At 43.7% G+C, this 576,716-nt stretch overlaps 6 protein-coding genes, 5 long non-coding RNA genes and 1 pseudogene across 44 annotated transcripts; 6 read left to right on the top strand and 6 right to left on the bottom strand.

Annotated features, from left to right (window-relative positions):
* Positions 1-3,051: 3,051 nt before the first annotated feature.
* Positions 3,052-53,443, bottom strand: LOC140604915 (uncharacterized). Of its 5 annotated transcripts, XR_012007735.1 has the most exons (7): positions 53,197-53,443; positions 31,037-31,156; positions 27,784-27,944; positions 21,970-22,098; positions 14,494-14,719; positions 7,272-7,511; positions 3,052-3,790 (listed from the first exon to the last, which is right to left on the bottom strand). It is a non-coding gene; the product is annotated as an uncharacterized lncRNA (long non-coding RNA). The 5 variants fall into 5 exon arrangements; XR_012007732.1 differs by lacking the exon at positions 14,494-14,719 and having other exon boundaries at positions 3,057-3,793; positions 53,197-53,442; XR_012007731.1 differs by lacking the exon at positions 14,494-14,719 and having other exon boundaries at positions 3,060-3,790; positions 53,197-53,440.
* LOC140605365 (small ribosomal subunit protein uS8-like) lies at positions 41,348-45,829 on the top strand (annotated as a pseudogene).
* Positions 53,006-167,013, top strand: KAT6A (lysine acetyltransferase 6A). 8 transcript variants are annotated; one of them, XM_072776628.1, is made up of 19 exons: positions 54,025-54,055; positions 55,627-55,714; positions 55,979-56,894; positions 109,562-109,627; positions 112,572-112,680; positions 116,364-116,479; positions 117,269-117,350; positions 119,791-119,926; positions 121,273-121,589; positions 127,465-127,583; positions 143,195-143,310; positions 149,024-149,165; positions 150,207-150,368; positions 151,444-151,537; positions 153,292-153,523; positions 154,259-154,466; positions 155,660-156,262; positions 159,087-159,399; positions 161,546-167,013. In XM_072776628.1, exons 3-19 carry the CDS (start codon positions 56,295-56,297, stop codon positions 164,278-164,280), a joined length of 6,150 nt encoding a protein of 2,049 aa, XP_072632729.1. In that variant the 5' UTR covers positions 54,025-54,055; positions 55,627-55,714; positions 55,979-56,294; the 3' UTR covers positions 164,281-167,013. The 8 variants fall into 8 exon arrangements, with proteins under 8 accessions (XP_072632732.1, XP_072632731.1, XP_072632728.1 ...); XM_072776629.1 differs by lacking the exon at positions 54,025-54,055 and adding an exon at positions 54,948-54,962; XM_072776630.1 differs by lacking the exons at positions 54,025-54,055; positions 55,627-55,714 and adding an exon at positions 53,153-53,281 and having other exon boundaries at positions 119,791-119,905.
* Positions 167,014-199,285: 32,272 nt separating this feature from the next.
* On the top strand, positions 199,286-414,831 carry ANK1 (ankyrin 1). Of its 17 annotated transcripts, XM_072776611.1 has the most exons (45): positions 199,445-199,582; positions 216,018-216,242; positions 316,138-316,239; positions 339,777-339,875; positions 344,415-344,513; positions 345,078-345,176; positions 346,068-346,253; positions 347,275-347,373; positions 347,850-347,948; positions 348,228-348,326; positions 351,274-351,471; positions 352,879-352,977; positions 353,398-353,496; positions 353,901-353,999; positions 355,100-355,297; positions 355,826-355,924; positions 356,396-356,494; positions 359,267-359,464; positions 361,752-361,850; positions 363,623-363,721; positions 363,963-364,061; positions 365,403-365,495; positions 365,922-365,994; positions 366,769-366,792; positions 367,676-367,769; positions 368,933-369,011; positions 370,985-371,082; positions 371,185-371,409; positions 372,633-372,787; positions 373,373-373,584; positions 374,308-374,512; positions 374,866-374,962; positions 375,241-375,469; positions 376,444-376,569; positions 376,683-376,802; positions 378,067-378,145; positions 378,448-378,522; positions 380,246-380,377; positions 381,213-381,359; positions 398,119-398,677; positions 401,902-402,199; positions 406,449-406,532; positions 407,504-407,644; positions 407,881-408,013; positions 413,750-414,831. In XM_072776611.1, the coding sequence occupies exons 2-44, from the start codon at positions 216,159-216,161 to the stop codon at positions 407,977-407,979; spliced, it is 5,796 nt and encodes a 1,931-aa protein (XP_072632712.1). In that variant the 5' UTR covers positions 199,445-199,582; positions 216,018-216,158; the 3' UTR covers positions 407,980-408,013; positions 413,750-414,831. The 17 variants fall into 17 exon arrangements, with proteins under 17 accessions (XP_072632719.1, XP_072632723.1, XP_072632720.1 ...); XM_072776620.1 differs by lacking the exon at positions 216,018-216,242 and having other exon boundaries at positions 199,287-199,582; positions 398,605-398,677; XM_072776613.1 differs by lacking the exon at positions 216,018-216,242 and having other exon boundaries at positions 199,288-199,582; positions 407,504-407,569.
* Positions 199,912-204,823, top strand: LOC140604913 (uncharacterized). The gene is made up of 3 exons (XR_012007730.1): positions 199,912-200,249; positions 204,084-204,158; positions 204,371-204,823. It is a non-coding gene; the product is annotated as an uncharacterized lncRNA (long non-coding RNA).
* Positions 304,354-307,978, bottom strand: LOC140604912 (uncharacterized). Of its 2 annotated transcripts, XR_012007729.1 has the most exons (5): positions 307,817-307,978; positions 307,597-307,719; positions 306,155-306,263; positions 304,763-304,864; positions 304,354-304,618 (listed from the first exon to the last, which is right to left on the bottom strand). It is a non-coding gene; the product is annotated as an uncharacterized lncRNA (long non-coding RNA). The 2 variants fall into 2 exon arrangements; XR_012007728.1 differs by having other exon boundaries at positions 307,597-307,978.
* A 1,719-nt stretch (positions 414,832-416,550) lies between the features above and the next one.
* Positions 416,551-419,030, bottom strand: LOC140604909 (uncharacterized). Its single transcript, XR_012007727.1, has 2 exons — positions 417,828-419,030; positions 416,551-417,134 (listed from the first exon to the last, which is right to left on the bottom strand). It is a non-coding gene; the product is annotated as an uncharacterized lncRNA (long non-coding RNA).
* NKX6-3 (NK6 homeobox 3) lies at positions 418,130-422,546 on the top strand. The gene is made up of 3 exons (XM_072776607.1): positions 418,130-418,983; positions 420,816-420,984; positions 422,310-422,546. Exons 1-3 carry the CDS (start codon positions 418,598-418,600, stop codon positions 422,544-422,546), a joined length of 792 nt encoding a protein of 263 aa, XP_072632708.1. The 5' UTR covers positions 418,130-418,597.
* A 17,424-nt stretch (positions 422,547-439,970) lies between these two features.
* Positions 439,971-472,901, bottom strand: GPAT4 (glycerol-3-phosphate acyltransferase 4). 2 transcript variants are annotated; one of them, XM_072776605.1, is made up of 13 exons: positions 472,766-472,901; positions 459,466-460,468; positions 451,400-451,469; positions 450,930-451,230; positions 450,080-450,154; positions 449,212-449,301; positions 448,983-449,076; positions 448,275-448,390; positions 447,189-447,244; positions 446,592-446,677; positions 443,237-443,365; positions 443,070-443,149; positions 439,971-441,000 (listed from the first exon to the last, which is right to left on the bottom strand). In XM_072776605.1, the coding sequence occupies exons 2-13, from the start codon at positions 459,628-459,630 to the stop codon at positions 440,892-440,894; spliced, it is 1,371 nt and encodes a 456-aa protein (XP_072632706.1). In that variant the 5' UTR covers positions 459,631-460,468; positions 472,766-472,901; the 3' UTR covers positions 439,971-440,891. The 2 variants fall into 2 exon arrangements, with proteins under 2 accessions (XP_072632706.1, XP_072632707.1); XM_072776606.1 differs by lacking the exon at positions 472,766-472,901 and adding an exon at positions 457,005-457,082 and having other exon boundaries at positions 459,466-459,605.
* A 32,718-nt stretch (positions 472,902-505,619) lies between these two features.
* On the bottom strand, positions 505,620-518,369 carry GINS4 (GINS complex subunit 4). Of its 3 annotated transcripts, none has more exons than XM_072776601.1 (8): positions 518,178-518,368; positions 517,433-517,547; positions 513,509-513,595; positions 512,629-512,742; positions 510,240-510,337; positions 509,985-510,073; positions 507,049-507,142; positions 505,620-506,959 (listed from the first exon to the last, which is right to left on the bottom strand). In XM_072776601.1, exons 1-8 carry the CDS (start codon positions 518,360-518,362, stop codon positions 506,863-506,865), a joined length of 879 nt encoding a protein of 292 aa, XP_072632702.1. In that variant the 5' UTR covers positions 518,363-518,368; the 3' UTR covers positions 505,620-506,862. The 3 variants fall into 3 exon arrangements, with proteins under 3 accessions (XP_072632702.1, XP_072632704.1, XP_072632705.1); XM_072776603.1 differs by having other exon boundaries at positions 507,049-507,139; XM_072776604.1 differs by lacking the exon at positions 513,509-513,595 and having other exon boundaries at positions 518,178-518,369.
* A 63-nt stretch (positions 518,370-518,432) lies between these two features.
* Positions 518,433-520,490, top strand: LOC140604906 (uncharacterized). The gene is made up of 2 exons (XR_012007726.1): positions 518,433-519,054; positions 520,214-520,490. It is a non-coding gene; the product is annotated as an uncharacterized lncRNA (long non-coding RNA).
* A 12,917-nt stretch (positions 520,491-533,407) lies between these two features.
* GOLGA7 (golgin A7) lies at positions 533,408-551,933 on the bottom strand. 3 transcript variants are annotated; one of them, XM_072776600.1, is made up of 6 exons: positions 551,816-551,933; positions 551,415-551,546; positions 545,675-545,827; positions 538,374-538,475; positions 537,307-537,369; positions 533,408-534,816 (listed from the first exon to the last, which is right to left on the bottom strand). In XM_072776600.1, the coding sequence occupies exons 2-5, from the start codon at positions 551,523-551,525 to the stop codon at positions 537,322-537,324; spliced, it is 414 nt and encodes a 137-aa protein (XP_072632701.1). In that variant the 5' UTR covers positions 551,526-551,546; positions 551,816-551,933; the 3' UTR covers positions 533,408-534,816; positions 537,307-537,321. The 3 variants fall into 3 exon arrangements, with proteins under 3 accessions (XP_072632701.1, XP_072632699.1, XP_072632700.1); XM_072776598.1 differs by having other exon boundaries at positions 551,765-551,831; XM_072776599.1 differs by lacking the exon at positions 551,816-551,933 and adding an exon at positions 551,679-551,786.
* Positions 551,934-576,716: the final 24,783 nt, after the last annotated feature.

Raw genomic sequence — 576,716 nt, 5'->3', positions numbered from 1 at the left:
AGTACAAGATTCTATGCTATACCATAATGACCAACGTTCTTTGGCTTGGTTTAGCTTTGTATTGAAACTACTTTACACAACCTGGAATAAATCATCTTGACATCCCCCCCACACACCCCCTTATCGCATCTTTGCTTCAGCTAGGCCCATGTGGGATGTTGCCTATACATCTGCTGTCACCCGTCCTGGGGCTCTGCTCCCATCCTCCCTGCTCTCTGGAATGTTGTTCTCCCCTGGGCATCCAGTTCCTACTTAAAAGTCATTGTCTGAATTAATTGATATTTTATGCTCTTACATCTTTGCCACCCTTATCTTTCCCTGTTAAACCAAACCAGTAAAAATCTGCCCACTTTTAACCACACACAGCTGTGCTAAGGGCTACCATTTGCTAGTGTTTGCTTTATGCCACACACGGTGGGAATATACACAATCTAATTAATGATACAAAACCCCCAAAAGTAAGCATATTTGTTTTATATCTGAGAAAACTGAGGTTCAGAAAAATCAAATGATTTTTCAGAGTCACAAAATGAGTAAATGTTAGAGATAAAACTGAATCCCAGGACTAACCCAGAGCCCACACTGAATTTTTCTATCATTTTAATGTGTTACTACATAAGTGTTATGTGTTAACACATAAGTTAATATCTGTAAAATAAATTTTTGAATGTGGAATATAGTGTTTGATTTGTCTTTATGACTTGTAAAGATTAAAGACATTCTTTGAAGAAAAGTTGCTCAACTCTGACCACCTGTAACTGGATCTGAGGTTTCTCTTCTATGGACGTATGTCTTCTTTGACTTCTGGTTAGAAGCATATCCATTATATTGGGGTGAGGCTGGTCCCAGAGTCTCTGGGTGGACAGGGCTAGGGAATGTATATGTGTATGCATGTGTGCACATGTGCACATATATTCCATATCCACATTCATTTCATTTTCCATCTCTTTCTATATTGAGTTCTCATCATTACCTCTAGTTTATCTGATTTTTCCCCTTCCCATTTTGTAATCCCTTTTTCTGATCATGAGAAAGCTGATTCCCATTTTCCTCAATCTATTTACTTTCAGAATCACCCCCTCTGTGTTCATCTGTCTACTGTGACTAATGCCCCACCACGCACATGTGTTTCTGGCACCATGCATGCCTCAGCCACAGCCCCAGCTACAGCTGCTATACAGGTACCTACTTTGTGTGGTCCCACTAATTGTTTGGACTGAATTATTCAGAAGGGAAAGAGGAAAAGAAAGCCAGTAAGTGTTTCTGTTTAATTTTTTGAACATCTGGAATAGAGTCGCATGCCCATTTTCGTGTCCTCATCTGCTGATTCTACCATCTGTGTCAATTCTGCATCGGTTTTGATTGATTTATCTCCTTATTATGGGTTATATTTTCCTTCTTCTTTGCATGATTGGTAATTTTTTTCATTGAATATCAGACATCATAAATTTCACCTTATTAGGTGCCAGAAAATTTTGTATTCTTGACTTTGTTCTGGAGTGTAGTTAGGTTTTTGGACACAGTTCGATCCTTTTGGGTCTTTTTTTTTTTCTTTTTTTTTTTTTTTTTTTTTTTGAGAAGCAGACTTCTCTCTGAGCAGGTTGCCCAATGCGGGGCTCTATTCCAGGACCCTGAGATCATGATGTGAGCCAAATGCAGACGCTTAACTAACTGAGCCACCCAGGTGTCCTCAGGTCTTGCTTTTTTATGATTCATTAGGAGGGTCTGGAGCACTCAGTCTAGAGCTAATTGTTCCCTACAACTGAGGCCAAGCCCTTCTGATGACCCCAGGCCTGTGACTCAGCAGGGTTCTGCTCTGGCTGGTGGAAGCAGAGTCCTGCTCTGGTGTGAGCACAGGGCACTGTTACCATCCATCCCCATGGATGGTTCTTTCCCTGACCTCAGGTAGTTTCCTTGTACATACGTGCTGCTCAGCAGTAGTCAGCTGACTCGGGGGGACCCTCTGCACATCCCTGGCCATCTCTCTGTGTAGCCATCTCCTCTTTGCTATCTCTCAGCACCTCAACCTGACCCTGGGAATCTCCTGGGTTCTTGAAGTTCCTCCTTCCTGTGCCTGGGAACTTTGACAAAGCAGTGACCTAAGGCAAATGCAGTGCTCACCTTGCTTGCTTTGGCTCTCACAGGGATCACTGTCTATTGTCTAATATCCAGGGTCCTGAAAACCACTGTTTCATCTATTTTGTCTGTTTCTGTTGCTGCTCTTGTTTCAGACAGAAAGGTAAATCTGGTCCCTGTTATCCCATGGTGGGTGGAAATGGTAACAGCAGTGAATATTTCAGTTGAGAAACATGGTTTTAATTCTTAAACTCTCAGCCTTCTATATATTTCTCAATTCAGATTCAGTGCCAACAACTGGTAGGTGAAAGTTCCCCTAATGTTTCAGTCATGAGATTAAGAAATGATCCTAAGAGATAAGAAAATAATCTAGGGTCTTGGCTAAAAAGTAGTGGTTAGAAATACCCCTGACTCGAGATGCCTGGGTGGCTCAGTGGTTGAGCGTCTGCCTTTGGCTCAGGACGTGATCCTGGGGTCCTGGAATCAAGTCCCATGCTGGGCTCCTTGTGGGGATCCTGCTTCTCCCTCTGCCTGTGTCTCTGCCTTTCTGGTGTCTCTCATGAATAAATAAATAGAATCCTTTAAAAAACTACTCCTGACTCTGTTTCTGAAAATGAGTTAAGCTGACTTTTAAAAAAATGCTTAGTGATTCTTACTGAATGTCCACAATATACCTATGATTATGTTCAAGCATTTGGGGGAGTACATAGTCCCAACCTTGAAGAACTTGCAGCTTCTCAGGGTGAAAAAACATACACATGTAAAATGAAATCACAGGGCAGTATTGTTCATGTTGGGATGAGTAAGACAATGAGAGATAAGATACTGTGTGCCAGAATTTATCTTCTTCCTAATAATGGACAATTTTAGAGTGTTCTCATACCTTTTTTAAAAAAATCCAGAACAACCATAAAACACTTCCACTCAAATAGATTAACATCTCATTTTATCTGGTTCCTTTGCCAAGAACAAAAAATTTACATGCTGTGGCACATACAGTAGACTGAATCTCTCACTACTTATTTCAGCTTCCTTCCAGGGAGCCTCCTGTTTGCAAAAGAGAAAGGCTCACATGGCATTCCCCAGACTCCCTTGCAACGCGGGGTCCAGTGCGACTTGGGTTCCATCAATCAGACACTTTTGTGCAAGAACTGAATCTGAAACTGAAGTCTTTTAAAAAGCCTTAAGTTCAGTGTTACTGTCTGCATTTTTAAGTATGTGCAACAAAAATTTAGCATTCTTTTTTTTAAAATTTTTATTTATTTATGATAGTCACACAAAGAGAGAGAGAAAGAGAGGCAGAGGCATAGGCAGAGGGAGAAGCAGGCTCCATGCACCAGGAGCCCGACGTGGGACTCGATCCCGGGTCTCCAGGATTGCGCCCTGGGCCAAAGGCAGGCGCCAAACCGCTGCGCCACCCAGGGATCCCCTCACATTCTTTTTGAGCCACCTACCCTGTGTCCAGCCCCACTGTTTGGCCTGGGCACACCTACCAGCCCCATCATCATAACCATGCAATGGCTTACATGTCTTCTGTACAATGATGTTTTTCAGATTTGGGGACTTTGTAGATATGCATATCCCTGATGGCCTGGGCAATTTCCCATGTATTCTTGAAGTGAACATGAAGATTTGAACCTCTTGACTTGCACAATTTTGGGGGCTGGTTTCCGGGTTAAGTGAGCAGTGAAGCATTTTCAGACATCATCTCAGGCTGCTTTCAAGGAAAACCAGAGGGTCACTTCAGCAGAGTCATTCTGAGAATTATCCCCAAAGGTCCAACCTAAAGCCTGCTTTTCTAGCCTCTTGAACAATCTTGCAAGCACCTAATTCCTTGAATTAAATTCCTTTCTTGCTTAATATACCCAGAGCAGTTTCTAATGTGTTATATTGAACTATGGTACACATGCTAGTGCATGAACTAATCCCCATATGATACCGCCATTGAAAAAATGCATAAAATGAAATATTGTGCTAACAAACTATGAGAAGCATTAAGCTCCTGTATATTTGTCTCTCTCCTTTTCTTTTACCAGAGACGTCTGATGACATGTCTATAGAATCATGTGTAATATGCTTGCTTGCAGGATTTTAAGATACAGCAGAGTGAAGATATGCCAAAAGTAAGAAGAGAATAAAAGGGCCTGTCATGATGTATCAGGATGTAAATACCAGAAAGTTATTTTATTTTATTTTATTTTATTTTATTTATTTTATTTTATTTTATTTTTAAGATTTATTTTTATTTGAGAGAGAGAGAGAGAGAGAGAGAGAGAATGAGTGTGTGTGTGTGAGCAGAGGGTAGGGCAGAGGGAGACAGGGGGAGAGTAATCTCAAGCAGACTCCCTGCTGAGGACAGAGCTCTACTTGGGGGCTCATCTCAGGATCCTGAGATATGACCAGAGCCAAAATCAAGAGTCAGATGAGCAACTGACTGAACCACCCAAGCCCCCAGAAGCAAGTCATTTTAAAATATAAGCAAACAAACAAGAATTCACTCTGCGCTGGACGGGGCATGGAAGGCTTAATAAGGGCAGCATGGTGTGGGGTTGAGAGTATGGACTCTGGTTTAGAGCAGATAGAGCAGGTATTTGGGCTCAAATGCTGGCTCTGTGCCTTTGCAAAAGTTGGTTAACTTCATCCATAAGTTGTCAATGGGTAATAGTCCTTCTGTTACAGGGATACTGTGCAGATTGAAGTAGTAAATACATAAATAGTAGTAAATAATGCTTATGCATAGTAATGTGTGTTTTTTTTTTAATGTATTTATTCATGAGAGACACAGGCAGAGGGAGAAGTAGGTTCCCTGCAGGGAGCCCGACATGGGACTCGATCCTGGGACTCCAGGATCATGCCCTGAGCCAAAGGCAGTTGCTCGACCGCTAAGCCACGCAGGTGCCCTATGCATAGTAATGTTATTTAAGTGTTTGTTAAATAAAATACAAGCGAAGGCAGAACGTCAGTTGGATGGGATGAGTACAGAGAAATGACTGAGACAATCGTGAAGTAGGTGCAGGAATGGCAATGCTGGGGGTGCCAGGGTAGCTCTGTTGGTTAAGCATCTGCTTTTGGCTCAGGTCATGATCCCCGGGTCCTGGGATTGAGCCTATAGGGGGCTCCCTGTTCAGTGAGGAGTCTGCTTCTTCTTCTCCCTCTGCTGCTCCCCCTGCTTGTGCTCTCTTGCTCTCTGTCAAATAAATACATAAAATCTTAAAAAAAAAAAAAAAAAAGGAATGGTAATGCTAAAGGACAGGAAAGAAATTGGCTCAACTGCTGTGCCAGCTGAGGACCAGGGGCATGAAATGTAGGAAGTAAGGTAAGATCATGGGTGGAGTTTTGAAGCTCTTCCTAAACAGGCTAGGCTTTCACCTGTAAAACTTCAGAACCCTACTGAAAGATGTTTGACAGACAGGTGATGTGGAGAAAGCGATATTTTAAAGAGCATTCTGAGGATGATTTTCTCTGTTGCCATTCTACAGCTTTATGCCAACTTGACACACCCATGAATCACTTGCCAACTGGCCCATAAAAGGACGCTTTAAACACCTACAAGTATTCATGGCAATCATCTTGCCTTTCTCTAAAATTTCTGCCCTGTCCTAGATGGCTTCAGGGGTCCCTACAGTTGGGAAAGGAAGTTTGGAAAGTGATTAATGTTGGTCTTAAAAAATCATAGCTATTCTATAAAGCTCTATTTTAGTTTAAACAGCATTGGTGTCCCTTGACTGAGTTCTTTTCTTTTTTAAATGTCTCATCTATATCCTTATAGATCCTAGATGCTCTCTGGTCACTGTATGCCTTTTAAACATTCATTAGTGTCCTTAGACAATATCTTCCACAGTCACCCCTCTGTGTCACGTCCGTAACAGTAGGCACCCCAAATGATGAACTAACCATGAACTTGTTTCTTTCTTATTGATGGGAAAAATAGTATCTTAGGCTTAATTAAAAATAGGATCATTTTAAATTTCTTTTACTTATCTGAACTAGTCCGTGGCATTTGAAAATGAGGATGCTAGAAATATCTAGAAAATAAACAACAGGGGATAGGAGGGAAAGAAAAGTCAAGGACAATTCTGGGATTTCTGGCTGGGGCGGCCAGATTGACGGCCTCCTCTGAAACAAGGAAAGACGAGAAGCTACATAATTCACAGGGCTCACGGCAAAGTGAAATTGCAAGGCCCCTAAATGTCGAAATGTCAAAATTTTAATTTATATTTGAAAACCCAGTGAATGAAAGTATGGGCTTAAAGTATGAGCTTATAATACTCTGTATAAAAATTGAACAGTGTAAAAAAATTGAACAGTGTGTGGTGTGTGTGTGTGTGTGTGTGTGTGTGTAAACTTGAATACTGGGAACCAATAAAGCCATCAGCAGGTCTGAGACTCAAGGTCATGGTTAACTTCTGAACCAACTACTAGGCTACCCTGTCCTGTGTGGAACCAGATAGACTCCATAAGGGTAACGCTAATAGTGACATTCAGTGTGTTCTTTTCTTTCTTCTTTTTGTGTAATAATTTTAAGGACTTTGCTTCTTGAGTATGTGATTGTCATTATCGTGACAAACAGGAGGTGGGGGATATTGACCCAATACCCTAACCCAAATGTTCCCCATTTCAAGAATGTAAATAGACCTAACTCTCAACTTAGTGTCGAAGTTCAGGGAAACTCTTTTTCCTTTCTTTCACTATCTCATCTTGTCACGGTGAGCTTTATCTCCCCTACACAGGGTGGGTGGCCCTCACAGACTCCTGGGGCCCACCCTTTAGACTGAGCACTGAGCTGCCAGGTGAGGCCTACTGCCAACCACGGACAAACACTGCTGCAACTCGAGCCAGGCATCTTCCTTCTCCATGAGGCCACAGTCCCAACCCACAGCAGATGGGTGACCCCCACCCCCACCCCCAAGAATATTGTTATTCCCGTGCCAGAGCACACTAGGGGCCTGGATAGGGATGGGCAAGCAACTTGCCTGCCCTGAATGTGCCACAGCACAGCAGCTGACCTGGGGCTGGAACAGCCATACAGCCATTGCTATGCCCTGTCCCGAAATGCCACAGTGAGAATATGCCTGATGCTCTCTGCATCCAGGCCATGGACCCCACTGGTGGGGACAGAAGGTGGCAGCAGTCACAGGAAATGGGGAAGAGAAGCCCTGGGTGCTAAGGGCAAGAGCAGGAGTCTGAGAACCTACCCCAGGATCTCAGGGAGGTAGTGTGAAGAGGATGGAATGTGAGCCAACCCACATGCTCTGCAGTCTCATAGGTCAGAGGCACCTGGGGGGTGCAGTCGGTTAATTATCGGACTCTTGGTTTCGGCTCAGCTTGTGATCTCAGGGTGGTGAGATCGAGTCCAATGTCTGGCTTGTGCTCAATGTGGAGTCTGCTTCAGATTTTCTCTTTCTTTTTCTGATCCTCCTGCTTGTGCTCTCTCTCTAAAATAAATAAATAAATAAATAAATCTTCGAAAAAACCCATACTTTCAAGGATAAAGTTATTAAAAATTTCAGAACAAGTACTGCAGAGCATTAAACTCCAAGCACAGGGCCCTTCTGAGTTTGAGGCCCTGGACTAGTTGTGGGTATGTTGTTATGGACAGAATGTTTTTATCCCTCCCCCCTCAGTCATACACTGAACCTCTAACCCCCAATGTGACCATATTTGGAGATAGGGCATTTAGGAGATCATTAAGGTTAAGTGAAGTCATAAGGGTGGGGCCCGAATCCAGGCCTTATAAGAGGAAAATACTCCCAAGCTGAGGAAAGGTCATGTGAAGACACAGTGAGAAGGCAGCTATCTCCATCTGCCAGCCAGGTAGAGAGCTCACTGGAACCCAACCCTTGGCACCCTGATCTCAGACTTTCAGCCTCCAGAGCTGTGAGAAAATAAATTTCTGTTGTTTAAGCCACCCAGTCTGTGGCATTTGTTATGGCAGTCTGGGCTGACTAATAATATACCTGTGAAGCCAGACCCAGGAGCAGGTTGTTTGAGAAAGAGCATGAATTCCGTTATGGATCTGTTGAGTTCTAAGGGACCAAAGTGATATTTGACTGGCAGTCTCTCATTTATGGACTTACAGATCCGGCAGCCAAGAGCAAGGCTAGAAATACCAGTTTGGGAGTCATTAATACATAAACAGCAATCAGATCCATGGGAGTGGATGAGATCACCCAAACACAGTGTTTAGGGTGAAAAGAGGGTGAGGTTAAAACCAAGGTGGTTGTGCCAACATTTAAAAGGTGGCCAGAGGTGGGCAGATCACAGAGAAGACAGTGACAGAGAAAGAAAGATGAGAAAGAAGGAAGGAAATCCAAGAGTAGTGTATGGTATTTTGGAAGTGAGTGAAAGAAAGGTTAGAAATTTGTCAGCTTGTCACATTCTATTAAGAATTCAATTAAGAAGAACATTCGAGAGTGTCTAGTGGATCTAGCCACAAGGAGGTCTCTGGGAGCAATTGGATTTTAAATTGACAAGCCACCCAGGTGCCCCAAGAACTTATATTTTTTAAGTCTCTAGATGAGATGACTCTGATGCCCTGACAGGTTTAGAAGCTACCGATGGGAAGCAAAGAGCATGACTTGCATTCACATAGACCTGGGTTCCAATCCCGATTATGTCACATTTTAGTTGTTTGAGCCAGAAAAGATACTTAAATCTCTTTAGGTCTCAGGTATCTCATTCATAAAAAATGGGAGTGGTAGTCCTACTTTGTGGCAGCAAGTGCTATTTAGCAGTAAGTATAATAAATGTAAACTATTCTCTTAGGGTATTTCTTGGTTCTGAGGGGCTGGAGGAAGGGTCCATTGCTACAGGTGTACTAAGTAAGGGTCAAAGAGGAATAGCGTTTTGTTTTGTCTTGACTTTTTGTAAGATGTCTGAGTTTGAGCATTTCTGTAAGCTGAGAGGCAAGAGAGCGAGGTGGGGGATGCGATGAACCCAGATCTCTGAACTGATGATATCCTCTCCAAATCACAGGTGAAAGGATCAGTTTCTGGAGGGAGAATAAACTCCATGGAAAGAAGTCTGGCATGGGGGTAGGAAATTCAGGGGTTTCACTCTTAATAATCCCAATTTTCTCTATAGAGTAGGAGGCGATACCGTATGCTGAGAGGGGTAGGGTTCTTGAGAAGAGGCACAGGTTTGGAAAGGATATATTGGAAGTTTGAGGAATGGGAGAGCTACATGAAAGATAAATAGGTTTCCAAAATATATAAAGAACTTTTACAGCTCAACACCAAAAAACCACAAATAATCCTATTAAAAATGGGTAGAGGACCAGAATAGACATTTCTCCAAAGAAGACATACAGATAACCAACACATTCTAAAATGATGTTCAACATCGGTCCGCTTGGGTGGCTCAGTCAGTTAAGCATCTGCCTTCAGCTCAGGTCATGATCCCAGGGTCCCGAGATTAAGTTCCATAGCAGGCTCCCCATATGGGACTCCACACTCAGCGGGGAGCCTGCTTCTCCCTCTGCCTCTTGCCCTGCTCATGCTTTCTCTCTCTCACTCTCTCTCAATAAATAAAATCTTAAAAAAAAAAAAGGTGCTCAACATCGCTAATCACCAGGGAAATGCAAATTTCCACAATGAGAACCACAATGAGATATCACTTTATACCTGTCAGAGTGGCTGAAATAAAAAAGACGAGAAATGATAACTGCTGGCAAAGATGTGGAGAGAAAGGAGCCCTTGTGGAGTGTTGGTAGGAATGCAAATTGGTGCAGCCACTGGGGAAAACAGTATGGAGGTTCCCAAAAAAATTAAAAAAAGAATTACCATAGAATCCAGTAATTATATTACTGAGTATTTACCCAAAGAAAATAAAAACATGAATTCAAAAACATGTACACCCTATGTTTATTGCAGCATTATTTGCAACAGCTAAATAAGGAAACAACCCAGGTATCCATTGATTGATGAATGAATTAAGAAGATGCAGCATACACATTCAATGGAATATTGCTCAGCCATAAAAAAGAATGAAATCTTGCCATTTGCAATAAGATGGATGGACCTATAGAGTATAATGCTAAGTGAAATAAGTCAGAGAAAGACAAATACCATATAGTTTCACTCATATGTGAAATTTAAAAACAAATGAAAGAATTAAGAAAAAAAAGAAATTAAAAATCCACTTAAAAAAAGATTTTATTTATTTATTTGAGAGAGAGAGTGCAAGAGAGAGAGCACAAGTGGAGGGGAGGGCGATAGGGAGAAACAGGCCCCCCCCATTCATTGGTGGGCGAATGGATGAAATGGGTGAAGGAGATTAAGAATGCATTTATCTTAATGAGCACTGAGAAATGTACAGAACTGTTGAATCATTATATTACACACCTCGAATGAATATAACACTGTACGTTAATTATACTGCATTAATAAAAACAGTTTTTTTAAAGACACATAGAAGGATCAACAAGTGCCAGCCTTAGCTTAGGTTGAAGACCACTGACTTTTTTTAAAAAAGATTTTATTTATTTATTAGAAACAGAGACAGACAGACAGACAGACAGACAGAAGGAGAAGCAGGGTCCATGCAGGGAATCTGACGTGGGACTTGATCTCGGGTCTCCAGGATCACACCCTGGGCTGGTGGCAGCACTAAACTGCTGAGCCACCTGGGCTTCCCGAAACCACTGATTTCTTCTTCACTTTCTCTCTGTCCTACACGTGGCTTGTTTTAATTGGCCTCTGTAATTGTTTAGAAATAATAGATTATACTAGTGGCATTTGCAGAATAGTTCATGTGTGACAGCAGTGTACTCAGAATTTTGCACTATTATCTCATTTAATCTTCACAAAGACTCTGATGTGGGTACATCTCATCCATGACCCCCCACGTTGTAGATGATGAACGGGATTTAAAGAGGTTTAAGTGCCAGCATACTCAGCTAATTAATTGCAGAGTGGGGTTCTCAACTTCAGGTTGGGCAGATTCTAGAGCTTCTATTCTTAACGGTGGCACACCATGCTTTAATTAGAATTAGGTTCCGGTAGCATATGCAATGGAATGGTGAGGTAGGGGAAGGAACTGGGCAGATCTATCCAGTCTGGAAATCTGTCATTATTAACTGTATTATGCCATCTACCTAAGTTTATTATTACTGATATCTTCAGATTTCTTTGTCTGTAAAAAAACAATCAGTTAAAAATCTATCTTTTGCTCTCTACTGGCTTTAAAGATATAAATTAAAATTCATTTCTTACAGTAGTTACCCTTGTAATATTAGCTTGCCTATCTACTTTTTAAAATCTAATGAAAGGGGCACCTAGATGGCTCAGTCAGTGGAGTGTGTGACTCTTAATCTCAGGGTTGTAAGGTTGAGCCCCAAATTAGGAGTAGAGATTTCTTAAATATAAAATCTTAAAAAATAGGTAAATAAAAAATTTAAAAATCTAAAGACAATTAATATCTTTAAACTTCAAATAATATTTTAACTCCAGGGACACTTAGGTGGCTCCTGGTACCCAGGGTTAAGTGTCTGCCTTTCGCTCAGGCCATGATCTCAGGGTCCTGGGATTGAGCCCCATGTCAGGCTCCCTGCACAGTGGGGAGTCTGCTTCTCCCTCTCTCTCTGCACCTCTTCCCACTCATGCTCTCTCTCTATTTCAAATAAATAAATAAATAAATAAATAAATAAATAAATAAATAAATAAATAAAAAAAATATTAAAAAATATTTTAGGGGCACCTGGGTGGCTCAGCAGCTGAGCATCTGCCTTTGGCTCAAGGCATGATCCTGGGGTCCTGGGATAGTCCCGCATGGGGCTCCCAGCAGGGAGCCTGCTTCTCCCTCTGCCTCTGTCTCTGCCCCTCTCTGTGTGTCTCTTATAAATAAATAAATAAAATCTTAAAAAAATGTTTTAATTCCAATAACCCAGGCTTACATTGTTGTCGTGGGCCAACCACTTTGTTCTATCTTGCTGGCTTTTTTTTAAAATCCCACACATTAAACATCATTATCATTGTTTTCTAGCCAACCAGTGTTTATTTATTCATGAGACACACACACACACACACACACACACACACACAGAAGCTGAGACACAGGCAGAGGGAGAAGCAGACTGATCCCGGGACCCCAGGATCATACCCTGGGCTGAAGGCAGCCGCTCAACCGCTGAGCCACCCAGGTGCCCCAACACTGGTTATTTGTTTAGAATTTATCCACGTCTTATATATTCTTTCTAGGATTGTTTTTTGTTTTTTTGTGAGAAATAGTTTTTGGAAATTCCTTTAGTGCAAAATAAATTTTTTACTTATTCTTCTTGGAATTTACTGGAATTCCTGAATTCCAGTATATGACTGGATATGCGGATCACAGTCTTTCATCAGTTTTGAAAAATTCTCAGCCACTATTACTTTCAAATGTTGTCTCTTCCCCTTTATCTCCTTGTAGAACTCTGTTCGGACATGTGGCAATTTCTCATTTTACCAACATGTGCCTTAAGTAGCCTTTCATATCACTTTTGTTCCTAGGCTGCATTCTTTGAAATTCCTCCAGATTTATTCTCCAGGTCAGTCTTTAAATTTTGCCCACATTCTGCTTAACTTTTCAGATTTTTCTCCAATATTTTATTGTGATAATTTTCAAAATACAGGTAAGCTGAATTTTACACTAAACTCCCATATACTCACCACCCATATTCAACAATTAACATTTTACTATACTTGCTTTATCATGTATTTATCCCATCTACCCTGTTTGCATCCATCAATTCAAGTTTTTGTGTGTATCACAGTAAGTTGCAGCATCAGTAAATTTAATCCAAACTCTTAGGTGTTTTTTTTTTTCATTCTTTTATTTTCCATTTCTTAAAGATCCATTTGTTCCTTTTTTATATCTATGTGGTCACTTCTGATGTTCCCTTGTTTATCATTCACCTTTCCAGGTCCTTCTTTTACTTCTCAGACATATTAGACATATTTACTTTATAGGCAGTAAGGCTGTATTTTAACAATTAAAAATACAGAATGCTTAGTTAAGTTTGAATTTCAGGTAAACAACACATTTTTAGTGTAAGTATATCCCAAATATTTCATGAGATATATTTACACTTAAAATTTACTTATTATTTACCTGAAGTTCAAATTTAATTGGGTGCCCCTATGTTTTATCTGGCTATCACCTGATAATTCCCATATCTGATGTCTTTATAGGACTTGCTCATTTGTTTTGCTGAATCTTACCCATGATGGCTTATTTCCTTGTGTGTTTTGTGATTTGGGGTTGTTTTCTCATCTTCAAATTTCCATGTCAGATTTCCTCTAGGCTTCAACTTAGAGTACATTCCTCCCTGCTTCTGCCAGGTGTCTGGGACACTATAGATCTGGTCTACTTTAAGCTAAAATTTTCAGCTGATGGCTTTCTGAACCATGCAAAGAGTGAAAATTTGGGCCAGGAACTCTCAAAAGAAGCTAGTAGCCACAAAATGTCATTGGAGCCTTTTTCTTTCTTTTAAAAAAAACTTCTGTATCAAGAAAATGTGGAAACCATTTTTGCTGTCCTCTGCCTTTTCTAAGTGTATTCTCGTAGCTCAAAGTCTTACTGTTGCTGAGTTATGGCTTTTTCAGGTATGAGGGACTTACCATCCTGCATAGATCCAATGCTTCATTCCAGGTGCCCCCGAGCAGAGGTTTTGAATTATTATCCAGCATCTTCAGTGTTTATTTTTTATTTTATTTTTTTATCTTCAGTGTTTAGTTCCTTCCTCCCATGGACTTCTTGTGCTGGTTTGTTACTGGCATCAAAGGATTCCACCTAAATTCTTCATCCATTTATTTAAATGAGTGATATGAATAGTTTGGTTGGCTTTTTTTTTTTTTTAAGATTTTATTTATTTATTCATGAAAGGCACAGGAAGAGAGAGAGAGAGGCAGAGACACAGGCAGAGGGAAAAGCAGGCTCCCTGCAGGGAGCCTGACATGAGACTAGATCCGAGGTCTCCAGGATCACGCCCTGGGCTGAAGGTGGCTCTAAACCGCTGAGCCACCCGGGCTGCCCTGGATGGCTTTTTTTTTTTTTTTTTTTTTTTTTAATTTTTATTTATTTATGATAGTCACAGAGGGAGAGAGAGAGAGAGAGGCAGAGACATAGGCAGAGGGAGAAGCAGGCTCCATGCACCGGGAGCCCGACGTGGGATTCGATCCTATGTCTCCAGGATCGCGCCCTGGGCCAAAGGCAGGCGCTAAACCACTGAGCCACCCAGGGCTCCCCTGGATGGCTTTTAAGACGTTTTGTAGACTCTCGGGTAAGCCTTATTGCTGGAAACCTGTGTTCTTTAGTCAGCAATTTTTGGATTTTATGACAGTAAAGAGTTGTTTCTCGTGTTAATATGGAGATCTAAGCCAGGCAGACCCTATCTGATTATATAAATGTGTGTAAAACAAAATAAGCAGAATTCCATCTTACTTTAAGAAGGTAGGGCAGCCCCAGTGGCTCAGCGGTTTAGCGCCGCCTTCAGCCCAAGGTGTGATCCTGGAGATCCGAGATCGAGTCGCACTTCAGGCTCCCTGCTCGGAGCTTGCTTCTCCCTCTGCCGGTGTCTCTGTCTCTGTCTCTGTCTCTCTCTCTCTCTCGGCGTCTCTGCCTCTCTTTCTCTGTGTGTGTGTATCTCTCATGAATAAATAAATAAAAGCTTTAAAAAAAATAAGAAGGTAATCTTTTTCTAGGTATGCCACATGATATAAAAGTAAATCAACTAAAGTAGCCACATTAAAACAAAACAAACAATGCAACTGGAATGACCAACTTCACCAGTTCAGTGCACAAATCACATCACTTTCCTTTAATATTCAAAGTAATCCATCTTATTGGAAGGAGAGCTACAGCCCCTGATTGTGATCAGTGATCATTATAGCCAGTATTGTGAACCCACGCTCCATGTTTGGGGTTCCCTAGGTACAGACTCTTTATTTCATATTCACATACTCTGCTTTCATTTCTCAAACTCCTCCACAGGGCCTGGATGGCTGGGTCAGAAGGAGAGTCCAGCCTCCCACCCTGTGACAGTGTTCCTGGTTACCCTGCCACCCTTATAATCTAGCCTGGGTTTTAGTTCAGATTTCCCTTCCCTCATAATAAGTGACTGTCTGGGGATACTTGGTATATTTTCCTGATGGAGGACGTCAGACAGACGTGACTCAATATTCTGACATTGTAGCTTGGGAGAGGAGGAATGAAGGTGTCAATTCTATAATACTCTGGAGGAATCTTGGCCTTTTTGCAAAATTTCTTTTCCCCTTGGCATCATAGCAAGGAATATTGAGATGGTAGCCTTTGTCAATTTATTAATGAATGCCCATGCTGCATACTTATCCTGGGGCAGTAAGTGCTTAATCAACAAAGCGCACACAGGGGTGTTTGGATGGCTCAGTCAGTTAGGAAACCCATTTTTGGTTTCCGCTCAGGTCATGGTCTCAGGGTTGTGAGATCCAGCCCGGTGTAGGGCTCTGCACTTAGGGTGGAGTCGGCTTGGCATTTTTTCCCTCTTCCTCTCCCTCCCACCTTACCTCTCCAAAGCACATGTGCTCTCTCTTCCTCTAAAATAAATTAATAAATTAAATCTTAATAATAAAAGATGCATGCAGATGATTTGTTTTAGAAAAAAAATTACTCCCAAAATGAGGTGCCTTATGATCTCCAATACTAGACATCGAAGCAGATTGAACCTTTTTTTTTTTTTAAAGATTTATTTATTTATGATAGAGAGAGAGAGAGGCAGAGACACAGGAGGAGGGAGAAGCAGGCTCCATGCCGGGAGCCCGACATGGGACTCGATCCCGGGACTCCAGGATCGCGGCTTGGGCCAAAGGCAGGCGCCAAACCGCCGAGCCACCCAGGGATCCCCCTAGATTGAACCTTTTAATTGCTAGCTATGCCTTAAAAGAATGTACAACTAGGGGCACCTGCCTGGCTCAGTTGGCAGAGCATGTGACTCTTGATCTCAAGGTCATGAGTTTGAGCCCTGCTTAGGGTGTACAGATTAATAAATGAAATAGAGAAAAGAAAACAATAGAGGAAATCAGACCAAAGTTTGGGTTTTTGTTTGTTTGCTTTTTTTTTTTTTTTTTTTTAGATTTTACTTATTTGACAGAGAGAGAGAGAGCACAAGCAGAGAGAATGACAGGTAGAGGAAGAGAGAGAAGCAGGCTCCCCGCTGAGCAAGGAGTCCGATGCAGGGTTCAATTCCAGGACCCTGTATTGTGACCTGAGACAGCACTTAACCAACTGAGCCACCCAGATGCTCCCCAAAGTTTGGTTCTTAAAACAGATCAACAAAAGTGATTATCTTCTAGCTAGAACAAAGTATAAAAGAGAGAAAACTCAATTTCCTAAAATCAGAAATGATAAAGGGGGCATCACTCCAACTGCACAGTGGAAAAAAAAATTAAAAGGGAATACTGGGATCCCTGGGTGGCGCAGCGGTTTGGCGCCTGCCTTTGGCCCAGGGCGCGATCCTGGAGATCCGGGATCGAATCCCACGTCGGGCTCCCGGTGCATGGAGCCTGCTTCTCCCTCTGCCTGTGTCTCTGCCTCTCTCTCTCACTGTGTGCCTATCATGAATAAATAAAAATTAAAAAAAAAATAAATAAAAGGGAATACTATGAGCAACCGTGTGTATCTAAATTAGATAACTACATGAAATGAACAAACTCCTAGAAAGACAAAACCACCAAAAATGGCTCAAGAAAAAAATAGAAAAATCTGAAGAGATCTATAAGTGGTTAAAGGATTAAATTAGTAATTTAAAAACTTCACACAATGAAAAACCCAGGCCCAGATGACTGCATTGGTGAATTTTACCAAACATGTAAAGAATTATATCAATCCTTTACAAACTCATGCCTTTCCCTTTCTGAGACCAGAAATAAGACAAGGATGTCTGCTCTCACCACATTTATTTAACATTGTACTGGAGGTTCTCATCAGGGCAATCAGACAAGAAAGAAATGAAAGGCACCCAGAGTAGAGAAGAGGTAAAAAAAAAAAAAAAGACATGATCTTGCATGTAGAAAATCCTAAGGAATTAGAAACTATTAGAACTAATAAGTGAGTTCAACAAGTTTGCAGGATACAAGATCAAAATACAAAGATCAATTGTATTTTTCTACAATAGCAATGAACATGGCAAGCATGAAATTAAGAAAACAATTACATTTTACAATAACATCAAAAGAATAAAATATTAGGTATAAATTTAACAAGAGAGGTGTAAGATATATGCTACAAACCACAAAATACTGTTAAAAGAAATTTTTTTCAAGATTTTATTTCTTTATTTGAGAGAGAGAGAGAGAGATCCTATTTTAGTTAGAACATGCAAACCAAGGGAAGAACAGAGGGAGAGGGCAGGCAAGCAGCTCCCCCCTTCCATCCCCAGCAGGGGCTCCATCCCAGGACTCAGATCATGACCTGGGCCGGAACCAAGAGTTGGACACTTAACCAACTGGGCCACCCAGGTGCCCCAAAATATTATTGAAAGAAATTTAGTAAAATCTCAGTAAATGAAAAGATGTCGACAGATGGAAAGACTTAATACTGTTAAGGTGGCAATACTTCCCAAATTGCTCTACAGGTCCAACTCAATCCCTATCAAAATTCCAGCTGGCTTCTTTGCAGAAATGGGCAAACTGATACTAAAATTCAGTGGAAATCAAGAACCCCAGGAGGGCCAAAATCATCTTCAAAAAGAAGAACAAAGTTGGAGGACTCATAATTTCCAACATCAAACTTTATTATGAATAAAGTTTATTAATAATCAAGATGTTATAGTACTGGCATGCAGGCAGACATATAGAGCTATTGAATAGAACTGAGAATCCAGAAATAAACCCTTATATTTATGGCCAATTGAGGCTGGATGGAGATGGCAAAATAGTTTAATGGACAAAGAATAGGTTTTTCGACAAATGTTGTTGGGAAAACTGCATATCCACATGCAAAACAATGAAGCTGGACTGCTGTTTCACACTACACACTCAATAACTCAAATAACTCAAAATGATTGAAGACATAAATGTAAAAACTAAAACTATAAAACTCTTAGGATGAAACGTAGGAATAAATCTTCATAACCTTGGGTTCAGCAGTGGTTTCTTTATTTTATTTTTTTATTTTTTTTAGCAGTGGTTTATTTAAAGACAATATCAAAGGTATCAGCAATAACAGGAAAAAAATGAAAATTTGGATTACATGAGAATAAAGACTTTCATGCTACAAACAATACCACAAGGAAAGTGAAAAGACTACTTGAAAGTTGCTAAAAGAGATCTTAAATGTTCTCACCACACACACACACACACACACACACACACACACACACACACACAGGATAACCAAATGAGGTAATAGATAACTAAATGGGTTAACTAATCTTAATGTGGTAACTATTCCACAATACAGACAAGTATCACCTACTTGTATACACCTTACATTTACACAGTGTTATATGTGACTTATATCTCAGTAAAGCTGGGGGTGGGAGGAAGAATGTAAAAAGACAACTCACAGAATGGGAGAAAATATTTGCAAATCGTATTATCTGATAATGGACTTGTATCTAGAATACATAAAAAACTCTTATAACTCAATAATGGAAAGACAACCCAATCTTAAAATGGACAAAGGATTCAAATAAACATTTCTCCAAGGAAGATACACAAATGGCCCTTAAGTACATACAGCTAAAGATGCTCAACATCATTACTTACCAGGGAAATCAAAACCACAATAAGATTCTGCTTTACACCCAGTAGGATAGATATAATTTTAAAAATGGAAATAACAAGTTTTGGTAGGGAGATGGAGAAATTACAAGCTTCATAGGTGACTGGTGAGAATGGAAATGGTGTAACCACTTTGAAAAACAGTTTTGCAGTTCCTAAAAAATTTAAACATAGGGTTACTACACAACCTAGGAGTTTCACTCTTGGGTATATATATGCAAGAAAATGAAGCCATGTCCACATAAAAACTTGTAAACACATGTTTTTTTTTTTTTAAGATTTTATTTATTTGACAGAGAGCAAGCATATGTGGGCAGAGGGGCAGAGGAGCGGAGGGAGAAGCAGGCCCCCCGCTGAGCAGGGAGCCCCGCTGCCTAGCTAGATCCCAGGACCTCGGGATCATGACCCGAGCCAAAGGCAGACGCTTCACTGACTGAGCCACTCAGGCGCCCCTACACATGTGTTCTTAAGAGCATTATTCATGATAGTCAAAAAGTGGAAACAATCCAAATGCCCGTCAACTTATGAATGGGTAAATAAAATGTGATATATCTATACAGTGGCATATTATTCAGCCATAAAAAGAAATCCAGTGCTGATACATGCTATAACATGAATGAACCATGAACTTTGAAAATATGATGCTAAGTGAAAGAAGCCAGTCACAAAAGATCACATATTGTATCATTCTCTTCATATGAAATGTCAAGATTAAGCAAAGTATAGAGATATTAAGCAGATTAGTAGCTATTTAGGGCTGATGGTAAAATGGAGGCAGGTAGTAGGGGTGGAAGGGAGATGGGGGATCACAAATAATGGGTAGGAGTTTTTAAAGAGGGAATGAAAATGTTCTAAAATTAGATTGTGGGTAATCGCACAACCCTGTAGATAAAGTAAAACCACTGAATTATACACTTTACTTTAAAAAAAAAATTCTTTATTTATTCGTTCATGAGAGAGAGAGAGAGAGTCAGAGACACAGGCAGAGGGAGAAGCAGGCTCCATGCAGGGAGCCCTTCGTGGGACTCGATCCTGGGTCTCCAGGATCACGCCCTGGGCCGAAGGCAGGTGCTAAACCTCTGAGCCACCCAGGGATCCCTGAATTGTACACTTTAAATGGGTGAATTTCATAGTATGTGAATTATATCTCAACAGTTGTTTTTTAAAAAAATTAACTTCATCACTGAGAGGCAAATAGAAGCCACGTAGCTCCAGAGATGATCTCCTGAGTAGGATCCATCACTTTCATAGTATTCTGGCTAAGGATGAGTAACTGAAATCTAATCCCAAGAAAACAGAATAGAAAGTGTGGACTGTTGCATACAATAATTCATCTGTATTCTTAAAAGTTGTTAGTGCCAGGGCACTTGGGTGGCTCAGTCAGTTAAGCATCTATCTGCCTTCGGCTCAGGTCATGATCCCAGGGTCCTGGGATGGAGCCCCACATTGGGCTCCCTGCAGTGGGGAAGCTGCTTCTCCCTCTCCCTCTGCCTGCTGCTCCACCTGCTTGTGCTCTCTCTCTCTTTCTTTGTCAAATAAATAAATAAAATCTTTAAAAAAATTGTCAGTGTCATGAAGGACAAATGAAGGCTGAGGCATTTATTTGATCAGAAACTCACAAGACCTACACTAAATGATCCTGAACTGGATCCTGGCCTAGAGGAAAAAATGCCCTAAAGAGCATATTCAGGAAAATTAACAAAATTGGAACTAGACTGCAGATTGAAACATTGTATCAAGGTTAAATTTCCTGAACTCCATAAATGAATGATGGTTAGGGAGAAGGACAAAAACCTACAAGTAAGAAGCATGGTACATGCAATCTACTCTCTCACGAAGAGATTAGAAATCAACATAAAAGAATACATAAGAAGAAAAGCAAAAGAGTGATGATCACAAAAATCATGAGATTAGTGGGGAAGGAAGGAATATGGCTAGGGAAGGACATGAGGGTGGCCTTGCAGGGAGAGGTCAGGGGAATACTGTTCTATGTTTTAGCCACAGTGACAGAACACATGTATTTATATTATTATAATTTTCCTTGAAAGTAAGCTCTTCTGTGTATTTGTTACATTTTACAGTTAAAAAATAATTTAAGAGGAATAAATCTAAATTCCTATACCAACAGTTTAAAAGAAATCCAATACCAGAATAGTCTAATCACCCTGATGTTTTCTAGGACTTGCTTCTGTCACTCAGTGTTACGATTTTGATAAATTTTCCCCACTAAATACATCTTATTAAGGTCTGCCTATTAAATTTAAAAAATAAGTATTAATTCTGGATAGTGGGTAATAGACTAATAGTTAAGTTTTCTACATTTCTGAGGTTTTTTTCTTACAAATTAAAATAAATTAAAAAACTAATGCCCTGGGCATCTAGATGGCTCAGTTGGTTAAACATCTGACTCTTGTTTTTGGCTCAGGTAATCTCAGGGTCATGAGATTGAGCCCTGCATCCAGCTCTTCATCCAGCTCCACACTCAGTGGGCAGTCTGCTTGCTTGAGATGCTCTCTCTCCCTCTGTCCGCCCCCCGCCCCCCGACTCACCTCCTTCTCTAAAATAATAAATATATAAATCTTAAAAAAAATAAAAATGCATGCCTGATTCTGCCTAAGAAAACATTTCCTAGGTTCATGGGTAATGGTGATTTGTCAGAGAGTGCCAGGCTGACAATTATGATTTTCTGGAGTTTTATACTTTTATGATCTGGAGCTACATCATGCATTCAGTTACCAGCTTTGTGATCCTGGGCCATCTACTTAAACATTTAAAAAAAAAATTTCCCTCTTTAATGTAGGAAATGGAATTTACCCAGTCATTCTGTTCAGATATAATGTTCTTTCAGGGAAGTTACTAATATTGGAAATCACTATGAAAAGAATGCCATATGTCCTAGGTTTAAAGAGCCTTCCAACTTAAAGATGTACCATTTATTTAAAGCTATAAGTTTTTTGAGGAAAAAGGAAAGAAAAGAATGAGGGGATGAAGAAAAAGAAAAGGAAAGAAGGAAAGAAAGAAAAGAAGGAAGGAAGGAAGGAAGCAAGGAACCAAGGAAGCAAGAAAGACAACCATGCTGAATTAACAAATCTTCCCAAAAGGTACATTATAGCATCAAGAAAATACAGAAATTAACCTCTTTTTGCCAGTATCATTTTACCTTTGTCTGACTGCCTTCCAACATGACAAAGGATTGATGAAACCCTCTTCCTGAGCAGGACTGTTTCCCCGCAGAGATCCTCAGTCTTGGTCCTATGTGACTCTCAAGAGTTGGCAGTTGCTAGTAACTCTATAAAGTGGCAGATACACAGTTATGCAAAGACATAGGAGTAATACAGCAGATTAAACACATGCATCCAATTTTGTTCCCTCCTAAAATTTGACTAGAACTAGAGTAGAAGGATGCTTTTTGAAAAGATGTAACAATGATCAGTGGAAAGGATAGAAAACTGTGGCACCTAGAATGCAGGTAGACTTGATACTGAAGGCCTCAGGAAACTGGATTGCCAAGCCTACAGTGGGGGCCATCAGAAGGAGTTCAAATTACATCTAAGAATCCTGAAAAATTGGCTGCACCAGATACCTCTGGAATTTGGGGGTAAGGGCATGGCTGAAATAAGAAAAACTGGTAACAAGTGTTTGTGAAGCAGTGAAATACCTAGATCCTCCTCCCCAACTCTATACCACTGGGCAACTACTGACAAGAGTAATTCAGGTTTATCCTCTAGAGAGAATAAAACAGAAACTCTAGACTGGGAGGTCAGGTACATTTGAGGGTGTAGGAAACATTAAAAAACAGGAGGATTCAAAGATACTATGAGAGAATATCTTTGTTCTCAAGAAATACACACTTAAGTATTAGATCTCTATTCTCAGTTCAGAAAAATAATAATATGTGTGTATGCGGGGAGGGGGGTGGGTACCAAAATGTTAAATGTGGCAAAATACTAATAATTGCAACAATGTATAAAATGTATGTGGAAATTTTTAGTAGTATTTTTGCAACTTTTAGGTAAGTTTGAAATCAAAATAAAAAGTTTTAAATTTTGTTTTTGTTTTTTAAAGAGAGAGAACACAAGGAACATCCAGACCTTTCTGCCTCCACTCACTGGCTATTAAAATGCTGGTAGCCAGAATTTTACCCTACAGAGAGGGGGTTTCAATATCCTACTCCAGGGAGTTTGAGCAGCTCAAGAGGAAAGATAAATGAAGCTCCATAAAGATATACAGAGCCTTCTCTCCCCAACAGTCTACTGGCAATGACTCTATGAAGCTAAAGGTCAATGAGCCCCAACCACATGGTCAGCCTTTCCAATCACCTTCTAGTACTCCACACTTCTGTATGAACAGACAGCTAAAGAAGCAAGACAGATAGATACAAAAGCAAACAGGAAAAACAAAGCCCAACTTAGAGAATCAGAGAGCAGGCAAGGAGAAAAAAACCTGGGTGGAGGGTGGGGAGGTAGGGTAGGGAGGACTAACATTAACATCCTCAGAGAGGTAAGACAATGTTCAAAAAACAAGAAGGGTATGCTTTTAAAAGAAACAGTAGGAGAATAAAAAACAGCCCTTAGTGGGGCACCTGGGTAGTCGGTTAAGTGTCTGCCTTTCACTTGGGTCATGTTCTCAGGGTCATGGGATCAAGTCCCACACTGGGATCCCTGCTCAGTGGGGAGTCTGCTTCTCCTTCAGCATCTCCCTCTCCCTCTGTGTGCTCTCTTTCAGATAGATAGATAGATAGATAGATAGATAGATAGATAGATAGATAATATATCTTTTTTAAAAAACAGCCCTTCGAAATTATTTTTTTTATTTTTAAAGATTTTATTTATTTATTCATGAGAGACACACACACACACAGGCAGAGACATAGGCAGAGAGAGAAGCAGGCTCCATGCAGGGAGCCTGATGTGGGACTCCATCCCAGGTCTCCAGGATCATGCCCTGGGCCAAAGACAGGTGCTCAACTGCTAAGCCACCCAGGCGTCCCAGCCCTTAGAAATTAAAATCATGTTAGTGGAAATGAAAAACTCAATGAAATATTAGAAAAGTAAGTTTTCAAAATTTCCCAAAATGTAGAGAAAAAAGGCAAAATGAGAGAGAAAAAGTGAGAAAATAAGATCTGTCCAGTGGGTCTCAAAACTAAATAATAGAAAATCTAGAAAAAGAGAAAATGTAGAGGCAGAAATCAGAAATTAAAATAATTTGAGATATACTCAGAACTGAAGAACAAATTGTTCAGTTGAAAGCCCCACTGAGTGAATTTCAGAAATTTGGAAACCTGAAAATTTCAGTCATCACTAGTAGGTGGGAACAGTTGTCAATGGTGCAGAGTGGGGAGGGGTACAGAGTCTGGCAAAATTGATTAATAAGATTCATACTAAGATATATCACTGTGAAATTTCAGAACAATGGGAACAAAGAATTCTACAAGCTTCTAGAGTAGAAAACTAAGACTCTTTTGTTTTAAAAAGAAAAAGGGTAGAATTTTTAATATGATGTTTTGGTTTGTTTTCTAAAGTTACTTATGTTAGTTCTTTTCTACTCCACTCCCTTCAGTGTGCTTATGTTATTTATTCATAATACGTTTAGATTCTTTTTTTTTATCATTTATATTCCATTTTGGGTTTCCTTTGCAGTCTGGTTGAATTTTTAAAATTTACATTAAGGTGTGTTTTTATTTATTTATTTCACCATGACAAGTGTACTCTTTAATCCCACCCCCTATTTCCCAGATGCTCCCAACCACCTTCCCTCTGATAACCATCAGTCTGTTCTCTAGAGTTAAGAGTGTTTCTTGGTTTGTCTCTCTTTTTTCTTCCATGTATTTGGTTTTTTTCTTAAATTCCACATATGAGTGTAATCACATGGTATTTATCTTTCTCTGATTGACTTATTTTGCTTAGCATAATACTCTCTACTCCATCCATGTTGTTGCAAATGGCAAATTTCATTTTTTATGCCTGAATAATATTCCATTTTACACACACACACACACACACACATATCATATCACATCACATCACATCTTCTTTATCCATTAATCAGTCGATGGACACTGGGCTGCTTCCATAGTTTGGCCAATGTAAATAATGCTGCTATATACCTAGAGGTGCATGTATCCCTTTGAATTAGTGTTTCTGTATTTATTATTATTTTTTTTTTTTTGGTAAATACCCAGTACTATGATTCCTGAGTCATAGGGTAGTTCTATTTTAAATTTTTTGAGGAACCTCCATACTGTTTTCCACAGTAGCTGTACCAATTTGCATTCTCACCAACAGTTCAAGTGTTTCCCTTTCTCCACATCCTCACCAACACTTGTTGCTTCTTGTGTTTTTGATTTTAGCCATTCTGACAGATATATCTCATTGTAGTCTGATTTGCATTTTCCTGATGATGAGTGATGCTGAGCATCTTTTTATGTGTCTGTTGGCCATCTGGATGTCTTCTTTGGAGATATGCCTGTTTGTGTTTTCTGCCCATTTTTAAATTGGATTATTTGTTTTTTGGGTATTGAGTTATATAAGTTCTTTGTAGATTTTGGATACTAACTCTTTATCAGATATGTCATTTGCAATTATCTTTTCCCATTCCCAAGGTTGCCTTTTAGCTTTGTTGACTGTTTCCTTCTCTCTGCAGAAGCTTTTTATTTTGATGTATCCCAATAGTTCTTTTTGATTTTATTTCCTTTGCCTCAGGAGACATATTTAGAAAAATGTTGTTACAGCCAATGTCAGAGGGATTACTATCTGTGCTCTCTTCAAGGATTTTTATCCTTTCCAGTCCCACATTTAGGTCTTTAATCCATTTTGAGTTTATTTTTGTGTATGGTGAAAGAGGTCCCATTTCATTTTTTACATTGGCTGTTCAGTTTTCCTAACACCATTTGTTGAAGAATGTCTTTTTTTTTTTTAAGATTTTATTTATTTATTCATGAGAGACAGAGAAAGAGACAGAGACAGAAACACAGGCAGAGGGAGAAGCAGGCTCCATGTAGGGAGCCTGACATGAGACTCAATCTTGGGTCTCCAGGATCAGGCCCTGGGGCGAAGGCAGCGCTAAACTGCTGAGCCACACAGGTTGCCTTGAAGAATGTCTTTTTCTCTTTGTATATTCATTTCTTCTTTGTTGAGGAGTAATTGGCCATATAATTGTGGGTTTATTTCTGGGTTTTCTGTCCTAGTCTATTGATCTACATCTCTATTATTATGCTGGTATCATACTATTTTAATTGCTGCCACTTTGACATATAACTTGAAATTTGGAACAAATCTGATACCTCCAGTTTTGTTTTCCTTTTCCAAGATTGCTTTGGCTATTCAAGGTCTTTTGTGGTTTCATATATGTTTTAGGATCGTGTGTTCTAGTTCTGTGAAAAATGCTGTTGATATTTTGATAGGGATTGCATTAAATGTGTACATTGCTTTGAGTGACATTGACATTTTAACAATATTTATTCTTCCAACCCATGAGCATGGAACATCTTTCCATTTCTTTGCATTATCTTGAATTTCTTTCATCAGTGTTTTATAGTTTTCAGAGTACAGGTCTTTCACCTCTTTAGTTAAGTTTATTCCTAGATATTTCATTGGTTTTGGTGCAACTGGGATTCTTTTCTTATTTTCTCTTTCTGCTGCTCCATTATTAGCGTATAGGAGTGCAACAGATTTCTGCAGGTTGATTTTGTATCCTGAGACTTTACTGAATTATTTATCAGTTCATTTATTCATTTATCAATTCATCTATCATTTATCAGTTCTACTATATGTATTTTATATATAGTATCATGCCATCTGCATGTAGTGAGTTATATGTTTTTCTTACCAATTTGGATGCCTCATATTTCTTTATGTTGTCTAATTGTTTTGGCTAGGATTTCCAGGACTATGTTGAATAAAAGTGGATATCCTTTGTTCCTGGAAGGGTCTCCTCATGATCTTGGTTTCTCTGGACCCTGCTCTGAAATGAGAAAATTATTCTCCCTTCCATCTACCTCCAGCATTTTTTCAAACTGCTGGTTCTATGCTGTATCTACATGGGCTGTTTGCCATGCTGTCTCTTTAAATGGCAGGGCTCTGTTTCCTAATATCATCCAGGCTCTCCCAGAGCTGAGCTCTCTGACTTTTAAAGTTCCAGGCTTGGGTCACCTGCATTGCTCAGTCTGTTAAGTGTCTGCCTTGGCTCAGGTCATGATCCCAGGGTCCTGGGATCAAGCCCTGCATTGGGCTCCCTGCTCAGAGGGGAGCCTGCTTCTTAGTCTCCCTCTGCCTGCTGCTCCTCCTGCTTGCGCTCTCTCTCAATCTGTGTCGAATAAATAAATAAATAAAATCTTAAAAAAATAATAAAGTTCTAGGCTTTAAGTACCCCTGGTTTTCAGAACTCATGAAATCCAGCCCTTCTCATTTTCAAAGGCAAATATTATGGAGATTTGTCCTTCTGGTTCATGGACTCGCTGGTGTGAAAAAGTCTGTTTTCTACCCCTTCTCCACGCCTCTCCTTCTCTTCTGTTGAGAGTGTCTGTTTAGCTCCTAAACCATGTCTTCACCCTTCCTACCTTCTTTGATGCAGCCTCTTCCCTGAATTTAGTTGTGGAGTCTGTTCTGCCAGTCTTTGGGTCATTTTCTGGGTTATGTAAGATGCTGTGGATGCTATCTAGTTGTATTCATGGGATGAGGCGAGTTTAGAGTCCTCCTCTACCATCTTCCAGCCAACCGCCTGGATTCGGATGGTTTTGATTTCTTCCTAGAAACTGCGAGTGAAAAGACTACAGAGCATCGCCTTCAAGATTCTGAGAGAAAATTACTTTCTTATATTTTATTTTATACCCAGTTCATTTATCAATTATGTATGAAGATAGATTAAAATTATTTTCAGGCTTACAAAATCCCCCCAGATTTGCTTCCTATGCACTCTCTCCTTAAGAAGCTCTCAAGGAAAAAAAAAAAAAAGAAGCTCTCAAGGAAAGGGGCACCTGGGTGGCTCAGTGGTTGAGCGGCTGCCTTCAGCTCAGGATGTGATCCTGGGGTCCTGGGATTGAGTTCCGTGTTGGGCTCCCTGCGTGGAGCCTGCTTCTCCTCTGCCTATGTCTCTGCTTCTCTCTCTCTCTGTCTCTCATGAATAAATACATAAAATCTTAAAAAAAAGAAAAAAAAAGATAAAGAAGAAGCTCTCCAGGAAAAAAGAGGATTTAGCTAAGAACCAGGAAAGATAAGAGAAAAAAGAAGATTCCATACAAGAGACATAAATGGAATCCAGAGAGGTACCATGAAAAGAGGTTCTAGGATAACAGCTACACACTAGATGTGAGGGCAAGCTATCCAGTGTATTCAAAAGAAACATATTGAAAGTTATAATTTCCAATATCCCTGTTGCCATTGTTCCATGTCTTTAACCTGAGGACAGAATAAGTCTGATACCGATTCCTACCCAACCTTGACTTAATGTAACCCTCTGCTAATGAATTGCTGCTGTTGTCTCTGTCCAGCTGCCTGAGTCTGATGAAGACACTTACTTCATTCCACATAAGTGGTCTGCTTTGATCTATTGATGAGCACTAGAGGTGGTTCATAAGCATAGAATCTGAAAATACATAGCAACATATTCTCTCTGACATATTTCTGCCATGCATCCTAACACTGACCCTTTCTTTACACTACTCAGTTTCTACCTGTTACTCCATTTTCCAAAACACTGTGTTGTTTAGTTTAGAAATAGATGGAATATTGTAAAGTAAGGAAATTATAAACACAGAAGAGCAGTTACTTGGAAGTTGGGGAGGAAGACACACAAAAAAAGTTAAAAGTGCCAGTAATATTCTATTTATTAACCTGAACATGTTTAGGGGTGTGCATGTGTGAGAGAGAGAGAGAGAGAGAGAGAGATGTAGATGTTCATTGTAATATTTTTCTGCAAGTTATACACATATTATATTATTTATATATATTTTATATCTGGGTGTTTGCTATATTCACAACAAAAATTTCTTTTAAAAGAGAGCAAAATTACTGGCACTTTGCTCAAAAGTTCTTTTTACTTAATCAAGAATTTATAGAAACTGGCAGATAATTTAAAGCAATTTTTTTTCCACAAGGAATTTTAATGGTCCTTCTAAAATCCATTTTTAAATGCTCAACTAGTTCCATATGGCTGGAGGAAGGATGAATGTAATAGAGTACAGGAGATGAATTTCTAGAGGCAGACAATGCCAAATCATGAAGTGCTGTGTATGCTAAAACAATCCTGGCCTGCAGGGAGGTCTCTAACTAAACTTAGATAAGACTCACATATGTGACTTCTCCATCCCCCCAGCCTTTCTTCATCAGTGTGTCTGGAATAGATCAGGAGGTACTATGGAGCCCCAGTAACACGAAATGAGCACAGGGAAAATGTGCCAGGTTCTTAGAGCAGGTAAGTACTTTTTTTGAAAAAGAGCTCTTGGCTTGCCACTGGGCTTGGGTAGAGTTTGAACACCTGGTCATTAAACACCAAGATACCATGTAACCTAAGCTGCCTTACATGGACCAGGTGTTAGCTGGTCCAATTAGCTATTATACTGCGCCTGCCCAGAGGTACTACATCAAAAAAGGGAATTTGACCAGGTAGGGCAAACCCACATGATTCCAAACCCACTCTTATATCCCAATAAAAACAAATTCACAGGAAAAAAAAGGGGGGGGGATTTGTATGTATAATAAGGACCATGTCTGAACAGGTCCTGAAAGACAATTGTTTCAAGAGCAGATGGGTCATATTTGCTGTATGTGTACTTATGCTATATTCTGGCTCCTTGACTGTGGACACTACTGTGTCATCATGGGGAATTCCCTAAATCCAGCTGACTGAGGATGAACTATTTTGAGCCTTGTTTATTGATGGTGCTTGTGGTGTAGCCTCTCTCTCTCTCTCAGTTGTCCTAAAGCACAGCAAAGTAGAAAACTCTTCCCAGTGTGTAGAACATTAAGTAATATATGTCCTTGTCCACACCATCTAGAAGGAGAGATTACCCTGAATTAATAACCTATATCAAAGACTTGTGTCTTAAATGGATGATCAGTGACTTGGGATGACCATGATGCAGAGATTGGTAACTGTTGACAAAGAGCTTTGGGGAAGAGGTTCAAGGATAGACCTCTCAGAATGAGCCAAGAGTATGCAAGCATTTGGGTCTGGGGAAACTTTCAGAAAAACCCTCTACTATGGAGAAGGTTCATAATAATTAGTTTGGTAAGGTGACTCACTTTGTGGATGCCAGGCAACCTCCAATCATCCAGTGCTTGCTCATGAATAAAGTGGTAGTTGTGTCAAGACAGAAGCTATCAAAGCCTAATCAACATGGACTTCTTCTCACCAAAGCCAGACTTGTATAACATGGGCTAATTGCTATTGCTGAGTGGCCAACCTACCAGCAGCAACAGTCCTCAGCTCCCAGTGTGGGGGCTTCCCAGGGGAATCAGTTGTCACAGGGCAGTAGGTTAATTGCATACCATTGGACCTCTTTAGTTATGAAAGTGGCAGGAATACACCCTTGCAAGAATACTTATTCTAAATTTGGATTCATTTTCTCTGTTTGCTATCCTTCTAGCACCCCGTCAATGGACTTATGGAACACTACACTGTCATGGTACTCCCAAATATTACTTCTAAAAGAAAATCAATCTTCACCAAAAGAAGGAAAACAATGGGTTTATTTTCTCAGGATCCATTGATCTCACTATGTATGCTGTCACATAACAGTGGCTGTCTAGCTGCCCCCTAGAATGGTAGAATGGCCTATTGATGACAGGTGGGAACAAAATTGTAATTGCCTATGTGGGACAAAGTAAGAAAACAGCTTTGTAGTCAGAATGGAACTGCATATGCAAATGCATGTAGATATCAGAAAATGCAGCATTTCTAAAGTATTGCAGGTAGTTCAGGAAAGTGGAGAACAGGGAGGGCAAGACAATGGGTTCAGGAGGTAAACTTTATAGGTCTTCTGAGAAGTATGGGCTCTCTTCCATGGGTGATAAGGAGCCAAGGAAGGTTGCCATATGAGAGTGATAAGGACCAGCTCAATTTCCAGTACAATTTACAGTTTGCAGGGAAACTCTCATAATCTCTTCCCCTCCACAAGCCTTACCACCATCCCCTCATCCTCTGGAGGATAATTCATTGCACAAGAGCTGGTGGTTTCAGCATGTTTGTAAATTCTTTAATACTCCTCCCTCTGGGATGTAGAGATTCACCTTCCCCTTGAGCACAGGTTGGAGTGAGTGACTGGCTTCTAACAGTACACCATAGAATGGAACAATAATAACTTTATGGTAGAGAAGTCCTCTTAACTAAGTCATTGAGTTTAACATCACCTGAAATACATCACATTAATATCACGTAGCCCCTTATATGATGCAATGAGAAGAGCACATAATCTCTAGGTTTTTCCCAAGAGCTGGATGAAGGGCATGTAGGAGCTTTCTGTAGTATCTTTGCAATTCTTACATAAATAAAAAATTACTTCAAAATAAAACATTTTTAAAAGTTATTGGGAAGTAAGAAGTAAAAAATAAAAAAGGGATAATGCCTTTGCTTCCAAAAGATTCTCACTAAGGAAAACTTTATTTTTTATTTTTTTATTTTTTTTAAACTTTAAAGGATATATTTCAAGCAGGGTGAAATGATCATACATGGAAGGTCTGAGATTCAAGGAGGAATGAATGGTAAGCAAAGAAATTTTAAGTATTTGGGTAATTCCAAACAAATAGGGACACCTGGGTGGCTCAGTGGTTAAGCGTCTGCCTTTGGCTCAGGGCATGATCCCGATGTCCACGGACCAGGATGGAGACCCGCATACGGCTCCCCAGAGGGAGCCTGTTTCTCCCTCTGCCTATGCCTCTGCCTCTCTCTGTGTATCTCTCATGAATAAATAAAATCTTAAAAAGAAACCCGCACAAATAGCTGCTATATAAACAATTAATAATGTTTGGAGGGCTTAAAAAATAGACACAATATATCTGAAAACAATATCAAATATATCAAAAGGGGGTATCACAGTATAAATGTTCTAGGATTCTTGTCCATTCAAGAAGATGATAAGGATATTAACTTAGACATTGACAAGTATAGATATTAAAATTTTTGGCATTACCACTAAAAGAAGGATATTTAGCATTCAAATCAGTAAAGTTTTATAAAAATCTAAAAAAAATCCAAAATAAGGCAAGAAGGTTACTACAAATATAGAAAATATAGAATACATAGAAAGCACTAAATAAAATAGTAAAAGTAAACACAAACACAAATAAACAGACTAAATGCTCTAGTTAAAGACAAAATATTTTAAAATATTTTTTAAAGTTAAGATATATGGTGGCTTACAAGAGACATTTATGACATCAGGATACAGAAAGTTGAAGGAAAAGAGTAGGTAAAGATATAGCAGGCAAATAGTAACCAAAAGAAAGCCAGTATCAGACCCAATTAAGCTTTAAGGCGAAAAGTGCTGCCGGCCCTTACATTATCACAGTATGTATCAGGTTTAATTCCCTAGAATGATGTCACAATCTAAATGTGTATGCACCTAATATCATAGGCTCAAAATAACATAGCCTCAAAATACATTTGTATTTTTAAACTTGAGGGAGAATTTTAAGGGAAAATAGACAAACCATCATCATAGATTTTACAACATTATTTTCAATAAATCAAGCAAGAGAAAACACCATAAAGAAACAGATTTAAACAACAAAATTAAGAAGCCTGATCCAATAGTCCTATCCATATTATTGGTTTCCAAAATCACCTTTATCAAGCACAGTGAAATATTTATGAAAGTGATTCACATGTATGAGGTGATAAAAACAATCCTCAAATTTTAAGAGGATTAATAGCATGGGGCACTCAGCTAGCTCAATTGGAAGAGCATGCAACTCTTTTTTTTTCTTTTAAGATTGTATTTATTTGAGAGAGAGGGCATGCATGCAGGAGTGGGGAGAGGGGCAGAAGAAGGAGAAACAGATGCCCTGCTGAGCAGGGAGCCTAATAGGCACCTGGATCCCAGAACCCTGAGACCATGACCTGAGCCAAAGGTAGACACTCAATTTTCAACCAACTGAGCCACCCAGGTGCCCTGAGCATGGAACCCTTGAGCTCAGGGTTGTGGGTTTGAGCCCCATGTTGGGTGTGGAAATTATTTAAAAATAAAATCTTTATAAAGATTAATATAATTGCGAGTTATGTTCTGTAATTACAGCTTAATTAAGTTAAGAATGGCTAATAAAAGGATAACCAGAAAAATTCCCTGTATTTGAAAAATAACAAACAGGATTTTAAGTAACTCAGAAAAACATTTGGAATTTAAATGATGAAAATACCACGTATCAAAACTTAGAGAAATGTTAAATTTTCTTTTTTTAAGAAGATTCATCCATTTATTTGAGAGAGAGAAAGAGAGTGTGTGTATGCACACACATGCAGAGGGGAGCGACAGGAGAGGGCAAGAGAGAATCTCAAGCAGACTCCCTGATGAGTGAGGGGCCCTATGTAGGACTTTATCCCACAACCCCAAGATCACGACCTGAACTGAAATCACAAGTCAGCTGCTTTGCTGACTGAGCCCCTAGAAGTGTTAAATTTTTATATTAGAAAAGAAGAAAAGGTGAAAGTAAATGTGCCAAGTATCCACTCAGAGTTAAAAAACAAAAGAATAACTTTAAAGAAAATAGAAAATATTTGTGATAAGGATGAAAATCAAGGAAATCAAAAATAAACAAGAAAAATAGAAAAGATCAACAATCTAGAAGTTGTTTCTTTGAAAAGGTTTATAGTATTAATATACTTCTGCCAATACGATTCAAAGAAACAAAAATGAGAAGGCGAACATAAGTAATATTAAGAATAGTAAAGAAAACAGTTACAGATTCTATACAAATTACATGGATTATAAAAGGATATTATAAACAACACCTTGAAAATGAAAATGAAATGGACAAACTCTTAGAAAAATATATCAAAACTGGTTAAAGATTGGGACTCCTGGGTGGCTCAGCAGTTGAATATCTGCCTTTGGCTCAGGGTGTGATCCAGAATCCCGGGAATGAGTCCTGTATCAGCCTCCCTGAATGGAGCCTGCTTCTTCCTCTGCCTGTGTCTCTGCCTCTCTCTGTCTCTCATGAATAAATAAATAAAATCTTAAAAAAAAAAACTAGTTAGGGATCCCTGGGTGGCGCAGCGGTTTAGCGCCTGCCTTTGGCCCAGGGCGCGATCCTGGAGACCCGGGATCGAATCCCACGTCAGGCTCCCGGTGCATGGAGCCTGCTTCTCCCTCTGCCTGTGTCTCTGCCTCTCTCTCTCTCTCTCTGTGACTGTCATAAATAATAAAAAAAATATATTAAAAAAAACTAGTTAAAGATAGAAAACCATAACAATTTTACAATCATTAAGAAACTGAATCAGTTTCAGAAGGTCTTCTGAAGGTCTTCAGAAACATTTTCCCACAAAGGAAATAATAGATCTGAATGGTTTTATAGGTGAATTTTCCCAAATGTTTAAAAAAAATAATTCTATTTTAGGAAACTATCTAGAGAATAGAAAAATGGCCTCATTTTATGAGGCCAGCATAACTCTGATGCCAAAACAAGCAAAAATAATCAAGACAGAAAAATTATAGATCAGATTCACTCATGGACATAATCACACAAATCCTAAACGAATTATCAATGCACATATCCTGCTATTTATAAAATAATATGATATATTATGATCAAGTTGGGTTTTTCCCAGGAATGCCAAATTGATTTACCATTAGAAAAACAATATTTGCTACTCACTACCTTCAGAGATTAAGGGAGAAAATCGACAATCATGTTATTAGTTGCAGGGAAAGAATTTGACAAAATCCAACATTTGGTAATATTAAAAACTCTTAGCAATGTGGAAATAGAAGTTTTTCATACTCATAAAGAACATTCTCAAAAACTACAGTAAATATCATCCTTAATTTGAAAGCATTCCTTTTGTAAGATCAGAAACAACACAAGGGTACCAACTCTCATCCCATAAGTGATTAAAGGTTTGATACATTTCTGTAAATTAATAATAGGAGCTTTTGTTCACTCATATGTATAAAGAACAAAGAAAAACACAAGCTATGCAATAGAGAAATAGGCAAAAGACTACAACAAGAACCTCACAGAAAAGAAAATTCAAGTGGGCCAATAACCATATTAAAAAAAAAAGGTCTGTCTTATTAGTGATCAGGAAAATGCAAATAAGAATGCTATATAATAATACTAATAAGGGTTAATATCACAGACTATTTTAGTGTAATAATTATAAATGTTTAAATTCTCTCAACAATCCTATGTGATAGTATTTTAGTCATTAGTTGATATGCCCTGCACAAGAAAACTCAGGAAGTCAGACAATATAACTCCTACAACTTTGTTCTTTTCCAAAGCTGTATGACAATTCTACCTCTCTTATTTTGATAAGAATTTTAGAATCTGGGGACACTTGGGTGGTGCAGTTGGTTGAGTGACTCTTCGTTTGGGGTCATGATCTCAGGGTGGTGAGATCCAGCCCCACTCTGTGCCAAGTCTGTTTGAGTTTCTCTCTGCCCCTCCCCCTCATTCTCTCTCTCTCTCCCTGTCTCTCATAACTAAATATTTTTAATTTATTTTTTTTTAAGATTTATTTATTGATTCATTCAGAGAGAGCGAGAGAGAGGCAGAGACACAGGCAGAGGGAGAAGCAAGCTCCATGCAGGAAGCCCGATGTGGGACTCGATCCCGGGTCTCCAGGATCCCTCCCCCAGCTGCAGGCGGGGCTAAACCGCTGTGCCACCGGAGCTGCCCAACTAAATATTAAAAAAAAAAAAAAAAAAAGAATTTTAGAATCTGCTTTTAAGTCTCTACAAATGAATCCTGCTGGGATTATGATTGTGACTGCACTGAATCTATAAATTAATTTGGGAATAATTGACATCCTAATAATACTGAGTTTTCCAACCCAAGAACAAGGTATATCTTTCCATTTTCTTAGGTCTTTTAAAATTTCTCTATTGGGGTACCTGGGTGGCACAATAGGTTAAGCATCCAACTTTTGGCTTCCATTCAGGTCATGATTTCAGGATCATGAGATGAGCCTTTTGTTGGGCTCCAACTCAACTGGGTCTGCTTGAGATTCTCTCCCCCTCCCTCAGCCCCTCCTGCTCATGCTCTCTCTGAAATAAATAAATAAATCTTTAAAAATATTATCTCAGTAATATTTTTTAGTATCTAGTGAACATATCCTGCACATCTTTTGTTAGATTTACCACTGAATATTTCATATTTTTTTTGTAGAGTTTAAATTTAAGTGATTTCAGGGCACCTGGGTGGCTCGGTGGTTGAGTGTCTGCCTTTGGCTCAGGTCATGATCCCAGGGTCCTGGGATCCCACATCAGGCTCCCCGCCTGGAGCCTGCTTCTCACTCTGCCTGTGTCTATGACTCTCTGTGTCTTTCATGAAGGAAGGAAAGAAGGAAAGAAGGAAAGAAGGAAAGGAAGGACGGAAGGAAGGAAGGAAGGAAGGAAGGAAGGAAGGAAGGAAGGGAGGGAGGGAGGAAGGAATAAATTTAAGTAATCTCTACACCCAATGTAGGACTCAAACTCACAACTCCAAGATCAAAAGTCACAAACTCTTCTGACTGAGCCAGCCAGGCACCACTAAATATTTCATATTTTTGATGCTCTTGTAAAATATATTGTTCTTTAGATTTTCATCTCCAATTGTTTGTGCTGGTATATAGAAATACAGTTTATTTTTTAAAATTGTGGTAAACACACATAAAATTTATCATCTAAGCCATTTTTAAATGTCTAAGTTCTGTGCTGTTAAGTACATTCACAGTGTTGTGCAACTATAATCAGCATTTATCCACACACTCTTCATCTTGCAAGATTGGAACTCTGTACTCATTAAACAGCAGCTCCCATTTCTTCTCCCCCCTTACCCTTGGCACCCACCATTCTTTCTAAGTCTGACTACTCTTGGTTCCTCATCTAAGTGGTATCATACAGTTTTTGTCTTGGTGGCTGGCTTATTTCACTTAGCATAATTTTTCAAGTTTCATCCATGTTGTAGCATGTGTCAGAATTTCCTCCCCTTTTTAAGGGTAAATAATATTTCATTATATGTATACACTACATTTGGTTTATTCATTCATCCATCAGTGAACATTTAGGTTGCTTCTACCTCTTGGCTATTGTAAATATCACTGCTATGAATATAGACATGCAACTATCTCTTCAAGACTCTGTTTTCCATTATTTTGGCTATATCCCCAGAAGTAGGATTGCTAGCTCATGTGGTATTTTTATTTCTAATTTTTTGAGGAACCACCATACTACTTTTTACAGTGATGGCAACATTTTACCTTCCCACCAACAATGCACAAGGATTCCAATTTCTTCACACCCTGATCAACATGTGTTAGAGACATCCTAAGGGGTGTGAAGTTGTTCCTCATGGTTTTGATTTTGCATTTCTCTAATGATTGGTGATGTTGAACACCCTTTTTATATGCTTATTGGTCATTTGTATGTCTTCTTGGGAGAAATGTCAGTTAAAATCCTTTGTCCATTTTTTAACCAGACTGCTCTTGCACTTGATTTTTATATATTGATCTTATAATCTGCAAACTGGACAAACATTAATTATAGTAATTCTGGAAACTACTAGTAATTCTAGTAAATCTGTAGAATTTTCTAGATGGATAACTTGTTATTTACGTATAAAGACAGTTTTATTTCTTTCCTATCTGGATGTCTTTCTATTTCCTAGCCTTATTGACCTAACTAGAATCTAGAGCACAATGTTGAATAGAAGTAATGACAATGGATGACTTTGCTTTGACAATGTCTCAAAGAAAAAGCATTGGTCTTTATTCATTATCATGTTAATTGTAGATTTTTCATAAGTACCCTTTATTGGTGTGAGAAAGTTCCCTCCTATTCTAAATCTGCTGAGCGATTTTTACCAGGAATAGATGTGGGATTTTATCAAATGCTTTTTCTGTATCTATTGAGGTAACCATATGATTTTTCTTATTTAGTCTGCTAATGAGGTGAATTACATTGATTGAATTTCAAATGTTAAACTGGCTTGCACTCTGGGATAAATCCCAATATATTATCTGTTTTATGTACAGTCATCAAATTCAATTCACCAAAAATTTTAAGAGATTTTTAAAATCTATGCACCTGTGTTCGAGAAGGGAATTCCTTTTGTGGTCTTTGGCATTGGAATTAGAGTAATTGTATCTCAGAAAACAAATTTGAAAATATTCTGTTCCCTTCAATTTTCTGGAAGAATTTATGTGGAATTGATTTTATTTTTTAAATGTTTGGTAGAATTTACCAGTGAGACCAGATATGCCTGATTTGTAGAAGGTTTATTTATTTATTTATTTATTTATTTATTATTTATTTATTTGAGAGACCACACAAGTTGAGGGGGAGGGGCAGTGGGAGAGAGAGAGAGAGAGAGAGAAGCAGGCTTCCCATTGAGCAGGGAGCCTGACTTGGGGCCCGATCTCAAGACTCCTGGGTCATGACCCAAGCTGAAGGCAGATGCTTAACTGACTGAGCAACCCAGACACCCCGTGTGGAAAGTTTTTAAACTATAAATTACATCCCTTAAATAGAGGTAGGGTTATTCAAATGGTCTCTTTCTTCTTGTGTGACCTTTAGTAGATCATGTCTTTCAATCCAAGCTATCAAATGTATTGGCAGTTATTTATAATATTCCTTATTGTTCTTTTAATGTGTGGAGGATGTGTGGTTGTGTCTCCCCTTTCATTTTTTTATGTTGTTAATTCAAGTCTTCTTTCTTTGTCTGGCTAATTAGTTTTCTTAGAATTTAATGGTTTTTAAAATCTTTTGAACAAGCTTTTAGTTTTATTTTTTTCTATTGTTTGTCTGCTTTCCATTTCATCAATTGCAGTTCTTTATTATTTCCTTCCTTCTGCTTACAATGGAGGTTATTTGCTCTTTTTCTAATTTCTTAATGTAGATAGCTTGTTAATTGATTTGAGACATTTCTTCTCTTCTAATAGAACCATTTAATGTTCTAAATTACCTTCTTAGCTGGACTCTACATGTGTTATGTTTCTTTTCATTTTCATTCAACAAAACATTTTCTAATTTCTCTTGTAATTTCTCGTTGGATCCATATGTTCGTTAATTGGCAAATGTTTGCTGATTTTCAAAATACATTTCTGTATTAATATCTAGTTTAATTTTATTTTTATCAAAAATTATACTTTGTAAAAAAAATTATACTTTGTATATTTTTAATCCTCGTTGACTTACTGAAACGTATTTTATGACTCAGAATATAATCAATTATGGGAATACTTTGCACCAGCAGAGAATGTGGATTCTTCTGTTGTTGGGTATGATATTCTATAAATTTCAATTAGTTAACAATGCTTTCTGAGAATTATATATCATTACTCATTTTCTTTTTACGGATTTTTATCAATTACAGATATAGGAATGTTGAAATTTTTAACTATAACTATAGATTTGTCTATTTGTCTTTTCATCTATCAGGTTTTACTTCAGTATTTTGAAGGTCTACTTGTGGTTTCATATACTGTTGACCCTCAACACAGTTTGAATTGCATGAGGTTTTTTTCTTTTAATTTTTTAATTCTTTTAAAAAGAGTTTTAAAATTTATTTATGTGAGACAGAGAGAGAGAGAGAGAGAGAGGCAAACACAGACAGAGGGAAAAGCAGGCTCCCCCACAGGGAGCCCGATGTGGAACTCGATCCTGGGACTTTGGGATCATGCCCTGAGTGAAAAGCAGACACTCAACCACTGAGCCACCCAGTTTTTGTTTTTTTTTTAAAGATTGTATTTATTTATTCATGAGGGGCAGAGACACAGGCAGAGGGGGAGCAGACAGAGGGAGAAGTAAGCTTCATGCAGGGAGCCCGATGTGGGACTTGATCCCTGGTCTCCAGGATCAGGCCCACGGCTAAAGGTGGCTCTAAATCGCTGAGCCACCCGGGCTGCCCTCTTAGATAAATGTTGGACAATTTTTTGGAGATTTGAGTTTTATGTAACTTAGAAATATAAAAAAAAAATAAGAAAAAGATATGTCATAAGTACATAAAATATATATTGATCTAGTCTATTTTATGATTTACTATCATAAAATATATATAAATTATAATAAGTTAGAATTCATCAAAACTTATGCATACCAAGATTTACAGACCAAACATGGTGCCATTCAGTTGAGAGAAATGTAAACAAACATGAAGATGCCTATTAAATCATAACTGTATAAAATTAGCTGTAGTACATACTGTACTATTGTAGTAATTTTATAGTCACCTCCTGTTGCTATTGTGAGCTCAAGTGTTGCAAGTATCTGCTTAAAAACACCATGTGATGCTAATCATCTCCGTGTGAACAGTTTGTCTTTCTAGTAAATTTTGTATAACAGTAAAAAAGTGATTTCTCATGGTTCTCGCGTATTTTTCAATGTGTTTAGTGCAATATGGTAAACTTTGAATAACACCATGGGACCTATACAAACTGCCACTTAGTAATGCTAGAAGTGCTCCCAAGAAGCAGAGATAAGTCATGACATTACAAGAAAAGGTTGAATTGCTTGATATGTATGGTAGATTGAGGTCTGCAGCTTCAATTGCTCACTATTTCAAGATAAATGAATCCAATGTAAGGACCATTGTACAAAATGAAAAGGGAATTTATGAAGCCATTGCTGCAGCTACTCCAGGAGGCATGAAATGCCTTTTCCTCTTATACTGAAAATGCAGCTTTTATGTGGGTGCAAAATTGCTGTCAGAAAGACAAACATACCAACTCTAATATGATTTGGGAAACAGTGAAGTTATTATATGACAACTCAAAGCAAAAGGAAGGTGAAGAATCTAAAGCTGGAGAATTTAATGCCAGCAAAGGATGGTTTGATATTTCAGAAAGAGGGCTGGCTAAAAACGCTAAACCTCTAAGCCTTGAAGGGCAAAGATAAATACCAGCTGCCAGTTTTCTGGTTGTACAAGAAGGGCTGGACAATGAGGACTTTTTTTCTTGATTGGTTCTATTAATTCTTTGTCCCTAAAGTTAGAAAGTACCCTGCTAGTAGGGGACTGCCTTTAAGGTTCTTTTGCTATTGGACAATGCCTGTGCCTACTAGAACCTCAAAGAATTCAACACCAAAGGCATAGTAGTGGTCTAGTTGCTCCAAAACACAACGTCTCCAATTTGGTCTGTAGATTAGGGAGCATAAAGACCAGTAAGGCTTATTATGCACAGAACTCTATGAAAAGGGTTGTCAATTCTGTGGAAGAGAATCTTGATGGACAGAATATCATGAAAGTCTGGAAGGATTACACCACTGAAGATGCCACTGTTGTAGAAAAAGCCGTGAAAGCCATAACCCTGAAACAAGAAGTTCCTGCTGGAGAAAACAGAGTCCAGATGTTGTGCATGACTTCACAGGATTTACAACAGAACCAATCAAGGAAATCATGAAAGAGATTATGGATATGACCAAAAATGTGGGAGTGCAAGGTGGGGATGGTGAAGTGTTTCAAGATATGGATCTTGGAGAAATCAAAGAGCTAATAGACACCAAACCAGAAGAATTAACAGAAGATGACTTGATAGAGATAAGTGCTTCCAGACCAGTGCCAGACGATAAGGAAGGAGATGTAGGAGAAGCCGGGCCAGAAAATAAATTGACATTAGACAATTTGGCAGAAGTGTTCTGATTATTCAAGACTGCTTTTAACTTCTTTATTTTTATTTTTTTTAAAGATTTTATTTATTCATGAGAGAGAGAGAGAGAGAGGCAGAGACACAGGCAGAGGGGGAAACAGGCTCCATGCAGGTAGCCTGATGTGGGATTCAATCCTAGGACTCCAAGATCACGCCCTGGGCTGAAGGCAGGCGCTAAACCGCTGCGCCACCCAGGGATCCCTGGTTTTAACTTCTTTTATGGCATGGACCCTGCTATGATACAGACACTGAAACTAAAGCAGACAGTGGAAGAAAGGTTGGTATTTTATAGAAACTTTTTATAGATGTAAAGAACAAAATACATCAGAAATTATGATGTATTTCTGGAAGTTACAATAAGCATGCCTTTCTCTCCTGCTTCCTTCCACGCCCTCCATGTCTTCCACCTCTGCAACCCTGAGACAGCAAAACCAAACCCTCCTCCTCTTCCTCAGCGTATTCAACAAAAGATGATGAAGATGAAGGTCTTATGATGATCTGATTTCACTTAATAGTAAATAAATAAATAGTAAATAACCACCATGCCATACAGTTAATAAACTTATCTGTTGTGTATCTTTGTGTAAAAATCTAGTAACTGAACAGCAAGAACTGTATGACACCTTTCTGTGTCATCATCACTTAAGTACTCATTTTGTAAAACATCAGGTGTAGGAGGCCTGGCTGGTTCAGTCAGCAGAGCATGTGACTCTTAATCTCAAGGTCATGAGTTCAATCGGCCATAGTAACTTCTTGCAAGATACATCCACGAAGGCAAAAGAAACAAAAGCAAAAATGAACTATTGGGACTTCATCAAGATAAGAAGCTTTTGCACAGCAAAGGATACAGTCAACAAAACTCAAAGACAACCTACAGAATGGGAGAAGATATTTGCAAATGACATATCAGATAAAGGGCTAGTTTCCAAGATCTATAAAGAACTTATCAAACTCAACACCAAAGAAACAAACAATCCAATCATGAAATGGGCAAAAGACATGAACAGAAATCTCACAGAGGAAGACATAGACATGGCCAACATGCACATGAGAAAATGCTCTGCATCACTTGCCATCAGGGAAATACAAATCAAAACCACAATGAGATACCACCTCACACCAGTGAGAATGGGGAAAATTAACAAGGCAGGAAACAACAAATGTTGGAGAGGATGCGGAGAAAAGGGAACCCTCATACACTGTTGGTGGGAATGTGAACTGGTGCAGCCACTCTGGAAAACTGTGTGGAGGTTCCTCAAACAGTTAAAAATAGACCTGCCCTACGACCCAGCAATTGCACTGTTGGGGATTTACCCCAAAGATACAAATGCAATGAAACGCTGGGACACCTGCACCCCAATGTTTATAGCAGCAATGGCCACGATAGCCAAACTGTGGAAGGAGCCTCGGTGTCCAACGAAAGATGAATGGATAAAGAAGATGTGGTTTATGTATACAATGGAATATTACTCAGCTATTAGAAATGACAAATACCCACCATTTTCTTCAACGTGGATGGAACTGGAGGGTATCATGCTGAGTGAAGTAAGCCAGTCGGAGAAGGACAAACATTATATGTTCTCATTCATTTGGGGAATATAAATAATAGTGAAAGGGAATATAAGGGAAGGGGGAAGAAATGTGTGGGAAATATCAGAAAGGGAGACAGAACGTAAAGACTGCTAACTCTGGGAAACGAACTAGGGGTGGTGGAAGGGGAGGAGGGCGGGGGGTGGGAGTGAATGGGTGACGGGCACTGGGGGTTATTCTGTATGTTAGTAAATTGAACACCAATAAAAAATAAATTAAAAAAAAAATAAAAAAAAAAGGTCATGAGTTCAAGCCCCAAGGTGGGTGTGGAGTCTACTTAAATAAAAAAACAAAACAATACATCATGTGCAATGCTCATGGAAGTGGATAGCCTATCCCTATGTGGGCATAAAGTGAGTGATATTTAGTATAAAATTAACAATGTGGTGGTTTTCTGTTTTATAACTTTACATCAGTATTCAGTATACCTCTCTTCAGTAATTGAAGAAACTATTAGCCTATCATCACAGATAAGTGGTTTTTAAAAAACTGTTGTAACAATGTTCCCAATAGTGTATTATAAATATGATGGTAATACGATATGCCATAAAAATTGTATAATAATTCATTCATTAATGTATAGTCTAGGGTACTGTGAACCAATTGTATTGATTATAGTAGGCTACCATAAAGCAATCATGTTGTTGCTTCTTTATTATCAATGCATGAATCATTACCCCCTGTAAATAAATATGAATTTGTTTTTACATTATATTTTTATTATTGATGTCTAGTGTTAGTAATATTTATAACATCTACAGTGTTTTGTATAAGACAGTATTGATGTAGGTACTGATAGATATAATCAGATGATGTAAAATTATCACGCCAATAAATATAGTACAGTATTATAAATGTATTTTATCTTTGTGAATTTCTAGTTTTCTTTATTGTAAGAATGCAGTATAAGACACATATACAAAATATGTGTAGTTAAGTATCTGGAGAGTCAAAAGTTATACATGGATTTTTGACTGTGTAGGGGTTGGCACACCTAGCCCTAGTTTACTCAGGAGTCAACTGTACATTTATGATTGTTATATCCTCTTGATGAGCCAACTCTTATCATTCTAAAATATCCTTTTTTATTCCTAAGAATATTCTGTTCTAAAATATACCTTTTTAAATATTAATATAGCAATTCCAGCATTCTTTCTATTAGTGTTTGCATTGTTTTAATTCTAACCTACTTGTGTCTTTTTATTTAAAATTTATTTTTTATTATTTTTTTATTTTTTTAAAATTTATTTCTTATAGATATTATATATTTGTGTTTTTTTTTAAAGGTTTTATTTATTCATTCATGAGAAACAGAGAGAGAGGCAGAGAGACATAGGCAGAGGGAGAAGCAGGCTTCCCATAAGGAGCCAAATGTCGGACTTGATCCCAGGACTCCAGGATCACACCCTGAGCCCAAGGCAGACACTTAACCGCTGAGCCACCAGGCATCCCTAGACATACATTTGGTTCATGCTTTTATCCAATCTAATAATCTGTATTTAAAAAATTTTTTAAAAGTAATCTCTGTACCCAACATGGGGCTCAAACTTGTGACTGTGAGATCAAGAGTTGGCTACTTTACTGACTGAGACATCCAGGCCCCAATAATCTGTATCTTTTAATTGGATATTTATACCATTTATATCTAATATAACTAATGTGGTTGAACTTAACACCTATCATTTATATACCGTTCTATTTGTCTCATCTGTTCTTTCCTCCTTTTTTCTTATTTTTCTATCTTCTAGATTGCATAATGTTATGACTTTATTTCCAGTATTGGCCTAGTAGGTATGTCTTAGTTTTATTATTCTTATTATTACTTTTAGAGGTTGCTCTACAGTTTGCAATATGCATCTTTAGCTTACCCCAGTCTACCTTCAAATAGTATGCCACTGCATGTACATTGTAAAACCTTACAACAGTTCCTCCTATTTCCCCAGACAACTGTATCATCCATTTTACTTCTACATAAGTTTTAAACTTTACATACATTGTTATTAATTTGCCTTGAAAATCAGGTGGCTCAGTCAGTTAAGTATCTGCCTTTGGCTCAGGTCCTGATCCCAGCATACTGGGATTGAGCCTTGCATCAGACTCCCTGCTCAGCGGGGAGCCTGCTTCTCCCTCTCCTGCTCCCCCTGCTTGTCCTGTCAAATAAATAAATCTTTAAAAACAAAATCAATCCTCTTTCTGCCATCTCTCTGAGCTGCCGCAATGGTGCGCATGAAGTCCTGGCAGATGTTCTCAAGAGCATCAACAACGCTGAAAAGAGAGGCAAGTGCCAGGTTCTTATCAGGCCATCCATGCTCCAAAGTCATTGTCCGATTTCTCACTGTGATGATGAAGCATGGTTACATTGGTGAATTTGAAATCATTGATGATCACAGAGCTGGGAAAATTGTTGTGGACCTCACAGGCAGGTTAAACAGGTGTGGAGTGATCAGCCCCAGATTTGATGTACAACTGAAAGATCTAGAAAAATGGCAGAATAACCTGCTCCCATCCTGCCAGTTTGGTTTCATTGTACTGACAACCTCAGCTGGCATCATGGACCATGAAGAAGCAAGACGAAAACACACAGGAGGGAAAATCCTGGGATTCTTTTTCTAGGGATGTAATTCATACGTGCAAATAAAATGCCTCAATGGAAAAAAAAATCAATCAAGGCAGCCCGGGTGGCTCAGCAGTTTAGTGCCGCCTTCAGCCCAGGGCGTGATCCTGGAGACCCGGGATCGAGTCCCATGTCAGGCTTCCTGTGTGGAGCCTGCTTCTCCCTCTGCCTGTGTTCTGCCTCTCTCTGTCTCTGTGTCTCTTATAAATAAATAAATAAAATCTTAAAAAAATAAAAAAATAAAAAAATCAAGCACATAAAGAGATTTAAATTAATATACATACCTATCCACACATTTCTCATTGCCAGTACATTTAAACTTTTCCATAAATCTAAATTTCCATCTAATAAAGGATATATCTTTTCTTCTTCTCTCTGAAGAAAATTTCAACATTTCTGGTAGTTTAGGTCAGCTAGTGATAAATTAGTCTTAGCTTTTTTTTGGGGGGGAGGTATGAAAAAGGTCTCTATTTTTCCTCCATTTCTTTTTTTTTTTTTTTTAAGATTTATTTATTTATTCATTCAGAGAGAGTGAAGAGAGAGGCAGAGACACAGGCAGAGGGAGAAGCAGGCTCCATGCAGGAAGCCCAATGTGGGACTCGATCCTGGGTCTCCAGGATCACACCCCGGGCTGCAGGCGGCGCTAAACCGCTGCACCACCGGGGCTGCCCTTTTCCTCCATTCCTGAAAGATATTTTTTGCTGAATAAAGAATTATAGGTTGATCTTTTTATCTTTCAGAGATCTGAAGGTTTTTTTTTCATTTTCTTTTTGGTTGTATAGTTTTTTTTTTTTTTAAGATTTAATTTATTTATTCATGAGAGACACAGGGAGAGAGAGAGGCAGAGACACAGGCAGAGGGAGAAGCAGACTCCTTGCAGGGAGACTCCATCCTGGGTCTCCAGGATCACACCCTGGGCTGAAGGCAGTGCTACACCGCTGAGCCACCTGGGCTGCCCAAGTTGTATAGTTTCTGATGAGAAATCTGGTATAATTCTTTGTTGCTTTATATGTCATGTGTCTTTTTTTTCTTGGCAACTGTTGATTTTTCTCTTTATCATTGGTTTTCAGCAATTTTACTAAAATATGCGTTGGTGTGGCTATGATTTTGTTTATTCTGCTTGGTGGTCATTGAACTCCTTGAACTTGTGGGTTTATAGTTTTTATTCCACTTGGAAATATTGCAGCTATTATTTCTTCAAATCTCTCCCCTAGTCCCTAATATAAGAAAAATTCATTCTGAAGAATAATATTAAGTCCTCCTGAGGACTCTATCTAAGGCCTTAAGTGTTTAAAACTTTTTCTAGGGGTGCCGAGGTGGCTCAGTCAGTTGAGCATCTATCTGACTCTTGGTTTTGTCTGGGGTCGTGGTTTTAGAGTCATGAAATCAACCACAGCATTGAGATCTGCTTAGGATTCTTTCCTTCTCCCTCTGCCCCTCTCCTAAGTACTCTCTCTCTCGAGTAAAGTAAGTAAAATCTTTAAAAAAAAAATAAATGTTCTTCTAACTTGGCTTTTGGAAACAGGCACTATTTCCATCCATAGGATTACCCTGGGAATTGTTTTACCTACCCTTTTTGGATGATTCTTTTCTCTGTTAGTTTCTTCTCAAAAATATACAAATCAATATTCATTCACAGAGGGGCATGGGTGGCTCAGTTGGTCAAGCATCTGCCTTTGGCTCAGTTCATGATCCCAGAGTCCTATGATCCAGTCTCACGTTGGGCTCCCTGCTCAGTGGGGAGTCTGCTTCTCCCTCTGCCCCTCCCCCTCCCTGTGCTCATGCTCTCTCTCAAATAAATAAAATCTTTAAAAAAATATTCATTCACAGAATCAAAAAGACCCCTCTGTAGATATTGAGTCCTTGTACAAATGCATCTTCATCTTTTCTGGTTCTCTTCTTGCAAATGTTAGCTGTTTTGATTTCCCTTAGTTCTGATATCAGCCTCCTCAACTCAGCAATATTGCTGAGCTCTGAGGTCCCCACTCTCTGTCCTATGTCCTAGAAATCTTCTCAAAGCAGTAGGCTGGAACAATTACATGGTTCAACTTGTTCAATTCTCTTGTTTCAGTGATCACTTTTTAGAAAAGATTTTATTTATTTGAAAGAGAGAGAGAGCATGAGTGGAGTGGGAGAGATGTAGAGGGAGAGGGAGAAACAGACTCCCTGCCGACTGCAGAGCCAAAGCAGGGTTTGATCCCAGGATCCTGAGATCATGACCTGAGCCAAAGTCAGATACTTAACTTACTGAGCCACCCAGGCACTCCAGTGTTCACTATTTTATACTGTCTATTGTCCAATGTCTGTAAACCATAGTTTCAGACATTTTGGCCAGGTTTTCTAGTTTATGAGAAGACAAACCCAGTCCCCATTATTCAATCATAGTTAGAACCGACATTTTACCTGGAGAGTTTTTTTAAAATACAGGGCCAAATTCATTTCTCTCTCAGAAACTCAGATTTAGTAGGTTTCGTGTGGAATCCTGGAATCTTTACTTATTAAAAAGTACTCAAGTGATTCTGATATTCACACAGTGTTGGAAACTATCTTGATATTTTCATAGATAGGTAGCCAAAGGCTTGTTCAGACATTCTTCTAACTGAAAGGAAGGCCAGACCTTTTCATTTTTAAGACTTTTCTTGGTTCTGAGTATGATGGGGTAGTTACAGCCAACCAATGATCTAATTTAAAACAATTATGTAAGCAGATACAACATAAAACATTAATTTGGAAGGATCAGTGAACAACTGAGGCAACCAGTACTTAAGAGGGCACAATATTAAAAAGAATGAGAAACTACACCCAGACGTGGCATGGTATTCTCCAGCACCTTTGTCTCTTTGGAAAATTCTGGGCATAAGACCAGTCTGAGTTTTGGAACAGAGCCAAAAAAAAGTGGCCCTAAGAGGCAAAGACACCAGAAGGGATTTTGGCAGTTAACCAAGGCTGGAGAGACAAAACATAAAGACCAGAGAGGCCAGATTCTCAGTGAGCGGGGAGAGGTGAATGAGCCCAATACTTTGCTAGTTTCCCACAGGTCACTTGCCAAATTCTGAAGATGAATAGGAAAGAAGGGTAAGCTACCAGGCAAAAAAACTGAAAAGTGGAGGGGAGTTTTTTTGCAGTCTCACAATTCTGAGGAAACAAGGATTAGATTTCAGTATCCATGGGAGTCAAGGGCTCCAGGGAACACACAAGATCCTTAGTTGGAACACCTGGAGGGCTGTGCTGTAGGAACAGCAGCAAAAAAAGGGGTAGATTAAGCCTTGCCAAAACCCAATCCCAAGTTAATTCAGTTTCTGATTGATTAAGGTGTTCAGCTCTCATTCTAACTACTTTGTAAAAGACAGAGTGAACCCTCGTTAAATGAAGATAATTTTATCCAGAGCCTCTGTAATTTTTCATACTTAATGTGTGCCATTCTATTAGAAATTGCGAGGCAGGCCAAGAGCCAGTAAAAACCAAACGACCAAAAACAATGGAAAGAATATACAATAGAAATAGACCCACAGAACATCCAGCCATTATAATGATCAGAAAGAGATTTAAAATTGCTAGGATTGATATATCAGGAAAGTATAGGTAAAGGTGAAGAAAATAAATAATAAAATGAATTTCTCCAAATGCATTGGATTTTTTTAATATTATTTATTTATTTATTCATGAGATACACAGAGAGAGGGAGAGGGAGGCAGAGATATAGGCAGAGGGAGAAGCAGGCTCCACACAGGGAGTCCAACATGGGGCTCGATCCTGGGATTCCATGATCATACCCTGTGCTAAAGGCAGGTGCTAAACCTCTGAGCAACCCAGGGATCCCCTGGATTTTATTTTTTAAAAAAACCACATGAGGCAATCCTTGTGGATCCCCTCCCTCTTTGGGAGCTTTGTGCTATCACTTTACTATTGCTTAATAAACTTGGCTGCCCACCACAAAAGAATTAAATAAAAATAAATTTAAAAAGATATGAAAATTCTAGAACTTAAAAATAAATGACCAAAATTAAGAACTCAAAAAACAGATGGAAGAGAAAGTTTAGATAGATTGGTACAAAATATATAGACTCATGCACAAAGAGGCAAAAAAGATGACAGGAAATAGAGGTGGTAATGAGTGAAAAATTCTGACATATGTATAGCTGAAGTCCTCAAAGGAAAAGAGAGATAAGAAGAGATAGTGACCAAGGATTTTCTAAAAGATAAAAGATACCATGCTCCAGGCTGAAGAAACTCCATGAGAGGCACTAATCCCACTCAAGAACCCAAGGGGGATCAGTACAAAGAAAAAGCATAGCTAGACACATCACAGGGAAACTGTTGAAAACTAAAGAAAAAAATACTAAGAGGAGCTAGGGCAAAAATACATGATTTTTCAAGGGTGACAAAGGAATGATGGAAACTAGGAGATATCTTTAAAATGCTGGAGGGAATAAGTTACTAAACTAGAATGCTAAACTAGAATTCCTATACCTTGCAAAAATATTAAGGATAAAATGAAGTTTTTAGGCAAACAAATGGAGAGAACTTGTCACCAGCAGACCTCCTCTTACCAGAGGAACTATATAAATGGAAGGACAAAATTCAAGTTAGAAACACATAATTGCATATTGAAACAAAGTGTAACATAAGGGTAAATATAATGAGTAATGGCTGTACAGAACAATGATTATAAAATCTTGTATGGCTTAAAATATATGCACAATCCAAACCCATGACAAAAATAAACATAAAAGTGGAAAGGGTAAGTGGGAGCAAAGTATTTTAAGGTTTTGGCACTCTTGGTGAAGTGGCAAAAGTAATCATTAATATTAGAGTGAAAAAGAGTCATGTTGTAATTTTTAAGGCTTCTAAAAGAATGTGTAATTGATAAGCTAATAGAAGAGGTTAATGGCATATGAAAATATTTTAGTTCAAAAGAAGGCAACAAAGAACAGAATGAGGGATGTGAATAAGTGGGCAAAAAGAAATAATAAGAAGGCATATATAAATCCAAATATAGCAGTAGTTATATTAAATATAAACGGACTAAAACTTTTCCTGTTGAAACAAGGATACAACAACCTTCCTATGTTAGGCTTAGCTGAACTCTGCATAAAATGTAATTAACAGATACAACTGAAAAGGCAGGGTTTTCTAAACCAAAATGTGGAAGGGATAAGTAACTTTCAGCTTCCAGCCCTCCAGGGCTGCATTCTGACTAAAATCTGAACAAAGAAAAGCTGTCCTTTTCAGTGCTAGGGATTGTTTTTTTTTTTTTTTTTAACATGCAAAGGATGAGGGCTTTAATCTTTGTTGCAAACTTTTTATTTTGAGAAGACCTCTTGAATGTGCCATTAAATTATGCAAATATAAAGCAAAGACTCTCCATGGAAGTTATTTGAAAAGGTAAACTGTGCTTTGTTGTTGCAAATTGTTTTAAATTTTCTCTATTGCGTGCTTAAACTCCAGCTTCTTTTCACAGAAATGGCTATGGTTAGTTTTCTTCCAAATTTTCAAAAAGCAAACACAACTCATCTGTGTATTATTTTTCTTTTGAAGATCACATACTAGTCACACATGAAGAACTCATTTTCTATTAATACAGCTTCATCTGTCCTCTTTGGGAAATAAAAACCTTATTTTATTCTTCTAAGAGAATCCCCCCCCCCCCCCAGATGTATTCCCATTACAAATAGCTCCCATTTTACCAAGGAATGCAACTGTCGATTCATCTAGGATGGAAAATATCCTTTCTAACAGATTATTTTATTTCCCCAAATTTCTCACATTTGAGGATGTGGTTTGGAAGTGATGAAGGGTGATTCAGTAAATCTCACCACAGCACATTTATGCTATCAGTGTCAGTATTAGGATGTAGCGTTGGCTGGACCATCATCTAAAGATATAAATTTTTATTTTATTACTGAATGATGTAGACAGGCTAAAGAGTAGAATGGAGAAGAGCTATAGATAAACAAGGCGGGGCTAGTGTAGGGGGTAAAAATCCTATCTTTTTCTTAGCGGCTGAGAAAGTGTTCATTCTTGAGGACCTTTTTTTTTTTTTTTGAGTCTATACTGCTTGTACAAGACTATGCTACTGGAGATGCAGAGGCATCCCCAAACAGCATATATTCATAAAATGTATACAAAAGCAACATACCAAGTGCCAAAGGAATAGGGCAAATGGTCAATACTACAAAAGTTCAGAAAGTAAATACCTAACAAAGTTAAGGCAGTGAGTGAAGGGGTGGTCTTTAAAAGGTAAAGCCGGCGTAAAATGAGGAGGCGCTGGGGAGGACAGTCTACCTGGGGGAAGGGCACCAGGGAGTTACAGGTCCAGCAATAGAAAAACAGTTCCACTAAAAATTATTTGGTATTTAATGTCTTTTCGTTTGTCACTTACTGCAGGAAAAAAAGAAAAGTATGACTCAACGTCTGCCTCAAGGAGTTTAAACTAGATGAGAGACGAGACAAAGAACCAAGTCGCCAGTAGAAGACAAGCCATGGGAATTGCCAGTTCCGTGGCTGGGCTACCAATTCGGAAAACAAGCCATTCTGCGTAGGGCACGGGCAGAAGGCCGGCGGTGGGACGAGAGCCGAAGGCTGCAGACTCGGGACGGGCGCCACCCGAGCGGTGTGACCTTGTGCGAGTCACGGGGCCTGGGCCGTGCCGCGGCTCTCGGCGGCCGTCGGCGGGGGCAGGATGCAGTCTCCGCGGAGGGCTCGCCGCCGCCAAGTTTCCGCCCCTTCCCTCCTCACCGCACCTCCTCTTTCCTACCGTAGGGCGAGGTGGGTGGGGGGCTGGTGCGAGCAGAAAGGGGACGACGACCGCAGGCAAGCGCCTGCCGCCCCGGCGTCCCCCTCCCCAGCTGCCGGCATCGGGTTCTGGAGTCACCGTGTTAGTGGGGTGAGGGCGCGGGGAGGGGAGGGAGGACCTGCTAACTGTAAACACCCTCAGGAGCGCAGCTCGCCGGGCCGCCGGATTTCCGTACCACAATGACGCCACCCCGCCCAGGCGCCTGCCCTCAGTTTCCCCAGCTGTGTAATGGGGATACGCCGTCCCCTTTTCCCGCTATCCGCCTGACCTAACCGCGTGAGAAAGGCGAGGAGGAACCCCCAGTTGTCGGCCTCCAGGCCCACCAGGTCCTCCTCCCACTTTGGCTTTGGCCTTTTGTACCGGCCCCACGTGACCCGCCCGGCCGGCTCTTCCCTCCTGTCCCGCCCCGCCCTCCGGCCTTTCCCGGCTCTCGGCGCCGCTCTTCCCGCTCCTCGCCCGCCCCCCCTTCGTGCCAGCCCGTCGCCCTCCCCCTCGCCTCCCTCCCAGGCTGTTCCCGCTCCCTCCCCCAGGCAGCCGTTCCCTCGCGACGCTTCCCCTCCCCCCGCGGCTGTTCCGCCGCCTCGCCTCCCCTCCCCCCGGCCGGAGCTCACTGTCTCCAAGATGGCGGCCGTGTCAGTTTGGGGCATCTCCGCGGTCCGGCCCGGGGCCCAGGGATCCCGGCTCTCTTCCCCCCCGGTAAGTAGCCGAGGACCCGCCGGCGGCCGTCCCCGGCCGTCGAGCCCGAGGCTGAGCCGCTCCGGGGCCCGCTCCGCCGCTTCGCGGGGCCGGCGGGCCGCTGCAGGCCCCGCCGCGGCCTGCGCCGCCTCCCGCTGCTCTGCGCCAGGCCTCGGGCTGGGGCGCCGAGGCCGCCCCCTCGCGCCCGGCCGGCGCCCGGCTCCCCCCGCCCGGGGCCCGCGCGCCGCCCTCCGGCCCGGCGCTCTCGGGCCCAACGCCCCCACCGCTCGCCCGCCCGCCCGCCGCCCGCCGCCCGCCGCTCGCGCGGCTGGCCCAGCCCCAGGGAGCCGGCGGTGGGCGGGCGGCGAGCGGCCCAGGCCGCGGAGCCTCGGGCTGGGCAGTGCCGGCGAGCCCGGTCTCCCTCGGGGGCGCGCCCACCGCCCCGGCCCCACCTGCGCCTGGCGGCTCGCCGCCTCAGGCCGGGCGCGGCCCCTTCTGCCCGCGCTCCCGGGCGCTCGCTCTCTGGCGCCGGCCGGGTGCGCGGAGATCCGAGCGGGGCTGAGGCGGCCCGCGGGGGTGACAGGCTGGAGGTGTTGTGGTGCGGAGGAGGCAGCACGTGTGGTGTTGTGTCTGTCGGGCTGTCAGCCCCTGCGCCGGGAGGGGAGGCGGCGGGCTGCCTGTCAGCCTCGGCCGGCGTGGACGCGGGCAGCCGGACCTGTCAGGCTCCCCGCGCGCTCCTCCTCTGGACCGGCCTCTGTGGACCCGAGGATCTTGGAGGAGCCGGCGATGGGAGATGTATTGCTCTTAACTCTTCCACGTGATTTCATTGTTAACTTAGTCCTGGGGTTCTGCTTCAGTCTAATGGGAGCAGTGAAGCTACCCACTGGCAAGCTAAGCTGCAGGCTTGTGCAGTTTCAAGTTTTTAAAGTTTCTCGCTCTTTAAAAAGAGAGCGCGAAGATGCGTCTGGGGGTGGGGAGTGGAGACCGGGGAAGGACTGTCGGAAGCAAGTTGTACTTTCTCTCCAGCCGCTGGTGCGCTCTGAGAGCTAAAGTTCAGGTCTGCAGGCGCTTTACTTTCGAAAGACTTGGAGACCGGCGAAAACCCCGGCCGGAGAGACAATGAAGAGCTGTCATCCATTCTTTCACCTGCGAGCCAATCAATTAGGACGTGCCCAGCTTCTTAAACTCAGATCGTAGCCTCTTCTGTAGTTTAGCGTTAATGTCTGTATAATGAACGTTCTTGGAGTAATAATCCTATGATTCCTGTCCTCTCGAGGCTCTCACCAAAATGAAGCATAGCTCTCTCAGGGGGGCTTCTTTTTAGTCAGCTAATTTAAAAATAAGTCTTGGCTCAGGTTTGAGTGTTTACTTCAGTCTTTTCTTTCCTATTAAAGTTGATCGGACTGTAGCTTTCCTAATATCTGTTACTTTTCCTTTTAGTGTCAAACTTAAGAATATTTGCTGCGGGAGCCATTTTTCTATCATTGTTTATGTTGTAAATGCTGAGAATAAGAGCAGAAGTTCTAAAAACCAGTTACATTTTTTGGAAGCAAAGGAGTTAATTTGATTCAGAATTAATTCTGGTGATTTTCAAAAAAGATCTGTATCTGCCAGATTTTTTTGTTTGACAGAAGAATATGGACTTTGATCCTGGAGAGGCAATGTAATATGCCTGTGTTTTACTCATTAGTGTTCATTTCAGGTCAGCAATCTTGAACCTATGAGATTTCTTTTTAGACTTGCCAGCAGGCAGTAACGTACATTTGATATATAGTGTATGCATTTGAACCCTGTGATTCTGGGTAGCTTGGCTATCAACATTTTGACAGTTGTTACTCCCTCCAGTCTATTGAATATTAGTATTTTAGTTTGTATTAATTGTTAGCATTTAGGAGAAGCTATCAGCGTGTAATTCTTAAAATTTGAATGAATTTAGATAATTTTAAAATTCTTTAAGCACTTTTCTCACTTGATGATTTTTTTTTTAAGATTTTATTTATTTATTCATGAGAGGCAGAGACATAGGCAGAGAGAGAAGCAGGCTCCATGCAGGGAGCCTGATGTGGGACTCCATCCAGGGTCTTCAGGATCATGCCGTGGGCCAAAGGCAGGCACTACACCACTGAGCCATCCAGGGATCCCCTCACTTGATGATTTTCAGTGTTGTTTTTGTTTCCGTTTAGAATGATTACAGTAATGTACTTAAAATACGAACTTCATTGTAAATTGTGTTTTTGTTTCTTTTAATATGTGAAATAGTTAAAATTTTCTCCCCCCCCCCTTTTTTTTTTTGTTGCATTATTGACTATTTTTATGCAGTCCGAATGTCTGGAATTTTGAAAGGTTCACTCTTACTTTCATTGCAGGATTCTTTCTACTAATCCAGATACTTGTTGAAGTGCTGAATAGGTTCTTGGGGAACGATGTCAAGGAAGACTTTCAGTTCATAGACTGGTGAGCAGAGATTGTGGAGTACAGAATAGTCAGCACCCCTCTGCGTAGTTGTAGCATAAGGTCCTTCATAGTATATCTCATCTTGTATCCTAATTATTTTTTTTTCTTTTTTGCCCCAATGGTTTACATACATAACTGTTTTTGGAATATTGATGAAAACTTGTTAAAACTCTACAGGTTCTCAGTAACACTTGATTTGGTTACTTTTAAAGACTAGGATGTGGGATTTGATAGAAAATTGACCTTGTTTTAATTGTTTTTCAGGCATAAGATGCACGTTTTCCTGCTGGGAATGAGATGTTCGTGAGTTCTTACAACTAGATGAAGAGACCCATGTGTGGTGCTATTGAGAAGTTTATTGGGAAGTTCAAAGACATTTCAAATAACAGGTTGTTTTGGTTTCTAAAGTAAAAGTGAGGAGGCACTCTGTTTTGTGAAGGAGAAAAGACTCAGGCCAGAAAACTTGTATGCTATGGTTAACTGGTTCCCAGCCTCCGAGAATGTTGTTTTCCATGGTGTAAAACTTACTCAGCATCAGGATAAGGGATAACGACTCTATGGATATACAGAATCCTTCACCATGGTAAAACTCGCTAACCCGCTATATACTGAGTGGATTTTGGAGGCCATCAAAAAAGTGAAGAAGCAAAAACAGCGTCCTTCAGAAGAAAGGATATGCAATGCAGTGTCTTCATCCCATGGCTTGGATCGTAAAACTGTTTTAGAACAATTGGAGTTGAGTGTTAAAGACGGAACAATTTTAAAAGTCTCCAATAAAGGACTCAATTCCTATAAAGATCCTGATAATCCTGGGCGAATAGCACTTCCTAAACCCCGAAACCATGGAAAATTGGATAATAAACAAAATGTAGATTGGAATAAACTGATCAAGCGGGCGGTTGAGGGCTTGGCGGAGTCCAGTGGCTCAACTTTGAAAAGCATTGAACGTTTTTTGAAAGGTCAGAAGGATGTGTCTGCATTATTTGGAGGCAGTGCTGCCTCTGGCTTTCACCAGCAGTTACGATTGGCTATTAAACGAGCCGTTGGCCATGGCAGACTCCTTAAAGATGGACCTCTTTATCGGCTCAACACTAAAGCAACCAGTGTGGATGGGAAAGAGAGTTGTGAGTCTCTTTCCTCTTTACCTCCAGTGTCACTCCTTCCACATGAAAAGGATAAGGTAAGAGTGACATACCCATCAGTGTTCATAGAACTGATGATATAGTATGCTTCAAAGTCACATTTCTAGGAGATTATTTAGAACTTATATTCAGGTTTTGTGTTTGGGGACTTTTGGAATGATCACCTCTGTTTTTTTATTGTTGAGTTGTTAGAATTCGGTAGCTACCAGTTGTCCTTATATTTTGGAATATTTGATGCCTGAGTTTCTTTCTTTCTTTTCTTTCTTTTTTCTTTCTTTCTTTTTTTTTTTATGCCTGAGTTTCAAAGTGTATTGAAATAGGTATTGATATACCTAAAAGAACCTATTCAGAATTTAAAAGTAGCATTCTACTTTAAGGCTGTTGTAAGTTCTTATAATATTTTACTGCTGGAAGTTGATGAACACTGCTAAAAATTGGAAGCTTGGATTTGAAATTAGCAAGTGACTCTAAGAACCTCTGTTTTTAAACCCCTTTTTCTTTTGTTGCACATCATCATTAGGTAGGAGTGAGACTGGTTCTCTTGACCCATAGTAGTAGCTAAGCAAATTTATCAGTACTTATTTCTGTTGTATTCTAACATTCATGTGTTCTTTGCATAGGATGAAGTCCTAAGTGTTATTGTTTATGACAGGTGTAACTACATAGGAATAAAGTATCCTATATTCCTAAAGTTCTGTGCAGTTTGGAGTTTTGATACACAGTGGTGTATCTTACTGTGCTGTTTTATGCCATTATTTTGTGCAGTTGAAAATACACTAAGAAACAGCTAATTTTGGCCCTTGACTAGATATTGGAGGATGGGGAGAATTTTGTTTGTAGTTTTTTACATTGACCTACTGTCTTGAGCTGTAAAATTATTTCGGGTGTTCTGAATTGTAGTTCTGGGGAGAGTTGTAGTACTGATGCACACTTTAGTATACAGTAGTAAAACAATCTTTATTTTGCCTAAGATATAGGTAGAAGCTACTCCCAGGATGAGAAGATTGTGAAGTTAATATTGAATGTATTTAAAAATGTTTGAGAGTCAAGTCTAAATTTATTGCAGTTAATAACCCACCTATAGATTTTTGTCTAAAGAGCAGTTGAAAATTAACAGTATTTTTCTTTGAGGAGGTTTTTAGAGATCTGTTTTAGGGTTCAGTTTTCCCAGTGAGCTTTGAAATAGAAACATCATCTTACTGTTACTACCTTTGAAAGGATTCTGATAGAATGATTATCATTTGAGTATTTATTAAAAAGTGTGGTATTAAAAATTCAAGGTAGACAAGTAACTAAAATGCTTTATTCTGTAGTTCAGTGCTGTAGAACTTACTGTAATAACTGTTTCTTGATCCCATATAGCTGAAGTTAAAAGAAGTATAATGATTGATTCCTGAAATTGTTACAAAATGATCCACAGGTTAACTACATGGAAACAGGAAATAATTTATAGTTTACAATGAATTCAGTGTTATATCTGTGAATTGAGTATTATAAATTCTTGTTAGAACACCAGAGTGCAAAAAAACAAACAAAAACCAGAGTGCTTGCTTTTATTATAGTTTCCCTTGCTTGAATTAGATATTTCAATTTTTAAAAATATTAGCCATACATAAAATGTCAATTGTCCATATTTTTTCCTTTCTTTTTAAAATTTTTATCTAAATTCAGTTGATTAATATATTATCGATTTCAGAGGTAGAGGTCAGTGATTCATTTAAGATTTTATTTATTTATTTCATGAGACACACAGAGAGAAAGAGAGGCAGAGACACAGGCAGAGGGAGAAGCAGGCTCCATGCAGAGGGAGCCTGATGTTGGGACTCCAGGATCCCGGGTCTTCAGGATCAGGCGCTGGGCTGAAGGTGGCACTAAATTGCTGAGCCACCTGGGCTGCCCCATCCGTGTTGTATAATACCCAGTGCTCATTACACCACATGCCCTCCCTAATGTCCATCACCTAGTTAACCTCATCCTCTCCGGTCCCCTCCAGTGACCCTCAGTTTATTTCCTATGATTAAGAGTCTCTTATCTCCCTCTCTGATTTTCATCTTGTTTTATTTTTTCCTCTCTTCCCCTGTGATTTTCTTAAATTCCACATATGAGTGAGATCATATGATAATTGTCTTTCTCTGATTGACTTACTTTATTTCACTTAGCATAATATCCTCTAGTTCCATCCATGTCGTTGCAAATGGCAAGATTTCATTTTTTGATGGGTGAGTAGTATATACACATATATATATACACACACACGTATATATACACATACCACATCTTTATCCATTCATCTGTCGATGGATATTTGGGCTCTTTTCATAGTTTGGCTATTGTGGAATTTGTGCATATTTCTGAAAGGTAGCTGATATAGTACACTATGGGACAAATCTGAGTCCTATCTCCTTAGGACTTTACTTTTGAAAGGGATGTTAAGAACCATCTAATTTAACAATTCTTACTTTGCAGCTGAGCTGAGACCTCGACATTAAAAAAGAAGCTTAATCCAGTAGAGATTTGCTGATTTACTTTGGTTAGAAATATCTTTTTGGCTACATAATTGTAATAAATAGTGTTGTTAACCAAAGTAATAAAATTTGGAGTATACATTTAGGAGAATTGAGTTTCATTGAATAGACTTGTATGTATATATACTGGTCTGAATTGAATTGAAAACTAATTTTATGATATCTATGATATTAGAGTTGATGAAATCTGTTATATATTTTTAAAGTCTTATTTTCAGTAGTGAATTTCCTGGGTGACTTCTCCCAAAGATAGGAAGAGCTCACACTCAAGATCATAATACAGTGAGAAATTAATTATTCCTTCTCTGAACAGATTATATGTTTGCTCTTTATATTGCATTTTATCTTTCTTTCCTCTTTTTAAAATTGGTTTGTTGTAATGAACCTAGATATTCTCATCTAGAGTGTATTTGAGAGTGATGGAGAAAGGAAAAGTGCAGGCCAGAAGTAGTTTCACTTTTACGCCTTGATTAATTCAGCAAATGGTTATTGAGCATCTACTGTAGGCCAGGCACTCTGCTTAGAACTGAAATGGCTTGGAACTGAAATGGCATTATTTCAAGTTCCTCTTTATTTTTTTCTAGATCAACTTTAGCTTTTATTTCTTTGGGATAGCAATCTTTGGAAGGAACTGTAGAACTAAGATTTTCAGCATCTTATGATGCTGAATGGTTTTTGCTACTTTTGTTGGGATCAGCTGCATAGAAATACTGTATTTTTAAGAGTTTTTGTGAATATGTTTGAACTTAAGTGTTTTTACATTGATAAATAGCGAGGAAAATCCATGGGATACTATGATTTAAAAGTTTTATCCAGGGGGTATCCCTGGTGGCTCAGCGGTTTGACACCTGCCTTTGGCCCAGGGCGCAGTCCTGGAGTCCCGAGATCGAGTTCCGCGTCGGGCTTCTGGCATGGAGCCTGCTTCTCCCTCTGCCTGTGCCTCTGCCTCTCTCTCTTTCACTCTCTGTGTCTATCATGAATAAATAAAATCTTTTAAAAAAAAATAAAAGTTTTATCCATGTTGTAAGGGAAATTTCTGAGTAGCTTTAGGGTTGTGGTAGTTTATGGCGAATTTGTTTAACTTCTGTTTACTGTGGGCCAGGCATTACTTTAAAGCTAATCATATTAATTTATTTAATTCTCAAACATCTCAGTGAAGTAGGTACTGTTATCATACAGGTGAAGAAACTGAGGCATAAAAGAGATTTAGTAATTTCTCCAAGTCACAGAGATATTTAGTGGCAAAGCTAGGATTTGAACTTGGGCACTCTGGCTCTGGTCTTTGTAACAGCTATACCTATTGCCTCTTGGGAGTTGTTACATAAAATGTCACTGCAGTCAAGTACCCAATTGTTAATGTTCTTGGTGTCAACTTCATAGTACATTGTCTAATTATGAAAGGACACATTTCCCCCTACCTCCACCCCTTCACATTTTGTATCCCTTTTTTTCTCTATCATTAGACTGGATTTTAAAACTGGCTTTGAACCAGTGATAAGAATGTATCAGAAACCAGAGATTATGAAGAATCTAGTTTTGTATCCCTGAGGTCCATAAAAAAAGTTTTTTGTCTGCATGATATTTTTTTCTTGATAATTTCTGTGCTTATTAATTTTCATTTTATCTTACTGAAGTTTTCTGATTTGCAGTCTGGGACTTGTTACCTGGCTGTTGATAGAGTGCCTTCATATGGGAATTCAAAATGTTGCTTTCCCATGCATGATGGCATATAAAGGAGGGTGATAGTGTGAAACTGGCTTAAGTAACAACTTATCCCTTTGCAAATTTCTTTGCTTTTGAAATACAGATTTTACTTACTGTAAGATAATTTGTTCATTTGCTTCATTTATTCATATTCAGCAAACATTTAGATGCCTATCATAACAATAAATTTAGGATTTAGATCTTGTTGAGGATTAAGGTAGAGAGATGTGAAATAAATATTTTCGGAATTCCTTTTTAGTTTATGAAATATAACTTTTCGTTTTTTATAGTCATTGCTGTTCATAACAATTAAGTGTTGTGAATCCCTGATAAATAATGTTTCTCGGGTGAGGCTGTATTATTTGAGATTGTGATGGTTTCTATCTTTCGACACTGAATCTTGGAAAGAACCTTTCTAGGAATAATTTTCACCTTGATTTCAAATTTCTGGGTTCATTTTTAACACAGAAAAATGTACTCGAAAAAATATATAGCTTATGTTCCATATTACTATACTAGTCCAGAAAACTACTCTTTTGTGACAATCAGCCACATCATTAAAGTTTTATTCTGTTGACTAGTATTGTGGAACAGAATTATAATTTGCTGAAGCATTACAGCTGGAAACGGAAAAGAAAGTACTGTCAACTAATTGTTCAAGTTATCACCCATCTAGATAGCTTGGGGGAGAAAAATCAAGAGATAAATTTATAACCTTCTAAACAAGTTCTACCTCTATACAGTAAACTCTTAATAGAATCCAAATTATCTTTGTTACTGGAATTTGACATTTTAAATTCACAGAATAAGTGGGGCTGTGATAGGAACTTAGATTTTGTTGTAGAGATGTGAATTTGAATGGAAACATGTTTTCAAGTTACTGAGTTAAGAATAATAAAGCTTTGATTAAGCTATTTGAAAACGGCCTTTATAGTAAAATCGATGCTACATCATTTTCTGGTGATTCTAAATGTTATGCACCTGGAGGAGAAGCTGGCTAGAAATAAAAATTTGTTACTAACAAGTCATTGAGGTAGATTAAATATAAATGTGTTTAGGAATTGACTTGTCTCAGCAGACTTGTTCTTATTTAAAAAAACCCAGAAATTTAAAAATAAGTCAGGCAGAGATATATTTGTAATGCACTATTTATTTAAACACAATAAACTGTACAGACAGTTTTTGGTCTTCTGGTTAGCATATGAGCTGTGTGTGTTTTGGTTAATTTTCAGCCTATGACATAACCTGAAAGAAAATTTGAGCTACTAAAGCAACCTTTGGTTTAGCCATTGCTAATCAGACTTCTTCTTCCTTTTTTTTTTTTTTTTTTTTTGCTAATCAAACTTCTATATCCAGGCAGTGCACACCACCTAGACATTTTTCTTGTATTTAACTTTTCCTTGGACCAACTTCTAATAAATTGATGGAATAAAAGGAAGAAACTAATGAAGATGTCAGATACTATAAATTACTTAGGGAATAGGGATCTAGAGGATCTCACCATCTTGACCTTTCTTTGCCTTGTATCAGTAGGCCAAGGGAATGTAAGCAGTTGCTTATAGAAACCTATTAATAGCTAACATTTGTTGAGGGCTAACAGTGCGTCAAGTACTGTTCTGAGTGCTTTAACATGTTTTCTTACTGAAGTCTTAGAGAATTTTACATGGTTAAATTTTATAGGTGTAGTATTTTTATATAATAGCTATTTGATAACACTTAATACAGGCTTTCGTTATGGCTTCTCATAAAACACCAAATAGAAAATGTATGCAAAATGCATTATCTTCTTATCCATGCTCCCTGTTTTTTATTTAGTCCATCCTGAGTCATGGGCCAGTACTTTCTTACATTACGCTTAACCTTTAATACTATGAAAACAGATACTAGGAGTTTTTCTTCTATTTAGAATATTGGAGAAAGTATACTTTCTATATTGATTTGGATCTTAGCTATCTATATAAGAGGACTGAATCTGGTTGCCAGGTTCACTGGTTAAAGTAGAATTAAGTTTTTTCTTTTTAGTGAACTGGGAAGTGTTAAAATTACAATAATGAATACTTTACATGTTCTGATTTAAACATTTTTAAAGAAACAAATGAATGTTACATATAGGAATTATTAGGAGCCTCCTCTGGTAAAGTTGTTTACCAATTGGCTACTCATGGGTGGAGTCCGCTCACAAAGGATCTGCAGCAGATGAATTAGACCTGTAGTGACTTCACCCTTCTGCTTTTCCCAGCTGGAGCAGGATTAGGACTCATTCAGCTGCAGCTGGTTCCCAGGAAAATCTAGGCTGTTTCTTCTGGTGTTTTCCTTTGACGGGAAAGTCATAGTTTGCAACAGATGGCTTTCATCAGCACTGTACATAACTGTAAATTCAAGTCCAAAGAATTACTTTCAACTTCATTAGGGAACAGGTGAAGAAACAGTTGTAGTAGGGCACTATTTGGTTAAGGGTTGAAATTAAGCATGGGGGATTATAGTAGTGTAGCATTTAGATTTGCAGAATGCCATTCTGGGTCAAGAGAGTTTTTAACTGCCAGCAATTAAACAAACAAACAAAAAACCCAAAAAGACCTAAGGAAAAATAAGTTTGGCTGTGGTGTTAAGGTATATTTTATAGTTGGAATATATTATGCTTACAAAGTACAGATAGATTCTTTGAAGAAAAGAATTGACTCTTCTGCATTTCATAGAATATTGAGCAAGTAGTAATCTTGGATAACAAAGTTTCTAATCTTATTTCACAAATAGAGAAATTGAAATTGAGGGCCCAAGAGATTTAAGTGTCTTGTTCCGCAAGTGCCACATAGCAAGTTAATCTGGGAGAAAGTGGTCTGGTCCTTCTCAGCTCTTTGCTTTTTTTCATTAGGCTGGAGTATTGCTTTAAAGTACTAGAGAGCAATGAATATAAAACAATGTATTGCTTAATGGAAACCATAGAATAAACCTTGGTCTAGAGAATTTTGGTGGTTTTTGTAAGCCACAAATATGTAAATAAGCTTATTTCAGTGTTTGAAGATAACTATACATTCTTGAAAGTTGAAACATTTTTTAATTTTTTGGAAGACTGCTTTCTTATGGCCCAAATTAGAATACTTAGAAATTTGTCTTATTTTTTAAGCTAAATATTAGAAGAACATCTTGAGCTACCTTAATGCTAAAAGAGAAAGTACTCCTTGAATTTTGAAGGAAAAAAAAAAGGTCTGCTTATAGTTAGGTCTGATTTTTGTGAAGTCTATAACATATACTTCTGAGGGACTTGGGTAATTGGTTAAAACTTTAAAAATTTAGGACTGAGAAAGGTACAAGCCTTTCTATTAAATAATTAAGTAATTCTTATCAAAGGCATTAGGTATGGGGTTATTAGGATATTAGATTATTAGGATATAATATATATATTAGGTTCTGGGTAATTTGTGATAGTAAGAGAAGGCAGCAGACAACAGATTATGTTGGTCTTTTTTGGCCCTTGTGACAGTTCATCTCTGCATTACTTTTTCTTGCGGTAGAATTTAGCAAATACTACCATTAGTATTTGGTACCATTAGTACCAAATAATTCCATGCTAATGGAATAATGGCAAATAAAGGTTAAGATTGGGGACAGTTATTTATAAAATAATTGGGTAGTTTTAAGATTATTGGTAGACGATATAGAAAAAATCTGGCAGCCAAAAAACTTAAAATCTTTGTGTGAAAGAAGACAGCTGATTCCTTTGCCATTTACCTTTTGTGCAGAAGAGTTAGATTCCTTGTGTGTTGGGGGAGTGGGGGTGGGAAGAGGGGTTATCATGCTTATATTATAGGCTGCTTATCCCTCCAGGGAATTGTGAACTGTAGTTGACCTGGAGAGCTGCTGTTAAGTGTTGGTTTTCAATTCTTTCTGCTTAGTAGAGTGCAGGTTTTTCTTTTTTCTTCATTGGCTACAGTGAAGCATTTAACTCCTGAGTTTTCTGGAACCTGTAACAGAACTCTTAGAAACATTATTACATTTTTTAGTGTGTGTTCAAGTGTGATACTATGCTTTAAGATGGTTTTCCAACTTTTCTATTGAAGACATTTTAAAATATCTGACTTAGGATTTAGATCCTCTTTTACCATTTTCCTGCTTTAGTTACTTCATTTCTTTGCCAATTTTTCTTTAAATTCATAACATAAATCTAAAGCCCTGTTCTTTCTAAAGCAGTGTTTCTTGACACTATATCCACTTTAGAACAACCCAAGGAGCCTCAAAAAGTAAATGCCAAACCAGCTAAATTAGACTCTAGAAGTGGGGCCCAGATTTTAAGTTTTTGTTTTGTTTTGAAGTCTCCATGTGCATCTAATGTATAGCCAGGCTTGAGAACTACTGTTCTAACGGAAGTGGCTCAGGGAGTCAGGGGACAGAAGCAGCTGCTTTTTTATGTGATCATTGCAGTTCAGACAAATACATGAAATAACATACTTCATTCACATCCACTCCCATGAATATACTTTGCACACAGGACAGTGTGCTTACAGAAACCTAAATTTTGTTTCATCCTGCTTCCTGATCATCACTGCCCTAATCTTCCACCTTTCTCTCCTGATGCACCTGCTCTTTTATCTCATCAGGGTCTCATATGGAATATATTTTGGAGAAGGTTCCATGTGTGAGTTTGATGGGTGCCTCCCTCTCACCACTCTAATGCTTTTCTTCTAATTGCTTGGCCTTATGGCTTATCACCTCAGTTACTTGCTTTGCTTCTCTAATTGGCAAACCCAACCTTGATGTTAAGCCAACCATTTTTCTTTCCCTGCCCCTTTATACGATTGTTTATCATTTTGAAGAAAATTGCACAAACCATGTGGTGGGATGCCACTAACAAATTTGTGGCCTTTAAATCAGTTCTGCTTTGGCATGTTTGTGTCTATAGTCTGTTCATTCTGCAGCAGTTCAGTATTCCTTCAGCCCCTTTGCTTTTCTCATTGCCAGCAGATACTCCCATATTCTACTTCACAGAATAGAATCTCTGGCCATATGAGCTCATTCAGTTTATACCCCTTCTACGCTAACCTAAATACGTCTGTACTTATTTTTACCCCCTTTGCCACCTTTTCAGAGGATATGAAAGAAGTGTCTTGTCTCAAGCTCATATCTCCATGTTCTCTCCTGTCTCAGGGGTCTTGCTCTATCAGTAATATTCCCAGTCTTTCCACTCTTTGCCCCTTAACATAGGAAGTCTCTCCCATCAAATTAGAAGAAAAACAAAAAAACTGCTCGAATTCCTTACGTACATCTCTACCCTATATCCTTTCCTTCATTTTGAAACTTCCTGGAAGAAAAAGTCTGTATTCATTCCATATCTATTCCAATATGCCCTTTGGCCCTTAGAGCACCATTTGAAACAGTTCTCCTGTACAGTTTTCAGTCTTCATGTTAATCTGACTTTTCAGCAGCACTTAGACTTGTTGACCATTCTCTCCCCCCTTGACCTTTGGGATAATTCTTTGCTAGGTGTCTTCCCTGTTCTCCGGTCTTTCTGGTAATTCATTTTAAGTTTACTGGCTTTTTATCTTTTGCCTGAATCTTGTATGCTGGATTTCCTAAGGTCCTGTTTTTTTTTTTTGTTTGTTTTTTGTTTTTTGTTTTTTGTTTTTTGTTTTTTGAAAGAGAGGGGGAGAGGGAGAGGGGAGGGGCAGAGGGATAATCTATTTTTTTTTTTTTTTAAAGATTATTTGAGAGAGCAAGAGAGCACACTCAGGGGGAAGGGCAGAGGAAGAGGAAGAGGGAGAGGAAGAAAGAGAATCTCAAGTAGACTGCAAGCCGAGCTTGGAGTGTAATGTGGGCCTTGATCCCACCATCCTGAGTTTATAACCTGAGCTGAAACCAAGAGTTGGATGTTCAGCTGACTGAGCCACCCAGGCATCTTGTATGCTGGATTCCCTAAGGTCTTGTTCTTTGCCTACTTTTTGTTTCAACTTTGAGTTATCTCAATACTTAATCTCCGCTATACTAATGACTAAATTCATGATCCAGATTTTTTTTTTTTTTTTTTTTTTTTTTTTTTAATTCATGATAGGCACACAGTGAGAGAGAGAGAGGCAGAGACACAGGCAGAGGGAGAAGCAGGCTCCATGCACCGGGAGCCCGATGTGGGACTCGATCCCGGATCTCCAGGATCGCGCCCTGGGCCAAAGGCAGGCGCCAAACCGCTGCGCCACCCAGGGATCCCCAGATCTTTATTTTGAACTCTGATCTTGTATATCCAACAGTATAGTGTCTTCTCAGTCTCTTCAAATTCATGATGACCCAGATGGAATTCACCACCCTCCAACTTGCTCTTTTGATTTCTTACTGTGGTATGTGATGTTGCCATTGACTGATTCCTGAAAGAAACTTTGGTATCCTCTACACTTCACTTGCACTTCTTTTTGGATTCAGTTCTAGTTCATCCCCAATCTTTTCTACTTCTTCAACATCTCTTTTAATAAACTTCTCCATTCCCGCTGCTGCTCTTACTGCATGCAGATCCTCATCATTTCTCTTCTGATTTACCTTGGCAGTTTCCTTGCTGGTGTTCCTCCAATATCATCTCCTTGCAGTCCATATTATCTCCAAGAATGATTTTATTAAGAAGTGATTAAGAACACAGACTCAAGAACCAGACCATCTGGGTTTGCATCCCATATATGCACCACTTGGGTAATTTGCTTAATCTTTCTTAGCCACATTTCTTTCTGTAAAATGGAGATAATACAGTGTCCATCTCAAAATGAAGTTTCGAAGATTCAGTGAGTTGAGTTGATATTCTATTACTGTTGTCTAACAGTGCTTTGTGTGATGATGGATTGAATGTTCTGTATCTGTGCTCAGTATAGTAGCCACCAGCCATATGTGGCTGTTGAGCTGTTGAAATGTGGCTAGTTGACTGAAGAACTTAATTTAATTGTAATTTAATTGAAATAGTTATAGTGGCTAATGATTACTGGATAGTAGAGAATACATAAAATCCAGTGCTCTATAAATGTTAGCAATTATTACTGTCTTTCTAAAATTAAACTTACCCTTCTGCTTAAAATCCTTCAGGGCCAAATTCTTGACATAGTACATGTAACTCTTAACTCCCTTTGTCCCATCATGTTTCTTCACACTTGTCTGCTGCTACTTTTTCATATGCCCTCTGCGTTCCACTATACTAGTGGTTTTCAGTGTTGCCCTGAGGACCAGAAATAGCAGTAGTGTCACCTGAAAAAATGTTTGAAATGCATATTCTTGGGCCATATTCCAGGTCTACTGAACCACAAACTGGGAGTGGGGGCCAGCAACTTGTATGTTTAATAAGCCTACCAGGTGAGTCTGATGCATGCTAAGCTTTGAGAACCATTGCACATTCCAAACTACTTGTAGCTCCTCAGATCCATCTTTCTCTTGCTTATGTTTTTCTCCTGTCTGGAATGATTATCCTTTCTCTTTTTTTTTCACCAATTCGTTCTTATTTAACCTTGCAGGCTTAGTTTAGGCATATTCTCTTTGCTTTCTTCATTATTACTCACTCTGCTTCCAGGCTAACTTAGCTTTCTTCATGCCCCTGGTATCTTGTACGTGCCTTCTTCACAGCCCATTTTATTTATTTATTTTTTTTTAGAGATTTTATTTATTTATTCATGAGAGACAGACACACACACAGGTGGAGACATAGGCAGAGGGAGAAGCAGACTCCATGCAAGGAGCCCGATGCAGGACTCCATCCCGGGACTCCTGAGCCGAAGGCAGACGTCCAACTGCTGAGCGTCCCTCACAGCCCATTTTACATTGTGTTGTTGCTTTAGCCTCTTACTAGACAGTGAATTTAGGATTTTTGATTTTCATTTTTGAATCTCTGTTTATCTGGCACAATGTGGTATGCTTTGCAAGTATTTCTGGAACATTTTCAGGTGCCAGCACAGTGATTAAATCCTGAGTAAAGGAGGGAGATACAGTCTCTGCATTAACACAGTGATAATGGGGGTAAAACCTAGTGCTGTGGAAATGCAGAGAAGGGGGTGGGGAAAGTTAGGGAAGTCTTCTCAGAGGAAGTCACATGTGAAAGTTTAGTGGAAAGGTGGGGAAGCAAATGGGTGAGGTGGGAAAGAGTGGTTCCTGCAGAGGGAACAGCATGTACAAAGACCTAGTAGTAGCAAAACATTGTAGGCCCATAATAAATGTTTAATTGAATATGAATAAAGAACCAAATCATGTCTAACTTTTATTTTATTGCATATTTTTAAAATATTTATTTATTTACTCATGAGAGACAGAAAGAGATACAGGCAGAGGGGAAGCAGGCTCCCTGCAGGGAACCTGACAAGGGACTCCATCCAGGATCCTGGGATCATGCCCTCAGCTGAAGGCACATGCTCAACCTCTGAGCCACCCAGGTGTTCCCATGTCTAACTTTTAGATCCTGCTTTTGGAGTCACTACCCTCCCCAGCAAACATTAATTAGGATTTTATAGGTTTCTGCATTTTGTTAGCAGCTTTTAAAAAAACATTTATTTATTTATTTATTTATTTATTTATTTATTCATTCATTCATTCATTCATTCATTCATTCACTTGAGGGAGAGAAAGCACGAGTTGAGAAGTGGAAGGAGAAGCAGACTCTGCTGGGCAGGGAGCCCAGTGCAGGTCTCGGTCCTGGGACTCTGGGATCATGACCTGAGCCGAAGGCGGCTGCTTATAACTGAGCCACCCAGGCACCCCAGCAGCTTTTATTCTTGATATCATGCTTTCTTTGAACTGATGGTAAGGTGTGATAGGGTAAATTCCAAGCCAGCAGGATACATTTGTGTGTGTGTGTGTGTGTGTGTGTGTGTGTGTGTGTGTGTTCATTTGCTTGCCTTTTAATGGTAGAAGATAGGATTGGTTTTATCTGAATTATTTTGCAGGGCGAGTATACATCGGTGGTAGCAGAGGTAAACACATTCCACTGCGTAAGAATAGGCCGAGATTTTTTTAAAAAGTAACTTCAAACTTAGAGTATTGACAAAGCACATCATTAAGAAGGCTGACAGTTGGCCAGCATGACAACCACAGTTGTTGTACAGAGGTACTTTAGTAATCTCACTCTGTATTGGCCCCTTTTTGCCTGTACTGCTGTCCTCCTAAAAGCTTCTTTTGCTATCATTCACCCTCCCTTTTAAGAGGAGGCCTTGGTTAATGTGCTATGTAAGTTCTAGTTTTGAGTTGCACTTGAATACCTACCTGCTTTTGTCCTTTTGCATTTTACGTATATAACTTCCAATAAAAACTTATCTTTATGTTCTTTGAATACTTTACAAGTGGGTTGGCTTTGTCATCTATTAAGTTTGAAAAAATAAAAACATACAGTTTTGTTTCTGATAACTTTAAACAGAACTCTTAAGCAAAGAAAACTAGATAAAGCAGAAGGGAAATAAAATATTTTTCTCTAAAAATTCATATGAGTGGTAATAAGTAGTTTCTGAAGTGTTTAACAGATTATAAAGAGTTTTGCCTTCGCATATAACACTTTTGTTATCGGCAGTAAGGTAGGCAGTCCAGGTGTTACGATTGTTAGATTTTATGTATGCAGAATTAGATGGTTGGTTAAGGGAATAAATGGAATTATAGTCCTGGTCTCTTTGAAGCCCAATACGTCTCCCACGTCAGGCTGCCTCTTGTTCATGAAAATGACAGGCATTGGGACGCCTGGGTGGCTCAGTGGTTGAGCGTCTGCCTTTGGCTCAGGGCATGATCCTGCAGTCCTGGGATCGAGTCCCACATTGGGCTCCCTGCATGGAGCCTGCTTCTCCTCTCTCTGCCTGTGTCTCTGCCTTTCTCTCTGTGTCCCTCATGAATAAATAAATAAAATCTTAAAAAAAAATGACAGGCATTAAAAAAAAGTGTCCTTTACCATTTATTACATACATCTGTTAAACCATTTGTCAGGTCATACATGTTATTAATCTTTGTATCTAGGTCCTGGCACTCTGTAAGATGCTTTAGAGAGTGTTTGCTGACTTGAAACTGTCAGGTTTAAACTGGAAGGGGAAACAATAGAAATCAGGTTGATTTAAAAAAAACAAAAAACTAAAAACACAAACTCTCTAAGTAAACTTAGGGGCTAAGCCATTTATCCTCTCACAATTTATAACCTCTGTAGATTAAAAGGAGAGATAGAGTTTCAGGTGTTTTCAGCAGATGTTTGATACCTCAGCTGAAAAGTACCATTTGCTACTTCCTTCAAGGTAATATTTGTTCTGTTACCCATAAGATATTTTTAAAAGTTTCAGAAATTGTGTTTGCCCTCCTCTTCCTAGGCGGCAGCCAGTGAGTTTAGTTAACACGCTCCAGAGAGATTCTCTGTGTATATAAAGTAATCACTTTTATGTATGCATTTTTCCCACAGTTGATAACATGCCTTCACATACTGTTGTGCACCTTGCCTTGTTTTTTCTCCCCACCTAACAGTATATCTTAAAGTGTGTTCCATGTCATTATTTAAGACTTGATGGTATTCTGTTTTATGGGTATACTATAATTTATATAACCTGTCCCTTGCCAATGGACATTTCTTTTCAGTTTGTTTTGTGATTACAAACAGTATTTAGTAATCTCCTTTGTGCATTATTTTGGACTTCTCAGTTCCTAGAAGTAGAATAATTGAGTCAAAGAATGTATATGCCTTTGTAATTTTGCTATTTCTAAATTTCTCTTCATAGAGATTTACCAGCAGCTTTTTTTTTTTTTTTTTTGCCTACACCCTTTGCAACACAGTGTTATCAAACTTTTTGGTATCTGGCAGTCTGATAAATGAAAAATCATTATCCAATTTTGACTCTATTCTTTGACTCTCATTAGAGTTTCTTCTTCTATCCTAGTGCCCAGTGACAATCTCTGATCTGTATTTCTACTACTAGTCTCTCTTAAGTCTGATTACTTAAAAGCATACAATTCTTAGAGGTAATCAGAAATTTGTTGAGTTTTTTTTTTTTTTTTTTAACTGTTCCATCACTTGAGAAATATATTTTTGCTGGGTCTCCCTTGTAAGCCTATAATGATTTCTTTCTTGTAGTGACCTATACTGTTAGATTTCTGTCTTGTAGAATGACCCTCCACCCACGTCCCTAAATATTAGCTTGTTGCTTTTGTACGGATAGTGGGGACACCCTATGTTAATAGATGATTTAATATGTTCTTGCTTGTCTTTTTAAATGCATGTTATGTAGTATTTGTATTTGAAAACTTACATAATTTAAAAAATATGTGCTAGATATCTATTACCCCTTTAAGGAAGGTTGTCTATTTTATAGATGAACTAAAGGTTCCTAGAGGTTAAGTGATTTGGTTAGAGAGCTAAAATATACATGCTAGGATGTAGAGGCTAGAGGAATAATCAAAAGGAACAAAACCACCATGAATTCAGACTTGGGATAAACTGAAATTCTGGTAAATTGGTACAGTAGTTTAAAGTTCTTGGCGAATTATTACAAAACGAATTCTGATTAGTTTGGGGTTTATATAAGAATATTTAAGAGCCACAGATCTCAGCCTCATCACTTACTTGTTTGATCTTTAAGTTACTTGATCTTCCATGAGTGTCAGTTTCCTTTTTTGTAAGAGGGGTAATAATAGTATCTAAATTACCAAATTCATCAAGTATCAGCCTTTTTGAAGATTATTTCTATCCTGAGCTGGTCATAGCTGCAATGGTTTTTTGGCCTTTGCTTTTAGAAATAAACAGTAGGAAGATTCCTGCTGATTCCTTCTCCTTCCTCCAATGAAGCAACAGGTCAGTTTATTAACCCACAAAATACTGCCATCATATTTTGAAAAGTATTTGAAGTTTTCATGAACACATAACAATTTTAATAAGATCTAAAAACAGACATCGAGATAGTTTAAAAAGTGTTTTTCATATACTTTATAATCCACTTAAATTAGGATGGACATCCTCTGGTCTTATTCCTCTGGAATAGGCAAAATATTTGAACAGTCCCTGCATTTGGTATTTTTAGTAATGATGTTTCTCCCCCCGCCCTCCATAAAAGAAGAAGAAGAAGAACAACAACAACAACACAAAGTATGCCCTTTGTTGAAGTTGTCAAATAGGCCTCCATTTTGTATATTGAAGGTCAGGATTAAGGTAAGGATGAAGTTTTAGGGCTGTTGTTTTTCCCATGCAAAATGTCCTAGCGCATACTGGGAATCAAACTAATGACTTTAATATATATACATACCTCGTTGTATAGTAGTTTCTCAAGTTTTCATCTGGGGATCTTGTTAGAATACAATGTTAGGTGTTTGGTGAGGCCTGAGATTTTGCATTTTGAACAGGCTCCTGAGTATTCCACTGCTGAACATTAAACACTTTGAGTAACATGTTACTGTAGGATTGAATCTTTCTTTTACTCTTGACTGATTGTCTTACATCATACGTTTATTTTCAGACATGCATTGAGCAGATTTCTACAGAATACCTATTCCCAGGTGCTACACCAAGCACTGGGATTATATAAAACAGGGACACTAGATAGATAACTCTGTTCTCAGTCAGGTGAGGGGGCCGAGGAAATAACAAGAAATTAGATGAAGTGGTGGTGCCTAAGCCCAGGGAGCTTTGGGAATCTAAGTACAAAAACTGTTTTTTTAAAACAGGAAAATGATGAAACTGATTTGTCTGATGTATTGACATGTAAGTTCCCAGTATAGTGGAGCTTTGATTGAATTGATTGTCAGACTAAGATAAATGTTGGCAAACATTTTCTGTAAAGTGCCAGAGGGTGAATATATTAGGTTCTACGGGCCATATAGTTTCTGATCTCACTTCTGAACTCTGTGAGGAGCAACTTTAGGCAATATGTAAACGAGTGTGTGTTCCAGTAGAGTTTACTACCTAACAGGTCTGTAGGTCACGTTTTTGCCCACCCCTGCTCTTAGAATGGCAGTGTTTTATATTCGGTTTTGAGACATGTTGAAAATAAAGTAAGAAATTATTTAATTAAAAAATTAAAGTGGTTACCTTTAAAATAACACAACTGATTTATTTGCATTCAAATATGCTATCTGGGAACATGAGTTATTTATACAGGCATATCTTGGAGATATTGTGCATTCAGTTGCAGACCATTGCCATAAACCAAATATCGGAATAAAAGGGTCAAATGAGTTTTTTTGTTTCCCAGTATATATTAAAGTTATATTTACAGTATACTGTAGGCTGTAAGTGTACGATTATATTCTGTCTAAAAAAAAATACCTATCTTAATTAAAAGTTTATCAGTAAAAAATGCTGTCATCTGAGCTTGAGTTGTAATCACTGATCACAGGTCATCAAAAATAAATATATGATAATAAAGAAAAAGTTTGAGATAGTGTGAGAATTGCCTAAATGTGACACACAGAAATGAAGTGAGCAGATACTGCTGGAAAAATGGCAGCAGTAGACTTACTTAATGTATTGTTGCCACAGATTTTCAATTTGTAAGAAACAGGATCTGTAAAGCACACAAAGCAAAAGCCCGGTAAAACAAAGTATGCCTGTGTACTGGGGGTGTGTGGGGGGGTGGGGGTGGGTTGTATTATACATGTGATTCTCGTCATTTGTCATGTAAATCACTGGGAAAAGAAGGGTAAAGAGCTATTGCTTGAGAATTTTAGTTTATTCTCCTAAAGAGCAACACAAATGCCTATTTTTTTTTCCTTTTACTGTATGAGGAAAGGAGCCATGACAGGTAGAGGGGGTTAGGGGATCTCCACATAGCTATGCAGTTAAGCATTTCTGTAAGTTGCTTTTTCTGGTCAGATTGAAAAATATATAATACAGGACCAAAAGAAGACAGACATCCTTGGACACTCAAATCAGTTATCATCATTTAGGGTAGTAAGTAGAATTTGGGATCTGGAGTTTGCTATCTGGTTTTACTACTTAATTAATTGTGTGGTCCTAGGCAAAGTATTTAATTCTTTGCCCCTCCATGTCTTCATGGAATCATGATACTGCACACATTTTATTTTTTTAAAAAAGATTTTATTTATTAGAAAGAGAGCATGAGCACAGAGGAGAGGGAGAAGCAGACTCCCTGCTGAGCAGAGAACACTGATGGGGGCTCCATCCCAGGACTCTGAGATCATGACCTGAGCTGAAGGCAGACGTTTAAGGACTGAGACTGAACCACCAAGGCACCCCACTGCACACACTGTAGGACATGATAAGAAACACTCTATTTGATAGCACCTAGTACAGCACTGATACGTTGTAAATCCTTGGTAAATGTAGACTCAATTAATTTTCTGACCTTAACAGAGATGGGGAGTAAATATAGTCCTGACGTAAAGTAAGTAATTTTGACTTTAAGATTGCTACTAGGAACAATTTTCTATGACATTATTGTAGCTCTTCAGTAAACTAACTTGGATTTTTTTTGGAACTTGGAATTTAAAAAATTGTTAGTGTCTTTGAGCTGCATTAATAGAAGGGAGAAGTGACATTCACTACTGACAAGCTATATGTATATGGGTGTGTGTATGTACATGTGTATGTGTATATATATATATGTGTGTGTGTGTGTGTGTAAAGTAAGGGTGCCTGGCTGGCTCAGTTGGTAGAGCATGCAGCTCTTGATCTCAGGGTTGTGGGCATGAGCACCATGTTGTATAGCAATTACTTAAAAAATAAAATCTTCATAAAATAATTGCTGATTAGCAGCTTTAGTCATGCACCTATGTCTGTTTCCCATTGCCTTACTTCAGTTCTTCTTTTGGCTACTGCAGTTGTCTTTAGGCTGGTTTCCCTACATTCATCCAGTTTAATGCTACCTGACTTGTGGTAGATACATTTGAACCAAATGGAGAAAAATTGGCTATTCTTATGGAGCTTAGATTATCTAGCAGACTCCAGTCTTGACTTCTGGAGCTCACTTCTATACTTTTGTCTGATTACGCTCTCTAAAATATCATGTCCTCCCTTTGTTTTTTTTTTTTTAATTTTTATTTATTTATGATAGTCACAGAGAGAGAGAGAGGGAGAGGCAGAGACACAGGCAGAGGGAGAAGCAGGCTCCATGCACCGGGAGCCTGATGGGGGATTCGATCCCGGGTCTCCAGGATCGCGCCCTGGGCCAAAGGCAGGTGCTAACCCGCTGCGCCACCCAGGGATCCCAAGTGGTTGAGGATCCCAGAATCCTCAAGTGGTTGGATTTCTGTTGTCTCCTGATGACATTCTGGCTCCTTAGCCATTATGCATTGTCATCTGTTGCCACACTTTTTAACCCTCTGCCTTCCAACATACTGCGGTTCTTTGCAGGCACCACACACACTCTTGCCTTTCAGATTTTAAATGTATGTATCTCTGCTTGGAATGTTATTTCTTTAGACATTCCTCCAAACAAAAAAATAGCTGATGGTCATCTTTTAAATCTCTACTACCATTACTGGCTTGGTGAGATGACTTTCTTTATAAATAGGACAAACATATTCTCATGGCAATTAGGCATGCTGATGCTATGACATTTTCCCCTCTGTACTATGATAGTCTATTTATCTGTTCTCGTACTGGCATTAAAGGCAAGGGCTGCTCTTTCTTTCTTTCTTTTCTTTCTTTTCTTTCTCAGTGTCTGTCAAGGGGCCTGGCTCTTAGTTTGAAATATTCAGTGAACAAATGAATGAAATGCCTGAACTTCTGCTATTGCAGCACCATCAAGCTGACTGAAGAATGTTGGGGGTTCATTCAATAAACTTTTGAATTTATAGAGTGTATACTTTGTGCCAGATAATGGAGATAAATAGATAACCTGTTCTTAGATGAGTCAACAGTAAGGCTCACAACTTTCTTATTTTCAGAACAGACCCTCCTTTTTATTACACATATTACTAATAAGTAGTCTCCAATAAGTGTCCAAACAGTGCTGATGTTATTTTTTTAACAAAGCAGTTGAAGAGAGGCATAAAAACGTGGCACTCTGTACACCATTCTCCTTGCTCATCATATGAGCAAGGAATATGAATCTTGGTTTGTCAGAAAACCTTATGTGGTCACCTTCTGGTAGTCAAAAAGGTGTCAGCATCCAGAATTGCAGAGTAGTAGGGCCAGTAGCTTGGAAGAAAATTCTGGAGACTACAGGGAAATAGTCTTTAAGAATTACTGCATCACTGATACTCTAGGTGGTTCAAAGATTGACACTCTAAAAACAAGTGAAAAAATGTCAACAAGAAATGAGTACTGATAGCATTTTTTTAATATTTATTTTTAAGATTTTATTTATTAGAGAGAGAGTAAGCACGAGTAGAGGGGAGCAGATGGAGAAGGAGAAGCAGACCTCCCTACTGAGCACAGAGGCCAATGTGGGGCTGATGTGGGGCTTGATCCCAGGGCCCTGAGATCATGACCCAAACCGCAAGGCAGATGCCCAACACCTGAGCCACCCAGGTGCCCTGAGCACTGACAACTTTGAATAGAAAGTGATTTAGAAAACAAAAAACAGAAAAAAAAAAAAAAAAAAAAAAAAGAAAGTGATTTAGAAGAGGTGAACTCTGAATTTAAAAAAGATTTGAGGGATCCCTGGGTGGCGCAGTGGTTTAGCTCCTGCCTTTCGCCCAGGGCGTGATCCTGGAGACCTGGGATCGAATCCCACATTGGGCTCCCGGTGTATGGAGCCTGCTTCTCCCTCTGCCTATGTCTCTGTGTGTGTGACTATCATAAATAAATAAAAATTAAAAAAAAAGATTAAAAAAGATTTGAGAATACTGAATTAATTTTGCTTATATTTTTCTTTTTTGTATGTACAGATTGATATATGATAAAAATATATCTATAAATAAGAACACTTTCAACAAGTTTATTTTAAAAATTTAATAAAAGAGTTTGGGTAAAAAACTGGGAGAAAATGAAAGTATAGAGGTGGCTGGGTGGCTCAGTCCAGTAAGCAGTTTGTCTTCAGCTCAAGTCATGATCAAGTCTTGGGATCAAGGCCCTGGTCAGGTTCCCTGCTCAGCAGGGAGTCTGCTTCTCCCTCTCCCTTTGTTCCTCTGCCCCTGCTCACATGGTGTCTCTCCTTTGCACTCTCTTTTATAAATAAATGAAATTTTTTAAAAAAGGAAAGAAAAAGTATAAGCAATGCTAATATTTTTTTGCACCTCCCAGAGATCCAGAGTCATTTGGATTGTTTAGTTACATACAAAATATATATATATATATATTTTTTAAATTTTTTATTTATTTATGATAGTCACAGAGAGAGAGAGAGAGAGAGAGAGAGAGAGAGAGAGGCAGAGACACAGGCAGAGGGAGAAGCAGGCTCCATGCACTGGGAGCCCGACGGGGGATTCGATCCCGGGTCTCCAGGATCGCGCCCTGGGCCAAAGGCAGGCGCCAAACCGCTGCGCCACCCAGGGATCCCCCAAAATATATTTTAAACAGCTGTATTTGTTCATTAAGTCATTGTATTTACTGTCTGTACAAATGTGAAGGCTTGTGTATGGAAGTGTTGAATCCCTATATTGTATACCCGAAACTAATGTTACACTGTATGTTAATTAACTGGAGTTTAAATAAAAACTTAAAAAAAAGAAATGTTCACACTAACAAAAAAAATTGTGAAGGCTTGTAAATGTTTTCTTTTCCCCTCCAAAGAGTAAAGCTTTGACTTTTTAATGCTACTCTTGGAGAAATTTTGTCTCCCTACCCCCACCTTTTTAGTAGACCGATTTACTTGTATATCTCCTGTTTCACCAACACTACTCTTTTTTAAAAATAGTATAGTATCATATTGCGGTTCTCTTTGACTCTTATTTTATGGATGTTATACTTTAAAATTGTATTTGTAACCATTAATCTGTTGTGTTATGTTTATAGAAATGTTAAAAGTGTTTTGTGTATTCATGCTGGTGTTTTCAATTCAGAGGTATGCGCATGTGAAAAGGAGTTAAAGTGTACCATGTGTGTATATTTGTTAAAAAGAAAAGGTTTAATTAATTTTTGACTAATGGTCCTTGATGTTAATTTAGTTTTTATTGCTCACTTTTATTTTTTAAATATTTTATTTATTTATTCATGAGAGACACACAGAAAGAGAGAGAGAGAGATTGAGAGGGAGAGAGAGATAGAGAGGCAGAGACATAGGTAGAGGGAGAAGCAGGCTCCATGCAGGGAGCCTGATGTGGGACTCGATCCCGGGACTCCAGGATCATGCCCTGGGTCAAAGGCAGGTGCTAAGCCGCTGAACCGCCCAGGGATCCCATATTGCTCACTTTTAAAGTATGTATGTATGTATGTATTTAGATTTTATTTATTTATTAATGAGAGACACACACACACAGAGGCAGAGACTTAGGCAGAGAGAGAAGCAGGCTCCACGCAGAGAGCCCGATGTGGGACTTTGTGGAACTCCAGGATCATGCCCTGAACCGAAGGAAGACGTTCAACCTCTGAGCCACTCAGGCATCCCTTAATACTAATTTTAAAAGAGTAAGTAGGAGAGAATTGTTTCCTAAATTGCTTCCTTGGTACACCAGTTCCTGAATATGTGTTCAGAGAACAGAGGAATCCCTGTCACAATAAATTAAGGAAACAGTGCATTTTTATAGTTCACATAAGTGTATTAAAAGAACTGTGGAATCCTAAGCTCTATACCTTTTAACTTTTTGCTAACTGAACTTAATTTGTATAAGAGAAGACCCTTAACCCCTTCCTCTACCTCTTACCACCTTAGGACTTGTTTTGGAAGCACTGCTATTATGTTTTTTTTGGGACTCTAATAGTCTTTCAGAACTTAGCCTTTTGGTTGTCAATGGCAGTTAAAGTCTTTGTGCTTTTCTGCATTTGCAGTGAAATATCTGTGGGAGTTAACTTCAAGAGGAAAAGAAAGAGCCTGTCTATTTCATTTGGAAAAGCTTATTTTTAGGGTCTGTGTATATCCATGAGCAAACTTCTTTGCTATTTTTTTTTATTAAAGATTTTATTTATTTTAGAGAGAGTGAGCGAGCAAGTGTGGGGAGGAGCAGAGGGAGAGGGATAAACAGACCCTGTACTGAGCATGGAGCCCCATGTGGGGCTTGATCTCAACCCTGAGATCATGACCAGAGCTGAAATCAGGAGTCCAGTGCTGAAACGACTGAGCCACTCAGGTGCCCCTTTGCTATTTTTTAATTACTGCTTGAACATCAGACTTGTTGGTTGTTTGGATTATTGAAGTAGGAACATATACATGATGTCCACGTCAGTTGCTCATGGCATTGGAAGGACAGGATGCTTAAAACAAGTATGATTAAATTAAAATGCCATTTGTTTTTTTAAAAGAAAAACTTACAAAACGAAGCAAGATGCCCTTGAGCATTGTTATGCTTACCCTGTTTATTATTTCTCTGTTGAGAAGATGGGATAATATATATTCTAGAAATTACAGTGTGTCTATAAAACTATAGGAAGTTGTGAATTGGCATTGAAAGCTTTCTAGGGACGCCTGGGTGGCTCAGCGGTTGAGCGTCTGCCTTTGGCTCAGGGCGTCATTATGGAGTCCTGGGATTGAGTCCCACACCAGGCTCCCTGCATGGAATCTGCTTCTCCCTCTGCCTATGTCTCTGCCTCTCTCTCTGTGTTTCTCATGAATAAATAAATAAAATATATTTTTTCTTTTTTAAAAAAGAAAGCTTTCTAGATCTACTAATTTGTAAGCACCTCGAAGATAAAATATTTGTCTTTATATTGGTCACAGGCAAATATTGTTTTATGAGTGACAGTAATCTGTGAATTTAAGGGAAGAAGGGCTTTATATTCACTTACAAAGTGCCTACTGTATGTCTGACATTGTTAATCACTTGTAATTGGCCATTAAATGCTACTGTGGTGTCTGGAAAGTTGTGTAGTTGTCTCCTGAATCATCTGTCCTTGTTTTCCAACTCTGCTTTTCCCCAGTACACAGAGGCTGTGGATTATAGTCCTGCTTACGGAGTACACAGGCTGCCAGCTTGAGAGGATTCTCATTTGCACAGCAAAAATTTATCTGACCTCATTGGACAGATTATTTGTGGGTTTTGATATGCAAGTGATACATCAGTAGGTTTTTATATGTCTTTGTGATGACATTGGTGGAGAACCTCTAACTTTGACTTGGCATTTTCTAGCCTACTGTGTTATATTATATTATGTATCTACATTAATGTCTTCGCTCCTGTAGTGGTTAAACCATTTGAAATAGATTCTGGAGGCATACAGTTGAGGAGTAGTGGAAGAATTATGAACAGTGATTCATCAGCTAATTAAAGAGACCTGAACCTGTAGTCTAACCTAATCCTGAACCAGTAACTAAAAGTGAATTGCTGCACAGACCAAAGTATGTTATTGGATCACACTCCGTTCCAGCTTCTGCTTCAGTTTCTATCTCCCTTTTGTGTGAGGATGCTTATCTTCATGAGAACATCTCTGGATTTCTGTTTTTTTTTTTTTTTTTTTAATGTATTGATAGATTGTTTTGCTAATCTGTTCTCTCTGTCCCACTTTATCCTTTTCTTCTTTCTTCCTTTCTTTGCTTCTCTTGTCCTCCCTCCCATCTGTCCTTGTATTATTGCTGTGATTTCTGCCCCACCCAAACAAAAACAAAAGCTGATTGTGCTTTGGATTTGAGGTATATTTGTTATTTACCTTTGTATTTCTTAAAAAGCTGGTATCTTGAGACTTTTCTCTGTGTATGTTTTAAGAAAGAGCATAGCCCCTAAATCTCAAGCCAAAAATCTGATTCTTTTTACTGGTATATTGCCTGGAATTGATTTTTCTATGGGATTTGGCCCTGGATACCTATAGCCTGGGTATAGGTAATTGTGAATAGTTTGTATTAACTGATTACCCAGTAATGGTATATGGGACAGTTTGGTAGGAAAACTAACTATAGCGAAGAGACTGTATTAGCATGTTTGACATCTCTTTTTTCCTGCGCGTTACATGCAGTCCAGTAGCAAATCCTTATGGCTCTTCCCTTGGTAATTTACAGCTCCCAGCCACATCTGGCCCCCATCTTTTTGTGAGCTAAGTATGTTTTTTACATTTTTGAATGATTGAAAAAAAAAGAATATTTCATATATGTGAAAATTGAAATTTCAGTGCTCATGTAAAGTTTTATGGGAGCACAGCCACACTATTTATAGCTTCTTTAATGCTTTTAGCAAAGTTGAGTAGTTGCAACAGAGACCTGTGAAGCAAATATTTACTGTGGGACCCTTTGGAGAAAAAGTTGGCCAAACTCTGCTGTAGAGGAAATGCAGAATCCATCCACTACTCATTTCCTTTACTGCTGCTCCCTGGTTCAAACTTCTTGACCAAACTCTTGCTATTGCTTTCTAATTATCTTCTTCCTGTTTGTGTCCCCTACATCTGTACAGCTGGAGGAGTGGTCTTTGTAACAGATAAGCCAGCACTTGTCACTGCTTTGCTCAAAATCATTTAATGGTTTGCTGTCTTGTTCAGAGTAAGTGTGGAAGGTAAAAGATTATTTATAATGGCCTACAAAGCTCTAGATGAAGGATTGGAAAACTTTTTCTGTTGCAACAATGGAACTCTGCTGTTGTGTGAAAGCAGATATAGCAATATGGAAACAAATTGACATGATTGTGTTCCAGTAAAACCTTATTTACAAAAACAGATGGTAGATTAGATTTATCCTATAGGTTGTAGTTCTCTGACTTCTGCTCTAGATAGTATGAAATACTCCCCAAACCCTTTCCTTCCTATGTATATATATTTCCTCGTTTTATTTCCTACTATTCTGTCCCTCCTCTACTATCCATCAGCTACATTGATTTGTAAGAACATCCCTGCCTTAGTGCATTTTGCATTTGCTGTTCCTTCTACTTGGAACACCTTTCTCCCAAACAGTATCTATTGAGTACCTCTTATGTAGCAGGTGCTGTCCTCAACTTTTGGAATATATCTGTGAACAAAATATAAAATCCCACATGATACATAGTTTACATTCCTTTGTGTGTGTATGTAGACAGTAAAAAAAAAAAAGGTAAACATACAAAATAGAAGATACAGTATTTTATGAGATAAGTGCAATGGAAAAAAATAGAATGTGCTGAGTGAGGTCTAGATAAAATGCTATGTATGCAAAGAGCTGGGTGGGGGTGGGGTGGGTGGGTGTCTCCAAAGGAAGTATTTGCAGGGCGGGTTTAAGCTAGCACATTGTGAGTGTTCAATAAGTATGAAATGAATGAATCTAGGTGAACTGATAATCCATTGACTTATTCTTTACCAGTGTATTTATAGCATGCTTATCACCATATTTATTTATTGTTTCTTAATAAGAAATAGGTTATTGGGCAATAAATTGCGAAGCAAAGGAAGAAGTTCATCATCACTAAGTACTCTTCAAGATGATTTTGTTTCTACTCAGACCAAAAGGATGGTTAAACTGTATTTAGGAAGATAGCCTGGAAGAAAAGTGATGTTGTGAAATGATTGAACAGGAGAGAAGAAAAATAGGCTGTACTTAAATATGCATCTAGTCAGTGACATGGATGTACAGTTTCTGTTGCCAGTAAGGGAGGCTACTCAAATGTTCCTCCCCTCATCTGTCACTCTTCTCTGTTTCCCAATTCAAAATATTCTCAAAACAATTGATTTAGAGCAGGAGTCAGCAAACCTGACCCTGTTTGGGCGCCAAATCCTGCCTGAGACCTATTTTTTATATGGACCTTCAGCCAGTTTTATATTTTTAAGGAATTACTAAAAAAATAGTAATATGCTCTAACTGATACAGACCTGATGTGATTTGCAAAACTTAAAACATTTCCTTTTGAACTTCTACAAAAACAGTTTGCCATCCTCTGACTTACAGGAACCTTCTTGATTGTTTCCAGGGTAGAAAGATACTTCTCTATGGTGGTCTTCAGAAATAATAGAACTTTACAATTGGAACATGTGATCCATCTCACTTATTTTATAGGTTTCATTGAGACAAAGCTACATCAACTTTTTGGTGTCATACAGCTTTCTAGGTATAGAGCCTTAGTCTCCAGCTAAGTATTTTTTTATGTAACTTTTTTCACATCAGTGATGAGTGGTATTCCCTCTTCTGTGAGATCTTGGCTAGGCAAACTATCTTCTTTAAGCCTTAATTTTTTTAATCTGTAGGACAGAAATTGATAGTATAGGGTTTTTGTCGTGATTAAATGAACTAACACATATAAGGTACTAGCATACAGTTAAAAATACTTCACAAAAAAAATGCTTCACAGATCAGAGTTCTGTTTTGTCGTGGTGTAGTGAATAGATTTCTGATGCTTAGGAGTCACTGGTCATTCCCATACACATAATATATTTTAAGGGATAGGACCAGGAAAGAAACATGTTTCTGTCATCTAGAATTATTATTTTATTTTTTATTTATTATTATTTTTAAAGATTTCATTTATTCATTCATGAGAGACACAGCGACATAGGCAGAGAGAGAAGCAGTCCCCTTTCAGGGAGCCCATTGCAGGGCTCGATTCCTGGACTGGAATCACACCCTGAGCTGAAGGCAGACTCTCAACTGCCGAGCCACCCAGGTGTCCCTTATTTTATTTTTTAAGGTTTTATTTATTTGATGGAGAGAGAGAACAAGCAGGGGGAGTGGCAGAGGGTGAGGGAGAAGCAGGCTCCCCACTGAGCAGGACCCTAAGATCATGACCTGAGCTGAAAGGCAGACGCTTAACCCTGCCGAACCACCCAGGAACCCTTGTCACCTAGAATTTTAACTCAGACCTCTTTTGTATCTTGAAAAGTAGTTAAGAGATCTAACTATTACGGTAACGTTGCACCTCATTGATTTTTGGGGGGCTTAAACAGTTTTTAGAACATCATTAAAATGGGACATTTTGTTCCAAGTTGTAAACAATTGATTTACAAACAGACTTTTGAACAAAATTGGATTTCAGATTGAAGATTACTTCCCTAAAGAGGTTAGGCAGGAGAGATTTTTGGTCATTTTTGTTCTGTGCATTTTTAGTGATAAAATTGTGGGGAAGCAGAAAGGGAAAGACCGAGGGAAGAAAATGGAGCCCCTCTGGGAATTCAATCTAGTGTTCCAAGGCAGTCTTATTTCTACGGCATGTTGATAGAAATGCTGGGCAGTTATTGAATGTTCAGAATGTTAGTTATGAATGGATTAGTGCTGTTTCAAAGTTTAGGTCTGTGAGGGTAAGTATGTTAGGAGATTGGGATGACCATCATAATGTCCACCTGTCTCCCCTTCCACCTGTCTAGATGAAATAGGGTTCGTAAATTAATATCAAGGACAATTTTGAAAGAAAGTCACAAAAGGACTAGCTAGCACCCTTGGTTAAGATAGGAGCAATGGATCATATACCTGTTGCTGTTTAAACGTTTATTGAATAAAAGAGTTATTGTGCATGTGTATATGAGCATTAAAAAAACAGTAAATGACAGTTTACTTCCCTTTATAATGCTACATTTATTTATTTATAAACTTATACACAGTGTGACGCCTTTTTTTTTTTTTTAGTTTGTTTATTTGTGCAATCTCTATACTGGGGCTCAAACTCTCGAGCTTGAGATCAAGAGCTGCATGCTCTACTTGACTGAGCCAGCAAGATGCCCCAGTGATGTATTCTTTTTGATGTATAGTATAATGAATTTTGACAAGTTGCATAGGGTTATATAACCACCACAGTTAAGATTATCTCTTCCCACCACTTTGCTTCTTGCTACCCTTTTGCAGTCATATCCAACTTCCCTCTTCCCCTCAAGCTGGCAAACTATTTAGCCGCTGTAGCCCTTATAGTTTTGCATTTTCCAGACTATCCTGTAAATGAAATAACATCTATAGCCTTTGGAGTCTGGTTTCTCTCATTTAGCATAATGCATCTGAGATTCATTTTTGCTGTGCAAATCAGTATTTTGTTCCTTTCTATGACTGAGTAGTATTCCATTGTATAAACAACCAGATTTTGTTTATCTGTTCCTCTGTTGAGGGATATTTGGGTTGATTTCAGTTTTTGGCAATTAGGAATAAGGCTGTAATATGTTAGTTTCTTGTGGTTGCTGTAATAAATTGCCAACCCAGGTGCCTTAAAGTGACAGACATTTATCCTCTCACATTGCTGGAGGCCAGAAGTCTGATTATCAGTATTCCTGGGCTGGAATCAAGAACCCCTCCAGGGGCTCTTCCAGCTTCTGATGGCTCCTGGCATTTCTTGACTTGTACTTCAGTCTTTGCCTTGGTCTTCATATCATGACTTCTCAATCTCCCTTTGTCTCTTTCTTATGAGGATACTGTGATGGGGTTTAGGACTCACCTGGTAATACAGGATAATCTCTAATCTTAAAATCCTTCATTCAGTCACATCTTCGGAGGCTCTTTTCCAAATAAACATTTACATTTCGAAGGCTTAGGAGCTGATATCTTTGAGGGCTGTTATTCAGCCTACTACAGTAGGTTTTCATCTCACTTGGGTAAACACCCAGGAGGGGGATTGCTGGGTTATATACGGTAAGGATATATTTAATTTTATAAGAAGTTCCAGACTGTTTCCATACTGGTTATACTGTTTTGCATTCTTATCAGCAATGTGTGAGAGTTTCATTTGCTCTGCATCCTTACTAACACCTGGTGTTATTTATTTGAGAGAAAGAGCAGGAGTGGAGGGGAGAGGCAAAGGGAGAAGCACACCCCCTACTGAGCAGGGAGGTTGACTCAGGGGCTTAATCCCAGGACCCTGAGAGCATGACCTGAGCTGAAGGCAGATGCTTAACCATCTGAGCCTCCCAGGCGCCCCCTCCAATTTGATGTGAACAAAACAAATTCTTGATTCCTCTTCATTCTCCCCGCCCCCCATACCAGTAAATCCATCCCTTATCAAAGCCAGAAAACAAGGTGTCCTTTTTGATTCTTCCTTGATAATCCTTAAAGGAATTGCCAGCCGTTTTCCATATCTAGACCATCACCCCTGCTTACTGTATTGTAATCACACTGCTCTTCTCTTAATTTCTTAATATACTGAGCTCTTTCTCTTCTTGAGACCTTCACACATGCTGTTCCTTCTGCAAGAGGAGCAAAGTTTCTCTTGTATTAGGGCTTGGTTTCAGGGTTGCTTTACAAAGGTTCTTTTTCTAAAACAGGTGGCTCCTTGTTCATTTCCATCTCTTTACAAGCTTCTTATTGTTTCAGAGTACCACTTAAAACAACCAAGAGTCATTTTATCCTCCTTCTTACTTGGATTTTGTCTTTTGAACCACTAGACTATATAAAGTGCATTAAACATTAGCTTATTTACCTTTGTATCTATAGTTCTGGTACAGTATGGGGCAAGTGGTAGGCCTGTGAAGATTTTTGAATGAAGGAATCAAGAATGCATTTCTCCAGTTGGTCCAGTTTGGGTTTAGTGGCCTTGTGGGGGTGGGGGTTGGTGGATGGACAAACACAGTAGCCACTGTTAATAGGCTCCAACTGAACCTACATTAAGATGCCACACCTAATGTTTTTTGGAAATAATAATTCTGTTATTAATCATTATACTTGTTAATATTTTTATTTGAATAGAAATAATATAACTCTCTTGTTAAGAGTTATCTGTAAGCATAGGTCTAAACTCAGTTTAAGATTTTTATTGAAAACAATAGCACTCTTTTTTTCTAGCTATGTAATGCAGTGGATTGAGTGACATGCTATGGGCCAACCAGATGTTTTAAAGCATCAATAATGACATTTAATTTTCATGTTGCTCTCTTATGCTTACCCATGGAGGCTTCTGCTACTCTCTTAACCAGTTATGGGAAATTCATGACAGAGGGGTCTGGAGTCAAGAATGTTTGGAGACATAGTAGAGAACAAAAAGCTTATAAACTTGGGTGGAAATGACTGGTTAAGTAGTGAAGGTTAGGATGATTATATAATTTGTCATCTAAACCAGGTTGTTTTTGAAAGGGTGTGTCAGGAACAGGTATAAACCTGGTCTGGTTCCACAAATCTCATTGAGGGGGAGGTGATAATCAATTGTTGCAGGATAGGGCGGTCTGAGTCTGAGGGCTTTTGTATTGGAAGGAGACTTCTCTAAAAGTGTATAGGAGAAAGGCAAGTACACTCTAGGCTTTCATAAATCCTTTTGGGAACTAAATGTAAACAGAGCCAAGAGTAATATAGATCAGTCCTAATTAATAAATATAATTGCCTTATGGATAAGGTTAAAATCCTAGAATCAGAACCTAATTATCTTTTACTTTCCCATTGGAAACTAGTATTGTGTTTAGCTGTCATGTTCACTGAAAGAATATATGAGTTGTCTGATACACAAGCTTCTGGCCTACTGTCAATAAAATGTTATTGAGTGTGTTTTTGCACTAGTGTGGAAAGATTTTCCCAGGTAAATTCATACTCTCTTGCCATTTTGTCCCATAGGTAGTTGTAGTATATACATTTGAGAATAGGTTGGAAAGATGGGCTTTAAGATTAGTTTCAAACACATTTGAACTCTTACATTAGGGAGATAGAGTTTTATGGTCAAGAACACACCACAGAATTTTGTCCTCCTTTTTTAAATTCCAGTCTTGGATTGTTAATGGGAGCATTGTGATTGAGATTAATAGCTGTGACAGGATGTAACAAGATTGACTCAATAAAGATAAACTTAACACTGCAGAATTGGGTTTATTATTTTTTTGTTAGGTAAATGTGTGCTTTTTAAAAATGAGACTGCTTTTGACAAGGATGCTAATTTCAGATGTTTTGAGAAAACCAGAAAAAAAAAACTTTAAAGATTTTACAAAGAAGGGAAAACACATATGTACACGTTAGTCATCTTAGGGCCACCTCATGTTACCTTTTCTATGAACACACTTGTTATACCTTTCCTGTATTTTTTTTTTTTTTTAACTCTCTTGCTAGGTTATATACACATAGAATAGTGCTATGTATATGGTTGTTTGGAAAGAATCAGTTACTGTGAAGTTTCCTGAGATAATGGCATTATAAATAATATTTCAAAATTTTAGTCTTATGTAAACTAATAATGCTTTTTTATGTTTTAATTTAGAGTCCTTTATAGTCTCCATTTTATTTCATTTAATCAAGTCAGACAGATTTAGTTATTGTTATCTCCACTTTATGGAGGAGGAAAGAGAACCAGTATGGGTACCTGGTATATATGTTCAACAACCAATTAAACTAAACTCTGAGAGCATTATGTTAAAGGTGAGGGGTGATATGTGATTTGAGGCACTTGGTATAAAAAGCAGTCTTGCATGGGATAGTATGCATGCAGAGTCATACACTGTAGAGTTTATATTAAAAGTTATTTTTCAAGGTAAATTATTGTGTAGGTATTGCTTTATTCACTTTTCGTATTGCTTTATTCATAATTTTAAAACCTTAAGACCTTATTAATCAAATTTAAAATGCCTTCCCTTTGTATAGATTTTCTGGAATTGTACCAGTACAGTTGCCATTAGCCACATGTAGCTATTTCAATTAATTATAGTTTAAGAAAAATTAATGGTAGCTGCATTTCAAGTATCTGGTAACTCACGTGTGGCTAGTGGTTACCATATTGGACAGCACGTATGTAGAACTTTTTTTTTTTTAGAACCTTTTTATCACCACAGTAAGTTCTCTTAAAATATCACTCTTCTTCTTCTTTTTTTCTTTTTTTAAAAGATTTTATTTATTTATTCGTGGGAGACAGAGAGGCAGAGACACAGGCAGAGGGAGAAGCAGGCTCCATGCAGGAAGCCTGATGTGGGACTCTATCCTGGGACTCATGGGATCACGCCCTGAGCCAAAGGCTGACTGACGATCAGCCGCTTAGCCACCCAGGCGTCCCAAATAGTGTTCTTAAGGACAGTATTAAAGAAAATACCACTTGAAGACAGGTTTTATTTTTATTTATTAGGCTTTAGAATTCTTGTAGTTAAAGATGTTAGCTTTAGATTATATATCCTAATGAGAAGAGCTTTGTGATTTACTCTCTGTGGAGTAAGCTTGTGTTCAAATTCAGCCTAATCTTTTATTAGTCTTTTTGGCTCTATTTAAATCAGTCATACTGGGTTGAGGAGTAATTTGGACCTAAGTAACACAAAATTTGCAAATACATATTTTAGATCGTTAATGCTTAATATCTTTTAACCTTAATGTTTAATATCATTTTCCTTATCAATGGAATGAAGATAATGAGATAATGACTACATGAAATTTCGATTAATTGACTGAGGTTTATGAAGTTAAAAAGTTGAATCCTGATGAACCTCCTAGTCCCAGCAGAACTCTTTGCTCTGTTTTGAAGTTATCTCAACTTTGGCTCTCCTTCTTTAGACTTAGCCCTTAAAGTCAGGACTCTTGAGTTTAGTGCCTCATGGAACAAGTGTGTACTTGTTAGGTAGTTGCTTTGGACCAATCACTGTGTTAACATTGTTTGCTAATTCTTTTATGACTATCCTTAAACTAGATTATGAGCTCCTTGAAAGTAGGAAATCCTGTTTTGTATGTAAAATACTTGTAGTTGTAGAAATTAAGAACAAAAGAGACTTTAGAGGTAAACATGTCATATTTTTAATTTACCAATGAAGAACCATGACAGGTTAAAGTTATTTTCCCATCATTGGATGCCCATCTAGTCCATCTAGGACTAGAAAACCTGGATAACCTTCTATCAAGCCATCTCAATTACTTGATTGTTAAATTTAATTTTAAGGAAGTCCTAAGCAATACTGTTGGTTGAAGACTGTATTTTGTGTTATAAACTATGTCAATGTAGAACAAAGTTATTTATAACTCCTGATTTCAACACATGATATTTCCTGTTTGTTTCTTATGACACATTCTTAGGGGCAGATTGTATGCTATTTTTGGAGATGGAGCATTTTGATATTGAAAAAGCATTTTTCGTTTTTAGACTAGAATAGATTGAGTGGTTTCTCAGGTTAAATAAATGCTCAGGGTCTGTATTTTCATGTATTGGACTTGGTAATAGTAACTTATATAATATGTCATGGGGTTGGAGTGTCCATTTATAGAAACAACTGTTTCTATGAGCTATGAATTTTAATCTCTATTTTTATATTCCATTTACAGTTTCAGTTTCAGTATTACTATTGTGTACATACACACTCACAGAGTACTAAGAATAGCAAACTATCCTGCTACAGACAAGATGTAATATTCTGAGGTACCTGAACTATTTCTTAAAATTCATTTTCGTTCCTTATAGTCATTGGCAAAGTGTCATCGGATATTCATAAGGTAGTTGTTATTCAACAGGATACTTTTGCTTCTCAGGAATATTATTGGTTTGCTTCTGTGGTAGCATATGCTTGTAGTTGGGATGGGCCAGACCAACTCAGGCTTTTTTGCAGAATACTGGTTGTTTCCCCATGGGGTTAGAATACTTTCCTGCCTCCTTCCTTCCCCTAAGAACTGAAATCAATTTCAGAAGGGAGTCTTTGCTTGTGAATCAAGACTTTAATTATAGGCTTTCTTCTTTTGAAAGGCAGTTTCCTTTTTCTGCAGTTCTTCTTTGGGTGGAGTGCTGTGTGTGTGTGTGTGCGCGCGCGCGCGTGCGCGCGTGTGTTTGTGTGTGTGTGTGTGTGTGGGGGGGTGTATGCGCACGCGCACGACCCTGCTTTTAGCATTTGGATCTGTGCAGCACGTTGGCTTTCTAGACATCCTTTGTATAGTAACAGCATGTGCGGAGGGGCTGGCAGCCTGTAAAACAGTATTTTCTCCTCTTCCCCCTCCTCTCAACCTCCTTCCCTCCCTAGATTTGGTGACATTACATAGATAAATGTGCTGGCTAGGAAAACAGCAGAAGGAATTGAGTGTCTGCCAAAAATTTGCAGCATGAAACCAAACTGGCTGCTTCAGCCTCGCTTTCCTGATCTCTTATTGTGTGTGTGCAGTCTACACTTGTCAGGGCTTTCCTTGTTGAGTGTTACGTCACGATGTTCTCCACCCTCATTATACTGTCTTTTCTTTTGAAAAGCTACTGTCCTCAGGCTTCAAACTTCAGGCTTTATTTATAATACTGTTATGGTGGTAATATTGAAGATGAAATATATTTAAGTCTGAAAGAGAAATTTTAATTTGATGTAATATTGACATAGGATATGTGTATATACATGTGTGCACATGTGTTTCTTGGCAGTTATTAGGCTAGTGTAGAAAAGGTACTGGTAACAACCTGAAATTATTACATTGCTTTTAAAAAAATCTTTCTGTTCTTCAGGAAGAGAGACGTTTTTCTCAAAGGACTTTGAAGACAGCTTAGAGAAGTACTGATTTTTAACTGTTGATCAGGATTGCAAATAGACATTTCTAGAACAGAAGTGATTTTGTTTATTTACTGTATGTTGAGTTAAAGAGGATAATATGCGATCTTTAAATTTGGGATTCTTATTTTCAAGACTGCTGATAAAGTTGAGTATCTAGACTATTAATTATTTAAGAGGAAAAACTTACTTTTTATTCTGTTCTATGATTTGGTGAGACTGCTTAAATCCATGTCTAAAGAAAAAGTTTTAGTTATTAATTAAAGCTTTATATAGCCCTTAAAAAAATAAGATAAGGTCCTACTTCTTTTTTTCTGAATCCTTTAGATGCCTTGTAGTTTAGTGAAGCATAAATCTGAATAGGTTCATTTGGGTGCCTTTAACTACACTATTCTTATTGCATTTGTTCCTTATGTGCTACTCTGTATTGTAATGTATTTTACTTTTTTTTTTTTAAAGATCTTATTTATTCATTAGAGACAGAGACAGAGAGACAGAGAGAGACAGGCAAAGACACAGGCAGAGGGAGAAGCAGGCTTCCCACAGAGAGCCTGATGTGGGACTCCAGGATCACGCCCTGTGCCAAAGGCAGATGCTTAACCATTGAGCCACCCAGGCGTCCCTGTAATGTATTTTTAATGCATATATTTTATTTTTACAATTAGGCTATAAGACCCAACAGCAGGAAACCAGTCTTGTTACATCTTGTTTCTCTAGCATCTAACTCATGTCCTTATATCTGAGATAGTATGGGTAATAGTACATGGAAATAATATTAAAAATGAGACTAGAGTGAGGTGATTTCATTAGGTGACTTAGTCATCTAGGGCTTCCAAAACAGAATACCATAGACTAGATGGCTTAAAAAACAAGAATTTTTTTTCTCATAGTTCTGGAGGCTAGAAGTCCAAGATCAGAGTGCTAGCATCCTTGTCTTGCAGATGGCCACCTTCTTGCTGTGTTTCATATGACCTTTTCTCTGGGCATGCAGTCCCTCCCCCCCCCCCCCAATGTCTCTTCTTCCTCTTGTAATATATCAGGCCTGTAGGATTAGGCCCCCCACTCTTGTGACCTCACTTAACTCATTTATTCCTTAACAGCATTATCTCTGGGGTGCCTGGGTGGCTCAGTCAGTGAAAGCGTATTGCTTTCAGCTCGGTTCATGATCTCAGGGTCCTGGGATTGAGCTCCACATCAGGCTCTCTGCTCAGTGGGGAGTCTGCTTCTCTCTCTCCCTCTCTCCCTGCTTATATGTGAGTGCTCTTTCTCTGTCTCTCTCTGTCAAATAAATAAAATCTAAAAAGAAAAAACAAAAAAAACCCCCTATCTTTGAATATAGGATTAGAATTAAAGATTAGGGCTTCAACATATGAATTTGGGGGCAGGGGAGGATACAGTTCAGTTCATAACACTGAAGATAGAATGCCAAGTTACTGAGCTATCAGATACCATATCAGTCATGTTACAGTAAGGTAAACAGAAACTGAGAGAGTGTAGCCCAATGAATTGATAAAGCAGATGTTGGGAGAAGTGATAAGCTAAATGGGAGCATTGAAGTGACAGAGGTAATAACTTCCTTAAGCAGCTACTACCTCTAGAGCTGGAGGAAAAAAGAAAGAGATTGGGGTTATTAGAATCTAGAGGCTTTGTGCATGGTGTAAGAGGATGGTCTAGTTTCATTCTTCTGCACGTAGCTGTCCAGTTTTCCCAACACCATTTATTGAAGAGACTGTCCTTTTTCCAGTGGATAGTCTTTCCTGCTTTGTAGAATATTAGTTGACCATAGAGTTGAGGGCCCATTTCTGGGTTCTCTATTCTGTTCCATTGATCTGTGTGTCTGTTTTTGTGCCAGTACCACACTGTCTTGATGATCACAGCTTTTTAGTACAACTTGAAACCCGGCATTGTGATGCCCCCAGCTCCGGTTTTCTTTTTTCAGTATTCTCCTGGCTATTTGGGGTCTTTTCTGATTCCACACAAATCTTAAGATGATTTGTTCCAGCTCTCTGAAGAAAGTCCATGATATTTTGATAGGGATTGCACTGAACGTGTAAATTGCCCCAGGTAGCGTAGACATTTTCACAATATTAATTCTTCCAATCCATGAACACGGAATATTTTTCCATCTCTTTGTGTCTTCCTCAAACTCAAAATGGATAAAATGTGAGACAAGAATTCATCAAAATCCTAGAGGAGAACACAGGCAACACCCTTTTTGAATTTGGCCACAGCAACTTCTTGCAAGATACATCCATGAAGGCAAGGGAAACAAGGGCAAAAATGAACTTGGGACTTAATCAGGATAAGAAGCTTCTGCACAAAAAAAAAAAAAAAAAAAAAAAAAAGAAGCTTCTGCACAGCAAAATAAACTGTCAACAAAACTAAAAGACAACCTACAGAATGGGAGAAGATATTTGCAAATGACCTATCAGATAAAGGGCTAGTATCCAAGATCTATAAACAGCTTATTAAACTCAACACCCAAGAAAGAAACAGCCTAGTCATGAAATGAGCAAAAGGCATGAACAGAAATTTCACCAAAGAAGACATACACATGGCCAACAAGTGCATGAGAAAATGCTCTGCATCACTTGCCATCAGGGAAATACAAATCCAAACCACAATGAGATACCACCTCACACCAGTGAGAATGGAGAAAATTAACAAGACAGGAAACAACAAATGTTGGAGAGGATGTGGAGAAAGGGGAACCTTCCTCTTGCATTGTTGGTGGGAATGTGAACTGGTACAGCCACTCTGGAAAACTGTGTGGAGGTTCCTCAAAAGAATTAGAAATAGAGCTACCCTACGACCCAGCAATTGCACTGCTGGGGATTTACCCCAGAGATACAGATGTAGTGAAAAGCTGGACACCTGCACCCCAGTGTTTCTACCAGCAATGTCCACAATAGCCAAACTGTGGAAAGAGCCTCGGTGTCCATGGAAAGATGAATGGATAAAGAAGATGTGGTCTATATATGCGATGGAATATTACTTAGCCATTAGAAACGATGAATGCCCACCATTTACTTTGATGTGGTTGGATCTGGAGTATATTATGCTGAGTGAAGTAAGTCAATCGGAGAAGGACAATCATTATATGGTTTCACTAATACGGGGAATATAAAAAATAGTGAAAGGGATTATAGGGGAAAGGAGAGAAAATGAGTGGGAATAATCAGAGAGAGTGACAAAACGTGAGAGACTCCTAACTCTGGGAAGTGAACAAAGGGGTAGTGGAAGGGGAGGTGGGCAGGGGGATGGGGTGACTGGGTGACAGGACCGAGGGGGGGGTATTGATGGGATGAGTACTGGGTGTTATACTATATGTTGGCAAATTGAATTCCAATAAAAAATATACACTAAATAAAAGAACCTAGAGGCTTAGAGGAGGGGCCCCATGGAACTTGGATTCACACCTTTGAGGGGGTATCACTGCTTGGCTGCTTTTAAACCTTGTAGAGGGGCCCCACAAAGTTTGAGATGCAGGCCTCCAAAAGGATATGTTGCTCTGCTGCTGCTGCTGGTACTCCTGAGGGAGCATGTTGAGGCTGGTTCTGAGAGAAATCAGTTTTCTGTAGGAAGCTGAAGACTGTCAACAATCGCTTTTGCTGGGAGAAAGGACCCTTACTAGGTGACTCTGGCAAGAAGAGCAAAAGGGTCTGGAGGGAGCAATTCCATTCTTTTGTCATTTTTACCTTCTTGTTTCCTCCTAGTGTTCCCTATTGGTGGAGCCTAATGGAAAGGTGGCTGACAGAAGAAATGACATATGCATTCTGAGCCTAGAAACACAAAGCAGAGTAAGGGCGAGCTTGAAATTGAGAGACAGCAGCTTCATAGCTGGCACAGATACTATTGGGAGTACAGACTCTCTGAAATCAAATTTGGCAATATGTATTAAACATCTTTGAGATGTGCGAATCTTTTAACCCAGCAATTCCAGTTCAAGAAATATATCCTAGGGAAATAATCCAAAAAGTGAGGAAAGATGTATGTTCAGGATGTATGATAAAAAAATTAGAAGTATTAAATGCTTATCAATATGGGATTGGTTAAGTTATCTTACAACATATAGTGAAATGTTATATAGCCATTAGAAAGATGATGCTGATTTGAATTTATTGATGTGGAAATAAATTTAACAAAAAACCAGATTATACAGTAACTTAATGTGGACCTATTTATGTGTTTTGTTTTTTTGAAAAAAAATGTATATAAGAAAAGCTGAGAACAACCTATATAAAAAGAGAGCACAGTGCCAGGTTGAAGAATACAGGGTCTGGAGTCAGACAGCCTAGGGTTGGTATGTGGGGTCTGCCACTTTTTGGGTAAATTAGTCTTTCTGGGGATCTGTTTTCTCATCTGGAAAATGGTGATAATAGTACATACCCCATAGGGCAGTTGTTAGGTCTAAAAGTGTTAATATTTGTAAAGCATGTATAACTGCTTCAAAAGCTCACTAATGTTAGGAGTATTATAGGGGAGGAAGAGAAAGCTTAGGAGATAAGTTTACTGTCTTTTTTCCCTTTATTTTTTTTAAGTGGCCTCCACACCCAGCATAGACCCCAATGTATGGCTTAAACTCATGATCCTGAAATCTGGATCTGAGCTGAGAACAAGAGTCAGAACTCAACCTGCTGAGCCACCCAGACATCCTTAGTTACCTAATTTTTAAAGTGAGAATATCATGATTTTATAATTAGGATAAACAGTAAAGCTTTTCTTTCTTTTCTTTTCTTTTCTTTTCTTTTCTTTTCTTTTCTTTTCTTTTCTTTTCTTTTCTTTCTTTTCTTTTCTTTTCTTTTCTTTTCTTTTCTTTTCTTTTCTTTTCTTTTCTTTTCTTTTCTTCTTTCTTTTCTTTCTTTCTTTCTTTCTTTCTTTCTTTCATGAGAGACACAGAGAGAGGCAGAGACACAGGCAGAGGGAAAAGCAGGCTCCATGCAGGGAGCCCGACGTGGGACTTGATCCCGAGTCTCCAGGATCATGCCCTGGGCTGAAGCCGGTGCTAAACTGCTCAGCCACCCGGGCTGCCCAGCAGTAAAGCTTTTCTGTTGCAGCTGAAAATGACAAAAAGCTGGCAAAGATTCTTCACTTCTGGAAATTCTAGAACTAACTCCAGGATGCTTTATTAGGTAGATTGGCATTTCCCACTGCAGCCTAGATGAAGATGACAACTGAGGCTTGTCTTTTGACAAGCTCCTATTCCTTGTGGGAAAACTTCATTCTTTCTCAGGTCCCTACAAATGCCCAGGGACATGCATTTTTATGGTGCTTCTGACTAGGTTCCTGATGCCGCCATCTTTTGCCTTGGTTCCTTGGGTAGGTTCCTTCTGTTATGCTTAGAACCAAACTTACTGCTGTGAATAATGCTGCTCTTTGAAGAAGGCAGGAGAACATCTGGTCAATTATATAGATAGAAGTTTAAATCTTGCCACACCATATTGTTAATAAATAGTACCACTATTTACCAGTAATGGAAACTCAGCATTTTCCATCTGTAAAGTCAGTCAGTCTGTTCCTTCTGGTCTCTCCTCTCCTCTCCTCTCCTCTCCCCTCCCCTCCCCTCCCCTCCCCTCCCCTCCCCTCCCCTCCCCTCCCCTCCAAAAAATGAATTGACCTGTAGGTTATTTACTTGAGTGACTAAGTTGAAACTATTTAGTACATTAGGCTTAGAATACCTGACCTGGAATAATTTCAATCACTTTTACTAGTCATTACAGCTTTTTTTTTTTTTTTAAGATTATTTATTTATTTATTTATTCATGAGAGAATGAGAGAGAGAGAGAGAGGGAGGCAGAGACACAGGCAGAGGGAGAAGCAGGCTCCATGCCGGGAGCCTGACGTGGGACTTGATTCTGGGACTCCAGGATCACGCCCTGGGCTGAAGGCAGGTGCTAAACCGCTGAGCCACCCAGGGATCCCTCATTACAGCTTTTGATAATGATTTTTATCTTTGGTAGAATGAGTATACAGTTGACCCTTGAACAACACAGGTTTTGAACTGTGCAGGTCCACTTATATGTGAATTTTCTTTTTGTTTATTTCAGTATGGTGGTATAAGCATATTTCCTCTTCTGATTTTCTTTTTCTTTTTAAGATTTTATTTTTAGGTAATACCTATATCCAACATGGGGCTCAAACTTATACCCTGAGATCAAGAGTCACATGCTCTACTGACTGAGTCAGCCAGGTGTCCCCCCTTACCATTTTCTTAATAAGATTTTCTTTTCTTTAGCTTATTTTATTGGAAGAAGTATAAATATACAAAGTATGTGTTAATTGTTCATGTTATTGGTGAGGAGTCCAGTCAACAGTAAGCTCTTAGTAATTAAGGTTTTGGGGAATCAAAAGTTACACACAAATTTTTGACTGTGGCAAGAGGTGGGGTTGGAGGGCCAGAGCCCCTAATCCCTGCATTCAAGGGTCAAATGTATAATCTTTTTTGAAGATCTCTTCTAATTCCAAACACCATGATTCTGATAGTAGCAAAACACTGCACATACTATCAGATATGTATCAGTTACTGTTTTTGGTAGGTCTTGAAAAGAATAATGCTATTTGCCAATTTGTTCAAGCAGTTACTTGTTTTAGACCTTAGTTTGGCCAAAATAAATGCCTGCAGTTGCGGTTTCTTAAAAATGCAGTGAACAAGAAGGTCTTGTTGAACATCTTGCTTCTTCTAAACCATCACTTTTATACATTTTTAGCATAAAAAAATATTCCTGTGCTAATACTCCTGAACTCAAGTAGTACTAAAGACTTTTTTATAAGTAGGTAATGTACAGTGTGATTAATATGTCTTAATGCAGTCATGTAGACAACTACCATGTATAGAAAATAAATTAGTCCACACAAAATTTTCATCACCTTGCCTTTTTTGAGATGTTAAAATAAAACAAAATCTTGTCCTGACTTAAAAGGTGGCAGTGATTCCTTAACAAAGATAAGCTTTGAAGGATAGATACACTTTTGAAAGGGGATGTAAGAAATCAGTATTTATCAGATGCCTCTTATGTTTGAGTTACACTCCCATAACTTTATCCTGTTTAATCTTTATGATAACTTGAAAGGTAGATATGTAAATGGTACCATTTTACAGGAAGAGGCTAACTTGGGCAAAGTGATGCCATAAATAGCAGAACTCGGTCTGTCTCTCTGAGCTCTGCTGAGCTGATTCCTAGTGGCAGGGATACAGTGGACTTTGAAGGACCAGGTAAAATAATCTGGAGAAAAAGCATAAAGTGAGATCTCTGGACACAAGTGAATGGATTGGGAGTAGAGAAAGGGGAGAAAAGTAGTTTGGTATATATGATGGAAGGAATTGAATACCAGGCTGTAGGAGTTGGCATTTAGGGTATGTTGTTTAAGTTTTGAGCCAGGATACTAGCTCAATTTTAAAAATAGTGTTTTTTGGAGATTATTTCTGGATGCAATGTGCAGAAAAAAAAAATTAAAGACTACAGGGAGTCCATGTAGAAGATTGCATATGGTGATATGACTCCGAATTAGGGAAAAGCCATAGGTACATAAAACAAGCTAAAATAGAAAGTAAAGGACTGCAAAGGAAATGAGAAGCAGTAATAACTTAGCAGTATCTTATTTGGGTGAATGAAGAGAATGTTATATCACTGACAAAGAGAAAAGTGGTTTCGAAGAACCGATTAATATGGGAAAGAAAGATAACTCTCTACTGTTTCTTAGCATGGAATTTAAGCTCAGCAAACATGCACATTGTAATTTTTGAAGTCACCTCTGATTAGGAAAGAGAAAATTGTCATAGTATCTTGACAAATGGTTGCTTTCTCATTTAAATTTACATTAGTCTATACACATGGTAAAAGTGTAAGCTGAAATTGATCATTACTGATCTAATTATATCATTAACTTATTTCCCCAGTAATCTTCTTGTGTCTAATTGTACAAGTCATTGAATGAACTCATCAAAATCAAAATTCAATTTAGTACCTCTATTAAAATTTTGTAATGGCTACCGGGTTATGTTGGAACTGATTAAAATTATATAAGGTTAAAAAAATTATATAAGGTTACCTTACTGTAGACTATTAATAACAGAAAATAGACTTTTTTCCAGTCCATTCATATTGCTTTATTATTATATGTATTTTGCAAGTGTTTACTTTTGAGGAAAGGATGATCTAAAAAATGTTTAATAAGCCACCATGGAGTGCTTGATAGTATATGGGGTGCTGACAGATTTAAAGAGATTAAATCCTACCCAGGGACAGTGCCTATGAAGATATTGAATCTTGAAGAAGCTTTGAGTAAACCTTTTTTGGAGCTAAGCATGATTTTGCTGTATTTTAATTTCAATAAATGCTTATTTAGTACATACTGCATGCAAGGCGCACTGAAGAGGTGAATTAAGAGATCCAGGGTGATTGCTTACCTAGCGCTGTCTTTTGGAAAAGATCAAGAAAAACTAAATTCTAAACTGTCAGAAAGGATTTGGGAGAAGCAGGAGTTCATCTCAGGCCATTAATAGTGAAAGCATGAAGAACTGGGTAAAACTGAGCCAGAAGGCTTGCCTGACAAGAAGAGATCACTGTATTAGAATGTTCAGCTTTCTCAACAAAGTACAAGCACTTTCTAACAAAGTATTAGTTTCCTAAAGTGAGTTCTCCATGCCTGTTTCCCTTATAATACCAGAAATAACTAATTGTGCAGATAATCCTCTCAAAAGACTTACTTTTGAATTTTTTGGTGTGTAAGTGGACAATGTGAATAGTATTTAATTGTTTTTAAATTATTGTATGTGGGTTTTGTTTTGTATTTACAGACATTTATAAGTGCTTTGAAAATATCAGTACTGCTGCTTTTTTATTGTATCACATTTTTATGTTCTATTACAGTTCTTATCAAACTAGTTAATATCTACCGGGCTTCTTATGCTTTGAATGGTATTTTGAAAACCTGGTAGCATTTGTTTTCCTTGTGCTTAACCATTGAGCATTATTTTGATTTCTTTCACTATACCATGCCTAAGAATTTTCTCCTTTCTAAGCTGAGACTTACCTCCTCTTTATCCTTTGGGTATTTGTTATGTACAACAGAGCCATTATTTTTGCTTTATTATGCGTAATCTCAGCTGAAAATTATTTGTTACAAGTTCTATGAAATAAATAGCCATTGAAGAAAATGAACTTGTAGTTAAATGTACTACACTTGATTGTAACAGTGTGAGAAGAAAAGGGAAGGATAAACAAAGACCTTGGAACCATTAGAAGAATTCACAGGTAGGCAAAGCTGTAGCTTGAAGGAAAGTAAGGAAATAAGTTAGGTAGATAGATATGAGAGGAGCTTATGGTATTTCATTCAGAGTATGCTGGCTGGATCAGATACATAGCAGTCAGAAAGAGATTTTAGTTTGTAACTGAGCAGTACTTGACAGATTTTAATTCTTAGACTTGTCATACTAGAAAAACACTAATGTATAAGGGTAAACTATTTTTATGTACTTAGATTAAAAGGTGAAACCAACTTTGATGTGGGTACAGTGAGAATAAAATGATTAACATTTTTAATTCAGTAGCCAGAATTTGTGATTAGTAATTAAAACTTTTTTCATTTGAGAGGGGTTGAAACTGTATTTCTAAATCTAATTACTGCAGTCAAGATTAACATAATAAGGGATTCCACAGGAACAGTTAAAAGATACAGGCTTTTAAGATGAAGACAGATTAGAAATAGTTGCTTCTCACTGTGAGTTTTGACTTACTACTTAAATCATGCGATGTGAGACTAAAACATACCACTTAATTTTTTATATCATTTAATTTTTTAGTCCCAATTTTTATTACAATAACAATTTACCATTTAAAACATTTTTTTTAGTGTATAATTCAGTGGCATTGAGTATATTCACAGAACTTTGAAACTATCACCACTATCCATTTATAGAACTTTTTCATCATCTCAGAGTCTACTCATTAAGCAGTAACTTCCCCATTCCCTTTCTTCCAGCTTCTGGTAACCTCTATCCTACATTCAGCCTTATGCGTTTAACTAGCTTCTTCATATAAGTGGAATTATATAGCATTTTTGTCTTTTGTGTTATGCTAGATTTTTTAAAAAATGAGTTGCAGTAATTATAGATGAACATAAGTTTTTAACAATGTTTTTATAATTCTTTATTGATATTTTGTATTTAAGGAAGAATGATGTGACCATTATTGCTTAGTTAAGCATCTTTAGGTATTATAGGGAATCTTATATGAATTACGTACTTTCATACTCTTAATATTAACTATGTTAATTTATCTCAATAATTGCCAGTGGCTATTAAACTTGAGAAAATTTGTAGCTTTTAAGAACTCATGTATCTTTATTGCCTGGTAGCTTATGAAATGATCTTTTAGAGGTTCCTGAAGTCATAAGTGTAAGTTTACATGTGCAGTTTTTTCCCTTGAAAATTCTGGTGGTCATAAATTCTAGAACTGATTATTCATTTAGTCTTGAGAGAACTAGAAATAATTACATAGAACAAAATAGATTCTTGACTATTCTTTATGTCAGTGTTTAAGAACAGAGACCAGAAGATAGATTTGAGTTCCTCAGAAAATATTAGAAAATGGAGACAGTGACAAGTGCATAATGGTTTCAAAAAAATTAAAGACAAGTCTTTGGGGAAAAATGAAAATTGGATTTTCAGATTGGAATGTCTCAGGTGGGGCAGCTCCGGTGGCTTAGCTGTTTAGTGCCACCTTCAGCCCTGGGTGTGATCCTGGAGACCCAGGATCGAGTCCCATGTCGGGCTCCCTGCATGGAGCCTGCTTCTCTCTCTGTCTGTGGCTCTGCCTCTCTCTCTCTCTCTCTCTGTGTCTCTCATGAATAAATAAATAAAACCTTAAAAAAGATTTTGGAATGTCTCAGATGATGTAGAAATATTTAAGATATTCTAAATGATTGTGTCTAAAAATTCATTTCTTTCATCGTATAAATTTCATGTAGCAGAGATCATTGGGCAAAATTTTTGCTATTTTTGTTAAGAGCTATTTCCTTTTTTTTTTTTTTTTTAAGAGCTATTTCCAAAAGCAAAAGTCAAAGTCAAATGCTACTCAGCTTGCCTATTTACTTATCAGAGCATCTACTTTGTATTTGCCTCAATGCTGCCATCTGGTGCTCCTTATGGAGATCTCCGCATGATGCTTAAGGCATCCTAAGGCAACAGATGACACAAGGTGCAGTTTAAGTGACTGCTGCCACAAATCTCCTCCTACTTTGGGAAAATTGAAGTGGGTTGCTGTGGCAAAAATCTTAATTTAGTTATTGAGCCCATGAAATTACTTTGTGAGATTACTTTGTAAACATTAGGGCATTTATATATTATTAAGATGTACATATCTTTCTCAGGCTCCTGCGAACTCATTTTTCTAAGATAGTATTTTTATTATATTTTATAGTTCTACAAGGTAATTTAATTAAGGTATTGAACACTTACTGGGTACATGCTATATATTAGACACTATTCTTACTAGGTCCTAGTCCTGTTCACAGTACCAGGAATACAGTCCTGAACAAACAGATAGAAATCAGAATCTTCTTAGAGTTTATATTTAATGAGGAATAAATAATAAGATACACACACACAATATGTATATTAGTGAAAAGAGTTAAGGGAAAGAAATAAATCAAGGAGGGATATAAATTATTATCGTTGATGAATTGTTTGATGCATGGTCAAGGAAAGCCTTACTGAGAAGGATTAAAGATTGAAAGGATCTAGGGAAGAACATTGCAGGTAAAGAGAAAGTAATTGCAAAGGCCCTGTGATTGGAGCATCTGACTGACTTGTAAAGAAAAAGCAAGCAAGGAAGCTGGAATAGAACGTAAGGGGGAGAAAGCAATAGAAGATGGGTCTGAGAGGTAATTTGTATTTATATCTGGGGGTGCAGATCACATTGGGCCTTGTAGTTCATTTGGCATTTAATCGAGAGTGAAAGCCACTGGATTGGATGGAGGGTTTGGCAGCCGAGTGATGTGCTCTGATTTACGTTTTAACAGATTCACTCTGGCTGCTGTGTTTAATGAAATGTAAAGTTATTTGCTACAAACTTTTTTCTTGTTTTATTAGCTGTAGGAAAAGATTTATTTATATAGATAGGAAAACAGCAAACTATAAGACTACGCTTGGACAGGTCCAAGAACAGTGACTGTATGTTACGTTGCATATCTCTCCGTAGATCTTTAAAATTGTATTCATAGATTATCAGTTGTTAATTATATCTTTGTGATACAGTAAAATTGAAACCAGAGTTTCACTTGGAAAATGTTATAAATGTCTCTTCACTGTCCTAAAATCACCCCAGTACATTTCAGGTTCAAATCTTACAATAAGCCCAATGTAGTTTTAGCCCTTTCTCACTTATTTTCATGCTCATTAATATTTTGGGAATGAGAATGATCTGGAGCATGACTTTTTATGCTCTTAACAGTATTTAGGCATATTTTTAAATCACACAGTCACTAGTAAGTAGTGCTGTTTGATCAAAGAAAAACTCAGTTTTATATTGTAACCTAGATGATTTATTTAGCCACTTTTGGGGGCTTGTATTCTTAACAGCTAAAGTGACTAATGTTATTTTGTTCTGTTATTATTAGTTTTTGTTCATTTTGTTTGATAGCTGAAAAATTTATCATTTTTGTACTTGGTTATATGATGCCGAAGAGTAAACATCTTCAATGTGAAATGTTTAGATTAAGGAAATTATAGCTGCACTGCCCTGTGTTACTGAAAGCTTTCTATGTAATTTGAGTCTGTTTGGACCAAAGTCTGTATTTGACTTAGCCAATATCTTTTCAGCCTGTCTGGATTTTCATGCTGTAAGTATCAATACTGCATGACGAAGTTATGTACCTGAAACTAATATTACACTGTATGTTAACTAACTGAAATTTCAATAAAACATTAAAAAATATCAATATTGTTTGAACTTAGGTAAGGTTGTCATTACTGAGAACAGTCAGCAAATTGTTTTATATAGTGAGTAGGCAAGGTCTAACACTGTGGTCATTTGATAAGTATCAGAATAATTGAGTTAGACTATCTACACAGCTCTAAGTAACCAAGCAGCCAGTTTATCTAAATTGCTACCCTCCTCCCCTCACCAAAATCAATGGGCAGATTTAAATGACCTTAGTTATTTTGTTTTGGGAGAGGAAAAAATCTAGTAATGTGAAGCATTGATTTTATATATATATGTGTGTGTGTGTGTGTGTGTGTGTGTGTGTATAAAACAGCAGTAATGTTACAGGGAATATATAGTAAACTATAGGGACAGTTTTGCTAAGAATTTCTTAGGTAAGATTTTAAATAACACTTTCTGCCACTGGGAACTTTATTTTAGTTCTAGATGGTAAAGACATATTTGAAGGCAGATTGTTAAATAGTTTTAATTTTTGAAGACTGCATTTCCTATGCTGAAGAATAACTATTTTTCAGACTTTGTTTTTTCTTCATCCTGTATGTTTGTTTCCTTAAATGTGATGTAATCTAACTCTGAAAGTAGCAGCAGATTAAACTAGTATTTTGCTATTACTAATGTACATTATTTTTTTTCTTTTTACTAATGTACATTATTTGTAGTAACTGAGTTTAAATTATAATCTGTTCCTGCTCTGCCCGTTAGCTTATTATAATGTAGGCTTCTCTATCTCAGCCACGAATGCAGGTTACATAGGATTCTTTATCTGAACACAACTTGTTCCTTTTTTTTTTTTAAATTTATTTATTTAAGAGAGAGTGTGCACAGGTGGGGGAGGGGCAGAGGAGGAGAGGGAGAGAGAACCTTTTTAAAAAGATTTATTTATTTATTTGTTTGTTTATTTATGATAGACATAGAGAGAGAGACAGAGACACAGGAGGAGAGAGAAGCAGGCTCCATGCCCCGGGAGCCTGATATGGGATCCTGGGACTCCAGGACCACACCCAGGCCAAAGGCAGGTGCTAAACCCCTGAGCCACCCAGGGATCCCCCCCCCCCCCCCGAGAGAGAGAATCTTAAGCAGACTCCCCGCTGAGTACAGAGCCCAGGAACCCAGCGTGGGGCTTTATCTCATGACTCTGAGATCATGACCTGAGCTGAAATTAAGAGTCAGATGCTTAACTGGCTGAGCCATCCAGGTGTTCCTCAACTTACACCTTTTTAAACCAGACTACTGAGGTAATATAATGTACTTTATGTGTGAAAATGGTATCACTAGTTTAGCACTAGTAGGTCATTACATTGATTTATGTCCATATCCTACTAGTAGACCTACTTTTCCATTTTCTTACCTTATTTTAAAAAGAGGATAGGGTGAGGAGAGACCCAAGAAGAGTTAACACATTCTTTGATCTTCACTGTCTCTAAGATGATTTTTGTTGCTTTATTGAACAAATTCTTCTGACCTGAAGTTCTTCCTATCTACTAATACCATATTTTTGCTTTTTTTTTTTTTTAAGTGTTTTACTTTTTTTCTGTAGTCAGCTAGAGTGTAAACTCTATGAAAGTTGGGGCTTTGGCTGCATTCTTCACCACTGTTCCCTCAAATGTCTCTGATAGTGCTTACTGAATATTAGAATTGAAGCACATTTGTGATTTGAGGTTTCCTTTATTAGCTAGGACTTTATACATAGGGAAATAAAAAATTCCACCCTGTGGACCCTGGTGTTCAATCCTTTTACTTCCTACTGGACCTTTATTTTCAGTTCATCAGGATTCCCTTGGTACCTTAACTTCAAACACTTTTTGTCAGCCTCCTTCTGCTTATGCTGCTCAGCCTTAACTTTGTGGCCCATCATTTTAGTTGACCCTTCTTGAACAGCTCAGCACTCTGACCACTGTGTAGTCGAAATTCCATATATAACTTTAGGCTCTACAGAACTTAACCTAAATTGCCTATTGTTGGCCTGAAGCTCTACCAAGAACATAACAATCAATCAGTATATGTTTTGTATGTTATATGTATTATATACTATATTTTTTAAAGGATTTTATTTATTTATTAATGAGACACACACACACACACACACACACACACAGAGGCAGAAACACAGGCAGAGAAAGAAGAAGCAGGCTTCTCATAGGGAGCCCGATGTGGAACTCGATCCCCGGACCCAGGATCACACCCTGAGCTGAAGGCAGGGCAACTGCTCAACCACTGAGCTACCCAGGCATCCCTATACTGTATTCTTATAATAATAAAGTAAGCTAGAGAAAGAAAAATCTTAAGAAAATCATAAGGAAGATAAAATACACTTGTAGTAGTATACTGTAAAAAATCTGCTTATTATAAGTGGACCTGGGTAGTTCAAGCCTGTGTTGTTCAAAGGTCAAATCTATTTCTATTTGCATTCTAGTGGACTTCACCCTTTGGCTTATCTCCTCAATCTACAGCTCTCTGATTTTGTCAGTCCAAGGCTTCAGAAGTGTTAAGAAAAGTTGTATAAGCATTTTGATTGGAAATACTACAGATTGAACTTTCTGATCTTAGCTATGTGGTTAGGGCTGATTGACAGTTTTATTTTTCATCCCGAATTGATCCTCTTTCATCTTCCACATAGAGATTTCAAGACTTTTTTTGTAAATGCCCAAACCCATACCCATCTACTTCTGTTTAAGCAGGTAATATTGTCTTCTATTTTAGTGAAGAGATTGAGCCATTCTGTAGGGGCTCCATCAACTTTTCTCCCTTCTATTTTGAGTTTATTCTCTATGTTAATACATATTTTTCTGATTCTTTCTTGTCTGAAAAATATGTGTCCACTTTTCATTTTGATAATAGGGTGTTTTCGTTATCTTTGTTCTTGGACCCAGCTAATCTTACCTGTCAGTTTTCTCAGTCAGCTTTCACTTTCTCATGCTGTATCTAGCCAATTCCTGCTCCACTTCTGACAGGCGATTTTTATTTCCTATTTTCCAGAAATAATGAGGCTGTCAGAAATGAGCACCCTCAACATCTCCCTTTTCCCACCATCTCACCTACAAACAATACGTCTACACCATCTTATCTTATAAAGTCCCTTTATCCTTGCTTTAAAATTCTTCCTTTTTTTTCTTTCCAAAACCAGTGTTATCCAGTAGAGCTTTCTGTAATGATGGAATTGTTTTATATTTATATTTGTGCTAATACCATAATCACTAGCCACGTGTGAAGGTTAAGTACTTGAAATGTAGCTAGTGTGATTGAGGAATAACATTTATTTTATTTCAAATTTCAAATAGCCATGTTTTAGTTTCACTGTATTGAACAGTGCAGCTTTAAACCTTACTATATAATATATTCCTATTATTTCTTGTTTCTTGAATGTCTTTGATCATGTGTGTCTTCCACATTGAAATAGATTTAACCTTTCTCATCTTAAATACCTAGAGCACATCAAAACCCTTTAACATTTTTTAAAGCTATCTCCTGTCTGCTCTCTGCCCTTCATAGCAGTTTGTTGGTTTCCAGGAGTTTAGTTCTTATCCTATCACTGGAAAAGGTTCACTATTAGTGAGATCTCCAACCATTTATTAGTTTTATAATCCAGTAGATATTTTATTTTCCCAACATTGATTGTTGATTGCTCTCTGCTTCTTGTAATTCTTTTGTCATCACTTCCTGTCGGTTCTGTTTTACCTCAGACTGATGCTTTTTTGTCTCTCTCTCTTTTTTCCCCCTAGGATGCTTCTAAATGTTGATATTCTTCTGTCTGAGATTTTCTTTTTTTTTTTTTTTTAATATTTTATTCCTTCTGTCTTAGATTTTATCTCACTTCTCCAGTGTCTTCCCTTTGTTCTCTCTCCTTTACTACAACTTCACTCCTCTTTCTCACTGGGTACTGTCAGTTATCACCTGCATGTTGCTGTCTTTTATTTTTTATTTTTTAATTTTTTTTTAAAGATTTTATTTATTTATTCATGAGAGAGAGAGGTAGAGACACAGGCAGTGGGAGAAGCAGGCTCCGTGCAAGGAGCCTGATGTGGGACTTGATCCCGGAACTCCAGGATCACGCCCTGGGCCAAAGGCAGGTGCTCAACCGCTGAGCCACCCAGGGATCCCATGTTGCTGTCTTTTAAATCTTTCTACCTTATTCTTCTAAGTTTCAAACTCCAGTGTCCAAATCACTGATGGTATTTCTTTCTGAATATTTCAAAGGTAACACTATCCTACTCTATAGATGTTCATTAGTTTAAGTTTAATAATTCTAATAAAACATATAGAAAAGTGCACAGCTTGTAAGAATATGCCTTAAATATTATTAACTTCATGACACCACCATCCAGGTCAAGAAAAAGAACATTACCAGTACCTCAGAAGCCAATTTACTACCTCTTCTTTCCTCTCTAAAGGTAACTGGTGTCTTGACTTACAACAATATAGAACTGTTTTTGAACTTTATATAAATAAAATAATACAGTATGTATTCTTCCATGTCTATTCTCTCATTCAGTATTGTTTGCGATAGTAATCCATGTTGTTGATTGTAATTTGTTTATTTTCATTACTGTTTATTACTCTACTGTATGGATATAGCACAGTTTATTTGTGCACCCATTACTGGTTATTTGGGAATTTTTGTTTGAGTAAATTTTGTTATGAATAATGCTGTTCTGATCATTTTTGTTTATGTTTAATTGTGTGTGTGTGTACTTCATTTAGTGGATATATAGTGAGGAGTGGAAATGCTGGGTCATATAATATGCTTGTGTTTAATTTTAGTAGATACTGCCAAATAGTTTTCAGAGTAGTTTTGTCAGTTTATATTCTTGCCAGCAGTGTAAGGGTTCTGTTGTACTTTCTTTTTTTTTTTTAATTTTTATTTATTTATGATAGTCACACACAGAGAGAGAGAGAGAGAGAGAGAGAGAGAGAGGCAGAGACACAGGCAGAGGGAGAAGCAGGCTCCATGCACTGGGAGCCCGACGTGGGATTCGATCCCAGGTCTCCAGGATCGCGCCCTGGGCCAAAGGCAAGCGCCAAACTGCTGTGCCACCCAGGGATCCCTCTGTTGTACTTTCTTATCAACACTTAACTATTGCTGGTCTTTAGAATTCTAGCCATTCTTTGATATCTGCTTCCTTGATGGCTAATGAGGTTGAGCATCTTTTCTTATGTTCTTTGGCCATTTATATATTATTCATATGTTTGCTGTTTTGAAGTGCCTGTTGAAGTTTTTTGCCTACTTTCTATTGAATTGTCTGTCTTCTCCATACTGACATGTACGAATTCTGTATGTATTCTGGATAGAAGCCATTTGTTAGTTAAATATGCTGTTAGTAGCTTCCATTCTGTGACTGGCCTGGTAACTGAGAGCTTACTTCCAGTTTCTACTCCTCAGGGAAGTCTTTCCTGACTTTACTCTCTCTTCTTTATCATACTCCTTTTTTTCCTCCAAATATTTATTTAAGTTTTAATTGGGAAAGGATGTGGCAATCTTTACCACAGCCACAATTATTAAGACAACTTCTAGCTGTTCATCTCTCATTTTATCTCTTGGATGAGCAATACTGTTAACTTGCTTGTGTTGAACATTATTGACGTACCATCCAACTCTCTCAGTACTCCATTTCCTTTCCAGGTTGTTTCCTCTAACAGCCACTTTAATATTGGTGTTCTGACCTTAGGTCTCTTCTTTCTGACTGTTCTCCATGGGAGAACTCATCAACTTTGAGAATCCTAATGCCATTTTGAAGGTATTTGATTTCTAGATTTTAATTTCCAGGCCAACCTTTCTCTTGAACTCCAGATCCCTGTTTCGTAAAGTCCATGGGCATTGCTATATAGATGCTCCATAGGCATTTTAAGCTCAGTAAGTCCCAAGCTAAGCTCATCCCCCTCCTCCCAAGCCTGATTCTTTATTTTCTTTGAATACCCCTTTAAGGGGGCTTCGCTGTCAAATATCTCCAGAAGAACTAGAGTCTGGGAAGCCTTCCTTCCCCTGACGTTCCTTTCTCCTACTTGATTCCCTTCCTCTAGTACTGACAGACACTTTCTCTGTTGTCTCCAGTAGACTAAAAGAATCTTGAGGGCTTTATATCTCTGTCCCGTATAAATGGTTAAGATATGACAGGGAGTGCCTCCAACTAACTACATCTAACATCAAACTCAGCACCTGTTTTTCTCCTGATCTTCTTCTTTTAAAATGACTTAATGTTTCACACCATCTTTTCATTAGGTCAGTCATATTTAACTCATTTCTTTCTATCAACTTCCATAACTAGTTGATTTCCTAATCCCATAGCTTTTTTTTCTGTTCCCTTTTCTAAAAAAAAAATTTCTTTTCGGGTTCATCTTGTCTTCAACAGACTATTGTGGTCATTGTTTAAATGTTCTACCTATCTTTGGGTTTTCCCCCATTTGTCTTTGATATTGCTACTGGATTTTTTCCCCCTCAAATACAGGTTGGTTCAATAGCCTTCTGTTACTCTTCTCTTCTTGCAGAATAAAGTCCAACGTCTTTATAAAACATTCAGTGGCAATCTTCACAAACTGTTGTACCCAGGCCCCTACACTTATCACAGAAACCATATTCTTTAAGCACTGGCTTTAGCAGACTGCACACCTAAGTTCATCTTGTTTATACTACTTATACTGTCTTTCTCTGCATCCTGTGGGCTGGAGGGCAGGGGCAGTGCTGTATAGGAACATAGAAACCTAGTTTTAAACTCGGTTTTAACAATTATTATCAATTGTCCTTGGACAAACTTCTTAGGATCTCATAGCACATGGTACTAATACTTACTACATGTTATCTTCCTCTTTCAACCTTTTTTCTCCAAACCACAACTGAAATTTATCTTTCTCATTTGTACAGAGCACTTACTGTTTGTCTCTTCTAGCACTTAATGTCTGCTGTCTTAATGTGGTGCTTACTTCTGCACATTTTATCACTTCTCCTACATGACATACCTTTTAAGGGTTGATACTGTGATTTCTTATTCAGTTGAAATTTCTTTCAACTTTTTTTTTTTTATTTCTTATTCAGTTGAAATTTTAAAAATCTTAGGTGAAGGATTTGCTTTGTTTAATCCATACTGTGTCATTTAGTTTCAAGTGACCAGTGTGGTTGTGATCTTTTTTGGACCAAAGCTGTCACTCTAAGGACTAGTTATAACGGTCCAGCCAGAGCAGGTTTTGTAAAAACTCCCTTACTTAGTTGGGGATTTAGGAGAGTGATACAGTTGTCTTAAAGTTACATAGAACTCTCATAGGAATTTAAGACTGTAATTTTAATGTCTTTGTATTCATACTAAAAAAAGTACTTGTACCTGAGTGAATTTTTTTTCTTTATAGCCCGTTGCTGAACCAATCCCCATCTGTAGTTTCTGTCTTGGTACAAAGGAACAAAATCGAGAAAAGAAGCCAGAGGAACTCATCTCCTGTGCTGACTGTGGCAACAGTGGTATGTAATCCCTTGGATTCCTTCTGACGTGTGCTGTCAGGCAAGAGGGAGGTGTATTTAACTGAGGTGGTATTCTTGATCCTTATAAAACTAAGACTTTAATTTGATTCTGGTTTAAGGTAATTGAGATGAACTTCTAGATTAGGGAGGGATTTATTTAAATGTATAGTTGAAATGTTTTATTTAGTTCATTTAAACCAGGTCTTAGTTTTGTTTTTTATAAAAATCTTTTCATAGACTTATTTTTTCCTGTTGGTCTTTATACTTGACTATCAAACATCTGTTCAAATCACAGCAATCAGTTTGAAATTATTGCTAGTTTCTTTAATAATCACTACTTATCTTTCTTAATTTATGCATCAGGCTTTATGAATAGAACCAGGATGATAACAGATTTGTTTTTCTTGATAGAAACTTACACATGTCACATTGGGAAATGGAATGTTGACACTGCAATTTAGTGAGCTGTATGAAATCGTGGGCTCTAAAAATGATTTTGCAAAGACTCTCCTAGTTTGTCAATTCCAGAGATATTCTTGGTTTACATTTTCAGAACTTACAAGTTTTTGTAGGATAGCCTTAGTAAATCAACATTATACATTATCTTTGATCATTGGCTTAATTTTCAGTATTTTATATTTGTAGCAATCATGATTTAGTCGAGAAACCAGAAACCACTCTAGATACTTCAAGAGGAAAGAAATTTAATACCAGGACCAGATGTTTGTGAAATTATTAGAAGGGCTGAAGAGGAAAGCTCTACGCTGGGCTTTAAGGACCGATTCTGGAATACTACAGAACTGATTCAACAAGGGAGTCACTTATATCTGCCTCCATTTGGAAGAAGTGGAAGCAGGAGGCTGCTGCAGGATTGTAGCTGGATATTGAAAGGCTGAATTTGGCCATCACCATAATTACCTCTGGATAGCCATTAAGGTGAAGAGTGGATGGGTACTGGCATTCCTATGACGTTATCATTATAAAACAGTCAGTACCAGGAGAAGAGTGGTCTTTGTTTCATTTTTCTCTTTCAAAAAATCACTCAAACACATCCAGTTAGTAGAACTTAATTCATACCTAGACCCTAGCTGCAAAGGAGTCTAAGAAGTACAGTTTTTAGCTTTTTGTTTTTTATTTAATGTAATTAAATAAAAGAGAAGGCTTCAGAAGAAGGCAGGAAGAGATCTTGAGTGGTAGGTGACCATATCCAGCGTAATATCACAAACCAAAATGAACTCTGGATGGATTTTTACAGTTAAATATAAACCATAAAATCACAAAATATTAGGTAAAAATATAGTGACATATCCCACAGTGCAGTGATTTCCAAACTATTTTTATAGTAGAATCCTTAAGAAATCATATGGGAATCTAAAATGGATCTGCTCAGGTGAGGTAGGAATAAAATGGGGGTGGGTGGGGGAGTTGTGTTATAGCCCTGCCTTCTAAGGCACATTATATTTGAGGTGGTCTCTGAGTTCTTTGCAATTTGAAAACAATAGAAGGAACTTATAAAGAACTATTAAAATAAACAACTATTGGTTATCTATTGCCTTAGATATAAACTGCTCCAAATGTAGCAACTAAAAGCAACAGCATTTTAAAATTCATGTTCCTGTTGGTCAGGAATTTGGGAATGGCTTGCCTGGGTGGTTTTGACTTGGGATCTTTCATGTGGATGCAATCAAGATTTTAACTGGTACTCAGTTATCTGTGGGCTCCCATTCCACGATGACTGACTTACTGGGCTGGCAAGTTAATGCTGCCTGTTCACAGAGAGCCTCAGTTCTTTGCCATTTGAACAACTTCTTCAGGCTGCATGTGTACCCACAATGGCTGCTGAATTCTCCTAAGCAGGTATTTGAGAGAGCAAGATGGAATCTGCAATATCTTTTATTACCTGGCCTAGCCTGTCGTTTCAGCACACAAATTGGCTGAATCCCCTATTCATTGTGGGAGGGAACTACACAGTGTGTCATTTGGTATTCTTGCCAAAAGGCAAGAATATTTGGAGGGCAGCTTGGAGCCTGGCTATTACAGTCGTCAAGGAAGAGAACTGTGGACATAGTCATATGTATGACAGCTGATAATTTCCAAACTAAGAACTAAAATACCCAAAATTTTAAAATAATTATTTGGGTAAAATAATTGCATTAAATATGGTAAAGGGCCAAAAGCTATAAAGTGTGAAGAGCATATTTACATTTTGAGCATAAACTCCAAAGGTCAGAGCCTATGAAGAGGTAGTTTATATGAGAGAAAGTTAATTGTTGAACATATTAGGAAAACATTTAACCTAAGTAATGATAAGCATGCACACCAGCATAGCAGTGAAGTGTCATTTTATAACTTTTATAATAATAAAATTTGAAAGATAAGAGCCCAAATGTAGAGCTGATGAAATAGTAAAATATTTGTACATGTCGTAGCACTAGATATTATATCAGAGGGTTCAGAAACATGTTTTTGCAGTGCATATCTACGTCTTAAGCTATAGAAATGTTTCTTTCACTTCACTTACCAATCCCACTTTCAGGAATTTATTTTAAGGAATTAATCTAGAAGAAGGAAAGAATCTGTAAACATAAAGTAATTCATTGTAGTGAATTACAGGTAATAGTTTAAATAGTTAACAATAGGGAAATGGCCAGGTAGGTTATAGGGTATTGAGTGGAATAATTCAGTTTAAAGAATATAAAATAACGTTTACTTGACTAAAAGAATGAAGAAAAGCAAAATAAAACTGTATATACCCTGTAATTAAAACTGTGCAAGGGCTTTTAGCAAGTCTAAAAAGGAAAAGTAGAAGAGGGAATGGCTAATCTAGGAAGATGAGATTATGAATGAGATTTTTACATTTTCTCTCCCATTTTCCTTTAATATTAGTGATGTTTTAATAATAAACTTCATACCATCTCATAAAAGAAGTTTATTTAGGAATAGAAAGGAGAGGAGAGAAAATAATTTAGTCAGCCTTTTCTCTCACCAAAGGAAAATAAACAACTTTTAGGGGAATGGGGCAAATCTTTCCAGAGTAAGGGCAGATTTGGTTTCCTAAAATTTTGAGACTCAAATGGATACTAACTCTTAGAAGAGGAAACTTTTTTTTTTTTCTGTTACTGTTCATTCTGATCACAATGGAGATATTGCTTGGGTTTTAGTTTTTAGCTAAAGTAACTTTAAATGATGGGTTTAATAAAAATATATTTTTAGTTATAAAAGTAACATGTTATTGTTTAAAAAATTGAGACCACAGAAGGGTGTTAAAGTAAAAGGTAAAATCCTTCTTCAAAATGTTTACAGCTTCATATCTTAGGATATTACATTTGGAAACAGTTTTTGTGTATCCTTCCAGAAATGGCCTAGGCATGTTATGTACATAACATGTACATAAAGCATGTATACATACATTATCTTTAATGCAGGCTTAATAAAGGTTAAGAGTTTGTCAGGTTTTTTTATAATCACATCGGGGGGTGCATGGTGTACTAAGTACTGTTTAGCATCAGTAAAACTGAATTGGAATTCCAAGTCCTGATGAGACACTTCTGGCAAGCTTCCAAGAGCATCTTTTCTTTGATATATTTTGATTTAAGGTAATTGCCTTTTTCTACATCATTCCTTCAATATAATTAAAAAATGATTCTTGATTGTTTCATTTGAGAATTTTCCCCTCTTACTAGGTCATCCATCCTGTTTAAAGTTTTCCCCTGAACTAACGGTTAGAGTGAAGGCCTTACGGTGGCAGTGCATTGAGTGTAAAACGTGCAGCTCTTGTCGAGATCAAGGCAAAAATGCAGTGAGTATCTCTGCCTTACAATGTTAATATTTGTTATAGATGTAGAATGTGCAATTGGTATTTTCCTTTCAGTTACTTCATCCAGCAGAATTGAAACAAGAGTCTCTTTAAATTACACATCCTGGGACGCCTGGGTGGCTCAGCAGTTGGGCGCCTGCCTTCAGCTCTCGTGATCCTGAGATTGAGTCCCACATCGGGCTCCTTGCAAGGAGTCTGCTTCTCCCTCTGCCTCCATCTCTACCTCTCTCTCTCAGTCTGTGTCTCTCATGAATAAATAAATAAATCTTAAAAAAAATTTATACATCCTTAGTTTAGAATTCTTACTCTTTGAGACTTAGATTTTCTAGGTAGTTTCTAAAGCACCTTAATTTTATGTTTGCAGAGAGACTAAGCCACTTTAAAGAAATACTCCTGAAATTTGAGTAGTGTGGAGGCATTCACTTAGGAATGGTCAGTTAGTATATTAACCACAAATCATCCTTTTCTCCTTTCCATTAGAAAAACTAAAGTTAGCTTATGTCTGGTTACTGGGTAAACTTGAAAGTTATGAAACTAGTTCTTTATTAAAGATTGGTTGAAGCAAAACTTTTTGCTAACTCAGACTGTCCATTTACTCAGTTAATACAAATTAAGGAAACTTTTTTTTTTCAATAAATTAAGGAAACTTTGACTATTATGGCAGCTCATTTCCTTTATGAGATCATTGAAACTTCTTAGGTTTTATGAAGTTGTGATCCTGACATGTTTTTGTTTCATAAGGTTAAGCAGAACTGTCCTTTCTTTTTTTAGGATAACATGCTCTTTTGTGATTCCTGTGACCGAGGTTTTCACATGGAGTGTTGTGACCCACCACTCACCCGGATGCCAAAAGGTGAAAAATACTTTCTGAAATCAGACTGGCAATATAAAGGGCATATTAGTGAAAGCACTTTTTATCTACTTTGTTAAAATGAAAGAATAATTTTCATCTTTCTGTGTAAGTAGGAAGAGAGCTGTCACTTTAAAGGTGGGGGTTAGGAAGCCTAATATTCTTATGTATATGGGCTTATTGTTTTCCTCTATTTTCAATTTAAGTATCCATGTACAGTGAAGTAGTTCCTTTATGAATGAATATTTGCCAGTTCTATAGCTAGAGGATAAAATACTCACCTTATGTAATATTTTAAAATATCTCTTTTCTGTAAAGGAAGAAATGCAATTGTATTAGGTCATGTTGATTATATCAGTATTAATTATTTCACTGTTCATCACTTTTGAAAGGCCTAGAGCTATTAGTTTATTCAAAACTAAAAAAAAATGTTTTAGTAAAGTAATTTCCAAACAAATTGTTTTTGTGCCCTAACTCATAAGACTCCAGCTTCATGGTATTCTATTCTTTTGATTCCTTTTCTTTGAAAGGTATTTGGTTGGAATATAACCACCGGTTGAACTTCCATCTTATATGCTTATAGTTTCTTTAAAAAAAAAAATTCAGTTAGCCTCTCCTGCTTTGTCTTATCACAAATTCCATTTTTAATTCTGATTTTGTGACTTAATAGATTTCCTAAGTAAAATGCGTAGAGGATATTTGGTAATTTCTTCTTGGAAAAACTTTTCCTATGGATGGAAAGGGACTCAGCCTTAGGTACAGTCAAAGTATTCCACTTAGAATCTTATTTGAGTCTGTCTTATGTCATTCTGTTGGTTGTTACCTTTTGAAAAGTCTTCGATTTGTATGTATTAGAAGAATAAATACCCCCTTTCCTACCTCTTCCATTTGAAGTCTCAGGAGTTACAAAAGGCTTTTTGAGAATCATTCAAGAGAAGAAAGATTTTCTTAGGACTACATTCCTGGGTATTTAGTGCCTACAAAAGAAGTTTTGTTGCAGCTTAAAACAGAAATAATTTTGAGTTAAATGTGGATTTACAGGAAAGTGGCAAAAATAGTATAGAGACTTCTTATTGCACCCATTACCTGTTTTCTTCTAATGTTAACATCTTATAAAATCATTGTACAGGGTGCCTGGGTGGCTCAGTTGGTTAAGTGTCCGCCTTCGGCTCAGGTCATGATCCCAAGGTCTTGGGATTGAGCCCTGTGTCAGGCTCCCTGCTCAGCAGGGAATCTGCTTCTCCCTCTCTCTCTACCTGCTGCTCCCCCTGCTTGTGCATGCTTTCTCTCAGTCAAATAAATAAAATCTTAAAAAAAGTAAAACCATTGTACAATTACTGAAATCAGGAAATTAACACTGATATGATACAGTTAACTAATCTGTAGATCTTATTTGAATTTGTGGTCCAGAATCCAGCGCTGGATTCACGTTGCATTTATCATATTTCCCTAGTCTCTTCCAGTCTGTGTTAATTCCTTAGACTGTCTTTCCTGACCTTGACAGTTTTGAAGAAACTGGTCAGCTATTTTGTAAAAAGTCCTTGGATTTGGTTTTGTCTTTTTCTTTATCATGATGAAATTAAGATTATAAAGTGGCAAGAATACCACAGAAGTGAAATTGTACCCTTCTTTAGTGCATTGTAAATGCAATTGTATAATGCTAATATGTCTTGTTACTGGTAATGTTAACTGTGATCACTTGATTACAGTAGAAACTTGACCTTAAAGTTACTTTTTCCTCTTTGTACTAACTTTAGTATCCATCAGTGATTCTTGCTTGCACCAATTTTACTTTGGTGTTTACATAGTGACGGTTTTTTTGCTTCCATCATCACTTCTACGTTTATTAATTGGAATTCTGTAAGGAAGAGCTATCCCTTTTCACATTTATTTGTTCAATTATTTATATTAGTAATGGACTCATGTATGTTTATTTTATTTAGTGAGTTGTAATCCACTGATGTGATTATTTTTTTGCTCAGAATGACCCTGATTTGGGGATTGGGAGCTCTTTCAAGTTAGCTTCTAGGTCCTTTTGACATGCCTTTCTCATCTTTTGAGCACTATAAGATGCTCCAGGTTATCAAGTATTTTCCTTGCTTCAGTCCTGGAATCAGTTATTATTCTATGGAAATCTGGCTTCTTTTCTTGTAGAATGGTAATTAGAAACCTCTATCTGGGTGCCAGGGGTAGAGCAGGGGTTTTTAACCAAGGATCAGAGGACTTCAACCATATGTGGGTTTCAGGATATTTGTGCGTCTTTTCCAGTTGTTTGTAGAATTTTGTGTGTATATGTTTTCATGTTTATTTTTCTAAGGGGCTTTCATCAGATTTTTAAATGGGAGACTTTGACCTACAAGAGGTTAAGAATTCCTAGAGTATCTGAACTTTTTCCATGTATCTGTGTCTGTTGTGCCTAATGTAGAATTTTGTCTTTTTATAGGCATGTGGATATGTCAAATATGTCGACCTAGGAAAAAAGGACGAAAACTTCTACAGAAGAAGGCAGCACAGATAAAACGGCGCTATGCTAACCCAATAGGACGTCCGAAAAACAGGTTAAAGAAACAAAACACGGTGTAAGTTGTACTTGTGGCAAGGTGAGGGGAGAAAAGGATAGGGTCTTCTCTCTAGTGTAGGATATACTTATTTGCTTTATGAAAAAAATTCCAGTTGTTAAAATTGGCACTTTTATGTAATAATAATGGCTATGTTTACTGAGCTCTTAATAAAGTGCCAAGTTAGAATAAAGTTCTAAGTGTTTTACAGTGTTTTAATCATTTAATTTTCCCAAAAACCAAATGAAGCAGTATTGTTGTTACTCTTATTTTTCAAAGGAGGAAACTACAACACAGAAAGATTAACTTGCACAGTTTATAGTAAGTGTTGAACTGGGATTAAAATCCACAAGTAGTTTGGCACCTGTTTTGGACTCTTAACCACTGCCTAATATTGTTCCTCTTATGTAAACAAGAAAGAAAAACGTTATTATAGTATTTCGCAGATTCCTCACCTGATGTGGTCTCAGTAGTTTATTTATATTAGATGTATAAACTACTGGAAAACTTTTGCTATTGATGTCATACCCAAGTCCCATTTTTGTATCCTGATACAAAATAATATAATGTATTTTTCATCTATTAGCAGAAATCAGGGATATAATAGTCTCTTGTGGACTAGGAAACTGGGCTATGTGTGGAGGATGTGGGGCAAGATTCAGTATCTAATTCTTTTTGTTTTTTAAGTGTCTATAGTAATTCCCTTTTGATTTTGATGATATGTAAGATATGTTTAAGCCAGTAAACCTCTATTCTTAAAAATTTACCCACCTTTTTTATACTTTAAGATTGTCTTGAAGACAATAACTGAAAGGAATGGGTATTAGCAGCTTGAAATACACAGCATCAGTATTGTAGTTCATATTTTAAATCTTAAGCTTTAATTTTCCTGTAAGATGATCTTTTAATTCTTGACTTTCAGAGTAACCCATCCTTGTGTTTAGAGGAAAAAGGGTAACTCTGTGTTGGTGCAGAGATCATAGGACTTTATACCTGGAAGAGTCTTAATTGTCCTCTGGTCCAACTCTCATTTTATAGATGAAGACACTGTTGTATAGACGGAATGTAATTTCTCTAAAATATATAGCTATAAAGTGGCAGAATTCTGAGTTAAAAATACCTTCTGATTCCCGACCTATGATTCTTTTTGCTATAAAATACGACTTTCCAGAAATATTATTTCTAATAACAATATTACTTCTCATTTCTATAATATTTATGGCTTATGGAATATTCTTAATATAGTTTTTAAATAAAACCATAGGTTATTTACTAATGACATGTTCTATATTAAATAGAAACCTTATAAAGATTTATTTTTTAATAGTTACCCTTTTCCCTGTTTGATTTTTTTTTTTTTTTTAAAGATCAAAAGGTCCCTTCAGCAAAGTTCGAACTGGTCCTGGACGGGGTCGGAAACGTAAAATCACTCTTTCCAGCCAATCAGCATCATCATCAGAAGAAGGATATTTAGAAAGAATAGATGGCTTGGACTTCTGCAGAGATAGCAGTGTCCCCTTGAAGTTTAACAAGAAAACCAAAGGGCTCATTGATGGCCTTACCAAATTCTTCACCCCTTCCCCCGATGGGCGGAAACCTCGAGGGGAAGTGGTAGACTATTCTGAGCAATATAGAATCAGGAAAAAGGGCAACAGAAAATCGAGCACTTCAGATTGGCCCACAGGTAAAAGTTCACTTAAGAAGCAAATGTATTCCCAAAGTGTATTATTTGGAATAACAGTAGTTATCTGGAATAGATTTACATTTGATTACTAAACATTGGTTATGGACAAAAGAACATATTAAAGATACATATTAGATGAAAGTAAGGTGGAAAAAAAAAGTAAGATGATAATTATAGCAGGAATTGAGACGCTGAACATGAAGTTATAAAAATGGGCAAATAGGAACTTGTAGGCAAAAGATGGTGCCTTTTTTTTGGTAGAACCACAAAGAATCTTCTATAGAAATTTAAGGTATGACTTTAAATCAAGGATATCTTTACATTTCATAAATTACAAAACAAATCATGTGATGAGCATCATGGTGCTTACTTTAGTTACAGAAGGAAATCGGAAGAGTATGGGTGGATAAAATGCTGTTGATCTAAGCATAGAGAAAAGACCAAAATATATGCAGGTGTAAGATCACTGATTTTTCTACTTCAAATCTTGGCAAATTTAGTTGTAATATTTCATGGATTATACTTTAAAAGAGACAAAGAACTACAGCTTCAGACCATTTACTTATGTATCAGGCTAAGCTTCCTAGTTTTCATTTATTTATTTAAAATGTGATTTATTGAAACATTTATTGAAATGTTTCTTTCATTTATTGAAAATAATTCACCCTTTTCTCTTACCCTCTATTTCTCCCCCTTCTGGCAAACCACTCTGTATCTATGAGTTTTCTTTTCTTTTCTTTTCTTTTTTTTCTTTTCTTTTCTTTTCTTTTCTTTTCTTTTCTTTTCTTTTCTTTTCTTTTCTTTCTTTCTTTTTTTTCTTTTCTTTCTTTTCTTTTCTTCTTTTCTTTCTTTTCTTCTTTTCTTTTATTTCTTTTTTCTCTTTTATCTTCTTTTCTTTTTTTTCTTTTTTTCTTTTCTTTTCTTTTCTTTTCTTTTCTTTTCTTTTCTTTTCTTTTCTTTCTTATCTATTTTTAGATTCCACATATAAAGAAGATATATATAGTATTTGTCTTTGACTTTATTTAGTATAAAAACTTTGAGGTCCATCCATATTGTCAGAAATGGCACAATTTCTTTTTAAATTTTTTTTTGGCTGAGGGATACCTGGGTGGCTCAGCGGTTGAGCATCTGGCTTCAGCTCAGGGCGTGATCCTGCGGTCCCGGGATCAAGTCCCACATTGGGTTCCCTGCATGGAGCCTGCTTCTCACTCTGTCTCTGTCTTTGTCTCTCTCTCTCTCTCTCATGAATAAATAAATAAAATCTTAAAAAAAATTTTTTTTTTTTGCTGAATAATATTATACACATACACCACAGTTTTTTTAGTCTATGGTTGCATTAGGTTGTTTACATATCTTGACTATTGTAGATAATGCTGCATTGAACATGGGGTGTATATTTTTTCGAGTGAATATTTTTGTTTTCTTTGGATTCATACACAGAAATGGAATTGAATTGCTGGATTGTGTAGCAGTTCTGTTTAATTTTTTGAGGAGCCTCCATACTGTTCTCCCTAGTGGCTGCATGAGTATACACTCCCACCAACAATGCACAGTGGTCCCCTTTTCTCCATATTCTTACCAACATTTGTAATTTCTAGTCTTTTTGACAATAGCCATTCTGACAGGTGTGAGGTAATATCTCCGTGTGTTTTTGATTCGCATATTTACTGTTAATTAATGATGTAGAGCATATTTTCATGTACTTGTTGCCCATCTTTGTGTCTTTATTGAGCAAATGTTCAGATCTTCCGCCCATCTTTAAGTGGATTGTTTTTGTGTTTTTTTGTTTGTTTGTTTTGGAGAGATGGAGAGAGAGTACAGTTGAGCAGGAAGGTGGGGTCAGAGGGGGAGAGAGAGAATCTTAAGCAGGCTCCATGCCCAGCACAGAGCCCAATGTAGGGTTCGATCTCATGACCCTGAAATCTTGACCTGAGCAGAAATCAAGAGTCAGACACAACTGACTGAGCCACCTAAGCGCCCCATGGATTGTTTGTTTTTTGCTATTGAGTTGAATGAGTTCTTTGTATATTTTGGATTGACCCCTTATTGGATGTATGACTTGTAAATATCTTCTTACATTCAGTAGGTTGTTGATGGTTTCCTTTGCTATGCAAAAGCTTTTGAGTTTGATGTAGTCCCACTTATTTGTTGTTGCTTTTATTTTTGGTATCGCGTTTTAAAATGATTGTTAAAAACTATGTTGAGATTACCATCTATGTTTTCTTCTAGGAGTCTTACAGTTTCAGGTCTGAAATTCAAATCTTTAACCCATTTTGAGTTACTTTTTGTGTGTGGTGTAAGAGAGTTATGTAGTTTCATTCTTTGACATTTGAGTTGTCCAGTTTTCCCAATACTTTTTATTGAAAACCCTCTCTTTTTCTCCATTGTATATTCTTAGCTCCTTTGTTGTAAATTAATTGACCTGAGTTTATCTATAGGTGCTCCATTCTGTTGCATTGAACTCTGTTTTCATGCCAATACCATACTGTTTTTATTACTGTAGCTTTGTAGTATAGTTTGGAATCAGCTTTAATGCTTTGTCCTTTTTGTCAAGATTGCTTTGGCTATTTGGGGTCTTTTGTGGTTGCATATAAATTTTTTAGGATTCTTTTTTCCGTTTTTATGAAAAACGTCATTAGAGTTTTAATGGGGATTGCATTGAAACTATAGATAGCTTTAGGAACTGTGGACATTTTGACAATATTCTTTCAATCCACAAGCATGGAGTATCTGTCCATTTATTTGTGTCTTTAATTTCTTTCATTAATGCCATATATGTATGTCTGGACACACACATACATATATTTATACATATACAGTGGTATGTCTTCAATGTACAGGTCTTTCACCTGCTTGGTTAAATTTATTCCCAGGTATTTTACTCTTTTTGGTACAATGGTAAATGGGATTGTTTTCTTAATTACGTTTTCTGGTACTTCATTATTAGTGTATAAAAACAATTCAGATTATTGTACTGATTTTGTATCCTTCAACTTTAATGAATTCATTTATTCTAACAGTTTTTTGATAGCATCTTTAGGGTTTTCTCTATATATTATATCATCTGCAAATAGTGACAGTTTTCCTTGTTCTTTTCCAACTTGGATACCTTTTATTTTTTCCTTGCCTAATTGCTCTAAGCTAGAACTTTCAATCCTATGTTGAATAAATGTAGTAAGGGTGGGTATCCTTGTCTTGTTCCTGATCTTAGAGGAAAAGCTCTCAGCTTTTCACTCTTGAGTATGATGTTAGCTGTAGACTTGTCATATATGACCTTTATGTTGAGGTATGTTCTCTCTATACCTGCTTTGTTGAGTGTTTTTATCCTAGATGTTGAATTTTGTCAAATTTTTGTCTGCATCTCCTGAAATGGTTATCTGATTTTTATCCTTTGTTTTGTTATTGTGGTATATTGACTGACTTTTTGGATATTGAACCATCCTTGAATCTCTGGAATAAATCCTACTTGATCAGGGTATATGACCCATTAATTGTATTGTTGAAATTGATTTGCTAATATTTTTTTGAGGATTTTTCATCTGTGTTCATTGGGGATATTGACCTGTAACTTTCTTTTCTTGTGGTATCTTTGGCTTAGGTAATGCTAGCCTCATAAAATGAGCTTGGAAGAGTTCCATCTTCTATTTTTGTAAGAGTTTGAGAAGGATTGGTATTAAGTGTTTTTGAATGTTCCATGGAATTCACCAGTGAAACTTTTTGTCAGGAAGTTTTTGATTATTGATTCAGTCTCCTTATAGAAATTGGTCTGTTCATATTTCCTATTTCATCATGATTCAATCTTGGTAGGTTGTATGTTTCTAGAAATTTATGCATTTCTTCTAGACCGCCCAGTTTTTTGGGGGTATAAATTGTTCATAGTAGTCTCCTGTGATTTTTGTATTTCTGTGGTATTAGTTGTAACATTCCTTCTTTAATTCATTTCATACTTGTATATCAGGCTAAGTTCCCTAACTTTCAAAGTAGAAAAATTCTGTAGAGAAAACTTAGTAGTGTACCAGGTAATTCAAGTCAGAGGAAGGAAATTTTGATTAGCTGTCTTGGTAATTAAAGTTTAAACTAGTCTCATTGCTATTTAGTGCCTTGAGTTTACAGACCTAACCCTGTGAAGGAAGTAGAAAAGTCCTGAGGAAAATAGGAGAATGAGAATGGACTCTTTTTGGATCACAAGGGCCAAAAATGTAGTGTCTCATAGACTGCAAAAGAATTTCTTAATTTTGATTTCCTTCCACTGAATGTCCCATTGGTGATTGTATTCACTATGTCTTCTTTCCTGCTTATATAAATGGTTGATGGGTCCAGCACAGGAGAGGAAATTTCATCATTGCCAGGTTCCCCTTTTTATGCTTTATTGGTTGGCTTTTCACCAGTGTGGCAATCAACTAATTACTCTTTAAGTGTTCAAGTACTTTTCGTGTCTTTATCAGCCATGTACACTCTAGCTCCAGTCTGAGTATATTTATCTGAGAAAATATGCAATCCATTTAGGTTGGACTTAGGAGGAAAGAATCTAAAGCAGATCCTAGTGAAAGGCTTTTCTGAATTAACTACTTCACTGGGGATGGATAATTATAAGAATCTACTGGAAAGTTTTAGAAACAAATTATTAGATGAAATATTGACTATTTTACATTGGTGTGAGTTTTTGCTGTAATTGACTTTTGTAAGTTTCTTTATGAATTGTTGAATTTAAGGAACAGTCTGCACCATCTGATAGAATGCTATTCAGTGCTTACTATAAATCTGTTCCTGCATCCATCTGTGTCATGCACTAGGGGGCATTAAAGTCACATAATATCTTCAGATACATGTTTTTCAGTTTGGGAATAGTTCACCAGTGAGTCCTTGTCCTTATTCTTCTTATACTAAGTGAATAGCAGCCTCTATGTCTATTTAATTTGAAAAGAACTGTCACAAATTGGTCTTATCAGTCATACTTACACAAATAGGAAATTAGTCACCAGCAGAGTCATCTTCAAGTGCAGAGGATAACCATCTACATAATCCCCCAGTAGTCCTTTCATGAATTTCCTTGCTCATGTGAGGAAGATGCATCATTTACTGAATGATTGTTATAATTTCTCATACTTACCCAGGGGATGATCATCTGTGATCCTCAGATTTGTGGAGTTTTGCTTTAAAAAGGTACCCAGAATGTGAGGGGAGTATGGTAGTTATTTTGGAGGTTATCTTAGTTATGCTGAGGTAGAATGTACTGGCCTTATGAAGATCACAGGATCATCAAAAGGAATAAATTTTCTGTGTTTTGGTCCCATGTGATGAAAATCCTGTCCTGATGTAACATAAACTTCATTCAAAGCACCAAAGAATTGAAAACAATATTTGAATGTTTATATATTAACTTCATACTAAAAATTTTATATTCATATCATTTCAAAGTTTCATATTCCTTAGATCTTTTTTCTGCTCTGCTTTTGTATGTAATTATTTTTTAAGTTTTTATTTAATTTCCAGTTATTTAACATACACAGTATAATATTGTATAATATTAGTTTTGGGTGTACAGTGTAGTGTTTCAACACTTCTGTATGTGACCTGGTGCTCATCAAACTTTTGTAATGTTATACTAAAATATAATGTCTTAATGAAGTTGAAATTTAGTTATGTAATAATTTTATGTTTTAGGACAGTTCAGGTTTTCATAATAAAGCGGATACAATATGTATATATTATTTACTCAGTCTTCTTTCTAGGTGTCAGTTTATTGCTATCCTCTTTTCTACTAAAAATAATATTAAGGTCTTCAAATTGAAATAAAAGCTTTTGAATTTTTTCGAGTTCATATATTAAACTAAGGATAATATTAATAACATCTGAGCCCTTTCTTTACGTGCAGACAATCAGGATGGCTGGGATGGCAAACAAGAAAGTGAGGAACGGCTTTTTGGGAGCCAGGAAATCATGACTGAGAAAGATATGGAATTATTTCGTGATATCCAAGAACAAGCACTGCAGGTAACGTTGAATATTCAGATTGGACAAATAATTTGTTCATGGATGAAAAACAAAGGATTAATTGTACTGGGGTAAAGCAGTAACAGCAATTCATTTATCTCTCTGATCTGCAAATAGGTATGGTTTGTGCATATACATAGTTCTGCTTGTTAAGGTATTCCTTTTAAACCCATTATGACTGCTTTGGTTTTACAGATAAACGGGTTTCTTTTGGCTACCAATCTTTCTTTTAAGATTTTATTTATTTATTTGGGAGAGGAGAGAGCATGTGAGCATGAGCAGGGACAGGGGCAGAGGGAAAGGGAGAAGCGGACTCCCTGCTGAGCAAGTAGCCCCAATGCTGGGATGTAGGACTCTGTCCCAGGACTCTGGATCATGACCTGAGCCAAAGGCTCAGACTCAACCAACTGAGCCACCCAGGTGCCCCTTGACTACCAGTATTCAGGGAGTTTGGTTTATTTATTTTCTATCTTACGTATGAAGAAGAGTTGGGATTTGACCAAACAAAAAACAAAAACCAAGCTTTTTTCAAGTGGTAAAACAGCCATATTCATTACTGCAAGAAATATTTATTAAATGCTTCTGCCTTAATCCTTTGGGACATGTAGCAAGATATAAATGTATAGACAAAGAACCTACTTATGCTTCAGATGCTAAAGATGCCAAAGTGAATGACAAAATTCCTTTTTTCATGTATAGTCTAGGAGAGACTTGTAAATAAATAATTTTTTTCATGTGAAAAGTTTAATTATAGTGTACATGGTATTTCAGGAGAATAGGGAGCAAGCATCTACCTATGCCTGGAGAAGTCAGAGGAGGATTCATTGAGGGAAAATACTATTTGAGCTGGTCTTAAAGAATATGTAGGAGTTTATCAGGATGACATGGAATGGGGTCCCGTGTAATCAGAAGGAACAGTAATGCAAAGACTTAAAAATGGAGGAAAACATGCTTAATTGTGGGAATAAATTTTCACATAGGATAGAGGACATTAGATATAGATAATGACAAGAGATGAGATTGGAAAAGTGCAAGGGCTAGATCAATAAAGACTCTTCTAGATTATGTTCATTTATCCTGTATTGTTTCTTTCTTGCTACCAACTCAGTGTGTTAGCCAAGTTGAGTTCTATCTCTTATCTTTAAAGGAAGAACTTATAAGGCTGGTGCTGGGGGTTTCCGTTGTATAGGTGAAACTCTTTAGTTTAAGAAACCTATTTGTGAATAGATTGTTTATGTATATAATTATGTGAATATTTTTGAAAAATAAACACAATATAAATAGCAAACATTTGCTGAGCATTCTACCATCTTATGATTTAACAAAGTACTGGCTTTTAGCAGCTAGATCTTGGTTCAGTTTGTGGTTTGTCATTACTGACTTCTACTTTGGGTAATGTTTACCTCTGAAGGCACATTTCTTTTCCTACCAATAAGAAAAACAAAGTATTATACATACCATAGTAGAAACTTAACATGGAGTTCATGGGAAATCAAAGGAGGAAGTAGTTGTTCCTTTTTTGAAGAATTTTTTTTTCTAAGTTGCAGGCATAATGTCCTTTTACTCCTACTTATTTGTGTGTTTATTTCCTAAAAACAAGGATGTTCTTACACATGATCATAGTATGATTACTTGATAAAAGTAATAATAAAGTGCTTGTTCACTTTATCACAATTTGATTGAGATGATTCACTTTCGGCAGAAATACTATCAGGAGGTATGTAGTATTTATGTGTCTGATCGCAAGTGATGTTAACTCTGATCACTTCATTAAGGTGGAATTTCTCTGTAAAATTATTTTTCTTCTGTAAGTATCTTATGGCAATACACTTTGAAACCACGTAAATACCAATTTCTCATCAGACTTTTACCCACTGGATTTAGCATCCAGTGGTGATTCTTGCCTGAAACTATTACTTTGTTGGTTGCTGAACAGGTGATTTTCTAATTCCATCATTTCTTTTATGAAGTTTATTAATTGGCATTCTACTGTAAGGAAGAGCCTTTATCTTCCATTTATTTATTCATTTAGACTTGAAGATTCTTATTTTATAAATTATAGTTTGTTGCTATTGATACTTATTTTGATACTTACCTTGTTCCAGATTTGGGCAGGGAAGCCTCTTCAAACCATCTGCTGTGTCCTTCTGACATGTCTCTGTCATTTTATTTTATTTATTTTATTTTATTTTATTTATTTTATTTTATTTTATTTTATTTTATTATTTTATTATTTTTTTAAAGATTTTATTTATTCATGAGAGACACACACACACAGAGAGAGAGCGAGAGAGGAACAGACACAGGCAGAGGGAGAAGCAGGCTCCATGCAGGGAGCCCGATGTGGGACTCGATCCCGGGACTCCAGGATCAGGCCCTGGGCTGAAGGCGGTGCTAAACGGCTGAGCCACCCGGGCTGCTCCGTCTCTGTCTTTTTTAAAACTTTGTACAATTTATTCAATTCTGGGATACCTGGTGGCTCAGTGGTTGAGCATCTGACTTTGGCTCAGGGCGTGATCCTAGAGTCCTGGGATCAAGTACCGCATCACGCTCCCTGCATGGAGCCTGCTCCTCCCTCTGCCTATGTCTCTGCCTCTCTCTCTCTGTGTCTTATGAATAAATCTTCAAAAAAAATTTATTCAATTCTTTCTTCATTTTCAGAATTGAGGTATAATTGACATATAACATTCTGTTATTCAAATATACAACATAATGATTTAGTATTTGTATATATCATCATCCTTACTTTTACCACAGTGATATGGTTCTAAGCTCTTACTGTCCTAGCTGTAAATTTAGCCATTTCTCTAAGAATCCTTGGTTTCTGTTAGTGGAGAGTGAGAATAAATGGTGGTTTTGTCCTTTTACTTGCTCAAATCCAAAGAGGTATTATTCTTGATTTTCTCTCTCTTTCATACTCCCTATTTATTTAATCCATCAACAAATCCCAGTGGTTCCACCTTCAAAGTATATCCAGAATATGACTACTTCTTACCACTTCCACCTTTGCTACCTTAGTCTAAGCCACCATTATCTCTTGATTAGTATCCCTAGACTAATCTCCTTGCTTCTACTTTTATCTCTCACCCCAAACTCTAGTCTGTATTCCTTATATAGAGACCAGCATAAATATGGTCAAACTTAAGTTGGATCCTACCACTCCTCTGCACAGAAAACCTTTAATGTTTTTCAGTCTTGTTTAGAATTTTTAGTATATGTGCTAATGAAGCAAGCACTTGTTTAGAATTTTTAACAACCAAAGTGTTTATTCTCTTTAAGACTCAGTAGCATCTCATGGCTGCCTTTTTCTTTGGCTACTCCCCTTGTTCTGGCCCTTGTTCACTTGACTCCAGCCACAGGCCTCTTCTTTCTCAGACACATCAAGTACCACCCCCCCCCCCCAAGTTGGAGCCTTTGTACTTACTGCTCCCTCTGTCTGGATTGCTTTTCCTCTAGTCTAGATGTCTAGTTGGCAGGAGTTGGAATAATAGCGGTGTGAAGAGAAAGATTGACTAGGAAGAGTTAAAAGGGATGCTGAGTCTTGCTGAAGTTTAGTGGAGACAATATAAATTTGTATCAACAGTAATCTACCTAACTGTGTGTTTCTTCCCGAATTTTATTAAACTCGTTATTGTCCATGGGTATACCTGGCACCAAGGAAATAAACAGCTAGATATTTGAATTCTGATTTGTGCTTATTTTCATTGGCAGTGAACTAAAATTCTTATGACGGTGGTATTTTTCCATGAGGTTCTTTCATTTAATATTCATGTGCCTGGCATGATATGAGAGCTATAGGGTGAACAGAGCACATAGACTCTACCTTTCACAAAGCTTTCAGTTTCATGAGCAAGACAGAGAATCAATTATAAAAATAAATCTTTAATTACAAACTGGTAGGTAATAGGAAAAAAAGAACGCAGCAAGAGATTACAGGGGCTTCCTGATCTAGGTTGCTGGAGGTTAGGATTCTTCTTTTAAGGAAGTAGTAATTTACACAGAGACTTAAAAGATGAGTAGAAGGTCAGCATGTCAAAGTGCTACAGAGAAGAATATTCCAGACATAAATACGGAGATTGCCTCTGTAAATATTTTGAGGCATATAAGAACTTCGTAAATTTGAGAAACTGTAAGAAGACCAGTATAACTTGAGTACAATGAATAAAAGTGTCACACAAGATGAAGCTGGAGAGAGAAGCTGAGGACATAAGTTAGGATTTGGGTTTTTATTGTAATTGTAGTAGGAAACCATTGAATGACTTTTAGCAAGGAGAATCGCAGGATCAGATTTTCATTAAATTTTTTTTTTCTGGTCACTGTATGAAGAATGGATTGAATTAGGCAAGAGTAGAAGCACAGAAACCCCAATTTAGAGGCTTTTTTAATGATCCAACTGGAAGAAGACCGTAACATAGACTTGGGATGTGGCAGTGGAAATAGAAGAGAAGTAGATGGGTTTAGAATATATTCTAGAGATGGAATCAGCAGATTTTGGTGGTAGATTTGATGTGTTGTTTGAAGGAGCAAGAGGACACCAGGGTTGACTCCCAGGTTCTCTGGCTTCATGGAATAGAGAAAGTGGGTTGAAGCCAATTAGAAAAGTTACCACTTTGGTTATATGACATTTTGTTTTGTTTTGGTTTTGGTTTTAAGATTTTATTTATTTGAGAGACAACGGGTGTGCATGCACAGAGGAGTTGGGGGCAGTGGGAGTGGGAAGAGCAGGTTCCCTGCTGAACAGAGAGCCCAGTGTGGGGCTCTATCCCAGGACCATGAGATCATGACCGGAACCAAAGGCAGATGCTTAACTAAGTGAGCCACTCAGGCACCCCACATTATATGAGGTTTTGAAAAATAAAAACATTTACAAAGATACTGCATGAAGCAATTTTTGAGAGACTAGGTATGGTTTAGTAGCTCATTCAATATTTGTTTCAAAAATGTTGCAGGAGAATTACAGGGTCTTAGGTGATCTTACAGCTGTACCAATAAAAGATAAATGATACAGGAATTAATTTTGGAATTCTTCCAACCAACAACCTTTCATTTATTACATGCCAACTTGATTCCAGGAACTGTGCTAGGTATTGAGGCTATGAAAAAGTTTTTATTCTCATTGGGCTTACCATCTAGTAGGAAATGTGCCCCAAAAAAGCAAATCCAGTATTTGCTCATAGTGATTTTATTGAGTAATTAAGTTTTGTATGGTGCATTATGGTGAAATATTAAAATGTTTATAAAAAAGGACTATTAATTGGTTTTGATTTTTTTTTTTAATTTCAGGAGAAGTAAGAATGTCATTTACCTAGTACTATATTTTTTCATTAGCTATACAATGAATACATGAAAAAAAAAGCCACTTCTGAAAGGAAAAATAGAAGTATAAGAAATTAGTAGTATAGGCTTTTGTTCTGGAATTTTTTTTCAATGGTAATCTTATGGGCCTGGAAGAAATGGTTTTTCTTAAAACTTCTATCACAAGAAAGAAGCATTTGTATTCAGCTCATCTCATTGGAACATAACAGCCTTTTTGAAAAATATACAATGATTTTTACATAAAATATCACCAAATAGCATGTTATATTTCCATACTAATTTTAATGCATTCTCATTTTGAAGAATTTGATTGTTTCTTTGTATGTTGTATAAAGTTAACAGCATTTTTGAAATCTGTGTGGGCTGTTAAAATAATCTTTTTCTTTGCATAAAGAATTGGAACAGTTTTTAGAAATGGAAATAATTAGGTTCAAAAACTCTCCTAATCCTGTGAGGTAAGGATTGTTATTGCCATTTTACGTATGAGGAAACCAATACTTTTAGTTGAGTGACTTTCGTGAAGTTACATAACTAATAATGGCAGAAGTGGAATTTGAACTCAGTCCTGTGTGGCTTCACATCTTGTGCCCTTAATCACAGTAACATCCTGCATTACACTTTAAAAAAAATGTTATTAAAGCATCAAAATCATAAAACATGTACTAAATACAAGTAGGGAAAGAGTACATAAAAGATAAACAGCAAACAGTGACATAAGAGTACTAATGAATGTAAGTCATTGCTGTATTAAATGATACAGATTGTTCCATATGGTCAGAGTATACTAAGATAATAAGAGTTGGTATGATTTGAGATAATGACAAAAGAAGCAGGCTTAAAGGATGATATGGATTTAGGTAAATGGAGAAAATGAGGGCTTACCAGGTAGGGTAAACAACATTAAGTAGAGCCTGGAGGAATAAATGACTACTATAAATGTAAGAGACATTGTGATTATTGGTCCATCAGATCAATAAATACTTAAGGGCCTAATATATATGCAAGTCACATTGTGGAGATGATATAGAAAACAATAGCTGCGCCTAAAGGTGTCATAGGGCAGATTGTCCTTGCTTTGCATAGCACTGTGTTATTGGAAACATGTGCCTATTAGAATCATGTCCATTCTTTATATGCTTCTCTGGTGACTAAGATTTAATCTCAGTTTAGGTTAGTTCATAAGTTTGAGTTAACATGGCACCATTTAAAGCAAGAACTGCTTGTATTTAGTCTGCTAGGTAAAACTGAATCTTTGTTGGACAGTGGTAAGAAATATATTGAATAACTTGTATAGGGCTGAATTTTAGAGAGCTTTAAAAGCTAGTAAGAGCGGAGGCACCTGGGTGTTGGTTGGTTAAGTGTCTGACTCTTGACTCAGGTTGATCTCAGGGTTGTGAGATTGAGCCTCACATTGGGCTCTGAGTGTGAAGCCTGTTTAAGATGCTCTCTCCCTTTCCCAACCACCCCCCTTCTCTCTCTCTGTCTCTCTCTCTCTTAAAAAACAAAACAAAACAAAACAAAAACAGCTGGTAACAGGACGTTAGTCTTGGCATGCCAGGATTTAAAGGTATCCTCGTGACTGCTTTGTTGTTGTTGGAATGATTTCTCTCTGGTACTGGTGAAATTAGAGATGGGGAGTGGGAGGTTGTTTTAGTATCTTACGGCATTTACCCATAATTATAAATCACATATTAAAGGCTAGTTAAATTTGAGTTCATTCATTTGGCAATTTAGCACAGTTTTATTGAGTATTTATTAAGATAGTGGTTAAGAGCATAAGTATTAGAAACAGCCTGCAAAGATCCAAATCCTCCCTCTGCTGAGTGACTTTGGTCAAACAAGTTACTTAATAGGTTTGTTGAAAGGATTGAATGAGTTGATATTTGCAAAGTGCTTAGCGTGTCATTTGTATAGTGAGCACTAGATAAATGTGAGTTTCTGCTAGTTATCTTAGTAATAGGTGCTAGAAATACTTAGGTAAATAGAAAATGTGTCCCTGTTCTGTAGTTGAAGAGACATTTGTAAACAAAGCCATGTGGTTAGTAATAGACACCTTTTATTGTGTGCCAGGTACTACACGCCGCATTATATATCAGTTTTTTTCATTTAGTACAACTTTGTTACTTGTTCCTGTTTTACAGGTGAAGAAGTTGAAGCCTTAGAAGGATTGTCTTACTTAGAGTCATATAGTTGTTAGTATCAGAATCTATAGTGAACCCATGCAGTCTGATTCCAGATCCTTAACTCTTAATTTCTAGTTCATGGTATCATGCTACCATAAAGATATACATAAGATGAAATGAGAATGAACAGGAAGGCATCTGTCTAGGGATGTTAGGGGAATCTTCACAGAAGAGATGTTGAGGGAATGAGTAAGAATTTACCATTGGGCAAGAGGCGGAAGGCATTTCAAAAAGAGGAGTTTGGGTATGAGAAAGCTTATTGAACCCTTGGAGCTATGTGCAACTTGTTTGGCTGGAGTTCAAGTAAGAGATGAGATTGAAATGGAAGTATGGACCAGATCACACAGGTCCCATGGTTCATGTTAAGAAGTTTGTACTTTATTTTTTAGTTATAGCAGTTCTTTCAAGTAGTAAAATAACTCTTGAGGAACTACTGAAGACTTTTAAAAAGAGTGATGTGGTTGTATTTGTGTTTAGAAACTCAACTTTGGTGATAGAGTGAACAGTAGATTGAAGAAAACCTGAACAGGGACATCAAGTCCAGTGATTAGAGTAGTCAGAATGAAATGTGACTAGGACCCAAATGAAAGAGGAGGAGATACAGTAGGTCAAGATTTTGAGGAAGATTTAGGATAGAATGAGAAAGATATGGTGTTGGGAGTTGAGATTGAAATAGAAGGCAGAACCAGATAAGTCTCCCAGTGTCCTTCTATTTTGAGTAGGTGATGATACTAAACGTGGCAAGAGGAGCTTTTTTGATAGAAGAGACCTTGCTTACATAAATTGGGAACTTGTGTGAAATCTAAAATGGAAAACTTCTGTAAACTATTGTATATACATGGATATGCAGGTCAGGAGGGTTTGGGGATAGGAGATATGCTGGGTTATCAGCACATAGGTGATAGATGAAACTACATATGTAGTAGCTGAAGTTGTTATCATAGATAACATATAACAATAAATATTACTGAGTACAGGTTACTGTCTGCTGAGTGTTAGAGATACAACAGTGAGCAAAAAAAAATTAGGAGCTTACAGTTGAGTTGAGGTGGGGCTATGTTAAAGTAAATGATACACCATGTGGCAGTGTTAGGGCGAAAAAGCAGGGGAGGGAGAGAGAATTTGGATGGATTTGTGCAGTTTTAAATTGTTGGGGTAGGGACTGTCTGACATTTAAGAGAAACCTGAAGGAGATAAGAGAATGAACCTTGTGAGTATCATCAGGGGGAACAATATTGCAGACAGGGGAGCAGAAATGTAAAGGTCCTGAATTGGGGTTTGTACTTGGCACACAGTCAAGGAAACACAAAGAAGGCCAGTGTGGTTAGAGCTGAGTAAGTGCAAGGTAGAAGAGAAATTAGGTGATGAGAGGACAGAAAGGTTCTGGGAGCTGGGAGATCAGATATGATAGGGTTTTCTAGGTCATCATAAGGCTTTTACTCTGATTGCGATAGCAACCTTGGAGGATTTTGAGTAGAAGGACTTAAGTTGGAACAGGATTACTCTGGCTTCTGTATAGGTTGAGGGGGAAATACAAAAACCAGGAGAACTTAGGAGGCTATTAGAATTATCCAAGTAAGAGATACAGTGGTTTAGGACATAGTGGTAGTGGTAGAATTGGAATTCTGATTATGTTTCGAAGGTGGTAGACCATTAGGATATGCTGGTGGATTGGCTGTGAAAACAAGGAATTAAGGATGATGCCAGAACACAGTTGGAGGAGGGAGTTGCTTTTTTCTCCAAGATATAGAAGAATATGGGAGGAGCAGGTTTGAGGAAAAATAAAGATCAGGAGTTTGATTTTGAATACATTAACCTTGAGATTCCTATAAAGCATTCAGGAAAGGAAATGTCAAGTAGATAGTGGGTTATATGTGTCTGGAGTTCAAAGCGTAGGTCTGGGTTGAAATTTTAGATCTGGAACTTGTCAGTAAGTTGGTGGTACTAAAAGGAAGGAGACTAGATGAGGTCACCAAAGGAAAGGACAGAACTCTGAGGAGTTCTGTGAAGTACTCCAAGTTTTAGAGATTAGAGAAATGAGGAAAAATGGCCGGTGAAGAGGAAAAAACTTGGAAATACTGGTTTCTTACAAGCTAAGTGAAAAAAAAAATACTTCAAGAAAGAAGGAATGGAAAAATTTGCAGATAGGTCAAGCAAATTGAGGACTGAAAATTGACCATCAGATTTAGTAACATGAAGGTGAACTTGAGAAGCAGTTTCCATAATGAGTGAAGGGGAAGATGAAAATATAATTGGAGCTGGTTCAAGAAGGAATAGAAGAAGAGAAATTGGTTATAGAAGTAATATGGGGCTATTCTTCTGAAGTAGTTTGCAATGAAGAGGAACAGAGTGAATAGTTGGGTGAAGATGTGAGGACAAAAGAAAATATCCTTTTTTTAAAATATGGGAGAAATAACAGTTGTTTATATGCTGATAGGAATGATCTAGTGGAGAGAAACCTGATGATGGAAAAGAGGGAAGGGAAATTGTCCAGTGTGCAAGTGGAGGCCCTGACTTTAGAGGAAGAGGGAGACAATGTAGCTATATATACTATACTATTAAGGAAGACAGGCTTTGGGCACAGAGGGTAGACATATAGATGTGGCTTTGGAAAGCGGTAGAAGTTCTCTTTTGATTGTTTCTTACTTTTCTAGTATAGTAGGAAGTAAAGGCATTGGTTGAAAATGAAGATGGGCTAAGAGGTGTTGGAGCCTTGAGGAGATAGGAGAAAGTATGAAATAATTTTTAAGGAGAGTGGGAGAGTGAATGGAGTTAGAGAAGCATCAAGGGTCCATTTGAAAGGTTAGTAGTTAAGAATTATAAATGGAGAATAGTCAGTGTGATTCTATGTTTTTCTTCTAACCGTATTCAGGTATTGGATTATGTGGAGACATGAGTTCAACCAGTTAGGATTTTGTTGTTGCATTGGGAGAAAAGTAGGGAAATTAAGGATATGTGCAAAGACGAGGTACAAAAAAGATCTTAGGATCTAAACTGAATGAGAAAGGAGGGCCATATGGAGAGTGAAAAACTGGTAGGATCACTGGATTATAGGTCTTATGGAAAGAAAGGATAATAGGGCTGAAGATAAAATCCTGAGCTTTATCAATATGTAGTGGGAAAGCAAAGAAGATATCTAAGTGTAGATGAACAAAAAAGACATAGGTGAAGAAAAAGACAGGAAGTAGTGTGTAATCACATCTATAATTCTTAGATCCAGAATCCTGAAAACTTAACAAAAAGTTACTGTTAAAGTATAAATAACATAAAATTTACCATCTTAACTATTTTTAAGAATACAGTTCAGTGACATGAAGGATGTGTATACATTGTTGTGCAACCATCACCACCATCCATCTCTAGAATTTTTTTTGTCTTTCCAAACTGAAACTCTGTACCCCTTATACCATAATTTCCCTTTTCTCCTTTCCCTAACCCTTGGCAATCACTAATCTAATTTTGTCTTTGAATTTAGCTGCTATAGGTAGGCCTCAGTGGAATAAAAAAATATTTGCCTTTTTGTGTCTGGCTTTTACTTTATTAGCATAACTTCTTTAAGGTTCATTCAGGTTCATTTAGAATTCCCTTACCAGAATTTTTATTTTTTAAAAATTGTATTTATTTATTCATGAGAGACACAAAGAGAGAGAGGCAGGGACATAGGCAGAGGGAGAAGCAGGCTCCATGCAGGGAGCCCGATGCAGGACTCAATCCCGGGACCCCAGGATCATGTCCTGGACTGAAGGCAGGCGCTAAACTGCTGAGCCACCCAGGCATCCACCCTTACCAGAATTTATATGTATATTTATCATTAGGTATATATGTCTTTACCATGAAAGTTTATCCATTCATCCAATGGACACTTGAGTTGCTTTTACCTTTTGGCTGTTGTGAATAATGCTGCTGTGAATGTGGGTGGACAAATACCTGTCTGAGTCTCTTTTTTCAGTTCTTTTATACATTGCTGGTTCATATGGAAATTGTTTAATTTTTTGAGGAACAGCCAAACTGATTTCCACAGTGCCTATGCACCATTTTATATTTTCACCAGCACTGTTCAAGAATTCCAATTTTTGCACATCCTCTCCAATGCTTGTTATTCTCTGTCCAGTATCCATCCTACTAGGTGTGAAGTGGTGTATCTCATTGTGATTTGCATTTGCATTTCCCTAATGATTAATGATTTCTTTTCATGTGCTTACCAGCCATCTGTTTATCTTCTTTGGAGATTGAAAAAAAAAATATAACTCGTTTTACAGTAAGATCTCACTTACCTAAACAGAATTGTTGGCAAAACATGGTTTGAACTGATATGAGACTATACATATTCGTTACTTATTCCATTTAATATGGATATTCATATGCTTTCCTAAAGAAATATTAGTGTGTCTGATTATGGAGTGTTGCCCAAAATCCTGTCAGGGTTGTTGATTTCAGATATGTAATACTTCACTAACATCAGAAAAATTCAAGATTCTGAAGCACATTCTATTTGAAGGGTTTTGGATAAGAGTCTGTGACTTTGTAGCTTCACTTCCTTGGAAAACTAAGTTCCAGTTCCAAAAAACATGCACACAAACTTTTGGAATTCAGAACATTAATTAATTGAGGACAGTGAGTACTTCATATCTCACCCCTCCCATTTTGTTCTTTTCTGTCTTTATTCTTCACTGTTGATTTTCCTTCCCTGAAGTATTTCCCCTCTTAACTTCTCTGAGCCTTCCCCCCCCCCCCCACCTATGAGGTGGGCATATTGTTTTCTACTTTGAGGAACCGACTGTGGCATTTAAATGAGATAACAATATAAGGCATAGAGTCTGCCACAGTATTGGCTTCATAAGTGCTGATTCTCTTTATTCTTTAAGTTCATGCTGCCTCTATTTTGGAGTGTATGAACTCATTCTTACATATCTCTTTCATCATGCAACTTCTAATCCCTAATGAACAGAATTATTTTTTATTACACTGTTTCTATAGGAAAATGTTCAAATACCAGAAAGACCTCTCCTTTCCCTACACTACACATTCTCATACTAATAATAAGGGTACATTCCTCCTCTCCACTCCCACTTCAAAATGCCAAATCCCCGTAGGGAATGGAAAGGGAAGATCAAGGTGGAGTTGTCCAGTGGAGGCATGAGGAAAGGAGCAGAACTGTATCCTTATCACTTCTAGATCAGTTGTAGTTTTCATGTTTGTACCAGATCTGGAATTGGAGAGTACTGTCAGAGTTGCTTCTGTATATTGGAAATTGGAATTAGGTGAGTCATTTGTGGATGTGGAGTTTTTGAAGAAGAGTAATAATCTTTTCTCATAAACTGCTAGTAATAACAGTTTTATTATCTAGAATAGGTTATTTAAAGTTATCTTTTGGGTTAGTCCAATTACTAGTGCATTTAGTTCCCCACCCCTTACTTAGATTGAAAGATCCATTCTGACCTGGAATATATGTCATCTTTTCAAGATGTTGGCATATTCAAATGAAAAGGTGGCACAAAGTGGCAGAATTCTAGTTAAAAGTTTAAAAAAATAATTTATTAAAAAATATTTTATGTGTTTATTTGAGAGAGCCTAAGCAAGAGAGAGAGAGCCACGAGCAAGGAGAGGGGCAAAGGGATAGGGAAAAACAGACTCCCTACTGAGCATGGAACCCCAGCGTTGGATTCTGGGCTGGATCTCAGAACTCTGGAATCATGACCTGAGCCAAAGGCAGACAGACACTCAACTGACTGAGCCACCCAGTCCCTGCTGTGTTCTTGATTCTATTAGAGAGCTGCTGCTTTAGAAAGCTGCATGTTTACTGAGAGTATTTTGGCTGAAATTTAAAAATAAAACCTAGCAGAATTGACCTTGTCATTCAGATTTGAGTTTGATTTTGGCAAGGACTGGGTTAATGAGTGGTTTGGATGCAGCTGTTGCTTCCTTACTGCAGTGAGTCTTTGTTAAGGTGTAAACCTTAGTAAACGGAAACACACAGGCTCTTGAGGCTTTCATAAGGGAGTTGGAGATGGTGGTGGAGGCCAGAAGTGGATGAGTGCATGTGCCAGCCATTTCACGGTGCAAACAGGTGAGGATAGGTAAAGGCAGTGGGGAAGTCTTCTGTGAGTCTAGTTTTAAACAGACCGTCTTAGTTGCGGTGATGTGTAAACAGTTATACTGGAACTGGATATCCACGTTTACATCGTGCATCCGCCTGGAGGAGCGCCGGGCAGCTGAGGGGAAGGCTCTCAAACAACAGGCAGTACCTCAGCAGGTGCATATTTTCAACTCCTCTGCTTTCTGTTTGATCGTTGGCTCAGGAAGTTGTTTTCTGATATTTGGTTATTCTGATACCTCCTATACTCGTGTTGTTTTGAGTTGTGAAGATAGGTTAAAAGATGCTACTTTATGAATTAGAATACTTGCTTCTGGAATGTAGTTTAAAGAACATTGTTTTTAAAACCTTTTTACAAATTTTTATTTTGGTTTTGAGACATGAAAAAATATTATTTTAACCCTGTCTTGCGTATGTTTGTTTTTAATGATTTTTGCACTTGGAAGAACCCCCAGTACTCCTTGGTGTCCTAACATAATTGATCCAACTAATAGATGTTTATATTTTGTTTTGAAATGTCTAAGGAAGAGGTTGAGGTTTCACCTAGCTGTATTCCAGCATGAAACCTGAGATAAGTCCCTTGGCCTTTTTATAAAAGATAATGGTTAGAAAGGCCAGAGAGAGTTCTCAAATTAGTTGTTGTGAAGAGGTTTCTTCCTTCCTTAAATGAATTTACTAAAACTGAATAAAAATATCTGATCTTTTTTGTTTTGTTAGAAAGTGTGTAGGGGTTTGTGGGGGTGTGTCTGTCTCTCTATGGGCTCCAACAAGAGACTTTTAATAAATCTGTCTGATTTTTAAAGCATAAAGTTGAAGAATAATGTTAGTTATCCTTTTGTTGAGGAGTTATTAATACTTTGATTAGACTAAATTCTAACTTAAGTCAATTTTAATGTTAAGCCTTCAAAAAAAGAAGAATTTATTTATTTTAGAATGAGCAGAGGAGGCAGAGGGGGGGAGGAAGAGGGACAAGCAGATTCTGAGCTAAGCATGGAGCCCTAGGTGAGGCTTAGTCCTACGACTGGAGATCATGACCTGAGCTGAAACCAAGAGTGGACACTTAACTGACTGAGCCACCCAGGCGCCCTAATGTTAAGTCTTAAATGAATATTTATAGAGTGTCCATGATAAATATTATGTACATAATATATATGTATGTATGTGTCTATGTATGAATCTCTTCCTGTATTGGTTGTAGAGCACATCAAATTGCTCTTGAACTTGAAGTTTTAAAACCTGATCTTTGTAGTCCTCAGCAGTGGCTTATATTTAAATTGCTGGTGTGGAAGTCATAAAGGCTTTACAAATTACTCTTTTTTTTAGATAATGTAGTTCAGGTTTTTGCAGAGATGGAGGCATAGAGATTGTTTTCATTATAAACAGAAGATAGGTAAAAGGGATAATGATATGTGTATAACAGTTTTTTTTTTTTTTTGGTTGGTTAAATCTATGAATAACTACTGATGAAGGGAATTTTAGGGGCAGTGTAAAATGAAGACTCTTTTGATACTTTTTTGTCATATTCTTTTAATATAATCTACTTTTCCAAACCAGAAAGTCACTCTATTCTCCCTGCTCACATGTTTAGTGGGTTGTTGCTGTAGTCAGGTGAGGCACTTGTGTAGTGACACTGGCAAGTATTCAGAGTTCCTTCTCCCTCCTTGTTAAAAGTTATTCTTTGTCTTATATCCCCAAATGTCAGCAGCTTCTCTTTAATAACTAAGTCATTAAGGGAGTGAATTTAATTGTGGAAAATATTCGCAGTCTTATTAAATGTGGAAAATACAATGACACCAATTGCATTTGGTTTTCAAAGATTAGCATTTTTGTTGTCCATTTGAATACCCTGTTTACAAAAAATAATACAGCTTATTTCAAAACTTGTTAGCTTATTCCTCGCTTTTTTTGTTCTTCTGTGGAACTCTGAGAAGACAACATCTAATTTCAGCTTTTTCATTATATCAATCTCAGTAGATTTAATTTAGCTAACTTTTGTGATGTATTTTTTGACTGCACAGAAAGTTGGAGTGACTGGTCCCCCTGATCCACAAGTCCGCTGTCCCTCTGTCATTGAGTTTGGGAAGTATGAAATTCACACCTGGTACTCCTCCCCATATCCTCAAGAATATTCAAGGTATGTTTTGAGAGACCCTTTACCTTTTGTTTGTAGTTTCTTAGAACTCCCAACACTAGATCTTGGGGACATTTTAGTCCGCTTATCTTTATACATTTGAGGAAACTGGTGGATTTTAAACATCCATAGTAGCAGCATATTCTGGTAGCCACTTAATCCCAGTTGGCTTTAGATTTTTCTTTTCTGTAACCTGTCCAAAAGCTATTATTTAAAATTGGGAACCTGACACATGGTCAGAACAAGAAGAGGAACATATTTCTTTAAGAGAAATTTGCCTTCATACTTCATGCTACTTAAGTACAAGTAAACTTTCATTGAGTAGACTTTTATCTAAAATTTTATAATTTAATGAACTTAGTGAATGTTTTTGCAGGAATAATTGGACAAATGGTATGTAGTAATACTACATGTAAATAGCTTGGATTTCCAGACATTAAAAGTAACCAGTCACCAGCTTTTTGGAATGAGGCAATATGTTTAGTGAAGCCAGATAGGTTTCATGACTCCGTTCTCCGTTCTGACATTTATAAGCTGTATAACCTTAGAAGTTGCCCAGCTAGCCTATACCTCAGTTTCTTCATCTGCAAAATGGGGTAAAACTAGTACTTACCTCATAGAGTTTGTTGTGATCATTAAAATGAGTTAAAACCTGTAAATCTCACCTTGACCCAAGGGTAGAGAGGAAATTGATGTAGAGATGGATTTAGAGAGCCAGCATCAGCACTTGCTTTTCAAGAGATTGATGAGAGTGGAACCACGAGGCTGTTGCTTATTAAGATATGAAAAGGCTTCTTTAGAAATGTGTTTTTTATTCTGGTAAGATTGTCAGTATCTGATCTCTTCGGTTTGATGGAATTGGTTTTCAATTTATTCTTAATAAACATTGCCTACAGAAAAATAAATAATAAATAGGAATCATAGTAGAAAGCAGCAATGGGATAGGAACTATAAAATTTACCAACTTTCTTAAGTAAAATTTTAGACATTTTTCTGGTACATTGCCTTATCTGTTGTGGAGTATTCCCTGAATTTTCCATCAAAAAATATTCTATAGGATAATAGATTCTTTAGTAATTGTGATTTTTTTCTCTATTTGTAATTCTTTTAGTTACATTTATATATATATATAATTTTAAGTGAGTTTAGGCTTGTTCTATTAAACTTGAGTTGGCTAAAATGTTTAGAGATCTTATGTTTTCCAAATAAAAATCCTGTGTCCTTACTTGGTTAATAACTACTTATTATTTTATGCTGAATTATTTCTAAGTTATTTCTTATTACTAAAGGTTTTGAACACTTTTTTAAAAATTCAAAATCCCAAAGCATGCAAGAACAGAACAATTGCAGCAAATAAGAAAGAAGAAAGATCCCAAAAGGAAAATCTTTGGGAAGTGGGATTATGCATTATTTCCCATAATACCCAGATATTTGTGTGCATTGTATATTAAGTAATCTTGCATCCCTGACTTAAGAAACAAATCAAAATGAAACAACAATGATGTCAGTAATGCTGCTTCATTTGGAGCAGTATGATTAAGTCTTAGACATTGAATTGTATAAACCAGAGTTTTAACCCTAAGTTTCTGTAATAGGCCATATGATGTTCATATCTGGCAGACAGTTTCATAGAGAACCCCCTAAAACATGGCATAGATGGGCTAAAGGCAAGAGTAACTGTGATGGTGGGAAATCCTTTACTCCTGAGCAGTTTAGCATTATTAACCTTTTTGCAAGGAAATCATACTGATATCCTAAAGAATGGGTTCTATGTAATTGAGTAGCTTGGGAAATTTCCTCTTCCTTTTGATCTTGTTCCTGACTTGATTTGATGCATAGATTATATACTACAGCCCCAGTTACAGAAGACCAGCATCCTTAAGGTCTTTGGGTGACCATTAAATGATGAAAAAAATGAATGAAAGGAGAATAAAACTATTAATCATAAATTAATAGTAGCTTTAGTTACCATCATTAAGCTGGTACTAGACTAAACATCTCTGGAATAATTTTGTGTGAGGTAGATAGTAATATCTTCATCTTCCAGACCAGAGCCCAGCAAACATATTCAAGACCACACAGTTTATAAGTTGCAGGACCGGATTTAATCTCACTTTTCTCTTAATCACATAGCCATAACTTTTAATCACTGAGCTTGCCCTACTCCATATAGCATCTGTATCTAGATTGATCTCACATGGCTTTTACCATAATCTTTAATTTAAGTAATATTTGATAGAATTTTTTGTTGTATTAAAATTTTACCAAAAATGGACTTATTATAATAAGGCTACACAAATTGCTGCTACCTGGGGCAATGTTTAGAAGCCAAAAGGATACTGTAAGAGTTCCTGGGAAGAATATTTGCATCATCCTTCAAGTAAGGGAAGCAATGTAGCTGCAGCCCAGTTAAGAGTGTCAGCATAGTGGCTGGCTCTAGAATAAACTTTAGGTATGGAAGCTACACCCCATGATGCAGCTAATCAAAGTGACCTTTCACCTATTGGATAGTCAAGGCCTAGATGCTATCAGGAAGACAATGACAAAAAGTAGTACCCAACAGTATCCTTTATGGCTAAGAGTATTCATACTCTTCTATAATCACATCATGTGATTTGATGTTCTTTCTGGTTGATACATTTTTTCAATGAAAGAACTTTAGCCATATATACTGTTACTAAAACATTTTGTTTTCCAGGAGTTTTATCAGATGATTCCCTTTACACTAACAGTGTTATCCCAGTGGGCTTGGTTATAATAAAGTAAGAGCCTTTATTTTAAAATGTTTTCAGCAAGAACTAAATTGGAATCAAGTAGATTATGATGCTTGCTTTTACTTTATTTTTCAGATACTAAAATTTGCTGAAGTTTTTTTTTTAATCAAGAAAATGTCATGCATCTTGCTATTTATTCCAAGGGAATAGCATGAATTTATGATTTACCAGATAAGACTTGGCAGTAATTTTTTTTATAGATTTCATTCCTCCTAGGTTTTCTTGAACAACTTGCTTACTGTGAGAGCTTTAAAAATTAGGCCTTCTTTCATAGACCTTAGAAAATAAGTTGTACTTTATTTTCATGTCTCTGTACCAAGACCTAAAAGTTGAATTGGATGCTTTTAAATTTGGCATTTATCTTTAGCATAATCTGGAAAGTGTAGTGTTCTGTCACTCTTCCCTCCCTTCCTTTTTCCCCAGAATTTTATGTTTCTCCAATTCACATTGTAGGGAATATTTAGTTGTAATATTTAGTTTTCAGAGTGAAACTGTATGCACAGATTCTTCTGTATCTTCATGTGGCAACAAGTTAAAATTGCTCATTGAGAATTTAGCACTGGTAAATAAAAGTAAGTGGTAGAGTAGTTGGAAGAAGGAGGATGCCATTAGTTACACAGGGAGAACCTCCTTCTGCCTTCCTTTTAAGAAGAAATTATTCAAAATCTACATATTGAGGAAAATAGTGTGGCAGTTGTGGGTCAGCTCTGAGACTCAGTTTGTATAGCTAGTGCCCATATTAGATGAAGTTTATAGTTGTGGCCATTTTGTTTTGAGACTTTTTTTAGTTCTGGTGGTAAAGAAGAAGAAAACTCTCTGTCTTATTGCCATTCCTTCTCTAAGTTGTGGGGTTTGAGGCAGCATGCAAAGGAAATAAGCATGGTCAGCCAGGAAACCTTTCTTTTCTATGCTCTTGGCTCCAGTTTTTTTACTTCAGTTTGTAATGTCAGTTATTATTTGTTATTCTCACTACTTTATTCTGGAATGACTTTTGTACTAATGATATAATATCAGGTTATATTGGTTTGTCTAATATGAGAGATTTTGGAAACTAGTATTAGGTATTGTAAATACTTAGAAATACTGTACCTCACCAGTTCCCTGGAAGCATTTAGTGTGCTGTGAACAACAGTTTTAGAAGTAAGCTGTGAGACTGTTTTGGAAGAGTAAATGCACATTGTAAATCTCCAAGGTAGAAGGAAAAAAATCACATACCTTTTCCCACCCTTGTTTGAGTGTGAAACACTAACTGCATACAGGGCTAGTGCTCCATAAGTCTACCTTGACAAAGGCCTTTGTTGAATGTTAGATGTTTTCAGATAAGGTATAATTATGTTTTAAAAGTGGCTTCCAAAGTAGTACTTGAAAAAATAGTGTGGTCTTCACACTTTAGGAAATTAGAGATTTTTCTGTGTTAATCTATTTTTTTCTTTAATTCTGATGTAATAGTTTTAAAGCATAGCTATCCAAACTGGTACAACTAAATTTAATGAGGTTTATTAAAATTTCCTTTAGCTTATTACTTATGTATTACTTATTTATTTGAGAAAAAATGCAGTTATTTGTTTAGATTATAGTTCTTGTCATCATATCTAGTATTTTTCTATATACAGTTTTTAGTGATGGTATCAGATCTCAGATTAGCAAGGCATGACCAGTTGTGGACACAGTTCAGGATACAGGGAAGTTTTTGTGCTGAGGATAAATGAGGTGTGTATTTTATATTAGAAGAGCCACGTGGTCTTCTGGATGAGACTGCAATAGGTGTAAAAGCCACTGGCTTTTAATTTAGACTCTTACTTCCATTACTTTATGAATTCATCCAGTAACTTTATTGCCTAGCTCCTCATAAAAGGGACATTGTAAAGATGTCATATTAAATTACTGCTAAAATACTACTATTGTATAAATATAAATTAATAACAACATCTGAAAGAATAATTTGAACTTTTATTTCACTTGTTGGCTTTTAAGCTTCAGGGTTTAATGTGATATTTAACCAGAGGGAAAGCCAGAATTTCAGGGGTAGAGGGAAGGAGGTAGTGTAGTATGTCCAAACCTGAAAAGACATATTATTACAGTTTTATACTTAAAAAGATATATAAAATCTGCTTTTATAATACCCATTTTATATCCATATTTCTCAGCACTCTATACCTAGTGCACCTAGCACAGGGCCTGACACACAGTAGTAGCACAGTTGACCCTTGAACAACACCATGGTGAGGGGCACCAACTCCACACAGTCAGAAATCCATGTATAACTTTTGACTTCCCAAAAACTTAACTAATAATCTGCTGTTGACCACAAGCCTTACCAATAGCATAAACAGTCAAGTGACACATGCTTTTTATTACATGTACTATATATTATATTCTTAGAATAAAGTAAGCTAGAGAGAAGAAAATATTATTAACAAAATCTTAAAGAAGAGAAAATATATTTACATTACTGTATTTACCAAGAAAAATCCACATATAAGCGGACCCATGCTGTCCAAAGCCATGTTGTTCCAAAAAAAATGGATGAATGATCAAATAAAGGAAGAAAGAATATATAGCTGAGAAAATCTTCTTCACTTATTGGTGTGTTCTGAAGGTAGGCTTTATTTTCTACTTTATTAGAGATTATCAAGGAGGGGAAAATATGCGATTTGCATTGTCTGCCAAGTGGGTAACTTTTTAAAAAGTCTGGGAAGCATTTAGTCTAATAGGAAGAGCACTGAATTGAGTATCTTTACTTTTCACTCTTGCCCTCCTTGTTAACTAGTTAGATGCCGCTAACCAAATTAGTTTTATCTTTAGTTTGTTTTCTCTTTCATTAATGGGGATAACAATACATTCTCTACCTTTTTATTCGAGTAGTAATGAGATTCAAAAAACGATAGTTGTGAAAGTTTGCAGTCTTATAAAAAGCCCTGTCTTTTTTTAATTATTTACAGGCTCCCTAAATTGTATCTTTGTGAATTCTGTCTAAAATATATGAAAAGTAGAACTATTCTCCAGCAGCACATGAAGAAATGTGGTTGGTTCCATCCTCCTGCCAATGAGATTTACAGAAAAAATAATATTTCTGTCTTTGAGGTAAAGTAGATGTTTTATAGTTATCTTCCTATCATTTCAAATGTAGTGCCATCTGAACTGCATCTAATTGTACTTGGAGTTTTTTTTGAAATGTTATTTTACTCACTATTGAGTCCCAGTAATTCAGCTGTATGAGAAGAAGAATTAGGCCAATCCAAATGGTACCAAGATCACACAAGCTTGATCTCAAAATAAATTATTCTGTTTCAGGATTCCATTTGATTATAAAAATGCCAACTGATTGGTTAATTGGTTATGTTTAGATGTGATAAAATTGTATGAAATGGTATTTAAATGAAAAAATTTCTCTTGCTTTACTTAAAGGAATATTTTGTAGAGGTATATTTAATAGCTGTAGTAAACCTTATTTTGTAAAGATATAAAAAAAATTTTTTTTCACTTTGTCATGATGATATGACTTTGTGTCTGGGAATATTGCATTTGCTGAGTTCCAACCTAGGAAACCTGCTTGGTGCCTCTGGCAATAGTTAATACTCCTGAAAATAGCTTTATTTGGGGGTAAATCTAATCGTGGCGGTCAGACTGTGTTGCTTCTAGCTGCTGGCAGAGATCAGACTATAGTTATATCTTGTTTTACTTAACATATGTATTTTAGAAGAGGTTGCTTTTAGATCTTTTGTTGGATTCCTTTTAAAAATGAATCACATCAGCTTGCCATCTAAGGGATTACTACAGCCAGTCTCGTTTATTTTATCTTTTTTTTTTTTTTTTGGTATTTTTTTTTATTTGAGTTCGATTTGCGCCAGTCCTGTTTAAAAGCAAAAAGTGCTGTTTTTAAAAGAGTCATCATTTCTTTGTCTAGCTATTCATACTTTGTCGAAGTACAGTATTTTATATGTTTAGTAGTCTTAAAACAGCAGGTGTTCTAATTCTACTGTTGAAAGGATAGCTTCCAGGTTCTGATTACTGACAGCTTCTCTGAGGCTGGACAATGTTACTCACAGGTATTTGTAAGTGATGTGTACTCTTGAACTAAAGAGCCACTTTTCCTGACCATTTTGTTCTATTATTTTCCTCTAGGTTGATGGGAATGTCAGTACCATTTATTGTCAGAACCTGTGTCTCTTGGCAAAGTTGTTTCTTGACCACAAAACGCTCTATTATGACGTGGAGCCATTTCTTTTTTATGTACTAACACAGAATGATGTCAAGGGCTGCCACCTTGTTGGCTACTTTTCTAAAGTAAGTATATTCAGTTTAAAATTTGTTTGAATTCACATGGAAATCTAAAACAATCTTTGTCACTTCCCCTGAGGAGAAACTACACTATCAGCACCTTCTAAGTACTATCTGGCTTTTTGGAAAGGAAAATAGAAGGAACATTCAGAATCATATCAAGTGCTAGAAGGTGCCTAATAACATTCAACAGACTCTACTCTCCTAGGAACATGAGCTGCCATTTATACTCTAGAGGAAAAGGTTTTAAATCACTTCTATTCCCAGGGTAATAATAGCCAGAACTTGTGAAATAAACAGTCATTACCTCTGTGAGCTGTTTCTCAGTTTAAATCTTCTCTTCCTAGTTTAAATTTGAAGAATTTAAATAAGAATAAGAAGCCATTTTAATTCAAGGATATTTTTCTCTCCTAATAATCTTCCATTCTCTTGGGGAGAACAAAAGGTGTTTTTTTGTAGTCAAACCACATAAAAGATGTACTTATACTTAAGTTAGCCTATGATAAAATCTAAGTGTATGAAACAGGTAAGTGGAAAGTACCAGCTTTCTGTTAGTTGGCTATTTCAGAAGTTAAATGTAATTTTATAGATACTGCCTGATTTTTAAAGGAACTGTACCCAACATTTTCAGATTATTTTTTGTGAAGTTAGGTACAACCAGTGGAGAGATGGGACTGCCCTGTGTATCACCAGAGCAGGAAATAAGAGAACCTTTGAAATGGTTGATGAATTTTCCCATTTCTGGAGTACCACACTGACTCATCATTTGTAGCTTTGCAGATTGATTGGGACTCAGATTCCTCTGTTCATCTTAGGCAATGACATACTGTTTTGGAGTTGCAGATGGTGTTAGATGGCATAATTTTATTTTATATTTTTATTCTCCTGGGATGGTTGCTTTGTGGGTAATGGCAATGACTTAACATTGTCCTAGCTCCTCCCAGTGGGGTATTTTTTTCTTGATGAGCTTGCTATTCTCAAAGGACCAGGGCTGTGGTTTTGACTGTTAGTCTTTGTTTCTTGATAATTAGCATTACTATTCAGTCTTATCCACATGTTGTTTTACAATTTTCTTTACCAGGAAAAGCACTGCCAACAGAAGTACAACGTTTCCTGTATAATGATTCTTCCCCAATACCAGCGTAAGGGCTATGGCAGGTTTCTCATCGATTTCAGTAAGGATTATATAATACAGTTTTTCATTATCTCTTCTTGTGGACCTTCTGTGATATCTGTATTTTTAGAGATTTACAGATGATTTATTGGTTGCTAGTATCTTTTGTCATACTGCAGTGTGGGACTTTAAAACCTAAAGTCATGAATTTTTTTTTTTCTTTTGATTGGACATGAAATATTTTAAAATAGCTTATACTGAATACTCACTTTTGTGTGACCTATTGCAAATACTTTTAATTATAAACTCTGAATTTACAGTGGAACTTAGTTTTATGATAATTCTGACAGTAATACTCAATACATTATATAACTACTTAAGTTAGTACAGTAGAGAAATACAGCGCTCGCCTTATTTTTTGTTACCCAATTACCTGAGAAAATGCGTACATCATTTTTTAGTTACGGGCTCTACCTAGTGGTTAAAATATGCAGTGCACCTTTAAAAAAACCCTAAAAGTAAATGGTGTAGGAAATAATTCAATCTGACTTAAAAATTAAAAGCTAACAGCTCTAAAAAAGTCAATGTAGATTTTGAATCTTGTTTTACATGTTGATAGTCTTGCTTAGAAAGTAAATATATGTTTACAATAAATTTTATATTGATTATAGAATAGCAAGTTTTGAGGAATATTTTTATATAGGCAGTCCTAAATATCAGATGATTATATCACCAGTGTTAAGGAGTTAATTCTCAGATGGACCAGTGCAGCTTATTCTAGTTGGCCTTAGACTGTACTCCTGAATATTTTATTGGAAATATGTGCCATTGATGATGATTTTGTACATTTTCTTGGCCTTTTTAGATTGGTAGTAGAGAGTGCAACTCAGATTGTTTCCTTTAATATCAATATATTGTTCTGAAATAGGACTCATGTTTGGATGTTATGCCATTAAATAGGAAAGTTAAGGGAAAATATTTTATTATACTAATTAGTTATACTTTTGAGATACACAAACAACAGTCTATGATTACAGTTTTTTTTTTCATTTGCTTTTCGTAACGTAATCTATTTTCCCATGTTACACTATTTACAGACTGCTTTTAGTAAAGCGTCCTTTGATAACAAAAAAACTGCATTTCTTCTGCCATCTCCATTGTCAGTGCTTTCTCTTAGTATTTATGCCTTTCTCTTCCTGTTCTTGAGAGTCCTGCTCTAAACAGGAGGACAAATCCCACCATACACTCACGGGGACATCCTCACGCTGACATCCTTGCTTACTAAGAATTAAGGTGAGGTAATTGTTAGGAGAGCTTTGGCTGAAGTGAGAAATGGTCATCTGATTCACTCGCAGAAGAACCACAATCTTAACAGATAGGATTACATAAAAATGAAGGCATTCTTTTGTATTGTTCAACAATTCAGGTGTAGCTGTTGCCATCTGGTGGTCCAAATAAAACATGCAAGGGAGGTTCCCCCCATAAAATAAAAAGGATTATTGCCTTAATCTTGTTAATGCAGCCTGTTAATATGAAGTCCTATGATTTTTTAACAATTTGAATGTTTTAACGTGATTTATAGTAAGTATAGATAGAGTAATAATAACCTAATGTTCAGTATGTACAAATTACGTCATCTTGTGGAAATATGTGTTGGAGTAATTTTTCAATTTTGTTCTTTTTCTTGAAGGAATATATCTTTGACATTATTATTGCCTATTTTGCTTAGATTGATTGTGAAGAGGGGATTGCTATTTTGGTGAATTAGCCTATTTTAGGCTCTCTGACATATTTGTGATTCGGGGGTTTCTTTAGGTTATTTGTTATCAAAGCGTGAAGGCCAAGCAGGGTCTCCAGAGAAACCATTATCCGATCTAGGTCGTCTTTCCTACATGGCTTATTGGAAAAGTGTAATATTGGAGTGCCTTTATCACCAAAATGACAAACAAATCAGCATTAAGAAGTTAAGCAAGTTGACTGGAATCTGCCCTCAAGACATTACTTCCACACTCCACCACCTAAGAATGCTGGACTTCCGTAGTGACCAGTGAGTATCATACCCCTTGGCACACTCTCAAAAGATAATTATGTGGAAGTGTTTGGATCAGGCAGCCATATTATCAATAAAAAGGCATAAACTAATATAAGTGGTACATTTAGTGATCCTGAGAGACCATTTTTATTTCTGTGATATTTGATACTATTGACCATATTTTCTTTTTAACTGTTTTTTTCTAGTCTTCCTTCTAACTTTTGGACCTATGCTATTGAATCTTTTATTTTCTAATGTTGGGAGCTCCTTCACAATACAGGAAGTAAATAAAAACTCTAGAAATAACGTCTAATAGAATATACCCATGATTTTTTTCCATGTAAGTGATACAAAATAAAATATAGGACAGGGGAAGTTTAATTCCCCCTTATCTAGAGAGTATGGGAAAAGATCACAGAGAAAGGAAGGAGGCATTGGACTAGAAAGCTGGACAATAGAGATAGAGTACGAGAGAGTAGCAGAAATTCCAGAGATTGGAAGTGTGAGACAGTGAATGGTTCAAATGACTTCATCCATTGCTCTTGTTGACTGTGAAGTATCTGTCCAATTCCGTATTTCTTAGCTATCTCGTATAGTGACATATTTCTATATTTTATCCTCCCAAGCAGGCCATTTTTGAAGCATTTGTCATCATCTCCAGGGTTCTGTGGGGGTTATAGCTCCATATTCATTGTCAGGCACTCCTTGTACACACACCATTGATTGCTGTAAACTTTGCTTTGGTTCCAGATTTGTGATAATCCGCCGGGAAAAACTTATCCAGGATCACATGGCAAAGCTTCAGCTGAATTTGCGACCTGTGGATGTAGATCCAGAATGCTTGCGCTGGACTCCTGTCATTGTCTCCAATTCTGTTGTCTCGGAGGAGGAAGAGGAGGAGGCTGAGGAAGGAGAAAACGAAGAGCCGCAGTGCCAGGAAAGAGAATTAGAGACAAGTGTAAGGGCATGAGTAGTCTCTATTTTTGATGACGGAAGGCTCTATTTTTGACTTGTTCATGAGTATTTGTGAAACATGTTACAATATCTTAAACCAATACAGTCAGTTCACATTAGAATTTCATAGTTGATTTCAGTGATGGAGATTTCAGAAAGACTGGGTTTTGTTTACTTATTTGTGTATTTTTAAGCCGTGGATCATTAGGAGACCTTCAAATTTGTTATAATGTGTTACTTAGAACTAAGAATTTCTTACCAGAGTGCTGATAAATGGCTAAATTTTAAGCCGTGTAGTAGTAATTGAGGAATCTGAGTTTAATTCTGACTATTGTTAAAAAATGAAACAACGATCCCTTTTCCTTAAAATAAATTTAAGGAAATAATGTGAACATGTGTATGTTTTCTAGTAGAGCATTAAATAATTCAGTGGTTACCCAAATGTCTTTAGCCATTAAAGGGTTAATGAGGGAATGTTAACATTGTATAGTTTTCAGTATTTTTCTTCACATGATGCATACCTTTCTCTGTTCTTTTTTTTAAGTTGTGCTTTCATCCTTTAAAAATCTATGTCCTCCTTTGAAAAACGTAAACAGTTTCACACCCCTGTTTAATGTAATTTAATTTTCAAAATGAAATTAAATATTTAGAATAAAAATAAATCAAAATAATTACATTTTCTTTCATTTTTTTCAAACACCCTCTTTCTCCTCATGCCCATGCCCCAGAGCCCATCTCCTCTCTGTTTATAAACTTTATTGCTGAGAAATTTGGTAAATTTTTATCATTTAATATTTATAAGAACAGTGCTATTCACTTTGTTTATTGAAGGTGGGATTGTATAGTGGCTAAGAGCACTAGCTCTTGGATCAGACTGCCTGGGTTTATATCCCAGCTTCCATATTTGCTGTTGCATACCGTAGGGCAAGTTACTTGTATTTTTTGTGCCTCAGGTACCTTGTTTGTAAAATGAGGGTATAATAATAATACTTCATACAGTGGTTGTAAGGATTGAATGAATCTTAAAAATTATTTAAAGCAGTGCCTAAACCTGAGAAATATTCATGATAGCTATTAAATAATACTTTTATTTTTTAAAGCTCCGTTTTCTTATCTCTGTTTTTAAGAGGTCAAGTAGGAGGTATAACCAAATAAGACTGAAAAATTAACCAGCATGGTTTTATTTTCTAAAATCAGGTGGGAAAGTCTGCATCTCGAGAAAACAAAGAGCAAGATTCTTATTCTTCAGTAGAAAGTGAAAAGAAACCAGAAGTTACAGCACCAGCCAGTTCGACCCGTCTGAACAAACAAGTCCTTCCCCGTGATAGTCTTCCTGCAAATAATCAGCCATCCCGGAGAGGCCGCTGGGGGAGGAAGAACAGAAAAACCCAGGAACGTTTTAGTGATAAAGAATCTAAACTGCTCTTGGAAGAGACATCAACTCCTCAGGAACAATATGGAGAATGTGAGGAAAAATCCGAAACCTCCCAAGAACAATATACTGAAAGTGAGGAGCAGTTGGCAGCCTCTCAGGAGCAGTCGAGCCAGGATGGGAAGCCAGACATTCCCAAAAGAAGATTGAGTGAGGGGGTTGAGCTCTGGCGAGGACAGCTCAAGAAGAGCCCCGAGGCACTGAAGTGTAGGTTACCTGAAGGCAACGATAGGTTGCCCCGCCGCTATAGTGATGGTGACAGGGCCCTCCTCAGAGGCTTCAGTGAGAGTAGTGAGGAGGAGGAGGAGCCGGAAAGCCCTCGGTCCAGCTCCCCACCCATTCTGACAAAGCCCACATTGAAGAGAAAAGTAAGGCAATTTTCTTTGTTTGTTTGTTTGTTTTTTACTTGTCTGTTCTTTCCCCAGTTGCAGTTTATTGTATACATCTGTCTATGCTTGGATTCCAAAAAAGTAAATATAGAAACTGTTAGTGTGTTTTTTTTTTTTTTTTAGACTTTATGCCTCAATATACTGTAGCTTATGATCTTCCCAGTGAACCTGTGAAATGTGGAGATGGCTTCTGTGGTTCACGAAAATGAACACAGACACCATAAGCTTATTGAAGAGCTGACAAACTTTTTCAACTTGGTGTCTTGATGTTATAATCATGAATTTCAGAGATTTAAAAAATATTTTAAAGTATGCAGAGATTAGAAATGTTTATGTTAGAAAAGGAGGAAAGTATTTGATAGCTAGACGAGCAGTGGTGCCCTACGTTGGGGTGCTCAGAATGATGCCATTCATCTTGGATGGGACTTTTCCCCCTGTGTTCTCATCTTCCGTCTCCATCTCTCCCTTTTTTCTTCCAGTGGTTTGACTTAACCTGGTTTTAAAAATATTTTCTCAACTTTATTTCATCATCTTGCAAAGTTGGAACAATAGCCAGTTTATAAATACGTTGTGATGATGATAATGAGTTTTGGTAAATTGTATACCAGAACCATTGCAGGCTGTGGAGTGAATTTAAAGCATTGCCACAAGCCAGCCAGACTGAGCTCAGCCCCCTGGGTGGAGCCACCCTATAGTAGTGGGGTACCAGCTTTCATCCAAAGCAGTGAAATTGTTCCTTTCCTTAGCAGAACCTTATGGAAAAAACAAGTAGGACTTTATATAAAAAAAATAAGTTTTTAATTTTAGAACACTTTTAGATGTATGCAATTATTGCAAAGGAAGTACAGAGAGTTCTAAATTCCTTACACCCGGTTTCCCCTATTCTTATGTTGGTACAGCACATTTGTCACAAATAGTGAACCAGTGTTTTATTAACTAAAGTCCATACTTTATTTGGATCTCCTCAGTTTTCCCTTATGTCCTTTTTCTGTTCCAGGACCGCATCCAGCACACCACACTACACTTAGTAGCCATGCCTCTTTGGTTCTTCTTGGTCAGGACATTTTTTCAGACTCCTTGTTTTTGACTACCTTGACAGTTTCACGAGTTCTGGCTAGGTTTTTTAGAATGCCCCTCATGATAGTAGAATGGGGTAATATGTTTTTGGGAAGAAGACCACAGAGGTAAAGTGTCATTTTGTCACATCATATAAAGGCTATCTTGTTATATATGTATGTATACACACACCTATACACCAAACACAGAGTATTACTGCCATTATGACTTTTCACTATTGATGTCAGCCTTGATCCCCAGGTTTGAGGTTGTGTTTATCAGGTTTCTCCACTCCATTTTTCCCCCTTTCCCATACTGTACTCTTTGGAAGGTAGTCACTGACAACAGTCCACACTTCAGATATGTGGAGAGTTACACTCTATTCCTTAGGAGCAGAATATCTGTGTTAAATTTTTGGAATTCTACTTCGTTATTTATTCATTCCCACCCATCTGTTTGTTTCTTCAAGCATTTATTTATACCAGCATGGACTCAGATATTACTTGATACATTGAGTTATAACCCAGCAGTACCAACTTGATTTAATGTGTTGCTCAAATTGTTCTAGCTTTGGCCATGAGGAGTCTTTAACTTTAGTTTTAAAACTAAAAGTATCCCTTTAACTTAATATATACCCTCATCATTGTGAGGTTTTTTTGCTTTGTTTTGAGCATTTCCTTACTTTCTAGTACTATAGAGTATTCTCGGTTCATCTTGTATATTTCATGTTCCAATCAGCAGTTTTCCAAAGAGCAGAAACAGATATGATTAACCTAATTTGAAAGCTGTATTGTCAAGTAAAAGGAGTAGTAAATTTAAATTTAGAGAAAAACTGAACACTGGCTAACTCTGCCATTCATTACGTGATCATGAAGACTATAGTTTTGCCATTCCAGGCTTATATTGCTTATTTATAAGATAAAGTTATGCTATTTCCCTATGTAACCAACAGAATATTATATAACACGCAGTGAGATCATGTACAAAATACTAGAAGTTCTTAAAGAAATTCTCTTGACTGGGAATCAGAGACTGTTTTCCAGCCATTTCTATACTGACTGGATATGTGACCTTTAACAAGCCCTGTAGCCTTTCTCGCCTATATAGAATGAGGAGATTAGCTTAGATCATCTCTGGTGCATCATCTTTATCATTTTGTTGTATCTATTGTAGGGTTTAAGGTATTCAATCAATCCTAGTACAAGATTGTGCCTAATGTGCCAAATTCCAATAACAGATTTATTACTTTTGAAATGCTTCACTAGCATCAAGAAATACGTATCGGCTCCATATTTTTACATTCTACTATGACTCCTTATGGGTGGTTCATAGCTCATGAAAGTATCATACAGCTTTGCTGATGGTTCTGTTTAGAGCTATGAAACAAACTTTTTTTTTCTCTCTTGAAGTAAAGAGAAGTTAAAGGATCAGCTTCTGTGTCATTTCAGGATTGAAATAGGCATTTTCCTAGGGTGTTAAGTTTAACTGAACTGTTAATGGAATTATAGTATCTGCTCTTTGGGCATGCCTTTTGCAAAGTTGTATTCAATTATCCAACATCTTTCTGTGATGACTTTATGTATAGTATCTTACCATAGTATTTTGAAATAAATAAACTTAAAATCTCTCTTGGCAAACCATTTTATATTGCTAATTCTGTTAGGTTCAAAAACTATAAATTATGTTATTAATAGAAATTATAGTATTCGTTACTGTAAATAAAATACTTTCTTCCTCTTTTAAATAGAAACCAATTCTTCACCGAAGAAGGAGGGTCCGAAAACGCAAACACCACAATAGCAGTGTGGTCACAGAAACTATTTCAGAGACTACAGAGGTGTTAGATGAGCCTTTTGAAGACTCTGACTCCGAGAGGCCGATGCCAAGATTAGAACCCACATTTGAGATTGATGAAGAAGAAGAGGAAGAGGATGAAAATGAACTCTTCTCCAGAGGGTACTTCCATCGTTTGTCCTCACAGGATGTGCTCAGGTGTCGATCCTCTACTAAGAGGAAATCTAAAGATGAAGATGATGATGAAGAGTCAGATGATGCCGATGGTATGTTTTACAAAACTGTTGCTTTATGGAAGTTTTATTGTTTTTGAAGAAACAGGCTGTAAGTGATAGCTCCAAACCCTTCCAGCAAAAGGCTGAAAAAACGACACATGTCCCAAATGAAGGGCGGTCGACTTGGTAACCTCTCAAAATTTGTGTGAAGTATACTCACCCCCTTTTTCTCATTGAGCCCTCTATCTTTTTTTTTTTTTAAGTTTTTTTTTTTTTCTAGTTTCCCCTTCCATATAGGACCTGTTTTTGCCTCTGTAGAGAATATCTTGCTGTTAGGAAGTTGTTCTTTTTTGTCTAATCCTTTCTTAGCCATTATGTGGATCTTTAGTTAATGGGTGGATTGAACTTTGCATCAGGAAGACATTGAAGTAATAACCCTTTATTAGAAAGTAAACTCTGTGGACTTACCTATTTTGCTAATTCTTGTATGCTGAGTGCTTAAAATAGGTACTTAGTAAATATTGCTATAAATGGATACATACTAAGATGATGGTTCTTAAGATCAGATTTGTGTAAATTGGACTTGCTTCACATCTGTTCAGGAATCCTTCTGAATCATATCTCTAATGTGCCTTTCTCTGCGAGTAGTAAGTTTCTAATAAAAATGCCTCAGGGTAGGTTAAATTTCATGGCATAGCAAAAAATCCAGTGATTTACTTTTAAAATAGTCTTGTCATTTAGCAATAAATTGGGGCTTGTATATGTGCGGGGTCACAGGCTAGTCATTTACATCCTACCCTAAGGTTTCTACCAGTGCATCATGCTGCCTGCATAAGCAGAGTTTGCCTTAATGGGTGGAGTGGGGCAGGGGCTGTCAAACTGAGCATTTTTACTTTGGCAGGTGAATTTGGAAGAATCTATTTGGCCATTTGTGATGGAGATACAGCTTTTATTTATTAACTAATTGAGCTTTTTATCCTTCTTTAAAAAAATAAATTTGCTCAATTTCATATCTAGTAGACACTTGTGTTTTCCCCACTCATATTTTTATATAAGAAGTACTTTTAATATAGTGGTAAGATGAGTGCTTTGCTTTATTGTAAATGATTTTCCACAGTTTTATTGTGTTACACTTTGAGTTTTATAACTAGGAAACTAAAGACTTAATTGTATAAATTTGGCTCTTCAGTAAAATTCTCTCTTGGATCATTGTAGACTAAAATAATATCCCCTATTTAAGTTCTTGTTGACTTGGACAAGTATTCTCTGATGCGGCCATTTCCTTTCTTAATTTTCAAGTTATTATTGCTAACTGTGCCTTTTTAGCTCCCTCTTAGAAATCCTATTCTTGCCTTGGGTTCTTTCCTTTAAAAATTAATGGGAAATGTGAATATACTTAATGCCGCATTGTATTGGACACCTAAATGTGGTTAGAAGGGTACATTTTCTGCTATGCACAATTTACTACAATCTTTAAAAATAGAAAAAGGTAATGGAGAGAAAATAATGCTAATATCAAATTTATTTCTAATAAATCATTGTCATTGGTGCTTTCACTTTTTCTTTAGGTCAGTATTTGTCTAGGACTAAATGCCTTGTGGCTATTCCTGTACAAACACAACATTGAGCAGTTTTTCATGTAGGATTGCTTAGTCATGGCCTGGGGTAATTAACTCATGATATTACCTGAAGTAATGATTGTATGGAAACCAAGAAAACCAGAGAGATGATATAAATTGTAAACAGGAGAGAGAAAAAAAAAAAAAAAGAGACGAGCTGATTTTTTACTTACACAGTAAATACCGCTTGTCTGAAGCAGTTGTAATAACTGCCGAGCATTTGCATCTTTACACCGCTTATCTCCATTTGCTAGAGGAGAAAACTGACATATAGACTAACTTCTTAAAGCCGTGCGATTGGTGATGATAAACCTGATTTTTAACTAGTGGGTGGCAGCAGAGCATTGACTGGGATTCTCATTGTTCAGCCAGGTCACTGTGTGACTTTAGAAGAGCTCATTGATTAGGTTTGTCCTTTCAATTCTTAACTTGAAAGTGAAGGTAATCAGGAGTTTGTGATGATTAGTAAAACCATTTCCGTTGCATGTATGATCTCAGAAAAAGGCACTAGTACAAACACAAAATCTTGTGATTTTTTTTTTTAATGTGATGTTTCTTTTTTTATCCCTCCTGTATAGACACTCCTATCCTAAAGCCAGTATCTCTCTTGAGAAAATGTGATGTGAAAGATTCTCAACTTGAGCCAGATACATCCACGCCTATGAAAAAGAAAAAGGGGTGGCCCAAAGGCAAAAGCCGCAAACCTATCCACTGGAAGAAAAGACCTGGTCGCAAACCAGGATTTAAGTTGAATCGGGAAATCATACCCATTTCTACTCAAGAATGCATTGTTGAGCCCATAGTCCCCATTCCCAAACAAGGACGTAAACCCAAACTTCAAGAGAATGAAGAAACTGTGGAACCAAAAGAAGACTTGCCTTTAACTGAAGAAGGAAAGGAAGAAGAGGAGATGCACGCGGAAGCAGAAGAGGTTGAAGAGGGAGAAGAAGAAGATACAACCAGCAGTGAAGTTAGAGCAGCTTCTCCAGTGGATAGCAACAGTCCTGAGACAGAAACAAAACAGCCTGAGATAGAAGAGGAAGAAGAGAAGCCCCGTGTCTCAGAGGAGCAGAGGCAATCAGAGGAGGAGCAACAAGAACTGGAAGAACAGGAGCAAGAGGAAGAGGATGAAGTGGCTATCGAGACAAACCAGAATGAGGACCATGATGCAGATGATGAAGATGATGGTCATCTGGAACCTACCAAGAAAAAAGAGCTAGAGGAACAACCCATTAGAGAAGACGTCAAGGAGGAGCCCGGTAGTCAGGAGTCTTTTTTAGATACTAATATTCAGAGCAGTAGGGAGAATATAAAGGATAAAGATGAAACAGAACCAGATTCTGAAGAGGAACAGACTTCCCATGAAACATCCATGGTATCAGAGCATATGCCAGGGTCTGAGGATGATCATGAAGAAGATTCAAACTCTAAGGAAGAATTAATTGAGCTGAAAGAGGAAGAAGAGATTCCTCACAGTGAACTGGATCTAGAAACTGTGCAAGCAGTGCAGTCTTTGACTCAAGAAGAAAGTAACGAGCACGAGGGAGCCTACCAGGACTGTGAAGAAACTCTGGCAGCATGTCAGACCCTGCAGAGTTATACCCAGGCTGATGAAGACCCTCAGATGTCAATGGTTGAAGACTGCCATGCTTCGGAACATAATAGTCCCATATCTTCCGTTCAGTCTCATCCCAGCCAGTCGGTCCGTTCAGTCAGTAGTCCCAACGTGCCTGCCCTCGAAAGTGGTTACACCCAGATCAGCCCGGAGCAAGGATCCCTGTCCGCACCCTCTATGCAGAACATGGAGACCAGCCCCATGATGGATGTGCCTTCCGTATCAGACCACTCTCAGCAGGTGGTGGACAGTGGCTTCAGTGACCTGGGCAGCATCGAGAGCACCACAGAAAACTACGAGAACCCCAGCAGTTACGATTCTACAATGGGTGGCAGCATCTGTGGGAATAACTCTTCGCAGAGCAGCTGCTCCTATGGTGGCTTGTCGTCCTCCAGCAGCCTCACCCAGAACAGTTGTGTCGTCACTCAGCAAATGGCAAACATGGGCAACAGCTGCAGCATGATGCAGCAGAACAGCGTCCAGCCTGCGGCAGCCAACTGCAACATCAAGTCACCTCAGAGCTGTGTGGTGGAGAGGCCCCCCAGTAACCAGCAGCAGCCGCCGCCCCCACCCCCACAGCAGCAGCAGCAGCAACAGCAGCAGCAGCAGCAGCAACAGCAACAGCAGCAGCAGCAGCAGCCGCCCCCACCGGCGCCACCGCCGCAACCAGCACCACAGCCTCCACCCCCCCAGCAGCCACAGCAGCCACCGCCGCCCGCCCCACCGCCACCACAGCCCCAGCCCCAGCAGCCACAGCCTCCGCCCCCACCGCAGCAGCAGCCCCCGCTGTCACAGTGCAGTATGAACAACAGTTTCACTCCAGCGCCCATGATCATGGAGATCCCTGAATCGGGAAGCACTGGGAACATAAGTATTTATGAGAGGATTCCAGGGGACTTTGGTGCTGGCAGCTACTCTCAACCATCAGCCACCTTCAGTTTAGCCAAGTTGCAGCAGCTGACAAACACCATTATGGACCCTCATGCCATGCCTTATAGCCATTCTCCTGCTGTGACTTCCTATGCAACCAGTGTTTCTTTGTCTAATACAGGACTGGCTCAGCTAGCTCCGTCTCATCCATTAGCTGGAACCCCTCAAGCACAAGCCACCATGACGCCGCCCCCAAACTTGGCATCTACCACCATGAACCTCACGTCACCTCTGCTACAGTGCAACATGTCTGCCACCAACATTGGCATTCCTCACACCCAGAGGTTGCAAGGGCAGATGCCAGTCAAAGGGCACATTTCCATCCGCTCCAAATCCGCGCCACTGCCCTCTGCAGCTGCTCATCAGCAGCAGCTGTATGGCCGCAGCCCACCAGCGGTTGCCATGCAGGCCGGCCCTCGTGCGTTGGCTGTTCAGCGTGGCATGAACATGGGGGTTAATTTGATGCCGACCCCCGCTTATAATGTCAATTCCATGAATATGAACACCTTGAATGCCATGAACAGCTATCGGATGACACAGCCCATGATGAACAGCAGTTACCATAGTAACCCTGCCTACATGAACCAGACAGCACAGTATCCTATGCAGATGCAGATGGGGATGATGGGGAGCCAGGCCTATACCCAGCAGCCTATGCAGCCAAACCCTCATGGAAACATGATGTACACTGGCCCCTCCCATCACAGCTACATGAATGCTGCTGGCGTGCCCAAGCAGTCACTCAATGGACCTTACATGAGAAGATGAGCAAGATGAACTTGCAACTAAAAACTTAAATATATATAAATAAAGGAACCTTTTATACTGACAAACCAGAGAAAAATGGACCTTTTTCCAGTTAAAATATTGCTGTAGATTTAGAGGAATTTTTCTTTGGTTTATTTTATTTTTTAGAAAACCTGGTCTTCTCTTTTTTTTGGGTTCATTTTGTTCTGGGTTTTGGTTTTCTTCGCAATCTTGAACATTTTACAATAGAACTCATCTAAAAATGGATTTGGGGATAGGGGAAACATGCACAAAAATCTTTTCATAATTAAAAAGAGCCTTACTTTCTTTACATACCACATGGACAGAATTTGTGTAAAAGCGAATTATCTTTATTTTATTTTAAAATGTGTGTTTCCCCTCACTGTTTGCAGCTCCCAATGTTGTCATTTTAAATGTTATATATACATCTCGGGGGTTAACCAGACCCTTTCCTCCAGACCCAACCTTTCATTTCCTACTTCATTCCAGCAGGAGGCACTTACGGGAGACTCGGATGGGGACATGGAGAACAACCCAAGCTCCTTAAACTTATTATTATTGTTAATATTATTATTATTATTATTATTATTAATAAAGCGAGGCAGGAAAATGCTTCTCCTTTTAAAATCCCCTCCACTCCCCCCACACACATACACACACACACGCACAAGCATACACACATACACACCACACACACACACCTCTTGAAACTTTTCCCCAAGAATGTTTCTTTATAGTTGGACTACATTGAAATGTTTGTTTTTCTTAAGTCAAGTGTAATATAATTTTTTTTCTGTTTTTATTTTGTTTTTGTTTTACTATTCCCACTCAGCACTCAGAGACACAAAAATACTGTAAGTCTCAGTTAACAGCAGAATCTCAGAGGAAAGCTGTTTGCAATCCTAATCCCGCCTTGGAGGAATAAAGATGGTCAATTAACAATCAAAAAGAGGAAATATACCTCTTGTTTTTTACCACCTGGTGAATCAGCCATAACACATATTCCATACAGCCTCTTGTTTTTAAGTATGTACTTTGAGATGCTAAGGGTCTTGATTCTTGAGCCTTCGACTCTGACTAAACCCAAACAGCAGTCCCCAGTGATTAGCCTCTTACTTAAAGTGTTGATGGATGACTGTACATTTCAGTGATTTGAAAAATACCTGACAAACATTTGACACTGTTTATGTCGGAAGAGATGACAGAAGGGAGATCATGGTGTGAGTTTTATAGCTACTTAAATGATACATACCTCTAGTTTTCATTTGTCTTGAGATCCTGAGTTCATTCCCTGTGAATCAGAGTGCACCAGCCCCTCTCCTGTGAGTGGTTAAAAGAGAAGAGGGATAAACCAACCACCAGCATAGTAGGGCAAATCTGGACAGCAGGGTTTTAGCAGGTTCCTATGTTGCTTCCAACTCCCATTATCTTTTCTCTCGTGCAGCCAGTTCGCCCATTCTCTTCCTATTACTTGCTCCAGGGATAGGTAAAAAATATATATATATATATATTATCTATATATATGTTCCATCATTAGAAGATGGAAACTATTATACCACTTGGTATGTGCAGTCAAATATCCAAAAGGGGGAAGTACTGCTTAAAGAAATACCTGTAAGCATTAAATTCTCTCCTTTATTTGTACATTTTATATAGATAAATTTTTGAAGTACTAATTAGGCATTAAATTTTTTCAGATGCACAGGTTTGTTGTTTTTTTTTATACACTTTAATTGACTTTCTCAATTATAAACGTGTTAGGTAGAAAAAGGCAGAATTCCACATCTTCCCACTATCGATTCTGAGCATGTGCAAGGCTGTGTAGGACCCAGTTTCTCTGTATATACTCTTCCAGTTCCCAGTCATCCTATGTAGAAAGTGCACTGTGCTGCCCTCTCCCTACATCTTCAGCTCTGTCATTGCTTCCTGGTTGGGGTGGGGACGGGGTGGGCCGGGAGGGAGGTATGTTGGGAGGAGGGTGGGTCAAGGCAGAAGGAGAAGCTGTTGAAAGGAGGGCCGTGAATTCAGTTTCAGTTGGTTTGCGGTTGTGTTTGGTTTCATTTGTTTCTTTAAAAAAAAAAAATTCAATCGGGCAGCTCCCTTTTCCACAAGCCTTTTTGTGACTGTAGAACTATTGTAGAGAAAATGTTCTTTTCTATATTATAAAAGAAATTATCCAACACAGTAATATTGGTACCTGTCATTTTTTCACTTCTGTTTAAAAAAAATGTATTTTTAGCAAGATAACTTGGGTAATCTTCTAAAAAAGAAATTTAAAAACTCACTGTTAGTGACTTTGATGCCTTTTAAAAATAAGAGCTTTTTCATTTCATTCCATCTTTAAAATTTTTTATCTTTGTTGTAGAATATTAAAAACTATTTTAAGAAAGATAAAAATTCTCTTTAAAGAGATCTCTAGAGTGTGTGAATAGAGCTCCAGATGCCTCTAAAAGCCGCATGTACAAATGAAGCTAAGTCTATTCCTGTCTGTTTATATTTGCTTTTCCTGTTTTGTAACCTCTTTGTACTTTGTTCATGGTGACTTGTAAGCTACGGGGAAGGGGTGCCTAGATGCCTTTGTATTTCTCCATGTCATGCGCTCCTGGGCCAGTCGGTCTCCCTTCCTCTCCTTGTATGTAATATCACTTTTTTTTCCCCTTTCTAGCAAGTACTTTCAAAAGAACTCTGTACATTTTAACATAAAAAAAATAAATTATGTTGAGCCATTTTGGATGTCTGTCTTGCATGTGCAGTTTTTCTCCCAAATATTTCAAACTCCAGTTCTTTTTCTACACAATAGAGACTTAAAAATATTAGCCTTTTTCACATTCCCCTTTATACACCAAGTATAAGTTCATGGTCTTTACTTTGAAATGCCAGTCTTTGCTCATATATATATTTAAATGCTGACAATATAGATCGTGTTTCCTTTTCCAGTGAAAATGGTACCATAACCACACTTTGGATTTTTGAGAGAAATCCATTTGAAAACTTAAAGGGACTGTAATTCAGTCAACCAAAGAGCAGAAATACAGTAATAAGTAGCTCCTAGAATTGGAACAAAGTTTTCTCATCTCAGCTTACCTGATCACATCACAGAGGAAGATTTGCCAGAAATCAAGGTCTTGAATATTAATGATCTTTTGATCTTTTCCGAGTTGTTGTACTTGCCTCTCTTCATTTAGAATTTTGGAATATGAGGCAGGCTCTAGAAAATTAGATTTAGCTTTGAGAGACTGACAGCTGGGAGTGGGGCAGTGAGCCAGGTACAAGTTTTAGCTGCCACTCTTCTGAGGAGTTCACGAAGTGTCCGCGAGGTACCCATAGCCAGGCATTTGTTCTCCGTCTCACACCATTCAAGGTTTAGGCCCTAGAGTCAGGTCCTCTCTGGGAAAGAGTTTACCTGTTTCCCTTGTGTTTGCTTGCTGAAGTAACCATGATTTGGACCCAAGACTTACTTGTACCATGCAATCATTGGTGGACTGTCTGCAAAACAAGCTTCCTGTCTTTGCTACTGTTAAGTGAATTCAACATAATGCAGTTCTGATTTTGCTACAAAGGGAATGTGACCCAAAGAATATATTCTAGACTTTTTAAAGTGTTAATACCCCCCACTTCATTCATTCATTCATCCATTCATTCATTCATTCATGAGAGACAGCGAGAGAGGCAGAGACATAGGCAGAGGGAGAAGCAGGCTCCATGCAGGGAGCCCGATGTGGGACTCGATCCTGGGACCCCAGGATTACGCCCTGGGCTGAAGGCAGACACTCAACTGCTGAGCCACCCAGGCATTCCCCCCACACTATATTTAAATTACATTTAAAATCTTCAAAATCGAAATTGAAAAAATCAAATTGGATAATTCCATGTATAGCCCAACCCATGAATAATCTCAGTTTCTTTACTTTCCGCCTTCTGGCCTTTTCACTCTATCAGAAGGTAGATGGTGGGAGGAAAATGATAATACACACACTGCATGTATGTTGCTGACAGCCTTGGCCTACCAGTGCTAGGATCTATTGCCCTGCACTCAGTAGCTAGGGTGCCAGGACATCTTACACCTCTTGAGCATCTTGCCTCTCTGAGCACCTCAGGTGGTGCCCCGTGTCCTCTGTAGCATGGTGACAACGGTGCGTGTTCCTTGAACGCTGGAGTCTGCCAGGTAGAGCACTCTGGGTCTTCAGGGTTCTCCATGTTTGGGCTGGGGCAGTGTATCGTGGCTTTAGTTCTTCCTCCTGGCTTTCCTTAATGTGCAAGATACAGCTCAACGGTGATGAAAATGGAAAGGCATAGTGGAAAAAAAACCTGGCAGAAGAGAGGAAGAAGTAAGATAATGACAGGTGGTGGGGACGCAAACTGCATTTTCTTGATGTGACTTTCAAGAAAACTAAAAATTGAAGTGACACATTTCTTTCAATTAACTCAGAAGACCACATACAGTAACATTTCTTATGTTGGCAAATGTATGGAATTCTTGAGCATGGTCATCCAACTAAAAGCTGACAAGCCCCACAACAAAACTTATTTGTTAATAAATTTCTGTTAAGGGGCAGGATGGATTTGTGACCTAATGCAGCACAAACCCATGGCTTTTCCAAAGTGACAGCAATAAATCAGGTTTAATGAAACTCCTTGCTATATTAATGAGGAGCCTAAATATTGCTATGCCTATTACATAAGGCCTATTACAAAAAGGCGGCAGGTGTAATTTCTGCCTAAAATAAGGAAAACCCTGGGGTATGATGGGCTTTGGTTTTTGAGATCTTTTAAAACACTGAGCAGAGAGAGCCTCCGTGAATTGTTTTCCAGCGATTTCTGTGAATAAACTTCAAGTGTGAGATAATATATTCTTGTCATCAAGAAAAAAATGTTCTAGCATTTAACTCTACTACACAGACATCTCTGAAAGCCACATTTAAGCAACATTCAAAAAAAAGTTAAACATTCTATGAGATGACATGTTTATTTTTAAACAACCATTTTTGGGTTTATACATGTACAAACATGAGCAAACAAAGACAAGTGGATGAACTGGCGTCAGCTGGTTGCCGGTACTTAATGCACAGAATTGCGCTCTGGGACAGCTCGCTGGTGTTTCTGTGAGTATGCATTGAAACACTGACATCTGGTTAATGTTGGGGGACACAAGCCATTCATATCACTTCTCAAGTTATTTAAGTTGGCCTTAGAGAACTTTTTGAGCCCCAGAATCTTCTATTTTTGGAAACTTCATATAAAACCTTTCTAATTGGATCCTAAGTTTAGAGAAAAATATACATAAAACTTCTTTGCTAGGTCTAGGGCTCTGCCCCATGTACAAGTTCTAATTTTTTTTTCTTTAAGATTTTATTTATTTATTCATGAGAGACACAGAGAGGCAGAGACACAAGCAGAGGGAGAAGCAGACTCCATGCAGAGAGCCTGATGCAGGACTCGATCCCAGGACCCTAGAACACAACCTGAGCCAAAGGCAGACGCTCAACCACTGAGCCACCTAGGCGTTTCTCTAATTGTTTAATTGATGTATTACTTTTTTTTAATGTATTACTTTTAATAAAGTTGATTGCCTTAATTTTTAAAAATAAAAGCAGCTGTAGTCAATTATGTCAAAATGATTGAATCTGATCATAGTTTAACAGAAAATGAAAACATTAAGTAGGAGGCAGATATGGAAGTTTTACTAAGCACAAGGACCACTTGTAAAATTGAATAATTACACCGTTTTTAAAAAGTTTGTCTAGCTCCTATTTACAGGAAGTAACTAAAATTGACTAGGACTCCTAACTTGACAGGCCCAAAGGACTCTTGATTGAAAGTTGTAAATGTGAAAACTGAATAACACGGAATATTGCAAGAACAACTTTACAGGGCTAAGGAAGTAATTCTACTAAAAATTACAAAGGAAAACAAAGCAAAACAGACCCAAACCAGCCACTGTATATAGCTTATCTTTGTTGAGTTGCTTAGTTAGGGCTCCCAGGCTATTGGATGGCCTTCATCAATCTGATCCATCCTCCTTGGTGCAGCAACTTGGTCTTCAGCGGGCTCCTCCCCAAGCTGCCTCCTCTGCCGTTCCAGACAGCCCCCCAAAATGTGAATATGCCCAGAGAAGAAGAGTGACTTGGTTCTCAGCATCTTTTTGTGTCTGTTATATTATGAAAATGGAATATATACATAAGAGTCCATAAGACATGTACAGCTTCATGAATCTGTTTAAAGTGAAGTGAATATCTCTGTACAACTACATCAGTTCAATAAATAGTACAGCAGCCCAGAAATCGTTGCAATCCTCTTTTCTGACCAAAGATAATCACCAGACTTACGTGATAGGTAAGTCTGATAGGTACTTCCTTAATTTAAAAAAATATTTTACTACTTAGGTATGCATTATTATTTTTTAAAGATTTTATTTACTTATTCATGAGACACAGAGAGAGGCAGAGATACAGGCAGAAGGAGAAGCAGGCTCCCTGCAGGGAGCCTGACATGGGACTCGATCCCAGGACCTTGGGATCACAACCTGAGCCAAAGGCAGATGCTGAACCACTGAGCCACCCAGGTGCCCCAGGTATGCATTCTTAAACACCATAGTTTCATTTTGCCTGGTTTTGAACTTTATAGAAATGGGATCATGACAACATAGGGAATATAGTCAATAATATTGTAATAATGTTCATATGGTGACATATGGTGACTACACTTACCATGGTAAGCACTGTGTAAGTTATAGAATTGTCCAATCACTATGTGGTATTCTTGAAACTAATATAACATTGTATATCAAACTATATTTCAATAATAAAATGTTTTAAAAGAATGCATTTTCACTCTTAAGTTTACAGTATCTAAAATTTTAATTCAGACCTCATAGCTATCTCCTGAAATTTAAAAATCTATTTTAGGAATAAAATCGGATCATGCATTTTAAAAATGCCTGTAACACAAATGGAATAATTTTCTAGAAGTTCAGTTGGTCTAAAAATATTTGACAATTTTACAAACCTAAAAAATACATGTACTAAATCTTTAAAAAAGTGTAATTCTGCATTTTGCATCTGGTTTGCCTCAACAAATTTGTTTCTGATGTTGCATGTCACTATGATTCCTTCCTCTTCGTGGCTGTGCAATATTCTATCATGGGGCTGTACAAAATGTATTAATACCTTCTAAAGTTGACATAGATTGAGGTATTTCTAGTTGGGATTATCGTGACCATATGGCCATATTTAATCCTGTGTCAGTCTCCTGTACACATTTGCAGACATTGTCTTAGTACTGTCCTCGGAGGGGACCTGCTAGATGATAGGATGTAACTTCAGTTGTACTAGATACTGCCCGAGAGTTCTCAAAATAACCACATAATTCTTTTCCTCCCATCAGCAGCTCTATGAGAGCTCCTGTTACACATTTTCTTCAGTATTTGATATTTTCAATTATTTTAGTCTTTGTCAATCCAGTGAATGTGTAGTGGAATCTCTTTGTGGTTATATTTTGCATTTTACTGAATTATTAATTATGTCTCTCATGAAACACCTTTTCATGTGTTTATTGGATCTTTGAAAGTCTGATTTTGTGAAATGTCTGTTCAAGCCATTTCCCTGTATTACTGCTGAGTTCTCTTTTTCTTGCTGACTTCGGGGTGTACGTTATGCATTTTGGATGTGACTTCTGTCCGTTACATGTAGTACACATACCTTCTCTCATTCTGTAACTTGCCCTTTCCCTTTCTTAATGGTGCCTTTTGATGAACAGAGTTCTTAATGTGATTTAGTTCAATAATATTTTTATTAATGGGTAGTGCTATTTCTGCCTGGATTAAGAAGTCTTTTCCTACCCTTAGATTATGATAGTATTCTCTGTAGAGTAATTTCTAACAGCTCCATTGTTTTTCTTACACGGTTAATTCTTTAATGTATCTGGAATGATGTTCATTTATAGCATGAGTTAGGGGAACAGTTTCATTTTCTTCCCACATAAATACACAATTTCAACACTATTTATCCCTCCACCACTTCTCTACATCATTTGTCTAGATGCATGGATGTATTTTTAGACTAGGTCTGTATATCTATCCTAGACTATTTATGCATCAGTCTGGATATCAACCCTGTATTAATTACTGTAGCTTTATGAGAAGTCTTGCTATTAAATGAAGCAAGTCCTCCTAAGTTACTTTTCTTCTTCAGGAATGGTTAACCCTCTATTTTTAGAATTAGCCTACTAGATTCCTAAAAAGATTCTATTGACATTTTATTGTGATTGCATTGATCCTCAAAATCAATTTGGCAAAAATCGATAACAGTATTGATAGTCCCATTCATTGAACTTGATTTTGTATAAGAGTACTTTAATTTCTATCAACATTTTTTTATTGATTTCTGCACAGAGGTACTATTCATTTTAGAGAGAGAGAGAGAGAGCAGGGGGAGAGGCAGAGGAAGAGGATCTTCAAGCAGATTCCCCATTGAGTGTGGAGTCCCACTCAGAGCTCAGTCCCACAACTCATGAGATCATGACTTGAGCTGAAACCAAGAGCTGGATGATCAATTGAGCCACCCTGGTGGACCTAAAAATATTAACTTTTAAAACATTTACTTTCTGTTTATTTTTGGTGTACAGGAATATCAGTGACTTTTGTATTTTGACCTTGTATCCTATAACCTTATTAACTCAATAATAATAATTTACCTACAGATTGTTTGTTTGTTTGTTCATTTATTTATTTTTCTGGGATCAAGCCCTGCATTGGGTTGTCTGTTCAGCGGGGAGTCTGTTTCTCCCTCTCTCTCTCCCTTTGTTTGTTTTACATTTTTAAATTTAAATTCAATTTGCCAAAATACAGTATATCACTCAGTGCTCATCCCATCAAGTACCCCCCTCAGTGCCCGTCACTCAGTTACCCCAATCCCTCGCCCACCTCCCCTTCTGCAAACCTTTGTGTCCCAGATTTAGGAGTCTCTCATGGTTTGTCTCCTTCTCTAATTTTTCCCACTCAGTTCCCCTCCTTTCCCTTATAATCGCTTTCTCTATTTCTTATATTCCCTGTATGAGTGAAACCATATGATGATTGTCCTTCTCCGATTGACTTACTTCACTCAGCATAATACTCTCCAGTCCCATCCATGTCGAAGCAAACGGTGGGTATTCGTCCTTTCTGATGGTTGAGTAATACTCCATTGTATACATAGACCACATCTTCTTTATCCACTCATCTTTCGATGGACACCGAAGCTCCTTCCACAGTGTGGCTATTGTGGACATTGCTGCTATAAACATTGGGGTGCAGATGTCCCAGCTTTTCACTGCATCTGTATCTTTGGAGTAAATACCCAGTAGTGCAATTAATGGCTCATAGGGTAGCTCTAGTTTTAACTCTTTGAGGAACCTCCACACAGTTTTCCAGAGTGGCTGCACCAGTTCACATTCCCACCAACAGTGCAAGAGGGTTCCCCCTTCTCCACATCCTCTCCAACATTTGTTGTTTCCTGTCTTGTTAATTTTCCCCATTCTCACTGGTGTGAGGTGGTATCTCATTGTGGTTTTCATTTGTATTTCCCTGATGGCAAGTGATGTGGAGCATTTTCTCATGTGCTTGTTGGCCATGTGTAGGTCTTCTTTGGAGAAATGTCTGTTCATGTCTTCTGCCCATTTCATGACTGGATTTTTTTTTTTTTAGGTGTTGAGTTTGATAAGTTCTCTATAGATCTTGGATACTAGCCCTTTATCTGATATGTCATTTGCAAATATCTTCTCCCATTCTGTAGGTTGTCTTTTAGTTTTGTTGACTGTTTCCTTTGCTCTGCAGAAGCTTTTTATCCTGATTGAGTCCCAGTAGTTCATTTTTGGTTGTTTCCCTTGCCTTCATAGATGTATCTTGCTAAGATACATTTTTAGCTTGTGGCCAAGTTCGAAAAAGGTGTTGCCAGTGTTCTCCTCTAGGATTTTGATGGATTCTTTGGTTTATTTATCTATACTGTCACATGATCTTTTAAAAAATGTGAGTTTTCTTTCCCAATTTTTATACTTTCCCCCCTTTTTCATCGCTAGGTTGAACCTTCAGCACAATGTTGAAGAGAAGTGGTAAAAGCGGGCATACTCTTAAAAGACAAAAGAAGATTCACTTAATCCCTAGTTTTAAAAATAGTTTTATCATGAGTGGGTGCTGAATTTTATCAAATGCTTTTTCTGCAACTATTGAGAATTCTTATGATTTTTTTCTCCTATAATCTGTCAATGTGGCCAAATGTTGATTGCTATTCTAGTGTTAAACCAATATTTGGGAAAATATATGGGTAAATCTAAACAATTATACACACATATATGTATATATTTAAAATATAAGATGACAATTTCATATGAGTTAAAAGAGGATAAAGTGAGTTAAAGTGTTTTAATGTCCTTACATTGTCCTAATATTAGCTATTGATAAATTTAGGATGCATATTTTAATTTCCAGGGGAATCACAAAAGGAATAGAAACAGAGTGTATAACTTCCAAAATAGTATGTGGGAAAATGAGATGATAAAATATTATAATAAATCCCCAAGAAGGGAACAAAGGGGAGAGGAAAATATGACAGGTAGATTAAGTAGAAAACTCACAATAAATAGGCTTAAAACCCAAATGTGTCCACAATTAAGTGATTTCTAAATGGACTAAACATTCCATTAGGAAGACGAAGATTGTTAGGAAAAAAGAATCTAAAAATTTCATCATATGCTGCTTGTAAGTGAAACAGAAAAAACTTAAGAATATCAAAAATTGTTAAATAATAAAAAAAAAAACAGAAAAAGGCATGTCAGGAAATTACAAACCGAAAGAAAGCTACTATAGCTATATTAATATGAGGCAAAATAGAACTTAAAGAAGAGGGATTAAGTAAGATAAAGAGGGCTACTTAATAGCAACGTTTTAACTGACCAGCAAGATATAAAATTTCTAAATTCATATACTTATTAACAATTCCAAAATATTTAAGCAAAAAGGGCAGAACTATAATAAGAAATTTTAAAAATCTATAGTCACACTGGCACATTTAAAAAAATTAATCAACTTTATTTATTAGAGCCATTTTAGGTTCACAGTAAAATTGAGCAAAACATACAGAAAGCTCCTATACAAGCCATCCCCATATGTGCACATCTTCTCCACAATGGACATCCTCTACCACAGTGGTAGTTTTTACAACTGATGCACCTACACTGACACATCAAAATCACCCACAGTTCCTAGTTCATGTTAGGGTTCACTCTTGGTGTTACACTTTCTATGGGTTTTGACATGTTCCACCTTTGTCATACTATACATAATAGTCTCACTATCCTAAAAATCCTGTGTTGTCCTGTTCATTTTCTCTCTTCTCTAACCTGTTTCAACCACTGATGTTTTTACTGTCTTCATAGTTTTGCCTTTTCCAGAATGTCATATAGTTAGGATCATACAATTTGCAGCCATTTCACAGGGGGTATTTTCACTTAGTAATAAAGATTTAAGTTTCCTCCATGTCTTTCCATGGCTTGAAAAAATTCATATGAACATTGAATAATATCCCATTGTCTGGATGTACCACAGTTTAACCATTCACCTACTGAAGGACATCTCTGTTCCTTTCAAGTTTGGCAACTATGAATAAAGCTATGTAAACATCCATGTATAGGTTTTTGTGTCAACATAAGTTGGGATGGTTTTTTTGAATTTTTATTTAAATTTCTGTTAGCTAACATATGGTGTAAAATTAGTATCTGGTGTACAGTACAGTGATTTGACAAGTTTTTAATTTGTTTGGGTAAATCTAGGCAGTGTGACTGCTGGCTCATATAAAAAGAGAATGTTTAATTTAATTTAGTTTAGTTTTTTTCCCCTGAATTTTTATTTAAATTCTAGTTAGTTAACATGTAGTGTAATACTGGTTTTAGGAGTAGAATTTAGTGATTCATCACTTACATATAACACCCAGTACTCATCACAAGTGCCCTCCTTAATCCCCATCATCCATCCAGCCCATCCTCCACTACTTTCTCCATCAGCCCTCAGTTTGTTTGCTATCATTAAGAGTCTCTTATGGTTTTTTTCCCTCTCTCTTCCCCCCACTTTTCCCCATATCATATGTTCATTTGTTTTGTTTCCTAAATTCCACATACGAGTGAGATCATATGGTATTTGTGTCTGACTGACTTATTTTGCTTAGGATCATACTCTCTAGCTCCATCTACATTACTGCAAATGTCAAGATTTCATTTTAGATGGCTGAGTAATATTCATTGTATATATACACCATATATACACCACCTCTTTATCCATTCATCTGTTGAAGGACATCTGGGCTCTTCCCACAGTTTGGCTATTGTAGACATTGGTGCTATGAACATTGGGGTTCAGGTGTCTCTACCAATCTATATTTTTATTTTTATATCCTTTGAGTAAATACCTAGTAGTGCAATTGCTGGGTTGAAAGGTAGTTCTATTTTTAACTTTTTGAGGAACGTCCACACTGTTTTCCAGAGTGGCTTCACCAGTTTGCCTTCCCACCAACAGTGTAAGAGGGTTCCCCTTTCTCCTTGCCAGCATCTGCTTCTTGTCTTGTTAATTTTGGTCTGTCAGGTCTGAGGTGGTATCTCATTGTAGTTTTGATTTGTATTGCCCTGAAGATGAGGGATGCTGAACACCTTTTCATGTGTCTGTTGGCCACCTGGATGTCTTCTTTGGGAAATGTCTGTTCATGTGTTCTGCCCATTTCTTAACTGGATTATTTGTTTTTTGGATGTTGAGTTTGAGAAGTTCTTTATAGATTTGGATACTAACCCTTAATATGATGTATCATTTGCAAATATTTTCCCCCATTCTGTTGGCTACCTTTTAGTTTTATTGTTTCCTTTGCGGTGCATAAGCTTTTAATCTTGATAAAGTCCCAATAGTCCATTTTCGCTTTTGTTTCCTTTGCCTTTGAAGACATGTCTAGCAAGAAGTTGCTGCAGCTGAGGTCAAAGAGGTTACTGCCTGTGTTCCCTTCTGGAATTTTGATGATTTCCTGTCTGACATTTAGCTCATTCATCCATTTTGAATTTTTTTTGTGTGTGGTGTAAGAAAGTGGTCCAGTTTCATTCTTCGGCATGTGGCTGTCCAGTTTTCCAAAAGCCAGTTGTTGACAAGACTGTCCTTTTTCCAGTGGATATTCTTTCCTGCTTTGTCAAAGATGAGTTGACCATAGAGTTGAAAGCCCATTTCTGGGTTTTCTCTTCTGTTCCATGGATCTATGTGCCGGTTTTTGTGCCAGTACCATACTGTCTTGATGATCACAGCTTTGTAATAAAGCTTGAAGTCTGAAATCGTGATGCCTCCAGGTTTGGTTTTCTTTTTTCAGGTTGCTTTGGATATTCAGGATCTTTTGTGGTTCCACACAAATTTTCCTGTATCTGTGAAAAACATGGGTGCTATTTTGATAGCAATTGCATTAAGAGAATGTTTAGTTTTGTAAGAAATTGCCTAACTGTAAGAATGTACCATTTTGCCTTCCCACCAGCAATGAATGAGAGTTCCTGTTGCTCCACATCCTCGCCAACATTTATTGTGATCAGTATTTTGAATTCTGGATATTCCAATAGTGTCTTGTATCAATTTGCAATTCCCTAATGACATGTTGAACATCTTTTCATATGCTTATTTGCCATCTATATGTTTCCTTTGGTGAGATGTCTGTTCAAGTCTTTTGCTTGTTTCTTAATTATTGTTCATTTTCTTATTGTTGAGTTTTAAGAGTTCCTTATATATTTTGGATAATAGTCCTTTCTCAGATACATCTTTTGTAAATATTATCTCCCAGTCTGGCTTGTTTTCTTATTCTTTTAATATTATCTTTCACAGAGCAGAATTTTTAATTTTTAACAAAGCCCAGCTTATCAATTATTTCTTTCACAGATTGTACCTTTTATTTTGTATCTAAAAACTCATAGCCATACCCAAGGTCATCTTGGCTTTCTTTTCTGTTATCTTCTGGGAGTCTTTAAGTTTTGCATCTTACATTTAGGTTTATGATCCATTTGGAGTTAATTTTTGGGAAAGGTATAAGATCTGTGCCCTGATTCATCTTTTTGGAATGTGAATCTCCAATTGTTCCAACATCATTTGTTGAAAAGATGATAATTTCTTTATTATATTGCCTTTGCTTCTTTGTCAAAGATCAGTTATTTATAGTTATGTGGTACTATTTCCATTCCATTAATCTATTTCTTTTGCTTATTTGTTTTGGGTTTTGTTTTTGCCAATAGCACACTGTGTTGATTACTTTGTAGTTTTATAGTAAGTTTTGAAACTAGGTAGTGTCGGTCCTCTGAGTTGTTCAATATTAAGTTGGTTTCTCTGGGTTTGTTTTGTTTTTGTTTTTTGCCTCTCCATATAAACTTTAGAATCATTTTGTGGATATTCACAAAATAGCTTGCTGAGATTTTGATTTTGATTGTACTGACTCTATAGATCAATTTGGGAAGAATAGACATGTTGAGTATACTGAGACTTCCTATCTATGAACATGGAATATCTCTTCATTTATTTAGTTCTTTCATATCTCTCCTCAGAGTTTTATAGTTTTCCTCATACAGATCTTGTACATATTTTGTTGGATTTATACCTAAGTATTTAATTTTGAGGGCTGCTAATGTAAATGGTAGTGTGTTTTTAATGTTAAATTCTACTTGTTCGGGGATCCCTGGGTGGCTCAGCGGTTTGGCGCCTGCCTTTGGCCCAGGGTGTGATCCTGGAATCCTGGGATTGAGTCCCGCATCGGGCATCTGGCATGGGGCCTGCTTCTCCCTCCTCCTGTGTCTCTGCTTCTCTATGTCTATCATAAATAAATAAATAAATAAATAAATAAATAAATAAATAAATAAATCTTTAAAAAAATTCTACTTGTTCATTGCTGGTGTATAGGAAAGCTCAGAGTGGGAGATTTTAAAAGATTCTTTTAAGCAAATGACAGAACTAGTAGGCAGTTCTATCAGTCATAGAATAAAGACAGATCTATCAGTCATGATATAAAATAATTGAACAAGATTAACAAAATTCTCATAATGAACACATATAAAATGTAGCATGCAAAAATAGAATATACATTATCTTTAAAAATGGCACATGCTTGGAAATAAAGCATACTTCAACAAATACCAATGGATTGAAATCACACCAAGTAAGCCTTCTGGCTACTATGTGATTATTCTAGAAATCTGTAAAACTAGAAAACCCCCAGATGTCTAGAAGTTAAGAAATATGCTTTTATATAATTCATGGGCCAGGGAAAAATAAAAATTGGAAAGTATTTTGAGCTGAACTATTTGCAATCCATATGAAATAGTGGATCTAAACAAAGATCAAGGCACATGGAAGGCTCAGTCAGTTGTGTCTGACTCTTGACTGAGACCCAGTTCATGATCTCAGAGTCATGGGATTGAGCCACATGTCAGGCTCTGAGCTCAGCAGGGAGTCTACTTTTCTTCCTTTGGCTCTCCTTCTACCCCTCCACCCATGTGTGTGTGCTTTCTCAAATAAATAAATTGATTAAAAGAAAAAGATCACCAAATGCTGCTAGCTTCACAAAAAAGAGAGACATCCAGGACATCATGTGTTATACTTTATGATACTTTATGATATAATATATAGTGCTTCCTTTAGAGTTCATTTTATTCTAGAGTTAAATGCTCAAATATGTATAGATGAAAGGATATGCTGTCTAGGATTTGTTTCAAAATAATCCAGCACCAGTGTAAATAAAATAATATTAGCAATGAGCTAACAATTGTTGAAACTGGCTAATGAGTACATGGGAGTTCAGAATACTATTCTCTACACATTTGAATACATTTAATTTTTTTCATGATAAAAGTATTTTTAAAAATCACTACATGTGAAGAAGTATTTTGCAAAAAATTTGTGGCCTTAATTAAAATACATATATTTTGGGGCACCTGAGTGGCTCAGTTGGTTGGGCATCTGACACTTGATTTTGGCTCAGGTCATGATCTCAGGGTTGTGGGACTGAGCTCTGCACTTGATAGGGAGTCCGCCTGAGAGTCTCTCTGTCACTCCCTCTCCACTGCCCCTCCTCCCTCTCAGGCTTTCTCTCTCTCTCTCAAATAAATAAGTCTTTTTAAAAAATTAAATAAAATACATATATTTGAAAAGAAGGACTGAGAAATGAATGACCACTATGCCACCACCAGATTAATAAACATGAAAAAGATTTTAAAAAGTTTGGTAAGAATGTGAAGTACCTGGGATTTATAAACTACTGATGAGAGTATAAATTAGTTCAACTACTTTGGAAACATCTCAGTATTTCCTAGTACAGTTGAATGAATATATATATATATATATATATATATATATATATATATATATGTATATCCTATCCTATATATATATAAGATATATGTATATCATATATATATATGATATATATATATATCTCCTATCACCCAGCAATTCCACTGAAATTGTAAACCTAGAGAAGTACATGCACATATGCCCTGGGATAATACATGTATCAGAATATTCACAGCTGTAAAATATGTAATAGCCAAAAACGGTCCACATTTCCTTAACAATAAAATGGACAAATAATTTGCTGTATATACATAGAAAGGAATTCTATATGCTAGTGAAAATTCATTACATGCAATGAATGAATTTTAGGATTAATGATGAGTGAAAGAAGGTAAACAAAAAAATACATAGGACACCAAAGATATGAACCATAAAATAAAATAATTGATAAATTGGATTTTATCAAAATAAAAATCTTTTCTTCACCATTAAAACATGAGGAGTTTGCCACAGGCCAGGAGGTAAAACTATTTGCAATACATAATCTGACAAAGGACTTGTACTCAGAATATATAAATAATGTCTACAACATAATAAGGTAAACAGCCCAACTTTTAAAAACTAGGCAAGAGCCTTGAGCAGATACCTCAACAAAGAAGATATACAAATGACCAATAATGTGCGAATAGACATTCAACATTATTAGTCACCGAGGAAGTGTAAACTGAAACCACACTGAGATACCACCTCACACAACTAAAATGGAAGAGACTGAGCTAGTACATGTTGCTCAGGGTGTGGAGCAATCTGAACTCTCCTACACTACTAGTGGGAATGGAAAATGATACAACCACTTTGGAAAACAGTTTGACAATTTCTTATAAAGTCAAACACAAGCTTACCATGTACTTCCCCACAAGCCCACTCGGAGGTATTTACCCAAGAGAAATGGAAGCATCTGTCCACCCAAAGATTTGTATACAACCATTCCTAGCAGCTTGAATCACAAATGCCCACACTGGAACCCAGTGTTCATCAACTGTTGAACGGAGGAACAAACGTCATATAGCCACACAATGGGATACGTGTTCTGCAATAAAGAGAAAATCTCAGACATGTTATTGACACCATAGATGAACCTCAAGAACATGATGCTGAGCAAAAGAAGCCAGATCCAAAAGAGTACTTTTTATATTATTCTATGTACACATAAAAGTAAAAAACTAATGGCACCTGGGTAGCTCAGTGGTTGAGTGTCAGCCTTTGGCTCAGGTCGTGATCCTGGGGTCCTCAGATTGAGTCCCACATTGGGCTCCTGCAGGGACCCTTCTTCTCCCTCTGCCTGTGTCTCTGCCTCTCTGTGTCTCTCATGAGTAAATAGATAAAAATCTTAAAAAAAAAAAAAAAGTAAAAATCTAAGCCCCAGTGAAAAGCAGATCAGTGATTACCTGGCACAGAGTGTGGGGAGGAATTGACTGTCCAGAGTCACAAGGGACTTCTTCCGGTGATGGTTTGTTTCATATCTATACAATACTGACCAAACTGCATATGTAAAATGGGTAAATTTTGTGGTATGCAGATTATATCTGATTAAACCTGATTTAAAAACAAAACAAGAGATATCTGTACAGCTATGTTTATAGCAGCATTGTTCACAATAGCCAAAAGGCGGAAGCAGCCCAAGTGTCCACGAATGGGTGAATGGATAAATAAGGTGTTATGTGCATACAACGTGATTTGTTCAGCCTTAAAAGGGAAGAAAATGGTACAATAAAGATAAAACTTGAGGACATTATGCAAGATGAAATCAGCCCGACACAAAAGGACAAATATGGTATGATTCCAGTCATAAGAGGAGCTTAGTAGTCAGATTCATAGAGACAGAGTAGATGGAGACTAGCAGGGGCTGGGAGGAGTGGGGAGTTAGTGCTTCACCGTAAGATGAAAACACTCTGCAGACTGCAGACGGGTGGTGGGGATGGCCTCACGACAGCGTGAGTGCACTGGATGCCACAGCACACTTAAAATGCTTAACATGTAAAGTTCTGTTATGTATGTTATTACAATCTTAAAAAGAGAGAGAGAAAGGAAGGACCCAACAAAGGAGAGCTGGGGACAAATCTGGGTCTTCTAAGGGAGTGTCCTCGTTGCCAGTTGGGGCTGTGGCAGGGCCCTGAAGGCTGCCACCTGGCAGAGCGGCGCTAAACGACTGTGGGAGAAGAGCTGGGGGGCTGCCGACAGGTTCTAGGGGAGGATAAATCTGGAACGAGAAAGAAACAGAGCCAGCCTAACCAGTTTACCCTGGCACAGACATGAGTCCTCCATCTCGGTTCTGTCAGGAGATGACTGAGACTCCAGGAGACAGACGCAGGGAAAACCCAGAGTGACCGAAGAAGAGCCTAAAAATGCTGGTCTTAGTAGCAATTAACTAGTAATTAATAGTGAAGTAAGACATCCACACATTAAAAGATTCAAACTTATAAAAGGACATGCATGCAATGAAAAGCTAAGCCCCTCCGCCTTGCTGTCTCCTTGCTTCCTTCCCCGAGGGCAGCCTCCTTAGGAATGCCCTTGTGTCTTTCCAGACGTTTCCTCTGGCGTATCCAGGCATAGTTATATTTGTCTGCAACTAAGTGTGTGGCTCTCTCGAATAGCTCCACTCTCTTGTTTGATTACCAGGTGAAAGCCTACTGCCTCTACGGTCCTTATCTTCCTGGAACTTCACTGTCGGGGACAGCTTTTGTGCAGGTTGCACCACCTGGAGAGGCCTCCTTTTTAAGGGCTGCATGGTTTCCCACCATGTGACACCGTTTTGTCACACCTCTGGGCTAAATCATACCGCTCTTCACTTTTTCCTGTGGCCTGGGATTTTCCTGCTCAGTGGGCTAGCTCAGAGCCACCGAGATGCCCTGCCTCTGGAGCCGAGCCAGAGATGGGCTTGGGGGACAGCTGAGCGATGGAAGTGACCTCGGCCGTGAAATCTCGCAAATTCTTGGGCCCTGGAAACCTCCCTGCCCTTCACGTTTGTTTTCGTTCTGCTCCTTCTCCACTTGTGTTTTTCCTCTTGTTCATTTTCTCTTTGTTCCACCCTCCTCTGCTGTCTGCTCCCTCTTCTCAGAAATGCCTTGGAGGAGATGGCTGGCTTCCCACACCCGTACTTTCACTGGCCTTGACTCCTGTCCTGGCTCCGGGCAGCCTGTTCACTCCCAGGGGTGGGGGTCCCACTCACCTTTTGCTGGATTCGAAACAAAATCAAACCTATGTTTAAAGGTTAAACAGAACGCTCCACAGCTCATGTTTAGACACATTTGAAACTCTTCATGCTGGTCTGTAGATCTCTCTGGATATCTGCATTTAAAGTATCGAGCAACTGCATTTGGTTTTAGTAGAAATTGATTTTTATTTTGCACAACTTCATGGAATCCAAGCTTATCTGAGGTGGAAGGGAGCTTGCAGAGCATCTTGTTTTAGAGATGAGGATGCTGAAGCCTAGAGAGGATGGGGGGGTGGGGAGCTCTCCTGTGTTCAAGTAACTTGATCATCATTTTGAGGCTGTAGAAATGTCTCATTCATTCGTTCACTCAACAAGCAAACTCTGGACTGAGTTCTATGCCAGATGCTGGATTAGGCTGAAGGCAGAGCCAAAGGGGACAGGAGAGACCCAAAGAGCTGCACTCCCTCCTGCTGAGGCTCAGTGAGTCATAGAGCAGACCCTCCTGGGCAGTGTGAGGAGAAAACAACTACTTGGTTGCTGCCTTGGCATCTGACAGTATGACAACCCTGTTAACATGCAGTCTGGACATTTTAAAAAAAGATTTTATTTATTTTGGAGAGGGGAAGAGAGCAGAGGAGCAGGGAAGAGCTGAGGGGGAGGGAGAAAGGGGCAAAGAATCCCAAACAGGGGACCACCCTGAGTGTGGAGCCCCATGCAATGCCTGGACTCGATCTCACGCCCCCGAGACCGTGACCTGAGCCGAAACCAAGAGTCCGGTGCTTAACCAACAGAGCCACCCAGGCGCCCTGAGAATCTGGACATTTAGATAGGAACCTGGGCTTAGATGTCTCACCCCAAAGTTCCCCCTTTGCTTTTCCGGGGGGACCTTTACAATAACCACTTCGAATCAAGTCCAAGAAAAGCTAGTGACTTGCACCCCAACCAGCTCATCAGGTAGTAGGTGTCCCTGGCTCGCTGGCGCCCTAGGATGGAGGACTGGCCTTCCTGCTGCTCGTTGCCCATGCACCTGTGTGTCATAAATCTGTGAATTGATTTCCTTTATGAGGGAATCAAAACCAAAAGACCCCAGGGTTCTCCCTTCCCTGAAGTGGTTGCTCAGACGCTGAGGAAGCTATCTCCGGACCCCATGGGGGTGGTTCGTGCCCCCTCAGTCAGTGGCGCATAATCTGCATGTTCCTAATTTAATTCACCAGCTCTGGGCTCCCTTGGCAGAAGTCACTGCCTCCCCCTGGGGCTCTGCCCTGAGGCTGGGCAGGATGCTCCTGTCTGCTCACTCATGGTGCAGGTGCTTTCCCTCCTCGTCCCTCCCCTGTGCCCGGGCCTCCCCGTTGTCCAGGCCCTCCCCAGTCTGTGGCTCTTTTTCAGGCAGGACCTTGCACTGAGATGTCTGGTGGGGGCACCTCAGCTGAGCCAGAAGTGCCTGCAGCCCTCAAACCGAGAAGCCCCCTCGGCTGCATCCAGAGCTCTGTGCCCTCCCTCGAGCACCACTGTCTCTGGAGCTGCCATCCCAGGATGTTTCCAGGAACCTGGCTCCTCTACGCACCCCCTGTGGCCTTGGACAAGTCACACTCCCTCCCCAAGCCTCGGTCTACTCCTTGGCAGGATGAGGGGGGAGGATCCTAGAGGTGACCTTCGGCTCTGACATCCTGTGATTCCATCAGGAGTCCTGGAGGCAGCCCTCCTTCACCACTTGGGAGTCCAGATGGATGAGGGGGACTATCTCTGAAATCTTTAAGTCCTATTCTGTGATTGCCTTTCCCCTGAGTCACAGGTGAAATCAGAGGATGCTGTGATGGACCACACCAGGCTGGGAGCAGAGGTGCGTGTGGCAGGCCTCCCTCCCTGGAATCCTCCAACGACACGCATCACTGCCCCACCACCCTGTTCTCACACAAGCCCTTGGTCCCAATGCTGGGGCTGGAGTAGCCATTTAGAAATTCCAGGGGCAAGAAATGAAAAAGTTAAGAGAAGGCCTTTACCCCAAAAATGCCGGGACACCTTATGCAAGTCGATACTCGAATCCAGTGCTCCAAGTAGTACTGTATACATGAAAGCATGTAAGTCTATTCACGTTTAGAAAGCACCAGAGGGAAGCCATTATTAAGGACATGCACACTAAATCCTTAAAAAGAAAAGGTTTTTAAAAAAGATTTTACTTATTTATTCATGAGAGACACACAGAGAGAGGCAGAGACACAGGCAGAGGGAGAAGCAGGCTCCATGCAGGGAGCCCAATGCAGGACTTGATCCCAGTCCTGGGATCACTTCTTGAGCTGAAGGCAGACACTCAACAACTGAGCCTCCCAGGTGCCCCCAAACAATTTCTTTTGGAAAAAGGATCTTTTAGCAAAGCACTCCTCCTTCCCTCTGTGCACTCCCCTTTTGCTTGGTGTCTTTGGCATCCTCAACTTTTTGTACATCGAGTGTTTGTAAGGCAGGCCCCACATGACAGAAAATTCACTGAAGGGAAAAAAGCTGCACTTATGCATCTCAGAGTGTGTTTTTAAATACCAAACAGAAGGGCAAGAGGGGAAAAATATTACATGCTTTCTGGTTCCAAATAAAGGTTAAGAAACGAAAAAGCTTCTCACAGTTGGAGGGAGGGAAAAGGTACCAGGGAGAAAACAGCTTCTAATAAATGAGCAAAAGCATGTCATGAGTGATGGTGGCAAATGTTTTAGATGACAAGTCCATTTTCTTTTTTTTTTTAAGATTTTATTTATTTATTAGAGACAGACAGAGAGAGAGAGAGAAGCAGAGACACAGGCAGAGGGAGAAGCAGGCTCCATGCAGGGAGCCTGACATGGGACTCGATCCCGGGTCTCCAGGATCACGCCCTGGGCTGAAGGTGGCACTAAACCGCTGAGCCACTGGGGCTGCCCAGACAAGTCCATTTTCAAAGCCCATTTAAAAATCTTTAATAGAAATGATCAAAGAAAGATATATGTGCACTAGGATGCTCTATGTTTGCTTTTGCAAACATAGTCATGGCTTTAATGAATTAAATATATATTAATGACATATGTTAATTGTATTAGCACACTGCCTGCTATATACCAGGCTCTGTGAGAGGCACGGCGGATAATGCAGTGAAGAAAACAGACAAAAACCCCTGTCCTCGTGGGGCTCACACTGTAGTGGGGGTGACATAGAAGAGTGCAGGATGTTGTGACAATACCTCATGTGACAGATAAGTGATACGTGCTGCTGAGAAAATATACAGAGGAAAAGGGAGAAACGAAGTGTGTGGGGCAGAGGGAGATGGAATTTTAGGTAAAATGGTTAGGGAAGACTGGTACAGGCTGAATTTTATGCCCCGTCCCCCCATTCATACACTCTCCGGAGTGTGACTATATGTGGAGATTGGGTCTTTAAAGAGGTAAGTTAAAATGAGATCATTAGGATAGGCCTGACCTCATAGGGCTGGTGGCCTTCAGGAAGCGCAGATTAGGGCACAGACAGAGGAAAGACTACAGGAAGACCTGGAGACAATACGGCCATCTGCAAGCCCAGGAGACAGTCCTCGGAGGAAGCCAGCCCTGCAGATACCTTATCCTTGGACTTCAGCCTCGAGGACTGTGAAAAAATCAGTTTGTGCTGTTGGAGCCACCCGATGTTGGTACTTTGATACAGCGGCCCGAGCAAGCTAACAGAGATCTCACTGAGTGGAGATCAGATGCAAGTGGGTGTTTGGGGGGGAGTGGGGGTGGATAGCAGGTGCAGAGGCCCTGAGGCAGCGAGGTGCCCTGTGTGTCTTAAACAGAGTCGTGGGAGGACAGAGAGGGGACAGTGCATGCAGGGAAGTAGGGGATAGCGTCAGATTTTACTCTGAGATGGGAAACCGTTGGAGGGTTTTGAGCAGAGAAGTGTGACACGGTCTGACCTATATTTTGACAGAAGCATCCTGGCTGCTGACTTGAGATGTCAGACAAGGGAGCAGGAAAACCAGTGGAGAGACCGTTGGGTGCCTCAGAGGAGCACTGGCAGGGACTTGAACAGGGGAGGCAGAGGGGCTGGTGAAAAGTGCTTGTATTCCGGTGTATGTCGCAGGCAGAGCTGGTAGGAATGGCTGCGAGTCACAGGGAATGTCATAGGAAGAGGAATCAAGAACACTGCAGTGTTTTTGTTCTGAGCATCTGGAGGAATTGAGTGGGATGTGCAGGCCTGTGGGAGGAGCAGGGAGTGGGGGAGTGTGGGGACTCAGCTCTGGGCTTGTTGGGCCCTCTGGGCTTAGGGCAGCTGGTAGAAATCCTAAAGGACATGATGCTGGACCTGCATTCAGGAGGCAGTGCAGCCTGAGGAAGCGTGTGGGGGAGCCATCGGCGCACACATGGACCCAGACCCACGAGACCACTGGACACAGAGTGTGGGCAGAGGGAGGAGAGTGCTCCGTGGAGGGAGCCCGGGGCAGCCAATAAGTAAAAGCGGGGGGTGAGACGGAGCAGCCAGAAAGGCCCGGGGACGCTAGCTGGCAGGTGCCCCGGGACCCAAGAGCACCCCGTGTGCTCTGCTGTGTGGGATGCGGCTGAAGGGCCATGTCTGAGACAGGAGTGTGGTGGGGTGGGACGAAGGTCAAGAGTGTAAAGTGGGCAGGAGCTGCGGATGGCAAAGGTTGGACATTAGTGCAAGGTTTGTGGAAGAGATTTGAAAACAGGGTGGGGCCCTATTTTGAATCAGGAGATTGGAGCAGGCCATAAAGGGCCTCTTTGCTCCCTCCCTCCTCTGTCCTCATTCAGCAGACCTTAACGGACACATATTCCTGGCCTAACACTGTGCAAGGTGCCCAGGACGCATTCATGAATAAGGCCTGCTGGGAGCCCTCCAGACTCCCAGCCCAAAGCCTGTCTGCTGCAGCGGAGCCACCGGATGGGGTTCTGGTAACCAGATCCACCCCCCATCCTCAGGGCCACTGGTTCTCAACTCTATGGCTGACTCACCTCCCTCAACCCAGTAGAACCTTCTCCCTTAGAATTCCCTGCCATTGTGTGTAATGACATGGACAAACCACCAAGGTGGTGTCTATCACTCAGGGTGAAGCTGGGACCAGTCCCTTACCTGCACTTGTGCACCACAATGCCCTAGAACCCTGGGGAGGGGAGAGGGTGTGAAGACCCAATGAGTGGTTAATCTTTGCTTGGTGGGTGAATAGGGTAGAGTGGAGGTGCATTGGAGCCGAACCCAGAGTGGCCAGGTAGATGAAGGGACGCAGATAGGCAGTGACTAAGCTTGTGATAGGTCTTAAGAGCAGTGCGCGTGGAACCTGATGGGTTCTGATGACTGGCACGTCTGGGAAGGTTCTTGCGTGCCTGCACCTGGATGGATGTTCGGAATTGCATGGATGGAGGGGGCTCCAGAAAGGAAGAGAAAGATAGGACCATCCAGACAGAGAGGACCAAGGTAGTGCCAACACCGTGCTGTGAGGGTGGGGGGATACGATCCTCTGCTGGGGCCAGAATGCAGGGATGTGGGAGAGAGGACTAGATGCCAGGGAGGGACCAAGCCAAGTGGAGCCCAGGAAGTCACCCTGAGGGAGCCTTTTCATCATTCAGCAGATGATAGAAGGAAGCTGTGGAAGATTTTTTTGTTTTTTTTTTTTAAGATTTATTTATTTATTTATTTATTTATTTATTTATTTACTTACTTACTTACTTACTTACTTACTTATGATAGACACAGAGAGAGAGGGAGAGAGAGGCAGAAACACAGGCAGAGGGAGAAGCAGGCTCCATGCTGGGAGCCCAACACGGGACTCGATCCTGGGACTCCAGGATTGTGCCATAGGCCAAAGGCAGGTGCCAAACCGCTGAGCCACCTAGGGATCCCCTAGGTTTTGTTTTTTTAAAGATCTTATTTATTTATTTGTTTGTTTGTTTGTTTGTTTATTGATTGATTGATTCATGAGAGACACAGAGAGAGGCAGAGACACAGGCAGAGGGAGAAGCAGGCTCCATGCAGGGAGCTTGATGTGGGACTCGATCCCAGGACTCCAGGATCACAACCTAAGCTAAAGGCAGACACTCAACCACCAAACCACCCAAGTGCCCCTGGAAGGTTTTTTAATAAAGGAGATATGGGTTGAATTGGGTTGAGTGGTGTCCCCTAAAGGATGTTGCTGAACTGAGCCTCAGTATTCATGAATGAATGTGACCTTGGGACTAGTCACCCAACTGTGCGGGTAATCTGTGACTATATTATTTGGAAAAACGGTCTTTGCCAATGGCCGAGTTCCTAAGTGCAGCACAGGAATTAGAGAGTCAATAATATTGTCATAGCATTGCATGGTGACAACTGGTGACGACACTTACCGTGATGAGCCTGTGTAGTGTATAGACTTGTCAATCAGTATGTCGTACACCTGATCTAATACTACATGTTAGGTCAACTGTATTTGAATTAAAAAAAAAAAGAAAAGCAAGCTTTACTGTCAAGAAATGACATTTGATCTAATATCTGAAAGAGAAGCATGGGTTGAATGGCTAAAAGGAGAAGAAGATGGCACGATCTTTGGCCTTCTAAACTGTTCTAAATAAATTTGTTCTCCGTTCTACATGAAAGCCCTTAAACAATATGCACATTTATAATCTAAAAAAAAAAAAATAGATGAGGAATGCCTGGGTGGCTCAGATGGTTGAGCATCTGCTTTTGGCTCAGGTGGTGATTCCGGGGTCCTGGGATCAAGTCCCGCACACGTTGGGCTCCCTGCTGAGCAGGGGAGCTTCTCCTTCTCTCCCTCTCTTGCTTCCTGCTGCTCCCCCTGTTTGTGCACTCTCTCTCTGACAAATAAATAAATAAAATCTTAAAAAGATGAGGTCATTGGGGTGGGTCCTAATCTGATATGACTAATGTCTTCATGAAAAGGGGGAAATGGGGGCATAGGAACGGCGAGCACATGGGCGAGATAAGGAGAGGATGCGGGGACATTGCTGTCTCCAAGCCCAGGGATTCCCAAGTGACAAGAAGCCAGAAGAGCCGCCTGGAACAGTTCTCTCACACAGCCTGTGGGAAGGAGCAACCCTATGGACACCTCCACTGCAGGCCGCCAGCCCCCGAACTGGTGACCCACACGTTGTTGAAGCCACCCTGCCCGAGCACCTCGCTGCAGCAGCCCTCGGGTCACTACGGCGTGAGAGCAGGTGCTCTGCTCACTCACTGGAGAGGCTAAGCCCAAACCAATGACAATACCAAGTGCTGGTGAGGCTGGGAAACAACCCCGCTTCTCTTACATTGCGGGTGGGAGCACACATTGGTGTGTCCACTCTAGAAAAGCAAAATATACGGATGCCGGATGACCCAGAAACTTCCCTCTGTGTATACACCCACAGTAAGGAGGGCTTCTGTTTCATTTGCACGGAGGGCTGTGTGCACAGCAGCTTTATTCATGGTAGCTTCAAAGTATAAACAACCCGTGTCCATCGACTTGAGGATAGATAAATAAGTGGCCGCACAGTTATACCATGGAAGGCCAGGGAACAGAAAAGGGTAAACCGCCGAAACATGCAACCCCGTGGATAAGTCTCATAGACACAGTGTGAAGTGAAAGAAGCCCTGGATAAAGGGCTGCATGTTGTGTGATTCCATCCGTATGAAGTTAATCCAGGCAAAGTTAGTCTAAGGTAACGGAGGGCAAAAGAGTGCCTAGCTCTGTGGTGGGGGCTACTGACAGGGAGGAGGCAAGAGGGAGCTCACCACGGGCTGAAAACGTTCCCTGTCCTGACATGAGTGGTGTCACACGTTGTGTGTGCAGGGTGGGGCAGAGATTCGGGGTGCTGTTGCAAGCCATCCGTACCTACTAAACCAGAATCTGCATTTTAGTAAGATCGCTAGATGACTTGAATGCACATTCAAATTTAGAACTAGTTCTGAAGAAAGACTCTGGACTCCAGCGGGCAGTGGATTGGGTGTGAAAAGGAGAGGAAGTGGAGAGCACTTCCGGTTCCAGAGAATGGGTGAATGGTGATGCCATTAGCTGGGAACAGAGATGCCAGGAAGGGTGCTGACTGTGACATCTGATGGCGCTGTCCGGGTGGCCTTGTGTTCACTACTTGTCTGTCATAGGGGAGAGGTTAGGGTCACTGGGTTAGAGGTTCAGTGTCATTGGCAGGTGGGTGCTAGTTGAAGCAAGGCTGAGACCACAGAGGGAGAAGTGATCAACAAAAGTGATAGGAGAACAGGAGAGCAGTGTCTAAGAAACCAGGGAAGGATGCAACCAGGTCACATGCTCCAGGGAGTTACATTCATGACGGGAGTGTGATGATGGGTTCTGCAATGTGGGCACAGAGTTCAAGGTGAGGAGTGAGCAGGGAAGAGGCCCTGACCACTTCTTCTGGCAACTTGGCTATGGAGGGAAGAGAGTGGGTCATCCTGTATTCATGGCTTATGGATAGTCCACAGGCTGTGCGGAAGGAGCTGGTGGAGAGCACGTAATGGAGATTTGAGAAGAAAGGGATCATTCATGGCCCTATTTTCTGAGGAGGTGAGAGGGGATGAGCTCCAGGGGATAAACCAGAGAAAAAGCATTGTCGAGAGGGTTGTGTAGACAAGTATGAATGGTAAGGATGGGGAGGAAGCTGCGGATGGTCAGCCTGGTCATTTCTATTTCTTCTGCGAAGAAGAAGACAATGGCCTCTGTGGGGAGTGACAAAGGAGAGAAGAGGGGGCAATGTTTGAGGCAGAGAAGACACAGGGGTTATCCAAGGACTCAGAGGGCCCAGTTCAGGTTGAGTGGATAAATGAATTTTATTCCAGCATTTTCTAAGAATCCAAATGTAAAACCTGTTCCTAGTTTTCTTTTCTCTGAACACCTTGGCTTAATATTGTGTGTCTCTCTCTCTCTTTTTTTTTTTTTTTTTTTTTTTGAGAGGAAGGCCAGCGTGCCAGCGTGGAGCCATCCAGAGGCTTGATCGCATAACCCTGAGAACTGGCACATAACCGACTGAGCCACCCAGGCACCCTGGCTTATGGGCTCTTTTATCTCTTCAAATTCAACCCTCGAAAATGCGATGATTAAAACAATATGTTGCCTTTATTTGTAAACCTTGGAGAGGAAATAGGAATTCTTGAGCTCAATATTCACCTTTGCTGTTAACTCCTAACATTTGGACGAGTATTAAAGGGGAGAGAAGTGAAAGCTCTCCTCAAATACTTGAAGGGATTCACACAGCAAAAGGTTTTAAATAATTTTTGCATTTCAACAGAGGGCAGAGCAGAGGCTAATGTTACCCACTCTGGGGACATGGCCTGTTCTCCACGTGGAGCAGAGAAGCGGCCCTGCGGGGCACGCTGTCTGGGGAGCCATGGGCCTGGGAATGTGAGGGTAGGCAGAGGAATCCAATTCACCCATTGGTTGGGCGATGGAAAGGAAACTCCTTCGGAGCCTAAGATTCTCTAACCTTCTTTTTGCCTGCCTATTCTACCTTCCACATCCATACCTCATGGATGAACTTTCCTGGCTCAGACTTGGACACCTGCAAGATGTGGCACTGTGCTGGACAGTTCAGACACACGGGCGAATGGGACAGCCTCTGTCCTCAGAGGGCTCAGGCACTGGTGGACACTTGTTGGCTCCTTCTTTCCTAAAAGGGATTAACGGGGCAGACATGGAATAGGGGGCGCCTCCAGGGCTCAAGCTAGATCTGGGATGTTAGCTCTAGCATTGTGGTTAAAGCACAGACTCTAAAGATAGGCTTTTGGGTTCCATCCTATATGCCGTGGCTTACTGGACATGGGTCCTGAAGAAGTTATTTTTTCTGTCAGTGCCTCAGTATCCTCATCTGTAAAATGTTGATTGTGCCGATGGCACCTAACTCTGAGGTTGCTGTTAGGGTTCAATATACTCAGAAGAATGTCTGGGACATTCAGTGTATTTTAGCTATTTATATTATTTAGTGCAGGCGGCAGCTTTTATCTTGGGAAGCTTTATTAATTATTAATAATGTTTCTTTAAAGAACACAAATCAGTCTCGTTGCATAAACGCATAATAACAGAATGGGGTTGAGGGAACCAGTTGAAAATCTTAGGGAAGAAAGGAAAAATATAAAGATGGATCTCTCTCCCTTTTACTTAGCAGCTAAAGTGAATAATAATCATCACCAGGGAAAAAGATAAAAGAGGGGCTTCTAGGGGCTAACTCCTGGGCTAGGGTTTCTGCTTGCTTCCAGAAGGCCCTCTGTCCCACGGCCACTTTCCCATACATCTGAGGAAGCAGCCGGACCTCAGTGTGAGTGCACGCAGGACTCTGGGGTGCAAGAAGAAAAGACAAGAAGAGACTGAGGAGGGGTCACAGCTCGGACACAGCCACCCTGTCAACAGATGTGTCTGTGGCAGCAGAGGAAGTGGCCCTGGGTGGCCACAGAGAGGCAGTCTCTGGATGCTGCCCAGAGCACTACGGGTTTTGTTTCTAGAGTACCGGAGGAATAGGATGGCTCATTGGTTGCCAGCCTGGGAATATTATGGTACGCATCTAACTCACGTAATTACTATTACTTCTGCACTGCAGGGGTACCTGCTGAGTCACCGGCAAAACCAGGCACCTGATGGTTTTCTTAAGACCAGGTTTGGAGTTAGGCAAGTTGGGTCTGAATTCTGCCCTATTAGCTGTGTGACCTCAGGGAAAGTTAGGTAAACACACTCAGACTCAGTTGCCCCCTGTGGGAAGTCAGAGTAACAAGGCTTTTATTGTTAGAAATAATGTCATGTAAATGATTAGCAGTGCTTAGGGCATAGCAAACTGTCAGTAAGTAAATGATCATTATTATTATCGTTTTTGACATGAGGAGCATCTAGAACTCCTGTAGATGCCCCACATCATCTGTCCTCTTACCAGGAGGAAGGAAGCCCCTCCAGCTGCTCAAACGTTCTCTCCAGTGTTCTCAGCTGCTGTATGGGCTCAGGGGCTCCTCACCTCACTGCCCTCCTCCTATCACTCTGTGCGAGCAAATGCCTTCAGACAGCACAATCTCATTTTCTCCTTCTCAGCTCGATGAGATATATTTCTCTTAATATATCATAGGATCCAGGGGGATACCTTAGATGGTGAACCCTGACATAGGCAGGACTTTCATCTTTTCCCTCTATTGGGTTTTTGGAAATCCAGGGCCAGAGCTGCCACCTAATTGGGGGTGATTTGGGGCAAGGCCTCTATACTCACTGACCACTGTTCATTCATGATAATGTTCCCCTCTGTGTCTCAGAATTTTTTTTTAAAGATTTTATTTATTTATTCATGAAAGACACACAGAGAGAGAGGCAGGGACACAGGCAGAGGGAGAAGCAGGCTCCCTGTGGGGAGTCTGATGTGGGACTCAGTCCCAGGACCCCAGGATCATGCCCTGAGCCGAAGGCAGATGCTCAACCACTGAGCCACCCAGACGCCCCTCAGAATTTATTTTTTTTAATTATTAAAAAAAATTTTTTTTAATCTTCAAAGGTTTCCTATGAGAATTTTGATACATAAGAGAAATCAGGATCCTGGAGATGAAAGATACCTTGAACACCAACTTATCCAATCTCTGTACTCTTTGCCTTCAGAAACTTAAGCTCACAAAAACTTAAAAATAAAAATACCATATGATCTAGTAACCTCACTACTGGTATTTACCCAAAGAAAATGCAAATATTAATTCAAAAAGACGTATGCACCCCCATGTTTATTGCAGCATTATTTACAAGAGCTAAGACATGGAAGCAACACAAGTGTCCATCCATAGACAAGTGGATGAAGATGTGGTGTATACATACAAGGGAATATTAGGCATAAAGAAGAATGAGATCTTAACATTTGTAACAATGTGGATGGACCGAGAGGTGTTATGCTAAGTGAAATAAGTCAGACAGAGAAAGACAAATACCATATGATTTCACTTATATGTGGAATCTAAAAATCAAAACAAATGAATAAACAAAAACAGTCTCATAAATGCAGAGAACAAACTGGTAGTTGGGGGGATGGACAAAATCGGTGAAGGGGAATGGGAAGTACAGGCTTGCAGATACGGCATGAATAAGTCACTGGGGATGAAAGGCACAGTGTAGGAAGTATAGCCAATGGTATTGGAAAGTATTGTATGATGACAGACAGTAGCTATACTTGTGGTGAGCACAGTGTAATGTATAGAGTTGTTGAATCACTGTGCTGTACACCTAAAACCAATGCAACATTGTGTGTCAGCTATACTTCAATTAAAAAATAAAAGGATGGGGCGCCTGGGTGACTCAGTTGGTTAAGCGCCTGCCTTTCAACTCAGGTCATGATCTCAGGGTCCTGGGATCATGCCCCTCATCAGGTTCCCTGCTCAGTGGGGAGTCTGCTTCTCCCTCTCCCTCTGCCTCTCCTCGCTTGTGATCTCTCTCTCTCAAATAAAGAAAAAAAAATTTAAATCTTAAAAAAAAGGAAAGTGAAGCTTGATACAGCACTTTATTTTTACTGAATCATTTCACATTTGCTCTCTCCTGATGGTGCTTCAAGAGAGATATTACCAGTGTTCTTGTTTATGGATAAGGAGATTGAGTAATTGAGTACAGCATCACGGTTAACAGTATGTGCTCTGGAGCCAACCAGCTAGGGCCAAATCCTGGCTCTACTATTTATGAGCTGAGACCTTGAGTAAGTGACTTAACTCCCTTCGCCCACTCCCTCTGTAAAGTGGTGACAATGCCCAGTGCAATGGAAATGCTGAATTAATGTCAGCTAGTCTTACTGTTATCCCTTAAGCCAGTATAGGGTAGACTAGTTGATTCTTCCACACATGGTTATGGAGCCCCTATTATGTGCCAGGCACCATGCAAGGTACTAAAGATCCAATGGTAACCAAACCAGACTCTGTCCCTTCCTTTACCGAGTTTAAAGTTAGTGGGAAGACATGTGTCAATCAAAACCATCACACCAACTTAAAAGTGTACTTACAACAGGTGTTCTGAAGGAGGCACAGCTGGTGTCATAATGACATGGTAGAGCTAGTCGGGAGCCCCAGAAGGGCCTCCTTGACAAGTGAAGACCACCTTGGTGTGGATGAATGAGTTGGAGTTAGCCAGACTAGGGCCTGGTCCAGAGGACAGTTAGAATGGGACAGAGCAGTGCGGGCAGGGGCAGCAAGGACAAAGGCCCAGTGGAGGGACAGTGCTGACAAGTTGCAGCTGGAGCATGGTACCAGGTCACAGCTGGGGGAAGACCAGCCGGTGTTAGGAAGAGCCTGATCATTCAGGTCTCCGTAGGTCAGATGGAAGATCTTTGTCCTAGAAGTCAAAACGGAGGATGGTAAGCTGAGAAGTGACAATAATCATATCTGTGCTTTGAAAAGATGAGTGTGACTATATTGTGTAGGATGGTTTGGCGGGTGACAAGAAGGGATGCAGGCACTGAGCAGTAGGAGGCCTTGGGTCACAAGTGCACAGGCCTGGCACTCAGATGTCTGTGCTGAAGATGAAATGAGGGCCTCCTTGGCAGGATGATTATAGCCACGGTCATGGGGGAACAGACCTGGGGAGATCGTCTAGAGCCGCGCTGTCCAATACAGTAACCACGAGTCACCTGTACCTCTTAAACAACTAAAATGTGTCTGATCTGAATTGAGATGGGCTCTAAATATAAAATACACACTGATTTTGAAGCATAAAATAATGTGAACTATCTCAGTGCTTTTACGTCGGTTGCATGTTGAAATAATACTTCTGGATACCCTGAATAAAATAAAATAAATCATTAAAATTCATTTTAAGTTTCTTCAACGTGGCTACTTGAAAATTTAAATTACATAGGGAATTGGGATTTGTGTTTCTTATTTAGCTTCAGTCGAACAATGCTGATGTAGAGTGAGAAGAGAAGAGGGTCCAGAACCCAGCCTTGGGGAAGGACCATGGTCAGAGCAAAGGTTCAGCCAGCCCCTTAATTATTGACTCGCACCTGGGTGGAGAGGATGGTGGAGGGAGTCTGCCGGGTGGGTGTGGGTCGGTGTGGAATGGGGACTTGGAGCAGCAGGGCAGGCACAGGGAGGTAAGGTTCCAGTAAGGAAAAAAGCATGAAGTCTGCAGAGCAAATGGGGCGATTCCGCCCCTCCCCAAGTTTGTAGTGTGCAGGGGTGGCGCAGCTCAGAGCCCTCTGAGGCCTTTTGCTGTAGGACAGAAGAGATTCCCACTCGCCAGCCTCTGCTCTGTGCTTGGTTAAACGTCTGCATCTAGCCCTCAGTTTAGGGCCGAAGGAAGCGGACTATTTTTTCTTCTACCTTCACCAGTTCTTAAATATTATTTTCTACAAATCCACCGTTATCTTTTCGTGAGCTGAGAGCTCCGTCCCACCTGATGGGAAGGAGCGGGCGGGTTGGGAGCGGTCCTGACTGAAGGCCCAGTGGATGCCGGGTTGGGGCCTCAGTTTCCCTGCCTGTCGCCTGTCTCCCGAAGGAGGGGGTAGGTGAGCCTACGGCCCCTCCTCCTCCCGCAGCCCGCCTTTGCGGCTGCGTGAGCTCAGCAGCCAGGTGTGTGCTTCTTGACAGCGGGATGCGGGGAGGGCGGCGTTGCCGGGTGCGGGTGGGTGTGTGGGGGGGTCCCTGGTGCAAAACCTCGCTCCACTGCCGTCAAAAGGGAACTCAAGGGAGAACTGCTCACTTCATCTTGGACGCGTTTTCCAGCTAGAATTGGTAAATACGTAAACGAAAGGCCCACACGGTCTGAAAGGGGCACAGGGCGCTCCCAGCGAGCTTCCCGGGGAGCCTCGGCCCCGCGCGCCCCTCGGCGGGCGCCCCGGGCCAGACAGGCGCGGAGGCTCGGCGCTGCGGGCGCGTCCCGGCCCCACGGCGGCCGCCACCGGGGGGCGCCCCGAACCCCGAGCCGGCCCCGCCCCCACCCCCACCCCGGCCGCCGCGACCGGGCCTCGGCGCCCCGAGCGTGTCGCTTCCGCCGCCGCCTCCCGGCGCGCTGGTCTGGGGGCGTCCGGGCCCGCCGCCCTGCCCTCGCTCCCCGGCGCGGCGCGGCGCGGCCCCCGCACCCCGGTCCCCGTGGCGGCCCCGCGGCTCGCGCCGGGGCGGCGGGCTTTGTTCCCCGAGACCCGACGGCGCGGGGGCCCGAGCGTCCCGAGGCGCGGCGGCGGCACTGCGGAGCCGGGGGCCATGCGCCAGCGCGGCCGCCCCGCGCGCCCAGCCTCGTCGGGCCCGCCCGAGCCCCCGGCCGCTGGCGGCCCCCGCGCGCTCCCGCGCTGAGTGCCGGGGTCCGCCTCCTCCCGGCCCGCTCGCCGCCCCGCTCGCCGCAGTACGAGCCGCCTCCCTGCCCCCGCCCCCCGCGCCGCCGCCGCCGCCGCCGCCGCCGCCGCCGCCGCCGCCGCAGGGAGGGAGGGAGGGAGGGAGGCCGGGGAGGGAGGCGGCGGGGCCGAGCCCAGAGCCCGTCCCGGCCGCCGGCGAGCGAGCTGGGGCCGCGGCGGGAGGCGCCATCCGGGGTCGCCGGGCGGCCGCGGCGCCCTCGCCCTCCGAGCGTCTGGCAGCCGCCTCCCGCCGCCCCGGCCGCGTTCGGCCCGCGGCGCCCAGAGAGGCTCCCGCTCCGCCGGGCACGGGCTCATTTTTCTTCCTCCTCGGGAGGGAGTCGCCACCTGGATTGCCAAGTGCGAGGGGTCCGGGAGGCGGGGACCGGGGCACCGTGACCCGCCATGGCTCAGGCGGCCAAACAGCTGAAGAAAATCAAAGACATCGAGGCGCAGGCCCTCCAGGAGCAGAAGGAGAAGGAGGAGTCCAGCAGGAAGCGGAGGAACCGCTCCCGTGACCGAAAGAAGAAGGTAAGGGGGGCGGCGGGCGGCGGAGGTGGCCTGCGAGGCAGGGGCTGCGCCGGCCCGCGAGCGCGCGGGGGCGCGGGCGGGAGGGCAGGCGGCGGCGGCTCGGGCGCGGCGGGCAGAGGACGGGCCCGGGGCCGCAAGGGCAGAGCGGGCGGCGGCAGGCGGCAGGCGGGGCGCGGGGCGCGGGGCGCGGGGCGCGGGGCGCGGGGCCGGGCGGCGCCGACCCCTCTCAGCACCCTGGACAGACGCCGGCGGGCTGCGCCGCGCGCGGACCAACTTTTCGGGCCTCGGGGCGGCCGGCGGGGGTGATGGGCTGCTCCGGGCTGGGTGAGGAAGCCGCTCGCGGAGACGCGGCTCGGGGCTGCCGAGGCTGCTCTGCCCGCCGCCGCCCCGTGACCCGCGCTCCCACGAGAAGAGCTTCGTTCCCGCGTGTCTGAGCGGGGGGTCTCCCGTCCTTCCTCCCCCCTGCTCCAGCCCTCTGAGTGAGTGGCAGAAAGGCACGCCCCGGGGCATTTGGCAGCGTCTTAGGGTCGGGTCACCCAAGATGAGCGGCTGATGGCCAGGAGGGGAAGGAAGTTCCTTTGGAAGCCAGACACGGGTGCTGTCCAGCTTGGCCCAAGGACCTGGTCAGAGAGCAGGTCTGCCTTCTTGTGGACAGTGCGGAGACAAGGTACGCCCCTGCCTCCACCCGCGGCCCAGACCCAGACCCCTTGCGGCAGCTGTTCCAGTGCTGAGCACTCCCCTTCTGGGTCTGGGGTCTCCCGACCCACGACTTAATGACCACTAGCAACACCTTTGGTGAGAAGCACCGCGTAGCCTAAAATACCTTTGACTGTGAAGGGAGGGTGCAGTTAATTGGGCAGAGGACCCCCGCTGAGAGGTGTTTTAGAGCCCCCCCCCCCCCCCCCCCCACGAGGCCACTAGTACAGAGATGCGGTTCTGGAAAGTGGAGGTAGGGCTGAAAACTCCAGCGTCAGGAGAACCATTTTGACCTGAAGAAGCCGATGTGGGGCACAGCCTGCAAGCTTGCTCACCAGGGAATGGGGCCCCTCAGGGTTCCGGGCGGAAGGATGGGTCTTGTTTGAGAAGGAAACATCTTTGGTTTGGATTTATTTTTCTTCCCTGAAATTGTCTCACTCTGAGAAAGAAGTTTGGAGCCTTGGTTGACAGTAGAGCATGGAGAACAGACTACTTGCGGGTCACACTCCACTCACCAGAGTTGGTCAGCAGGACCAGCATCCGGCCTTTTCCTAGAGATGGGACACAGGGGCAGAGATGCTCTCTGATTGTGACCCAAGTAACTTACGTCCCACGCCAGGCCTTCCTGCACCCCACGGGAGCCAGCCCCTCCTCCCTCAAGGGATTTCCATGGTGTGTGTAAATAGTAGTTTCCCAAAGGCACCACCCCTTTAGCAGGACCAAAAAAGAGGCCTTCCCCAAACCTACGGTGAATCAGAGTTTGGGTTGGTGCCACTGGGAGAATCTTGAGTTCTTCTGCTGGGGTCTGAAATACCAGAGCCCATCCTGTGAGTCAGGCAGGGGGAAGTCTAGTTATATCTGACAGTGTTCACCCACTTTCTTGGCATGGATGTAAACTTCTCATTAGAAAAGCGTGCTCTCTATTTCCATTCCTGCCTATTGCTTTAGGAGCCAAGCCGATCCTCTCCCAAACTGCTCACTCAGTGTTTTGATCCCACTTCTTGCTCTGGAGCTTCCTCCTTGGTGCTCCTGATACCTTAAATAATTTTTCTGAGCAGTAGTCAAAACAGAACTCTCCCTTCTTCTCTTCTTTGGTTTCTTTCCATCCTACAAACTCCCTTCAATATAACTCTGCATCCCGACTCCATATAATACACACACATAAAAGTGGCAATCTCAGTATTATTTTTACCTCTTTGGTCTTAATCTTTACATTCTTGTAAACTTTATGTTCATCTTGAGTGCTAGATGAAATAGATTTCCCTTCCCCCCTCACTCCATGTTATTTTGTTTTATTCCTGGTTAGAAGCATACTGCGTCAGTAAGCATTCAGAAATCTTCCATACAGATATTCATTATTGTATGCAGTACTCTGGGTGCCAGGTCTAATACGACAGTAATAAGGAAATCTCAAGTCAGAGTGAGAGTGGTGACATAAACTCGTAGAGCCGATTCTCTGGGCGAGGAGGATATGGTACAGGGTAAGGCTTCGTCTGTATTTTGCAATGGTTGTGAGGTCTCTTAGCTATTGGCATGGTCTCGAGGGCCATCTCGGAGGCGAGAGATAAAATTTATAGCAAAATGCAAAATCACGAGAAGGTGGAGGGCCCCGGAGGGAAAGGTGAGGAGGCAGAGCAATGCAGAAAGAGATATTTAGAGAAGGCAGAGGAAGCTCCTGTAGGGCTGGGGAAGCAGATGGCCAGGGTTGAAGGTTCATATCAGGTGAAGTCCAACTGGGGCCCAATTTTCTACAAATGCAGGAATGTTTTAAGGGAAAAGTGATGATTAAAATCAAGCAGGTGAGGACTTCATAGTTGGTTACCGCAGACTGTGGGGTGCTATGGGACCATCCTTGGAATCAGCACAAGGAAAGAACTTCATAAATACAAACGAACATTTTATTCCAGTGAATTAGTAATTCCTAGGAATGTATGGCTGAGCCAAGGGCACTCGGAATTTACAAAAAGGAAAGGTGTTTGTCCCATGGGTAACCTACTTAGCGGGCACTTGACTGAGCAGAACCGAATCCCTCCCGTTTGTAGAAAGAACCGTGGTTGTAACTTCAACACTGCTTGCAGTTTTTATGGCTGATGATATTGTGTGGGAAGGCGCTTGCTAAGGGGTGCTGTGCAATGGGGGATGGAGGCCGATGTTGTGACGCACTGACTGACACAGATAGAAACCACCTCGACACAAGGAATTGAGCTAAAACTCTGGAGCTCTAAAAATGCCTGCATTCTTCTGGGGCTTCATTCAGTTTTCTGTTTGTGTAGCATGCATCCTTGTCAGAGGCTCGCTGTGGGAGCTGCAGCTTTAAAGGAAAAAAAAATCAGAATTTATGACATTTACTGATAAGTCCCCCTGAATCTGAAGGTTGGGATGGAAATAAATAAATCACAAAGCATGTGTAAAGCAGGCATTTGCATTAAGAATGGAAGCTTTCTAAGGCCGAGGACGCCTTGGGCAAAGGAATATGTGTGCTTTTTATGTTTACCCAGAGCTTGAGGTGAGGAGGGGAGGACAGGAAGGTTGGAGACAAAGTGAGGCCCAGGATAGGAGGAGGGTCAGAAATGAATAAAGGAGGAGAGGATGAAGGCATGAGGGAGGTAGTTAAGGAGAGGAGGGGCTGGCAGTGCTGCCCTGCTTTAAGGGGTTACACTAATCCTGCTGCCTGCCATACCCGTTGGTGCCCTGGGACAGTGTTTACCGAGCTCTCTCCTTGTCCCTGCTTCTGTCCCCCTGCTTCATCCTCTGCTTTGGTGAAGATAGAGATCACGTCTTCTTCCTGGCTGTATACTCGGGGCCTCACACACAATGGGCATGCAGTAAATGTGGATGGGATGACTGAGTGGATTGGATGAGTGGATTAATATATTTGCCTGCTGAAACGTTGTCTTGGTCATAGGCATGGGCTCAGGTGAACAGTATCCTCTTTGTCTTTTGGGGGCATCTGAAGAAAGTCTGACATTTCTTGCTTTTCTAGTCATTTGCAAAGCAATAGAGATTCATAGGCAGGCAGTGGAGTGATCTAATTTTTTGGTGCAGTGAATTCCACCACTGAGCATGTAGTTAGTCCCTTGCAGGGTCTCTGCTGCACTAAATGTCAAGTGATTTTAGCTGTTTGGAACCACAGTGTTTGCACAGGGCCTCAAGGAGCCAAAAAGAAAAGAGCAGAGAAAAAAAACTAAGGGAGCAGAGGAGTGGAAGGTGGCTTTCACCGCTTTGCTGTGCAGCAGTGCCAGACCGTCTTTCCAGACTAGGCAGGGCTCCCCGGAGAGGGCTCTGTCCCCCTCGCACAGCGGGCTGAGGCCTGGCGCCTGGACTGTGGAGGTGTCTTTGTGGGTCCTGTGATCGGACTCGCGAGGGAGACTTGGGGTGACCTGCATGAGTCTGGAGTGGTCGGTGCCAGGAGGGTGATGGTGGTGGGGTGGAGTGGGGGAGGGGTGTGCAGGTGTGGGATCCTTCAGGTGGGCCTGCGTCTCCTAACTGTAAAGGGTCTCAGATGGAAACTTCTGCTGTTGTCTGCGAATGAGTTTATAATTTCGATCTGAGAAACAGCAGACCGAGTCGAAAGAGAATGCTATTCATCATATGTGTTTAAATCTAGGTCCTGTGGCCACATCGCGTCACTAGTACATGTTGCAGTATGAACTGCTATTTGTATATAAAGCCTCTATTTGGCTTTTGAATAGCATGATTATGGTGCACTGCACATTAATTATTAAACGTGTTAATTTATTAGTTGCGAGGCTTTAAAATACACCACAACTTTGGTAACCTGCTTTGGCATCTCTTCTTATTTTAGTACCTTGGGACCCTCAGACACGGAAGCAGCCCTGCCCCTCTGGAGCTCGGGGAGGAACCGCCGGGGGTTGAGCTGGTAGGAACCTTCCCTGCCTGCTCTGTGTCCCTGTGCCAGCCCAGTGCTACCCTCCCTGCTGTGGGGATAGTGGCGGTGGGGGCTGTTCCCCAGATGCTCCTGTCATCCCCCCAACTATTTGCTAGACCAGGAGAGCAGGGTCTTGTGAGCACAGATATTACACCTTCAGTTGTGTCCAGCATTGTACCGTTGGCATATTTTTTGCTCCTCAGCCACTGCTCAAAGCAGAGGGGGCAGCAGCCGAAATTCAGAGCCTGAGGAAAATAGCCTCCCTGTGAAGGACCATGCACCAGTCCCTGTGGCCTGTCTCTCCTCTCGTTCACCCTAGCAAACTGCTGGCTCACCAATTCTGCTTATGTCCCCTCAATATGGCTTCTTCTTAACTCCAGCTTAAGGGTTCTTCCTCTTTCCTTCAACAGAAGTGAACAGGCAGTAGTGAATGGGGACTGCATGCCAGGCGCTCTTTTCCTGTGTTAGCTCAGCCCCATGCTTTGCCGCCAGGATGCCTTTGTGTAGGCAGACCCTCACCCATTTCTTCCTCCTTCAGTGTCAAACCCCATCACTTTGTTCTTCAAGAAACTCTCCTGAATGTCCCGTCCTCACCTGAGTCTTTGTACTTAAAAATTCAATAAATACTTATGACTTGAATTGATTCAGGAGCTGCATTTAACTGGTTTGGATTTTTTTCCATGGTCTTTCTATTTGAATTTGGAAGAGTTGGCCCTACAGAATTGGAACCAAGTACATAATTTTTTTCTCTGAATTATTCTGACTAAAGCAAAGTCATCAATGTTTGGTTTTTGAAAAAAAGAAAACAAGCTTTTGCTTTGCTCTTTATCTCCATTTTCGGTTCTTGAAAACCAGCTTAGAAGCCTCCCTCTTACAGCGTGCGAGGGTAGGAGTCAGACCTGGATCACAGTTTCAGCTATGTGTGTGTGAATAAGCCTCCGAATTTCTCTGCACCTCAGTTTGCTCATCTGTAAAATAGGGATGAGGATCAAATGAGTATGCTTTATAAACTTTAAAACTACATAATATTTCAAAGGCTATAGTTAATAACATAATGATTATTAATTAAATTATGCTTTCTAATGAATCTAATGCCAAAGTTCATGCCTGGCTTTCCAGTGGTGGTGTGAAATTTTGATGTGTGCCTGGGAAGGCCAGCACATTATTATTTCAGTACTGGTAAATGAGAAAAGGGTGCTTTAAATCATATCTTCATTTCATTTTCAGGAAAGGAACGAATTTCCTATTTTACAAGATTTATTATTGCAGACTTAGTTATCTCCATGGGTCCAGTCTGAAACTTTGAGATGGGCTTTATTAACGTCCTGCATGGTGATCGTAGCTGTATATCAAAAGGGGAACATAAAAATGGTTCCTAAATTTTCTGAGAATACTATCACCATTAGAGCTGTGGCTGATAAATCCAGGGTGTGTAATATCACAGATAATGGAACACAGGGTGTTACGGGCAGACCAGACCCCTTCAGGGAGACTCTGTGCATCTTAAGAGTGAAAGCATAACACATCCACCAAGAAAGGAGAATTTGCATTATGTTCACTCAAAGCTAAAGCAAAGAAGATTTCATGGCCAGCCAATTAAAAACAACAACAACAACAACTTTTTTCGTTTGCTTCCAGTGTGACTGGATGGGTTCCCTTCAAAGAGAATCTTTCTGTGTCTTTGCTAAGGCGGTAATACATTTTCCGTTTCAGTTAACACATTTTTGTCCATTTCAGAGCATCATTGACAATGCTGCTGCAAAGCAAGCTGCTCTGTTTATCAAAGGAGGGGTCTGTATTTATTGAGAGCAGGTCCTACAGGCATTGTCTCCCTGGAGCCTCGCAGAGCAGGGTGCAGACCCAGCCTGGCTTCAGAGCTTATTCACAGACCTTGGCACTGGGCTGCCTCTTTAGGTACATGACACACCCTCAGGATAATCAAGGCTGTTGAGACAGCACTGATGGTATTTCCCCTGCCTTCACAGGAAGGACTTGCTTGTTCTTGGGAAAGCTGCCAGCGGAGGCAGTAACCCAGGGCAGAATGGAGGCAGGTGATTTGGGCTCAGGACAGAAGTGCTGGCATCTGGATTCTAGTTAGAACATGAATGTCCAGAGGCTCCTTTGTAAGGCTCAGGGACAGCCCGGGTGCTGGTAAGGAGTCTGCCCTATTTCAGGCTCTTCTGCTTCACAGAATGGTTATTTCCCCTTGACTTTCTGTCTCGGAGATTTCCCTACCTACCATACAGTCAGCATCTTGCCCTTATAATTGTTGAATTGTGTAGCTGCAGAGTACCTACATTTCTGCCATTACTCTCTGTTCTTTCCCCCTACCTGGGACTTTTGCTTGTTACAGGGAAGAATCCTAGGACCTCTAGGGTCCTGGGCCTTCACATGAAGTGCTTGCCGACAGCTGGACTTGGTGTTGGGGGTGGGAGGTGTGGCTGAAACAGGAGGCCAGCATGGCCCGGCCCGGCCAGCAAGCCAAACAGTGCTTGGATGCCTGGGTTTCATTTGCTGCCCCAAAGAAGTCAAGTGGTCTCAGTGAGGCTGAGGAGCAGAGTGCAGTCAGGGAGAAGACAGGCACCGGAGGTGAAAAGGCAGCAAATATCATTAAGGTAGCATTGAGAGAGCTGAGGTTGGAGTGAGAGGAAACACGACAGGAAAATGGAAAGAGGTGCGTGACCCCTAAACTCAGTTCTGAGATTGAAGGGGGACACACCCCAAACACTCAGGGTGAGACCCTTGGGAAAAGAGAGACGGGATAATGGGCCCAGCGACCTCTCACCTTTGTTTGTGTCACAACCAGCTTGGGGAGAGGGCTTGTTATATGCAGACCTGCCCCACCTGCACCTGCAGAGTCTGACACTGGGTATAGGAGGGACCAGACACCTGCACGTCCGTGCCCAGCAGGCTCCCCTCGGGTGAGGTTGGCATAGAGCACACCGGAGAGCCTCTGTTCTAGCAGAGCAGTAGGCTTCCTTCTCCACAGGCCTGGCCAAATGAAAGTCAACCCTTCACTTGCCCACTTCCTTTGGGGAATTGGGTATGAAATAAAATAAGTAAATACAAATCCTCTATTCCTCACTTCTTTCCTTCATCTCCTGGTTGGATCTTCCCTCAGTCTGGTCACAACTCATCAGCTTGTTCCTGTAGCTCTCCGGTTTGCTCGATACCAGCCTCACCCAAGGGGAGCCTGCTGGACACACAGGTGCCTGCCCACCCCCCCCCCCCCCCCCCCGCCCAGGAGTCAGACTCCCGATTCCCCACAGCAAGTGGGCAAATAAAGGGCTGGCTGTAGAACTGTGGCCAGATCTGTGGGTGGAAGAAGCCTGGCCAGGGCCAGGAGGGTGGGGGTGGCCTGAGGAGGTGCCTGGGAGGCTCCTGGGGGTCAAGGCTGGACCTTCAGTGGGGCAGGCCATTCAGTGGAGGCAATAGTGTTTTGGAGGGTGGGCGAGAGGGTCTGGAGGGGCTGGGCTGGGAACTGTGGGTCCAACACTGGGAGCAGGGAGTGCAGGATGGGGGAGCTCTGGAAGGGGTGGCAGAGAGAGCTGAGCCAGGGGCCCAGTGATGTCCAAAGGGCAGGGGAAGCCTTAGAAGCTCCAGGCAGAAGTCTGAAAGGTTCCCACTCCTTCACACAGAAACCCTGGGCTATGCTGGGGGATAATCCAGCTGAGGGACAGGCTGGCTTGAGCTGGGGACAGCTCCTGGGGATGGAGAGCATGTGACAGATGTGCTATTTGGGTGGTAGAGAAAGTTGGTCTTTGTGAGTAATAGAGTGGGTACCAGTAAGCAGTCAGCGATGATCTGGAATAGGTTTCACTTTGACATCTGTTAACATATTTGCCTGTGTGTGTGTATGTGTGTGTGTGTGTGTGTGTGTGCGCGCGCATGATTAAATGTCCATAAGACCTCCTTTCTGACTTGGTGTTGGGCTAGTTAGTTGGTGATGCCTTTCATTGAGCTAGGAAAGAAGAGGGGAACAGGTTAAGAAGAAAATGATGAGTCCTTTTGGGGTAGAATGAGTCTTGTTACATACCTTCCTGGAGCTCTCAGCTGATACAGGGAGAGAGCTAATAGAAAAGGTTCTTAAATATCAGGGAGTCTGTTGGGCTGGTGGTGGAGAAGGGGGGTGTCAGCTCCAGTCTGCACATTCCAGCAAGGCCCTAGAGTGCAGATCTTCAGAGTGATTGCTTTAACTAGGGCACATGCATGTGACAAAGCCTACCAGCCATGTGAAACTGAGAAATCTGACTGGTGGACACTCCTGCCTGCGGGGAAAGCAAGTCCCTGGGGTTGAGGTGGGCTGCAGGGAGGCAGGAGTAACTTACTTCCCAATAAAGGACTTCAGCACCATCCCCCATTTGGCAAAATGCTCTGCATTCACTAAAAATGAGGCTTAAAAGAATTTGCTTTTAAGAATATGTTTCTAATAAAAAATAGGAATATGTTTAAGATGTAATGTAATTAAAAATACAATGTAATGTAATTAAAAGAAAAGACAGAGGATGCCCTGCTTGTCCGAAAGGGTAGCCAGCCTTCTCTGCCTCTTGTGTCTGGAGATGGAAGCTGGGAATTTATAGATGACGTCACACCCCCAGTAAAGAATTCCAAAGAATTCCAAGGTGATGTGGACTAGAGCCAAGTAGGTAACAGAATGTACTGGCTCAAAATGGAGCTGGAGTATGGTCCCAAAAGTCTGGGCAGTTGGGTCTTGGCATGTGAAGCCATCCTTTGTAAACCAACTTGAAAATGTGTGTGTGTTGGGTCTAAACCTCCATTCTGCAGCCAGAGTGATTTTCCAAAAATGCAAATCAGATTTCAACACTCCCTCCTTTAAATCCTTCAGTGGCTTCCTAATTGCCCTTAGAATATAGTCCAGGCTCATTACTCTGGGCTCGCTAGACAGCTCCCCCCCCCCCCAATTTAGCCCATAACTGCCTCTCCAGTTTATCTCTTTCTTTTCTACATGCTGCGTTCAGCGGACTCTGAGCTTCTTCGAGTACTTTGGATACGTGTACTTTCTCTACCTTTAGATCTTGCTGTCTGTTGAGTCTTTTTTTTTTTTTTTCCTAAGTGCTACACCCAATGTGGGGTTTGAACTCATGGTCCCGAGATCAAGAATCATATGCTCTAAACCACTGAGTGAGCCAGGCACCTCTGTCTGCTGCATCTTTTGCCTCACACAGTAATGCCAACTCCTCTGTCAGAATTCAGTGTGAACATTGCCTCCCAAGTCCTAGATGAGGTTAAATCACCCTGCACCATATTCTTCCAGTATGCTCATGTGCAAGGTGACCAGAAAATTAAAAGGACTTCAGTGCATGTCAGGAGGTCATCTTTGATTGTGATGTTGGAGCAGCAATGAAGAGATGCGAGCTTTGGAAGGTGATGGATTCAGATGGTTGTGAGTTGACATCCTGGCTCAGAGGTTTGCTAGCTGGGAACTTTGAGCAAATTGCTCAGTTACCCTTCCTGAGTCTCAGTTTTTTCCACTTATAAGGTGGAGAAAGTGATATGTGCTACTCAACCACGCAGGGATGTTGGAAGGATTGAATGTAAACCACCTGGGATACAGTAAGCACTCAATAAATGTTTGCTTCAGTATCTCCATCACCACACACACCTATCTCCCACAGAGCAACTGGTAAATCCAAGACATGAGTGTTAAGAAGCTGTGGTTGTGGGGGGTGGGATACGGCAGAGAGAAACACGTCTGCCCTTAGACCACCAAATGGATAAATAAATGAAGATTTTCTAAAAAACATGACCACTGGTCACATTTCCTCTTTGACTCTAAATAAAACTTAAAAGGTGAAAGTCTGGGGCAGCCTGGGTGGCTCGGTTGGTTAAGGGTCTAACTCTTCATTTCGGCTACAGTCATGATCTCGGGATTGAAAGATCCAGCCTCATGTTGGGCTCCACTCTCAGTATGGAGTTTGCTTAAGATTCTCCCTCTCCCTCTGCTCCTCCTCTACTCATCTCTCTTTCTCTCTCTTAAATTAATAAATCTTAAAAAAAAAAAAAAAGTGAAAGTCTGGTCTCACTTAGCAAGACTCTCACCTTGTATATGATTTAAATACGGTGATTTCCTTTGCAGAGCTGGTGATCAGGGTTTCATCCCAACGTTGGTAGTCATTGTCTAGCATTGCTGCCAATTTATTTTTTTTAAATATTTTTATTTATTTATGATAGTCACAGAGAGAGAGAGAGGCAGAGACACAGGCAGAGGGAGAAGCAGGCTCCATGTGCCGGGAGCCTAACGTGGGATTTGATCCCGGGTCTCCAGGATCGCGCCCTGGGCCAAAGGCAGGCGCCAAACCGCTGCGCCACCCAGGGATCCCCTGCTGCCAATTTCTTAAATGAATTAGGAGAGACTGTGAAGAAATGTGAACCCGATCTGAAACGCCAATTAGAGTGAAGAATCGGAAACAGCTCAAGTCAGAAAAGCTTCAAAGTCTGAAATGTCCATAGAACTGTTCCTGCATTTATGGAGGTGTGGGTTTCTCCTCTGGTGCAGAGATCTGGCAAATTCATTTGAATGCCATTGGGCAGAGCTGCTTTGGTCTCTGCACCCTGGAAAGCAGGACCCTGCCCTGTTGGTGTCTGGTCCAGAGAGGCTAGGGGCAGGCAGGCCCCTGGCTCAGCTGGCCCTGCCTGGGGCTGCCATGGCCGGGCTGGCATGTGGCCGAATCAGCCCCGAGCCCTCTCTGCTTCGGGGGCAGCTGCAGCACCTATGGGGGTGGGGGACCCAGTGCCGCCTGGCGACCTTGAGCAATGTGTTTGGAACCAGGACGCCACTGCGGGCTCCTTGAGCAGATGCGCCCCGCTCTCCACTTCAGCAGGGCAGACCGCTGTCAAAGTATGTCTTCTAACAACGTCCTCTGGCCGCTCACACAAGCCTCAACATTTTGACGTCGTTGTTGAGCAGACCTGCATTTGAGGGACATCTGGACGACAAGCTGTGTGGATGAGTCTTAGCACTGAGCTCTCAGGGCTAGCGGTGCTCCCCGCCCCTGAACCTTCACATGCCACCCGCCTCTGCACCTCCGCCTACCCCCTACTCTGTTAAGGCCCGGCTTTGCCTCGTCCAGGCAGCTCTCCTGAATCTAGGTCAGAGATGCTATGGGGGGGTGCCAGCCCTGAAGGGAGGCTGGGGAGGTAGTGTCCAGGGCCCCTGACCACTCAGCCACTATGTGTGGGAGTTTTCCAAGCCTTTAAAAGCTAATGGCGCTTTCCACTAAGTCCGAGGACAACACAGGATTCTGGAGCCTGTCAGGAAATGAAACTAAATCATGACCTGGCATTTCTCAATTAATGGAACCTCTCCTGGGGCATCTGGGTGGTGCCGTCGGTTAAGCCTCCAACTCAGTTTCAGCTCAGGTCGTGATTACAGATTTGTGAGATCGAGCCTGGCAGTGGGCTCTGCGCTCTGTGCGGAGTCTGCTTCTCTCTTTTCCCCTGCCCGTCCCCCTCAAATAAATAAATAAATCTTAGAAAACATAATGGAGCCTGTGCTTCCTTCCGTACCACCCTCTGATTTGTGAGCGTTAACCACTTGTGGTTGTGGATGACAAGAACAGAGCTTAGAGTTAAGAGAGCCGAGTCCTGCTCCTTCCCACCCTCTTGTGTAGCTTTGGAAACAAGGGAATCGATTTAGAGGGCTTCCAAGGCTCTTCTGGGTGGTACCCGTGAGTCTGAGCTTATGTGAACTTACAAGGCCACAGGACACAATGATTCCTAGAAGCCAGCTGGCTCACCCTGGCCTCCAGGGTGCTGGCAGAGAAATGTGGGTGGGGGCGGCTGTGTCGTGCTGTGGGCCCGCTCTCCTGGACACCAGACTGCAGGGCACAGGGATGTTGGCAGACATGCGAAAGACCATTCAGTATAGGCTTCTGCTTCAGCTGCTTGGTCCTCATCCCATCCATTTTGTTATTTCCACGATACCGACATGATTGGGAGCAGATCAAGGAGAGAAGGGTGTGCTTGCTGATAAAGTGTGGGAGCCACTTGGGCTGCTGGAAGGTCACCATGATCAAGGTTAGCTGATTCAGTCACTCAAAGGTGTATGTTTTTGGAGAGCCTGTATAATCAGACTCCCCTGTGACTCCATAAACCTCCTGCTGAGGCCAGTAAGGTGCCTCCTTCTATGTTTGCAACAAAACGTAACCTCTGGGAGGGCAGAGAGTACCTGCCGCAGGTGAGCATGAATTCAGGAGGCAGAGCGCCTTCTATTTTCAGTGCAAGGTGACTGGATCTGTCACATGCTGAGTTGCTTTCAAGGTCATGAGCAAAGCGAGGCTCCTCCCCACCATGGAGCTTGGGGGAGTCCTGGAGGCCCTGACTCCAATGGGGGAGGGGGCTCAAGCAGCTCTTGCTGCCTGCATTTTCCTGGAAAGCAGACTCAGGCAAACCCACTGCCCAAAGAACAGGCAATTTGCTGTTGGATACACGGTGTGGTTTGCCAGACAATCATGGCTTTTTAAAGACTCCCTTTTAGAGATGAATTGCACATTTTTAGAAAATCCCAGCTTCATCACTGACTGAGTTTCCAAGGAGTCAGTATTTTCAGGAGAGGTCAGTACTCCAGTACGCCAGCCCTAACTGAAATTCTTTTTTGATTTCAGACTGTGCCCCAGTGGCCCAGTCCTTCCCTCAGAAAGACAGGGCTCACTGGTTTTAATGGAAGCCCCAGGCACTTGAGAACCCGTCATGTTTTCTCCAGTGGCTGCTTGGCTGGGGTTGCAGAGAGGCAGGAGAGCACTGTCCCTGTACAGAGGCAGCCAGTCCAGGCTGTCGTTGAACTGGAACCTTCTCCAGGGGTCACGTCTTTTGGCAGATGAGCCCCTGAATATTCAAGCCTCAGAGAGCCCCAGGAGCAGGGTCACCAGTGGGTCATGGACAGTTGTTACACAGGGCACCGCCTGCATTATTTCACTTGTCCTTCTGACAGCCCTGCGAAGTGCAGAGCAACCTTCCCATTTCACACAGGAGGGCAGTGAGGCTCAGGAAGATTAAGTGCGTTCACAGCTCCAAGCGCTAGAGCTGGGGCTGGGATGTTGGACATGTCTCTCTAAAGTCCTGGCTTTTTATTTTTATTTATTTATTTTTTAAGTTTTTTTTTTTTTTAAGACTTTATTTATTTATTCATGAAGACACACAGGGAGAGGCAGAGATACAGGCAGAGGGAGAAGCAGGCTCCCTGCAGGGACCCTGATGCAGAACTCCATCCCAGGATCCCAGGATCATGCCCTGAGCCAAAGGCAGATGCTCAACCACTGAACCACTCAGTTGCGGTGCCCCAAGTCCTGGTTTTTTATAACAAGCAGGCGGTGGCCGATGTGAGGGTTGCAGATCAGCTCATGTATTCTAATTTTCTCATCTGTCCATTGCCTGCCCGGCTTCCAGTAGAACAGTGGGGCCCAGCCTTTGTGGGGTATTCCCTCCACTGAAGCAGAGAGAGGAAGGCAAGGGGGTACATCTGGCCTGCACACACCCGAGGGGCTGGCCTGGCCAGTTGACAGGGGAAGACCTTGGAGGGCTCAGGAAGGTTAAGTAGCTTGCCCGAGGTCATACATCTGATCAGAGCGAGGGTGACGTTCACACCAGCTACCTAATTTGGAAACCACCTCCCTGCTCTGGAGCCACTCTGAGGATCAGGCCAGATGAAAGTAAGTGTGCCTCAGGGGAGGATGCGGGGCACTACTAACAGGGAGCCCAGAGACCCGCGTAGCCCTTCCTTTGATTCTAAGATAAAACACCCCCCCCCGCCCCCCAGCCCTCCATAGTCCCCCAAAAGCTCTGGGGAAGAGAAGGCGGTCATTCCCCAGGACAGAGCCCACACAGCAGAAATGGGCCTGGTGATGGAGACATGGATATGAGGTAGAGAGAGGTGAGGATGCAGACGCAGGTGTAGACACAGACACAGATACAGGTGCAGAGAAAGACCTAGGGCTACAGATGGACACAGGGATACAGATGACAGACACACCAGGCAGTGCACAACTAGGGCCATAAAATGGTAACATGAGGATCTCAGGATGCCAGTCCTGACTCTGCCCCTCGAGAATTGGCTGGGTGACCTTGGGGAAATCACTTCACCTCTCTGGGCGTCTGTTCTCTCATCTGTAGAGTAGAGGGCCAGAAGTGGGCTTGCTGATACAGCAGATTGGAAGGGACCTTGGAGATCTCACACTCCATCCCCTTCCCCGGGGGGAGCTGCACTGCAGAGAACGGAAATGACTTGTCCAGATCACGCAGCTGTCTTCACTGGCCAAGCAAATACCAGAACCAGCTCTCCAGGCCATGTCTTCTGTGCTTTGGTGAGAAATTACAAGCTATGATTCTTGGAGCACAGTATGGTAGGAGAAACCCAGAGAAGGAAAGGGGGACTGGGGTTCTTCTGTTCCATGTAGAAACAGCCCCACCAAGTAGAGGCGGCCCCACAAGAACACGCAGAAAGTGGATGTACTCCTCTGCGAGGAGGCGCTAAAGCCTGAGCCCCCTCCGGGCCTTGTGAAAAGCGATGTGCCCTGGATAGATTATTCCAAACTGGTCCTCGTCCCACTGCCCTAATTAACTCTCTTTGGTGGCACGCGCAGCCCCGGCTACGTTCAGGGCTTGATGCACTGCCATCCATGGTGTCATGTGTGTCTGTCTGGTGTGGACACGCGTGGTGTCCCACACATCTCTGGCTTTGGAGGCACATTCATCAAATATGACCTGCTTGTTGCCCAGATGGAACCTGAGGCCTGGATGGGGGGGAGGGGTGACTTCCCCAAGGCTCCTGGCTGAGCAGGGCCTGAGCCTGACACCTGAGAACTATTTGGATGCAAAGTCTTATTGCCCTTTGAGTGAATGAGTCTGCTTGTCTGTCTGTCTGTCTGTCTCTCCTATCTAGCTATCTTGGTTACCTGCTATTATCAATCTTAGATTCCTACTGTTTCACTTTCTTGTGCTTTCTTGAGGAAAGAGGGCATAAGAAAAGCTCCTTTGCAGGTGCACTGCACTCTTCATAGTTGGCCTAAGTCTTCTTTTCAGCTTTACATTCTTCCATCCTTTTCCTTCTTCTCTTCATCTCCTGTAAATAATGTGCTGCTCATTTCTCAAGTACAGCTGCCATGCCCCCAGGCCTTGTTCATATGGGCTATGCTGTATGCGAAGTCTGAAGCACTTCTCCCCTAGGCTACAAAATGAACTCTTATTTATCTTTCAAATCCAGAAAAAAATCTCACCCCTTCCAGGAAGCCTTCCTTGACTATTAAGCAGAAATAACCTCTTTTGTGTTGCATTAGCACTGCTAATCTCAGTGTCACAGCTCTAATTGTTTTGTTAAAATCAGAGGTGGGTGAACCTTTACTATAAAAGGCCAGAGAGTCAATATTTTTTAGTCTGTGTTGCAGGTACTCACTCACCTCTGCCCCTGTCACCACAGTAGCGGCCACAGAGTATACACAAACGAATGAGCATGGCTATATTCCAATAAAACTGTATTTATGGACACTGATATTTGAGTGGCATTTTATTTTCGTGTGTTACAAAATGTTATTCTTTTTCCCCCTCCATGACTCAAAAATGCAAAAATCATTCGTAGCTCGTGGAAGGTAACAAACACTGCAGCAGGCTGGATCTGACCCGTGGGTACTGCGTGCCAATGCCAGTGAAATGCTTGTTTTCCTTGTTAGATTGTGCAGAGTGTAGCTGGTCGTCTCTGCCTCCCCAAAACCTGTTGGTTAAATGAATGAATCTGATGATGTTCATGAAACAGATATACACGGAATAACAATTCTTAACTTTTTAAACAAGTCTTTGAGGGAGGGAGGCCGATCAGACACCGCTGTTCCTATTTTACAGGCAAGACAACTGAGGCTGTAGGACCCTGTGCCCTGGGAGAGCCTCAGGGCTGTCGGTGTGCCTTTGGTCCTAGAGGAGCTGCTCTGATGGCTGAGCCCTGCTTAGCTGCTGAGGGAAGCTCTGCGGAGCTGGGCCAGCAGGATGCTCAGCTGCTGGATGCAGCAGGAGCCAACCAGGAGCATGTCTGTCGGCTGTGAAGAGAGAAACAATCTGGTGCCTGGCTGGGTAAGAGGCCTGTGTCGGAATGGTTTGGTTTCCTTCTGCCTCTCTCAGGCACCGAGCTCCTGGAATGGGAGGCAGCAGTGTCTGTTCTGGTGAGGGGGAATTGTTACACAGAGCTGAAATTAGATGTTTTGTTTGAATTATGTTCATCTGACTTAATTTCTGGGGAATGTCACTGTTCTTCAGAAATCCAAGCACCCTGAGGGGCTTGGTGAGCACTCGCGATCCTTGGAGCTGTGCTATGCTTCCCCTTTCCCAGCACCTCCACCCTCCTGAGCCACTGGTCTCCCACAACAGACTCAGCAGGGCGGCGGTCCCAGGGGCACGATCCCTGATCCCCGATCCCCGTTGTTCTGGACGAGGCAGCCCAAGCTCAGGGTGGAGGCGTCCATTCCCCAGGTCACATCAGCTCACACCAGGTCACACAGGTCTGATCTAGGGGTTTCCGTTCTACTAGGGCTATTGCTTTAAAATGTTAGCCACCCACCCCCCTTTATTGAGGCTGGCTTCTTGTGCAGACAACTAGTGCAGTGGCACAGGCCCTGTTCTTAGAAGGAACTTGTGCTTCTTTTAATGCTCTGCTATGACTATTGTGAAGTTGCTTATTTTGCTGGGGCTGCCTGGGTGGCTCGGTCAGTTAAGCATCTGACTCTTGGTTTCAGCTCAGGTCATGATCTCAGGGTCGTGGGATTGAGCCCCATGTCAAGCTCCATGCTCTGCAGGGAATCTGCTTAAGATTCTCTCTCTCTGTCTCCCTCTGCCCCTCCCCCTGCTCGCGCTTTCTAAATAATAAATGAATAAATAAAATCTTTTAAAAAATTATTCATCATTTTTTAATACTGCATTCTCATTTTGCACTGGGCTATGCAAATTGTGTAGCCAGGCCTGGCCATAAGATTGTCTTCATAGGCTAGCGCTTGTATTTTTCTATTTAATTAACCTTGAGTGTGAGTTGATCTTGGCCTTGGCAGCTGGGATATCCACAGGTGCTTTTTTTTTTATATATAAATAACTGCCCCTAAACCTGTCTGAAGGTGAGATTCCACATGGCCCCTGTTGAAAGGCCAGCAGGTCAGCCTTCAGCTCCTCTTCCTTTCACCTTTTCCTTTGGGCTGCAGGCAGCGGTGTGTCCAGGTGCATGCAGGGGTCGTTTCTCACGTCAGAGGCAAGGTTGAAGATGCCAGAAGTGCCCCTACCCTGTCTGTGGCTGAAGCACTACCCAATCTTTGGGTACCATCTTCCCAGCAGGATGAAGAATTCAGAGCTACTCCTACTCCCCAGGTCTGGTGCAGACTAAATTCTCTATTCATTTTTGTCTTTGCTGCAGATGGCATTCGGGATTATTTTATAGGTCTCAGAATGTGTTTAAAGGGAGTGGGGCTCTAGTACTGCTTTTGGACTCTGCACCTTCCAGAATGCTAGTTTATATGCTTTCTGTGGACCGTGTCTACCAGGGGTCCTGATATATGGGCCACCGACTGCTGTGGCACATGTGGGAAGGGCCTGGCCTATGTTCTGTTCCTCAGACACACCTAACATGTCCCACTTGGGGCTCTTGACCTCAAGTTTTCTCTGTCTTCACTGTTCTCTCTGGAGCTGGCGGGCTCCTTTTCATCTGTCTCAGCTTGCCCTTTGTCTACATAACCCCACACTAGCTGCCTACCCACTCTCTCTCTGTCACGTCATTGTTTTTGTCTTCATTATATAGAATTATCCTATTTCTGGTTTATTATCTGTCTCCCCCTGTCTGCATTAAAAAATAAATTCTATGAGAACAGGGAACTTGTCTGTTTCATTCACTACTCTATTTCCAGCATCTAGAAGAATCCATGGCACACAGTAGGTGCTTCGTAAGTATATATTGAACAAAATGATGAATTTTCACCACACTCTTATAAGTTAGGCACCATTAGCCTCACTTAATAGATGGGGACATTGAGATCCTAGAACAATTCAGTGACTTGCCCAAAGTCTCAACGTTTAGCAAGGAGGGTTTTTGCTGGGTCTGCAGCATAGTTGTGTCACCAGGACCAAGCTCTGCTGCCTCTTGTGACCCTGCTTTCTGCCCCAGCCTGGAGTCCAGGGGTCAGGAGGGTGTCTGTCAGCTTCTACAGCTGTCCCGTGCCTGCTAGTTGCTTTTCTGGGGTCCTTCTATGACAGTGTGGAAGCTCCAGACCATATTTCTATTTATCTAAAAAATCGGACACAGAAATGATTTTGATTTGCAAAATTTTAAACTTTGGAAATCTTTGGTGGAATCTTTCCACTAAATCACATTTAGTTTTACCTTGATCGAATGGTCTTTATTGAAAAGAAAAAAAAGCCTGTCTGAACCCTGATGGATCATTCCAGTAAACATGAGCTATCCTAAGCAAAACTGCTTGGAAAGGTTACAAATGTACAGCAATATGAGGGATTATCACTACCCAACAGAAATGCTGTCTTTGTTTTCTCATAAAATCAATCAATCCAGTGAAGATCGGGTAAGGGGATTTTGGAGGCTTCCCTTTGCATTCTTCAGCATTGAGGATGAAAGTGAAGCCTTTTCATGGTGTAAAGGAAAGTGCAGAGGTTTGGTGTCACGCCTTGGCCCCAATACAAGCCTCAGTTTTCTTACCTGTAAAATAGGTCCTCAATCCCTCCTCAACATCTCTGTGTGGCAGCAGGGTTGAAAGGTGATATTAAATGCTCCCCCCCCCACCCATGTGCATGCTCAAGGCCAGCCCCTTTCCTCAGTGGGGCCAGGGCCATGGGCACGGCAGGTGGCACTGCAGGCAGAAATGGGGTATGAAGATGAGACAGCTGACTGGGGGACAGGGTGGAAGGGAAACAGAGGGTAGGCAGGTCAGAGGCACATCCTGGCTTTGGTCAGCAACACCGTTGGTGACCCTGATGGGCAAGCCTGCCAGCCATACAGTGCTGCACCCACCCCTCCCTTGCAGGTGAGAGCAGAATCCAGAATCTTCTCTGGGTGCCTGCAGACACTCTGAGGCCTGGGGGCCAGGTGGGGGCCGGTGGGTTGCTCGCAGCCCACAGGAAGATCGCTTCTGCGGTGGCCAGAGATGAGAGTGAGGCTCCTGCCAGGGCGGGAAGGACCCCCAAGGGCAGGAAGGACACCCAAGGGCATGAGGCTCAGCACATGTGTGCATGAGTGTGAGCTGGGCTCGATCCCCCAAGGGGAGCTCTGAGAAAAGGAGGTCCAGGAGGTGCCCTTGGGCCTCACTTCTCTCACCTGGGGGCCTCCCAGTCACTGAGACTTGCAACATCATGTCATCTGAGAGCACAGCAAACAGAACCAAGAAGGATGCTGCTGTAGCCCCCTGAAAGAAAGGGTGCCCGGGGCTGGGGGTGCGGGGGCATCCGTCCTGGTCCTGGCAGCTGTGTGTGTTTTCTGGCCTAAGGATCGTGCTGCCCAAGTGCTTTGGGAGCGAGGGCAGTGGCCTGATATTCGGTGGGCAGTTGTTGAAGTCCTGGCCCAGCAAAGTGAGGATGACATAGGAAGCGTCTATGGCTGTGTGTACAGATGTGTCTGCCTACTGAAGCCGAGTGGCCCCGTGGAAAGAGCGGGGATTTTGGAGCTGGATGGATCTGGGATCCAGTCTGGGCTCCACCTGGTCAAGTCTCCTGTAGCTTTTCTCTTCTCACCTTGTTGGTTCTCTAGTGTCAACATCTAGGCCGTGCATCTAAGGCATGGTGTTGAGAGACCAGTGGTCTGTGTCTCAAGGGCTTCCAGGCACCCAGAACACAGGATTCCTGTCTGCATCCTTGAGGACCCTTTCTGGGTGTTCCCCAAACCCCATTCTTTTTTTTTTTTTTTTTAAGATTTTATTTATTTATTCATGACAGACACAGAGAGAGAGAGACACAGAGACATAGGCAGAGGGAGAAGCAGGCTCCATGCAGGGAGACTCAATTCTGGGTCTCCAGGATCACGCCTTGGGCTGAAGGTGGCGCTAAACTGCTGGGTCACCAGGGCTGCCTGCCTAACCCCCATTCTTAAGTGGAGGCCTCTTAGCTGGGACCTGACCCTGGGAGCCTGGCATGGTTGACACTGTGTGCCAGGGAGCTGCAGGGTCTGAGCTTCTGGGCAGCTGTGGCCTGGAGGGGCAGGAGAGGAGGGCTTGGTGTTAAGGAGAGGTGAGAGAAGAGGCAGGAAGAGAGGAGCCTGGTCATCCCCCTATCCCTTGTAGCCCAGTTCTGTGTCCCCCAAATCCACCATCCGAGGCTCCATACATAGACTGAAGTAGATTGTCCTGGGTCCCCTGGATGAAAGATGCCTCCTCTCTGGACCACTGTGGACTCCCACCAGCCTGGCCTAAGAGTCTTGTACCTGGGATGAAGCTTTTCATCTCATAGTTAGACATCTGTGGTTAAACTCCCCCTCAGAGGGTCCATCATACTGGAGAAACTGGAAGTTTAAAGGCAGGAAGTCATGACAGTGATGGGAAAGCAGAGGGAGATGAGGCCAGGGCCAGAAAACAAAAGTCTCAGTTTCTCTTTGCCAGGGCTGAAGAGTGGAGCAGCTATGACAGAGGTATTCTAGGGCCTTCTCCGTGCTAGGCTAGTCAGGGGGTGATAAAGGCCTTTGTTGTCATGGCCTGTGAGCCTGCCTGGAGATAAAAGGAGGTAAAGGGGGGAAGGCAGCAGGAGCCTGGTCTGTCATGCCCCCTCTGGGACAGTCTGGGAGAGACTCACTCAGGGGCACTGCACGGGGTGCGCTGAACTTTGGGAAACTCCTAGTTTGTCAAAAACTTCTTACCCTAACTCATTGGCATTTTCCTGGGCCTAGTGCAACCCTTGTAATTAAATTAATTTAGGAGAAACAAATAATGATGGCTGTGAGCAAAATAAGACCTGAAAGAATGGCCTTTCCAAGTGTCTGATCCTTAACAAGTGGCACCGGGCCTTTCTCTGAAAGCAACCACGGGCCACTCCATTTCTGCAGAAGCAGAAGTTTATTTATTTATTTATTTTTTTAAAGATTATTTATTTATTCATGAGAGATCAAGAGAGAGAGGCAGAGACACAGGCAGAGGGAGAAGCAGGATCCATGCAGGGAGCCTGACATGGGACTTGATCCTGGGTCTCCAGGATCACGCCCTGGGCTGAAGGCAGGCCCTAAACTGCTGAGCCACTGGGGGCTGCCCAGAAGCAGCAGTTTAATGAAAGGGTTCCCTGGACAGTTCAGGGTGCATTTCCTATGATTCGTCCTCCCCTACCTGCAGCTGCCCTACCCAAGAGATGTACCCAAACCTGAGCTGTTTCAGGCTCCACCCTCCCTGTTTTGTGTCAACGGGTGTCTTAGTACACGCACACTGTGTGTGTGTCTCTGTGTGTGTGTGTGTGTGTGTGTGTGTGTAGGCAGAAGGTGTTGATGTAGAGCTTGGCTGGATCTACTTGGCTCCTGTAGTAACACATCCAGCCAAGGTCTCTGGCCATGCTCTTCCTGCTACCCCTTGGCTCAGCATATGAAGCAAAGGCAGTGTCGCTGCTGAGCCGGTGACCTCTTTCCCTAAAAAGACATGAAGTGCTTCAGGAAGAGGTGAGTGCAGCGTCCAGGGCCCTGAGGTCTGGTTCTGCTCAGCTTGAATCGGGCAAGGCACAGGGCTCCACCCTAGAGCTGCCCACCTGGTAGGGGCGCCTCCCATCCCTAGAACTACCAGTGAACCAACGGACGGATGTCCGCCCCTTTGCAGAAGTCTGAGCCATCTTAGTTAATCTAATCCCCTCTGGGGGGATCGTGATTCCCACATGCATTTTGGAATAAGGCCAGCTTGGAGGCAAACCTGGCCTCTACCACTTGTAACCGTGGGCCAGTTAACCTCTCTACATCTCAGTTTCTTATCTGCAAGATGGGGATGGGACTAATAATGCCTGTCTTGTCAGATCACTGTGGGGATTAAGTGAGACGGTGAATGTAAACCTGGCTGGTTCATGGAGAGTGTCAGGGTATAACTCCTGGACTTGGTGTTATCATCCTAATTTTACAAATTGGAAAATAAGCCCTGGAGAGAGAAATTATCCCAAAGAGAGAGTGGCATTGCCAGGATGTGGTGGATCAAATAGGACTTTAAAAAACCCTTCTTATGAGGAGGTGTTTAACGCATGGTCAGAGACGACGGTATTAAATGAAACTTTAATAGGAGGCAGCGGGGAAGAAAAGTTAGTCATTTATTTTTTTACAGACAAAATCAATCAACTCTTTAAAATATGATGGTGATTTTTTTTCCCCAAAGGAAATAAACTACAATGGACCAAGGAAGTCCTTGGGTAGAAGGAACAGTTGCAGAACACAAAGCTCTTTTTGCATTGATGGTTCGGATCTCCCCGCCTCCCCCTCCCGTGCAAGTGTGCTCACTGGATAGATCTCTCTTCAGGAGAAGAGAACTGAGACTTTCATACTGTGTCTTCATATACCATGAAACCTGTGGTTCTTCCACAAAATCTCTGCCTTTGTCACCAGAGACGTGGGCCCTCAGGGTCCTCAGAGCTGAGGGTGGGTCACAGGGGAGGATGGGTTTTGAGATGTGGGGTCTTGGTGATCCTCAGGTCAGGGTAGTGGAGAGCCATGTGGGAAGGGAGAGCCCACTGGTGTCTTAAGGACATTGCAGAGGAAGACCTGGGCACGACTCCCATCTCTGAGAGGCTTTAGTAAGGCTTCCTACACGTAATTCACTTTGTTTTTAAATCTTGACCTCCCTTTATAATCCAGGTTGACGAGTTTGAAGTGAGCGTCTCCCACTACCCCCCTCCCCCAGCTTGCACACCAAGTATGCTGATCACGATCACACATCTGCAGCTGGATGTGCCTCTGTGGCTCTCAGGCCTGTGACCCTGGGCCTTGGCTCTCACTGTTGTCTTTACCTAGAATGACTTCCAGAAGTATGGCTTCGTTAGTAGGGAAATAGGATTCAGAATCTGAGCTAGATTAGAATCCTGGCTTCTGATCACTCCCTGTGTGGCTTCTAGCACATCGTTGAACTTCTTTGGACCCATGTCTCTTTCTCTCTGCAGTATGGGGGGTAACAGCATTGGAGCAGTAGTGGGATAATGTGCATGGAGGGCTGGGTACATGCCTGGCATGCAGCAGTGATGGGCCGGGCAGTCTGTGGCCGGGAGGGGCCGTGCTCAGGCCCAAGGAGGACACGCTGCTTGGACTACTGTGTCCAGGCTGTGCTTGGGGAGCCCTGAAGCTCAGTTTCTTCATGCCCATGGAGATGTTTAACATGAAGTCATCTTGCAGCTTCCTTTTGGGGGAAGGGTTTTATGACTAAGACTACTGATCAGCCTGGGCAGTGCTAGGCTTCTCAGTTTCTGAAATATTAAAAACTCTTTTGAGTGAGTTAGACCGAAGTGATGATAGCAGCTTATAAATAATAAACCCAGCAGGGGCTGCTGAAGCCCTGTCATCTGGAGCATGGGGGCCTCTCCTCCAAGCCAGGGTCGTTGGAAGAGCCTTCCAGAGCTGCCTGCACTGGGCTTTCCCAGATCTGTGGATGCTGGGCAAGTGCAGCCTCCGCCCCCCGGCTCCTTGGCAGCTGCCATGACTCCGTGAAGCCTCACAGATTTTGGACACAGGTGCTCGCAGATGCATGGCATACTACCTTCCTGGCGCTGCCCTAACTTGGAGCTACGACACGGGTGGTTTGACGACAGAAGACTGATCATCTTGCAGTTCTGGAGGCTGAGAGTCTGAGATCAAGGTGTCAGCAGGGTTGCTTTCTCAGGAGAGCTCTGAGGGAGACTCTGCTCCAGGCCTCTTTGCTGGTTTCTAGTGGCTTCCTCACCATCTTTTGTGTTCCTTGGTTTCTAGATGCCTCAGGGGAGATCAGGGGATCTCTGCCTTCAAGTTCACATGGTGTTTACATCTCTGAGTCTCTGGGTCTCTTAATTCCCCTTTGTAGAGGCCAGTGGTCACATTAGATTAGAGCCCACCCTATTGACCTCATTTACCTTCATAATCTCTGTAAAGATCCTGTTTTGCAATAAGGTCACATTCTACTGTATTGGAGGGTATGACTTCAAGGTCTTGTTTTTTAGGTGACGGGGAGAAACAATTCAACCCATAACCTGTGGGTAGGCATGTGCCCAACGTGAGTGCCTGGAGGGTCCCAAGCTGTGGCCAGTGGCCCCCAGAAACCCTTGACTATCCTTGGAGAGGGGCTCTGCACTCTGGAATCTCCGGACTCTCAGAGCTGTTAGGGCCCCCTCTCATTTACCAAGGAGGAAACACTTTCTGAGAGGGGGAGCCCCTGTGGCAGAACACCGGCTGCCTGTTTCCCAGGCCAGGGATCCCAGGGTTCCCTGGGGAATGGTTAGGTACGAGCCCACATATTTCCCAGGCAGAGGAAGGGAAGAGAAGGTGGGAGGAAACATCCAGTTTGTTCCAGATACTTTCATATTTCATTTCATTTTTATGGGAACACCTGTGCTGGATATGAGCATTCCTATTTTTCCCTTTTCTTTTGTTGTGGGAAAATATACATAACATCAAAGTGACTGTCTTACCCATTTATAAGTGTACAGTTTAACTACCTTCTTGTTGTGTACCCATCACCACAACCATCCACAGAACTCTTCATCTTGCATACTGAACTCTGCCCCCATTAGACAATAATATGTCATTCTCCTCCCCCAAGTCCTCCGACAAGCACCATTCTACTGTCCATCTCTGTGGATTTACTACTCCAGTTACTTCTTAGAAGTGGCATCCTACAGTGAATTTGTCTTTTGCGTCTGCCTTATGCCTCCTAGTAGAATGTCCTCAAGGGCATCCATGTTGTAGCATGTGTCAGACTTCCCTTCCTTTTCAAGACGGAGTAATAATCCATCACAAGTACGCACCACATCTTGCTTATTCATTCTTTCGTTGAAGGACGCATAGGTTTTTTCCACATTTTGGCTGTTGTGGACGCTGCTGTGTGATGGCATACAAACACCTGTTCAAGTCCTTGCTTTCAGTTCCTTTATGTACCCAGAAGTGAAATTGCTGGACCATATGGTATTTCTATTTTTAATTTTTGAAGAACTACTATACTGTTTTCCACACCATTCCCACCGGCAGTGCACAAGGGTTCTGTTTTTTCCACATCCTGGCCAACACTTGTTTTCTGCTTTTTTGACAGTAGCCATCTGAATGGGTGTGAGGTACTATCTGGTTGTACTTTTGATTTGCATTTCCCTAGTAATTAGTGAGGTTGAGCATCTTTTCATATGCTCATTGGCCATATTCATGTATCTTCTTTGGAGAAATGTCTCTTCAATTCTTTTGCCTATTTTTAAATTGGGCTCTTTGTTTTTTGTTTTTGAGTTTCCATTCTTATTTTAATGACAAGAAAATCAAGGCTCTGAGAAGTCAGGAAACTGGTCAGAGATTGCACTGCCCAGCTAGTGGTAGAACTGGAGTCAGGACTCCAGGCAGTCCACATAAAGCTCTTTTTTTCACTTCCCGCTGTGTGCTGCCTCTGCAGTGACTGCTTGTACCCGATGATTGGTTGGAAAGAGGGGAAGATGAGCAAGTCAAATCAATAAGGATTTGCTGAAGTACCTACCCAACCCTACCTAGATTCCATGGGCAGGTCAGGAAAGCATATATAGGTCCCTCACTGTTTGCAACTTTGTTGGGGAGAGAAGATTCAGACTCAGAAATGGACCAGAGAAAAATATAAGAGTTATGTAAAGGTCCATATTGGTGTGAGTGGACAAGTAGGGATCTGGACTGAAGTTCCTGGAGAGAGAATGATGACTGCTGGGAGCCTTTTCCACTGGTGCCCCACCAGGCAGGAGGGGCTGGCTTTTATGGGTATGTGGTCTGGGAGGAGAAAGATGGACATGGAGACTGCAGAGAGGCCCACTTTTTGAGGACGGTGAGTAGATGGAGCATGAGTTTGCAGGACAGTGAGAGAATGGGATGGGAAGAGACAGATAAACCACATGATCACACAAGAGCTAGGAGGGCTGGGGAGCAGCCTGTCCTTGATTCTGGAAGGAGTTCTTACCAAGTGGAGGCATCGACCCACTGCCCCCAGCTGTGCCCTTCCCATGTGCACACTGGGATTCAGAAAGGGTGCTTATGTTAGAGAATCATCCATACGACCAAAAGCCGTGCAGATGTGAGCGTGGGCCGCTGCTGCTGGCATCCAGTTCAGGTGTGTGGCCAGCTCACACCTGCCCCCCTTTTCCAGCTCAGCTCTGGAGGTAGGGGGGATCAGAACTTATTTCATTGGCTTTCTCTAGGACTTGTGTCTGTTCATCATCCCAAGAAATGGGCTAAAGGCCACATGCTTCTCTGGGCCCTGGCAGCCTTGCTGAAGACCTACAATTTCTCGTGTAGCTCTTTCCATGACCCATGCAACTAGGGGTTTGCGAGAGGCTAGTGATATTGTGGGGCTGAGAATCCCCAGGGAACAGCAGCGAAAGCACAAGGAACTCTTTAGGATGGGAGTGACACACATGTCCCCTGGGCCTAGCTCAGGGCAGGACACGTGGTTGGAACTCAGTCCATGTGGTTCAAGTGAATAAAGGTGAGTCAGTGATGGAGAAGGTGATTCTGACTTGTCTTTGGAAGGGACTGAGGGCAGATTCTCATAAAGAGTGGCCCGCCAAATCTCGACTTTGTCAGCAGCTGCTTTCTTCTTCCTCGTCCTCATGCATGTAATCTCAGGGTCATTTGGTAACCAGGCCTCAAAGGTTTGGGGTGACTCCCCTTGTCTGGCTAGATCTCTTGGCTTTCTCCTTTAATGCTGGCCATGAAGAGATGACCCTCTTGTGCCTGTGCTTGTGTTTCTTACAGTACACTCTTTGGACAACTGTACCCTCGTGGTCTAGACCTCTGTTAATAGAGTCCTGTCCTCCTCAGCCAATTGAGTTGGATTCTCTGGGGTTGGACTTCAAAAATCTTTTGTTTTTAAGATTTTATTTGTTTATTTGAGAGAGAGAGAGCACAAGTGAGAGTGAGTTCACTCGTGTGAGTGGGGGAGGGGCAGAAGGAGAGGGAGGAGCAGACCCCTCCCTCCAACCCCATTGAGTGGGGACCCTGATGCAGGGCTCCATCCCAGGACTCTGGAATCATGACCTGACTCAAAGGCAGACGCTTAACCCACCAAGCAGCCCAGATGCTCCAAGAACCCTTTTTTTGATCCTCTCTTCTTAGGTGAGTCTTCTGTACACTGAAGTTTGGGAGCTACTGCCCTCAGACCAACATTATTGAAAAATTATTGAATGTTTAGACTTGTAGCAATATGGAAAATACGTGTAACTCCTAGTTACGATGTTGACTGAATGTCAGCTTTTACGATGTGTAGTGTCACCAAATCAGAATCTTGTGTGAGCTGACTGGGGCCTACATAGCATCCATGTGTTAGAAGGCACCCCCAGGTTCTGTAGGTGCAGCTTCCACAAGTTCTGGGCTGCTCTTCCAACGTAGGGCAGCACTTCTGAGCAGGGTCCTTCTCTTCCTTCGGTCAATGCGCAGGGCCCATGGCGCCCGCCTCAGAACGACTGAATCAGGATCTTTAGGGGGAGGGGTCCTCACATGTGCATTTTCAGCAAGATCCCTGGTGAGTCTTCTGCTTAGCAAAGTTCCAGAACAACAGCCTTCACCTCCCTGCCAGAGACCTCAAGGATGCCATCTGGGAGTTGGGGGGGCTCCTGCTGGGTCTTGAAATCTGGAGGGAGCTGGGGAATAGTCTTGTCCAACCACACAGTTTTCAAGATCAAGAAGAGCTTATTTCCTGGCATCTCCCACCGTGATCATGCGCTGCTTTCTCAGCACATGAAGACTCACAGGGAAGCCACCATGTATTTAGCATCTCTTGTGTTTGTGTCATACCTGTGCTGAGCACTTTGCTCCTGCCCCCTCATTTCTGTCTCTAAAGAACATGAAATGTGGAGCTCCCTGTGTGGCTCAGTGGTTGAGCATCTGCCTTTGGCTCAAGTCCTGATCCCTGGGTCCTGGGATTGAGTCTCGTCGGGCTCCCTGCTCAGTAGGGAGTCTGCTTCTTCTCCCTGCATCCCTCTCCCCAATTCATGCTCTTTCTCTCTGAAATAAATAAGTAAAATCTGAAAGAAAGAAAGAAAGAAAGAAAGAAAGAAAGAAAGAAAGAAAGAAGAAAAGAAAAGAAGAAAAGAAAGAAAAGAAAAGAAAAGAAAAGAAGAAAAGAAAGAAAAGAAAAGAAAAGAAAGAAAAGAAAAGAAAAAAGAAAGAAAAGAAAAGAAAAGAAATGAAATGAAATGAAATGTTTTTGGTCAATATTTCCCTGCCCTTTAGATCAGGACATGATTCACTGGAGTGCTGAAGTCCCGGCCATTCCTGTTCTTTCTCCCCTGTCTGATCTGGAGCTGCCCGATCCCTTTGCCTTCTGTTAATAGGTCTTGGGTGAAATTCCTTCCATCTGAAGGTTTGAAGGGCCATCATCAGTTTTTGTTCTGGGGACTTCACTCTGCTCCCACCAAACTTTCTAAGCTCTTTAAAAAATATTTTGAACAGAACAGTTTTGATGCAGCATTTCCTCACTTCAGGCTTTAGTGAAGTTTGTAAATAGTCAGTCAGACCAGGCTCAATATCTTGGGGCCAATGATTAAAGATTCCTACCAGATGATGTGTTGGAAGAGATTCCCAGGTTTGTTTCTTAATTATTCACAAGATGTATAAAGTTATAAACCACCTACAAGATGATAATAAGTGTTGTGAATGTTTCTGATGAGGTTTTGTGCCTTGTCTGGAGCCCACATTCAGGCCTTGCACTTTTGGATGGTCCCCAAGAGGACAAACCCTGCCTAAGTAGTTGTCCATCATCTTGGGATGGTGGTTCTAAACAGCATTCTCCCTGCCTGCCCACCAGGGGCTGTTTGGCAAAGTCTAGATACATTTAGGTCATTGTGACTGGCAGGAAGCCTATTCCTGGCAGCCGTTGGGCAGAGGCCGGGTGCTGCTAAGCCTCCTCCTACCACGCACAGGCCAGCCCCCCATGGAAGACTTATCTGGCCCCAGTGTCAGCAGTGATGTGGTTAGGGAGCCCTCTTTTAGAACTCCCACCACTGCTGTGCTCATCAAAATCTGCTTTGAAATATCATTTGCCCATTCAGAAGTATCTGCAGAGCTTCAACTATGTGCCCAGTCCTGGGCTGGGAGTTGGGGATACCCGGATGAGAATCACTGGCATTTCAACAAAAACATACACAGTTGAGTGGGGTGATGAAAAAGAAAACCAAGTAGCATCATGATGGAGTTGTACCAAGCTTCTTGGGGCACAGAAGAGGCTGTCACCTAGCCTGGGAGTCAGGCAGGCTCCCCTGAGGAGGTGGTGCTTGCATAGAATCCTCCAGCAGAAGTAGGAGAGATGGATGGCTGCAGGGTGGAGGCAGGGCGCTCCAGGCAGGAGGAGCAGCATATGTAGAGGCCTGGAGAGAGGACAGGGCCTGTTTGGTCACTGCAAAGCATTTGCTGGAATGGAGAGCAGCAAGAGCTCATTGCCATGTCCAGAACCCCCTTTTCAGAACCTTTTTCTTTAGGCCTGGCTTTTAGCATTTAAAGAGATTTTTGTTGATGTTATAATGTCAGCTGGATGCCACGGGAAACAGGCATCCACTTGGCTCTCAAGTGGCTTATTTATGGGAAAACATCTTCTCCCTCTGCAGTACTTCACGGCCTCCCCGAAACTGCGTCCTTCCATAGGACAAGCCTTTCACGAGACAAGAAGACAGAAGAGATGATCAGACTTGTGCCAGCTTCGCCCTTTTCTCAGAGATCCTTGTCCTCAGAGGTCTCTTTCTAGGGCCACTTAAGGAGTTCTCAGCAGCTGGCACTGAGGCTGCTTCTCCTGGGGCTGGGGTCTGTCCTCCCTCGTGCTAGGAATCCACTAGTAAGATGGATGCTGGAATGGACAACACTATGTGGTTTCACAAAAGCTTCAATAGAAATTACGGTATGACCCAGCGATCCCGCTTCTGGGTTCACACCCAAAAGAATCCAAAGGAGGGCTCCTATTCACCCATGTATGGTGAAAGTGTGGCCACGGCTCAAGGTCCATCGATGGGCGGGTGGATACACCAATTGTATTCAGCCTTAAAAAGGAAGGAAGATCTGACCCACGCTGCAGCTAGATGAACCTTGAGGATATTGTGCTGAGTCTAATAAGCCAGACACAACAGGACCAACCCCGTGTGATTCCACTTAGATGAGGTACCCAGAGCACTTACATTCAGAGAAGTGGGGTGCCGGGGCCAGGAGCCGGGGGGAAGGGGGACTAGGCACAAGTTCCCTTTCTGGCGAATCCAGCCTGAGGTGCCCGGGGTTCCTAGCTGTGGGAGCTGGGAGGGCCTGGATCTGGCCCCGAGGAGGAAGGCTGGGCCAGAGCCGTGATTTTGGGAGATGGGGATACGCCGATCATAGCCGGCAGTAAGGGAAGAAGCCATTCATTTATTTCTTCAGTCTGTGTTTGCTGAGTCCCAGCTCTGCATGGAACACATGGCAGGCATAGCAGAGTGCAGACTCTCACTTTGTACGTGCTCACCTGAGATCTGCAGGGGGCCTTGCGTGGGCCAGCCCAGCCCATGCAAGGCCCCCCGCTGGGAGTCAGGATGGAGGGGCCCCAGCTCAGCCCAGAACAGGCCCTGCAGACACAGATGCTTCAAGGGGATTGTCAGTTTTAGACAGTTACTCAAAGTCCCTCCTGAGACTCGCTCAGACGAGGTAGGCCTGGTGCACCCGCGGGGTCAGCAGAGCCCCTGAAAATGTGGGGTTTATGGCAACTCACTTAGCGGCTCCTTCATAATAATGAGATATTGTTCCTATAAAAGAGTAAAATCCTATGGGGCTCTTGGCCAAGTTTCTAATGTTTTAATCTATGGGAGTGAAATCTGCTAACCTTCCCAATCACGGTGTTCAGTTGCCTTGTGAGTTGGGTCTTTTTGCCAAGACTAAAATGGAACGTTTGCTGAAGCTAATGCTAACTCAGCCGTTTGAGCTCATGAAGCCACGCTGGATGCATCAGGCTGCCTGTGTTCATCGGGCTGGAGCTTGGGGGTTCCTGAGAGGCCAGATGATCTCAGGAACACAGCCCCAACCACAGATGCGGCTGCTCACATTCGGAGAGCTCACGGGCCTGCTGCAGGCAGGTGGGCAGCTCTGGGGACGATGTCCTGGGTCCCCGAGGGCGCACACCTTCCCGAAGGGCTTGCCCACTGAGGGAGGATTGTCTTCTTGTCATCTTGCTATCAAGCGGATCCACACTCCCCGCTAGAGACTCCCTTTCCTGCAGGGGGAGAGGCCAAGCTGCTCAGGCTGCAGAATATTCACTAGGAAACACTCCCCACATTGGGCTCCTGTGTAGGCAGCTGTGCTCTGGAGTCAGGGGACCCTGGGAGAAGACGGAGAGAGAGTGCACAGGTCTGCAGTCCTGGATCGCTCTGCACACACTTCTGCACCTGAGTGCTCCGTGACTGACCATCGTTCCATTGATGAGCTGGTCCCAGTGATTGTTTTCCCCTCAGGCTTCACCCTCTCTGTGCTAATATCTCTGCGGGGCTGAATGTTCCTTAAATTATTCCATTTATGTTATTTATGGTGCAATAACTTTGGCAGGAGCAGTCGCAGTTTGCCGTCGTGGACAACGCCGGCCGAGCATCACCAGCCAGGAAAGCCTGCCCTCCAATGCTGGCTGATTTTGTGGCAGCCAGGAGCTGTGGGTGGAGAGGCCACGGAGGATTAGGCGGGTGCCTTCGGAGCCACGGCAGCTGACTGGCCCCAACGGCTCTGTGCACACAGCTCGCCGCTGCTGCGGAGATGGGGCACCACCCCGTGTGACCGCTGACCAGTGTCCAGGCATTTAAAGAAGGAAACCCTAGCACAGGTTTTTCCATATATAACCCGATGGGAAAAATACTATTCCATTTGGCTTCTGTAGGAAATGGCATCTGAATTTAAAGCAAGAACTGAACATGGAGCCAATTCATTCTCTGTACCTAATGTTATGTAATCAGAGCCAACTATGACTGACCTCTCGAGGTTTTCAGTCCCTGAAAGAAAGAATGGCCTGAAAGAAAGAATGTTTGCTCTTCCAGGAGGCAGGAGACCTCAGCTCTGGGCTCCAGCTCACCTCTTACAACTCATATGACATTTGTCAGGCACTTTTCTGGGTCTCAGTTGCTCTACCTGCAAAAGGGTTAATAATCCCTCATTGACCGGGGTAATGCTCAGAATATTTATCAACTAGTCTGGCCAGGGCCTTAAGCCACCCAAAGCTAAGATTCTATGAATGTTATCAAAAGCAAATGATGTTAATGTTCATTTTATATATATATATATATATATATATATATATATATATATATATTATTTATTTATTCATGAGAGACACACACAGAGAGAGGCAGAGACACAGGCAGAGGGAGAAGCAGGCTCCATGCAGGGAGCCTGATGTGGGACTCGATCCGGGGTCTCCAGGTCTCCTGGGCTGAAGGTGGTGCTAAACCGCTAAGCCACTGGGGCTGCCCAATGTTCATTATATATTAATATGCATAGGGGTGTCTGGATGGCTCAGTGGTTGAGCATCTGCCTTTGGCTCAGGTCGTGATCCCGGCGTCCTGGGATCAAGTCCTGCATCAGGCTCCCTGCATGGAGCCTACTTCTCCCTCTGTCTATGTCTCTGCCTCTCTCTGTGTGTCTCTCATGAATAAATAAATAAAATCTTTTTAAAAACATGCCTAATAAAATATGTGTATTAATATGCATTAACATATCAAGTTACTAAGCAGTACATATTGTATTATTTCATTTTGATCAGAAAATAAATCTTTGCATACCAAAAATGCCTGGCAGGAGAGTCACCAAGTTGTATATACTTTTGAAATTACCTTTAGTTGGTGAGATTACGGTTTTTCTAAGAAGGTTTGCCAACAAAGTAAAATGTGAGTTTCTATTAAGATTTAGCAAGGAGGGATCCCTGGGTGGTGCAGTGGTTTGGCGCCTGCCTTTGGCCCAGGGCGCGATCCTGGAGACCCGGGATCGAATCCCACATCGGACTCCCAGTGCATGGAGCCTGCTTCTCCCTCTGCCTATGTCTCTGCCTCTCTCTCTCTCAGTGACTATCATAAAATTAAAAAAAAAAAAAAAAGATTTAGCAAGGAAAGCAGTACTCCAACCCAGGAAGAGGCTGAGAAACCCCCTTACCCTCCTGTCCTTCTAGATGCCAGTCCTTGAGCATATCCTCTGCATGACTGTCTGTCTGGAGGGTGTAGGCCTGGCTGTCTCTGATGGACTCATGGTAGACCATGAAGGTCCTGGTCCATGGTAGACCATGAACACAGAGTCCTGGAGATGAGAGAAGAAAGGCACCAATAAGAGCTAATGGCTGAGTCAGCTGCAGAGTAAAGACTCCCAACCAGGCTTCTTCTTCTATAGTGGAGCCCTAAAGTGATGTTACTAAAATGTGTTCCATGGTGTTCTACCAAAAAACAAAGCAGTCCGACACTCAAAACAAGTCTAGCATTACTTTTTAAAAAAGATTTTAAAAATTTTTATTTATTCATGAGATACACGGAGAGGCAGAGACACAGGTAGAAGGAGAATCAGGCTCCATGCAGGAAGCCCGATGTGGGACTCAATCCCAGGACCCCAGGATCATAACCTCAGCCAAAGGCAGACATGCAACCACTGTGCCACCCAGGTATCCCAAGTCTGGGATTTCTTTACTGCAGGACGTGGTGCCTTTACTCTGTGTGTTGCAAATGTACCATAGAGGTTATATTCTGCAGTGTTCCCAAACACTTTGACCATGAACCCTTTAACGGTGGAGCATGCGCATGTACTAGTTTCCATGGAATACACTTTGGGAAATGCTACTTTCTAGGATTATGTGAAAGATTCCCATCAAACTCTGCATCCTGTAAAACATGATCTTCAGTCTCATCGGAAGGAGAGCTTTATCCAATGCACGTGATTGTTGGGCTGCTTGAGAAGTGACTCCAACCAAGGGTCGGTTTGTGTTTCCCAGGAATACATACCCCGGACTGCCCTCCTCCTCCGCTGTGCTCAAGACCCTGGCTCCTGTTGATGTTTTCCTCAGACTGTGGTTCGGGGGATCTTGCTAGTATTTCACTCACTCCTGCCAGGGTTTCCAGGATGAAGCATTCTGAGGTTGTTAAAATGGCAGAGGGTTTTCTGGAAGCAGCACTTGCTCTGTCCATTAACTCCTTGAGGATATTTGCCTCACTTCCAGAGCTTTTTTTGGCAGCATTGCAGCCTGGTTTCGGAGATCTGTTCATTTGATCTTGTTGTTACTCTAGGCACATCAGGAGAGGTACCCCGAGAGCCTGCTTCAGCCCTCCCAGCTTCTCATTTGGCCACCATGGCAACCCCAAGAGGGGCTCTCCACCTCCTGGAGGATGTTCTTACTTGTTCAGTGTCCCCCCCCCCCCTTCTTTGAAAGATATGTCTACCTTAAGAGCCACAATTCCTCTCGAATGCTTTTCCAGTTCTAGACACTGTCCTGGGAATGTTCCCAGTATTAATCCACCCATCAGTCGTCTGAGGTACGTACTTTTCTTACTCCCATTTTGCAGGTGAGAAACCTGAGGATCGGAGAGGTTAAGTTACCTGCTCATGGCCCACAGCTAGAGTTTCCACCACAACCCAGGGCCTGAAGTAAGGTCCTAGCATCCGAGTGCCTCATGAACGCATTCTCAGGGTTCATTGTTTTGTACGGGCTACGCCCTTTTACAAAGGGTGTTTGATTTGTCCTAGACTATTCCTTGACTGTCCCATTTCCTTAGATAGGGCTGAGTTGGGCCCTTTATAAATCAGGGTGCTTTTTCCTGTGAACCCTAGCAATGGAGCTGATCTAAGCCCTGGTGAGATTGCACTGCTCTCTCAGAGGCAGCATTCAGGCAGAGCAGGACAATCCAACGTGGAGCATAAATCTTGAGCTATTCTTGGCCCACAAAGACAAGATTTTAATGATCTGGCTCCTCTGGGCTTTGGACTTAGCAGAATGTTAAAAGTGTCCATCTAGAATATAAGCTTCCCTCCGCCCTCCCCTGCCCTCGTTGTCTCCTCCCTCTTCTATATCATAAATGTTTGAGCAGATTCTGTCTGTCTCTGTCTTATTTGCTGATGGTAGGTGTTAGGAGGGAGGTGTCCTTGCTCCAGATCCTTCTCTCTGACCAACTGTACCTCCTCATTTTCCTTTGTTTGTGAGATGAAGTCCTTGGTGGCAGAGGTCAATCAGAGGCTTGGCAGTTTCCTAGAGAATCTGGACTGTGGACACCTCTATTCTTCTAGTTGTTTGGGATCAGAGTCACATGTGAAACTGCCTTTTTGTTGTTTTGGCAACCAACGAGCACCTGCTTGGACTTGTCATGCTCTAGGTCCTTAGAAGTAGGGAGAGAGGCAGTTTATAACCCTGTGCTTGAGACACTGCACAGTTTCATTCCTGGCAACATTAGCCAAGGAAGAGATCAATCAATCAATAAGCATTTATTGAGCACATCGTCTGTAGCTGTCAAAAAAAGTAGCCACTAAAGCAATATGGATTTAAGAAACTCAACTCTTGTCAGGCAGCCAAGCCCCAAGCAAATTCCTGTAGGTGCTGTTGGAACCCATTGCCTTCCTACTTTCCAGCTCAGGAGAGCTCACTTTCCCATTGTGTGCCCAGGTCTGCTCCGTGGTTCTAGGTTCTACTGACACATTTTGGGGCCTCAGAGACCCCTATGTGGGACCACCCAGGTCTGTCCTCTTTGAATGGATAACTGATTCCCTTGATTTCCAGTTCAGTGTCCTTCTCCCCTAGGGCCCTATCTTTGAACATGGTGGTGTCAGTAATGACAGTGGGCTAGGTTGATGGGACCCTCTCTGCTCCTATTCCTGTTCTCACTCCTTCCCTTCCTTCCTGTCCCAAATTCTCTCCATTCTTCAGTGCCCGTCATCCACCCTCCTCTGGAAGCCTCCTCCATTACCCCACATGAGTAATGAGGATGGCCTTAATTCATTAAATGCTCTGTAAATTGCTAGGCATTTTACATACACGTGTCATTTCATCCACATAGCAACCTTATGAAGTAGGTTTTATTGTTGTTCTTTGCTTTTTCAAACAAAGAGACTAAGATGAACTTGCCCTGTTCTTCATAGATGATGAGTAGAAGGACCAGAATTCAAAGCCAGATCTGTCTGACATCTGAGCCCAGGTTCTTGATCACCAAACCCTCAGATGCTCCTCAACATCTACACTCATTGACTGGATGACTTACCTGGCATTCAGTATCCATGACCTGTGTCTTACTCTCTTTTTGTGGGATTTGCTCATTTCTCCAGGGGGACCCCAAACAACTTGAGGAACATCCCCCACTACCTCCCCTGTGGCTCACACGTAGGAAGATGTGCTAAACAAATGTTTCTTGCCAGACAATTTAGGTGTTACCTTCTTGGCTGGGTGGGTTTTCTTTTTTTTTTTTTTGAAGGGTGGGTTTTTAACAGAGCCCATCGATGTCTTAGCACAAAGGAGTGAGTCACAGAGGTGAATCAAAGTATCGTGGGATAAGAAGCTTTCTTGGGGAGTCTACCCATCTTTATTAAGGGAAAAGAAAAAAGAGGGAAGGACAATGAAATAATAGTTATTAAGCAGCAAAGCACAATGCATAGCAATCACTTTCACACATTGGCTGAGAACTCCATGAGGTAGTATCATCATTCCTGTTTCTCAAATGAAAAAATGATACTCAGAGAGATTGACTTTGTCAAGGGCACAGCTATTAAGTGAAGAACTGGGACAAACCCAGGTTCTTCTAATCATAACCTGTGTAGCTTCCAATCTGCATAAAGTCTCTCTTTTCTAATTTCTAAGGCACATTTAGGCAAAAGATTTAAAACAACTCTCATTGGTGGTAACATTAGAGGCACAGCCATGGTTAGAAGACTGGAACAAAAGGCTTAAAGCTGTCATTGCTATCAGGGATTATTAACCTAGAATTTCTGGACCCTAGAGATTCCACAAATAGCTCTCAAGAAGTTCCCTTGAAATTGAAAGCAAAAAGTGTGTTTATGTGTGTTTTTCCCTAGGAGAAGGGGAGGGACCGTAGCTTTCATCAGTTTCTCAAAGGTGTCCATTGACTCAGAGATTAGGGCTTCCAATTTAGAGAGACAGAAAAGAGATTCTTGTAGGAAATTTCATCCATAGACTTCTCATGGAGGAGGCTTTGTGCTGTGTTGTTGATGTTAGAATTTCACATACATTCAGGAGGGAATCAGAGTCAGAAGATGTCTCAAAGCCCTCTTGAAGGTCTAGATTTAGAATGACCCGGCTCTAAATCCATGGAGACTGCAGTATCTAGGCCTAGCCTATAGAAGATGATGAGTTGGTTGTGATAGGTGGATGGTATGGGAGCCAGAAGCTGTCGGACTTTTTTTAGTTGGCAAGGGCACGTTCTGAGTGAAGCTCTGTCCTCCTGGGTTAATGCATTTCGGCATTCTTGCTGATGCCAGGGGAAAGGAGGAGAAGGATGTGTCCAGGCTGCACAATGCACTCACAGCAAAGTGTAGATTCAGATAATCCAAAGTGTTGTCATGTTCACTTTCATAAAAATAGAGTCGGTTATCTTGGGTAGGCAGAGATATTCCCCCTGACTTCTTTACTCAGAATGATTTGATTTCCAACATGGTTGAAAAACAAACACATCGTAGTGAATCTTTTGGTTCCTCTAAACATAAAGTGGCTTCTTTAATTGAATTGGACTGTGAAAAATACTCTTGAAACATGACCCAGTGATCTGAAATGTTGACCAAAGAAGGATGGAGGGCTTCTGTGCAGGGCTTTGTTATGTATCTTCCTCCACTCAGGTACATTCTAAAAGGGAGGACTCCTATCAGGGTTTGCAGCCACTTTCTTTACCTTGAAATGTAAAAAAGGAAAGTGAATGAATCTAAAGATGACCTGGGTTCTAGTTGGTCCACATCTTTGTGACTTTGATCACTTAACAATTTGTGTTTTATCACAGTGCATCTTATTTATTTATTCAATTATTCATGCACCTATCTATCTACCTATTATCTATCTATCATTTATCTATCTATCATCTATCATCTGTTCAACTAACATTTCTTGAGTATCAGCTGGTAACCAGCACTGCAGTTTGGAAATACAGGGATGAACAACCCATAGCCCCTGAGCTGCGGATACTAGCGCAGAGTTCCTCAATGTTAACATGCACGCAGATGCCTGGGGATGTTGTTAAAATGCAGATTCAGACTTGCAGGTCTAAGGTAGGGCACAGAGTTCTGCATTTTTACAATGCCAGGCAGCGTTGATGCTGCTGGCCCAAAGACCACATTTTGAGAAGCAAGTGGCTCTGGGGTCCTTGCCATGTCCCCTCATCTTCTCAGCATTGTTGTGAGGACCCAGTGGGTTAATGTAGATAAATGTACATTAGAAAAGCAGAAGGTACTTGTCAAACAGAATGCTTGTTTTTGCAATGTGTCCTTTCTGGGTCTCCAGACAATTAGGTAATATAGATGGTTTCTGCAGGGAGTGTTATTTGGCCTCCTGGATAGATCAGTGGAATTAGGGGCCAAGCTGAGTTAGATGGGTACCAGAAGAGTGAGAGTTAGATCAGGCAGTTATGTAAGCTAAGGCCCTCTTCTCTCCTTCCTCTCCTTCCATTTCATATGAGCTTTTCTATGAAAGGTATTTTCTTTCCCCTGAGATTGCCCAGAGCCTGGCATGGCCCAGCAGGAAGCAGTGACCCTCTCTGTAGGGAGACATGGTTCTGCCATTTAAGTAGTTGGCAAGATTGGAAGCCATAATAAATAGCCAAGTATTTAATTAAAGATAAAGTACTAAATAAATACTATGAGCCTGACAAGGGAAAAGCATTTCTCTCCTTCATGTGAAAATGGCCATGTTGTATATTATGCCTAGGTTGAGCATAGTGGCCTTTAGCTGGCCAGTACAACCCAAGGGAAGGTGCCCTTGCATTTCATGAACTCCCATCCTCTGCAGGTGTCTGTTACAGGGTAGTAGGGTGAGAGGGGATTGAATTTAGGGAAGGCAAGAAGCAGTTTATTCTAGTCTCATCATTTGGCCATCTCTGAGAGATAAAAATGAAAATAAATTCGATTTTTAAAAGGAGTGGTACATCGATATAGACTAGAACAAAATCAATAATAAAATTTCGAGTTGAAAAATGATCCAGAGGAAGAAAAACATTGTGTTCAGACCCCAGAAGAAGGTAAAGTCTAAAATATATTTCATTGATCTTGTCAGAGCATTTTTAAGTTTACTGGTTTTCCCTCTCTATTTTGCCTTCGCAATGCAGAAATTCCAAAAGTTTATTTGAACATTGCGCTAAAGAGACATTGTAAGCAAAGTTGCCAGAACATTTTTGTAGAGTAAATCATTTTTAACAAACCCTGACTCTCTTTGGCATGTCAGTATCAGGAGGAAAGCCAGGAAAGAGAACTGTTTTGTTCTCTTATAAATTGACAATAGTCATGTTCCTGAAAAGTTGAGTGTCAAATGAATTTTGTAAATTGAGTCTTTTTTTTTTTTTTTTTTTGAATGCTCTAGGGGAATCCCATAAAATCAAAGAAGATTTCTGGTTAAGTGTATGCTTTCTCTTTCTTGTTTTTTTCACAGTTTTTAAGATGGTTCTAAGTCTGGGTATATTTAGACTGCTTATAGCAGGGACGACCTGTGGACCGAGAAGGGAAAGAAGGATAATTTTTCCTGATCACAGACTGCAGCGCTCAGGCTGAGGGCTGGAGGAACATTTCTGAGAGTTGGGCCAAGCGCTGGGAGGCCTTAGCGCAGCCGCCATCTTGGAAGACCCTCAGGAGCGGGACAGATCCATGTGCTGTGGTGACCAGGGCAGGTGGAAGGGGGGGATGGATGCATTGGGACCAGACCTATCAGTTTGGCTCCTGACTCCCTCTCCTACCATCATGTGCTCTGAGATAAGTCACTGAACCTCAGCGCACTGCCATTCCTCACTACCTGAGGAATGAAATGAGATGATGCCATGCAAATAGGAGATGCTCAGTATATAGCAGCCACATTCAGTGTGGGGCTAGGGGGCTTTTGATGAAGAGCCCCTTGACCACACTGGAATAGCTTGTCATTTTTCTGTGTTCTCCATTCTTGACCTTACTTTGGGCTGCTCTTATGGTCTACTACAGGTGATATTTTTTCCAATTAGCTGTAGAGAGAACCATGATCAATTAGCTGAGCCTCTCATGTGCAGGAGATGCAAGTGGTGACATTTAAATATTGCCACTACCATCTAGTTTTTATACCAAGCTACTGTCCCCATGGTCCCTGACACCAAATACCCAGATGGGCAGAATCGTGGGGTGGGGCAGTCCCTCGTCCTGGCCCATTATTTGTTTCTTGGCTAATGACTTCAACAGCCCCTGGTCTTCCTGTGTACATTCACCTCCTCCATTCCACCCTAGATGCCTTCCCAAGGAATCCTTGTGCTCTTCTGCTTCCCCTTTGAGGTATAGGACCCCTAACTTTGCTCTCCTTCCCCACGCCCAAATTTTCTCTCCCAGGTAGGTGGCGGGGCTCAACCATCTACTAGCTGTATGATCTTGATCCACTACTTTTCACCCTAAAGCCTCTGTTTCCTTAGCTATAGAATGGGGATGATATCTGGCTGAGGAAGTTCTGAAGATCAAGGATAATATACAGAAAGCCCCTTGTCCTGGGTTATTACTGCAAGCTTGTTCAAGTGAAGGACTGAGGTGGTGGGAGAATAGAAGAGCTGAGCCAGTTAACACATTTGCAATTTAGCACACAAAGGAGGTGTCTCCAGAGGCAGAGTGGTGCTCTAGAAAGCTCTGGCTGACAGGCAGGAGGGCCCAAGGGAGTGACCATCATCGAGTACCTGCTCTGTGCCAGGCACTATGTGAAGCCCTTCGTGTTGAGAACCCTTTCCTTGCCTCTAGGTCCCCTGGATCTAGATCTAGGAGATTTAGACCCAGCTGGTGGCATGGTGGGCTCTGGCTTCCCAGCTGACCCCACAGCATGCCATTGCTCCACTGCTCCCATGTTCTTTGCTGTTCTCAGGTCTGGTGAAACTTTGAGTGATAAAGAGAAAGCAACAGAGAGGGAGCTGGAGACAGAAAGAGAAGAAGCTGAGTAAGCTCTCCATGCCGTGCTGTTCATATTGATCAAGATTTAATCAATTTCTTTCAGTGAACTCTGCAGCCCTAGTATTGGTCTCTAAGCACTAAAATTGAATAGAAAGGCATCTTACTGTCGGGAGTCAGGTGTGCTGGCCAGCTCAAATACCAGAGTGCATTTAGAGTGAGAAGACACAGGTAAAATTTTTGTGGAGGGACTTCTTTTCCAGAGACCATTGAAATCTCTTCAAAGGAATTCCCGTCGGGTGGTGATTTCATTTCCCCTCCCCTAGAAAGAGGATAAGGCATCTTGGCATGGCCATAGGCACATGGGTTTTGGAGTGAGGCCCACCTGAGGCCCTCTTGCCTCAGCCACTGACTTTACTCACTGTGGGACCTTGGGCATACTGCATAGCCTCTTCATTCATTTGTTTTACATTCAATAATTATTGAACACCTACTGTACGTGGGGTCCTTGGGATGTACCTGTGAGTGAGTTAGAGTTGAGGGCTGTTTTGATAAAGTTCTTTTTTATTTTTTTGCTTGAAATAACTTTTTATTTTAAATGTTTATTAAGAAAAATGTCAGGGACACCTGGGTGGCTCAGCAATTTGGCACCTGCCTTCAGCTCAGGGCATGATCCTGGAGACCTGGGATCAAGTTCCGCGTCGAGCTCCCTGCATAGAGCCTGCTTCTCTCTCTCTGCCTCTCTCTCTGCCTGTGTCTCTGCCTCTCTCTGTAGGTCTCTCATGAATAAATGAATAAAATCTTAAAAAAATAAAAATGTCAAATATACATAGAAGAAGGGTTTTCACTAAGTCCCCACTTAACCATCACCCAGTTTCAATAATTACTAAGCATTCAGGGAAGTTGTTGTGAGATCTTCAATAAGTTACTAAATCTCTTTAAGTCCCGGTTTCTTCACCTGCAAAACGGCAAAAATGCACTTACCTTGTAGGGCAGACTAGAGGATTAAATTATATACTTCATGTCCTATGTGTTAGACAGTGCCTGTGGGATGAGGACCTCAGATGTGAGCAGTCATAGGGCTGTTGGGAGGATTCAGTGAGAGAATGTCTGGGGAGCCACTGGTGTGGGGAATGATGGGGTGATGGAAACAGTGGGTTAACAGAACATGGGGATCATTGTTGTCACGCTGGCTGCTCATAGCAAGTGCCTGGGCAATAGCAAACACTTGCAAGATGATGATGATGATGGTGGTAATTATGGTGACGATATGATGATGATGATGATGATGTGTTGATGATGATGATGATGGTGGTGGTGGTCATGATGGTGATGAAAGTGATGATGGTGGTGGTGGTGGTGGTGATGATGGTTATTGTGATGGTGGTGATGATGGTGATGAAGATGATGATGGTGATGAGATAAGCTTCTCAAATTTCAACATAGTTGATGAAAAGAGTTGAGAGTTAAGATAGAAAATTGTAATTGACATGTTCTAATGAAAGGAAATGAAATCATTTAGAAACCTCATTATCCTGTTAGGTGAGCATAAGAAAATATTAAATGCAGAAGTATTAAAACACTGAAATAATGTACACCCCTAGTATATGTGGACACCTTCTGTGTGGAAGGCATTGGACTGATTTCTCTGGTCGTGGTCAGGAGAGCCTTTGCCTTCAAGGAGATTATCCTCTATTTGGGGAGATAGGATAGAAGCTTCTGATAAATTATGAAAGCAAATTATTTAAATAACAGCCCAGTACCAAAGAAGAGCTGGCACAAGGTGAAACTGATTGATTGATCCATTAATTGTACATACACTAAATGCTCAAGAGTTCAGATCACTTCAAATGAAGACATCAACGCGACCTCACCTAGAAGATGGGGTTTCCATTAGGTCTTTGAGAATGGGTAGGAGATATAAAGCAGGTCCCTCTAAATGTGGTTGAGAGATCAATGAATAATATTGAAGCTTGGTTCAAAGTTCACAGAGTTTGGTCATTTTTGAATCATTTTTAGGTTTGGTTCAAATCCCCAGGGCCCTGTATGGCACTAGAAAGTAGAAGCTTAATAAATAAAAACCCAGGTTTTAGGGGTTTTAGAATGGGCCCCAACAGGGTGATGGTTCCAGACTCAGAAGGCAGGGACTGTGCAATTGAGGGAATGGCTTTGCATGCCAACCTTGATCAGTCTACCTCCCAACCTTGGACTTGGGTTATCCAACTATAAAATGAGGATAGCCAAACCAAACTTTCCTCACAGCAGGGATTGCTAGGATTACATGAGATAACCCTTAGGGTACAGTATATTTGGCTGTCCAGACTCAAGCTGTTTCTGAGTTAGTTTCTTATAGTCCCACTTTCAAAAAGGTTGAGTATTTTCTGCACCCTCAGAAATCCATTCCCTCAGCCCCCAATATCCTAGATGGCTTGATGAGAGATGATCCTCATCCAACAGAGTCTTAGGGTACAGATGAGCATGTCCTCAGACTGGGCGATGGTCCAAGGGCTGGCTGCTGGAGAAGAGAAGACATCAGCCTGTGAGTAGTCCTGCTGGATCTGGCTCTACAGAGACAAATATGTTGTGCTAGGTGTAAATAACTGTTGGTGCTTCAGGATTTACACTGGCCTTGTGAGATATCTGCATTTTAGCCAAAACCTTCTGGAGACTATACCTTATTCCAAAGGAATTACTCTGTGGTGGAAATCTGGGAGGTTGTATGATCTGGTGGAAAAAGCACCAGATGTTTATCGGAGGTGTGTGTTTGATTTTGTGGCATTATTATGTATATAATATAGTTATTTTTAAAGAAAATGATAAATCAGTTGAATAATCACTGTGAGTATGTACATACATATAAATGCATGTACAAAAAGATCCAGAAGGGTACACATCAAACTGATACCAATGGTGCATTTGGGAAGGATCTGGAGTGGGAGATAGGATGGCCGAAGGGGCTTATGGTCTTCTTTATGTTCATCTTTGTCTAAGGAGAATGTATTCATATGTCAGAGCAGGAGATTTGGACATGTGAAAAAAGATGAATAATATTCATTGAGCTGTCCTGGGGATTGAATGAGATGATTATATAGCTGCTAGTGCAATGCTCACCCCATGGAACTCCATGGATAAAAGTTAAGGTCACTGTCCCCTCTGTGGCAGAGAGTGATTGGATACTTCCTGTACATTTCCTCTTCCCAGACCCATAGAAAGCTGATGTTTCCCAGGCTCCCCTGCAGTTACCAGTCCCATAACTAGTTCTGGCCAATGAATGGTGGCAGAAGTGATATATACCATTTCTGGCCTCGCCGTAAATCCACCTGTGTCATCCTCCTCACATTTACCTCTCCAGGTAAACATTAGAGATAGTGGTGTTTCAGGATGGAAGGAGTCTCCAATCCCTGAGTGTCCCTTAAGGCAAAGCCACCCAGAAAGCCACCTAGCCCACATTGACAGTGATAGGGACAAGAAATGAAGGGATAGTGTCAAGCTACTGAGATTGGGGGTTATTTGTTGTCATTGCTGAGTATCCTAAAATGGGATTCTGTTATACTCTCCAAGTCTCAGTCTCTCCACTATAAGATGGGGAAAGTCACTTTTGGAGGAGGGGTTGCTATTTTGCCTGCCTCTGAGGGTTGTGTATAAACATGTGATGAGAGATTGATGGTGAATACTCTGTGGCTGCAAAGGGTCAGGTGAGGTGGGAGGCCTGGGAACTGTGCCTTTTGGAGCCTTTGGGCATGTGGTATATAAACTGGGCTAGGAAGGGAAGCCCCTGCGAAGGAGGGTCTGGCCTCAGACCATCTGAAGGTCTGGAGAAGGTGGGTCCTGGGCAAACAGGTGGGCAAAGGGCCTTGGGGCATCTTCCAGCTGCATAGAGGAGTCTGTGGCTGGGAGCGGGTGCTGCAGCTTCTCTAGTTACAGTAGAATCCCTGGGTCAGACAAGGATCAATTCCCAGGATCAGTTCACTGCAGGTTGATAAGAGACTCAATGTGTTTTGGGGGATTGGCCATTGTCCAGGCCAAAGCAAAAACTTGCACTGTAAGCAGTAATTAAGAAGCGATCTGCCCTTGGCCTCTGTTCCTGGGACAAATGCCAGTCCCTGTGAGCTGTCAGAGCTGCCGGCTTCGAGAGCAGCTCCGACGGGGACAGGTGACACACGCCTGTATGCACTGCAGCCCACGGAGGCCTTGGCAGGACTCTGTCCCAGCTCCAGACCTGACTCATCTTCCGGCTCCTCTTCCATGGGCGAAGACTGATGGGAAGGGGCTTTTAGGGCACAAAGATGAGTCTGTCCGCTGTGCCACTTTGCCAGGGTGCTGTGTTGGTGTGGTCCCATGGAAAGAGCTCTGGACCCTGGTTAGGGCTTTGTGGTGTCCACAGCAAGCTGCGTGAACCCAATCAGGCGACAGCCATGCTGTGAGCCTCCGTTTATTCCTTCCGACAGTGGTCAAGGGGGTCTTGTCTGTGCAGCCGTCAGCACTGGGGGACAGGGCAGCATGTAAGACACGCAACCCTCAGGAGCTTCCAATAGCTTCACCACCATGTGCCCTTTCAGCTCACGGATACTTCGCTTCTGTGGACAATGAACACTGAAATCTAACGCATTTCATGTCGCAGAGAAGACAGTGTAAATCAACTTGTGGATGAGGTAGTGGGAAAACGGGGAAGAAAGCAGACTTCTGGATGACTCCAATATGTAAGCATTCCATAATCTCTGTGTAATATATGCACTGACATGTACTTTTTGCTTATGGAAGCTTGAAACCATTTTGGTGTGTTTAAGAAAGTAGTGAGAGGGGAGGAAGAAAAGCAGATGGGGAAAGAGGAACAGAAAGGCACATTTCCTTTTTGCCTTTACTCGTGTTCAGATTATTTCGTAGGAAGGCATAATTTATGTACATCTATGCAAATGATCATGCAAATAAGCTTGTTTCCTAGAGTTAAACCTGTCTCCTTTCCCCACTCACGAAATGAGTGGGACCATAGCGGGAAGAGAGTGACTCAGTGTTTCACGACCGAAACACCCACAGGTCTCAAAGCCCTCTCCCCAAAGTCTCACTGCTTTCCATTAGCTTCCCCTCTGCCTCCCAGAGGGCAGGACTTCCCAGGCACAGGTGTCCAGCTGGGAGGCCGCTGAAGAAATGGGACAGGAACTGTATGTAGTGGGATGTGTCTGTGTGGAGGTGAGGCAGCGGGTATGCAGTGCTGATGCAGGTGTGGGACACTGTCACCTGTACTGGCTCATCCTGAACTGGCAGGTTCAGAGGCCTATGGACCTGTCCATTGACTGTCCTGATCTGGGTCTGCCTGTATAACCACAGCTCTGAGGCCATGCCTGTGTCTGACCATCCTTTTAGACTAGCTCACACCCACAGTTCACTAATGGATGTCCCTAGGTGGCACCAGCGTCTGGAAGGAGGAAGGCTTGACAAGATTGGGGTACAGCTGCCTTTCAGGACTTCGACTTCCAATGGCCAGGGACACTCCCAAGCCTCGTGGGTTTCCTTTCAGGGACAAATATATGGTTTCATTATATGAGATTTATGGTAGCCCTTCCTGACCTCTATGATTTCTAGCTTGTACCATATCTTGAGTTAACAAGTCCCATAAACTTATAAGCTGCTATAAATTTGTTCTCAAATCACTTGCAAACTTCAAGATATACCCGCTTGCCATGGTGTGCTAACGTTTGGTAAAGCTAGTGTCTGTCAGTCCCACTAGTTGAGATTTTCTAGACTCCCGTCATCATCATCATCATCCCTTCAGCTTTTCCAGGAAGCCCCAGGGCATGCCTCAAGCAACGGAGAGAATCTTCTGACTCCCGGTGGCATAGTCTGTTCCATTTGCTGTAGTGCGTTTGCATTGTGTGCTGACAGGGCTGGGAGCTTTACATGCACAGTCTCCCTTTTAAACCTGCTTTTCATCATTCCATCCAAATAATGGACGTCCATGGTCAAATCAAAGCAACAATCCCTTCCCTCATCCTTTCCGGCCACCGGCCCTGATCCCAAACAGACCTACTTCAGCTGTTTCTCTGCTCAGGTCTTGGGTGGTTACCTTCATATCTAATCATTAACACATGTTCTCACTTCATCTCGACAGCAATCACATGAGGGTGGTGTCTTATTATCTCCATTTTTCAGATGAAGAAACTGAGTCATTAAAGGGACGTGTGGTTTGCCTGGGGCCACTTGAGCTGAGAAGTGGCCCAGCTGAGGCTTGACAACACACCTTTACTTGGAAGCTGCCGTGCTGTGCTAGCACCCACTTGGTGCTTGCCTTCTCTGCGCTCCAGAATCCCCTGGAGCCACCCCAATGTCATCCTCTGGCCTCCAGGGCAGTCTGGCCGCGGATCCACCCAGCACCTTCTAGTTTTCACCCAGCTTGGAGAATGGTTCGGAGGCTGCTCTGGCCCCTGGTACCCCAGTCCAGCACCATCCCGGGTTTGAACAACCCACTTGTAACCCCAGCTCTAGGCACACCAGTTATTTCTTCTGGAAAGGATGCTTCCAGTAAGACAGGGCTGGACTGGCTGAGGGGGCGTCCCAAGCCCAGTGACATGTGCTGCTCCTGACCCCAGGACAGGCCTCCCTATGCCTGTCGGGGTGAAGGGGTCCTGCTGTGTGGCAGGACAGATCATATTCTCTTTCTCCCTTTCTGTTTTCTTTCTTCCACAGTTTTATTGAAGCATAATTGAAATACACAACATGGCACATATTTGATGTCTATGATGAAATGAATTTGGGCTTAGGCATATATACCCAGGACAGCATTACCACAATCATGGCAACGATCATATCCATCACCTCCAAAAAGTCCTTTGTGTCCCTTTTGGGGTTTTTTGTTGTTGTGGCTTTTGCTTTTGTTTTGTTTTGTTTTGGTTTGGTTTTGTGGTAAGAAGACTAACATGAGACCTACCCTCTTAACTCATTTTTTAGTGCACAGTACTGCATTGTTAACTATAGTCTCAAAGCTGTATTGCCGATCCCTTGGAACGTACTCATCTGGAATGATCCCAGCTTTAGAATCCATTGAACAACACTTGTCCCCTCCCCTGCCCCTGGTAACCACCCTTCTAGTGTCTGGTTCTGTAAGTTTGACTGTTTTCAAAGACCTCATATGTGTAGAATCATGCAGTATTTGTCCTTCTGCAACTGACTTATTTCATTTGACACAGTGTCTTCTGGATCATCTGTGTTGTTGCAAGTGGCCAGGTATCCTTTTTTAAGGCTGAATATTTCATTGTATGTGTATACCACATTTTCTTTATCCATTCATCTGTTGATGGGTATTGGGTTGTTTTCATACGTGGCTATTTTGAATAATGCTGCAATGAACCAAGAAATGCCAGTATGTTTTTGAGATCTGGATTGCTGGACCATAGGGTAGTTTATTATCAATTTTTTTTGAGGAAATAGCACACTGTTTTCCAAAGCAGCCACACTATTTTATATGTGTACCAACTGTACACGGATTTCAGTTTCTCATATCCTCACCAATACTGTTGATGCTTTTGCCTTTGTGATAATAGCCTTCCTGACAAATGTCAGGTGATAGGAAGGATTTCTTTCATTTTAAGTGGACCACTTTGCAGGGTGGAGTGGGATGGGGAGGGCAGGGCGTTCATACATTCTTGTTGAATTCAACTGTTTGTTTTTCTTTTAAATATTTTATTTATTTATTTGAGAGAGAGAGAGCCAGCATGAATACAGGGAGGGGCAGAGGGAGAAACAGACTCCCCACTGAGCAGGGAGCCTCACATGGGGCTCAATCCCCAAACCCTGAGATTATGGCCTGAGCCAAAAGTAGATGCTTAACCGACTAAGCCACCCAGGTGCCCCAAATTCAACTCTGTTACGGACTGCATATGTCCTCCCAAAACCTATATGTTGAAGCCCTAATCCCCAACGTGATGGTATTAGGAAGTGAGGTTTTAGGTGGTGGTTAGGTTTGGATGAGGTCATGAGGGTGAAGCCTGCAGCATGATGGGATTGGAGGCCTTGTAAGAAGAGATTCAGCCATGTGAGGACATAAGAAGAAGGTAGCCATCTGAAGGCCAGGAAGAGGGCCTTCACCAAGAGTCAAATCTGCTGGCATCTTGATCTTGAACTTTCTACCCTTTAGAACTGGAAGAAATAAATGTCTGTTTTTTAAACCACCTGACCTATGGGATTTTGTTATAGCCCAAGCTGACCAAGACAGATTGAAATGTGAAAAAGTAGACACAGCTGTAAAATTACATAGTATCATTAATGAGTATATATTTTTTATAATACACTTTATTTTTAGAACAGTTTTAATTTACAGAGAAACTGCAGAGACAGTATAGAATTCCCAGATACTATATATATATATATATATATATATATATATATATATATCCAGTTTTCCCTATATTGACCATCTTATATGCTATATTTGTTAAAGTTAACAAATGTTAATAGTGTTGATAGTTTGATTAACTAAAAGTCTGTACTGTATTCAGATTTCCTTACTCTGTTTTTAGCATGCCATGCCACACTTTGTCCCCATCTGTCCGTAGGCCCCTTCTGGCTGTGACAGGGTCCCAGACTTCCCTTGTTTCTGATGACCATGACAGCTTTGAGGAGTTCTGGTCACTCATGGTTTTCTAGGGTTTCATTTTGGCTAATTTGGTTGTGACCAGTTGTCGGCAAAGGCGAGGCCCAAGTCAGGGGCCAAATGTTAATGTTGGGGAGGTCCCACAGTAGATGAGAACTTGGGGCGAAATACACCGCTTTCCTGGGCAATATTTCAATCAGAGGAATTCTCACCCGCCCGTCTGTGCAGACCAGAGCTGTAAAGCATTCTCTAGGGCCTGGGGGAGGGGAGAAGGGGTCCTGCTTGTCCACAGCACCCTGAGCCCCAGTGCAGTTCAAAAAGTGAGCATGCTGGGCTGTGAATGGAGGCTCTGGAGCCCCGCTGCCCAGGTGTGTATCAGGCCCTGACACCTACAGCCCAAGTAACCCTAGCTAAGGGATCCTGTTTCCTCCAAGTGAGGTAACAGTAGTACCAATCTTAATTCACATCTGCAAAGTGCTGAGAGTGTGCCTGGCACAGAGTCAGCAATATGATTATTATATAAAGCACCAATTATAACTCTGGAAATCACTGGCACAGAGAAGACAGGTGAGTTCCTCTTCCCCAGCTGCATTCCTAGCTGATGCAGGTAATCATGGTTATTGTGAAATATATATATATACATATATATATAATATATATATATATATCATATATATATGAGAGAGAGAGTGCATGCACGTGTGTGAGGGGCAAGGGACAGGGGCAGAGGGAGAGAGAGAATTTGAAGTAGGCTTTGTGCCAAGCATGGAGCCCATGGAAGGGCTGGATCTCACAACCCCTGAGATCATGACCTGAGCCCGTATCAAGAGTCAGATGCTGGGATCCCTGGGTGGCACAGTGGTTTAGTGCCTGCCTTTGGCCCGGCGCATGATCCTGGAGACCCAGGATCGAATCCCACGTCGGGCTCCCTGAATGGAGCCTGCTTCTCCCTCTGCCTGTGTCTCTGCCTCTCTCTCTCTCTGTGTGTGTGTGACTATCATGAATAAATAAATAAAATCTTTTTTTTTTTTTTTTTTTTAAAGAGTCAGATGCTTAACCAACTGAGCTGCCCAGGTGTCCCGGTTGTTGTTATAATTTTAAGATCTCTTTAAGACAGTGAGGAGTGTGTGGCACACAGTCAGTGCTTAACAGACATCAGCTATTATTAGGATAGTATGTTGCACAGCACCATGGGCTCACCATGGCCACTACCCAGACCCACCCAAGCGATTCAGATGGTATAGCCCAGTGGTTAACCTGTGGGCTGCACAGTCAGATGGAGTGGGGTTCAAATCCTGAGTGCTCTCACCACCAGTGATGTGATCTCAGGCAATTTACCAAAAATTTCTGTGCCTCGCCTTTCCCATCTGTAAGATGGAAATGAAAATAGTGCCTCCTTCTAGGTGTGTAGTGAGAATTCAGTGAGGGGCTAGGTGTCAACACATAGTAAGTGCTCAACAAATGGGAGTGATTAATGTTATTAACATATGCATTGGTACTGCCTTTGTGGAGGGCATTGTTCAGTGGTCAGGGAGGACCAATGGCAGAAGGCGGTGGATGTGTGAAGGAGGCAACATCTGATTTCCCAGTCCCTCCCTCCCCAGACCCCTTCCCCAGGCTGCAGGGAAGCTTGGGACTCAGGTTACCAGAGGTTTCCCTACCGCCTCAGTCCTCAAGGTGAGTTGCTATACTTCCTCAAGTTGTTTATCAGGCTGTCATCTGATTAAATTCATATATTTAATAACGTCTACCATATGCCACAGACCACGTCAAGTGCTTTCTTTCATTCACATCATTTCATTTAATTTTCACCAATATTATTCCATTTTACGGGTGAGGAAATGAAGGCCCCAATAACTATTCTCAGGTCATGAGGCTACTAACAGTCGAATAGGAAGCCCATGGGTCAGCATGTTTGCTCCCCACCTCTCGAATACAAGGATCGTGGCCTCCGGTAATTAAAAGCACACCACCTTTATTTATGAAAAGTAGGCTTTAATCTCTATCAGCTCAAGGACTGTTTCTTGTCCACCTTCACCCCAGAACCAAGTCCAGGAAGTGACACCTGGCAAGTCTTTAAGAAATGCTTGCTGAATGACTGAATGGCCATGGGGATCGACTGAATGGCCATGGGGATTGCCAGCTATACAGCTCCACTGCACCCTTATCTCAGCCAACCCTTAAAACTACCCTGTGAGAAAGGGGTTGATGATTTGATCTCCATTTGAGTGGTTAAGTAAATGTAAGGGAAATGAACATTTATTGAGGGCTTTCTATAGGGAGCCATTGTGCCCGGGTTATTTCACCGATTCCATGGACATGGTCTTCGAGGAGGTGTCCCATGGCTGCTGAAGGCAGAACCAGGACAATGGCCTCGACAGGCTACCTATGGAACCTGCTGCCCCAGGGCCCTTAGAGTAGACTGAGTGATCTCCAGGCACTGAGGACAGAACTTTCCCTAGGATGCCATGATGCTCAGGCTCCCAAGACCACTGCTCTCCTGTGGAAGATGATCTTGGGAAAGGGCTGGCACAGTGTCTGACATGTGAGGCGTGCTCACAGCATAGAGACTCTTGTCATTAGGCATTCTTATTCATTAGTCACATGGTACCTGGTATTGGAGACAGGAGAGGGAGCAAGAAATTACTGGAGGGTGCAAATCTTGCTTCATTTATTTATGTTACAAATGACTTCCTCTCCTCTCAGAAGGAGCAAGAACTGAGGAATTTTTTTTTCTTCTTTATTTCTCTCTCTTTTTAAAAAATTTTGGATGTTAACAAAAGAACTGAACCGTCAGCAGGTTTTCCTTGTTGAGAAGGGACTTACACCATGAAAGGAGGTCATTTTGACAAGTCTTTTGAGTTGCTCTGGGCACAGGGGAACTTTCTGGCAAATCAGGGCCTACCAGAACTGCTGAAGTATTTTTCCGAGGCCTCAGAGAGTCGTGTAATCCCTGACAGAGTTCCAAGAGGGAGCATCGGCCCCCCAGTCAAACAGCTGTGTGGGGCCCAGGCCCAGAGGGAGCCTTGGGAATCAGCACATTTGAGCCGAGCTGCTGGCCTTGTGGCTCCTTCTGACTCTCTTTGACCCTTGTCACACGGTGGGTCCTGCCCCTTTCCCTGGCGGGGGCTGTGAGGACACCAGCTGGGTCTTGTGCTGGCTGTGAGGGTCCCGGGCGGGGGCAGGCAGGCCCTCTGTGCTGGAGGAGCCACAGACCTCTCAGGGAGCAGGCGGCAGAGCAGCGTGACCCCCACCCGCATCTCGGCGTGGAGAGACCTCAGCTGCCAGTTGGCAGACTTCTGCAAAAGGTCAGACAGGAGACGTTCTAGATCTTGCAGACCATATGGCTTCTGTCACAGCTATTATTCCTGTTTTGATTTTTGTCAACCCTTTAAAAATATTAAAAGCAGTTTGCTTGTGGGCTACACAGACTCAGCCAGAAGCTGGATTTGGCTTGTGGGCCAGAGCAGCCCGGCTTCTGGTCCAGCGTGGCTTCCTCCTCCCGCCTCCTCCGGCCTCCGAGCGGCAAGGTGGCCACCTGGCCTCAGCCTGAAGGGCTTTGCCACAGCATGTCACCCATCCCTGCTGCCGCTGGATGTGCGGACTCACCGGGAGCCGGCCTGCGCCCGGGGAGCACCTCCTTCCTCCCAGCTGTCCCCCGTCGTTGCTCTCACCCAGTTGGCAGCCGCCTTCTCGCTGCCTGCGGTTCGGAGCTTGGGCTGCTGGGCATGAGCCCCGCAGCCCCGGGAGGCGACCTTCCTGGGTCACAGCCCTGCCCTGGGCCGGTCAGGGGCGCTGGGTGCCCTGGCAGGACGGGAACAGTAGGCGGCAGCCCGGAGCCACGCCCCCTCACTTTCGCCCTCCGCAGGGTCCTCCGGCCCCGCAGGACCGTGGCCCTTGCGGGCTCCTTACCCGACGCAAGCGGCAGGGCCTGAGGGCGGGCAGGCGCCGCGGGCTCCGCACTAGCCGCTCCGTCCCCGCACCGCTGCCACTGTGATTGGGCCACTCTTGGCTTTGGGTGACATCTTAGATGGCTTCACCATCGCCGTGGTGACCACTCGAAGTCCGGCGGGACCTGACAACCCGTTCTGCAGATAGATCCGGCCCCGCCGATGGTCGATGGTCGGGCGGAGGCTGGGGCGCGCCCCGGCTAGGAGAGCTGCTTCTGCTGCAACTTGCATGCTGGGTTGAGGACGGATTGGTGGTGGCAGGAGCCTGGACCTGTGCCTGCGGTTTGCTGGAACGAAACCACAGTGCTGCCCCCTGGTGTCCCCAGCCAGATTATCAGGTGGCCCGGAGGAACCCCGCGTGTAGAAAGGCGGGGTCCCCTTCCTGCGTCCCACCTCACCTCCCACACCCTGTTAACTGCCAGGTGGGCTGATGAATGGCCTCCTTAGTGCTTTTCAGATCTGACTCCTGCTCTCTACTCCCACTGCCATGGCCTGCGGCAGACGTTGTACCCTCACCTGGACATGCCTGGGTCGCCTTTCTGAGACGGACCTGGTACTTTGCCGTGTTAAAAGCCTTCGTGGCCGCGCATGATAGAGTGACAAACCCTCAGCTTGTCATGCCAGGCCCCCCAGGCCCTCCATTTCTACCACTTGCCCCTCTGGTTTCATGCTCCAGGGAACTGCTGACTACACCCTGCACGCTCTCAGCTTCTTGCCTCCATCCCTGTGTCCAGGCTGAGGCTTCTCCCTGGAGTGCCACCTCCTCTCCACTGGCCAAGCTGTGCTCATCCTCCTCCTTTGAGACTCAGCTCAGACATGGCCTTCCGGAAACCCAGCCCCCTGCCCACTGCAGCCCCTCTGTGGCCCCCTTGTCCCCAGACTCAGCTCTGTTATCATTTTGGGCTGTCGTGGTGGTGTCTGTCCCCAGGATGGAGCTCCTTGAGTGCCAGCACTCTTTTGTAGGTATCTCTGTAACCACAGCACTAGCACGGTGCCTGGAAAACAGAGAGGTGCTTGAGAAATGTTGGGTAACTGTGTGAATGGTGAGCCATGGGACCACATGAGGACTTGAGACACCATCTGGCCCCCACTGAGAACTCTAACCCATGTTTTAGAAATCCAGGAACGGGGGATGATCTGATCGTCTGTAGTAACCATGCCCACGTTTGGCTACCTTTCTTCTCACAAGTCCCACCCTGATGTCCAATCTAACCCCAAGCCCTGAGCTTCAGTTTTACCTTGTTTTGTCAACCTCACAGATGGAGAGCAGCTGCTTGGCATCTGCTGGCGCTTTTAATATGAATTCTGGAAAGATTTTCCCTTTGTCAATGGCAAAATAAAAAGCCCTGGAAAGGAAGCACCACCCGCTTTCATATGTTGTGGGGGCCTGTGGGTGGCATCTTCCCCAGACACCTGTTGTAATCACTGGGCTTTGGAAAGTGTCAAGACCACTGTGAACTGGGCACCTGGGTGGCTCAGTCAGTTAAGCGTCTGGCTCTTGGTTTCAGCTCAGGTCATGATTGCAGGGTTGTGAGGTCGAGCCTCATGTCAGGTTCAGTGCTGGGCATGGAATCTGCTTAAGATTCTGTCTCTCTCTCTGCCCCTCTTTGTCCCCTCCCCCCAAAAGAGCACTATGTATCGACCTAGAGGTGGACTGGTTGCAGAGTCCATCTGTGGGAGTCTTCTAGGATACCATGTGACCCATGGTGTCCTTTGAGAGAATCTGATGTATCCTGGGGGAGGCCTGGGAGGGCTTGGGTGACCTCTCTGCAGCCTGCTAATGAATAGATTTTCAGGCTAGGTTGATGGACCTTTTCCCATGTACCCCATCCACAGCTGACCTTGGAGTTCAGCTTCTGGTAGGTAGTCGACATTGGAGAGGGAATGCTATTTGCATAACCTTACCTCCCCTGTCCTTGGCACCTTGGTCTGCTTTGGGGCCAGGTTTCTGGAGAAATTTGCCTGACAGAGCCGGTTCTTTAATCCCCAGGGGATGTGCTAGGATGAACAATATGGGTGTGTGAATCTCGATTGATGGTGGTGTAACAAAGTACCTTCTGATATGTGGTAGGTGAGGCCTCACCCCATGCGTGGAGGACAGGGTTGCCAGATTTAATAAATCAAAACACATGCAAATATTGCACGGGACATACTTATATCAAAACGTTGTCATTTATCTGAAATTCAGTCTTCTTGGGCATCCTGTATTTTCTTTGTCAACCAGGCTGGAGAAATCTCCCTTGAAGGGGGTGGGCATTCCTGGTGTTAATCAACCAAGAAGAAGGGGCTTCTCATTTAGGAGAAGGCCCCGGGAAACTGAGCCTCTGTACCAAGGTCACACCACTCTTGGTTTAGCTTTCTTGAGTCTATAGGTCTTTGGCCAGCCTGGTCATAGAGAAGGGCCTCTGCCTCACTGATGGAACTAGACAGGTAGCCAATGAATTGGGCATTACTCTCTGGGCTTATCTCCCCTTTGCTGGTCCTGAGCTTTCAGTCAAGTTACATGACACGTTCTGGCCTGGTGTCATGTAACTGGGAGCACTGGGAGCTCCATGGGCTGGGAGCACTGAAGCAGGGGCATGGTTGGTGTGTGGGCAGCAGTGCCCTGTGAGGCCACTGGGAAGTGGCAGTGAGTAGGTGGCTTCTGAGGAACTGGAGTTGACTTTGGGAACACTTCCCTCTCTCTCTCTCTCTCTTTATTAGGGAAACTCTCTCTCTTTTCAGTCTTGGAGGATCTGGTCTTGAGCTTTAAAATAATTTTTAATACTTATTTTTTAAATTTCATTACGGTAAAGTTCACTTTTCTTTTTCTTCAGTCCTGAGTTGTGACAAGTGCATAGAATCATGAACTGCCGCAGTCTAGATACAAAACAGTCCTATCACCTTCCCACTAAATTTTCTCAAGCTGCCCCTTCATAGTCAAGTTCTCCTCCACCCCCTCCCCGGCAACCACAATTCTGTTTTCCGGCCCTCTAGTTTCGCCTTTTTCAGAATGTCATTTAATGGGATCGTGCAATATGTGGCCTTTGCTTCTGGCTTCTTCTACTTAGCATAATGCATTTGAAATCCACTCATGTTGTTGTATCAATGGTTCATTTCTGAGCGGTGATCCACTGTATACATCTCACCCAAGGATATTCGAGTTGATTCCAGTTTGGGGCAATTATAAATAAAGCTGCTGTAAACATTAGTGTACAGGTTTTTCTGTGCATGTGGATTTCCATGTATCTTGGATGCACACCCAGCAGCGGATTGCCAGGCCATGTGCTAAGTGTGTACGTTAAATACTGTAAGAAACTCTCTCGGCTTGATTGTTATCAGGGGAACTGATAGGTACCTGCAGCCTCCCACACTTCTCAGAGGATAGCTGCTTGGTTCTTTCACAGATGGGAAAGTGGAGATCCAGAGACGTCAAGTGACTAGTCCAGGCTTTCAAAGAGAGTCGATGTCAGGGTCCAAGCCACAACCTGGGTCCCCTACCTCTCAGGTCACTATTTTGTATCTTATAGTTTCCTTCACTGCCTTTTTTTTCTAAGATTTTCCTTATTTATTCATGACACACACACACACACACATACACACAGAGGCAGAGACACAGGCAGAGGGAGAAGCAGGCTCCATGTAGGGAGCCCAAAGCAGGACTCGATCCTGGGACTCCAGGATCATGACCTGAGCCGAAGACACACGCTCAACCACTGAGCCACCCAGATGTCCCTCTTCACTGCCTTTTGATGCGACTTTATTTTCATGGAGGACCCTTTTTGGGACATAGTAGACACCACCACTGAGCTTCTACATCCACTGATAAAGAATGTGACCAAAAGATTAATCCATTTGGTGAAGAAAACCAAGTGGCCGTGTAAACGCAGCCATCTTGATGGGGTCAATTGCTCTTCAAGGGTTAGGAGGGTACTGCAGACACAGCCCTTGCCTTGGTTATTTGGCATGGTGGAGTCATTTACAACCTTATTCATCTAAAAAATTATTCTTTGGAGATCTTCTCAAGCAGAACCGACACACAGCTGGTTTCCTGTGTTTTTCCTTGGGCACCGGGTACTATTTGCTTTGTTCAGTCCCAACCACATCACACTTACACCTGCCATTTGGGAGTTGAGTCCTGTCCCTGAGAGTTCTGATCTCAGATAGCCCTTCCTTTATCTGCTCCAGGTTTACAATCAAGACACCAGGTCCTGATACTCCCTGGGAATCTTGGCTGTACCCCAATTCCAGCTTTTGAACATTTCAATGGAGGATTAATTGTTATTCATGCGGTCATTGTTATATAGGTCACTTTTTCTTTGGAGCAAGTTGATGGGATTTTATTATCTGTGGAGAGCAGCCATTCCAGAATGGAGAATATTTTTGATTGATGATTTAGCTTTAAAATAGTTTCCTATTTTAATAAGCCTCATCAGGAGCAGATGACCCCAGAGAGGAACTGCATGCTTCTCTGGTAGCCTGTGTACTTTGTAGAAGTTTGTGTATTTTGAATAAAAGGAGAAGGGTCTTTTCTTGGGTCTAGATGCCTAGTGTGGGGGCATATGTTGGGCCGTCCCAGCTTGACAGGCAAATGGCTGGAGATTCATGCAGGCCCCCAATTGGATTCAACAAATAATTATTTAGTGCTTGCTGTGTGCCAAGCAAAATGTACTAGATCCTTTCATTTATATCGACTGGGGGAATCTCTAGGCAGAGATAGGGAAACCTCACTTATAAAAATGAAATAGGGGATCCCTGGGTGGCTCAATGGTTTAGCACCTGCCTTTGTCCCAGGGTGCGATCCTGGAGTCCCAGGATCGAGTCCCGCATCAGGCTCCTGGCATGGAGCCTGCTTCTCCCTCCTCCTGTGTCTCTGCCTCTCTCTCTCTCTATGTCTATCATAAATAATAAATAAATATATATTAAAAAAATAAAAATGAAATAACTTTCCAAGTCAGCTTTTTCTTGTACAAGACCAGTTAGGGAATGAGAGTCTCTCTCTCTCTCTCTTTTTTTTTTTTAAGACTTATTTATTTATTTGAGAGAGAGAGAGAACAGGAGGAGGGGCAGAAGGAGAGGGGAGAGAGAATCTCAAGCATGCTCCAGGCTGAGCGTGGAGCCCAATGTGGGGCTTCATCCCGTGACCCCAACATCATGACCCCAAGATCACGACCTGAGCCAGAACCAGGAGTCCAACACTTCACCAACTGTGCCACCAGGCACCCCAGGGGATGAGAGTCTTTACATAATGAGGCCCTCTGGTGCACTTCAAATGGAGAATCCAAAGGAGAATCTGAATTTTGGAAGACTATTTACTCTATTCTAGGAACTACCCATTCCAGGTCTTATAGAATGGGTTAGACGAGAAGGAAATAGAGCCTCATGGTGAGGATGAGGGCTCCAGAGTCAGATTGCCTGGATTCAAATCCAGCTCTGGTCACTGAAGCGAAGCCTTAATCAAGTAGCACTTAGCCTCTCTGGGCCTCAGTTTCTGCATCTGCCAAGTGGAGGTAGTGATAGCTCCACTCACAAGGTCATAATGAGGATTTGGTGATGTAACTGTAGCCCCTCAGAAACATCAACTAAGATCACCAAGCCGCAAGAAGAAACCTCACGTGTTTTTTTTTCTAGGAAATGCCACAGTGAGGTTTTCCCTCAAAGCCTTGGGGAGGAAGCTTCTGAAAACCGACTGACAGACCCAGGGAGGTGCTTCCCCAAATGCCCCCGATGTGTAAACAGTGATCCCCATTGAAGGGAGAGGAGGGTGGGGAAGGGCCTCAGCAGAATGGTGGTAGGCTGTGCAGGGAGCCAGGGACCCTCCCCACCCTGACCCCTCACTCACCATTCTAAAATTAGGTCAGAATAGGCTTTATTCTATTTAATTTTAAACAGTGAGTCACCCCAGGTTTGAGGTCACTGGGACCCAGATGGCCCAGCAGTCGCCAGGGGGCATTCTGGGGAGGACAGACGGCATTGGGGGGGCCCTGGGACCAGAGAAGGGAGGGAGTGGCCCCCTGGATCTCGGCTGGTAGCCATTGGTAGGAGCTTCTGCTGGAACCCGCCCTTGCCGCACTGTCTTCGAGGTTCCCCAGGGGATTAACAGCCTGCCAGCACCTGCCCTCCCCTCACCCTTCTGATACTGTCCGCTACTGCTGGAACACATCATCTTCTTCAACCTTCTATGGAGCATCTTCAGGGAAATGAAGAGCAGCTCCCCCAGCAAAGATATAAGAACTGTTGAAGCATGCAGAGGAACAGTACCTATTTTTGTTGCAAATGCCCTCTCCCCGGGCCTATCGCTGCAGCGGGAGCGGGAGTGATCCAATTGCCAGCAGCACCCAAGGGCATGTCTGTGCTACTGTTCCAAGGACAGGAGAGCCGTCTGTATCAGACTCACCACAGAGGAATAAACAAAACGTACTCGGAGCACAGAGCAGGAGGAGACCCCCTCCATCTGGTGGTGGCGATGACAATGACGAGGAGAATTCCAAGGGAAGAAGGGCTTCATGGGAGGTGACACCTGAGGTGAACCAGGGCCACTGTCTAGGGGAAGGGGAGTCAGGCAGGAGATAGAGGCTCCCGGCCACCCCCATCACAAACTGCAGGCTGCACTTTCAGATGTGGAATACGGAGATGGGGAAGGTGCAGGCGTTTCACAGACTGTTGGGCCATGAGCTGGAAGGAACCCACAGCTCATGTACAAGGGAGGAAAGGCGGCCCACAGAGGTAAAGTGATTCGTCAGAGCCACACAGCTGTGCAAGTGCAGGGTCAGGGCTGGGGAGAACGGGGAGGGGTGGGGGTGGAAGGAACAGGGGGCAGCACCCAGACTGCCTATGTCCTTTCCTCCTCCTGCACGCGGCCTTTGATAGGCAGTGAAGCGCTAGATGTGAGGCGATGGAGGACTGGTGACCCCGGGTGGATGCTGAGCGGCTGGCATTAGAATGCCCGCGGCAGGGGTGCCCCGGTGGCTCCAGCGGGTTAAGTGTCTGCCTTCTGCTCAGGTCGTGATCCTAGGGTCCCGGGATTGAACCCCAAGTCAGGTTCCTGGCTCAGCGGGGAGTCTGCATCTCCCTCTCCCTACCCTTGCCCCCCTCACTCTCGTTCTCTCTCTCTCAAATAAATAAAATTAAAACAAACAAATAAATAAACAAATAAAACACCTCCAGCAAGCCAGAGAGAAAGTGTCCTTTCCAGTTTCTGTGGCCTTGGAACTGAACTGGACTTGTGAGTGATCTCACTCTGTTACCAATAACAGGAGGTTACTCTCTCTTGCTCCAGCAGGGGTGTGAATGTGTGAGTGTGTGACAGTGTGTGTGTGTGTGTGTATTTATGTTTGGGAGCAGAGGGAATTACCTTTGTAAAATGGGTCAGAGAAATGCTACTTTCATGGTAGACAGTAAGTGTCATCAATTTGCAATTCTTTCTCACCTCAATTTTCTTTTACAGACCTTTTAATTTATTTATTTTTAAGTTATGAGGAGTGTGAGGTGAGTTGGCCTCTTATTACTGCTTTGCCTTGACACTCCAGTCATTCGGCTCCAGGGGGGCCCAGGTCCTGATGGTTCCAGCCTTCAGTCCGTGATCCTTAGGGAACTGTGCTCTCGCCACCACCAGCCAAGGGCAGGGTTGAGTTACGAAAAGACAAGACGTGAGTCTCATGCTTTTCTAGGATTAACTTGGAAAAAGTATTTCATCATGAGTTTGGTCCTTATTCCTGGCTTCTGGTGGTTTTATCTGAGAATCTCTGCTTTTGCATAGAAACACCAAAGGTGGGGGACGGGGTGGTCATAGAATCTGCAAAATAGGAAGTGATCTGTAAATCACCAAATACTGTGTGTGATGTGCTTACTGACCTTTAGGGGTTTCCATTAATTCCAGGAACCAAAGACCAATTCTCCAAGTTATTAGAAAAGACAAGACAATACATCAAGCGCCGAATTATGCAATCTGTATAACAAACGCTGAACATATTGATGAGGATGAAGTTAGTACAGACTGAGATTATTAGGCAAGGTTTTGCAGGACTGGGAATCGAGAAGAATAGCATGCCCGGGATACCGAGACAACAATGAGAGTGGTGTGTCTATTGTCATAGTGAGGCTTGGAAACATGACGGGATGCAAATTATTATACATGGTATAAAGCCAATTTGGAAAAAATATGTTTTATTCATAGGCAAAGAGAAAAGACTGTAAGCAAATGTATCAACATATAAATAATGTTTATCACATGGCAGAGGGATTTATGGGTAATTTTCAGTTTCTTTTTTTTCACTTGGTATCTTCGGTTTACAATGAAATGATTTATTGGTATAACCAGACCAAAAAAACAAAGCCATTGTTCCTTATTAAGAAAGGGGTGTGCTCTGGGGCTGGTGGCACACTGAGCTCATGGGCGCCCCAGGGGGATGCACAGACCTGCGCTGGGCCCCCTTGGAGGCCTGGAAAGACTGCTGGAGGTGGCAGGAGGAGAGGGCCAGGGGGGTGTGGGGGCTCTGCCGTGGGGCTCTGCCCTGCACGAGTGAGCGAGGGGATCTGGGGCCGAGGGGACTGGCGCCGAGGCTCTTACAAGAGTGAACGATTCGGATTCAAGGGAATGAGACCTCGGGCCCCCAGCAGGGTCACAGACAGTGAGATGGGCCTGAGAAACCTGTCCTGGAAAAAGAGGACGATCAGACAGGCGCAAAAGAGAGGACGGACATAGGGCTCATTGTGGGGGCCCTGAGAGGCCCTGGAGTGACCTTTCCTATTTCTAGGATAGGACATCGTGCTGAGAGTTTCGAATCTGACACGCCTCTTTGGAAGGGGGCTTGGGGGGGATCAGTTGGTGATCTCCCGTGCATGCTCACTGGCGGATAGGATCAGGAGTGACATGGGAGTGAGATCCCATTACCCTGTCCCAAATCTCCACCTGTGAAGGTAAGGCTGTTCTCCGGTGCTGAGCGTGTGACTGGTGGTTCTATATGAAGCTCACCTCGGCCAGTGGGACCCGGTTCTCAGAGGCAGCTGCTGCATGGGGCAGGGGGGCAGTGAGCATAGGGGGGCTGTGTCAAGAGGGGGCCCTCTTGAGCATTGTGTGGCTATTTCCAGGTCTGAAAGAGGAACCTCAGCCATATTTTGCTTAAAGCAGGATCAGTCCTAACACCACTGCTACCTGATTGGGGCACATTCCTCCGCAAAGGTGCACCCATTGAAAGACTTAAGGACACTGCATTTTCACTGGTAAAAATCACTCTGACTTATGTACAGTGGTTGTTGAAGAGTGGTTCTCCTTCCCCGGATGTAGACATGCAGTCAATGAGCATCATTGGCATGAGTGTGATCAACATGAAAGTGAAATCCAAAGGCCAGTTCTGGGGTGGGGGGCGGGGCAGAGGCTGGAGGAGCTTTGCAACCTACCAACAATTGTGATGACAGATTAATAGAGGATTGATCATTTGTATTCATAGAATTATTTTTGCTTATGTAATTCAAAGGGCAAGAACACCGTGACCTGGAAAATCTTTTTAGTCAGAAGCCTGGGGACGCCTGGGTGGCTCAGCGGTTGAGCGTCTTCCTTCGGCTCAGAGTGTGATCCTGGAGTCCCAGGATTGAGTCCCACACTGGGCTCTTTGAGGGGAGCCTGCTTCTCCCTCTGCCTGTGTCGCTGCCTGTCTCTCTGTGTCTCTCATGAATAAATAAATAAAATCTAAAAAAAAAAGTCAGAAGGCTGTGTGACAGAAAACTGGAATGGGTGAACTGTCACATTGGGTTACTCTGCTGGTAGTTTGTGAAATTGGCCTCACTTTCTTGCTGCACCCACTGTTGGCAGTGGGAGGAAAGAAGGGAGGCCCAAGAAGCCCTCAGTCTTGAGGAGACACACAGCTCATGAGGGGAACGCAGGCCCTAGAGCCAGATGGAAATGTCTGGAGCCAGCCTTCCACACCTACCAGCTGTGTGTGCATAGAACCGGGCAGGCTAGCAGTCTCTTTAGCATAAACTCCTACACAGATGCCTCTATAACTAAACTCCCTTGGATGGGATTCAAGAACTCTATTCTGAACACTGCTGTCTAGAAAATAAGCCCTGTGAAGGTGGTGTTGAATTTCCCGCCTTTCCCAGACATTCCACCCGTTTTCTCTGGTGGAGAAACTCAGGCATTCCTGACATGTCTTTTACGCCCCACACTCTGGAAAGAGTATCCATCTTTGCTTTGCCTGCTAACAGATCAGTGAGTTTTCTGTGGAAATAGTGAAATGAAAGCAGTAAGAATTTGCAAGTCTGAAAATGATTTTGCGAAGGAAGAATTTTTCATGTAGTTTGTACTGACATCTTTCTAGGACTGGGAAGTGAAGGGATTTTCTTTTATATTACAATTGATCATTACACAAAAAAACATAGTAGACACTTCATAAATATTTGTTGCATGGATGAGTTAATAAACCAAAGTGATAATAATAATGTAATAGTAAGATATAGTTTGTTGTTGTTTAAAAAAAGATTTGTTTGAGAGAGAGAGCATGAGAGAGAGGGACAGAGGGAGAGGGAGAGGCAGACCCCCTGCTGAGCAGGGACCAGCCTCCCCACCGCCCCCCCACCCCTGCTGAGGCTCAATCCCAGGACCTGGGATCCTGACCTGAGCTGAAGACAGATGCTTAACTGACTAAGCCACGCAAGTGCCCCAAGACATTCTTAAGTTTAAAAATACTCAAAATGATACTCTATTCTGCTTAGAGATATATATGTTTGTTATAAAAGTGTGTAGAAGTGTGTGGAGTGATAAATACCAAATTAATATAAATGGGCTGGGAGGGAGGTACAGAGGGTAGATTTAACTGTAATGTTTTATTTCTTGAGTAGAGTGTTAGATACATAGCTGTGTGTTGCATTTTTCTTTGTCCTTTTCCATATATCTTAAATATTGCATGATACATTTTAAATTTAAATAAAACTACATTAAAATTTTTTAAAATGTTATCTAAATTCATTAGATAATACATTAATTAACATATAAGGTATATTTGGTGTCAGAGGTAGAGTCAGTGACTCATCTGTCTGTATAACACCCAGTGCTCATTTTAATGTCCATCACCCAGTTACCCTATCCCTTCACCCTCCCCTCCAGTGACCCTCAGTTTGTTTCCTATGATTAAGAGTCTCTTATGGTTTGTCTCCCTCTCTGATTTCATCTTGTTTAATTTTTTTTCTCTCTTCCCCTATAATCCTCTGTTTTGTTTCTTAAATTCCACATATGAGTGAAATCATAGGATGATTGTCTTTCTCTGACTGACTTATTTCACTTAGCATAATATCCTCTAGTTCCATCCATGTCGTTGGAAATGGCAAGATTTTATTTTTGATGGCTGAGTAATATTCCATTGTATTATATTATATATATACCATTGTATATATATTCCATTGTATGTGTGTGTGTGTATATATATATATATTCTTTATCTATTCATCTTTCGAAGGACATTGAGGGTCCTTCCACAGTTTGGCTATTATGGACATTGCTGCTATAAACATTAAGGGTACAGGTGTCCCATCATTTCACTATATCTGAATCTTTTGGGGTAAATACCCAGTAGTGCAATTGCTGGGTCATAGGGTAGCTCTATTTTTAACTTCTTGAGGAACCTCCATGTTGTTTTCCAGAGTGGCTGCACCAGTTCACATTCCCACCAACAGTGCAAGAGGGTTCCCCCTTCTCCACATCCTCTCCAACTTCTGTTGTTTCCTGTCTTGTTAATTTTCACTATTCTCACCAGTGTGAGGTGGTATCTCATTGGGGTTTTGATTTCTATTTCCTTGATGGCAAGTGATGCAGAGCATTTTCTCATGTGTCTATTGGCCATTTGTATGTCTTCTTTGGAGAAATGTCTGTTCATGTCTTCTGCCCATTTCTTGACTGGAATTTTTGTTCTTTGGGTGTTGAGTTTCATAAGTTATTTACAGATTTTGGATACTAGCCCTTTATCTGATATGTCGTTTGCAAATATCTTCTCCCATTCTGTCAGTTGTCTTTTGGTTTTGTTGACTATTTCCTTTGCTGTACAGAAGCTTTTAATTTTGATAAAGTCCCAAGAGTTCATTTTTGCCTTTGTTTCCCGTGCCTTTGGAGACATGTCTAGTAAGAAATTACTGTGGCCCAGGTCAAAGAGGTTGCTGCCTGTGTTCTCCTCTAGGATTCTGATGGATTCCTATTTCACATTCAGATCTGTCATCCATTTTGAGTTTATTTTTGTGTATGGTGTGAGGAAATGGTCCATTTTCATTCTTCTGCATGTGGCTGTCCAGTTTTCTCAACACCATTTGTTGAAGAGGCTGTCTTTTTTCCATTGGATATTCTTTCCTGCTTTGTCAAAGATGAGTTGACCATAGAGTTGAAGGCCCATTTCTGGGTTCTCTATTTTGTTCCATTTATCTCTGTGTATGTTTTTGTGTCACTATCATACTGTCTTGATGCTCACAACTTTGTAATATAGCTTGAAATCCAGAACTGTGATGCTACCAGTTTTGATTTTCTTTTTCAACATTCCTCTGGATATTCATGGTCTTTCCTTTTGTATTCCATACAAATTTTAGGATTATTTGTTCCAACTCTGTGAGATAAGTTGGTAATATTTTGATAGGGATTGCACTAAATGTTTAGATTGCCCTCGGTAGCATAGACATTTTCACAATATTTATTCTTCCAATCCATGAGCATGGAATGTTTTTCCATTTCTTTTGTCTGCCTCAAATTCTTTCATGAGTGTTCTATGGTTTTCTGAGTACAGATCCTTTGCCTCTTTGGTTAGGTTTATTCCTAGGTATCTTATGGTTTGGGGTACAATTGTAAATGAGATTGATTCCTTAATTTCTCTTTCTTCAGTCTCATTGTCAGTGTATAGAAATGTCACTGATTTCTGTGCATTGATTTTATATCCTTCCATATAAATTCATACTCCTGTTGAGTTCTAGCAATTTTGGGGTGTAGTCCTTTGGGTTTTCCATACAGAGTATCAGGTCATCTGCAAAAAGTGAGAGTTTGATTTATTTGCTGATTCAGATGCCTTTTATTTATTTTTGTTGTCTGATTGCTGAGGCTAGGATTTCTACTACTTTGTTGAACAGCAGTGGTGATAGTGGATAACACTGCTATGTTCCTGACCTTAGGGAAAAGCTCTTGGTTATTCCACATTGAGAATGATATTTGCTGTGGGCTTTTTGTATATGGCTTTATGATATTGAGGTATGTTCCTGCTATACCTACACTGTGAAGACTTTAAAAAAATATTTTATTTATTTATTCATGAGAAACACGCGCAGAGAGAGAGAGAGAAGCAGAGACACAGGCAGAGGGAGAAGCAGGCTGCATGCAGGGAGCCTGACGTGGAACTCGATCCCAGGTCTCCAGGATCAGGCCCTGGACTGAAGGCGGCGCTAAACTGCTGAGCCACCCAGGCCACCCCATGAAGACTTTTAATAAAGGATGCTGTACTTTGCCAAATGCTTTTTCTGCATCTATTGAGAAGATCATATGATTCTTGTCCTTTCTTTTATTAATGTAGTGTATCACATTGATTGATTTTCAGATATTGAACCACCCTAGTAGCCCAGGAATAAATCCCACTTGGTCATGGTGAATAATCCTTTTAATGTACTGTTGGATCCTATTAGCTAGTATCTTGGTGAGAATTTTGGCATCAATGTTCATGAGGGATATTTGTCTATAATTCTCTTTTTTGGTGGGATCTTTGTCTGATTTTGGAATCAAGGTAATGTTGGCTTTATAGAAAGAGTTTGGACGTTTTCCTTCCATTTCTATTTTTTGAAACAGCTTCAGAAGACTAGGTATTAATTCTTCTTTAAATGCCGAGTAGAATTTTCTTAGGAACCCATCCAGTCCTGGACTCTTGTTTGTTGGGAGATTTTTGAATACTGCTTCAATTTCCTTGCTGGTTATGGGTCTATTCAGGTATAAAACTACATTTTAAAAATATCTCTAATGTAAAGATTGCTTCACTGGAGAAAAAAGTGGAGGGCGGAAAAGTTGAGTTAATATGTCTGTTTCCTTCTTAAGTTGGGCGCTTTTTTTCTCATGTTGCTCATTAACACCCACTCCCTTTCTTATCTACACCAACCATTCTCTCTCCCTAGATTGTCCCTTAGTGTTTCTAAGTAATTATATCTTCAACTACTGGCTAGAAGAAAAATACTTCCATGCATTAATATGGAAGCTCTTGATGAGCTCCAAGTTACTTTATTTCTTGTAGTCACTATCTTCCAAGTAAAAGAGCATGTACCCTACAGGTGAGGAGATAGACATCGGTTGGACACCAATTCTGTGCCCACATTCTACACATTCCACGTATCACGTCTTGTAATCCTCAGAACAGCCCGAAATGTAGGTAGTAGTTTTCCTATTTATTATGTGAGCAAAGAAGGCTCTGTGGTACTCAGCAATTTGCATAGGATTAGACGCCCATGGGAGGGGGATCCCCAATTGCAGTCTGTGGCAGAAAAGGGCTCACACTCAGATGGCTCTGTCCTGGTCATGCTCTTGCTCAGTGCTCCCAATCAATGTGTGACCAGTGGCATACATTTGGGAGGTGCTTGGAGAGCTAAGGATACAAACCCATGGTGGCTCCAGAGGGCAGTGCCCTGTGGGGGAGTTGGTTCATTACCTTGATGATAAGCTCTGGCCCTGTGGTCTCCAAAGTAGGGTCCAGTGCTGTGCAAGAAGATGTAGTGAGACAATATCTTATCTTTTAAAATTTTTCTATTTTGTTGTATATTTTATAATGTATATAATATGTTGTCATAGTATTACTTGTATATGAATTATAGATAAATAAATATCCATATATTGAAAGTTTATGCTCAAAAATATTTTTATTGATGAAAGTGTACAATTTAAAAAGTTTGGAGACTTTGGAGAGTAGGCTCAACTGAACTGATCCACCTTGTTTCAGACCAGTGTTAATGTTAGTATACAAGTGTCTAAGGGGCTTGGGTCTCCTTGTCTGGAGCAGGTCCTTCCTGGTGCCCAGTAAACTTGGGCATGTGGCCACAGAGACAGTCTTGGGAATATTGGTGAAGTCCTGAAGAACTGCAAAGGTAACTGGAAGTGAGTATATGTCTCACTTTTCAAGAAAGCAGATTTCACAATGCCAAATTCCTGAATTTGTCAGGAATACCATATTCCTGGTATATGGAGGAATATACCTCCATTCCTCCAGGTATATGAGGAGGTATATGACCAGTTAGGGGAAAATCATGGTCACTGGCAGCTAGCATGGGTTTACCAAGAATGAGTCCTGCCTAAATAAACTCATTTACTTTACAACAGTCAACAATAATTTATTGTGAGAAATCATTCATTCATTTTTTTCTTGCATGCATATATTCATGGTCCACTTGACAGGTAATCACTGAGCATCTATTATGTTTAAAGCCCTGTGCTTGGATGACATCTAGCGATAGATACACTGCAATCTCTGTCCCCAAAGAGCTCTCCTTTTAATAAAGGAGACAAACATGTACACACATAACAACAACAAAATAAAGTATTTCTTAAATACCACGTGGTGGTTCTATCATAAGCAAAGTGATTATGTTGCCATAATCAACAAATGTGCCCAGCATTCAGCAAAAGGAGAATACTCTAAGGACTGTGATGCCTGACAGTAAGACCTGCCATCTCAGCAAGGAAAGAAAACGTTTGAGCTCTGTGCATATTTATTTTTTATTTGTTATTTTTATATTTTTATATATTTTGATATTCTACTCTGGATATGTTTTATATTGGCAGAGTCTCTCCTAATGTCGTTGAAGGCATTTGGGTCAGATGATAATAGGTGACTTGAACGATGTAACTGGTTGAACAACTCTACCCAGAATGGGCTACTGAATGGAGCAAGACCAGCCCACAGAGAGGGTTTCAGTGACCTGCTCTGGCCCCTCCTCAGCCATGGACTCTAACCTTCTAGTTTCTTCTTTCCTGACCTAGCAAGCACATTCACTGAACTCTGGGGCAGGTGGAGCATTAAACATATTTGGATGGAGATCACAACTGCTCTCTCGAGTGTTTTGCCAGGATGTCCAGATGAAAGACCCTGAGGAGCATGAACAGACTAAAAGTCAGCTTGGAGAAAACAAAGTCTCATCATAACAGCTACATTTACTGAGCACCTACTATTCGCAGGCCCCATGGGGAGCGCTGGCCATGCACAATCTTGTCTGGTCCTCACAGAAGTCCCATGAGGTAGACAGTGTTGTTATTCCCACCCTGTGCAGGACCTGGGCTTGTGGCCTGGAAGGGAGGCAGTCTGAGCGATGTGGGGCAGCCACTGCTCGATGTGGGGATGAAAGCTGAGAGGATGGTGGTGGTGGGAACCAGGACTGAAGCAGTGAAGCCTCTGTGGGAGGAAGCACTTCTGAGCTCCTGGGACCTATTGTTCCAGAAGGTCAAGGAAAAGCGGCCCCAATCCCTGTCAGGGATGTCAGAAGAAGGATTATTTAGCACTAGGTGACCTTTAAGGTCTTTAAAGTCTGTTTCCACTTTGAGTTCTATGATCCTGTGTGAAATGAAGGACCTGTGGTCTGTTGCATGTACACAGGAGGTGTGTGAGCCACTAGAAGAGACATCGATCTGACTTTGGAGAACCTCCATGGAGATGCTGGAGATGGCTTCCCTTTGGAGACCCAGGTCCTTTCCAGACAGGCCAGATCCCTGACCTGAGGGAAGGGAGGAACAAGTCTGAGCTGTGAGGCCCGAGATTTGCCTTTCTCTGCCTTTATACCTTTTAACATGAAACTTTAGATTCACTGATTATTCAGCTGAATTGTGAACATTCAGCATTTGTCAGGATGGCTGACTTCCTCCCCAAACACTGCCTAGTTTAGGAAATGCCAGACTATAAATAATCAGACCATCCGTGCCATATCTGAAAGCATAGGCTGAAGATTTTAGGAGTCTAAATGCCCTCCGGGTTGCAGAATGATCCTGAGACAGAATATTCAGCTTTTTTAAAAAAAGATTTATTTATTGGAGAGAGAGAAAGAGAGTGTGCATGTGCAAGAGGGAGGCGGCAGGCATAGCGGGAGAGGGAGACTCTCCGGCAGACTCCCCACCCAGGGCGTGGAGCCGGACACAGGGCTCTATCCCAGGACCCTGAGACCATGGACTGAACCAAAATCAAGAGTCTGGACTCTTAACCAACTGAGCCACCCAGGCACCCCCCAGAATAATCAACTTAAAACCTTATTATCATTAGAGGAGAGGTAAAGCTAGAATTTTAGGAAACCCAAAGCAAAATTCTCTCTCCCTCTCCTTCTCCCTGTCTCTCTTTCCCTTCTTCCTCACCTCTATCCACCCCTCCCACGACCATCCATTGGATACCCTGTAGGAGAATAACAGTGATCGACTAACCCTCAACAACACGATTAATTTATGTTCACAGAGTAGGAGAAGTAGTGTGGCATGAGAGCCTAGGACTTAATCAGAAAACAGATTCCAGCCTTAGTCACTAATTAGCTGTGGGGCCATGGGCAACTCAGTATGATTTTCTGAGTTGCAGTTTCTCCCTTTGTAAAACAGAAATAATAATAACTTTTAATGACAATAAAAGTCCCAGGATTGTTTTGAGTATTACACATCATAGTGTATGTTATTATGTTTGCAAACTGCAAATTGCTCTACAAATGTACATTATTACCATGATTATTATAAGATGGAAACCTCCTGCTGGTTTAGAGGTTTTTTGTTTTTGTTTTTGTTTGTTTGTTTTTTTACAGAGGTGCGTATTTGGTGTAAATGCAGTGCATGTTTTATAGATCCTTAAAGGATTGGGATAATTAGGTAAATAAATCTCTGCTAAGCCAGCATAAGTAATGGCCAAACGAGGTGAGGTGGTCGTGTCTTTAACTGGCAACATATACAAAGAAGATACAGTATAAACTGTAAGGAATGAGATCATAGTGGGGATTAAGAACTACTCCCCAACTAAAGTCAGTTCTCCAAAGCATGTCACCAGGGAAGTGCAGGCTCTGGATGGAGCCACACTGGTATGGTCGCATGGGTCTGGCTGTCTGAGTCAGGCCCCCAGGCAAGACGAAGACAGGCATGCAGCAGGGTCAGTGGTGTAGGATGATAATCCTACTGTAAGAAGTCATTTTTCAGAGGTAAAAAGCAAATACACACAAATTCACAAAGTGTTCCGTATATTTTATGTCTCTGCCTCTCTTTCTGTGTTTCTCATGAATAACAAACAAATGCCCATGGCTAGCAGGATGCAGAAAGCAGTTACATTTTTCTGGAGAAACATTGACATAGCCCATCAAAGCCTCAAAAATGTTCACAACTTTTGACTCTAGCCTGTCTAGGAAAATATCTGGGAAGAATCCTAAGGAAATCACATTCAAGAGCACAAAGATATTAATTGTAACATTGTTTAAATTGGCAAAAACAAAAAGTTGGGAAGAGTCTAAGTGTTTAGCAATAGGGGGCGGGTTAAACGAGGTAGCAGACATCCTGAGGACATCTTACCCTGCCGGCATTAAAAGATGGCACAGAAAAGATGTGTATTTTTCTCACGTGAAAAAACATTTCCGATATGCTGTTAACAAAAACAGGTTATAAAACATCATGACTCCTATTTTTGAAACCATATATATGTTTATGTGTATTAGGTGTGCATTTTGAAAAGTCTGCAGAAATAATCACTAGAATAATAGCAGCAGCTAGCATTTCCTGAGCACTGGCTGTGGGTGGGCTGTACACACGTGGTACCCCCACTCCTCTGGGCAGCCCCCACACCCCACCAGAAGGAGCATCCCTATTCTTATCTCAGGGCAGAGGTAATTCAGGGACTGAGAGACCTTAGCAAGGTGCCCCCAAGGTCTTGCAGCTGCTGAGTGGGAGAACTCAGGTCTGTCTGAAGCCAAAGCCCAGGTTCATGACCCTGTTTCGATATGATCTTCCAGTTACAACAGTGGTTATATTCAGGCAGTGAGATGATAAGTTATTTTATCATTTTTCCAAACTAATTATTTAGGAAAAAAATCCTTTTATCTTATGATAAATTCCCATTGCTTGTGTATTTAAAGAAATAAGTGTGTTCCTCCCAATTAGTTAGGATGGAGAACCAACTTGGAGAAATCTATGGAAGCCCAAGGAGGTGAGTAGCTACTGGAATTTTCGATACTGCCAAAAAAAGCCCCCAGCTTGTTGAATTGTAAGGAACAGGGGAATGCATAAATTAGGTCATTTATTATTCTTGGCATATATTAATCTAGAAGCATGATTATTATTTCAGTTGATAATAAGAAAGCACTTTTAGATGGAACACTTATTGACATCCTCATAAATATCCTGTGAAGCAAGCAGAGAAAGTATTTTTGTAGTCATTTGATGGATGAAGAGAACTGAGGTCCAGAAAGAGTAAGTTGCAGGTTCCAGATTCCAAAGGGTGAGGTAACAAAGCCTCAATTCAAACTGACACAGTCTGACCCCTTGTCTAGTGCTTTTATTGTGACAAAGAGCTTTCAGGAAAAGTTGTTCTAGAGTTGAAATGAGCCCATGGGAGCTTGGGTGGAACTGGAAGTTGCAGGGTGGGTGGGCAGCAGAGATGTCTGAGCTGGTGCAGCAGATTGCCACAAAGTGCTGCCCTCACAGAGGAGGCACCGATTTCCTCCAGCAGAAGTCCCTTTATGGGTGTGACTTCAGAGCAGATGGCTGTTGACCTGGGGACAGGTCCAACAGGCTCCTCCTCCAGGAGAGGAGTCCTCCCCTTCCCCCTTCCTCCTCCTTCTCCCCGCACCTCACTTTCTCTGGTGCTCCCCTGTCTTCTCCCCCTTGTAGACACATATAGGGAAGGAAATTCAGTGATAGAAATCTGACTTTCTTCAGCTAGGGCCCCTGGAAGACTAGTATTTTACCCTCAAACTTAAAAATAAGAGGAAGTTAATGTCCTCAGATTTCCATCTCTTGCCTCAGAATCTTTTAGAGATGATCAGAGATGTTATTGGCACTTCCCTGCCCCATGGCTGTCATTGTCCTCATGACCACCACACCCTCACAGTGGTGTGACCCATCTAGTACACAGCTGGCTCTTAACCACCATTCCTGTCAACTTGATGTTGCCATGTCCCTGCTCTGGGATATAAGGTTACAGTGTTGGGTTAAATGTTTGGTGAAAGGAGGTGAGAGAGTCATAAGGAATGGGGCAATGATGACTGGATTTTCCACACTGGACTCCAGGGGAGCATAAATTCAGAAAAACTACCAGGGGCTCGCAGTCATTCTGGAGGCACTATGCTATTGTGGTTATTGGGCATCAGCTCCAGGGTAAGACCTAGATTCATTCAGTAGCTCTATGACTTTGGTAGTGCCTCTCCTCCCTAGATGATTTCATCACTAAAATGGTGGTTAGGACAGTGCCGACCCCAGCTAGTGTTAGATTAGTGAGTGATGGATCCAAGGTACTTAGACTGTGTCTATTTTCTTTACCATTGTATACCTGCTAACATGCCAGGCATGTAACAGGTACTTGGTGAGTAGTGAAGGAAACACGTGTGTGTGTGTGTGTGTGTGTGTGTGTGTGAGAGAGAGAGAGAGAGAGAGAGAAGGGAGAGACACTGAGAAGTGAGGGAGGAAAGAAGGAGGAAGGAAAGAAATGATGGGTGAATGAATGAATGAGCACATGGTAAGTGCTTAATTAATAAATGCTGTTATTATTATGGTCAAGTATTTAATTCTTTCCTCCCTCTTCTTAAAAGAGTAAGAAGTACAGGGACACCTGTGTGGCTCAGTCAGTTAAGTGTCCGATTCTTGATTTCAGCTCAGGTCATGATCTCGGGGTGGTAAGATCAAGCTCAGCAGGAAGTCTGCTTGAGATTCTCTCTCTGCAGCCAGCCCCAGTGGCACAGCGGTTTAGCAAGGCCTGCAGCCCAGGGTGTGATCCTGGAGGCCCCGGATCGAGTCCTGCATCAGGCTCCCTGCATGGAGCCTGCTTCTCCCTCTGCCTGTGTCTCTGCCTCTCTGTGTGTGTGTGTCTTTCATGAATAAATAAATAAAATCTTAAAAAAAAAAGATTCTCTCTCTCCCTCTTCCTGTGTCCCTCCCCCTGTTCCATGCACTCTCTCTCTCAAATAAATAAATAAATATTTTTTAAAAAGAAAAAAAAAGGGATAAGAAGTACAGTTTTATCACTTTGAATTTGATGACATTTTTCTCATGTCTCTTGATGATGACACTGTCCAACTAAGAGAATGGCCAAATGCAGGCATAAACAAGGGTCTTCAGAGGCAAAGAAAGGCCTGAAAGATCCATCAGTTGACTCATTAGCACATAAAACTATCAAAAATGGAATTGGTCATGATCTGCTACCTTGGAACATTGCCCTGCTGCTCTTCTTTCTTTTCTTGATCTTCCTCATCTTTTTTCACCCAGTAGTGGAAAGAGCAGGGGACTCCAGAGGACTCTGCTCTGCAAAAACCCTGGACAAATCACATTCTGTCTCGGGCTGCAGTTTCCTTTTCACAGTGAGAACACGGGAGTCCTTTTCCAGTCTCTCATTCTCTGGTGCTGTGAGTCTCAGCATCAGAGAATGTTTGAGTACCTCAGTCTGCAGCCTCAAAGGACTCAGGGAGCCCCCCAGCCCTTTCCAGAGGTCCTGAGGCCAAGGCTGTTCTTACCACACTACATGTCAGTTGGCCTTTCCCTCTCATTCTCTCACAAGAGGAGTTCATTGATATTTAGCAAGATTCACACAGCAACTAGCCTTTAAGAGAGGACTGCTTGCAGAGTTCTAGGGTACTGTCCAAGAGGAATGTACTCGATTAATGGAAGACATGTGAAAACACTCTACCCTCCCCGACTGAGGCCAGGTCTTCTGGTGCCTCAACCAAAACATATTGTAACACCGTGAATGTGGAAGCAGATATGATAATTCAGCTGTCTTTTCTTAAACCAGACATTACATAGATTTGCAACAATGTAAAGCAACAATCCCCTTCTCAGTAAATTTTTGTTTTATTTTGGAAAATAATTATTTTTCATGAAAATTTCATCTGCATTAATGGAAAATGGGCTTCTTATGCTATGTCCAGATAATTTGGTACCTCCTGGCTTTTAAAACTCTCAGTTTTAATTTCTAACACAGTAAATATCAATAAACATAATATTTAAGAATAAGCTCTATGGGGTCCTCAGTTATGTTTAAGGAGTAATGGGGTCCTAAGACCCAAAAGTTTGTAAACCACTATCTTAAATTTATCATAATAAGTGGGAGTCTACATTTGGATTATTATTTTTTTATTAATTAAGTACCTATGATTCAACCTCTTTAAGCATTTAATTCCTCTAACTTTTCATGGTGAAATGCTTTTTTTTTTTTTTTTTTAAAGAATGAGGTCATTTCTCAATTTTATGTTTTGCCTGAATGTAAGAATTTTGCAGTACTTTAGGCCACTGCTGAGTGGATAACGATGTGTAAAGTTTAAGAGAATGAGAGCAAAGTTCTCCAAATTTCCAAATATTGATCTCCTAACAAACTTGTAGCCTGGATATATGTATAGCATTTAATAAAGCAAATCAGTCACCTCCCTCCCCTGTAGTCACCATCTCTTTGAATAAGACATGAGGACTAGATGATTTTGTAGGCAATGATGAACACTCCTCATAGACAAGCCATTATAGAGACTAGAAAAGGAAGGAAAACTAACCTCTAGCTCATTTATGAGCTTAGTATAGCATGATAAGACAACCCAAAGACAATAAAAGAAAATAAAAGAATAGGCCAAGTCATAGTTTTAAAATAGGTCTACAAATTCTTTGATTCACTTCCTTTGACAATGCCCTCGCTCTCAAGTGTGGGGTGGATTTTAGTGATTTGCTTCTAGCATGTAGAATATGGTAGTGGGATCCCTGGGTGGCGCAGCGGTTTGGCGCCTGTCTTTGGCCCAGGGCGCGATCCTGGAGACCCGGGATCGAATCCCACGTCGGGCTCCCGGTGCATGGAGCCTGCCTCTCCCTCTGCCTATGTCTCTGCCTCTCTCTCTCTCTCTGTGACTATCATAAATAAATAAAAAATTAAAAAAAAACATAGTTAGAATATGGTAGAAGTGATGAATGTGTGATGTCCAGACTAGGTCGTTATGAGGCTGTGGTTTCTATTGTGCTCTCTTGGATCACTCTGGGGGAAGCCAGCTGCCATGTGGTGAGGACACACAACGATAGGTCCCCAAGATGACGAATGAAGCTTTTTGCCAATAGCCATTTGAGGACTGTGGGTATGGAGTCTGCAGCCCCAGTGAAACCAGCAGGGCTGACATCCTGACTGCAACTTCATGAAAGACTCTGAGCCAGAATACTCAAATAAGCTGGTATCTGGTTAGCTGGTCAGCTGAGCTGCTAACCCTCAAAATCTGTGAAGCAAGATATTTGTGTGTATTTTAAATTCTTTTTTAAAATAATTTTAAAAAATATATTATTTATTTATAATAAATAATAGAGACACAAAGAGACATGAGAGACACAAAGAAAAAGGCAGAGAATAGGCAAAGGGAGAATGTATTTTAAATTCTTAAAAGTTTGGAGTAATGTATCATGTAGCAGTGCCAAATTAATACAAAATATGATTTATGAATGCAAAAATCCTACATGAAACCCCACAACTCTAATCCAGTGGTGCTATAATGAAAGTAATATAGTATGGCCGAGAAGAGTCTAACTCAGGAATGCAAGGGTAGTTTAGCATTGGAAAAATCTATTAATGTAAGGCAATACCTTCACAGCAAAGGAAAACAAAGACTTGAATTTCAACATTCATTCCTGATTAAAAACTTGTAATAAACTGGGACCAGAAGGTACCTTTCCTTAACTAATAAATGGTACCCACAAAAACTATGCAGCATCATACTTATGAAGCTTTAAAAGCAGCCTCATGTAAGTCAGCGACTAGATAAATATGCTGATATCATTGCTTCCATTCAACAGTGTACTGGATGTCTCGCCCAATGTAACAGGACAAGAAAAGAAAATAGGGAGTAAAAAACCTGCAAAAGAAATCAAAATGTCCTCATTTGTGAATAATAACTGTCTACAGAGAAAAATCAAAGAGAATTATGGACACAAACTATTAGAACTAATAAAAGAGCTCAACACAAATGCTGGTTATAAGCTCAAGATTCAAAAGTTACTAATATTCCCAACACTGCAATAACCAAACAAAAACATAATCAAATAAAAGATCTTGCTTTTAACAGTATTAAAATAATCAGATCCAAAGAAACGAACCAAAAAAAAAAATTGGGAAAGATCTCTTATGGATGGAGAAAATTATAATATTATAAAACATTAAAGATCTGAATGTATATATAGATATATGGTGCCATGTATATACAATTGAAAGATTCAATATCATAAAGTCAATTCTCTTGACATTGATAAATGAACTCTATGTAATTGCATTAAAAATCCCTAGAGTTTTTGTGTGTGTGTGGCATTTTCCTAAATGTACCTGGAAGAGCAAAGGGCCAAGAGAAGCTCTGATACTTTAAAGAGGACTAAAGTAAGGAGATATTAAGACTTATTACAAACAATATTAAACTTATGATAAAGCAACAGCAATGAAGACAGTGTGATATTGGCAGCAAGAGATACACAAGCCAATGGGTAATAGGAGAGAGCCCCCAACGGATTTCTGTACATGGAGACTGCCTAATAATGGGGATGGCACTGCACTTCAATGTAGAAAGGATGGACTATTCAATAAATGGTGCAAGAGTAATCAAGGATCTATACGGAAAAAGAACTCTTAATTCACACTACACATAAAAATAAGCCCTGTGGACTTAAAGATCTAAGTATAACAATTGAAACTATAAAAGATTTATAAAATAGGAAAATATTTATCAGCTCAAGTTAGGGATAGAGTTTTTTTTTTTTTTTAAGATTTTACTTGTTTATTCATGAGAGACAGAGAGAGAGAGAGAGAGGCAGAGACATAGGCAAAGGGAGAAGCAGGCTCCCTGTAGGGAGCCTGATGTGGGACTCTATCCCAGGACCTCAGGATCACAACCTGAGCCAAAGGCAGACGCTCAACCACTGAGCCACCCAGGCGCCCCAAGGATGTTGTTCTTAAACATGACAGAGAGAGCACCAATCGCAAAGGAAATGATTGATATATTTAATTACATTAAAATTGGCAACTTCTGTCCATCAAAAGATCCTATTTTATTTTTTGTAAGATTTTATTTATTAAATTATTTGAGAGAGAGAGAGAGAGAGAGAAGAGAGCATGTGAGGGAAGGGAAAGGGACAAGTGGACTCTGGGCTGAGCTGAGCCCAACTCGGGGTTCTATCTCACCACCCTCAGATCAAGACCTTGAGCCGAAACCAAGAGCCAGATACTTAACTGACTGAGCCACCCAGGTGTTCCTGAAAGATACTATTTTAAAAAGTAAAAAGATGAGCCACACGCTGGAAGAAGACATTTGCAATGCGCATAATTGATAGATGATTCCTATCCAGACATATAAAGAATTCCAAATCATCAATAAGACAAACAACAAAATAGAAAAATGGGCAAAGGGCTTAACAGTAATTTTGCAGAAGATGAAAAATAAGTGGCCTGAAAACATGTGAAAAGATGCCCAACCCCTGAGTAATTAGGGCAATGCAAATTAACACTATAATGCTGTACCATTTTACACCTGCCAGTCTGACAAAAGTTTAAAAGTCTGACAAGCCTGAGGAGCAGCCGCATACCCTGTTATTGGGAGTACAAACTGAACAGTCAGTTTCAAAAACAATTTGGCGTTATCCAGTAAAGCTGAAGATGTATGTACAGTAAAGTAATTCTGCTCCCGTTAGTGTTCACACAAGACAAATCTTGCAATGTGCAGCATGAAGCTCTTAGAAGAATGCTCATAGTGGTAATGGTTTAATTCAGCAAAAAAAGCTGAAGACAGCTTAGATTCCATTAGCAGTAAAATGGATAAATAATTTGTGGTGTTTGCATACAATGGAATACCGTACAATGGTGAAAATTAATAAGCCACTCCTGGCTGAATCTTACGAACATCATGTTGCACAAAAAAAGCAAATAAGCTGAAGAATCTCTGCAGCATAATTCTACTTACTCAAAGTTAGGAAACATGCGAAACTCAACAATACATACAGAAGTGGTGAAACTATAAAGAGAAGCAAGGGAATGTCAAACACAAAGTTCAGGATGGTGTTTACATCTGTCCCAGGAGGGGTGGGGACATGAGGTAGGAGGAATCAGAAGAAAGCCTACATGCACTACCCTCCATTTTTCAAATGGTTTTTCAGTGAGGATGTCTTATTAGTTTATAATAATAAAAAACCTATTAAAAACTTCTCCTATTGACTTATTTATCATCTTTGGAAAATAGAACTCTTAAGCAAGAGTACTTGAAATATTCAACGGTGTTGAATTCCATGCTCATCAGGAATGGAATGAATAAGTTCATATTAAGGAAAATTAATTAATTGGCAATTAATACTAATATATTAATATTCATTAATATTAAGGAAAATGGATTGGCTAACTGTGAAAAATAATTAGTTATCGATGCCAAAGCAAAATGACCAAGTCGGTCTCCAGACCGTAGATCCAGACCGCCTGGGCTGGAAACTGGTTCTCTGCCTGTTCTTCAGTAGGTTTTTTGATGGTTTCATGCCTCCATTTCCTCCTCTATAAACTGGGCCTAATGATAGTGAATCCCTTACAGAGGAATTATCAGGATTAAATGAGTGAACGTCAAGTGTCCGAATAGTGCCTGCCACACAGTAAGCACTGAGTAGAATGCTTGTATTAAATAAATAAACCAGGCAAAGAGAAGAGGGCCTTGTGAAGGACAAGGGTGGAGGGGGTGCTGAATTTTCAAGGCATCCTCACAATCCTGAAATAGTCTGGGCCTGCACTTCGCACACTGGGACAGCTTTGTGGCTCCCTGTTAGGACCTAAGAGACGATGGGTATTGTGTGGCAGAGAACTTGTGAACACTCTGGAGAGTGGTCTGCTGACAAAGGAGTGACAAATATCACTTCAACTCACATGCCCCCTAGCCTGACTGCCCCTGGGAACCCCAGGGAATCCGGGGATCTCAAGCTGCTCGCATGGTGGTCCCATTCCCTTTACATTGCTTTTTTGGTTTGCCCCACACATGCCTGGCCTTTGCCCCCCTCAATGTATCCACAGGAGGGGAGCCTTACGTTGCCAGGGGGACTGGTTCCAGGGTTAAATTCTGAGGTGCCCCAGTTCCCGGAGCGGCTCAGCTGCTGGAGCGCAGGGCTCAGGGACCTGTGAGGGACTGTCTTGTGGCAGGAAGCAACAAGACACAAAAAATCAAGCCTGCCTGACGTCTATGCTTGCCAAAGATTTGAAATTAGTTCCTACCTACAGGGCCTTCCTAAATTGTGTTATGCGCCATATTTCCTTGCTGACATTTTTTCCTCAGAGACAGGAGACTCTGAAGAGAAAAACAGTGTCTTCTCTTCTCTGAATGGTGGTCTTCTCATGCTCTATGACAACCATGGATCCATTCCAGAAACCTTCACTGAGCGCTTGCTACATACCAATTCCCCTATGACTGATTCTAGACCCATTCCTCCACTCGAGTGGGGTGCAGGCTGGTCAGCATCACTGACCAGCCTAGCCCACCCCAAAATCCATTGCCAAGGGAGACCATTTGTCCTGTGGTAGAGTTGTTTGAAGTCATGCCTAACATGACCTGATTCTTGTGCATCTTTTAGCCTTCTGGGCTCCTTAAAAAAAAAAAAAAAAAAAGCCATTGTTTCGAATTATACGCTTCAATAGACATCTGTAAGGACTTGTGCTGTTATGATTGTGGTGGTTATTTTTAGTCTGGATGTGGCCTAGAACCGCTTTGCCCTCCCCAAGCCCTGTCAGGTGCTGGTCGGCTTGGAGAGAGCCTGAGCCTCTCCTAGGGTACTTTCCAGCTGCTGTGCAAAACAGAAGGTCATGGGGCGGCCCTCGGGGGCATCTTCCACAGCAGCTGTGCCCTCACAGCAGGCCCCGTGTGGATCTGCAGAAAGTCTCTGAAGCCAGATGGCTGCCTGTTAGGGGACCTGGACCAGTCTGAGGCTGCGAGGCATGTGAACCAGGCCGGAGGGACCCTTCTCAGGCAGGACTACCTCAGAGGTGTCGACGCCTCTAGAAAGAAAAACAAGGTTACATGGTACAGCAGTGGCAGCCCATCCACGTGATGCCTCTTCCCGGCGCGGGGGAGACCGTCACTCTCTGGGCCTTACAGTTGGGCTCCTTTGGGTCATCGGTCCCCTCTGCCGGCCACCGACTGCTGCTCCAGGGCACAGTGTCCTCACGGGATGAAGCCACTCTGGGCAGATGCCACCTCATGCCACTGCGTGACAGACAGATGCTGCGACAGGAGCCTTCCCAGGGCAGGCCTGCACCTGCTTGCCTGGGAGGGGCCCAGCCTGGACTCTGGGGGCAGTGGTGGCGAGAGGAGCTGCCTCGGCGCCCCCCTTCTGTCCTGGCCGGTTCGTGGTGACTCACCGCTGCTCCCCTGGAACGCTCCCGGTTTTGGCCCCGGTGTTATTAAGGTTGTGCCCAGATTCCCTGCAAATCAGTAATCAAGCAACGCAGCCCCCCCCCCCCCCCCCCCCGAGTGAAAGCCTGTGAAAGCAGAGGCTCGGAGCTAGGCTGCCTGCGGCCCCAGGGCTGGGCGGCACAGGCCCGCGGCGACAGTCGGCTCGGCCGGGCACCTGGCGGCCCCTCGGGAAGCCCCTGCGGCCCGCGCCCGCCGCCCTGGGCGCCCCGGAGTCCCCGCGCCCGCAGCCGGCCCGCCGCGCTGTAATCTGCCGGCCCCAGGCGGGCGCCTCCCTCCGCCCGCCGAGCCGCCGCCCGATAGCGCGCCCGGGCGCAGATAAGGCCGTCGAGGCGCGCCGCCCGCCCCGCCCAGGCCCGCGCGTCCCGCAGCCCAGCGGCTCCCCGCGACCGCGACCGCGACCGCGACGACCCCGGAGGGATCCTGCTCAGGCACCGGCATGCCCTTCCCCGGGGGCTTCCTCACCGTGAGTCCCGCGCGGCGCCGGAGGGGGGCGGGCGGGTGCCACGAGGGGCTGCGCGGGCGGCTCGGCTTGGGCTTGGGCTTGGCGGGGGCGGCGCGGTCCCGTGGGCGCCCAGGGCGGCGGGGGCCTCCGCTGGACCCCGCCCAGCTCGCGGCTGCTCCGCCGCCCGAGGTTCGTCCGCTTGAGTCCCCTGGCCCGGTTCTCCCAGGTTCTGCCTGCGTGCGTTAGGGGTTGGCAGGAATGACCTCCTTCGGTCTGTTGAGATCCCAGCAGCTTTCCTCCGACTCCGCTGGGCCGCGTGTACAGCAGGTGTGTTTTCGCAGGCCAGTGGCCCCGACGGAGAATAAGGACAGCTGAGAAGGTGGGCTGCTCTGCTGGGGGTCTGGGTCACCCCCATGGGGAAGGGGCTCACCCGCTTACTCCCTGACTCACAAAAGTCAGTCACCTCATCGTCACACCTTCCCTGTTCTTGAAACACTGAACTTTGGGTTTATGTTGCTGACTTACTAGAGGGAGAAAAGTCTAAGAAAGAGGGGCGGAAAGCCCCAGAAGGGCTCTGGGAGCCAGGGTCTGATGGCTATTCTTCAAGTGGCAACATGACGGGGGGTGACCCCGTCCCACTCCCAATTCTCCTGTGATGATAAGACCTATCACCATCTAGCAGCATGGCTGGCTCTACTGTCTAAAAACAGTGCCCTGTGTCAGGTGTGGTGGTTGGTTTTGGTGGGGGACTCAGAGGCTGGAGTGGGACCCCAGGCCACATCCGCAGAGGGACCCCAGTGTAGTCATCTACCCATCTAACCTGTGTAAAAGTGTTTGGGTAGGGATCCCTGGGTGGCACAGCGGTTTGACACCTGCCTTTGGCCCAGGGCGCGATCCTGGAGACCCGGGATCCAGTCCCGCGTCGGGCTCCCGGTGCATGGAGCCTGCTTCTCCCTCTGCTTGTGTCTCTGCCTCTCTCTCTCTCTCTCTCTCTGTGTGTGACTATCATAAATAAATAAAAATTTCAAAAAAAGGGTTTGGGTATAAGGGAAACCATATTAAGTGGGAATTTCTTTTTGGTGGCTTAACATCGTCACAATTTGCCTTCCTGATGATGGATTTCTTCCCAGGAAGGGGAGGGTTTATGGAGGAACCTGGGGACTCCAGCTTTTAAGCCTCACAGGCAGCAAGCAGAAGCCAGGTTAAGTGCATCTGAGTCTTCTCCTTTCCCTGGGCAGCCGAGGCCATGGTTTCAAACTGAGTCTTGGAGGCTGTTCATACATAACAGACCTCAGAGGGTCTCTGAGGGAGTGGTGTGTGAGGCACAAGAACAGTCGCCAGATGCAAGTACAAGCCCAGCATCTTGCAGGAATAAGGAATAGGTTATGAACAAATGTTTAAAATGAGCATGAGAAAAATAAATAAAATAAAAAAAAATAAGCATGAGTACTTTCACCAACCACATAGCCTTGGGGGAACCACGTTTTCTCTGAGTGTCATTTTCTGGCTTCTGGGCCTGCTGTGTGGCTGAATATGGAAGTAGAAGAGAAGGAAGCACAAGCCTTGAGAGTTGTTTTCATAAGCAGGGTCCTATAAACCCCGACTTCAGGGGTCAATCATAATTAGTTTCTAAACCCAGGTTGCCACCCCTTACCCCAAAATGATTTGGCCGGTATCTGAAAAAAAATCTGCTGACTTACTCTGAATTTAAGTAAAGCATATTCGGAAAGTCTGTTTTGTTGTCATTGCTGTTGCTGTTGCCAAAAAAATAAGAGAAAGTAAGAAAGATAATAGGGTGCCTTCTAAAGGTTAAAGACACTCAAAATCTTTGTCCTCAAGGTCTATTCAACATGTAATAAACATCCGTCAAGTACCTGCTTCAGTCACATCCTGTTGTAGGCACTGAGAATACAGGCAGGGAACAGCGCAGGCACAAATCCCTGCCCTGTGGAGCTTATATTCCAGCGGGGCAAGGAGGTAGACTGAAATCCAAATAAATGAATACTCGTTTACTGAAAGACAAGAAGTGCCTGGGACAGGGAACATGCAAAAGGGGTGGGAAGCCTGGAGAATTTGTAGGGTCAGTACGGCGCTCAGAGAAAGCCTCAGTGAAGTTCCCTTTGGCTATTGTGTGTCAAACTTAGATTCCATGTGACCATTAATAAGGATTACAGTTTGATGTCAAGAATCTTACAATTGTTGATTATGAGAAGCTACAGATTTTTCAGTTACAGTCTCACCATTGAGATGGATTACCTGTAGAATCTGTGTTGGGTTCTTACAGAATTGATTTGGAGGCTTTTCTATCTGGCTGGCCCACTTGGTTCGATGACATTTTAATCAGGACTCTGCTATTTGTGTGGCTAGCATTTCTAATGTCAAACTGCTGATGCTTGTATTTATCCATTATGATTTTGGGGGGGAAACTTTTGTAAGATGGCCAGTTAAACGGGCACTGACAAACATGATGATCTTGGTTAGTAGCATTCTTAAAAATGAAGAATGTTGGTTTTGGTACCTGTCTTAAAAAAAAGAAAAAGCAGTTGAGCAAAGACTCGAGGAGGTGAGAGAGAGCATCATGCACAGCTCTGAAGGAAACAGCAAAGGTCCTGAGGGAGGTGTGAATTGTGGGAAGACCAGCGTGTCTGGGGCAGAGGGAGGAGAGCAGAGTCTAAAGGGGTGAGGTCAGAGACCTGGTGGGGGTGGGGAGACTGGGAGGGGACAGGGGTATAGGACATCTAGGGTCTTGTATACCATTATAAGAACACTATTTTTACCCTGAGGGAGACAAGGAGTATTACACAATCTTGGCATTAGACAAATGGTATGATTTGACTTCTTCCGTTACCTTTGACTTCCGAATGCCTTTGAAACCAAACTCTCAGGAATGGGTTACCAGGTAGAACCCCCTACTAGACTGTGGCAATGCAGTTGTCGCCGATCTCTAGCGCACTTGTTCTCAGCCTTTCTTCTCTAGGACTGGGGGCTGGTTGTTGACATAGATCCACATGATATATCTCATGGCCGGACCCGGGTATTGATAATCCTCTTCTCCCTTACATTTTCCAATTTAATGAGGAAATAAATAGTGCCACAGATGCTCTTTACTTAAAACATTGTCATGGGTAAGATTAAATAGAAAACAGAAGCCACTAGAAGATCACAATTCATATGCAGTACAGTAATGCGTAGTTCACAGCTGCTGATCCTTCGCTGCTTGCTTCCGACCTCTAAGTGGATAGAGCCGACTGTGGTTCTGGAACATGGCTGTCAGAGAAGCTTGTTGGGTATAAGCACGTGAAAGCAGAGTTGCCACAGGAGGGGAGCCATGCATTTGCTCTAAGTTTTAAAAAGTATGAATGGTTTTCCTACCATCCATGTCTTGGCCTCCAGGACGTGTCCCTTACACACACCAAGGTGATTGGGTAGAAAGGCAAGTCTCGCCTCATCTTCCCCTACAGATCTTCAGTGGCTTGGGACTTTGGGCCCCTCAGCTGCTTGAGTGTCGGACTCTGGATTTCAGCTCAGGTCATGATCTCAGGGTTATGAGATCCAGTTCTGCCTCTTAGTTGGGCTCTGTGCTCAGCGGGGAGTCTGCTGGAGAATCTCCCTCTCCTGCTGCCCCTCCGTCTCCACCCCCCTGCACACATTTTCTCTCTCTGACAAATAAATTAATCAAATCTTCAGTGGCTTCACATTCTTTAGGATAGAATCCAGACTCCTCCTGCCCTGGCCTGCCCACCTTTCCCAACCCGCTTCCTACTCCTGGCTTCATGAGAATTGCTTCGGGTACACCAAACAGGCCACACTTGGAAATTCCTCTGTTATATTTGTAAGTTCCACCTGGGGGCCCCTGTGCTTGTGTTGTTCATGGTTGTGTCCTTGGCACATCACATGGTGCCTGGCAAGTAGTAGGTGCTCATTAAATGTGGGTTGCATTCGTGAATGAGCAACAGACGACTTGCAAAAACACCTCATGACTGATTTCCCGCTCACTAGTTTGGTCACAAACTGCAAACCAAAATCACTGCCCTGGTGGTTTCTATGTTGACCTTTAAGATACTCTGTTGGGATTTTTAAAAAATTCACAAGATCAGGGCAGCTCCGGTGGCTCAGCGGTTTAGCGCCACCTTCAGCCCAGGGCGTGATCCTAGGGAGCTGGGATGGAGTCCCATGTCGGGTTCCCCGCAGGGAGCCTGCTTCTCCCTCTGCCTGTGTCTCTGCCTCTCTCTGTGTGTCTCTCATGAATAAATAAAATCTTAAAAAAAAATTCACAAGATCACTTCTCCTTCATCAGAGCTCTCCTTGCACTTTCTTGGAGCCTTCCTTTAGATCCTTCCCATTGTCTCTCTCTTTACACTTATTTACACATCCGTCCTCTCCTACCGGCCGGGGGTGGCAGGAGAAGAGAAGCAGCCTCAGCTGACTCATGTGTGAGTCACTTCTCCTGTTTTCCCTAGCATCAGCCGTGGTCTGGTGCATGGGGCTGAACTTGTCCAAACCATGAGAATTCAGTGACAGGAATATGCTGGGTTGTTTACTAGGAAAATCAATCTCCAGCAGGCCCTGTGAGGAGTTGGCAGTTCACAGCCTAATCCCTGGGCTGGCTGAGCCACCCACTTTCTCTGACTTGCCCACTGTGGACGGAGGCCCGTGTGACTTCACTCAGGCCACATTCAAAGTTTGTCATCATTTTCTGACAGGCAGTGACAACCATTTAGAAATCTGGTGAGAAACAGAATTGTTTCCTTCCCTGCCTCCCACTCCCCCTGACCACACCGTCCCTCTGCGGCTGGCTCTCCCGAGTAGAGTAGAGGCTGATTAATCTCTGGAATATACTGTCAGGCCGCAGGAAGGAAGGCACATTAAGGGCGGGAGCGGTCCCTCCGCTCAGCTGCTGAAACCGCCTCGGAATGGAAGGTGAGACGGCAGTGGAGGCAGTGTCGTTGCTGCAAGGAGAGAGAACTGGCTTGAGGACAGATTAAGACCAACAAAGCAAGCAAACCAGCCCTGCTCTCCTACCCAGGAGCTGCAGCCTGAGCTCCCTCCTGAGACAGCTGCAGGCACCAGTGGCCGCCAGGAGATAGAGGAGGCCCTGGGAAGCCTGTCTGGCCCTCCCCGGGACGGTATTGGTCAGAAAACTGCTCTGCCCTTTCCAGGAGTGGATTGCAAAGCATTGTTTTCAAAAAGAGAGCACCTGGTTTCGATTTCTTTGGGGAAGCTAGTGCCTAGAAAAGCTGAAAAGAAGCTGGCTTTGGTCCAGTCCTGTTCTCTGATGGCCGGGCCATTGATCAAGGGTGATGATGATTTACAGACAGTGGAACAGATTCCAGCTACTCAGAAAAGCCTTTCCAGGCCCCACCTCACTTGTCCATTCTGGTCAGCTCTCCTTCCAGTGGGGTGGGCTCAGTGGGGTGGGGGTCATGCCGTGGCTTTCCTTTGCTCCAAGGGTAGGGAGGGGTTAGGGGTGTGTCACCTGCCAGTCGCATCTTGGGGCAGGCTGACGTTTCTGTCTAGTAGTGGGACTCGAAAGTACCAGTAGAATCCTCATCCTCCAAAACCATCACCCCGAGTCTGCAGTGAAGCCTGAACTTACAACAGTAGAGATTATTCTTTAAGTTCTTAAAGGGGTTTTGATCTCTAAACATCTTCTATTAAGTGTATACACTTAAGCCTTTTTAATAGGATCTTGTACAGATGCAAGGAAATAATTCTTATTTGCATGGGATTAGTTTAGGATTTAGGCAGAAGCAAGGAGTGTGATTTAGGGCAGGTTCATGGAATGGGGGCATGGAGAGGGGTGAGGTGCTGGTACAATGGGGAAGAAGGAAGGAAAAGTGCACTCTCTTGCCTAGGACAGTGGCTGGGCCTGAGATCCCGTCTTAAATATTTGTCTCTCCCAAGATTTGGATCCCAGGCAATCCCTGGCACAGGGTGGAGTGTGAAAGTCGATGAATGATGCTGGGCTGAAAGTGGCATTGCTGGATTGTGAATAGCCTCCTTGTGCACACACCATCCTGGGGCTGGTGGGGTCAGCCTGGGAATTTGCCGAGCTTCTTCGCTCCAGTGCCAGGGTTGATAACACCGTGCCCTTCCACTAGACTTCTGCAAATGCTGTGTGGAATTGATACCAAACCAGGCCGTTGGGCTCTCTCAGCAATAGAACTTGATGAGAGGCCAAGGGGGAATTCCAGGCGAGACTTTATTGGGGTCTGTGCTCGAGCATAAGGGAGGTGACACAAAGTATCCTCAGGCTGACTCCCCAAGGCAAAATCAGGGAGGTGGGAGGTTCGCCTGGGTGGCTCAGTCAGTTGAGTGTCTGACTCTTGTTCAGCTCATGTCACCATCTCATGGGTCCTGAGATCCAGCCCTATCCTGGGCTCTGTGAGATCTCGCTCCGTGTTGGGCATCTGCTTGAGAATTCTCTCCTTCTTCCTGCCCTCCTCACCCACAGGCTCCCTCTAAAATGGATAAATAAATCTTTTTTTTTTAAAAGGATACTTAGATGGGAAAAGGATGATTTTAAGCATGTAGAAGTGAGATTTTTCTTGGAGCTGCTGTACTTTAGAGATCATGCTTTTCCATACATTGCATGTCTCATTAGCATGTGAAATCTCCACCCCTGGGCATGATTTTTAGCATTTAAATGAGGGAAAGGTAACTTGACAGTACTTCCAGTGGTTGTTGCACATGCTCCCTTCTTTAAGTTGGTGTCCTGTTTTCTGCATTCCTGTAAGATCTATTGATCAAGAAACACAGACTCATGAGTTTCTTTTAGGGGGCTTTTTTTTCTTTATAGTACAGTTGCATTGCATTCAGGGCTGGGGAGGGGCCTCGAGTTCTGTCCCTATTCTGTCTCAGAATAATACAGTTTTATAGTACACCAAGTATAGCATCTTCTTTGCATACTTTGTCTTAATGTGATATTGAAATCACCTTGCAAGGTCCATATTATTTTTTAAAAGATTTTATTTATTTATTCATGAGACACACAGAGAGAAAGAGAGAGGCAGAGACACAGGCAGAGGGAGAAGCAGGCTCCATGCAAGGAGCCTGATGTGGGACTCAATACCAGGTCTCCAGGATCAGGCCCTGGGCTGAAGCCGGTGCTAAACCACTGAGCCACCCGGATGCCCCGGTCCATATTATTATTGTCACTTTCGAGACGAGGAAAGAGGCTGAGCAGCGAATTAACTGGCCCAAGTCCCACAGCTGGGTTGCCAACTTCTCTCTGTCCCCTGACTCTCTATAGATGAATGCTGGCAGGTGCGCATCTTCCTCACCTCAAGGACTGGTCAGCACTGAAATTATTATTTTATGTGCTTGTCTCCCCACTAGTCTGCATCCCCAGTGCCCAAACTGCATGGTGCAGGTGGAGTCACCCAAGCAGCACCGAAGGCGGTTGGGCTCTGCAGCCAGACCACTGGGGTTTGAATCCCTGCTCTGCCACCTTCTAGGTGGTGCCCTTGAGCTGTACCTCTGTACCCCAACTCCCGCCTGTACCTCTGGTTCCCCATCTGTGCCCTGGAGGCAGGAGGGGTTGTCCTGGGGTTGTGGCGAGGAGTACATGAGATAGAGCCTGGCATGTCGGGAGATGTTGTTATAATTTTTTTTTTTTTTTTTGAATCACAAGTTTGTGGATCAACAGTTCTCAACATGCTAAAACTCTGGAAATTTAAAAAATACCTTCCTACCTTCAACATAACTTCAATTCAGGTCAACAGAGTTTACAGAGTAGGAAACAAGGATAAATGACCCTCAGGAAGGGGGGAGTGCTCATTAGTGGAAGGCTGGAATGGGGAAGAATTAATTCTGCTTGTCAGTGAACAAGGGAGTTTGTCAGGGAAACTTCATAGAGGAGGAGAACTCTGAATGGCCTTGAAGAATCAGTAGAAGTGCACGAAGCAGGGATTGGGAGGATGCCTGCTGCAGAGAAAGCACAATCAAAAATCTGGAAGGTGGGGCAGCCTGAGTGGCTCAGTGGTTTAGCGCCACCTTCAGCCCAGGGTGTGATCCTGGAGACCATGGATCGAGTCCCATGTCGGGTTCCCAGCATGGAGCCTGCTTCTCCCTCTGCCTGTGTCTCTGCCTCTCTCTCTCTCTCTCTCTCTCTCTCTCTCTCTCTCTCTGTGTGTGTGTGTGTGTGTGTGTTTCTCATGAATAAATAAATATTTTTTAAAATCTGGAAGTGCCTCGTGTGTCTGGGAAAGGTGCGCAGTCCAGGTGTTCAGGGACAGGTAGGGGTTGGGGATGGGAGAGGAGGGTGAAGAGGTGGGCAAGGGCTAGATGGTGAGCTTCTGAACATTAGCCTAAGACTTTGGACTTTATCCTGCAGATGTTGGGGAGCCAGCAAAGAGTTTTGAGCAGGAAAGTGTCATGATCAGAATTTCACGGTGGCAGGGTCGAGGAAGAGGGTCATTGGAATGGCAGGGAGTGGAAACCAGGTGGGGAAATACTGCCGATCTCCAGGTGAGCATTGATGACACCCTAATGCGGAGGAGTGGCAGACAATGAACGTCACTGAGTAGCTGCTGTGTACCAACAGCGCGCTCTGGGGTTGACACACCTCCGCTCATTTGATGCTCACGGCAGATACCCATGTTACAGGGGAGGAAACTGGGTCTTGTTGCAGTCAGGAAAGGTGAAGAAGAGACGTAGTTGTCTGGGGGTGTCGACAAGCTGCTTGTATGGGTGCCCCGCTCCTGAGGGCCGGTCCTCAGCTTGTAGGTCAGGTAACTTGATTTTGAGGCAGTCAGGGCAGCAGGTGTGGGAACTGACTCACTGCTGGTCCGACTCAGGGGACTCTGGTGTTGACACTAGCCTCCCAACTTTGCAAGGAGAGGCATGACTTCTCTGGCCATCTGGTGTTCTTGTGCCCTTAATCCTGTGTTCTCTGGTCAGTGGATTCCATCCCATTAAGAGACCCTAACTGGCAAGTCAGTTATAACAGGGTTCTGGTAAGCATGCAATCAGGGGGATGGGGGCGGGGGTGGAAGTAATCTTGAAGAATATGTCATCAAGCCTATGCTAAGGCCTGATGAACCATTCATGCCCCGCAGCCGAGAGCATCACGTTTGTTATAAATTGCTGATTAAACAACATTGGAATAGAAAATAAGTCTTGTTGCCTGTGTCAACGCCAATCTGATTGGAAGCAGCTGCCTGAAATGCTGTGTTCAGAAAGATTCTGAAGCCACTTTTAGGCTGATGGGCAAGAGTTTGTGATAAATTAGCAGCCTCTGCCAGGGCACCAGGAGGGGGAGGGCTGGGGTATTGGTGGGAGTGTTATTTGGTTGCTCGGGTGTGTCAAGTGGATGGAGGGTGCCTGGCAGAGCATCCAGGTGAGAAGTACTGAATTCCAGTCCCAGGTGCTTGCATTAAAATGGAAAGTGGTAGATGGATGGGGGAGAGAGCAAACTAAGAGTCTCACTAACACCGCCTGAGCCCTGTGCCAGGCCCTGTTCTAATTACCACACAAGGAATCGCTCATTTAATCCCTGTGATGCCTCTATGAAGTCATTGCATGGCACAGACCAGGAAACTGAGACATAGAGAGATAATTTTCTCAAGGCTATGTAGCTAGGAAGCGTTGGAACTGTGATATGAATCCACGAAAGCTGGACCCAGAGCCTGACTCGTAAGCCTATGCCTTATTCTGCTTTCATATGAGTGGTAGAAACAGGAGACTCAGGAGGAGTGGGGCCTGGCCTCTCTCCTCCCTGACCACATGGTGACATTTCATGTGGGACTCCTGGGAGCCCATTCCCCACATGCTCGACGCAGGGCTGGGAGTATCTAGCTCTGTGGCAGGATCACGGCCCACCTGCCTTTTGGATCCTTCGTATCTTACCACTCTGCCCATTCCTTCAGCAAAGCCTTACTGGACCCTGTACAGGCTTGCCCCTGCACTTTAAAAAATGAGGCAGAACTACCTCAGTAAGTGTGTAGACATCTGAACTCCAAAACACACGCGTGACAGGGTGTTTACTTAATTTGCAAAAGCTTCGCCATGGGGGTGTTTTAAGTAGCTGGCTCTCAATCACATAGCAATACTATTTAAACTTTAAAACTTTCACTGAAAGCAAAAGAAAAGTCACCTAAAAAAAATTCATGTAGTAGCTGGTAGCTTGAATCGTATTATAAAACTTACCGAAGAGGTGAAAATGCAATATACCAAAGTTCACATGTACAAAACAGGAAAATTAGGGAATTGGCTAATTCTATGCCATATGCTTGAAGAAGGAATTCACTAAATACACTCAGCTATTGGTTTAAGTTCTTCATGGGGTGAGCAAGAGTAAGGCAGAAAATTATGAGGCAGTCTGTAAGGCTGAGCTAGCTGGAGATCAAGTCCCAGTGAAAATGATTGGCCTCTTCTGACCTGTGTTGTGTGGGGGAGTAAAGAATTTTGGAGTCAACCACTGAGAACCAGTGGCTTACATGCCGCTGCTCAGATTTCTCCAAGACTGCTCAGAGCTCTCACACACTCCCTTGATTCCAGAATCTCTGAGGATAGAGTTTGTCTCCCACACATCCTTGCCCATTGCATGGGGTGGATGGGGTGGGGTGCTATTTGCATAGGGCTGGTGGTCCAGGGAACACACTTTGGGAAATGCAATGTCAGGCTATATTGAGAGGGTCATGTTCGGATTTCCATTTTAGGAAAGACCCTGGTAATTGGAGGACAGATATAGGCAGGCAATCACTAAGGATAGGGTCTGGGATGGTGTCTGGGGGAAACCTTGAAGGAACAAGGAGCAGAGAAGAATAAAGAGACTGGAAGAAAGTCCCTAATTGTCACTAGGGTGCCACTGGCAAGAGCGGGGGTGGGGGTCCCCCCATGGTGTTCGCAAGGTCCCACCAGGTGAAAGGTGGAGTGGAGGTCAGGAAAGCAGATTCCAATCTTACGTGAGGAAGACTTACCAACAAGTGGAATTCTCCAGAGAGGAAAGTGTTTGATCAGAGGCCTGTCGAAAATTTCCAAGGAAGGCCAGCAGTGTGGACCAGGAATAGGACTTAGATGTCCTTAGAAAGGAGAGCCTTGAATGATGTGATTATAAGATAAACAACACAAAAGAGGAAATGAGGTTGGGTGCCATATTCACTTTGCTGAGGTTGACTACCTAACGTTATCTAATTTCTTTCTTTCTTTCTCCTCCTGGGTCTGTGGGGCCTTGATGATTTGTATGGTTGGTTTAATAGCTCTCTGTGGAAATGAGAAAATCATTCAATCAGGGGAAATGGATTTGGGATGAGCAAAGGAGCTTTTTTCCCCGTGTGGATATTTTAGGAATGCCTATACCATCTAGTATATACAACAGTTAGAAATCTTGGGACTTTCTGATCAGCTGGTGTGTAATGATCAAGGCAATGAGATACTTGAAATTTTATAAGCTGAATAGGATGGAATTCTTTCATCTAATTTGGGACCCAGATTTGCATTTTGTCTATCTATATTTGCATAGGTGATTAGGCGGCCCAAACTCCAAATGTGTAAGACAGAATAAAAATTAATATATGCGGGGCGGCCCCGGTGGCTCAGTGGTTTAGCGACGCCTTCAGCCCAGATGTGATCCTGGAGACCCGGGATCGAGTCCCACGTTGGGCTCCCTGCATGGAGCCTGCTTCTCCCTCTGCCTGTGTCTCTGCCTCTCATGAATAAGTAAAATCTTTTAAAAAATTAATATATGCAATGTACTATCATTTGATTCAAAGAAAAGGCTTCCTGTTTGACTCATCAAGAGTCCCAGACCACCTGAGATGGTTCTCGTAGGTGTTAGGAAATCCCTGGGGGGTAGCTTTCCTGAGACAGGCCTACAGGATCCAGAGCTGACTCATTCAAGGTGATGCCCCCGCTGGAAATCCTATCTCATTTTGTGGAGGTGAAAACTGGGGAACGGGAGGTTAGGCTACTTGCTTGCAATCCCTCATTGCTTAGTGGCAAACAGAGATTCATGGAGCAGGCCTGAGGGGTAGCAGCTTTTTTTCTTCCAGTTTGAAATAGCCACCCAAGAAATGGCAGGTCCATCTTCAGCCAGCACAGATGAGCTTCCCCTACAACATACCCAATATCTTTCTGGCCCTATGTCTTGGCTTTGAGAGTTTGTATGTTTGATTTAACAGCTGTCTATGGAAATATTCCCTCTTCCATTAGGTGGTCCCATGGCAGACGTAACCAGTCCCAGGATAGGGGTACGATGTCAGAAATGAGAAAGAGGTCATGACAGGCAGATGTCCTTGCAAAGGCACCTGCACCCACAGGCTGGTGCCAGGGGAAGGGTGGGGTGGGGAGCCATAGGAATGGCCCCAATCTCTCTAAATGAGGGACTCAGCAAGTGTGACCAGGCTGCTGTCTTGTACCTTGCCACTTAAAATCCCGTGATTTAAATCCATGGGTTTACCAACTATGTTCCCGGTTTGGCCAAGAGTTGTTTTGACTGTTCTGCCCTTGGCCTTAATTTAGATGGGGGCAGCCACCCAGCCCGCTGGCAGCTTTAGGCGGGGGAAATGAAAACAGCCATGGATCCCTCAGCCCCTACTGAGTTTGCTCCTTACCCCCAGCACTTGTTCTCACCTCCTTCCTCCTCGGCTCTGAGATCAGACCTGACCTTGACATCTGCCCCTAGCCCCTCATGGCCTTGGACACCTTCTGCCCTCCCTCTCCCTGCCCTCCACTCTTCTTGCACCATGGTTCTTATTGTCTGTGTCCTGTCCTAGTAAGGACAGGGAGAAGAGGGGAAGGCGTGCAACCTGCTAGACTAGAAGACAGAGGACTCGGTTTCTGGTCCTACGCCTTCCGTGACCTGTGACCTTGAGCCAGTCATTTCATGCTTCCAGGCCTGGAGAGGAGGAGTTGTTCCCAGGCCCTGAAATCTAGGCCTTTTCAGCTGTCCTCAGGGCATGTAGTTCTGAGTTCAGGCTTTGATTTCAACTTCTGTTGGGTTTGGGAATGGCTGCCTGCTTATTCTTTGGCAGAAGACACCAGCAGCCTGTGAGGGGGAGATCAAGAGGGCAGAGAGTGGGGAGTGTGGTGAGACCGGAGCTGGAGCCAGGGCTCTGCAAGCCCGGGAAGGTGGGTCCGCAGAGTCCTCCACGCCTTTGGTGCCTGGGAGGTGGCCCCCATGCAGAACTGCTGGCTGGGGGGGCTTCATGTGGCTTCTGCCTGAAGAGTGTCTTTCCAATCACACAACTTGGGGCCTTTTCGAGTAGGGAGGAGTCTCAAGGCAGGGGCCTGGCCGGGGTCTGTGGCAGTGCAAGGCCGCGGGCTGGGAAGGCTGCAGAGGGCAGGGAAGGCTGAGGTGGTCCCAGCCTTTGGGGTGTGGTCCACTTTGGGGTGTGGGGCAAGGCTGCAGAGGAATCCCGCTCCTCACCACTGACAAAACCACTCTCTTAAGCCTTCCAAATAGAGCCCCCAGTTTAAGCAGAAAGCAGTGACTTTTTTTTCCCCAAAGAGGGAGATTTTCCACAAATGTAGAAGCAGAGGGTGGACACATTTCTCTTTAGCACTTCTGGTGAGGGATCTCACCAGTTTCCTCATGAGCCACGATCGCAAGTTAAATGCCAAACAGCTCTTAAGTTTTCATATTGGCACGTTCTGTCCCCACCCCCAATGGCCTGTACTCAATTCATGTCAGTGCCACACCCCTGCCTAGGGAACAGACGTGCCCCCAGCTGCCCCTGCCCTCCTCACCAGCCTCCCCCTGCCCGGCCGCCAGCCCCAGGGTCTGCTGCCCTCGGACCCGCTGTTTGTCTCAACGTCTGAAGCTGCTGTGACAGGGACAGTCCACATGCACATGCCCACATACATACACAGAGACACCGACAGACACAGATGCACACAGATGCACACATAGACACACAGATGCACACAGACACACGCACACACATAGACATACAGACACACACAGACACACAGACACACATGGACACATATGCACACACAGACACATGCATACACACAGACACATACATAAACACACAGACACACATGGACACACACAGACACACATGTGGATGCACAGCACATATACAGACATACACGGACACACAGACACACACAGACACACACATAGACACACACATGGACACATACGCACACATAGACACACATATAGACCACACACACACACATGAACACACACATAGACACACACACACACACACACACACACACACTCCCTCAAAGTGGCCTGGGCAGATTCCAGAGCCAGTCAGGCCTTGGGCTCCAGGAAGAGCTTTACCCTGTGGGCCCGACAAGCATCACCCCACTTGGGTGGTAAGAACTCAGTGAGGGAACAGCGTCTGCTCCCCCCACCTTCCTGGGAGGGTGTAGGAGGATGTCTCATCCCCCTAGGAGGAGAGAGGATAAGCTGAATGCTATATAATAATGAGTCACTCAGGTTAACTCAACAAACTCCTACAGGCATTTGAAAAATGTTAATGCTATTTATGAATTCAGCCAGAGTCCAAGAGGAAATAATTGAAAGTTCCTGGTTAAAAATCGAGAGGAGGTGAACTTGGGCCTCCTATCTGGTCTGATTAGCCAGCTGCATTCGGGTTGTCCCCGGGGAGGCCCCGGGGTCTGCTTCAGCTGTCTGTACTTCAGCCTCCCTGATTGGCCTCGGTACAGGGTAGGCACTTAGCAAATGCTAAATAATAATTAGAGTAAGTGGCCTGGACAAAGCAGTGCTGGAGAACACACCACGCTGCCGTTAGAAAACAGAGAACTTCCCTGGTGTTCTCTCATCACCCTCCCAGACAGAACTGATGTCCTGTATATTTCTGGCTTCCTCAGAGTTCCTGGGCCTTCTGCCCTTCCAGTATCGTTGTCCACTAGAGCAGAATGCTTGCAAGAGCGGGTTTAGCTCCAGGTTGCCCAGTTCAAATCCTGACTCTACCACTTCTGTGCTGTGTGACTTGGGGCAAGTGCGTTAACCTCCCTGTGCCTCTGTTTGCCACTCACAAAATAAGGACAATTAGAATACGTACCTTCTAAAGTTGCTGGGAGGATTAGTTGGCCCCTACAAGATGCTTAGAACAGTGCCTACCACATAGTAAGCACTGCTCCCCCCGCACCGCCCCCGTTACCTGTTACTGTCTCTTCCTCTCTTTTGGTTCCTCTTCCTTGGAGTGCTTCTGACTTCTTGGCCTATGGGCACCAAAGATGCAGAGAATCTGTGGGTGTGCAGCAGGGCCCTCCAGACCTAGCAAGAGGCATGTCTTAGTGGTGGCAGGGAGGTGGGGTAGAGCATTTGAATGTTCCTTGACTATGTCAGGCATACCTCTCACAGCCTTTGCATTTCCAGATACTACATACTCCACCTCTGCCTGGATGCAGGCCTCTGCTCCAGCACCGCCTCCTCAGAGAGGAGATTTGGTTCAAATCTCACTGCTCACTAAAAGATTGCCCTGAATACTGTTGCTCCCTCTGACCCAGCCTTTCCTTTGAACTACTGGCACATGCTGTTGGAACCTTTCCTTCGGTTTTTAACTGTGCCATGGAGCATCTCTTACTCCATCTTTAACCTTTGTATTGTTCTATTTTTCATATAGCTCTATATTTACATCTACTAGATTGCAGTTTTTCCAAGGGTGACAACCATGGACTCTACTTATTTATGTCTTCCATTGGCTTCTTGGCCTACACATGGCAATTCAATAGTTCATGTCTGAATGGAAGAATAGATGAATGAGAAGCAGACCTGTCAGTACCACCAAGTCTTATAATTCATCTCTGTTATCATCACCCTAAAAGCATCTGAGGGACCAAAGATGGATATGGATATTGGCAATGATTTTCCTTTGGAAATGTTGATTGTCGTCTTTGTATCTTATTTCAGAAATCCTGGAAATGTCTCTCACACTCTCTCTGGAGGCAAGAACCAGCTCAGTCATTACAGAAACAATAATGGGTTTTTTAGTGATACTTGGTTCACTGCCCATTCCTTTTGTTCATTCTCCAATACTTAACGTACTTTTATTTAGGAGTTCAAGGTCAGGGTAGCTGAAAAAGGTCATTTTGAAAAACAACATGTAGAAGTACTTATCAAGGTTGATTTTAGAGCACAAGGCGGATATTCATAAAGTCATAAAATTTTAGATATGGAAAGAATATCAATACTTCTATAACATTTTATTTCTTTAAAAAGATATGAAACCAAAGTTTTAAAAGGGGGCCATCTAGACATGCTTCATCATTGTACAGGTTAGAAATGTCCAAATGAGCAGCATACTTTAGGATTCACCCATTGTAGGTGAGAACAGAGAGAAATGCAGATGTGGTTGATGATTTATAACTTATTTCCTCACCTTTTATTTAAGTAATTATAAAAGGGGTGATATAAATACTGTATGAAATGATATCTCAAAGAGCAGCCAGCCAGAATTCACAAGAGGATTAAATAGGAAGATAATGGTCTCTATTCAATTATTAAGAATAATATGATGAGCCCCATGTGAAATATTATGTGTGGCACCTGCTCTTGTTGCCTTGATAGTAAAGAGAAAATAGGCCCAAGAAGTAGAAGGCAGATGCCAAGGTGTTCTTCAGTGGTAACTGCTAGGTATGCTGAAGGAGCTTAAGAGGATCTCAAAGGAAAGAGTCCGTCTTCCTGTCGTCAGGTGGTGAGGAATGGCAAAATTCAGGTCATGGTAGGTAGGCCAGGTACTGGTTTAATTGGACATAATTGCTTGGAAATGTTTTGGCTCTGGGAAGAGAGAAGGAACCTCTTCAGTCAGCATTTGGCCAGCTGGGTCTGTGCTGACTGTCAGGCCTCTAGTGAAGGAGAAGGAAGTCGGTTCTACAGCAGAGGGTCCCTGAGGACTCCATCAGCTCATTATCCCTCCCCAGGGTTGAGGACCCAGGGTCAGCTGCTGAGGCTCAGTGTCTGCTTTCTGGAGCTCCTTGCACCTGTCTCTGAAGGCGGTGTTATTGAAGTTACTGTGATAATTCTAGAGAACTTAGTTGGACTGGGATTAAAAGCAACCTTATTGTTTCAAGACTCTCCATTTCCCTGGGGCTCCTGGGTGAGTCAGTTGGTTAAGCGTCTGCCTTTGGCTCAGCTCATAATCTCAGGGTCCTGGGATCAAGCTGCGGGTGGGGTTCTATGCTTAGCAGGGAGTCTGCTTCTCCCTCTCCCTCTATGCTCCCCCACCTCAAATAAATAAAACCTTAAAAAAGAAAGAAAAAAACCTCTCCATTTCCCCAACCCTTTGGGAAGAGACAGTCTTGGCTCAGTCACCTCTCATTAAACCCTTTAGGGTATAGGGTCCTATAAATATTTCTGCCTCGAGCCTGCCTCTGACCCGTGGCTGGGGTCTCTTCTGACTAGCAGAAATCCCAAATTAGTAAAGAGGGCCTTAGTTGCACTCAGATTTCCAAGACTGAGCCATTCTTCCTGTATTCAGGAGAATACTGAATTTCACTTCTCTCGCCTGCCCCCCAAATACCTTAGCTCATATGATGAAGTGAAAACTAGAACAGCTCTCTTGTCTCTGCTTCATGCACTGCCCAGAGCACTGTCATGCTCTTGGGTGACTTTGGGCAAATTATGTCATGTTTTTGTGCTACAGCTTGTCTTCTGTGAGATGGGAATGCTAATGACAGCTACTTGCTAGGGTGGTTGTGAGGATCAAATGTGTTGACATCTAAAATGCTTAGGACAGCACCCAGTTCTTAAATCTTAGCTACTATTATTTTCAGCATCTTTCTCCTTCCTGCTCTTGTATCTGTACCTCATTGTCAATAGAGTGAAGTCTTATGGGCCAGAGGGCAGGGAAGGGGGTCACAAGGCACCATCTTCCCAAGTCCTAGTTCCTAATAGGTGTCTTAACACTGCCTTTCCTAAGCTGGGGAAACCTTGCTCCAGAGACTGGATGAACTTTGGGAAGAACAGGCTCCTCTGGAATTCTTTCAGCAGGTCAGGCTGGCCACGGCTTTCTCTCTTTAGGGAGAACTATTCAAATAAAGGAGAGGCCTGAGCAGATCTATGGTCAGCCGCATAGGGCTGTCTGAATGCATGCTTGAACATCCTTTAGAAAGTGAGCCATGGGGTTCACTGCCAATAGTCAAGCCCATTTGGCAGTTTGAAAATAAAGAAAAGTTTTCCATGTTAGCATGTACAAGTGTGAAATGAGTTTGATTTTGCAGCTTCTCCAATGTATACTCCTCTTCTTCCCATACCAACAGGCTGCAGACAAGGCTTCCATGATGTGTAGGAGCATTGGCCAGAGTGTAGTAAACTGGACCATTCTGGCAGTGTGTCTCCTACATGTTTCCGAAATGTGTGCAATTTCCTCCCCGAGTCTGGGCTCCCCAGTCAGCTACCAGGCAATATGTTCTGAAGTGTCGGTTCTGAATGTAGCCAGTCCTTCATACCATGGCGAGAATGGAACATGGCAATGGGACATGGGCCAGCACACTTGCTAAGGGGGTCCACCTTTAGACAGATGTTTACACACTCCATGACACATCACCATCCTCTCACCCGCAGCAGAGAGATAGGGACCATTAAGGACCTGTCTGCCTCATTGCCTTGGGGGTAAGGAAGCAGACTTCCTTTGTCGGGGCTGGGCTGGCAATGTCATGCTGACGGAGCATGTGGGGCCAGGGCTAGTGGTGTGCACTGGGGTGCAGGGTCCTTTCCTGACACACAGCCCAGGGCCCTGCCCCACCAAGGAAATGACAGGGGTTTCCAGGCTGTTTCCACAGGGACCATCACAGCATGTGGGGAAATGAACAATTTGGCCAACCAGCTCAGAATATCTGATTTTTCTTTTTCATGAATGTGACTCATTTTAAAATCTGAATTGAATCAATTTCTTTGGATTCCACTTTACTTAACATTTGCTGAGCCTCTGGTGTGCGGTGTGTATGGTGCTCGCACTCATCTATGTTGTTCTGATCCCACCTGGCTGAAGCTCCCATTTGGCTGACTTGCAGAACATAATCCTGTTCAACTCCAGAGACACACATTTGTGCTGCTTCTATGCTGGGCTTGGAGATGCCGAGATGAAACAAATCTGGAAAGACCCCTCATCTCATACTTAGTTCCCTGCCTGAGTAGTTCTGAACTGCTCAGCAGGCAAAAGCTTTTGCTTATTCTCAAAGCATTGAGTTCTTTAGGAATTCCGGCTCTATTTCTTATCTAAAACCAGAAATGGATACTGCAGTTGAAATTTGTTATTGTACATAAAACATTCTGCTCTCTTCATCTGGTTATTGGATGAGAGTGACGTTTGGATGTTTCTTTGCGTTTCGCTGTTGGGAAAGTAATCCTGTCTCCTGCAGACTTGCCACTGGGTCTGCTCCACTGGGTCTGCTCCTCTCCTTTCTCTCCAGCACAGGGGCAGGATTTCTGGGGTGCTGGGCACAGAGACACCTGGGGAGGTCAGGCTTTGTTAGTCCCTCCCATTGGCAAACTCTTGGCTGTGAGCTCAGCCATGCTGGAGGGGGGCGGCAGTGTTCCAGAACACATGATTTGAAAATCGGAGAGGGAGATGATAAATATATTCAAAAGCACATTGACTTTTCACACCAGGCGTGGGGGAAAAAAATCTCAATACTGAAAAATGGACCCAGATATACAACCCTTTTCCAAGTCAAGCTTGCTCATGAGGGGTCACATTCCACTGAGGTCGTGTCAGAGTGGGCTTAAAACCAAAAAGATCCCTTTGGGAGGAGAGTCATTATCTGGTCCCGGGAGTAGGGGGACCAGATGAGAAAATCTTAGATTCAGCTTTGGCCTCCCCAGCAGCCATCCCGGGTTTAATGCTGGTCCTCTCTCGATTCCATGTAGCACCTTTCTCATGGGTTTAAAAATAGACTCCAGGCCTGCCAACCCTCTTAAAAGGAACATGATAGAGATCAGTGCCAGCGCTATGGGACCTGATACCCAGCTCTGATCACCTCCCTAAATAGAGCCCACACTCGCGATCCCTCGTTTGGTGAGGCAGGGCACCCAGTGCTACGCAGTTGGCCACTGAGTGAGAGCTCACCACACAAAATTAAATAGCAACACCAGCAAGGCTATCTTTCCTCCTTTCCCTTTCTTCTCTCACTATTGAAAAGCTTAAGAAGGAATTCCAAGGTCTGAAGGGAGTCAGAGTGTATTTCTTAGTTCATTCAGAGTAATAGCTACAGCATATATCCTACAAAGTGCCTTCCTAATTAACCACTGGGCAGGGGGGTGGGTGCAGTGCAGGAGGGCGCAGTGGTGTCTATATGAGAAATAACATTTTCCCAGCAGCGCTCCTCTCGATGGTTTACAAACTCCCGGGGTGGTTGATGGCTGGTTCCATTGGCGATAAAGAAGCCAGCCTTTCTCAGTAAAGGGTGGAGTTCCTGGTACCCACCCTTATCCACCGTGCCCAGGGGCTCCAGGCGCTGGGGCAACACCCTGTGTGCATGCGGAGCCAAACAGATAGAAGAGCGGCTGAGGGCAAAGCCGTGCTTGTCAGAAGGCCACACTGCAGCCAGGCAGGGATGCTGCGAGAACTGTCAGATGCGGGGCTCAGGAGCGGGGCTCGAGCTGTGCACACGACTTGAGAGTTGTTTCTTCACCACAGTGGAAATGGACACTGAGAGGTGCATGATGAGCCCACGGGGTCTAGTTGCGGTCGCAGCGCGCCCAGGGCTCTTGGGGGTCCTGTTCTCAGCCATGGGTGTTTGACCTTGGGGGATGCTGTCACTGGGCCCTAATTTTCACAACGGAAACAAGATCAGCAACACCCCATGCCTCCGGGGGTGGCGAGGGTTCACCTTGGACAAAAGCTTTAGTTAAGAAGAAAGAAGGAAGGGAAGAAGGGCAAGAGGGTGTCACTTGTCACTTTACTGAGTACCTGCTCCATGCCCATAATGGAGCTGGGCATTTTGATGTGATTTTCATACTACTGGGAGAAGTGAGTCGAGTTATTTTCATTTTCCTGATGAAGAATCCAACAGTCAGAAAAGTTATTTCCTTTCTCAAAAGTCATGCAGCTCAACTGGGACCCCTGACACCAAGTATTTTAAGGCCACTCAGAACAGCACACAGAGCTGTTGTCATTAGGTCAGTTCCGCATCTGAGTTGATCGCAAAGGATTAAACCAGGGGAGCAGGAGGGGCACATCTGCCCCTCAGGAAACTGCAGGGGGAGAGTAGTGGCTGCTGCCCAGGGCATGAGGCGCCGGGAGGCCCTTCTCTGGAATCCTAGGTCTGCGCCGAATGTCCCTTTAAGAGAGGAGCCAGCTAGTGTCCAGGTGGGTCACGGCCTGAAGCTGTCTGTTTCTGTTCCCCAAAAAAGGTTCTGGGGATGCATAGTCATCAGAGAATCCCATGCACCTGGGATTCTTTGCTTCAGGCTTTTGAGCAAAAAGAGGTGTTCTCCCAGTTGCTGGAAGAGCTAGATTCCTGGAGGAATTCGCGGCAGGAGCCCCATAAGCGGTGCTGGGCTCCCACTCTCCCCGGGGGGGGGGGGGGGGGGGGGGGGGGGGGGGGGCTTTCCGAGTCACATGGTGAATAGCTTCCCTTTCTTGACCCGTGCAGTCTCCTTCTGCTGAGGCTGCCTGTGGCCTGGGGACAGGTCTGCAAGGGACCCTCAGAGGTGGTAGCAAGATGAGAAAAAAACCTGTAGATGCCGTGAACCTATAGGGTAGAACAAGTAATCCTGTATCCTTCCTGAGAACCCCCGGTTTTTTCTTTAGCTCATCAATTGCTTTCTTTTGCTGTACTTTGGTTTCAGCCACGCACGCTGGCAGATCTCCTGGACGCACAAAATTCCTGTAGTAAAAAGTGCAGCCTTCAAGTTTGGGAAGGAAAGGAGAGGGACAAGGAGCAGGATGGTTATTTATTATCTAAGGGTGTGGTCGCAATGGACGGTGGAGGAGAGACAGTCAGTTCATGGGGAAAATAATAATCCCTTACCTTTCTGAGTGGCCAGAGCCCAGAGACACCGTGGTAAGTCATGTTGTTTATCCTGTTCTTCTGTATGCCTTATTGAATGGTGAGTGATCTGTGTCTGCTCTCCTGAAAGATTCCAGCAAAGATCCAGCCCTTTCTAAATAAGGAGTTCTAATAAGTCACATCCCCAACAGCTGGAAAGTTCTTTCTGTCCCAGTGTCTCATATAAATCTTCTCTACATCAACTTAACCCCATGATTTACCATTTCCTTATGACAGTGGGTATGCCCTCATCAAACATCAGTCAGCAAGCATTTATTGGGCACCTGCACGTAGCACGGTGCTATTCCCGTAGGGGAGCAGGTGTGGAAGACGAGGGGGAAGGGTTGGGACTACAGAAAACTTGAACCGAATTGCTTCTGGCTGTGAGAAGCTTATAACGGAATCGTGGTGACCAGGCTACCACACCTGGGAAAGGCACCATATAATTAGGCCCGTCCTGGGGTTCCTGGCTCTGGTGCTAGAGGACTTTACATCTGAAGGGCCATATCCTTTAGCCTTCTCTTCTTTTATTTTATTTATTAATTCATGAGAGACACAGAAAGAGGCAGAGACAGAGGCAGAGGGAGAAGCAGCCTCCCTGCAGGGAGCCTGATGGGGGATTCAATCCCAGGACCCAGGCAGGGATCACGCCCTGAACTGAAGGCTGACGCTCAACCACTGAGCCCCCCAGGTGCCCCTAACCTTCTCTTCTTTAGTGCCAATCATGTCAGCTCCCATATCTTCGGGTCTTACTAAGCAACATGTGTGAAATCTTTTCCTTTCTTCTCCTATTGGGCCTTGCCTCATTGCATATTTAAGTTGCAAAGCCTCAACCCTAAAGATGTCATGTCTAATGTCAAGAATTCTTGGCAGTCTTGAGTATTCAGGTCCTCTGATCGTGTCTTAGCATCTTTCCCATTACTGAGTGAGTACTCTCCTCTGATAATATTCTGCTTCTGGTCCACTATGACCATCTCATCCTTTTTCTTTGTGATTGTGTATAACCCACAGCATCATATGGTACAAAGGACACTGGGCTTGGGAGTTATAAGAGCTGGGTACCAAAATTAGACTGGGAATGTTTTAATATTTAACTTTGAATATTTCACTTTACTTGCAAGGTCTTAGTTTATCTCACCTTTAAAACAGTTATTCTGTATATAAAGAACTCTTAAAATTCAATAATAAGAAAACAAACCATCCAATTTAAAAACAGGCAAAAGATTTGAACAGATATATCACCAAAGAAGATATGTGGATGGTAAGTAATCGCCTGAAAAGATGTTTAACATCATTGGTTAATAGAGAAAGGCAAATGAAAGCCACAGTGAAATACTACTACACATCTATTAGGATGTCTAAATTAAGACTGACCATCCCGAGTATTGGCAGCCATGCGGACCAGCTGGCAGGAGGGAGGGATTACGATTCAGGAGGAAGCTTTCCGAGGTGATTTTAGAGGTTCATTATCTTGATTGTAGTGCTGGTTTTATGGGAATATACATAAACCAAAACTTACCAAATTGTTCATTTTAAATACGCAGTTTATGGTATGTCAATTAAACTTCAATATAGCAGTTAAAAAAATAGTCGATCTTTTATTGCGCGAGTCAATTATGTCAGTGTTTTTGAAAGTATTATGCATATTATTCATCTTCCATCTGAGTAGGGCGTTTTCTCTCTCTCTAAATATTAATGTTGGAACGGTGCTTTAGAATCCCTTGAGATATTCCACTGGGCTATGATCAGGGCTGTTCCAGTAACCATAATTTATTAATTGAAGCTCTCTATGTAGAGGATTTTAGCAAAATGAGAGGCAGTTTTAAGACGGACAGGGCAAGAGACCTGTAGGGAAGTGTGTTTTAACAACAGGCACGGGGGAGAGGAGGGGCTGGGGTAACTTCTCACTTCCAGACACCTTGCCCTTTGGTGCTTTCCACCCCCTTGCAGAGATGGCCTGGCCTATAGTTCATCTTGTAATGGTGTTTGAGAGTCTACGACCTGGAAAATTCTGATGCTGCAGTCTTAAAATACCAGTTTTTTCACCCCCATGGGGAGGAGTTAGTTGCATTACACACTTCAGATCACTCTTTTTATTGACAACATACTGACCTTTTCTCTTGATCTTTATTTATCTTATTAATTTGGGACTTTGCCTTAATTGTTGAATGGCTCTGAAGAGCTCTTCACCTTGGAAAACACCCAGAATTTTTTCCAACCTTCAGGAGCATGCTCCACATTATCTATTCCTGGCCCTGAGTACACTTTTGTTAGGAATCTTGCCAATGCTGTTAATGGAAGGGCTTTGGGTCAGCTGGACCCTCCATTTACTAGTGGTGACTCTTCACATCTCTGGGCTCAGTTTCTTTGTCCATACAACCATAATAGCATCGTCTACTTTATGGGGTAGCTGTGAGGATTAATTGAGGTAAGGCAATATGTGTATCACCAAACAGGTGCTCAGTGGATTAATTCCTCACCAATACGCACAGCTGTACCATACCTATGTGTCAGGGCAGGAGGGGAAGAGAAAGAGCATTTGGTATTGTGTCTAGACTACTTTTTGAAGAGAAGGTAGAGCCAGGCTCATGGTATAAAACATCCATGGTCTGAACAAGCAATACTGCCAGCGGCCTAGTCACTCGACCTTGCTGTTGCTGACCACTCCTCATCACCTGTTCTTAATGTGGCATCACCTCCAAGGCTTGGCCACCTTGCTCCCTCCCCACCCCTGGCCCAACATGCTTTTGACATCTGTCCGAAATGACCTCAGAAAAAGATGAGGATGGTCCGAGGACAGAAAACTGAGCACTTACTCCAGCCTTGGGTGATGTTTCATTAACTCCGTCAGATTGGAGGGATGAGGGAGGTGGTAGTTACAGATCTGTGTCCTGCCTCTCAGCTTCATTTCGCATCACATCACTGCTCTCTGGCAGAATCTGGAATAGGCTGATTAGCTGGTATCTCAGGACACGATGTAAGAGCTCAAAACATGCAAATTGGTTATGGGGCATAAATAGACTCTGCTGAGCTCACCCTGGCCGTCTTTGCAGGCTCCGGGGCCCGTTCACTAGGGCAGTCGGGGTGGCAGGAGGCAGGGCGGGCGCGCCATGCAGCTTGGAGCTCCTCACCTCCATTGGACGTGTGTGCCTCCCTCCTGCAGCGGCAGGACGCGCGCTCCCCGCCTGGCCCGCCTGGCCCGCCTGGCCCGCCGGCACCTGCAGCTCGGGCCGCACCCCCGCCCGCGCCCTCCGCGCACCCCCTCCTCCCGGCTTGGCAGCAGGTGCCTGCCCTCTGGAGATCGCTTCGCATTAACTTTCCCCTCTGACATAATAATGGAGAGAAAATGAAGAGATCCCCGTAGCGGCCGGCTAGCGGGCTGGAGGGCGAGCCCAGGTCCGGGCGCCGGAGCCCGAGCCAGCCGAGCCGGGCCGAGCGCAGGGAGCCTGTATTTTTAGCCAGATGCCGCGTAACTTGCTGGCGCTCCCCGCGCCGCCGAGCAGATAACGGGGGAGGGGGAGCAGGGAGCCGGGCTCGGATTTCAGCGCGGGCGCCGGACGATGGCAGCGAGACAGGGCAGGTCCGGCCCAGCCCCTGCGGTGAGTGCACGGCCTGCTCGCGGCGCGGCGGGGACTGGGCGCGCGCGGGGCCGCGGTGCGGGGTCCGGGCCGCAGCGCCCCCGGCCGCGGGCTGCGGTCCCTCGGGGCGCGGCGGCGCCAACTTTCCGGGCGGCGGGTGCGGGGACGCGCCGGCGGCCCTTCTGCTGCCTCACGCCGGCCGGGCGCCGCGGCTTCTAGCAGGATCCAGAGGAAAATTCCTCTGGCCTGGAGGCGGCCGCGGCCAAGGGGCCCCTGGCGGGAGGCGGCCCGACCTGTGGCCGCCCGGAGAGACGGCGCGCGGGAGCGCGGGGAGGGGGCGGGCGCGCGGGGCCCTCGCCCCGGAGGACAGTCCAGCGGGGGGGGGGGGTCCTGCTGCTGCTGGGGCGCCGGCGGCCCCTCGCCCGGACCCACCCGCACCCGCGCCGGTGCCCCTGCCCCTGCCCCTGCCCCTGCCCCGGCCTGGGCCGCAGAAGGGCCCGCCTCGCCCGCCGCACGCAGCCCCGCAGCCTGGGACACACACCCCCGTGCCCCGAGGTCCGGAGCCAGCGGGAAATGAATGGGGACCCGCTGAAGGCAGACCTGTTGTACGCGGGGTAGCGGGGGCTTTCCCTGCACCCCGTCAGCCTCGCGGCCCCCCAGCCAGCTGTGGATCATCCCCGTGTGGGCAACGGGGAAATTGAGGTTTGGGAACTTGAGTGAGGCACAGCATCAAGTGGTAGAGCGGGGGTCATGCCAGGTCTTCCCGAGCCTGGGTGGACTCTGGCTCCCCGCACATCCCTGCATCACCCAGCCTCTGAGCCAGACACGGGAGGGCACAGGTATGGGCAGGGTTTCCCCCAAGGCCTGGCAGTCGTGCTGGGAGATTATAAGGGAACCCGGGACTCCGGCTTGCACGTTTTATTTCCTTAGCGACACCTTTAATATGTTCGTTCTACCTTTGCTAATGGGTAGTCTGATTGGGTGGCTGGAGACAGTTTGTGAAGCTTTACCCGCACAACTTTCTGGAGAGAAAAATGAAAAACTTCATGAAAACACATGCTGTGGCCCAGGTTTCACTTCTGTCTCTCTGCAGTCGGCGGGGTAAAGGCAGGGGCCACACAGGTGTGTGCACTGTCCGGTGCTGGCACTTCTTTCTGGGAGGCCTGACAGGGGCTCCCAGGAACAGCATGGTGCTGAGTAGGAAGGAACTGTCAGATGTGGCAGGCCACCCCCAAACACAAGCAGACAGCTCTGTGTCTGGGGCCCTGGCCTACCTTAGTCTTCTGCATGTGCTGCTGCCACACCCCCAGAGAAGGATCTAGAATCTCTTCCTTTGAATCCTGACAATTTGAGGAAACTGCATTTGGCTGCAACAAGACCCCTAGGGAAAGAAATATTACCTTATCTATCTTATCTTAGCACTGTTTACTGATGATTGCTGTTTTCCATTCGTCTATTTATTTTTTAACGATTTTATTTATTTATTCATGAGAGACACAGAGAGGCAGAGACACAGGCAGATGGAGGAGCAGGCCCCCTCAGGGAGCCCGATGCAGGACTCCATCCTAGGACCACAACCTGAGCCAAAGGCAGACGCTCAACCACTGAGCCACCCAGGCATCCCTCCATTTGCCTTTTTTAGACATGAATTTTGCACTAAAAGACCCTGAGAAAGCAATTCATGGTGTGTCCCAGGGAAGCTTAGACTGGCTCAAGCACCAGAGGAGGTAAAAGGGGCCCTGGGACTCTCTTACTCGGCCTGAAACTCAGCTGTGCTTGGCCTCCGGAGTTTAGGAAGCCCTCGGTGCTCGTATGTTCAGGCATGCTGACACTTCTTGCTGTGCTTCCGGCCTCTCCCTCCCAGGACACTGGAACCCCCTCAGCTACATATCTATTGCTATATTCGTATCACCCCACTCAGGAAGTGCAAGTTTAATAATAGTCTGGGTGTCTCAGGTAACCAGCGGTTCACTTTTTCCAAGCAGTCCTGATGAGAACTGGAGGTCCTTCCTTTCCCCTCCATTACTTCCTCCTGAAGTCGGGGCCAAAGTGGGTGCAGCTTCTGAGCACAGGTGGAAGCCTTCCTCCCACCGAGCTGAACTTGAGAAGAAGACTAGGAGCACTAAAAATGATTGGCCCATGGGGCAGGATAGCACATGGGTGAAGAGAAAAACCCTGGAATTAGGCTTCTTGGACTCAAATCCTGGCCAAGCCATGTATTAGCTGTGTAACTTTGGATAAGTTACTTGATTTCTCTGTGACTCATTCGCTTCATCTATGCAGAAGAGACAATAATAAGTGCACCTGCCTCCTGAGATTATTGGGAGGAGCAAATGAGTTAGTCTATGTAAAGTGTCTAATACATAGTAAGGGCTTTAGAAAGACAAACTTGGGGCACTGGATGGTTCAGTCGGTTGAACTCCTGCCTATGGCACAGGTCATGATCTCAGGGCCCTGGGATGGAGTCCCACATCCAGCTCCCTGCTCAGGGGGAAGTCTACTTCACCCTCTCCCTCTCCCTCTGCCCCTACACCCTGCTTGTGCTCTCTAACTCTCTCTCTCAAATAAATAAAATCTTTTTTAAAAAAGGCAAACTTATTTTGTTATGAAGGGAAGTTCAGGGACATCACATGGATTAACCAGCTGGGATGCGAGCTGAGGACTTAACAAAATATGTATACACCTTCCTGCCCTCAATGCAGTTGTGAGCAATTTTCTCACAGGTAAAGCTAGATTAAAATGAAACTCAAGATGAGGAGGGGGCAAAGACACAAGCAGACAGCCTTGGTAGGGTACTCAGAGGGGAGGGCAGCTCCTTGGTGTATGCAGGGATCAGGGCCCTGTGGACCGGTTTTCTGGAACACAGTGAACAGCCTCCTTTAGGTCCTCTATCTAGTTTCCTCGAACAGAGAGGCCTCTCTGAGGCTGCCCCACATCCCAGAGACAGGTGAGACTTGGGGAGGGCCAGGAATTCTGCTCCAATTTATCAGAGCCTAGAGATAGTCTGGTTAGTGTTTTGTCATTATTGCCATTGTTGTTTTTCTGGTTAGTGTCTACTCGGGTAAACATTCTAAATGAAATGTGTTGGATTCATTCGGCTCTCTTTCTGCCCTATTGGATTACAGACTGTTCCTGGATTCACCAGGAAATTGCACCTGGGACAGGTTATTGACTTGAAGGTAATTGAATTAGATAGATGGGCAGCGTGGGCTCAGAAGAACAAGATGGTGAGAATGGGTCTCATATTCCAACCAAGGTCATTTGCTCCCTAGCTTAAATATTCCCTGGCACCTGGGAGATGCTCACTAAATGCTAGTGGACTGAATCAAGGAGTGTGTGCATGCACACATCCATGCACAAAAGACCCCTTTATAACCCCATCACTTTGTTTTTCAAGTCATGAGGGCAGGGACCTATATTCTGATTTTTTATTCTATTTCTCTTTGCCCTAGCAGAATCCTGAACTTGAAATAGGACCTCAGCAAATATATTGTACAATTAAACTGAGTGATACACAGTGGGAGTGACACCATTATCTATAATTCACCTGTAAGACACCCTGAGGATCCTGCTAATGTCCTGACTACTCTATACCAGAGAAGACCAAACAAAAATGAAAAGGCCTTAGCAATTGAACTTCACCTCTAACTATATAGGTGACTATAGCCGGTCACTTTATTCTTACCATTGGTTTTTTATCCCCAAAAGAAAGGACTGGGACAAGGCCTGTCTTGGGCTAAATGTGGCCCTCAGGGTTAGAGCTGGGACCTGCCTCGGACCTTTTCCCTGCCATGGATTAACTGTTTGATTGGCAAAGTCATGTGGCTCCTCTCAGCCCCCACACTCTGTCAGGGCTTCCTAGACACCTTCAGGTTTGAAATTGCTGGGGAAGCATCTCAGGGTCAAGGTCAGAGGAAGGGCGTGGGCTTTCATCAGGGAGTCCTGGGCTGAATCCCTGAGTGTTAACTAGCTGCAGAACATGAGCAAGTTATTAACCTCTCCAGACCTCAGCTTCATCACCTCTAAAATGGGGATGATAATTGTGCCTACTTCATTGGTTGCAATAAGGATGGAAAGAGACCACTTTGGTAAGATACCTGCCTAATGACTGGTATTACTGTTGTAATTTCATTATTATAGCACACAAACCACACACACTATTTTGCCTTCCACATCCTAGTCTTGAATGGGCTTTCCTTACCCTCTGTTTATCTGCTTGTCTGTCTGTTGCGAATATTGTGCTTCACTTTCTGGAGTCAGTACTTCAAACAGTCGAGCTGTGTCACATTGCACTATTTTTACCTGCCATGCTCGGCTTTTCATCCTGAATCCTATTATTGTGCTATGGAAGGTACTTTGGGTAGGTGGGACAGATGGGAGACAGATCTCTCAAACACTCTCATTCTTGGTGAATAATTTAGTATTTTTTCCCAATAGTTGAATACAGACAGACTTTCTGATTCAGTAGGTACAGATAGACATTTCTCAGAGGGATTAAACCTTGAGTCTGATTTCTCTGGGAATCCAGCTCATGGAGAAACCAACAGGGCAATCCCCATTTCTAAGATATTTCCCCCACCACAGATGCCTTGCTGAGGAACCATGGGGATTTTAGGGACCTTGTGTTTTCAGCCAAGGGGGATGGTGGCCTAGCAGACATTTCATGCTTTGAAGGATTTCCAAAGAGGTAGATTTGGTCCCTGCCCTGAGAAGTAAACAATTTGACTGGGGAGACAGACAAACATGTATTTAAAGTACATTTTTAAAAGAAAAAAAATCAAGCTCCTGTTTCTAGATTTAAAGATGGTAAATATTGTGTATCCAAGGACAGCATCATAAGTGGAGATAGGAGCTGAGTGGACCTGGATTGGAATTAGCCATCTAGAGTGTCAGAGGGCTTCAGGGTCCCATGAATAGTCTAATAATCTGGGCGTGGGCCTGGAGGCAGACACCCTGGGAATGCCACAGGAGGACAAGGAAGAAAGAGGAAGGGGCTCTTCTGCCAGCTGTGTTGAGGGCAGTAAGTGTGTGTATGGGTTTTTTTGTTTTTAAAGATTTGTTTATTTATTTTAGGGGGGGGCAAAGGGAGAGGGAGAGAGTCTTAAGCAGACTCCTTGCTGAGCACAGAGCCCCTGAGATCATGACCTGAGCAGAAACCAAAAGTCTGACACATAACCAAATGTGCCACCCAGACAACCCTCAGGTGCCCCCTGCAAGGTGTGTATCTTGCGAACAGGTGGACACAGAGCTTCGGTTTGAGCTCTCCAAAAGGTGGGGGCCTGGAGGGGCCTGGAATATGAGAGGGTTGGCAGGAAAGCAGAAAATTAGGAAGATCAGCAAGGCAGGGGTGGAGAGGGGTTAGCTGGGAAGTAGAGAAAGGAAGCAACTCTTGTAGTGCAGTACTGGAAGCCCGAGGTGGCAAGAGGGACAGGGACAGCCCTGAAGGGTGCAAGCAGTGTCTGTGAGGCTGCAAAGTCTTTTCTGCCATGGATTGAGTGTTTAATGGACAAAGGCATGCAGACCTGCTCTGGGGAAGGGATCAGGGTTTAATTCTGGACTCCTGTTTGAGATTGTGTCTAGGGTGAGCATCAGCAGCATGTATATTAGTGCCCTGTGGATGCTGTAACAAATCACCACAAACTTGCTGACTGAAAGCAGACATTTATTCTCTGGAGGCCAGAGGTCTGAAATCCAGGTGACACAGGGCCATGCTCCTTCTGGAGGCTTTCGGGGAAAATCTGTTCTTTGCCTCTTCCAGCTTCTGCTGGTCTCTGGCTTCCTTGGCTTGTGGCTGCAGCTCTCTGTTTGCCTCCAGGTCTTTTCATCAAGTTTTCTTGTGAGCATGTGTATTTCATCTTGTATCTTTTATACGGGTGCTTGTCAGTGGACTTAGGACCAACCTTGGTAATCTAGATGGATCTTATCTCAAGATCCTAATTTAATTACATCTGCAAAAGACTCTTTTTCCAAATGAAGTAACACTGCCAGGTTCCAGGGATTAGGGCACAGACATAACTGTTGGGGCCACCATTCCGCCCACTCTGGCATGTTCTCTGAGGAGAGAGCCTAAAGAAAGGAGATAGAGTACCTGGAAGGGAGAAGAAACCACGAGGTATGGGTGGGTCTTCTGGAGGGCTGACATGTCACGTGACAGCTATTACCTATGAAACTCAACCCAGGTATGTGCCACATGTGAAGCACAGAACTCAGCACTTGTGCTGATATGACCATTCTAATAGTCTATATTATTTCCTTTCAGCTTCTTTTTGTTAAGATTTTATTTATTTATTCATGAGAGACACACAGAGAGGCAGAGACATAAGCAGAGGGAGAAGCAGGCTCCATGCAGGGAGCCCGATGCAGGACTCAATCCCAGGACCCTAGGATCATGTCCTGAGCCGAAGGCAAATGCTCAACCACTAAGCCACCCAGGTGACCCTCCTTTCAGCTTCACAGCAAGGGTATGAGAGAGGTCCTACCCCCCAGCTTACAGATCAGGGAAGAGGAATGAAGGTGCCCAAGAACCGTGGGGCTCCTGCTCCAAGGCAGCACCCACTCTGATAGTGTGGTTCTTGTCTGCAGTGTAGACTTGGTTTTGCTGTCCTCGCCTCTCCCTCTGGCTGCCTTTAATGCGGACGCATGTTCTTGGTGGTGGGTCGGTGGTGGTGGCAGAGCAGCGGCTATGGAAAGGAACCTCTTTATTCTCACTCACGAGAGCTCACAAGGGGCATCTGCCAGCTAAGGCTCAGGTTCAGTTGGCAGCAGAGCAAGGAGGTCAAGCTCATGGATCTCAGAGGCGGCCTGTGTGTGTTTGAGTCCAGGCTGTGCTTCTTGCCTGCTGTGTGACTCTGCATGAGTCACTTCAGATGTTGGGGTCTTGGCTCCTCACTGTAAAAGAGGGACCACCATACTACTTCTTTCTTGGGGTTTTCAAAAATGAGGATTAAATGCGTAATGCGTACGTCTGTGGGTATGTAAACAGATCTTAAACGTGAAGTGCCAGTGGGAGCACTTTAGGGTAAAGAACAACAAAGTGAGCTAGTTGCTAATGGAAGCCATCTGCTTGTCATGGGGAAGAAGCTCCTACAAAGCACTCCATTAGAGACCTGAAGCTCTAGCTGTCACCTCAGCCTGGTCCTACCATGCTCTCATACCTGGGGCTGCTCTCCTGAATATCTTCTTTGGTCAAATGCTAATCATGCCAAAATAATAAAAAAAAAAAAGAAAAGAAAAGAAAAGAAAATGGTTCTTAGTGCATAGTAAGTGCTGTGTGTTCTATACCTTAAAAAGCAAACCACAAAATAGCGCCCAAGTGCAGGTATTAGGTTGCTTTGATGCCTGCATCTGTGACTCCCTGGGGCCAGGGGCTATGTGATAAAGACTCATCTGTGAGAACAAGGAGCCCCTGGGAACATTGAAGCAGCAAGACCCCAGGTAGGACTGAGCATTTGCGCTTGGCATGGGGTCCCTCTCAAAGACTGGTCTATCCTGGGTCCTAGCCTAGAGTACTTGCTTATAAAGATCCTAAAAAGAAGGGAGGATGGGCTCAAAGCAGCCTCACATTACAGACCTGAGAGCCATCTAGTCAGAGACTCTAGGCCCATCCCAGGCCCAGGTGCCATGATGGGCATGAGTGGGAGTGGGGGGCACCAGGGTGCCTAACAGGAGGGTGCCATGGCTGCCATGGTGACTTGGCCCTTTACCGCAGCCCTGGGTTTGAATGGGATCTTGAAGTCATTACCAGAGCACACACTCACAGCCTGCCGTTTCTCCTCACAGGCCGATGCTGCTACCAGCTTTCTGAGGGCAGCAAGATCGGGGAACTTGGACAAAGCTTTGGATCACCTGCGGAATGGCGTAGACATTAACACCTGTAACCAGGTACGTGGGGTGGGGACGGGCACTCGGTCTCTGAAGAGAAGCTCTTGCCTGTTGCCATTTCCTGACAGCTTTCATCCGCCTCTATTAACCTTTCCCCAGTGGCCTCAAAAATCCCCAAGGGCTTCTGCCTGCTGCAGGCCCTAACCTTGGTGTTTACATCGCAGACGCAGTCCAGGGCCCCACAGAGAGGGACTGATGCCTGAACAGTGTGGGCTGGGCCCAGGCCCCATCCCCTGCTGCCTCTTCCCTCAGAAGTTCCCTTGGTCCCTGCTGCGGTCTTAGAATTTGTGGCCTTTGAAAGAGGGCAGAAGGAGAAGCCTTTGAAGGATGTTGTGTCAGTGGTGACATTAAACCTCCTTTGTCCACAAGCAGCCTTTGTGAGTTCTCGCTGTGCTGAGAAAGAAATAGTGAGGACGCCTCCTTTGCTCTGTCAGGTGTTGATAAAAGCAAGTCTGGCTCGGGCAGAGAGCCACCGTGCCTTGCCTTGAATGTCTTCTCCGGAGGTTCCCGGGGCTAAGCGGTCGGTTTGGCTTCAGGTGGGGGTAGCAGGGAAACCTCGTATGTTCAGGACAGATTGGAGGGCAGAGAGTCAGGTTTGAGGCCAAAGATCTAGGACTTAACTCAACAGAAAGGAAAGTATCATCTAGAAAGAGAACAGGGCTGTATCTTGGGCTCATGGATTGGATGACTTTGGTCAGGTTTGTTTGGTTTGACCAGCCAGTTAAATTGTGCTAATTCCATTTCTAATTTAGAATACATTTACCAATTATAACTTTTTTTTTTTTTACCATTTTAGCCACTAAATTATTTTTAATTGTGGTGAAATACATATAACATAGAATTTACCATCTTAATCATTTTTATATGTCTAGTTGAGTGCGATAAAGTACGTTCATATTGTGGGAGAACTGTGACCACCATCCGTCTCTAGAATTCTCTTCATCTGCAGAACTGAAACTCTGCATCTGTTAAACGGAAATTCCCGGGATCCCTGGGTGGCGCAGCGGTTTAGCGCCTGCCTTTGGCCCAGGGCACGATCCTGGAGACCCGGGATCGAATCCCACATCGGGCTCCCGGTGCATGGAGCCTGCTTCTTCCTCTGCCTGTGTCTCTGCCTCTCTCTGTGTATGTGTGTGACTATCATAAATAAATAAAAATTAAAAAAAAAAAAAAAGGAAATTCCCCATCCCTGCCACCGCCAGCCCCTGGCCACCACAACTCTACACTCTGTCTGCATGAATCTGACTGCTCTGGGTCCCTCCTACAAGTGGAATCACACAGCATTTGTCCTTTTCATTTAGTGGAGTGTCTTCAGGGCTCGCTTGCATTGTAACGCACTAGAATGCTTTCCCAGGGCAGATTCCCAGAAGGAGAGTTAACTTTTCCAGGCAACGTGCCTCTGTCCCCCTGCCTTCTCACTACCCTGCCTTCTCACCACCCGTCCCCTCCACCTTGTCCCCTCCACCTTGCTTAAAATGCAACATACCACTTGCTCTCTCTCTCTCTCAGGGAAAGACCCCATTTGGACTCAGTTGGTCCTCCATGGTGTAAATCCATAGCTAAGAGATCAGAGTGGTTGGAGCAGGTGATGTGAGATAGGACATCAAAGCAGGTGTGGTATGAAGCCCATGGCAGCGAACTTCAGGGGAGACTAGCATGTGGCCTGTGCTTGTGTCACAGACAGGGTAGGGGCAGCAAACCCTCCTCCTCTCCCCCCTCCACCCAAGTATACCCACACACAGTGAGGACATCTTCAGTGACTCTAACCAAACACAGAGCCCAGGTATGGCCTTTGGAAAACAGATTGAAACTATGAACCCATTTCTTTCAAGGGAAGAGGATATAGGAGCAAAGTATGGAGGCAGGGAGTGAGTTCGGGGATCGGAGGGGCTCCGGAGGGGCTCCTGGCTTTCACACTGCACCTGGCAAACAGCTGGAGTTGTGTTGTCCTAGCTGGCGACAGGCGGGGGGATTGCTCTCTCTGTCTACCTGGAAAGTTCTGAGGCTTCTACAGCTTAAATGCAGAGGAGGGCCTCTCTGCAGTGCAGCTCTGCCTGAGGAGCACCGAACCTTCAGAGGCCTTCCAAGGGTTAAGATGCCAGCTCTCAGAGGAATCCATTTAGCAGAAATGGGGACAACTGGATGCTCATAAGCCTTGAGCCAGGGCTTATTTTCAGTGCGAAATTGGAAGATTTTGATGACACCTGGGAAATGGCTTTGTCCTGATTGGTCTCCTGTTGGTGAGGCCCTGGGTGTAACTGGCTCGTCCCCCTGCTGTCTCTCCTCAAGGCACCCCCAGGGTTCAGCTTGGGCTCAGAGAGCAGCAGGCACCGAGGCATTTTTGCCCTGTATGACACTGTTTCCGATGGGCTCAGTGCCCGGGACAGGTCGCACTTAACCCTTTGAGGACCAGAGGGATGCTCCTGTCTCAGGCTGGCCTGCAGTGCCGGCTAAGCCTGGCCTCCTTTTTGAGAGAACACAGCTTCAAGCACAGAAATGAATGTCAGAGTGGAGGAAAGGGAAGGATTCAGGGGCCTGCAAAGCCAGTTGGGGCTGGCTTATCCCCAGAGCTCCCAGCAGGTCTCCCACTCTGCAGCTGCAGACAGCACCCTGGGAGGTGCTCTGTGCTGCCAGCCTCATGCTGGCTCTGGAGGGTGGCTGGCCTTGTGCTCTGGAGTGAAGAAGGGCAGGGAGGGAAGGACAATAGTAGCTGAACTGACGCCCTCATTAAACCCATTAGTGCAGCCACGGAGACAGTGCTGTTGCTTTACAACGCTCACAGGGCTGGCATCATAATGGACTAGAACTTGCTTCTCCCCAGAACATGTGTTCATTGTTTTGAGATGATAAAAACAGGCTCCTGTCCCAGGGCCATGGCTTGAGGATGTGCTGCTTGAATCTTTGGAGCTGGTGGACTATAAGAACAGTAATATAGCAAATGCTAATCCTTATATAAGTAACACACTTTCAAATAGTATGTTTTATGGAAAGAAGAAGTGCTGCTTGCCATAATAGGAAGTCATTACTCTAAGCAGTGTGAAAAGAGGAACTCTTGGCTTATGTAAGAGACATCTGAATATTCAGGGCAGTCTCCTTAATGCATGGATTATGTCTACTAATTTTTATCGTCATCATTCTTATATTTATAGAAAATAACAAATTCACACATAAGGACACGCATCATCTGTGCACCAGTATCTTTGCATGAATGCCTGATACTTTCATTTATCTAAGCAGTATGCAGGCCTTAGATCCACGTAGCTAGTCTTCCCATATATTTCTGCATGTGGATGGATTTGACAGTATAAAGAAGAGTCCCAGTCCTCATCTTCTCTGAACTGTAGTCTATGGGTAGGGAGAGCATCAAATAATCACGTGACTAGAGAGGCAAACCAAAGTGGGTTCGGAACTGTGAAGGAAAGGTGTAGGATTTTTTGAGAATATATGAGACTTGCCCTAAAGTTGGAAGTCAGAGAAAGCTACCATGAGGAAGAGATAGTTGAGGTAAGGGATGAATAGAAGTTAACACTGTAAAGGAAGGAAAGAACATGAAAGAACATTCCCATCATCGGGGCATCTGGGCAGCTCAGTTGGTTAGGTGTCCAACTCTTGATTTCAGCTCTGGTCATGATCTCAAGTCATGAGACTTAGCTGGGAGTCTGCTGAAGATTCTCTCCCTCTGTCCCTTCCCCTGCTCTTGTGTGTGCATGCTCTTTCTCTCAAATAAATACTAAAAAAAAAATCTTAAAAAAAAAAAAACATTCCAGTCATAGAGAACAGCCTGTGCACAGTTCCTAAGGCAGGACAAAGCACAGATAGTTTAAGGAAGGCCAGAGTGGCTGCAGTGCAGAGGCAAGAGGCTCCAGATGAGGCTGGAGAAGTGAATTTGGGATTGTGCTGGGCCCTGTAGGCAGGGGTGGTAGTCACTACAGTCAGCTGAGATAGCCTGTCCCAGGGCCAGAGCAGTATGCACACCGGTGTGCACACATCGTGTGTGTGTGTGTGTTTGTGTGAGGGTATGTTCACCTGCTGTGCCACACTGTAGTTGCTGATTGAGGGGAAGAAGCCAGGGGAAGGGACAGAGTAATGGCTCTTGGAGGTATTCCAGGGATCTCGGAGGAATGGAGGTAGTTCAGCTTTTAGCTACCTGAGCAGCTGTTTCTGTGTGTCTACCCTGCTTACAGAAGCTGTGTTAAGGATTCTGATCTTTATCCCAAGAGCAGAGGGAAGCCAACCACAGATTCAAGCTCAGGAGTGACGTGATCAGAGGTGTGTTTTAGAGGATCATTTTGGCTACTGTGTAGATGGAAGGCCCCGGGGGTCGAAATGGGGAGGCCAGTTCTGGACAGTCACATTAGCCTGGGAGAGAAATGTCGGGGGTTTAGATAAGGGTTGTGGCTGTGGCGATGAAACAAGGGGAACAGACCTGGGTGGTGAATGGCATGGGAGAAGGTCGGGGAGGAGACTTGGAGAACAACCCTCAGACGTCTGCCTTGTGCAGGGGGTGGAGGGTGGCACCACTCACTGAGATGAGGAACGCTGTGGTGGACTCTGAAAGAGTGAGGACTCGAGATCAGAGCTGTGCAGAGATCCTGCTAGGAGACTTTCAGGAATCTAAGGGAAGATATATAGTAAGCAATTGGATATTTATGCCTGTAACTCAGATAAGAGGTCCAAACCAAAGATAGATATTTGGAAGTAACTCAGCATTCGAGGAAGTCAGATGCTGGCACCGGCTCATGAAAACAGGGAGAGAGACATGTTGAATATAATCCCACCAGTGTCTTTGTGGGGGTTAGTCCACATGTATTCATTAAATACCTACTTTGTGCCAGGTGCTATTTTGGGCACTAAACAAGATAGACAAAATAGATAAAGTCTGTGCTCCTGTGGCATTTATATGCTGGTAGAAAAAACAGTCTAGGGACACCTGGATGGCTCAGTCAGTTAAGCATCTGCCTTTGGCTCAGGTCATGATCTCAGGGCCCTGGGATGGAGCCCCACATTGGGCTCTCTGCTCAATGGGGAGTCTGCTTCTCCCTCTGTCTGCCACTCCCCCTGCTTGTGCTGTCTCTCTCTCCACCCCCTGCCCCAACAAATAAATAAAATCTTAAAAAAAAAAAGGCAGTCTATAACCAAGAAAATGAGCAAATGTGTAAGGTCAGCTAATGAGAGGTAGCATGGAGGAGAAAAGTAAAGGTGCCTATTTCCCATGGGGTAGTTAAGGAAAGCCTCTCTTTAGAGAGGCCTTCTGAGAGACTCACAAGAAGTAAGGGAGAACCATGTGGTTTCTGAGGAAGAGCAATCCTGGGAGGGGGGGAAACAGGTACAAAGGCCCTGGGGCAAGAGTAAGCTTGCTGCTTGGGGAACAGCAAGGACAGTGTAAAATGCACTATAAAATGCTGCAGTAAAATGATCAAAGGGAAAAGTGCTAAGCAAGGAGGTGGGTGAAATTGCTGAGGCCAAATTGTGAAAGGCTTGCAGGCCTTTCACATGGTGAGGACTCGGGTTTTTACTACAAAGATGGTGAGAAGTCATTGAAAGGTATTACATGACAGATGCTCAATCTGATTAAGGTTTTTGTTTTTTGTTTTTTTAATTTTTATTTTTTATGATTTTATTTATTTAAGAGAGAGAACACACACACACACACACACACACACACACACACACACACACGAGAGAGGGAGGGGCAGAGGGAGAAGCAGATTCCCCACTGAGCAGGGAGCCGGATGCGGAACTTGATCCAAGGCAGGCCCCTGGGATCATGACCTGAGCCAAAGGCAGATGCCCAACTGACTGAGCCACCCAGGTGCCCCGGGTTTTTCCTTTTTTTTTAAAAAAAGGTGTTTTTTTTTTTTGTTTGTTTGTTTGTTTGTTTTTTGAGAGAGAGAGAGCGCAAGCTGGGGGCACTGCAGAGGCAGAGGGAGAAGCAGACTCTCCGCTGAGCAGGGAGCTGGACATGGTGCTCAATCCCAGGACCCTGGCATCATGATATGAGCTGAAGGCAGATGCTTAACCAACTGAGCCACCCAGGTGCCCCTCAGTTTAGGTTTTTAAAGGATCGCTCTGGCTTCTGGGTAGAGAATCGACTGGAGGCACAGAGATGGAAGCAGGGAGGCTGAGGCAGTGGACCGGGTAGATCCAAACCATCCATGGTGGCTTGGAGTAATGGGAAGACAGTGGAGGTGGTGAAGCCAGAGGACTCACCTCCCTAGGCTTTGGGAGTGTTGTTGCCCTGGCTTGTGGCCTCAGCACACACCTCACAGGGCCGTGTAGGAGCCAGGGTCCACCTGCTCAGCCCAGGACTGGGGCACATGGCACATAAGCTTCATATGTCCGATTTCCAGAATTCTGACTTATATCAAATCAAAATATTTTATTATGGAGGCTGTAAGCAATAAAAAACATATTTTCTGGGATGAACCAATTGACTTTACATATTTGCCAGTTAGCCAAATAAAAAGAACAGAAGAAGAGAGCAAGTTAGGGAATCTGTTTTCCTGAATTCCTAGAATTGTCAGGTGCTTGGGGAACACAATACTCCACTGGAAACCACAAGCTATAATTCCATGGGCAAAAACCCTGTTTTGAGTTTTCCATTTTTTTATTTTTAAAAAATATTTTATTTATTTATTTATTTATTTTATTTGAGAGGGAGTGCTCATGAGAGAGCACAGGGGGAGGGGCAGAGAGAGAGGAAAAAGCAAACTCTGCACTGAGCAGGGAGCAGGGCTTAATCCCATGACCCTGAGATCATGACCTGAGCCAAAACCAAGAGTCAGAGGCTTAACTGACTGAGCCCCTCAGGCCTCCCTCTCTTCTGTTCTTATAACTTTACCAAACACTGGCTCAGCTGGCCTTCCTAATAGGAAATAAAGTTACTTATGACCCCAGAAGAAAATGTCATGCCCAAAAGAGAAGCCAAATTGTCCACAGTACTGGCATAAGGCAAAGAGTTAGGAGAGGTTTCCAGGAGCGTCCCAGGGATCCTCTGTCCCCTTGGCCTATCTTGTTTATCTCCACAGTACTGAGAGCCACCAGACTTATTATGCATCTATGTGTGTGTGTCTCTTCATCCATCCCTGTTTCCTCCACTAAAATGTAGGCACTCAAGGAGAGAGGACTTTATTTTATTTGGTGCTCCTCATCAAGATTCATCGACATATAGTATATCCTCTATAAATTCAGTCAGTAGATGCTAAGCCTGTTGTTCCCACCAATGATTCAAGTGATGTATTTGACACTTCACCCATCTGAGTGCCGTCACTGTTTTAAAAACTTAAATTAGGGCGGGGGGTGGGGGTGACTGGGTGACAGGCACTGAGGGGGGCACTTGATGAGATGAGCACTGGGTGTTATTCTATATGTTGGCAAATTGAACACCAATAAAAAATAAATTTATTAAAAAAATAAAGACTTTAATTTTTTTTGAGAGGGGGAGAGAGAGAAAGAGAAGGAGCAGTGAGAGAGAATCTTATTCAGGCTCCGTGCCCAGTGCAGAGCCTGTTTGCCTGATGTGAGGCTCGATCTCACAACCCTGAGATCATAGACCTGAGCTGAAATCAAGAGTAAGGTGCTTACCCGACTGAGCCACCCAGGTGCCCCTGTGTGTTGTCACTTTTCAGAGCATTGTGAAATAGTCATGTTTAGGAATAATGACACTCTTGCATGCTGGGGATTCTGATTCTGGCACAAGCCCCAGCAGTCAAGTATGTGGCAGTATTTACTGAAGTATCAGAAACTTGACCATCTGAATGATCACAAAAACGTAAATGATTTCCAGTGCTAAAACACAACCAACAAAAGCATGTGAAACCATTCTAGTTTTACTGATGTTCTCTGGGTTTCCACATGTATGTTCCATATGAATGCCATTACTGCTGGGTACTGGTTTATCCTGAAGGCGAAAGATTTTAGGCATTTTGAATAAATGGAGCCCCGGTACAAGTAGTTTTGGCTACAGAGTAATCTTTTCTATGGTGGCCGCATGCCAAATCTTCTGATTAGTATTTGTTGGGCTTTGGCAATTGTGATGATTGCTACCTTTCTAAATTAAAGAGCCTTAGAGCCAGGAGGAGGTCATGACATTCAGCTTTCACTTTATAACTCAGAAAGCTGAGGTCTAGAGGTTACTTGGAATATCTTCTGAGCTTTATGAGTTTGGATTCGATCAGCTGGTGGTAGGAAGATCATCTTAAGTTTCTCTGCAAACTCATTTATTCCACAAACGTGTATTATGACCACTTCCAACGAATGCCCAAGCTCCTTGTTAGAGACTAAATTCATTCATCCCCTTCTCTTGAAGAATTCAGAGGCAGGGAAAGGAAGTCCATCTTGTAAATAGAAGGTTACAAATTGAGTGAATGAGTACAGGATATTTTCATTCAGCTGTGCATTTCCTGAACAAATGTTTATTGAGCTGCTGCAGTATGCCATGTGCCGGCTTCTCAAAGTGGAGTAAGTCTGAGTGCCTGCTCTCACTTTACTTCTTGGTCTGGGGAGTGGCTAAAATGCCAATGAGTCAAAGATGCTTTGAAGGAAGAGTAAGAGTTTGTCAGGTAGAGAAATGGAAATGGAAATGGGGTAGAGAAATTGCAGTGGGAAAGAAGAGCCAGGCAAAGGCAGGATGGAGGGCATGGGGCAGCGGGAGATGGGTGATGAGGATGGTGGTTGATCAGGCCAAGGGACTACTTCTATCTAGATCAGTGTGGATATGGAGTCTGTTACTTTCCTCTGTCATCTTTTCCTTAGGAACTGTTGACAGAGATGGTATTCAGCTACACAGTTCCCTGACTCTGCCTGTAGCCACCCCCAACTCACCCAGACAGCCTCCCCACGTGATCAGAGGAGACTATCAAGCCTCTTAAAACTTGCTGCCATGGTGCAGCTTTGGATACCAATGAAGGAAGGAAAAGGATGTATGATTGCAGCCCCAGCATGGGAAAGTGCTGTTCAGTCAGAAAGACTGCCATTGCAGTCGAACAAGAGAAGCAACCACATTCCCCTGTGCCTGGTACCATGGATCCTTCTGGTTCCTGTTAGAGAAGGCAGTCAGTGAGAAAGATGGGACTTGGAAAGCCCCACCCCCTGGATTAATTTAAATAGGTAAATTGCCTTTGCATCTCAGCAGAAATAAGCTATTTGATGTTTATCTGGGTAATGATCATGACTAATTTGTAGTTTTAAAGTAAGTTGATTACTTGTCATGAGTCAGACTGACCCATGGTGTTTAATAATGAGATCCCAGCTCCGCAGTGGGATCCTTGCCCTTCCCAGCCATTCCCCAGTGACCTCACTTCACCTCCTGACATTGGTGGAGAGGCAAAGAGGGGAAGAGTCTTCCAGAACAAAGGCCAGGGGCTCCCAGCTCTCAGCCCGGGTCTCAGCACTCTGCATGTCACTCATGGAGCTGAGCCCATTACTCCTCCGGGAAGGCCCTCCCTGAGCTGTTTTCATTTCCAGTTTGCATTTCTCCTCCATTAAGGAAGAGTTGACCAACCGGCTCAGTGACATGAACAAGGAGGCTTCTGGGATCCTAGGGACCAGGAAAAGGGTGAATGGCATCATTAAGAATGATCTGGAACACATTTTAAGGAGAGTCCGCCCTCCACACTCCACTTTAGGATTTGACTGCTATGGATGTACAATATGAAGAACAGATGTGATATCCTTAGTCTTGAGAGCCTGAGAAAACAAGATAGCCCTGTGTGTATGTCAGGTTCCACGAGCCCTTACGGAGTGTGTGCTATGTGCCAGGCCCCGTGCTAGGACCTAGGATCTGATGGTGAGGAACACCTAGGACCTCAGAAAGTTCCACTCTGAGACACACAGACACAAGAGCAGATAAAAGCCATTCCACAGGATGAGGGCCCTGAGAGATTATCAGTGAATGCCCTGGGGACGAGGTTAAGACAACAGTTCACTTTGGGGAAGCTGGAAACAGGACGTCATGGTGTGGCAAAGACCAAGGGACAGGAAAACTCATGGAGCAAAATGACATTTGATCTGGGCCTTAAAGGAAGATTTGCCTCTCTGGTTATTATGGGAAATGCTAAACACAATTCCAGTTCTTTCTCATTGGAATAGACTAAACCTGTGAATTTGCCTGGGATAATTCCTCATTTGATTTTGAATTTTTTTGCCATAAGTGTCTTTGTTGTTTTTGACAACAGTGTCCCTGATTTTAACCGTTTTGTGATTTTTAATTTAGCAACAAAATGACTTCACGGTAGTTGTTTAAAAATGTAAATTATAGAAATATGTAAAGTCCTCTGTAAGTTTCCCCACATACCCCTCACTCCCCCAAATCACTGTGAACAGCTTGGTGTGAATCTTGTTGTGTCTTTTCCTGCGCAGCTCTCCACGCACATCTTAACTGTTTGCTGAGAGCTGTTGCATAGCTTTCCTGTGGAATTAGGAGAAAGCCAGGGGATCAAGACAATTCTATCATTTTGAAAATACAGAGACTGAGGCCTGGGAGGTGAGGGGACACATCAGGAAGACAGCATAGAGGCCTCACCTCCTTCTCCAGTGTCCTGGCCTCTGACCCCCTCCCTCACTGCCCTTCTTCTGAAGGTCTGGCTCTTCTAATCTTTTTAAAGGAATGCCAAGGTCTCGGACATAGAAACTCTTTCTAGTCCACAGGAGATATTCTTAGCTGCTGAGCTGAATTTGAGAGTCCCTGTCTCTCATTAAGTTGAGCTCACACTTCCTGCTCTGGGCTCCCAGGGGGCCTTCAGCCCCTGCAGTGGATTGGATCTGCAGCAGGACCAGGGTGCTGCTCAGTGCAGGTGTGTGCACCTTGCGTCCGGGGAGTAGAGAGAGGTGATCCGAGTTGACTCATCTCTCAGGGCTCTGATTAGTGTGGGTTTCTTTCTATTTCTTTTCTTTCCAATTTTTTTAAGATAGTAAAAACCATTCAAGTGTTTTCCCTCCCATGAATACCTAGTACACGGGATCTTAGCTACCTGGGTAGGAGAGCTAAATCTAGGTTGTAATGAAGCAGAGGAGGGCCAAGGGCTCAGAGCTGGTCTTGGTCCTTTCCATCTGCACCACCCATTTCTGAATTTGGGCTGATGCTCAGTTTCTGCTCCCGTTCTACCTTCTGGGTCCTAGGACAAGTGCAGGCTGACAAAGGAGATTGGGGTGATTTTCCACCAGGATTATGGTCATTACTTCAGCTCTTCTTGGCTTCTGGTTGATTGGATTCCAGGATCCTAGATTTTTAGCAGACCTTTCCCACCAAGCAGACTCTGGGGAGCTATTCGATAGCTGGGTGAGACAGAGGAAGCAGGTGGGATGGCCTGGGGTGGTTGCATTCCGGGGCTTCCATCTTGGAATAATCTCCGACCTCTGGAGAAACTCATACCTCACGGGTCCTTCAGAAATAGGAGGATCTGCATGCTCAGCTCCTTTCTGGCACTGAGTCGGTAGGCATGCAGGAACCCTAACGGGCCCCTCATGTTCTCCCACCATAGCCAGAGCCCAGAGTTCCCCACCACACTGGTCCCTCCTCCCAAAGCCTCTTCTCTTCTACCACTACCTTTCTTTGCTAACATTTTAAATACTTTTGAACCTGTAAAAGAGTTGTAAGAACAATACAAGGAATTCTTACATCTCTGTCACCTAAACTTTTTATTACCATTTTACTGTCTGCTCTTCCTATTTATCTAGAATATATACTATGTATGACATAACTCCCCATCTGCCCCAAACATTCCAGTGAGTACCACTCAAAAGTAAGGGCACTTTCCCACAGAACCACCCTGTAGGCCTCCAAAGCAGGGAATCAGCACTGATGCAAAAAACCATCCACAGACTCCATTAAAAATTTTGCTGAATGTCCAAATAATGAGAAATTGTTCTCCTTTTCACCCTCTCCTTCCTTTCCTGCCTACCCCCAAGCATCTCCCTTCTCTCTCTCTCTCTCCCTCCCTCCCACCCGCCCTTTCCTAAGAGTCTATTCAGACTACATTTAGTTGTCATTTCTCATCCCTCCTTCAGTATGGAATGCTTCCTCAAGTCTTTGCCTGTCTCACATGTTTTTGACAGTTTCCATTCTATAGTTTGAACCTCAGCTGTGTGTCTGTCTGCTCATGTTTCCTTAAGACTAGACCAAGCAGTGCATTCTTGGCAGGATACCCTAGAAATCATGCTCCCTTTCCACCCTTGGTGATGTTCATTTTGGTCATCTGTTGGTATCATTGATTTTTTCCCTTGATCATTGATTAGTAATTTGTGTGTGATGGTATGGGGAGCATATTCTGATTCTGATAGAATGCCCAATATCCTGTTCTTCATCAAACTTCCAGCCACCAGCCTTGGCATATGTTGATAACTTCTACCCATATCAGCTGCTACTATGATTGTTCCAGAGAGTGATTCTCCATCTCTGTCTTTTCTATGACATTCATTAGCTGGCATCCCACTGAAGGATGAGCTTTTCCTCCTCCCTCAATGATTTATTTTTTTCATTCTTTGTTTATACCAGTTCAGACTCATCATGGGTCCTATTTTATTTGATGGGTCATAAGCTGTTACTCTCATGTTTTGTTTGATGTGCAGTCCAAGTGAGGCCAGTAGAAGTGCTCTCAATAGGCTGGCTTCTTTCTTCTTTAATGTGCCCTTTAATGTACCTTGAGCATTTCTTTCCTTTCTGGCACCTGCTATCCAGGTGGTTTTGTGCTTTGCCTGCCTCAGCTGTGGATCAGCCATTTTTTCAAGGTCTGTTTTAGTGAAAAATGGTATTTAGATACCAAAATCTGGTCACTCGATGTGTTCATTGCTACTTCTCGTCATGTGTGTGTCCATACATCTCTCTAGTTCTGCATTTATCTATGTATATATATTTTTTAAATCCATGTGATCATGCCAGTACTTACAGGTCTACTCCAACACCTCAGAGTTCCTTTTTGAGGCCTTCCTCTTTCTATGTTTGTAAATCCCTGTAGATAGTAAGGAGCCTGATTCTCACTGACTCCCATCATCCTCAGTGTATTGACCTGTTTGCTCATGTAACAGTCTCCCAACCACTGGAGCAGCCCCCTTCTCTTTCTCAGAGCAGACACACTGCCACCAGCACCTCTGCAGGGCACCCCTTCTGGTTCACTGCCCTGCTTTTTCAGATGCTGACACCTCTGAGCTAGAAGGGGGAGGGAAGGGGAACAGAGGGGAAGGTGGGAAGACTCCCATTCACTTTTGATCTCTTTTCTGTTTGGGCTAAAGATTTAATGCAGGCAATTTGGGCAAAGGAACCAAGATTTATAGCATTCCAGTGCTGTTTTTGGCCAGGAGCTTCATTCACTTCCTCATATAGTCAGACCATAGTGATAGTCACCCTCTCTTTCCTTTTCTACCATCTCATTTTGGTCCTCATCCTCTCTGCCTCTGATCTCCATAGTCTGCCTTTCTTTCTTCTCTTTCTCTTTCTTTCTCATCAGTCTTAGGATTTGGAGTAGGAATGGTGACCCCCCCTTTTTTTCTTATCTCCACAAGCCCTGTTTATTTTTTCTATTATTTTTAAAAGATTTTATTTATTTATTCGTGAGAGACACACAGAGAGAGAGAGGCAGACACAGGCAGAGGGAGAAGCAGGCTCCCCGAGGAGAGCCCAATGCAGGACTCGATCCCAGGACCCCAGGATCACGACCTGAGCTGACTGCAGATGCTTAACCACTGAGCCACCCAAGTGCCCCTCCACAAACCTTGTTTATTTTTTTATTTTTTTATAATAAATTTATTTTTTATTGGTGTTCAATTTACCAACATACAGAATAACACCCGGTGCTCATCCTATCAAGTGCCCCCCTCAGTGCCCATCACCCATTCACCCCCACCCCCCGCCCTCCTCCCCTTCCACCACCCCTAGTTTGTTTCCCAGAGTTAGGAGTCTTTATGTTCTGTCTCCCTTTCTGATATTTCCCACACATTTCTTCTCCCTTCCCTTATATTCCCTTTCACTATTATTTATATTCCCCAAATGAATGAGAACATATAATGTTTGTCCTTCTCCGATTGACTTATTCCACTCAGCATAATACCCTCCAGTTCCATCCACGTTGAAGCAAATGGTGGGTATTTGTCGTTTCTAATGGCTGAGTAATATTCCATTGTATACATAAACCACATCTTCTTTCTCCATTCATCTTTCGATGGACACCAAGGCTCCTTCCACAGTTTGGCTATTGTGGACATTGCTGCTAGAAACATTGGGGTGCAGGTGTCCCGGCGTTTCATTGCATCTGTATCTTTGGGATAAATCCCCAACAGTGCAATTGCTGGGTCATAGGGCAGGTCTATTTTTAACTCTTTGAGGAACCTCCACACAGTTTTCCAGAGTGGCTGCACCAGTTCACATTCCCACCAACAGTGTAAGAGGGTTCCCTTTTCTCTGCATCCTCTCCAACATTTGTGGTTTTCTGCCTTGTTAATTTTCCCCATTCTCACTGGTGTGAGGTGGTATCTCATTGTGGTTTTGATTTGTATTTCCCTGATTGCAAGTGATGCAGAGCATTTTCTCATGTGCGTGTTGGCCATGTCTATGTCTTCCTCTGTGAGATTTCTCATGTCTTTTGCCCATTTCATGATTGGATTGTTTGTTTCTTTGGTGTTGAGTTTAATAAGTTCTTTATAGATCTTAGAAATTAGCCCTTTATCTGATACGTCATTTGCAAATATCTTCTCCCATTCTGTAGATTGCTAGAACTCACACAGCAATTTGGTAGCGTGGCAGGATACAAAATCAATGCCCAGAAATCAGTAGCATTTCTATACACTAACAATGAGACTGAAGAAAGAGAAATTAAGAAGTCAATCCCATTTACAATTGCACCCAAAAGCATAAGATACCTAGGAATAAACCTAACCAAAGAGGTAAAGGATCTATACCCTAAAAACTATAGAACACTTCTGAAAGACATTGAGGAAGACACAAACAGATGGAAAAATATTCCATGCTCATGGATTGGCAGAATTAATATTGTGAAAATGTCAATGTTACCCAGGGCAATATACACGTTTAATGCAATCCCTATCAAAATACCATGGACTTTCTTCAGAGAGTTAGACCAAATTATTTTAAGACTTGTGTGGAATCAGAAAAGACCCTGAATAGCCAGGGGAATTTTAAAAAAGAAAACCATATCTGGGGGCATCACAATGCCAGATTTCAGGTTGTACTACAAAGCTGTGGTCATCAAGACAGTGTGGTACTGGCACAAAAACAGACACATAGATCAATGGAACAGAATAGAGAACCCAGAAGTGGATCCTGAACTTTATGGTCAACTAATATTCGATAAAGGAGGAAAGACTATCCACTGGAAGAAAGACAGTCTCTTCAATAAATGGTGCTGGGAAAATTGGACATCCACATGCAGAAGAATGGAACTAGACCACTCTCTTGCACCATACACAAAGATAAACTCAAAATGGATGAAAGATCTAAATGTGAGACAAGATTCCATCAAAATCCTAGAGGAGAACACAGGCAACACCCTTTTTGAACTCAGCCACAGTAACTTCTTGCAAGATACATCCACGAAGGCAAAAGAAACAAAAGCAAAAATGAACTATTGGGACTTCATCAAGATAAGGAGCTTTTGCACAGCAAAGGATACAGTCAACAAAACTAAAAGACAACCCACAAACCTTGTTTAGATTCTTATTTCCTGTTCTGTTTCAGGGCTGCAGACTTCCAAATACATAATGTCAGTGATCTTGTTTCACAAATATGGATCAGTAATAGAGCAGTTAGAAGTCACAGGTGTACAGGCTGGATGTTATTTGGAGAATTAAACTTCTGTAACATAGAGTCAAATCTTTATCTTCTCTGAACAGATATAGCAAACTAATAAAGAACCTGGATTGAATAGGAAAGTAGAACATCAAATGTAAAAGCCTAGAGGTATAGCCCTTTATGTGTATATCCTTGTCCTTATTATGGGCAAGATCTTCTGATTAACCAATTGACCAATTGACCAATTAACCATTAACTTTTACTGACCACATGAAGGCAATGTTACTTAGAAGCCCCTCTCCCCCACCTCTCTTTTTGTTCATTCTGGGGCCTTCAGACTTCTTTCCTATCCTACCACTGCTCTTGGCTTATTCCTCCCAAGATTCCAGTCCTTTCCTTCTCCATAAAAGCCTCCCCTGGCCAGTGCTCCATTGCCTCTGGGTCTGGCTGATGGCAGCTAACTAATCTAATGAGCTAAACCAGTAGGTGTTCATGAATTTAAAAAGTCATGGTTCCTGGATACTACCTAGGCATGTTAGCTTAAGTCCTCTAGAAACACACTGCTTGGCTCAAAGAAAGAGGATGAAAAAGTGAGTTTCAGAACACATGGTGGGGGTGGGGGAAGGAGGTGAGCCTCAAGGTCCCAACCTGGGGGCTGCCTGCTCTGCGGGCATGGGGCCAGCCATGTTTGTGGGTAAAATAAACAGCCATGAGAAAAGGAGGTAGAAGGGTTTGTGTCCACATGGGAAGGGAAGCAGCAGCTTTTGAGATGTTCTTACAGTTTTCAGAGATATAGCATCTCAGGGCACCATAGCTTTTCTATTTGAAACCATCCTCTGCATTGGACAGGAGGAGTTAAATTCCTTGTGACATGTCTACTGTATTTGTACATTTAGAAATCAATTAGTGTAATTGGGGCAATCAGAGATGCTAAACAGAGGAACAATTTACTGAGAACAAATGTCTGGAATTGTGTATTTTGCCAATGGAATTTCTCACAGTTGGTACAAGAAAATACTCCAAATTAAATCATTCAGGCTGAATGTGACTTTTTTCCCTCTTCTTAAAAATGTTAAAAGAAACACAGCCTGGCTGAGGTCTCTTCCTCCTCCTGTTGGACAGATTGCCTCTCACAAAAATCCTCTAGGTTGACATTTTACCTGAAAAAGAGCAAAGGCAGATGAAAAACTCCAGGTGTGTGTGCTCGGCAAGGACATTTTTGTCATACAAGATCATAAAATGGTTGTCTGCTCTAGTGGGACCATGTGAAATGAGATCATATGGGGCCAGGTGTCCCTAGAGACTTAGTATAGGGAGTATGTAGGATGCAAAAAGCTTCTAAGAACATTATTCCTATCCTGACAATGAGTAAGGCCTTGAATACCTACAAAATTATAATTTATCCTGAGCCTTTCACAGGGCTCAGATCACATTGTGCAACCAAGTTAACTGAATTCCAAAGAGGGGTAAACCCCTCCAAAGAGAGGGTCACCATTTTAGCTGTGGCAGAGTATGGGAGAAAGAAACAGCTATGGTAAATCTTAACAAATTCTTAAAGGTCAGTATGAAGTGCAATGTGTCTGGAACCACAGGCCGCCATTGAGTGTTCATGAGAAATGTTGGGATAAGTCAAGGGACCAGAGAGAATCTCCCAGGATGGCAAAGGAATACAGGAGGCACTTGGTGGCTTTGGAGGTAGAGGTCGAGGCAGGAACAGAAAAAGCCTTGCCTGTTTCCCCAGATTCTTCCCTCATGTGAAGCAAAAAAACAAACTCTCTCACCTTCAGACCATAGGCAAAAATCCATTCTTCGTGGGGAGGAACAGGAACAAACTACCTCTGCCCCAGGACACAGCAGAGACCCAGTGGTGCTATAGGAAAGGTAGAGACAAAACTACTGTTCACCTGGGGGAGGGCAGGAAACTGTCCTGGCTCAATAATTGTTTTGTACCAGTAATGAACAGAGGTCTGCTACTGCTGGAGGAAGAGGAAGAAACTCCCACTCAAGACCAAGTAGAAAGATAAGCTAGGTCTTGCTGCCTACAGAGACAAGAGGAAAAAGTGCTCAAAACAAGAATCCTCGGGCACCTGGATGGCTCAGTAGTTGAGCATCTGCCTTTGGCTCAGGTCATGATCCCGGGGTCCTGGGATTGAGTCCCGCATTGGGCTCCCTGCAGGGAACCTGCTTCCCCCTCTGCCTTTGTCTCTGCCTCTCTCTGTGTGTCTCTCATGAATAAATAAATAAAATATTTAAAAACAAAAAATAAAAAACAAAACAAGAATCCTCCTTTGAGAGCCAGGTGCAAGACCTTTTGAGGTATTGGTTGTAAGACTAAGTCTGGGCCAAGACAAGGAGAACTTCCCAGATTCCCCCCTGCTCCATGACAAGGAAGCACATATTACTGCTGAGAGGGGGGCAGAAGCATGGAGAAAGATGCCAGTTGACGTACAGGCATGCAGGGCTGGATGAGAGCTGGGGGGAGGTCAGGAACACAGGAATCCCTCTGTGCGCCCCTGCTCCTAGTCTAAGCTCAAGGTAACAGCAGCCTCCATCTGGAGGAATTTGAAAGTAACAAAACTCAGACCCAAGTCAACTAACCTAAGTCAGCACACACACACACACACACACACACACACACATGCATGCACGCACGCAACTAACCTAAGTCAGCACACACACACACACACACACGCACGCATGCACGCATAACAAAACCACTGTCAGGAGGCAAAGCAATCAACAGAAGCAGACTCAGAGATGACCTGGATATTGGAACTATCAGAGGGTCTTTGCAATAACTGTGAGTAATGTGTTAAAGGATCTAGTAGAAGAAGTGGACAACATTCATGAACAGATGAGGAATTTTAGCAGAGAGATGGAAAATAGAAGAAAGGATCAAATGAAATGCTAGAAAGTTTTGAAAACCAGTGTTTTGGTGATAAGGAATTTCTTTAATAGGTTCACCAGTAAATTGGACAAAGATGAGGAAGGAATCAAAGAACTTGGAGATATGTCCATACAAATGATCAAAACTGACACAACAGGGCACCCCGGGTGGCTCAGCAGTTTAACGCCGCCTTCAGCCCAGGGTGTGATCCTGGAGACCCAGGATCGAGTCCCACGTTGGGCTCCCTGCAGGGAGTCTGCTTCTCCCTCTGCCTGTGTCTCTGCCTCTCTCTCTCTCTCTGTCTCATGAATAAATAAATAAAATCTATTAAAAAAAAACAAAACCGACACAATAGAGAGAAAAGAATAGACCAAGAGAAAACAGAACCGAGCAGCCACAAGCTGCGGGACTGGTTAACCAGATGTACCTGTAACTGGAGATGCAGAAGGAGGAATCTTTAGGAGGTATCTGGCAAGCTGGTGTTTTCCCAAGGAAGTCATGTGGTTCAAAAATGGCCACAAGTAGTTGTTGCTTTGCTCTCTAGCTTCTAATTTAACTGAAGCATTTACTCTCATATCCCCCCACCTCCTCTTCATCCCCCTCAACAGTATGTCTGCCATTCGGCGTCATGAATTGGGGCTGGGAAGGGTAGCTGGAGTAGTGAAAACACGCTTGCCTTTTCCTTTCAGCAAACAAGTTAAACTTGAGTTAACTGAAATAAAACACATGGGTCCTGGTTTTGAAGAGGTGGTATATTATGGTTCATTTCTGTCCATAGTTATAGCTAAACACAAATAGCTCACAACATTTGTACCCCTACCCCTTTCTTATTTGAGCAATAAAAATAAATCTGTTTAAAGAAAAAGAAAGTATTAAATATAGTGTTTTTCCAGGGAACACTCTTGAAATACTGGAAGTGATTTCCTGTACTGGCTAGTAATGCACTTTTTAAAAAAGATTTTACTTATATTTATATGAGAGAGAGAACACACATGAGCAGGGGGAGGGGCAGAGGGAAAGGAAGAAGGAAAGAATCTCAAGCAGACTCCACGTGGAGCCCAATATAGGCTTGGTCTTACAACCCTAAGACCATGACCTGCGCTAAAACCAAGAGTTCAATGCTTAACTGACAGAGCCACTCAGGTGCCCCTAGTAATGCATTTAATAAGACAGCTGTACAAGTTCCTTACTGTATATGTGCTGTCAATTAGTGTTCAGGCATCCAGCGACTTCAGCTGCTAGATGGTGACCAGCTGTCCACCTGCTGAGGCCAGTTGCTGGAGAAAACTTGCTGGTGGTCTGGGTGTTTGTGCATCTCGTGAATTCAGATGCTTCCTGGACAGGAGGGGAGGGCACTTAATGAGAAGGGCTGGGGGCATAGTCTCTCCAATTTTAGCTTATGGGTTTAGAATTTAAACTCAGACACACACACACAAAAATAAAATAAAATAAAATAAACTCAGACACAGATTCTCATCTTGCCATTGTTAATGAACTTGTAACCCTGCCTATGCACAGGCTGCCTTGAGAAGGCCTCTGGGAAGGTTTCCTGACCCTCTTGGCAGAGCAGCTCCTTTCTCCTCTGTGCTAATCTCATGTGTGCCATTTGGGGTATTTTCACATTATCTTGCATTTGTTTCTTATGCATCTGTTGCCTCTACTAGATTGAGATCTTCAAAGGTAAGAGTCTGTCTTATTCATCATCTCTAGTGTGGTGCCAGGTACAGAATAGGTTCTCAGTAAAGTTTGTCCGAATTGGATTAAGGAAATGGCTTGCATTAGGTAACTGCTGTGACTCTAAGTATAGCTGAGACAAGTGTTTGGTCCAGCTGTATTCCATGGGTGATCTGGTTCTGTGAGGATTTCGGGGCCTTCTTGTGTATCTCCTGTGCACATCATAAACACCTTACATCTGAGAGCTACCAAATGGGGCTCACTTCCATGGTTCTGATGAGGACATTGGATTCAGATCACCATAGTAATAGACTTGGAAGCAACTTAGGGTGACTATGTTGAAAGCAAACAAACAAAATAAAAATAGAGTCAGAAAAATACAAAGTCATAAAGAAGAAAGAGAATGTTGAACCAGGGTCTGGGATGGAAGCTTTAACAATTCAAGATATAGGTCCATTCAGGTGGTCCCTTTTATGTGGTCACCTTCTGCAAGAGGGTAGCCTTGGGAGGGAGGCCTATGATGCAGGGAGAGAAGCAGAGGGGCTCTCTGTGGACCAAGGCAAGGAATAAAACCCCGAATATCAAACTAGAGTTGCCTTGACCAGACCCACATGGCTGATTGTGACTGAGGGTTTGCTCTAAGCTGCCTGGTGAACAAACCAAGAAGAAATGTGCTTTTACCCTCTGATAGAGACATACTAGTTCCTATGTGCAACAACGACAACAACAAAACCCAAAAACTACAAAAAAAAAAAAAAAAAAAAAAACCACCCAAGCCCCTTTTTTCCTTGGGAAATCAGATTGGCTCTGTATGTGGCTGTGCCCTGGTAAGGATGCATGACCTCAGCTAGTCATTGGACTCCTCTGGACCCTGACTTCCTTGGCACTCAGGCATCTCTGACATTGCATTGCACTCCATTCTCTGGGCACACAGGAAGTCTAGAATCCCTCTGGATTGAGATGCTGGCACTGGCTCCAAAGAGCAGGGACAGACACCCTGGAGCATCTGCGGTCAACTTAGATGTTTTCCTTGTAGGCTTGCCAGCTTCCCAGCTTTGAGGCGTTCCAGAGCAGTGAATGCTCACGGAGGGGGCCATGCTGCCCGAGTAAGCACAGAAAGCACAGCAGTCAACAGCATGCCCCTCCGGCTGCTGCCACCACCGAGTCCCCCGCGGGAGGCACGCTGTAGCAAGCAGCAGCCCTGATCCTCCTGAGAGAGCACGGGGAACCTTCCAGAACACTGCTGGGTTTAGGGGGCGATGGCAGAACTCAGTGTTCTGGAGGGAGAAGGGGCTGCCTGGCAGACCTGCCCCAGCTCCCTAGAGCTGAGGATGCAAAGCTGAAGGGACAGTCACTGGACAGATTGCTTTTCAGTGAATTTTTGTTTTGTACTTTAGTTTGAGGGGAACGGGTTTACTGCCACCCAGTGTTCTTCCCTCTCCCCCCGCCCCAGATGTTCTCACAGATTGCTGTCTCCCTTTCTGTTATCAAAACTGACTGGGACCCAGCCTTTATTGGATAAGCCCATTCATACCACAGTGTAATTCATACCGCTTTGGATTCCCTGTTTTATGGTGTACAAAATCTGCAGGAGGAAAGCATCGAAGGGTGACTTCAAGGCATTTGCATGAAGAAATGTTGGGTGAGAGGGCCCTCCCACCGCCCCCTGAAGCTGCCCCCAACCCCTGCCAGGCGGGCTGTGAGGATGTGCAGAGATATGGCCCCCTGTGCTCTGTGTGTTTGGGGGTGCAGGAAAGGCCTGGCTGAGTGGGAATTAGCTGCAGTTCCCTTTGGAGCCTACTTCCTCTTTCTTCTGACACCCCAGGGCCTTGATGTGTTTTCCCTGTTCAAGGCCCTTGATGTGTTTTCCCTGTTCAAGGCCCCCCTGTAAAGAGAGTTTTAGTTCCCTTCCATTCTCCTGTCCTGGGGTGCCTATCTCTGTCTCCTCATTCCTTCCTCTGCGGGTTTTAGCAAAGCCACAGACCTCACCCATTAAGGATTAATGCACTGCCCTTCCCAAACAGAACACCTGTGTTTTATCAGGAACCTCCCGAAGCTGACTACTGGGGGTTCCGGTGCCCACATGGGCAGGAAGGTCCCTGGCCGTGAGATTCATTGGTCCTGAATGCTCTGATGCAAAGGGAGAGTGGGGTTTTTGGGGACCGTGGGAGGGGTGGAGCCGTGGAGATGTGTGAGGAGAGGTGAGTCAGGCAAGGGTCACCCCATCAGGAGGAAGCTTCTGCAAGGGTCTTTCTTAGCCAGAGCTGCAGTGGCTCCGGGTCAACCCCTGGAAGGGAGCAGGCTGGCACCGCATTGACTGGAACCAAAGATGGGAAGGAATGGGAGAAGAGGGGGGAATCACTGGTGGGTGACGAGGAGGAGGAGGAAGAAAACACACAGGCAGGGCCTAGGGAGTGCTCATCGAGTAAAATCATTTGGAGCCAAGATCTACTCATCACTGGAAGTGAGATGAGTTCCATCGTATTGTCAGAATTATTTGTGGCTCTAGGTCGCCCTCTTGGAAGTCAGCTTTTGCCAGGAAGTTTCCAGGCATCTTAAGTGCAAGGATCAGAAGACAGGACATGTGAGAGTGTGAAGTAAAACCTGAGTGAGGCTGCTTTCCTCTGAACACTGGGCACGGACAGTGCTGGTCCTCCCCCACCTCACCCCCCATTGAACAGTCAGACGAGCTTTGGCTGCGTTTGAAATGGCGAGGTGGCAAAGGGGCTATTTTAATACTGATTTCTTCTGTTGAGGAAATCTTATAGTGGGCTGGTGGTGGTATTTAATTCTCAAAAGACCTTATTTCAGATTTTTTTTTTCTAAATATGCACCTATCTCTACAAATGTTTAGGATGCACTGGTGTTGCCCTTTGCATGGACTGTTTGATGCCATGAGGGGGTTGAAGCTATAGCACTTCCATGAGGTGATCACCAAAAGCCTGGCCAAGATCTGAATTTTGAGGTCACCCACTGCCTTTGTGAGAGCTGCCCCGTGCTTTAGGTGGACACAAAGCCGGGGAGTGGTGATCTTGTTATTGCCCTTCTTATTCTGGCGTTTCTTCAAAAAAGAGCTCAGAGAGGCTGGGCCAGCAGCTCTCAGGCCCACTCCCATTCTTCCCTCCTGGCCCCTCTCACATCTCATCCCAGGGATACACACGGCCTCATCCCAACCGCTGGAACAGCAGAATGCAGAGTCCCCTAACCATACTCTTCCTGCCTCTCTGCTCTTTACAGAATGGGCTGAACGGCTTACACCTGGCCTCTAAAGAAGGCCACGTGAAGATGGTGGTTGAACTTCTGCACAAAGAAATCATTCTAGAAACGACAACCAAGGTACGTCTCTTGGGGGACGGTGAGCTTTTCATTGATAATCCAAGCATGTGGGTCCCTCCTGTGTCATCCCAAACCCTGGCATAGAAACCAGCCCTTCGTGGGAGAAACCCAGGTGCGCTTCTGAATTTCTCTTGTCCTTCCCGTCGCTTCCTAGTTCTATATCTCCCTAAAGTCACCTGAAGAGCTCAGAAGCCTGTTTCCACAAAGTCGGTGGGCTTTTACTTTTGGTTTTCTTGGGGTCTTTGCCTCCAGCACAGGGCTGAGCACCTAGAAGTCCCATGGTCAGGTGCCTTGGGTCCAAATCCCAGCAGAGATGATTCTTCTCACTCTGTGACTTTGAGCAGGTTAGCTAGTGAGAAGCCTCAGTTCCTCTTCTAGCAAATGGGGATGAGAATACTTGGTTTCAGGATCAAGATGAAAAACAAACAAGAATCAGCAAACATTGGTGGCTGTGTTGCTGCTGAAGCCTGGAGAAGAGAATCAGACCCCTCCAGCGTGTCCTCCCGCGAGTCTCCTTGGTCAGCTCTGCACTTACTAACCCCCCTCACCCATGACCTTGAAGGGCAGCCTGTGGCATGTCCCCCACCCCAACACACAACCCCCAATGGCAAAAGTCCAGAAACCACAGTCATGAAATTAGGCGCCTCCAGGTTGCAGACTTGTTTTTATTTCGTACATGCCTCCTTCTTTGCGGAGTGAGCGAGATGCCACCAGCATTTCGAAACAGAACCACACCAATCACCTCGCTCTCTGGACTTGAGGGCTGCTTCCTCTTCCTTCCTTCCTGCTTACTTCCCATGGTTTTCCTCTTGGCTTCATCCATCTGGCCTCTTTCTTTTCATTTGCTATTTATCACATGTGTGCTCCCACCCAGCCCCAAGTTCGGTTCCACGCAACAAGCACTGTGCCACCTCTGGAGCAGAGAACCAGAAGTGCAACACATAGAGAACAGGTATAATGTGTGGTTATGAAGCGCTTCACCAAAATATTATGAAGCTCCCATCATCTATTGAGGTAAAATTCTGTAATTTTCATGTCACTTCCCAAGGTGAAAAGATCTCACCGGTGAAATAGACAAGACTTGTTCTTTCTGAACATTCGGCATTTTTTTTCCCCTGACCCCCTGACAAGTACCAATTGTTTCCATTCCTCCTCTGTGGACGGAGGGATGCAGTTAGCCTTCCTTCTGGCGCTCCCACGTACCTGGCTGCAAGCAGTGCGCCATCTGCGGGCCCCATGCGGGCCAGGGTGGCTTCTCTTCCCCTGGCGCGGCCCCAAGAGCCGCACAAACATTATGCTTCAGTATTTTCGCTCTTTCCAAATTTCCCCCTTTGATTGTTATTTTGCAAGCGAACACTTGGTGTGTCTTTGTTATTTATAGACATTTTATAAGCCAATGTGGTTTCTGAATGCTACACAGAGGGAGGAAAAAAGGTGAAGCAGAAACCGTGGGCTGAGCAAGAGTCATAGCAGATTGGGGAATTCTAATGGGTCTCGCAAGCAGGAGAAAGATTAAAAAAAGCAAATAGTAAAAAGCCAAAATGAATATAGTTTCCTAAATTGTGCTTAGAAATTTGAAAAGCACAAAACGAAAGCATTCTTGTCCCCATCCTCCCATCTCTGCGTCTCAGAGGCCTGTGTTCAGCTTCTAGGCTGGTGGTGAGGGAGAGAGCCCTAATCTCTCCACTCCATCTACCTGGCAACTGCTGGCATGTGCAGGCACCTGCCACAACTGCCTCCCTTCTCGGAGTTCTGGGACTCCCTGCAAATGGACACCATGGGTCTTTGTGGATCAAATGTAGCTAAGAAATTGTTCTCTTTTTTTGATGGCATGTTTCTTGATGCAGAGGGAGAGGTGGAGGAAACAGAGGCCCCAATTCCTTGCCCTGAGACCCTGAACCCAGGCCAGGGGACTTCTTGCACCTTCTTGCAACGTGTGCACACATGTGTAGGTGGGAAGTGTGTGTGTGGGGGACCCACGGTCCCCCTTTGCTCTCACCCATCACCAGGGCTGCCGTCAGCCCAGATCCAGAAGGCGGGCCAGGATCCACGGGCCAGGATCCACAGCCAGGGTTCCCCATGGCCCAGCTGCCCACGCCACCTCCCATCCCCCTAAATGGGTTTCTATGGGGAGAGCTCTGATGTAGTATGATTTCAGGCAGAAACGCACAGATGGAAAGGCACTGCTTCTTGAGAGCAAGGAGCCTGGGTCTCAGTCACCTCTCCTCCTCCCACGCCTGGGCCAGCACAAACACACATGTGCTCAGTGTGTAACAGACGCATGAATGGGCACAGCATACTTCCTTCCAAATGGGGAGACTTGGAGTTCTGAGTCCTGATTTCTAGAGAAGGTTCTGGTGCCAACAGCCGTGTTCCACTTGGTACAGTGAGTGAGTCGGACCCAGGTGCCAAGACCTCTAAATGCTTACTCTTTGGACTTCTATGAAAAATGATTAATTAGCATCTATACATTTGTTTCTGGCACTCACTCTCTGACAGATACTGGAGGAAGAACTCTTTGGTTTATCAAATGGAACTTAAGGAGAAATCAAAAAGACAACTTTGGGAAGCAACAAGCAGGACCCTCCTGCGTGATACAGGCCACATGTTAGAAACAGAGACCGGAGGGCCTCCCCCCAGTCCCCAGGTGTCTCCATTGGGGCCATATCACCCACCTGCAGGCACCTGGGGCTGTGGAGGCTGGGGGGCTGCAATGCTTGGTGCCCTGCTACTCAGTTCTGCCGGGGTGAGGGCACGTTTCTCCCAGTGATGATGGCCCCCTTGCGTTGACTGAGTTTGAAATCCCTGCTAGTTGGGGCTTGAGTTGCCTGAGATGGATTAGCAAGTGTTTATGTAGTTGAGGTCAATTATATACCATCTGAGCTACAAAAAAAAAAATGAGTTTGTTTGAGATCTCTGCTCCTTAAGTAGCAGAGGGACAGATGGACCCAGATGGAGTTTTCTCTGCTTTCTCCCATTTGCCCTATTTGACGGAAGCTGTCAGGTGGGGCCTGTCCTGCCAGCTTCTCACTTGGGGCGTGGGGGGGGGGGGGACAGGAAGGGGTGCCAGTGGGGTCACGTGGGTGAGTCAGAGACTGTGCCTATGTTCCGGCCCCAGGACATCCGGGAGGAAGGAAGGAGACTGGCAGGGAGGCTGGCATCCTGAACAGAAGAAGCTTGAGAGACCTGAACCCAGTCTACCAATTGTCAAATACCCATAATAAATCTGGACAAGAAAATCTTGAAGTTCCAGTCACCTCTTCAGCACCTGCCTTGTTTCTTAGGCTCTGGGTTTTAGCTTTTTAAAAGTTTTCTTTCTTTCTTTCTTTCTTTCTTTCTTTCTTTCTTTCTTTCTTTCTTTCTTTCTTTCTTTCCTTCCTTCCTTCCTTCCTTCCTTCCTTCCTTCCTTCCTTCCTTCCTTCCTTCCTTCCTTCCTTTCTTCCTTCTTTCTCTCTAGACAGGGATGCAGTGAGGGGCAGAGGGAGAAGGAAAGCGAGAATCTTAGGCAGCTCCACGCCCACCTCTGAGCCTGACACAAGATTTGATGAACCCAAGATTGTGACCTGAGCCAAAACCAAGACTTGGATGCTTGACTGACTGAGCCACACAGGCACCCCTAAAAAATTGACTTTAAAACACTTGTGTACTTCCTTTTCTTCTAGTGTTTATTCTCTCTGGCTTTTGTCTCCTCTCTTATTTGAGGACATCCTTGCTCTTTATATTTTACTGATGGATATTTCAAATGTTCTTTTCTCATTGCTTCCTCTGCCAGATTTCCTTCTTATGTTCCCCCATTTACTTCCATATTTGTCTTCCCTCCCCTGCATGCATTATATAGTTCGTTGTATTGCCTCCAACCTCCTTACATATTTCTGCCCTTCCCTCTCTGCCTCTCATTCCTCTGTCCCCCATGGCCCAGCTTTGAGTGAAGGGCACTGAGCCCGTGACCTCTGTGAGCCTCCTTCCCCAGCGCCCCCCGCCCCATGTCACCCTGCCAAGTGACAGCTGGAAGTCCAGGGAAGGCCGGCTTGCGTGGCAGACCTTTCCATGTGTGTCCTGAGGAATGCTGCCTGTCTGTCAGCTGATGATAGAATGCTATGTCTGCAGGCAGCAGATTAGGTGTTGAGAAGTGGCTTCTTTATTCTTTTTCATGGTTTTTTTTTAAAGATTTTATTTGTGTATTCATGAGAGACAGAGAGAGAGGTAGAGACATAAGCAGAGGGAGAAGCAGGCTCCCTGTAGGGAGCCCGATACGGGACTCGATCCCGGGACTCCAGGATCATGATCTGAGCCAATAGATTTTTTTTTGTATGGAGAACCAGAAGGATTTTCCTCCTTGGGGTTTCGGATTATTTCAAGGCGTATAATGGGTCAGGCACACTCATGTGTGTTGTCTACCCCTTTGGGCTGTAAAGAAAGCCCACCCCAACCCGCACCCTTGTTAGTGTATGTTTAATGGTGACTTTACCTTTGACGGTCATGGTACTGTTGACAGCCTGGCAGGAAACCTCCTCTACTTCCTTTCCCTGTGTGTTTCAGAAAGGGAATACGGCTCTGCACATCGCTGCCCTAGCTGGTCAGGATGAGGTGGTCCGGGAGCTGGTCAACTATGGCGCCAATGTCAATGCCCAGTCACAGGTAATGGCCCTCCCGGGTCCTGGGCCAGAGGGCATTGGCCTTCTTCTCCACCTGCATTTCTGTTATATTGTGAGCACAAATCTAGATTAATCAGCATTGTGTCTCTAAGCAGCAATGGAGGCATCCTTTACTAGTTTTCCTGCTTCTAGTACACATTCTAGAATAATGGAGTTCATTATGGACCTCATCTTTGTTCAGTTAAACCAGCCATACAATGTATCTAGCTGTGGCTTACTTGAGGAGAGAAACTGTGTTTCAGGGTGGGTGGGACATGAGGCGTTCAGGAGGGAGGAAGTGAGAATAGAGGGTGTGTGTGTTCAAGAGGCTGATTTCCACAGAGTGTCACCCTCACCTGGTTGCCTTTTGTAATAACCCCACTAAAGCCATTTCAAAGCTTTAGTGAGTTTTTATGATGGGAGATATTGGTGGGAATATGACCCTGTGGGGAGCTCAGTGAAAATAGGATGAAGAGAAGGTTGTCCTCAAGTTTAGAGGATTTTGTACCAGGTTTAACATCTCTAATTTTGTGGGTGAATGTTAATGACTTTTGCTCTTGGTTTACAGAAAGGATTTACACCCCTGTACATGGCAGCACAAGAGAATCACTTGGAAGTGGTTAAGTTTTTACTGGAAAATGGAGCTAATCAGAATGTAGCCACAGAAGTAAGTGCCTTGGGCAAATGGCCTCCCACTACTGGAGGTCCCTGGGTGCAGGATGCTGTTGGGGGCATGCATTGCCAGATGTGGCTTCAGCTACTTCCATGGAGTGCTCTCTGCCTCTGGTCACAGCACTAATCCTGGGGCTGCCGGGCTCTGCAAGGGAGGAAGAGACAAAGTCATGGGTCTTGAGGAATGCCCAGATGCATACCAGAGAAATGACATCAGACTCAGTCTTGTCCTTCCCACGTTAAAGCAAAGGATCCTGCCATAAACCATGAGTCACTTCAGCTCTCATCCTGAGTTTTGTCATTGATGAAATGATGAAATTGAATGAGATAGAGCCAGAGCCTCTCTCGACAACTAACATCATCATACTGAGCAGTTATTGGACTTTGTTCTCATTCTGCTCCGCCAGTTCATGGGGTCCTGGGCCCCTCAGCACACAACCGAGATTAGTGACTATAGCTCACAATCGAATTCTCAATGCCTGGCATAGTTTCTAGCATTTGGTAGGTGTTAATAATACTCATGAAACAAATGATGAATGGTCCTCTGCCATGTTGAAGGGGGAGAAGGAGGGTAGGACAAAAAACAGAAGGTAGCAAAAATCTCTCGGAGCACTCAGACGGGAAACTAGCTCCAAAGGAAAATTAATGGCTATAGGCCCTGTGAGATTGCGGAGAAAGGAAGCAGATCCAAGGAAGGCTATAGGGAGGAGGTGGCATTTAAATAGAGCTTGACAGACAAGGAAGTTTTTGAATTGTAAGAAAGTCGTTTCGGGCTGCGGGCCAGTCATAGATCCCTGAGGTGTGAAAGCAAGTGTCCTGCCCTAAGGATGGTGAGTGGTCGGATGGGGTGGAAGCTGATGGATCTTCCCTCCTCTCCTGTGGCCAGGACGGCTTCACCCCTCTGGCCGTGGCTCTGCAGCAGGGCCATGAGAACGTGGTGGCGCACCTCATCAACTACGGGACGAAGGGCAAGGTGCGCCTGCCTGCCCTGCACATCGCGGCACGCAACGATGACACCCGGACAGCTGCCGTGCTGCTGCAGAATGACCCCAACCCCGACGTGCTTTCCAAGGTGAGGGAGCCACGCTAACACCTGGGTTGCAGAGCCGTGTGGGTGGGGTGACCCCGACCATGCCCCAAGAACAGACCGAGATCAGAGATGGTATCAGCCATGCACACGGAGCGTCCCCAGCTCCCACGGTGCCTTCCAATTCCTGCCAGTGACCGGGGGCCGCCACCGTGAACAGACCCGCTTTGAGCCCCTCATGAATGCCAAGGGGAATGTGCTTGGTGTGGAGCAGGAGGTATTCTTGTTTCTCCTGGTAATCCAGAAAAGTATCTAGGGCAGGCTGGGTCTCGGGTCAGAGTGACACTTTGGAACCCAACAGGTTGTATTCTAGAATGCATCCCCCTCTTTCTCTGGCCAGCCCCTGGTGAAGGACGGGAGGTGTCCCCCATGGGGAGATGAGAATGGAGAGGGTGCCCCAGGGCCTGGACTGATGAATTGAGGCACTGCTCATCCACTCTGTTAAGTTTGGGCTGGTAATTACTGCTCCTATAGTAAGAGTGGATCAGACTGAGCTGCTTACCTGGTCTCTCCACCCAATGGTTGCTGGGTTTCATCTGGAAGGCTGCCAACTGGATTGGGCACTGTCTCAGGTTATAGGACAGAATGATGACAGTGACGCACAAAGGGGTGAAAAGGGCCGCCTTTGGCCAGCCAGCTGAGTCCCATGCCCTTATAGGGAGCTGAAACAATCACTAGCATTAAGACCATGGACCTCATAACACTTTTCATTCATTGATTAATACCTCTTCATGAAGAACCATTCGCATGAGCAGGCCTTGCAGAATGTGAGGTAATGCTTGTCCACAGTTTGACCACATGAACCTCAAAACAAAGAACGGGGGCCCCTCAGAGGTGGCACCCAGCTTTAAACAAGACTGGCCACAAAGCTTTTCTTGACTCCATCAGCAGACCTTCCCGTATCGCGTCCTTGGGCCCTGCTGACATTTCCACAATCCCTGTTCTTCTGAGGTGGAAATGGCAGTGTGTAGCTTCTGACATGTTGTCCCCTTCTGTTGTCCTGCAGACGGGATTCACCCCCCTCCACATCGCAGCTCACTATGAGAACCTCAATGTGGCCCAGCTACTCCTCAACAGGGGCGCCAGCGTTAACTTCACGCCACAGGTAAGGCACTTGGGCAGGTTCTGCTCTCAGGCGGGGCTGGGGGCTTGTCTGGTCTCTAGGGGCTTCTGCCTCTCACGGGGACACCACCGATTTCCTCCTTATGACACCAGTGCCCGGGGTGAGACAGCCCTGCTGTCTGTCAAGTCTCCTCATTGATGGGTTTCTAATCACCTGCCCATCAGTGTCCATTTGCCCATCCTCACTCGAGGAGGGAAGCCCGGAGGGCAGTCTGTTATGATGACTCAGGGAGACGGAGCTTGGACAGATTGCTGAGATTAACCATGATGCAGTCACGTCCTCACAGGTTTTGAAATCTTTCTTGAATGAGAAAAGTCCTAACAGTAGGCTTAAAGTGGCTTCTTGTATTGCTGCCTCTGTAGGGCTGGGGCAGGGGGATCACAGGGCAGGGAGTGCATAGCAGCTGCATTTGAAAGCAAGATGCCACCGCCTGACTGGTTCCTGTTCCTTCCCTGCAGAACGGCATCACGCCACTGCACATCGCCTCCCGCAGGGGGAACGTGATCATGGTGCGGCTCCTGCTGGACCGCGGGGCCCAGATAGAAACAAGGACCAAGGTGGGTACTGGTGAGCTCTGGGGCGAGGCCCGGGGAGGGAGTTCTGCCCTCCCGAACCCCTGAGGGGTCGGGGGCTCTCCATGACTGGCTAGTGACAGGCCTCCAGCATCATGGTGGGAGCCAGGAGGCAACAGGAGACAATCAGATATGCTGGAGTCGGGCTGGTGCTTAGGGAAGCATCCGCGCTTCTGTGGCTGCAATGATACTGTGAGCAGTCTTCCCTCCAGTGGCTCTAATAGCCGCCTTTGGGGCTTCTCGTTTGGACTCTGTCTTTTAAAGGATGAATTGACACCTCTCCACTGTGCAGCTCGGAATGGGCATGTGCGAATCTCCGAGATCCTGCTGGACCACGGGGCACCCATCCAAGCCAAAACCAAGGTTTGTGCTTCCCTTCTGTGAAGAGCATCCTTTCCGCAGGCTTCAGGCCAGGCCAACCCAGGATTACATCCCATCCCTGAAAAACAGAGGTGCTGATACTACTAGCTGAATCAGTGTGCTGTGTACCCCAGTGCTTGTCACCCGGAAGACACTCAGTATAGCTCGAAATATCAGCTAGATCAGGCATGGTGAACCTTTTCCCTAAAGGGCCAGGTAGTAAATATTTTTAGACTTCAAAAGCCATGATCTCTGTTGCAATGATTCAACTCTGCCATTGTAAGTAGGAAAGCAGCCATGGATAATATGCACACTAGCAGTCGTGTTCCAATAAAACTTTATTTACAAATGCAAGCAACAGGCCAGATTTGACCCACAGTCCATCATTTGCCTGCTACAGTTCTACATTGACCCTCATGTCTTTTATCCTGACCCCAGAAGAGAGACCATCCAAGCACTCTGAGAAATCCTCAGACCCTGGGCCAGCCTGGAAAAGAAAACAGAATAGTTCTTCTCAAGGCCCATGAGGGGCTATAGCACAAAGGCCCCTCCTTCAGTTCTCGAGTCTTCCTGAGGCTGAAGCTATCAGACCGCCTGGTGCTGCCTGTATCTTGTCCAGGATTTGTGCCCACTTCTTTGGGGTGAATTTAGAAGGGTGGCAAAATAGAGCAAGGGAGAAAGCAGGCCCCTTTCCAGGCACTCCAGAAGTTTTGTGTGAGTGATTGCAGATTGTTCATAACCATGAAAGCCAGTTTATTCCCTGATAAATTATCACGTGTATCTTCTAGAGAGCTATCTGTAATTTGGATCAGGAGTCACAGCACCAAGCAGGCCTCTGTATGTGTGTGTGTACGTGCACATGCGTGTGTGGTGGTTGGGGTAAAGGTGGAGGTATTCTCTCTTCAACCTGCTTGTTTCTCATTTAAACCTCCATCCGTGGTGAGTTTCTGTGTGGCTTTGAGCATGTTCCTTATTCTTCTTGACACCTCTGTGTCCTCATCTGGACAGCTCTACCCCTCTCCCCTAGGGTTGTCCGGATAATCACATGAGATAGTATCATTGAAAGTACATTATAAAAGTAAAAAATCCTCAGATAAGTGAAGGTAGGATTGCTACTACAGATTACATTGTTCGATCAGGAAATTCTCAGCACAGGGGTCCTATATTTAAACTTACGTAAATGTTCCTAAGTTGGTAATGATTTTATGTTATCCAGATTATTAGAATGGAGCTTAAAAAGATGGCCATGAAAATTCTTCACTGAAAACTTCCATCTTTTCAGTTGGGAAGTATGGTTTGAGCTTTGTAAAATTCTCCAAATGGCAACTGGCTACTAGTTTGCTAGGGCTGCTGTAGCAAAAGGCCACACACTGGGTGGCTTGAAGCGCAGAGGCCCTCGTTCTGCAGTTTTGGAGGCTGGAAACCTGAGATCAGTGTGAGCCAGGTCGGTACCTTTGGAGGCTGTGAGGGGGAATCTGCTCCAGGCCACTCTCTGGCTTCCGGGGTTGCCCACAATCGCTGGCATTCCTTGGCTTGTAGATGCATCAGCCTGACCTCTGCCTTTGTGGTCACACAGTACGGTCTCTGTGTCCAAACTTCCCCTTTCTATGAGGACAGCAGTGGTATTGGCTTAGGGCTCCCACTGAAGACCTCACTGTACCTAACTACGTCTGTAGTGACCTGATTTCCAAATAAGGTCAATGTTCCGAGTTCTTGGGGTTGGGACTTGAACTTGTAAATTTTCAAATGACACAATTCAACCCATAGCATGAATGCTGGCTGTCAGGCAGCCTTGATTGTGTGTCTCCCTTCCTGAAAATCTTCTTTTCATGGTCACTTTCTATAAGCTAACCCTCCCGGTCCTGAGCTCACAGACTATCATGATGCAGCTCTTGTATGCCAGGAGCCCATCACACCTGGGCCTCCTGCAGCTTTCACTGCAGAGATGAGCTCCCTGAGTTCCCGAGTGCTGGCTGCCTCTGTGCTACAGCACACACTGCTCCCTTCGCTGGGAGATTCTTCCCCTTTTGTCTTCCTAGAGAAGTCCCAGCTCCGGACCTCCTCTTAAAAGCCTTCTCTCCTCATCCTCCCTCCTGGAAACTCCACCCTCTCTGGACCTCTATGCTTAGGTCTTGCTTTTCCTGATGTTACCATGCTGCAAGGCAACAATGTTTCTATTTCCACCTCTTTGGCCCATCTGTCTAGAAGCTTCCTTCTACCAGGGATTAGGTCTGTTCTCCTTTGTTTCCCTAGAGCTTAGCCCATACCTGGTGCTCTTTAATTGCTTAATAAATATTTGTTGAATTAATGTGTGAACTACTGAGTGAAGAATCTTCTGTTTTTAATGTTTGTTCATTTTTTAAGAAAATCTATTCTAGCTACCTAGGAAGCAGTGAGGGTCCTTAACAAAGTTGTCTAAGATAATTCATTTTTGTTAGGGGCAAAGAACAGTAGGGTTTAGATCTGAGTTCCATGTTGTCATTCATTTGTTCAAAACCGCATGAATTAAGAACCACTGGGCATGTGATGTGCACATATGGAGATTATGAGGCATCTAAGAGCTATGAGGCACAGTCACTGACCTTAAGACGCTGACAAGGAGAGAGGATACATGCACCTGACAAGTTAACTACAGATACAATCCAGCAAATCTATGAGTAAGGTCTGAGTGAGTGGGACAGGTAAGAAAAGCCGACAGAAGTCTAGGGTGGTCAGGGAAGGCTTCTCGGAAGAGGTGGGCCTGGCTGGAGCTGGCTTAGAGGATTTGATGAGATGGAAAGGAAAGTGTAGTCAGAGACCAGCATGAGCACGGGCCAGAGTGAACCAGGCTCACTCAGGAGCCATGTGGAAGCATCGTGCAGGGAAGAAGCAGGAAATGAGGCTGGAATCATCGCCTTGAATGTCCGTGTTCATTTCTTTTGCAACTGCTTGTTTTTCCCTCTCCTCCCAGAATGGCTTATCCCCAATTCACATGGCGGCTCAGGGAGACCACCTTGACTGTGTCCGACTTCTATTGCAATACAACGCAGAGATAGACGATATTACGCTGGACCATCTGACACCGCTCCACGTGGCAGCCCACTGTGGCCATCACAGAGTAGCCAAGGTTCTTTTGGATAAAGGAGCCAAACCAAATTCCAGAGCCCTGGTGAGTGAAAGGCTACCAGAGAAGGTGCCAGAGGGGCAGAGGCTAAGGGAAGTAGGACCAAAGCTGCGTGGCTGAGCCTGTTGGGAAGGACACCACTCAGTGCCTGGGAGGACCCTCGAGACTCGGCCTGGAGAGTGGTGGGGCCTGCTAGGGCTGGGGGGCATGGCGGCCCACAGGCAGAGTGGTGGCCTTCGCACTCCCCACCACATCTAGCTGGGTGTCACCCTCTGTACTCCGATGGCAGGCTAAGTGAGGTCAGGGGTGGTCTGGGTGCAGGAGACCTCCATAAAAAGCAGTGTCCGTGGTATGTATGTGGGTTGGGACTGCTGCTCTGTCTAAGCCAACCCAGAGCTGAGGAACAATGATTTCTGGATTTTTTTATCTGCTTTGGGGTGGGGAAGGGGGGCAGTGAGTGAAATAGCTAAGCTAAGAAGCATCCTTCCTCTGCTCATGGGCTTAGAGCTTTCATAGTGCTGGTGTAGAAGTGAGTTCTCACCTGAAGCAAATTCCCTCCCAGGAAGATGGCTCCTCTCTCTCTTGCCTCAGGCCAGGCAGTCCCAGGCAGTGCCGGGGATCTGGTGCAGCCCTTGACCCCCATCTCCTCTCTCTCCACTCCCAGAGGGGAGAATTTAAAAGGCAAGAGAGCTTCCAGGTCTTGCAAGGATGTCTTCTTCATTCATTGAGAAGGCTTTCCTTGAGCTCTTGCCACGTGCCAGGGACCACTCTGGGCTAGCTGGGGGATTTCTTGATGTCAACACTGTTGACATTCTGGGTCTGATATTCCTTGTTGTGGGGGCCTGGCTTGTACCCAGTACGATGTTTAGCAGCATCGTTGCCACCGTCCCGCCCCTCCCCGCCCCCTCCACCTGTTAATATCCTCGCCCCCTGGTTGTGACAATCAACAGTGTCTCCAGACACTGCCAACTGTCCCTGGGTTGGGGTTGGACAAAATCCTGTCACCCCATTGTGAGATCCACTGCCTCCTGGAAAGACAGACAAAAACAAACAAAACCCCCTGCCCTTGTAGAGTTTACATATACAGCAGAGTTGCTAAACCGAAATCTACTTTACTAAAAACGTCACATGGTTTCAAGGGAGCAGGAACATGACTCGCTTCACTAAAGTCCTCCTTATTGTCAATTTCCCCCTCAGGAAACTTGAAACTGCAGGCCCTTTTTGTGCGTCCAAAATATGATTAAATTTTTAAAAAAGGTTTATAAATAGCTTGTTCAGGGACACTCTTGGTGCCCAAAGTGAGAGCCACCTGCCTCTCGGGTGCTTCACTATAACCCTCGTTGCTCCCAGGCTGTGGCGGAGGCCGCCTTCGCATCAGCAGGGTGGGCCGGGCGCCCCTCGGCTAGTGTGGTAAGTTCCTGCTTATCTGTCTCTTTATGTGTGGGGCTGCAGAACGGCTTTACTCCCTTACATATCGCCTGCAAGAAGAACCACATCCGAGTCATGGAGCTGCTACTGAAGACAGGAGCCTCCATTGACGCCGTCACGGAGGTAGGAGCACCCTGCAGGTGGGCTGATGGGCTCTGCCCGTGGACTTCATCTGAAAGCTCTCTGGAGAGGTGTCCTATATAGCTAAGTGAGGCTGCAGGGCTGTGTGTGTGGTATGCACATCCAGACTGCTTGAAGGAAGGAATTGGGTGACCAAGGTGAGGGAACACATGTGGAGTTTCAGGGAGCTCTCCAAGATCAGATGGAAGTTGTTGAGTTGTAAAGCACACAGAATCACCCTGCGGTGATTTTTTTTCCTCCACCCATTTTCCTGGGTGCAAACCCATCTCATTTAACAACCTTTGCTTGGAAAACCATTCTGGCACCCCTAGAAGCAAGAAAGCATTAGATTCATCTGACTCTCTCTTCCTTATAGGAGCAGGAAAGGCTCTTATGTTCTCATTCCTCTCTTGTGTGTTCCAGTCTGGCTTGACACCCCTCCACGTGGCCTCCTTCATGGGGCACCTGCCCATCGTGAAGAACCTTCTGCAGCGGGGGGCATCACCCAATGTCTCCAATGTGGTAAGACAGTGGGAAGAGCCAGGACTCTTTCCTCTGGATGCAGAGCTCAGAGGGGAGATGAGCTGCTGATCCTAAGGTCACCTCTCTGGGGATAGAGCTAGAATTCTCAGAATGGGAGAACTTCATATTTGGGGAGATTGAGGGCATATATTGACTCTTTCCCAATTAAATTCACACATCTGCTCTGAGGTTTACTTTTAAGTATGCGCGCGCGCGCACACACACACACACACACACACACACACACACACACAGATGTCAGGCTAAAGGCTTCGTGCTGGGACAGCTCCACCTCTTGGATGAAAACCCACCAAGTCTCTCCAGGCTGGCACTTTGGAGCTCTGTGTGTGTCCTTTTAGAAACTCAGCATATATTAACATTTCTATAATTCTGTTGTTTTACAGAAAGTGGAGACCCCGCTACACATGGCAGCCAGAGCAGGGCACACGGAAGTGGCCAAATATTTGCTCCAGAACAAAGCCAAAGTCAATGCCAAAGCCAAAGTGAGTTCTGGAGGCAGGAGGGATCCTGAGATGTAAGCAATTCAAGTGCAGTGAGGAGAAATCCATCTTTATTAGAAGCCCTGCTACAGTGCTGGTGGCACAGAGCTTCCTTGTCATTCCCATGGTGGTTGTACCAAACACTCAGATTCTGCTGTGCAGGGGCTGTGAGAAGGCCAGAGATATGTTTGCATCAGAGCCATGCTACTCATTAGGATAGCGGAAGTCCAAAGAACATGGCTCGCTGGCAGGAGTTCTTTGGGCTGAAAGGGTTTCTTCATAGTGGTTACAGTCGTGGTGTGAGAGGCAACATTTTGGAGAATATGCTGCCAGTGAAAAGCAGTCAGGAATTACTTGATCTAAAACATAGAAGATTCCCCCTTGTTGTAAAAGTTATCCTAGAGGGATTGGATGAGTGAACAGTGAGAATTGCTACTGAATTTGCACTGTGATTGGCTCTGACCAAGCTTGGGCTCTTCTACCCTGCAGGTGACAGAAGCTCTGTTTAGAGTTAGAACTGTGGTTTGCATTTGGGCCACACGGGGAGGCTGCCAGCTGGGCCCAGTAGCACAGAGACCCTTGCCTTGAACCCCTTCAGTATCAGGGGAGGAGGACCAAGGGTGAGAAGAAAAGTCATCTTTCCCCTTCAGCCGTTTGGACTTCCCCATGACCCCATCCCCAGACAGAAAGGCAGGCATCTGCTCAGACGTGACCTGGGAGATGAGAGCAAGCAGAGAGCACACTGAGTGCCTGTTATGTGCCGAACATAGCGTGAAACATTCTGTGCACATTGCCTGCTTGACCCTAACCAGAGCCCCATGAGGTGGATTATTGTCCCTGTTTTACAGATGGGAAGGCTGAGCCTTGAGGCAATTTAGTAGAAATAGCAGTAACTTGAAGTGTAGTTGTGGGGATTAAATGAGAGAGCATATTTGTTTCTGTAACTCAGAAACTTGATCTGAATCCCAGCTCTTTATCTTACTAGCTGCGTGACCTTGAGAAAGTCACTTACCCTCTCTGGGCCTCACCCTTCTCTGTGAAGTGAAGAGTTGAATTAAGAGCCCTTAGTATTCCCTGTTCTTTGTTTCCACCTTGGGTTCCAGGATGACCAGACCCCGCTGCACTGTGCAGCTCGCATCGGCCACACAAACATGGTGAAGCTACTGCTAGAAAATAATGCGAATCCCAACCTGGCCACCACTGCTGGGCACACCCCCCTGCACATTGCAGCCCGAGAGGGCCAGGTGGAGACAGCCCTGGCCCTTCTGGAAAAGGAAGCATCGCAGGCATGCATGACCAAGGTACAGCCTTCTTCCATCGCTGGGCCTGGGGTGTGGGATGGCTGTTCCTGCCCAGTGCTCTGTGTTGCCTTGATGATGCTGAAAGCAGTGAGGAGGGCCAGCCCTCCCAGACCAGCCACATCTATGAGTTCGATGTGTCATCCTTTCCCCAGAGAACGGTAGTTTCTCATCCACCCACCTGGCCTTCAGCCCTTTATCATGGAATGGCTATTAGCTCCGGACAAGTCAGGTTCTAGAACACAAGAAGGAGTAAGACTCAACCCTTGCCGTCAAACTAGCTGGTAGTCGAAGTGACCCTACAGGATGGCATCATGCCCTGTCACCAGAGGCGTGGTGGGCAAGTGGCAGAGGAATCCTGTTGATCCCCGGGGGTCTGGGGCTCTTGGAGGAATCAGAGATTGTGGTGTCCTTTATTGATTGGTGTCTCCCTGCCAGTTAAGGTGGGACACCGCCTTTGCCATGGGCCCATTCCCTGGGGGAGGACAGCCCTGATGACCCACGGTTCTGATGGCCTGTGTTTCTCCTCAGAAAGGATTTACCCCTCTCCATGTGGCAGCTAAGTATGGGAAGGTCAGGGTGGCAGAGCTGCTGCTGGGACGGGACGCGCATCCAAATGCTGCTGGAAAAGTGAGTTTGAACTTCCCTCCATCTCTCAGTTTAGAGGCCAGAGCAAGGGATGTGCTTTGCCATCTGTGGATGGCATCCTTGCCTAGGCCTACTGTGTTCATCTCTCAGATGATGGGCAGCCATCCAGGGGAAGGGGCTCTGGGAAGACTCTGACAAAGGCCTTGTCCTCTTAGAAAAACCTGGTGGCCTTCTTGGAGCATGTGTGCATTGAGCTGCCCCACCGGGCCCTGCAGGAACTGGGAGGTGCCCTGGGGTCTGGCTTTGTTATGCTCTTGAGTGACTTCAGATCGAAATTGGGTTTGGAAAAAAAAAAAAAAAAAGAAATTGGGTTTGGAAGGACTTCTAACCAGATCGTGCCTGTATAAAAGAAGGGTTGCAGATCCCAAAGTGGTGCTGCTGCCAGCCAAAGGGGTGGCTCATATAAAGCTGGTCAAGTGAAGGCTGCTGTCTTTATCCACCTTGCCCCTGCAGAACGGCTTGACCCCCCTGCACGTGGCCGTCCATCACAACCACCTGGACATCGTCAGGCTGCTGCTGCCCCGGGGTGGCTCCCCACACAGCCCCGCTTGGGTAAGCCTGCCTCACTCCACACACCGGGGCTCCGGCCCCAGACCCATGCAGTGCAGGCCGAGGCCCCTGCAAGGCGGCCAGCTCCTGCAGGAAGCTCCTGGCTGTGCCAAGAGCAGCGAAAGGGTTTTCATGTTTTGCTTTTATTTTTACCTCAGAAATCTCGCCTCACTTACACAAATGTTCCCTGCAGTAATTGCTACTATTTGGAGACCAGGAGTAGGGTGGGAAGTGGTAACACATCTCAGCAACAGGTCACCTCACAGAGCAGGAATGATTGGGTTTACACGACAAATGTGTTCCCCACACTACTGTTCTGTCAGTTGGCTTGTCAAAGGTCAATGTGTCCGGGAGCCTCCGGAAGCAGTGAGCCTCGTTCTCAGTTCTGACTCCACACGTTGCTGGTGGCATAAGGGCCGCACTTCTGAGAAATATTCAGGGTCGAGGGTGAACCTGCCATAACCTTGAAGCAAGGGGTCTGTTTCAAATGTGAGTAGTCACCCCCAAATGTATTTCTTTTACGAGTTCAGAGTTTTAAATCATGGTGTGGTTTGGGTTTTTTTTTTTAAGATTTTTATTTATTTATTTGAGAGGGGGGTGAGAGCATGAGTGTGTTCACAAGTGAGAGGAGGGGCAGAGGCAGAGGGAGAAGCAGGGTCCCCGCTGAGCAGGGAACCCCACGCAGGGCTCTGTCCCAGGACCCTGGACCATGACCTGAGCCAAAAGCAGATGCTTCACTGACTGAGCCACCCAGGGGCCCCACACATCGTGGGGTTATTTAACAGGGTGCACCCATATAAATTACATGGGGGACATCGCAGTCCAGTAGGGCAGCCCCTGAAATACGCTGCTCTGCGTAGCAGATTCGCTGCCTCTCAAGTTGACCAGGCAAAGGGAGTTGACAGGGCTGCTTATATAAGATCAGACTTTGGGAGTGAAGGGAACTAGGACAAGGTGTAGGGATAAAGCTGGACACGAGGATCGTTTGGGGGTACAGCCTACCTCATGTGGGGCCAGAGGGTGTGCAGTGTTTGTCTGTGAGGGAGGGGACTGATGGCCACGCAGGAGAGGGCGAGGAGGCAGGGGGCAATGCTCTGACGCAAGGACACACGAGTCAGGGAAAATCAGAGCAGGCCTTGGGTGCCTCTTCCCTCCTCAGAGTGGATGCTCATCTGACTTTCCCAGCATCACTGCCATAGACACGCCGCATCTCCCAGACACCTCTGTCTCCTTGGGCTCCTGTGCCCGCTGTTGTAGCAAGCCCACGTCACTGTGTCGATGAGCATGCAGTCCTGCTAAGATGTGACTTACTCCTGCCTCTAAAAATAAAAAGCTGGACTCCCCACCTCCTCACTCCCCTCCTTATATAAAAGAAATCGGAGCCAGGTTCATGGTATTTAAAGAGAGCCTTATCCAAGTACAAACCTTGTACAGATGGGGTTTGTTTCCATGGCAAAAATAGTTTCCCAAGTCGTCTGGCAATTTTGTAGAATTTCACATGTAAATCTCTCAGCATCCAAACCAAACCCTCCCCCTTCTAATTTTGATGCTAATGTTGTTTTAACATTTAGGCAGATTTCTCTCCAGCATCCATCCTTTTGGATGAGCTCATCTCCCTGGGGAAAAAGACCTTCTCTGTGGCCCCCAGCCCTCCCTAACCTTTCTGCCTAGCTGTCCCCTGTCCTTATCACCTACAACAGGTCATTCGTTCCCTTGGATGCCCCTCTTTGCAAAGCGCGGAGGGGTAGTCTCTGTTCTGAGACCGCCAGCTGCTCCTGTATGTCAGTTTTAACCAAGGGTCACCTGACCTGAGCTGCCTCCGAAGCAACTGTGCCCTTTGCCAGGACAGGGTGCTGATTTTGCCAGTGTGCACATCCACTGCTGCCCAAATGACCCAGACTCCTGATCGTACTTCCATGGGTATACTTCAGCTTGCTCCGGTTACTGCCGTTGTCTATTAAAAGAAGTCCTAATAATCATTGCTTTCATGCTGTGAATACCTACCTGCTCCAGGCACGGGCTAGGGGTGCAAGTGCCTCATCCCAGTTCCTCTCATGCATGTCCTCAGATACTCATCTCATGGAGAGTGAGTTCCTTTGCAGAAGCCTCCAGATCGTAGGCTTTACCTAGAAAGCCACACCTCTTTCTTTGCTTTCCGTTGATATGGTACAAACACTATTTTGTTTAGTGAATTATTATAATCAAAACATTGATCTCGTTACAGAGGCAGAGGACTGACTCCATGTCCCCCATTCCGGGCAGGGCACGTGTCCCCTTATATCACCTGCCCTGGCCTGCCAGCCCAGGGGGAGCCCCAGACCCATTGCACAGGGAAAGAAGTGGCCTCTGATACTCTTCCTTCATGAAATGTTGGGGTGGGGAGAGTGGTTCTTACTGCAGATAAGAGCCTTCCAGTTCTGTGAGCTGCCTGCTTGAATCCTAGCTTTTGTGGTAACAGAGCACCTCCTACAGAGTGGTCTGTTAATGCTCAAACACAGAGAACAGGGGTGAGGAGAGGCACAGGACATTTGCTAGCTCTGTGGATCCTTGAGAACTGTCTCCAAATGGACAGATTTGGTTGGTTGGTTGGTTGGTTTGTTGACTTTAATGGCTCTCCTAGGTAATGCCAGCTTTGCTTAGTGGGTGCCCAGCAGGCCAAGAACCAGGCCTCACCCTCCCTTTGTTCCCTCCAAAGACTTAATATTTAAGGCGTATGCTCATACTGTCCACTCAGCATTCTTATAACCAGGCTCCTGGCGGTGTCTTCTGTTTCAGAATGGCTACACCCCTTTGCACATTGCTGCCAAGCAGAACCAGATGGAGGTGGCCCGCAGTCTGCTGCAGTATGGGGGCTCAGCAAATGCAGAGTCGGTGCAAGGTGTGACACCCCTTCACCTGGCTGCCCAGGAGGGTCATGCAGAGATGGTGGCTCTGCTACTTTCGAAACAAGCCAATGGCAATCTGGGGAACAAGGTAAACGTGGCTTGCTTCTCCAGCTTTGCCCTGTGGTCTTGGAATGTTTTAGTAGTAGCTAACTAGATATTCTATCTGAATATTGAGGTGCTCAGTTTCTGAGTCGAGTGGTGTGTGTGTGTGTGTGTGTGTGTGTGTGTGTGTATAATCCTTACAACAGTCTTGCATCGATTTTATCTCAGTTTTATGAATGAATAAACAGGATCAGAAAGGTTACTTATTCCCAGGTTGTGTGGCCCTGACCTTATCTGATGCCTTTTCTAAATAGATTGTCTCAAGGATCTGCAAAAAGATCAATATTAATATCCATAGTACACTTCCTCAAATATAGGCCAGTGTCTACTTTCAGGAATGTAGTAAGTAACTTGGTACCGAATATACTTTTTCTGTGGGAGAGTATTTTTAAACTCCCACCCATATGCTAAACTAGCAGTTCCCAATCCTGGGACTATTGGTGGAGGAGTATGGGTCCTTCCAAGACCGTACACCACGTTTCAGAGGGATAGGCACATGGACATTTTTCTAGGTGAGGTCTTCATCATTTTTCTCAGTTTCTCAAAGGAATGCATGACCCAAGAAAGACTAAGAATCACTTATTTTTTAAATAATAGTTTTATTGAAATATAATTGACATACAATAAAATTCATCCTTTGAACTGTACTATTTGGCGGTTTTTAGGACATTTCATTTTTTAAATAATAGTTTTATTGAAATGTAATTGACATACAATAAAATTCATACCTTTGAACTGTACTATTTGGATGTTTTTAGGATATTTCAGAATCAGGCCACCATCACCACTGTTGAATTACAGAATATTTTCATCACCCCACAAAGAAGCCCTATCCCATTAGCAGCCACTCCCCATTTCCCTTAAACCTCCCAGTCCCTACCAACCATTAATCTACTATCTCTTGGAATTGGCCTATTCAGGACATTTCAGATAATAGAAGCAATACAAAGAGCCACTTCTTTAGATGATAAAGGAACTGTTTCTGAAAGGCAAGTATTTGAAGAGTAACCAGATCTGTTAAAAGCCTGTAGCTCCGTTGGTTCTTTTTTGCCCAGTTTTGAGCAGGTGACCCCCAGAGGGAACCGTTAGGGCAGGGTCGTTCTATTGGATTGGATTCTTGGTTTCTTCTCTGGGCCATGTCAAGCAGGCTCTATGAGGAACGGTGGGGATGACGGTGATTCTCTGTACTGGAGACATCCTCACTCGTCCACCACCTCAGAGGACGAGTTACCGTGTTCTCCCAAGAATCAGGCATGGCACCCAGAGGCTGGCAACTGCGGTAGGACTGTCCAGCCCTACCTGCCCACCCCACCTGCTCAGGCCTGGCCAGGAGGCCTGCTGCTCATGGGCCTCTGGGCAGCCGCCAGGAGAGTGCAGAAGGCCAAGGAGGGAGAGTGGCATCCCTGGAGAGGGGACAGGCCCTGCCCCTGCCTCTGACCACAGATGGTCATGGCTCTGTCTATCCCATAGGGGATAGGGAGTGTATTGAGTAGGGTACTGGGGAGAGAAGACTTCTCTGACATTTTGGTGCGAGTGGGCACATATCATCAGACCACACCTCTGGGGCATCTTCCCCTCCTGAGGAAGGGGTGCTGAGAACTCCCGGAAGATGATGTTTTCATTCCTAGCAGGATCGTCCATCCCCTGACAGTGTGGCATGGGCTGCGAGGTGCTAGTCATGTGCTACATTTAAATGACATGTGGTGCTTTCCAGAGTGTTTTCCTCTGTTATCTCAAGTGAACCTTACTTTACAAGATAGGTCAGCGATAACCTCTTTTTCTGGATAAGGAAAGCAGGGTCTGAAAGCTCATCTCGCATCAGGGAAGTTGGGAATGTCATAAATGGAAAGTTCCATAAAATTTATCTAGTTCAGAGATCAGCAGACTAGGGCCCGTGGGCCAAAACCGGCCCACCACTTGTCGGTGCCAGTAAAGTTTTATTGGAACATAGCTGTGCCTGTTTGTTTCCACGCTGGCTACAGCTGCTTTCTCACTCTAACGGGCAGAGTTGGGTAGTTGTGACAGAGACACAAGTCTCAAGTATTGACCATTTGGTCCTTTGTAGAAAACGTTGCTGACCTCTAGTTTAGCTAACCCACCTCGTTTTTTTAGATAAGGATATAGAGGCCCAGGGCCAGAAGCACTGTGTCCAAGGTCACACAGCTCTTGGGTAGCTGTACAGCCGGGTCGGTCTCCCTAAACCTCAGTGCTCTTGCACTGTGGCCTGGGATTCTTTACTGGATACAAGGTGATGAACTTCTTTTTCTTTCCAGAGTGGACTCACCCCCCTCCATCTGGTAGCACAAGAAGGCCACGTTCCAGTGGCAGACGTGCTTATCAAACATGGTGTCACAGTGGACGCCACCACGCGGGTAAGGCAGGCAGCTGACGCTTGTGTCCACGTGGGCTTGTCCTCCTTCCTCCCCCTTCTCCTCTGTGTGTGTGTGTGTGTGTACCCCTCATCCCACCCAAGACCTGCTTTCCTCATGCTTCAGAGGCAGGCTCGTCCATGGAGCTTTGAAACCCCAAGGGCTTGGCAGGGCATTCTTCTCTGCCACTTCCTGGGGGTGGCGATGGGGATTGAAGACACCAATCTCATTATCTTACTTTCTAGGGAGAACTTGGAAAAGTTTGCTAGACCTTTGAACCTCTATAGTGAGAAATGAGGAGGAACATTTAATCATGATTCTATCCATCAGATATGTCAAAAGGTCAGGCTTGCATGGATTCACTTGAAGATCCAGCCCCTTTTATTCCAGCAATTAGCTAAATTCAGTTCAACTTTCTTTGAACCACCTCTGTGTGCAGGGAGCTCCATGGGGTTGTTGAGGGGCACAGCACATGGGGTGGGATGTGCCCAGAGGAGGGGAGGGGACAGGAGACTGGGAGGGAACGTGAGGTGAAAGAGAGGTGCCGCTGCCCCCACAGAGTGCAAAGCAGGGAGAGGGTGTTTCCATTTGGTGAAAGGAGGAAGCTCCATGGCACAACTGGCATTTCATGCCTTTTACCACTTAGCAGTTGTATTAAAAGGAATAGACAAAGTGACACCCCTCCAGCCCCCACCCATTCCAGAGTTCCACAGGAACACCAGTCAACCATGTCATGTTAAAGTGTCTTTGAGAAAAATCTAGCAACTGTTTTATCCCCAACTGTCTGCAGCTTCACCAGGAATCTACTTAAAACCTAACAACATTCTGGATCTGTGAGGCTTTCGGGGACCCACTTAGATCTTTTGGGGTCCTGTGTGAGGGACACCCTAGACTGAATTAGAATTCAGGGTCCCAGAGCCATACTGTTGCTTGAGGTACAGCCTGCAGGGTCTGTCTCAAGATGGTTTCTGGGACCTGGCATCAGCTCCCCGAGGACATTCAGGACCAAAGTGCCCAGGGAACCTGGCCTTGTCTGTCTGCAGGGAAGCACCCAACCATTTAGCAGAACGGATTCCTTGAAAATGAGCTCCCTTGCACCCAAACTCCAATCAATCTGTAAATACCCCAAACCTGATTGTTTCAGGCAATGACTAGTTCATATGAATTCTATTCCATCACAACTCAGTAACCTGGATGGATTTTGTGGGGTTTTTAGACAGTGGAGTTTCCCCTTTCTAGTGGAAGTAAGTGTGCTCTTGCCAGGTGGGCGGCCACCTCCATGCAGCTGGGTGTCCCTGTCGGAGCTCCCTTCCCAGCGGATGTACGGATGGTGGCTCTCTTCCTGTGGACTGGTCTCCCCTGGCTTCTGTTACCTGTGGCTGCCCAGCTTTGCCTGCCACCTGCTCACACCTCTTCTTCTCTGCCCCTCCCTCTATGTGCTGTCTCCAAATGTGGATCTGCCCACTTAGACCTCTTCATGGGGCTCAGTGTCAGTTTTCCCATCACCTCCTTGACCTCATCTCCTCTTGGACCTCACAGGCATCTCAAACTTCATTTGTCTGAAACCTGGCCCTGTTCCTTCCCAGGCCAGTGGTGTCCAGCGGCAGCAGCAGCACAGCTCACACCTTGTAGCAGCTGCCAGCCTTCCAAAGGGCTTCCCAGGCCGTCCTCCCACTTAGGCAGCCGTTGTAAGGATCACAGTCAGGCCCAGCCATCATGGCTCTGGGGATGCCCGGCAGCCCTCCTCTCACTTGTTCTCACTTCTTGCTTTCCAGATGGGTTACACTCCGCTCCATGTGGCCAGTCATTATGGAAATATCAAGCTGGTGAAGTTTCTGCTACAGCACCAGGCAGATGTCAATGCCAAGACTAAGGTGTGGGAGCACTTCAGAGCTGACCTGTATACTTCTTAAGTACCAAATTAGGGTGCAGTCAGGGTTACTCTGGGTGTGCCTCAGGCTCTACCAGTTTTAAGCTTTGATCCCAGGGGAGGAAATGGGTAAACTACATTACTTTGTGTGTTGTGCATAGAAGGCAGACAGGCCTTCGTGTAATTGTGGGGAGTTGTTTCTCTCGTAGCTAGCTAATCTGCCAAAATGTCACTTCACTTTACAGCAAGGATACAGTCCCTTGCACCAGGCGGCCCAACAAGGACATACAGATATTGTGACCCTGCTTCTCAAAAATGGTGCTTCCCCAAATGAAGTCAGCTCGGTAAGTACCCATCAGAAAACCACTCTCATGGGCAGCCCTGGGAGACCCTCATTAACCAGGAGGCTCCATCTCTCCTTGCTGCTCATCTGGGGCCTGGACAGACTGTAGGGACCTTAAAGTCACAGCTGCATCAGCATTATGGGTGTATGATGATCAGTTTTTCTTTCTGGTAAACTGTAAGTTAGCCTTTTAAAAAAAAAAAAGATTTTATTTATTTATTTAAGAGAGAGAGCTCATGCATGAGCAGTGTCAAGGGCAGAATCAGAGGGAGAGGGAGAAGCAGACTCCCTGCTGAGCAGGAGCCCAATGCGGGCTAAATCCCAGGACCCCAGGATCATGACCTGAGCCAAAGGCAGACGCTTAACCAACTGAGCCACCCAGGCGCCCCTGTAGGTTATCCTTTTAAGTACCATTTACTCTCTCCCTTTTATCTTTGTTTAAACGTCACCTTTGAAACTCTTTCTATATATGTGAAGCTTTCAATATAGTGCAAGTGAGCACAAGCAAACGTCTCAAGTGGTTCATGCTATTTCAGGGCTTCAGGGTTGTCTTTAGCAACGTAATCATTATTGAGTGGGGTGTCCTCATCTGACAATGAGCAGGTTTTACTAGATCTTCTCCATGGCCACTTCCAGCTCTGAAAGCATGTGAACCTTTGCCTATATACGTGGCTGCTACACTTACAACTGTGGTTGGAGCTGAATCTGTCCAGGGCTCAGGGCACATCCTGGACCTGGAGAACGTAAAAGAAAAATAAAGCCTCAATATCCATTTACTTGCTCATAGCTCTGTCTTTTCAATTCGGAGCAGAAAATATGCTCATCCCCTGTTTCTGCTGATTGTGATTGCTGATTGGCCTAAACAGTTCACTGAAGTATGTATGGATTATTTTAACTGTTTTAACCCTAAGTAATCAGCAGCCAAAGAACTGGTGTTGGGAGCAGTGAGCAGCACTTGCTTGCTACTTTCACCTTCCAGAATTGCATATGGTGCCTTCCTGACCCATTCCTTCCAGTTGGTCTGGTTCCCTCTTGGTGGTTCTTGATGTGTCCTGGCAAGATTCCCCCGTTCTCATTTCAAAACTCCCGCACTCAGTGCTACAGATTTAAAGCATCACTGCCTTCTTCTCTCCCATACCCCATCTTTATAAGCTTCCTTTGCTAACACCTGTCTGGGTTTACACAGGTGGAGAGGTCTTGCTCTGGGTCCTGAGGTGCAGCATGTCCACCAAGAGCCTTCTAAACCATTAGAATGTGAGCTTGGTCTGTGTGAAAGGGGCAGTGCTTTCTCCCAGAGTCCATTCTCCTGTCTGATCTCACCCTCTGCCTGCTGTTTTTCCAGAATGGAACCACACCTCTGGCAATAGCCAAGCGCTTAGGCTACATTTCTGTAACAGACGTGCTCAAGGTTGTCACAGATGAGCCCAGTTTTGTGGTAAGTCAGCTTCTGCGCTACACCCGCGATCCCAGACATACACAGCCTGACAGCCAGGGCATCCCTCTGGGTTACTGCGGGGTGAGGAGCGCATTCTGGGGTGCCTGGAAGGAAGCACCACCCAGTGCAGAGCCGGCCCGGGACAGTGCCGGTTCCTCAGTCACGCGGAGCTGCACTGCCACCTACTGGCAAGACGAGTTTAGGGCTGTGCTCAGACCCAAGGGGGCAGAGACCGCCGCCTATTTCTTCCCTTGCCAGACATCAGCTCTCAGGTGGAGGGCCTCTCAGCTTTGATTCTCTTCCTGTAAGACAAACCTCCTTTCTCACCTCCTTCCTGTCTCCACAGTCATAGCTAGGTAACCTCCAGATCAGTGGAAGGGCCCACCAATCTATTTGGGTTGAATTATCTGCTTTTTCTCAATGTAGTTAACCAGTGACAAGCATCGACTGAGTTTCCCTGAGACAGTTGATGAGATCCTGGATGTCTCGGAAGATGAAGGTAAAGCCTGGGATTCACAAAAACTTGGGGGCAGGTCAGACAGCAGGGAGCACACGGGGCCTTGAGCCCTCCCTCCTGGGGGCTTCCTGCTACCTGCCGCACGGACCAACCATCCTTGAATGCCCACGGTCTGCGGGTCTGTATCAAAGCCAGAGAGAACCACTTTTTAACGACATTGTCTGTTACCAAAAAGACACCTTTGGTGTAATTTTCAGAGAAGGAAAAATCTACGTCTCTGAGATTAAAATACAATATTCCGTGAGGTTCTGTAAACATGTGTGTTTGCACATATTACACAGTATGGAATATGATTCTACTCACATCAACTCTCAGACTAAAGAACTGCAAAAACATTTGGCCTGAAAAAAAAACATTTGGCCTGATATTTTCCTTGTGCTTTGATCAAATAACAAGCTGTTTAAATTCTGTACAGATTTTTTTGTTAAGCTACTCTGCTGACCACATAATGGGTCAGTAGGCCTTAGAGTGTCTCCATTATTATGAAATCACTGTTGTTTCAGCTTCTGTGAACCGCAGAGTACTAGGAGAATTTATTCCTGCCCCACAAAAGCCCAGCTCCTCACGGAAGTCTGCAGGGAGCCCTTGTGATGTAAAATGTTGGGGCTGGTCTGGATCATCTCTCCGGCCCCTGGTGGTAGAACTGTGTCAGGGAGATGATTAAAGCTCCTTTTGTGTCTCCTTTAATGATATGCCTCTTGCTTTAACTGACTTCCATCCCGTCCTTTCTTAAACTTGGCTCTCTTTGCTTTCCAGGAACTGCTCATATAACTATAATGGGTATGAAATCCTTTCTGTTCCCTGTGGTCCTTTCTCACGAGTGCATTCCACCCTAAGCAATCCCAGCTCTCACTAATCCATTTCTGCTTTCAACCCTCCCCTGATAGCTAACACTCTGGAGGCAGGAGCTTGACAGCTATAAGATCCACGCAGGGCGGGGAACTCCTGTCTGTCCATTTCTGTGTCTGTACCCATGCTACTGTGTTCGTGATCATAACTGCATGAGCTGTTGTTATTTCATTCTGTCAGCTCCAGATCACAGAGCCAGGACACTCACTGCTGAGTGACAGTAAATGACCCTGCAAGGTCGAGGGCTCCCACTCCAGGGCAAGCAAGGAGAGAGAAACAAAGAGGCGGTCTGGCTAGTGGATGTAGTTTAAACCTCTTTGGAATGGACTTAAGAAAGGATGAGGTTTCAGCTGCCCAGTGATTGCCAAAAACCCTAGAGTCCTCCAGAATGAATGGGTTTGGTCCCGCTGTAGTTCACCCCTCTGTCGAGTGTGGTGTGCAAAAGACAGAAACTACTCTTTCCTTGGCGTCTGCCTACCCTGCAAAGGCTGTTTTGAGGTGGAACTTGTCAAGCCAAGAGAGCCCTTTCTGGGCTCTATTTTTTGATCTTCTACAAAGTCTGGTCAGGAGCGGTCAGGAGCAGCTGCCTTGCTCTATGGACCAGGGCTGGTGGAGGAGGACTGGCCCAAGACTAAGTCACTGTTAGTGGTCCCCTTGGAGCAGCAGAGCAGCAGGGACACCCCCGCCACCGACCACACCCAACTCCACTCCTGGGGGGGGGGGGGCGGCATTGAGAGGAGGAGCAGGAAAGCAATTTTTATAGAGAAAGAGGAAATCTCTCTGCCATCACTCACATCACCTTGTGTGGTTTCAGGGGAAGAACTCGTCTCCAAGGCGGAGAAACCAGATTCCAGGGATATAGATGAAGAGAAGGAGTTGCTGGATTTTGTGCCGAAGCTGGACCAAGTGTAAGGAGCACACACGCCCAGCCCTGGGACACAGGAGAGAGGGCCTCCCAAACAGGGAAATGTCACCAGAAGGCCAGGCCCTTCGTGTGCCCCTGGCAGGGACAGGGTGGTTGCACTGTGGGTCCCAGCACCTCAGGATCCTTGAGTTCTGTGCCTAGTGGAGTGGGGATGCAGAGGCCTCCCTTGTAGTGGGTGGTCCTGGCAGTGCCTCTCTTCCTCTTTGGTGTCCCTGCTCCCAACTTTCTGACTGCCCCCCCGCCACCTCCTCATTCACAACCCGTCCCTCTCATGCATTCCCTGTTCTCACCAGAAAAGTCCACTGAAGAAGATTCACATTAACAGCTGTTGCCCAGCTGGACTCACACCCTGACCACGTCCCTCTATCCACACAGCACCTTAGGGAGACTGCCCCCCCCTCCCGCCACCGGAGGGTTTGTGTCTGTCTGAAACACACTCCTCCTCACCCCTCACTGCAGGATTCCCTGACTTACTCCCTGGCAGGCGCATCAGCACACAAGAAGATCTGGTGAATAAATCTAGACAGAGCAACTCTGTAGAAACACTGAGTCCTCAGTGTTGTCTGAGAAGATAGACGCGTGCCAGCTTAGCTCCATGGTGTATACAAAACAGGAAGTGAAACCCCAAGTGTGTTTCATCAATGTAGTATTTACTGTAGAAAACCTGAATCTCAAAACTCAAAATCATTAGTATTTACTACACATCAGTTAGGAAGAAATACGAGACTTGGCCCCTCATAAAGAACCACCTGGGATATTTGGTGGGGTCACAACCCTGCCACCCGAGGTCACAGAGCAGTGCAGATGATGTGTTGGGGCCAGAGCAAGGAGCCTACTAACAAGGGCTCTGAGGCTGAGAAGCAGGTGAGAAGCGCGAGGGAAGGCTTCGTGCAGGAGGCAGCCCCTGCAGCCAGACTTGTGAAGGACAGTTGGGCCCCCTGAATGGCTCTGAGGCGAGGGAAGAGGCTGGTCCCCATGAAAGGCTAAGTTGTATTGCATGTGTGGTGGGCACTTTGGGTTGTGGCAAAGGGGCAGGTGGGATAGGTTCTCACAGGGGTACAGAGCTGTTTCGTTAGGCCTCCCACAGCAGGTAGGGGCCACTCAGAAGGATCATCCATTTGATTTCCCCGTGTTCTGGGCATACAGGGTAGAATCTCCAGCCATTCCGAGGATCCCTTGTGTCACACCTGAGACAGTGGTGATCAGATCAGAAGAGCCAGAGCAGGTAAGAAGCACTTTTTCTCTTTTTTTCCCCATCTGTAGAGAGCAGGTACCCTGGGACAGTGATGGTTTGGAGATAACCAGCAGTAGGACAGGAACCACGAATTTAAAAGCTCGTAGCATTCACCAGGCCCCTAGACCCATACTTCCACATGTCCTTTGCAGTCTCCCTGGCTGCCAGAGTTTTTCCCATCCCGGATATTAAGGACAGGAGCCTCAGAGAACCCAAGAGAGTGCAAGATATGCTGGGTCCAGTCACGAGCAAGAAATGACGCCAGAAAATCTGGCTCCAAGGCGTGTGTTATCCCAGTCACACTTCCCGTGCACAGGCCCGCCCCTTGGGGCAGCGGGTCACAGTGCTTGAGAGGCCGCTGATGCCAAGCTACTCCTTTCTTTCACGTCCATTAGGAAGGGGAACTGTTCCTGCCTCCCCTTCCTCAAGGGATTATTGGAAGCTGAAAATACCAATACAGTGATGAAGGGGTGTCGGGTGTGCTCTTGGGAGGACTGTTAGTCATCACAGTCTCCTACCCAGCAGTTTCCCTGCATGCCACCTGAATTTGTCCCCAAAAAACAGTGAGATGATTTCAAACAATTTAATTTCCCTTGATTTAGTATTGTGCTGTTTGGCACTTTTTTTCCCCATCCACGGCCAGGAGGTTTCAAACCTAGGATAAAAAGCAGTGTGGTGTTTGGAAGTTGGAGATGATTGTTTTGAGGCCTGATAACTGAGTTGGGCATGGCCTGTTTCCTGGCCAAGGCTGGTCTTGTCCTTGCCACCCAAGGGCTATATGTCTGAGAGCAGCAGCCATGGCCCCAGACCCAAAGGGGATGTGCGGGGACAAGCCAGCTATGAAGCTGTCCCCTCAGCCATTCCGTGCTCAAGTCTGTCATAGCACTGTGATGCTGTTGTCAGTCACTGAGAGGCATTAGCAGCTAGGGTCAGATATGGCCCTGGCACAGCCGGGGCATGTTCCCTGGATGCCATCAAAGACAACAATGAGAAAGTAACCGAGTCAACCTGTGTCCTGTTGTTCTGTGACCAACCCACTGAGTCACGACCTCAAGCCAGTGGGTATTCCTGGACTCGTACTATGTGCCCTGCTCAGGGCTTGGTGTAGGAGCACTGTGAGACCCAAGCCCACCCCCAGGAGCAGATTGGGCCAATCGGGAAGGGTGGGCTCGGATCCATGAAGCCAGTTAGTGCAGGATGCAATAAGAATCAATGTCCAGGTGCTCAATGGTGCTGTGTGAAGCCTTCTGGATTGGAGTGATGGTAAAGCTTCGTGGAGGAGGCGAGGTGTGAGGGTGGGTAGACAGGGCCAGCAAAGGAGAGGGACAAGGGCATCAGGACCCATGGGAATGAGAGCGGAGGTGAGAATAAACCGGGAAGGGACCAGCCCCAGATGCAGCCCCTGCTGGCTTTCGTGAGTTCCTTGTGATGTGCAAGGCCCCATGCATGGCAGCCCCATGTCTGTGCCGCTGCAGTGTCACCGAGGGGCAGGGACCATCCCGTTTGGTAAGGCCATAGGAAGCCCCCCAAGGGTAGGGTCTGCTCTGCTTCCCTGTACCTCACAAGCCTGCAGGACAAGTTGCTTGCCCAGAGTTAATCAGTGAGGAGGTGATGGTGCCCGGCTCCAGTAGCAGGTCTGCGCAAACTGAGCTCTCTAGGACCGGGGCTTCAGGTTGTGGCTGGAGGAAAGGGGGAGCTGCAGTTTGTGCAGTGGATGTAGGACCTGAAAGGAGCCAAAGAAAAGCCATGGTGGTAGGAAGAGGTCTGTGTTTCCTTTCAGACCCCAGGAAAGCCTGTTACAAAGGGTCAGTGGTGAGTGGGCAGGACTACTTATAATGCGTCACTCGCTTTCTGGTGACAAGAGGCTCCCGAGCCTCCGCAGCCCAGAGCTACAGCAGCTGGGCCAAGACTAGCGCCTGTAGCCCTGGAAGTGATGGGACAATTGGCCTCTCTCTCCTATTCAGGCGTCTAAGGAGTATGATGAGGACTCGCTTATCCCCAGCAGCCCAGCCACGGAGACTTCCGACAACATCAGCCCAGTAGCCAGCCCCGTCCACACAGGGTAAGTGACCCCGTGGCAGGGACTCACGGGCTCTGGGCCCTCCTCTCCCCGTCTTAGAGCAGGTGCACAGAGAAGCCCAACATGGATCTGCCCGTGCCCTAGGTTTCTGGTGAGCTTCATGGTGGATGCCCGAGGAGGCTCCATGAGGGGTAGTCGTCACAATGGCCTGAGGGTGGTGATCCCGCCCCGGACCTGTGCTGCACCAACGCGGATCACCTGCCGCCTGGTCAAGCCCCAGAAGCTGAGCACGCCACCCCCACTGGCTGAGGAGGAGGGCCTGGCCAGCAGGATCATTGCCCTGGGACCCACAGGGGCCCAGTTCTTAAGGTGAGAGGTCCCTCGCGTGGGACATGCGTGTGCAACACGTGTCTCTAACCTGCCGCCACCCCGCCGCAGGGCACAGGGAGGGCCAGCTCTGGAGCCCCACACCATCTTATTCCTTTACTGTCCCCACAGAGTCACAGGATCAGGAGCTTTGACTCCTGTTCTCCCAGACACACTAAAAAGTCCATAGCCCAGTGGGAGCTTATTCCTCTCGAATCTCCTATGACTCTAAGGAAGGGGACTGAGAAGATAGGGCTACTTTGGGCCCCCCAGGGTTTAATTATTTAAGATCTAAAATGGTATTTCTAGGGGCAGCCCCTGTGGCTCAGCGGTTTAGCGCCGCCTTGAGCCCAGGGCGTGATCCTGGAGACCTGGGATTGAGTCCCACGTTGGGCTCCCTGCAAGGAGCCTGCTTCTCCCTCTGCCTGTGTCTCTGCCTCTGTCTCTGTGTCTTTCATGAATAAATAAATAAAATCTTAAAAAAAAAAAATAAAATGGTATTTCTAGAAGACAGCCCTACTGTATTGCCCCCAACGAAAAGATTAATGGGCTTCAGAGGTTTATTCCTCTCCTTTGCTGAAGCAGAGTGGGGCTCTGCTTAAGCCCTGCCATCCGTCAGGCACCATGGGCAGTGGTGTGGGACATTGCCTGGGAGGCCCTGCCTTGCCATCTGAGTCCCTGCCGTCCCCACCTCCGAGCAGCCACCCAGCACTCCTGACGCAGCCCACAGACTGCTTTTGTGTTGCTCTTCCATTCCCCGGGGTATTCCTCGCCGCCTCCCTCCTGAGGAAAGGTCATTAACACCAGTTGAAAGAGGAGGCAGCTGGGGCTGGGAGGGGTTTGGTTCCCACTCTGCGGATATCTAGGCACATCTGGCAGGTTCTTGGCATCAGGTCCGAGGGCTGGGTTATTTGGCTGAGCCTCCGCTGCATGGCCATGGCAGGACAGCCCCGTGTGAAGGGAGGTGGAATCCTGTGCTAGCTGTCACTCGGGGGCCCTGACAGTGAGTGAGGTGCCCTCGGAGCATCTCAGGAGCCCAGGGCAGGTCTGTTCCCCTGTCTGGACCTACCCCAGGATGGGCCTCACTCTGGCTGCAGGATCCCTCCTTCACCTAGATGGGTACCTGGGCCTCAGCCTGGCCTTTCCTCCCTGGGCCCAACCACCTGCCTGCAGGCATGCACACCCACGTCCATGCCCCTTGCCCCCCACCCACTCTGTCTCCTCAGCCCCGTGATCGTGGAGATCCCCCACTTTGCCTCCCATGGCCGTGGGGACCGCGAGCTCGTGGTGCTGCGCAGTGAGAACGGCTCCGTGTGGAAGGAACACAAGAGCCGCTATGGAGAGAGCTACTTGGATCAGATCCTCAACGGGATGGACGAAGGTAACTGAGCTCCATGCCCTCCTCTTTACAGAAGGTGGGATTTGAGCTTGCGCATTTGGGGTGGGAGAGACTGGGGATAGCCCCATCAGGTTCGTTCTGGGTCTCTGGGGCACCTAAGGGGGTGCACAGCCCCAGTGGTAGGTACCCGGGGAGAAGGCTCGCAGCCCCACAACTGGGTTTCTGGGGCACCTAAGGGGGCATGCAGCCCCACTGCTCGGTGCCCGGAGAGCATCCGCGCAGCCCTGCTGCTGGGTCCCTGGGACTCCTAAGGAGGCGCACATCCCCATTGCTGGGTCCCTGGGGCTCCTAAGGAGGCGCACACCCTCAATGTTGGGTCCTGGGAGGGACGGTGCAGCCCCACTGCTGGGTGCCTGGGGAGGGGCTGCACAGCTTCACTGCTGGGTGCCTGGGGAGGGGCCACACAGCCTCATTGCCAGGTGCCCAGGGAGGGGCCAAGCAGCCCTACTGCTGGGTGCCCAGGGAGGGGGCATGGATCAGGAGCCAGGGAGGAGGAGGTTCTGGGAGGAGGTGACTGAGCCTGCACCCAGCGTGACTGATAGGTGGTCCCGTGCCATGTGATTGCAGAGTTGGGGAGTCTGGAGGAGCTGGAGAAGAAGAGGGTGTGCCGCATTATCACCACCGACTTTCCCTTGTACTTTGTCATCATGTCCCGGCTCTGCCAGGACTTTGACACCATTGGCCCCGAGGGGGGCTTTCTGAAGAGCAAGCTGGTCCCACTGGTGATGGCAACGTTCCCCGAAAATGCTGTCACCAAAAGAGTGAAGCTGGCTCTGCAGGTGACAGGGCCTTACTCCTCGCCACCTGGGACTTCTCCCCCAACTCAGAATTCATGGAGGGTGGGAGGGGTTCAAGGCCCCCAGAAGAAAGGCCCCTTTCCCCAGGACATCCCCCTACTTTTGCCTAATGCATTAAAATTCCAGTTAGACGGGGATCCCTGGGTGGCTCAGCAGTTTGGCGCCTGCCTTTGGCCTAGGGCGTAATCCTGGAGTCCTGGGATTGAGTCCTGTGTCGGGCTCCCAGCATGGAGCCTGCTTCTCTCCCTGCCTGTGTCTCTGCCTCTCTCTCTCTCTCTCTCTATCATAAATAAATAAATATTTTTAAAAATTAATTAATTAATTAATTAAGTAATTAAATAAAATTCCAGTTAGAGGCATGACCTTAAAGCTCAAAAGAAAGTTGGGCAGGTGGGCTCAGGCAGGCGCTCGGTGCTGGGTGCTCGGTGTGTTCCGCCAAGGGCTCAGCACTCAGGGCTTCGTGCAGAGGAATGACTGGTGCCCAGCGGGCTCCTGCGAATGAGGGGCATCAGGGAAAGGGAGAGAGAGCTCAGCAGTGACATTGGCCTGGCAGGCCCTGTGCTCAGCAAACAGAGCTGCACCATCCAGCAGGGGAGGCCCCCATGCCCTGGCATGAACGGCCCTCCCTCCCTTTGGGGACCTGCTGCCCTCCCGAAGCAGCCCCTGTGTTCTCGAGGCTGAGGGTGCACCTTTGATGCCTCGCAGGCTCAGCCTGTGCCAGACGAGCTGGTCACCAAGCTGCTGGGCAACCAGGCCACATTCAGCCCCATTGTCACTGTGGAGCCACGGCGCCGGAAGTTCTACCGCCCCATCGGGCTTCGCATCCCGCTCCCTCCTTCTTGGACAGACAACCCGAGAGACAGTGGGGAGGGCGACACCACCAGCCTGCGGCTGCTCTGCAGTGTCACTGGTAAGAGGTGTCCCTCTGGCCTCTGTTCCATCTCCTGAGCAGCAGTGGCTCCTTCTGACCGCATCTGGTGGTGGTGCGGGGGGGGATGGTGGCAAGACGGCAGACGGTGGAGGCAGCCACCAGCTTGCTTGGGCTTCCCCGGCTAATGTGCTCTCTGGAGGGACCAAGGGAGGGGTGATCCATCTGGGTAGAGCCCCCTCTGTGGAATAGCGCTTGGAGCCCTAGAGGAGGGGTCACCAGGAGGAGGAGAGTATGAGAGCACAGGTGTGCCCCGGGCCACCCTCAGCATTTTGCCGGGCTCCGTGTCTGCCATCCGAACACTGTCCCCCAGCCCAGCTCTGCTGCTGTTGCAGGAGGAACAGACCAGGCTCAGTGGGAAGACATAACAGGGACGACCAAGCTCGTGTATGCCAACGAGTGTGCTGCCTTCACCACCAATGTCTCTGCCAGGTGAGCCTCAGCCCTGGCCAGCCTGGAGAAATCCCTGGCCCTACATGGCAGGTTCAGCGCTGCCCCCACTCGGGCCCCATCCTCACACCCGGGCTCACCCATCCTGGGCTCGGACCCGAGGATGCTTCTGCTCCCCTTTGCACATGGAAGCCCCTTGCTGACCACCGGGCACGTTCAAGCGGCCATCCCCATGGTTTACGAGCTCCTTCCGTCTGCATGGAGATGAAGCTTGCCATTGGGCTTGCAAGAACCTGCTGTGATCAGCCCTCTCTTTGTAGGTTTTGGCTGTCTGACTGTCCTCGGACTGCTGAAGCTGTGAACTTCGCCACCTTGTTGTACAAGGAGCTCACCGCAGTGCCCTATATGGCCAAGTTTGTCATTTTTGCTAAGATGAATGACTCCCGGGAAGGGCGTTTGCGCTGCTACTGCATGACAGATGATAAAGTGGACAAGACCCTGGAGCAGCACGAGAACTTCATCGAGGTGGCTCGGAGCAGGGACATAGAGGTACCACACTGGGTGTTCGACGCGGAGCGCCTGACTAGCGCAGCCTCCCCCGACTCTCAGAGCTGCCTGTGCTTTTATTATCAGCTAGACAAGGGCACCGGGGCCAGGAGAGGTAAAGTAACCCTCCCAGGGTCACACAAGTAAGCGTAGGTAGAGAAAGGATCTGTCTGAGGAGTCAGACCCCGGAGCCCACACATTTACCTGCTATGCCAGAGTTCTGGTAGTGGCCCCATGATGCAAGGAGGGCAGCTGGACAAATGAGGTGAGGAGAAAGGAACAGGGACTGGATTTGAACTTATTCCCAGGAGACTCATCACATCAAGACATGTAGGGGGCCGGGATCTTTCCCAAACTCTGGCCACAGGCTCTCTTCTGAGCCTTCCTAGGGAGCTGAGGACACAGGGCTGGCGCTCCAGAACTAGACCTACCTCTAGTCCTGATGCAGGAACTAACTAGACAGAGCATTTCTTCTCTTGGGGCCTCAGTTTCCTCAACTGTCAAATGGCTTCATGATAACCCCTCAGCCAAACACATTATATGCACAGTAGGGATCCTTATATCCATGGGTGAGATTATAACAGCATTTCTGGACAGGTGTGAAAAGAGATCCAGCTTTTCTGGGGAAGGCCTCTTTGATACTTTAGTGGCGTTCTAGAGTACTCTGATCGCGATCCTGATCAACCACCCAGGGATGTATAAAGATTCCTGCCTATTATGAAATTCTTTGAAGTGAGGAAGCATGCCTTACTCATTGTAACTTTGGAAACAAAACCTTTTTCAATATATGTGCTGCCGAAACGAGCACAGCAAAACCTTTTTCAAAACAAGCAGTGGGGCTTCCCGGAGGATGGCCCCTGTGTCTCATGCCATAGAAGGGGCATGAGCTGGCAAGAGGAGGACCAGAGCTTGCAGGCAGGACAGGGCGTGCAGGTGTTTCTCCCGACAAAGCTGAATTTGCTTTTCTCCTCCTGCAGGTTTTGGAAGGAATGCCTCTTTTTGCGGAGCTCTTTGGGAACCTGGTACCTGTCAAAAAAGCTGCCCAGCAGCGGAGTTTCCACTTCCAGTCATTTCGGGAGAACCGTTTGGCCATACCTGTAAAGGTGCTGACCCCTCTGGGTCGAGGAGGTTCGGGAGGCAGAAATCTCTAAGCCAGCCAGCCCAGTGGCCTTGTGGAACAGCCCCCTGAATCTTGCCTTCGTGTGATTGAATTTAGGTGAGGGACAACAGTCGAGAACCAGCAGGGTCCTTATCATTTCTACGCAAAGCCATGAAGTATGAGGACACCCAGCACATTCTCTGCCACTTGAACATCACCATGCCTGCCTTCGTGAAGGTGAGCTGATGGGGGCCCTGGCCAGAGGCGGTCCCAGCACAGACTCAAGGGCAAGTGCTTTTCTGAAGGGCTTCTTCCTGTTGAAGAGCTGCCTTCGGATGCCCTGAGGTACGGGAAGGCTGCTGGCTGTCTTCTGGACAGCTGGCTGTGGCCTGGCAGGGACAGTGTGCCCTGGCCCTTCCCGCAAAGCAAGGAACAAATGCCAGGGACAGACGATGGTATGCATCTTCTCACTGTAGGCCTTGAGCCCTCTAGGATGTTCTTTCTCAAAGGTTAGAAGGATTCCCCAAAACATCCACCTTGGCACTTCCTGGCTGACCGAGGCCTCTGAGGCATAGAACCCAGTGTCAGATTGCTCCAGGTTCTTGGCCGTTTGCTAGGTTTCTTCCAAGCCTCTTTTTCATGTACTTGCTTATCTTCCCCAGGGTGCCAGACCCTCAGAGAAGGGAGCCCTGGGGTCTTAGCCACTGCAGACATCCAAAGTTTTGAGCTCAGAAAAGGCAGCTTGATCAAGTGTGTTGATCTATCCAACCCTGTAAGAGCATCAGAGTCCACACTACTCGAAGGACCTCAGAAGGCCCATATATATCTCTATGTTCTTGTTGGTGTCATTGTGCCACTGCTGTTACTGTCAGCTTTCTATGCCCAACTAGGGAAAAAGCAAGGCTATGTCTATATGTCTGTGGCTCAGTTTCTCTTTACTGTCTGGGAAGAGCGTGAACCCACTTCTCTTTCAAAAGAGGATTTCCCACAACCTTGAGCAAGCATCTGGGTGCCTCTCTGTAGGGCTGGGGGGCTAGGCCTCAGACCAGTACCAAAAACAAATCTTTTGAGTATAAAGGAACCCAGAAAGAGCCTTAGTTTTTAGGTTCAAACCCCAGCTCCACCACTTATTAGCTGAGCAACCTCGGGCAAGTTATTTAACCCCTCTATGTCTCTGTACCCTCATCAATGAGACAGAAATAATAATAGTACCCACCTAGAGGCTATTGTGAGCACACAGGGCCTGGCACATGGTAAGGGCCATGTGAGCCTGCCATCACTATTGTTCTCAATGAAGTGTGTGCAGCTCATCACTCCCTCTCACCCCTGCCTCTTTGCACACATCTGTTCTCTACGTGGTGGCTCCAGAGAAGCAAAGCTACATACTGTTTGCTGGGATGGGGGTCATGTCCCACCCCATAGCCCACAGGCTTGATGCACCTTCTCCAAGCAGGGGGACACCCCAGACCCAAAGGACCCTTTCTTTGTCTTTCTCCTTCAGACGATCATGACTGATGAAAGGAGGAGGACTTTGACACCACTGGCCCTGAGATACAGCATTCTCAGCGAATCCTCACTGGGTATGAACCTCTTTGTGGTGCATGCTTGCTGCCTTTCCAGAAGGTTATATGTGACATTGCTCCCCCTCACTCCTTAAAGAGCTCCACACTGACGCTCTTTGCTTAGCCTATTTTGAGCATGAAATATGAAGCCTTTGGCCCTGGTCTGTACTTACCCCTTACAGGCTTGATCACCAGGCCAGCCTACCGACCCCAGTGGGGTCAGCCTGTGAACTGAGCCTCCATATGAGGTTATTTACTCATGCCCTGCTGACTATGTGTCCCACCAAGACTACTGAATGCAACCCAATGCTTCTCTCTAGGTTTCCTCAGTGGGACAGATCGAGCAGATATGAAGATGGCTATCATATCAGAACACCTTGGCCTCAGCTGGGCGGGTGAGTCCAGGACCTGGGGGCAGAAAGGCACTTTGCCAGTCTACACACTCCCTTCCAGCTCCTTCCCTTCACGAGCAGCCTCTTTTTACCATCCTTGGTACATCTGATGTGTGATTGTCTTGAATGAGTCTGTTGCCCAAGCAATGCCTTTGGGTGCCTCCTCCATTTCTGCCTAGTTTTTCTTTATAAGAAAGAATTAACTTTTTAAAAGACTTTATATATTAAAGAGAGAGAGGGAGAGAGAGAATGGGCAGGAGGGAGAAGGAGAGAGAATCTGAAGCAGATTCCACACTGAGCACTGAGCCCAATGTGGGGCTTGATCCCATGACCGCAAGATCATGACCTGAGCCAAAACCAAAAGTCGGACACTCAACTGACTGAGCCATCCAGGTTCCCCAGAAAGAATCAACTTTTGAAGTTATAAGAGACCTTAGAATCAATCTAGCTCACCTCATTTTACAAATGGGAAAACGGAGATCCAGCTAAATGGAATGACTCTAGTTCTATACCTAGTTAGTGACCAAACCCTGCCACTGCTCCACGTGCTAACATTGCCCTTCCTGAAGGGCTGGCTTTGTTGAGAGAAGGAAAGGAAGAAAAGGAGAAGTCTCAAAATCTTTCACTTATAATCTTGAGCAGTTACTGAGGTCTACCAGAAGTCCCATCAGTGATCGGGGCAGGTCTCATTTGAAATGAGGCTGTGTGTGGGGGGAAATATGGTGTAAGCTCAAAATGTGTTTTACTCAGTCACAGGCCCTATAACTTAGTCTCTCCCTCTTTTTTGTTAACTTTCATAGGACTGAACTTCTTTGCTCAGCCACCCTATAGAGAAGGCTTCAGACAAACTCAGAAACCTTAGCAATAACTTGCCAAAAGGCTCTGTGACAAAAATTTATAACAGAAGTTCATTCCTAAGCCTATTCATTCTTAAGGATAGGACTATTCATTCTAGAGCCAAAAAAGAATGTCTGCTGCTCCTCTGTGTGCGTGTGTGTGTGTGTGTATGTGGGGGGGGGGGCGGTTCATGCACATTCTGTCTCTTACTGTCACCATCCCTCTGGTCTCCCTCATCCTTGAAATTAGACTCCGAGGCTGTTCTCCCTTCCAAAGCACCTGTGAGAAATAACAATCAAAATAATGGGAGGGGAAAAGCTAACATTCTGCGTTATTGCCTTGCATTTAGATGGGAACTTGTATTTTCATTTTAAATGTAAATAATGCCTTTCCCTAAAGAAACATAAGTACAAGAACTGCATTTCTGTTATAATTGCTTCTTCATGGAAAGCTAAATGGCATCCTGGTGTCATACTGGCAGCCCTGCAGTGGCCTTCTGTGGGCTCTGCCCACGCCTGGCTCTGGCATTAGCTTGTCCTGTGACCTGGGATGAGCATTAACCTTGTTGAGAGGCTCAGTGTTGTCATCTAATATTTGAAGTGATGAAACAAAGAAAGGACATTCATTCATTCATTCATTCACTCACTCATTCCATACCTTTTTTTGAGCACTCCTATTCCTGCCCCATTTTCTGGAGATACAAAGATATGGGTGCTTGTTTTTCATGAGGTGCTTTTGGGTAAGAAGGAACCCCAGCTCCAGTGGGGAGGTTGTTGTGTAACTCCTGGCACTCCCCGCCAGGCACCCCTCCCACCCCCGCACAGCGCCCCTCAGGGAGCCGGAGCCAGGCGGCGGCCAGCTCACACCAGGCCTGGTTGCTTGCTTGCAGAGCTGGCTCGGGAGCTGCAGTTCAGTGTGGAAGACATCAACAGGATCCGCGTGGAAAATCCCAACTCCTTGCTGGAGCAGAGCGCAGCCTTGCTGAACCTCTGGGTCCTTCGAGAAGGCAAAAACGCCAACAGTCAGTACCGTTAAGCTGTGGGAGGCTTCTCCTTCCTAAGCCCTTGCAGGACCTCTTCACCCCAGCAGTTCTTCCTTCTCATTCCCATTGTGATCGTTGCCCTTTTTGCATCCTCTGTCTCTGTCTCTGTCTCTGTCACTCACACACACACCTCTCAGGGTCACGGGGTCCTCCAGACGGTCCTGTCATTGGAAGACAGGAGCGTCTTGGCCTCTGCCTTTCCCCATGTGACTAAGGTAACAGTCACACGTGGACGAGATGACAGCCTAGGTGCAGGGCATGTGACTTCCTGTTGAGTTTCTTAAACAATGATGACCATCCTCTCAGGACAGAGCACCCTGCCTGATGCAGTACTATCTTTTCCTCCAGTGGGGAGGGAAGATCTGTCTCACTCATTTCAGCTCTTCCTCAACTCAATTCCCAATCCTCAGAAACACTAGAGAGGAAATTGAGTGTCTGCATTTGCATCTCAAATCAACTGGCAGGGACCAAGGATTTCCAAAGGACAGTATCCATTTCTCCTCACTCTCATTCCCTGTGGAATTCCCCTTAGAAGACAAAAAAACAGTCTTTCCATGCTCTGAAATTGGCCACTGTTAGGGTTCAGAAAAGATCCGTGGAAGGATAACAAAGCATCCCCCCAAGAGGCAGGCAGTTTTGATTCTGACAAACAAGAGTTGCCTCTGCGTTCTGAGAAGATAATTCCACCATATTCCCCCACTTCCAACCTGCCTGCTTCCCGAGCCCCAGAGCCCGAGCCCCACACCCTTTCCACCCTGCCCACGGTGGTGAGAATCCCCTTGGCAAGCGCCCCTTCCCTTCTCCCCCCACGCAGTGGAGAATCTGTACGCAGCCCTGCGCAACATTGACCGGAGTGAGATCGTGAACATGCTGGAGGGCTCTGGCAGACAAAGCCGCAATCTGAAGCCTGAGCGGCGGCACACCGACCGGGACTACTCTTCATCACCCTCCCAGATGAATGGTGAGTGTCTCCCGGGAGGAGATGGGGCTGAGCTGAGTGCCACTTTCCAGGCAGCAGCGCGTGACAATTCATGAAACCATCTCCCCCTTGAGTAGGAGGTCAGTTCCATGGAGCCCCTCCCTGGTGGTGGTGAGAGCAGAAGCCAGCAAGAGAGACAGGTGTGCACACCTGTGCAGAGAGGCTCCCTGATGCTCTGGGCAGCAGCAGGCTCCTGGTCCGGTTCCAGAGAAGGGCTGGAGTCCGGGCAGCGGCTGGACTCCTGCCCCTCTCTACAGTTCTGTGCCAGGAGTGGACCCTCTTTGGGCTTGTGTCCCCATCTGTGAAACAGTCAGTGGTAGAGATGTAAGGGGCATAGGAGATTCTGGCCCAAGATCTGAGAAGCTGGCTGGTGTTTTCAGAGACCTGCTGCCGTCCTTCTGTGAGGCTAAGTGGGCTACTGTTCTTTGAGTCTGGTCTCTCCTTCTCTCTCTGTCCCTTTTCCCATCTCTTTCATCTCTCTCTTTTTAATATGCTTCAAGCATGGCATAGACACTCAGTGTGACCAGTCCTCAGGGGAGGCAACCCAGAGGCCCCTGACCTTTGTCCCTAAGGCCCTGCTGGGGGGGGAGGGCGCCCCTGTGCACCTCTTTCCTTACAGTAGCAGTGAACTTGGCCAGCTGCAGTAAGGAGGGGGGGCTAGGTGTCCTCCCCTCATTCTCCCTCACTTGCCCTCTCTCCAACCACTGGGCACACAAACAGCCCTACTCTTTGGTAGGAGCCAGGAAGCTAGGGTTCCAGTTCCTTCTTTCCCTTGATTCCATGAGCTACTGAGCTGTCTTCTCTTCTTTAAAGTTAGCAAGTTAGACTAGACTCTGAAGAGTCTTAATAGACCTTGAAGAAACCATTGAATTCAATGGTGCCTCATCTGTGAACCTGGGCAGCTACATGATGCTGTGCTCCCCAAGCTGCCATGTCCTGGCCGTCCCTGGTCACACACCCATGTGCTCCATGTGCCATGAGCGGACACGTTCTCTGCTGGTCTGGGCACGGGGCCTCCTTCAGCCAGTGGAGCCTTCATATGCCGAGCCCATCACCCGTTTCTCTCTCCTATGTCCTGTGTCTCCTGAAACCTGCCATCTCGCACCACCGCTGGGTGCAGGGCTCATCTGCTAATCACGTCCTGTCACCTTTCTCTTCTGCCTCTGACCTCACTTGGACATCTAGTCCACTCATTCTCTCACACTGCCTGTCTCTACTGCCTCCACCTCAGCCAGATGGTTCAGGGGCCAGCCACCTCCACAGATGCATGTCCAGAAAGACGTCAGCCCTTCCTCCCCACGTGTCTCAGGGCTGTGTGCGAGGGCATGTGTGCGCGTGTGCACTGCGAGGCGGGCTTGTCTCTGGCTCCAGGGGAGGCTGCAGACAGCACTCTGCTTGCTCTCATACCTGGCATAATAAAGCTCCAGGATGATGGTCCGCTGCCACATCCCTCAGGGGACCCGGCAGAGCATTGCAGGGACTGCTAGGTGGCCCAGCTCTCTTTCACAGGGAGGAATGCTGAGGAATGCTGAAAACTTCTGGAAATCCACATGGCAAAACGCTTTCCCTTTTCTCTTTGCTATCTGATCACTTGGTTGGGTTTCTTAACATTCCCGGTGCTGTTTCAGTCAAGTCAAATCAGCAGAGGTTTTGTTTCTTTGTGCCCCAATTATGTACCTAGAGAACAACAAGCACCTAGAATTATGCGTATACACAAGGCAGTATGGCAGCCAAAAATATGTTAGGAGGGTGGATCCCATGTTAAGTGTTCTTATCACAATAAAAAAAAAAAAAAGAGCCCCAAACTCAGAAACTTAGGAGTCTCCCATTGGCCTCAAGACTTGCAGCCCCAGTCAGGCCTAGAGAGTCCAATGCCTAAACAGAGTCGGAAATCCCTCTGTGGGACTGGGTGCTCTGTGACTGGTGGGTGGAAAAGGCTCTGTTGTAGTTAGTCTGCTGGAAAATACTTATTGAAATGCCCGCCGCATGCCAGGCACCAGTCTGGGCAGGGGAGATAAATCAGTTTTCAGATAGACATGCACAAAAATCCCCTAAGACTCTGCCTCCATAGAGCTTACCTGCCATTTGGAGTTTCATGCAACTATGTAATATGCAAGTGAATGATATAATGAGGGAGGGAGGAAGAAAGGGCAGGAGCAGAGCTCAGAGGGCAACAGGAGGCCAGCTCTTACAGACTACCCTAAGGACATTGTGTTTCCTGGCAGTGAGACAGAGTGCCACTGGAGGCTTTGGAGTGAAAGACTAGCATGATCTCACCTAAGTGTTCAAAGGGTTCATCTCCCTGCTTGGCTGATTTTAAACAATCATAAACCAAATGCTTCTATGCATCCTGGCTTCCCTGTCCAGCCCTGTCACACCTTCAACCCCTCCTCCGGCAGGCCTCCTGATGGACACAATGCTCCTTACTGTGGCCCATGCAGACACTCATTAATAGACAGACACCTGTCTTGGTCTACTGTGCCCTCTGGCATGAGAATTGGCTTCTATATGTTTATCCTGCCCTCTTCCCTGTCCCAGGAAGACCATCCCATATCTGAGTACCATTCTGGCCTGAAAAGAAGGAGCAGGAGGGAGGAGAGGTAGAAAGGTGGGGAGAGAGCAGCCTCTTGTGGCTCCTCTAGCACTCTCCAGGGTAGGGACCCATGATGACTTGTCCTGGTTCTAGCTCAGCCCTCCACACTGATGTCACTGTTGTCCCTTGCCTCCTTTGCACTTATCTTCTTTCTTTGCTGTCTGAGCCTCCCTATGAAGCCATGGGGATGAAGGGCAGTGTTTCAATGCTCTGTGGTGTCAGGGAAACAAATCTGAGGCCTGTTTTCCTTCCTTCCTGGTTCCTCTTGCCATATATACCTGGCCTGGTCAGAGCAGAAGGGAGCTTAAGTTCAAACGCCACTTTTCTTCCCCTATACAAGAGGGTAATGTGTTGGGCTCTTGGGTAATAAACATAAAGGGAAAAAATGCCTATGAAACAAAACAAAACAAAACAAAAAGCATGTTTTAAAAAACAAATCAGATTTCTCATATAAAAGGGAAAAAATGGACATCTCACATCCATACTTGTTAGGTCCATTTGCTTGATAAATTGGATGTAGTAATGTCTACTTAGAAATAAAATGTGTAAAAAAAAAAAAAAAAAAAAAAAAAAAAAACAGAAATAAAATGTGTTTTACCTCTATCAACTCCTAAATACAACTGGTGAATGTGGCTCTTGTCTGAAGCAAGGTTGGCTGCCCACGCCTTGTCTAGTTTGCTACTAACATTGAACTATGAGAGTGATCATTACATCTTGGTTAGCAGAGACCCAGGAGGCTAACCTGAGATGAGGAGAGACTTGGGGAAGGACTACTGTCCTGTGCTCTGCCCCAAAGCAGTAGGTATAGTTGCGTCTTGCCTGACTTCCCCAAAATGCAACCCCAGAGCAGGGAGCTCTAAACTGAGGGATGGGCTGGTGACTTAGGTGTGGCAGAGCCACACAAGACTCTTAGAAAGATAGATAATACTTCTGAAACTCAGCCTAGGGGATTCAGCAGACCTTATTATGGTCTGGCCCACCCTAGATTTTGTGAGATAATCCTCATGAGAATGTGCTTAGGCCTTATGAGCATTGCTCTGACTTAATAGTCATGGTCATTGACACTGTGTATGGCCACCCACAGACCCAGATCTAAGTTTATGGGGATGTGGATAGATCAGTGGAGCCTGATCTTCCTCTCTGGAGCCTGAGAGGGAACAGCAAGGCATATGCCCTAAACACTATTTCTAAAGGAGGGGCTCCAGGATAAAGAAAAAGCAGGAAGTCCTAGTAGAGGGTGTGTGTGAGTTCTTTTTATTTTTTAAAGATTTTATTTATTTATTCATGAGAGACAGAGAAAGAGAGAGGCAGAGACATAGGCAGAGAGAGAAGCAGGCTCCTTTCAGGGATCCCGATGTGGGACTCGATTCCAGGACTCTGGGATCAAGCCCTGAGCTGAAGGCAGACGCTCAACCGCTGAGCCACCCAGGTGTCCTTGTGTGTGAGTTCTCTTCATGGACACATCCCATTGGGTTGAAATTCCATTAAAGTAAAGACCATGGAAATTTTAAGGAGGGAAGATCCCAAAAGATGCCCAAGAATGAGCCTCAGGTATACTGTGGCCAGTATAGCTACCCTCTTCCTGTCCTTATCAGGTCTTACAGAGGTTCCCAAAAGTGACAGAATATTCACTTGGCTATATCCAAGGGGATTTTTAAGGAGCATTCCACTTCTGGCCAAAATGAGGTAAATAAATAAGGACCGAATATAACCTCCTGCTTAAAACAATCCCCACCTCCCCACCCCTGCTCCCCAAACCGGGCCAAATATATGAAACAACAATTCTTACAACTTTGGACATTAGTCAACAAGAGACAGTGATCCATGCGACATGGGAAATAATTGAGGAAACTCTATATAATTGCTAGTTTCCAGGTCATGACAGGGGAGAAAAATCCCAGAATTTTCCCTGGGTTGAAGAGAAGTTGTTGAAAATCCAGAGAGAATGGGGCAGCTAGAGTTCCTGAGTTATATAGTATTAGGGAAGACATAGCTGCTTAGAGAATTCTGTAGATCTTCAGAGGGTCCCCTGCAAGTTTTGATTGAGTGGTAATTGTCTATTCCCAACAGTCAGACTGATCATTCAGAGATATTGCATAGTGGACAAAAAAGAAATGGAAAAAAAAAAAAAAAACCTAGCCCTAGTTGATCAATACTCCAGTCCTGTCTAATCAACCTTGAAAGTAAACCTCAAAAGGATCAGATCATTTCCAAGTTACCTAACTGCATAACAGAACAAAGCTCAAGATTATTCATAGGAATACAGAAATATCTAGCACTTACCAAGATAAAATTTATAATGTCTGACATCCAGCTAAAGATTACTAGACATTAAGAGAGATAGAAAAATGTGAACCATAAGAGAGAAAAATTAATCAATTAAAATTGACTCTAGGGCAGCCCCGGTGGCCCAGCGATTTGGTGCTGCCTTTAGCCATGATCCTGGAGACCCAGGATCAAGTCCCACGTTGGGCTCCCTGCATGGAGCCTGCTTCTCCCTCTGCCTGTGTCTCTTCCTCTCTCTCTCTGTGTGTCTCTCATGAATAAATTTTTAAAAAGTCTTAAAAAAACTGACTCTAAACTGAAACAGATGTTAGAATTAGCAGACAAGAATGGTAAAGCAGTTATTATAACTGTAGTTCAGCTGTTAAAAAAGTTAAGTAGAGACATAGAAAACATTTTAAAAGATTCAAACCAATCTCTGAGAGATGAAACTATAATGTGTAGGATGAAAAATACATTGAAAGGGATTCAACATTACAGAAGAAAAGATTAATGAATATGACAACATAGTAATAGAAACTCTTCAAACCCCAGAGGAAAATAAATTTAAAAAGCATCAGTGAGGTATGGGGCAATTTCAAGTGACCCTATCTTTGTGAAAATAAAGTTCCCAACAGAGAATGGGTGAAAAAGCATTGGAAGAAATAAGGGCTGAAAAATGTCCAAATTTGATGAAAACTATAAATATACAGATCCAAGAAGTTCAGTGAACCACATGCTCAAGAAACATGAGAACAACTATGGCAAGGCATATTTTAAACAAACTGGTCAAAAGCAGTGATAGAGAAAGTCTTCAAAGTAGCCAAAAAGAAAGGACATGTTATGTACAAAAGAACAAAGATAAGGAAGACATCAAACTTCTTGTGAGAAACAATGCAATTCAGGAGACAGTGAAGCAACACCTTTAAAGTAGATCACAAAAGAAAAATAAAAAGTAGATCACATATTTAAAGAACATCTCCAAAGTAACCTAGAATTCTATACCTAGCAAAAATAGCTTTCAAAAATGAAGGCAAATAAAGACTTTTCAAAACATACAAAAACTGAAAGAATTCATTATCAGGAGACTCCTGCTTCAAGCAACATTGAAAAATAAATAAATAAAGTCTTTCAGGCCAAAGTAAAATGATTCCAGCCAGAAATATGGATCTACAAGAAGGAATTAACAGTGCCAAAAATGTTAACTGTGAGGATAAATACATAATTTTCTAGTTAGCTACATTATTTCCTCATTATTTAAATCTCTTTAAAAGGGATCCCTGGGTGGCGCAGCGGTTTGGCGCCTGCCTTTGGCCCAGGGCGCGATTCTGGAGACCCAGGATCGAATCCCACATCGGGCTCCCGGTGCATGGAGCCTGCTTCTCCCTCTGCCTATGTCTCTGCCTCTCTCTCTCTCTCTCTCTCTGTGACTATCATAAATAAATAAAAATTAAAAAATAAATAAATAAATAAATAAATAAATAAATCTCTTTAAAAGATAACTAACAGCATAAACAAAAATAACAACAATGGAATGTTGGATTTATGACACATATAAAAGTAAATGTATGACAATAGCAGAAAAGTCAAAGTCAAGAGGGAAAAATTGAAGTGTACTATTATAAGGTGCTTATACTATATACCAGGTATTATAATTTCACTTCAAAGTAGACTGTGATGGGGTACGTGGGTGACTCAGTTGGTTACACATCTGACTCTTGGTTTCTGTTCAAGTCATGGACTCAGGGTCATGGGACAGGCCCTGCCTCAGGCTACATACTTAGTGGGGAATGTGCTTCTCCCCTCCCTCTTGCCCTCACCCCACTCACATACTCTGTTTCTCTAAGATAAATAAATAAATATATATTTTTTTATTAAAAAAAAAGAGTAGGCTGTGGTAGTTCAAGGATGTTTATTATGAACCTTAAAGCAACTACTGAAATAATAAAGCAAAGACTTATACCCAATAATCTATCAAAATAGATCAAATGGAATCATAATAAATTTTAATTAATCCAAAAGAAGACATATAATAAGAAAAAGAGAAGAACAGATGGGATAAAAAGAAAAGTAGAAATTAGGAAGTGATTTAAACCTAATCATGTAAACAATCTCATTAAATGGAAATGGTCTAAATACTCCAATTGAGGGATGCCTGGGTGGTTCAGTGGTTGAGCATCTGCCTTTGGCTCAGGGCATGATCCCAGAATCCAGGGAGAGTCCCACAAGGGGCTCCCTGCATGGAGCCTACTTCTTCTCCCTCTGCCTATGTCTCTGCCTCTCTCTCTCTCTCTGTGCTTCGTGAATAAATAAATAAAATCTTTTTTAAAAATAAAATAAATACTCTAGTTAAAAGGCAGAGATAGGGGATCCCTGGGTGGCTCAGCAGTTTGGTGCCTGCCTTTGGCCTGGGGCATCGGGACTCCTTGCATGGAGCCTGCTTCTCCCTCTGCCTGTGTCTCTGCCTGCCCCTCTCTGTGTCTGTCATAAATAAATAAATAAAATCTTTAAAAAATAATTTTTAAAAAAAAAATTTTTTCAAGGCAGAGATAGTCATACTGAATATACAGGTAGATCTCAACTATGCCCTTCAAATATCATAGCATAGATTCCTTATAAATAAAAGGATGAGAAAGGATCAACTGTGCTAACATTAATCAAAAGACAACTAACATGCCTATATTAATATCAAACAAGTAGATTTCAGAACAAAGAATATTACCAGTGATGAAAAAAATTTTCATAAGTAGTTCATCAAAAGGGCATAACAATTCTAAATGTTTATGCACTTAGTAATATAGCTTTAAAATACATGAAGCAAAAACAGAAAACTGCAGTGAGAAATACACAAAACTGAAGTTGAGTGGGAGATTTCAGTATGTCTGTCTTGAAAATTGATAGAACAAGTAGAAAAATCAGTAAGCATATAGAAAATTTGAACAACACTATCATCCAGCTTGACCTAATTGACATTTATAAACATTCCATCCCATAACAGCAGCATGCACATTCTTTTCAGTTGCATCTGGGACTTATACCAATATGGACCATATTCTAGATTATAAAGTGAGTCTCAGGTTTAGAGAATTTGAGATATACAAAGCATGTTCTCTGACCAGAGTGAAACTAAATTAGAAAACAAAAACAGAAAATCTGGAAAATCTCAAACATTTGGAAACTAAATAATACACTTCTAAATAATCCATGGGTCAAACAGGAGAATAAAAGGGAAATTAGAATATATTCTGAGTTGAATGTAAGTAAAAATAGAAGACATCAAAATTTATAGGATGCCAGTTGTTGTGTGTCGGGCCCAGCTTATCAATAGCTAATATTGTGGCTGGACCAGCTCTTGTGTTTATTATGATTACAAGGTGCCTGGTAGCAATAACCACCAGGAGGCTTTGGAAGTTAAAAGTTTATTGCTTACAGAACTGAAAATTACATAACATTTTTAGGGCCACATAGCAAGGTTGTGAGAATAGAGAGAGAGCAAGCTTGGGGCTGGGGTTCTGCTTTTTGGGGGGTTGAGAGTGGGGGCCTAGGGTTTTATGGGCTCACTTTTTTTTTTTTGAAGATTTTATTTTTTTATTTTTTGAGATAGAGAAAGAGCACTACAAGCAGGGAGAGTGAGAGGGAGAACCAAACTCCCCACTGAGCAGGGGAGCCTGAAACAGGGCTCAATCCCAGGACCCTGAGATCATGACCAGAGTCAAAGGCAGACACTTAGCCAACTGAGCCACCCAGGCTCCTCTCATGGGCCAACTCTTCATTGGTAAATATAAAACATAAAAGTGGGAGTTTAAAGCGTGAGAAAAGAAAAATCAATATTGAAATCAGCCAAGATCTCCATAACAAAGGAGCCTCAGTCAGGAGAGGTGGTCTGGCCCTTTATCTAGTCATGTGGCTGGTAAAGTGTTTGAGATAGCCATCTTTGGGCTTTGTTTTGTTTTTTTTTTCTATTGGAGTTCAATTTGCCAACATATAGCATATGACCCAGTGCTCATCCCGTCAAGTGCCCCGCTCAGTGCCCGTCTTTGAAGTGGATACCTGGGCAATCAAAGCGTCGGTCATTAACTTGCATTACAAAAAGTCAGAAGGAAGGAAGGAAGGAAGGAAGGAAGGAAGGAAGGAAGGAAGGAAAGAAAGAAAGAAAGAAAGAAAGAAAGAAAGAAAGAAAGAAAGAAAGAAAAGAAAGAAGAAAGAAAAGAAAGAGAGAGAGAGAAAGAAGAAAGAAAGAGAAGAGAGAAAGAGAAGAAGAAAGAAAGAAAAAGAAAGAAAGAAAGAAAGAAAGAAGGAAGGAAGGAAGGAAGGAAGGAAGGAAGGAAGGAAGGAAGGAAGAAAACCCAACAGCCAGGGCTTACACTATACTGATAAGTACTTTGCAGGGGGGGGGGGTGGAGAACCCACATGTGATAAGAGAAACATTCTCAAATTTTAAAAATTAACCACATGGGAGAAAGGACATGTAGCCAGCCTATGCTAGCTATCTTTTCCCACCTAAGATAGAGGGAAAATATTGTTAATACTTGTGAAGTTCATAGTCCAGAGGCAGAGAGGCTCACTAGAAGACTGAAACCTAATCCTGGGACTGTAGAATGCTTCTCCTCCCCCCACATCTCACCACTGCATTACTAAAGGCTTATTCACAGCAGTTCCTTTTATCTAGTACATCACCTCTGGATATCAGGAAAAATTTATAAAACATACCAAAAGGCAAAAACCACAGTTTGAAGAGACAGAGCAAATGTTAGAACCAGACATGGCAAGGGATGTTGGAATTATCAGACGGGGAATTTAAAACAACTATGATCAATATGCTAAGAGTTCTAATGGAAAAGTAGACAGCATGTAAGAACAGATGGGCAATATGAGCAGAGAAATGGAAATCCTAAGAAAAAAAAACAAATACTAGAGATAACACTGACAGACATGAAGAATGCCTTTGATGGGCTTACTAGTATACTGAACACAGCTGAGGAAAGAATCTCTGAGTGTGAGGATATGTCAACAGGAATCTCCAAAACCAAAATGTAAAGAAAACAAAGACCGAAAGAAACAGAATAGATTATCCAAGGAGTGTGGGGCAACTACAGAAGGTGTAACATACACATAATGGCAATACCAGATGGAGAAGAAAGAAAGGAACAGAAGAAATATTTGAAAAAATAATGACAGAATTTACTCAAATTAATGTCAGATACCAACCTCCAGATCAGAAAGCTTAGAGAACACAGTAGTATAAATGCCAAGAGCTACACCTAGGCATATCATTTTCAAATCATAGAAAGTCAAACATAAAGAAAAAAATCCTGAAAAAATAAAAACCCAAGGGGAAAACACACCATTCCTATAGAGGGGCAAAGATAATACTACATATGACTTCTCTTAGAAACCCTACAGATAAGAAGGAAGTGGAGTAAAATATTTAAAGTGTTGAGAAAAGAAAACATCAACATGGAATTCCATATCCTATAAAATTCTATGCTTCAAAAGTGAAAGAGGAATAAAGACTTCTCAGATAACCAAAAATTGAGGGAATTTGTTGCCAGCAGACATACCTTGCAAAAAGTATTAAGAGATGTTCTTTTGAGAGAAAGAAAACAATATGGGTGAGAAACCTGGATATACATAAAGTAAGGAAGAGCATCAAAGAAAGATTAAGGGAAAATAGAAGCCTATATTTTCTTACTCTCAGTTGATCTATGGTTTGTTCAAAACAATAATAGCAATAATGTATTCAATTATGTATGCTTATGTATGTATCTTATGCATGCACATATGTGTGTATATGCTTGTATACAAGTGAAATGAATGAAGAGAGACAGGACAGCAATGGTAGAAGGAATGGGAAGGAGGAATTAAGATTACTTTGTAATAAGGTACTCACACTACTTGTGCTATAGTGTTATTTGAAAGTGGACTACATAAGTAAATATTGCAAACTCTAGGGCAACCACTAAAAACTTTTTTTCAAAGAAGCATAACTAATATGCTAAAAAAGGAGAAAACATAGAATCATATAAAATACTCAATTAAAATGACAAAAGGCAAAAAAAGAATAGAAGATAAAATAGGAACTAAGAACAAGGGTAACCAGTGGAAAACAGTAACAAATTTATGATACCTATTAAGCTAACTATATCAAGAATTACTTTGAGTGTCAATGATCTAAATGTACCAATCGAAAGACACAGAATGCATCAAAAAGCACATCTTGTCTACATGAAACCCATATTAAACACAAAGACATGTAGATTAAAAGTAAATTGGTGGACAAAAGTATAATGTGTTAACACTAATCAAAAGAATGCATGAGAAGCTACATTAATTTCAGACAGAAAGAGGGGCATGACCTAATGATAAAGAGGTCATTCTCCAAGAAGGCATAATAATCCTTAATGTGTACGTGCCTAATAACAGAGCATTAGACTATGGGAGGTAAAAACTGAGAGAACTGCAAGAAGAAATAGATGAATTCACTATCAGAGTTGGAAGCCTCTGCACCCCTGTATCAGAAATGGACAGACCTAGTAGGCAGAAAATGGGTGAGGATACACTTGAACTCAACCACACCATCATAAACTGGATATGACTGATGGCTATAGCCTACTTCATCCAACAACAGCAGAATACAGATTCTTCTCAAGTTCACATGGAACATTCACCAAGATAGACCATGTTCTGGGCCATAAAACACACCTTAACAAATTTAAAAGGATAGAAATAACAAATCAATGTAATTCATCAGATTAACAAACTGAAAAAGAAAAACCATATGAGGGATCCCTGGGTGGCGCAGCAGTTTGGCGCCTGCCTTTGGCCCAGGGCGCGATCCTGGAGACCCGGGATCGAATCCCACGTCGGGCTCCCGGTGCATGGAGCCTGCTTCTCCCTCTACCTATGTCTCTGCCTCTCTCTCTCTCTGGGTGACTATCATAAATAAATAAAAATTAAAAAAAAAAAGAAAAAAAAAAACCATATGATTGTCACAATAGATGCAGAAAAAAGTATTTGACAAATCCAGCATCCATTACTGATAAAAACAACAACAACAACAACAAAAACTCCTAGCAAAGTAAGAATAGAAAGGAATTCATCCAACCTGATAAGGGGCATCTACAAAAAACCTGAAGCTAGCGTTGCACTTAATGGTAAAATACTGAATGCTTTCCCTCTGAGTTCAGTAACAAGACAATGATGCCTACTTTCGCTGCTTCTGTTCAGCATTAGAGATGCTCGCCAATACAGTAAGGCAAGCAAGAGAAATATAAGACAACCAGATTGAAAAGATAGAAGTAAACTCTTTAATCACAGATAGTAAGATCAACTATATAAAAAATCTCATGGAATCTACAAAAGAGTGATTCATAGGTGAGTTTAGTGAGGTTGCAGAATACAATTTCAATATATAAAAATTAATTGCATTTCAACGTTTTTTATCCTAGCAGTAAACAATTGTAAATTGAGGTTTTAAAAAGTATATCATTTACAGTCACATTGAAAACATTGAAATACTTTGAGATTAATCTGGTAAAAGATGTGAAAGACTTACATGTTGAAAATTACAAAATATTACTGAAAGCAGTTGGAGAAGATCTAAATAAATGTAGAGATGCACCTTGTTAATGGGTCAGAAGACTTGATATTGTCACTTCTCCTTTAAACGATCCATATATTTGATGCAATCCCAATCAAAATCCCAGCAGGCATGTTAAAAAAAAAATCCCAGTAGGCTTTTTTTGTAGACAGAGTGCTTCTAAAATTCATATGTAAAGGACTTAGAATATCCACAACAACTTTGAAAATAAGCAAAGTTGGAGGATTTACACTACCTGACTTCAAGATGTATTACAAAGCTACAGTAATCATTACAGTGTGGCATTGTCATAAAGATGAATAAATCAGTGGAACAGAATGGAGTTCAGAAATAGAACCACATATATATGAACAACTGATTTTCAACGAAAGTGCAAAGGCATTTTGGTGTAGAAAGGATAATTTTTACAAATGGGGCTGGAACAATTGGAAATTCATAAGCAAAAATGAACTTGGATTCATACCTTGCATCAGCATATACAAAAATTAATGCAAAGTGGATGGTAGATTAAATGTAAAACCCAACACAAAAGCTTCTAGAAATAAACATAAAACTGTAAAACTTCTAGAAGAAAACATAAAAGAAAACCTTAGAAATCTTAGGTAAGGCAAAGATTTCCAAGACAACACTGAAAGTGCAATCTATAAGAAAAGTGATAAATTGGGCTTCATCAAATTTAAAATTTTGTGATTCAAAATACGCTGTTAAGAAAGTAAAAACATAAGCCACAGATTGGGAGAAACTATTGGAAATGACCATCTGATGTAGGACCTGTATCCAGAATATACAAAGAACTCTCAAAATTCAATATTAAGAAAACAACCCAGTTTTTAGAACAGAAGATTTGAACAGACAGTTAACCCAAAAGAGATACAGATGGCAAATTAGCACCTAAAAAGATGCTTCATAGTCATTAAGGAAATAACATGTTAAAACTATAAGGAGATACCACTAACCACCTGTAAGAATGGCTAAAATGCAAAAGGCTGATCATACCAGGTATCATTGAGGATATGGGGAACTGGCACTCTCATACACTGCTGGTGGAACATAAATGGGACAACCAATTCGGAAAATACTTTGCTTCTTAAGAGGTTAAAATACACCTATCATATGAGCCAGCCACTCTGTTCCTAGATGTGTACCCAAATGAAAAAGCATGTGTTCACACAGACAAGCAGCTTTATTTGTAACAGCCCCAAACTAGACTGGAAGCAACTCAAATGTGCATGAACAGGTAAATGGATGAACCAACTGTGGTATATCCATCTAATGGAGTACAGCTCAGCAGGAATAATGGATATTTCATCAATACGTTCAACAGCCGTGGATGACCAAATAACGAGGTCTAGTGAAAGAACAGACAGGAAAGAGTATACACTGTCTAAGTCCATTTATATAAAGTTCTGGGAAATGCAACTCAATGCGTAGTGATAGAAGCCCATCAGTGGTTACCTGGGAATGGGGACGCAGAAGCAAGGATTACAAAGAAGCGTGAGGACACCTCTCAAGGGCGATGAATATCCCTCTTTTCATTGTGGTGATTGTTTCTTGGAGCTTATAAAATTATCTCTTTCAAATATGTGCACTTACTGTATGTCAACTATACCTCAATAAAGCAATTTTTAAAGATGCTAATAGCAGAATCCAGTGACAAGACCACTCTCACCAACTGTGTGCCCTGCGCCACCTGCTGAACCTCTAGTTTCCTAATCTGGGAAGTAAGAGTAATATTGCTTTCCTTGTAGAGTTTTTGTGACAATTAAAAATGACATATTAGGTATTTTTTAAATAAAATAGATGCTTGATTAGTAATAGAAATGATATAATAATGTCTTCAAGAATAAGAAAAGGGGCACCTGGGTGGCTCAGTCAGTTAAGCGTCTGCCTTTGGCTCAGGTCATGATCCCAGGGTTTGAGTCCTGCATTGGGCTCCCTGCTCAGTGAGGAACCTGCTTCTCCCCCTCCATCTGCCCCTTTCCCAGCTCATGTGCTCTCTCGCTCTGCTCTTTCTCTCAAGTAAATGAATAAAATCTTTAAAAAAAAAAAAAAAGAAAAAAGAAAAGTGATCACTTGAATAAAATGTTCTGCTCACATATATTCCAAAGAGATTTCCATGGAGGGTTTGAAGGCCATCGGCCCTGGTTTTTCAGTTTGTAGGTCATGGTTCCATATACAATGGCTTGGATTTAACGGGAAGTTTCGGCCCACCCATTTCTCCTACTCTCCCACCTCCTCTTTGGTCCTCCTCATTTGGCCAGAGCTGTTAGCTCCACAAGCACAGCCCCATGCTGCCAGCCACCCAGCACCTGATGGTCTCTTTCTCTTCCTTCTCATCTTGGGACTTGAAAGCACAGAGATTTGTACAGATGGGTCAAGGAAGACAGCTCTCCGGGGTAGATTATGAGAGAGTGTAGGTCAATCACACAGCATGGTTCCTGGCACCCGGAGCACACATGTAAATCAGCAATTGTAGTTTTACTACACGTGACTGAGGTCATCTGTTCTGGCTCCTGTGTCCTCCTCACACATCTGGAGAGCTCTCTGCATGAGTCGCCAGGGCCAATGGATTCCCAGTCCTGTTCTAGGAAAGTGAGAGGAAGAGGGAGACAGCATCTCTGCCTTTGAAGAGTGGACAGTCCCACGAACCAGCTTAGTGAGGGAGCACAGGATGGGTTCAAAGATGGGGGAAGCAAGGTGAGCTGAAGTCACTGGGAAAACATCAGGAGAACAGAGGATAAAGACAACCCGTCTTTGTGTACATTTGTGTGTTTGCAGTCCTCTGCCCTTTAGCACAGTAACTGGCACATAAGCGGACCTCGGTTAGTACCTTCTGGTTGAACAAGTGGGTGAATGAGGATAGCTGCAGATGTCTCAAGTAGAGAAGACGTGGGAGAGCTGGAGCCAAGTTCCAGCCTTCGCATGAGGAGGGTCCATTTGGCTATGAGAAGGGCCAAGCCCAGGGAAGGACTGCATGCAGGACGGTGAGGGGTAAATGGCAGGATGCAGAGTCTAGACGCTAGATTAGGGGCCCCTTTGGGCACAGGAAGGTCCCTAGAGACTGTAGAGGCAGCCTCGTCTGTGCCCCACAGGGTCCTGGTTTGGTTCTACTGGGTCTTTAGACTCCGGTTCCTCAGATAAGCTGAGCTGAATGAAGAAGCTTGTCTTCCAGTCCCTTCTGCCACCCACACACTGGCACCAGCTCTGAAGGGGAGTCAGAGGCCTTGGCTTCTCCATGGACCCCACGCCTGCCTGGAGAAGAGCAGAGGAGCCTCCTGACAGAACAGTGCCCATTCGGCTTGCACTCATTCCTCCTGCACTTACATGTGTTGCTTACTCAGGCTCCAAGTCCCTCCTGAACAGGAGGAAGCCAATGCCAGAACCAACAGAAGACTAGCAGAAACTCCTAGCTGAGCCAGCCACAAGGAACAGATGTCTGAGCGGCCTATGGTGACCACCAGGCCACACATTTAGGGCCCGAGCTAGCCGGCTGCAGTGCGCGGGTCCCTGCCCACCTGGAGCTGGCGTGAGCAGTGCAGGGCCAGCAGGCAAGGAGCTGCAGGGCAGGTGTGCCAGGTGCCTCTGCTGCCCTCTGACCTGACTCCCTATGCTGAACCCTTAGTACTCCCACTTGTACCACCTTAGATCGTTCAGGGTTTTCCAGAACCAGTCTGCAACTTGAGGAAAAGTTGCTTCATCTGGAACCAAGTGGTTTCCCATTTGGCCACCCTGCTGAGAGTGGGTGTTCAGTGGACCCCATTAGGCCCCTCCAGCTTGGTGACTGCCCCCAGATCAGGAGGTGCTGTTCCCTCCCTTTAAGACACATCCCTGACTGATACCCCAAGGACTGTGCTAAGGGGATATTTTGAGCAAAGAAAGAGCAACATTTCTTTCTGCCTAGACATCAAGAAGTGGGCTTTCATCGGTTGGAGACAAATTGGAGCCCAAATCCTTTGGGTCAAAGCTTCTTGATCTGGCGCTCGGAACTGGATAAGAAAGAATTCCAGTCTCTTGTCTTTGCCATTCAGCAAAGGAGCCCTTTTCTCCCCCACCACCTCCTGGCTGTCCCCTGCCCATCCCAGAGCCTTGTCTCTCCTGCCTGGGTGCCCTGGGCAGCAGCCACAGGCCTGAGCATTGGCCACTGAGCTTGGAAAGCCTCCTCCCGGAATGTGCATGCCTCTCTGTGGCTGTGCCTGTGTGTGCGTGTGCATATGCATGAATTTGCACATGAGTATGTGTGACAAAAATCGCTTCTGGAGCATGTTGCCCTCTGTCTGCCCATCCAGGTTACTCCTCGCTGCAGGACGAGCTGCTGTCCCCTGCCTCCCTGCACTACGCGCTTCCCTCTCCGCTGCGTGCAGACCAGTACTGGAACGAGGTGTCGGTCATAGATGCCATCCCCTTGGCGGCCACGGAGCATGATGCCATGCTGGAGATGTCTGACATGCAGGTGTGGTCTGCGGGCCTCACGCCCTCCCTGGTCACTGCTGAGGACTCCTCTCTGGAGTGCAGCAAGGCCGAGGACTCTGATGCCACCGGCCACGAGTGGAAGCCAGAGGGGGTGCTCTCCGAGGAACCCCAGGGCCCCACACTGGGCTCGCTGGACCTTGTGGAGGACGATACAGTGGATTCAGATGCCACAAATGGCCTTATTGATTTGCTTGACCAGGAAGAAGGTCAGAGGTCAGAAGAGAAGCTGCCAGGTCCTAAGAGGCAGGAGGACTCCACAGGTGCAGGGCAGGACTCAGAGAATGAAGTGTCTCTTGTTTCAGGCCAGCAGAGGGTGCAAGCCCACATCACAGAATCCCCCAGCGTGAGTCGGGTGATGGAGCCAAGCCAGGAGAGGTAAGGGCTGGGCTGCTGTGGCAGGATGCTTGTCGTCTTCCTGGGCTTTGGGTGAGATCGTGCCCAACAGGGAGCACAGAGGGAATTTAGGTACTGCTGTCCTCCTGCCCCCCTTCCACCGCCTCCTAACTGCCCGGGAGTAAGCAGTTCTATGTGGTGCTGGCTTGCTCAGGCCTCTGTCCTGTATGGGTGGAGCTGTGATCTGTGAGGGCCAGATGCCCCAGAGGCCCCCGGAGATCCTGTGGCACGCAGGAGAGAGGCTGGGTGGGGGGTTGGCATAGGGGAGGGCATGAGGAGGGCTTGGTATGGCCGCCTCTCCAAAGTGCAGCTGAGGATAGGTGCTCGGGGCCCCTGTCGCTATTGGGTGCTTATCATTGAAGACCATATTTAGAAACGTAGAAGCACCGGGACCGGGGATGTTATTCGGCCAGTCACACAGCCTGCGTGTGACAGAGCTGATAATGGTGCCCTTCTGCTTTACCCCTTTGAAGGTGTGAGCCTGGTGGGCTTAGTAGGGGCACAACAGAGCTTTCACCTGGGGAGGGACTGGTGATTCTCCCGGGTGGCGCCTGGGCCTGCAGCAGGGCAGCAGTGGGCAGGCAGTTCAGGCAGGAGGGCCTGGGGCAGACACGGAGGGTCTCAGGCCACAGGCCCGACTCACATCCATGGCAGTGGGCCCGCCCTGCCCCCGGGGCTGGCAGAGTGTGGAGGGCCACCTGGCCTGGCTGGACAGGCGCAGGAACTGAGTCACAGTGGCCCTTCCCCCGAGTCACTTCCTAAACCCTCCCTAAAGCACGGAGATAGCCCGTGTGCCCCTGAAGACTGTGCACACCACCATAGCCAGGTGGCTCAGGTTTGGCCAGGATGTGGAAAACCTGTCCTCATTTCTTTCCTCTTCCCACCCACCTGGCTCCTCGGGTCTGCTCAGAAGCCCAGGCTTCCCGGGCCCTTCCCTGGGGTCCACTCAGGGTGGCCCGAATACTGCAGGCAGAGGGAAAAGAAAGCCGTTTACAAAGATGAGACGACAAGGATTTATTTCCTCTCATTTTCCTTTCCCACTCGAATCCTTTGATGAGCAGGGAGAATTGGATGATGGGGCCGTGAGGATTCAGAGTGAAGCAGTGGCATCCCCCGGCGTAGGCCACCACCCCCTCCAGCACCCCACGGCACAGGCCATTGAGCTGCACTGACTGGGCGCGTGCTGCGCACACTGCGTGCAAGCTGCCCACTGCACCACTGTGGGGAACCAGAGGGCCTGGTGCTAGGTCTCGGGATGAACAGTTCGGTTCTCTGACCTTGGCCAGCCCTCCCATGGGGACAGGTGAATTTCGTTCACTCACCCAACAGTAGGTATTGAGTGTGCCCAGCGCCTGTAAAATGTGCCTAGGTGCTGGGAATGTGGCATTGAACACCACAGACAAAGTCTCCACCTGCCAGAAGTTTATGTTCTGGTGGGGAAACGACAGTAAATGAGATAAAACCAATGAAATGGAAAGCATTAATAAAAGGGAAAATAAATAAATAAATAAATAAATAAATAAATAAATAAATAAATAAATAAATAAATAAATAAAAGGGAAAAGTTAGAGGCACCTGGGTGGCTCAGTAGGTTAAGCACCTGACTCAGTTTTGGCTCAGGTCATGATCTCAGGGTCGTGAGGTCAAGCCCCACATCAGGCTCTGTGCTGGGCATAGAGCCTGCTTGGGATTCTCTCTCTCCCTTTCTCTCTGCACTGCCCCCCCAAAAGGGAAAAGTTAGATGATAGTGCTAAAAAGGAAAATAAAGGAGGGTAGTGGGTAGGTCGTATGTATGTTTGTGGAGAGCAGATGGCCTAAATGAGGGCTAGTGTAGCTGCAGAAGCCTGAAACCATGACATTGGAGTAAAGACCAGAAGGAATTAAGGGGTGAGCCTTGAGAATACAGGAGGGCAGCTCTCTAACAGGAGGCCTGGCCAGTGCAAAGGCTTGCAGTGGGCATAGTCGAGGAACAGTGAGAAGATCACTGATCCCAGCACGGCGATTGAGGAGGGTTATGGGGCTAGACATGGCAGGCCTTGAAGTCCTAGAAAGACGAAAGACTTTGACATTTACTAGATGAGGCATGGAGCCACCAGAGGGTTTTGAGCAGAGGAATGAGGTGATGTGACACCTACCTTGAGAGCAGCCTGATGTGTCCAGGCCTCGAGGCGGGGAGATTAGCCAGGAGATGAGCGTTGCTGGTGGTATGGACCAAGATGGGAGCTGTGCTGGTGGCAACAAGTGATTGTGTTCAGGATATATATTTGAAGGTTGAACCGAAAGGGTTGCTGGCAAGTAAGATGTGGAGTGGGAGAGAAAGAAAGAAGTCAGAGTTTACTGGATCCTCGATCTGACCCTTGGAGGCATGGAGATAATGTTTGCTGCGGTGTGGAGGAATGGGTTGGGGAGAAAGTCACAGGATTGGACTTGACCGTGCTATCCTGAGACGCCCATTAGACCCCCAAAGAAGAGATGTGCAGAGGCAGTCGGGGGGTATACACATCTGTAAGTGAAGGAGGAGATGCTGTGTGTGCACGCCTGGGTGTGATGAGCACACAGATGGGCTGTGAAGCCACAGATTGAACGAGCTCACTTAGGAAGTGGATGTAGGTAGAGAATGAGATCTGGGAACTGAGCCCTGGGGTGCTCCCGTGTTCAGAAGCCAGGGAAATTAGGAGAAATCAACAAACAACAACAAGAAGTGGTAGCCGGGGGTGGAGGGGAGAGGGGGTAGCAGAAACCAGTAAAATGTGATGTTTTGGAAGCCATAGAAGAGTGTGCTTCCAGGGGGGTGGCCACTTATTGGATGAGCACTTATTGAATCAGGACTGTGGAGTGCAGGTGGCCTGAAGGGCTGGAGGGGAGGCAGGTGAGGTGATAGGTGTGGAGACCTGGTGACGCCCAGCAGTGTGAGCCAAGTGCTTCAGGAGCCCGGGGTAGAGAGCCATCCACTTAAAGTGACAGGACCAGTAGTACCGGTACCCATGGCCCCCTCCACCTGGACGACATGGATGGACCACTGTGCCTCTCTGGACAGGACAAGGAGCCGTATGCAGCACATGCTGGCTGTGTGTGATTTGCTCATGCAGCCTTATTCCTCGGGTGTATAGTACAGGATGGGGGGCCAGGGCTCTGAGCGGGAGGGTGTCTGAGCAGCCAGAGACTGAAGGATAACCAGGTGTCCTTTCTCTCTCCCTGGACCCCAGGCTGCAGGACTGCAATGAGGAAGGCTCCATTGTCTCATACCTGCAAGATGCTGCACAAGGTTTCTGGCAAGAAGAGGTCACCCAAGGTCCACCCTCATTCCAGAGTACGGTCACCACCATCCAAGAGCTGGAGCCCAGTGGGTCTCAGGAGCATAAGAAGGTCCTGGTGTCTGCAAGTGAGCACTTTTGGGAAGAGCAGCCAGAGGCTGAAAGCACCCCGGCTGACAGGGAACGGAGACGACAAAGCCACCTCGAGTGGGTGCAGGAGGCTCAGAGCACTTTCTCCCAGATGGCAGAGGTGAGAGTCTGCACAGAGGCACCTGCTGATGCCCACACCGGTGCTCGAGGGGCCTGAGGCCAAGGGCAGCCTCTCTTTCAGGCAAGCCCCAGGCAAAGCATGATTCACTTCTTTAGGAATTGTGGCAGTGACTTCAGTTTCTCTAGAAGTAAGGATACAGAGTCACTGTCTCTGCTGAGACAAGAGAAGAGCTAACATTCTCGGAGCACCTGAGGATCCCAGGCAGGGCCTGTGTGGTTGTCATGCTTATGCTGCATTGGCTCTCAGCTCTTATTCCCATGTGGCAGCTGAGGGTTGAGCAGCTTGCCCAAGGTCACAGGGTCAGAGATGGGCTTTGGAGTTCCGTCTGGCTGATTCCAAAGCCATGGGTTTTGTTTCTTTTTCCACCGTGTTTTAGGAAGGGTGTAGAGCAGAGAGGCTTGGGCATTAGGCTAACTCTGGTCCTACCATGGTCTTCGTGGCCACAGACCATCCCCTCTCTTCTCAGCACCTTGGTTTGCTCATTGGTAAATGAGGAGTGAATGGATTATGGCAAGGGTTCGCTGGCTTGGGAATTCTGTAATCCTCTGGGTAGGGCTCGGCACATGGACCTGGAGAGGTGCCCCACCTCATTCTGACTTAGGTCTCTGCCTCCCTCAGACCCCCCTCCCCACTTTGGGTCTGCCCTGCTGTATTGATTTTATCTATTTGCTTTTACTTCACTACCCAGTCCTATTCCCATGGACACCCATTTTAATGTGTTTGGGGAATTTTTTTTATTATGAAAAATTGCAAATAAATGCAAAAACGGATGGAATAGCATATTCATTTCCGTGCACACACCACCCAGGCTCTGCAGTTACCCAGTTGTGGCCAATCCTGTTTCATCTATACCTACCCCCTCTTCTCTCCCCCACCGTATTTTTTGGAAACAAATCCCAGGCATCTTACTAAGGTGTGCCTTTTTAATGTATGCGTTCTTTAAGAAATTTGCATCGCTGTCCCATGCCTGTGTATTTTTAGTGCATGCATAAACAATGCGTTCTGCATTTCTTTCTTCTGATTCAGTCCTTACCACTTCCTCACCCAGGAGCTCTTCCTCCCCTGCCTCCTGCTGCTTCCTCTTCTCTCTCCGCCCTGCTGGAAGCCAAGGCCTAGTGGGCACCTGGTGGGGGGGAGGTGGGGGGCATGGCTAGGCTAGGTTAGCTTCACCGCAGTCCTGGGTTACAGGCTACAAAGAACTGTGAGGAATCTTTTTTTTTTGAACTGTGAGGAATCTAATAAGGTTTTATTTAGACTACTTCCCGCCAAGTACGTGCCTCCAACAGAACAGGTGGCCAGGTCCATCTTGGTCCCCAGACCACTCTGTGCACTCTTGGCCAGCACACTATTCTTTGGCACTTGTCCTGCTCCTAATAGCAGGCACTTGGCTGAGAGCACAGGTGCTATGAACTGGGTCTGTGCTCCTGATTCCTGGGGATAGACAAGGATTCCAGGGGCCTTCTTATCCACGGCCCCTCTTCAGTCAGCCTCTGGTGAAGGGAGAACTGGGGAGAAAAGAGGAGCACTCCTGGAACTCACAGGACAAGCTTTCTGGGTCACAGGGTCCAACTGCCTTGTTTATAAGGAAGGAGGCCACAGGGTCCCAGAGAGGCTGAGGGATTCTCCAGGGTCACACAGCAAACCAGTGTGAGGGCCAGGAGTGTCTGGATCTCTTGCTTCCCAGTCAGAGCGAGTGAGCGTGCAGGGCCACCAGACTAATGCCTTCCAGGTCAGGGTTAAGATGGCATACATGAGCCAGGGTCCTGATCATCTGAGAGGACCTGGGGGGCGATCATGAGGCCCACTTAAAGCAGGGGTTTGCAGAGCACTTCCGGTGAATCTCTGAAAACACTGATGGAGAGAGAGAGAGATGCCCTATAATTTGGAGCTAGGGAGGCAAGCCCGAAACATCTGTAAGACATTCTTCTCTGAGGCCACAGATGGAAATACCTGAAGTTGGACACTTCTTGGCTGGGCCCAAATCGAATCCTTGCCAGTGCCCAGCTCCTTTGCATGTGCGATGGGCTTGTATTTCTCTGGGTGCTTCCCTGCCAAAATGCGGCAGAATTGCGGAGTTACAGGAGTTGGAGTCCGACCCTTTGGATTACTCACTCTGACTCTGCGCCTCCACTTCCTTTGAGTCAAGTGGGAAAATCATAGAACCTGCACTTGGCAGGGTTGTCGGGAAGCCTCACCTAGTGGGTATGTGCGCACACACGCCGCACCTGCAGAACAGTACACACCGCCAGAAGGCTCCTCCCGTGACCCCCACCACCCGAGGGCTCGCTCCAGTGACACATTACTCATGGTGGTGGGAACGCCCACGCCCTGCGCTCCTCTCCAGAGGCGGCACAGAGGCAGTCCAGGGCGTCCCTGGTTCCAGAAGGAAGTGCCCAGATTCCCCAAATCCCCCAACGAGTGAGTTGCAGGGTCACTGGGCTGTGCCCCATATCTCTGTTCCCCCTGCCATGCGGCCTGTTACTCAGAAGAGGCACAGCCTGATCCGGAAAGTGAGATTCCTGGGGCCCCAAGCTGCCACCACTGCGTTTGTGAATCAGCTCTGCAAAGGCGAGCCTCGGGCCTGTCGGCCTGCTCCTGGGCGCTGACACCCAGCCTGGGAAGAGCCTTTGAGGACAGGCCTTAAATAGACACAGCAATTGCACACTTACGTTTAGGGCCGCTGTCCCCTGGAAGGGGGTTGGAGCCCTGCCTAGGGCCCTCGGGCAGAGGGGAACTGGACGGGCTTCCAGGTGGCGTCACCACCTGTGCTGGACCCCGCTGAGCTAACGTGGCTAGGCCTGAGCAAATCACTCATCCCCGGGCTATTTTTGAAATAAACCCTGAAGTCTGTCTCCAGGGTATTAGCTGGTCCCATCCCAGCGGGTGCGGGTGAACTCCGTTCTAGTCACGGCAGTAACAGCCCAGAGAAACACGCAAGTGGCCACAGTCTCTGGATGCCTTATTTCCTGGAGTCCCAGAGAGAGAATCTTTCCCTGGGCAGAACTGCTTCTAGTCCGCATAGGAGGGCACAGGCCTGGGGCGGGGGCGAGAGGCTGGGATGGGGCGTGTCACCCACAGAGTGATTTTGACGAGTGCTCTTGGTGTCCGGGACACACGCACCTGCCCGCTCCCTTCTAGCCCAGTTGGACAGCCCCAGCAGCTGGTCTGAGGAGCTAAAATTATCGAAGCCTGATGTCACCCAGGCGGGAGGGCAGAGCCTGGGGCGTCTCGGCAGGAGGGCACTGAGTGGGCCATACCAGTGAGGGGCCGCCCAGTGTCCTGTGGAGAGAGAATGAAAGGGGTTCTTGGGGCACTCGGGAGCCTGAGAGGAGAATGAGAGAGCTGGGGCCTCACAGCGGCTCCTCCAGGCCCCAGAGGAGGTGAGGATGTGGACTTTCATCACCCAGCTTCTGGTCACCCTGGTGCTCCTGGGCTTCTTTCTGGTCAGCTGTCAGAACGTGATGCACATTGTCAAGGGCTCCCTGTGCTTTGTGCTGAAGCACATCCATCAGGAGCTGGACAAGGAGCTGGGGGAGAGCGAGGGCGTGAGTGACGATGAGGAGACCATCTCCACCAGGGTGGTCCGGCGTCGGGTTTTCCTGAAGGTAACAGCCAGGCAGGAGGCAGGAGGCAGGGCTGAGGGCACGGCGGTGTACAGGGTCAGTGGCTGGGGGAAGCAGAGGACCCCGAATCTGAGTCCAGGGCTAGCCACTGCCCTGGAGCCCGAGCAGGTGTGCGGCACTTGCTCCCACGGCCGTGCTGGGGTGGCGTGGGAAACTCGGCTCAGGGACCTGGGAGGCCTGTTCTGGTCCTTCTCATGTCCCCAGCAGCTTTGGGAAGCCCGCAAGGCACACTCGGGGCATCGGTATCTGTGGAAGGGCCTTCCACACTGTAAAGGGCTGTTGAAAGATAAATCAGGTGCTTTGCTTCCTCTCTCAGAGCCTCTCTTTGTAAAACTTGCGTAACTGCCTCTGCTCCCTGGTGCTGTTGAGGGATCAGGCACGCAGGGCTCTTGCAAGCTTGGGGCTCAGGCCCCACCACCCCCAGGGGTGCCTCTCACCCTCAGAGCCCTCTGGCTGCTGCGACTAGCTGTGTTGGAGTTTCTTGCCGTGCCGGGGATTTGTCCGACAGCAGTGGTTGGCTGTGCTCTTTCATTTCCTCAGCCTCCACCTTATGCCCAGACCACCCACTTACTAATCTTGAGTTTTCTCCTTTGCTGCAATTCTAGGGGAATGAGTTTCAGAATATTCCAGGGGAGCAGGTGACAGAGGAAGAATTCACAGATGAGCAGGGCAACATCGTCACCAAGAAGGTAGGTGCACAGAGTCCCCCTGAGCTGGGGAGGGGCAGCAGGGCCAGAAGCCAACGGGTGCTGGGCTCACCTTCTTGCTCCTCATGGATGCCCTCATAGAGAGTCAGCAGAGCTCAGAAGGGATGGTTCAGGTGTGGGGAGTTCTGGGCATCTGGGGTCCAGCATGACAGTCCTCGTAGCCACTCTACCTGACTGCACCTGAATTCAGCTCCTGCTGTTCTGTTCCAGAAGAACCAGGCTCCATGGAACAACCGAAATCTAGTCCAGTGGTGGCTAGCCCCAGAAACAGCTGTTGAAACAGCTGGCTGGTAGTCCCTGAGCTACCACGGGCCTCTGCATACAAAAAGGCTGTGGAAATGCATTAAGTTGCAGCAGATTTTATTTTAATTCACTAGACCTGACTTTGCCTGCCAAGGATTGGGAACCGTGCTAGGTCTGGGCAGAGGGAGAAGAAGGAGCCTAGGGAGACCACGTATGTGCTCCCACTGTGGTGCTGCTCCCACTAAATGGAAGCAAGATGCCCATCTTTCCTCTTGCAAAGTGTGCTGCACATAGGCAGGAGTGGTGTCTGTGTCTTAACCTCCCAGTCCGAGTATGTGGCAGGCGCAGAGTAGACAGTGTTAGAATATTTGGGTGAGTGAATAAGGGAACCTGATTGTCTGGAATCCCTATAGCTGAAAAGGAGCTCCTCTGCCCTCAGGAGACCTTCCAACAGTATGCAGAGGCAAAAACCTTGATCCTTGGTGAAATGTGCTAAGACCCGTCTATAAATTCTAGGCCCCAGGAGGCTGCCCAGAGCTAGTTTTCCACATCATGGGGTGGGGGCGGGAGAGCAGTCCCTGTTCTTGGCCACTGGAGGAAGGGAGCCCTAGACAAAGGCTGCCTCCCCCTATCTCATTGTCACGGACCTGGTCTTCAACTGCTGTCTCAATGGCTTCATGGGCCTTTCGTCCCTTCTTCCTCTTTTCCAGATCATTCGCAAAGTTGTTCGGCAGATAGACTCGTCCGGTGCCGATGACACCCAGGAGCACGAAGAGGTGATTGCTGAGGGGCCCCTGGAGGACCCCAGTGAGGTGGACGCTGATACTGATTCCTTTATGAAACTCGCCCAGGTACTGCGGTGGCTGCAGCCTCTGGGATGCTCTGTGTGTCAGGGCGCCTGGCCCCAGCCGGCTGCTCACCTGTGCGCCTGCCCTGGGCATCTACACTGTGCTCCCTCCCTCTGGCCTCCCCATTGTAGGGTTTTCACGGCCGGGCCCACGTACAGTGCCGTTCCTTTCGCGCCTATTTCTTGTCTCTCTCTCTCTGTGTCATCTGTCCTGCGTTCTGTCTCTGCTGCTGTCTCTAGGTGGAGCTGAGAGGGAGTAGCCTGCAGCCGGATCTCATAGAGAGCAGGAAGGGGGCTCAAATAGTGAAGCGGGCCAGCCTGAAAAGGGGGAAGCAGTGATCTCTAGCCCTCCCCTCAAATGGCCTCTCTGGAGGTAACTGTCTTTCTGCATCCTCTCTGCATGGCCTGGTCCTCGTGGAGTGGCTGGTGCTGGGAATGGCTGCGCACGTCCTCAGGTCTCCCCTCCTCCAGTGGGCTCTACCACCCCCAGCATGATGCAGGAGGCCCTGTGGTGCTGTGGCCTCTCGAGCGAGGCACAGATTCTGGTTTCCCAACCTACTAACTATATCTCTGAGTGTTGATTTACTCCTCTTCAAGGAAACAGTCAACAATTTCTGCTGCTTGACTTCTCCAGGAGTGCAAAAATACAAATTTGAGAAAATGCTTTGATGAGTGAAAGCAGTCAATAAATCTCAGTGGTGATACTGTCCTGAAAGCCAAGCAATGGGGTTGGAGGAGGGGGGAGGGGCCTGGTAGAGCACTGTAGAGTCCGTCTAGGCTGAGCCATTTCAACGCAACTCTCCAGAGAGCTCCAACAGTGACTTGGAACAGCATTGTCTCTTGAACCTAGAACCCTTCGAGAAGCCTGATGACCCCAAGGCACCAATTCTCCTTGGTGTTTCTGGAGACACATGGCCCTGTTGCTTTCTAGGAAAGGGTGGAGTGAACAGGCCCACGGGGTGGATGGCATTCTCCCAGCAAGTTAGGAGGGTTGTCAGGGCCTGGTGCCGGCCGTGGGGGCTGCATGGCCGAGAAGCAGGGATGTGCAGTGATTGAGATGAGGAGGGCCATGAAGATGCAGCAGCTGAGGCTCTCCAGCAGGCCCCCCCGCAGTGCTGGGGGCTGCAGCGGCCAGCTCTGACCTCCATCCTCCCTGAGGGATCCTGTACTGAGCTGCCCCGAGGCCATTCACTGCGCTCAGCTCGGGGCAGCTCAGTACAGGATGCGTCGGGGTGGGAGTCAGCAGGAAGCAAGGAAGCCTGGCGGCCCCAGCACAGCACTCACTAGGTTCTTGCCCATCCTACCCCCCTCTGCCCCGCCCCCGCCCCAGGGCCTGGCTCCCGGCCAGGAGGAAAGTGGCTCTGGCTTTCTGCATTCAGCAAAAAGCAGGGCCCCTGCCTCCCAAGCCACCAGAAGTGCTGGCTCTGGGCTTCCCAACATACCTCCGCACTTGGGCAAAAAAAGGACTGCGGATCCAGTTATAGGATAAAATTAGACCTGACTCTTCAGCAGCTTAAGGAGGTCACCGTGTTAACCCCAGCACTGCCAGGGGTCCCATCGGGCTGCTGGTTTAGGAGATCAGCCGGGATGCATCCTGGACAGAATCCAAAGGTGCCAGTAATTTGGAGAAGCAGAGAGTGGAAGGAAAACTGCACTCTTCTGCCTCATTTTTCTTATGGCAGCAGCAGCAGCAGCAATTTCTACCTCTGTTGGCTCCGGTTCCTTCTACTAATGTTCCTGAACAGGAAGGAGTCAGCCAGGAGCCAGGCCGGGAGGCAGGGAGGGAGGAGCCCAGTTTTGTTTTGTTTTTTAAATTTTCTATAGATGATCCGCAAGGTGGCTGAAACCCCCAAAGGAGACACAGTTCTAGAGCCTGAGCACAGGCGTGGGGAACACTGATGGCTGGGCTTCGGCATGGTGCTAGGGCCCCTGCCAGGAAGAGGCAGGGCACCGTGCAATGGGGACAGTGATGAGGGAGCCAGTGTGGAAGCAGGCTCCAGCCCACGTCCTACAGGGCCTGGTGGGCAGCCTGCAGTGCTCCACCCTCCCAACCAGACACCCACCCAGCGTACACAGTGAAGGCCTGATGGCTCTCATGTCCTCAGGACTTCCTACCACCCTCCTGCAAGCCCATACAGTCAACCGTCAGTATTCACGTCAGTATTCACGGTCCCGCGCTTGCCAATTTGCCTACCGGCTAGAATGTTCTTTAACCCCGAAATCCACACTCACGGTGCTTTCATGCTCATTCACAGGCATACACGCCATGGTGAGAAATTTGAGGCGCCCCTGAGCCGGCTCCCAGCTGAGGGCAAACAAGATGGCAGTCTGCCCCCTGGCTTGAGCTTGCAGGCCATCAGCAAATGCCCTTTTTATAGTCTGTTTGGTGCTTTTTTTTTTTTTTTTTTTTTGCATTTTTGTGCTTTTTGCTGGTTTTGCTGTTTAAAATGGCTTCTCGTGCCATGGTGCTGTCTGGTGTTCCTCAGGGCAAGAAGGCTGTGGGGTGCCCCATGGGGACAAATATGTGTGTTAGATAAGATTTACCAGCATGAGTTAGGGGGGTCAAGGACTCAACAATGAATTTAATAAGGTGTCTTTATAGGGAAACACACATAAACATTCATTCATTGTCTGACAAACATGTAGTAAACAGAGGCTCACAAGACCCTAACTGGGCCTTTTCCTTGAGAACAATGGTTCAGTGTTGGCTAATTCAGCTTCCCTGACAATGTTATCGAACGTGACCCCTGCGCATGGTGAGAATTTACTGTGTTTCAGAGAGACCCAAAGCTGGGGCTTGGGAGTCTAGAGCCGAGGCCTGGCTCCTCCTATTTCCAAGGTTGTGTGGTCTTGCACTAGTCATTGCACTGCCCTGAGCTTCTGTCCCCTCGAGGGAGAGCACAGATAGTCCCTTCCACTTCAGTAGAGAGGTTTAGAAATAGTCATGGTAATGGACAAACGATGGTGAGGAGGCAGGACAGCTGTGTTCAGTGCAGAGGAGACCATAGTGTGACCCGCGGCTGGTCACCGGCCTCACTGCGCCTCCGGTTCCTTAACCACGAAATCGCAGGGAGGCCGCTTCTCCCTTGAGGGCTGGTTATGATGACGGAGGAGGTACATTTGAGAAAGGCTGGAGAACTTAAGTTCTCACCCACTGTTTCTCAAAGTGTCACCCACCCACCTCCTGTGTCACCAGCCCCCCAGGGTCAGGTTCAAATGCAGATTCCTGCTCCTTGCCCCTGACCGACTGAATCAAAATTCTGGAACTCAGGATTCCACAGCAAGCTCCTCAAGTGATTTTTATGTGTTTTGAAGAGTTAGTTCTCCGGACCAATTTTGATTTTCCTTCCAATCCTCCTAGAGCTGATGTTGTAGACTTGATATTTAAAAAGTGGCCCAAAAGGAACGATGGTCAGAAGTTTGTTCAGAGAAGACAAGATGCCCCCGTCCCAGGGGAGGAATGACTAGACCCCCTCACCCATCTGATTGCCCCCAGTCACCCCCACCTTGGGAAGGACTCTGTATCCAAGGCCTGGCAAATCGGGGAATGGTGCTTCCTGGTGGTGTTGAAGGAGCCACACAATTGCTGTTTAGTCAAGGCCTGACCACTAGAGACAGTAGCAGCTGCTGGGTTTTGCTTGGTGCCCCAAGGATGTGGTCGGAGACTTCAGGCATGAGCTATGCCAGCGCGCCGGTGGGGAGCGGCATCGGCGGGCTCCCTGCGATCCCGGGCAGGTGCTGGGTCTTGGCATTCCTCTGTGTGTCCGTGGGCCGGCTTCTGGGACGTTCAGGAAGCTGTGGCCCCACAAGGCTGCTGCTTTTTTCTTGTTTTCCTTTTTAAGAGACTCTTTGTGAGCTCCGACGATGGGATGTTTTAGTGAGTTTCAAAGTTAAGCAATTGGGAAGGGGCAGCGAGGCAAGGGGTGATGTTTTATGTTGCTGTTTTAAGTTACAGGCCACCCTCCTTCCCAGACCATCGCAGGGGCACGACTCTGGACCGAGGACCAGGGGAGAGGGCCACAAGCACAGGGTAGGGCAGGAATAGGAGGGACCACACAGAGAGATGGGATGGGACCAGGCCCTGAGCGGCACGGCCACTAGAGTGGGCAGGGGCTGGTCTCCCCGCTCGTTACAGTGTGAGCCCTTTCTCCCCGGACACCCAGGACAAGAGCTGCAGGGCGGTGGAAGGGTCCAGGTCACAGCCAGGAGACTTGCCTTCCAGTCCTACCCCTGCCACTGCTGGGGCCTCCCCCTAGACGTGTAACCAAAGTGGTTACCGTACAATAATTGCTAAGCCTTGATCTCTCTCCTCTGCGCTGTGTCTGGGCAGAAAAGTGGAAGATGGTGGGCTGTTTTCCCCGGGCTCAAGATTTGGGGAGGTTCTTGTTTGAGGCGTGCTTAGTGCTGGGATGGGCATTGTGGGGATGGACCACTGGGAAGGGTAAGGCCAGGCCCTTGCCCTCAGGGTGTTTCTGCTCCAGCTGGGGAGACAGTGCAGGTGTGAGCCCTGAGAGAGGCCAGTCAGGGTTCACGCCCAGACACCAGCCCAAGCTCTTTGTAGCTCTTTGAAACATCACTGCGATCTAATGAGGTACATCCTATTATTGCCCTCATTTTACGGCAGCAGAAACTGAGTCACAGGGAGTGTAAGTAACATGGCCAGGGAAATTGGCAGAGACAGAGTATGAACTCAGGCAACCTAGCTGGCTTCAGGGTTCCTGCTCTTACCCACCGCGCTCTACGATGGCTCTGAATAAAAGGGAGTAGAGGGAGTGGGAGCTTCCCGAGCCACAAGGAGAGAAATGACAAGCAGCCAGAGTTATCAGGGAGGCTTCCTGGAGGAGAGGTCTTGAGGTGGTGAGCAGAGCTTCAGCAGAGACTAGACGGCCTCTGTGAGGGGAGGGCCATGAACAAGGCGGGCAGCTGGTGGGCACTGTGGGTTGGGAAGGCTTGGAGGAGACCAGCTTGGCCGACAGAGAAGCCCAGGCAGTGCTGGAAGAGTCCTGCCCTCCAGGGTGATGGCTCTTCGCGCCACAGCAGCAGAAGGCCTGATGTTTCATTTTGTGGCAGCCTCTGACAAGGAACCTAGCATGACCCTCCCATCCCTGGAGACCCACTCAGAGTTGAGTTCACCTCGACCCCTCCAGCCCCCTCTCTGTCACCCTTACGGCGAGGACAGCTCCCTGTCTGGGGACAGCTCTGCGGCAGAATACATCTCTGCCTTTCTGGGTCACTTCCTACCCCACCCTGGAGACTGTCGGCTCCTCTTTATTTAAATGTGCTCACTTTGCCCATCCATCCCAAAGTCCTGCAGACAGAATCCCAGAGTGGCTGGTCTCAGAAACATGGAGTTCTCACCCCAGGGTGGACGAGGAGGCACCATCAGGTGGCAGGTGTGGTGTCCCCCTGTGAACCCCAGGCTACAGAATGTGGACTCTTCACTCTGCAGGCAAAGCTCATGTTCTCCAGCCTGATATACATGATATCCTGGGGAGAATGAACTTGTTTTTTTCAGAGATCTCTTAAAAAAAAAAAAAAAAGCCACAGCAGAGGCTGTCCATCCACGGGGGATGGGGAGAGGAGCCAGAGGCAGTTGACAGTAAGACTTGTAGACCAGAGCCAAGGAGGGCCATGAGCTCCTGAGGCTGCCTGTGATCATGTCTGCTCCATCTCCGGGTCCCCAAGGCTGGCACTTACAGACATCAATGTATGTTGGCCGAACTGAAAAAGTGGAGGGCACCACTACCTTCTTTAGCACAAGCCCTGGGTTCGAGGATCTACTCATGGGGATCTCTCCCCAGGTGACTGCAGGCATGGGAGGGTTTTCTGGGGAGCTCATCCACCTGGCAGGGGACCAGTGCAGGGTTGGGCCACCCCCCACCCCCAAGAGGCAGCCTCTGGGCTGGGGAGTGGGAGGAGAATGGCTAGAAGTTCAGGAAGGTCAGGGGCTCTAAGCTCAATGCCTTTCGCCTCGTTGCCTTGCTTGGGGAAGCTGCTTTTCCTGAATCAGACCCTGCCTGAGCGGCCAGCACAAAACTCAGCCTTTGGGTTTTAGGCTGCGAGCCACACCTTCTGATTCTAAGTAATTCCTTGTCTTTGTGCCCCTCAGGATCACACCTCGACACCCAAACCCTGAACTCCACACACTCTGCCATGCACACCGGAGGAGAGCTGGAGCGGAGGGCTGCGGAAGTGGCACACCTGTCCTCTAGGCCAATGGCATGATCTCTGTAAGGGACTTCCTGTAGTCTCCTATTCGCATGAACGACTGACTGTAGACGCATGACCTACAGTCCTCAATCCTGCCTCTAGCGACGATGGATCTCTATTGGGAATCAGGACAAACGCCTCAAGAAGGGGGGTGGGGAGAGAGAGAGGGATAGAAAACAAGCGCAAGAGAGTGCGTGAACGCAAAAGTCAACAAGGGCTCTTTTGTGCTTGGGGAATGATCTATTTTTAAAAATCATTTTAATTTTGACTTGTTACAGGGTACTTTTTTTTCCAACCTCATCTGTAGGAAATCCATGTGGGCTTCCTGGAGAGAAAAAAAAAAAAAGAAAACTAGGCACAAAATCAGTTTGGCACCTTAGTCCTATGTCCTCATCTGCCAGCCTTCCCGGCAGCGGACACACACCTCCATTCCATTTGTGACCTCCCTGCCCACTCCCCAGGGGGCTGCTCCTCCCAGAACCTTCTACATGACATTCAGGACACACGCACAGGCACACATACACACAGGCACCTCTCCCCTCTCCTCAGTGTACACACAGATTTTACTGTGACATCCCAAGCTGTATAGAATCTCCTGTGGATAAACTGGAATTTTTTTATGTTGTCTCTCTCTCTCTCTCTCTCTCTGCCAGTTTCAGTATTAATCATCTTCCAATGGAAAATCATTACCTTTAGAGTGCATTCGGGGTTCCTTGTGTTAGGGACATAAGAATCTGAGGCGAGGACCCCCCAGGCTCAGCTGTAGGGCTCAGAGGGCGCCAGTGCCCCATCTGAAGGGGTATTCTGGCTCAGCTGGGGGGGCCGGGTGGCTGTCCCAGGATTGCACCAGCATGTTCAATAGACAAGAGGTTTCCTATATCTTCAAGCACTTATATCATAGTCTGTGTTCAAAGTGTAAACTGTACAGTAATCAGCCTTGTGTATATGAAAAACAATAAATACTATGCAAACCAATAGAAACACTTTAGCAGTATGTACAAAGCACTAACAGCTCAGCTCCTGAGGACTTCTCCGGGCTGCGGGAGAAGGAGCTACAGCCTGTCTTTCAGTGAAAGAGGAAGGAAGGGAGTAGGGCTAGTGAATGGACCTGCCCGTTCTTAGAAGTCAGGCCCCCCAGGTCTCCCAGAGCCGACTCGGTGCTCTAAGTCCAGGCAGCGCACAGGCTGGGGGCCGAGGCGGCGCAGCCTCAGTGTCCCGCTCTGACCAAGCCCCCGCCCGGCCCGAAGAGGGGGCGACCCCGGCCCGGGAGAGGAGGGAGCGCCGCTGGGCCAGGCCCCCGGAGCAGGAGCAGGAGCAGGACGGAGACAGACGGCTGGCTGTTCCTCGCCTCGGTGCCACCAGGGAAGAGCCTTAACGTCCCACTGGAGCCTCCGGCGAGGGAGGCCCGAATCAGCACAATGCGCCGCGCCCGGCCCGGCCGCCCGGGGGCGCCCTCCAGGGCCAGGAGGGACCTGGCCGGCTCTGCTCGCTCCCGGGGGCCCGCGTGCGGACGCCCGCCCCGTCCCGCTCCTCGGGCTGTCCGCACACACGTCGATCCTTCCAGTAGCACAGACGCCCCCCCACCCCCCAGCCCCGCGGCCCTGGTGCCCGTCACCGGCGCACAGGTCGGCGGCGGAGGCCTCGGGACCCCGCGCCGGGGCTGCGCGCTGAGTCCGGGACGGGCGGCCCGCGGAGGGGCTTCCGAGCTGCGCCCCCCAGGGCTCGGCCGGGGACCCGGACGGGACGGGACGGGGACGGGGGAGGGGAGCGCGGCGGCCGCCCCCGCCCCGCACGGCCCCGCTTGGCTCGCTCCGCTGCGCCCGGCATGGCTGCTTGGCCCTCCGGCCCCAGGCCCCCCGCGGCTTGGCTGCGCGCTCCGCTGCTAGTAGGAGCTCTTAGGGGAGGACTTTGGGGTCTCCACACGATGCCTAGAGAATGCTGCAGTCTGCACCTTAGATGCTTTTTAGAAGTTTTGGGATAACCTTGATTTTTTTAATTGTTATGAAAATGACTCTTTTCTTGACTCTCTCCCAAATGCTCTGTTATCGGGAGAGAACCCCCCACCCCTGCCCACTGCCCCACTCTGATGTATAGACCATTCTCCCTACACCAGCTGAACAAATGTCAAAATTAATAAAGAAATTGACTCATGGCAGGGGACTCCATCTCTCCTTCCTGGCTGGGCCTGGGGGCATCTGAGGGGCTGGGGCAGGAGTGAAGCGGGTGCTGGGCCCTGATGGAGTCTGGGGGTGAGATCAGTCAAGTGCCTACTTCCAGGAAACCTACACAGCCCCTTATCCTCCCACCAAATCCCACCAAACCCTTGGAGTGGATAGAACAGATTTGTCTCCTAAGGGTTACCATGAGATGGGGGCAGGTCCATGGTGGGGGGAGGGGGACACTGCACGCACTGGGGGGCGGGGGGCATGTGCATGGCTGAACCCACAGTACACGCTAAGTAAGGGAGATGGCCCAGTGCCCCCCCTATGATGGTATCTGGCCCCTGCACCCAATGCCATTCAAAGTTCGAGAACTTTTGAGAAAATTGCCCTGTTCCTCACTAGTTCTGAACACTTCATGAGGCTGGTCACCAAGCTGGCCACAGTTTTCCCATCTGTCAGATGAGGGAATAGATTAAACAACTGCTAAAGTCTCTATAGTTTGTCATCCTGGGATTCCCAAACATGAACGCCTTTGTCAAGCCTGACATTTATTAGAATCACATTATTTGCTGCAGCTTTCTTCCTCATAAGTTCCCATCAGGGGGTGACAAAGTCACAGTCGCAGGGGCTGAGGAGCACTGCCAGCCCTCAAACAGTCTGTAGCTTCTCCCTCAATATCAGAAAAGACCCCCAAGACAAGGCACCAGTCCAGGCAGTGCAGCCGTCTCACCCAGAGAGGTTTGAAAAACAGTTTCAGGATCACAGTCGCCTGGGTGGGCTCAGGCAGCAACAACATGAGAATCGGAATTAAGTGTCCCAAATGGTTGTGATGGGCAGCCCGGTAGCACAGCCAACTCCGGTAAAGTCCTTTTTTTCTTGTTTCTAGCCTAAAGTCCTAGGGAAATAATCTCCACAGCCTGTGTGAGGTCTTTCTCGTATTAAGCTGCATCATGCACACCTCAGAGAACACGGCTGGGAGCAGCCAGTTCCACAAGGAACAGGTAACAGCGGCGTGGGGAGAGGCGGGCTCTGGGTGAGAGGGGAGCTCTCCTCGGGTCCTGCGTCCAGACTTGCAGCTGGAAGCCCTGGAGAAGGCCAGCGAAGAGCACCTCTTTCCTCCACCTGCCGAAGCGGGAGCACTGAGTGTTGAGATAGCCAAGGAACCCACAGCCTGATCAGGAAAGGCTTCAGAACTGCCCAGCAGAGGGGGACAGAAGTCTCTCTGCCTGTCAGTCACTATTTTCTTGTCATTTTACATGTTCAGTGGCATGCTGCTTTCCACTTTAAAAACAAAAAGAAAAACAACAATAACTGCAAGAAAAGATGCCACCCCATATGGAAATAACCGGGTATTCACCATGGTTTCTCTTTGTAAAATGGAAGACAGCCCCCAGTAGAGCCTTGTAGGTTATAAAAAATTCATTAGAAAAAAAGGCATATGGGTGCTCTGCAACTCAGTTTAGTCCCATCCATCAAGTAATGTCTGAGCACCAACCAAGTGCCTGCCAGGAGGACCCATCACTGAATCCACAGCCATCTCAGCCATCAGAGCTTTCCAACCCAGGTGCCAAGCCAGACAGAACATGGCAATGACTCCAGCAGAGGCACAGACGACTCCTCGGAGGAGGGAATCAGGAAAGGCTCCTCCAAGGCAGAGGGGGGAAGAGCACACGCCCAGCACGTGCAGAGCTGCTCCAGTCCCACCTCCTGCCCCGGTCAGCCTGGCAGGCTCCCACTCCCAGGCTCTGAGGCCGCTCATGAGATGCACATCCCCACCCCCCAGTACCCCAGCCAAAGCCCAGCCTCCCCACTTACCCATCCCAGCTTGGAGGAAGGAGGAGCTGCACCCACACTCAGATTCCACACTCTGGCTTGGACATCTGCTCAGAAGGAGGCCTGGGCACCCCAGGACAGCGACCCCTGAGCCTGGCCTCCTCACCCTCAGGGAGCAGGTGCAGGCACTGTAATTTCTAGCTGCCTCGGGAGCTTCTGGGGCCCCAGGTACCCTCCTCTTCGTAGATGCTGGACTTGGGAACCCGGAGAGGTAGACCCTCTGAGAACGAACAGCTTCCAGAGCTCATTCTCTGTTCTCTCTCTCTCTCTCTCACTCACACACACACACACACACACCCTGGCTGATTTTACAGTCAATCTTTCAAAGTGCAATTTGTCTTGGAAAAGCCAATGTGAGGCCCGTGTGGGTTTCGACCAATGGCGCCGCGCCTCTGGCCGCTCAGCCAGTCTCGGGTCTGTATTCTAATGGGCCATATCTTTATCAGGGAAATGTTGCTTCTCCGAACTTAAAACTTCTCATGAAGGGTCCCCAGATCCAGAGGCAGAGGAGGGGTCTGAGCTGAGGCGCGGGGCGCTGCCTTTCTCCGGGCTGGACCGGGAGAGAGCCAAGGGGCGCCGGGGAGGCCGCGCACCTGCCCCAGGAGCACCTGACTTCTGAGGCGCTGCCGTAGGCGCGGGGCCGCCCGGGACCCTCCGGACCTGCCATGGGCTCCTGGCTCAGAGCTCGGGGGCTCCGGCTGTAGGGGCCTGGATTCGGGCGTCCCACCTCGCCTGGCCCCGACCCGAGGATCATGGAGTCCAACCTGCAGGGGACGTTCCTGCTGAACAACACGCCGCTGGCTCAGTTCTCGGAGGTGAAGGCCCCCGTGTGCCAGTACTCCGTGCAGAACTCCTTCTACAAGCTCAGCCCCCCGGGGCTGGGCCCCCCGCTGGCCGCCGGGACCCCCCACGGGATCACGGACATCCTGAGCAGGCCTGCGGCCGCCCCGAACGGCAGCCTCCTCTCCGGCTACCCCCACGTGGCGGGCTTTGGCGGACTGGGCTCCCAGGGCGTCTACTACGGACCCCAGGTGGGGAACTTCCCCAAGGCCGCCAGCGAGTACCCGCCCCGGACCCGGAACTGCTGGGCGGACACGGGCCAGGACTGGCGAGCCGGGCGGCAGTGCAGCGACAGTGAGTACGGCGGCCCCAGCCGGCGCCATCGGGGCAGGTCGGGAGGGGCGCTCTCGGTGGGCCGGACCGCCCTCCCCCCGTCGGGGCCCCGCGGCCCAGGGGCACGGGTGTGAATCCCCCCGCCCGTCCCGGCAACCCCCCAGCTCTGCTCGGCCCCTCGCCCCCTCCCTTACCAGCTGCTGCCTCAGCTGCCCTCCCAGAAAGCCCGGGGGTCTCCAGGTCTGGAGAAGACCACGTGGCACACCCAGAAGCCCGTGGCAGGTCCGGAGGGTCCCAAGTGGCCCGTAGGATCTGGCTGGCAGCTCACCTTCCTCCCCAAACTCCGAGCCCATGTCACTTCTTCATCCAGAGCAGGCAAACGCTGTCCCCGGTGAGAGGTTGCCAGAGCACCCCTTCCCGGATAGCCCCCCTCCCGGGTCCCAACACGACACCATTCAGGGACCCCATCTGGATCCCGCCTGTGATCCGGGGGGTGGTTTCCCCTGCCCTCCTCAGGGCTTATGTCAACAGTAGTGGCGACAACTGCTCAGCCTCTAGGAGCAGCAGCCAAGTCAAGTCAGACTTGGCCCAGTAGTAGTGGGGGCTGTCTCCCCACCCTACCATGCCCAACCCTGTATTTGGAGAACTGGTACGGGGTCCCCATGAGCCAGTCAGGGCCCGGAGGTAATGGCAAGACCTGCACTGGCAGGTGAGGCTCACCCAGGAAGCAGGGAGGTAACAGTGGCTGCAGGAGCCATCCTTGTGCCACCGAGGCCTGGCCGGGACCTGGCAGGGGTGGAGGTGGAGGGAACCTGCACCTCTCTGCCATAGGGGCTTGGGGCCCACCAAGGAAACCCCAAACACATCGGCCCCTCCATCTGCTACACTGTCCCATAGCACACCCCTCACTCTACCCAAAACATGGCAAGTTCCATGTGAGCGAAGACCTCATCTCTTGGAACTGGTTTGGGGGGTGCTCTAGAGGCCTCGGTCTCTGGAACATCCATCGTCCCCTCCCCACCCCGCACTCTCTCCCCTACTCTTCAATCCCAAGTGCATAGCCACACACAGGAAAATACCTCAGTTGGTAGCTGAATCAACACACAGGGAGAGAGGACTGCAGAGGATAGTCTCTTGGGAAGTTTCTTCCCCTTCTAGTGCCTCAGTTTCCTTACCTCTAACATGTGGAGATGGGACATGAGCTATGGGGCCGCCCACCAAGGCCCGACAGGTGGGTCTTCTGCCTCCCCAAGCCCTGCGGCCCTCCAGCCCGAGCGGCTGCCCCAGTGGTGCAGGAGCAGGGCCTGGACCTCTGCGTGCAGACTCTCCAGGGGGCTGAGGCCACAGGACTTCTAGGCCTGGTGACAAGGGCAAGCAGTAACTTGAGGCTGAAAGCTCTGGTTTTCTCAGAAACCTGGAAAGTGAGATCCCAAGAACAACGAATTAGGGAGAGAAGGAATCCCCAGACCCTCTGAGGCCTTGGCTATTGGTGGAAGGTGCGTGGTGTGTGCCTTGGTGAGAAAACCAAGAAGATCCAGAAAAAAGTCCTGTTGCCCCTGGAGGGAAGGCAGCAGAACTGAGTAGTGAACATGACGCAGAGAAGAAGGAGACCAGGGCAGGTTGTAAGCTCCCTCTGCCCCTAAGGAGCTCTCACCTGAGGCAGGTGCCCTCTCAGGGTCCCTGACTGTCCGGACAGGGCAGAGGTCACAGTCACTATTGCCTCTTGATTAGCGGCGTCACGATGCCCTCACAACTCAGTGGCTTCTCCAGAGGAGGGAGCTCGCCCAGTGGGAGAGGCAGGACAGGGCTGGCACCCCCACTCATCCTGCTAAGCACACACCTTCTTCCTCTCACCAGCCCGGATCCCCTGAGTGACAGCATCCACAAGAAAAAGCACACCCGGCCCACCTTCACGGGACACCAGATCTTTGCCCTGGAGAAGACCTTTGAGCAGACCAAGTACTTGGCCGGCCCTGAGAGGGCACGGCTGGCCTACTCGCTGGGGATGACGGAGTCGCAGGTCAAGGTGAGTCTGTGTGGGAGAAGGGCTCTGCCTTCGCGGGCGCGCCCTGCCAGGACGGGATACCGCTGCGCCGGAGAAAAGCACTTTGCTCTCCCAGCAACTCTGGCTCTCGGCCGAGGCCGTCCTGCTGTCTGGGCGCTGCCTGCCCAGCGAGCCCTGGAGAGGGCGATAATCACCATAACCAGATGTCAATACTCTATTTGGAGAGCGATGAGTGTAGGAGTTCATTAAGCCTCACGGCAACCTGGAGGTGGGGATTCTTACCCACTTTACGTCTGAAGAAACCATCTCAGCTGAGCCTGTGGCTCAAGGTTGCCTGGCTGTTACCAGGTGCAGAGCTGGGGCTCAATTCCAGACCTGCGGGGCACCAGCCTAATGCTTTCCCCTCCTCTGCACAGTGATGGCCAGAAATATCAAGAGCTCATGGCAGCCTCTGGCCCAGATCAGGAGCCAGTCTCTGGGCTGGCTCAGAACCATCAGCCTTGTAGGGTTGTTGCATCAGCTGGCAGGAGAAGCCTGCCTTGGTTTGCCAATAAGGCGAAGAAAACCCCTCCTTCCAGGTCCACCCAAATGAAGCCCGGGTGGGAAACTGGGGCAGGGAGCCTCCAAGCCGGAGGCAAGGGTCATGCTCACATCACTGGCCACCAAGCCTGAAATCAGTAAATGGGCTTCTGCCTCCAGGCTCCCAGAGAGAGCCGTGATGCTAGAGCTCTCCCAAGGGTCGTTGCCCGGGGGGGGGGGGGGGGGGGGGGGGGGCAGAAAGAAAGCTTTGAGGTGTTGAGGCAAGCCGGGAGCTGCCCAGCTCTGTGACACTACGATGGGTTTAAAAGCATAAGAGGGAAGGACAGGGGCTGTCACCTACGTCCACAGCCTCCCGGCCTGCTGACGGCAAGAGCTCTCTTTCCGACCATTCAGTTTCTTTAGGCACTTGTCTGCCTTCTTCAGCTCTGCTAAGCAATGAAAATGTTACTTTTATAATTAGGAAGAAATGATTCACGAAGTTCAGTGAAGGCCTATGAAGCACCTGCTGAATGCCCTCTCCTGCGCATTCCAGCGTCTCCGTCCAAGTGCCCCAGGTGGCAAAGGAGCAGACCCATCGCAGGGAGGAGGGCTCAGCAGAAGGGCTGCTGCACTTACACGCATTTGTTTCTATTTTACCCCAAACGGTGTGACTGTTACCAGCTGGTCTTACTGAGCTATTTGTTATACTAGGACAATCAGGACCACGGGTCCCTGCCGCCGAGTGGGGTCACCCTCCTGGGGGCTGGTCCCCGTGCGTGCTGTGCGTGCACGACCCTCAGCCCCCCCCCCCCCCCCCCCCGCCCCAGGTGTGGTTCCAGAACCGAAGGACCAAGTGGCGCAAGAAGAGCGCCCTGGAGCCGTCGTCCTCCACGCCTCGGGCGGCGGGCGGCGGCGGCGGCGGGGAGCGCGCGGCCTCGGAGACCGAGGACGACGAGTACAACAAGCCGCTCGACCCCGACTCGGACGACGAGAAGATCCGCCTGCTGCTCCGCAAGCACCGCGCCGCCTTCTCGGTGCTCAGCCTGGGCGCGCACAGCGTCTGACGCCCCCGCCCCGTCCCGGTCCCGGGCGCCCCTGCTCAGCCCCGCCCCGCCCCGCCAGGGGGCCGCGGCGCCCGGGGGGAGGGGGGCAGAAGAGGGAGGGGGGCGGGGGGCGGAGGCGGCGGCGGAGGGGGTCCGTGCGCCCCCGGACCGGCACCCTGGGGCCGTCCTGCACCCCTGGGGCCCAGGCCTGCCCTGCCCGCTCCACAAACTCACCAGGGCACAGGTAGATGAAAACGACCGGGCTCTGCGGCCAGGAAAGTGGCTGTGGGCTCGTGGACTTGCCACTGTGATCTAGCTGGGGGCGGGGGGGGGGGGGCATCCCCAGGAGACAGCTGGCGGGAGCAGAGGTCTGCTGCCTTCTGCTGTGGGAGTTGGGAGGCCAGGGTGCTGTTGGCTGACTGCAGAAGAAAAGATGACATGTCCGGGTGCCACCCTCCGACCTTGGCACGGGAAGGGTACCACTGGAGACCCCCACTGGAGGAAGTGCACCTCAGAGAGGGCGAGTGGGTCCCGGTGAAGGAGAAACACTCCTGACACCCCAATCAAGGAGGGACACCTCCTCCTGGCCTCCTTCCTCCGACCTCCTCTGGGATTCCCCCAGAATAGGAAAAGACAAGACACCCCCTCCCTCTGCTGGGAAGGAAGGAGGTTGGAGGCAGAGGCAGAAAAAACATGAGAGAATCCGAGGAGCTGATGCTGCACCCCAGAGCCTCTCACCTGGGCTTCCCTCTGTGCTGATACAAGGACCAGATCACTTGGGGGACAGGGGAGCTTGGCAGGGCTGGAAGTGGCCTAGAACCCCTGCTTCCCCAGCTGGGGTGCCACAGCTGGAAGGGAGAGGCCCCTGCAGGGACCGCCGCACCAAGGGCCCGCATGGATCCCCTGGCACTTCCTTAGACTGCCCTGCAGCCTGCTGCTGGAGGTGGTGTAGTGCAGGGCAGTAGCCTGGCGGGCAGGTGGGCGGGGCTCGGGAGGTGGGTGGGGGCTGGCCAGAGGAATGCAACCCCAGGGGACAGAGCATTTGCCCATCCTTACTGACTTTTAAAATATAAAGAATAAAAATAAAAGTCCCAGAAACATCCCCATGGCTCATGTGCTTCTGTGAAACTGGCTGTGGAATCCCAGCCAAGCCTCTGTGGGGGGCATTCCCAAGGGCAGGCCTCTTCTCCCAGGGTGGGGGATCTGTGCTCTGGGGGTCTGGAAACTTTGCATAGCACTGGTCAATTTGGAATTTCACTGGTCAATGCCAGGCACTGTCATAGGTGCTAAGAAACTGAAGACTTTAATGGGGCTCCTGACCTTCAGGAATTCACAGCCTCATGGGGGGAATGGTCCATTTGGGGAACTAGGTACTGTAAAGAAAAGATTGAAGGGGTGGAGAGAATAGAAGCACTGACATTAACTGCACACCCGCCCTACTAAATTCTCCCATGTGGAAGGCCTGGATGACCTCACTTGACCTCACAAGGAACCTAAGAGGTAGGTATTATGCTTGTTGCATGGATGAGGGAACTGGGGCTCAGAAGGTACCTAAGCCAAGTCACAGAAGGGGGATGGGGCAAGCCAAAAGTGGATTCCAAGGATCTCGTGTCCACTTGCCCCAGGCATAGCCCCTCAAAGCCTTTTCTGTGAAATGAGAGGCCAAAACAAGGTGTGCTTTCAGGACCCTTCCAACCTGAATGATCTGTGCAAACACCAACAGGGTCTGAGAAGTGAGGCAGCTGCCCCTTTGCTGTCCCAAGTCCTTTGTTGGTCCCTTGGGCCCCCAGAATGGGAGACTCTGGCCAGGGGAATCAGCCTGGAGTGAGAACAAGGGAAGGAGGAAGACCCCAGCTGGGCCTCTTGGCAACGGAGGCACCAAGCTTTCATAATAACCCCAGTGGAGGGATCTCTGGGTGGCGCAGGGGTTTGGCACCTGCCTTTGGCCCAGGGCGCGATCCTGGAGACCCGGGATCGAATCCCACATCGGGCTCCCGGTGCATGGAGCCTGCTTCTCCCTCTGCCTGTGTCTCTGCCTCTCTCTCTCTCTCTGTGACTATCATAAATACATAAAAATAAAAAAAAAAATAACCCCAGTGGACCCAGAGGACAGGAGTGACTGACAAGAAAACATAGAATGCGTTTAAGTTCTAACCTTCAATCCAAAATGGTGCCCGCATCAGTGTTTATGGAGGTACAGTGGGAAGGAGACGAGAAGGCAGCTTATAGGAACCGAGTGCCATCTCTGTATGCAGCTGGCCACGGGCTGCATTGAGGAACCCTCCACTGACTCGTGGGGCCTGAGTGGGGCCCCACAGCCATGCTGCAGCAGGTGGGACAGCAGCCTGGGGGCACCCCAGGATTCACTCAGCACGGCCCCCAAAACAAAAAACCTCTGTGGGCTCTGGGGAGCCAAGTGCCGCACAGCGTCTCTGGAGCACTTTGAGGAGGGCATGCGGCCTGAGGGCCCGGAGGAGGCTGCTGACGTAATCCATGGGCAAAGTTATTAAGCAGGTACAGAGGAAGAGGCCAGCGGTCCCCAACATTGAGCTCGTTTGCTTCTTTTGTAAGCATATTATAATCCCAACTGCTCTCTTACACTTGTAATTCTTGCGTGTTGATTCAGGTCCTCGGGGTCAGTATTAAATCAAGCCTGGGGGAGGTTTTTTTCCTGGGGAGATATTTGCTGAGCTAAACAAAATCTTCTCCAGTCTCAAAATTCCAGGACACCTGCCGTTGGAACCTCTGGCTCAAAGACTCCATCCTCCCAGACATCTCCTCTATCTCTCTCCTACTCTCACGGGCAGCCTGAACACAGGTACCCAGCGAGGCACAGCTACTGCCTCACGCTGCACTCGGACGGAGGAGAAGAACCCAAGGTGAACGGCCCAGATGCCCAAGGGCAATCTGGAATAAGGCTTGTTCTCTGCAGATATGCACCTGCATGGTGTGTGAGTGTGTGTATGTGTGTGTTTATGTGTGTTGCTGGGGAGAACTCAAGGCTACGTCCGTTCATCTATCATAAAGAAATAATAAGCCATAGGCATTTTTTAAAAGACTGCATTTATTTGAGAGCTCAAGAGAGTGGGAGCAAGAGAGCATGCATGAACAGGGTGGAGGGGTAGAAGGAGAGGGGTAGAGGGAAGAGGGAGAAGCAGATTCCCTGCTGAGCACGGAGCCCGATGTGGGGCTCAGCCCAGGACCCTGGGATCATGACCTGAGCTGAAGGCAGACACTTAACCAACTGAACCACCCAGGCATCCCGGCCATAGGCATTTTATGCCTGGTTATAAAAGGGATTTCTTGTATGTCCTGAGTTTAACAAAAATCCAAAGTTATTTTGGAATTTCACACTTCTTGCAAGTCCTCTCCTACCACATCACAAACTTTTCAGGGATGAGACAAGGGGGAAGAAATGAAATCCTGGGTTTCCAGTAGACAGAGTCGTGCTCTGATGGGCAGCCCAGGAGGCTCTAAGAGACAGATTCTCCCAAAGCCTCCCATCGTGGCTGCCAACGAGAGAAGGACACAGGACACATCCTGCCAGGCTGGGTGCAATTACGGGGATGGCAGTGTCTTACCGAGTTGGGAATGGCCACATCCTGATCTCAACAGTTAAAAAGGAGATGGGGTCATGGAATTCCACTTCTGGCAACCCCCCCTCATACTCAGGCCCCTCCAGGGGTTGGGGCTGGGCGCCGCTGACCCGAGGCTTCTCCTGCAGCATAGCATAGAGGACTGTGTTCAGTTCCATCCTGGCTCTGCCCTGGGCCCTGGGCCGGTTACTCAGTCACCGAGCCTCAATATATTCATCTGGGACACAGCCCTTGCAGCGGCTCTGTGAGGTCAGAGCCAAAGACTGTGCCCGGCATATGCAGACCCTCGACAGGACCTGCTGCATTTTCCAAAGAGGGCTTTGAGGCTCCAGTCCTGTGTCACCAACTAGTAGCTGGGTCATGTGACTGAGTTAGTTAACCTCTTGAAATCCAGTTTCCTCATCTGTAAAATGAGGCTGACAACCCACTCCGCATGGGCAGAGAGATAAAGGCAATTGCAGACCATGCATAGAGCAGCATGAGCACATAAACATGAGCATGCTCGTGCTCTCTCCGCTATCCACAAGCTCATGCCTCCAGGGAGCGGCAGAGCCAGTGCTAAACAGTTCTCCATGACGGAGGGACCAGGGACCAGCAACCTGTTCCTGCCAGCCGTTTAGCCCCGGCAGGCCACCTGCTACCTGGGCCATTATGGAAGGATTTGTGTGTGACCAGGCTCGTTGACCTGCAAACTGCCTGAGATTTTGGCCTTCTGGGAGGGGCTGAATTCAGCTTGCAGATGTGTTTCTTCAGGGGCAGACTGTGCTTTTATAGAAATGTGATAGGCCTAGCAGCAGGGCATGCCTGGTGCAGTAAGGGGTTCCCGGGCACTTCTGGGTGCCTGGGCTCCACATGGTTACCTGGCCTGCCTGGCCCCTGAAACCCCTGGGTCTGTATAGTCTGCCCTGAAGCCTTGCTACTCTAAGACATGATCTGGGCACCAGCAGCGGCCTCACCTGGGACTTGTTATAACACAGACCTGCAGGCCCCAATCCAGAATCTGCCTTTTAACCGGATTCTCCCATGCACACCAGGCACGCTATAGTGTGAGAGGATCCAGAGTGGGTACGGCTGTGTGAATGTGTGTGGCTAACACTTCTCTTCTCAGAGCATGGAATCTGGCCCAAATTGGGTGCTCAATAAAAAGTGGTTCAACGGATACAGATGAGCATAGGTACACTCATAGCATTTGCGACCATGGAAAACATAGTCAGGACCCGACTGTGGGCAAAAATTTTAAGATTTTTTTTAATATATTTATTTTTTATTGGTGTTCAATTTGCCAACATATAGAATAACACCCAGTGCTCATCCCATCAAGTGCCCCCCTCAGTGCCCGTCACCCAGTCACCCCCACCCCCCTGCCCACCTCCCTTTCTATCACCCCTAGTTCGTTTTAAGATTTTATTTATTTATTCATGAGAGACACCAAGAGAGGCAGAGACATAGGCAGAGGGAGAAGCAGATGGGGGACTCGATCCCAAGACCCCAGGATCACCACCTGAGCCAAAGGCAGACGCTCAACCACTGAGACAACCAGGCACCCTGTGTGTGAGCAAAATTTTTAAAAGTCTCGAGGACAAGAAAGTAGCAACCGCAAGGAACACCCTGCTCTCCCAGGCACAGCCGAGCCCCTCGGCTGCGAGACTAGCGGCAGAGGCCCAGAGTCTAGAGGCAGGGAGGAAACTGTGCGCGTGCAGCAGCCCAGCAGGAGAAAGAGGAATTTCAGAGCATGGCCCTCTGGGGCATTAAGTAATAGAAAACCCATGGGATCCCTGGGTGGCTCAGCGGTTTGGCGCCTGCCTTTGGCCCAGGGCGCGATCCTGGAGTCCCGGGATTGAGTCCCACATTGGGCTCCCGGCATGGAGCATGCTTTTCTCCCTCTGCCTGTGTCTCTGCCTCTGTGTGTGTGTCTCTCATGAATAAATAAATAAAATCTTTAAAAAAAAAGTAATAGAAAACCTGACTTACATCAGCAGTCCTTAAAGACGGCTCTGTGGCTCGTGTTCATAACAATGTCCACATGGTTACCTGGCCTGCCTGGCCCCTGAGAGCCATCAGATTCAACCGTGTCCTTCGTCCTTTGCATAAGATGGTGGAAGAGAATGATATTTTAGAAGGATTTTCACTGGAAAATTATTTTGCTTAGAATAATTCACTCTGATGATGCTCAGATCAACAAAATGGTACCAAATAAAGAAATGTGCTGTTCTGACTATCGGATCATGTTATTTCGACTTGGTTCTGAGGGTGGGTTGGGAGGTTATGGAGGAATTTGGTACAAACCTGTGGAGAGAAAGACCTCTGTCATTTGGGAGGAAGAGGTCCTGGGAATGAGGCTAAGGGAACCCTTGTGGTCACTTTGTACCCAGGCCAAGAGCTGTGGCTTCGGGTCAGGATGCCAAAGAGGTGTTCTTCTGTTCCCTGTACCACAGAAGAAGACTCCAGCACCTTCTGTGAAAGAGACTCCTTCCAAATGCTTTACTCACACCCACTCACTTGTCTGCCAACAGCCGTGTATGATTTAGTAACCCTGTTTTCCAGATGAAGAAACTGAGGATCACATCTACTACTGCTCCTGTGGTTGTTTCCTGCACAAATTTATTAAACACTCATGGTGCCATGACCTGTTCCAGGGGCGTCTCTCATTTCATTAAAAAAAAATCAAATGAAATAAGCACCGTATTATACCTATTTTATAGCCACTGGGACACAGTAACTTGCCCTGTGTCACACAGCTTAACCCAGTCTGACTCTGAAGCTCCCACTTTAAACTACCACAGAAGGGGAGAGAGAGGGGCCAGGTGAATTAGGGGGCTGTGAACTGTTTAAAAAGAAAATTAGGATTATTTGTGTTAATAAATTAAAATCCACATGGTCTGCTTTTTGCTGTCACTGCGCTTGTTGCCGGGCTCCCTGACTCTGTTAGCTGCCTCCCGTCCTGATGCTCAGAACTTAGAAGGAGGAGACCAGCGGGCAAGAAAAGAACGGGAACACGGTGCTATCAGTGCTGTGAGGAAGGGCTTCACAGAGAAGATAGGGAACCCCAGGAGGCAGGGGGTAAGGAATTTAATTAATGGCAATGTACATTAACAAAAATGCAATTCCCTGTTGATCCATGCGACACCATATCTCATCAAAAGCATTATTTCCTTTATTATAGGAGAAGGGGCACCAGAATAAAGGTGATTTTCATTGGTAAGAATCACGGTATTTATATGACCTCACCATTGGAATTTATAGAGTTTGAATGAAAAGCAATGACTGAATCCTCATTTGAAATAATAGCACCATACTCACTACAGCGTTCTGTACACTTCCACCCACATTCTTGGATTTGCTTCTCTGATAGAGTAGTCTTCAGACTTTATCCCCAATCTGCATATGAGGAAACTGTGATCTGTGCAGGATCAAAACTCCGTGTCTCCTCAGTCCAGGCTGTGTCTCCTCTGTGGATGTTAACGACATGGAAGCTACAGAGGACACAAGAGGACCAGACGAAGTCCTCTAGCAAAAGACACTCTCATCAAATGCGTGGCAGTGCGTGGCTACAGAAAACACCATTTTTCTTGGAGTGGCTTCTGCTGCTTTGCAGCCGCGGGCCAGCATCCGTGAAAGGAGATCTGCCCCAGCCAGGGAAGATGTTCACCGAGGTTGTTTCCCAAGCTCATCAGACAGATGGTTTGTCAGGCATAGGGATTCCCTGGGCCCTTCTGGATCTTCCCTCCGTTGGGTGAGGGGTGTCCCTGGAATGTGTCTGAGGAACAAGTGCCCAGGGCACTGAAGTGGACATATTTGGCAAATAGTGATTTTAGAAGCCCAAATTGATTTAAACCCACATTTTGGTTCTCCCTGTAGCTTCAGGGTTGTTCGCAATGATGTACACTGGGTTCTGTAGGGTTTCCTTCTTCCCCAGTGACAAAGGGTTCAAGTAGAGAAGGCAGCAAGGATGGTCTGGATCTTCCTCCTGAGGAAGACGGATGGACAGAGGGCAGAGTATCCTGCTGCTGAATCAGCTCTGTGGCTGTAGGTACTTGTGAGAAATTCTATTAGAGTCAAACCTTCCAGGGCTCCTGGGAGAGACCCTGCTCCAAGAGATTTGCTAAACCACTGTCACTGTGTTCTGAAAAAGAATGCAATCTGCAGTTTCTAATACCATTTAGCTGGGACCACCAGGAGCCATGGTGGTAAGAGCCAGAGCAAGAGGGTCTGTGGGCAAGGTGCAGGATAACTGTAAAGTGCAGTTCCTAGCTCAGTGAATGGCAGCTTCTACACTCACGGCATGGGGGCTTCCCTGGCACTGACCCTTGCCTTTTCCTGCTAAGGCCACCTTGATCTCTCCACCCAACAATCCTCCCTCCTCTTTGATTGATGTAGTGTGGGCGAGCCTGACAGACATGGGCCTAAGCCAATCAGCAAGTGCCACCTCTCTGGTTGTGTGATGATCCCTCCTGGGAGGGGCCTGGGCTCAGCTGTAGCCAATGAGCAAGGACCGAGGTTGTTCCCCAGACACCGCCCCCCCCCCCCCCCACACACACACCTCTTACCTGTCTGACACCTGGCACTCCTTCTGGCTGCTGCTCCCTGTCTCACTTCTGTGGGGGTGTGCTCACCAGAGAAGGGAGCCAGCCCCGGGGGACAAGTAGGGCTGAGAGGTGGAGGGACAGCGGGGACTGCAGGGGTAATGCTGTTTCAGGCCTAATCTCAGCCAGGCCTCAACTACTCGTAGCCTTTTCTGGAGATAATACCCTTTTGGCTTGATGCTGGTTGGATTGGGTTTCTTTCTTTTTAAAAAGATTTATTTATATTTGCATGCACACACGGTGGTCCTTCAAGCCTCACAACTGTGACACCACACCCATCTTTGGGAATCAAGGATCCCATCCCAAATTACAGATGGAAGACCAAGGCTCACAGGCAGAGTGCCCAGTCCAATGTTACCGTGGCAATGCAAGGACACCGTGTGTGGGCATGAGGTCACTATTTGGGGTGAGGGAGAGGTTCTAACATTGCATTGTGGGGATGGTTGTACAACTCTGTAAGTCTACTTTAAAAATTGATCCCTTAAGGTAGGTGTATTTTACAGGATAATTACACTTCAGTGGACACTTTAAAATAACATAAGAAAAAAAATTACCCATGGAATCACTGGCAGCTGTCCGCTCCAAATCTCTTTTCTCATACTCAGAGAGACTTCGGCTTGAGGACCTCAAAAATCCTTCTAAAAACCTCAGACTGGGATGCCTGGGTGGCTCAGCGATTGAGCATCTGCCCTTGACTCAGGGTGTGATCCCAGGGTCCCTGCATGGAGCCTGCTTCTCCCTCTGCCTCTGTCTCTGCCTCTCTGTGTCTCTCATGAATAAATAAATAAAATCTTTAAAAATTTTTTATTTATTTGAGAGAGAGAGAGAGCACGCGCGAGCACAAGAGGGTGAGGGGCAGAGGGAGAAACAGGCTCCATCCCAGGACCCTGGAATCATGCATGACCTGGGCCGAAGGCAGACGCTTATCCAACTGAGCCCCCCAGGCCCCTAACCCTGAATTAGGTTTCTATGGTTTATAATGAAAGAACAGGAAGAGTACAAATAAATCAGAATCCTCAATGTTTGCTTATAGGCTGGCCCTTCAGGGCCGGTGGACCGTGGGGAGCCACCCTGGGCTAGAATTCCCCAGCGCCTTTCCCTCGCACCAGGGACCTGAGAGCTGGCCTACCCTCTTCCTGTCTTTACGCCCCCCTTCCCCCTCGGCTCAGGTGGCCAGCTTGTCACGAACGGCCCCATACTTGGTGACAGAACGGGACTGGACTCAGCGATCATTCCCCCCTCGGGGTCATTAGTTCCGAGTCCCGTTCAGATTCCTGAAGAGAGCAGCGCCTCGAGCTCAGGCCGCTGGCTGACCAGGCTGCCTTGGCAGAGGTGGGCCGGGTTACCTGCCCCCCGGCCCAGCGACGCCGTCAGCAGAGCCCCCGACAGTGTGGGGACCCGCAGCAGCCCCGACCCCAGGGGCTTCCTACTCCTGGGGCGCAGCACCCCCTCCCTGCCCCGTCTGCTGGGCTGCCCTACCCAGAAGGATCGAGCTGTTGGGCTCCTCCTTGCTCTGCTTCAGTGCGCTGAGCCTGCAGAGTCACAAACGGAAGTTGCCCGCAGCCCGTCCGGCTACCCCGCCACTGCTTCCCTGGTGGTGTCGGGCACCCCCTCCTCCTCCCCCACCCCCGCCCGCCCATCCTGATGCTCCTGGGCCGCCCCACCGCTGCAGAAGCCCTGGCCTGGCCAAAACTCGTTGTTGCTCTTCAGAACGATGAACCGAAGGCTGACCCGACCTTTGACAACCCCTGTGGGTGCAAATGGGGCCAGGACCCATGTGGGAAGAGAGCTCCAGGTATAGGGGACCCGTGAGCAGGGCTGCTGAGAAGGCCGCCCTGTCGGTTACGACCCCACAGGGCAGGACACACGAGCTCACGTTCGTGAACCAAAATGCGTATGTCCCTGTCGCTTCCAGGGGAAGGCACCAGTGTCTGAATAGGGACAGGGACGTCGGAGGCGAGCGAAGAGGCCGGCTCTCCTCCGTGGATCCCGTGCCAGCCTCTTCCCCCACGGCCGACCCGGAAGGCTTGCGTCCAGAAGCCCCTCTTGAGGGCCTCCGTGAGCCGGCAAACAAACATCATTAATCTTGGCAAAGTGAGTGAAAGCACATTCACCTGTCCAAGCAAGAGAATTAATGTTGTGTCAATAGGAAATTCGTGTTTACCTCTGGCCTTTACATCTTTCCTTTGCTACAAAAAGCCCAGAGTGGACCAGGCCCGGCGCGGGAGGACTGGCCCAGAGTCAGAAGGAAGCCAAGCGAAGCCACGCAGCCCAGGCGCGCCGGCGGCCCGGGCTGGATGGGGCGCAGGGGCCGGGCGGGGGTTCTGCGGCGCGGGGAGCCGGGCGAGAGTGGGCAGCCTCCCAGCCTGTGGGCCTTGGGGGACGCGCTCCCCTCACCCTGCACGGGCTAATGCGGCCTCAGGTGCCTCTGTTTTCTCTCCGGTGCACAGCGTTGTCGTCTCTCACACCAGGCCGTCAGCGCGTGTAGCTCCCCAGGCCACGAGGGGCAACGTTACTGGTCAAGGAGCAAAGTGCCAGGTCCCCTGCCTGCTGATTGACAGCGATTCTCTAATTCGGCCTTTTTCTCAAATGGAGAGGATAGATACCACAGGGCAGAGAATCCAACGGTTAGCCTCCAGGCCGCATACAGGCAAGAGGTGGATCTGAACTCGGGTCCGACCCCGAAGTCAGCGGTGCCCCAGTCACGGTCGCACACAGTTCCCACCAGGAAGGATCAGCCCACCGCACATGAGGTCAAGTGTAAGGCAGGAAGGCTCTGAGGAAGCCTCCTGGGTCGCCCTGGGTGCCTCCTGTCGCCCAGGAATGCCTCGCTGCTGGGGGGTGGGGCCGGGAGGGGCCGGGAGGGTGTGTGCGTGCCTGTGTGCCCCAGGAAAAGAAACCAAACGGGCCGATAAGATCTCTCGTTTCCAGAGCAAAGCACCAATTAAACACAAGGCAGATGTGAGCAAATAAAGCTGTGGCGTCCGGAGAGAAAATCAATACTAGATTATGTGCCCCGGCCCAATCATATACCAATTAATACAGAGCGGGTGGGGCTGGTGCCGAGGGAAGATAAGTCTGGCTGGCCAGCACGCGGGGGCTGCCGCCTGCCCCCAGAGCGCCCCAACCGGGGCTCATGCCCCGTGCTCCTCGGGGCGGGGCGCCGCTAGCCCTGCTTCTAAAGGGCCAAGCCTGAGGTCTCCGGGGGGAACTTGGGTGAGCGGTGCCGGGGGCGGGGGCGGGGGCAGAGGAGCTGCCCCGTAGTCACAGGGCAGCAGGAAGGAGGACAGCACCCACTGGGAGGGCATGGACCCTTCAGAGCACAAACATGGGCTGTTTGATGTTCAGTATGCCACAGAAAGAACAAGGCACTTGCTTTTGGAAAGTGATAGAAAATTGGGCAAAAAGGGAAAACAAGAAACCAAATTTCTATCCCTACGAAATGATGTTGAAGCCGCTGTTATTCTGTCCCTGTTTTTATTTAATTCAGAAAGTGCAGCCAAGCAGTTAATAAATAATTTTCAAGAGGGGTGATAAAAGATAAATGGCAAAGGGCTGGCAGCACAGGACCAGGTGACTGTGGGGGTGGGGCTGTCCAGAATGTTCTGTGGAAAGGCTTCAGGCTCATCACCAGGGTGCCAGCGACAAGGCAGTGTGACACCCAGCTGCTGCCAGCAGAGAGTTTACCAAGTTTGGCAGACCCCCTGTCCCAGGGAGGTGGCTTTGGCAACGTCAGAAGGACAAATCAAAGGTGCTGACGTCCCAGAGAGAGGAAATCTGGCTGTGGGCTTGGTGCCCGGCTGCAAGGACATCTAGAGACCATGAATTCCTGCCCTCATGAGGGCCAGGACACACAGTCACAGAGCAAGTACATCCTTCCACAAAAGTTCCCAGCACTCCTGGGGGAAGGAGACCCAACGCAACATGGAAGGCAAAAAACAAGTGTGGAAGGAGAGGGGGCAAATCGGTGCTGAAAGGGGCCCCTGCTTCTGTTTCCCCCACAGGAAGCCTCTCTGGCCAGGCCCCTCCTGCACCCCGAATACTCCCAGACACAAGCTCCGGAGGCAGAGATCCTCTGCAAGTGGGAGTTCTGGGGGCCAAGGACTGTTGAGTGCCAAAGAAAAACGAAATTTGCTAGCCGAATATTTTTTAGACATTTTGCAAGATGCACGGCCTCCCTGACAATTTTTAATGTACTAACTGCCTGGTCCAGTGAGCTGATTAATTGGTGCTGGAGAGATCAATAAAAAACAGAAAATTAAAACAATTTTAAAGTGATTAAGTAGTTTAACACCTGTCTCCCGTCACGTCAGCGCAGGAAGAAAAATAAAGCAGGTGTCGAAGGGGCCTCCTGAAGCAAGAGAAAGCAGCGCCTGCCTCAGAGAAATGACAAATCACAGCCGGTGGATCAATCTGAGCGCAGGCAGCCCTTCCCTGAGCCCACTGCTGCAGCGGCGGGACCAGAGACCCCAGGAGGCCGGGCACCTCCCCGGTCGCTCGCTCCTGCAGGGCCGCTCTGCAACCAGGGAGGAGCATGTGTCTGTCCAGACCCTGAGAACAGGGCCAGAGGGAGCAAGGGGAGCCCAGGGTTCTGGGTGCAGTGAGATAGGAAGTACCAGCTAACCTTCTCCTGACCTCATTTCCAGCCAGAGTTGAGTCTATGCTATGCAAAGGCGGTGAATATACATTTGGGGAGCTGTGGGGTCAAGGGAGGGAAACCCACTGTCTGTCCTAGCTCTCTAGGGCCACCAAATCCTCTATTCTGGGAGCTTCAGGTCTCCACCCTCCCTCCCTCCCTTCTCCTGGCCCCTACTGGCTGCCTTCTCCTGGCCCCTACTGCTTGGCTGTATGTACAGGTGGGCAGGTACCTGCCATGATGGCCCAAATGTCCCTTGTGACTCCTCTGGGCCAGCCTTACACCCCTTACCCCCAACCAACAGCTGTAATGGAAGCTGCCCAGCAGCAAGAGTCACCTCTGTCCCAAAGTTTAATGTATTTGATTCTGAATCACCGGAAGCAAACTCTTGGAGCTCAAGAAATCCTAAGATGATTCTTCTCCAACAACACACCCCGCCCCCCATAGTCCTAACAACAGAGTGAAGAGAACATGGACAGGGGAAGTGAAGTGAAGGGCAATTAACAAAAGCTAGAGGTACCACCCCCCCACAGGAAACATTTCATGTCTCCTGTTTCACTTTGAAAGTGGATGTGAGTTTTGCACATACAAAGTACAGAATATACTTAATGTCACCCGTGTTCTAGAAAGCTAGGTGCATGTTGCCCTGGGGCTTCCCTGCCTGCGCACACCACTGCACCCCTGGGGTGGGGATAGGGGTGGGGGTGAGGCTCAAGCCTTAGGCATAGGTTCTGAGCTTCTTGGAAGGGGGAGCTGGGCTCTGTGGGGCAGAAGGGGCCATGCAAACCCACAGTCATACTCACCTGCCAGGTAGCGGCGAGACAAGTCATATGTTTGTTTTCTGCTCTCCAGCTTCCTGTTCACCTTTGAGGTTCCCTTGAAGCTTTCCCCGACAAGACCAGAACGGAAAAGGAACTCCAAGCAACAAGAGAGAAACCTGGCAGAGGGTTTAAAATGTTACATTTTAAAAATATTTTAAAATATGATTTAAACATTAACCTAAAATGTTTAAAAACACAAGAGCCCTCACCTGAACTTCTTACCAGCAGCCCCCACTTTGTAAGTCTTCCTCTTAACACCAGTCACACTACATAGGAATGGAAAAGGAGTCTCAGCGGTGGCCTGCAGAGGCCAGAGTCAAGGAGCTCCAGCTGCGAGCTTTAGTAGCAGCATTTTACCAGCCACATTCTCCCCCTTTCTCCTGCTTTTGTCTGGGCCAGGAGTTCTGCTTCTATGTTCAATGTTTGGGCCTCTGTAGACATGACCATCCGTTTGGGGCCATATTAGTCTCAATGGAGACTTGTCAACCCTTTACGGCAAATTTTATGACAACGATGATCATATCCACAAAAAAGACCTCCAGTCTTCAGCTACTGGCCCACTTTTAAAAATTATCCACACAGCCAGATCTCTACATAACATAAAAACTATCTCTTGGCATTTTCTGCCACAAGATGTGACCTGAGAGATTTGGCCAGGATGGAAGCTAAAAGGTCCTGCAGTCTAACTCTTCTCATAGATTCCAGATGCCTGCTTGCCAAGGGTGCTTACTCTGGGGCGCAGCTCTCCCCCGACAGGGCTGCCAGGCAGGGTGGTCCGTGGCACCGCGCAGGCTCTGTGCTGCCCAGTGTGTGTGTGCATGCATGTGTGCATGTGCGTGAGTGCATGCGTGTGTGCATGTGCATGTGTGCATGTGCGTGAGCGGGGGCTCAAGGTACCTCACTGCTCTCCGAAGCAAACAAAGTTCTTGACACGGCGCCCTCCGGCCTGCGGCTGCTCCCTGTAGAGTAAGGATCAGACTGACGAAGATAAAGTTTCCCCGGGCCCAAGTTCCAAACTCAGGCTGTTTTGTTTCTGTTAAAATGCAATTGTTTTTCTCTAGAGTGTGCGGTGACTGCTCGGCGTCAGGAAGATGTATGAAAGCTTCCACTTCAATTCAGCATCCCTTTTCTCCCAGACAAACACGGTCGGATTTTAATAAATCAAAGAGCCACACTGTTTAATAAAAATTTATTGACTTACAAGTGATTATTTATCAAAAGACCATTAATAGCAGGTACTGAAATGATGTGTTACTGGGTGGTGCTGGGGAGACTAATAGGGAATCAATGCAGCTGGCCGGCTGGAATGCATATGAGAAGCCCAGCCCCCCGATGGCTGGCGCAATTGCTCCGGCAAAATACACCAGACGCTACCCCTGCTGCAATGAAAAGTTCCCCCTTTTTATTTATCGTTTACAAATGAAATGATCAATACTTTTAATCTAGAGCAAAATTTATTAACTTTCCCATCGGAGAGAGACATATTGACTGAGGGGAGAAGGGGTGTTAGCGCAACGGAAGATGGATGGCCAGATGGTCATCTCTGAGCCTGTCCGAGAGCCGGCGTGCATGCAGCTGCCCTTTTGGCCCACAGGTCCCAGGCCACACAGGGCGAGTACGACGGGAGAAATCGAGTCTGGCCACCCAGGAGGCACAGCGGGCCCATGTGACCTGCAGCACGGTGGACTGGCCCAGGTGTCACGGACGTCGGAAGCACGCATCCCACAGACCATGGGGCTCCGGGCAATTCCAGGAGGGTGGGCGGACGATGGGCCCAGAACCTGTCTGAGGGACGACGGGGCAAGCGCCTGCTGCTGCAGGTGCTGTGCGGGGCGGCCCCCCTGCCACCTCTCAGCCAGCCCTTCAAGACCTCCGAGGGGCAGCAAGGGGGAGCGGGGGCTGACGCGGTGAAGAATCAAGTTCTAAGGTTGGTTCTCCTGTCATCTCAAACCACTCTGTCAAGCTGGGCTTGCACAGCTCTAGCCTGGCTGACGGCCTTCTACCAAGCTTCCTCTGACGGGGGGATTTCACTAGCGTTTTTAGAAAACCCCTTCTCTAACGCTCACGGTTGAGTGGAAACAGCTTTCCAAGATCCACATTCAAATCCACCCAGCCCCACCCAGGTCCACTTCCCCTAGAACACGGAGGCCTCTCCTTTACACCTGGGGCAACCTCTGGTGCAGCTTCACCAGCCCTGTGTTCTAGGAGAACCAAGATGGATACAGACTGACTGACTGATCTCTGAACCCAGATGACTGGAGAACCTAGAGCTAAAGTTCGAACCATGGTTTTAAAAATTATAGACACTTGCGGTACAAAGAGCTTGGAAGGCCTTCTAGCCCAAGTCCTTAATTGTGGGTTAGGAAATCGAGAAATAAACTCAAAACAGCAAATGAGTAGCAGGTCTGTAAGTGGGATTAGAAGCTGGCCAGTGCTCACCCCACCAACTGATGCCACTGGTTCTATCCAGGATCCTCCTCATTGTTGCTAGGATCCTGAGAGTATTCGGTACTTGACACTGCTTTATGTGATCCTGTCGTCGTTCCCATGTGTTGGAAAGCTTTACCACCCAAAACCTGTCCAGTTATCCCAGACCAAGCATTTGACTTACGGGTAACACGGGGCCTGCAGGTCCTCAATTCAAAAGGATGTAGCAGGAGTGTCTCCATGCTTGTGACAAAGCACCAAATAAAAATGTTAGAAATTACTTTTCTACGGGTATAATTCACAGCTCTTCTTAGTAAAACAGCAAAGTAAAATAATTCTTGCTTTGTTTCCACAAGTATTTACCAGCAGTGATTCTAACCCAGGCTCTTGTAACGTTCTACTAGGTCATCGACAGGCATTTTTTTTTTAATATTCTGTTTTGAGGTTTTCGCACAATCTTTCCAGTGCACCTAAGAAAATCATCATGTAAATTTACTAACAACAGAGTTTTATAAAGAACTTTTAAGAGGGAACTTGATCTTCAAAACCGACTTTAAAGATAATTCCAGAAGGTTTTTAAGCACTGTAAATACTGCCTCCTCTAAAGACTAAAAACCACTGTTTACTCCTTGGAAAATAGTTCATAAGAGGCTGTTCCTTACAGTCAAAAGGGGGATTTTACTTGAGAGAATAGTTGTTTTACTGGTTAGCGACAGGTTAGGTAAGGGGAAATGGGCGGCCAGTCAGAGATATAAAGGAACAGGGAGCAGTCGGGGCAGGAGTCAGATGGAGGGCGGGAAGACAAAGCGCTACCCAAGTCAGTGCTCCTGGGGCAGGGCTGCCTTCCCACATCATCCCCCCAGCACAGGCTTGAGGCCAGCCTAGGAGAGGTGACACGTACCACAGCTGTGCCATGCTGGAGCTGGTGGGGTTACCTGGCTGTGCATCTGCCTTCACAGTGAGCGCAGGTGGGCACAGGAGACCCGTGAAGGCCACAGTGCATCCCAGAGCCTCCTGCCCGCCCTGTCCCCTCACTAACCCTTCCAGTACCTCTGCTCCTACCTGGCTCGGTACTCCCCGGCTGCTTCCACTGCCCTTACACCCAGACAGCCCTGCCCTCCTCACAGGCCTCAGATCCCAGGCACCCAACAGTGGAGAAGCCCATGTCTGTCTGTGCTGGAAGCTCTCAGTTAATCAAGGGAAGTGCAAATATCTGATAGGAGTAGTGGCTCCTTCTGAATAATACTATTCATCATTCCAGAAGTCAGTGGATTCCCCGCAGTCTGGGGTTAGTGTCAAGTCAGAGAACAGTAACTGCTATAAGAAACATGTTGCTTAGGGCCACATCCAGGGGACAAAGAGTGAAGGGAAAAACCCCTCAATTAATTGACCATCAAAGACAATTTTATTTACTCACAAAAACAAACCCAGAGCCCTTTGCGGTAGCTCTAAGCTCAGACCTTTTCCTGCCATATTTCATGGACCTATATTTGTAACACTGGGCAACATGTCCTTCAAAGTAGCACTTCAATCCCCACAACAACCCTGTGAGGTAGGTATCACCACCCTTCCCCTCCTGATCCAGGTTACAGATGGGGAAACTGAGGCACGAGTTAACAAAGAGCAAGTCACGCGGGAGTCGGGGGCGAGCAGTGGAGTTGGAGTTTGAACAGAAAACGACTCTCGGTTCCCACCACGCACTAGTCACTGGCCCACCTTGCTTCTTGCCATCCCCTGGGGTGACTACCCGTGGGCAGTGGCACAAGAATTAAAACCTCATTTTGCCAAAGGCACCCACAGATGACAGTTTCCTTTTATCGGGTCTGCGGAGCTCCAAGGCTTGGGGAAGGGGGCGGGGGTGATGTTTTAGCTGAAGCAAGCCACACAGCCTCAGCAGTGCGTCTCCTCATGGACGGGTAGGCCCTGTCCCCAGCCGAGTCCCTGGTGTGTGGCATCTGTAACAGACTGACATCCTGGTGTCCCGAACACGGGAAAACACGGCCGACCTCCCCACCACTCAGCCCCACGCATGTACGGGTGGAGAGGTGACTTTAATGGCATTCCTCCAACGGACTTAGTGTAAAAGAAACAAGAAGGCATCTCATCCTGGGCAGCGACCCCCAGCAGGGTCCACCTCAGCTGCTCGCCCAGGGGGCCCGGGCCAGTTCTGAAGAGGCTGGAGTCCTGGGATCCAGAGCGGCCTGAGGAGGATGCAGCAGTGGGGGCGGGGGGGCGGCGGCGGTGCCAGCTGGCTCGCGAGGCAGGATCTGCAGTGGCGGCTCTGGGCAGCGCGAGGCGCGGGCTCAGGACCGGCTCCTGTCCTCGTGGTTGCCGACGATCATCTTGCTGTACAGCTTCTGCTGCTCCTCTTTGAACGTGTCCTTCACCTTCTCCCTCTTCAGTCCCCCATCCCTGATGAGAGAAAGTTGGGCGTCACAGCAGAGAAGGCCTCCTATCCGCCTCATGGCACAGCCGGCGCGCTGCGCGGCTCAAACCCCAGGACAGCCCATCTGAGCAACGGTGCACCCTGGCTCTGTCCCTGCTGAGGGTGACCTCAGACACGGACCCCGCACTACAACTCCACTGTGTCTGCCTAAACCTCTCACGTGTGCCCAAGGGTCAGAACTCACTGCTTGTCTTCAAGGTACCTAGTGACGGCTCAAACCTACCTACCAAGGAGCTGCCAGCGCTGCCTGCTGCTCACACAACTCACCCTCACCCTACCAGAGATAAAGACGTATTCTGGCATCATGGAAGGCAAGCCAAGCTGTAAACCTGATCTGTGAAATAAAATCTGCAGAATTCAGACCCAGGGATTCAGGCCAACAACGAATATGAGGGGAACTACAAGTCCTCACTCCTTCCAGGCTTGATGGCTGGTGCGGGAGAAGTTCTAAGTCACTCTCAGAGTCCCCAGCACCTCCCTTGGCTACCCCCAAATCAATCCCCGAGATCTGGATGTGCTTCGCCAAAGCCCCAGTCCCACCCGTCATCCCAACTGCTCACCTGCATCCTAGAATTAGCACCACCTACCTTCAATGACTAACGGAAACCCCAGTCCACCTTCAGGATTTCTGCTACACCTTTATTTCCCCTCTGAGTCATGGAAGTAGTAGTGACAGAAAAAGTCTGATGAACTCTATCACTAGACAGACCTTACACTGTGCACCCTTATATGTCCAACACCCTTTACAATCCACAGCAAAGGCCTTTTAAAAGGTAGCCATGCTCGTCTTTCTAAGGCTCCGCCAACAAGGAGTGTGGAGCAGTGGTTAAACATTCCAGCCCTAGCAGTCTGTCACACCTGAGTTCAAAATCTGACTCCACTGATTACTCCATGACTCTGAAAAACAGTTACCTGACCTCTCTGAGCTAGTGTGTCATCTGTGAAACAGGAGTCACAATTCTTACATGACACGGGTTTACTGGGAGGATGGAGTGAGGTCATCACCTCCAGAGCCAGCAGCACAATGCATGGCTCACAGTGAGGGATCAGTAAATGAGCACTTTTTAAAACGCGATACCTGAGTACCATGCCATTACCTAAGAATCCACTTCAGTGTAAAATGTGCATTTCTACATTTTCCCCATATCCTATAGAACTGACCCTTGTGCTTCAAACAAAGGGTCCTAGAGGGTGGAGTGACTTTCCTGAACCAGCATTCCTCCCACTCAGCTCCTGTTATTTGGAGTCTAACTATCTCACACTCTAGCCCGTGGGCCAAACCTAGCCTGATACCTGTTATGGGAACACAGGCATGCCCATTTGTTTATCTAGAGAGACAAGGACCACCTGGGGGCCCTGGGAGACTGAAGGTACAGTCAACTGCTTCAGTCCAAGCATGCTGCGCTCTCTGTCCCCAAGATCAAGGGACCAGGGGCACTACTGAGTTGGAACTAGGAGAAAGGAGTTAAACTGCTCACTCTCCAAGGCCGGTGAGCTTAATTCTCCACACCAGGGTGAGATGGATTCTTTGTAAGTGGAGTCAACAATTCAGCATCTGCTTTAGAAAGTCACATTCTGGACAGCCTGGATGGCTCAGTGGTTTAGTACCTGCCTTCAGCCCAGGGCATGATCCTAGAGTCCCGAGATCAAGTCCCACATCAGGCTCCCTGCATGGAGCCTGCTTCTTTCTCCCTCTGCCTGTGTCTCTGCCTCTCTCTCTCTCTCTCATGAATAAATAAAAATCTTTTTTTTTTTTTTTTTATATATTTTTTTTATTTATGATAGTCACAGAGAGAGAGAGAGAGAGGCAGAGACACAGGCAGAGGGAGAAGCAGGCTCCATGCACCGGGAGCCCGACGTGGGATTCGATCCTGGGTCTCCAGGATCACGCCCTGGGCCAAAGGCAGGCGCCAAACCGCTGCGCCACCCAGGGATCCCTGAATAAATAAAAATCTTAAAAAAAGAAAAAAAAAGAAAAAAAAAAAGAAAGTCACATCCTGCTAGACTCAGCTGATAAAACCTGGCTCTGACTCACCACAGCAGGTCCACGAGCCCCCCCTGCCTGGCAATGGCAGATTTCACCCTATTTGCAAACTGGACGGCATCTTCATCTGTCTGTAAGAAAGAATAAATAAGACCACTCAACCCCGGCTGGTGTCACACAGCAGAAAGTGAAGACTTCTACACAGTGGGAGTACTCACCTCTCTGGTCATGGGAGGCAGGTACCAAACGCTGCAGACAATGGCCCAGCTGGTCATCATTCTCAGTAGGTACGTCACCATCCCATATTTGCTGCTATTCCAGAAGGCATCACCAAATTGAGGGTCATACTGAAACACAGTGGAAAACGGGATGGTAAGAAGTCAGTAGTTCTAAGAGAACGTGGGTGTCCACAGCAACTCTCATGACTTATCACCTGGGGTGTTATCAGTCCCAGAAGGCCACTCTCAGACCCCCTCTACCAACACTTCTGAAGTAATCCTACACCCGGGCAGCTCTGACCTCCAACAATAGGAGTCCCCCGATGGACTCAAGATTCTGCTGCAGACCATTAGGGAGGCCTCTCCAAGCTGCTTTCCTCAAACAAATGTCCTCCCTCTTTGACCCATCTTCATGTCTTCCTCACTCCTAGATGTACGGAACTCTCGACATACTCAAGGACACCCCAAACCAGAAAGAACAGGATAAGTTACCCCAGATTTAACCATGAGAACATTCCACCGTGCGTGCTTCACCTCTCCCCACACAAACCCGATCTCCAGCACTGTGTCATTCACTCATCAATACTTCTCCACACATCTCACCCAAACAAAGATACCAACTCTTTAATATCATTTCTGCTCCCCCTGACCAAGGACATGCTTCTGTAAGGACACGTCAAACAAGGCCAACCGTGTGAGCAGGAGGCCCCGCTGTGCCAGCACTGCCGGCATTCCTCAGGGAACGGGCACCCACTGACTGCACACGAGGCCTCTGCCCCGCATGCGCTGCGCTTCCTACCAAGCAGCAGGCTCACCAGGTACTTTCTTTGCCAATGACTCTCAGGAAGCAAAGGCTGTACTTTGGTGACACGTTGTGGGAAAGGTGGCTGCTGCCATGACCCATAGTCCCACGAACAGAAGAAAGATTTAAGTGGCAGGTAAGCAGGGTGGAAGAGGTGTGGGAGGAAGTCCCATAAGGAGCAATAGAAGGAACAGTGTGTCCTGCAGCTGCTGGCTATCACACACCAGACCCCAAACCGTGATTATAAGGCAAAGACGAGAACCAGAGTGCAGAGAGAGAAACGGAGACGGAACTGCAAGAGTTCTCCCACAGGACCAAGCTGCCACTGTTGTCGGAAACGCCCGCTTCCGGGGAGAAGCTCCAGAGGGAACACTGGCAGGGATGCTGTGGGCAGTCTGCCCTTGATTGGGTGCGGCGGATTTCGAACAATGTAATCTCTTAGGCTTTTCAGGCCTAGATTTTATGATTCTCAGAACAGATATTGGATAATTATGCCCAGCGGTAGACCTGACTACAGGAAAGAAGACATTTAGATTAAATCACAGACTAAACCAAAAAATTTAGATTTAACTATAGAAAGCTTTGCGAGTTTACAAGAAGAACGAGTTTTAAATAGAAGCTAATGCTTATGTTTTGAAGAAACTGGCATTATATTTTACAAAGCACTCTATGGATAAAACAGTTAACATTATATCAGAGAGCCCTTTGTTTACAGAGTTGATTCTCTAGTCCATACAGGGCTGACAATGCAGAGAGAAAACCAAAGCAGAAACTCAAAATAACAATAAATTTCTCAAAATCAAATAACTTAATTTTGGTGGAAATATAACAGCCTTGAAACTGTTAAGGTTACCCAAATTTGGTTACCAATGAAGAATTTATAACAACTAGCAAAGTTGTCAGAGAGGAGTTCTTAGTCATAATTTATTGGGCTTTAATAATAAATCTGTGGCTAAAATGAAATTATATGTAAAATTACATGCTTTTTTCTTTTAAGAGGAGCCATAACTGTCCTAGGGGTCTATGGCTCAAAACTGTAAGAACCACAGCTCTGGGATGCGTGGGGGAACTGAGTGGTTGAGCGTCTGCCTTTGGCTCAGGTCATGATCCTGGTCATGGAATCGAGTCCCACATTAGGCTCCCCACAGGGAGCCTCCCTCTCCCTCTGCCTGTGTCTCTGCCTCTCTCTCTCTCTTTCATGAATAAATAAAATCTTAAAACAAAACAAAAAAACCCACTGCTCCACAGTAGGTCTCCCAAAGCAGGTTCTCAACCAGCCCATCAGGAGCACCCAGGAGCGTGTTAGAAATGCACGTTCAGAATCTTCATTTTCCCAGTCCCTCCAGGTGATGCTGATACAGCTACAAAGAACCGATGTTCTGAGCAATAAAGAAGGGCCACAGAGACGTACAGGGAAGCACTGGGCCCCGCATACTGCGATGCAGGATGGGATGCACGCACAGCCGCCACTCCCCAGGTCCTCATCCATGGCAGACACTGCTAACAGACCGTTTCCTTCCTCTCTGTTCTCAGAGATGGCACTGTCAACAGGGGGCTTGGGCAGCCCTAACCCGTGGATCAGTCAGTTACCCTACAGCCACTATTTACCTACCATCCTGCCCTAGTGCTCTGCCTCCCTGGTCAAGGGGAGTGCTAGTAAGCCAAAGAAATACTTCTTCCTCAACTGCACCAGCGGGGCTGACCTTTGCAAAAGTATGGAGACTGAATTCTAAGTATAACAGGCACAAATTTACCTGATGTTCTACCCTGATCTGAGATTTCAACTGCAACACTATAAACATACTGACAACAGCCTGTGGTATTTAGAAACAATAATGTGAATAGTAACATTCTCTTACAAATGGTACAATGTATGGATTTATAAAACAAGACCGATGTGAAGGCGGAGAGACGATGGAGAGAAAGGGGGAAACTGCCTCACTGAATCCCATCTCCCCAGTGAGTTTGAACAGTTAGAGGTACAAGATCCTAAAAGGTGGGGGACCCTAGACAAGCTCTTTAAGATGCATTTCATTTTTATAAACAGTTCTTGGTATTTAAAATGGTACCACAGCCCAAAGTAGTGGAGCTGCTTCTTCCTTCAGTATTAAGGAAACACCCATAGCCATCCGTGCTCGCCTCTCCAACTGCAGTACAAATCTAGCTGGGCCAATCCCCCCACTCCCTGCAGTAAACCTCCTCAGCAAGTGGAGTGCCTTCCACTCCTGGGAGGTTTATGAAGAGGTCCTAAGTTGCGGACAACATGCAGAGCTTGTGAAGTTTGCAATTTCCTGAAAGCTGTGGTGGCAGCGAGGTGTGGGCGAGGAACCAGCTGTTCATTATGACCCTCCCCTGCCCGTCCAGTGGGTTTTCAACTATCAACAATTCAACTCTCCTCCTCTACCACACTCTACTCACTCTACCCCAGCTCACGCTGCTCCACTGGAGACCAACCCACTGCTGGTGACACCAGCTTCCTCTTCCCCTTACTCTTGCTGTATCCCGTTCACCGTAGTGCAACAGTGACCACATGTGCCCTCAGGGGTCTTGTACCTTGATAGCAACAGGGTAAACCGTGGCTCCAATCTCAAAACTCCCCTTTTTGAACATCATCACTGATGTATTATTGATGCAGGTTCCTAAAATGCACAAGACAGTCAAATGTGATTTCTTTTGATCCTTTACCTCAGAGATTAGGAATTTAAGAACTAAATATAATAGTAAAAATTCTAATGGCTCTTCAAACAGGATAAATCTGTCATCTCCCGAGCTTAGGAATGAACAAGTGAAAAGGATAAGGAAAACACTGTACTGTTTACTACTCTGCTAATACAGGGTCACTTTCCCCAATTAACACACGCAGCAGCCAACTTGGGAAGTCTCCGTATAAATCCTACAGGAAGCTGAGACCCTGCCGGCAATATTACAGAAGAGATGCCTGCATTGGGAAAGTGGCATCCTCAGTTCACACGCTGAACTTCCCCGAGTTTTTAATCCCATCACCAATTTAGTGGAGGACTGAACGTCATTCAGTGAAAACAGATAACCCCAGCCAGAGTTGAGGGACTTGGTTCTGAGGAAACACCGGAGTCACCACCCTGCATGGCTTCCCCACCCAGCAGCTCTCTGCAGTGATCGACCCCTTCTTACCCTCTGGGAAGATGAGAATGGGTAGCTTGCTTTTATCCTGCACATGCTCAGTCAGTCTTTAGAAAAAGAAAATAAAACAAAGGTTCAGATAGCCTTACATTCGTCATCATTGAAATGCACTTATAAATAATCTATGCGATGTCACACTGGATGTCACATAAAAGCAAGTTAACAAATAGGACTATCTTTTATAAACCCACAGTCTAAGTCTCATAAAGACAAAACTTATAAAGACAGGGAAAATTGGGGGTCCCTGGGTGGTTCAGTTGAACGTCTGCCTTTGGCTCAGGGCGTGATCCCTAATCCTGGGTTCGAGTCCCGCAACAGGATCCCTGCAGGGAGCCTGCTTCTCCCTCTGCCTGTGTCTCTGCCTCTCTCTCTGTCTCTCATGAATAAATAAAATCTTTAAAAAAGAAAAGAAAAGAAAAAAAAGGGAAAACCAGAAGACTACTATTTAATTCCTACAACTGTTCAGTTAAGAACTAAGGTCTATGTAGAGGACAGTGCTCAGACCTGAAGAACATGCCTGCTACAGAGCCTGCAAACAGCACCCTCAACAACATGTGTTACTAAACTTCTGGACTTCCTAAGAGCCATGTTGGGTTGAACCTGCTGTCCACCTGACTTAACACTGTCCCTAAGAGATGCAGTAATGGGAATCCACTGGCAGCTTCATCTGTCCCTGTAGAAGATGGTCTCAGCTGAGTCTTCATTCCCCTCAGTTTCCTGCAAAGCTCTGGTATCTGCATGACTTGTACCAGCTCTACATTTTTTCCATTGCCTGAACTTTGTCTTTGTTTGTGATAGTGAATTCACTTTGAGATTTCAAACAGCATTTAAAGTTCATATGCTGTTTATTACAATGAGTACAAGTAATAAGAAAGGGAAGAGTTACCAAGTTGGCAAATACTTCCAAGGTTTCTATACGTTTTATATTCCATGCTTTAAGGAAAAATGTTTCCTTATGAACACAGCATGGGCTTGGTGTAGAAGACACCGGGATTTCACTGTGGAGGGATAGCTACCTCTATAACGCACAGGTTTCTGTCTAGGGGCATACAGAGCAACAGCATCATGGGGATTTACCTTTTAGCCACCAGGTGGCGATCTTTCACTTCAGAACGCTCAAACCAGACATGCGGGCAGGCCTTCACCATGGCTCTCTGAATCACACCCATAAGTCCCCCGTGCACTTGACCCACCTAATCTCACACAAAGGAATAACAGGGAGTGAAGCCAACCTCATGCAAATCCCCACTCTTTGGAAGAAGCCTCCAATCCCAAAAGAAAAGTAACCCAACCTCTCACCCTAGAACATTTAATTGATAAGCATAGGTTTTTCACTATTAAGAAACCATGACTCGACTCTCTGAATCTAAAGTTTTGCCTTTTATTCAGCGATATCAGGATATATGATTAAAAACACAGCCAAAAACCCAAAAAAGAAATAATGAAGCTGAATAATCCCTTATGTACAAATGCTTTTCCTGGACAGGTTCTCCAATGCTCTTGAGCCCACTCCCTTCAAACCCTCATTCCCTGTCTGCCTATACATCCAAAGTTCAATCTCCAATCACCCTCTTACTCTGCTCAGAATAGCTATCAAGGTTCCAAGGAGTTATCAAGGCAATAGAGACAAAGGCAACTATCTAAGCTGGGGCCCGAGTGTAAAAACATGTTTCCGTGTTTACACTCATAAGCAAGAGCTCTGTGAACGGTCCAGATGCACCCCAGCCCTGAACATTCATTCTAAAGCCCTTACTTGCCCAGGAAAGCGACAGAAAAAGGTCTTACCATGGCATAATAGCCATCACTGGCCAAAATGATGACGTCAATAGGAGAAGTGTGATTGGCCACGCAGATGCCACCATTCCTAGGCCTATTTTCCCTGTGTATGCAAAGCAACAAAAATTCATGTAAAACAACTCGTCTAGAACTCAGTCCTTACCTCACCCACCGGCCAGCTGCAGATGGGTTGTTTTGCCAGTGCCATTTCCCCCTGTGCCACAGAGAGTGACCTTACCTGTCGTGGTAGGTAATGATGGCTGTCAGGGCTCGCACGCATATCCGGTAACACATTAAGTGAACATGTTTACTCAGGAACTCCTTAAACCTGGTATGACAGGACAAAGATTTCTGTTTTTACTTTACACATACGAAGTCAGGAAGTTATGGATTCTAACAATGTAACCATCACTGCTACAACCCTTTATGATTGCAAAGTCTTTTTATAAATATCAGTGCATATGGTAAAACTCTACAATGTGGTAATGCCATTATGCCTACATATGAGGAAACAAATGAGAACTGCATCAATTCACCAAAGTTACTGGGTTTAGAATTTACAGCCCTCGAATTTCCAGTACAAGGGGAGTCTCCTCGATTACTTTCCTTCCCAGTCAATGCCTAGAGGCAGGGCAAACGACAGAGACTCTAGCCTCATCAGGGTTTAGCTAGCCCTAAACTTCCAGAAGGAACAAATTTCTCCTTAAAAAACAAAATACAAAAAAAAAAAAAAAAAAACCAAAAAACAAAAACACACACACACACAAAATACACACACACAAAAGCCCTACCTACATTCTTATCTTTTTACCAATTTATCAACACAGCAGAATGCTCAAAACTAAACAACATGCTGTAAAATCTGCTGGCCCTGGACTCCACGGTTGTGAGGTTGCTCCTTCATCTTCAAAATGGGAGGAATATGAGTGTTAGAGGGAAAAGAACAGTAACTCATCAAGATAAATGCCGATGTCATTGTTCCCACTGGGTTGTTTTATCTCTGTGAGATGCCATGGGTCTGGCTGTCCCCAAAGGAGCGGCCTGGCTAGAGCCACCGTTTGCAGAACTAAGTACCCTGCAGACGTGGACTCTCACACTCCACTTACCTCCCGTTCGGCAGGTATCCCACCACGGTCGTGCCTATCACCAGAAGGCTAATCCCAGTGAAGGCAAGAGCTATCCTGTAAGAATAAGACACGTGAAAACACAGCAAACAAATGCTACAGACAGAATGTAACATATGAAGATGAAAGTGGGCGTCATGAAAACCACCAAGGCCTCATCACCTAGGATCCAGATAAGAGTTCCATCTAGAAATGAGAGCAGGCCTAGCATAGCCAGAGATCATTTTAATTCCAAGCTGACAGTGAGCTATGGAGCTGACTCTCCACTGACACAATCTCCTTAAGCATGCAGCAGCCAGAACTATGGAAATGCCTACTGGCTGCTCTGCCCCCAGGCACCTGCTGTCCTGCTGTCTGACCCTTCCCTTTGGCTCTACACCCTAGCAGAAGCATAGCTTCTCTGTGGAGCAACAGGAAGTAGAGCCTCAAGGTACCAGCAGCCGGCACACCATACTCAGAACTGCACTTGGTACAAACACCTAAGAGATCAATATTGCCTCTGTTAGAGAGGCAGGCTTGTGGGAAAGCACCAGCCACACCCGGAGACAAGTGGCCAGAAAGTACACCACGTTCCCTGTCCATGTTCAGGCCACTGAGGTAAGCAGCCTGATTTTAAGAAACCCAACTATTTCTGTCTAATGTGCAGAGAATCCAATGGCCTTCAAAAGATGACCATCAGTGTACCCTTCCAAGGTTGGATGCCAGTGACAGAATCATACTCATGCTCCTTCCTAATGCAGGAAAGCAAAGCAGGGTGGCACAGGTAGGTCAACCCCTCCTTGGGCGCAGGCCAGCAGCTCAGGCCTTTTATCCCCATGGGGCCTGACCTCACCTGAGTGGCAGAAGGAAGCAATAGCGAATCAGCACTCCTAAGCCCCATAAGACAGTGAGCCGAAGGCTGATGTACTGGAAGTTATAGTTGGTTCTGCTCAGCAGGTTCCAGGACTCCAATTCCTCTGCTGAGAATCTCTTTGTCACCTCATCATCCATAATGGTCTCCATTCCTTTCCGGCAAAAGTAGAAAATGTCAGAGAGCTCAAACTCTGGAGTATTATCCAGAGCCTTACTACTACCACTTCGACGAATTTCTTTGATCTCTTCTTCTAGTGAAGTGGGATCTTTTGCAATGATTCCTGCCAAAGAGAACACCCATGTCAAGCAGCCTGCTGCGATGGAGCACGTTAAAAATATTCAGAGTCCATTTCCTCCCTCTGATATAGTGAAGAGTATGTGTGGAATTAAAGCACTCAGGAATCTGTGTCAGAGGGATGGTCTGGGGCCAGGAGCACCAGCCAGTCTTACCATTGGTGTAGGGCTTGTAAAGTTGATGGTTCTTCTCCTTGGCTCCCCTCTCCATCCTCAACGTGGCCCACTGTGGGGAGAAGCCGCAACACACAAAATGAGATCCTTCTTCGTACACTGAATGCCTCTGTTTCCATCCTGGGAAAGTCTCAATCCCAGTCACCTGAGATCGGACTGTAGCTGAGAAAGCACCCACTAGAGAAGGAAAGCCAAAAGCTTCTCTTCTAGAGCAGTTCCCTCCTTGATGACAAGGAACCCAAGATGAGTCACCTATAGTAAAGGCCTGGGGACTCAGGAAGTTTGGGGAGATCTCTTGGGCCTAGGTTCTCTCTGCCTAAATCTCTGTCTTCAGGGTACTCACAGAATCCACTAGTGCTTCTTCACTGCTACACAGCAGCTATTCACCAACAGCAAAATCCCACACCCTCTAAGCAACTGCCTACCACTGAAGCTGCCTACTTCCCGAATTACTCCAAAAGCAACAATTTTAGTTTTTGAGTATTTAAATAATATATATGCCTAGACTGTCCATCCACCTCTGCATTTAACTCTCCACCTGTTTTCTTTTTAAAGATTTTATTTATTTATTCATGAGAGACACAGAGAGAGGCAGAGACACAGGCAGAGGGAGAAGCAGGCTCCATGCAGGGAGCCCGACGTGGGACTCGATACGGATCCCAGGATCGTGACCTGTGCCGAGGTAGACACTCAACCACTGAGACACCCAGGGGTCGCTCTGAGTAGCCTTTTTAACAGGAGGACCCCACAACCTGACTTAGAAGCGTTCAGTGTTAAAGAAAAACACACAAAAACACCTTTTGGAGATTTAAAAAAAATCTTATTTGATAGTCCCTCAAGCAACTCATCCCAACACTCTTTCCCATCTACAGAATAGGACTAATAGTCCATCAACCTCCTAGTTCATGGGGTCACTTGGGAGCAAATGAGATCACATGACAGAACCTGGACACTGCAAAACGCCCTCATGTCCTCACTGTGACTGGACTAACAATGGACTCTAGAAGAGATCTAGAAAAGAAGCTTCTTCCGAGAGCCTCCTTTCTTTGACATCCATCTAACTCACTCTCCCACTATCCCACAACAAGAGAGCCTGTCTCTACCACTATCCCACAAGAGGTAAAAACGAGCTCGCTAATCCCTAACTAGAATGTTACCACTGCATAGAAGGTTATATCCATGGCAAGTCAGAGAAATAGAACAGATATTTTAAAAGGTACCTTTTCAAACTTGTTTCCACAGTTATGTAGGGTGGGAGAGAAGCCTACATTCTGTGACACAGCAAAACCCACAGTCCAAAGCATTTGGTGTAGATTCTGCTGGCAGAGCCTCAAGTATCAGCAAGATGCTCTGGATGGTTTAGAAGAGCCAAAAAGCAGGACATGAGTTTAATCAGTGATCTGACCTCATCTGGAAATGAGAAAATTTCTTCAAACACAACTGTCTAGAAAAAGACAGCTTAGAGTCATCCACTCAAAGAGAGGTCTAAGGCAAGAAAAGCCACATAGCCCATTTTCTATACTTCGGACATTTAGTGTTTTGTTTTGGCTCTATGCATGGATGATCATTTCTAGAAGAAAATGTAAATGAAACTCCTACAATGGAGGAAGGTAGATTCAACCTGGGAATTCTATCTAGGGAAGAGGTGAAAAGGGCAAGACAGTTTACAGCAAGCCTGACATACAGACACAGGCCACTCTACCAGAGTTTAGGGTTTTCTATCTTGGCCAAGACTGCATTATACAGCAAGCAGAGTGAGAATCAGAAAAACTTGGTTCTGTACTGACAATTCTGACACTCAGAAGAGGTTGCAACAGGCAGGTAATATATGACACTGAGGCTCTTGAGGACTAGCATTTAAGTCTGTGAGGACTGCTTCACTCTGCAAAATTCAAGATGGTGGTGGCGTTTTACTTGGAAGGGTACAAGTTAGATGAGACCCTGCATCTCCTAGCTCTTACCACAGAGCTGTCATAAACATCACCTTGCCCTCGTGCCATGTCCATCCAGCTTCACTCGTTCACACTTCAGGTATGTTGTAAGATGCTTCTGTCTGGTCACAAGAGTTGAGGGGCGGGAGGGCAGGGTTGGAGGAAGCTGACAGTTAGCTGGAAGAATCGGTTCAGGAGGAGAGACTGATCCGTGAATTGGATTGTTTCAGCCTGGTGCAGAAGACTGAATGAAAGGGCCCTGCACATGACTCATGTCTGATAACTCCACAACTGGTTTCTTGGAGCTGTCATTTTCAGAAACATAGTGTTCAGAAATCCAGAATAAAATTAAGAATCCTAGGCCCAGAGCTCATTCCTATAAACCTCCTCTCCTTCCCCTGACGTGAGATGCCATTTACCGTGCGATCCAGCATCAGATTATTAAACGATTTCCTTCTTAGCTTCCCCCAGACAGAAGAGACCATTTAAGGGCATTAACAATGCTGCACTCTTAGGTAACATTAAACCCAAGGCAAACCTTGGCAGATGAAAGGCAGGCCCAGCTCCTCGAAAGGCGGATGGTTCAATGGTGTACTTGTGCTATTCATTCTATTGAACACTACAATTTAGGAATTATTCACAAGTAACATCCAAAAGACTTTGCGAGACCAATCTTAGCAGAAACCTCTCCTATTTTTCAGTGAGTCCCCACTGCACTGTCCCATACCAACCATATATGCCCATAGAATGAGACCCTTAGGAAATTCAGGCTCCCATCATCTAGCACCTCTATTCCCCTGCAAACACTATCTCTTGTACCAGCTCTCTTTTCTCCCCCTGCTTTAGCTATAACCTCTAAATAGCTACTAGCAAATCTGTAGATCTTTACTTCACTCAAGTGTCAACCTCACATTCCCAATCACCTGCTGGTCACTTCCATATGCAAGTTCAACTAGCCCTCACCAGCATGTTGCAAATAAAAGACAACATACCTCCTCCCAACCCTGAAAGTGCTCCCTTTCCTCTGACCCTCCTCTTGTGGCCCTGGGATCCCTCTGTTCATCCAAGCTTTCCAGCCTCCCATTGCTCACCAAGTCCTATTGATCCTCCCCTGAAACGGCACTCTTTCACAGCTGCCTCTTGTGATGTCATTACCTTTGCTCCCTAGATCATTCTCTTGCCTATTTTAACGACAACAGCAATTCAGTTGCTCTTTCCTCCCTTCAAATCACCCACCTGCTGCCAGTCTGATGTCACTTCCCTGATCAAAAACCTTCAATGCCTAAAGAAGCATTTGGTTTTATAATCTACCTCACACCCACCACTAAACTATGTACAGTCTCTAAACAAGACCGTACCTTCTCATCTGCACTTCTAGAATGCCTTTTCCTTTTTGAGATGCAGGTCAAATGCCAACTCGTATATGAAATGTTACCTACCCAATTCCAGCAGATTTCATCTTTCCCTGTGTATCTGAAATAGCATCCAATTGTGAATTGATTGCGTATGCATACACTTGTCTTTCTTACTAGACTCTAAATACCCTGAGGGGCAGGAGATAGAACCCACCCATGTTCTCATTCCAGCAGAGTCTGACAGAGGGTTCTGCGCCTAGTAGGCAGTCACTAATGGCTGCATTTAACTCCCCGTATTTCTCTTCATCAAGGTCTCCACGTGAAAAGATAGAGCTGAGACGATACAACCTACAACTACTCTCCATCACCTGCACCTGCCCTGCCAGAGTCAACATCTCACCTTCTTCAGTTCATTCTTTCAGCTATTCAGGGTTACGTTAAACTCATCTTTCTCAATGTGATAGAGAGGACATGCCTGACATGACCTCTTTCACTACAAGTACATGAAGCAGGTGTTATGACTTCCACTCTATAGATGAGGAAGCACGTGGTAAAATCTGACAACTTAGGTCAAGTTTCAAAACTTGTCAAAGAGACCTAGATTTGAACTTAAGGCCCACTGGCTCAAAAACCCATGCCCATCCCCCTATAATCCCACCGTACAGCCTCTTCAACAACCACTACTGGCTTTCTAGGACACTCCATTGGCCACTCCTACTTTGGAATTTAATGTTTACAATTGTAACCTTTACAACCATCTCTGACTGACCTGATCAAGCCCTTGCCTGTGAGGCAAAATCACCTAGGCCATTTCTTTCCAACTCTCTATTTCCAGCTTTCTACTTTTTCTTTTTCCAAATCATTCATCCTAAACTCAGTGGAAAGCCACTCTCAGGACTTCTACTCCAAAGAATACCATCATCACTGTATTGAGAGAAAATCTAAAGCACAAACATTAAGAAAACAAAGGCACTTTTATTTATTTTTTAAGATTTTATTTATTTACTCATGACAGACACAGAGAGGCAGAGACACAGGCAGAGGGAGAAGCAGGCTCCACGCAGGGTCTCCAGGATCATGCCTCTGGGCTGAAGGTGGTGCTAAACCACTGGGCAACCAGGGCTGCTAAAAACACTTTTAAAGAACATTGCTCAGGATGCCTGGTGGCTCAGAGTTGAGTGTCTGCTTTGGCTCAGGTTATGATTCTGGAGTCCTGCAACTGAGTCCTGTATCAGGTTCCCCGCAGGGAGCCTGCTTTTCCCTCTGCCTGTGTCTCTGCTTCTCTCACTGTGTCTCTAATGAATAAAATCTTAAAAAAAAAAAAAAAAAAAAAAGTAAAATAAAGAACACTGCTACCCTCTACACACAAAAATCTACAATTCAGCATTCACAGGACCTCCACTTCAGTTAAGTCTTCCAGGACAGGGGACTGGGAAGACACTGACCCACCCACATTCTCCCCCTGGCAGGTATAATGAGGTTCTTTTATATAGAAGGATGTGCTGATTATGCGTAACTAGTTGTTAAGCTAGCACTTGCTTAGTTCTGCCAAAAGCACAGGTATAGGTACTGAATGAACCAATCTAAAAATGGTGGATAAAATCCCAAAGAAAACACATATACAAAATTATATATACATGTTATTACACAACACATGAACGCAGCTGCCAAAGACTGAAGAGTAATACATGTACAAAAATGTTAAGGTATTATAAGCTGTGGAAAGATGAATGATTAACATTATTTGTCTGGTTATCTACTGCTACATAACAAGCCACTCCCTAGCTTAGAAGCTTAAAACACCACCACCACTGACTTTGCTCATGAATCTGCAAACTGCACCAAGTTTGACACTGGCTGGGGGGCTGGAAGCTAAGGACTGGATCCCCTGCATATCTGCTCATGCCTGTGTGTGGTAGCTGATGCTGGTTGTCAGGGCTTCCCTGGGGCTGTGAACTGGAATACCTAACACATGGCCTGCCTCACAACATGCAGAAGCATCCCAAGAATCAGAAGTTACACTGCCATTTCTAGCCTGATCTCACATGTTACACAGTGTAATTAATGTCCACCACATCCTGCTTATCAGAAACACAGTCGTAAAGCAGGCCAGTACCCACGAGGAAGTCAACCAGCCTCCAACTTTTGGTGACAGACATCAGAATCACTTAGAGAGTTTTAAAAACATACCCATACAGAACCATTAAAATCAGAATCTCTGGGGGAGATTCTAGTGCTCCCAAACGAGCACTTTTAAAATGCTCCCCAGGTAATTCAAATGTGTAGTTGGAGGAGACTCACAGAATTAAGATGATCTCTGAGCTTTCTTCCAGCTCCAAAATTATACATTATCAGCCGGATTCAGGAAGGATGAAGAGGCTTAAAAAGGTAAAAAATAAAAGTCGATTAAAAAACACCCACAAGCGGGGCGTCTGGGTGGCTCAGTCAGTTGAGCGTCCAACTCTTGATTTGGCTCAGGTCATGACCTCAGGGTGGTGAAATCGAGCCCCACACTGGGCTCTACTCTGTGCTGAGCAGGGTGCTTAAAATTCTCTCTCTCTCCCCGTCTCATCCACCCCCTATCTGTGCTCTCTTTAAAAAAAGGAAAAAACAAACAAAAATGCCCACAAACATAAATTTATTTTAGATGTATACATGGATACACACATGTATACTTTCCAAGCTCTAAAACCAGTTTGGCCAAATCCAACTTGTGTCTAATACTAATGCTGATGTATAGAGCATTCAGTTCTTACTATCCATTGAGGTCAACTCAGAACAGTAGGAGAGAGTCAGAGAAGACCAGACATTCCTGCAGTGTCACCTATAACCATACTAGAATGGTATGAGTCCTTTCTAGCCCATCCCTAACTCTAGCTTCTAGCCAGGATGTAATCATCCATGCAGCTCAGCAGGACAGCACCCAGGGTATCCAGAACCCCTTCCGTGCCTAATATACGCATCTCTAGGAATAACACGTGCAAATCCAGTTCTTGAAATCTTAAATCTTGAGGTCAAAAATGGGTACACAGAAATATACACACAGATACAGACATTATTTCATAACCACTTCTAAATCACTGTACCTCAAACTAGTGATTTTCAAGATGTGGTCAGCAAGCAAGTCTCTGAAGGCCCAAGACTACCTATCCCATGGAATGGCCCAACAATATATATTTAATGAATTTCAGTTATGTAATTATGATCTACGTTAAGTCACAAGAATATACATTTAAAAATACAGTCACAATTAGAAGGATTTTAATTGACTGTGAACTTTAAAATATTAATTTGGGGGGACACATTCAAAATGGAATAGAGAATATACAGGGATTCTAGGTCTTTTGTGGCCCAAAGTGATCCAAGTTAAAAAATCTTAGCTACTACAGAATAACCCTAGGCTGATAACTCCACGATTTTTATGTTTTAAAAGCAAAAATTGCCATACATCTATGAGTTGACCACTTGCTTATAAACTTGAATGAAAGCTAGGCACCATTCAATGTTGTCTCCTAAAAGTTTACCAGATGTTCTACTGACTCTCTACTGGTTTTCCACAGTTGGAAACAGTTGCAAACAGTTGTGGAAAAAGTTCCACAGTTGCAAGAGAGCATGAATAGTAAGTTATATGGTCCACAAGAATATGGGGCTCTAATGAAGAATTACTTAGCCTGAAATTTAAGAAAATTACATTTCCTGATGAATTAAAATACTACACATAAGCAAAATAGCTGGTCCAAAGGCTGACTAGATCACCACTTCTCAAACAGATTCTAATTTAGTAGGTGTGGAGGGGACCTGAGACTTCCACCTCTAATCAGCTCTTAGGTGACACTCATGCTGCTGGCATCCCTACCATTCTGAGTAGCAAGTAACTAGATAACCCCAGAGACCATCCGTAGGGCTCAAAAATCCTATTACTGAAAACACTGCTATAGCAACAGTACTGACAACAGGCAAAAGGTGGAACCAGCTCAGCCATATCCACCAGTGGATGAATGGATAAGCAAATTATGACACAGATACACAATGGAATATTATTCAGCCATTAAAAAAAAATAAAAATACTGCAATATGTCATAATGCAACCGAATCTCAAAAATGTTATGTTAAATGAAAGAAGGCAGTCATAAGAGAGCACATTTTTTTTATGATTCCATAAATACGGAATATCCAGCATGGGTAAATCCAGAGCTAGAACATAAACTCATGGTGGCCGGGGAAGGAGAATATGCAGGGTAACTGCTTCATGAGTGGGGGATTCCTTGTGGAGTGATGAAAGTGTTAATGAAGTAGGCAGAAGTGATGGCTATACAACACTGTGAATACAGTAAATGCCACTCTAATTGATATTTTTATGTGAAAAAAATCCTATTCTTATAGGAGTATTAAATATTGAAACCCAATATTCAATAATACATGTAAAAAATATTTCCCATTATAAAGTAACATTTCATACAGCTCACTTAATCTTTCAGACTCTTTAAAATAAATAAGCAAGGTGTGGACTTATAGAATAGGTTCCTTTGCTCACAAGAATCAAATATCCAAGTACCTTAGCTCGAAAAGAAAGTTTGCTAGAGGCTTTCACAAGTACACACCTAGGGAAATTGTTTACTCAAGACGCCACTTCCCATTCTCCCAACTTTCTCTGTATGCAATCAAGAGATAATAAACTGCCAGATAAGAAAAAGTCTTTACTAATATAGCAGCATTTCTTCCCTCCTTGGTGAAGCAACCATTTGTAAACAGCACAACTTACCGCAAAGATTTTTAACAAAGTTTTCATGTAGAGCTTTCGGATACCAAAGGAGACTCCAAAAATGGCCGGGACTATGATGAAAACAAGAAGGAGGGTGAAGAGGACAGTCAGGGAGATGCCCAGAAGGTTGACAATCAGGCTATCAAAAGGCAGCAACAGGAACATGGTGGAGGATCCAGGCAAGGCCAGTGCCCCCCCACCTCAAGAACAAACCACCGTCTTCAGATGGTCCTGTCAGACAGCACCAGCCTGGGAAAGAAAGTGAGTCCCCATAGGACAGCAAACCCCATTCCAGGTTCACAACATTTGACTGCCTGGGGGCAGGAGGACGTAAAAAGGGCCACAGGAGGCAGTCCCAAAATGCCAGCGCTCCCCAGAATAGATGGACTTTGGAGGTGAATGAGGCGGGACCAATCTTCCATACAAGCATCCGAGTCCAGGTGCAGTTTCTGTGAAAGTGAGTACTCAGCGAGGGAGGGATCTCTGCTCTGCTACCCTTCTGCTCCTTCCAGTTTTCCTTTTTCTTTCCTGCTCCAGAGCATTTAGCAGATCAATGTGTCTTGAAGATCTGTCATTGCCAGAAGTACCAAGAAGAGTTCCAAGTTGGTGCCAGAACAATCTTGATAACTTCTGTGGAGGGGGGTGACTGCTGGCACTTCACACAGAAGGCTACTGAACTTGAATATGTGGAAATTAAATAATTGTTTTACTTAAAACTCCTTCATAAGCTGAAAACTGTGTTCATCATAGAGTTCATATCTGGCCCCATTCTTCCTCTGGAGAGGTTCCTGGTGCGTGCTGCTTCCAGGACCCTCCAACGTGGAGAGCTACAGTCTTTGCCAGCAGGATACAGATGCTGGCACACAATGTCTCATGCTGCCTGTGTTGAGTGTCACTCCAGACGCATCCAGCATTGGTTTCCTCTGGATATTCTTCTCCCTAAGGCCCCCTTCTCAGCAGTGACCTGGGTTCTTGGCAAGAAGTTGCTTACATGCTGCCAAAGCTGGGGGTGGAAACAGAAACACCATCAGTCACACAAGTCAAGAGGAGAAACATCAATATGCTTTGGGGGTGGGGGGCGGTTTTAGAGGAAGCCTAGATTCAGTGCCAGCTTCTCAAGTCATCAAGGTCAAAGGGGAGAGGCAAACAACAGGTGGCAGGCGCAGATGTGGAAGGAAAATGGTGAAGTTTCATATAGCTTCAATTCCAATGATATGATCTGTGGCCAAATTTCTGAAGAGAAAATACATGGATAGAAGCGACATTTCATTTATATTACGAAAAGTCTCCCTCCTACTTGTCCCCAACTACCCAGAGTTCTGTCTGCAGATGCAACCATGTTACCACAGCTTCATATTCTTCCAAGGTATTCTGTGCTTAGATGAGAAAATCATAATTGATGTTTTCTACTCACCCCCCCTCACCCTGATAACAGTAACGATGCCATACTCTGTATACTGTTCTTCAACTTGCATTTTGTTTTGGTTCTTTAGCTTACCATATCTTGGAAAAGTGCTCCATCAACACATGCAGGGCCCCCTCACTCTTTACAGGTGCACAGTTTTCAACCTAAGAGTATACCATCGGGGCTCCTGGATGGCTCAGTTGGTTAAGCGGCCACTCCTGGTTTTGGCTCAGGTTGTGATCTCAGGGTCATGAGATTGAACTCTGCATCAGGCTCATCATGCTCAGTGGGGAGTCTGCTTGAGATTCTTTCCCCTCTCCCATTGCCCCCCTCCCCCGTGTTTGCATGCACACACTCTCAAATACATAAATCTTAAAAACGACAACAAAAAAATGTACCATAAGTTAGTTAACTGGTTTCCTAAAGTTGGACACCAATGCTTCCACTTTTTTGTTATAAATAATTGAATTAGTAACCAAATGCATACATGATTTAGCATACAAAATGCAAGGCAAATATAAATATACTTTCAGGATAAATTCCTAGAAATGGAATTGGAGGAGAAAAGGAAATAGTTTTAACTTTACAAGATACTGTTGCATTTTCTACATGGAGATTAAACTCCCTCAGTTGTCTATCTCCTCACACTGGTCACTCTTTTTTGTTTTAAAGACTATTCTACTTAGGACAGTTTTGGGTTCACAGCAAAACTGAAAGGAAGATACAGAGGTTTCCCACATAGCCCTGTCCCTACATATGGACAGCTACCCCCATTTTCAACAGTCCCACCAGAAAGGGACATTTGTTCCAAGTGGCTGATGAACCTACAATGACACAGCATAGTCACCCACAGCTTACATCAGGGGTTCACCCTTGGTGCTGTCCATTTTAGATGTCTGGACAAATGTATGACATGTATCCATCATTACAGTATCATACAGTATTTTCATTGTCCTAAAAATTCCCTGTGCTCTGATTATTCATTCTTCCCTTCCCAAAGCCCTGGCTTCCACTGATCTTTTACAGTCTGGATAGTTTTGCCTCTTCCAAAATGTCTTATAATTGAAATCGTATTTTCAGATTGGCTTCTTCCACTTAACATACTCACTCATGAACACCACTATTTTAAATGCCTTACAAAAGTACTTCAATTTTATATTACTTATCCCTAACCACAAGTTACCAATGCCAAGTCCTGCACATGGGAACATCCTTTCAAATCTCTGGCAAACACACTGGGGCTTCACACCAATCACCTTCTGTTCCGTTCCTATACATTAGGAAGTTCAAGAAATTGAACAAATAAGCAGGTTACTACCTTTATCTTAAATTTTGTCTGGTGCCTTTATAGAACTCTGATACCTTTCACAGGTTCTTTTGTAACATGTCAACATTACTTCCTTTTCACCAATTAGGAAATAAAGGAATACAGAGACAGATCCAGTTCTTCTGACTCCTAACCCAGTAATGCTCCCATTACAGTCTCACACATTTAGTGATTAAATTAAAAGAACATGCTATTTTGTGGCACTGAGTCACAAATACTAGCTCCTAATTTGATCACCATCACTGCTAGCATTTATTGAATGCTAACAACACGACAGATCTTGAGCTAACGTAACAAACATTTTACATCACTGACCCTCACAGAGGTCTCACAACCCTGTTACGGTGGAGTTCTTGCTACCACTGCTATTTTACACAGGACAAACATCGAGGTTTAGAGGATTAAGTAAATTTCCCAGAATGACACGCCTACTCAGTAGGAGAGTAGGAATTTAGACCAGGGTATCTGTCTTATAGCCCATGCTCTTTGCCTTCCTAGCTCCCAAACCACCCTGAAATAAATTAACACTTCCCTCATGCCAGGCCTGCTCTACAGAACTTCTTGTGGTCATAGAAAAACCACAAGGCAAATCTGGATTCATGTATTAGAATTTGGTGTTCTCAGAATCCAAGGTACAAACCTGCTCTTTCATTTTTATAAACTGGCCAAACTGACTCTATATGCCAGATTTCTCACAACAGCCAGCAGAGGTTGAGGAAATTAGATATATTTCTGAGACTTAATTTAATTCGCTGAGTCACTGTATTCTTTAAGCCTGTCTAATTCCAGCCTAATTCTAGGGCCAAATCTCTGTTCTACTCTCCCATTCCTGTCCCCTTGTCCAGAATTCCCATGGGAAATAAGCAGCAAAATCTCTCTCACTGGCCAAGGTTACCCTGAGTTCTATGGACCCAAGATGATAGACACTATGGTCACTGTGACTTCCCATGACAGAGTTTAGATCTCTTTTCTTTGAATCACAATCAACTGAGAATTCCCAAGGTTATTCTGGGTTCATGTCCCCAAAACATTAAACACATTTAGCAATAAACTAATTTCTTCACTTAGCTCAGGGGTTGACAAACCACAGCCCATGGGCCAAATCAGGCTTTGGTCTGTTTTTCTAAGACTCATGAGCTAGGATTGGCTTTTACATCTTTAAAGAGCTATAAAAAACAGAATAATTTGTGACTGAGACCACCACCAGCAAACCCTAAAATACTTACTATCCAACCCTACACAGTTTGCCAACCCATGACCTAGCCACTACTTTCTCCCCCAAGAGGCATTAAACTCCTCTATGGTCCTGCCCCACCCCTTGAGTTCATGTTGATGAGTGCCAGACTTTAGAACAGAGAACAGTAACCTAGCCAAACAAGTTATCTGGCCAATGCTAAACAATCCTCACATAAATTCTTAGAAAAAGCAAGCAAACTACAGCTATCAAACAGAGTTCCAAACATCTTGCTGGATTAGCAGAGTAGCCACTGAAGCCAGAAGACTGGTGCCTTAGGCCCCCTTAACACAAACACACCACAATGCCCAGATAACTGCTCATTTAGGAGAGGATATCACTTTGCTTCAAGTAAATAGAACCATGATTCCATAAACATGAGGTAGTATCTGCACATTCTCTTAATTTCCATAGCTTTCAGCCAAACTCATAGTTATCTGACCAAAGTTCTCCCAAGGGGCCAGAGAGAAACATAAGAAACAAGTAGTTCTGAGTCTTTTAGAAAGAAAGGTGGCTACATCCTAGGAACATGACAGAGCTCATCCCTAAGCTAACTAAACTTTTCAATCTGGACCTTTAAGCTCCCCCTCCCCCCAAAATGACCCAATTTCCAGTGCTCCTCAGTTCTCAGAGTGACAAGTTCACAGTCAACAAATATTCACTGGGCACATAGTATGTGCCACACATTATGTCAGGTGGAATATAGTGGTGAATATGCCTAGAAACAAGTGTTCAGCAAATAAATATATACAGAGTCATAATTTCACACTTTAATGATTGTTAGCAAGAAAAAGAGGATCCAAGAAGAGAAAATAACAGAGGAAACTTCATTTAAATCAGGTCATCGAAACCAATTCTGACCCAATCACTAGATAGGGACTACTATGATTCCCAACTGCAGAATCAAATATAGCCGACCCTTGAACAGCAAACAGGTTTGAATTGTGCAAGTCCACTTATATAAGGATTCTTTTCTAATACAGTGCTGTATTTTCTCTTCCTTATGATTTTTTAAATTATTTATTTATTTATTTTGAAAGAGAGGGAGCAGAGGGACAGACGAGGAAGGAGAGGCAAAGGGAGAGAATCTCAAGCAGACTCCACACTCCACGCAGAGCCCAATGCAGGGCTCAATCTCACAACCCTGAGATCATGACCTGAGCTGAAACCAACAGCTGGATGCTTAACTAACCAAATGAGCCACCCAGGCGCCCCTTGTTATGATTTTCTTAAGAACATTTTCTTGTTCTAGCTTACTTTTTTGTAATACAGCATGTGATAAGTATACAAAATATGTATTAATTGTATCAATAAGGCTTCCAGGCAACAGTAGGCTTTGAGAAGTTTTAGGAGGGTCAGAAATTACACAGAGGTTTTCAACAGTGCAGGGAGTCAAGGTCTCTAACACCCATGTTGTTCAAGGGCCAGTTGCATTCCCTTTCAGCTAGCTCTCTGTGACACAGCCTACTTCAGGAGATCATTACTACCAGAATATGTCCAGAGAGAGGCCACCTACCAACTCAAAGGAAGAAAACGTACCATTTTATTAAACATCAACACTTAGGTTACACAGGGATAATGCATTTTTTAAGCACACCAAGCACAATGTTTGTCACGTATTAGATCTCAATAAATGGTATGTGCATCATTCCATTAGGATCAGAAGAAAACCAGGGTACTGTCTTCAGTTTCTGTTCTTTAGAGATAGATTTATTTATTTATTTATTTATTTATTTATTCATTCATTCATTCATTCATTTAAAAGAGAGAGTGCACACACATCATTCATTCATTTAAAAGAGAGAGTGCGGGATCCCTGGGTGGCGCAGCGGTTTGGCGCCTGCCTTTGGCCCAGGGCACGACCCTGGAGACCCGGGATCGAATCCCAGGTCAGGCTCCTGGTGCATGGAGCCTGCTTCTCCCTCTGCCTGTGTCTCTGCCTCTCTCTCCCTCTCTCTGTGTGACTATCATAAATAAATAAATAAAAATTAAAAAAAATAATAATAAAAAAATAAAAGAGAGAGTGCACACACATGCACCTGAGAGTACATGAGGATGTGTGTTTGAGTGAGGTGCAGGATGGAAGGAGGAGAGAGAATCCCAAGCAGACTCCCAACTGAGAACTGAGCCCCCAACATGGGGGCTCGATCCCAGGACCCTGAGATCATGATCTGAGCTGAAATCAGGAGCCTGCTGCTCAACTGACTGAGCCACTCAGGTACCCCTATCTTCATTTCTAAATACCAAACTAAATACCAAACTTTAAGAGAGCAAGATAGAGAGGAAGGCATTTCAAAGTAAGTCACAAAACCCAAAGACCAAAAAATACTACATACTACATGTAGCATATTACATGCCTAGCAAGCACTAGGTGCTCAATAAAAAGGTTAGTTGTAAAACACAGAATTGTGAATTAAAACTAGTGAGACAGCAAAAAAAAAAAAAAAAAAAAAAAAAATTCCCTTCTTTTATAAACTACCATACTGGTGAAAATGAGAAAATATCCTCAAATACTGCTAGTTGGAGTGTAAAAATGGTACAACATCTATAGAGATTAATTCAGTAAACGCCATTAGAATTTTAAGTGTACATAACCTTAGTGCCAGCAGTTCTACCTCTAAAAATTTACCCTAAAGACAAATTAGAGGGGTGCCTGGGTGGCTCAGTCAATTGAGCATCCAACTCTTGATTTCAGCTTAGGACATGACCTTAGGGTCCTGGGATGGAGTCCTCTGTCAGACTCTACACTGGGTGTGGAGCCTGCTTTAGATTCTCTCTCTCCTCCTCCCTCTCCCCACTTGTGCACTCTCTCTCCCTAAAAGGGAAAAGAAAAAAAAAAAAAAAGATAAATTAGAACAGCAGTTTTCAACCAGGGGCTATCTCCCCCCAGCAACCTCTCCTCCAACACCCCCCAACATTTGGTAATGTCTGCAGACCTTTTTAGTTGTCACAACTTGGTATAGGAGCTACTGACCAGTACAAAAAAGACTGGGATACTGCTAAACATCCTGTAATGCGTAGGTCTCCTCCAGCAAAGAATTATCCAGCCCCAAATGACACTGGTGCTGAGGCTGAGAAACCCTGTATTGATGTATATACAAGATGATGTGTGTGCACGGTTATTGACTGCAGCACTGTTGGTAATATCCAAAGAACATCAACATCCACAACTAACAGAAGATACAATGGAATACTATTCATCTGTTAAACCAAAAAAGACATTTACTTGTGCACTGATAAGAAACAATCTACCAGTTAGATGCAGAACAATGTCCACAGTAAATACCAACTGTGCGAGGAGGAGGAAAAGAAAAATATATACAGTTTATATGTATTTGCAAAGATACAGATCTCTGGAGAGATACAAGAATGACTCTAGTTCTGCCTCTAGGAGTGTGCGGGAGAGGTCACTTTCTCCTTTTGCTATCTTTAAAATTGTATTTATCATTTTGAATAGGTGATAATGCTGGGTGAATTGAATGTCAAGTGTATCAAAGTGGTGAAGTATAAAAAATTTGCTTCAATACAACGCTGATGCTTAGGAGGAAGTATGTTTTCCAAGGAAACAAGGCAGCACTCAGAGCTACTAGGTTGAAATGAACCTAAAGTGCTAAAAACCCAAAACTATACATAAAGTTGACATCAATCCTGGATAAATAAATGGTTCAAGACAAAGGCAAGATATAGTAAGCCAAAGGATAACTCAACTCACTAGAAAGAAGACAGTAATACTGTCAGTTGCAGTCTGACAAGACTGGTTCTTGGTCTTAACTAAGATCATTTTGACCTTAAGTACTTTCCCCTTGCCTACAAAGGACTAATGTGAGTTGGAACTGGGTAATAAGGAACCTGGTACCAACTTCCCCCAAAGCAACACGAAGTCTTCCAAGCTGTGAAAGCAAAAAAGGACAAAGGACACAGGATATGTTGATATTCTTGGGCAATCAGCCTAAGAAAGGACACGTGCATTAGACATTACATTACCCAACCTGAATGCTGCTCTGAGAGCTCCATTTCAGAAACAGTGCTTTTATATTCAAGTATTGTATACGTAACTGGAAGCAACTTCCTGGCCTTTTTTTAAATCTTTTTTGTCTGGCTTATTTCACTCAGCATAATCATTTTGAGAATCATTCATGTTGCTACACATGTCAAGAGTTCATTCCTTTTTAGTGCCGAGCTGTAGTCCAATGTATGGATATACCACTTTCGTTTATGCATTCATCTACTGATGGACAACTGGGTTGTTCCAGTTTGGGACTGTTACAAATAAAGCTGCTATCTTCAAGTCTTTGTATGGACATACATTTTATTTTTTTAATTTTTTTTGGACATACATTTTAATTCCTCTTGGATGAATACCTAGGAATGTAACGAGTGAGTCTACAGTAGGTGTATGTTTACCTGCCAAACTGCTGTCTAAGTTGGTTGTATCATCTTGCATCCTCACCAGCAGTGTATGAAAGTTCCATTTGCTCTACAACTTTACCAATACTTGACAGGATCAGTCTTTTTAATTTTAGACACACTAATGGATGTGAAGTGGTATCAAATAGTTTCAATTTGCATTTCCCTGGTGACAAAAGATATTAAGCATCTTTTGTACTTATTCAACATCCAACTACCTTCTTTGGTGAAGTGTTCAAATCTTTAGCCTATTTTCTTTTAGGTTATTTTATGACTTAGTTTTGCTACTGGCTATTTTTTAAAAATCAAGCTTTCTCCCCCCAAAGACTAGACAGTGTTATTTAAAATGAGAAAGCATTATTACTGGAGTACACACTTTAAAAAAATTTTAAACCACTTACCAAGGATTTTTAAAAAAGAAAAAGAGAGAAGATTAATTCCACAGACAAAAAAAAAGAGAGACAGAGAGGACCTCATCACAAAGGTACAAAATTCGTGGACCATCAGATTTCTTTGTTCAACTTGCTACAAACTTGAAACGCTAATTACACAAAGAAAATCACTAAGACATGAGACAAAAAAAAACAATGGTCCCAACCACAGCTCTATTTTAACCTCGGCACTATGTACTACTAAGGACCTAAAATCCTCCTTTATCTTTATGCTCAGCTGACAGTGATTCTGTGCTGTCCAACGCAGCAGCCACTAACCACATGTAACTCTTGAGCACTTGAAATGTGGGTAGTCCACACTGAAATAGGCTGTAAATGTAAATAAAATACACACTAGATTTAAATGACCCATGAAAAAATGAATGTAAAAGACGTGATTAAAAATCTGTATACAGATTACATGTTAAAGTGATATTTTGGATAATTTGGGTTTAAATAAAATACATGAGTAAAATTATTTTCATGTGTTTCTTTGTACTTTTTAAAAGTGGCTATTATGAAATGTAAAATTATATACACGGTGTGTATATCGTATTTCTATTGGATAGCACTGATCAAAAACTTATTTATTAATTTCATTTCATTTAACTTAAGTAGGCTCCACACCCAGCATGGAGCCCAAGAGGGCTCGAACACACGATCCTAAGATCAAGACCTGAGCTGAGATCAAGAATTGGATGCTTAACTGAGTGAGACACCCAGGTGCCCCTGACCAAAAATTTCTAAAGCAGACCCTGAAAATAAAATTCATGTAACTAGTAAAGGAAAAAAAAAAAGTAAATATTTTTTTCCCTCCTCATTCCTCTGCTATGAGAAGAAAACTGCTATGGAGGAGCTTAGAATTGGAACTCAGGAGTCTTCTTAGCTAAGGGTTCAAGCACAGCTCTGTAAAGTCATTCAGCTTCCCTGGATTTCAATTTCCTCACCGTTTTTTTGGTAGTTTAATTCAAAAGGTCAACAAAAATTCATTACGCTCCTACTTTTTACAAAGTATTATTATGATATTGCAGGTCTTGGGCTTACAGTTTAAAAGGAGGTACAATCCAAACAAGAGTGCCCAAAGAAAGGACACAAGGTTCTGTGACTTGTGTCAGACGTGTGGGTGTTTTAAAAGAGAGTACCTTTAAAGAAGTTAGGAAAAACTGCAAGCTTTATAACATTCCTACTAACTAAAATTCAGTGCTCTGAAAAAAGCATTCATCATTCTAACCTAAGTATTTTGTAGTTTAGTGATACATGGAATTGATATTTGGTTCAAGTCCTCCTTTGAGCATAAAGATACAGAAAGAAGTAAATGCCACACCCTAATGAGGTTCTACTTTACTTGAAGAAACAATTTTGCAGTAGAGTTCAATGAGGATCAAATAATCTCTAGCTTCTATGTCCAGAAAGCAAGAGATTTTTAATAAAAGGTAACATTCTGTGGTGTGCACACAGATAAGAGGTTTATTCTTCAGCAGAAACTAGTTACCGGGTTAGAATCCTAGCTAACCACTGCACTCCTTCTGATACCACAGATACACACACACAGAAATAACAAAAAACAAAAAAACAAAACCCAGACAAGGGGCGCCTGGGTGACTCAATCGATTAGTTGCTGAGTCTTGATTTTAGCTTGAGTCATGACATCAACTCAGGTCCTGATCTGAGGGTCGTAAGTGTAAGGCTCTACACTTGGTGTGTACCCTGGTTAAGGTTCTCCCTCTCCCCCTTCTGCTTCCCACTCCCCCCCCCCACAAAAAAACAAACAAAAACCCAAAAAACAAAACCCACACAAAACACAGAAGTTCTCCCCCACACCCATGTTTTTAAGGTAATGATTTACCCAGAAACCCTGATGTTATTACCTCAACAGTTGTTTCCACAAACTAGATGCAGGTGACAACCACTGTAAGTCACAAACTAACAAAAGTATATCTTGAAAATAACTTATAAACAACTATGTCACATCACATTAACCAAACTTAGAAGCAAATTTGATGAACTCTATATACGATGATTCCTTAGCTCACAGCATTCGTTGGAATTTTAAGGGCAAAGACTGAGGTACAAGTACTGAATTTACCTGTTTTTCCTGATAGGGAACTGAACAGCAACAAAGTGTGCTAAGGAAGAAGAAAAAAAAAAAAAAAAAAAAAAAAAAACCAAGAAAAGCAAACACCTAATCCATGTTACATCCAGCCTAGGATTCTTAATCTGTTAACGGCAAGTAAAGATGTTTTATGGAAGGGTACTCTTGTTCTTTCTGCCATCAAGAGCAGAACTTCAGGAGTGCATGCCAAATCATCCCAGTTTCCCTCACTCTTTCTTAAATAGTGGTGAATGTTATCTACATCTTTTAAAGTTTGCTCTTATTCTCAATTTGGTATTTTCCTTCTAAAGTCACAACTTTCCCATGCTTACTGAAAGCTGTGATTCAGATTTCTCGTTTGTCCAATATCTGGTTTAAGAAGTATTTTAAGACATATCCCCCCTAGTTTTATTATTCCAGAATTTGATGGAAAAGTTCCTTATTATTCCATCCAAACCTTTCATTGTAAAAATCTTCTGTTAGAGTGCTTCCACACATTTCCCCTTCCTGTAAGAAACAACTTAAAGGCAGGTACTATGGTAGAGAAGAAAAAAGACAGGGATGCCTGGGTGGCTCAGTGGTTGAGTGTCTGTCTTTGGCTCAGGGCATGATCCCGGAGTCCTGGGATCGAGTCCTGCATTGGGCTCCCCACAGGGAGCCTGCTTCTCCTGCCTCTCTGTGTCTCTCGTGAATAAATAAATACAATTTTTAAAAAAGAGAGAGAGGGGATCCCTGGATGGCTCAGCGGTTTAGCACCTGCCTTTGGCCCAGGGCATGATCCTGGAGTCCTGGGATCGAGTCCCACATCGGGCTCCCTGCGTGGAGACTGCTTCTACCTCTGCCTATGTCTCTGCCTCTGTCTTTCATGAATAAATAAATAAGTAAAATCTTAAATAAATAAATAAATAAATAAATAAATAAAGAGAGAGAGAGAGAGAGAGAGAGAGAGAGAGAGAAGAAAGAAGACCGAATGTAGAGTTAGGAGAGGTTTCCAGCCTCAGCTGGACTCTTATTCCCTGTTGATCTGGACATGCCACTGAACCTCCATGGACCTTGAGGGTACAACAAAATGAAAAAAATTAGACAAGATGATCTGGAAGTTCTCATCCACACCTGAAAGACTTTTGTATGAACTTGCCCTCCAGCACCTTGATCATTTTAGGTGCCCTTTTCTGGCCTTTCTCCAATGCAAGAATCTGATGTTCCGCTCCAGAGCTTAGGGGAGGGGGGGACATGGATGGGACAGGCTTAACTTGAAGATCGTGTTGAGGCTGGATGATGGCCGCGAGCCGGCTCACTATTTTATCACTATTTTATTTTATCAGACATTTTTGTATGTCTGAAATTCTCCATAATTCAAGGTTGTTAAAAAAAAAACAAAACAAAAAAAACCACTATCAAAGTGAGAATAAAGAATACCAGACTGGCATTATTATAGGACTCGTTTCTACAGTCTCTGGCAGAAGAGTAACTGCTTTCACACCATTTCTCTTGAGTTGAGATAAAATCTACAGGAGATGAAAACTAAGCAGAGGCACTCAAAGTTCAGTCAAAATTAAGGAACATGAACCAGAAAGGAAGTGCTCTCAGGAAGGTTATCACTGAGAAGACCCACGGCACCGAGGGCATGAGCAGTAAGGCACTGATTATCTATCTAGCACAGTATGGAACTTATTTCCACCGAGGTATACCATACAATGGTTTCATACGGTATATTTTCCCTAAGTTTTAAAATGCAAAAGTTAAAAACCCCACGTGAAATGGGAGTAAATACACAAGACCCTCTGGGAGGAGGATGCCTTGCAGGGTGTGAAATCAAAACGGGAAGGTAAGGGATTTCTGGGGTTAAGAAATTCTAAAAGAATGGGTTCCTGCGGAGAACAAGCGAGGAAAACGTACAGCCCAGGGACGCCGAGGGACAGAAGAAAAGGAAGGCGCCTCCTCGCCATCCCCTGCGCGCTCGGCGCGGGCGGGCCGCGGAGCACCTGGGGCGGCCGGCGCGGTTAACCCCCGAAGCGGGGCCGGGCGGGGCCGGGCGGGGCCGGCGGGCTGCAGGAGCGCCAGGGACGCGGGCGGAGGCCGGGGAGCCCCCCCGGGGGGTCGCAGCCGCCGAGGACACAGGTCCCGGGAGGGCGGGGCGCGGGCTCGGGGCGCCGCAGCGGGAGCCGGGGACGGCGCGGACTGTTCCACTGCGGCCAAGGGGGCGGCACGTTCCGAGCGGCCGGGAAACCCCAGGAAGCGGCAATGGTGCCTCCTGACGCCGGAGCGGCGGAGGGAGGGAGGGAGGGGGGGTCCCCGGGCCGCAGGCCGCCCGCGGGGCGCCTGCCCCGCCCCACCCCCCGGCCCGCCGCCGGCGCCCCTGGGGCCAGCGACCTTGGGGACGGGGGATCGCGGTCTTACTCACCGGCCGCGAGGCTCCGGGCCGCCCAGGCCCTCCGCAGACGCCGCCGCCCGCCCTGGGCCGCCGCCGCCGGCCGAGGCGTGCGTAAAGACGTGCGCGCGCCCGCCCTTTGTCTACGCCGCTTTGACGTGACCCCTCGCGGCCCCTCCCGCCCCTCCCGCCCCTCCCGCCCCTCCCGCCGGGTAATCTCCCGCCGCACCCGCGCGCCGGGCGCGCGCCGGGCGGGGACCCCGAGGGGCGGGGCGCCGCGTCACCTGCCCGGGTCGGTCTGACCGCGGCGCCCCCTGGCGGGCGAGGAGCCGCTGGCTCGGGCCGCCGGGCCCTGGTGGCCGGGGCGCGCGGCCCCGGGTCTCCGGCCTCGGGGAGTGAGCGCTTCCTGAAGACCCGGCTCCGCGTTTCTGGGCTGTGCGCGGCCCGGGAGGCCGGCCGCTCCCCTCAAGGTGCGCTCGCGTAGGGTGTAGGGAGGGTGGAGTGAGCCCCGATCGGCCAGAAGGGCGGAGTCACTAGACGGTGCTGTCGTCTTTGGACTCTGGTGCGTGTGCGGTGAGATACAGCTCTGTATGCAAAGAACCTGGCTCCAGGCCGGCACACCTGCCTCACTCCGCCGCCACCGTCACCGTCACCGTCACCATCACCATCACCATCATCAGCACCATCATCCCTGAGTCCCATTTGTCTTACTGATGAAGCCAGGGGGTGCAAAGGGTTTGTGCGGGGGATCTCCGTGTTCCCTCGCGGCTGGGACTTTCCAACGTCTACCTCAACTCGGAGGGGACCTCTGCTAAAGTCTAGCTGGTGCCTGCTGGACTTTGTGTATTTCTTACCAGCCCTTCAGACTTCAAATGCCTAACCCAACTTTATCATCTTCCCTAAAATGAATTCTCCCTAGGAAAAAAATTAGCCCTTCTCCTTGTTCTTAAAAGACATTTTTGCCTCCAAGCCCAAGCCCAAGCCCACCCACCCCCCAGTTTATTCTGCACGCTAGTGTCAGATTGCCATTCCATGCTGAATAACCCGATGATAAACCTTCTAGGTAAAGTCCACATTCTTAGACCTCAAAATCTGACTATAAAGGCAGCCCGGGTGGCGCAGCGGTTTAGCGCCACCTTCAGTCCAGGGCGTGATCCTGGAGACCCGGGATCGAGTCCCACGTCGGGCTCCCTGCATGGCGCCTGCTTCTCCCTCTGCCTCTCTCTCTCCTGTGTGTCTCTCATGGGTAAATAAATAAAATCTTAAAAAAAAAAATCTGACTATAAGAATGACGCTCTGCTCCAAAACGCTGGACCACTCACCCCCACTCATCACCACACCTGTTTGGGACTTACCAGTTGTGAACTCAATCATTTATCATTTAACAAATCTTCACTGAGCGCTTCCCACGTGGCCAGTTTTTGCGAGGGTCCCTATGATATAAAGTTGAATAATGCATGGCCATGTCAAATCTTCAACCAGATTAAATTCCATTAAAAAAAAAAAAACCTAAAACCTGGACATCGTACATTTTTGTGTCCTCTTCAGCGCTAGCGCTAGAGCTTTAAAGTGGTCACCAACATCTTAAATGCTTTTTGGATTCTTTTTTTTTTTTTTAAGATTTTTTTATTCATTCATGAGAGACACAGACAGAGGAAGAAGCAGGCTCCACGCAGGGAGCCTGATGCAGGACTCGATCCTGGAACTCTGGCATCACGCCCTGAGACTAAGGTAGACGCTCAACCACTGAACTACCCAGGCGTCCTGCTGTTTGGATTCTTATATCTGGTCTCCTTTCCTGCCCCTAGAACAGGTCAAAACTTGGAAGTAGTCTGTGCTCTGCTTTTGTGTTTACGTTTTCTTATAATTCTCACCATATATTATTATATGATAATTTTGAAATTAAAAAGTGTTAAAAAAATAAAAAGTGTTTCACACATTTTAGAGACTCAACATGAATGACATCGATTGATTCTTTGTCTAGCCAAATGGTAGACTCAGTTATTGAGTATTAAAGCACACACACACACACACAAGAACATGCACATACTCCCTGGCATACTATCTAAACTTCTTAGTGCAGGAAAGCAATCAAACTTCCTTTAGAAGAGGGAACCAATAAGAACTGGGTTAATATGGTTCTCTCAGGCTCCAGAATTTTGTTTGCAAAGGTCAATGATCAGAGCACATTTCTGTCATACCCATTTCAAGGCAGAGGAATACAAATGGGAGAGATAAGATGAGCAAGAAATGTTTGAAAAGTCAGACACAAAGTAGGTTTATCTATAGTGAAAGGCCCCCTGCCTATATAGCATGGCTACGCTTACATTCAACACTACATTCTTTGTCACTATGAATTTGGACTGTCTTCAGATTATTGTTGAGGTATTTGTACATTCTAGAATGAAAATACTCTTTTAATACAAAAACTATGTGAGTCATCTTAAAAACCTGATGGAGGATAGTCCATTAAGAAAGGGGGATCTTGGGCAGCCCTGGTGGCTCAGCGATTTAGTGCTGCCTTCAGCCCAGGGCATGACCCTGGAGACCCTGGATCGAGTCCCACATCAGGCTTCCTGTGGGGAGCCTCCTTCTCCCTCTGCCTGTGTCTCTGCCTCTCTTTCTCTCTGTGTTTCTCATGAATAAATAAATAAAATCTCTTAAAAAAAAAAAAAGAAAGGGGGATCTTGGGGCACCTGGGTGGCTCAGTCAGTTAAGTATCCAGCTCTTTATTTGGGCTCACAGTCATAAAATGGAGCCCTACCTGGGCTTCATGCTCAGCAGGAGTCTACTTGGGATTATTTTTCTCCCTCTTTCCCTCTGCCCCTCCCCCCACAAACCTGGTGAGAGTGTGTGCTCTCTCTTTCTCACATAAATCTTTTAAAAATATATAAATAAAAAGTATAAAAAGGGGGCACACGTTCTTTAAGGTTTCAGTGAGAGGTTTAACAACCCCCACATCATTCTGACTTTGAGCTAATTCCCCAAAATGTGCCTCTATAATCATTGTGTTTGCTGCATGTATGGCACATGGTGCTATGAACCTGGGAAGATACTCCTTTTAAAAGATCCTCCTTCTCCCAGTAGGATAATCCCATAAAGTGTGCTGCATAACATCTCTCCCTTCCACAGATACCTTTTCTTTTTTTTTTTTCCCACAGATACCTTTTCATGTATAAAGCCTTTGACATTCATTAAGAGGTGAAGCACAACTGTTTACTAAACAACTGGCAATACCAATGCTCATTTCCAAGCACCCAGAGAAAAAGACAAATTACACAAAAAGGGTGTTCTTTTTTATCTTATTTTTATTTTTTAAAGATGTTATTTATTTGGGGATCCCTGGGTGGCGCAGCGGTTTGGCGCCTGCCTTTGGCCCAGGGCGCGATCCTGGAGACCTGGGATCGAGTCCCACGTCGGGCTCCCGGTGCATGGAGCCTGCTGCCTCTGCCTGTGTCTCTGCCTCTCTCTTTCTCTCTCTGTGACTATCATAAATAAATAAAAAAATTTAAAAAAAAAAGATGTTATTTATTTGACAGAGAGAGAGCGCCAGCATTCATAAGTAGAGGGAGGGGCACAGGAGAGGGAGAAGCAGGCTCCCCACTGACGGGGAGCCCAAGGCTTGCTTAATCCCAGGACCCTGAGATCATGACTCGACCCAAGTGGAAGGCAGAAGTTTAACCAACAGCCACCCAGGCACACCAAGGTGTGTTCTTTACAAAAACAAATTTAATTGTGGTAAAATAGCACACAAAATTTACCATTTTAATCTAAGTGTACAGTTCAGTAGTGTTAAGTATATTCACATTATTGTGCAATCTTTACAGATTTTTCATCTTGAAAACCCAAAACTTATATCCATTAAGCAAAAATTCCCCATTCCCTCTCCCCACAGGCTGAAGCAACCACCATTGTACTTCTGCTTCTGAGTTTAATTACTCATGTCTAAGTGAAATCATATAATATTTGTCTTTTTGTAACTGGCATATTTCGCTTAGCTTAATGCCTTCCAGGTTCATCCATGTTGTAACATTTCTTTCCTTTTGAAAGCCGAATAATGATGTGTTATAGGTCTATGCTGATAGGAAAGGACATTAGGGTTCGAAGCCAAGGGTTAAGAAAGATTTCTCGAGACAGGTTTGGTTCAAAAAGGTGATTTTATGAAAGCATGGGGAGAGGACCTGTCGGCAGAAAGAACTGCATCAGGGTTATGAGGAGTGGCCTATTATATACTTTCAAGTTGGGAGGGGGTTAGGAATCTCTGAGGAATTTTGGAAGCAAGGTTTCCAGGACCTTGAGGAGGCTAGCTATTGTTGGGAAAAGGTCATTTATTACCATCTAATAAAACCTTTGTCATGAGACCCTTCAGATGTATATCAGTGGGCCATATGCTTGGGGGATGATTGCCAACATGTATCTCGAGGGGTTTCAGAGATAAAGGAAATCTCTAAAGGAATCTTTATATGGTAAAGTAGACCTACAGGATCTGGGGATTGGGCTAAGATTTCCTTTAGCCTTTAGCAAAGTATTAACATCAAGGCAGTTGAGTCTCTAGAGGAATGTCACTCTGCCTGTTTTAAGGACTTGTCAATGTGCTGTATAGGTAGTAAGGACCATTTAATAATTTTTCTTCTGCCTTTGTTTTCCCACATCATATGCCACATTTACTTTACCCACTCATCCACTGATGGGCATTTGAGTTACTTCCACTTTTGGCTGTTATGAATAATGCTGCTGTGAACATGAATGTACAAATATCTGGGATGCTGCCTTCAATTCTTTTGGATCTATTCCCCACAGGGGAATTGCCAGATCATGTTGTAATTCTGTCTTTAATTTTTGGGAGAACCACCATTTGTGGTGCTCTTCTTTGATATAGGAGTCTGGAGTTGGAAGGAGAGAATCTAGTAATTTAAATCTGAGAGTCATCAGAATATGGCTGATACACATGTTGGATCAGATCAATACAAGAACACTCTGACTTAAGAAGTAGAAACTTTGTAGTTTCAGGCAAAATAAAGAAGACAAGTTTTTCAGTCTGGATCCACCCTGTGGTCCTCAACTTAAAAATTCACAGACCCAACTTTGCCAACTCACAGCAAAATAATCTGATTCTGGGGACTGATTTAAAGTAATCAAATCTATAGGAGACACTGGTAAAGGGGGTTAATTTATTAAATTAGGTGGATAATTAAATGCAAAATCAACTGCAATAATAGAATCCATAAGGTCAATTCATACCTGTATAGCCATGCCTACTTGGGAGACCAAATCAACATCAACAGGTTGATGATAAAGTTTTTTTAGAGAAGAAAAGGGAAGTTTCCAATTAGTGTTACCAATAATTAAAAAGTCACATCTATAAATAAGGCCACTTAAGCTAACTGAAGTATAATTTTTGGCAAGCATTTACTCATCTTTTAGGCACTCATTTTAGGGGTCAACTCCAACAAGATGTTTTCTCTGATTTCTTCCTAGGTGTTCACTCTTCGTGTTTGTTTGTTTCTTCTTTTATTTCTTTTTTTTCCCCCTCCATGTGTTTCTAACACTACCTGGTGCCTCTAGCATTATTTTAACTGATCAAGATGAATTTTGTTCTATTCATCTTTCTATCCCCAATAGTTAAAATGATGTCTGGCACATTGTAGTTTCTCAGTAAACGTTTGTTGAATGACTCAGAACTACATGATGACTACCAGAAGCTTGACAAACTATGCATGTATTTAATAATATCATGAAATGAACTAGTACTTAATGCATGAAATTTGGTAGACAATACAGAGTGTGTGCGGGAAAGACAGTAAAAGGGATCACTGAATGGAAAAATTACCTACATAGGAAATGTCATAAATTAGACCAGTTTATCTTAGTCTGGATGTTTGAGAGGTCACAAGTCCTGGGCCACTTTTGTTTTTCTGAGATTATCACTATAAAAGAAAAGAATTACAGGATTACAACTGTGGCATATAGTACATGTGCGTAGTTCCAAAATTAGCAATTAAACACTATTACACTATTTGTAAGATAAGGCTCTATAAAAAAATATCAAATTTTAATTTAATAGTGTACTTTGTGAATGAAACATGTGAAATTCAAAGATGACTAATGAGGAGCATCTCTTTTCAATCCTGTTAGCTGTCTCTCTGATCGTAGGAGTAACGTCATTGGAGATAATAGCCTAAGTCTCGATTCCTCAGCTCCCCTAAACTGAGACCTGACCCACATGGTCTTCCAGGACTTCTTTTCTTCAGTGGCAAGCCTTGACCTCAACTGTATTTTCTTAGAGGCTCATCAATGAGGTTTTGGAAACCCTAGTTTCATGAGAATTATAACACATTCTAGGGGTAAGTCAGCCTTAGAGCTGACTACTCATTTTTTCTGTTGATTCTTACCAGCTTTAATTTCAGAGATCGACTCTCAAACCTGTCAGCATACCCTGTGGGGACCGCCCACCCTTTTCGTGATCATCTCTTCAATGAGTCAGGATTAGAAGCTTGGAGTAGGGGGTGGAGAGGAAACAGTAATGATACAGTAGCATCCCTTATCAGACAAGGAAGCTGTAGCTGTGTTCTCTCTGTCCCTGGAGGCTTGTATGTATGGATCCTTCAATCTTTACCCTGTTAGCCACCTGGCTGATTCATACACAGAGGGTGTCAGCTGGGGGGCCGCCTTCTAGGGACAAGAATAAATAAAGCAGATGTTGCTTGCTCAACCATTATGATTACATGTACTAGTCTGTCACTGGCACAAACAAATGTAGCCTAAGTCAAGGATAAGAGGAGATAGAGGTTTTTTTAGTAACACTTTTGTTTAAACTTTATCATCTATGAATGAGAGCATGAACAATCTTTGAAAAGAGGTTAAATCTTCCAGAGACTAAGCATCTCAGAAGATAATAAATTGAAGCTGGGGGCATACTTAACATGAATACTCATACACTCTTTCAACCCATATGTCTTGAATGTCTCAGGAGTGGCCAGCCTATGGGACCAGTGCTGTACACGGTGGGCCTGTCCCAGCCTTCCCAGGCCCTGGGAAGGGGTTTCAATACAGGGGATAAATATAACAGGGAAAGTGTGTGTTTTGGGGGAAAGGGGGGCAAACAGGACAAAAGATCTGGCTTCTGGATCTAGGTAAACTACACTCAAAAGAATGTGCTAAACAGTTAAAAATGTTTGTTTTTTAAGTACATTTATTTTGAGGGAGACAGAGTTTTCCCAGACTCTTACCTGCTGAAAAAGGAGGAAAGGTCAGAAGTTTACAAGGTGAACTACTGAAGATGCTTTAACTTTTTTTTTTTTTTGGCAAAAGTTGACACAGGAGATTTTAAGTTATCAAAAAACTAGCCCTTTCTAAACAGGAAAGTAAAAGAGCACATTTCTGTGTGGCATCTCTATCTTCAATGTAAAGAATGTCTCCCGCCCTCTCCCATACACCCCTTATAGACACTCTCTGCCAGGCCTTTTTTTTTTCCTTTAAATATTTTATTTATTTATTTATTTGAGTGAGAGGGAGATCGACATAGAGCACAGAGACAGGGAGAAGCCGACTCCGCCTTGAGCAGAGAGCCTGAGGCAGGGCTCCATCCCAGGACCCTGAGATCATGACCAGAGAGCTGAAGGCAGCCGCCCGGCCAACTGAGCCACCCAGGTTCTCCACTGCCAGGCCTTTAAAGAATTAAATGTAAAAGCTTTATTTATGTTTCTTCTGTTTTACACTCCAAAGGCTTCCTAACCTGCAAAGGGTAAAGTGTGGCATTCCCAGCATCTTCCTGAAGGAACTGTCTTCCCGTTGGTCAGAAAGTGAGCCTGCCCGCCTGAGACAAGAATGCGAGGCATTCCAGGCCTGGGGGGCTGGGGGGGGGGCGCAGGAGGGGGACGCGGCTAGGAGTCACCTCGGTTCCGGTTCCCCTACGAATCCAGGAGCGAAAGTAGTCTGGGTAGAGGGAGGAAACACGCGCCACCACCCCGGCAAGAAAATCAAGCTTTGCCTGTGCAGAAAAAGTAACCCCGGAGGGCTCAGCCTGCAGGCCGCGAGGGTTCAATTTTCAGATTCCTGAGCAGGACTGTCAACTGGGCACCAAGCAATAGTTTTATCCTTGATTGATGTCCCCCCAAAGCTGCTGAGCACAGTCTAAAGAGAAGCAGAACCGGATGGTGACCTCGGGGCGCGGGGGCTCTAGTTGCCGAGCCCACCTGGAAGCCGCAGCTGTCAGTGTCGCCTCTGCAAGGACCGGGGGCTGAACGCACGGCGCTTCTCGGGACGCGTCTCCGGCCTCAGAGGCGGTGCGCACCTGCTTTCCAGAGTAGCCGGCTCCAGGGTGAAGCGCCTCGGCACCGCCTTCTCGAAAGGCCGGTGCGCGCCGCATCTTGCTCTGCGGGCGCCCTCCCGCGCCGCGCTGTTCCCGGCCCCCCCCCCCCCCCCCCGGGCGGCGGGCGCCCCCGAGGCTCCCGAGGGCCGCGCAGGTGCGGGGAGGCCGGGGGCGCGGCGGGCGGGGGCGGCGCCGGGCGCGGGGGCGCGGACGCGCGACGCGGGCCCTCCCGGGAGGCTCCGCCCACGGCGTCCTGCAACCAGCGCACGGACGTCGGCGAGAGCCTCGGGGGTCTGCAAACTCCACCTGCTTCCCGGGGCTCTGGGCGTAGGAGGCCGCGCCAGGCAGGAGCGTCAGGGCCGCGGGGCTCGCGGGGGCTGCAGCTGCGCCGCGCTGCGCTTGAGGCACAGGCGCGTGGGGCGGCGCGAGGACCTTCGCTCTGACCACGCGGCGGGAGGGCCCGGCCTTCTGCCCGCGCCCGGCCCGCGGAGGCCCGAGGAAACGGGGCAAACGGAGGCGCAGGCGAGCGGTGGCCGTGGGCCGCACGCCGAGGGAGAGCCGAGGGCCCCGGCCGCAGGAGCCTCGCGGAAGCTCGCCCCGGCTCCGGCCGCGGTCCCGGGCGGGCAGCGTTGTGCGCCAGCCCCCCAGCCGCGAGCTGTCCCGGGGCGCTGCCCCCCTCCCGGGGCTGGAGCGGGGAGGATGTGACCCCGTGAGACTCGGACACGTTGCCCCGGGCCCCCGCCCTGCACCCCTGACAGCCTGGGGGTCACTGTGGGGTTCCCTGCGGTTGTGGTCTGGGGGGGCAGGGCCGTGAACCAGACACAGGCTTCGGGGGAGCTGAGGGTTCCCACCACACTGCACGTCTCCCCTGGGGAGACAGACTTTCTCGGCCTCTCCCGGACGGAGCCCGCTGGGCTGCTCTTCGCCTGGGCAGTTAGTTACGTGCTGCCGCTTCGGGCTTCTCCTCGCTCCACCCCAGGGGTTCTTCCCCGTCACTCTTCGTCACTCTTCGGCCACTGCGTTCTTTCTGTCTTTCTGTCTGTGTGTGGACGTAGTACTCTGCAGCCTTGTGGGCTGGGGTGGGGGTGGGGGGCTGCGACCCAGAGAGGAGGCCGCAGGGTGAGGCACTCCCTGGCCCAGACAGCTCCTCTAGGGCCTGGGCTTGCATCTCTGCTTCGGTCAGTTGTGGCCATGCCAAGGTCACAGGATACAAAGTACCTCCACAAGGAATCCCCCCGCCCTGCGTGCAGGCACCCCTGTGCTGGACACCGTCAGGCCGCCTCAGGGGCTGCACAGCTGCCCTTAGTTCTTCCCTCGGGCAGCCTGCTCAAGTCTCCTTCACAGACCACTTAGTTCTCTCTTTCCCTTCAATCTTAGCACCCCAAGTCCTCAGCCCTCTGCATTTTTCACTGGAGACCTTTTTCTCCGAGATCCTGATCCAATTTTGACAATTATTCAATTACTTACCTACGCTAACTCCCGCATCTGGATCTAGCTGAGACCTTTCTCTCTGGCACTCCAGACTCCTAGATAATGGTTCTACTTCTTGATCTTGGGGGGTGGTGCCACAGGTGAGTTCCCTGTGTAATTTTCTGGATGTATGTTTTACCTCAATCAATCAAAGATTCATTTAAAGGGGGAAAAAAAAAACCAGCAAGAAGGCAAAATTGTTAATTATATGGTGGCTTGGAGATTGTATTCTTAGAAAAATGGCCTCAGAATGAATATATATAAAGGCAAATGTATTTTTCACTTATATACCACAGTGAACATCTTTTCATATTATAGCTGTGGCTCATTTTTCACCCATGGTGCGTGGTATTCTATCTTATGGGTGTACTATGCTCTACTACACACATTTAGGTGATTCTCAATTTTTAGAAAAAGATTAAAGAGAGAGAGTGAGGACAAGCAGGGGAAGGGGCAGAGGGACAGGGAGAGAAGCTGACTCCCTGCTGAGTGCAGAGCCTGAGGCAAGGCTCAATCTCAGGACTCTGAGATCATGACCCAAGCCTAGCCGAAACCAAGAGTTGGATGCTTAACCAACTGAGCCACCTAGGCGCTTTGTAGGTGATTCTCAAATTTTTGCTTATAAAATAGTGCAACTAGGGATCCCTGGGTGGCGCAGCGGTTTGGCGCCTGCCTTTGGCCCAGGGCACCATCCTGGAGACCCGGGATCGAATCCCACGTCGGGCTCCCGGTGCATGGAGCCTGCTTCTCCCTCTGCCTGTGTCTCTGCCTCTCTCTCTCTCTCTCTCTGTGTGACTATCATAAAAAAAATAAAATAAAATAAAAAAAAATAGTGCAACTAAAACTCTTGCATACCTACATTCGTGTACATGTGTGAGAATTTCTCCATGACAGATATTTAGAATGAGGACTGTTAGTTCAGAGGGTACCCACATTTAAAACTTTGATAGGTACCACCATATTGCCTCCAGAAATGCTGTGTAAGTTTACAATTTCACCAATAACCTTCAAGAGTTACCCTATTTCCATAGCTTCACCATCATGAAAATGATCACACTTCACGATATTTTCCCATAGATGAAAAACAGTTATCTCATGACTATTTTGATTCTATTTCTTTTTAAAATATTTATTTATTTATTTATTTATTTATTTATTTATTTATTTATTTATTAGAGAGAGAGAGACAGAAAACTGGGGGAGGGGGCTGGAGAGAGAGGAGGAGAGAGAATCTTAAGCAGACTCCATGCCCAGCATGCAGCTGGATGTGGGGCTCAGTGTCACCACACTATCATGACCTCAGCAGAAATCAAGATTTGGACACTTAACTGACTGAGCAGCCCAAGTGCCCGTGCTTATATTTTTATTTTTATTATTTATTTTATCATTTATTTTTTTTAAATTTATAATGAAAAAAATTTATAATGATTATTCTTTTTTAATTTTTTTAAACGAGTTTATTTATTCATGAGAGACGCAGAGAGGCAGAGACACAGTCAGAGGGAGAAGCAGGCTCCATGCAGGGAGCCCGACGTGGGACCCGATCCCGGGACCTCAGGACTACGCCCTGGGCCAAAGGCAGGTGCTAAACCACTGAGCCACCCAGGGATCCCCTGATTATATTTTTAAAGGAAAATGATATGTAGTATTTTTTCATATATTTTCTGCCATTTCCATTTTCTTATCAGTGAAATGCAGTCAGATCTGTTGCCAATTTTTACAGTAAGCCATTTGTATATTTTTTTTATTTATTTATTTATTTATTTATTTATTTATTTATTTATTTATTTATTTATAAAAGGTTTTTGTTTATTTGAGAGAGAAAGAAAGCACGAGTTGGGGGAGAGGCAGAGGGAGAGGAAGAAGCAGTCTCTTTACTAAGCAGGAAGCCCCCTCGGTGCCTCAATCCAGGACTCGGGGATCATGACCTGAGCCAAAGGCAGATAGATGCTTAACTGACTGAGCCATCCAGGCACTCCAGCCATTTGTATATTTTTAAACGAAGTAGTAGTTCTTGGGTTAATAAATAACAGCACAGTGGGCTATCTATCTGGATATTTCACACCAAAGATAACTGAAGACTTTGATTTAGAAGAGCTATAAATTATAAGGAAGAGTTACAGGTGAGTATAATTCCGGGTAAGAGAAATGCTGCATGGCTAAAAACACAATAAACAAAGGCAACAAACCAAAGACTGGGAAAATGTGTTTGTAAATATTTGACCAACCAAGGTCATGTTACTCCTTGAGTCAGTTTTGATCGTTTGCATTTGCTTTAAAAATCAGCCATTTCCTCTAAACTTTAAATTTTACAAGAAGTTAAGCACTGTGTTTTCTTAATTTTTAAAAAGCTCCATGTTCTCTACGGTTCTTTTATTATTCCCAATATACTTTGGTTGTGTTCTCTATTTTTTTCATGGTCAGACTTGAGGTTTTCTTATCTAATTTACTTGGCATGCTGGTTTTCTTGATGTCTAGTCCATTTTTTCTGTTTTCATTGTATGATTTCCCCCTTTTATTTTTCTACTTTCTGTTTCTGCCTTTTTCAGTGGAATGCTTTATTTCATTTATTTTCAATCTTCTGTGTTTTCCAAGAAATGGATTTTCAAAAAGAAAATCCATGGACTTTTATACAAAGTACTCTGGTTGCATTTATTTTTAAACGCGTTCTAGTTTTCTTTCTTTCTTTCTTTCTTTCTTTCTTTCTTTCTTTCTTTCTTTCTTTCTTTCTTTCCTTCTTTCTTTCTTTTAAGATTTTATATATTTATTCATGAGAGACAGAGAGAGGCAGAAACACAGGCAGAGGGAGAAGCAGGCTCCATGCAGGGAGCCTGATGTGGGACTCGATCCCAGGACCCTGGGATCACACCCTGGGCTGAAGGCAGATGCTTGGCCACTGAGCCACCCAGGCGTCCCCTAGTTTTCATTTTAGCTTTTCTCTTTGACGCCATTATTATTTTTAAAAATATTTTATTTTTAAGCAATCTCTGTATCCAATGTGGGGCTCAAACCCACACCCCAAGATCACATGTTTTACCTACTGAACAAGCCAGGTGCCTCTGTTGTGAGAATTATTCTTAAGCATGTTATTGAAATTTCTAGGGACAATCCTGGGGGAGGATGGATATATTTTTCATGTTGATTTTGAGTTGTATTATAGGTCACCTTTCCTTGCTTCCTTATGCAATGAATACTCTGAATCCCTACAATATGGTAAACGATGTGTAGGTGCTAAGGTACAAAGGTGAACAGAAATGGCAAGGTTGCTGACCACATGGGGTTTAATTTCTACCATTTAGAAAATGTGGTCTTTATTACCTTTATTTTAGGGAATTTATTGGGATTTTCCTTGTTGGCTAATAACAAAGTTTCTTAAAAAAAAAAAAGTGTTTTCTTATTTTGTTCAAATAAATTTTCCTACCTAGGATTTCAAATTCTGAGAAATAAGTGTTCAAGTCTTCTATAATGATTGTATTTTTCTCAAATTCATATATTCTCTGAAAACTATGCTTTATATTATTGCAATACTATCTTGTTTGGTATATTAAAGCTCAGCACTTCTTAGTGAGTTTATCTTATATCAATGGATGATAACTCTTTTTCCTATTTAATTTTTTTGCCTTGCAGTCTATGTTGATAGTTCTATTGATACCCCTATTTTGCTTCATCAATATGTCTATTATAGCTGTATTTAGTACTTATTATCCACTTTCCTATTATTTTAAGTGTGAAGTTATTTGGGGAGAACAGAAATAGCTGAGCTGTTTTTCTAGATTTCTCTTCTTTTCCTCATACTCTTGGTCCTTTCAATAACCTCTAGATTTTCAATTGACCTACATTGCATTAAGAGTTGGTTTTTCTCCATCCTCATTGTCTAATGCCAAACATCTAGTTCAACGAGATCCTAGCATTGCTATCAAAGCTACTGTGGACAGAAAGAGGAGTTTCTGGCTATTATCGAGGCCTTCTTTTATCAGGATTGTGTGCATTTATCCTGTATATCTAAACTTCCCAAATCTAGTAAACACAGAAATACACACGTATGTGCAGGCATGCAAAAAGTTTCAAAGATTCTAAAAACCTTTCACCCACAAAGAGATCTTGAGTTGGAAGAACATACTGAACCAAAGTAAGAAGTGTAAAAGATTTACCACGAGATAAGCAACATTGCTACTTAACACAGAACATGGGAATTGGGTAGTTGGTAGGCATTGCATGTGTGAGTGCTATCTGAAGAGCACAAGGATGGAACATTTTCCTGCTGGACAAACAGTATGGACAAACAGTATAGACTTCTGAGTCAGAAGTGCTAGGGTTTTTTTGTTTTTGTTTTTTTTTTAAGATTTTATTTATTTATTCATGATAGACATAGAGAGAGAGACAGAGACACAGCCAGAGGGAGAAGTAGGCTCCATGCTGGGAGCCTGACGCGGGAATCGATCCTGGGACTCCAGGATCACGCCCTGGGCCAAAGGCAGGCGCTGAACCGCTGAGCCACCCAGGGATCCCAGAAGTGCTAGGTTTTAATCTTCACCAAACCACTTACTGGTAATTATGAATAGCCATGACAGTCTACAGATGGGATAGAGATCTCTGTCTACATCAATGTATTGTAGAAGACAGTGATAAATGAACACATTATATACGAATTCAATTTTTAGAATTTTCAAAAACCCTTTAACACCTCATCTCACTTTTTCCTTATGACAACTCTATTACATTGGTGTTACTATCCTCCTATTTTACAGATAAGGAAATGATTTTCCCTAGGATCCTGAGTTGATAAAAATGCAGATTCAGGACTTGTGCCTGGTTTTGACTCCAAATCTCAGCATCATTTCATGGTAACTTGTTCCTTGTGAAAGTATGTTGAAAAACAAAAAGCACCTTGCAAATGTAAGCTAACTTTCTGAAAGAGGCGTGTGTGGGTCTGTGCATCAAGCTGCAGAAGACTGCAGGGCAGACTGAAGACTGGGAGGGAACTTGGGAGATTTTTCTGGTTTATTCCTTTGCAAGCATTAGGCAGGCAAGTGTTGAAATCTTTCAGGAACAAAAAAGAATGACTTTTTTGTTTTTGTTTGCATCTCCAAGACTATAGCTTCTATAGCCTTTTCTGGTAGACCAATCCAGTGTTTTGTTATCTGGATGACAAAAGCCTTTTTCTTTGTGATACCATATAGGTCTGTCTCTTTCCTCTTTGTGAAAAGTTCTAGGTTTGGATTTGTCACTTGTCACTTTTCTGATTCTTTTGTTCTTTATATATGTTTCTGAGTGTGCCGACTTCAGAAAAGCACTTTGATTTTTTAGATTGTTTCTTTTTTTTTCTTTCCTCTTTTTTTTTCTTTTCTCTTTTTTTAAAAAAAGATTTTATTTATCTATTTGAGGCAGAGAATGAGTGAGACAGAGAGAGAGAGAGAGAGAGAGAGAGAGAGAGAGAGAGAGAACAAGCCAGGGAAGAGGCAGAGGGAGGAGAAGCAGGCTCCCCATTGAGCAAGGTGCCCCATGGAGGCAGGGTTCCATCCCAGGACCCTGGGATCATGACCTGAGCAGAAAGCAGACACTTAACTGACTGAGCCACCCAGGTGCCCCAAGACTCCATTTCTTTTCCATTGTTTTCCTCTTACTAATCATAGTATTAGGGAATTTTGGCCTTTTAACTTTCTTTTTTATTTTTTATTTATTTTTTAAAGATTTTATTTATTCATGAGAGACAGAGAGAGAGAGAGAGAGGCAGAGACACAGGCAGAGGGAGAAGCAGGCTCCATGCAGGGAGCCCGACGAGGGACTCCATCCCGGGTCTCCAGGATCAGGCCCTGGGCTCAAGGCGGCACTAAACTGCTGAGCCACCCAGGCTGCCCCTCTTTTTTATTTATTATTATTATTACTTTTTGTCTTTTTTAAAAATTTATTTATTCATGAGAGACACAGAGAGAGAGAGGCAGAGACACAGTCAGAGGAAGAAGCAGGCTCCATGCAGAAGCCCGAGGTAGGACTCGATCCCGGGACTCCAGGATCATGACCTGAGCCAAAGGCAGACGCTTAACCGGTGAGCCACCCAGGTGTCCCCCCTCTTTTTTATTTTTAAAGCTGCTTAATTCCTTCCTTCTTTCTTTCAGTTAAATAACTTGCCAACCATTTCCTCCTGCATTTTTTATCCCATAAAACTAATTTGCTCCTTAAAAACCAAGATCAAATTGGCCATCAGATCTAGTTTATGCTTCTAATGACCATGTACAAATTGATGCTTTTATCATTGGTCATCATGTCCAGACTCCTATTTAGTTTTATTCACTAAAATTAAGCAGTTTCATTTTTTAAAAATTTTAATTCCAGTATAATTAGCATGCTGTTATATTAATTTCAGGTGGTACAATATAGTGATTCAATGATTCTATATATTGCTCAGTGCTTATTATCATAGGTGTTCTCTTAATCCCCATCACCTAGTTCACCCATCCCCCCAACCACCTCCCCTCTGGTGACCATCAGTTTGTTCCCTATAGTTAAAAGTCTGTTTTTTTGTTTGTCTCTTTTTTTCTTAAATTCCACATATGAGTGAAAGCATATGATATTTGTCTTTATATGACTAACTCATTTTACTTAGCATGGTATAATGCTGTAGGTCTATCCATGTTGTCACAAATGGCAAGATTTCACTCTTTTTTATGGCTGAGTAATATTCCATTGTGTATATATACCGCATCTTCTTCATCCATTCATCTATAGATGGACCTTGGATTGCTTCCATCATTTGCCTATTGTAAATAATGCTGCATGTATCTTTTCAAATTAGTGTCCTTGTATTCTTTGCAGAAATACCAAAGATCATAGGGTAGTTTTATTTTCAATGTCTTGAGGTACCTCAAAACTGTTTTCCACAACGGTTATACCAGTTTGTATTCCAACCAACAGTGCACAAGCATTCCTTTTTTTCCACATCTTTGTCAACATTTGTTTCTTGTGGTCTTGACTTTAGCCATTCTAACATGTGTGAGGTCATATCTCATTGTGGTTTTGATTTGCATTTCCCTGAAAATGAGTGATGTGCAACATCTTTTCATGTACCCATAGCCCATTTTATGTCTTTTTAAAAAAGATTTTATTTATTCATTCATGAGACGCACAGAAAGGCAGACAGAGGCAGAGGGAGAAGCAAGCTCCATGCAGGGAGCCCGATGTGGGACTTGATCCCAGGACTGCAGGATCACGCCCTGAGCCAAAGGCAGATGCTCAACCCCTGAGCCACCCAGGTGTCCCACCACTTTATGTCTTTATTGGAAAAATATCTATTCATGTCTTCTGGCCATTTTTTAATTGGATTATTTGGGGTTTTTTGGTGTTGAGTTGTACAAGTTCCTTATACATTTTGGATACTAACCCTTTGTTGGAGATGTCATTTGCAAATGTCTTCTCCCATTCAGTATGGTGTGTTTTAGTTTTGATTGTTTCCTTTGCTATGCAGAAATTTTTTATTATGATGTAGTCCCAATAGTTTAACTTAAAGCTATTTCATTTTAAAAGTCACTGGAGTCTAAAGCATCTTGGTTGGTTGCAAATCACAAGCAGTAAGGAAGTACAACTTTCCCATTGACAGAGCTACATCTTTCTCAGAGACTCCTAGGATGGAAATTCCATGGAGCTTTTTGCTTGCTGTCTTCGTTCAGGCTATCAAAACAAAAACCATAATCTGAGTGGCTTAAAAAACAGACAACTATTTCTTATTGGTCTGGAGGCTGGAAGTCTGAGATCAAGATGCCAGCACGACTAGATTCTCATGAGAGATCACTTCCTGGCTTGTAGTTGGTTACCTCCTCCTCCTCCCATAGTGGAAAAGGAGGGATCTCTGATTTCCTTCTCTTTTTATAAGGGCATTCATCCCTATCATTGAAGCCTCATGCTCATGACCTCATGTATACTTTATTACCTCTCAAAGACCCCATCCCCAAATAGCATCACCTTGGAGGAGTGGGACTTTGATATGCAAATTTACTAAGCAGGAATGGAGTAACCATGAAGCTGCCTGCAACTCTATTTCCTGCTCAGGAGAAACCTCATCTGCAGGAGAGAATAAGGCCAAAGGACATGGAGAGGCAGGAGAAAAGATAGAGACTGGGACACACACACACACACACACACACACACACACACACACACATGCACCCTTCTCAAAGTAGTGTTGGAATCTGTGGACCTAGTTGGTCATTGGAGGCTAGCTGCTGTTTTTGGTAGCTAGATTTTAGCCAGTAGGTTCCTCTTCCCAAAGCTAACTCAGATTGAGTTTCAGCACTTGTAAGCAGAATTCCTGATCTATGAAACTTTCTTCACACCCTCTACTCTATACTTGTCCTTTGGTTATTTCATCTGCTACTAGGACTTCAACTTCACTTGAATACTGACTTCCATGTTCTATTCTATACCAGACCTCCTTTCTGAGCTCTGGCCAGTAAGATTCCTGCAGGAATTTCCACTTTCATGTCCCATGATGCATTAAGCTTCATACATCTATGACATCATTTTCTTCACTCTACTTCCAACTAACAAAGTTTTTCTACATTCTCCTATACCAATTAATATAATTATTGTTTTCACAATTAATGTAATCATTGTTTTCACAGTTCCCCAGATTGGGTGTCATTCTAGACTTCTCTTCTACTATAATTTCCACCCACATACAATCTCAAAGGTCATCTCCTTCTTTTAGACTTGCTCATTGTTAATCTTTTTTTTTTTTTCAAATTTGCAATGTTATTTTGTATTGTTTCTAGTTCTTCACTGAAATTTTTGAATTCATCTTTTATCCTCATGAATATGGATGTTTTACAGCCTGTGCCTATTAATTCCACCATTTGGAATACCTGACTTTCTGTTATCTGTTGCTTCTGTTGATTCTCTCTCATATTATCTTTTTTCCTTATATGCCTAGTTAACTTTATATTAGAAGTTGTATTTGAAAAATTGTTTATAGAAATCATTTGAGGCCTAGAATGTTCTCTTTGCTCAGAGGTTCTATTCACCAGCAATCTGGATTGCTTTAATTCAATTTACAAGTTTGAAATTTTCAGACCATCCACATGATTCAAAGCTGACTTAAAATCTGTGTGTAGGGGCTTGGTTTACTTCTACTTCTCTTTTGCTCTCTGAGTCTTGATCCCAAAGGAGGGTAGTTTACCAGAACTCTCAACCTTTATGGGCACTGCACTCTAACTCTTGTGCCACTGGTTCCATTAGGCAAGACGTGCTCAACCTCTTTTGTCCTTTGACAATCCGATGGACCTATGGACTCCTCAGATGTTTTGTTTTTTAAAAAGTTTTTAAAGTAGGCATGGAGACCAACGTGGAGCCTGAGCTCATGACCCTGAGATCAAGACCCAAGCTGAGATCAAGAGTTAGATGCCTGGGGATCCCTGGGTGTCTCAGCGGTTTAGTGCCTGCCTTCGGCTCAGGGCATGATCGTGGAGTCCCGGGATCAAGTCCCACATCAGGCTCCCTGCGTGGAGCCTGCTTCTCCCTCTGCCTGTGTCTCTGCTTCTCTCTCTCTCTCTCTCTCTCTCTGTCTCTCATGAATAAGTAAATAAAATCTTAAAAAAAAAAGAGATGCCTGACTAAGCCAGCCAGGTGCCCCTAAAATCAATATAAATAGGATTACAAAGGAAACCTATTATATTGAAATAAAGTTATCAAAATGCTGATTAAAATTTGTGATACAGTAATACATGTGCTTCTTTATTAAAGTATTAAATAGCAAGTTCTAGCAGCAGGTCAAATACCAACTGTAATTTAGAACAGTGATGAATGTAAATGACATTTTGAGATATCTACAACTATAAATATTGTATGAAAATATCTGATTTCCTGCTGATGACAAAGTCACAATTACTTTGAATATTAATATGGCTTGCAGCCTAGATTAGTAATAAAACAAAAGTGTAAGCTTCATTTAGTGGTTAAGGAAAAGAGAGATGTAATTTTTTTCTTAACCAAGGTCATAGGCCCTTGAATTGAATGGTCTGTGAACCTCAAATTTAGGATCCCTGCATTTGGCTGTTGGCAGTGCTATTCAGTCTCTTGGCTAACACTTGGCTTGGGTGATTGCTGAATTCATTTCTCTGGACTTCTGTTTTCTCCTAGATCTTGGTGCAACAATTCCTCACTAGCTCATTAGCAATTTGATGTCTTTGGGAAAATGTTTTTGTATTTTTTCCAATGTTTATTATTTTTTATTTTTAAAAATATTTTATGTATTTATTCATGAGAGACACAGAGAGAGAGGCAGAGACATAGGAGAGGGAGAGGCAGGCTTCCTGCAGGGAGCTCCAAGTAGGACTCGATCCCAGGACCCCAGGATTATGACCTGAGCCAAAGGCAGATGCTCAACCACTGAGCCACCTAGGCGCCCCTATTTTGTCCAATTTTTAAGTTGTGTTAAGTTACCTAGTCTGCTATTACAGGAGGCAGAGTTGCCTGCCCATTGCCATGTTATCCCCACCTTTATGTGCTATAGGGGCCTTATTTCTTCTCACTTGGACTGCCAGCATAGCCACTGATTTCTAACTCTGTGGTGTGGCCTCCATTCTCCATAGTTGCCAGAAGGATTTTTCTAAATGCAAATCAAAATTTAAAATATAATTCTAATCATTTCAGATCTTAGCTTCAAGTCTTCAGAGGCTTCCAGATGTCTCCTAGGGGACTCTATAAGTCGGGAAACTGTCCTCCTCCCACACCCCACTCTCGTCCTATGCTATTGCCATGTCCGGCTTCTTGGATTGCCTACAATACTTTATGTGCCCTATGGCTTCTGTCCCTCGCCATGGTATTTCTACCTAAAATAGTCATATTCTCTTCCCTCCTCCGCCTGGCTAACTGCTCTAGTGTCCTAAGTCATGGCTTATGCCACCTTTTCCAGGGAGCTTTTGGGATTTATTGTCTTTGGAGTCCTTCCTGTGTTCTTTTCTACCACTCATTCCTACTTTTCCATTCCTACTTTTATGAAAGCATATTATTCTGTGATTTGTGTTCCTGTTGGTCTCCCTTGCTGGGCAATACATTTTCTTTTTTTTTTTTTTTTTTTTTTTTACATTTTCTTCCTCTGATGCCAGGTTACATGCAGGTTACGTACCACAGTGTCTGACCTTATGTTTGTTTACCAAATTGAGAGGAGTTATACTTGGCATACTACTATTTTTTTATTTTAATTTTTTAACATTCACTCTTTTTTACTATTGAATTTTATTTTATTTTATTTTTTACTATTGAATTTTAGATGAGGCCCAGCACATCACTGTTTTTATTGTGTCATTTACACAATCTATTCACTCTTTGTAAAGTTCTAGAGTGACAGGACACTACAACTCTTGCCTTCATTACTTTTGCTTATGTTCCTCACCTAGGAAATTGTATTCATGAAATTGCTCATTCCTACACTTTTTAAAAACTGGGAACACCAGGTTACTAATATATACCCAAATTGCTACTATGTACCTATTTATTTTTAATATTTGGGAGTAGCTTTTAAATTAAGACAAAGTAGTAAGATAGTATAAAAAGATCAGAAACTATTTTAGGAAAGACCCAGGGCAATGTGATAGCAAGCTGTGGTGAAGCAGTGAACACAATACTTGGCTCTGAGCTCCTTGGTAGGAAGGCTAAAAACTAGAACCAGTAGGACTCCTCTGTCTGATACAATGAATCATCGAAGTTTGAAGAGACAAATTTTTACTTGTACTAAATTCTGAGAAAAATTTCTTACATCGATCCTTATAAAGATAACCAAAGGTTACATAATTGAGAATGTCTTCGACTATAATTTTTGGAAGACACAGATTTTATTCACATGGTAGCTATTTCTCTGCTAAAATCAAGGAACTAATACAGTCCCATTAGTTTAGGGGAACTGCTTTCTGGTTTTTCTGGTTTTCAAGTTTGGTACGAAGTAAAAGTGGATGAACCAATTGAAAAAGACTGATGATATGGCCCTTAGCACCTCTCTTGTTCTGTTGATTAACCTGTTGATGTGCCATAGTTTGTGGTCTATTCCTCATAACAGAGTTCACTCAAATATAGATATGTGATATTGTTGATTGTAGATCAGAAAGGCTTAAATACCAGGAGATGGCAAAGTTAATGATCTATTATAAAAATGATGGAGGTGGACTGTGGTCTCACTCAGCTTGAAGGCCAGTTGCCACTTCTGGAGGTTGAGGGCAGCAATGCCTGCAAACACAGAAAGTGCACACATGCCGTGTTTGCAAACAAATGAAATTAGATGAGGCATATGCCATTTCTCATTATGTTATTTTCATGATCTATTCAGGAAATTAGATTGCAGCCATGCTTAAATCATCTTGTTTGTTCCAAGTATTCCTAATATAAAATTATTTATACCTTACTTAATTCTTCAAAGGATTTTGGTGGAATTTTAATAAATATAAAATAGTAAAACTAAGTATAAAAAGATTAGAAACCATTTAGGGAAAGAGAAAGAGTGATTTAACCAGGAAGTTGGGAGACAATGGTGAGATGAGTGCTCATCTCATAGGGTTGTTATGAGGATTAAACAAGGTAATTTGTGGAAAGCAATTCATACATTGTCCTGGACACAGGTGCACAGAAAATATTAACCTCCTTTACACAATTACTTTTTGTAGGCAGTGGGTAGCCACTGAAGCTTTTTAAGAGAGGCAATGAAATGGGCAGAATTATACTTGAGGAAAATTGCAGCTTCAGAGATAACAGAAACAGAAACTTGAAGTTTAAAAAAAATTACATTTGAGCTGGGAATACTTTTGGGTCCCAAGGAATACCCCACTTAATAGGCTTAATATAAGCCTATACATATAGCCTCTCATATACAAAGCTTTGAACCCAAGCAGATCATTTCCTTTCAAACGCTGTAGTCCTGGCTTTTGAGACAATTTTTTTTTTCCTGAGTCAAATGACCTCATATTTTCAGATTTACACTTGGGAGTTCTCTTAGGATTCATTATAAACTTCTTGGGGGCTGAAATTGTCATTACTTTTATTCCCATAGAACTGGGACAAAAAGCAAGGTAATTGTGTGAATTTATTCTGAGTAGTTAGTTTTCCTTAACAAGCTATAAGAATTTATAAGCATTGTGGTATGTAGAACAAGATCTGCTTAAAGCAGAGAGTACTCCTATGTTAAGAAAAATGACATTTCCTTTAAAATAATGTAAATGGTAATGATTATTCCCTCAAGGGAGTCTTTTTGGAAGATGTGAACTTCAGTGCAGATATCATTACGAAAAACATTTTTGGATCTGTTTTCATTTTTTGGAGAGAGGACTCCAAAAGGTAAGGTAATTAAGAGGCTGGACTCTGGTGCTCTAGGTTCACTGGGGTTTGAATCCATCTTCTTTGGTAGTCATGTGGTCTTCACAGATTAGTCTGTTTTCTTATCTATCAATTGGGAATATAAATGGCACCTACCTTATAAATACATTAAAAGTTTCAAAATTTGGGGGCACCTGGGTGGCTCAGTCAGGTAAGCATGTGACTCTTGATCTCAGCTCAGGTCTTGATTTCAGGGTCATGAGTTCAAGCCCTACATTGGGCTCCACAGTGGGTGTGGAACCTACTTAAAAAAATTAAAATTTGTTAACATCTAAAGTCTTGCCTCAAAAAAAATAAAATAAAAATAAAAATAAAAAAAAAAGAAAAAAGAAAAAAAAAATAAAGTCTTGCCTCTCAGACAGATATAAAATGAATATCTGTCAAAGATTTTATTTAACTATTTATTTTTTAAGATTTTATTTATTTATTTGATATATACATAGAGAGCAAGGACTCGTGCACAAGCAGGGAGAGCAGCAGGCAGAGGGAGAGGGGGAAGTAGCTCCCCTGCAGAGCATGGAGCCTGACATGGGGCTCAATCCTCATGGGGTGCCATCCTGGCACCATGACCTGAGCCAAAGGCAGATGCTTAACTGACTGAGCCACACAGGCACCCCTTAACTCACTATATAATGAAAGAAGCAGGAAAATGTTAAAATCAGTTCAAGTGAGGATTTGACTTTATACTCTGTAGGACAAAATTCACCTGCATTGCCATGGACAGGAATTATTTGCATACCACAGTCAGGAAAATTCACATTAACATCAGTTTTCTATAAATTAGCTTCTACCTCTATAGAGTTGTACAATAGTCCATTGAAAGACATGGGTGCACGTCCTACATACATCAAACGTCTCATTGACAGAATATCCAGTAATGCCTTTTGCTCATTCCAAAAATCTCAAGTTTTTCACTTCATAAAGTTGCTGTGAAGATTTACAAGTTTATTCTACTTAAGGCATAGAATAGACTGACTCATAGTAAATACTTGATCAACATTACTGCTTTCAGAAACTGTAGTACATTCCTTTGAATACTCTTTTAACCTTAAAAAATGAAAACAGTTATTTTACCAGCAAAAATGGGCTTACTCAGGAATAACAGAGAATTGCAATTTGGGAACATTCAAGCTATGGTAAAACCATAGGCATATCCAACAAAGAAAGGAGAGGAATCTTATATTATGGAGAGGGAGAAAGCTGGGAGTGGTTGTTTTGAAAAAAAGTCTATTAAAGAAAAGTAAGAATTTAGAGTGATGACAGTTTCTCATTTGCTGAGTTACAGAGGTAGAAGAGTTCTTGTAGGAGATGCAATGTACAACTTTCCCTATTGGGACTTGGAGTCGATGATTCTTTCCTGTTGGGGACTCTTCTGTTGGTGTCTGTATTTGATGTTGCATGGTACTGCTCACTCTTCTGGCTTCCCAACTCCAGGGAGGTCTTACTTTATTAATTTTTGCAACACTCAGGAATTGTTTTTCAGCCAGGGAAAGGATGTTCAAGTTTTTAGAAACAGCTACAGTATTTGAAGCCAAGCTGTAAATAAAGGATACTGATTTTGCTTTTTAAAAAATAAAGTTGTTTTGACAAGTGAGAGTTTTTCAGAGCTAGTTTATTAGATACATTAAAAAAATCAATTCTCAGAGGATTCTGGGAAGATGGTAGAGTAGGAAGCACCAGGAATTTGTCTCTCTGCCTAGACAATAATTACACTGACAGACTCTGTCTTTTGTAACTATTTTGTAACTCTGGAGTCTGTTGAAGGCTTACAACTTCTAGGGGGAAGACTAGGATGTTAAATTAAAGTTAGTTTTGGTCAGTTTCAGCTCTTATCTAAATAGCAGCTACTCATCCTTCACTCCTAGTCATGTGGTAGGCAGCTGTACAAGTGTTTCTGGAGCAGCTTGCACTTAGCTTATGGGAGCTAGGGTGGGTAAAAAGGACCCTGTCCTCTAAATATAGGGGTTCTGTGCTCTTATTGCTGCTTGGTGCTTCTGCTTCAATGCAGCCGTTATTGAACCTCCCTCATTGTTGCAAGCCCCTTTCCCTCTGGTTGAGGTGACTTCCAAGGGATTTAAAAGGCTGGTACCTTTTCTTTCTGCTTTTATTTTTTATTTTTTTTCCCTATTCAGGAGCCTAATTAAAGACTAGGACATTAAAAAATAATTGCATATGCAGGGAAAATTAGAAAGTGACTGTGCATACCTCTGGGAAAAGCTCAGAAAAGACCTGAGATGACATTAAGTTTATACCTCAGGCTGCTCCTTGGCACTGAGACAGCCTACAACAAACAAAAAGCCAAAACCAATACACACAAATAACAAAAAACCAGCAAATATTGGGGAAAATGGAGTGTCTGATTTACACAGTTACCAAATTATTAGTTTCAAAGGTCCAGTGTTCAACAGAAAGTCACAAGATATATAAGGAAACAGGAAAGTATGACCTATTCTTTTTTTTTCTTTCAAGATTTTATTTATGTATTTGTTAGAGAAAGAGAGAGAGAGAGAGAGAGAGAGAGAGCACAAGTGGGGAGAGTGGCAGGTAGAGGGAGAGGGAGAAGTAGGACTTGATCCCAGGACTCTGGGATCATAACCTGAGCCAAAGGCAAGATGCTTAACCAACTGAGCCACCCAGGTGCCCCAAGTATGATCTATTCAAAAGAAAAAATAAATCAATAGAAATTACTGAAAAAGACATAGTAGTAATCTGGATTTTAAAACTGTCTTAAAGGTGCTCAAAGAACTAACAGAAGGTGTGCAGAAAATCAAGAAAATGATCTGTGAACAGCATGGAAATATCAAAGATACAAAAACTTAAAAAGAAACCAAAAAGAAACTCGAGCTGAAAAATTCAATAACCAAAATGAAAAATTAACTGGCCAATTCAAAGGCAGATTTGAACAGCAGAAGAAAGATTCTATGAACTGAAGATAGGTCAATGTAAATTACTGAGGCTGAAGAACAGAAAAAAAAAATTGAAAAGCGATCAAGGGATCCCTGGGTGGCGCAGCGGTTTGGCGCCTGCCTTTGGCCCAGGGCGCGATCCTGGAGACCCGGGATCGAATCCCACATCGGGCTCCCAGTGCATGGAGCCTCCTTCTCCCTCTGCCTGTGTCTCTGCCTCGCTCTCTGTGTGACTATCACAAAAAAAAAAAAAAAAAAGGAAAGCGATCAAAACCTAAGTGACCTATGGGACATGACACCATCAAGAGGACCAATGTATGCATCATGGGAGTCCCAGAAAGAAAAGAGACACAGAAATGGACAGAGAGAACATTTGAAGAAATAATGGCTGAAAACTTCCCAAATTTGATAAAGGACATGAATATAAATATCCAAGGAGGTCAACAAACTTCAAGTGAGATGAACTCTTATCCACATTAAGATTCATTATAATCAAATTTTCAAAAGCCAAAGACAGAGAATCTTGAGAGCTGCAAAAGAGAAGTGAATTATCACATAACAAGGGATTTTCCATAAGATTATGAGTAGATTTCTCATTAGAAACTTTGGAGGCCAGAAGACAGTGGGTCAATATATTCAAAGTGCTAAAAGGAAAAAAAAAAACTGTCAACCAAGAATCCTATACCCAACAAAATTGTTTTTCAGAAGTGAGAAAGAAATTATGACACTCCCAGATAAATAAAAGCTAAAGAAGTCTGTGACTGTAATCTGCTCTGCAAGAAATGCTGAAGGGAGTCCAGCAAGGTAAAATGAAAAGACACTAGGCAGTAAATCAAAACCATATGGAGAGATAAAAATCTAATAAATATAGATTTATGGGCAATTATAAAAGCTAGTATTATTGCAACTGTGTCTTTTGTTTTCTACATGATTTGAGAGACATGTATTTTAAGGAAAAAAACCTCAATTTTATAGTGTCAAAGCTAGTCTTACTATAACTTTGGTTTGTAACTACAAATCTTGCTTTCTACATAATTTAAGAAACAAAATGAACTTAGATGAATAATGAGTTTGTTTTTAGGAACACATCAACAACTGAAAGAGGTGGGATGGAGTTGCAAATAAGCAAACTTTTTATGTTACTGAAGTTAAGCTGCTATGAATTAAAATTAGAGTGTTATAACTTTAGGATATTAAATGTAATCCACATGGTGATCACAAAGTAGCTATAGAGTATACAGAAAAGGAAATAATAAAAGAGTTTAAACATTTCACTGCAAAAAAAAATCAACTCAATACAAAGGAAGAACAGAAATGCAGGAAATAAAGGACAAAATGGCTATAGGGCATATGGAAAACAGAGAGCACAATGACAGAATTAAGTCTCTCCTAATTAGTAAGTACTTTAAGTTTATACATAGATTAAATTCTTCAAACAAAAGATTGGCAGAGTGGATAAAAACACATGATCCAACTATCTGCTGTCCACAGGAAGCTCACTTGGGGTCCAAGGACACAAACAGGTTGAAAGGATAAGAATGGGAAACAGTATTCCATGTAAATAGTAACCAAAGGAAAGCATGGGTGGCTATGCTAGTATCATACAAAATAGACTTTAAATCAAAAAAAGTTTAGAAGAGAGAAAGAACATTATATATAAGCAAAAGGTTTAACACAGCAAGAACATATAGTAATTATAAATATTCACCATCAAAAACATATGAAGCAAAAACTGATAGAATTGAAAGGAGAAACAGACTGTTTTACAGTGACTGAAGACTTCAATATCCACTCCTCACAACAATGAATGGGACAAATAGAAGTTAAGTAAGGAAACAGAAGACTGAAACAACACAATAAAGCAACTGGATTAACAGACGTATAGAGAACACTCTACCCAACAGCAGCATATACCCTCTCAAATGCACATGGATCATTTTCCAGGATAGACTACATTATAGGCCACAAATGAAGTCTCAATAGATTTAAAAAGATAGATATAATACAAGGCATTTTCTCTGACCACAATAGGATAAAGTTAGAAATCCATAAAAAAGCTGAAAAGTCATAAAACTGTGTAAGTTTTTCTTTTTTTTTTTAAAACCAATGGCTCAAAAAAAGAAATCACAAAGGAAATTAGAGAACAGATACAAATGAAAATGAAAACACAACATACCAAAACTTGTGAGATGTAGCACGAGTAGTGCTGATGGGAAAATTTATAGCCATGTTTTATATTAAAAAATAAGAAAAATCTCAAATCAAAATCTAACTTTACAACTTTGGAGACTAGGAAAAGAAGAACAAACTAAACCCAAAACTAGTAAAAGGAAGGAAATAGTAAGGATTGGAGAGAGATAAATGAAATATAGAGTAGAAAAACAACAGAGGAAATCAATAAAGCCAAAAGCTGGTTTTTCAAGAAAAAAATATACAAAATTGACAAACCTTTGCCTAGACTTAAAAAAAAAAAGAAGACTCAGATTACTAAAATCATAAATAAAAGTGGGGACATTATTACTGATTCTAGAGAAATAAAAGGATTATAAAAAAGTACATAAACAGTTGTACATCAAAATTGGATAACCCATATGAAATGGATATACACTTAGAAACACAGAACCTATCAAGACTAAATCACAAAAAAAATGGAAAATCTGAACAGACTTATAACTAGTAAGGTGACTGAATATGTAATAAAAAAATGTTTTACCCCCAAAAAGCCCTGAACTTGATGGCGTCACTGGTGAATCCTACCAAACTATTGAAGAAGTGATACCAATCCTTATCAAAGTTTTTCAAAATATGGAAAGGGAGAGAACACTTCCTTACTCATTCAAAAAGGCCAGTATAACTCTGATACCAAAGCCAGACAAAGACACTACAAGAAAAATACAGACCAATACCCCTTATGAACACCAATGCAGAAAAGGATTATACACAATGCCCAAGTGGGATTTATTCCTGGGATGCAAGGATGGGCCAATATACAAACTTGATTAATTTAATATGCCACATCAACAAAATGAAGGAAAAAAACTCCCACAAGATCATTTCAGTTGATGTAGAAAATGCATTTTACTTATTTATTTATTTATTTATTTATTTATTTATTTATTTATTTATTTATGAATGATAGTCACACAGAGAGAGAGAGAGAGGCAGAGACACAGGCAGAAGGAGAAGCAGGCCCCATGCACCGGGAATCCCACGTGGGAACCCGACGTGGGATTCGATCCCGGGTCTCCAGGATCGCGCCAAAGGCAGGCGCTAAACCGCTGCGCCACCCAGGGATCCCTGTAGAAAAAGCATTTGACAAAATTCAACACCCTTTCACGATAAAAACACTCAATAAAATAGGAAGAGAAGTAAACCACCTCCGCATAATAAGAGCCACAGCAAACACCATACTCAATGGTGAAACGCTGAAAACTTTTCCTTTAAGATCAGGAGTTAGACAAGGACACCTGCTCCTACCACTTGTATTTAACACAGTACGGAAGTTCTGGTCAGAGGAATTGGGCAAGAAAAAGAAAGAAAAGGTGGCCAAATTGGAAAGGAAGAAATCAAATTATCTCTGCTTGCACATGATATAATCTTATACATAGAAAACTTTAGACTTCACAAGAGAGCTGTTAGAACTAATACATAAATGTAGTGAAGTAGCAAGATACAAAGTCAAACACCCAAAAACCAGTTCCATTTCTATACACAAACAATGAGAAGTTATAAAGATGGTTCCAATTACAACACCATCAGAAAGAAGAAAATACTTAGGAATTACCAAGGAGGTGAAAGCTTTGTACAATGAAAACTACATAGTATTGCTGTAAGAAATTAAAACCATAAGTAAATGAAAACACAATCCATGTTCATGGACTAGAAGACAATATTGTTAAAATGTCAATACTACCTAAAGTGATCTAACGATTCAGTGCAACCTCTATCGAGATGTCAACATTTTTTACAAAAATAGAAAAAAAAAATCCTAAAACCTATATCTAATCTCAAGAAAACCCTGAATAACCAAAACAGTCTTGAAACAGAACAAAACTGAAGGATTCACATTTCTTGATGATAAACTTACTGTGAAGTTACAGTATTCAAAATATTGTGATGGCTAGGTTGTCAAGACCATACAATGGGAAAAGGACAATCCTTTCAACGAATGATGTGTGTGTGGAATGGGGTGGGGAGAAACTGGATATCCACATGCAAAAAAAAAAAAAAAAAAAAAGGTTGAACCCTTACCTAACACCATATATAAAAATTAACTCAAAATAAATCAAAGACCTGAATGAAAGACCTAAAACAATAAAGCTCTGAGAAGAAAACATACAACAAAGGCTTCATGACATTGGGTTTCATGATATTTTGTTGGTTATGACACCAAAGGCACAAGTAACAAAAGAAAAAAAATTTATAAATTGGACTTCATGAAAATGTAAAAATTGTATGCATCAAAAGACACTATTTACAGAGTAAAAAGGCAACCCACAGAATGGGAGAAAATGTTTTCAAATTATATATCTGATAATGGGTTCATATCTAGAATGTATAGAGCACTCCTACAACTCAACAACAAAAAACCCCAACAATTAAAAAATAGGTAAAGAACTTGAATAGACATCTTTCCAAAAAAACAAAAAAAAAAAAAAACAAAAACAGGAATGGTCAGAAAGCACATGAAAAGATGCTCTACAACACCAATAATTTGGGAAATGCAAATCAAAACTAGGAGATACCACCTCACACATATCTGAATGGCCATTATAAAACAAAAGTAGAAAATAGTGTGAGGATGTAGAGAAACTGGAAACTGGTACTCTTTTTCTGTCTGCACTGTTGGTGGAAACATAAAATGGTACAGTTGCTGTGGATAACAGTAGACAGTTCCAAAATGTTAAACAGAATTAGCATAGGATCTGGCAATTCCACTTATGGCTATATAGAATTGAAAGAAGGGTCTCAAAGAGATATTTGTACATCCACGTTGATAGTATTATTCTTAATAGCTGAAATGCGGAGGCAACTATGTTCAATGATGGATGAATAAACAAATGTGGTCTATACATATACAATGAGATATTTTTTGCCTTAAAAAAGAAAGAAATCCTGACACATAGTACAACATGGACAAACCTCAAGGATACAATATAAGTGAAATAAGCTGGTCACAATAAGAGAAATACTGTCTGATTCTACTTATATTAAGTACTTAAGAGTAGTCAAAACCATAAAGATGGAAGGAGAATGGTGGTTTTCAGGAGCTTTGGAGGGCAGTTAAAGGGGAGAGACTGTTAAGTAGGTCTAGAGTTCCAGTTTTACAAGATGAGAAGTTATGGAGATGGATGGTGCACAATGTCAATGTCTTTAATACACTGAAAGGTACACTTAGAAATGGTTAAGATGGTTAACTTTATGTGTACTTTGTCACAGTATACAAAAAAATCAATTCTTGAAGAATTTGAAATGTTTGGAATTTTAGCTTCCCATGAAAAATTAAAGAAATTAAGAATTGATATCTAATGTGTCTGCTTGACAATTTGCTCTGAAAGCTCTATGGTTGGCCCCTGTACATCACAGAAAGAAGTTTGATGCATACGAGGATGACACTAAAGTCACATTGTCTGCCGGAGCCTGAGCACAGAATAAATACAGCTGACCTTGTTGTAAGGTCACAGCTGAATCATGATTGCTGTGACTGGAAAAACCCAGAAACAGAGCTGCAGTGCTTCTCAGGAATAGCCATTTTGCTAGCAACAAGCTTATGATGAAATATGATGCAATTATTTGAAAATAACAAACATCCATCATGCTTCCACGATGAGTTTTTATCAATAGAACAAAATACCACAAACTGGAAGAGCTGAAGTCAATGTCACACTAAGCTACTTCATTTCTTTTACTACTTGGTTTTGAAATTGAACTTCCCCTTTATCCTAAAATGACTGATCTAGTCTTCTTTTAAAGAGGTGGCCCAGGAAATGGAGCATTCACTCTGTGACCTTTGCAGAGAACTTTAACTCTTCTGTGTGGGCTGGCATGTACACAACAGGAGCTGGTGGCAACGTAAAGCTCCACCACTCACAGTGTGGTTCCAGGGTAAGGATCAACTGAACAGCCTGGGAGCTCCTCAGAAACAGGTTGCTGGGCCCCATCCCAGTATTCCTGAATCAGAATCAGCCTCCTAACAGATCTCTGGGAAGTCAGTGTTCATTATCAAGGCTCTTGAGGCACTGTTCTGGTAGCAGCATAATAACTCACATCCCTCTCCAGGCGGCTCGCAAGGGGGGAGAACAGGAGGGAGATCATGTTAAGTGTGAATAGGAGGGAGTTGTGGGTTCTAGTCGCAGACTTCCCACTAAACCTCCACTTCTCACTTATTACTCCTAGCCCTGCCCTCTTCTCAAGACTGTTAGGAGGACCAAACCCTACATGATCTGGGCCGACTGCCTCTCAGACCCTACCATGCAACACTTTTGCCCACTGTTTCATGACTGCAGGCAGAGCTGGTTTCTGCTTCAGGGCCTCTGTATAAGCTGTCTTCTCTGTCTGGAACAACCTTCCTTTTGATCTGTGTGTCTGGCTACTTGGTATTAAGATCTTGGCCCAATTCACTGAGTTAGGTGAGAACCTCTCAATCCCCCAATCTAGTTACTCTTCGGTGAGTCACCCTGTTCCAATTCTCGGCAGAGCACATATCCCATGTGAATAGGGACAGTGATGGTCTTATTCTGGGTTGGGCCTCAGTCTTGAACTGTGCCTGGCACCCTATATGCTCAATGCATATTTGTTTTATAAGTAGCTGAAGAGGTTAAAAACACTGTGGATAAAATAAAGCACTGCATGAAATATAAAATGCTTTTATTAACAAATAAAACCCTCCTGGCTTTCACTTAGTGATTTCTCTTGGACAGGAGAACCATATTGATTACTCTAACAGCCTGAAAAATACAAGTGAAAATCTGCTGCCCTCTCATTAGCAAGAAAGACTGGAATGCAGATTCCTTTTTATCAGGAAAGGAAGATGATTCATTTACTGTCTCTACATCCTTCCTCCAGTTATCACTGTGATGCTCTCTGCCCATGTTAATTTCATTCACTTCCTCTGAGAAAGGAGAGCTAAAAACAGAAACGCTGCTACTGAGGTCACAAGATAGGATAGGTGATGTTGCTGTTAGCAGATCCCTGGCCAAGAACGGCCAGATGGTCTGGAGGCTGGGTTGGCAAAGCTGCCTGGGATTCAGGGAAGGTTGCAGGTTAGCAGCAGGAAGCACATACTTCATTAGGTTACAAACTGAGAACTGGCCAGAGGGTCCTTCTGGCACAAAACTGAAACTCAGCAATGGTTTCTTGGTTTAGTTGTGATTCTCAGTTAATCAGGGCAAATTGGTTTAAAGTCCAATACTAGCCTTAGGTTAGTTCACACAATCCAGGGAGATAACCTAGAAAATATTTCATCTTCTGTTTTTCTAATGCATATTTATGCATTTCTTATTAGGGAAGTGAAAGGACTGTCCAGTCACTCTCAGGGCAGGGCTAACTACTATCCCCTCATCATAGGCAGCGATGCTGTTTTATGAACTGTGGTTGCTTCACTTTCCTTAGCTCAAGAAATACCACAAAGGGAAAAGGCACAGAGGGAGTCTCCAAGGGCTTGCCCAGCATGTGGGATCGACAGAGCAATAGCTCCATCTGCCGACTGTGGCTAACACAGCAGTCAGGATGGGTGACAAGTTAGCAATCATGCCTGGAGCTCCTTCTCAGCGCCCCAGTGATTCACCCCACTGCTGAGAGTCTGTTGTCCTTAGGCACAAAGTGGTCAGAAGTTCCTAAACATTTGAAGGTTCTGTGCTGTCACTATGAATTTATCTTTTTATTTTATTATTTTTATTTTATTTATTTTTTAAAAGATTTTATTTATTTATGATAGACATAGAGAGAGAGGCAGAGACACAGGCAGAGAGAGAGGCAGGCTCCATGCTGGGAGCCCGACGCGGGACTCGATGCCGGGACTATAGGATTGCACCCTGGGCCAAAGGCAGATGCTAAACCACTGAGCCACCCAGGGATCCCCCTATCTTTTTATTTTAAATCAGCTGAACTGCTCCAGAAGCGACCAGGGGTGCAATGGTTTTGTATCGGATCAAGTGCTGCGAGCCTTCTTCCAAGTCAATCACATAGTCCCTGAAAAAGGAGGAAAAAATGTATGCAGAGCTGAGCTGGTGCCCCCAGTGGATGAACATTTCCCACCATCAAGGTCACAAGTCACTCACCTTTGCTCATCTGTTTCTGGTTCTACCAGTATGTTTTCCTGTCGTTCTTTCACTCTCAGAAACACGTATGAATCCAGATCTGGTTTGGGAACTGCTAGAAAGATGATAATACTTAGCCAACAAGATCAACATAGGGAAGTTGCTGGGGCTCACTGTACTGAGTACTAAGGGACCCCTGATGTGACAGCATTTTGTGGGGAGGGTGACTTGAGGAAAGATCTGGGTCCTTATAGAAACAGCACACTTCCTATTCAGGGTCTCACACAGCAACAGCTCATCCAACGGATGCTGAGTACATAAAATATGCACATTGTGTAAGATACAAGCAAGCATGACCCTAGTCACTCTGTGGGGCTACCGGTAGCATCTGAGAAAGTGTCACACTGGTGGCACAGTCACTCTGGGAAGTGAGGAGAAAGAAGTCAATGCAGACTTAATGAGGGAGTGAGCCAGGGAGTAACAGGAAGGGCCAAGCAGAAATATGCATGACGTTCTGGGAGGACAAAAGTGCATAAATCTAGTGAGAAAATATTTTTATATAAAGCAGTAGTAGGAGAGCATAAGAAAGATTGGGTCACATGGGGATAGTCTTGAGAGTCAGACAACTGAATATAGGTTTTCTCTGTAAATGATCCTTCACTGGTTGATTCCAGGGTGAGAGGCTGCTCATCTTCTATCACTAGCCAACACTGCATGTGAGGAGGTGCCCAGAGCTGGGCTGCTCTACAGCTCTTCATTTCTTGGAGCCCTGTGTACCCAGAGGACTCCATCAACCGTAGGTTCTGAGAAGCTACTGGATAACTCTCAGTTCTAAGAGCCTAACTCATTCATATTGCCCTTTATTCCCTCATCCACAGGTTGGGGGTGGGGAGGGGGTAGAATTCAGGGTAATAGGCTCCAAAGGTCTAAGGGGTTCAGGGTTTGGGGCCTGCCACAGAGACTCCAACTTCACAGGATCTGCTGACCCGGCTGGGCAGTTACTGATTTTAGGAAACCCAGCTGAGATTTCAACATGCCTTCCCCCATTCCGCCAGCGGGGTATACACTGCTTCAGAGGCCTGAAGGGGATGCAGGGCACCTGGTCTAATTAAGCAAGACTGATTTCACTGGGGCAGGCTGATGGCCTCTGCGATCTTCCAATTCCAGGGGCCTGGCACCAGTCCTTGGAAGGGATTTGAGACAAGTGACATGTTTTAGGAGGTGTCTACCAGCATCAACTAGAATCCAGTTAGATTCAGTTTTAGGAATTTAGATTCCTGATGTCCATGCCTGCTTCAATCAGCCAGATGCACTAGCACTGGGCCATGTTTAGGGGATGCGGTCCTTGCTTCATTCCTATTTTTCCAAGGTGTAGACAACAGTGGCAGACCAGGGCCAGGCCTTTTGTTTCCCTCAGGCAGGTTCACCAAAACAACCAGTTCAGAGTTCCATAAGTCTGCTAGGGGCTTGCCTTGTCCCTGGTGTTGTAGACTGCACTGTGTCCCCCTCCTCACAATGCATATGCTGATGTGCTCACCTGCAGTACTTCAGAATGGAGATGTACTTGAAGATAGGGCCTTTAAGGAAGTAACTAAGTTGAAATGAGACTATTAGGGTAGGGTCTGGTCCAATCTGACTGGTGTCCTTATAAAGAAAAGTACACATGCAGAGGGGCAACCATGGGAGAGGCCCCAGAGGAAGCCAACCCTGCCAGCACTCTGGTCAGACTTCTGGCCTCCAGAAAAATCAATGTATGCTCTGCAGTACTTCATTACAGCAGCCTGAACTGACTGACACACCCGGGGAGCTATGTCTCCACCTGTCCTGTTCTAATGCTTCTACTGGCCACAGGGGTCACAGTGCAGCCCCCAGCACAGGCCAGGTGGGAGATGAATTCCCAGGGCTCAGTTGTACTGGACTTGTGGCCTCAGCACATTACATTTAGGTTGTGAACAAGGTGGAACCCAGTCCCCAAAACTGTTTGATTTGGTCTGGCAACTTTGCCTGATGAGATCCTGCTGGGATCCAGCAAGCTGTGAAGGCCTGAGGGGCATGGACTTTAACCTGTGTGTCAATGGTCCCCCACTGGTCCATCCAAGGTTAAGAGTGACTACCATCCAGGACTCCCTTTCCTCAGCTCAGCAGAGTGGTAAGGGGGCATTGCCAGGTGAGCACAAAGGTGGCTTTGGCAGTGCCCCCTCCCCCACTTTCCCTTCCTCCTCCTGCTCAGCCTGAACCCCTTTCCCGTGAGGCGCCCTGGACAATAAAAATATTGGGAACCCTTCCTCTAGGAAGCTGGGAAGTGACTGAAAATCACTGAAGATTTCTTAGCCTCCTATTTAACCCCTTCTGGATAGGTAGGCAGTCCCTGCATGGGCTGGAATCCATGAGGAAAAGCATGCTAGCCCCTGGAGAACAGAGACCTTTGCCTCCTCAATGCTCAAAAGGGCCTAGCCCAGTGTGGATGCCAGAACATACCAGCTGAAGGAATGAATGCCTGCAGATGTGAATGAATCTGCATTTTTAATGCTAGTCATAAGAATTTCAACCTAAAGACCACAAAAATAATGCTGAAAAGGCTACCCTTATATCTTCTCTTAATTATTTTTTTAATGATTTTTTTGAAAAGACTTTATTTATTTGAGAGAGAAAGAGCATGAGTGGCAGGGAGTTGGGGCGGGGGCAGAGAGAGAAGTTAACTCCCCGCTGAGCAGGGAGCCCAACGTGGGGCTCGATCCCAGGACCCCAGGATCATGACGTGAGCCCAAGGCAGACACTTAACGGAGTGAACCACCCAGGTGCCTCAATGACTTTTTTTTTGTCTGTTTTCAAACCACAACACTTCCTCTCTTTTTTCTGTTCATCTACATACTTATTTTTTCAGGCTTGAGAGTAAAGAGGAAGACCTTATTCTAAGGCACCCGAAGATATGTCTGAAAAGGGAGTGCTCCGCTCACCTGACCTCAGGAGGTCCACCACCTGTAAATTAGGAGGCATATGCTTTAAGGCAACATTCTTGAGGTAGGTCTCTGTGTTAGCCATGTATCTGAAAGAGAGGAATTCAAATTGCTGCGACCACACAACTGGCAGGAGCCACCAGGTTGTCAGACACATGACGGCGGCCCAGCCATCAGTTTCACAGAGACAACCACCAACACCCATACTCACGAGCCAGGGAAAGAAAGCCATCTCTATGCATCCTGCTTACTCACTGTTTGGCAAAGATCAGCTCCTCTGGAGAAAGACTAGACAGCTCCCCCTCACGGGGTGTTTTCTCCTTTTCAAGGATATGAGGGAAAAACTTCTCTATCTGAGGATAAATAAAAATCATCGTGTAAATGTGTCAGGATTTGAGAGTCAAATATACTAGTTTCCTGAAATAGGTTGAGGTTAAACTAGAATTGATTTAAAAAATGACAAGTCTTCATAGTCAAGACCTTTTCTAGACTTTCAAGATTTCAAGAAGGCAGGTTTCAAGGAATTCAGAGCAAACATAAGAGCTATAAAAAGGAAGACCATTTAAAAAGGATGAAAAGCTTTCATAAAAGAAAATCTGAATATACACCTGTAAATGGTATGTATGAGGGAGAAAAGGGCATATCATCTAACATTTCTAGTCAACTGCATTGGTTGTTCTTCTATGAGACGAACCATGTACAGAAGCTGGAAAGACACAAATAGAGGGAAGAGTGACTCTTAATTATAAGAATATAACCAGCAAGGACGAAGCCCACACTGAGGGGAGGCTTGGAAAAAAATGGTAAGAACTCTAGGAAAACACAAAACAAAACAAAACAAAAAAGCTAAAAGTTAAAGATATATGGTCAGGAACTGCATATGGATTAGCACACTGCTCAAGTCAGTGCTGTTAGGCTTCTCTGTGGAGGGAAGTGCAAGCAGAAAAATGACAATGGGAAGGAGGATCTGAGGCCAGGACAAAGGAGCACTTATCTGTTTAAAGGAGTTTAAGTCTCTTGCCTTGGATCAGTTATATTCTGCTCATATACGGAGTTTCAGCGCATAAGGCCTTCTGTGCTAGAGTCTGTAAATGGCTGTGGCCCTCCATCACTTAGTGCTCTGCAGACACAGGTAGTCTCATGATCTTAGGATCACGTGCTCAGATGAGGTAAGAAATACTGGAGATGGGCCAATTTCCCAATTTTCAAAAATACAAAGAAGGTGGGGAAACCTTAAAATACAGATTAGTGTCCTCCACATTGGTATGTAGCATTATATTGGAACAGGTCACTTAAGAGATGGTTTGTGAACTCAAAGAAAATTCAGTGGTTAACACAAAGAGGATTTATTCAACTTAAGAAGAAAAAAAGTGAGTGCCCTGGTAGTTGAGGATGGGGAAAGGCATATTTTTTACATCTCTATTTTTTCAAAACACACGACACCATTGTTATGACATCCTTGGGGGCAAGCTGTAAAGCCGGGGCTGTGACAGCATAGAAAGGGAGAGCAAGAAGCAATTGTAACAAACAACACCGATTCAACACAGAGATGTCAACCTGTAGGGAAGTCTCTGGTGGAATACTCTATTGCTGGCCCAGTCTTGTTAATGAATCAGATAAGATCTTATCAACATACTCACCAAACCTGACATAAAGTGAAGACATAGAATGTTGAGATAGCTAATATATTAAATGACAAGATCAGGATCCAGAGAACAGGGAAATGACCCAATTTAATAAGATAAAGTACAAGAGGGATAAGTACTAAGCGATATACTTATGGGTTGAAAAATCAAACCATTCAAATACAGGCTAGTCACAGGATGGGAGAATAGTAACTCAGAAACTTCAAAGAGGTTAAACTTCATGGCAAGTGCAGAATGAATGGTGTGATATGTCTGTGTAATATGGAAGTAATCCTCCTATTTTTCACAAGTGACCAAACTACAACTGGAATATCATACTCAGTCGTAGGTGGTATGATTTAAGGATACCCAGGAACTGGAACCTTTGTCAGAACCAGAACCAGTGAGTAAATGGAAATACATAATTGAAATGTTTGGCTGAGAGCACTCTCATGTAGGAGAAAGGATGTATTCATTTTGTAGTAACTAAGGGAACAAGTGGAACCAAATGAGAAGAGGCTTCAAGGAGGTAAGAACTTCCCAAGGTTAAAATAGACATCATACAGAGAAAGAATGTTTTGTGATTTCATTTTTGTAAGTTAGATAGCCTCAGAACTATAGCTGAATATTAAGTCATCATGGTCAATTTGACACCTGCTATATGATGGGTACAAAGAAATTTCTGAAACTAATTCTCTGCTGGTCAGTATTCCCTAGTCAACCATGCAAAGGACTCTGCCATACAGCACTGCCATGCTATAATTCCAGGGGGCACCTTTCACAAAGCAGATTAATAGACTACAAATGTGTCCCCAGACATGTGCAACACATGTTCCAGCTAGGCTTCTCCAGAATAATCTTTTGCCCTCCTTACTCTTTAGCTACCCTAATACTGGGCTTCATGGCATCTTCATGCCCTGGACTCTCCTAGGCAGGCTCCAGCCCAACTTCTCCCCAGGATGCTCCATCTATATTACAAACACATTGCCTTAATGCCTACAGATATCTCCATGTCAAACCTTCATAAGCCGACACCGCAAGTAGCTGCTAAGGACATAGCGGATCCTCTCCATCTCCATTCGATGGATACTGACTTTCAGATCCCCCTTCTTGGCTCTTCTGAGATTTTCTTCCTATTAAAAGAGAAAATGAAGTATATTCAGACTGAGAACCTTTTTCATTTAATCTGCAGAACTGCATAGGGACTATAATCACTGGCAAGTTTGAGGACTCAAAGACTACATTTAGGTCAAAGGAGAACCAAACAACTCCTAAGAGTTCTGATTTTCTTACACAAATAATATAAGACTACAGTCTCATAAAAAGTTCAAACAATACTCATTTACTTTTAGAAAACAATCATCTGAATAGAATCTGAATATGGTCAGTGAGAAAGGCGTAGCACTCAAATCCAATTGTAAAGGAGATTATAGCAGACAAAAGAAATGTCTAAAGGCAGTGTTAAATCACCAGTTGAGACTGCAAAATACCAATGCTTTAAAGCTAGTCTGAAGCTGATAATGCCTTAAGACCCGCTCATCTAAGCCAAGTGTCTCTGGAGGCCAGGCAGGCAAGTGATCTGAGAAGGGTGGGTAGGCAAGGACCATAGGGAATGGACAGCATATGAAAGCGGGTGGCCCTGACCCTGCTCTGGTCAGCTGTTCTCATACATAAACGTGGGCCCAGTATTGACAGGGTTTTAGACTTTTCAGGGGAAGCTGACATCCAGATATTCACAAGAACGTTTGTGCTTTATAAATGTAGGTAACTAATTCAATATTAGAAAAACCCATTAGGCTGGGCCAAATAAGACAGATTTAGCATCAGACTTCAACCTCTCGCTATGCTGACAAACCCTTTTAAAGTTCTCTTTGTAACTCTGAGATAAGCAACTCTTACCATGTGATCGAGCTGTTCCATGACGCATTCTACAATTTCAGACTTGCTTTCCAGCAGCTCAGGGGCAAACTTTTCATTCATCCAGGCCTAAAAAACAATGCCCCCGCCGCCAAATATTCGTATCAGTATCACTCACAATGGAGCAAAATAACCATGTGAGTCCTATATATTCCAAGAAAATCACAGCTATTTCTGGCAAAGACAACTGTCTGCCTATGAATTGGAAGTAATCGAAATGCTTTGTAAACAAGCTATGTTTTTGATGGCTTTTCTATTTATTTTAGTGAGAAGGCTGTGCTTACAATCTTTTATCTAACCAATGTTGCAAAAAATCACTGTTCATGTCAAAAATGTCAGTTTGCCTCTGAAGTTCCCTAATATCATTTATTAAAAAAAAAAAAAGTCGGTATGATGCCCACCAGTAAGAGCAACACCATCTGGTGTTCAAACAGTACCTTTAACCAAATAGCATCAACACTTTCCTCCTCCTTCCTGCGCTACTTCCCACCAGGGGGGGCCAGCCAGCATCCTTCTATTTTGAGGGACCAGGTGACCTAACCCTACACATCTCATTGGGGAAGCTTAGAGCACTTTACAAAAATTCTTTCATTCATCATTATAATATCTGAGAGGAAATGGATACAGTTATCCTTATCTTAATTATTAATGAGAAAACACGTTATTTACTAACCACTTAAGAGTACAAAGGATCACAATATAAAAGGATATTCATCTATTAAACAATTTTGGAACAAAAGGTTAAATCCTTAGTTTATGACTCTGCCCCAGATGTTTGGTACATTTCAGCAATAACCGCGGCTTAGAGAACTGAAATATCCACAGGTGATTGAGGAAAACTAATCCTATCTTTCAATTACAGGAAATTTAGTTTCAGCATAGTTCAGAATTATATGCTAATCACACTCACTTTATTCCTTTCTTTCTGCATATCCAATTCTCATCATGAAGACACATTACTAAACACTGGGTACTCCTGCTACCATACAAATTTTTTTTTTTTTTTCACATGCTCAAGCTCCTGTAATAGTGCTATAAAAGTTAACCAGAAAGAGTCTGTATTTTCAAGGAACATTATGAATGAGAAAAGACCGAATTGTCACAGAGGACTTATAAAAGCAGGAGATTTTCTTTTTAACTGATTTTATTAAATACTGCATTGGTACGGAAATTATGAAATATAACATGAATAGAGATATAAACACCTGTGTGCACATAACTTCATTAACAAGTATTATTATTTTAAAAGTCCCTGTGTCTTCCTCCCTCTTCAAAGGTAATCATTAGCCTGACCTCAGTATTTAATTTTCTGTAGTTTCACTACATTTGTTTGTATCTCTACATAAGGATTCCCAATGATTTCAAGGAAAATGATAACACTTGTTGGGTACAATAGGGGTAAAATGGGGGTAGATTTGAAGGGGATTTCTTACTGACATTATGAAATTATTTTTATAAAAATATTTAAAACATTAACAGAAATTTTATATTAGTATAAAATTGTCAAATAAAATGATTTCAAAATATTTAGTGAGAAACTTGCATTTAAATCCATGGTCTTTTTTTAAATAATCAGGTTCTATGTTTGAAATAGCTACATTTGATTCCTGATCAAAATTTTAATGACAATCTGTTCATTATGGGCTAAACTGTGTTCCTCTCCACTCTCAATTCATGTGTTTAAGTCCTAACTCCTAACATCTCAGAATGTGCCTGCATTTGGAAACAGGGTCTTTAAAGAGGTAATAAAGTTAAAATGAATTAGGTGGGCTTTAATTCTGTGACTAAGAGAATCTAAGAGGAGGAAATTTGAAAACAGACACATATGGAAGACCATGTGAAGACATATGGAGAAGATGGCCATCTATAAGCCCAGGAGAGAGGCCTGAGAAGAAATCTCTGGTGTCAGCACCTTGATTTCAGACTCCTGGCCTCCAGCATTGAGAAAATACACATCTGTTGTTTAATCTACCCAGTCTGTGATGCTTTGTTTTACAGCCTTAGCAAATTAATACAATCATTAAAAATGAGGAACTTTGCACTGTAATAACTTTTAAATCTTTTTTTTTTTTTCCCCCAACAGGCATTCATGAGTATCCTATATATGCTCCTGGAGCTGTGTTTTTCAGTGGCCTGGTGAGGTTTCTCTGTAGGCCATGCTATGCAGCCTACAAGTCTGTGTCCAGGTACAGCAGCTGTCCAGGTGGTAGACCAACTCTTTGGCTGCACTCAGGGCACTGCAATGGAGCTTTGGGCCAGAGATGTAACTCATGCTCACCCACTGCTAAGCTGAGGTTGAGCTGCCGTCCAAGGAGCCCCTCGTACCCACAAGAGGGAACCAGCCTGGGGGCTCTGGCTGTCCCAGAGGGTAGATGGTCAATACTGTGATACAGTATAGCATACCAGTGTGTGCCATGAACTCTGCCTCAAACAATTTTGCAAGTGTCTGAGGTTAACCTAAATGGTTTCTTCAAAAACGTATTTTTTATTGTTCCACACTATGTTCTTGAGTCAACCATGTTGTTGCAGGAGCTATCTTTCACTTATTTTATTGCTGCTTTTTTTCTCCCATTGTGCATATAGATAACTTTTATTCATTCTATTGTTGATGGATATTTAGGTTATTTTCAGTTTTTAATCATTGCAAGCAATACTATGAACATTTTGTGATGTCTCCTGGAAGTTTTCTCTAGGGTAAGTACCTGGGAGTAGAATGACTGGGACACAAGATATGTGTGCCTTCAACTTGACAAGACAATAACAAGTTATTTTCCAAAGTGCACCAATTCACCAAAGTAAACAAGTATGCAAATACTCCACAAACCTTTATACTGTTTTATTTACTGTTTTATTTACATGTTGCATTATATTGTTCATCTTCTTCATTTCTAATCTGATGGGTATGAAGTAGCATCTCCTAAGGATTTAAATTTTTATGTTACTGATTACTAAAAAGATCAAACATCTTTTCCATATGACTACTGACCACCTTGGTTTCCAATTCTGAAAGATGCCAGGGGCATCCCGGGTGGCTCAGCGGTTTAGCGCCGCCTTCAGCCCAGGGCCTGATTCTGGAGACCTGGGATAGAGTCCCACGTCGGGCTCCCTGCATGGAGCCTGCTTCTCCCTCTGCTTGTGTCTCTGCCTCTCTCTCTCTCTGTGTCTCTCATGAATAAATAAATAAAATCTTAAAAAAAAAAAGAAAGATGCCTTCATTTTTTCTATTGGATAGTTTTTGAAGTCTGTTTATATACTGTGGATACTAATACTGCACATATTTTCTGCCTGTTTTGCAGCATGTCTTTTTATTGTCATGAAAGTGTAAAAACAAAAGTTCTCAATTTTACTGTAGAACTTTGTGTTTTTGGATTTTTGTTTCACGAATCCTTTAATAATAAGGCAGGGGCTCTTTCACTAGGCGGGCAGATTTTAAAGGTGTCTGTGAATCTCCTGAAATTATATGCATAATTTCTGGATGTGTGTGTATCCATATATTATTCTGCGAAACAGGGCCAGTTTTCACCAGATTTTCAGAAAGGTCTGTGATATAAAAATAAATGAAGAATTACTCTTATACAGTAAGGATTATCTTCCTTTTGTCACTCATGATTACAACACATGGTAGAAAATAGTCAAGAATATTAAAATAATTCCAGGAAGGGACTGTTAAAGAGAGAAGACAACAGGTGTAGTAGATTAAGAGCACATATTCTGGAGTCAAAGAGACTTGGTTCATATTAGGCAGTAATAGTTGCCTCACTGGGTGGGTAGTTGTATGGATTATCACTACTCACAGCTAACTGAGTACTCATCATGTGTCAAACAATATGCTAAGCATTTCACATATATTATCTCATTTAATCCTCAGAACGGCTCTGTGAAATAACTGCTATTATTAATGCTTACCTGCTCCAGCTTTTCAATGAGCTCTGCAGGAGTTAGGACCACCTCTTCACTATCTGCATCAGAGTCCTGTCCTGTGTGGTCCAGTTCCTCTGTCATCTTCTCTGAAACCAGGTACCTAATGAAAATAAGAACCAATACCTTGCAGTGCAGTTTCTATTTATTTGCAAGAATAGGCAACTGTATATCTAAAATTGGTGTTGCAGAGGCTCACTGGCAGTAGCGCCAGTCAGTTCACAGGCTTTGATTCTTTTCAACTCTTCCTTCAAACCTTAGGTCAGGGATCAGTTTCTCCAAGAGGTCACCTCTTAAAAGTATTTCCACATATGCCTGGAACTGAGCGTCTGTCACACCACATAGTAACTGTCTTCCTGGTGGAAGTGCTTTCCTTAGGGGCCGTGATCACTTCAGTTCAAATATGCATCAGCATCTGCTTTGTTCCAGCACTGTAAGTCCTAGGACCTAATCACCTGCGCACTCCCCGGGCTCTAGCACAGTGCTGAGCAGGCACTTACACTCGTTGCAAGAACTCATCAACCCGGAGGCACAGGGCCCAGCACCACCAGACCAGAGATCATCCCAGATGCTAAGACGGTAGGTGGCAGGGACCGCAGGACGTCCTCGGAGTACCGGGGAAGCTGAGCGGACTCCCCCAGCTCCTCTCCCGCCTGGGCGCCCCGGGCACAGGCAGCCCTCCCCCCGCACACACAGACACACACGCCGCCAGACGTCCCGCTCGGATGCTCACCTGGGCACGAGGGCGGCAGAGGCGCACCCCAAGGGGCAGGCGGCTAGTCTGGGAAGGGTGAGGAAGCACCTGAGCTTTGGGAGCAGCACCCGGCCGCGGAACAACCTCCCCCACGGCTCTCCCGGATGTGCCGACCCTCGACGGCTCCGCTCCCGCGCTCTTCTCACAAGGTTTCCGCCCCCCATACGTCACCGCGCTCGGGCGGCGTTGACCAATCACAGCGCGGGGGCGGGGACTCGGCTCGCCGAGGCCCCATCACCCCGCGGCCTCACACAGGGAGTTGGCCCCGCCCCCTGGGCCGGCTGCGGGAGACGCGGGCACGGCGGGCGGCAGCCGAGACGGCCGGGAGGGGGCGCCTCGGCACCGCGGCTGCGGGGAGCGGACGGCAGAGCTGGCCAGTTCCGCCTCGTGGGTCCTCGCTCTTGTGGGCCTGCGGGTCCCTGCGTCCTCGCCGGGGCTTCTGCTGTGGCAGCTGTGTGCGGGTCTGAGCACCTTAGGCCAGCGGTTCTGAGAGCGTGGTTCCAGCCCAGCAGCATCGGTGCCCCGAACCCGCGAGAAATGCAGATTCTCAGGCCCCACCCAGACCCGCTTAGTCAGCAATCTGGGGGCGTTGGGACGGGCTCTCCCCTGGTGATTCTGATGCCGGTGAGCTTGCAGAGCACCGCTTTAGGCTGTGCTTCCACCCCGGCTGCTTCACTTTGCAGATTAGACCTTGATGGTGCTGCTGGGCCTTTTCCCCTTAATGTAGGACAAGCGCCTATCTATCTATCTATCTATCTATCTATCTATCTATCTATCTATCTATCTATCTATCTATCATCTATCTATCTATCTATCTATCCTAACTCCTGCAGAGCTCATTGAAAGCCTGGAACAGGTAAGCATTAGTAATAACGGTTTTTTTAAAAAAGATTTTATTTACTTATTCATGAGAGATACAGAGACAGGCAGAGAGAGAAGCAGGCTCCATGCACCGGCAGCCCGACGTGGGACTCGATCCCGGGTCTCCAGGATCACGTCCTGGGCTGAAGGCGGCGCTGAACCTCTGAGCCACCCGGGCTGCCCTAACGGTTCTTTCACAGAGCCATTGCAAGGATTAAATGAGATAATCTATGTAAAATGCTTAGCATATTGTCTGATACCAGTTTTTTTTCTCAGAATTGTGGGTGCTTTCTCTGTTTTCTGTGCAAAGTACCACATGTGGCTTCCCTAAAGTGTCTCTTCCCCATCAGTCTGCAGACTCTTCTTGTGATGTTTCCTATGCGATACTCATTGATTTGAATAGGAAGTTTGGCTAATTGACAGGTTGATAGTACCTGCCTGATTGCAGTCATGTTTTGAAAATAGAATATCCTGAGTGGTAGCATAGGCACGTTCACAAAGGGCCGTGGAAGCTGGGGGACATCGAGGAGGGATTCCAAAAGGGACAATTTCGTTTGAGCTCAACTTGCAGAGTGAGTTTTTGGTGACAAATGGATGGCCCTTTCAAGGACCGTTTCAATTCTGTGTTTCAGTGGTTTTGTAATCCCAAGGTTTTCACACTTGTGGCAGATTGTGTTTTCCAAAGACAGCTGCTCTGGTATAGATCTCATCCCACGGACTCTTCTTGCAATATGATGCTGACACTCCTCCATCAAGGGGGATGGTCTGTGTTGTTGCCTCTGGGAAGACCTCCCGACACTGCTATAGAAGCGTAAAGATGGCTGGAAATCAAGATGGTCACACCAGTGCCTCAGCAAGGCTTGACTTCAAACTGAAGACATTTTTCTCTTCCTAATTCTCAAAGCCCCCTCCTCCCTTTCACTTGTTTTTCTGTACAATCCTTTGTTCCGTGTCAATATTGACATCTTGTTGATCTCAATGTACACTTAGTAACAGGACTGGGATGGCCAGTGCCAGCACTAGTCTTGAGACCAGCTTGAAGACAGACTGGAACGCGGCCGGCAGCAAGTACCAGATTCCTGCTGAAACCATCCAGATCGTGTATTTTCTTTTTCTATCTTTTTTTTAAAGGATTTTATTTATTTATTTGACAGAGAGCTAGCAAGAGAGTACAAGCAGGCAGAGGAAGAGGGAGAAGCAGACTCCCCGAGAAACAGGGAGCTGGATGCAGAGCTCGATCCCAGGACCCTGAGATCATGACCTAAGCCAAAAGAAGATGCTTAACCAACAGAGCCACCCAGGCACCCCAGATCCTGTATTTTCTTATAAAACTCCTCAGCCTTTTCCTGGGAGTGGGTGGGCAGTCCTGGAGGCATTAGCCTGCCTCCTTTGCCTGGCAAAGTAATAAACTATCTGCCTTCTTTATGCCCAGACTCTGTCTTCGTGTTACATACTTTGTCTGGAGAACACAGAGGTTGGTTTTCTTTTTTTTTTTTTTTTAAGATTTTATTTATTTATTCATGAGAGACACACACAGAGAGAGAGAGAGAGGCAGAGAGAGAGGCAGGCTCCATGCAGGGAGCCTGGTCTGGGACTCGATCCCGGGTGTCCAAGATCATGCCCTGGGCCGCAGGCAGGAGCTAAACCGCTGAGCCACCCAGGGATCCCAGAGGTTGGTTTTCTTTTCTTTTTTAAATTTATTTATTTATTTATTTATTTATTTATTTATTTATTTATTTATGATAGTCACACACAGAGAGAGAGAGAGAGAGGCAGAGACAGGCAGAGGGAGAAGCAGACTCCATGCACCGGGAGCCCGACGTGGGATTCGATCTCGGGTCTCCAGGATCGCACCCTGGGCCAAAGGCAGGCGCCAAACCGCTGCGCCACCCAGGGATCCCCCAGAGGTTGGTTTTCAATAGCACTTTGTAATCGCCTTGATCAGGAGAATGTAGCAGAAGTGATTTTATATAATTCCTGGAGTTAAGTCATAAAAGGTGGTGCAGCTTCCACCTAACTCTCTTGAGCTACGTCCCTTGGGAGCAGTGAGCTGCTATGTAAGAAGTTTGGCTATCCTGCAGCTGCCATGCTGAAAGGTCCATATGGAAAGGTCACATGGAGATAGAGGGTCATGCCTTAGGAGCCCCAACAGCCCCATATTCTCTCCTCCAGATGTCTGAGTTGAGTGAGCCTTCAGATGATTCAAGCTCTCAGGCTGTGAGCAATCCCTGCTAACATGGAGAGAGCAGAGATGAGCTGTCCCTGCAGAACTCTGCCTGGATTGCAGATTTGTGAGCAAAATATTGTTTTAAACCCCTAAATTTTGGGATGTCTGGGTGGATCAGTGGCTGAGCATCTGCCTTTGGCTCAGGGCGTGATCCTGGGGTCCTGGATCAAGGACTCCCTGTGGGGAGCCTGCTTCTCCCTCTGCCTGTGTCTCTGCTTTTCTCTCTGTGTCTCTCATGAATAAATAAATAAAGTCTTAAAAAAAAAAGCCCCTAAGTTTAGCAGCGTTGTGCAGTAATAGATGATCAGAACATCAGATGATTGGAGCATCAGTTGTTGAGCACAATCCCATTCTTCCATAATCTTCATTCCTACATAGCTCTTCAGTGGTTGCTATTAATATTCCTTAAGTGTTACAGATTTGAGTCCAAGCACTGGTAATTTTTCCACCCATGTACCAGTTGATTAATTTACTGATTCAGAGACTTCCCTTCTCTAGCACCAGCTGCCTTTTCCAATTGCCCACTGCTCCTCAACTGGAGAGTGGGCATCCAGCTTCTGCTTTCCTTTTTTTAAAAAAAATTTCTTTGAAAGGTTTTATTTATGAGAGATACACACAGAGAGAGAGAGACAGAGACACAGGCAGAGGGAGAAGCAGGCTCCATGCAGGGAGCCTGATGTAGGACTCGATCCCAGGACTCCAGGATCACACCCTGGGCTGAAGGCAGCGCTAAACCGCTGAGCCACCCAGGCTGCCCAGCTTCTGCTCTTTTACTTAGTAGAGACGTGGCCATAAACAAGTCTCTTCTCTGGACTTAGGTGGTGCCACCTGTTCAGTGAGAATAATATGTGTCTTCCTGAATGCAGAACGATAGATTAACTTCTAAGATCTTTGATTCCAACTAGTATGCATCAGACAAAACCACATTAGAGTAAAATGAGTTTTTTTTAATTTTTATTTATTTATGATAGTCACACAGAGAGAGAGAGAGGCAGAGACACAGGCAGAGGGAGAAGCAGGCTCCATGCACCGGGAGCCTGACATGGGACTCGATCCCGGGTCTCCAGGATCGCGCCCTGGGCCAAAGGCAGGCGCCAAACCGCTGTGCCACCCAGCGATCCCAAAATGAGTTTTTACATAAAGTTTTCTGTTATGTAAAAAAAGGGGGACTTAAGGAGATGTCCAAAAATAATATATAGAACTATCTGGGGAGAAACCTATGATGGAACTGTTGGTCACATGACACTGTCAAGTTTAGGAAGGTGGGAGAGAAGATGTGACTTAAGTTACATTATGGAGAATGAAGAATAAAATTAGGTTGATGTGCACCTATTGTCAAGAAATTTAAAAAAAGACAACATAGCCATGTAGATGGAATGCCTTTCATTAAAATAGTCACATAAGGAGGAATCACAGATGTTATGATAGCAGGAGGGTCCAGTTTGATGGTGGTAAAAGGAACGGCGGGGCAGAGTTTGTAGGCAAGTTCTGATGATTGAAAGGGCGAGATGAACACGCTAACCTGGACTCAGACAAGTACAACACAGCCACAAACATGGCAAAAGAATGGAAAAGCTAACCGATGTTACAGAAAACAGCACCCCATACAACTGAGAATTTAATGTGATTTCCCGATACTGCCCAATGAAGAAATTAATTGCAGTTATAGACACAGCAAACAGAAACAGCCCAAATATTTGTGGATAGCATGTTAATAAGAATGCATCTAATTTTATTTTTCAATCACCAAGGAAAAGAGATAAAATCTACAGCACTGTGAGCCTTTTGGAGAAAGGTGCTTTTAAAATACAAGGTAATACTGTCATTATTGTTCCCATATCATCACTACCCTTGCTCATTTGGTCAACAGCTGTTCCTCACCGTTTCCTTCCTTTAAATTCCATCACATTCTTGTTCTCATTACCCTGAAAAGCAAAACATTACATTTTGTGGGAGCATATTACGCAAAGTTCAGTTCCCAGTTGTTCGGAGTGAATGATAATTTGGACCAAGGATAGAGTAGGCATTTTTAGGCAGGATTATCAAGGAAGAGGATAGAAAAGTGCTCGTAGGATGTTTCCTTAGCCTCCCAAGGAAAGCTATTGACCAGTGAACTTGCAAGTATTTTTCTGGCCAATGGTATAACTCTGTATGTGCTTGTATGGGGAGGAGCTGGAAAACTGAGGAGACCAAGGTCTGGTTGGATCTCCCTGACAAATGCAAAATCTGGGCAGTTCATAGTAATCTGAATTCCTTTTTCCCCTCAGACTTATTTCCTCATCCCAAACCCATCTTGATTTCAAGCACATTAAATTAACCCAGCACATTAAATTATCCCCAACAAAGATAGAAACTTTTCAGATCTCTTCTGAGTTCTTCTTTTTCTAAGTTTTGAGATCATGGTTTCAAGAGTCTTAACAGGTAAAGGCAAATTATAGGATTTGTAATAAACGATTTGTAGTATTATTGAAGCATGCCCAACCTTCAGTGCTACATTCTCTGTCTTTTTTGTGCCCTCCCTTGTAGCAACCTGGTATGACTCTCTTCCTTTAGTTGGTCCCTAATGTATTCCTAGTTTCTGGCACAGACACATAACTCCTACCTTCACCTCTGTACTTTGTTTTCTCATGGTTGATGGGAGAATGCCTTTTCCATGATGTCGGATAGAATAAGCCTCAGAATATCAAAGAAGAGTCTGTTTGCTATGGAGGGGGTACTCATGTTCTGGAGGGAGAATTGGCCCAGGAAAGAGATCATGTGGCTCCAAATTTCAGCTTGAACAAAGGCTTCCCAAGCCTGGTCAAAGACCTGAAAATGCCACCTCCCTTCTATGCTCCCTGCCTCAACTTTGTCACTAAGGTGGCAGAGGCGTTGATGCTGGTCAGAGGCCGCTGCCTCCTCCAGCAGAGCATAAGATGATGACCTTTCATTTCAGTATTCCTAGTTTACACTCTTTTTCAGTATTCATTGAAATTCCAGTTAGTTAAGATACAGTGTGATATTAGTTTCAGGTGTACAGTATAGTGATTCAGCACCTCCACACATCATCCTGTGCTCAGCATGCCAAGCACCCTCCATAATCCCCATCACCTGTTCTCCCATCCTCCCACCACCTCCCCTCTAGCAACTATCAGTGTGTTCTCTACAGTTAAGTCTTTCTTGGTTTGTCTCTATTTTCCCTTTGTTCATTTGTTTTGTTTCTTAAATTCCACTTATGACTGAAATCATATGGTATTTGTCCTTTCCTGACTGATTTATTTCACTTAGCATTATATTCTCTAGCTCTATCCATGTCATATAAATGGCAATATTCCATTCTTTTTTATGGCTGAATAGTATTCCATTGTATGTATATATATATATATATATATTATATATATATCATATCTTATACTATTTCATTGTAGTTTTGATTTGTATTGCCCTGTTGATCAGTGATGATGGACATCTTTTCAAGTGTCTGTTGGACTCTGCATATCTTTTTTGGAAAAATGTCTGTTCACATTTGCCCATTTTTAAATTGGATTAATTGGTGGTTTTGTTTTTGTGTGTGTGTGTTGAATTGTCTCAGTTCTCTATATATTTGGATACTAGCACTTTATCAGATGTCATTTGCAAATATATTCTCTCATTCTGTAGGTTTCCTTTTAGTTTTGTTGACTGTTTCCTTCACTTTGAAAAAGCTTTTTATTTTGATGTTGTCCCAATAATTGATTTTTGCTTTTGCTTCCTTTGTCCCAGGAGAAGGCATATCTTGAAAGAAGTTGCTCTGGCCAATATCAAAGAAGTTATTGCCTGTGCTCTCTTCTAGGATTTTGATGGTTTCCTCACATTTAGATCTTTCATTCATTTTAAATGTATTTTTGTATATGATGTAAGAAAGTGGTCCAATTTCATTCTTTTGCACATAGCTGTTCAGTTTTCCCAACAGCATTTGTTGAAGAGCCTGTCTTTTCCCCAATGGATGTTCTTTCCTGCTTTGTCGAAGATTAATTGACCATAGAGTTGTGGGTTTATTTCTGGGGTTTCTATTCAGCTATTTTGCACTCAGCATTTTCCATAGATGAGAGTGAACAGAACACCTGTAGGCTAGCAGCTCATTGCTCTTAGGCCTAGACACCTGCACTGGGTCTGCTGGAGGACAAAGTCGATTCCCTTGAGAGAAGTAGGGTGGCCAGCAGGCGCTGGCGTGATTTCAGTTACACTCCTGGAGAACAGTGCTGGTGACTTTCTTGTTGTATAGGTCTTCCTCCCTTGCACCCTCTTGCTCTAGTCCTGTTGAACTACTCAAGGACACGAGGGATTTTGTCTCTTTTCTTTGCGCATGCTGTTCCCTCTTTCTAGGCTTCCCTTCATTTAACTTTTCCTGATGAACTCTCTGCATCCTTCAAGACTCAGCTGAAGTAATTCTTTCTCTGTGATGGCATTCCTAATCTATCTACCTCTTCTGTAGGTTACCAGTATTCCTTATAATATTCTAACATTTAGCATGCTGTATTGCTGATTTTGTATGTCTGTTTCTTCTAGGAGGTTGTGAATTCCCTGAAGGTAGCCCTCATATCTAGCACAGCGCCCATCGTTGATGCTCGCATTCATTTCTTCTTTCAACAAATATTTCTTGAGCACCTAGTGATATTTAGTTACTACTGCCAGGCTCTGTGTCAGCGCTAAAGAAAAAGCAGAAGAAAAAAAAAAGAAAAAGCATCAAATAGAAAACAGATTCTGTGATGAGAGATAGACAATAAACAAATAATTATTTGTCAGGTGGTATATAATAAAGATGGGTGACAGAACGTCGCAGGTGGGGACATTTTAGAAGGTTGGAACAGGTACCTGGCTGCTGTGATAACATACCATAGAGTATGTGGCTTATAAAGCAGAAATTTATATTTCACAGTTATGAGGGCTGGCATCTCCCAGGTCATGGTGCCAGCAGAGTCAGTGTCTGGGGAGGGTCTTTTCATGTAAGCTCATGAAAGAGGCAAAAGAGCTTTCTGAGCTGCTTTAATAAGGGCACTAATCTCATTCATGAGGGCTCTGAATTAGAGGTTAGGGGGCCAGGATTTTAAAATATGAATTTTGAGGGGACAATCCTTAAGCCTATAGCAGCTTTCCCTGCTATAGGAGGTGACATAGTTTGCAAGAAGGATGAATAAAATTCCAGGAGAGATAAACAAGAAACTCTGTGATGAGATACAAAAACTGTATTGTCATTTTGTCATTGTGGACTACACAATAACCACACCTTTTCCTTTTAAAAAAAAATGCAGTTTATCTTCTGAAAAACTATGGCCAATATAGCATTTAGCAGGTTACAGAAAACTATTTTCTTAATGATTTTCTGGATAAGAGTCAGCAAAGAGAAATATGTTTTTTTCCATCAAGAAATTCATGTGACTTTATGTAGGGGGCATCTGTCTTAAGTGCTGGCAGGTCTTCATGTTTATTAGGGTCCATGTAATTTAGGGAATTGTCTTTTGGTCTAAGTGAAAAGCAGGCTAAACTCAATAGTTCTAAGCACTTACAGTTTAGAGCAATGCTCTTTTTTAAGTATGTAGCCACAGGTACAGGTTTGATTATGGTCATAGGAAGAGGCAGAGAGCATAGCCTTGCTCGAGTCCACCCTGTATTGAAATTCCATTCATTCGTTTTCATTTTAATGCTTTACCTGTTTTTGTATTAATGGATCATAGACATGGCACCATGTCGAGAACTTGATATAACTAATGAATGGGTCATTCCACTTTAGAGTGAATTTTATTGAAATAATTTTTCTGTGTAGGAACAACTCTTATGATACAATTGAGACTCATCTGTATATGGGTAAGGGTTTCCCTGAACTGACAAGATACATGAAGATTTATTTTAAAACTTTTTTTAAGTCCCAAATATTCTAGTTTGAGTTACAGAGATGGAATTATATTGCCATTATTACCATTCCCTTTTATTTTCACACAGAACATATATAAATTTTATATCTCTCAAGATGTCAGTGCTTGAAATAATAAGGAATAAGAGGACTGAATTAATATAAAAATGTGAAATTAAAAAAATTTGTGATATCTTTAAAAATTCTGGCATTATTTCTAGGTTTGTTCATTTAAACTTTTTTTTAAAGATTTTATTTATTTATTCATGAGAGACAGAGAGAGGTAGAGACATAGGCAGAAGGGGAAGTAGTCTCCCTTTGGGGAGCCTAATGCAGAACTCGATCCCAGGACCCCGGGATCATTATCTGAGCAGACGCTGAACCACTGAGTCACCCAGACGTCCCCATTTAAACACTTCTTACACGTTTTTTGTTGGTGAACTAAACATTTTAATGGAGTTCAGTATTCATCCTCTATCAGAAAGCTGGAAAATGGATGATTAGGTGGGTTCCATGTTACAGAACATTATTTGGGTATTTTACCACTAAATTAGCTAGAGCAGATAATGTAATAATTCAAACTTTAGAGTAAAAAAAAAAACATTGAAGTTTTCATTTTCTGTTATGTCCAGTTCAATTATGAAAATATTTTCAGCTGAAAATACTGAAACCTGGTCATGAAATTGTGTTAACTGTTGATATTTAGAGACAAGAACCAGAAGCTTTGGGTCACTTGGCCTTTCATAGCTGGTCTTGCTGTGAACATTGTCATTCTACACATTGCCAACTTGTTAGGGTCAGTAAGCTTTGGACGTGACCCATCGGGCTCTGGGAAGGCTGAGATGACTTTGAACTTGTCCCTGTTTACGGGGAAGTGAGATAATAACTTTCCTAGTCAACTTCTTTCTTTCATCTTAGACATGTTTACAGGAGAAATTTAGCTTGACCCTGAACTTTACCCTTGGCTATATGCTGCTTCGAGGCTGGGAAGTTTAATTCATTTATTTTAAAGTGCTACTCACATATCTGTAAGCAGGAAAAAGTCATTTCTCCATATTTTTTTACTTTTTTTGGGTATAATTAGAAGTAGCAGGATTCAGAGGCTAGTGCTTCCTGACAATGAGACCAACAAGACAAATAGGCCTGGACGCTTGGAGGAAGTTGAAAACAGAGAACCGAGTAAAATCCCAGGGGGTGCAGGTATTGTGCCCAAATTATCAAAGCCCATGATGACACTGAAGGTGCTAAATGGGATGTATAATACTTAGATATAGTATTGACATATTCAGGTGGTTGTTTTTGTAATAAAATTTTTTAAAATTTGAAAACGTATAGAAAATAATCAGCTGTTTAACATTACAAATTTGTTGTAAGCCCTGTGCCCCTCTTTCTGACCCCATTCTCTTTCCTCCCTCTCTACAGGTAACCAGCAGCTTCAGCCAACTTACTGTTCATTGTTTCCAGGTAAATGGATGTATTTTAGTGTCCAAAAATAATACGGAAATAATATATAAATTTTGTGTGTAGGGCAGCCCCAGTGGTGCAGCGGTTTAGTGCAGCCTGCAGCCCAGGGCGTGATCCTGGAGACCCGGGATTGAGTCCCACATCGGGCTCCCTGCATGGAGCCTGCTTCTCCTCTGCCTGTGTCTCTGCCTCTCTCTCTCTCGCTCTGTGTCTCACATGAATAAATAAAATAAAATCTTAAAAAAAAAAAAAATAAAATAAATTTTGTGTGTATGTTTATCAATTAGGATAACTCATGGAACGTAATTGTAAAGCAACTTTATTTTTGTCTCTAATATTATTTTTGTTCCTTTACATTGATGTGTTCGGTGGGTATAGCTCTTCCCCTGTCCCTGCATGAAAACTGAGGAAGTTCTATTATTATTACTCTTGTCACTCTTCTGTTGAAAAAAAAAAAAAGTCCCTTTTTGATCTTTATAAGTCACAAAACACAGTCCCAATTCAGGAATGAAAATGTCCAGTTTGTTATAGTCAAAACCCCCTCTGGAGAATAGTACCACGCTGGGGGCTTAGCATTGGCCTCTGTGTGCCATTTGGGCCTCAGCAGTGGCAGTAGCCAGATGGGTCATAATGAGAGGAAGTCTATGCTGTTGAGTCACATGTAGCCACCATCCCTGCTGCCATGACCATGTTACATGGTCCCAATGAGCAAGCACCAGGGGGGCTGGGAAGGGGCTGACTGACATCAAAGGGCTTTCCACTTCCACACTGAGAGCCTCTCTGCCAGGGGTGCTATCTGGTGGGTATTTACATGGTATATGAATTGCTTCGCATGCTGAGACCATTCCCAGGGGTTCTTGCACGGAGTGTTCCTCTACTCTTCTGCCTTCCACTTTTGTCCTCCCTGGTTCCTGAGCAGTGGGCCAGCTAGCCACTCCCATGAATCTGTGTACCATGCTCAGATTTCCTGCTCATTCATTTCTCCCATTGGCTCAATCCTACTGGAAACCATGGGCCACGGTAACATGGTTGATGCCGTCCACAGGGATCAGTTTTCTAGAACCTAAAGGATCACACAGAGGAGAAAGGATCTGGAGGGGCAAAAGGAGACTATCCAGCCCCCTGTACAAGCTTGAGTCTGCATCTGGGTCTCTATTCTGTTCTGTTATTCTGTGAGCTTGTCCTTGTATCAGTACCACACGTTAAGCACTACGACTCAATATATCTAGTTATAGGGCAGGTCTCTTCACTTTTTCTAGAATCAGCATGTCAAGTTCCATAAAAAAACCTTATTAGGACTTTGTCAGGCAAATAATTTTTTAAGTTCTTAATAAGCCTGTCTGTAGAATAAATTGATTAGACTAAATTTTACCCTAAATGCTTCCTCCAGTCCCAGAGGCATTTTTAATTTCTGCCTTTAACTGTTACATATAGTTAGTATGAAGCTGCAGTATTATCCTGACACTACACATTACCTTGATAAATAGAAAAATTGTGGTCACTTCAAAATCTACATAGTATTTGAGAATAGAAATCAATGTACACAAGCAACTTTCTTTTCTCCTCAGAGTTTTCTCACAGAGTCTCTATCAAGGATCTGATTATTTTTAAAATGTAGCTCTTGCCGGCAGGGGTTGGTAACATTTCTGTCAATATGGTTTCTGTTGGGAATTCTGGTTACTTAAAAAGGTGATTTTTATCCCATCTTGATGTAGTTCCTTCATATCATTAGACGTGAAGTGAAGATCTTCTTCTGCAATATTAAAAATGCCCACAATATGCTGTTAGGCTTTTTCTTTCCTAATTAACTGAAGCATCACTCATTGTAAAAATAGACAGTCACATCTATAATAATGTCGGTTTTTCAAGCACACCGTCCTTCAAACGTCTAAGAAATTAGGAACTGGACTAAATAAAACATTTGTATGTTGTATGAGATACACAAAAATATGCAAATGTGCACACCAATCCTTTAATTGGGAGGAAAAGGGTCACATTACATTTGAGTCCTTGTATATCACAGCATCTAAGCTTCTGTGGTTATGTTGTTTGGCATTTAGTTGTTTCCAGAAGACTAGTTGCCAAAACATTTTGAGTACAAATTATTATGTTTATTTCCTAGCAATAAATTGGTCTGTGAAAAAAAAATTGGCCTATGAAAATATGATGTAGGAAAATATATACATGAACTGGGATCCCTGGGTGGCGCAGCGGTTTGGCGCCTGCCTTTGGCCCAGGGCGCGATCCTGGAGACCCGGGATCGAATCCCACGTCGGGCTCCCGGTGCATGGAGCCTGCTTCTCCCTCTGCCTGTGTCTCTGCCTCTCTCTCTTTCTCTCTCTGTGACTATCATAAATAAATAAAAATTAAAAAAAAAAAAAAAGAAAATATATACATGAACAGAAACGCTAAATAAAATCCAGAGCAACAGACCTGGCAGCCAACAGACTGATTTTTAGCCCCTCCCCTTTTTAAAAAGACTTTCTTTTTTTTTATTTTTTATTTATTTATGATAGTCACAGAGAGAGAGAGAGAGGCAGAGACACAGGCAGAGGGAGAAGCAGGCTCCATGCACCGGGAGCCCGATGTGGGACTCGATCCCGGGTCTACCGGGATCGCGCCCTGGGCCAAAGGCAGGCGCCAAAGCGCTGCACCACCCAGGGATCCCAAAAATACTTATTTTAGAGACAGTGCAAGAGAGCACATGAGTGGAAGGGGCAGAGGAAGGAGAGTCTCAAGCAGACTCCCCCTGAGCATGAAGCCCAACACGAGGGCTTGATCTCACAACCCTGAGATTACGACCCAAGCCTAAACCAAGAGCAGATATTTAACGGATGTTAAACCACGCAGCAGCCCCCCCCCACTTCTTTTTTTTTTTTTTTTCCAAAAAAAGCTCTGTGTAACTGAAACAACAACAACAAAAATTCTCCAAAGACAAGGTGATTTATGATTCTCAAGATTAAAGATTTCACATAAAAAGTGACAGTTCTGCTGGCATAAACTCGTTTTGACAATGACTCTCAACCAAAATCTTTGTGCCTGATTTATAAAATTACCTTTTTTTGTGAAACGGAGGCTTAATTTTTTTTTTAAGTAGGCATTCAGTTTGTACAGGGCTTCCTGTTTGTAGGCAGTATTTCAAGGAACCTTGTATCTGCACCATTTGAGATATTCGGGAAGAACTTAGGATATAAGACAGAAGACCTAAAACCTTTATAACAGTCATAAAATTCTGTATTTACTCATTTTGAAGCAAATTATTCTAGAATTTAGGTGGTACAGAATCATTTTGGCATTCACGGGTCACTGTCCTTATTTGCTATCTTATACACATTTCCAAGTTTTGAGTACTGTGGAGTACTGCTGTAAACTACTCCCTACAGCTTTGGTGGGAGGAATAACATCTTTCAACCTTACACATATGCAGGTTAAAGTTGGTCACTGTGTAATGATTCTATGTATTGGTCTATCCTCTAACCAAGCACAGATGAAGATGGGGATCACTTATTGGCAATGTCAGGGATACACAGAATAAAAAAACGACAGAGTTGGAGGCTTACTCATTATTTACAGATCTACATATTTCAGATTTTTTTTTTAATGCAATTACTTTCCCTGAGAATTCCTATCTGCAGGGGAAAGATCACTGGAATCCTCAAGAGTAGTTATCTCTGTGCAAAAGTGTATTCTAATGGAGTTTGAGCCACAGATACCTTTCCAGTCTTAGAACTTTACAAGGGGAGTATACAAGACACTATCTTATGAAGTCAAACACCTTAGATGTAGGGAAGTAACTCTGCTAATGACTGATCAACCTATATCTTATTCACTTAACAAATATGAGTATTAAGTATATGTATCACCCTGAATAATGGTGCTTCAGAGTTAGGCGTAGATGCAAGGTAACTAGAAACTCCTGCCCTCGTGGAACTAGAAAGATTAGGGTAGGGTAGGAGACACACAGCAAGGGGAAGGGAGATCAATATATACATCAAAGATAGCACTAATACTCTGACCCCCTGTATATGGACTTAACAACAAAATAAAAAAGAAAGCATGCTATTCTTGAGGAATGATGGTTTTATGCTAAGAGCCAGGGTCCAGTGGAATATGGAAGGAACTTATTAATTCAAGTCTTATGATGTTCTTTATAAGTACCACTTACTAGTATAATTGGGTAGAGAAGAAAAGCTGAAAATTTTATAAAGAAAATAATCTCGGGACACCTGGGTGGCTCAGTGGTTGAGTGTCTGCCTTTGGCTCAGGGCATGATCCTGGGGTCCCAGAGGGAGTCCCATGTCAGGCTTCTTGTGGGGAGCCTACTTCTCCCTTTGCCTGTGTCTCTGCCTCTCTATCTCTCTCCCATGAATGAATAAAAAAACAAAATTCTCACAAAAGTCAGAATATGGACTATATATAATTTTTGGACTATATTTTTATATGTGGTTTTCTCTACAAATGCACTTCATCTTAAAAAAGAGTCATCAGATGATCCAATATAGTAACAATAACTGATATTTTTTTCCTAACGAAACATCCTAATCCTTAACTTTAGTTGAATATATTTTTTACTATCAGGAAATATTTTTTAGTTTATTAGGAAATATTTTTTGGTTTTTATCTATTTGGCTAACATATCTGCCCCTTTTGTAAAATACTGAAAAGTGTGATGAGTGTTAAGATGTTTGTTGAGAAATATTAAGTTGCAGTGATTCTAGCTGTATTGTTTATCTGAAAAATTTAATGCCGTATCTCTTTACCAAACCACACCAAATATGACACAGACAATTTGTTTAAGAAAAGTTTTACTAATGAGTTATTTCAGCAAAGTTATTGCAACAGGTTTAAAAGGCAGACAGACACATTATTACAGGCTATAAAGTAACAAAGGAGTTTTATACAATTAAAATATTACACAGACCGATGGGATTTACTGAATAAAAGATCCATAAAAGAAACTAAATCTGAAAGATTTAAATCCAGTATTAGCACCTACAGTATCTCTGCAAGTAAAACTTTTAACGGTTTCATTCTTTCCTAATATATTTCTGAACTTTTTCCCAAAAACAGTGCTCTCAAACCCCAAAGATGAATGAAGGGCATAAGAAACCCTGATACTAAGAACATACAGCCAAAAGAACTAGAAACACTGACTCAGATGTGAGAATTTTAGTTGGAAATCACTGAACTTACTGTACTTGAACCAATCATAAGATTTCTGTGCACTGAATACTGTATATGAGGAAAGTCTATGAATCATAAGGTTTGCCAGTAGGGATAGTTAAAAATTAGCAATATACAGTATTATTCCTATCAAATTTTTTTCTCATAAGTTATATTTATAACAAAACTATAATTAAAATATTTATTATACTTGCTTATTACACATTCAGGGACACAGCAGGGACATTTATGTTTGATGGTTTAGCATCCACTTTATTGTGCTTACTTATTTTTTGTAAGGAACACGCAACACATACTACATCTTCCCAACATTCAAGGTAATGCAATAATAAAATTCTCCAAAGAAAAATAACTGGAAATTGCATTAAATACTGCTTTAATTAGGAATAATTGCTATAATAAAACAAATAACATTATACATTATTTTTCCAATGAGTTTCAGTTTGAGAAACTGAACAGCAGAAACAGATCTTTAAGAGTTTAGCCATGGCAAAACTGGTAGTTCTTTGAAATGTGGGAGATGCATTAGCAAAACCATAGACACAGCCTACCTTTTGCCAAAATCTGGGAGGAAAGCATTTTATTAATTTGGGGGAAAGAAGAGTGAACACTGGCTAAGATATGACTTGTTGAAGTCTAGAGCTACCTGGGAAGCTGGCCCAAGGAATGAAGAGAACCACTGGTACTGGTTGGCAGATAAGAAATAAACTTTGTGTTGGGCTAACCAACGGCATCTTTTATTAATGGCTTTGAATAAAAAAAGTGACACACTTCATTGTGTTTTCTCAGAAATGAATCAAAAGATTACAGAGTCCTAAACAATTTGGAGACACAAAGTGGATGCTGAGCGACTAGAGGTCACTCCACGTGTGGAATTTTAGAAAGTTAGTCCTTGGAGTATATGGCACCGTGGCTCTGGCAGCAGATACAAAGGAATGATGCTCTGGAGAGGAGGTAGGGGACACTCTGCGATTGGCCAGTGGATAGATGAGGGTCCCAGCTGGAGGTGGGATCTGCAGTTAGATACAAAAAGTAGAAGTTTTAGAAAGGGATGCTAAAATAACCTCTAAAACATCGCTCCTACACCAACTTATAATAGAATACTTAGACCTGTACTGACTAAGGACATCGCTCAACAGTCTAGAAATGCAAGCTCTGCCTGTTTCAGTCTCTGGACAATGTCACAAGAGGTATAGCAGAACACAGGCTGAAGTGGCAAATCTGGGGCCAGGCTGCCTGGACTACTACTACCTATTAGTCTTCAGCCTTAGACAAGTAACTTAGGTTCTCTGCACCTGATTTTCCTCATCTGAGAAAACTGGGGTAACAGTACGTACCTTGTAGGGCCGCTGTGATAATCAGGAGTAAGCATTTAGAACAGTGCAGGCACATAATGAGCACCCACAAAAGGTAGCTATTTTCGTCAGTGCTCATTTACTGTGACCCGGTACTGATATGTTCTGATTTTTATTTTTATTTTTTATAACTTTATAATAAATTTATTTTTAAATTTTATTTATTTATTTTTATTTGCCAACTTACAGAATAACACCCAGTGCTCATCCCATCAAGTGCCCCCCTCAGTGCCCGTCACCCATTCACCCCCCCAAAAAAACCACCATCAGTCTTTAATAGAGATATTTTAAACACTTTTAATAAAGGCCATCTCCATGATTTGTGTATTTTTTGGTTAAATCATTAACTCTCATGTTAATACTTCCATTTGCAGAAAACATGGAGACTTAAGAAAAACCACAGAACTGAATTGAGTATTCTTACAGTTTCTCCCTCTCCTCCAAGACCTCCACCCACACTAGATCCTGGGCCTGAAAAACACACAGCTCTAAATTGAACAGAAATATTTGCATTCATGAAACTATCCAGGAGTTCCTAATATAAATCTTTCCCATTTCAAAATTTCACAGTTGCCTGACTATTGATAGATTAGTCTCTGGTGTGTAATTGCTCAAAACCCCATGCCACCTCAGAAAAACATTACATCTAGCAGTAATAGCTGCAAAGTGAGTCATGACAAATGCGTTGTGCCAAGCCAACGCAGCTGCAATTGATAAAACAAACTTACTCCAATGGCACATAACAAAAACCACACATTAAGGTTCCTGGTTGCACAACTGAGAAGTGTCAGTTTGGAAGTTGTACACGAGCAATTCTTTGAACAAGTAACACTAAGTGTTCCCAAATAAGGCCTTTTTAAAGAAATAAAACACATGGCAGAGGATATCATTATTTAGATTTTTGGCTTTCAAAGTCAAAGAATTCAGGTGACACTTTCACTAGTGCTAAGAGAAGGCAGCTTTGGAATTTGGTTGGTTTATAGGATTTGATAAGTTGTACAGGGCAGACAAAATGTATTTTTAAAGAAAGTCTTGAAAAAGAAAAGGGGAAGATAAGCACTTAGAATAATCTGATGAACTCTTCCCTCTCCCTGTTTCTGCTGCTGCAAGTACTTATAGGATGTATGGTGTAAAAAACAGGGGTTTTATGGTCAGTCGAACTTGGGTTCATATCCCACAGTGTGTTAAACTGTATAATTTTGAGAACACCATTTACTCTATTTGTACCTCGGTTTGCTCATCTGTAACATGGAGGAAATGCTCTGCACACTTCTTGTAAGGATGAGAAATACCATTTGTATGACACTTGGCACAGTGCAGGTGCCCTTGAAATGGCAGTTATTATTTCTGTTGCCCTGGGAAGGAGAAGGATGTCTGCTTTGGCAGATCTGTTTCTGTGCTGCCTGTTAGTGACAAACACCTGCACACAATTAGGAAAATACAGCAGCAGAACACTCTCTGTAGAAAGCATATGAAATCAGCAGAAATAGTGAAGTATGATTTTCTGTTACTTAGAAGACTGTGCTCCTGTATTAATAAGGCTTCCACATGATTCTTCTACCCTCCTATCAGTATTAGCTAACTTGTTTCTCACTTCTTCAAGGTCATTATATGGATATCTAAGAACATAAATATTCTAAACAAAAGAATCAGATTTATGGTTTTAACCACCAGGGGTAAGTTTTCTCCTACAGGGCAATGAAACCACTTAAATGGATGAAATATTCAGAATCTCCCCCTCCAACTCTGAAATGTTTCTTTGGTTATTAAAGCCATTCATCATATAGGCAGGGCAATTGCTTAAACAATTTTTATATGCAAAATCCAACTATTTAAATGTCTAGGATTGCTTTGAAATATTAAAGCAACACCTCCCCCACCAAAACAAACAAACAAACAAAAACAAACAAAAAGAAAACACCACTAAAGCAAAGTAACAACAAAACCAGTCTGAAAACAATACAAAGAGGAAAAATCAGGCTTAAATTCTAAATCACCAAATAGAATTTAGGTTATAGACACATTTTAAATATCAAGCCAAAACAGAGAATATGCCATTATCTAATGTTTTATTTACCATTCAGGGAAGAAAATTCATGCATGCTACAAATTACATAAACTGCATATAAGTCACATGATTTTTTTTACCTTTAATTCTACGGTTTATCTTCCACTGCTCATGCCTCTGTCTTCATAAATGGTGATTTCAATCTAACAGCATGGCTGTTAAGAAAACACACTGTAGGATGGAACATATAAAGGGGACGATGGCAAGAGCATGTATATGATCTACATAGACTTTGCTTTCAATTTCCTTTGCTCTCTCTTACTTAAGTTAAACATGATGCTTTCTCCACCTTAGAGAAAACTTTGAGAAATGTAATTCTCCCCAAAGCATTATTTATTTTTTGGAAAAAAAAATTCTGAAAAAAGATGCTATGCTGGAGAACTAGAGGGTTTTTAGCTGAGAATTGAAGAAGGTAATGAATTCAGTGGTTCAAAATGTCCTGAAATTATTTGCGAACTTTTTCTTGGGAGAGTGTTCATGACCTCTGAAAGTTTAAGCATCACTGCTGCAGAGTAAAATAAAACTGCTGAAATTATTATCAGCTGGAAGGCCTGGGATAATCTGACCTAGGTTTTAAAAAAAATTTATTTTACTCATTACTCTAGTTATCAAGCTAAATTAGTTTTTTTTTTTTGCAATTTTATTTACCAAATTTACTTGGTGAGTTTCAAAGCTTACTGCCTCTAAAAATATGCACAGTATGTCAAAGGTAATGAAATTATACATCTGGCAGCTGTAACTGATTTCAACTAGTCAGATGAACCCACGGAACTGCAATTCATTTAGATGACAAGTCTCACCACACATTATGAGTTTATGCATTTCAAAGAGGCTTTAGGGTCCGAGTTTTTGCAGCTGAAATGCATTACTCATGCCACCCCCATTATTACTACAAGATGCCCTCAGAACCACCAAGAAAGACGGTAACCAGAATATCAAACAATCCAGAGACCATGCAAAGGAAGGAAACATGCTTTAGGAAAAATGTTGGAGACAGGAGACTTGTGGTAGGTATGCGATTCACACATAAGATTCTTAGGGCAAATACAAGAGAAGGGAGTTAAATTTTCTCTATCTAGTAGATGCCAAATAGTACCATCAAACTTTTATAGATATTTAGACCTTATGATCTGGGCAAAAAAGATACAACTCGAAGTCCTCTCTCAATGGGATCTGTCAGGAGGAGGCCTTGGGGAGCATAGATCTTCTCATTCTGCTCTTGAATGTATTTGGACACTTTCTTCAGAACCTGAGGGAAAGAAACACCATAGCTTTTTACAAATGTCATCGGATTTCCCATTAAGTATCAGCTGGATCTCAAAATACTCAGGCAGTGGAATTAGTTTTTAAAACAAGAAATGGATATTTGTATGAAGGGACACACTTTGAGTATCTGGCACACACTGGCTGTATGTGACACATGGCACAGCCTAATGGACTCTGCATGTCAGGCTCTTCAGTGTGGTATGAGCACTGATGCACACAAAAGCAAGAGCGCCAGCCCCTGCTCCTTACCTGCTGTCCTCTCAGCCCTGGAGATAGAGAAATAAGTAGCTGATTATAGACACAAAAGTTGGTTGTACTTTGCTCCTTCCCACGCATCAAGTGTGGTCAATGCGACACCTCCTCATACCAAGGGTAGTTCTTAGCCTTTCCCATTAACACTTAAGAACCGGCCTCTCTCCTTTGTATGTTTCTGTCAACTTTAAGTAATGATACAAAGTTGGCCCGTAACAAGAGATTGCCTAGTTCGATTAAAACTGAAAAGTTTCCTTCCTTTGAAAAGCATGTGACAGCAGGCATGGAGGTTCTGATGACAAGTGTCTTGTATCAATTTCACCATTGCATATAATGCTACTCCGCAGTCTGCCCTTGTGTCCTTGATGGGAACTTCAGTTTATAAGTTTAGCATTAAGGTTGTAAAAGTCAAAGCAAATGCAGACAAAAACCAGATAGGATACAGAGGAACTTCTGGAAATTGCCAAATCTCTAGGCTTTAATAAGGGCAGTTTTGAGGCAGATAAGCTAGAAGAAAATAAATCTTAATAGCTATATACAAAATCAAAGAGTTACATGTGTTTTTTCAGATTCAAAGTCATCATAACCCTCTTTTGGCTCTAATGTTCAAAAAGGCTCTAATCCAGTTCTTTAATTACTATGTGTTTTCTTAAATTCATACTACCAGCATATGCTAAAGTCCCGGATAAATGTGATCACATCATAAGTGAAAAAGAACTGTCTGAGAATACAGTTAGAGATTAAGAAACCATTTAAGTGTGTGTCTACAATGAACCAGGACAAACTAACAAAATGAGGACGCTGCAATTTAGGTGCCATGGGATAAGATGATTTAGAATTTAAACCACTAGGTAGTTTGTCTAATGACTTATCTAATTTAAGGAAAACAAAATTTATGTTTATTCATGTTACATCTTTGGGAATACTATAATTTCATGTTCTAAAAGAGCACAATGTTATTAAGAGAGCCGTCTGCAGGGTTCTTTAGGGAGTGAATTAAGAATACCACTTCTAAAGAAAACATTTTTTTTTTTTTTTTTTTACCTAATTACCTGAAGTAATACAAGTATCATTCTCCTATTTTCAACTCTGAAAGAACTTGAATGATGCTTGGTCTTTATGGGCAAAAAAAAAAGCCATCTTAGGCTCTAGCTTTCTTTCTTTTTTTTTTTTTTTTTAGGCTCTAGCTTTCTATCAGTTTGTCAGTCATGCTAAAATGACAAACAGAAGGAAGAAGCCCATGGAGGTGCCCAACTCAGGACCCTCAATCTTCTCTCCAATTCCTTTCTCGGCTCACCTGCCAGAACTGGAAATTGGAGAATCGGTCTACCTTACTCTAGTCCATTTCCACTAGAGGGGGCAGTCAGAAAAGTCAAAGAAAGGATTCCGTCAGAACAGCTTTCTTCCCTCTCTCCTTGGGTACAGGTTACCAGCAAAGAAAGAGCATGCTTTTGTTTGACTGAAGCATAACTCTGTTGTGCAAGGTTTTTATTTAAACTTTAATAACATTCATGTGCACTTAGGTATAAGTTCAGAAAGAAAACTGTTGAAATTTTAGTCAGCTTATTATTTTTGGTAAATCAGAGTCAAAACAATCTACAATATTGAACAAAATTATCTCTGTTATCCTCATACCTAACAAAACCTCAATCTGTGTTTTAATATTTACAAAGCTAAACACGATCAAACCTCAATAAAGACTATTATCCTCCTTGAGAATATTAAACTGGAGAAATCCTGAAGAAAAAATACAGATGTTCAAGAAAAAATATCCTAAGAGAAGCTAAGTGAGAACAGTATTTTCAGAAAATATAGAAGTTCCTTCTAATTTGTTCCTTTTATAGACGATATAGCACACAGGCAGAAGGGATGTTATGAACAAGGCAGATAGCTACTGAAAGGAGAAGCTTCTACAAGCCCATTTGTTCCCTAATTATAATGGGCAGCAACAATAGAGAAATAACACTGAAGTCTTTATCTTCATTTTAAATCAATAAATAGCACATTATAGGAAAAAAAAAAAGCATGATTGTTCTAGGGAGTTTTAAAAGGCTTATTTACAATTTCAAAAAATTTAACCCACATGACAAAGTATAAGCACTATTATATTTGGCTTACTGTTTGTAGACTAAAATTTTAGTGTTTAAAACAATACAGACTAAATGACTCAATCCTGTCCTTTCATAAAGTAGTAAATAATAGCCTAGAAATTCCTAATGTACAAATTGATAGATGGAGAGGGCAGCTGTTCTTATATGATTTTTATCAAAACTACAAAAATATATTTAAAGTTTTCTTTTAAAAGTATAAGTAAAAAAAAAGTAAAAAAAAGTAAAAGAAAAAAAAGTAAAAAAAAGTAAAAAAAAAAAGTATAAGTACACATCTTAATTATGATCAATCCAGTTAATCACTTTGCATGATCTAGTTATTCATGTCCAGTTTCTAAAATAAAATTACCTATTTAAAAATATGGACATGCCTTAAATTTTGGTTTCTTTCTTTTTTTTTTTTTTTTTTTTAAAGATTTTACTTATATATTCACAAGAGACACAGAGAGAGAGAGAGGCAGAGACACAGGCAGAGGGAGAAGTAGGCTTCATGAAGGGAGCCTGATGTGGGACTCGATCCCGGGTCTCCAGGATCACACCCTGGGCTGAAGGTGGCGCTAAACTGCTGAGCCACCAGGGCTGCCCTAAATTTTGGTTTCTTAAAACTAATCTTATTTGTTTTTTAACAAAATATTTTATTTTTTTATTTATTTGAGAGAGAGAGGAGAGCAAAGAGAGAGAGAGAGAGAGAGAGAGAAAGCATGAGTGGGGAGGGAGGCGCATAGGAAGAGGGAGAAACAGACTTCTCATTGAGCAGGGAGCAGATGCAGGACTCAATCCCTGGACCCTGGGATTATGACCTGAGCCAAAGGTGGACACTTAATCAACTGAGCCACCCAGGCACCCCTAATTTTATTTGGTCTTTACTTGCTTTATAATACTCCATAAAAAGAAAGAAACCTTGATTAGACTTATAAAGTAATACCTTCCATGTTGCCTATGATCCCAAGTTAAAACATATATTAGGATCAATTTCCACTCTATTTCTGATACAGAGAACTGCCTGTCAAGATTAATAATCAAAGGGATTTTTATTTATTTATTTTTAGTAGCCTCCACACCCAATGTGGGGCTTGAACTTATAACCCTGAGATCAGGAGTCCCATGCTCTACTGAGCCAGCCAGGCAACCCAATAGCCAAAGGGATTTTAATTAAAAGCTGCTAAATGTTTTAAGCAGTTAAATAAGCTAGCAGATGCTAAAAAAGATTACTTATATCTGAAAAAAAAAAAAACAAAACTATTCACAAATATCTAATTAAAACATGTATGTGTGTGTATATATATATAAACACATAAGTTAGCATGTGTATATATGTATATACACTAATTTAATTTTTAAATTTATCTTAAGAGAATACTATTAAGCATCTACCATATGTGAGGAAATGCATTCATTCTAGCATCCATTTTATTTTTTTTTAATTTTTTATTCTTTTAAAGATTTTATTTATTTATTCATAGAGACACAGAGAGAGAGAGGCAGAGACACAGGCAGAGGGAGAAGCAGGCTCCATGCAGGGAGCCTGACGTGGGACTCGATCCAGGGTCTCCAGGATCATGCCCTGGGCTGCAGGCGGTGCTAAACCGCTGTGCCACCGGGGCTGCCCTAGCACCCATTTTATAGGTGTGAGAACTCAGAGATTAATTTGTCCATGATTCCATAATTAATGCAATTGACTTGGCTGGCACCCAATTACCATTTTTTTTTTTTTTTTACAACTGACATTAGAAGGGGGTATCTATTTCAGCAAATGCACATTGATTAAAAGTTAGTTAAAATCTTATCAACAAATGTAAAACTATAGTGTGATGACAACTCAATTATCTACTACTCCACTAAGTATGAACAAAATACTCTAGAGGACATAATTACACCTCAAATTGGCAGTACCATGTGCTTCTGTAAATGACCACGCCCGGATGGCCTAGTTTCTATCCATTTGGATTCAGCCTTACCCTCCTCTCCTACATGGCCTCTGGTTCAAATCTGTATTTCACTATCAACATATTCCTTGAATTTGTTCACTTCTTTCCATCTCTATTGCTCCAGTCCCTGCTCAAGCTATAATCATCTCCTGCTTGGATTTCTATGGAGCATGCTACCTGGTTTCTACTTCCACTTTTATCTTTTTTTCCCCTAGGTTAAAGAGATTGCTTTAAAATGAAAACTATGGGGATCCCTGGATGGCTCAGCGGTTTAGCACCTGCCTTTGGCTCAGAGCGCGGTCCTGGAGTCCCGGGATCGATGTCTATTATAAATAAATAAATCTTTAAAAAAATAAAATAAAATGAAAACCTAATTGTATCACTCTCCTGCTTAAAACCTTTCAGTAGCTTCCCCTTGGCACTGAAAATAAAATCTAAACATCTTTTCATGGACTACACACAAGATACAGCTCCTCCTTACCTCTCCAAATTCATCTTTGGCCCCTCTCTCCACTTCTCTCCTTCCACACTGGCCTTCTTATAGTTCCCAGAACCCATTATGCTCTCTGGGCCTTTGCACACACTCATCTCTCTATCTGAACGGTCCTGGATTTGCATCCTTCCCATAGCAGCTCATATGTTACTACTTCAGAGGCCTTTTCTGGCCATACAATTTAAATTAGGTCTCTCCTATTATATTTAATAGGAAACAAACAGGAAAGTTTGTTTCCTTAAGACACTTACCACCATTTATAATTGAGTTGGTCTTGTTTCTTTTGCATCTGTTGTTACTACTAAATTATAAACACCACATGTCAGCAATCATATTTGCCCCGTTATATCCCCTGCACACTGTTTAGTACATAGTAGGTGTTCTTTTTTTTTTTTTTTTTTGTAAGATTTTATTTATTTATTCATGAGAGAGAGAGAGAGGCAGAGACACAGGCAGAGGGAGAAGCAGGCTCCATGCAGGGAGCCCGACGCGGGACTCGATCCTGGGTCTCCAGGATCATACCCTGGGCTGAAGGCGGCGCTAAACCGCTGAGCCACCCCCTGGGCTGCCCCATAGTAGGTTTTCAATAAATATTTATGAAATGAATGAATCTCTTGTCCCTTCACTCAGCAAATGTACTATTAAAGAGAAACTGCTAAGACAAATACTGATCCTTTAAAACTTCTGATTTTGAATGTTAAAAGAGGAATGAAAGTTAGCTACTTCTCTATAAGGTATAGAAAAAATATAAACTACTAATTTAGTTATTAAATACATTCTTTTAGTAAAACTAAGACAATTCATGTCAGGATGCTAATGAAGCATCTGGCAGCAGCAGCATTTTCAGCCAATAACTCCAAAAATACTTTAGCTGCAACTGTATCTGCTCTCCAGAGTCTAGGACGTCACAGGCACACTTGTATTAGGTGGAGTATTACAGAGTTATCTTTATAGCATTTCAGCTGCTAAAAATGCTCAAAATTAAATGATATATTAGGAGTGTACTGTGATTAACTTAAATTCATTCAACACACATTCAATGAGTGCCTAACACACCCTGGGCTTGGTATTTGGCATGAAGAGGGACATAAAATGGTTAAGGCAATGTCCTTGACCTCAAGAAAAATACATACTTGAAGGGCAAATAAAAATGCAAACTGCTTCACTCCAAAGTCAAGAGAGGTTAAGTGCCAGGAAAAGAGACATAAGTACAGTATTGTGGGGATACAAAGGCAAGAAAAAATTCCAATTAGAAGCATAAGGAAAAGTTAGATGGCAGCAGGACATAAAGGGCTGGTGAGATTTGAACACAGAAGGAATGGAACTGTAGGTAAAGGAAAATCTCAGAGGGTGTGCTTGGTGAGTGAATGAGTTTGGCTGAAAGACAAAGTGAGGAAGGGCTGGGAGACAGAGCTGGAAATGTAAGCTGGAGGTCCGTTGGAGAAAGGGCTTGAACATCACTCACTGGCAATAAATGGAAGCCAGGGAAGGCCTCTGACTTTGTAAGAGTGCTAGAGAAAGTAACGCAGTGTTTGTTAAGATTTTATTTTATTTATTCTAGCGACAGAGAGAGAGAGAGAGAGAGAGAGAACAGGTGAGTGTGGAGAGGGGCAGAGGAGGGAGAAAATCTCAAGTGGACTCCAGGATCATGACCTGAGCTGAAGTCAAGAGTTGGAAGCTCAACTGACTGAGCCATCCAGGAGCCATAGCAATGCAGTGTTTTATGAAGGCAGAAGCAAATGGTTTAGAAAAATAAAAGAATGAAAGAAATAAAACTCATCAGACTATTTCAATAGTCTAAGAGACAGGTAATCAGGGAATATATTAGAACAGTGGCAGAGGAAATCATGAAAAGTTAATAATGAGAAAATGGAATATATTTCAGTCTTTGACAACTGAAAATATTTCCCTTCTTTTTCATCCTCCATACCTTAAGATGGTACTGAGAAAGGTAGGGTGCTATTAAACAAAATGGGGAGGTGGGAAGTTTGCCTTTTGGACATCTAAGTTGAGAAACTGGCAACTCCATGTCTAGCAGGTTAGAAAGAGAAGAAAAAAAAGCAAGTGGCAGGATAAGTAAAAAGAATTCTGAGAAAGCTAGACAGAATGAAAATATAGATTTTCCACAGTTTTCTTAAGTGTAAGCCCATTTGAACACTGGTATGTTAACTCCATGTTGACACATCAGTTTTGACCAGTTTCTGAAAAACTCGGGACTCTTTACTATGTGCTCCAGACACAGAAGCAACAGCAGAATTTGAATTATTATTATTACTATACATGCCCCTTTAAGTTTTTTTTTTTTTTTTGCCCCTTTAAGTTTTATGGCAACTGTCACCAGTAAACATAAATGTCAATTAATATGATTTTAAGAGATTTTGTGAGAACAAAGTTACCTTACCTTCTCGTAATGAGTCTCCATGCATAAGAAGATGGTATAAGCCGTTAAACAAGCCAAACAGCCTTCAAGATACGACTGGCCTCCAAGCTTCTCTGCTTCTGCATAAAGGTTATTTAGAGTTCGAACTGTTTCTTCAAACTGCTGCCTATCAATCTGTGTTGAAAAAAGAAGTTAAAAGTAAGTTTTGGAAAAAAAGATCAATCACTCAGTTATGCCTGCTATCATTAATTCATTCTGCTATTTCATCAACATTCTTATCCAATAGTTGGCAAACATTTTAAGTGATTAAAATGGGACCTATGTTACTGAAACTGCTTAGTCTTTGTTTCATCTTACCCTTCTTATGGACACTGGATATCTTCAAGATTCAATATCTTGTCTCTTTATTCTTTATACTGAGTACCAAGTAATAATAAAATTATACAATCCTGGGGCACCTGGGTAGCTCAGCTGGTAGAGCATCCGACTCTTGGTTGTGGCTTAGGTTATGATCTCATAGGTTATGGGATTAAGTCCAGTCCCATGCTGGGCTCTGTGCTCAGCACTGAGTCTGCTTGATACTCTCTGTCTCTCTCCTTCTCCCCTGCTGGCATGTGCTCTCTCTCTCTAAAATAAATAAATCTTTAAAAAAATTATACAATCCTGCCATCTTTGCTTCCACTTATATTCACATTTATTGAGCATCTATCATCAGATGTTAGGACAGGCCTTAGAGAAAGATGAATAAGACATTGTCTCAGTCCTCTAGGAGTTGACAGTCATGCAAATAGAACATGTATGTAAATATAAATAGGTAATAAATTGACAAGGCATATTTAAAGTATGGCAGGGGTATGAAAGGAAGGAGACATTCTCTTTAACTGGAAAGAGCAGGTAATCTCATTACTTTTTTAAGTTTTTATCTAAATTCCAGTTAGCTAGCAGTGTAATATTAGTTTTGGGTATATAAAAGTGTTATTCAACACTTTCATGCCACACCTGGTGCTCATCACAAGAAGTGCACTTTTTTTTTTTTCCTAAAGATTTTATTTATGTACTCATGAGAGAGAGAGGCAGAAACACAGGCAGAGGGAGAAGCAAGCGCCATTCAGGGAGCCTGACGTGGGACTCCATCCGGGTCTCTGGGATTGTGCCCTGGGCTGAAAGCAGTACTAAACCGCTGAGCCATAAAGGCAGCATAAAGTGCTGCCCAGAAGTGCACTTCTTAAACCCCATCACCTATTTCCCTCACCGCCCCCCAACAACCTCCCCTCTGGTAACTATCGGTTTGTTCTCCACAGTTAAGCATCTGTTTCTTGGTTTGCCTCTCTTGCTTTTAAGAGCAGGTAATCTTAAATTGAGTCCCTAAACACTGGAATCTACTGAAAGCTCACACTAAACAAGGCAAAATCTCAAACTATCACACAACTCTCTTTGTATCAAATCATTCCTATTACCCTTCTATTCAGTGACACCATTATCTCACATTTACACTAATACTACCACTGTCATCCATTTTCACTCTAACCTCCTCTCCTGCTTTCACGTTTTTCTCCTAACAGTACTTTGTAGATTTCAAATCTCAGTGCTCTACCCTAGGACTTTCACTCAATTAGTAGAGCTTTTCACGCAAAACTACCGTTCTTGGCAACAAAGGACAGTTTATCTGTCCTTACTCTATGCCTCCTCTCACACATCTACCTTATTCCTGAAAAGAGTAACTCCTTACATACGAATTCCCTCCTTTATAAAGTCCTTTTTTGAGAGAGAGAGAATCTTAAGCCTCTCTCTGCCCAACACAGAGCCTGACAGAGTTCAATCTCCTGACCCTGAGATCATGACCTGAACTGAAATCAAGAGGCTTAACTGACTGAAGCACCCAGGTGCCCCACTTTTGTGAAGTCTTATACAAAGACTCAAAAGAAAGTCAAAGAACTTCAAATTACTGTTGGAGACAAAATAGTCCCAAGAACATAATTTTTTAAAATGTAAAACAATTTATGATCATCACTTTTAAATAATTAAAATCCTTTAGGTTAGAAGCAGTTGCAATCATTGTTTTGTCTGTTGTGTGGAAAAACTATGAGGACTCAATGAGCCAATGGCACGAAAAACTTTAATGTGAACTTTAAGTGGTGGCGGCTCTCCTGTTTTTTCCAAAGGAGCTACTTTTAATTTCCAGAATATTCAGAGTTTCTGACAGGGGTTGGGTGGGTGGAGATGATGCTGAGAACCAGGGCAGCATTCCTGCACTGAGCCACCACTTGAATGGTCATCTAGGGAATCTATGTCAGAGTTCTCATTCCCCGAAAACGGACTCTGTTCACTCTGTGAAAAAATATTTATAATAAATTGTTATCTTCACTAACTATGCCTAAGTTAACAACTTCCATCTGTCGCATCAGCAAATCCATAAAAGTCTAAATAATTTCAAACTCTCACGTTTGACCTATCTGAAATGTCATGATCTGATAAGGAAAGTTCTCTGAATTATTTACATATCTTTGGATATAGTGTGATTTGAAACTATGGGATCCAACCCATAAACATTTTATTTCTTTCAGATCAGAATTACTCATCATACCAGAATCATGAATTCTTAAAAAAGTTATCCCAATACTGTAATGCTTTATAATGGAGGTAAATCATAGATCATTTAAAAAAAAAAAATCCAAGGTGAAGGACTAAAAAAAAAGTTTAATAAAAAAGAAATGTAAAAAGTCAAGCATTTCTTTGAAAGGTTATTTTAAAAAAGGGAGGAAAGGTAAAAAACGTGGTAGTCAGCAGTAAAGGCAAAGGACCTAACATACAAGGGCTCACGAGAACAAATGTGGGCATTTTTCTGTCACTCCCTTCACTATGAAGACCACCTGTCAGTGTTCTCCCCTGGGTACTTGAAGACTGATACTGAAGCTATTTCAAAATTGGGAGATTTGTGAAGTGGGAGCCAAATACAAATTTGAGTAAAAAACACTGAAAATCAGAATGGAAATAGGAATCTGACTCGTTTTCCCAGAATTTTTGTTTCCTGTTGAACTATGTGGTAGAAAGCATGGTGCTGAAGCGTAAAGTGATCACAAATCAAAGCTTACAAGTCAAAGGTAATTTCTACCAACTGGATATAGACACAAATTTTTAAAGGTATGTAGGGGAACAAATGCTTCAAATTATATAGTTCACTTATTTCTCTCCCACCCAGACCAAGGGTACCTAACATGCCTGTAGTTTGGCTAAAGTGAGAATAAAGTGTCAAGACACTTCTCTTTAAGAAGTGTCCGGACAACAAAGTTAAGCATCAAAGTATTACATTTACCAGGCAGCAGCAGAAGTAAACTTGTTAACAGGCAGAACTTGTCCTCCCTCCCAGATTAAAGGGTACAAATGTAAGTGTATCTAATACTTTAAAGTAATACAAAACATTTGTATATTAGTTTCTTCCTCTATTAAATTACCAAGTGTGATGTTCTCCCCAGAGGAAAATCAGCCCAGTGGCAGAGCAATCAGTACAATTTCTAGGGTAAGTAGTATAGAAACAAAGACAGAAACCTTTTAATTTTCCATCAAACAAAGCAAGGAAAATTTAAACCTGTAATTTAAATTTGATTTCAATACATTAAAAGAAAAATCAAAGCTCTCCCAAGCAGTTTAAAGCATAAACTAGTGTTTTAACCCAAACACTGAAAAAAAAAAAAAAAAGGAAGAAAAAAAAAAAAAAAACACCCTCAAAGACACAATTGAATAGCACCAAGTAACACTCCCTATAGTTAGTACTCAGAGTCACATTATAGCCTAGCAGTTCTAGGCTATAATCTGAAGTCAAAGAAGTAAAAGGACTCCAGAATTTAGAAACATCAATTTCCTGTAAGAATCCGTGGAGATTCTCAGAATCCAGACTATAAAGTAAAGGCTCTACCACACATGGAGTAGAAGGCTAATGTCTGGTCCTGCATATCTGCATATATATATTTGGCTCAGTTATGAGTTGGAAGTTTGACTTTAAAACCTTTAAACAAACGAACAAACAAACAATAAATAAAACCTTTAAACAAAGGAATCGGGATCCCTGGGTGGTGCAGCGGTTTGGCGCCTGCCTTTGGCCCAGGGAGTGATCTTGGAGACCCGGGATCGAATCCCACATTGGGCTCCCGGTGCATGGAGCCTTCTTCTCCCTCTGCCTATGTCTCTGCCTCTCTCTCTCTCTCTCTCTCTCTGTGACTATCATAAAACAAAACAAAACAAAACAAAACAAACAAACAAAAAAAAAAAAAACAAAGGAATCTTATAACATCCAAGTAAGTGTGGTAGAAAGAAGAGTTTACACTCTGATTTGAAAGTACATAAATAGTATAAGTCAGAGTTTCCATAACAGGCTTACAAATAAAACATTTGATCCATTTCATACAAGTCCTAACACGTAAAACATGTTAACTAGGATGTTAAGTTATTTTAAAAATAACGTTCAGTAGCGGTAGACAACAGGCAACTTGCTCAATTTCTATCTCTTGAAACCATGATGGAAATGTCCACCCAGTGTCAAGCTGAGTTAACTCAACATCTAGACGGCAAAGTGCAGCATTTAATACAGCATCTCACAGACAAGCTCATCCACACACCATCCCTGTAAAGCATACCTGATCTTTCATTTGCACTTAAAGAAACATACTTGGGTCACTAACCTGACCACAATTATAAATTAAGTCGAAGGACACTAGGATTGATACACATTGATTTTCCAAACTTGGCATTCAGGTAGAGCAATCTACCTGTTACAAGCTGATTTTAAAGGACTGCTACACATTTCTCTTGTACAGACTCCTCTATACCCACTTATCCCATGACCAGTATTTCTTACTCCCACACCCACAACACACCTAATCACCTCAGTCCCTCACCCTCCCCATCAAGCAGAAAAGAGCAGAAAACCTGCTCCCCTTTAACCAGAAACTGATCTCTAAAAAGAAAACAGAATGCAAGGTAACATGGCTCAAGACCAAAAGCTCTTTCTTTGGGTGGGTGAGCACATTCAGATACAAGAGAAAACAAACTCACACATGCTCACTTCGTTGTATTTTTAAAATAAAATACAAAGAATTTCTCCCCGAGTCTGAAGAAAGAGGAAACACAGCTCCATCTTCCATTTCTAGGTGCAGGGCTGCCTATGGGACCTATATCCTGACGCCAATTCTGATATGCAAGCCAACAAAACACAGGTGGCTCCCGGGGATCATAACCGGGAATTGCAAGTGTCAGGCCTTGTTCTGAGATCCTTCCCTGTCCAGGCCGATCTAATGCTCCACGTTGCTCAGGTTCCCAGCAGGCCTGTCCGTACTGCCTGGTACAGCAATTTAATAAACCCCTTCTGCCGAGCAGGGCGACCAGCACCGTGGCCAGGAACCCCAATCACGAGAACGATGATGATTACTCTCCTGGCGAGGTGGGAGGATATAGTTTACAACGTGCTGAGCTAGGTGGCTGGAACCTCAGGAATTAGTTCCTCATCACTGTTGTCAATAACCCGGGGTGGGGGTGGGGGTGGGGCGGGGCGGAGGCGCGGGGGGAAGAAGGCGGCTGGTTGGCTCGGCACCACAGAGTTCTGTAAGGTCACCACACCCGGGGGTCGGTCTTATTCGTCCTCCTCCAAACGCCGCGTCCGGGCCTCGCCTCCCCTCCCCTCGCCGCCAGGCACACCGCGGGCCCGGTGTCTGCCCTGAGGAGGCCCGCCCCCATCGCCCCAGAGCAGGTGCGGGGACAGGGTGCGTACCCGGTTCTCCAGCTCCGCGGGGAACTTGGTCTGGAACTGGCACCGTGTGCCGCTGCTGTAGTCTCGCTGAATGAACACCTTCCCGGACACCGGCGCCTGCTGCGGCCTCATGGCGAGGACAGGACCGGCGCGCTGCGGGTTCGGGGGGACAACAGCCTCGGGTCAGATCCCCGGCCTGGACCCGAGACTCCAGCCCGCCCGCCCCCCAGCCCCTCCCCACGGGCCCAGGTGGCGCGAGGCGTGCCCCGCCCCACTCCCCCTCACCCATACTGGCCCCGCGGGACTTGAGCTATAGCCCGGGGCCAGGCCCCGCACCCCCCGCAGCCCGGTTCGGCCCGGGAAACACGAACCCGCCTCCTCTGCCCTCCAGCTGCAGTCGCACCGCCCACAGCGCCACTTACGTCCTGCCGCAAAAGAGCTTGTTTCCCCGCCCCTCCGCTCAGCCTCTATCGCAAGGAGAGGACTCACCTTCGCCCCGGCCGTAAAGCGACCCTGGTGAGGCTGCGCGCTGCGGTGAGGAGGCGCAGTGGGCGGGGTCCGGGCCGACTCCGCCCCTCGCCCCGCCCCGCCCCGCCCCGCCCGGGGGCGTCAATACGGAAGGAAGAGGCCGGGCCTGGCCGGGCCGGGGCGGGGCGAGGCCAGGGAAGCTACGGCTGCTGCACGCTCCCCTCGTTTGCCCCGGTCCAATACTCGGGATTTCCCTGTTGTGTCATATCCGTGTCGTGTCATTTCCCTAGTGATCGACGTAGTTTTTGACGTCCTGGCTTACCTGTGGGTGCCGCCCGACTCGGGACAAAACGAACTGCTCACACAAAATTGGAAGCAGAAAGCAGACGCCTGGGGATCCTCTTGGCAAGGGGGCGGGAGAAGGAGGGGACGGAGACCCTGCTTGGGCTTTATTACCGAGCATCCGTCCTCAGGTCTCTGCGGGGTCACCGTTCCTCCTCCCGCAGAGATGTCCATCCAGCGCCCAGTCTGTACATCCCTCGGGCGGCTGGGAGGACAGGTTCCCCTCCGTGACCTCTGGGGCTCCACCTGACTCAGCACACACTTTTGCAGAGCAGCCAAAGGAACTCCGCCTTGCCCTCAGCTGCTGGAGCCTGCCTGATACAGCCTGTTGGCACCGATGCCTTACCCTGCCTTTTATATATCTTAAAAATTTTCTCTTACTGTATTTTAAAAAGTTTTATGGAAATATAAACAGCATACAATGAGCGGAGCATACTTGAACTGAACAGTGTAATAAGTTCTGACATACGTGTGCAACCATGAAATCCTCTCAATCAAGACTGTGAACATTGATCATCCTCAGCATGTCCTACAAGCTCCTCTGTAATCCCTCTCTCCTGCCCTTACCCAGCTCCTTTTCTCCAGGCGCTGACCTGCTTTCTGCTATTATATGTTAGTTTGTACTTCTTTGAATGTTATATAAAATGAATCACAGTGTGTACTTCTTGCTTGTTTGTTTGGCTTCTTTCACATAGGCATCATTTGAGATTCATCTGTTGTTGTTTTATCAAGAATTCATTCATTTTTGTTGCTGGGTAGTATTCCATTGAATTGAGTATCCTGTCATTCGTTTATTCTGTGGACAGATTTAGGACTGCTTTCCAGTTTGGGGCTATTACAGATTAAACTGCTATCGGACATTCATCTACAAGTCTTTGTATGGACATATGATTTCATTTCTCTCGGGTAAATATCTAGTGTTTAACTTTTTAGGAAACTGCCAAACTGTTTCCCAAAGTGGTTGTACCATTTTACGTTCCCACCAGTAGCATATGAGGGATGCTCCACATCTTTGCCAACACTTGTATAGAGGTATCTTATTTGTGGTTATAAATTTTATTTTTCTATGACTAGAAAATTAGAACATCTTTTCATATACTTATTTGCCATTCCTATATCTTCTTGAAGTATCTGTTCAAGTCTTTTGCAATGTATTTGTGTTTGTTTTCCTATCATTGAGTTTTAAGAGTTTTTTTTAATGTATTCTAGGGAAAAGTCCTATGTCATATATACGATTTACACTCTTTTTTTCCCCCATATTCTGTGGCTTGCCTTTTCACTCTCTTAACATATCCTTGGGTTTGGGGGCATTAGGTAAGGACATCTTGGGAAGAGCATTATTCTGCCTACCACACGTATGGATTTAAGTTCGTTTTTTCTCTTCATATGATTATCCAGTTATTCCAGCACAATTTGTTGAGAAGACTCTCTCCACGTTATTGCCTTTGTAGCTGTGTCAAAAATCAGTTGTTTCTATGTGTATGTGTGGCTATTTCCGGATTTTCTATCCTGTTCCATCATCTGGTCCTGTTTTGCATTAAATGTCTACTAGTGTTTATCTCTGCAGTTGATGCTTCTTTACTGATTCATAAGACCTCCTAAGAGTTGTTTTCCTAAATATTCAGTATTTGCAGTTGGGAACATTCTCAAATGGTAAAACAGTGTCAACCTCTGAACTATTAGTCTAGGGGAGTAGACAAATTAAACAGTTTTCATACATTGTGTAAAAGGGTAGTGCTTAGGAAATATTTCTCTCTGTACTTTGTCTTTATTATCTTTTTTTAATATTTTATTTATTTTTTCATGAGACACAGAGAGAGAGGCAGAGACACAGGCAGAGGAAGAAGAAGGCTCCCTGTGGGGAGCCCAATGTGGGACTCGATCCCAGGACCCAGGATCATGCTGTGGGCCGAAGGCAGATGCTCAACCACTGAGCCACCCAGGCATCCCTGTACTTTGTCTTTAACTTGAGGTTTTCCTTATAGTCCTTGACCAGTAAGGCTAGGTGGTGAAACAGTTCATTCATTCATTCATTCATTCATTCATTCATTCATTCATTTTTGCCCTGGGAAACAGGAGGGAAAGTACAAGTAACTGTTGATACTTGAGAAGAAGAACCTGGGTAAAATAGGAATTTAAAGACAATAAACCATATTAATGTCATTGCATATATGTCTACTCCCCCCTCCTTACACATCCATATGTTGATATTCTTTCGGGAAGAACCTGGTAGTGAGGGATAGTGAACACATCCAGAATGCTAGGGCAGGGTAGTTTGCTCAATGCTTCTCAAGATAGAGACCACAAGTCCCTCTTTTAGCATAGAACTGGGAACCAGAGCAACAGAGGTGCCATGCAGGTGGCAGATGAGAGAGCCAAGGCTGTTGGGCCATGGATGGTGCCTCCAAATATCCTGTTCTGCAGTCTACACCTGTGACTTAGGAAGCCAGAGAACCCTATGTGGGAGGGCCAAGAGATCCAGTGACATGGAAGGAGCCTGGGGTGGCAGTGATGAGGCTGCAGAATGGAAGGACCTATGGCTGGGCATGCAGATTTCTACTTTGTTGCCACCATGGTGTCCAAAAGGACCAGGTGGGTCTTGCCACACCTCACTGAATACCAGCACAAGATGCCCAGAGACTAGGCAGCCCAAGCTAGACCCAGGAGGATGCCAGATAGGAACCCAGTTCTCCTTCACATAAATCAAATGCTATACAAACTCTTCCAAGACTTGGATTTCTGCTTAGAACCTAACCCAGACTTTTAAAATGCTTGGAAGTCTTTTTTTTTTTTTGAATGGACAAATTTAAGAGTTTTTAAATTTTTTTTTGGCCCCTCTTGCTACAAAATAGGAATAAAGAAAATAAAGTTCTATTTTTTTAGCCCACCTGTCCCAGCCTATAAATTTCATGTCTTACAACCCACACCTGGAAAGCTATCCCCCAAAGATGTGAAATCTGATCTTCAATATAAATAGGTGTTAGCTGGGTTAGGTGGGTTCTCTACTGACTTATGTTCGTTTTGGGCTGGTGATTGGGATTGAGGTTCTATCCTACCTAATCACCGAGGGTGGTAGAATCGTGTATATGAAACTGGTTTTCCTTCAATCAAAATTGGTTAAGATTAGATCAGTGATATACTTTTACCTAGTGGCCCCCAAACTGCCTTTCTGCCTGACACACCTGATAGATGCCAATCACATTGATGAAACACTTTCTTAGGCATGCTTAGATGAAGGACCATGGGATAGATAAAATATTTCCATTTCTATCAATCCTCATTTTCCTCCTCCTTCTTCTCCTCCATCTTCCTTTCGTCCCTCTCTTCTCCTTCAGTTGATTGAAAGGCCTAGAGTGGTTCCAACCTGTTTAATGCAGTTGAACACATTTTGGAATTCTGTACTAGTAATTCAAATTTAGTTAGCATATTCAGTTTTCATTATCAGAGAAACCTATAACCACGGCGTGAAACTGCCGTTGAAAAAAGTATCTGAATATTCCCTTGCCTCATAGCAGAAGCTTCATTGATAGATTTCAAGGATTTCATCACTCTGTGAAAGATTTCATAAACTTCTCACATAATTGACCTTTTATTTATTTATTATTTATTTATATTTTTTGGTATTTTTTTATTGGAGTTCGATTTGCCGACATATAGCATAACACCCAGTGCTCATCCCGTCAAGTGCCCCCCTCAGTGCCCATCACCCAGTCACCCCATCCCCCCCGCCTACCTCCCCCATAACTGACCTTTTAATACCAAATCTAGTTTTCCTTCTCTGGTTTAAACCATTTCCCTTGGCCCAACTTTAATTGGGAGCTTCAGTTGTTTAACTCTGAAGATTAGTCCTTCTACACTGCAGTCATAGACTTGCTCCTCTGCTTGGAAAACTAGAACATCTTCCTAACATCTACCGAATCTAACTCTGGTGTTAAATCAACTGATTTTACTTAATAGTCACATGGCTCTCTTTCTCTTACACAGCCCCCTCATTTCTAGTCAGGCTTCTGTGTTTACTAACTTGCTGAGATCCTCTCCTATTCCCACTGCCGTATCTTCACTTCTCTGCTCTGTCTCCTGGAGTGAACTTTGACATTTTCTTGGCCTAAACTAACTTATTCTTTCCATACTCACTTCACATTCATTATATTGTTCATTCATTCATTAACTCATTCACTTACCAGGTTTCTCCCCTTTTTATTGGAGCTTTATTGAGATGTAATTGTATATACTTTGTATGTATTTATTTGCATATACTTATTTAAAAAATATTTTATTTATTTATTTGAGAGAGAGAAAGAGTGAGTAAGAGAGAAGGAGCAGGAGAAGGGGCAGAGGGAGACGTAGCCTCCCTGTGAGCAGGGAGCCGGATGTGGGGATCCCAGGACTCTGGGATCATGACCTGAGCAGAAGCAGATACTTAACTGACCCAGGCATCCTATTTGCATGTACTTAAAGTGTACAATGTGATGATTTGACATAAGTGTACCTTGTGAAATGATTACCACAATTGGGTCAATATATTTATTTCCTCACATAGTAACCCTGTGTGTGTGTGTGTGTGTGTGTGTGTGTGTTGAGAATACTTAACATCTATTCTCTTAAGCAAGTTTTAAGTACACAATGCATAAGAATTAACTATAGTCACCATGCTATACATTGCATTACTGGAGTTTATTTATCTTACAACCCTTTGTTGTACACTTTGATCAGCATCTTCCCATCTCCTTGGCCTCTAGCCCCTGGTAATCACCATTTTTCTATGTCTGTGAGTTAGACTTATTTTTATTTTTTTGAGATTCCACATGTGGGTGAGATCATACATTATTTGTCTATTTTACTGATGGCACTTAGTATAATGCCCTTTAAATTCATTTATATTGTTGCAAATGGCAGGATTTTATCACAACTGAATAATATTGGTATTATATATGTACATAAAAAGTTTTCTTTATCCTTTCATCTGACTATATACATATAGGTTGTTTCCATATCATGGCTATTGTGACTAATGCTGCAATTAACATAAGAGCACAGTTATCTCTTTGAGATACTGATTTCATTTCCTTTGGATATATACACTGAAGAAGGATTGCTGGGTCATACAGTAGTTCTATTTTTAGTTTTTTAAAAAAGATTTTGTTTACTCATGAGAGACACAGAGAGAGGCAGAGACACAGGCAGGTGGGGAAGAAGCAGGCTCCCTGCTGGGAGCCCAATGCAGGACTCCATCCCAGGACCCTAGGATCATGACCTGAGTCAAAGGCAGACACTCAACCACTGAACCACCCAGGTGCTCCTCTGTTTTTAATTTTCTGACAAAACTTCATACTGCTTTTCCTAGTGGTTATACCAATTTACATTCTCACCAATAGTGTGCGAGGGTTTCCTTTTGTCTACATCCCTGCCGACACTTTTTATCTGTTGTCTTTTGCTAAAAGCTATGTTAACAGGTGTGAGGTGTTATCTCATTTTGGTTTTGATTTGCATATCGGAGGTGATTAATTATGTTTAACACCTTTTCATGTACCTGTTGGCCATTATGTCTTTTTAAAAAAATTTAAATTGTTTTAGCCAACATATAATACATCATTAGTCTCAGATGTAGTATTTAACAATTTATCAGTTGCGTACAACACTGAGTGCTCATCACATCACATGCCTTCCTTAAAGCCCCTCACCCAGTTACCCCATCCCCCTGGCCCTCTCCCCTCCAGTGACACTCAATTTGTTTCCTATAGTTAAGAGTCTCTCACGGTTTTCCCCTCTCTGATGGCTTCACTTTCAGTTTTCCCTCTCTTCCCCTATGATCCTCTGTGTTGTCTCCTATGGAATAGCACATATGAGTGAAACCATATGATAATTGTTTTTTTCTGATTGGCCATTATGTGTCTTCCTTGGGAAAATGCCTATTCAGGTCTTTTGCCCATTTTATAATTGGATTATTTATATTTTGCTATTGAGCTGTATGAGTTCTTTACATATTTTAAATATTAAACTTTTATCAGATATATGGTTTGCAAGTATTTTCTCTTATTCTGTAGGTTGTTTTTAAAAATTTATTAATTGTTTTCTTTTGTTGTGCAGAAGCCCTTAGTTTGATGTAGTCCCACTTGTTTATTTTTGCTCTTCTTGCCTGTGCTTTTGTTGTCATAGTCAAGAAATCATTGCTAAGACCCATGTTAAGGAGCTTTCCCCCAATGTTTTCCTCTAAGAGCTTTATGGTTTCAGGTCTTTTTTTCTTTGGTGGCATTCCATGCAGCTGGGGAAGCTAGGCACTCATTCACAGGATCTCACTTTCCCTATGGGAGAAATCACAGGCTGAGAGTGTCCCTCTTGCACTTAGCTGTGCCATTTTAGGGGAGAGGTGATGCAGGCAAAATGAAGCTGTTCCTTTTATCCTCTTCAATATGTCCGATCTTGGATTTTTTTTTTTTTCTTTAGAGATATGCTGGAACTTCTCCACTGATCACCCAGACTTAACCAAAGACACTCTTGTCCGTGGGTGATTGTAAAAATTGTTGTTCTTTGGGGAGAAGAGAGTAGAAAACCCCTATTTTTCTATTTTGCAGATGTCACTCCATTTCTGTAGGTATTTTAGAATGACTCAAAACTCAGCCAGCAGAGCAGCTTAAGGCACCGCTGTGGTTATTGCCTAGGCTCTGTAACCTCTAAATTTAAAATCTTACAGTTGAGCACCTGGGTGGCTCAGTCAGTTAAGTGTCTGCTTTCGGCTCAGGTCATGGTCCTGGGGTCCTGGGATTGAGCCCTATGTAGGTTTCCCTGCTCAGTGGGGAGTCTGCTTCTGCCTCTCCCTCTGTCCCTCTCTCCCACTCATTCTCTTTCTCTCAAGTACATAAATAAAATCTTAAAAAAAAAAATCTTACGGTAGATTTCTGCAGTTCCTGAGGGCTGGGAGAAGGTTAGAAGCGTCGCCTACTTGGCTATAGTGTGTCACATGGAGCCACCTAAGACTTCTACAAGAGTGAAGGGTTGGTGATGCTTCCAATGACAGGTGATCATGTCTTGTTGGAATTTGCTCTGGTCAGAAAAATGGGCATGTAGAGGGAGTAAGGATTTCTTTGATTATTTTTTTCTTTTCTAAGAGAGTTTCCAGCTGGAAATTACAATGTCCTTTCTAAAACTGGGGCACAGATTGTAATCAACAGTATCTTGCAATCACTGTCTCATGTCCTAGTCGTCATTGCTTGTGCATGTGGCCTTCGGTTGCTATTTCTGGTACAGGAATAGACAACTCAGCTTCAGTGGTCCAGTTGGTCTCACTCTACAGATTTACGTTGACACTATTGCATAGCAGGTACTCTGTCAGACCTTGGGATACAATTATGGCTAAGACATACCCTTGAGCTGCTCACAGCCTAGCAATGAAAAACAGCAGAAACAAATTTCTTTCAAAGTATGGGGTATGGGGTAAGTAATATAATAGAAGACAAATCCTCTGTAACTCAACTGCATATCCTACCAAGAGCTTTCTTTCCTTTAAATTCCCTCAAGCACTTCTGAATACCATGTGTGCTTGTAATTATCACTCACTGTGATGACCCCTTGAGATTGCTTTCTTCATATATATATATATATATTTAAGTTATAGGAATGGACACTCTTATAGAAATAATAGAATTCAAGAGTGAGAAAGATGTTAAATGTTACCTGCCCAGCATCTCCCACTCTTTGCAGAAATTCTTTATACAATCTTTGCTTGAGTACTGGTTTTAGAGGCTCGTTTACTATAGCTGTATGATCAGGATACATTTGCTTCATTAGAAAGATAACCTTTTACTGGCTGGAAATCCACTTTTCTGTAACTTCTGAAATGGTATATCATAATGAAACTTCTTAGAATTCCACAAAGCAGATGCTGAGAACAGTAGCTTAAGCCGGGTGCTTGATATCTAAATGGACCTATTTAGGAAATTGAAAAACCTATCCTATCTGCATTATCCCATCACCCATCTCTCTTTGTTAGCCTTGAGAAACTTCTTTGTTGAAGGATTACTAGAGTGCTGTGGCATTTCCTATCAAATTACATTAGAGAGGATTCAAGAACAATATTGAGGCCTTTTGAAACTGAGGCTTGCATCTGGCATAGTCACTTCTACTACTCTATTGGCCAAAGCAAGTCACAGAGCCATGCCAGATGTAGGGGTGGGGAAAGATGTTCCATCACTTCTTTATGAGAGGGGCTGCAAAGTCACATCGCAGGGGCATGCTACAGGGAGAACTGAAGACTTGGGGCTATTTTGGGGGAAGGAGTAGCTACAAATAAATTCCTCTTTTTTCCTTCCTTTCTTCCTTCTTTCCTTCTTTCTTTTAAATGTTTCAGTGTTTCATTAGTTTCAGGTGTGCCATATAGTGATTCAGTAATGCTATACATTTCTCAGTGCTCATCATGATAAGCGTATTTTTTTTTTTTTTTAGAGAGAAAGCATATACACACATGTATGTGCAAGGGTGTGTGTGTGGGGGCAGGAGGCACAGAGTGAGAGGGAGAGAGAGAATCTTAAGCAGGCTCCATGTCCAGCCCTGAACCTCACATGGGGCTCCATCTTACCATCCTGAGATCAAGATTTGAATTGAAATCAAGAATTGTATGCTTGATGGACCGAGTCACCCAAGCGCCCCGTGATAAGTATACTACTCTTAATCCCCTTCATCTCTTTTACCTATCCCACTGTGAATTGGCCTATTTTTGTAATCAGTCTTCCCATTGCTTTATATGAATTTGAGAAATAAATGTGTTAATACATATAAGGTGCTTAAATTGTATTTGGTACATAGTAAGTCGCCGAGCTTATATTAGCTACAGAGAAATATTAGTTATTATTGATAATATTCACTAATAGACAAGCAGTCTGGGATAGACCCCTACCTTCCCTCTAAAAAGTTGGATGAATGAAGGAATGGGTGACTATCACTAGAGAACTTTTCAGGTTGGCATCAATGTACTAATTAGCATTCCTGGATGGCGAAAGATAAGCCAGATGTAAATCTGTGGACCGGTTTCTATGTTGAAGAGCATGGGCTTTGGATTCAGATAGGCCTGTGCTGGGATGTGAGTTCTGTACTTTCCTAACTCTATGTCCTTGGACAAGATGTATTATTACCTCTCTACATCTCAGTTTCCTTACTGTGAGTGAATATAATAATGAGTCACTGTATTAGTTTCCTACAGTCACCATAACATTAGGTAGCTTAAAAAAAATTATTTTATTATAATCTGGAGGCTGAGTTCAAACAAGGTATTAGCAGGAACTTGCTCTATTTGAAAGCTCTAAGGAAGGATCCTCCCTTGCCTCTTCTAGCTTCTGGTGATTTCTGACCAGCCTGTTAACTGAAACTAGGTGCACCTCTTGGTGGGTGTCGAGTCAGAAGACACAACCAAGCCAAAGAATAGGAAAAGGAAGAATTATATTTGCAACAGGAAAAGGAGAACACTGGGGATATTTCCTAAAATACTGTTTCCTTGAACAACAAAACTTCAAGCTAAGAGTGCAAACAGACTCATGGAGGAGCTTGTGTAATGAGGCATTCGGGATGGAATTGGGGTAAAAGTCATATTTTTTAAAAAAGATTTACTTTATTTTAATTTTTAAAAATTTTATTATTTACTTGAGAAAGGGCACGGGAGAGAGAATATGGGGGGAAAGGAGCAGAGGGAGAGGTTAAGAGCTTGGCAGGTAGTCTGATGAGAGGCTTGATCCCAGGACCCTGGGATCATGACCTGAGCTGAAGGCAGACATTTAACTGACTGAAACATCCAGGTGCCCCTATTTTTTAAAAATAATTTATTTGAGAGAGAGAGAGGGAGAGAGAGAGAGAGCAGGAAGGTAGGTGGAGGGAAAGAATCTCAAGCAGACTCCCCCTGAGCGTGGAGACCAATGTGGGGCTTGATCTCACCACCCTGACATCATGACCTGAGTCAAAACTAAGAGTCAGCTGCTCAACTGACTGAGCCACCCAGGCAGCCCACAAGTTATCTTAAGGTGACGAGTCTAGGTCTTAGTTGGTCAGAGTCCTGAGGGCTGGCGAGGGTCAGTATCAATTTCTGGTCCAGTTGCTCTGGTATCTGAGTGCTCAAGGGAGTTTAGAACTTGCAGAGATAACTCAGGAATGTATTCAGGTTAATCTTTACTTTCGAATCAGCACTGGGAGTTCAACCACTGATATATTGTCTCTGGTATAATTAGGCTCCTGGCTTGATAGTGGTAGTTTGTTCTACACTCTTAAGTTCCTTACCATAATTAATTGATGAGGTCTTCTGCAGTTTCAACATATCTTGGGAAGTTCTGTAAGACCTGTGCTTTGGGCGAGTAGTGCCGGTAAGGCATAGATTACAAAATGACTGGGGGCCTGAAATGAATTTCTTGTGACAAAAAAGCTTATGTCTCCCAGTGTCTGGGTGGCTTATTCAGTTAAGTGAGCAATTCTTGATTAACTGCCTGACTCTTGGTTTTGGCTCAGGTAATGATTTCAGGGTTATGAGATCGAGCCCTGAGTTGGGCTCTTGCAAGGCATGGAGACTGCTTAAGATTCTATCTCTCCCTCTGCCCTCCCACTCCACCCCCATATGTGTGTGCTCTTTCTCAAAAAATGTCTTTTTCTGGAGACCCCTAACTTCTTCTGCTTAGAATCCATGGCATCTCTTGGTTTGTGGCAGCATAATTCCAATCCCTTTATACAGACTTCTCCCCTCTGTCTCCTCCGAGTCTTCAAATCTCTCTCCAGGTAGGACACCAATCATTGAATTTAGGGCCCACCTTAATCAAGTGTGGCCTTGTTTAAACTTGATAACATTTGCAAAGACCCTATTTTCACATAAGGTCACATTCTGAGGTTCTTAATGGACATGAATATTTAGGGACACTGTCCATGCCAGTATGCTAATCGCAGGGTTTCAATGTGATATCGTATGTAAAACACTTAGGATGTGTTTGCCACATAAGAAATAATAAATAGTAGCCATTGTTTTCATTAGTATTACTGTTTATGATTAGATATAATCAAATCTCTTGCTAAAATCAACATAATAATACTAATAGCTATGACTTATTGAGTTTTTAGAGTCAGGAACTAGGCTGAATAGTCTATATGTCTTACCTCATATAATCTTTACTAAGTCTATGAATCTATTAATCCTGGCCAAACAATGATAATAATATGAATCAGACACTGTCTGTGATCCATGAATATATGCTAGCTCCAAGTGATCATCTTATTCTTTAATATGTTTTTCTTTAAAGATTTTATTAATTTATTCATGAAAGACACAGAGAGAAAGAGGCAGAGACATAGGCAGAGGGAGAAGCAGGCTCCATGTGGGGACCCCAATGTAGGACTTGTTCCTGGGACTTCAGGATCTTACCCTGGGCCGAAGGCAGGTGCTAAAACCATTGAGCCACCCAGGTGTCCCTTTAATGTTTTAAAAAACCTTTTAATATTTTAAGGTGAAGTTAGGCTGTCACCAGCTAGATCCCAAGAACTGAGCTTTGTTGCCCACCTAGTTTTACTCTCCCACCTTTATCCCACATTTTTCCTTAAGTTCTTCTTCCCAGCTTCTCTCTCTCTTTTTAAAGATTGGAGATAGTGAGTGAGCACAGGTGTGTGGGGAGCAGGGGCAGAGGGAGAGGGAGAGAGAATCTCAAGCAGACTCTGTGCTGAGCAAAGAGCCCCATGTGGAACTCAATCCCATGACCCTGAGATCATGACCTGAGTTGAAACCAAGAGTCAGATTCTTAACCAACTGAGCCACCCAGGTGCCCCTTCCCAGCTTATGTCTTAACTTAGGCAAATGGAAAGCAAAACTGTCCCTCAAGATAGCAACTGCCCTGACAAGACCTCCAGCTGACCGTGGAGTGACTCCTAAAATGACCAATGACTATCTTTATCTCCTTATGGTACTAAAATCTCCACTCAAGGAGGAGCCTCAGCCTCGTTTACATAACATACAATACATGTATAGGCATGTGTCAATAGGCGCATGGGTGACCTGAGGCCCGCCTCTACATGCCATAGTGGGGTTTTCCTACCTAAATGGTCATTCTAGTGCTAAATTAAAGGAGCCCATCCACCCGTGCTCAGAGAATCACAACTTTGGAAGTTATTCCCTGTGATCTCCTTATTTGCTGCAAATAAAGTTTTCCTTGAGGGACAACTCAACCTGGTGCAGTTTCTGACTTACCAAGGAGCCAACTCCTATTGGTTTGGTTACAGAGCTTGTGGTCTATAGTCTTAAAAATTCATTCTCTCCTCCTTTTTGAAATTCAAGTCCTTTGTGTATAGTTTTTTTTTTTTGAGCCCTACATATTTATTACATTACTCTGTTTATGATAGATTTTAAAGCAATGATTTGAAAATGAATTCATTCAACAATATTTATGGAGGGCTTACTCATAAGAGCTGGGAATGCAATTTCTTGTTTCTGGGGCACACTTACACAACGGACAGAGCCCCAAGGATCATTTTCTCTTTGTTTTCACACATTTGTTGGTAATTTCTAGTCAGTTACTGTTTCAGCTTGTATGTCTTCACTGAATTTTGAGATAACACTGTTAGCATACCTGAGTTAACCTCTGTTCTTTCCTATTTAAATCCCATCATCCAGAGCAACATGTGTCCCAATTTTGGGGAAAGGCTGAACAGATGCCTAACTGTTGTACTGAATGCTTTTCTCATAAAAGAGCTCTCTTGCCTGCATTTTTGTTTCTTTCAATGAGAGAGAGAAGAGTGGATTGAGCTACATCATTTATAGGGGTCCTTTGCCTTTCCTGTTTGGGCTAATACTGCAGCCCTCTTGTGTTTACAGTGGCCGGCTGTGGCAGAGGTTTTGGAGTTTGACTCTCTTCACCAGCAGGGTGTGGAAGGTGTAGGGTGCATGGAAAAAGGCGTGAACAAGTGACCATGGGTCTTTATCTGGGATGTCAGCACCCAGTCACAATTTTTCTAAAAGTTAGTCCAGGACAAGACATTTGCCCTGTAATCTGTTGAAATGGCAGAGAAATTACCTTTCTCCACTGTCCCTTAGTAGCTGTCAGTTTAGTCAGTGACCCAGTAGGTCTATGGAGAATAGGACAAAGGTCAGGTGAGCCTGGACTAGGCAGAGGAAGAAGGGGGAGATTTGAAGTAGGTGGGCTTCTGTGTGATGATCCCTAACAGGTAGGTAGGGGAGGACTTGGGAAGAGAAAATGGCAGGTAGGAACCCTCAAGATAAATTTTTCTTATCTTTGTTGGCGTTGTTCTGCTATAAGTGATAGGATCCTTTCAAAGGTGAGCAGACCGTCAGAATCAACTGCTTCAAGATTAAATGGAATTGAGAAAGGGTGATCAAGATTGTTGGTATTAGGGGATCCCTGGGTGGCTCAGTAGTTTCGCTCCTGCCTTTGGCCCAGGGTGCGGTTCTGGAGTCCCGGGATCGAGTCCCGTGTCAGGCTCCTGGCATGGAGCCTGCTTCTCCCTCTGCCTGTCTGTCTGTCTGTCTGTCTCTCTCTCTCTATCATAAAATAAAAATAAATCTTTAAAAAAAAAGGTTGTTGGTATTAAAAACCAGGTAATCTTTGATATGTTGTATGTCTAGCCAGGTGGGACATACATTTCTCCTGTCCCAGAGAAAAATGGGCTCTTCATCTCACACTTTTGAGGATGAGGAGAGCCCTTTCCCATGGCTCATCTCTAAGCAATACCTATTGCTTGAGATTCCTTCCTTCCTTCCTTTCTTACTCTCTTTCTTTTTTTTTTTAAGATTTTTTTATTTATTTATTCATGAGAGACTGAGAGAGAGAGAGAGAGAGAGAGAGAGGAAGAGACACAGGCAGAAGGAGAAGCAGGCTCCATGCAGGGAGCGGGAGGAGGGACTCGATCCCAGGCCTCCAGGATCAGGTCCTTGGCTGAAGGCAGCGCTAAACCACTGAGCCACCTGGGCTGCCCCTTCCTCTCCTTTCTTTCTTTCTTTCTTTCTTTCTTTCTTTCTTTCTTTCTTTCTTTCTTTCTTTCTTTCTTTTTTCTTTTTTTCTTTCTTTCTTTCTTTTCCTCCTTTTCTTTTTCTTTATCTTCCTTCCTTCTTTCTTTTATTCCTTCCTTCCAATCCATCCAGCATATTTTAATAGGCAAAAACTCTATACCTTTAATTTTCTTGTGTGAAGTCAGAGACAATTAATTACTGGTCTCACAGGTTGTAATGAGGATGAAATGAGATAATTCAGATAAAGTTCTTAACTCAGCTTCTGGTAAGTCACTAGAGTATTAGTTTGGCTCCTCTTCCAACATTACTTTTCATTGCTTCTTTCACAAGTATCTGTTGGGAGCCTATGTGTCAGGCACTGTTTTGAATTCCTTTAAATAATTATTGCCATGAAAAAAATCTAAAGTACTAGATTACTTGTAGATTAGTTGATATTGTGTGTCAATATTAATCATACAACCAATTAATATAATTATTAATCATGCTAATTAATAGCACAATTGATAATCATATAATTAATAGTACTATTGATAATTACACTGTAGTTCTGTGAGAAGGTGATGTTAGCAGGAGCTAGGTGAAAGATATATTAAGACTTAAAAATAATTTATTTATTAATAAGAGACACAGAGAGAGGCAGAGACATAGGCAGAGGGAGAAGCAGGCTCCATGCAGGGAACCCAATGTGGGATTTGATTCCAGGTCTTCAGGATCATGCCCTGGGCCGAAGGCAGGCGCTAAACCGCTGAGCCACCCAGGCTATCCGACTTTTTTTTTTTTTTTTTTTTTTTACAACTTTTTATGTAATTCTTTCAAAATGGAAAAGTAAAAAAATTCTAAAACATTAGGGACCCTGGTAAGTAGCAATATGTATACACTTATCTCTTTGTCATTAAATGATGCTATATGAGGATGTTGTAAATTATCCAGGATCTCACTGACTGGGTAGAAATCCTTGGAGAGAGACATTGGGGCAGAAGGCAACTTGACCTATGTAAGCCCCAAATTGAGCTAATCTTCTTTTATCTGTTCTCCTTTCTATAGTTCTCTAAATTATTAACTGGCATCCACTCTTGAATTAGTCAACAGCAATTAGTCATTGCATCTTTGCCTCCCTACCTCCAAAATATCTCTGAAATGATTCTCTTTTCATTCCCACTGTTACTAACTTTGTTTGGAGGCTCCTGACCTCTTACTTGGACTCACCTCAGCATTTTCATCAGTCATACATGCTTTCATTCTACCTTCAACCCTGCTACTGGAATGATTTCTCTAAAATGCAAATTTAATTCTTTCATACTCTTGTTTAAAGAGCCTATCTGTCTATAGGATAAATTTCAAAGTCCCTAGGTGAGTGTTATGGGTTGAACTGCACTCCCTTTGCCCCCCAAAATGTTAGAGTTCTAATCCCCAGTACTTCAGAATGTGACATTATTTGGAAATGGAGTTTTATGGAGGTAATCAAATTAAAAAAAGTCATTAGGGTAGGCCCTAATCCAATATAACTGGTGTCTTTATAAAGGGGGAAATTGGACAAAGAGACAGGCAGGTACATAGAAAGAAGATTGCAGTTCGGCTGCCACAAGCCAAGGAACTACCAGAAGCTGGGTGAGAGGCCTGGAACATCCTTCCCTAGCACCTTCAAAGGGAGCATAGTTTTGCTGACATCTTGATCACTAGCCTCCAGAACTGTAAGACAATACATTTCTGTTATTCCAGTCACATCCACTTTGTGGCACTTTGTTACAGCAGCCTGAGCAAACTAATAGGATGAGTCTCTTTCTCACCTAGTACTTTCTAGTACTTATTTAATTTATTTATGCAACAAATGTTTGTTGAGAGGTGATAATATTATAATTACTGTGATAGAGGTGATAATATTATAATTATAGTAATATTATAATTACTGTGTTATATTTTGGGATACAGCTGGAAATAAGGCAGGTGACTCTGGCCTCATGGAACTTATGCTCAAGGGAAGCCTATGACAAGTGCCCAGGCCATCAGAATGTAGTGTGAGAAGTCTCCAGTACAGTACAGAATGCACAAAAGCAGGGCATTAAATAATTTCTTGGGGGGTTAGAGACAGTTTCCTGAAGGAAGCAACATCTAAGCATGGTACAATAAATCCACTTCCTCTGTGAAATGTTTGAGGTAAACTATGGCTAAAGATTTTTTTCAAAAAGTAAGCTCTACACCCAATATGGGGCTTGAGCTCATGACTCCAAGATCAAGAGGCACGTGCTCTACCAACTGAGCCAGCCAGATGCCCCTGTTTTAGGTGAACCATGAAAAGAAAGGGAAGAGGAGAGAAAAACCAAGGCAAATGGTATTAACTATCCCAGCCATCCCTCTAAGACTTCCACATACTGTCTGAAATGAGTTTTCCCATATGGTGTGGATGATTTGTTTTAGTACTTTTACCCATGCCTTGGGCATATATAGTAGAACATATATACTGAGACAGAACTGGGCCAACACTACCCTCCCCTTCTCCTCTACTGGCCACACTTCTATTATGTTCTCTTCAAGAGATATGATTTGATCTGTGATTTATTTCCTTCTTCAAAGCTGATTGTGTTCATTTTAACCATTTTAACTATTTCAAAAACATGATCAAAAGAAGACAAGCCACAGAATGAAAGAAAATATTTGCAAAAGACACATTTGTTAAAGGACTGTTATCCAAAATATGCAAAGAACTCTTGAAACTTAACAATAAGAAAACAAACAGCCCAATTAAAAAAAATGGACAAAATACCTGAACAGATATCTCACCAAAGAAGATACACTTTAGATAGTTAGATGGTAACTAAGCATATGAAAAGATATTCAACATGATATGTCATTAAAGAATTGCAAATCAAAACAAGATTCTACTACAAAACTAGTAAAATGCCTATAACCTAAAATAGTGACAACACTGAATGCTGGTGATGTTTGGAGGAACAGGAACTCTCATTCATTGATGGTGGGGAGACAAAATGGTACAGCCACTTTGGAAGACAGTTAGAAGTTTCTCACAAAACTAACCATATTCCTACTACTTGATCCAGCAATCATACTCCTTGGTATTTATTTACCCAAATGAACGGAGAATTTATGTACATATAAAAACCTGCACGTGGGTATTCATAGCAGCTTTATTTTTAATTGCCAAAACTTGGAATCATGACAGATATCCTTCAGTAGGTGAATTGTTAAATAAACTGTGATACATCCAGATGATGGAATTTTAGTCCAAGCTAAAAAGAAACAAACTATCAAGCTATCCATGGCAGCACTGAGAAACCTAAGATACATATTATTAAGTGAAAGAAGCCAGTCTGAAAAGACTGGATTCTGTATGATTCCAAGTATTTGACATTCTGGAAAAGGGAAAACTATGGAGACAGTAGAAAGATTAAGTTGTTGCCAGGAGTTAGGGGGCAGGGAGGGCTGAATAGGCAGAGCATAGAGGATTTTTAGGCCGGTGAAACTAGTCTGCATAATGCTACAATGTTGGATGCATGTCCATATACATTTGTCAAAAACCCATAGACTGTACACCACCGGGAGTGAATCCTAATGCAGCCTATGAAGTGTGGGCGATGAGGATGTGTCAGTGGAGGTTCACTAGTTGTAGCAAATGAACTATTGTGGTGCAGGATATTGACAGTGGAAGAGGTTCTACATATGTGAGGACAGGGAGCAGATGGGAACTCCATTTTCTGTGAACCTAAAACTGCTCTAACAAATAAAGTTCATTGATTTAAAAAAACTAAAATAAAAACTCATGGGTAAATATGAGTTGTGGATAGCAATTATCATCTGCTTCAGATCTTGTTCCTCTTCTTCTCTGGCCACATCCCCATGGACAACATTCCTAACCATTTCTCCTATTTTACCTCTGGCTTCTGTTTTCTTATTTTTCTTACTTCTTTTTACTCTGTCAGAGTCCATGGAATGTCAACTTCCTATCATGATGTTTCTGTTAATGTCCAATTTCCATTGAAAATACTCTCTTACTTTTCTCATGCCCAATAAACTTTAACTCCCTCTCCAAATCTCTCAAAGCATTAGGCTTTCCAGTTTCACCATTCACTGGTTTCATTCTATTTGATTGAGTCTATTCTTTATGCATTGCCATATGGCTTCAATATGTATGTTGTCAGTATCTCCTAAAATGTTATCTCCTAGACCCAGAGCATTTATAAAGATGTCTCAAATGGAATTTAATTAAAAACAGATGGATCCTCTTTGAATGGCTTCCTTATCAATTAACAATACCAGCTGTCTCACTAATGCAATCCTAGAAGAGAGAAAAACCATCTAATCTAACTCCCTCCTTTTATAGATGAAGAAACTAGAGACCAGAGATGTTTATGTGACTTTCCAAAGGTCACACAGCTAGATAGTGACAACACTGTGCTTTGAGTCAGGAGACCTGAGCTCCAGTCCTGGTTTCTATCAGTGGAGGCTGCTCCCCACTTGTGATGTGTGTTTGCAGGGCCCCCACTGTCAAATGATCCCTCGTGGGGTGCTCTAACCATTGTTGGGGCAGCGATGCTTGCATGCAAGAAAATTCATGCATTTCTTTCTTTCTTTCTTCTCCTTCTTCCTCCTTGTTCACCTTTCTTCTTTTGTCAGACAAGTAAGTCTTAAATGCATTTTTCTGTTTTTTTTTTTTTTTTTTTTTTAAGATTTTATTTATTTGAGAGAGAGAGAGAGAGCACTAGTGAGAGAGCTGGGGGAGGGACAGAAGGAGAAGGAGGGAGAAAATCTCAGGAAGACTCCCTGCTGAGCAGGGAGCCCCACAAGGGGCTTGATCTCACAACCCTGAGGTCATAAACTGAGCCAAAATCAAGAATTGAGTACTTAACTGACTGAGCATCCAGGCACCCCTTAATAAATGCACTTCTCAAGATCTCACATCTTTTTGTTTTAAAAAATAAGAATATAAAGGTTATTGCAAAGACTTAAGAGGGCTTTGAATCTAATCCTGTTAGTTTTACAGATGAGAAAATGGAGGCTCAGAGAGTTAGCTTGCCTCAGATCACACAGAAGGTGGGAATTCAGAAATGAGAACCCAGCTTCACAGACTTCTAATGGAGTGCCCATCTATAGTGTCCTAGAGCAGCCTGATCTTGCAGAACTGCTTTTTCTTTCTTTTCTTTTCTTTCTTTCTTTCTTTTTTTTTTTTAAGCAAGCAATGGGTGGAAAGAGGGTTGGAAGCAACAGGGAGGAGGCACTTAGGAAACATTTGAAAATATACAATTAATTAGTTTTGTGTGAAGAGGAGCCAATGCTTCTAAAAACATTGCCCTGGGTCAGAGATAGCACTGTTGAGCTGGACTGCTCAGAAGATGGAAAGCAGAAGTTTGTATTGGCACAGTCCTCTTCAGTGCACAAAAAAGGAAAAATGTCCTTTTTTTGTGCAAAGACTGCATGGATTGTCAATTTCATTGTGTTTCTAGGAATTTGAGACAGTGAGAACAGATCGGCTTTGACTCACACATTATTTCTCAGTTTATTTTGCTCGTAAACATATAATCATTTCCAAACCAGTTAACCTTTGACCTCCAGAATCCTGCCTTTACAAGACATGAGCAAGATGAAAGGTTATTTTGTTCAATGAAACATCAAGATACGTTGTTATTCCACCAACTCAGCTGGTCCAAAATGTAGTGTTTCATTCCCCTTCTTGTATCTATTTTTAGAGGTTTCCTTTTTAAAATCAAAACTCATCAGATTTTTTATGAAGAGAGGCAGTATTAATTATTTGTGAATTATAGCAGTCTTTGATAATAAACTTGAACACAGATTTTAAGCCCTTGGGCTTACAAATAGCATTTCTTAGAAACTTTTTCTGCATTAATGACCCACAGGATATTTTGGACCTTCGAAAGCATTAAAAATGCTCAATTAATGCTTAACTTGAAAGCTTAGTTTTTATTTCCTAATTACCTTGATTTTATTCTAAATTGAGTAGCAATTTCAGCACTTTGGGGGTAGGGAGAGTGTTATGGGATAAATTGTATGCTGATGAATTTGGTTGGTCCCCTGGCCCCAGCCAAATTCATATGTTGAAGTCCTAAACTCTAGTACCTTAGATGTGACTGTATTTAGAGACAAAGTCTTTAAAGAGGTAATTAAGTTAAAATGAAGTTATTAGTGGGCTCTAATCCAATGACTGGTGTCCTTACAAAGAAGGAACTTTGAACACAGATATATGGGAGACCATGTGAAGACACAAGGAGAAGACATTTTCCGCAATTCCTAATCCAATACAACTGGTGTTCTTATAAGAAGAGGAGATTAGGACACAGTCACACACAGAGGAAGGACCATGTGAGGACAGTGAGAGGTGGCCATCTACAAGCCAAGGAGGGAGGCCTCCGAAGAAACCAGCCTGCTAACAAGTTGATGGCAGACTTCTAGTCTCTGGGACTGTGAGACAACCAATGTCTTTGTTTAAGCTGTCCAGAATGTGGCACTTGTTATGGCAGACTGAGAAGACTTATATGAAGAAGGTGCTCAGAAGCACAAAAGGCCCTTTGTTCTTCCCCAGAAGGATTAGGACATCTGGTTCTCACTTTCCTTCTAGGGCTGATAAGTGTACCCATGTGATAATGTGTGTGAATTTGGTTAGAAAACTATAAATCCCTGTCTAGCTGGATGACTTTGGGCAAGCATCCTCTGCCGGGGAGTCAGTCTCCTGTCCCGGAAAGACCCTTGATATTCTGACAGAGGCTGCACATTGCTGCTCACCATCCTCTCCAGCTGGGACCCCAAGGGAACTTGATAAGAATAAAAATTCTCAGGCCCACCTACAGACTTACTGAATCAAAATCGCTGCAAGTGGTGCACAGGAATCTTTATTTTTAACAAACTCTCCTGCATATTCTGACAGGAAGTCTAGTTTGGGAATCACTGGATTAGATCTTCCCAAACTTTCTCTGTTATGTCTAGAATTCTGTGCTTTTGTGCAAAAAGTTTTGATTCCTGATCTCCAACAAAGAGACTGGAAACTGGAAGAAAATGGGCAAAGGAATCTTGTCTCTAACCTACCTCAATTATGATACCATTTTACTGTTTGCATACTTCTTTACCAGTCTCAGAAGTTTTGAAACTTCATAGGACCCCCCACCCCCATCCCGCCCTGTGTTGTGAGGGGATCTCATGGGAAGAGAGCTTGGGCCATGGCGGCTGGCTGTGGAACTGCTGGCCTGCAGAAGTTGGTTAGGGGTTCCAGGAAAGGGATCAGCTCTAGGCTTGGTGTGAAAAGAAGGCCCTGTGAATCCCGGGGCCACCGTGGCACAAGGTTGGGTGGGTTAAATCCTGTTCCCAGCTTTGTAATGTACTAGTTATGTGCCTTTGGCCAGGATAGTCTGGGCCTCAGTTTACTCACTTGCAAAATTCATTTATTTCCTGCTCTGCCTGTCTTGTGGGACTATTGGAATGATCAACTATGATGAAGGTTATCAAAGTGCCTTGAAAATAGAAATCCTTTCCACCAGTCTCCAATTCTGTTGTTGGCATAGAATAAGAATGAGCCATGGCTAGATGTGGCCAAAGCCAGCAATGTGGCTGGGCCACAGCACAGGTCTTTGGAAAGCTAGCAAGATGAACTGGCTAGTTTCTGATACACACTTTCTGATATAGTCTAATTAAACTGTGCATCTTTGGTTAACACCTAGCCAAGGCTTATAGTAAAATAAAATAACTCTGAATCCAACACAGGGAAAATGGGGTTCTATACCAGATACTGGCCAAAAATATGGCAGAGTTAGAATATACATAAAAGTCTTCCTTCCTTATGTCACTTCATTTTTTCCTGAGTGTAAGTGTTGTACCATTGGTGGGGATTTCATTCCACAATCATACCCTATGAAGTACAAGTTCCAAAGAGAATCTGGCAAAAGCTGCCACTTTTATTGAATCCCCTTCACATTCAAACTCTGGTTTGTGGAAGGCCTGTCCTGGTTTCTCTACACACCTCAGGCACATTGATATTTTTACACATCTGATTTTCTTTTCTTTTTTTTTTTTTTTTAAAGATTTTATTTATTTATTCATGATAGTCACACAGAGAGAGAGAGGCAGAGACACAGGCAGAGGGAGAAGCAGGCTCCATGCACCGGGAGCCCGACGTGGGATTCGATCCCGGGTCTCCAGGATCACGCCCTGGGCCAAAGGCAGGCGCCAAACCGCTGCACCACCCAGGGATCCCCACATCTGATTTTCATAATGGTTTTCAACCTTACAATATTTACATGTGTTAACTAGTGAGTTCTCAGAGAGTCCCTCTGTGAGGCTGGCAGTTCTTTTTTTTTTTTTTTTTTTTTTTAATTTTATTTATTCATTCATGAGAGACAGAGAGAGAGAGAGAGAAAGAGAGAGGCAGAGACACAGGCAGAGGGAGAAGCAGACTCCATGCAGGGAGCCCGACATGGGACTTGATCCTGGGACTCCAGGATCACACCCTGGGCTGAAGGCGGCGCTAAACCACTGAGCCACCCAGGCTGCCTGAGGCTGGCAGTTCTAATTTCAGTTTTGTGAAAAGGGTAGCTGGTAAACAATGGGATTTTCTTGAAGCTCCTGTTAATAGGAAAGCGCAAGTCTAGAAAACTGATTACTCTAGTGCAGACGATACAAACTCACCTGGCATATTATTTAGTCCTTTAGTTATCTCTCAGGTGGCTTTGGATCAGTTAGAGAGATCAGTTGAAGTAGGTGATTTCTCCATTTTATTTTATTCTTTCTCTATGCATGTATATATGTATATACATATTTACATATATAAATACAATTTTTCATTTAACAAATTTTATTTATTTGTTTGAGGTGGAGTAGGGGCAGACAGAGAGGGACAAGTACAGAGCCTGATGTGAGGCTCAAACCCACAAACCTGAGATCACAACCTGAGCTGAAATCAAGAGTCAGACATTTAACTGACTGAACTACCCAGGTGCCCAATAAATAAAACTTTTATACAAACATATATTTTCTCTCACTTGTCCTAATGATGTATTTTGTTTAGTTTCAACCAAGATTATTTTTAAAAGATTTTATTTATTTATTCATGAGAGACACAGAGACAGAGAGGCAGAGACATAGGTAGAGGGAGAAGCAGGCTCCATGCAGGGAGCCTGATGTGGAACTCGATACTGGGTCTCCAGAATCAGGCCCTGGGCTCAAGTCGGTGCTAAACCGCTGAGCCACCCGGGCTGCCCTCAGTCTAGATGTTTTGTAGAATATTCAACATTCTGGATTGTCTGTTTTTCATGGTGTTTTAAACCTGCTTGTCTATCCCCTGCATTTCCTGTAAAATGAAAATTAGGACCCAGGCTTGATTAGATTCAGGTTAAACATTTTTGCAGGAATAATTCTAGGTGAAGCTGTGTCCCTCATATCACACCACATCAGGAAGCACACGGTGCTTTGTTCCCAGGCAGTGATGTGTGATTGGTTAAAGGTGATAACTGACATCTTGTGATTGTGGGGTCCATTTCCACCCTTGCACTCTGTGAGATGATGCTTTGGCATGCTGGGAATCTCCTGCTCCCAATGTCTCACTGAGTGGTTTTAGTACTTTTTAATGCTCCTCACCTTGACTCATTGAGGAGTTCAGAAGTTACAAAGTAGGGATTTCTTTCTTTCTTTCTTTCTTTCTTTCTTTCTTTCTTTCTTTCTTTCTTTCTTTCTTTCTTTCTTCTTTCTTTCTTTCTTTCTTTCTTTTCTTTCTTTCTTCTTTTCTTTTTCTTTCTTTCTTTCTTCTTTTCTCTTTCTTTCTTTCTTTCTTTCTTTCTTTCTTTCTTTCTTTCTTTCTTCTTTCTTTCTTTCTTTCTTTCTTTCTTTCTTTCTTTCTTTCTTTCTTTCTTTCTTTCTTTCTTTCTTCTTTCTTTCTTTCTTTCCTTGAAAGAGGGAGAGAGAGAATCTTAAACAGGCTGCACACCCAGCACAGAGCCCAGTCTCATGATCCTGAGATCATGACCTGAGCTGAAATCAAGAGTCAGGTGCTTAACCCAGCGGCCCTAAAGTGGGGATTTCTAAGTGCATCATTTCTCCAATATTCTCTGGCCTTTTGTAAAGGAGAGGTTTCCTCCATGGCCACCCTCCCTCCATTTCTCTCTCCTTTTCTGAGTATCCCTGCAGATTTCCGTGTTTTATATATTTAATTTGTTATAATACATTACACTTACTTTTTTTTTTTTTTTTGAGAGAGAGAGAGAGAAAGGAGGGGACATGGGGAGAGAGACAGAGAGAATCTCAAGCAGGCTCCATGCTCGGTGCCGAGCCCCACACAAGGGTCTATCTCAGGACCATGAGATCACAACCTGAGCCAAAATCGAGTTGAATACTTAACCAACTGAGCTACCCAGGTGCCTCTACAGTGACTTTTGATGCTTACATTTTCCCAAACTTAGACAGTGAAAGTGCCTTCAAGTTGGCTCCTGTGTCCTTCTGATCTGACCTCAGTAGTCTTAGAGTGCTGTCCTTGCTTTTAGACACATCATGATATCCCTGTCTCCTTTACTCTTTTCTCACTCTGGGCT

The sequence above is a fragment of the Canis lupus genome, chromosome 15 (assembly GCF_048164855.1).
Source record: "Canis lupus baileyi chromosome 15, mCanLup2.hap1, whole genome shotgun sequence".
Lineage (NCBI taxonomy): Eukaryota > Metazoa > Chordata > Mammalia > Carnivora > Canidae > Canis > Canis lupus.
The sequence above is the reverse complement of the archived record's forward strand: the minus strand, read 5'-3'. Positions and strand labels throughout refer to the sequence as shown.

Excerpts from the sequence above, each read along its gene's own strand:
- ANK1 (XM_072776608.1), top strand. The coding sequence starts at position 199,457 with ATGGCTCAGGCGGCCAAACAGCTGAAGAAAATCAAAGACATCGAGGCG. Across the intron at positions 366,793-367,675 it reads TGCTCATATAACTATAATGG|GGGAAGAACTCGTCTCCAAG; the intron begins GTATGAAATCCT and ends GTGTGGTTTCAG. Across the intron at positions 374,513-374,865 it reads GCTGCTCTGCAGTGTCACTG|GAGGAACAGACCAGGCTCAG; the intron begins GTAAGAGGTGTC and ends CTGCTGTTGCAG.
- GINS4 (XM_072776601.1), bottom strand. The coding sequence starts at position 518,362 with ATGGGGGGCGGAAACCTTGTGAGAAGAGCGCGGGAGCGGAGCCGTCGA. Across the intron at positions 512,743-513,508 it reads TGGAACAGCTCGATCACATG|GAAGAAAATCTCAGAAGAGC; the intron begins GTAAGAGTTGCT and ends CTCTTTTAATAG. Across the intron at positions 510,338-512,628 it reads TGCGGTGTCGGCTTATGAAG|ATAGAGAAGTTTTTCCCTCA; the intron begins GTTTGACATGGA and ends ATTTATCCTCAG.
- NKX6-3 (XM_072776607.1), top strand. The coding sequence starts at position 418,598 with ATGGAGTCCAACCTGCAGGGGACGTTCCTGCTGAACAACACGCCGCTG. Across the intron at positions 418,984-420,815 it reads CGGCAGTGCAGCGACAGTGA|CCCGGATCCCCTGAGTGACA; the intron begins GTACGGCGGCCC and ends TCCTCTCACCAG. Across the intron at positions 420,985-422,309 it reads TGACGGAGTCGCAGGTCAAG|GTGTGGTTCCAGAACCGAAG; the intron begins GTGAGTCTGTGT and ends CCCCCGCCCCAG.
- GOLGA7 (XM_072776600.1), bottom strand. The coding sequence starts at position 551,525 with ATGAGGCCGCAGCAGGCGCCGGTGTCCGGGAAGGTGTTCATTCAGCGA. Across the intron at positions 545,828-551,414 it reads CCGCGGAGCTGGAGAACCGG|ATTGATAGGCAGCAGTTTGA; the intron begins GTACGCACCCTG and ends TTTTCAACACAG. Across the intron at positions 538,476-545,674 it reads TGGAGACTCATTACGAGAAG|GTTCTGAAGAAAGTGTCCAA; the intron begins GTAAGGTAACTT and ends TCTTTCCCTCAG.
- KAT6A (XM_072776627.1), top strand. The coding sequence starts at position 56,295 with ATGGTAAAACTCGCTAACCCGCTATATACTGAGTGGATTTTGGAGGCC. Across the intron at positions 151,538-153,291 it reads CAGGTTTCTCATCGATTTCA|GTTATTTGTTATCAAAGCGT; the intron begins GTAAGGATTATA and ends GGGTTTCTTTAG. Across the intron at positions 153,524-154,258 it reads CTGGACTTCCGTAGTGACCA|ATTTGTGATAATCCGCCGGG; the intron begins GTGAGTATCATA and ends CTTTGGTTCCAG.
- GPAT4 (XM_072776605.1), bottom strand. The coding sequence starts at position 459,630 with ATGTTCCTGTTGCTGCCTTTTGATAGCCTGATTGTCAACCTTCTGGGC. Across the intron at positions 446,678-447,188 it reads CATTCTCATCTTCCCAGAGG|GAACCTGCATCAATAATACA; the intron begins GTAAGAAGGGGT and ends TGTGCATTTTAG. Across the intron at positions 443,366-446,591 it reads TTTACCCTGTTGCTATCAAG|TATGACCCTCAATTTGGTGA; the intron begins GTACAAGACCCC and ends ACTGTGTTTCAG.